The sequence below is a fragment of the Bos javanicus genome, chromosome 14 (genome assembly GCF_032452875.1).
Source record: "Bos javanicus breed banteng chromosome 14, ARS-OSU_banteng_1.0, whole genome shotgun sequence".
Taxonomy (NCBI): Eukaryota; Metazoa; Chordata; class Mammalia; order Artiodactyla; family Bovidae; genus Bos; species Bos javanicus.
The window spans coordinates 55,514,526-56,091,241 of record NC_083881.1 but is presented as its reverse complement, the minus strand read 5'-3'; the positions used below and the strand labels follow the sequence as shown (position 1 = coordinate 56,091,241).

Genomic DNA, 576,716 nt, shown 5'->3' with positions numbered 1-576,716 from the left:
CTTGTGTGATGGGGCATGTTGGCACAGGATGTGACCCTAGGTCTAGTGGTTCAGAACACCAAGTATGCATGCATGTGGTGACTGTGGGTTCTGGGGAAGGGAATACTGTCTCAATGAGTTGAAGAGCTGGATTATAATATCAGTCATTATGTGGTCTTTGGTGAGCAATGTGGGGAATGTTCTACAGCTGGAAATGTTATTGGTTCTTCAGCCATGCTTCCAAGTCAAGTGACTAGGGACCAAGGCATACAGTGATGGTGGCTGAAGTCAAGGATATGTGGGTCTGGGGGCCAGCTGCAGGTTCCTGTATAATGACAGGGGCTGCTTGCAGAGACACATGTAGTGGTGGGGCCAGGGCAAGCAGCAAGTGCCACGGCCAACTGGGCAAACTGGCAGTTGTGGAACCCTGGCTGTCAGCATGTACTCCTGTGACTGTGGGTCTTGCCATGGGTGCATGCATGGCAGTAAAGGTTGGTGACGAGAATCAGGCTAGAAGATGCAAGTGCACAGAAGCTAACCCCAAGCATGCACTTGACAATGGGGGTTAGCCATAGAGGTCTAGGCTGGTGTTTGTACTCATGCAGCCACAGAGACAGGGTATCAGTGCAGATCCCAGGCTCTGATAGGGAGGAAAGAAGGGCAGAGGAGAGATACTCAGGCATCTGGCATCTGTAAACATGAAAACTTGTAGGGCTAACCCAAGTGAAATCCGAAGAGGTTTTGTTATGCTTGTGCTTGTTTCCTCAGTGGCCAAATCTGCTAGGGTCTTCTAGAGGAGATTACTGGGAACCATGGTCACTTGCACTGTGTGGCTGCTGCTGGTCGCCTTGCCCCTCTTCCTTATTCCTAGCCATATCTGTATTCTCAGCTTTGTCGGTCTCTGGGTGGGCTGAAACCAAAGTGGATTCTTCATGCAGTGCCTTGAAAGGCTGGGGAAACTGATGATGTTCTGTCTTTCCCAGTGAGGGGAATTCTTTCTGGCTGGGGAATTCCTTCCTGGCAAGGAGCAGTGCTAGCCCAGGGGAATGAGGGAGGCAAAATGGAGCTATTCTTCCTTTCCTTTTTGTGTGGCTGTACTCAGGGTTTTGTTCCACCGTGTTGCTAAAATTTCTTTAGTGCACTTCTGAATTCTCCCAGAGTTAACTTTATTCTGTGACCCTAGGACTAGTGGTTCAGGGCACCAAGTATGCATGCATGTGGTGGCTCTGGGTCCTGGGGAAGGGAATACTGTCTCAGTGACTTGGACAACTGGGGTATAATATCAGTCATTATATGGTCTTTGGTGAGCAATGTGGGGGATGTTCTACAGCTGCAAAGGTTATTGGTTCTTCAGCCATGATTCAGATAGCTGTTTGATTGCTGATCTTTGTGAGGAGATGGATTCTGAGGTCTTATTTGTTATCTTGATGATGTCACTCCTCAGCATTGACATTTCATAGTGAATGTGATGGGGGAAGATTTCATGAAATTGAGTACAAAATATTTTGGATTTAAAACCAAAGCTATTTTGAGAGGTCTTGAGACTCCATCTTATTTCTACTTTAAAAGATCATTTTCTCTTCTAACTTTTGTGTCTGTTGGTAGATAGTGCTTGGAATTTTTGCTTTAGGGAGTTTAAAATTTGAAGCAGTTGTAGGCAAATGATGTTTCTTGTAACTTCTCACAAGGGATCTGATTTTCTAGTGAAATATTGCTTTGATTTATTAGCGTCCTTGTACAGGTGATTTCTACCCTTATCCAGAGGAAACATTCCTGCAGAATAGAGGTCTTACTTTCAATATCATTTCCCTATGTATTTCTGACACATATTATTGCCACAGTGGATTCTTATAAACAGTTTTTGTTATCACATTTTGTCTCCAAGCTAACTGAAATCAGTGAGGAGAGCTATTCAGTTGCTAAACTTTAGCAGTCTGATTAGGTTATCAGACTAAGAATTGGATTAGCAAAGTTTGAAAACTCTTCATGGTTTTGTTTTGTTTTTTTTTTTTAATTGAGTATGGCAAATTTTATTTAAGGCATCACAGGGTCTCCTTGATAGCAGTTATGGTTACAGAAGTTCAGAATGAAAGATTTATATTAATAAAATTTCTTAACCCACTAAAAAATGAACCAGACAGAAAAATTACTCATTGAGTTATAGTAAATGTCAGGTTTTTTTTTTTAAACTAACATTTTTTAGTTACAAGAGACGCATGTATCTTATTTATAATATAGCTTCAAGACTTTAAATATGCTGCCCAGAATATCTTCCAGTTGCTATGGGGAGTTCTGTTATTCGTCAATGTAGGGTTTCCTACTTGGCAGCATTATGTATTTATGATGGCATCTATGTTTGCTGGTTGTTGCATTTGCAGTGGAACTTGTATTTCAGCCAGTTGAAGAGGGAGGGAAAAAGAAAGCAAATTAAACTTGACTTCTTGGCAATGAAGTAGTAGCTTCTTGTTACTTGGACCCATATATTCCAAGAACACCAAATTTAACAGCAGTTATGTGCCATAGTTACTCTACCTATAATTGACTGTATTTGCATTGTAATAAACTTGAATAATAATGGTAAAACCAAAAAGTTAAAAACTAAAATATTATGTCTTATCTGTTGACATGTACTTTTCAATTAGAATTTTAATATGGGAAATCAGCTATAAGAATGATGCTTATTTTCTTCTGGTCAAAGAAAATTATCATCAGTATCATTTTGTAAGCTTTCTTTTTCTTAACACAAGTGAAAACTTAAATCAGGGAATTAAAAAACATTTTCCCTCAACTTTTATGAGAGAAACAGTAGAAAATAAAAGTAAACATTAATATCTAAGGTTTCTTTTAAAAAAAAAACTACTGCATTTTAAAGTCAGTATATATTTATCCGAAGCCAAATATCTACCACATGAGCCTGTAATATTTGAAGTTCATAAAGATTATCTTCAGATGTCCCAAGAAGTTCCTTTTTAATATTAAGAACATAGAAACACCTTCTTAATATTGATTCTTAATATAAAGAACCAAGAATTAACTCCTTAGTATTGACATATGTAATTGTATTCATTATAATTTATAGATTTGTAGATTATGTTCATTTTAAGTAATTCTTTTTTTTTTTTTTTTTTGAGCACTAGCAGTCCCTGAGGCATAGTTTAGTTAAATGTCTACTAAGTTAACTTTTACCTTTATGTTTACCCCAGCTATGTTACACAATTATATTCCCTGGTTTCTGGAAGCTTATGAAATGGATTCATTTGTAGTACCAGTATATATAGAACAAAAGGGAAAATGGAGACAATAATCTAATATTTAGATCTTGCCTTCAAGGAATTTATAACTCAATTTGAAAGCCAATGAATAAGAATGAAAATGTTATCATGTAAACAGCAAATAACTGTCCAATAGAACAATGTGCGAGTAATTCTTATTGCCTAATGACTTAGTATGTTAGTGCCCTACAGCTTCAGATGAAGATGTTACTGCAGATTGGAAGATTCTGTGAAAACTTCAGGCCAAGGGAAAGACTTGGTCTTGATACTGAAAAATGGATAGTTTTAGATGGAGCATTGGGTAATGCTGCTGCTGCTGCTGCTGCTAAGTCGCTTCAGTCATGTCCGACTCTGTGCGACCCCATAGAGGGCAGCCCACCAGGCTCCCCCGTCCCTGGGATTCTCCAGGAAAGAACACTGGAGTGGGTTGCCATTTCCTTCTCCAGTGCATGAAAGTGAAAAGTGAAAGTGAATTTGCTCAGTCGTATCCGACTCTTAGCGACCCCATGGACTGCAGCCTACCAGGCTCCTCCGTCCATAGGATTTTCCAGGCAAGAGTACTGGAGTGGGGTGCCATTGCTTTCTCCGATTGGGTAATAGGGGTAATAATTTATATATCAGTGTTAGAGAGGAGAAACCACCTTCTAGAGACACATTGAGTAGGTCTTTTTTGCTGCGATGAGGTTTTAGAGAGGTGAGTATACAGAAAGAACAGTGGGAAGTATTAATATATTAGAACCAATATTTCTCTAGCTGTTTGCAATTTATAAGGAATTGCTATGTAATCCTCAGTTGATCTTTTAATATCTATGATGCAATATCTTCATTACTTCTACTTAAAAATAAATATAGAGCTAAGGCAACTTATTGTTACAAAATAAAAACAAACAAAATATAAACATAAGCTTTGATGGTCTAAAGAGAAAAATCAACAAAAATTAGTGTAGGGTGGAGACTAGGTGCAAGGAAAAATGTGATAATGTATTTAATCTTTCATTGTAAAGAGACCGTATAAAGGCAAAACACATAGTTTTGAAAGTGACATCAAAGATTTTTATATTTTTTTTCTTACCTTTAGAGAGATCTTTTATTTAGTAACCATATCTTCTGTGAAGGTGAAACTTTTATGAATTTCAGTATTGCCTTCCATTTAAAAAAATGTTAAATTTAATTTTAAATCATGATTATCCAATTTTTTCCTGAAATTATTTATATTTGCTCATCTGAAGTATTCTTTTGCAAATTGTACATATCTATGAAGTGAAGTGAAATGAAGCCGCTCAGTTGTGTCCGACTTTTTGCAATCCCATGGACTGTAGCCTACGAGGCTTCTCCATCCATGGGATTTTCCAGGCAAGGGTACTGGAGTGGGTTGCCTATATGAATATTCAATCAAAGTTGGCAATTATTATTTTTGGGTGCTGGAATATAGGTAGATGTTCTAGTTTCTTCTTGTCATTTTCAGTGTTCTTCCTGAACCAAATGCGCATAATTTTTTTTTTTTTCTAAAACATTAAAGGCATTATTCTTAAAATTTAAAAATGCTATGCAAGTTCTTTGAGGAATACACTTTGGGGCCACTGATACTGATATAGATAATTATTTCCTAACCTTTTCAGACGAATGATCTCTTTCACAATAGTATATGATTTTGCAAACTCAAGAATTGAAAAACTTCCTATGGCATGTAACAAAGTGATTTTGTGAAAAGTTTTCATAATTATTTTGTTCTTGAGATTACTTGAGAAAAGGTTGACCTATTAGTATATCTCCACAAATGTAGCATATGTGAATTGTTTTTATTCCCAGTTAAATTAAAGCCAAATTGGATATAATCATCACCATAATTAATTTTACTAGCAGTGCTTTTTCATGTATAAGAAATGAATGTATTTTTAAAAAAATTATTTATTTTTTGGCTGTGCTGGGTCTTCATTGCTGTGCATGGGCTTTCTCTAGTTGTGAGGAGCAGGGGCTATTCTCATTGCCGTGTGGGGGCTTCTCATTGCAGTGGCTTCTTCTGTTGCGAGGATGAGCTCTAGGTGCACAGGCTTTAGCAGTTGCAGCAGGCAGGCCTTGGAGTGCGCGAGCTTCAGTTGTTGCAGCATGTAGGCTCCAGCATGTAGGCTCTGTAGTTGCAGCTCACGGGCTCTAGAGCATGGGCTCAGTAGTTGTGGTACATGGGCCTGGTTGCTCCATGGCATGAGGAATCCTCCTGGACCAGGGATGGAGTCCATGTCCCCTGCTCTGGCAGGCAGATTCCCAACCACTGGACCACCAGGGAAGTCCCACGAATACACTTTTAAAGAATTGTGATCAGATGGATTGAACTAATGGATCTGAAGATCATTTTGAGGCAAATTTACACATATATTATTATTTGATCTCATTAATGTGTATTTTAGTATTTCTTATGTTATCTTTCTTCAACCAGTGACTGATTATGGGTATAAATTAGGTAATAAGGGAGCAAAAATTGATGATTTAAAACTAAGTAATGATTAATGCCTTCGTGATGACCACAGTGCTCTACTGAGTTGTAAACTGACAGTGTATATATATAGAGGCCCTTTCTCTGATTTCTGATAATCCCTGTACATTTTTACAGCACTTGCACTCCCAGGCTCTCCAGATTTCATTTTTGATGGATATTTTAAAAAAGTTATTAGCATATTAAAAAGTAGATACTGAAACAGATAACATTGTTAACTTTAATATCATGATTCCTTAAAAGTCCTTTATGAACCCATGAAGATTACTATTTGGGAATGACCAAACAGAAATTGATATAGGCATAGGCTTCTATGTAATTCTTAAGGAAAAGAGAGAATTTAGAAAGAACAGAAGGTTAGGGACTGAAGTTTAAAGCTTACTAAAATTTGGGGTATGGAGAAGAAAAACTAGTAAAAGATGGAGAACTAAGGAAATACAACAATTACAGAGGAATAACCATTGAAAGAATGATATTACATACTCTCTCATTTCATACTCACAGTAATCCTAACCTAATTTAAATGAGAAAATTACAATTCAGAAAGATAAATAATTTGCCCACAGTTAACCAGTAAATGGTAGAGCAATGATGATTCAAAGCAAGATCGGTAATAAAGCTCATGCTTTTTCCTCTTCTGCATTCCATCTCTCTAGTTCAGAGATGTCAGAAGAGAATCAGAAGAGAATGGTATAATAAAAATTGAAAGAAGGGTTTTAATAAGAAATTGCTCTGCACTAGATGTGGCAGAGAGGTCAGCCAAAAAGAGATCTCAGAAAAGTGACTGGACTTGGCAGAGGCCTTGAAGGCCTGGGTCTACATCCAGAAGAGGCACATTCTGTGGAATTGAGGGAACTTGTTTTCTGTGTCAACACAAGACTTATTTATGCTATTAGTGTGGTATCTTTCTGACTTTTTCCTGGTATCCCTTAGGCTTGGGCTTACCAGATGGTGCAAGTGGTAAAGAACCTGTCTGCCAATGCAGGAGATGTAAGAGACGTGGATTCAATCCTTGGGTTGGGAAGATCCCCTGGAGGAGGGCTTGGCACCACTCCAGTATTCTAACCTGAAGAATCCCTTGGACAGAGGAACCTGGCAGGCTACAGTCCATGGGGTCACAGAGTCGGACATGACAGAAGTAACTTAGCACGGCATACAGCACATCCCTTAGGCTTAGCGTAGAATTTTGCCTACAGTAGGCACCAGGCTAAGATCTTGCAATGCATGACTGATGTGGATTATAGGTCAAAAACAGTCTGGTGGATACTGAAGATCCAAAGGGTGATGGCACTCCAAAGGGTGATCTGCAAAAAGACTGATGATTTAAAGATGGTGGTAAATAAACATAATATGAATGTTGAAAAGCAAAAATAGGTGATAAGGTATATGAATAAATGGAGCCCACTTCTGGAATATGAGAACACTGTATCTCTCCTTTACTCTATCTCTTCCTATGGTAGCCATTGTGAGTCAGTATTACCAGCAAAACCCACAAGTTTAGATAAAATTGGGGGATCACAGAAATTCTAGCTTATTTTAAATTGATGATGACTTAAATTTTAAAGAATTTATTATATAAAAATGTACTAATGCTGATAAGTGTTTTTCAATAGGTGAAGAAAAACCATTTATTAATACACATTTATGAATTTAAAAAATCAGTGAAAATTGGGCAAATTACACAACAGGTAATTTAAAGGAGATACTTGGAAAAATAAAATTCAACAGATACTTACTGAATAAAAAGTAGACTGTGGTAGAATTAGCTTTCCACCATAAGAAGGAGAAACAGCAAGTACCTTGATTAACGAGAGCTTTGTATGTCATACTTTGGAGCATGGAGGTAAATGTAGAAGGTGATGGTGTTGTTCAGTCACTAAGTCATATCCGACACTGTGACCTCATGAACTGCAGCACAGCAGTCTTCCCTGTCCTTCACTATCTCCAGGAGTTTGCTCAAACTCATGTCCATTGAGTCAGTGATGACATCCAACCATCTCATCCTCTGTCATGCCCATCTCCTCCTGCCTTCAGTCTTTCCCAGCATCAGGATCTTTTCCAAAGAGTAGGCTCTTCACATCAGGTGGCCAAAATATTGGAGCTTTAGCTTCAGCATCAGTCCTTCTAGTGAATATTCAGAGTTGATTTCCTTTAGGATTGACTGGTTTGATCTCCTTGCTGTCCAAGGGACTCTCAAGAGTCTTCTCCAGCACCACAGTTCAAAGGCATCAATTCTTCAGCACTTGGCCTTGCTTTATTGTCCAGCTCTCATATCCATACATGACTACTGGAAAAACCATAGCTTTGACTATACAGACCTTTTTTGACAAAGTAATTTCTCTGCTTTTTAATACTCTGTCTAGGTTTGTCATAGCTTCCTTCCAAGGAAGAAGCATCTTTTAATTTCATGGCTGCGGTCATCATCCACTGTGATTTTGGAGCCCAAGAAAATAGTCTGTCACTGTTTCCATTGTTTCTGCATTGGAAAATTGTTTTTCCATTCCATTGTTTCCCCACTGGAAAATTGTTTCACCATTCCATTGTAAATGGTGGGAGTCTACTAGAGTACTGTCCACATTGAAGTAACATTATTTATTGGCACTGTAGTTGTACTTGAAACAGCCTTGAGCTGGTGGAAAAAGGAGGTAGCCAGATTAGCTCAAGTAAGAAAAAATGAAACTATGGTAAGGATTAAAGGGATGAGAATGGTTTGCCTTGGAAATAAACAGAGATCATTCAGTCATTTTTGAGATTGCATCCAAGTACTGCATTTCAGACTCTTTTGTTGACCATGATGGCTACTCAATTTCTTCTAAGGGATTCCTGCCCAGAGTAGTAGATATAATGGTCATCTGAGTTAAATTCACCCATTCCAGTCCATTTTAGTTCACTGATTCCTAAAATGTCGATGTTCACTCTTGCCATCTCCTGTTGGACCACTTCCAATTTGCCTTGATTCATGGACCTAACATTCCAGGTTCCTATGCAGTATTGCTCTTTACAGCATCATACCATGCTTCTATCACCAGTCACATCCACAGCTGGGTATTGTTTTTGCTTTGGCTCCATCCCTTCCTTCTTTTTGGAGGATCTACTGATCTCCAGTAGCATATTGGGCACTTACTGATCTGGGGAGTTCCTCTTTCAGTATCCTATCGTTTTGCCTTTTCATACTGTTCATGGGGTTCTCAAGGCAAGAATACTGAAGTAGTTTGCCATTCCCTTCTCCAGTGGACCACATTCTGTCAGACCTATCCAACATGACCTGTCTGTCTTGGGTGGCCCCACATGGCATGGCTTAGTTTCATTGAGTTAGACAAGGCTGTGGTCCATGTGATCAGATTGGCTAGTTTTCTGTGATTATGGTTTCAGTGTGTCTGCCCTCTTGCAACCCCTACCATCTTACTTGGGTTTCTCTTACCTTGGATGTGGGGTATCTTTTCATGGGCTGCTCCAGCAAAGCGCAGCCACTGCTCATTACCTTGGACGAGGGATATCTCCTCAGGTAATCCAGGCCTATGCCCCAACCAGTAACACTGAAGAAGCTGAAGTTGAACAGTTCTATGAAGACCTACAAGGCCTTTTAGAACTAACACCCAAAAAAGATGTCCTTTTCATTATAGGGGACTGGAATGCAAAAGTAGGAATTCAAGAAACACCTAGAGTAATAGGCAAATTTGGCCTTGGAGTACAGAATGAAGCAGGGCAAAGGCTAATAGAGTTTTGGCAAGAGAACACACAGGTCATAGCAAACACCCTTTTCCAAGAGCACAAGAGAAGACTCTACATATGGACATCACCAGATGGTCAACACCAAAATCAGATTTATTGTATTCTTTGCAGCCAAAGGTGGAGAAGCTCTGTACAGTCAGCAAAAACAAGACCAGGAGCTGATTGTGGCTCAGATCATGAACTCCTTATTGCCAAATTCAGACTTAAATTGAAGAAAGTAGGGAAAACCACTAGACCATTCAGGTATGACCTAAATCAAATCCCTTATGATTATACAGTGGAAGTGAGAAATTGATTTAAGGGACAAGATCTGATAGAATGCCTGATGATCTATGGACAGAGGTTCCTGACATTGTACAGGAGACAGGGATCAAGACCATCCCCAAGAAAAAGAAATGCAAAAAAGCAAAATGGCTGTCTGAGGAGGCCTTACAAATAGCTGTGAAAAGAGAAGTGAAAAGCAAAGGAGAAACAGAAAGATATAAGCACCGGAATGCAGAGTTCCATAGAATAGCAAGGAGAGATAAGAAAGCTTCCTCAGCGATCAGTGCAAAGAAATAGAGGAAAACAACAGAATGGGAAAGACTAGAGATCTCTTCAAGAAAATTAGAGATACCAAGGGAACATTTCATGCAAAGATGGGTTTGATAAAGGACAAATGGTATGGACCTAACAGAAGCAGAAGATATTAAGAAGAGATGGCAAGAATACACAGAAGAACTGTACAAAAAAGATCTTCACAACCCAGATAATCACGATGGTGTGATCACTCACCTAGAGCCAGACATCCTGGAATGCGAAATCAAGTAGGCCTTAGAAAGCATCACTACGAACAAAGCTAGTGGAGGTCATGGAATTCCAGTTGAGCTATTTCAAATCCTGAAAGATGATGTTGTGAAAGTGCTGCATTCAACGTAACAACAAATCTGGAAAACTCAGCAGTGGCCACAGGACGGAAAAAGGTCAGTTTTCATTCCATCCCAAAGAAAGGCAATGCCAAAGAATGCTCAAACTACCACACAATTGCACTCATCTCACATGCTAGTAAAGTATTACTCAAAATTCTCCAAGCCAGGCTTCAGCAATATGTGAACCATGAACTTCTAGATGTTGAAGCTGGTTTTAGAAAAGGCAGAGGAACCAGAGACCAAATTGCCAACATCCGCTGGATCATGGAAAAAGAAGAGAGTTCCAGAAAAACATCTATTTCTGCTTTATTGACTATGCCAAAGCCTTTGACTGTGTGGATCACAATAAACTGTGGAAAGTTCTGAAAGAGATGGGAATACCAGACCACCTGATCTGCCTCTTGAGAAACCTATATGCAGGTCAGGAAGCAACAGTTAGAACTGGACATGGAACAACAGACTGGTTCCCAATAGGAAAAGGAGTACGTCAAGGCTGTATATTGTCACCCTGCTTATTTAACTTATATGCAGACTACATCATGAGAAACGCTGGACTGGATGAAGCACAAACCGGAATCAAGATTTCCAGGAGAAATGTCAATAACCTCAGATATGCAGATGACACCACCCTTATGGCAGAAAGTGAAGAGGAACTAAAGAGCCTCTTGATGAACGTGAAAGAGGAGAGTGAAAAAGTTGGCTTAAAGCTCAACATTCAGAAAACGAAGATCATGGCATCCGGTCCCATCACTTCATGGGAAATAGATGGGGAAACAGTGGAAACAGTGTCAGACTTTATTTTTTTGGGCTCCAAAATCACTGCAGATGGTGATTGCAGCCATGAAATTAAAAGACGCTTACTCCTTGGAAGGAAAGTTATGACCAACCTAGATAGCATATTCAAAAGCAGAGACATTACTTTGCCAATAAAGGTCCAAATAGTCAAGACTGTGGTTTTTCCAGTGGTCATGTATGTATGTGAGAGTTGGACTGTGAAGAAAGCGGAGCACTGAAGAATTGATGCTTTTGAACTGTGGTGTTGGAGAAGACTCTTGCGAGCCCTTTGGACTGCAAGGAGATCCAACCAGTCCATCGTAAAGGTCAGTCCTGGGTGTTCATTGGAAGGACTGATGCTAAAGCTGAAACTCCAGTACTTTGGCCACCTCATGTGAAGAGTTGACTCATTGGAAAAGACCCTGATGCTGAGAGGAATTGGGGGCAGGAGGAGAAGGGGACAACAGAGGATGAGATGGCTGGATGGCATCACTGACTCGATGGATATGAGTCAGAGTGAACTCCGGGAGTTTGTGATGGACAGGGAGGCCTGGTGTGCTGCGATTCATGGGGTCGCAAAGAGTCGGACACGACTGAGCGACTGAACTGAACTGACTGAAACATGGTATATAGCACATGAATTTATTACAAAGTTTTGAAATTGAGCTTGAAAAGCTGCTTTTAAATATATTTTTAAATGCATTTTTTATTAAAGACTTAAAAAAATTTTCTTAGAGCAGTTTTAGGTTTACAGCAAAATTGAGAAGGTGAAGAGTCTTCTCATATGCCACTTGGCCTCCGTCATCCTTCCCTCATTCCTCACCAGAATTGTATATGTATATATATGTATATATGTATATGTGTGTGTATATATATTTTATATATATATATATATATATATTTTTTTTTTTTACCAGTAACAAATCTACATTGACATAATCACCCAGAGTCCATAATTTATCTTAAGGTTCATTCTTGGTGTTGTACATTCTGTGAGTTTGGATAAAAGTATTATAACATATATCATCATTATAATGTCATATAAAAAGTTTTCTCAGCGGTAAAAATCCTCTGTGTTCTGCCTATTTATCATCCCCTTCCTCTAGCCCCTGGCACCCATTGATCTTTTGTCTCCATGGTTTTTCCCTTTCCAGAATGTTTTTTATAAATTAGAGCTACTTGGAATTTTGAAGTTTTTGTGTTAGTTATTTGTGTATGTAATACCATCCATTCTCAAAATTAGAATCACAAATAAGATAAAACTTGAGTAAAATTTTAAAGATGCTTCTAAGACTGTGTGTTTATTAATATAATCATATCAGAGACAGATATGGAAAGATATTTCCCTCAAGTGTGATTGAAAATAGTTACTGTTAAGGTTCTAGCCATTAGATTTAGTTCTGGTTGATGTTTAAAATAAAAAAAACTTTTTATTAATGTCACATAAAGGACTTATAGGGGTCAGGTGTCATTGAATATTTCCCTTTTGTATTAGAAAATGCATTGTATCTTTATTCTGTGTAGAATTTCATGTTAATCTTACAGAATAAAGAAGCTCATTTCAGATATATAAATTTTTATATAAAAAATCTAAAATTAATATTTTATGGCATATGGAAACACACTTTCAGTATGTAAAACATTTTGAAAAACTGATTTAACTTGAAAATATATAGAGGCATGTGTAGAAATTTCCCATATGTTCCTTCCCCTCCCTCATTCCTCACCAGAATGACATTATGAACAGTGTCTTCTACTTAGGTGTTGCCACTTACCCAGATCTGATAGAAAGGTAGTTTATAAAAATTCTATTTGTGTACATTCAAATTTGACTTACTTTAGAATATTATGAAATAGAGGAAAGTGAATAAAAGAAGAAAAAGAATGCCAGTCTGTGGCACAAATAGAAATGATGACATTATATTACAAGATTAATAAATAGTTTCATTTAATTTTAGATTTTGATACAACACTTAAAACATTACTGTGGCTCAAAGGAAGCTATTAAATCTGGATATCAGTGAAATGAATAAAATTATTAGCATGTAACAAAGCCATGAAACGAAATGTCATTTGGAGAGAAGCAAGCTGATTATATGCCAAGGAGGGAAGAATTAGAAGAACAAATGTTTCAGCAGAATCTTCGTTTTTAAAACTGAGTAGAAAGTAAACATATTACCATTTAAGTGTTACCCTTATTAGACCTTAATTTCTAAAGAACAAATGACAAAAATAGAAGCTAGATTTTTATAGAGTGGAAATAAGAACTATTGCTCCCTTTCCATTTTAAGTTTGGAATGTCTTCTCTCAGCAATCTTGGATTGTTTTATTTTGCATTCAAATTTCAAGTAGACTAGTCTAGACCAACAAATAGAAAGGAAGGTAACTTTGGAACAGACAAATGTCATTTAGGAACTGAGTTATCTTACATTTCAAAAATACTAATCTTCCACTTTTACATACACCAAAAACTTCATATTTTTGTTTCAAAATAGCAGGGCAGAAAGTTTTGTAGGTTAAGACTACAAAGTAAACAAAGCAAAAAGCTCAATCAGGGATAACTTTACTTCCCAACATGGTAAAAATAAAGTATTGTTTTGTAACAAATTATATTGCTTACAGAAAAAATTCTGTACCACAAAGCTCTATCTTTTTAAATAGTTTAAGTTCCTAATAAATAAATATATTAGAAGGAAAGGCACTTAACAGTTCTAAACCCTTGAAACATGAGATAAGAGGTAGAACCTGATTGTGCCTGTGGTGAAGATGGCCGCCTTAGCTTATCAAGAGTTTTAAGTGTCACAGTATTTTCCTTTTCATAAATCTCTAAACACATCTCTCATTTGCTGTGGTGTTAGCTGAATGTTTAGGATTATTTAGTTTCACTGCTATGAACACAGTTTCTTCTTTGATGAATCAGTAATTACTTACACATCTTTAAACCTAAGAATTCTATTCTCTTGTCATTTGCTTGTCTGGCAGTTTTAGGCACAGTATAACTTAGTTAAAAGGATATTTAGCATTGTGACTTATTTGATTTTCATGAAATAAGATGGTCAGCTGGTGGAAGCCAATTCAGGCCACACATACTATATTTAAAACTCAAATGCTCAACCTGTATAGTTTTGCAAGACATTACCAAACAAGGCACACAGCCTACGTGCAACACATCGGATGTGTAAAATGGCCTAAACTTTCCAGATTTCGTGGCTTTTCCCCTCTTTTTAGAGTACACCAAAGCAATTTCCTTCAGCATTGAACCATCTGACTAGCTCTCATAGTTTGTTTCTTCTTATGATTAAGGGAAAAATATCAGTTCAGAGAAAAGAAAAAGCTGTGGCTCAACCCAAAGCCTATGCTATGGATAGAGCTTGCTGCTGCTGCTAAGTCGTTTCAGTCGTGTCCGACTCTGTGCGCCCCCATAGACGGCAGCCCACCAGGCTCCCCCGTCCCTGGGATTCTCCAGGCAAGAACACTCGAGTGGGTTGCCATTTCCTTCCCAATGCATGAAAGTGAAAAGTGAAAGTGAAGTCACTCAGTCGTGCCTGACTCTTAGCAACCCCATGGACTGCAGCCCACCAGGCTCTTCCATCCATGGGATTTTCCAGGCAAGAGTACTGGAGTGGGGTGCCATTGCCTTCTCCGATGGATAGAGCTTAGTGGTACTAAAATACCCAAATCTTTGTTTGTGTGGATCTTTGGTGAGCAAAATAACAGGATGTAATTATGTTCAGAAAATTGAAAAATTGAAATATAATAAATTATCAATCTCTCTAATCTTTGAGTAATGCCTGAGTTCTTCCTTCTGCTTCATTTCTGTAACACCATAAATTTTGTTTATGTAATTGTAACTTTAAATAAATATATAAGTAATAATAAGTTTTCTTTGTAGAGTAATAGAAGTATATTCTCTTATTTCTTAGACAGTTAGCTAATGTTTCTATTGATTGAACTTAAAAGTTATTTCCTAATTCCACACTACTATTTTCTTTCTTTTTTAAAAAAATTTAATTGAAGGATAATTCAGTTCAGTTCAGTTCAATCACTCAGTCATGTCCAACTCTTTGCAATCCCATGGACTGCAGCACACCAGGCCTCCTTGTCCATCACTAACTCCTGCAGTTTACTCAGACTCATGCCCATTGAGTGATAATTGCTTTATAGAATTTTGTGGTTTTCTGCCATACATCAACAAGAATCAGCCATAGGTATACCCAGGCCCCCTCCCTCCCAAAGCTCTCTCCCATCTCCCTCACCACCCCACCCTTCAGCCTGTCACAGAGCCCCTGTTTGTGTTCCCTGAGTCACATAGCAAATTCCCATTGGCTATCTATTTTACATATGGTATTGTAAATTTCCATGTTACTCTCTCCATACATACATACTCTTACCTTCTCTCTCCTCCCTTCCCCACCATGTTCATAGGTCTGTTCTCTATGTCTGTTTCTCCATTGCTGCCTTGAAAATAAACTCATCAGTGCCATCTTTTTAGATTCCATATATATGCATTAGTATATGATATTTATATTTCTCTTTCTGACCTACTTCAATCTGTATAATAGGCTCTAGGTTTGTCCACCTCATTAGAACTGACTCAAATGTGTTCCTTTTTATGGCTGAGTAGTATTCCATCGTATATATGTACCACAGCTTCTTTAGCCATTCATCTGTCAATGGATATCTAGGTTGCTTCCATGTTCTACCTATTGTAAATAGTGCTGCAGTGAACATTGGGGTACATGTGTCTTTTTCAATTTTGGTTTCCTCAGGGAATATGCCTAGGAGTGGGATTGCTTGGTCATATGGCAGTTTTATTCCTAGCTTTTTAAGGAATCTCTGTACTGTCTTCCATTGTGGCTGTATCAGTTTACATTCCCACCAGCAACGCAATAGTGTTCCCTTTTCTCCACACCCTCTCCAGCATTGATTGTTTGCAGACTCTTTGATGATGGCCATTCTGACTCGTATGAGGTGGTATCTCATTGCAGTTTTGATTTGCATTTCTCTAATGATGAGTGATGTTGAGCATCTTTTCATGTGCTTGTTAGCCATCTGGGTGTCTTCTTTGAAGAAATGTCTTTTTAGGCCTTTTACTGACTTTTTGATTGGTTTGTTTGTTTTTCTGGTATTGAGTTGTATGAGCTGCTTGTATATTTTGGAAATTAATTCTTTGTCAGTTGTTTCCTTTGCTATTATTTTCTCCCATTTTGAGGGTTGCCTTTTCACCTTGTTTGTAGTTTCCTTTGCTGTTCAAAAGCTTTTAAGTTTAATTAGGTCCCACTTATTTATTTTTGTTTTTATTTCCATTACTCTAGGAGGTGAGTCATAGAAGATATTGCTTTGATTTATGTCATTGAGTGTCCTGTCTATGTTTTCTTCTAACAGTTTTATAGTTTCTGGTCTTACATATAGGTCTTTAATCCATTTTGAGTTTATCTTTGTGTATGGCATTAGGAAGTGTTCTAATTTCATTCTTTAGCACGTAGTATCCAGTTTTCCAAGCACCACTTATTGAAGGGGCTATCTTTGCCCAATTGTATATTCTTGCCTCCTTTGTCAAAAAGAAGGTAACCATAGGTGTGCGGGTTTATCTCTGGGTTCTCTATCTTGTTCCATTGGTCTATATTTCTGTTTTCATTCCAGTACCATAAAGTCTTGATGAATGTAGCTTTGTAGTGTAGTCTGAAGCCAGGAAAGTTGATTCCTCCAGCTCCATTGTTATTTCTCAAGACTGCTTTGGCTATTTGGGGTCTTATGTGTTTCCATATGAATTGTGAAATTTTTTGTTCTAGTTCTGTGAAAAATGCCGTTGGTGATTTGATAAGGATCATATTGAATCTGTAGATTGTATTTGTTAATGTGGTCATTTTTACAATATTGATTCTTCCTATGCAGGAACATGGAATATCTCTCCATCTGTTTATGTCATCTTTGATTTCTTTCATCAGTGTCTTGTAATTTTCTGTATACAGATCTTTTGTCTCCTTCAGTTCGGTTCAGATCAGTTCAGTCGCTCAGTCGTGTCTGACTCTTTGCGACCCTGTGAATTGCAGCACTCCAGGCCTCCCTGTCCATCACCAACCTTCGGAGTTTACTCAAACTCATGTCCATTGAGTCAGTGATGCCATCCAGCCATCTCATCCTCTGTTGTCCCCTTCTCCTCCTGCCCCTAATCCCTCGCAGCATCAGTCTTTTTCCAATGAGTCAACTTTTCGCATGAGGTGGCCAAAGGACTGGAGTTTCAGCTTCAGCATCAGTCTTTCCAATGAACACCCAGGACTGACCTCCGTTAGGATGGACTGGTTGGATCTCCTTGCAGTCCAAGGGACTCTCAAGAGTCTTCTCCAACACTACAGTTCAAAAGCATCAGTTCTTCGGCACTCAGCTTTCTTCACAGTCAACTCTCACATCCATACATGACCACTGGAAAAAACATAGCCTTGACTAGATGGACCTTTGTTGGCAAAGTAATGTCTCTGCTTTTTAATATGCTATCTAGGTTGGTCATAACTTTCCTTCCAAGGTGTAAGCGTCTTTTAATTTCATGGCTGCAATCACCATCTGCAGTGATTTTGGAGCCCCAAAAAATAAAGTCAGATACTGTTTCTACTGTTTCCTCATCTATTTCCCATGAAGTGGTGGGACCACATGCCATGATCTTAGTTTTCTGAATGTTGAGCTTTAAGCCAACTTTTTCACACTCCTCTTTCACTTTCATCAAGAGGCTCTTTAGTTCCTCTTCACTTTCTGCCATAAGGGTGGTGTCATCTGCATATCTGAGGTTATTGATATTTCTCCTGGCAATCTTGATTCCAGCTTGTGCTTTTCCAGCCCCACGTTTCTTGTGATGTAGTCTGCATATAAGTTAAATAAGCAGGGTGACAATATACAGCCTTGACGTACTCCTTTTCCTATTGGGAACCAGTCTGTTGTTCCATGTCCAGTTCTAACTGTTGCTTCCTGAACTGCATATAGGTTTCTCAAGAGGCAGGTCAGGTGGTCTGGAATTCCCACCTCTTTCAGAATTTTCCACAGTTTATTGTGATCCACACAATCAAAGGCTTTGGCATAGTCAATAAAGCATAAATAGATGTTTTTCTGGAACTCTCTTGCTTTTTCGATGATCCAGCCGATGTTGGCAGTTTGATCTCTGGTTTGTCTCCTTAGGTAGGTTTATTCCTAGATATTTTATTCTTTTTGTTGTAATGGTGAATGGGATTGATTCCTTAATTTCTCTTTCTGATTTTTCATTGTTAATATGAAGGAACACAAGTGATTTCTGTGTATTGACTTTATATCCCACGACTTTGCTGAATTCACTGATTAGTTCTAGTAATCTTCTGATAGTTTCTTTTGGGATTTCTGTGTATAGTATCATGTCATCTGCAAAAGTGAGAGTTTTACTTCTTCTTTTCCAATCTGGATTCCTTTTATTTCTTTTACTCCTCTAAGTGCCATAGCTGGGACTTCCAAAACTATGTTGAATAATAGTGGTGAGAGTGGACACCCTTGTCTTGTTCCTGATCTTAGAGGGAATGCTTTTAGTTTTTCACCACTGAAAATAATATTTGCTGTAGGCTTATCATATATGGCCTTTACTATGTTGAGATAGGTTTCTTCTATTCCTATTTTTTGAAGCATTTTTATCATAAATAGGTGCTGAATTTTGTTGATAGCTTTTTCTGCTTCTCTTGAGATGATCATATGGTTTTTATATACAGTTTTATATATCATGTTGATTGACTTGCATATATTTTCAGTTTTGTTCAATAGCTCAGTCATGTGAGACTCTTTGTGACCCATGAACTGCAGCATGCCAGGCTTCCCTGTCCATCACCAACTCCTGGAGCTTGCTCACACTCATGTCCATCAAGTCAGTGATGACATCCAACCATCTCATCCTCTGTCATCCCCTTTTCCTTCCACCTTCAGTCTTTCCCAGCATCAGAGTGTTTTCTAATGAGTCAGTTCTTCACATCAAGTGGCCAAAGTATTGGAGTTTCAGCTTCAACATCAGTCCTTCCAATGAATATTCAGGATTGATTTCCTTTAAGATTGACTGGTTTGATCTCCTTGCTGTCCAGGGACTCTCAAGGGTCTTTTCCAACATCACAGTTCAAAAGCATCAATTCTTCAGCACTCAGCTTTCTTTATGGTCCAACCTTCACGTCCATACATGACTACTGGAAAAACCATAGCTTTGACTATATGGACGATTGTTGGCAAAGTAATGTCTCTGCTTTTTAATATTCTTTCTAGGTTTGTCATAGCTTTTCTTCCAAGGAGCAAGCATCTTTTAATTTCATGGCTGCAGTCACCATCTTCAGTGATTTTGGAGCCCAAGAAAATAAAGTCTGTCACTGTTTAAATTGTTTCTCTATCTATTTGCCATGAAGAGATGGGACTGGATGCCATCATCTTAGTTTCTACAAAGATCATCCCCAAATGTGACAATGATTAGACATATTTATCAATTAGCTAAATTAATGAACATATTTTTGACATGAAATTTTAGGTTGGACATGCAAATTATTGATTTGATTTTTATTTTCTCGATTTATTAATGATTATATCTCAATTTAGGGCCTTTACTTAGTGATGTTTAAGCTAATTCTTTACTGTGATACCCTATAGCTAAGAAAATCACCCAACCTTACTCTGCACCAAAAATAAGGCTTCTCCATATCCATGTTGCTAGATCTACTATCACACTCCTGATGAATTACTTTTGCTTTTGGTAGCATAAAAAACCACAGCCTATTTTTCCTCTTGAGTGGCAGTTCTTTCCTCACTTTCTCTTTTTGTATTTTAATTCCCTTCCAGCTGCTTATCTCTTCTGATCTTTAACCTTTCCTTATTTATGGGAATCAGCAATGTGGTTTTTTGTCAGAAGCTAGTTCTTTTAGGGAAGTAACAGTCATCGAAAGAGTCACCTTTGACCATTAACATGTGTGTTTACTAATAAAGTCATTTATTATGATTAAATAAATACATTTGATTTCAAATAGATAAAACTTATTAGATAACTGTAAGTAGAACCTTAGTTTTTGAAATTGCTTCTTATGTATAGTACAACTTTAATTATAAGAAAAAATCAGCCTTTTAACAATATCTTAAAAAAAACACTGATAGGAAGTAATAAAAACAACATGTAAAATATCATGTACGAAACGAGATGCCAGTCCAGGTTCGATGCTGGATGCTTGGGGCTAGTGCACTGGGACGACCCAGAGGGATGGTATGGGGAGGGAGGAGGGAGGAGGGTTCAGGATGGGGAACACATGTATACCTGTGATGGATTCATTTTGATGTTTGGCAAAGCTAATACAATTATGTAAAGTTTAAAAATAAAATTAAAAAAAAAAAAGACCTGAAAAACACTAAAAAAAACATTTTATACTTCAGTGATTCCCTGATAGTCCTTTTGTTCTACACTAGATATAGCACCTCTTGGTTTATTAGAAGCCATTTACTAGTTGTGTTTGTTGATTTTTAGAAGCTTGAGACAGTGTACCTGTAAAAATATATTGCTAGATTAGTAGTGTCGACCTTGTTTAACTACATGTACTGATTAAATCAGCTTAGCCTTTCACTGTAGCAAAGAAGCATAGTAATCAACAGTAGAGAAATGCATTCTCTACATCACAAATGTATAAGCAGTGGAACAGGATTAAGACAGTAGGTATTCTACAATGTGGAAAGCAAGAAAGTTGAGTTTACCATTAAAGGAAGGAAGATGATACCTGGATATATATTTCTTGAAATTAGTTACTCTAAACTACCCTTTGAATAAATTTTTAAAAAGCTGGATAAAATAAATTTTTAGGTATATCTATCTATCTATATAGTTGTTGTTTAATTGCTAAGTTGTGTCAGGCTCCTCTGTCCGTAGGATTTCCCAAGTGAGAATACTGAAGTGGGTTGCAGTTTCATTCTCCAGGGGACCTTTTTGACCCAGAGATTGAACCTGCATCTCCTGCACTGGCAGGTGGATTCTTTACCACTGCACCACCAGGGAAGTATATATATAATTATTTTTTGCATTGATGAGTTGGCAAAACAAGAAAATCCCAAAATAGAGTAAACTAGGAAACTTAAAAGATAAGTGCAAAGCTAGTTTTGTTCTGCTGAGTCCTGAAATTTGGGTTTCAGGGTTTCCATTTGACAGCTACTTTGGCCGTGATGGATACTTGTTAAAACTGGGGATCCACCTATGGAAGGAAACCAAATAGGATATCCATACCCTACACAAAGCTGAAATGTGTAGGAGTGAAATAAACATGGAAACACCAAGGAAATTTGCCAGTAATGCTAAGTAAATGAAGAATAAGTAAAAATTTCCTTGTGAATATGTAAGTACAACCTGGCCCCCCTGAAAAAAGCCTAAGTTTAGTGGAGAGTTTAGCTTAGAATGTTTCCAGCTCATTGTGCCCCCAGATGATTGGCAGAAGCAAATAAAAATTATTTGGAGGAATTCCAACTTAAGTTTAGGCCTCACCTGCATTTCACTGATAGAATGCAAAGGAAAATGAATCCTCATGGTAAAAAATCATAAAGCAGGCAAGAAGACATCATAAAAGAAATCTGCAGAAAATAATCAAAACAATAGACCTGTCAAAACTATAAACATTGGAGTTATCAAAGATAATGTATAATCATGATTGATATGATTAAAGAAATAGAAGCTTAAAAACAAGAAGATTTGAAAAATAAATAGAAATTCTAAAAATTAATAATATAATAAAAACTCAGTGAAAAGATTAACCATTGTATTAGACATAGCAGAAGAGAGAATTGGTAAGGTAATTTCTGAAGAAATTTATTTAAAATACTGTCCAGAGAGAAGCGTAAAACATGATAGAGAAATTAACAGCTATGGAGAGTGAAGGGAGAAGGTCTAATATACTTTTTTAGTTTATTTTTTATTTTTGGTTATGCTGGGCCTTTATTGCTGTGTGGGGGTTCTCTAGTTGAGGTGAGTGGGGGCTACTCTTCCCTGTGGTGCACGGGTTTATTGCAGTGACTTTTCTTGTTGTGGAACATGGGCTCCAGGTGCATGGACTTCAGAGGTTTGGCACATGAATTCAGTAGTTGCTGCTTGCGGGCTCTAGAGGTCAGGCTCAGTTGTGATGCACGGGCTTTCATTGCTCCGTGGCATGTGGAATCTTCCCGGACCAGGCACCTAACCCATGTCCCCTGCACTGGGCAGGTGGGTTCTTATCCACTGTATCACATGGGAAGTCCTCTCAGTTCAGTTCAGTTCAGTTCAGTGGCTCAGTCGTGTCCGACTCTTTGTGACCCCATGAATCGCAGCACTCCAGGCCTCCCTGTCCATCACCAACTCCCAGAGTTTACCCAAACTCATGTCCATCGAGTGCGTGATGCCATCCAGCTATCTCATCCTCTGTCCTTCCCTTCTCCTCCTGTCCCCAGTCCCTCTCAGCATCAGGGTCTTTTCCAATGAGTCAACTCTTTGCATGAGGTGGCCAAAGTATTGGAGTTTCAGCCTCAGCATCAGTCCTTCCAATGAAGACCCAGAACTGATCTCCTTTAGGATGGACTGGTTGGATCTCCTTGCAGTCCAAGGGACTCTCAAGAGTCTTCTCCAACACTGCAGTTCAAAAGCATCAATTCTTTGGCACTCAGCTTTCTTCACAGTCCAACTCTCACATCCATACATGACCACTGGAAAAACCATAGCCTTGACTAGACAGACCTTTGTTGGCAAAGTAATGTCTCTGCTTTTGAATATGCTATCTAGGTTGGTCATAACTTTCCTTCCAAGGAGTAAGCATCTGTTATCAGAGTTCTAGAAGGAGATTATAGAGCCAATGGGAAAATGAAGTGAAATGAAGTGAAATGAAGTGAAAGTCACTCAGTCGTGAACGATTCTTTGCAATGCCATGAATTGTAGCTTACCAGGGTCCTCTGTCCAGGTAATTCTCCAGGCAAGAATACTGGAGTGGGTAGCCATTCCCTTCTCTAGGGATTCTTCCAAACCCAGGGATCAAACCCAAGTCTCCCACATTGCAGGTGGATTATTTACCATCTGAGCCACCAACGAAGCCCAGTGGGAAAGACAGTATTCAAAAAGAACTCCTTGGAGTTATTGAAAGATGGTAATCTTCAAATCAAGAAAAATAAATACCAAGATTAAATTAAGAATTAAATTAAGAATTTCTTTTCATCAAAAATCACCATAAAGAAAGTAGAAAGATAAGATACTGGGAGATGATTTTTGCAATCCATATAGCCAACAAAGGATTAGTATCTCTCCAGAATATATATATATATATATATGTATGTGTGTGTGTGTGTGTGTGTGTGTGTATATATATATATGTGTGTGTGGGTGTATATATATATATGTATATATATAATCTCTCCAGAATATATTATGTATATAACATGCATTATTATAATTATATACATTGTATATAATTGCATATGTAATAAAATTTTAATGTTAGACATTACTTTGCCAACAAAGGTCCATCTAGTCAAGGCTATGGTTTTTCCTGTGGTCATGTATGGATGTGAGAATTGGACTGTGAAGAAAGCTGAGCGCCGAAGAATTGATGATTTTGAACTGTGCTGTTGGAGAAGACTCTTGAAAGTCCCTTGGACTGCAAGGAGATCCAACCAGTCCATTCTGAAGGAGATCAGCCCTGGGATTTCTTTGGAAGGAATGATGCTAAAGCTGAAACTCCAGTACTTTGGCCACCTCAGGCGAAGAGTTGACTCACTGGAAAAGACTCTGATGCTGGGAGGGATTGGGGGCAGGAAGAGAAGGGGATGACAGAGGATGAGATAGCTGGATGGCATCACTGACTCGATGGACGTGAGTCTGAGTGAACTCCGGGAGTTGGTGATGGACAGGGAGGCCTGGCGTGCTGCGATTCATGGTCGGACACGGCTGAGCGACCGAACTGAACTGAACAGAATAATATATGTTATTGTGAATGATTAAGAAGACTGCAGAGAACAGCTCTTTCTGTAACTCAGGTTATAAAGTTCCAAATTATCTTAAACATGCCTCTGAATTATCCTAAACACCCCCTCTGCATATCTATATCAAATATCTCCAAGTCCTTGTGCTTCTATATTTAAACTCTCTTTAAATTGTATCCTTTCCTTCTGGTTTCATTGACAATAGCTTGATTCAAGACTTAACTACATTCTCTTTAACCTAGGGTAATAGATTTCCAACTGATTTCCCTCCCTCTTTCCCTTTAATCATTTCTTTTACAATGCCAGCAAAATGTTTTCTTAATACATTTAGGAAAAGTTTTGTTACTCTTTCACTTAAACATTCACCATGCTGTATAAGTCATGGCTGTTCATTTTCTTTTTTATCAAATTATACATATATATACCTTAAAGAGTCAAATAGTTCTATTAGGTTACTTCATCCTTTTAACTTCTTCCCATTTAACTTTTGTCATTATATTGATGTCATTTTTTAAGTTTATATTATTTCTTCTTGATATTTAAATTTTGAACATTGACTTTCCATAACAGAATATGAGGATTTAGATCTCATCCTCCATCTCTGCCACATATCAAAACTGAGAGAAGACCTAAGTTGTCCCTGAGGCAGGATATTTAGAGAAGAGGAAAGGCATCCCAAAATCCTCAAATAGTAGGCCTTCCCACAATGCCCATCTTTCTGACATAGTTGACATGTTAATTTTGATCGTAATAATATTTAGTATTTCATATAATTTTGACTATGTAAATACTATGTAAAAAATAATTATAGCTGGTCCAAATACTAAATTAGGTTGATTTTGCTTTCCTGGAAAAACTTTTGTGTTCTTCATCTTGCTCTTTTCTCTTCTTGAAATTATTATTAATTTAAACCCAAACTCTTCCCAGTTGCCCATTTAACTCAACACATTTAGATACATCATGCATTTGATTAGTTCCATCATCCTGAAGAAATCTTCCTTAGAATGTAAATTCCTGGCAAAGTACTTTTCATATGGTGGGTTATCAATAAACATGTATTGATCAATTAACTGAAATGCTACCAACTGAGCTACATAAAGAAATTACTACAGTTTGTTTCTATTAGCCTTTGCCCTGCTACATTCTGTACTCCAAGGCCGAATTTACCTGTTACTCCAAGTGTTTCTTGACTTCCTACTTTTGCATTCCAGTCCCCTATCATGAAAAGGACATCTTTTTTGGTTGTTAGTTCTAGAAGGTCTTGTAGGTTTTCATAGAATTTTTCAACTTCAGCTTCTTCAGTGTTACTGGTCGGGGCATAGACTTGGATTACCGTGTGATATCAAATGGTTTACCTTGGAAATGAACAGAGATCATTCTGTTATTTTTGAAAGTGCATCCAAGCACTGCCTTTTGGACTCTTTTGTTGACTATGATAGCTACTCCATTTCTTCTAAGGGATTCCTGCCCACAGTAGTAGATATAATGGTCATCTGAGTTAAATTCACCCATTCCAGTCCATCTTAGTTCACTGATTTCCTAGAATGTTGATGTTCACTCTTGTCATCTCCTGTTTGACCACTTTCAATTTGCCTTGATTCATGGACCTGACATTTCAGGTTCCTATGCAATATTGCTCTTTACAGCATTGAACCTTGCTTCTATCACCAGTCCCATTCACAACTGGGTGTTGTTTTTGATTGGGCTCCATCCCTTCATTCTTTCTGGAGTTATTTCTCCACTGATCTCCAGTAGTATATTGGGCACCTACCGACCTGGTGAGTTCCTCTTTCAGTGTCCTGTCATTTTGCCTTTTCATACTTTTCATGGGGTTCTCAAGGCAAGAATACTGAAGTGGTTTGCCATTCCCTTCTCCAGTTGATCACATTCTGTCAGACCTCTGTACCATGACCCGTCCGTCTTGGATGGCCCCATATGGCATGGCTTACTTTCATTGAATTAGACAAGGCCGTGGTCCATGTGATCATATTGTCTGCGATTGTAGTTTCAGTCTGTCTGCTCTCTGATCCCCTCTCTCAGTTCCTACCGTTTTACTTGGGTTTCACTTACCTTGGACGTGGGGTCTCTTCATGGCTGCTCTAGCAAAGTGAAGTTGTTCAATTAGAGATGTCTCTATTACATTAGACTTTTTGGAGATTTCAAGTAAAAAAAGACCATCATTGCACAAAGAGCTAAACTAAATCTCTCCCTTTCCTAGTTGAGTTATTTTCTTTGTTTGTTTGTTTAAACTTCAAGTATAGCTAGGGAAAATATGAGGAAATTATTTTTAAATTATTAAACAGATCAGCCCTGGGATTTCTTTGGAAGGAATGATGCTAAAGCTGAAACTCCAGTACTTTGGCCACCTCATGCGAAGAGTTGACTCATTGGAAAAGACTCTGATGCTGGGGGCGGGGGTTGGGGGCAGGAGGAGAAGGGGACGACAGAGGATGAGATGGCTGGATGGCATCACTGACTCAATGGACGTGAGTCTGAGTGAACTCCGGGAGTTGGTGATGGACAGGGAGGCCTGGCATGCTGCGATTCATGGGGTCGCAAAGAGTCAGACACGACTGAGCGACTGATCTGATCTAATCTGATCTGATGTATTTTAAAATTTGTAATAATTGCTTTAAGTGTGGATTCTTTTCAGTTCAGTTCAGTTGCTCAGTTGTGTCTAACTCTTTGCAACCCATGGACTGCAGCACACCAGGCCTCCCTGTCCATCACCAACTCCTGGAGCTTGCTCAAACTCATGCCCATCAAGTCAGTGATGCCATCCGACCATATCATCCTCTGGCATCCCCTTCTCCTCCTGTCTTCAGTCTTTCCCAGCACCAGGGTCTTTTCAAATGAGTCAATTCTCATCGGGTAGCCAAAGTATTGGAGCTTCAGCTTCAGCTTCAGCATCAGTCCTTCCAATGAATATTCAGGATTGATTTCCTTTAGGGTTGACTGGTTTGATCTCCTTGCTGTCCAGTGGACTCTCAATTGTCTTTTCTAACAGCACAGTTCAAAAGCATCAGTTCTTCAGTCAGCCTTCTTTATGGTCCAACTCTCACATCCATACATGACTACTGCAAAAACATATCTTTGACTAGACAGACCTTTGTTGGTAAAGTAGTACTCTGCTTTTTAATATTCTTTTTAGGTTTATCATAGCTTTTCCTACAAGGAGCAAGTATCTTTTAGTTTCATGTCTGCAGTCACTATATTCAGTGATTTTGGAGCCCAAGAAAATAAAGTCTGTAACTGTTTCTATTGTTTCCCTATTTGCCATGAAGTATTGGGACTGGATGCCATGATCTTTGTTTTTTGAATGTTGAGTTTTAAGCCAGCTCTTTCACTCTCCTCTTTCACTTTCTTTCTTTTTTTAAAAAAAATTATTTAATTGAAGGCTAATTACTTAACAATATTGTGTTGATTCTGCCACACGTCAACATGAATCTGCCACGGGCATACATGTGTTCCCCATCCTGAACCCCCCTCCCACCTCTCTCCCCATACCATCCCTCCGGGTCATTCCAGTGCACCAGCCCCAAGGATCCTATATTGAACCTGACTGGTGATTCATTTCTTATATGATATTATACATATTTCCATGCCATTCCCCCAAATCATCGCACCCTCTCCCTCTCCCACAGAGTCCAAAAGACTGTTCTGTACATCTGTGTCTCTTTTGCTGTCTTGCATACAGGGTTATCGTTGCCATGCAACTCCTCCAGCTCAATTCCAGAAAAATGAACGACCCAATCAAAATATGGGCCAAAGAACTAAAGAGACATTTCTCCAAAGAAGACATACAGATGGCTAACAAACACATGAAAAGATGCTAAACATCACTCATTATCAGAGAAATGCAAATCAAAGCCACTATGAGGTACCATTTCACGCCAGTCAGAATGGCTGCGATCCAAAAGTCTACAAGCAATAAATGCTGGAGAGGGCGTGGAGAAAAGGGTACCCTCTTACACTGTTGGTATGAATGCAAACTAGTATAGCCACTATGGAGAACAGTGTGGAGATTCCTTAAAAAACTGGAAATAGAACTGCCTTATGACCCAACAATCCCACTGCTGGGGATACACACCGAGGAAACCAGCATTGAAAGAGACACATGTACCCCAATGTTCATCGCAGCACTGTTTATAATAGCCAGGACATGGAAGCAGCCTAGATGTCCATCAGCAGATGAATGGATAAGAAAGCTGTGGTACATATACACAATGGAGTATTACTCAGCCATTAAAAAGAATACATTTGAATCAGTTCTAATGAAGTGGATGAAACTGGAGCCTATTATACAGAGTGAAGTAAGCCAGAAAGAAAAACACCAATACAGTATGCTAACACATATATATGGAATTTAGAAAGATGGTAACGATAACCCTGTATGCGAGACAGTGAAAGAGACACAGATGTATAAAACAGTCTGCTCTTTCACTTTCATCAAGAGGCTCTTTAGTTCCTCTTTTCTTTCTGCTGTAAGGGTGATATCATCTGCATATCTGAGGTTATTTATATTTCTCCCTGCAATCTTGATTCCAGCTTATGCTTCATCCAGCCCAGCATTTTGCATGATGCACTCTGCATATAAGTTAAATGAGCAGGGTGACAATATACAGCCTTGACCTACTCCTTTCCCAATTTGGAACCAGTCCATTGTTCCATGTCTGGTTCTAACTTGCTTCTTGATCTGCATACAGATTTCCTAGGAGGTGGGTAAGATGGTCTGGTATTCTTTTAGAAGAAAATAGCATATCAATGGTGAATTTCTATTATTTCAAAATAATTTATTTTTAAACTATTAATTGTACCAATTAAGAACGTGAAAAGAAATTCTGCTAAAATGTAGAATTTCAACAGATGAGTAAAAACATCAGAAGAAACTCTAGAAGACATTTCTGTGTGCTTATAAATACCTATTGAATATGCTTTTTGGGATGTACTGCTGACATCCCAGCTTAAGCTCAAGTTGCCCCAATAATATTCGTTATTCTTTTTTCTTATGCCTTTCTTATTCACTTTTTTTGGTTAATTTATTTATTATCTTTTTAGTCACTAGAATATAAAATTTGAACTCCTTCCTCCTCTTCATGGTCACTAAGTTCTGTGGTTCGACTTCTGAAATCCCTCTTGACTCTCTCTTCTCCATTCACTTTTCATTTCCTTGATTCATCTTTAGAAAGTCACTGCATTATGCTTCCAACTGGTCTTCCAGTCTCTCTAGCATCCCTTGATACCTTAGGAATTTTTTATTATTTTGCATTTGTAGTTTTCTGTGGAATTCAGTCTAACTTTCTTGATAGGACCATTCAGGTCCTTTCTTGCCTCAGTATTGTTATTGTTGGTGAATAAAGGTAGAAGTTTGAGACTCACACAGACTTGAGTGGAGATTCCATCTTTACCACTTCACATGTGATTTCCTCAGACAAGTTTCCTGACTTTACTAAGAATAGTTTCCATGTCAATATATTGATAATGATAAGAATAATGGTTTTAAACTCTTAGAATTTTTGTGAGGGTTTAATTAGCTATAACTTATTTGAAATGCTCAGTGTATGGTAAGCATTCAATATATTATTTTTCATTTTTATTTACCTTCATTTCAGCCACCATGCCTATTACTTACTATGTTGTGACTTTTCAGATTCCATCTATCTGCTTGTTTTTCTTTTTTTACCTAATGAACTCCTGCTGCTGCTGCTGCTGCTAAGTCGCTTCAGTCGTGTCCGACTCTGTGCAACCCCATAGATGGCAGCCCAACAGGCTCCCCCGTCCCTGGGATTCTCCAGGCAAGAACACTGGAGTGGGTTGCCATTTCCTTCTCCAATAATGAACTCCTACTTGTTCTTTATTATTTTCAGTTTTTTTAGATGAGAAGTCACCATTCAAAGCCCTGTTAAAATGCCACTTCTTTTGTGAACTGCATTAATCACTTTTCTGAGAATCACATCGCATATTCATACTAATAATTGGATTCATAATAGTATAACTATTTTTTTGATAGGATTTTCTTTATATATTTGAAAATCTTCAAAGGTAGAGATCATATCCAGGTCATCTCTGTATCCATAGTGCCTAGCATAGTGTTGAATGCAAGAAAACACGAACATTTCAACTTCTATCCTGTTTTTATTGGCTAGGCTGGGAAAGATTGAAGGCAGGAGGAGAAACGGATGACAGATGAGATGGTTGGATGGTATCACCAACTCGATGGACATGAGTTTGAGCAAGCTCCAGGAGTTGGTGGTGGACAGGGATGGCTGGTGTGCTGCAGTCCATGGGGTCACAAAGAGTGGGACGTGACTGAGTAACTGAACTGAACTGAAGCTGGGTTGCAGTGCAGGGACTCTTTGTTATGGAATGAGGGCTTCTCTTGAGTAGGGTGTGGCCTTAGTTGTCCCAAGCCATGTGAGATCTTAGTTCCCTGACCATGGTTAGAAGCTGTATCTGCTCATTGGAAGGCAGATTCCTAACCACTGGATCACAAGGGAAGTACTTATATCCTGATTTTTAAGCTCATTTTTCTTGAACTAGTTACCTCAAAATATAGCTGAAGATCATTCCCAAAGGTAATTTAAAAAACAGTAAATTAAAAACACATTACTAATTTAACAGTGCTGCAGAAAGTCTGGAAGATAAAGTAAAAAGCCACACATGATCATGTTGTTGTCATGTGGTTTCTGTTATTCTTTTGGTGCTTTTACTTCTGATTTTTTAAGATAAACTTTATTTGCATAGTTTTAATTGTATACATTCAGTATTTTTGTTCTGCTTTTTTTTTTTAATATTATGTTCTAGGTACTTTGTATGCTAATAGAACATATATAACCATTAAAAATACTTAATTCTTCAAGTGAATATTTAATTATTTATTATATATTTCTGTCTACCCTTTCTCTCCCTTCTGACTTTTATAAATTATGCTCTAATAGACAATTGCATGACAGTAGCCTTTTATATATATTGGATTAATTTCTTGATATACATTCCCAAAAGGAAATTAATGCTTTAATTATAATTCATTTTAGTAATATACTGTACTTATATAACTACAGGCCCATAGTAAAACTTGAAAATGCTAGGTGGAAGATTAAGGAAAGAGAAGAGGTAAGTATCTTTTCAATAAAATTATATATTCTTTAAGGAGAGTTACCTAGTTTTAGAGTTTTTGCTACTTCTTTGTATGAGGAGACAGTATTCATTTTTTTTAATTTTATTTTATTTTTAAACTTTACATAATTGTATTAGTTTTGCCAAATATCAAAATGAATCCACCACAGGTATACATGTGCTCCCCATCCTGAACCCTCCTCCCTCCTCCCTCCCCATACCATCCCTCTGGGTCGTCCCAGTGCACTAGCCCCAAGCATCCAGTATCGTGCATTGAACCTGGACTGGCATCTCATTTCATACATGATATTTTACATGTTTCAATGCCATTCTCCCAAATCTTCCCACCCTCTCCCTCTCCCACAGAGTCCATAAGACTATTCCATACATCAGCGTCACTTTTGCTGTCTCGTACACAGGGTTATTGTTATCATCTTTCTAAATTCCATATATATGCGTTAGTATACTGTATTGGTGTTTTTCCTTCTGGCTTACTTCACTCTGTATAATAGGCTCCAGTTTCATCCACCTCATTAGAACTGATTCAAATGTATTCTTTTTAATGGCTGAGTAATACTCCATTGTGTATATGTGCCACAGCTTTCTTTATCCATTCATCTGCTGATGGACATCTAGGTTGCTTCCATGTCCTGGCTATTATAAACAGTGCTGCGATGAACATTGGGGTACACGTGTCTCTTAACCTTCTGGTTTCCTCAGTGTGTATGCCCAGCAGTGGGATTGCTGGATCATAAGGCAGTTCTATTTCCAGTTTTTTAAGGAATCTCCACACTGTTCTCCATAGTGGCTGTACTAGTTTGCATTCCCACCAACAGTGTAAGAGGGTTCCCTTTCCTCCACACCCTCTCCAACATTTATTATTTGTAGACTTTTGGATCGCAGCCATTCTGACTGGTGTGAAATGGTACCTCATAGTGGTTTTGATTTGCAGTTCTCTGATAATGAGTGATGTTGAGCATCTTTTCATGTGTTTGTTAGCCATCTGTATGTCTTCTTTGGAGAAATGTCTATTTAGTTCTTTGGCCCATTTTTTGATTGGGTCATTTATTTTTCTGGAGTTGAGCTGTAGGAGTTGCGTGTATATTTTTGAGATTAGTTGTTTGTCAGTTGCTTCATTTGCTATTATTTTCTCCCATTCTGAAGGCTGTCTTTTCACCTTGCTGATAGTTTCCTTTGATGTGCAGAAGCTTTTAAGGTTAATTAGGTCCCATTTGTTTATTTTTGCTTTTATTTCCGATATTCTGGGAGGTGGGTCATAGAGGATCCTGCTGTGATGTATGTCAGAGAGTGTTTTGCCTATGTTCTCCTCTAGGAGTTTTATAGTTTCTGGTCTTATGTTTAGATCTTTAATCCATTTTGAGTTTATTTTTGTGTATGGTGTTAGAAAGTGTTCTAGTTTCATTCTTTTACAAGTGGTTGACAGTATTCATTTATTAAATATTTATTGAGCACTTATTTATTGAGTACCCTTAGCAGAGGATATACAAAAACATAATCAGTTCAGTTCAGTTCAGTCACTCAGTCATGTCCGACTCTTTGTGACCCCATGAATTGCCGCACTCCAGGCCTCCCTGTCCATCACCAACTCCCGGAGTTCACTCAGACTCATGTCCATTGAGTCAGTGATGCCATCCAGCCATCTCATCCTCTGTCGTCCCCTTCTCCTCCTGCCCCCAATCCCTCCCAGCATCAGAGTCTTTTCCAATGAGACATGGAATAACAGACTGGTTCTAAATAGGAAAAGGAGTACGTCAAGTCTGTATATTGTCACCCTGCTTATTTAACTTATATGCAGAGTATATCATGAGAAAAACATAATGCCTGCCCTCAAAAAGCTTACAGTTGATTGGAAGAGACAGACATGTAAACAGGTAATTAGAATAGACAGAAATAAGGGCTATAATGGGTGTAAATATATCTAGGTATTGAAAGATACACAGAAAGGATAGCTAAAGCCATACTGGAAAGTTAGGAGAATTCTTTCAAAAAAGTTCTGTGCCAGTTACTAGAAATATAATCTTGAAGCTCAAGGATATGCTGATCTAGAGGAACAGACTGATATATATTTTAAAATAGCTATAGTAGATTTAAAATTCCAAATGAAGATTTCACACAAAATATTTGGAAACCTTTTAAAAAAAGTTTTAATTGGAAGGTAATTTTTTTACAGTGTTGTGTTGATTTCTGCCATTGTTGTTCAGTAACCAAGTAGTGTCTGACTCTCTGAGACCCCATGGACTGCAGCATGCCAGTCTTCTCTGTCCTTCACTGTCTCCCTGAGTTTGTTCAGATTAATGTCCATCAAGTCAGTGATGTCATCCAACCATCTTATCCTCTGTCACCCCCTTCTCCTCTTGCCCTCAATTTCCCAGCATCAGGGTCTTTTCCATTGAATCAGTTCTTCACATCAGGTAGCCAAAGTATTGGAGGTCAGCTTCAGCATCAGTCCTTCCGATGAATATTCAGGACTGATTTCCTTTAGGATTGACTGGTTTGATCTCCTTGCTGTCCAGTGGACTCTCAGAGTCTCCTCATCACTACAGGTCAAAAGCATCAATTCTTCGGGGCTCAGCCTTCTTTGGTCCAACTCTCACATCCATACATAACTACTGGAAAAATCATAGCTTTGACTATACAGACATTGGTAAAATGATGTCTCTGCTTTCTAATATGCTGCTTAGGTTTGTCATAGCTTTTCTTCCAAGGAGCAAGCATCTTTTAATTTCTTGGCGGCAGTCACTGTCTGCAGTGATTTTGAATGTTTTTTTTTTTTTTAATTTTTAATCAGACAGTAATTGCCTTGCAATGTTGTGTTGGCTTCTGCTATACAATAACACAAATCAGTCATAACTATATATATATATATATATATATATATATATATATATATACACACACACACATATATATATATATCCCCTACCTATTGACCCACCTCCAGTCCTACCCCTCTAGGTCATCACAGAGTGCTGAGCTGTGAGACAGTGGGATGAATTGAGAAAGTAGGATTGACATATATCCACTACCACATGTAAAATAGATAGCTAGTGAGGAGCTGCTGTATAATACTGGAAATCTATTTTGTGACTCAAAGAGAATATCAGTGAAGTGAGATGTTGACTCAGGAAGAGCAGTTTGTGAGTTGCGTACAGAGTGAGCAAGAATGGGAGAAGACCCAAGCCACACCCTATTCTCCACATCCTATCTGCAGTCAAGTCTACACTGGGGAGAAGGGCAAAGATTCTTACCTTTGAATGAAGACATGAAGTAGTGAATATTTTGGACTGGCTCTTTTAATTTTTAAATCAAAATTGCATTTTTGTGACCTCAGTAAACATCTCTTCCCAAAATAGATCAGAAGAAATAAAAATGAAGGGATTACCCAAATTTTTATCCAGATAATGACAGTATTTTGGAAATAGCCAAGGGCATGGATGAGGTGGGCAAGCTCTCTGGAAGTATGAATAGTTATCAAAATGCCTCTCTCTCCTCCCTCCTAATTGTTTTTTGATGCTAAATGACTGGACCAGGATGCTTTGTCTGTCGGAGGCTCCTGGACTGTGGCAACCACAAAATCAGGATGACACATAGCCTGTGCTCCCCCAAACATTTTGTCCTTATTGATATGCTTTTACTAAGGGGGAGACTGAGTTGATTTTCAGTAGCCTCTGTTAATATTCTTAAGAATTTATAATTATATATACTGACTCATTGGAAAAGACCCTGATGCTGGGAAAGACTGAAGGCAGGAGAAAGGGACAACAGAGGATGAGATGATTGGATGACATCACCAACTCGATGAACTTGAGTTTGAGCAAGCTCTGGGAGTTGGTGATGGACAAGGAAACCTGGCATACCACAGTCCATGGGGTCACAAAGAGTCGGACACGACTGAGAGACTGAACTGAACTGAATGGCAATATTACTCCAAACTGAATAAACAAAACAACGCAAGATTCTTTTTGATGCTGTACCATTAATCTTTCACAGTCATCTCCACCAGTTGCATTGCAGTGGTTTTATACAGTCTCAATCTCCTAGATGGTCAAAGGCATGACAAAAGTCATAATATGGTACTCAGTCTTTAAGGAAGTGTGTTAGAGCCAGCTAATTACTCCAAATACATCTCTTCATTCTTTTGGTAAGAGAACCTCAGGACTTATAGGAGGTCACGAAACTGCCTAGTTAGAGATTACATTTCCATCTTCCCTCACAACTAAGTGTGTCCATGTGACTACATTTTGACCACTGATATACGAGAACAATTTATGCAAGTCTGGGTGACTCCCTTAAAAAAAGAAGATGATGGCCTTCATTCTATATTTTTTATATTATATTTTCTAGCTAGCTGAATCATTATCCCCAAGATGCTATTCTGCACTGCACCAGGGGAAAGGACAGCTAAGATGAGTGATTTTTTGGCTTGTGCTAATCATATTCACTTGGTGATATTTAGTCTTACTGCTCTCTCCTCCTTTGAGTGGCGTTTCAAAAGTTTGAGGTATCTATAAATATCCCTTGCCTATAACAGATGCTCTCATGTCTTCTTTGCCTCTTATGGATTTTAAGCAGAGATATTCAATGGATAAGCTGAGGATCTGGTAAATTCCACTTTATTTTGAGTAGAAACATTCATCAAAGCCCAAATAGACTCCTCTTTAGCCCACCTTAAAAAAAATTGATAGATTCACAGATAAAGCAAGTACAGATATTAAGAAGGGTTTTTTTCTTCTTTTTTTCAAACATCTATATTTAAGGCAACATTAGCTAAATCACCTGACTATCCTATCATTAGGTCTAAAATGCTAGCCAATGGAAACTGATTTTTATAATGATAATCCTGAAATGTTTAAAAAAAAAAAAAAAAGCTTTCCAAATCATTAAGGAAACATCCATCAGCAAATATTTATTGATGATCTACTATGTCCTGACAATTGAGTGTGCTTAGTACTGTTAGCTCTGTTTTAGAGATAAGGAAACTCAAGCACAGTTTCAAAAACCTGCTTAAGGTCACACGGAGAAAGTGTTAAAAGAAGTAACACCAAAGCTCACAGTAGTTTACCTTTCCTAAGAGTTGATCTGCAGTGATTTTGGATGGTTTATTTTTTTAAATTTTTAGTCAGAAGATAATTGCCTTGCAATATTGTGTTGGTTTCTGCCATACAACAACACAAATCAGTGTTGGATGGGCAGGTAAGACTAAGACATGAAAAAAATAGGGAATAATTAAACAGAATCATATGGTCAAAACTGAGTATAATATTCAGAGGATCGAGTTTAGTGAAGATTATAACAATTAGGCTTCAAGCAGAATGTTAGACTTGAACTATGTCTTGTGGATGAAAAGAACTTGCATAGGAAGAGTGGAAAAAGCAAGAGAGTTCCAGAAAAACATCTATTTCTGCTTTATGACTATGCCAAAGCCTTTGATTGTGTGGATCACAGTAAACTGTGGAAAATTCTGAAAGAAATGGGAATACCAGACCACCTGAACGGCCTCTTGAGAAACCTATATGCAGGCCAGGAAGCAACAGTTAGAACTGGACACGGAACAACAGACTGGTTCCAAATAGGAAAAGGAGTACGTCAAGGCTGTATATTGTCACCCTGCTTATTTAACTTCTGTGCAGAGTACATCATGAGAAATGCTGGGCTGGAAGAAGCACAAGCTGGAATCAAGATTGCTGGGAGAAATATCAATAACCTCAGATATGCAGATGACACCACCCTTATGGCAGAAAGTGAAGAGGAACTAAAAAGCCTCTTAATGAAAGTGAAAGAGGGGAGTGAAAAAGTTGGCTTAAAGCTCAACATTCAGAAAACTAAGATCATGGCATCTGGTCCCATCACTTCATGGGAAATAAATGGGGAAACAGTGGAAACAGTGTCAGGCTTTATTTTTGGGGCTCCAAAATCACTTCAGGTGGTGATTGCAGCCATGAAATTAAAAGACACTTACTCCTTGGAAGGAAAGTTATGACCAACCTAGATAGCATATTAAAAAGCAGAGACATTACTTTGCCAACAAAGGTCCATCTAGTCAAGGCTATAGTTTTTCCAGTGGTCATGTATGGATGTGAGGGTTGGACTGTGAAGAAAGCTGAGTGCCGAAGAATTGATGCTTTTGAACTGTGGTGTTTGAGAAGACTCTTGAGAGTCCCTTGGACTGAAAGGAGATCCAACCAGTCCATTCTAAAGGAGATCAGTCTTGGGTGTTCATTGGAAGCACTGATGCTAAAGCTGAAACTCCAGTACTTTGGCCACCTCATGCGAAGAGTTGACTCATTGGAAAAGACTCTGATGCTGGGAGGGATTGGGGGCAGGAGGAGAAGGGGACGGCAGAGAATGAGATGGCTGGATGGCATCACTGACTTGATGGACGTGAGTTTGAGTGAACTCTGGGAGTTAGTGATGGACAGGGAGGCCTGGCGTGCTGCAATTCATGGGGTCGCAAAGAGTCGGACATAACTGAGTGACTGAACTGAACTGAGGCAGAGTGGAAGGAAAATGCAATTCAGTCATGGAGAAAAAGTCAGGGTAGACTAATGCAGGGGGAGAAATAGTTTAAGTTCAGACTATTTTGAATGTTGCACATACATAACTTTATTCTACTTCTTCAAGTTTAGTTACCATTCAGTAAGCATACACCATTCCTAACTAAATAGATTTTTACTATAAAAATTGATTTTAGACTTTTAGAGCTGAAAGAAAATTTTAAAACTTGTCCTGAGAATTTGGGCACAATGAGAGTGTGTAATTCATAGAAAGTTATTGAAACACATTATTGCTTATCTGGAATTCAATGTGCTTTTTCCACCACTGCACTGCTCTGGGCAGGTGGGGTATGGGTAATAGGAGTGGGAGAAGATAAAGCCTGCAGCACTGGGTATTCTCAAACTGTCTTCTTTTCAAGTACTAAGCAGACCCAATTCTGCTTAGCTTCCCAGATTGCAGAGCTGTCAGATGGAAAGGAAAAACAAAGTACATGAAGTTTCTTTTAAGATGCACATGTGGACCGGTGTTTCCTTTCTTGGCTGTTAGAAGTCGCCTTCATCACAGTACAAAGGAATTTTGATGATACTGTGGGGATTTATTGGCACAAGTTATGATGTACCACAGTGGTACTTTCTCTATATATAGAGTTATGTTTGATAAAGCATATGCACAATAGGGTTGTGGGTGACAAAGCAAATGCCCAATAGCTTCAGAGGTATGATGTGCAGAACCTAAAAAGTAAGGAGTTTGAAGACTGAAAAGAAAGGAGAAAAAAAGAAACAGGAAGATAAATTTACTATTTTACCCCAACCAATGGTGTGATTTCTTATTATGGAAATCGTACTGTTGAAAAAAGCAAACAAACAAAACATTCCATAGTTCATAGACATTAGCTTTGGCTAGAAGATGAGAGCTATTCTTTTAGCAGACAGGCCAGAAAGTATAGAAAGATAGTGAAGTTTAAAGAACTGCCTGATTCTAGGAGAATTCTTTGAAAGTCATTCAATGGATGTTAAAATCTACTTGAGGGATGGAGGTCTCTAAAACTAGGAGCAGCACATTCATATCTTTTTTTGCTACTTTTTCATATCATTCTGCCTACAAATGATTGACACAGTTGGATTAGATGACTTCACCTGCCTTGCAAATCTTTGATTACATTTAAGTCTTTTAACCAAAGAAACTGGCCATTAGATATTGATAAATATTTAACTGGGACATTTTAAAGGGTCTATCTTATCAAAATGAAATGACATAATTATTAATATAGTTTAAAAATTGGGCAGAGAGTTCAGAAAATTTCTAAAGCCTTTGTTAATTGAGAAAGGTGTATGTGTGGTGCTAAGTCACTTCAGATGTGTCTGACTCTTTGCAACCTCTTGGACTGTAACCCACTAAGCTCCTCTGTTCATGGGATTCTCCAGGCAAAGATACTGGAGTGGGTTGCCATGCCCTCCTCCAGGGGATCTTCCTGACCAAGGGATCAAACACGTGTTTCTTGCATCTCCTGCATTGGCAGGCAGGTTCTTTACCACTAGCACTACCTGGGAAGCCCTAATTGAGAAAGTCATCCTTAAATACCTAAATAAATCTTGTTTCCTTGCAGTAGAGGGAGTGCCTTGAGATATTTTATACTTGTGCAACCATATAAAGAAAAAAGTCTGTCAGGGAGGGCTGTGTCACTTACTGTGTCTCTGCCTTGCTTTTGTACTTTGGGGCATGCATTCCTAAATAAATGGCAGTGAGCCTTTGGAGACTGGGGTTTCCTGCCAATATAGATGTTACACTCGAAAGGACCATTGCATGCTATTGCATTGTTTATGGGGACTTTGTATTCTGATTATCTTTTGTAAAATCTCCTCACTGAAGAGTAGAAATTTGAAGCCAATAGGAGGTTATTATTCAAAAACCTGTTCCTTCCCATATTGGTCTCTTGGTCTCCATTCATTAAGTAGACTCCTATGTGCCAGATGTAATTTAAAATATTGGGAATATAATGGGAATAGCTTGATGTAGTTCTTGTCATTAAACATTCACCATCAGAACTCTCAAACTCTTCAGAGAATTATCATACCTAGTCATAATTTTATATAAATAGAAGAAAGTTTCCTTTTTCTATAAAGCCAGATTTTTGCCAGAATTATTGAAATATGTACAACAGAACATTTTAGAATTGGAAAAGGCTTGTAAAATGTTTTCTTTGAGTCAAGAATCCATTTTAGAAATCACTGGTAGTTCTAGATAAATCAGATTTTCCAATTTATTCATAATGTGGTAGAATCGAGAATATTTTCATAGATCTGCAGCAGCAGGATTGGTAAGAGAGGCATGCAACAAGAAACCAATTTCAATTTTGTTTCTTATTTCTGAAATGGTTTTCTGTCATAACTCTGGAAAACCAATACCATGACTTTTTCAAATTATCATTAGGCAACTCTGGCATAATTTATGTTAAGAGGTTTGGGCCTGCTTATGTACCCTGGAATTTGCCAAAATTAGTAATGTGATATTCTATATTTAGCAAACCTATAGAGCAATAAATAAGGACATATGACTATTGGGGAGTGCTGTTTGTTTAAATTCTTTTTTTGTGGCATTCATGAAATACAAGGGACTTCCAACTCAAATTCTGCAATATTAGGCATCAAGTTGTACTCTGAACCAAACCAGATGGTGATCAGCTCTATTCCTATTATCAGTTCAACGCAGCGATGGTTACCAGACCTTACTTAAAACTTTAACATTTGGAACAGATTAACAGCAGTTAGGCTGAAATGAGAAACCTCCATTTTACTAAAAGGTTCAGAACATATCATGCTGTAAAATCAGAAAGACTAGTAAGAAAAATTATGAGGAAAAGACCTCACTGTCTACCTTGGTTTCTCCTTGTAGGACGTGCTATTTCCCTTTTATGAGTGCTGTTTTCAAAGGAATTTTAATGTTTAGTATTGTGAGGATTAAGGTCTATTAGCCTATCAGCCTCCTGAGATGCCCCATTACACAACCTGCTGTTGAATTTATCTTAATGTAGCCATGAATAATCTAGACCTCAGACACACATGGAGTATTATTTGCAGTTTGGAGGGGTTTCCTTTGGAAGAAAGTCACACACACACACACACTGTATAAGTTCAGAGGTTCATGAGCTGCTGAAATTCATGAAACATTTGGGCTGCCCAGGTTTAACCTATGGGTTTGAATATATTTAGCTAAAAGTTTTGCCTTTCAATGCCACATGGTATCTCCATCAATTTTTTCTTTATGGCATCTATTGGTCAATTTTATTCCCAGGTCTTTACAGGACTAGAAAAAGCAATGTTTGTTCCTAATGTCTAATTTTGTATCAGTTTTGCCAAGGCCAGCAAATATTACAGCTATTTTAGGACAAAATTGTAACAAATAGATGTGTGACTGAGTTTAGCTCCCATTCTGTGGTATAGGAAACTGAGGTACTGAGAAGTTAAAGGATTTTCCTAAAGACATGCAGTTGGCGTGAGTGGTAGATGTGATTAGGAAGGATATAAGTGTTGCTAACATGTCAACATTCTTCTATGACCATGATTCAGATGCAGACAAAAAGTAGATCCTCCACTTTCTATACCCAAATGATGGCAGCGTGCTCTTGTTCTGGTAAACCGAACCGTTTGCCAGAGAAACCCTTCAGAGAGAGTCCAGCTGCCTTTGTTCAATTTGTTTATTCTCTAGCCAAGACCTTGCTTCAGGGCTGATTGAAAACCCTTTTGCCTGTTTTTCAGTATGATAGGAAATATGAATTCCTTCTTAGAAATGGGTATTTGAAGCTTCTTGTACTGTAAAATTATGGAGGATGAAAATAATGCTTAGTTCCAGGAGGATAAGAATACCTCATATGTGTGTGCTTGAACTGAATTTTAAGGTACAGTTCTTTTTTAGTCACTAAGTTGTATCTGACTCTTTTGTGACCCCATGGGCTGTAGCCTGCCAGGCTCCTCTGTCCATGGGATTTCCCAGGCAAGAACACTGGAGTGGTTTACCATTTCCTTTTCCAGGGGATCTTCCCAACCCAGGGATCGAATCCGGGTCCCCTGCATTGCAGGCAGGTTCTTTACAACTGAGCTACCAGGGAAGCCCATTTATATCTGTATGTACCCATAAGCTATATCCATATAAATATATATATATATATAATATAATAATTTATAGGTGTATATATATATTTAGAAAATTGGTTATACCATATACACTGTTGAAACTCTGATTTTTTTAACTTCACAATTTATTGTGAACATTTTTTACCATTCACTTAAATTTTAATGGCTGCATAATATTCCCTCACAGGGTAATATTTTAGTAATTTACTGAATCATCCCCTGTTTAGTTTTCCAATTTTTCAATAGACATTACTGTTGTATCTATCTATGTAAATATATCTTTGCTCGCATCCATGACTATTTCATTAGGATAGCTTCCTAGAAACTCTTTGGTACATAGAGTATTCAAAAGCCTTAAATTTTGCAGGGTATTGCTAAATTGCACATGGTCATAACTCACATTACTTTTTCAGGATAGCTGATACCCAGAGAGCTGCATGTGAGTTGTATGCGAGATCTCCACACTGTGGTGCTCCTCTCCCCAAATTTGTTAGTTGTGATTCTTCCTTATGGTGTAAAGTACCTTGTAAATAATCAATATAACAGTAAACTCTCTTGCTCCAGACACTAGATTTAAAATTTAGAATTGGAAAGAACTTGTGAAGTATGAGTTAAGAATTCATGTAAAAAATCACTGATACATCTAAATTTATTGATTTTCCAATTTATTCATAATGTGATAGAACAGATAAAAGTATATATTAGCCATGAAGATCATAGTTCCTGGCCCTTAAGCATTAAAAAAAATTTAATAGACTTTGTTTTGGGGGTAGTTTTAGGTTTACAGAAATTTTTAAGCATTTTACATTAAAAAGGAAAGAAGACAAGAAAAAGGAAAATCAGGACATAAGTAGATGTATCTTTTTGAAGTGAAAGAATTATTATTTTTCCTTTTAATCTTTTAGAAGGCAACATTATAATTGGTTAACATTTGAAACTGCTTACAAGGATTGTTCATTTCACAGCAGCCTCAAACATAAGCATATTCTCATTTGCTTTTGAAACTTAAAGTCATGGTAAAGCTAAGCAAAACTAGGTGACAGAGAAGAAAAATAAGATGTATTTATTCTATTATTTCTTTCTTTCCTCCCATTCTGTCTCCCCGCTCCTTCTCTTATTTCATTAGAATTAAATATTCATGATAATTTTTTGATAATTTGCTTAGTGGAGATCTTAAACATACTGGCTACCAGAGAATTTTTTATTCCCTCAGTGGCATTTGTATTTCTAATGAAATGAACATGATAGTCAACTTGGAACTCTCATTTGTGTTTAATACAATTCCTTGTTGCATATTTGCATTACCTTTTAATTAAATAATACCCAACTGCAATTCACTTTTTTTCTTACTTCAGACACTATCTTGATAAATGCTAGGTATACAGTAGATACTTAGTAAATGCTTGATTAATTCATTAACCGGGAAAGTAGCTATTACTAGGTTGAAGATTCTCATTATGGGATCCTCCTTTCTGTGAAAATTAGTAGCAAAATACTCTTTGTTGGTACCAGAAAAATCACATTTAATGTAATCAAAGAAAGTGCATAGCTTAAAATCTTAACTGATATTCTGGGTTTCAACAGCAACTATTAACCCCTTAGTAATTTTTCAGCAGTTACTATGTACTTTAAGAAATCTACTTGTATTACTAGTTACATTTTCTCAACTGTTCTGTGTTCTCAAATAGTTTTTAAAAAGAAATCTGGCAGAGCATGCCAGCAAAAAGAATAGCCTCGCCAGATTCTAACCAAATCATCAAATAGGAGCTGTGTTTCTTTAGGACCTCACAGGTCCCCTTTTAATAGGCCCTTTCCTCTGTTATTCTACTTCCAGAATACTAAGACCACTAGTATTAGCCAAGAACATTTTTCTCTGTTAAATCCTTGTCAACTAACACTTCAGAGGAAGAGTTTAAGGCATTACAGTTTTCAGGAGTAATTGCATTTTATTAGGGGAATCTTTAAAAAGGAAAAAACCTTTATAACTCAAAGTAGCAATGTATAATGGAGGGGATTTTTGGTGATGACCTATGAGTGCCATTTGGAAAGTTCTTTTTAAGGTGTATATTTGAAAAAGTACTTTCTTTTCACAGCTTATCATACTAGATAAGCTGATGCCAAGTTAACTAAACCAGTCTCTCCCCTCTCTGAATTAAGGCTTCTTGCTATAATCTGCCTTCTGCCTTTTTTATTTTCTTGAAATCTGTGATGATCCAAAAGCCAAATGCAATCAGTACTATTTTAGCAACCATCCAAGTTGACAGCTCCTTACTAATGACTTTCCCATTTGAAACTATCTTTCCTTGGTTTCAGCATACTATTCTCTTGGCTCCCTTTCCACCTCTCCCAATATTTTTTTTTCCATTTTCATGAGCTTTTCTCCTCTTCTCATACAGTAATATTGATCCTTCTCATATATATAAGCAGGCTTCCCAGATGGTGCTAGTGGTAAAGTCAGTGCAGGAGCAGTAGGAGACACAGGTTCTATCCCTGGGTTGCGAAGATCCCCTGGAGGAAGGCTTGGCAACCCACTCCAGAATTCTTGCCTGGAGAATCCCATGGACAGAGGAGTCTATCCTGTAGGAACCTACTACAGTCCATGGGGTCACTAAGAGCTGGACTCAACTGAAGCAGCTTAGCATGAATGCATATATAAGCAAGCTTCCATTATATTAATCATAGAATTTCTCCTTTTTATTTCCTTCACTGTAGCTATTATCTCAATGCCTGCCACTCCATGCCAGTTCATCATCTCTCTAGAGTGTCCTTCTGGACACTGCAATTGGATCTTCTTATGATGTAAATGAAACACGCCCAACATCAAGCTCATTATCTCCTACTTGAGTCTTGTATTTTCTATCTCACTTAGTGACGTCACCATTTATTCAACAACCTTCTTCCAGATAACTCATGTTTATCCTTGGAACTGTCACTTCCACATCCAGTTGACCAGATGTTATTGGGGTTCTCCTAAAATTAATTCAACCACTTCTCTCAATCCTCAGTTCTAATCTTTTAATTTAAATGTTCACCTCCTATAACCTATCTTACTGTAAACACATATTAAACACAGGCAAAGTGCCTCAGTTATTCTCTTTCAACAAAGATGCTTTTGTCACTTTGCTGCCAGATATGATTATTTCCTTCTTCATTTAAAATTATGATGGCTTCCTATGCTTATGAGATAAAGCAGGTTTTTCATTCATTTATTCATTCGATTAACATAGTGAACTTATGCCATGAGGCTGACACTGAATAAATATTAGTGAACAAAGTATAATATCCTCTATATTTTTTTCTACTCAGTAATCCAATTCCAGTGGATTAGATTCTATGTTCATTGGATTCTGTAGTTCATTCTATGAACTATTTTTTTTTTCTTCCTAATACACTCTCCTTCCCAGCCTACACCTCCCACTGGCTCATTCTCTGAAAGATATTCTATACTCCAGCTATTCAGATATATTCTAATCCTGCTAAAGTATGATGCTATAACATGATGTCTTCTGCTTCTTTGGGGACAATTCTCCACGAATCACTTACATTCCTGCATTTCTTGGGAGCGGAGGTACTCACTGCCTTTGTTCTGGATTATCTTCTCCAGATTGTTTGTATGGTATGCAGTCTTGGGATACTGGGTAGTGTCTTGCTCAGGAGCAAAGGGCCAGCATGTTTATTGCTTTACAAAAAAAAAAAAAAAAAAGAGATTGTCTTCCTAAGCTCAGAGTTTCCGCCCTGTAATGCAGCCCACTGCATGTGCAAGTGTTACCTGGCCTTTGTTGTGCCCCCTGTAGTAACTAGGATCTGGGAACTGGGATAAGAAAGTGCTAACAGCCTGGCTATGATGATAACTGTGAGTAATGAAGATCTTTCTGTTTGATTAAAGATTTTCATGCTTTTGTCAGCCTCTGTGAATCTTTTGCAAGATAATTTGTTGGTTTGATAATAGGGTAAAATCTCAACACTTCACAGTTCTTGACAAAATTCATCTTTCAAGTTCCGGCTTAAACATTTCCTCTTTAATGAAAATTTTACTGATTCTTCCAGGAAAGCATTTTTGCAGATCTGTGATTTTCCAGAGCATTGCCCTTTGTAGTAATTGACATACTATTTAGAATCAGATATTAAGTCCCAGTTACTTGGTAGCATTTATGGAATACACATCAAGATATGCAATAAATACTGATGAATCAATGAATATAATTTTCTTGATTTCATCCTAGTCAGCCTCATTTTCTTTTCATATCTGAGGTATTGAGTAACTTATTTAAATTTTCCTTTCAAAGCAACATCCTGCTCCTGTCATTTTATAACCACTGGAAAAGATGATTTCTTCTATACCCTCTAGCCCAATTAGAAATTTCTCCACCATAGAAATGTAGGCTTGTTTGAACTGCTTCTCTGGTTGTAGTATAAGGTCAAATTCCCAAGAATACAGAAAATACCTATTACTGGACATTCTTGGTTCCAATATTTTGTATAAAAGTGGTTTTATCTTACTGTATATTTCCTTGTTCCTAAAAGAAACTGTCTTGTTAAAATGTTTGCATTTTTCTTTTTAACCTTAAGATGTTATAAACCACAACTTGACATTAACTGAGTGTCTTGACTTTTATTTGTGATCTGGGGCATCACATTATGATCAGGATGTTTAGCTGGTACTGTTAATAACTGTTTTTGCTGAATTTTCTGCCATCCAGTCTTCTATTATTCAGGTCACATTTTCTATCATACTGGTTATTACCTAATTATCTTTTAGAACTGGCCATAAAAAGAGTCAAAACCATATGTAGGAGGATGGTGGGGAGGGCAATAGATAAAAACAAGCTTGAGTATTAGTCAAGATAGTACAAACCTATGCTTCATAGCACACAAACTACCAAAACCACCAAATTTCACTGGCTTGACTGAGTAGGTCCAGATGACTTTCCAGGAAAACTTATTTTCCTTACAGGAACTTGACAGTTGAACCTTAAATGTTGATGCTCTTTTTTTCTCCTCATTTCTATAGAATTCCTCAATAAGGGAAGAGTGAATGGAGAGTTCATAACTTCTTCAAATCCCATTGACCAGAGGTAATCACATGGCCCCAGAAACTACAAAGGCAGAGAATAGTGGTAGTCATTACTAATGAGAATACAAATAAATTTATCTAAATTTAGAAAGAAAGGATTTAATTATGTGAAAGTACGGTTTGAGAGGAAATGAATACTTACTAGGTACCTACTTCAGAAGTTTCCCAATTTTTTTTTTTTTTGGTTTATGACATTTTCAGATTTCCTATAAGTAACTCTACTGTTGATTGAGTAGTTAGGTACAGGCAGCTTAAAATGTATTTATATACTAACAACTTAGTAATTTTTTTGAGAAAAAATAATATACATAGTTAAAAGAAAAAAATTATTTTAGTCAACGACATTTACTTGTTAACAAGATGTGTGGGCTGGAGTTGGGCACTCTGCATATCTCAGACATTGGAATCAGATTGGATACCATTAGTTTCATTTCCTGCTCTACATTGATTTTAATGCTTATTTACTTTTTGTCCAACAACTAACAAAACTCAGCTTCACAAAGATAAATGTCACTGAAAAGAATGTAGTATGATCTAATATTGAAACTACCTTGAGCTAGTAGTTCATGCAGTGGCTGAGAGATTTCAAATATTGTTGCAGTTCCCTTGAAAATTTAAAATAGCCCATGCTGCCTCTAAAAAATGTGCTACAGTCCCCTGGAGTAACTCAGTGCACAGTTTGAAACCATGGGTTTGCTGTCCTAGGTATTATATATAGATCATTTACTTCTCACTATAGTTTGGAAGGTAGATGCTATTGTTCCCAAGTTGGATGGGAAGACTAAGGTCTGAAAAGAACATGAATTTAACCCAAACCTCTTACTTAGAAATTAGCATAGCAGGGGCTTGAACCGAAGCCTTCTGGCTCTAAATCCCATTGCATCATGCCATGTGTCATGAAATTTACAGGATTAAGGTTTTCACAGCTTCCTCTCCCCATGACCTTTCCTGGGTTTCAAGCAACATTGAAATGACTATGTTTTAAACATGTGGAAGTGCTTGAAGCTCATGGAAGTGATTTTAAGTCTTCAGTTTTAGTTTTAAGGCACACCTGCTAGAAAATAAAATTTTTTGAGCAGAGATTAAAGAACTTTAAAATGGCCTTAAAATAGTCCAAGGAAGAGTGTTTAAGCTTTGAAATCAAAACAGTATATTTCTAATAAGCTTGTAATTATTTACTGCTAATTTTTAATATGACATTTAGTATAGAGCACATATCACTTTTTTTTTTTAACCAACTGTCAGGACAGTCCTTAAGCTAAACTTTCTGCACCAGCTGTTGTCTAATTCAGTATGGTCCAATTTGGAATTATTCCAACTCTGCTTGCATGTAATTTCCAAGTCTCAACAGACCTGTGCAAAAATGGACCACAGCTATAATCTTTCATGTTACTCATAGTTCTATTTAATTATCTGAAATACACCTGATAAATAGTGCAATCAGAAGAATTCCAGTTTAACAGTAACTACTTCCACATCACTTTTCTGCTGTCATCTAATTTGAAACAGGTTTTGGATTATAACCTCTAAATTATGTAAACTCCTAATCAATGATTAATTTATGAATCTTCAGACTGCTGCCTTTTTTATTTAGGTGGTTCCCTATATGTGCTAAGTCACTTCAGTCATGTCTGATTCTTTGAGACCCTATGGACTGTAGCCCACGAGGCTTCTTCCTCTGTCCATGGGATTCTTCAGACAAGAATACTAGAGTGGGATGCCATGTCTTCCTCCAGGGGATCTTCCCAGGCTAGGGATCAAAACCCTCATCTCTTACATCTCCTGCACTGGCAGGTGGGTTAAGTGTCAATAAATTCAGGCCTAGTCAATGAAGCTTCTTTCTTTCCTAAACATTTTAGACCTTTATTTTTTACTTGAGTTTGTTGAGGAGACAAAAGCTTTTAGAACCAAAGAAGAGTAAATTCGTACGATAGAAAACTGTCTTCAAAGAAAATGTCTATTAGCATGAATTAAAAGTACATTTGTATTAAATGCCTCTGACACAGATTACAGTTCAGAGAATTATCTAAAGTTAGGTATAAAAATTGTTCTTCATTTGAAACCAAATTTATCAATGAATGGGAAGAGAATGACATTTATCTAGCACTCTGTAAATGCCAGACATTCTCATTTATTATTTTGTTTGAACCTGAGCACAATAATGGAAGGTCATTGTTATTACCTTCGTTTTGCAGATGAGGAAACTGGAAGCTGAGAGTGTGAAGAAATCTCCTAAGTTTACAAGTGAATAACACGTATAGCCATCATAGTCAAAAAAAGAGTCCGAAATGCAGTACTTGGATGCAGTCTCAAAAATGACAGACTTATCTCTGTTTGTTTCCAAGACAAACCATTCAGTATCACAGTAATCCAAGTCTATGCTCTGACCAATAATGCTGAAGAATCTGAAGTTGAACAGTTCTATGAAGACCTACGAGACCTTCTAGAACTAACACCCCCAAAAGATGTCCCTTCCATTATGGGGGACTGGAATGCAAAAGTAGGAAGTCAAGAAACACCTGGAGTAACAGACAAATTTGGCCTTGGAGTACAGAATGAAGCTAACAGGGCAACAGTTTTGACAAGAGAACAACTTTTAACAAGGCTAATAGTTTTGTCAAGAGAACGACTGGTCATAGCAAACACCCTCTTCCAACAACACAAGATAAGACTCTACACATGGACATCACCAGATGATCAATACCAAAATCAGATTGATTATATTCTTTGCAGCCAAAGATGGAGAAGCTCTATACAGTCAGCAAAAACAAAACTAGGAGCTGACTGTGGCTCAGATCATGAACTCCTTATTGCCAAATTGAGACTTAAATTAAAAAAGTAGGGAAAACCACTAGACCATTCAGGCATAACCTAAATCAAATCCCCTGCGATTATACAGTGAAAGTGAGAAATGGATTCAAGGGATTAGATATGATAGACAGAGTGCCTGAAGAACTATGGATGGAGATTTGTGACCTTGTACAGGAGGCAGTGATGAAGACCATATCCAAGAGAAAGAAATGCTAAAAGGCAAAATGGTTGTCTGAGGAGGTCTTACAAACAGCTGTGAAAAGAAGAGACGTAAAAGGCAAAGGAGAAAAGGAAAGATATACCCCTTTGAATGCAGAGTTCCAAAGAATAGGAAGGAGAGATAAGAAAGCCTTCCTCAGTGATCAGTGTAAAGAAATAGAGGGAAAAAAAACAGAATGGGAAAGACTAGAGATCTCTTAAAGAAAGTTAGAGATACTAAGGGAAATTTTTCATGCAAAGATGGGCACAATAAAGGACAGAATGGAATGGACCTAACAGAAGCAGAAGATATTAAGAAGAGGTGGCAAGAATACACAGAAAAACTATACAAAAACAATCTTCATGACCCAGATAATCACGATGGTGTGATCCCTCACCTAGAGCCAGACATCCTGGAATGCAAAGTCAAGTGGGCCTTAGGAAGCATAACTACGAATAAAGCTAGTGGAGGTGATGGAATTCCAGTTGAGTTATTTCAAATCCTAAAAGATGATGCTGTGAAAGTGCTACAGTCAATATGCCAGCAAATTTGGAAAACTCAGCAGTGGCCACAGGACTTGAAAAGGTCAGTTTTCATTCCAATCCTTAAGAAAGGCAATGCCAAAGAATGCTCAAACTACTGCACAATTGCACTCATCTCACACTCTAGCAAAGTAATGCTCAAAATTCTCCAAGCCAGGCTTCAACAGTACATAAACTGTGAACTTCCAGATGTTCAAGCTGGATTTAGAGAAGGCAGAGGAACCAGAGATCAAATTGCCAGTCTCCACTGGAGCATCAAAAAAGCAAGAGAGTTCCAGAAAAACATCTTCTGCTTTATTGACTATGCCAAAGCCTTTGATTGTGTGGATCACAACAATCTGTGGAAGATTCTGAAAGAGATGGAAAGAGCAGACCACCTGACCTGTCTCCTGAGAAATATGTATCCAGGTCAAGAAGCAACAGTTAGAACTGAACACGGAACAACAGACTGGTTCCAAATAGGGAAAGGAGTATGTCAAGGCTATATAGTATATTGTCACCCTTCTTATTTAACTTACACGCAAAGTACATCATGAGAAATGCTGGGCTGGATGAACCACAAGCTAGAATCCAGATTGTCGAGAGAAATATCAATAACCTCAGGTATACAGATGATACCACCCTTATGGCAGAAAGCGAAGAACTAAAGAGCCATTGAGGAAAGTGAAAGACGAGAGTGAAAAAGTTGGCTTAAAACCCAGCATTCAGAAAACTAAGTTCATGGCATCTGGTCCCATCACTTCATGGCAAATAGATGGGGAAACTGTGGAAACAGTGATATACTTTATTTTTTTTTGGCTCCAAAATCACTGCAGATGGTGACTGCAGCCATGGAATTAAAAAATGCTTTCTCCTTGGAAGAAAAGCTTTGACCAACCTAGACAGCATATTAAAAGGCAGAGACATTACTTTGCCAACAAAGGTCCATCTAGTTAAAGCTATGGTTTTTCCAGTAGTCATGTATGGATGTGAGAGTTGGACTATAAAGAAAGCTGAGTACCAAAGAATTGAAGCTTTTGAACTGTGGTGTTGGAGAAGGCTCTTGAGAGTCCATTGGAGTGCAAGGAGATCCAACCAGTCCATCCTAAAGGATATCAGCCTTGAATAATAATTGGTAGGACTGATGTTGAAGCTGAAACTCCAGTAGTTTGGCCTCCTGATGTGAAAAACTGACACATTTGAAAAGACCCTGATGCTGGGAAAGATTGAAGGCAGGAGGAGAAGGGGATGACAGAAGATGAGATGGTTGGGTGACGTCATGGACTCAGTGCACATGAGTTAGAGTAAACTCCGGGAGTTGGTGATAGACAGGGAGGCCTGGCGGTCTGCAGTCCATGGTGTCGCAGAGAATCAGACACGACTGAGCGACTGAAGTGAACTTAATACTTAGAGCTCACATTCAAATTCAGGTGGGTCTGATATGACATTGCAGTTATGGCTTTTGACCACAAATGTATGCTGCCTCTAGATCATGCTACGTGGGGATGGGCTTGTGTCTTTTATGTTTCAGAATTGAGATTGCTGTGAAACCATATTATTTTTTTATTTATCAAATATTTATTTAGTGCTTCAATGTTACTGGGACTTTTCTAGGAGTTAATTGTGGTAATTATGAATATTGACGTTAAGTTGTGTAATTTATTTGCATCTTCTAAAAGTCTGATTTACTGTTGTTAGCTCTTCTGTTGTTTGACAATAGGAGATTATTATCTACAAATCTGAAAAAATTTTAGACTCAGTCCCAAGAGAACTGTGCATCCATGTGTGTCTTTTCTACATGATACCTTGGTGTATCATGAGTCAATTTCTGTATCCTGACTCTTGTTTCTTCATTTGTATAATGATCTCTGAGGTTCTTCTGAGGACTAAAATTCTAAGTACCTCCTGTTTTATAGGTCAGTTCCAATGATCCATGAGATCAGGACTGAAATAAATGGTTTTATATTTAACTTTGGGCAGTATAAATGAGGTAAAGTGAATGAAACCTTTAAAGCACTATACCAATTTTATTAGTCCTCTATTGCTGTGTAATAAATTACAACAGATTTTGTGGCTTAGAATAATCCATATTTGTTATCTCACAGTTTCCAGGGATTAGGAGTCTCAGCATGGCTTAGCTTGGTCTTCTGCTTAGGATCTCGCAAGGGTACAGTTAAGGCGTCAATGGGTTAATTCATGTCTGGGCCTTGGTCTTTTTCCAAGCTCTGGTTGTTGGCAAAATTCCTTTTCTTGTGGTTGTAGGATGGAGGTCCCCATTTTCTCTTTGGCTATCAGCCAGGTGTAAGCAGTTCTCAGCCCCTAGAGGTTGCTGGCAATTCCTTGCTCTGTGACTCCTTCATGTTGTTGTTCAGTTGCTCACTCGTGTCCAACTCTTTATGACACCATGGACTGCAGCACACCAGGCTTCCGCTCCTTCACCATCTCCCGGAGTCGGCTCAAACTCATGTCCGTTGAGTCAGTGATGCTATCTAACCATCTCATCCTTCATAAACCCTTTCAAAACGTAGAAGCTTACTTCTTCAAGCTGATAAGAAATAGTCTCTCCTCCTGTATGCTAAGATAAAGTATCATATAACTATACTGGGTTGAATAGTATCCCCTCAAATTCATGTCTACCTGAAACCTTACAATATGACCATATTTAGAAATAGGTCTTTACAGATATAGTTAGTCAAGTTAATGTGAGGTCATACTGGAGTAGAATAGGCCATAATCTAGTGACTTGTTGTCCTTGTAAGAAAACAGAGGCATACAGACACACAGAGGGAAGATAGCCATGTGACAGCAGAGAGAAAGATTGGGTTAAACTTCAGTAAGCCAAGGAACACTAAGGATTTCTAGGAAACAGCAGATGCTAGAAGGAAAGATTACTCCCCTAGAGCCTTCAGAGAGGTCATGACCTATAAATACCTCGATTGTAGGCTTTTAGCATCCAAAACTGTAAGAGAACACATTTCTGTTATTTTTGAACCCCAAATTTGCAAGACTTTATTATGGCAGCCCTAGAAAACTAATACAATAACATAATGTAATCATGGGAATAACAATATCCCATTACCTTTGCTATGTAATGTAACCAAATCAAGGGAATGAATGACATTCTCTCACCTTTGCTATTTCTGTTGGTTAGAAGCAAGTCCCAAATTCCTCCCACACTGAAGGAAAAATAATTATGTGAGGTGACTCATTGGGATCACCTTAGGATGTATCTGCCACATCAATGCAAGATTATCTTATTTTGTTAGAATAGGCCTTCTATTATGTGGGAAATGAATTAAGCAACCCCATCTAACTCTGTGTATCATTTCTAACCATTTTAAAATTATCTGCACAGATTTTTTTTTTTTTTTTTGCTTTTTGATTGAATACATTTGAATTTTATTCTAATAATACACACACACACAGGAAATTACAATGTTGTATAGAAAGGCCTTTCTTTGAGAACACATAAACTATTTTGAGTTCCAAATTACCTATTTGTTTTTATAAAATCATTATCCAGGGTTTGATCCCTGGGTTTGGAAGATTCCCTCGAGGAGGGCATGGCAACTCACTCCAGTATTCTTGCCTGGAAAATCCCATGGACAAAGGAGCCTGGCAGGCTACAGTCCATGAGGTCACAAAGAGTTGGACATGACTGAGTGACTAAGTACACAGCATATGATTTATAAGATAAATGGAGAGAGCTGTGATAAATCCAGTGTGTCAGGTAAGTGAAGGTCATTTAAGAGGTCTATTTTGGAAGTATTCGCAAGTGCAAGTTCTTGTTCAATTTATCAAGCTCATATTTCCCCCCTTTTCATTAATTTCTTTTCTCATTTTATTAATTCTTTGCTTATATTTTATCTTGGCCAAATGTTGGGGGAGTACTTTTTCTAGGTTCCTGAATTGAAGGCTTATGTCTTAGCTTGGGTTGCCCAGAAGCAGACCCTGAGATGTGATTCTGGTGAAAGGGGTTTGTTATGGAAGTGCTCATGTGAACCTGTAAGGAGTGAGGTAGCAGAAAGGGAATGGGGCAGTCTAAGCTCAACCTGGTCCTTTGGGGAGCTCTGTTGCAGACTGAACCATAGCCTGTCCTAACTCAAGGCAAGGATGTGGGACGTCTGATTCCCAGCTTTAAGTCAGCCATTGGCTCCAGCCACTAGGGGAGTGGGGGCCGGGACATAACTCTGGGCATTTTCGGGTTGGCAATCATTCAAGTGCAATCGCTGCAGAAGTGAGCAGGGGCAGGTCCCCACCAGGAGCACTCTCCACAGGTAAGAACTTATCCCTGGGGATCTGGGCTGGGAACCCTCAGATTCTACAGATATTTTAATAAAAAGTTTCATTGTGACTATTTTTAATGATAGCTCTTTAAACTCTACCACTCAACATTTTCTGTGCTCATTTTTTAAAAATGGATTTGTTGATACTTTAGCTACAAGTTGTTCTGAAGACAAAAGTTAGTCGATCATTTGAAAGTATAAAAAAGAGAAACCGAGAAGATTATTAGCTAAACACTGCCCTCTCAATAACATCATTAGTGCTCCAAGAGATATTGGTCAGTTGATCAATATTCCATTGAGCACCTATCATATGCAAAGTATTGTACAAGATTATTAACTTTACCTTAGTACACCTCCAGTATTCAAATGATAAAATGGCATGGCTGAAGGCAAGCTGAGACTTGTCAGCCAGCAAAAGTCTTTGCCCTTAGATTACTTTATATGGGATATACTTATATAAAACATTAGTAGATGCCATCATATTTATTAGATTTTTGTAGAACTGCAGTTCAGGATTAGCAGGAAACAACAAAGTAAAGCAATGATGCTATTTCACTATAGGTACTCTGTGATTTTCATGTTGATTTTTGAATCCATACTTCCACAAATTCTATGAAGTGCTGTCAGATTTGTGAACTAATGTTCCAGACATATCTCTCATATTTTTTCCTTTGGATTTCTTTGTGGGCTGTTGGATGGACATGTGTTTTTCTTTGGGTAGTGCCATAAACTCCCTTATGAGATAGATTTCAACCCTTAGTCAGCCTTGGAGAAAAATAAATGTTTCCTTATATATGAACTTAATACATATCATGTTGCATAACTATTCTGGATACACAGCCCTGTACATTTGAAATATCCTCTGGCATTTAACTTTCAGAGATAGTTTGTTTGAAAACTTATCAGTTTTGTTATAGATAGAGGCTCATATATTATCATATGCACTGCTGTCAAAATCAGGCTCCTGAACTGTTCTTGATTCTATAAAGATCACAATTAAAATTCTCTCTTCTTGCCAAATTCATATCTTTAATGCTTTGTGGATAATCCTTTAGGGTATTGGTATTGAGTACAGCCAGACAGAGGTATTAAATGTGATTACTCCAGGAAGATTGTTTGTCTACTGTCAAACATGGAAAAGTACATTTTAGGTCTCTAATCTTAGAATTTCCATGTGATGAAGTGAAATTTCTTCATGTAAAGAAAGCCATAGAGTTGAGTTTCTGGCTCTGGATTTTAGCAAAATGAAATGTTCTATAGGTCCCTGATAAAACTTAGATACAGGTATTAGTTCTCCTCTGAGTTTTCTGGATTGGATCTCTGAGTGAGAGATGTTAGAACCCTATAGATTAAAATCACAAGTTCTGAAGTCAGTTGGCCTAAGTTCAAATTTGAGCTCTGGCACTTTTTAGCTGTAAAATTGGATAGGATGATACATCATAGGGAATTTGTGGTGATTAAATAATGACTGTAAATTGCATAACATGAAACTTAGCATGTAGGAAATGCTTAATGTGTTAGCTAAAATGAATTAACAAAAATAAACTTTCAGCTCAACACTCACTTCCAAGTGTCTGTGAAGCAAACTTAGCCTATGGAGAAATTTGCAAATGATTTGGGGATTTTCTTTGCTCTAGAATATTTTGGCACCACCCATCCTGGTAGGAAGGAACACACGTTCACTGGCCACCTACTGCCATCAGATGATATGTCAGAATATTTGCATTGATGGGCTCATCAAATTCTCAAACCCCCCCAAAACCCTCCAAAAAACCTATGAGAAATTCTCATTTTAAAATAAGGAACTAAGCTCAAATAATAATAATAAGTTGCAGATCTATGATTTAAATCCACACTTGTTCAACTTTCTGATCCAAGTTCTTACTGCTCCACCATGCTGCCTTTCAAAAGGCAAAGCCCCCTGAAATTCAGCCATGTTATATGACTTCTGTATGCCATGAAGAGAGAAAAATAAAAATGGAAATTGATAAAGATGTTTATCATACAGGAAACGACATTTCCTGTGAAAAGGCGTAAATGATTTCAAATGATGGATAACCTAGAAGCTTTTGGGGAGGTTTGAAATGTGATTAGGTATACATAATCAGACATGGTCTCAGAGTTACTTGTATAGATCTTTTAATTTCCACTCACAGATACATGAAGTCATACTTGCCTGATTTAGTTTTTGTCTGTTGATAATCTTGGACTTAGATGCAGTGAGGGTGGCTGGGAATGGTAGGTGGGAAATACTTGCATTTTGAAACTATCACATGGGTTACAGTATGGAGAACAGATAAGAAAAAGGTCAGATGATTTAGGGAGATTAGTTAGGATCACCTGCAGTAGTACAGGTGAAAGATGGTGATTCTTAGAGTAGGATTAGTAATAATCAACAGGGTGAAAAGTCAATGTCTTTGAGTTAAGAATTAAATTAATGGCACTTTGTGACATACTAGACATGAGTGTTGAAGTGAGAAATTTTCAAGGAGAGCTCTTATTTCTGTAAGGTTCACAAAACAGGGAAATAGAAGTAGAATCAAATTCTAAGGGAAATATCAATATGGCATTTTTTGTATATGCTAGATTTGAATATGCTGAGTTTGAGACTTTTGAATGGAAATATAGGATAGGAAATTGAAAGCAAAGATATAAAGCTTAGACATAAAGTCCGGGATAAGAGATGTAAATATAGGGAAAGAAGTAATCATAGTAAACATGATGATTAAAGCTGTGAGTGTGAGTTTTCTCAGAAAAATACAGGAAGTGAGAGAGAAAAGTTGTCTACTACCCAGAATTTCCCCTTCATAGGTCACAGCCTTGTGATGGCAAAGGAGCTTGTGTAACTCAATGAAGCTATGAGCCATGCAGTGCAGAGCCATAAGAGACAGATGAGTCATAGTGAAGAGTTCTGACATGGTCCACTGGAGGAGGATATAGCAACCCACTCCAGTTTTCTTGCTGCAAGACCCCATGAGCAGTATGAAAAGGCAAAAAGATATGACACTGGAAGATGAACCCACCATGTCAGAAAGTGTATAATATGCTACGGGGGAAGAGCAGAGGGCAATTACTAATAGCTCCAGAAAAAAGAAGAGATTGGGCCAAAGCAGAAATGATCCTCAGTTGTGGATGTGTCTAGTGGAAAAAGTAAAGTCTGATGCTGTAAAGAACAACATTACACAGGAACCTGGAATGTTAGGTCCATGAATAAAGGTAATTTGGATGTGGCCAAGCAGGAGATGGCAAGAGTGAGCATCGACATCTTATGAATCAGTGAACTAAAATAGACAGGAATGAATGAATTTAATTCAGATGACTATCAAATCTACTACTGTAGGCAAGAATCCTTTAGAAGAAATGGAGTAGCCCTCATAGTCAACAAAGAATCCAAAATACAGTACTTGGATTCAAACTCAAATACGACAGAGTGCCTGAAGAACTATGGACAGAAGTTGGTAACATCATATAGGAGACAGTAACCAGAACCATCCCAGAGAAATAGAAATGTAAGAAGGCAAAGTGGTTTTCTGATAAGGCTTTACAAATAGCTGAGGAAAGAAGAGAAGCAAAAGGCAAAGGAGAAAGGGAAAGATTTACCCAAATGAATGCAGAGTTCAAGAGAATAGCAAGGAGAGATAAGAAGGCCTTCTTAAATGAACAGAGCAAAGAAATAGAGGAAAACAATAGAATGGGAAAGACTAGAGATCTCTTCAAGAAAATTTGAGGTATCAAGGGAGCATTTCATGCAATGATGGGCTTAAAGGACAGAAATGGTAAGAACCTAACAGAAGTAGAAGAGATTAAGAAGAAGTGGCAGGAAGACACAGAAGAACTATACAAAATATCATGACCTGGATAACCACTATGGTGTGGTCACTCATCTAGAGCTAGACACCCTGGAGTGTGAAGTCAAGTGGGTCTTAGGAAGCATTACTACAAACAAGGCTAGTGAAGGTGATGGAATTCCAGCTGAGTTATTTAAAATCCTAAAGGATGGTGCTGTGAAAGTGCTGCACTCAATATGCCAGCAAATTTGGAAAACTCAGCAGTGCCCACAGGACTGGAAAATGTCAGTTTTCATTCCAATCCCAAAGAAGGGCAATACCAAAGAAAGTTCAAACTACATTTCAACATTGTACAGTTGTACTCGTTTTACATGCTAGTGAGGTTATGCTCAAAATCCTTCAAGCTAGACTTCAAAAGTACATGAACCGAGAACTTCCAGATGTATGAGCTGGATTTAGAAAAGGCAGAGGAACCAGAGATTAAATTGCCAAGATTTTTTGCATCATGGAAAAAGCAAGAGAATTCCAGAAAGTCATCTAATTCTTCATTGACTATGCTAAACTTTTGACTGTGTGGATCACAACAAACTGTGGAGAATTCTTAAAGAGATGGGAATACCAGACCACCTTACCTGTCTCTTGAGAAACCTGTATGTGGATTGAGAAGCAACAGTTAGAATTGGGCATGGAACAATTGACTGGTTGAAAATTGGGAATGGAGTACGACAAGGCTGTATATTATCACCCTGCTTAATTTCTTTGCAGAGTACATCATGTGAAATGCCAGGCTGGGTGACTCACAAGTTGGAATCAAGGTTGCAGGCAGAAATATCGCCAAGCTCAGATCTGCAGATGACCACTCTATAGGCAGAAAGTGAAAAGGAACTAGAATCTCTTGATGAGGGTGAAAGAGGAAAGTGGAAAAGCTGGCTTGAAGCTCAGCATTCAAAAAAGTGAGAACATGGCACCCAGTCCCATCACATCATGGCAAATAGAAGGGGAAAAAGTAGGAGCCGTGACCATTTTTCTTTTCTTGGGCTCAAAATCACTGCAGCTGTGAAATTAAAAGATGCTTCCTTCTTGGAATGAAAGCTATGACAAACCTAGACAGCATATTAAAAAGCAAAGACATCACATTGCTGACAAATCTCCATACGGCCAGCCAAAGCTATGGCTTTTCCAATAGTCATGTTTAGATGTGAGAATTGGACCGTAAAGAAGGTCGAGCACAGAAGAACTGATGCTTTCAAATTGTGGTATTGAAGAAGACTCTTAAAAGTCCCTTGGACTGCAAGGAGGGCAAACTAGTGAATCCTAAGGGAAATCAACTCTGAATATTCATTGGAAGGACTGATGCTGAAGCTGAAGCTCCGATAACTTTGGCCACCTGGTGTGAAGAGCCAACTCATTGGAGAAGACCCTGGTGCTAGGAAAGATTGAAGGCAGAAAAGGGAATGGCAGAGGATGATATGTTTAGACAGCATCATCAACTCAATGAACATGTATTTAAGCAAATTCCTAGAGACACTGGATGCCGGACGAGCCTGATGTATTACAATCCATGGGGTCGCAAAGAGTTGAACATGACTTAGCAACTGAACAAGAGCACACAGAATTTTGCAAGTCCAGCATTTGTTGGGTGGGTGAATGTAGATAAGCAAAAGAAATACCTGAGTGACCAGAGATAGAGGAGTAAAACTCAAGTAGTTGTGGTAAGGAAGGATTTCAAAAGGAGAGATTAATACATATGATTGTAGATGAGGACTGACATATCCATAGTTTTGTAACATGGAATGATTTAGTGACCTTAACAAGATTTCTTTTGGTGAAGTGATGAGGGTAGAAACTATAAATTACAGGGGCTGAGGAGTGAGCAGCAGGTATGAAATTGTTATAATGTATAGGATATAGAAAAAATAAAACCTCTTGACAAATTGGATTAGGTTTTTAGGAACTGTGAAAATCGGGCTTTCTCTTTTCTTTTTTCTGACTAATAAAAGCAAAGTGTTGCCATTTATAAGGTAAATTTTTTTATACCCCAACCAAAAAGAAAAAAAAAACAAAAAACAAAAAGAAGATAAAAAAGAGAACCAAACTAAGTCAAAGGGAAATAGTAGAAAGATAAAGTAAAAAAGAAAAAAAAAATCTCATTTAAATTGCCTCATAAAGAATAAAATGCCTAGGGATAAACTTAACCGAGGAGGTAAAATACCTGTACTGTGAAAACGATAAAACATTGATGAGTTGTTTTTCCTCCGTACTCATTTTGATGGGAGGGTTTTTGTTTTTTTTTTTTATCGTGAATGGATATTGAATTTTGTCAAATGCTTTTCTGTTTCTATTGAGATGATTATGGGGTTTTTATCTTTCATCTTTCCTTTTGTTAATGTGGTGTATCACACTGATTGATTTGCTTATGATGAACCATCTTTGTAACCCTGGAATGAATCCAGTGTGATCAAGGTATATGTATCCTTTTTATGTATTGTTGGATTTGGTATGGTAATATTTGGGGGCGGGGGAGATTTTTGCATCTATAGTCATTAAATATATTGGCCTGTAACTTTCTTGTTTTTAGTCTGGTTTTTGTATCAGGGTAATGATGGTCTCATGGAATGAATTTGTGAGTTTCCCTTCTCCTCAGTTTTTTTTGGAAAAACTTGAGAAGCATAGGTCTAAATTCTTTATAGTTTTGGTAAGGTTCCCCAGTGAAGCCATTTGGTCCTGGACTTCATAGGGGTTTTTTTTGTTTTTTTTTTTTTTTAATTGAAAATTCTTCTAGTGATTAGTCTGTTCAAATTGTCCATTTCTTTTTAATTCAATCTTGACAGGCTGTATGTTTATAGAAAATTTTCCATTTCTTCTAGGTTGTCCAATTTTTTGGCATATGACTGTTTATAGTATTCTTTCATGATTTTTTCCCTTGAATTTCTGTGGTGTTGGTTGTTATTTTCCCTCTTTCATTTCTTCCCTCAGTTATGTCTGACTCTTGCCATCCCATGGAGTATAGGCCACTAGGCTCCTCTATCCATGGGATTTCCCAGACAAGAATACTGGACTGGGTTGTCATTACCTTCTCCAGGGGATCTTCCTGAGCCAGGGATTGAATTTGGGTCTCCTGCATTGTAGGCAGATTCTTTACTATCTGAGCCACCATTTTGTTTGATTGCTTCTTTTCTTGGTGAGACTGGCTAGAGGTTTGTCAATTTTGCTTATCTTTTAAGATAACCAGCTTTTTCACTTATTAATTTTTTCTGTTTCTTTTGATCTCTATTTCCTCTCTAATCTTTATTTTTTCTTTCCTTTTCCTGACTTTGGGTTTTGTTTGTTCTTCTTTTTCTAATTCTTTGAGGTGGTAGATTAAGTTATTTATCTGAGATTTCTTGTTTCTGGAGGAAAGCCTATATCGCTCCCTTTTAGAACTGTTTTTGCTGCATCGTATACATTTTGTAAACCTGAATTTTTCATTTCTGTTTTTCTTGAGGTATTTTTTAAAATTTATTCTTTGATTTCATCAATTACCTTTTTTTGGGGTGGGGGGGAACATGTTGTTGTTCCCCATGTGATCCTTGTTTGTTTGATTTTCTTTCTTTAGTTGATTTCTAGTTTTATAACATTGTGGTCAGAAAAGATGCTTAATATACTTTCTATACTCTTATTATTTGTTGAGGCTTGTTTTATGGCCTAGTCTGTGGTCTATTCTAGAGAATGTTGTATGAACAGTTGAAAACAATGTGTATTCTACTTTCTTTGGATATAGTGTCCTGTAGATGTCAATAAAGTCCAATTAGTATATTGTGTCATTTCAGACCTCTGTTGCCTTATTGGTTTTCTGTCTGGAAGATATGTCCAATAATGTTGTGCATGCTAAGTTGCTTCAATCATGTCCAACTCTTTGTGTCCCTATGGACTGTAGCCTGCCAGGCTCCTGTGTCCATGGGATTCTCCAGGAAAGAATATTGGAGTTGGTTGCCATGCCCTTCTCCAGAGGATCTTCCTGACCCAGAGATTAAACCTGTCTCTTACATCTCCTGCATTGCAGGCAGGTTCTTTACTGCTAGAGCCACCAGTGGGATGTTAAAGTCTCTGACTACTATTGTATGATTATCAGTTTCTCCCTTTATGTCTGTTAGTATATATATATTTAAGTGCTCCTGCATTGGTGCATGTATGTTAATGAGTATAATACCCTTTTCTTATATTTCCCTTCTTTTTCTTTATTGCCTTTTCTTAAAGTCTTTTTTTTTTTTTTTCCCTTCTGGTATTTTTACCCCTGCTTTCTTGTCATTTCCATTTGTATGAAATATATATTTTCCATCCCTTCACTTTCAGTCTTTATGTGTTTTACCCTGAAGTGAGTCTCTTATAGGCAGCATACTGCAGGTTCTTTTTTCTTTTTTAATCCAATCAGTCACACTGTATTTTTGCATTGTAACATTTTGTCTACTGACATTCAAAGTAATTATTGATAGATTTTCTTATAAGGATTTTGAGACTATACATTTTTTTGATTAAAATATTTTTAAAACTGCTGCTGCTGCTGCTAAGTCGCTTCAGTCATGTCTGACTCTGTGCAGCCCCAGAGATGGCAGCCCACCAGGCACCCCTATCCCTGGGACTCTCCAGGCAAGAACACTGGAGTGGGTTGCCATTTCCTTCTCCAAAGCATGAAAGTGAAAAGTGAAAGTGAAGTCACTCAGTCGTGTCCGGCTCTTAGCGACCCCATGGACCAGGCTCCTCCATCCATGAGATTTTCCAGGCTAGAGTATCGGAGTGGGGTGCCATTGCCTTCTGTCTACTCAAAACCACATTTCTTCCCATAGTGGGTTAATAATTCAAAGATCACATTTTGATTTTTCTGGGGGGTCTGGGGAACTCAAAATCAATGAAACCCAGGATTTTCAGCTATACTCTTATTTACCTTTCCAAGGTAAGGACACAAAGGAATCCTATTCAGGGATATATATATATATATATATCCTTTAAAGATCTAGTTTTTTGAGAGTAAAATGTTTAATAAATATTGTCCATTTTTTACTCTGAACTGGTTACTTAAAACCATGTGACTGGTTATCAGACTAAAAATAAAATGATTTTCAAAAGTAAACAAAGCTTTACAAGTAGTACATAAAAATGATGTCATTGAAATCTGAAAATTCTCTGTAACAGTTTATGTTTATATTAATACAATGATGTCCTACTGATGTCTGATTTAAGAAAAAACAAAAAAAAAACCTCTTAGAGAAAATTAGCTACTTGAACGTGGGCTGCCAAATGCATTTAGTAAGTCTCAAAATTTTGGCAGAATATCACATCATTCAAATGGAGGAGATAAACTTGAGGTGTAAGGGATACGAAACGCAGCTTGCATTCCTGACTCTCCAGACAGTAGATTTTGGAAGGTGATAAGATAGGTTAGAGCTTCGGAGGCAAAAGGTAAATGAATCTGAAGCTGCCAGTGATATATCCTAGCTGGACTGAAATCAAGGCATTGTCATTACACCAAGCAATCTAGGAGCCATGGGGTTCTTTTATCTTATCTTTTAAAATATAACTTTCACATCATTATTACATCAAAATTTTTTTCTTATTGGGAACTTGTAATTTGGTATACACTCAAAATAGCCCATCTTTTCAGCAGTGAGGAAAAAAACAGCCTGAACATAAATAACATGAAAATAATGTTTAGGTAAAAAATGAAGAATTGTAAGCAAGGTACATCCTAATTCCTATTCTTTCTTCATAACCAGTGTGCATGATAAGTAGTGTATGTGAGAGGCAAAGTGATCTGAACATCTTTGAGGATGAAAAAATAGTTTATTATGTGAAAAATAATAAAACTACTTGTAGCCAGTCTAGCTACAGATAGATAGTTGGTGCAGTAGGGGCTGGGGCAAAACATTGTTCTATTACTACTAACTGTAATAATTTATAGTATTTATTTAGCTTGTGCAAAGTTTGCTAAATTTTGCCATAGAGATATCTTGACAGGAAATATTGTATTACCTACCAAGAACTCGGACTCTGCTGTCAGACTCCGTAGGTGCCAATCTTGGCTTCACTGTTTACTAGCATTGTAATTTTAGGCCCTTTGTTTGCTATCTCCTAAACTTTATTTATTCCATCACAAAATGGGATTAATTGTGCCTATTTCATAGAGTTTTTGTGCACATTAAACGATCTCATATAAAATGCTTTATTAGCATAAGCATTTAGTAAACATTCCTTAAATGTTAGCTATTACAGTGACATTGAGATTCTATAGAGCAAATCAAGTAACTCAGTGAAAACTCTTTCCATCAAAAGTGTTCTGTGAAATAGATCTATGATATATAATTTAGTCCAGCAAGTTTAGGATTGGTAGTCTTCCATGTTTCATAATCTGGTACAAAAATAAGTGGATTTTTACTATAATTTTAAAAGTTATTTACACTATATTTATAAAATTAAATTCTATTCAGACATTTACAGAAACTAGGAAATATGACATGGACTCTCAGGTTTCTTAAGAACTCAGTTTTAAAACACTGAATTATGTTGAATCTTTGTCCTTTTAGTAAAGATTCATATACAAAATTTAGTATCAATCCATTTAACTGCCTACTCTGGAATCAGAATATTTCTCTTACTTCATTGAGACTATTGGTCCTTCAGATGGATGACTTGAAATACAACATCTTTGAATTAAGTTTGAATCTTTTGATCTTTTTAATTAACTTCTATTTGTGTTGTTGAATCTTCCAACAAGCATTTCAGCTATATTTTTTTTATGTACACCAAGATAGTGGGGCAGAAAGAGAAGTCAAAACAAGAGTTCCATGTTAAAGTATGAAAGTCACCAAGAAAGGATTGAGCATTAGCTTTGTCTGACAAATACCTAGGACAAAAGAAAGACAGATTGATTCTTTCAGTTCCCACAATTCTTGGTAACAATTGTGCTCAAAATATACTTTCTGAACAGCTAGATTCAATTTGGTTTTGCCTGTACATGCCTTTTTTCCTCTCACCAAAAACAAAGACCCTTCTCTGTGTTCCTCAAGGTTCAGTTAAGTTCCTATCTCCTTTCTTGAAAATTTTGTCACAGTGATGAAAATCTTTTTTAGAGTATTCATGGCTTCTTCAACACAATGGTGAAGATATTATTATCTCTTGTAGTGGTTTCATAGAAATCCTTGTCATTTCAACTAGATGAAGGTAATTCTCTTTTATCCTGTCCCCACAGTGCTGAATATGTTATAAGATCTCAGTATTTATTTGTTTATTCATTAAACTTCACTGATTGAAATATGTGAAGCCTGTGATTCTGCAGATGCTTTGTTAATTGTTTTTGTGAATCAAAGCTGGTATTTCTCTGAATTTATAGATGAGATACTTTGAATATAAAAATGTAATATTTTTTTCCATCAAGTTTAGCCATGTTTCCATAAGCATGGCTCAAGGCGCCACTGATATCTGGGATTTGTGCATCTTCAATTGTTACTGGGGTATTATTTTCATCTTGGAATGAGTAGCAGAAATGCTACTTTACTTTATTTACTCTGAAACATAGAGGACTTAGTTTGTGTTTATTAGAAAGATTTTCCGTGTCGAGTGGAGGACCGTGAGAAATGCACTGAGTTCTGTTTCTGCGATTACTTGTTTGTCTCCTTCTGTGTTCTCTTATGAGAATCACAAACTATTGTTTAACTCGTTGGAACTCAGTATAAGTTGGAAGAGTTTTCATCTCATAGAAATCTACAATTCAGTGAGTGTAATAATTGGATGATGAGAATTGCCTCCTTAAGATGGGATAAAAAGAGGCATGAATGAGGCCAAGAAGACCACCCTGGTGAAAGAAAAGTTTATCCAAAAGGAGATTTTTAGCAATGAAGATAGAGTGTCCTGAGGTTTTATTCTTGTGTATGAAACCCAGATTTCCTGGAAGAGTCCTTCCTAAGGGTTTGGCCCTGCACAAAGTATAATGCCCCTACACAAATGTATCATTAAAGGAAGCATGGGCTGGAAGATTCCGTTTGGATTTCATCCCATGGGTTGTTCCTATTACCATCCCACAGATTATCTGCTCCCTACTAGTTTCCTTACTTTCAGATCCTGCAAACACACGCTGTGTGATGACTGAAAATTTAGGCAGAAGAAGAAAGCAAAATAGGAACAATGATAAAGCTTTTATATTTCCACAAACACATGAAACATCAGATTCCAAAGAGGACCTAGAGTATGAATATTTCCAGAATTCCTGTTACATACATGTGAACAGCTGTTTTGGACCTTATCTTCTCTAAAAATCCCTGCTGTTGTTTGGTCTATGCAAGTATAAGGTAGACTGTTGAGCTTGTTTTGATTATGAAAGAAAAATTATAGTTAGATTTGCTTTGAAAAGAGTCAAGACCTGAATTTTGAAGGATTTTCTTCTTAAATGTTGGAAGCATACTTCCTGTCCCTCTAAAATAATCTCATTTATTTAATTCTGAGATGACTCTGTAAGGTATAATATCTATCAGTATCATCTACATTCAAATCACTTGTTTGATCTCTGTCTAGGGAATAAGCACTACAAAAAATCTTGTACTGAGACAAAATTTTGCATTTTTCCTTTGTGCCACCAAACTCACTAGGGTTAAAAATCCTCAGGCTATTTGGAGTCTCATACTTATAGACGTAGCATAACACACTGCTGGGAGTGATCCAGCTGTGATGCATTCAGAGCAGCACTCCCCACAAACTGATTATATCATCTTTCTGTAACCACACACATTTATTAGAAACTTAGAGGAGAATGCTAATGAACACACCCTGCATAGTCTTTCCACAAACATTCTAATAGGTTTCCATTGCCTATTACTTCTTGGTAACCAAAGGGAGGGCAAAAGGAAAGAATTAAGCTGTTACTCACTTACTAAGACTTTGAAAGGATTTGCAAAGATTTCAGTAGGGTGGGGAAACACTCACCTCTTTCCCCCATTTTCCTCTGTTAGAACAGAAATATTGCCTGAGGACATATCAAAAATATTTTGATCTCCATTCCCCTTTCCTCCACTCCTCTCTATTGCAATTAACAGCTATAAAAACTCAAATCTAAATCCACAATCATAAAAAAGATCCTCTCCTATAATATTCTTCCTGTAAGACACAAAGCCAAAACCTTTCCACCTAAACTAGAGATACGGAGCTATAAAGGTGAATGTCTAGTCATCAGTAATTCATTCCTACATTAACCAATTTCAGATATGCTAAAGTTTGATTCCAGTTTCTTTTACTTTATCCTTATGTAGGGAGAATAGAAGCACAATGCTTTGGAACAATTACTTTGCAACTTGAGTGGAGATTCCCTCTCTGGTCAACTGGCCAGGAACAGGTGAGGAATCATGTCCTGGTTTGTAGTGTGTGACTCTGCAAAGGGGTAACTCCCGAGAAGCAGGGAATGGGTTTTCTGGCCTTTGTGGAAAGTCTCAAAACCTGGATGGTTCAATAGGTAGAGTTGGCATGGAGGTAAAAACTACCTTCTTTCTTTTGTATCTCTCCAGCTATACTCTATTTTGCTACCTATTGGCATCATTTCCACTAAGATAATACCTCTTGTTGCTCTCCAGATACATAAAACTCTAGTTATTATGACTTCTGCCTTCTACTAGTCCTAAATACTATCACTTACCCTGCTAATCATGCCTCCCCTACTCTCCTCACAGAGAAATTTCAAGTGGATTTTGAGGGAACAGCATGCTGGTTGAACTAATTCACACTTGAGTATGAATAATTGATTAACTTCTTATTATTCCTAGAATGCTTGCATTTTGAGAAGAGTCTAATTACCCCCCAAAATCAATAATTGGAGGCATTTCAGAAACTATGAAGTAAATTAAAACAGGCAATTTGGGAAAGATTTTCTGGAGAGTAAAGGCAGTGGGTAGCTGCTTCATTTGGTCCTGAAACAAGGCAAAGTCTGTGTTGTATAACGACAAGCTGTAAACGCTATTATGCAGCAGTCACAATGCATGAGAAGTCTTGACTGAGAATGGGAGGGAAGGGTGTCCTTTAGGAAGGAAACACCACAAATTGGCTTAGATCTAGAAAAATTTTAAACATTTTCTGCAAACCCTTCTCATTTTGTGAACAAAATACCAATTCAGGATCACTACTGCCCAAGGAACACTTGTGTCATTTGGTGGCCCGTCAGAAAAGGAAGAGCCAGAGATTGTTAACATGAAATCTGTAATTTCAGTTTACTTCTTTTAGAGAAGAGCTTTTATTTTTGTGTCTACTGGCCCATTGAATTTTTTTAGCATTTTTTTAGCAGAGGAAATAGCACAGCATGTGAAGCCAGAAAGAGGGTAAAAGTGCTGGCGCTGGCTCCTTGCTCTCTGATTGTGAGCATGGCTTTTCCTCCCTGAGCTTTGGTTCCTCATATGCTGTGATGGGGTAATAACGATAACACATACTCTACAGGATTGCTGTGGTTTAAGGATTCAGTGAAATAATGCAGAGCTCGGGAAATGGCAAAGTTGGGCAGTTCATTTAAAAATTTCAGGCTCTTTATTTCTCAGTCCTGATCAGTTCCTTTTAAAGCCATAGGACACCTGACACTTGAGATCCAGGGCACACATTGGACCTGGATGGGCCTTATACAACCTTAATTTTTTTTATTCAAGTGTTTGTGTACATGCATATGTGCATGTGGAGTCAAGGACCTTGAAGTAAATGTTGGTGACTGAAAGGTTTCCTTTGCATTGTGTCATATCAAAAGAGACAATACAGGTTCTTCATCTTGACTGTATGGCTATGACATGGGTCAGGACAGGCAAGAAAATATTATGCCTTTAATTGGATCTTGCTTATTTAGAGATTATCACTGCAGGTCTCACAAAGGCCAAATTAAATCGTATTAATGTTTCTTATTTGGGAGATTGCCACTCTTACTGGCTTGAAAACTTTTAATTTCTCCGGACTGCATCAAGCCATTATCAGTCTCTGCATTTAGTCTCTTCATGACTCCTAACAAAACCAGTTCAACGTCTTCCTATCCCTCTAGCCAAGGGTACTTTCACCCACTCCTCTTTCTGTGCACAATGTGTGTTTTCCAAAGGCTTAGTCACAGTTGCATAAATATTTTACCTATTGTAGGAAAATAAGATAATTTAGTTAACCAGATAGATTTTCTTTTCAAAGGTAAAAAGGGTTCAGAGGAGCTTCCATAGGGTTGGATAACATCCTCCTGGGAAAGTTCACTCACAGTAGAGCATATTCCACTAAGCAGTGCTACTGATGATGCAATTACAAAATCACTGTGATTCAGTAGACTTGAATTATTGTCTGAAGTACAGCACTACGTGTATTGTTTATCCATTTAAAAAGCCAGTTGAAAGAGTCTTAAAAGGTTTTCTCAGGCAAAAGATAGCTCCATGTTTTCAGAGTTTGCTTGATAGCTGTAATTGGGGGTGAGGAATGTATATGCCTGTTTCCAACAGTTTTTCAGATCTTCTGTGGACAGTTCTGTTAGATCCTTTAAGTTTAATTAATAGAACCCACTCTCAGGTTGAAAGCTAAAGCTCATCTTTTCTTTTCTTGCTTTCTTTCTTTTTCAATCTTCTTGGCATTGATCAGAGCCTTCAATGTAGTTATTCATTTCTTCTTTTCTCATTTTTTCCCCTCTTAGGAGTTTTCATCTTACACACATAGAATCAGTTTGCCATGATTCTCAGCGTATAGTCAAGTGTCATCATGGATCCATGCTCAACTTGCCTCTTTAATTATTTTTTCATCTAATTTTATGATTCTCAGTATTGCCCAATTCCAAATCCATTTTCCCGACTATAGACATCAATTCTTATGTATTTACTGAGTCCTTCTAAGCCGTCATATATGTGTACATATATATATATATATATATATATATATATATATATGTATGTATGCATATATATTCAGTTCAGTTTGGTTCAGGCACTCAGTTGTATCCAACTCTTTGTGACTCCGTGGACTGCAGCACGCCAGGCCTCCCTGTCCATCACCAACTCCCGGAGTTTACTCAAACTCATGTGCATTGAGTTGGTGATGCCACCCAACCAACTCATCCTCTGTTGTCCCCTTCTCCTCCCACCTTGAATCTTTCCCAGCATCAGGGTCTTTTCAAATGAGTCAGTTATTTGCATCAGGTGGCCCAAGTATTGGAGTTTCAGCTTCAGCATCAGTCCTTCCAATGAATACTCAGGACTGATCTCCTTTAGGATGTACTGGTTGGATTTCCTGCAGTCCAAGGGACTCTCAAGAGTCTTATCCAACACCACAGTTCAAAAGCATCAATACTTTGGCACTGAGCTTTCTTTGTAGTCCAATTCTCACATCCATACATGAAACTGGAAAGACCACTGCTTTGACTAGACAGACTTTTGTTGGCAAAGTCATGTCTCTGCTTCTTAATAAAGTGTCTAGGTTGGTCATTGCTTTTCTTCCAAGAAGCAAGCATCTTTTAATTTCATGGCTGCAGTCACCATCTGCAGTGATTTTGGAGCCAAAAAAAATGAAGTCTGTCACTGTTTGCATTGTTTCCCCATCTATTTGCCATGAAGCGATAGGAACAGATGCCATGATCTTAGTTTTCTGAATGTTGAATTTTAAGCCAACTTTTTCACTCTACTCTTTCACTTTGATCAAGAGGCTCTTTAGTTCTTTCCTTTCTACCATAAGGGTATAAGGGAGTGTCATCTGCATATCTGAGGTTATTGATATTTCTCCCGACAGTGTTGATTCCAGCTTGTGCTTCATCCAGCCCAGCATTTCTCATAATGTATTCTGCATATAAGTTAAATAAGTAGGATGACAATATACAGCCTTGACCTACTCCTTTCCTGATTTGGAATCAGTCTGTTGTTCCATGTCCAGTTCTAACTGTTGCTTCTTGAACTGCATACAGATTTCTCAGGAGACAGGTCAGGTGATCTGGTATTCCCATTTCTTTCAGAATTTTCCAGAGTTTTTTGTGATCCACACAGTCAAAGGCTTTGGCATAGTCAATAAAGCAGCAGTAGATTTTTTTTGGAACTCTCTTGCTTTTTTGATGATCCAACAGATGTTGGCAATTTGATCTTTGCTTCCTCAGTTCAGTTCAGTTCAGTCACTCAGTCGTGTCCGACTCTTTGCAACCCCATAAATTGCAGCACACCAGGCCTCCCTGTCCATCACTAACTCCTGGAGTTCACTCAGACTCACATCCATCAAGTCGGTGATGCCATCCAGCCATCTCATCCTCTGTCGTCCCCTTCTCCTCCTGCCCCCAATCCCTCCCAGCAGCAGAGTCTTTTCCAATGAGTCAACTCTTCGCATAAGGTGGCCAAAGTACTGGAGTTTCAGCTTTAGCATCATTCCTTCCAAAGAACACCCAGGACTGATCTCCTTCAGAATGGACTGGTTGGATCTCCTTTCAGTCCAAGGGACTCTCAAGAGTCTTCTCCAACACCACAGTTAAAAAGCATCAATTCTTTGGTGAAACAAATTTGCTTTACCAAGAACTGTTAACTATTACATTCTAGGAAGAATGTAGAGAAAGAAGTGATGGACTATACCTGATCCACCTCAGAATAGAGTTTGCCATCTGAAAGTACTGTATACTATTAGAAGCAGATAATAAAGACTGCTTAAAAGCAAATTTTGACACAGAATATTGAGTTATCCATCTGTGGAAAATCTTGGGGCATGTTACCTAAATGTCAGGATTCTTCCTGAATGTGAATTATGAGAGAAAGGAAAAAAAAAAAACTCTCTAATGACATAGAGTCTAAGAGAAGGTTCCTAGAAATCCATAAATTCATCTCTACCTCACAATCAGTTGGAATGAATTGGATGCTCATGAAGATTCAAGATTCCAATAAAAAGATAGATGAAGTTTCAGTGACTAAATACATCTAAGTTTAATTTTATTTGCATTATATTAAATTATATATTTTAAATGTCTATCCGATATAACTAAACTCTCTGGAGTTTTGGCATTTCCTCATCTCTTTCACAGTTACCTCCATTGACTTTCAGTCAGTATCTTATGTATAACCTTTCCCTTTGCTCCAAGAGCAAGGTTTGAGTTTCAGTGAACAGAGTATAGACAGGAAATTCAATCTTTCCTTGCATCTCTCACAAAAATTTATAGGAGTCCAAGGAGATAATCACAGTTATTTTAAAATGTTGTATTCTCTCTCGTATCTTTTGTCCTCAAAATCCTGAGAGCCTTGTCTTCATCGGTAGCAGACAGCTGTATTCCATGCCAGTCTGTCCTCAACAATGGGGAGTTATGCACTATCTTGCTCCTAACAGATTATGTCTTCTCTGTCATGACCAGTAGCCCTGAGGAATGAAGCATTTCTTCCATGACCTATGCTTTTCTCAACAATCTACTTACATCACACTCTTTCCTTGGATGATATTGGAAGAGTACAGAAAAAAGGAAATAAGTAGACAAAGCAGGTATTCAGGGAGTAGGAGCTCTGGATCTGTATATGTTGGTTATGTGAGCACATGTATGTTTATGAATTCTTCTCTCCTCAGTCTACCAAAGAATTAGCACTTCTGCCACCCCCTTCCTTGATAAAAATGAAAAAGAAGGGAGGCAAAGAAGAGGGAGTAAAAGTAGGACATGGAAACACTTAAAATTCCTTAGAAGAAACCTGAATATTTTTGACTTGCCATTTGGGAAACAGGGTTCTTTCATTTTCTAAAAGTTGTCTTTCTGTAAAACACTAGAAATATTTAGTCCTGCATCATATTTTGAGATCTAAGGTCTACTTTCTGATCTCTATGTCCTGCTTGAAAGTAATACTGAGAAATAAGAGTCTGGAAACTCAACTACATGGAAGGAAATATCTGTTCCCAAGTTCCACTGCTTCATGTTTTTATTTCTGAAATATTTCTGTATTACTTAGCTGTAGTTAGTTTCAATACAACTGTATAAAAAAATGGAAAAAACTTTGAATTTAATATAATTGAGATCAAATTTTACAATTGGTGTTCTTGATTATAAAAAGTTTTAAGTGTTCTTAATCCAACTTCAAACCTCCTGTCAGTATCTTTGGACTAGAGAGGCAAAGATTGTGAATTTCAGTCTGACATTTCAAATATCTGTTTAAAGTTAGTATGACATATTTGAAGAACAAAATTCAAATTCTACCACAGTGATGTTAATACCTAACAATGATATGAATAACCAGTAATCAAGATACTCAAAATCATAGGTAACCAAGAGAGTAAGTAGCCACTGATTTTAAGGAGTCTTAAGAAATAATGATGTGATAATCTTACTAGATAACCCAAATGAGATTATGATTTTGAACATATTTTTATAATTTAGAGGGACCCTGGACTGTTATCTTGTTATTACATATATAGTCAAGTGCTCTGTAAACCCACCAAATCCCATCTACCAACTTCCTCAACAAAACCAAGCATTTTTTTTTTGCCTGTCATCACTGCAAATCCTAGGGAACTGTAAGAATGTCACTAGGGGTTATTTCACTAATGTTTTCTATCAACCAGATTTGCAATATCAAAGTACTAAAAGCATTTTAAAAGTTTTTTTAATTGAGAACACTGTTTTGAACCATTGTGAGGATATAGATTCTAGAAGCACCATTCATAAAACTTTCTATTTTCCTACATGGTTATCTGATTTCTTACTATTGTAGGTATTTCACAGGGAGGACTTGCTATCTGTTGGTATATGTCTACTCTTTCACTCCTATACAGTTTGCAAAAAAATAAAAAAAAAAATCTTTCCTGACGCTCCCCAGACTATGAAGTGAGTCCAGGACAGATTACCTTCCAGGATGTGTCAAAGGGATAGTGAATTGTTTGAGGGCAGAGGAACCCTGGTTCAGCACAATTTTGTCTTCCTGCACTAACTGTGCAGAAGGGAGCCTGGGATGAATGAAGTTGGCCTTAGTGAATTGTGTTCAATGCGCAGGAGCTGGCCAAAATCCCTGCCCTTTTTGTAGCAGTCTGATGTTCTAGTGCACAGCCACTGGGAGTACAATGTCATACAACTTGAAACTCATCTCAGAGGCCAGATCCAAAATCTGTGGGAGAGGTGGATGCCCCCATCATTTACTCTCACTGGTATAAAAACAATATCATTTTGTTTTTGTTGTCTCTGTTTTTATGTCTGTGTTTCTCTTTGCCTTCCTTCTGTGGATTACTTGAGGGTTGAGTGTTTCTTAGGGTTCCATTTGGGTTCATCTCTTATGGATTTTAATATGTCTTTTTATAACACTTTTAATCAGGTTTGTAGGTGTTGCATTTACCTAACTTAACACAGTCTACTGATGTTATCATTTGACCAATGAGAATGAAGTATACAAACCTTCCCTCCCATTGTATTCCTTTATTCTCCTCCATTTATAATATAATTATCTTAAGTGTTTCCTCTACCTACATTTAGAACTATGCTTCAAGTCTCAAAGATAATTTAGAAAGAGGTGAATGAAGGCCTATTGTATTAACCCATATTTTTGCTTCCCATATGCTTTCTTCCTTCTTGATTTTTTTTTTTTTTAATCTTTTTCTTTCTATTTAGAGTACTTCTTCTAGCTCTTCTTTTAGAGTAGGCTTCCGATAACAAATTCTCTTAGATTTCTTTCATCTGAGAATGTCTGATTTCCCTTCATTCCTGAAGGATATTTTCACTGGGTATAGAGCTCTGGATTGACATTCTTTCAACACTTAAAAATATTGTTCGACTTCCTTCTGGCCTCCATGGTTTCTGATGAGTATTCTGCTATTAGTTGACTTTTGCCCTATTCATATGGTATTATTTCTCTTTCCCTCTCTCTGCTTTCAAATTTGACTTTCATAGTTTGACTATGATGTATCTTGGTATGAATTTCTTTGTTTGGGGTTCACTTAGATGCTTGAATCTGTCAGATTTTGTCTTCTGCAAAATTTGAAAAGTTTTCAACTGTTATTTCTTTGAGTGCTTTTCCATTCTTATCCCCTCTCTCCTTCCCTTCTGGAAATTCAGTGACATGAATGGTAGATCATTTTCTATAGTTTCACAGATCCCTGAAGTTTTTTTCTTTTTTTAGTTTATTTCTTTCTTTAATTGTTCATATTGGATAATTTTTATTGTTTGATCATCTAGTTGGCTGATTCTTCCTCTGTCACTTCCATGCTTCTGTTAAGCCTGTCAATTGAGTTTTTTTAATTGCAGTTCTTGTATTTTTCAGTTCTAAAATTTATATTTGATAGTACTTTATACCTCTATTCCTTTGCTAAGATTCTAGTTTTTAAATTTTTTTCAAATATATTTGTAATTGTTTGTTGAAGCATTTTTGTGGTGGTTACTTTATAATCTTTGTTAGATAATTCTGACATCTCTTTCATCTCAGTGTTGGCACTTACTGTGTTTATTCATCCAGTTTAAAATCTTCCTGGTTCTTGGTATGCATTTTTGATTGAAATCTAGACATTTTGAGTATTATGTTATCAGAACCTGTGTCTTATTTAAACCTTATTTATTTATTTACTTTACATATACACATATCTATTCTTTAAAAAAAATTTTTCCCCTTCAAGTTAAACCTTCTCTTTTAGCTGGCTTGCTATGACAGAGAAAGGAGGAGTGCCACTTTATCATTGTCAGGTGGGAGTAGAACTACAGATGCTTTATTTGGCATCTATTGTCACCTGAGGGGTGGTCTTTTTATGACTGCTGGTTAGGGTTTTAGCTTGCCACCAGGCCTCTACTGATACCATGACATGGGGTTTACCTCTTTATTACTTGGCAGAAGTTAAAATTTTGACTCTCTACCAGACCTCCTCTGATGTTACTCCAATGGAGATATAGAGGGGGTACTTCCTTACTGATGGGTGGCAGTAGAAATCCAGCCATCCATATGGTCTCAACTAAAACTGAGACAAATTGGGATCCTAATTATCACCTGTGGTGATGAAAATCCCAGCCCTGTACTTGGCCTTTTCTGACACCACTTTGGTGGTAGAGTTGAGGTATTTCATCAAATCTGTCAAGGGTGGAAGTCTAGATTTGCCACTGGGCTTTTGTTTTCGTGAGTGGGGGTGGGGGTGGGGTCACAGTACTCTTTCTGTTGTGTTTATTTGAATAGAACAGTTATCTTCTAAGAGTTTTCTGTCTTGTTAAACTTACTTCTCCTTATCCTTTGACTAAAGATAGCAGATTTTAGTTTTTAGTTTGTCTGTGCCCATTGTTATGTCTGAATCATCAGCTCAAAGATTTTTTGCTCAAAGTCTGAAATATATGGGACAAAAAGAAAGCTCAGAGTATTCACCATCATATTGATTCTTGGGTCTCTTTTTGGTCTGCTATCTTCTCTCCTTCTTTCAGAGTATTCTAAAGTTTTTTATATGTATTGTCCAGGCTTTTTATTTGTACTTAGATGAAAAAATAGGGAATATTATGTCAACTCCATCTTCCTGGAAATGGAAGTCCCACCAAAGGCTTTTTAGTCACTATTATAACAAAACATAAAACATTTCTCATCAAAAGTTCCACATCCCATAGTAATGAAATAATACCTCTATCATGAACTTCAGTGCTTCCTGTAATGTAGAAGAAACTATTTTGCCTCGAAATAATGTTGAGAAAAATATGTTAGAAGATCTCTTCACTAATGTTGAGAGCATCAAATCAACCATGTCCTTTTTTACCCATCATATCCCTGTTTGAATTCTCTTACAAATACCACCCTGTTCTTCCCTCAGGCATTTTAGGTTAGAGCTTTGAGCGCCCTTGGCTTCACAGTCATGTTTATTATTCTCAAACTACTAGATGCAAGGTGTTCTAGTTTTCACTGTAACTAGGGTTACCAGTGTATTGAGTTGGATGTAAGCATGAAAATCTTTTATTTTTCTAATAAATCCCTACTGGGGATTTCAATAATTCCCTTATAACAGTATACTTTTTTAGGAAAATATCAAGTTTTTTTGGTAGATGTTTTTGAGAAATCTAGCACTCTATATGATAAGGGAAAAGTTGTATTTGTACTTTATGTATTCTATATAAAGATAATCCATAGGCTTGATTCTGGACCATTTATTCTGCCCCATTAGTTTTTCTTGTTGTCTGTTTTAGACCAGTTCTGCTGCTCTTATTGCTATGGCTTTCTAGTATGTCCCAATACCTGGTAGAATGCATCATGGCTATTTGGAAATTTTATTGTTCCATGTAAATATTAAAGTGTGAAGTTTCCTTAAAGAATTCTGCAGATTTTGTTGCTGTTATTGTTTTGTTATATTGAATTTAAACATGGCCTATTTATTCAGGTTTTCTTTTATGTTAGTTAAAAGTACTTGAACATTTCTTTCATGAATGCCTTGTCTATTTTTAATGAATAGACAAGGCATCTGGTCCCATCACTTCATGGCAAATAGGTGGGGAAACAATGGAAACAGTGAGAAACTTTATTTGGGGGGCTCCAAAATCACTGCAGTTGGTGACTGCAGCCATGGAATTAAAAGACGCTTGCTCCTTGGAAGAAAAGCTATGACCAACCTAGTCAGCGTGTTAAAAAGCAGAGACATTACTTTGCCAACAAAGGTCCGTCTAGTCAAAGCTATGGATTTTCCAGTAGTCACGTATGGATGTGAGAATTGGACTATAAAGAAAGCTCAGTGCCAAAGAATTGATGCTTTTGAACTGTAGTGCTGGAAAAGACTCTTGAGAGTCCCTTGGACTGCAAGGAAATCTAACCAGTCCATCCTAAAGGAAATCAGTCCTGAATATTCATTGGAAGCACTGATGCTGAAGCTGAAACTTCAATATTTTGGCCACCTGATGCGAAGAACTGATTTATTTGAAAAGACCCTGTTGCTGGGAAAGATTGAAAGTGGAAGAGGTAGGGGACAATAGAGGATTAGATGGTTGGATGGCATCACCAACTCAATGGACATGAGTTAAAAAGTAAACTCCGGGAGTTAGTGATGGATAGGGACGCCTTGCATGCTGTAGTCCTTGGGGTCACAAAGAATTGGACACAACTGAGCGACTGAACTGAATTGATTCTTCATTAAATTACCCTCACTTTATAGCTTTTGATATCTGTAACATGATAATATATTCACAAACTTGATGAATTATTTTATTAGTTCTATTAGTTTGTTTTCTTTTGTTTTAATGCTCATGCCTTTAAGAAATAATGTCTTATACCTTCCCTTGCTATTGTCATAAGCTTTTCTTATCATTCTTACCACATTAGTTAAGATGTTCAGTATTACTATGCTGAATAGTAACAGAGAAAATGCAAGTTTTTTTGTTCCATTTCTTAAATGGAATGTACTTAACTGTGGGTTTTTAGTAGATAATCTTTATTGCATCAAGGAAATTCTTTTACTCCTAGTTTTCTGGGAGTTTCATCATAAATATGTATTGATTTTTTATCAAATATAGTTTTTCTTCACTTACTGAAAGACTATGTGATTTTTTGCTTTTAGTTTGTTAAGGTTGTAAATTTCATTAGTATGTTTTCTGATATTGAACTATCTCAAATTGTTTTAATATACCACATTTAATCATGACATATTAATTTAAAATAAATTGATATTTTCAGTTGTCTGATTATTTATATATTTTTGCATATTTAAAATGGTCATAAATTAAACACATCTATACTTTTTCCCTCTCCTTGTTGAACCCAACATTACACTAGCTTCATAAAATGAATTGGACAGCTTTCTCCTTTCTTCTATTTTTCTGAAACAATTTGTATCAGAAAGGGATTATCTGTTCTTCAGTGCTTGGTAGCACTCAACTTCAAAAACCAGGTAGGACCAAAGTTTGGTCATTTTTGGAGGGGAGAGTTCTTGATTGCCATATCCAGTTCTTCAATGGTGATTCATCTGTTCAAGTGTTACAGTTCTTCTTGGGTTTATCTTGGTATCTTACATTTTTCCTGAAATGTATCCATTTAAGCTAGGTTTTCAAATGTCTTGGCATATAGTTGTTAACATTCTTTTATTTAACAGAAAGATCTATGTTATATCTATAGCTAGTTACTAGGGTTTTGTTTTTGTTTTTTACATTTTTAAAAGCAGAATTTCCATGATCTTTTCTGTTTTAGTAATCTATTCAAGGAATTATAATTTATCTTTGTTAACCATCTTTATAATTTATAAATAAATTATATGTAATTGATTTCTGGCCTTATTTTTTTTCTCCTTCATATCCCTCTGGCTTATTATATTGCCATTTTTCTTCAAATTAAATTATTTTGAATTTTTGAATTTAATTATTAATTTGCCATTAATTGCCACATTATTGTTAGATGCTTACTTCAGTTATTTTATATGTTTTATTTTTATTTATTTTTAATTTTATTTTAATTGGAGGCTAATTACTTTACAATATTGTAGTGGTTTTTGCCATACATTGACATGAATCAGCCATGGGTGTACATGTGTTCCCCATCCTGAACCCCCCTCCCTCTTTCTTATTGTTAAATAGATTTACTTAAAGCTCTTCTAAGTGCAACTTAACCTATGTCTCAAATTTTGACCTTTAGTGCTTTCTTTGTCATTCAGTTTGAAATATATTACAATATTATGGGTGAACAGCCTTTTATAGACATAACTGGTATCACTAGTATGGTCATTTCTGAGTCCCGTGGACAGAGGAGCCTGGTCTGCTGCTGTCCATAGGGTTGCCCAAAGTTGGAGACGAATGAAGCGACTTAGCATGCATGCATACATTGCAGAAGGAAATGGCAACCCACTCCAGTATTCTTGCCTGGAGAATCCCAGGGACAGAGGAGCCTGGTGAGCTGCCATCTATGGGGTCGCACAAAGTCAGACATGACTGAAGTGACTTAGCAGCAGCAGCAGCAGCATGTCACTTAGTCTAGCTAAAACATTTGACAAAGTTGGATAGTCCCTCCTTGGAATTCTGTCTTCATTTCCAAAACATAATTTTCTTCCCATTTCATCTTACATTCTTAGATGCTCTTTCTAAGTCTCCTTTTGCTGCTCCCTCCTCATCTTCCTGACTTATGAATATTGGAAGTAACCCAGAGCTCGGTTCTTCTAATTCTTCTCTATTGTCTCTATTTCCAATACAATATCACTAAGTCCCTGTGACATGTATATGGTAATTACTCCTGAATATTTAAAATTGGTGAACCATTTAAAATTTCTGAAACTTGACCACTTTTTGATATGTAAACATGATGATTTTAAATGTTTCAATGATTCAACCTAAAAGCTATATATAATTATATATATATATATTTTAAAACTGTATATAGTTATAGATATTTTACCTCGTGAAGATCTAATGAACTCCTTTCTCATCTCATATCAATTTATCAGCAAATTCTGTCAACTCTACTTGCAAAATATATTCTAAATGGCCTGTCTACTCCACTAGACTTTCCCCTTCCACCTTAGCCTTAAGCTGTTATGATAGTCTCATGACTGCTTTCCCTGCTACTCAACACAGCAGTCAGAGAGATCCTTCTAAAACATGAGCCAGGTACTTCCCTGGTGGTGCAGGGGATGAGAATGCTCCTGCTAATGCAGGAGACATGGGTTCAGTCCCTGGTCTGGGAAGACTCCACATGCTGTGGAGCAACTAAATGCTAGAGCCCATGTACTGCAACTACGGAAGCCCACATGCTGTAGGACCTGAGAGCTGCAACTACTGAATTCCATGAGCCCTAGAGCCTGTGCTCCACGGCTACTGAGCCCCAGTCCTGCAGCCACAGAAGCCTGTGTGCTTAGAGCCTGTGCTCTGCAACAAGAGAAGCCACCGCAATGAGAAGCCCATATACCACAACAAGGAGTAGCCCCCACTCTCTTCATCTAGAGAAAGCCTGTGCAAAGCAATGAAGACCCAGTGCAGCCAAAAATAAATAAGTAAATAATTTTTAAAAAGTGAATGCTGAGGAGAGAAAAATAAAATATGACTAGAACTTATCAATCTTCTGGTTAAATCCCCTAACTCTTTCAGAGAAAATTCCAAAATCTTTTCCACAGCCTATCAGTCATCCCATGTTCTGAACCTCTCTACCCTTTTGAGTTCATTTCTCTCTGTCTCCTCTATTCTGCAGTCACAGGCTGTGTTCCTCAAACTTGCCCAACATCCTCCCACCTTGGGGATTTACCTTCCAGACTCCTTTGCATGGGACATGCCCCTTCCAAATACTTACACCCCAATCCTTTACCCTTTAAGTTATCACAATGCCACCTCTTGAGAGAAGCCTTTCCCGACACCTCAGTATAAAAGAGCATCACTTATTGTCACTTGTTTTCTTGTCCTGCTCTCCTTATGGTACTTATCATAACCTGATAATATTATCTATTCATGTGTTTGTTTTCTGTCTCCTATGACTATAAATAAGCTCTACCCACCTCAGATTTTTGTCTGGTTGTGTTTTATCTTCAGTGTAAAAGAGTGCCTTGGATACAGTATATACTCAACATTTGTTGAATGAATGAATCCATGAATGAATAAATGATCTGGTTACAGTTATGAGAACTTCTGTTTTTTAATATTCAAGTTGTCACTACTTGTTCACTTGTGGTTCTCTCTGCAGGTTGAATTTTTTAATCATTTTGTACATTACTATCAGGTATCTTTGAATACGTCTTGTATTTTGACAACAAAATATTCCAGGTTTATTATGATTTTTCTCTGCTTAAACAAGAAATAATATTTTAGGTGTCTTTTCTAAAAATGACCTTTTTTTAAATAATTAAAGGCTAGTTTAAAAGACCAAAACATATATGATTTTGAGATTTTTGCCAAAATTTCTTTTATCTCTTTATTTATGGGTACCAGTGTCTTTATTTACCTACAGTGTATGAAACTTAGTATTAAACATTAATTTTCTAAATAGAATACTTTAAAATTTTTAAATTCAAATAAATATGTCATAATTTAATGAGAGTAAAAATAAGAAATGCCAGAGACTTTAAAAACTTCATCCAAAATATCTAAGAGGAAAATTTTGTGTAGGTTTGTGTGTTCATAACAGCATCTGGGATCCACAGGAATAAGTTGAAAAAGAAAAAAGAAAATCAGGGCTTCCCTTGTGGTCCAGTGGTTAAGAATCTGCCTACCAATGTAGAGGACACAGGTTCGATCCCTGGTCCATGAAGATCCCACACGATACAGAGCAACAAAGCCCAACAAAGCAACAACTAGTGAGGCCCTCACGCATAGAGTCCATGCTCAACAACAAGAGAAGCCACCTCAGAGAAGCCCATGCACTGCAACTAGAGAGTAACCCCACTTGCTGCAACTGTAGAAAGCCCCATTGAAGCAATGAAGACCCCCATGCAGCCAAAGTAAATAGATAGATAGATATTAATACATAAATAAAGAAAATGTACATTTGGATGATAGCACATTTAGTTATAATTTTTTATATTTTTATATAAGAATATACTTATAAATAAATACCTTATATACTATATAATCTTATATTTATAAATATTAAATTTAGGTATTTCACAAATCATATACAAGTACCTTATCAGTTTTGTCTTTTCTTCAGGTTTTTTTATACTTACATAAAACAAAAATAAAATTTAATGTGAAACAATTATAGAAAAACTTAAAACATATATTCAGATTATTGTCATGAATCACCACCATTTTGTGTTGTGAATAATTACTACACAGATGAAACACAGCCACTTTTATTCTGGGTAACTTGATAGAGAGTAACCAATTAAATTACCAAATGTGGCACTTGCTTTTGCCAAAATTCAAACAGATGGTCAGATTCTGGGACATCTTAGTTAGATTGAATGGACCCAGAGCCAGCAATTCATTCTTAATAAACTGTTCAAGGGATTTCCAGGAATTTAACTGCTTCAGATTTACAATTTTATAGGGAACCAGTAATACTAAAGGTTACAAGTTTTCATGGCTCATTAGTGATTGCATGTAAGCAGGAGAAACCCAACCTGAGGCCAGGTTGCTGTCAGGTTCATGAAGGACTACTGGCGTTCTGGGACATATTGGGTTCACTTCAAATCTGCCTTGGAGAGGGCATTCAGAGACTGTCTCACTGAAGTTGACTCCTCCTCTCTTCTCTGGGCCTCCATTTTGTTCAGAAGCACAACTCTTTCACCGGGTCTTATCTGACTTTCTCTCTCATTCATCTTTGGGCTCCTGCAGGTGACAGTAGGGAATTCAGCGAACATGCCCCTCTGTGTGGCCACATAGCTATTTCTGCACTCTACTGGGTTCCTTAGGCCAGAATTTGCTAATTAACTTTCATACTTTTGCCTTAATTCAGTGGATTTTCCCCAGTGCTACCAATGTTTGCTTAATGTCTTTCCCTCTCAATCACCTTTCATTAAAAAAAAAGAAAAGAACTACAGCATCAAACATAAAGCCCCTTTTTAGCATTTTCCCACCTTTCTATGAAAGGAAGATGGTGATGATGGTAGAGCATTTCAACAACTCTACACATCCGCATTTTTAGCTCAGAAACTGTGATATCAAGTAGATGAGTGTGTGTGTGTGTGTGTGTGTGTGTGTGTGTGCGCGCGCATGCATGTGAATCCTTATGGCTCCAACAAGCCTTGGATAATATCAGAGTGTGTGCCAGCCTCCTTCTCAGTCTTCAGTTTTCCTCATACTGAGCAGTCATCTTCCTCTAGACATGTTATTCAGAACCTAATCCTAGTAAAGTCTGGTAATATCAACATCATGTAGGAACTTATTAGAAATGGAAGATCTCATGCCTCACCCCAGACCTACTAAATGCCCTTATTAACTCCTGAGTCTGTAATCATGATTTTCTAGACATAATGCTATTATTTTTTATAACCACAGCTACTCTGGAGATTGCCCAGAGATGTTCCTGATAGAGTTGTAATTACTCAAATGCTTCTCTCCTTTCAAACTTCTCTGCAAAACTTCAGGATTCCTTGAAAATGCTTTAGTATGCAGCTCAGGGATATCAGGTACCTAACAGGTGGGGCCCTACTCCTTCTTGAGACAACTTTTTATTCAGAGCATCTGTTGTAGGTTTAATTATGAGTCCCTCACACCTAGAAAAAAAATGATATGTTGAGTTCCTAACCCCTGGTACCTGTGAGTGTGACTTTATTTGGAGATAGGATCTGTGCAGATGTGATCGGGCTAAAATGAAGTCAAGCTGATTTAGAGTGGGCCTAATCTAATGACTGATCCTTATGAGAAGAGGGCAGTTTGGACATAGACACAGAGGAGACACACAGGGAGAATGCCATGTGAAAATGGAGGCAGAGATTGAAATGATGTGTCTACAAGCCAAGGATGCCAAAGTCTGATGGCAACCACCAGAAGCTAGGAGAAAAGCATATAACAGATTCACACTCACAGCTCCAAAAGGAGTGCCCTGCCAACCTAGATTTTGGAATTCTAGTCCCAGAACTTTGAAAGGACAAATTTCTGTCATAAGCTGCTCAGTTTATGGTGTTTTGTTGTGGCGGCACTAGGAAACTAATACCATAAGTTTTCTTTGATCTGTTTTATATCCGCATGACATGCCACTTGAAGGAAGAATTGGCTCAGTTGTGACATGCTTAGAAACCATGACTGTCCTCTACTAGTAGTGATGGTAGGTGAAGGGAAGCAGTGGGGCAAAAACTGTTCTCTTTTCTCGAAATAAAATTCTTTATTGGAATAACAGTGTGTTCTAAGTCTATAGTCCATGACACTTCTAGTAACATGTTTTTTTCATTTGATAAATCTTAATTACAGTTCCCTCTTCTCCCTCCTGTGGCCCATTCTTTGTATAGGTTGAACAAACTACAATTTCAGTGATACTGTATTATACTATACTCAAAACTATTCATCTTCATAAAACCCTAGGTAATGGACCAAGGAAGTGTCTTTACTCTCCTTCCTTTCAAATGAGCTCTTTTGAATGTAGTACTCTGCCTAGGAATCTAAGAAGCTATTCTCAGACTACTCTGGGGCCACTCCTCAGTCCTAGGAGACCCAGCCATGTTTCTTACCACAAGGTCCATGATTTCTCTTAGAAATAAAAACAGTAGGTCTACTCCAGTTCCCTAAAGCATGCCTGGAATACTCTCAAATATTACTAGAAATGGTGAAAAAAGAAATGAGATGATATGCAAAATTTTGTTTTAGACAGTGAATGAAGAGAAGTTGTTTCATTTGAAAGGAAGAAATAGACAGCATTATTGTATAAGCTCATTAATGGTTGTGTATTATTTAAAATCCCAGAAGTCATAGTTTCCAGCTGCTACTGACTAAAAAGCAGTAGTCAAATAGATTGTTAAAGTTAATTAGGTCACTTAAAATTATTGCTTTTACTCTTTTCAATTAAGTGTATGTTTATCTTCTTAGTAATATTTCAACACAGCAATTATGTTTTAAATAAATAAGTGAAAGTCTGCAGACACTTATTCAAAAGAGATGCTCATAGCATTGTGTTGTATTTTTAAAATTTATAGCTGTGTTCAGTGGATTCCAGTGGCATATAGTGAGTTTATTTCCTTTTTGGTTTTAATTAGGAAACCTACTGAAATTGTGGATAGCTATGCAAGCTAGGGGAATGGATATGCTTTATTTGATTATACTGGATGCTGGTGATTTTTTTCTGTAATAAAATTTCAGGGGTGTTATGGTGTTAGTTGCGGTTTTTTTCTTTTTCTTTTTTTTTTAAGAATGGTAAAAATGAAACTCAATATTTATTTAAAGACATTTTGAATGTTGCACAAATATGTGCTTATTTAGAAAGTTGAATTTCTCTAGGAAATAACGTTCCAATTTCTATGTTTTGACTCCATATCAGTTTGAGATTAGGGGTTTGTGAAACTCTAACTAAACAATGTAAATATTTAGAAAAACATTATTTGTGGTGGTGAGCTGAGGCAAAACAGACAGCAAAGGCCTGAAATAAATGAACCATTTTCTAAGATTTGCCAGAAGAGCCCACTTAGAATTCTCTTTGGATTTTTCAGTTAAGTATGAGAATATATCTGGGTCACTCTGTCAGCTTATCTTTCACCTCCATGATTGGGAACCAAAGAAACCCCCAGCAGCATGGACACAGGCGTGAAACTGAGGGTCCTCAGTGGTTGGTGGCCATACTGATTCCAACAGAAACTGTTCCTGCACAGTTCTTTCTAATTGCATATATAATATATTATATATGTATGTATAAGCTCTGCAACTTCTCAGTAGATGACAGATTACATCCCATGCATCCCATGTGTTGTCTCCTTTAACCTGAAACCCACAATGATTGCATTAAATGCAGTACCACATGGACCGTCTCTTCTTAAACTCATATTTCTGTCCTGCTTAGACCTCCTCTTACCAGTGTTGACTGCCAACTTTCTCTGCTTACCCCCACTCTGTCCTCACTATTAGCCCTTACTCGTCCCACTTTTTAGGTCACAATTCCACTGTAAAAAAATGTTAGATATTGACCTTTCCCTTCTCTTCTTTCATTTCATTGACTAACCTAAATCTAGAACCATTAAATTCTGGAGCAATAAAGAATCTAACCTCACCCTCTTCTTTTATAGGTGAAGAGAGAAGAAAAATATATAATGATATGTTCAAGGTTACATAGCTATATAGGAACATTACCAGAAGCATTTGTATTACATATGCCTCTCACATTTGTTAGTATCACCATTATTATTTATGACACTTTATATCCTCAATTATTTTTTATTGAGGCATCATATAATAACAGCAGAAGTAAATATGATAGTGATATGATGACATTAATTGATTTATTGAACCTATTAAGCCTAACTTATGTGTTAATTGAATGGTTTGCCTTGGAAACAAACAGAGAACATTTTGTAGTTTTTGAGATTGCATCCAAGTACTGCATTTCGGACTCTCTTGTTGACCGTGATGGCCACTCCATTTCTTATGAGGGATTCCTGCCTGCAGTAGTAGATATAATGGTCATCTGAATTAAATTCACCCATTCCAGTCCATTTCAGTTCGCTGATTCCTAAAATGTCGACATTCACTCTTGCCATCTCTTGTTTGACCACTTCCAATTTGCCTTGATTCATGGACCTGACATTCCAGGTTCCTATGCAATATTGCTCTTTACAGCATCGGACCTTGCTTCTATCACCAGTCACATCCACAGCTGGGTATTGTTTTTGCTTTGGCTCCATCCCTTCATTCTTTCTGGAGTTATTTCTCCACTGATCTCCAGTAGCATATTGGGCACCTACTGACCTGGGGAGTTTCTCTTTTAGTATCCTATCATTTGCCTTTTCATACTGTTCATGGGGTTCTCAAGGCAAGAATACTGAAGTGGTTTGCCATTCCCTTCTCCAGTGGACCACATTCTGTCAAATCTCTCCACCATGACCCGCCCGTCTTGGGTTGCCCCACGGGCATGGCTTAGTTTCATTGAGTTAGACAAGGCTGTGGTCCTAGTGTGATTAGATTGACTAGTTTTCTGTGAGTATGCTTTCAGTGTGTCTGCCCTCTGATGCCCTCTTGCAACACCTACCGTCTTACTTGGGTTTCTTTTACCTTGGGCGCAGGGTATCTCTTCAGGTCTGCTCCAGCAAAGTGCAGCCATTGCTCCTTACCTTGGACGAGGGGTATCTCCTCACCATTGAATGGCAAACCATTCAATATCACAGTAATCCAAGTCTATGCCCCAACCAGTAACGCTGAAGAAGCTGAAGTTGAACGGTTCTATGAAGACCTACATGACCTTTTAGAACTAACACCCAAAAAAGATGTCCTTTTCATTATAGGGGATGCAAAAGTAGGAAGTCAAGAAACACCTGGAGTAACAGGCAAATTTGGCCTTGGAATACGGAATGAAGCAGGGCAAAGACTAATAGAGTTTTGCCAAGAAAATGCACTGGTCATAACAAACACCCTCTTCCAACAACACAAGAGAAGACTCTATACATGGACATCACCAGATGGTCAACATCGAAATCAGATTGATTATATTCTTTGCAGCCAAAGATGGAGAAGCTCTATACAGTCAGCAAAAACAAGACCAGGAGCTGACTGTGGCTCAGACCATGAACTCCTTATTGCCAAATTCAGACTTAAATTGAAGAAAGTAGGGAAAACCACTAGACCATTCATGTATGACCTAAATCAAATCCCTTATGATTATATAGTGGAAGTAAGAAATACATTTAAGGGCCTAGATCTGATAGATAGAGGGCCTGATGAACTATGGAATGAGGTTCGTGACATTGTACAGGAGACAGGGATCAAGACCATTCCCATAGAAAAGAAATGCAAAAAAGCAAAATGGCTGTCTGGAGAGGCCTTACAAATAGCTGTGAAAAGAAGAGAAGTGAAAAGCAAAGGAGAAAAGGAAAGATATAAGCATCTGAATGCAGAGTTCCAAAGAATAGCAAGAAGAGATAAGAAAGCCTTCTTCAGCGATCAATGCAAAGAAATAGAGGAAAACAACAGAATGGGAAAGACTAGGGATCTCTTCAAGAAAATCAGAGATACCAAAGGAACATTTCATGCAAAGATGAGCTCAGTAAAGGACAGAAATGGTACAGACCTAACCGAAGCAGAAGATATTAAGAAGAGATGGCAAGAATACACAGAACAATTGTAAAAAAAAGATCTTCACGACCCAGATAATCACGATGGTGTGATCACTGACCTAGAGCCAGACATCCTGGAATGTGAAGTGAAGTGGGCCTTAGAACGCATCACTACAAACAAAGCTAGTGGAGGTGATGGAATTCCAGTTGAGCTATTCCAAATCCTGAAAGATGATGCTGTGAAAGTGCTGCACTCAATATGCCAGCAAATTAGGAAAACTCAGCAGTGGCCACAGGACTGGAAAAAGTCAGTTTTCATTCCAATCTCAAAGAAAGGCAATACCAAAGAATGCTCAAATTACCGCACAATTGCACTCATCTCACACACTAGTAAAGTAATGCTCAAAATTCTCCAAGCCAGGCTTCAGCAATATGTGAACCGTGAACTTCCTGATGTTCAAGCTGGTTTTAGAAAAGGCAGAGGAACCAGAGATCAAATTGCCAACATCCGCTGGATCATAGAAAAAGCAAGAGTTCGAGAAAAACATCTATTTCTGCTTTATTGACTATGCCAAATCCTTTGACTGTGTGGATCACAATCAACTGTGGAAAATTCTTCAAGAGATGGGAATACCAGACCACCTGATCTGCCTCTTGAGAAATTTATATGCAGGTCAGGAAGCAACAGTTAGAACTGGACATGGAACAACAGACTGGTTCCAAATAGGAAAAGGAGTACATCAAGGCCGTATATTGTCACCCTGTTTATTTAACTTATATGCAGAGTACATCATGAGAAACGCTGGACTGGAAGAAACACAAGCTGGAATCAAGATTGCTGGGAGAAATATCAATAACCTCAGATATGGAGATGACACCACCCTTATGGCAGAAAGTGAAGAGGAACTCAAAAGCCTCTTGATGAAAGTGAAAGTGGAGAGTGAGAAAGTTGGCTTAAAGCTCAACATTCAGAAAACGAAGATCATGGCATCCAGTCCCACCACTTCATGGGAAATAGATGGGGAAACAGTGGAAACAATGTCAGACTTTATTTTTCTGGGCTCCAAAATCACTGCAGATGGTGACTGCAGCCATGAAATTAAAAGACGCTTACTCCTTGGAAGGAAAGTTATGACCAACCTAGATAGCATATTCAAAAGCAGAGACATTACTTTGCCAACAAAGGTCTGTCTGGTCAAGACTATGGTTTTTCCAGTGGTCATGTATGGATGTGAGAGTTGGACTGTGAAGAAAGCTGAGTGCTTAAGAATTGATGCTTTTGAACTTTGGTGTTGGAGAAGACTCTTGAGAGTCCCTTGGACTGCAAGGAGATCCAACCAGTCCATTCTGAAGGAGATTGACCCTGGGATTTCTTTGGAAGGAGTGATGCTAAAGCTGAAACTCCAGTTTTGGGCACCTGATGCGAAGAGTTGACTCATTGGAAAAGACTCTGATGCTGGGAGGGATTGGGGGCAGGAGGAGAAGGGAACGACAGAGGATGAGATAGCTGGATGGCATCACTGACTCGATGGACGTGAGTCTGGGTGAACTCTGGGAGTTGGTGATGGACAGGGAGGCCTGGCGTGCTGCGATTCATGGGGGTCACAGTCGGACGTGACTGAGCGACTGATCTGATCTGATCTGCTCTGAGGTGTTAGTTGTTATGAATACTGGGAATTAAGGTGTAAATAGAATAGAAAAAGTCCAAGCCTTCATGAACTTTACATTCCTGTGGTGGAAAATAGATTCTAAACTTATGTATAAGTGAAATATATAGTGGCTTGTGATGGTGCTGAAAATTCAATCAGGAAAGGAGGACAGAAAATGTAGGGAGCTGTAGGTTCTGTGTGTGTCAGGGTGGAGGAGCAGGCAGAGATCAGAACTGGAGTGGTGAAACCAAGGATTTGGTGATGAGGAAACTAAATATACTGGAACTGAATCAATGAAGCTTATTCTCTTTTTAAAAATTTTTAAGTATAATTTACTCTATTACAATAGAGCTCACAGAAAGTCATGAATTAGAACTTATGAATATAGAGCAGAATGCACATTTGGCAATCAGTATAAAATATATGCCCTTTTGATTTAATTTTTGCTAATGAAGGTGGATTACCAAATATAATCTTTCCAAATTTATTTTCTTCCTCCTTATATAACAGTGTAAAATTGTGACAAAGAGTAATATAAGGAAGGATAGTTGACCCCGACTGCCATCCTCATTACCTTTATTTTTCTTACAGAATCTCATTTATCATAAAGGTGTGGTTCACACACTGGCATGACAATCATTAGTTAAGTTAATTTAAATCTAGAGTTTGCATTTCATTTTTAAGAAGTGAGTTTCTTACTAGGAGGCAAAAAATGTTTTATCAAGGCTGTGTGTAAGAGAAAAAGCAATATGCAGAAGGGATCTATAGCTGCCAGGGTATCAGCTCACATATCCATGTACTGGACATTCATAGGAGAAGGCAACAGCCTGGAAACTCCTTTACCGTGGAAAACTGCAGAGGGAATTGGTGCTCATGACTCAGAAGACAGAGAAATAAGTAGTGACCAGTTTTATCTCCTTTTCCTAATCCATTGAGTGGTACACTGTTTCAAAACTGGGGTAAAAATCTTTCAGTTAGGTGGGGATGATAAAATAAGGGATATAATGACAATTATTTTTTCTTAACTTGTGTTTGTTCATATATACCATAGTTGGGGAGGAAAAGATATGTAAAATTTCCCTAGTGTTCTATTTACTTCTCTTACAATTTCTCTTTCCTTTCCCAATTTCCTTCCTTTCCCTGCTCTTGATGTTGGAGTTGCTTAGGTTTCTTTCATTTGTTCACTGCTCTGCTCCCTCTAGTTCCTTTCCTTGGATTAGCTTGCCCATTAGCAGGGCTTTAGTTGTCACCTAAATGGTGATTACATCCCAATCTCTCTCTCCACACTTCATTTCATTTCTCTTATCACTCAGTTCAGTTCAGTCACTCAGTCGTGTCTGACTCTTTGCGACCCCATGAATCGCAGCACACCAGGCCTCCCTGTCCATCACCAACTCCCGGAGTTCACTAGACTAGTAGTATTTCATTTGTACATGATATGGGCACCCCAAATACTTTACTTACAGAAATAAACCACTGTTTGCTTTACAAATTTGCTCGTCCTTTTTAGTCTCCATTTCATTATTTGTCCCATCTCCCAAGCCAGATACTCAGGTTATCTTTGACTAATCACTTTTTATCATTAATCAAGCCCCTTAATGGATCACAGCCTTTCATGACAAAGGGATTTGTGTACATCAGTGAAGCTATGAACCATGCCAGGCAGGGCCACCCAGATGGATGGGTCATAGTGGAGAGTTCTGACAAAATGTGGTCTACTGGAGGAGGGAATGGCCAACCACTCCAGTATTCTTGCTGCGAGAACCCCATGAGACTATAAAAAGCAAAAAGGTTTGACACAAGAAGATGAGCCCCACAGATCAGAAGACATCCTCTGGTCTTCTTCTGGGGAAGAGCAGAGGGCAATTATTAATAGCTCCAGAAAGAATGAAATGGCTGGGCCAAAGTGGAAAGGATGCTAGTTTTGGATGTGTCTGGTGGTGAAAGTAAAATCTGATGCTGTAAAGAACAATATTGCATAAGACCTGGACTGTTAGGCCATGAATCAAGGTATGTGGACATGGTCAAGCAGGAGATGGCAAGAGTGAATATCAACATGTTAGGAATCAATGAACTAAAAATGGACAGGAACGGGTGAATTTAATTCAGATGACCATTATATCTGCTACTGTGGGCAAGAATACCTTAGAAGAAATGGAGTAGTCTTTATAGTCAACAAAGAGTCTAAAATGAGGTGTATGTTAGTCACTCAGCTGTGTCTGAATTTTTGTGACTCCATAGACTATAGGCTGCCAGACTCATCTGTCCGTGGAATTCTCCAGGCAAGAATACTAGAGTGGGTAACCATTCCTTTCTCCAGGGGATCTTTCTGACCCAGGGATCAAACCTGAGTCTCCTGCATTACAGGTAGTTTCTTTACTATCTGAGCTACCAGAAAGACCTCCTGAAATGCAGTACTTGGGTGCAATCTCCAAAATAACAGGACAATCTCAGTTCATTTCCAAGGCAAACCATTCAATATCACAGTAATCCAAGTTTATGCCCAACACATAATGCCAAAGAAGTTGAAGTTGACTGTTTCTATAAAGACCTACAACACCTTCTAGAACTAACACCAAAAATGATGTCTTTTTTCATCAGAGGGGATTGGAATGTAAAAGTAGGAAGTCAAGAGATACCTGGAATAACAGGTAAGTTTGGCCTTGGAGTAAAAAAATGAAGCAGGGTGAAGAGTAACAGAGTTTTGTCAAGAGAACACACTGCTATGTCAAGAGTGATAGCAAATACTCTCCTCCAACAACACAAGAGATGACTTTACACATGGGTATCACCAGATGGTCAACACTGAAATCAGATTGATCATATTCTTTGCAGCCGAAGATGGAGAAGCTTTATACAATCAGCAAAAATAAGACCTGGAGCTGACTGTGTTTCAGATCAAGAACTTCTGATTGCAAAATTCAGGCTTAAATTGAAGAAAGTAGGGAAAATCAGTAGGCCGTTCAGGTATGACCTAAATAAATGTTCATATGATTTTACATTGGAGGTGACAAATATATTCAAGGGATAGGATCTGGTAGACAGAGTGCCTCACAAATTATGAATGGAGATTTGTAACATTGTACAGGAGGCAGCAAACAAAACCATCCCAAAGAAAAGGAAATGGAAGAAGGCAAAGTGATTGTCTGAGGAGGCTTTACAAATAGCTGAGAAAAAAAGAGGAGCAAAAGGCAAGGGAGAAAAGGAAAGATATACCCAACTGAATGCAGAATTCCAGAGAATAGCAAGGAGAGGTAAGAAAGCCTTCTTATGTGAACAGAGCAAAGAAATAAAGGAAAACAATAGAATGGGAAAGACTAGAAATATCTTCAAGAAAATTAGAGATATCAAATTAGAGATGTGCATGGATGGGCACAATAAAGGACAGATTTGATAAGAACCTAACAAAAGCAGAAGACATTAAGATGACATGGCAAGAATACACAGAAGAACTATACAAAAAAGTCATAATGACCCAGATAACCATGAAGGTGTGGTCACTCTTCAGGATGTCATCCAGAGTCAGACATCCTGAAGTGTGAAGTTGGGGCCTTAGGAAGCATTAGTATGAACAAAACTAGTGGAGGAGATGGAATTCCAGGTGAGCTATTTAAAAATCCTGAAAGATGATGCTCTTAAAGTGTTCCACTTGATATATCAATACATTTGGAAAACTCAGCAGTGGCCACAGGACTGGAAAAGGTCAGTTTTCATTCCAATCCCAAAGATAGGCAATGCCAAAAATTGTTCAAACTACTGCATAGTTGTGCTCATTTCACATGCTAGCAAGGTTATGTTCAAATTTCTTCAAGCTATACTTCAGCAGTATGTGCACCAAGAACTTCCAAATGTACAAGCTGGATGTAGAAAAGGTAGAAGAACTAGAGATCAGATTGCCACCATTCGTTGGATCATAGAGAAAGCAGAGAAATCCCAGAAAAACATCTACTTCTGCTTCGTTGACTATGCTACAACTTTTGACTGTGTGGATCACAAAAAACTGTGGAAAATTCTTCGAGATGGGAATACCATACCACTGTACCTGTATCCTGAGAAACCTGTATGTAGTTCAAGAAGCAACAGTTAGAACTGGACCATGGAACGATAAGCTGCTTCCAAATTCAGAAAGGAGTACGACAAAGCTGTATATTGTCGCCTTGCTTATTTAACTTATATGCAGAGTACATCATGTGAAATGCCAGCCTAGATGAACCAGAAGCTGAACTCAAGGTTGCCAGGAAAAATACCAATGACTTCAGATATGCAGATGGTACCACTGTAAATTGAAGAGGAACTAAAGAGCCTCTTGATGAGGGTGAAAGAGGAGATTTAAAAAGCTGGTTCCTTCAAAAAACTGAGATCATGGCTCTGGTTCCATCATTTCATGTCAAACAGAAGGGGGAAAAGTAAAAGGAGTGACAATTTTTCTTTTCTTGGGCTTCACGATCACTGTGAACGATGACTGTAGCCATTTAATTAAAAGATGCCTGCTCGTTGGAAGAAAAGCTATGACAAACATAGAAGTGAAGTGAAAGTGAATGTCACTCAGTCATGTCCGACTCTTTGCAATGCCATGGGCTGTCTGTGGTTGCCAGGCTCCTCTGTCTGTGGAATTCTCTAGGCAAAAATACTGGTAGAGGTAGCTGTTTCCTTCTTCAGGGAATCTTCCCAACCCAGGGATCAAACCCAGGTCTCCCTCATTGCAGGTGGATTCTTTATCATCTGACCCATCTGGGAAGGCCACCTAGACAGCATATGGTCCCTGTATTCAAAGCTGTGGTTTTTCCAGTAGTCATGTATTGATATGAGAGTTGGACCATAAAGAAGGCTGAGCCAGGAAGAATTGATTTGAATTGTGGTGCTGGAGAAAACTCTTGAGAGTCCCTTGGACAGTAAGGAGATCAAACATAAAGAAAATAAACCCTGGATATTCATTGGAAGGATTGATGCTGAAGCTGAAGCTCCAATTGGCCACCTGATGCAAAGAGCTAACTCATTGAAAAGACCCTGATGCTAGGAAAGATTGAGGGCAAAAGGAGAAAGGGTTGGCAGAGGATAAGATCATTAGATAAAATCACCCACTCAAACGACATGAATTTGAGCAAAATCAGAGAGATAGTGAGGGACAAGGAAGTCTGGTATGCTGCAGTCCATGGAGTTGCAAAGAGTCGGACATGGCTTAGCAACTGAATAACAACAAAGCTCTGAGCTTGCCAGTTTTGTGTCCCAATAACATTTAGGGTTTCTTTGCCACTATTACTATAGCTCTCATCTCAATTCAGTCGCTCAGTCATGTCCGACTCTTTGCCACCCCATGAATCACAGCACGCCAGGCCTCCCTGTCCATCACCAACTCTGGGAGTTCACTCAGACTCACGTCCATCAAGTCAGTGACGCCATCCAGCCATCTCATCCTCTGTTGTCCCCTTCTCCTCCTGCCTCCAATCCCTCCCAGCATCAGAGTCTTTTCCAATGAGTCAACTCTTAGCATCAGGTGCCCAAAACTGGAGTTTCAGCTTTAGCATCATTCCTTCCAAAGAAATCTCAGTGCTGATCTTCAGAATGGACTGGTTGGATCTCCTTGCAGTCCAAGGGACTCTCAAGAGTCTTCTCCAACACCACAGTTCAAAAGCATCAATTCTTCGGCACTCAGCTTTCTTCACAGTCCAACTCTCACATCCATACATGACCACTGGAAAAACCATAGCCTTGACTAGACGGACCTTTGTTGGCAAAGTAATGTCTCTGCTTTTCAATATGCTATCTAGGTTGGTCATAACTTTCCTTCCAAGGAGTAAGCGTCTTTTAATTTCATGGCTGCAGTCACCATCTGCAGTGATTTTGGAGCCCAGAAAAATAAAGTCTGACATTGTTTCCACTGTTTCCCCATCTATTTCCCATGAAGTGGTGGGACCGGATGCCATGATCTTCGTTTTCTGAATGTTGAGCTTTAAGCCAACTTTTTCACTCTCCACTTTCACTTTCAAGAGGCTTTTGAGTTCCTCTTCATTTTCTGCCATAAGGGTGGTGTCATCTGCATATCTGAGGTTATTGATATTTCTCCAGGCAATCTTGATTCCAGCTTGTGTTTCTTCCAGTCCAGCATTTCTCATGATGTACTCTGCATATAAGTTAAATAAGCAAGGTGACAATATACAGCCTTGACGAACTCCTTTTCCTATTTGGAACCAGTCTGTTGTTCCATGTCCAGTTCTAACTGTTGCTTCCTGACCCGCATACAAATTTCTCAAGAGGCAGGTCAGGTGGTCTGGTATTCCCATCTCTTGAAGAATTTTCCACAGTTTATTGTGATCCACACAGTCAAAGGCTTTGGCATAGTCAATAAAACAGAAATAGATGTTTTTCTGGAATTCTCTTGCTTTTTCCATGATCCAGCGGATGTTGGCAATTTGGTCTCTGGTTCCTCTGCCTTTTCTAAAACCAGCTTGGACATCTGGAAGTTCATAGTTCATGTATTGCTGAAGCCTGGCTTGGAGAATTTTGAGCATTACTTTACTAGCGTGTGAGATGAGTGCAATTGTGCGGTAGTTTGAGCATTCTTTGGCATTGCCTTTCTTTGAGATTGGAATGAAAACTGACCTTTTCCAGTCCTGTGGCCACTACTGAGTTTTCCAAATTTGCTGGCATATTGAGTGCAGCACTTTCACAGCATCAATGTGTCAATAAGAGGGACTAAAAATGAAGAGAATTTAAGTCTTAGATATGAATGACCTGAATTAAATGAACTGTAAACTTTCATCCAAACCATCTCTGGATTGTTTGTCATAAAGAAGTATTACTAATTTTCTAGGCTCAGGTTAATGACATTTTCTTCATGAATTCTTCCATCTTACATTAGAAGTGATTGTTTTAACTTGTTTTGGCCTTAAGGACAGAACATGTCTTTTTACTTTTGACACATGCACTAAGTAATGCTGAATAGGTATGTGAACACAAAGCAGCATTGAATTTTTGGTATTCAGTTTATATTGTTATTATTGCTATCATGTCAAGAATTCAGACTTTACCTTTAAGGACACTTTAGTTCAAATTCTGGTTCTAGTTCTTAGTAGTTTTGTGATATTGGAAGTAATCATTGATTGATTGTGAAGCTTGGTTTCCTCTATGAATTGAAAATACTAACTTTTGCTCTTAGGATTTTAGTAAGGACTTTCAAAAAATGTAAACTTGAGAAATTCTCATTACCTTTTTATAAATGCAATTTTCACTTAAGGAACTTTTATTAGGTGCCAGCTTTCTGGTCTAATTCATCTAATCTTTATAAACAACACTATACTGGTTCTATTTGAGGTCCATTTTATACAGAGGATCAAAGGCAGATAGGTACTAAGTAATATTCCAGTGTCTCACAAATAATAAAATAGTAGATTCAGGATTTGAATCTAATTAGTCTGCAGATGTCAGGCTGTCAACCTCTGTGTTTCTCAAACTCAGCAAATACTCCTATTGATCAGTCACCTGCCTAAAGATGCTGGCAGCCAATCACACAGAAATCCAGCAGTTTTTTTCCAAAGTTACTGTGAACCTTTGGTGGGCCAATTTAGTTCTCTTGTGTTTCCCTGATAAATCTGCAAATGAGCAGAAGGCTCCTTGGAGGAATAGAGGAGCAACGTTTCGGAGACATAAAACAAGCTTTTAATTAATCCATCATAATCAGATTTTTAGAAGACTTAACTGGATTAGAAAGACTCTTTAACAGTATATTACTTACTGAAACAGAATGAAGTAAACTCTATTTGTCAGGCATAACCCAATAGGTAGAAATAAAGCCCAAAGAATAGCAAACATTGTGGACTCAGTTAAATGCACATATTTACCTGTCCCTTGCTACCATGATTAAGTAAGTGCTTCCAAACGGTTGACAGTTTGGTCATAACCAAATCCCACTAATCATAGGGTACTAGAGAACTCATTTATTTGCCAGGGGAAAAAAGAATGGCATGATCTAATGAGGTTTTTCTATCAGTAATATCTATGAAACATATTATTTAGTAATACTTCAGAGAGATGCACATGTAATTTGAAGTAAATTAATATAACCAAGCAGAGTCTATTTTGGGACTCAAATCCAATTGCAGTTGTTATGTCATGCTTGTCCTTGTGTGCCTGCCTGGTTACCAGGAAAAAGTCTGTTCTGAGCTCAGTGTTATGCAGAAGAGAATGTACTTTGGGCCTTTTGGAAGCTTACGTTACTCACTGACTGAGGGATCCCTAATCAGCTTGCATTACTGACTGACTACAGCACCTCTCAGACTCTCCAGCTCATATTTTTATTGTCCACGTACTTGTTTGTGCATAATAAATGTCAAATAACTACTGAATTAATGAAAAAGAGTAAGTCACTCAACCCCACTCTCAGGGGTTTGGGAAAGAGCAGCAATTTCTGGGATGAAGAACTAGAACCCCTTCTGAGAGTATTTTTGAAAATGACTTGGTCAAACTCAGCACTCAGGCTGGTTAGAGGAAAGGAATGTGTCCTGTATGAGGCAAAAGTCACTTATATCTGGATTTAACCAGGTATCTGGAGGCAGAATTCTAGACATATGTGATATAGCCTCACTAGTTTGACACTTGTTTGACACTTGTCAATCACTTGTTTGACAACATGCTGTGTAAGTGGGGCTTTTACATGAAGAGACAAGTTTTCAGAGAAAAGAATCATTTAGGTTCCCAAGTCTTTATAAAAACTGCTGCTGCTAAGTCGCTTCAGTCGTGTCCGACTTTGTGCGACCCCATAGACGGCAGCCCACCAGGCTCCACTGTCCCTGGGATTCTCCAGACAAGAACACTGGAGTGGGTTGCCATCTCCTTCTCCAATGCAGGAAAGTGAAAAGTGAAAGGGAAGTCACCCAGTTGGGTCCGACTCTTAGCGACCCCATGGACTGAAGCCCACCAGGCTCCTCTGTCCATAGGATTTTCCAGGCAAGAGTGCTGGAGTTGGGTGTTTAATAGTGATAGGGAAATATTGGAGATTTCACTAACCCAACAGTTAATTGGAGTTTACTGTCCATAACACAGCTGCCCATTAAACGGTTCAACTGTGTAGGTCTTAGCAGACTGGTAAAGGCCAGGCCTCTGCACTAGTTCATGAGAGGGAATAGAAACTTTCTTACGATAAGGCACCATTGAGCCTTTAACTCTGTAGAAGTATTGCCAAGGGACCATGAGCTTTTCAGGTGCCCATAAAAATGTCTGAGGGCTGAAAAAGTATTGCCTACGAATATGAAAAGACAATACAAAAAGTAAATTAACAAATGTTCAATTCAAAGTATAACATCATTTATTCTATTGCTTGTTAAATTTATTAATAATTAAATGTTCATTTTATTTGGAAACAACTTGGAGTTTGAATTTTTTTACCTTGCCAAAATTCTCAAGATGAGTGATGATTATGGAGAATTTGTGTACCATATTCTTTCTAAAACAAAATTATAAATCTCTTTAAAAATTTTATAGCAAAATATTATGTTAATTATATCTAACAAGGGCATAGAAGCATTTTAACATATTTGACACAATAGTATGGTTACCCAAGGCTAAAGTAACTTGAATTAGAGTTTAATTATTAGCAACAGGAAAAATGTCCACATAAACAGCATCAGAGAAGTTCAAGAGAAAACCTCTGGGAAGTCTAACTGATAGGCAGAGTCTAGGGATGGAGACAAAGCAATCTGAGCCACCTCACTGTCAATAAGTAGTGTTTCCTCCCACACCATGAGAGAACTGGCAAAAGCAAGTCATGGCCATAGCTCTAGAGAACCCAAACTGGGATTTAGGGTCAGGGTTTTTATTGTGGATAAGTCAGATGCTGAATTACTCCTGTGGTCAGGTATGGATGTGAGAGTTGGACTGTGAAGAAGGCTGAGCGCTGAAGAATTGATGCTTTTGAACTGTGGTGTTGGAGAAGACTCTTGAGAGTCCCTTGGACTGCAAGGAGATCCAACCAGTCCATTCTGAAAGAGATCAGCCCTGGGATTTCTTTGGAAGGAATGATGCTAAAGCTGAAACTCCAGTACTTTGGCCACCTCATGCGAAGAGTTGACTCATTGGAAAAGACTCTGATGCTGGGAGGGATTGGGGGCAGGAGGAGAAGGGGACGACAGAGGATGAGATGGCTGGATGGCATCACTGACTCGATGGACGTGAGTCTGAGTGAACTCTGGGAGTTGATGATGGACAGGGAGGCCTGGTGTGCTGCGGTTCATGGGGTCGCAAAGAGTCGGACACAACTGAGCGACTGAACTGAACTGAACTGAGCACCAGATAAAAGCTGGTCTTGGTAGCAAATTTGACTTGTTTATGAGACCCATGAATTTTAAGCCAGAATCCAGTTTCCCCTCTGATCAAAAACAGGTGTCAGAGCCTATGAGGATCAAGATAGTCAAGGTGCATTTACTAGGCACCTACTATGTGCCAGGGAATGTGCTAAATACTGAGTATCAGTAGCAAACAATCAGATGCTAATTCATAGACTACAGTGTTTACTGTCTAATGAGAAGCAGAGAGAAACAGACATTAAACCTATAATGAGTGTCATAAGTGCTACTAAGAAGTACAAGGTGCTAAGAAACTAGCACAAAGACGGAGCAAGAGACCAAGACAGAGCGTTACAGAAAAAGCAAACATGAGCAAGCATGCCCAGAACTACGGGTTTTATTAACAAGAGAATTTTCTGTCAGCAGAGGACTTCACAAGCACAAGTTGCTAGAGGGCTGGATGGGAGTGGGGCTTGAGGACACAGCTGTAGATTTTGTGGGACTGCTACACCAGTCAGGGCTGAAGAGCTCTTGGTGAGCCCTTCCTGGATAGGATTTTTCCCACGGGCAATATGTGACACTGAGCAGTGCCTTCTTGGAAAATGTTTGAGGAGCTCTATATTATGTGCTTTCTCTCATGAATGAGCTATCGTTAAAAACGTTTTCTTATACTAGCACTTCCTTTCAGATACTGTGGTTACTACCATCCTTGCAAATAATCAGTGTCAGTCTATTCGACTGTCCAGTTGAGAAATCTGTCCTTTTAAATCTTTTATATGTAACTAAGGCCTTGCAGCCTCAGGCATCCCTAACACATGTATAATTCTTTAGAATTATAAAGAAGTTATTTTCAAGACCAATTAACATCATCATCAAAAATATTGTGCATGGCACACATCTCATGCAAGCAGCAAGCACTGACTGTACAAAGTACTTTCAACTGGAACCCACCCAGTTCAAATGACTTCATGAAGTGAAAATAAATGCCAGTGAGCAGGCAGCTTGATTTGAGCAGAGTAGGCTTTTTTGTTTGTTTTCTTTTTCTACCTCCAGCAGCCCTTCACAGAGTGCCTTACTCATGAAATATTTCTTAAAATGAAAAGTATATAGAAATTGGTGTATCTTTCCAATGCCATATCTGATTTTGAAAGTCAACTAGCCCAAGCTGAATCACCTACCTTTTTTTTTTTTTTAATTTAGAGGTAGTCCCCCTGTCCTGTCCCTTTGCCTTCCTCTGGAGAGGAGAGATAAAATGTGATAACGCAGTCATTTGTATTAAGCATGTTCTAGCTGAAAGGCCTTTGTGTAGGTGCTTTGACTCTCAGAGAAAGGTAGTCATTGTTTGTCTCTAGTATTTGAAGATGACCTCACCGATAGGGTTGTATCTCCAAGTGACTGAAATGGCTATGGTCTCAGAGGCGTGTGGGAAGGTTTTTCTTTGGTTTGTGGTGAGTCTGTTTGCAGGGCCTGGTATTTGTAGCACAACCTTTCTTTAGGCTGCTTGTCAAGATGAGTTGGCTCATGTCTGTTAGCTGCACACGAGGTTCCTCTGTTAGTGGGTGTTCTATTCCAGAATTCCATAGTTATCGAGAAATGGACTATGTCAACACAAGGTTTTATTGTGTTTTGAAGCACTTTGGGGCCTCTGACAGCTGCTCTCATTTTTCAGAGCAAACTGCTGCTGAAGGTTTGGCAAAGGTTAATTTTTAAATGGATTCTATGCTGCTATATGTGGCATCTCCCTTGGTATTTGAATCATTCAGCACATAACCCTACTGTTAAGTCATTTTTTTTTTTGAAATTTTTGTTGGTCACCTTTAAAGCTGCATCAATCTTGGTAATGGAAAAAAAGTCGATGTAATGATCTGCTTTGAAAATAAACAGTGTAACTTCACTTTGGCGTCGAGAGCCTATTATCATGTGGTAACATCATTCTATTCCAATGACATTATCTGCTAAGGATATTATGATGGTGGAAAATATTTCAATTATGTTATCGGAACAATGAAGCTGTGATATTTAATTATAGAGAAGTGTGCTTAATTTGGGGAATCTGGTATGTTGACTGTCAACAGTTTACTCATAAGAAGCTTGGGCAGTGATAATCAAACTTGAATAGAATATTATTTAGTGGCCCACCCTTGTTATGCATTCAACACTTTTCCTCACTTTCTGAAGTCTTATCCTTTGAAATTTGAGTTCTTTCATTGTTTGCTGATTATCAAGTTAATTAATTAGCTCATTTACAAACTGTAATGGTGGGTAGTGATGAATAGCTAAGGAGTAGAGAGTAACGTCACCAGTTTTTATTCTGTGAGGATGAAACCTGTATGAATGACACAGCAAGAAATGTATTTGCAAACTGAAATGTTAAAAAATTAGGGAAAGTGCATTCTCTCTCTCCATATGGGCACACACACACACACACACACTCACAGAATGGTGAGGAAATTAAAACAGAGCCCTACAACTACATTGATTAAACTGTTATGTGATGAATAAAAGTTGTCTTTACAATGCTGGTAAAGGTGGCGTTGGGATAAAATTTGAAAGGCAATTCAGGGTACCTCCTATTCTGTAGTAACTTTTCTGCTGACAATCAGTTGTGCCATTCTATACCTTATTGAAATATTAGTTGACTTACAATTTTAGTTTCAGGTATACAATATAGTGGGCTTCCCTGGTGGCTCGTACAGTAAAGAATCTGCCTGCAATGCAAGAGACCCACGTTCAATCCCTGGGTCAGGAAGATCCCCTGGGGAAGGGCATGGCAACTCACTCCAGTGTTCTTGCCTGGAGAATTCCATGGAGAGAGAAGCCTGGCAGGCTATAGTCTACGGGGTTAGTTGCACACAACTGAGCAACTAACACACACATACAACATAGTGATTTGATATTTTTGTATACTACATACCATAGTGAAAAAGTGACAGTATTAGTTGCTCAGTCATATCCTACTCTTTGAGACCCAATGGATTGTAGCCTTCCAGGCTCCTCAGTCCATGAGATTCTTCAGGCTAGAATACTGGAGTGGGTTGCTCTTCCCTTCTCCAGGGGATCTTCCTGACCCAAGGATCAAATCTGGGTCTCCTGCATTGCAGGTAGATTCTTTACTGTCTGAGCCATCAGGGAAGTCCCATATAAAGTTATTAAAACAATATTGACTATTTTTTCTGCCATACATTGTTATCACCATGACTTATTGTTTTATTGGAGTATGCTTTATTATGCTGTGTTCGTTTCTGCTGTACAATGAAGTCTATCATCTATGTATATACATATACACCCTCCCTTATTTTGTAACTGATAGTGTGTATTATACCTCTTAATTACCTTCACTATTTCACTCATCCTCCCATCTCTCTCCCCTTTGGCAACTATTAGTTTGTTCTCTGTATCTTTGAGTCTGTTTCTGTTTTATTTGTTCACTTGCTTCAGTTTTCATATTTCACATATAAATAAAAATGTGTAGTATTTGTCTTTCTCTGTCTGACATTTCACTAAACATAATATCCTCTAGGTCCATCCAAGTTGTCAAAAATGCAAATTGTGATATTCTATTTCTACATGCACAAGAGCACGCGCGTGCCTGCACACACACACACACACACACACACACACACACAATCTTCTTTACTTTGTTTATCCATTCATCTGTTGATGGACACTTAGGTTGCTTCCATATCTTGGCTATTGTAAATAATGTTGCAATGAATATTGGGATGCACATATCTTTTCATTTTTTTCTTTTTTTGCTGTGCCATGCAGCTTGTGGGATATTAGTTCCTCGACCAGGGATTGGACCCAGGCCCTCAGCAGTGAAAATATGGAGACCTAACCACTGGACAGCCAGGGAATTCCTGGAAAGTCATCTTTTCAAATTAGTGTTTTTATATTCTTTGCATAAATACCCAGATGTGGAATTACTGGATTGTATGGATGTTTAGACTCCATGTGTTTTTGTTTTTTCTTAAATTTTTTCTTTGTAGAATTGATTTCTAGTTTTATATATTGTGGTTTGGTAAAGATGCTTACTATGAGTTCAGTCTTGTTAAAGTTACTGAGACTTGTTTTATGGTTTAGCATGTGATCTATCCTGGAGAATGTTTCATATACACTTGAAAAAAATGATGTGTATTCTGCTGTTTTTGGTTGGAATGTTCTGTAGATATCTATTAGGTTCAATATGACATTTAAGGCCACTGTTTCCTTATTGATTTTCTGTCTGGAATGATGTAAGTAGGGGTATTATCATTGTATTACTGTCAATTTCTCCCTTTCTGTCTATTTGTATTTGCTTTATATATTTAGGTGCTCCTATGTTGGGCACATATGTATTTACAAATATTCTATTGTCTCTTGGATTGACCACTTTATTGTTATGTGATGCCCTTTTTTATATTTTGTTAATAGCCTTGTCTTAAGTACATTTTTTCTAATATGAGTTTTGCTTAAGCTTTCTGTTTGTTTGTTTCCATTTGCATGAAATATCTTTTCACTTTCAGTCTTTGTGTATCTTTAGCTCTGAAGTGAGTCTCTTGTAGGCAGTATGTGTGTGTGTGTGTGTGTGTGTGTGTGTGTGTATATATATATATATATATATATATATATATATAATCTTGTTTGTTGTTTTATTATCCAGCCATTCTTTGTCTTTTGATTGGAGCGATCTGTCCATTTATATTTAAAATGATTGTTGATAGGTATGTACATTTTGTTGATTGTTTTCTAGTTTCTTTTTTGTTTTTGCAGTTCTTATGTGTTTCTTCCCTTAGTCTATTTCTTTTTGTTTGATGATTTTCTTTAGTGTTGTGTTTGGGTTCCTTTGTCTTTATTTTGTGTGTGTCTATTGTAGGTCTTTGGTTTGTGGTTTTCATGAAGTTCATATATGTTGACCTATGTATATAGCTATCTGTTTTAAGTTGTTGGTTACTTAAGTTCAAAAACATTGTAAAACCTCTCCATTTTAAAAATTCTCCCCTTCAATTTTTAAAAAAAATTTACTGGCATATATTTGATTTATAATATTGTGTGAGTTTCAGGTGTAGAGCAAAGTAAGCCAGTTATACATATGCATATATTCACTCTTTTTTAGACTCTTTCCCCATATAGGTCATTATAGAGTACTGAGTAGAGTTCTCTGTGCTGTACAGTAGGTCCTTATCAGTTATCTATTTTATACATGGTAGTGTGTATATGGCAATCCCAATTTCCCAGTTCATCCTTCCTCCCTTTTTCCCCTGGTAAACATTTTAGGTTTTTGACAGCATATTTTACATTTTTTTTATTTTGTGTATCCCTTAACCATTTATTGTAGTTATAGTTGGTTTATGTCTTTTGTCCTTTAACCTTCATATTAGCATTTTAAGTGGTTGATCCGCTTCCTTTGTATACATTTGACTTTACCACTGAGGTGTTTGGTTTTTCCCCATATAGTTCTTATTTCTGGTTATGGCATTTTCTTCTTCTTTTTTTTTTAATGAAGACCCTTTAGCATTTCTTATAAGTCTGGTTTAGTGGTGATGAACTCTTTTGTTTTTGCTTGTCTGGGAAACCCTATCTCTCCTTTAGTTCTGAATGATCAACTTGCCTGGTAGAATATCCTTGGTTTTAGGGTTTTTTCTTTCAATGCTTTAAATATATCATGCCACTCCCTTCTGGCTGGCAAAGTTTCTGGTAAAAAAATGAGTTGATAGCCTTTTGGTAATTTCCTTGTGTGTGACTTGTTTTTCTCTTGCTGCCTTAAAAATTCTGTTTTTAACTTTTGGGCCTGGTTATCCTGGACCTGGATATCTCTTTCCTTTCCTAGGTTAAGGAGATTTTCAGCCATTAATTATCAGATGCGTTTTCTGACCCTTTCTCTCTCTCTTCTGCTTCTGAGACCCCTATCATGCAAATATTAGTATACTTGGTGTTGTTCCAGATGTCCCTTAAACTATCCTCATTTTTTAAATTTAATGTTTAATGGTCTTCTGATTGGGTCATTTCCATCATTCTATCTTCCAGGTCACTTATACATTTTTCAGTATCATTTAATCTGCTGTTGACTCTAATGTATTTCTCATTTCAGTTGTTCTGTTCTACTCTGGTTTTTAAAACATTTTCTAAATCTATTGAAGTTCTCACTGCATTTCTCATTTGCTGAGTTTAGTGTGCATCATTAGGACCATAACTTTGAACCCTTTATTAGATAAATTACTTACCGCCATTTCATTAGGATTTTTCTTAGGTTTTATCTTACTCTTTCATTTGAAACTAATTTATTATTTTGTTTGATCTTTCTGTTTCTATGAGTTGGGTAAAGCAGTTACCTCTATTTGTCTTGAAGTTGTGACCTTGTGTAGGCCATTCATATGCAGAAAGCGTGTGCTTTAATGGGAGGGCTGAAGTGAGCACAGGCCAGGGCTTTTGTGGGAGATACCAGGTGCTGCCATCTTGGTGGGAGGGCTGGAGCTGAATCTTATTAAGGGTTGGGGATTTTCTAGGGTTGGACAGGGGCTGCTGACTTGGTGGGTTTGTTGAAGCCAGAACCAGGTATGGCCCAGGGGACTGCTAATACAGTCTTGACAGGATAGCTAGAGTGCCAGGTGCTAGTCAATCTGCTGCTTCTGTACTAGAACTTAGAGGAAACGAGTTAGTGTTCAACCCCTTTAAGAGCAAAATATTGGTTTCCTACAGCTCTTACGGACTTAAACTCTGCTCATTTTCAGCCAGTTATGGGAGCTCACCTTCCTGGTGTCAGACCCTAGGGATAGGGTGTCCACTATGAGGCAAACCTTTACTTTATAGAGAAGACCTCTGAGTTTGTGATATCCCTTCTTTTTTGTGAGTCCCTGTACTGGGGGTGTAGGTCCTGTCTAGATTACTTCTCTGCCCCTGCTATTCATTTCAATATGGTTTTAAAAACATACTTAATTGTAGAGTGGTTGTTCTGCCAGTCCAGATCATTCTTAGAGAGAGTTGTTCTGTATGTAGTTGTAGTTTTGATGTTTCCCTGGGAGGAGATGGGCTCAGGATCTTTCTATTCCACCATCTTAATTCTGTGGGGCCATCCTGCCTTCTTAAATGGTCTTCAGTTATAGCCATTGGTTGGCAAGAAATAGTTGAACCTCTTTTTTCTTAGTATCTAGTATGTGTCAGGCATCATGCCCGATCTAAAAGGAATGTAGAAATGGATAAGGCATGCATTATCCTCAAAGAACTTTATATTTCATAGGAGAAAGACACAACAAATAGCTGTACTTGGTGTTCACATGTGATCAGGGATGGGGAAAGAGTCATTAGAAATGGGAAATAGTGAAGAAGGCCACACCACATTTATTCCTATCTCACTGGTACATTAGCAAGTACTGGTTAATCGTAAAATCAGAAAATTCTCTAATTCCTGAGCTAAAGGAAACTCAGAAAACATCAAGTTCATCTTACTTCAACAAATGAAGCTGCTGAACACTTGGGGGTTACAGTGCTTTCCCCAAGGTCACAGGGCAAGGTGATGGCAGAACTAGCCAAAGCGCCTGGTCTCCTGACCACTGTTCTGCCTATTATATAAAATTCCTGCCAAAGTTCTATTTCTAGCTTAAGGTCAAGAAGATTAGAATTCTGATGTTGATGGAGTTGTAGGGGGAGACTTGATCTACTTCACAATTTTCCTTGGTCACAAGTCCTGATGTGAAATTTTGTTTCCTTCTAGTTTGCTGCTGCTGCTACTGCTAAGTCACCTCAGTCGTGTCCAACTCTGTGCGAACCCATAGATGGCCTACCACCAGGCTGCCCCGTCCCTGGGATTCTCCAGGCAAGAACACTGGAGTGGGTTGCCATTTCCTTCTCCAGTGCATGAAAGTGAAACGTGAAAGTGAAGTAGCTCAGTCGTGTCCGACTCTTCGCGACCCCATGGACTGCAGCCTACCAGGTTCCTCCGTCCATGGGATTTTCCAGGCAAGAGTACTGGAGTGGGGTGCCATCGCCTTCTCCGTCCTTCTAGTTTACCTGGGGGCAAAAGATAGATTCCAGAGGTAACCTGGCTAATGGCAGGCTTTTTCTGCATCTGGACCCGAGATGTTCAGTGCCCTGATTTTGGCTTTTGAAACATTCTGAGTCAGTATTTGGCATGTCCCCAGATTCACAAAAGTGCCACAGGGACCACAAAACAGAACGTTTGTGTATATGGAGGGCTGGGAGGAATAGAGAGAGTTGTATTGAGGGCTACCACCAAATTCACATGGGAGTTGTATTCTCAAACAGAATATAAGAAGAAAAAAATGTCTTTTGTTTCTGGCAGGGGTCCACAATCAGACTCAAGTCTGGTGACAGTAAACTGTGAAGAAAAGTAGCTCAGGCTACATCTGAGCTGGCACTGAGCAATTTGGACAATTGACAGAAATATGACCTTTCTTGCTTGTACTTCTCTACTTCAGCTCCATGTCTTTTGTAGGCTCTTTTAGTACATACAGCAAACTGAAAGCTCTTTTTTCATGGACTTTTACGGTATTAAGAGAATGTATATCTGAAAGAAACCATTCAAGAACTGATTTTACATAACCCACATGTTTGATTATAGGTGGGTGGTGAGTAAATATTGGTGTTGTTAAATTTTAAAGGGAATCTTTACCTTGGTCATTCTTTATAAGTTCATTTTTAAAACACCAATTCACAGAATTGTCTCTAATAATGAAAGAGTCCTCACTCAAAACCAAAACAACCAAAGCTAATCACAAAAGCATGTGCATCACTGGTAATTCTTTAGGAAACAAAATGAGAAATAAATATAGGTCTGGTTACCACAAGCTCATTTCATGTCAACACATGGCTTTGTGACACAGAAATCAGCATATAGGTCAAAAATGCTTTGGAAAAATACAGACTCTTTAAATATAGAATACATAACACTTAAACCAGTCAGCAACATTTTTATATTGATGTGTGAATGTATTATGTTTGCATTTATTTAGGAGGCAGCATGTCGAAAGTAAGGCATGTGAGTCAGACCTATGAAAGTTAGGATCCTTATTCAAGCCCTGGTAAGATTACTTAATCTTTTTGAATCTCAGTTTTCTCATTGGCAAAAGGAGAAATGTGCTCATGTAAGAGTCTTGGCATAGTATGTTTTGCATTATGGGCACTTTGTAAAGTTTAGTCCAATTTTCCTTCTTTATTCCTGTCAAAATAAACCACTGGGGGCATGATTTTGGAAGCTTTTATTAACTATCCTCTTTTTTTCATGCCCAATAAATTGCTCTCTTACACTTGGGTATCTTGGTGGGCATATCTCTAATTTATCATAAGCGTCTAACAAAGAGAAGCTGTCAGAGCACCAACTTGGAAGGGAAGCCCCAAGAAAGGCTGTAGTCACACGTGACAAGAAAAGGAAAATCAGTTGAGGGCAACATTGTAGAGACAGAAAAAGAAACCAAGACACATTTCTATCTTTTGTGATATCAATCAGTGTTCCAAAGGCAGGGCCATCCTATCTTTTATTAATAAGATTGGGATGCTTTTGACTATGAAAAAGGACAGGGGAAAAATCCCATATCAAATGGAATAGGCATCCATGTGGACTGTACAGAGTAAACCAGTATGTATGGTCTCCTTGTCTATAGGAGTCCCGTGGACCTCAAGCCATCACACAGACCTCGGCCAGAATCCCTGCTGGGTTGTTAGACATACCATGAGCAGTTATGCAACCTCCCTCCTGCTGCTGCTGCTGCTAAATCGCTTCAGTCGTGGCCAGCTCTGTGCGACCTCATAGACGGCAGCCCACCAGGCTCCCCCATCCCTGGGATTCTCCAGGCAAGAATTCTGGAGTGGGTTGCCATTTCCTTCTCCAACACATGCAAGTGAAAAGGGAAAGTGAAGTTGCTCAGTCTTGTCCGACTCTTAGCGACCCCATGGACCACAGCCTACCAGGCTCCTCCGTCCATGGGATTTTTCCAGGCAAGAGTACTGGAGTAGGGTGCCATTGCCTTATCTGGCAACGTCCCTGAGCCTCAGCTTATTAATTCAGGGAGTACTTGGTACAAGATGGTGTGCAGAAAATAGGGGTTGTTATTTGAAGTGTATAAGCAGTACAGAAAGCCTGCATGGAAAGGAAGGACCTGAGAATACAAGTAAATCTTTCAAAGGGAAAGAATCTCCCTTGTCCCTGACTCAAACGTTACAAACCTTGGAACATGGGCCAATGGAAAAGAGAAAGAAATTTACCAGCATCTTATGCTGGTTTCTGTTAATTTTGGACTTTGTTAGCCAACTTTACTATTTTTGTTGGATATATTAACTGTCATATTATTTTTCAATCTAATTAATAATGCTAATCTAAAAAAAAACGTGTATAGATCAGGGATCAAGAGAGAGGAGATGTATTTGAGGGAAGAACTATTGACCCATGTGTGGAGTGCTGGCAGTGAATTGCCATAGGTTAAGAGAGCTCAACTGTAAAGGTTTGGGATTAATTACTTCCCCTTCTCTAGAAGCTCCAGAACCTGGCCAGGCATGTTATAGAGCTTCCTTTTAAGGAGAGTAGCAGTTTTCTCCTTTGCCCATCTCTCCTACAAGTAGGAAAAAAAGCTTTCCATTTATGCATAAGTAAGCACACACATCACACACACACAAAAACAGACACTTTTTTTAATTTCAAATTTTATTGCCGTTTTTTCTGTTGTTACTGAATAAACAAGTTGTTTAAGCCTTATACATGCTAATTTTAATTCTTTAAAAATTCTAGCTCACTTTTTATATTCTTTTCTTAAGTATATTAATATTTATATTAACAAGTACTACTTTTGATTCATTTTTTCAAGCCATCCAGGCAGCACTTTTAAAAAACAGCATTTGTTGGGACTGCTAAGCCTTGAATAGATATCCAAATCCTGCTGAGTATAAATGTCATTATCTCAGACATCACCCTGTTGAAAAGAATTATTTGTAAAATAATTGGGGGGGGGGGGTTCATTTTAGTCACTCAGACATGTCTGACTCTTTGTGACACCATGAACTGCAGCATGCCAGGCTTCCCTGTCCATCACCAATTCCCAGAGCTTGCTCAAACCCATGTCCATCGAGGCAGTGATGCCATCTGAACATCTCATCCTCTGTTGTCCCTTTCTCCTCCCACCTTGAATCTTTCCCAGCATCAGAGTCTTTTTCAGTGAGTCAGTTCTTTTCATTAGGTGGCCCAAGTACTGGAGTTTCAACATCAGCATCATTCCTTCCAATGAATATTCAGAACTGATTTACTTTAGGATTGACTGGTTGTACCTCCTTGCAGTCCAAGGGATTCTCAAGAGTCTTCTCCAACACCACAGTTCAAAAGCATCAATTCTTCAGCATTCAGCTTTCTTTATAGTTCAATTCTCACATCATACATGACTACTGGAAAAACCATCAGATCAGATCAGTCGCACAGTAGTGTCCGACTCTTTGCGACCCCATGAACCGCAGCACACCAGGCCTCCCTGTCCATCACCAACTCCCGGAGTTCACTCAGACTCACGTCCATCGACTCAGTGATGCCATCCAGCCATCTCATCCTCTGTCATCCCCTTCTCCTCCTGCCCCCAATCCCTCCCAGCAGCAGAGTCTTTTCCAATGAGTCAACTCTTCGCATGAGGTGGCCAAAGTACTGCAGTTTCAGCTTTAGCATCATTCCTTCCAAAGAAATCCCAGGGCCGATCTCCTTCAGAATGGACTGGTTGGATCTCCTTGCAGTCCAAGGGCTCTCAAGAGTCTTCTCCAACACCACAGTTCAAAAGCATCAATTCTTTGGCGCTCAGCCTTCTTCACAGTCCAACTCTCACATCCATATATGACCACAGGAAAAACCATAGCCTTGACTAGACAGACCTTTGTTGGCAAAGTAATGTCTCTGCTTTTGAATATGCTATCTAGGTTGGTCATAACTTTCCTTCCAAGGAGTAAAATAGTCTTTTAATTTCATGGCTGCAGTCACCATCTGCAGTGATTTTGGAGTCCAGAAAAATAAAGTCTGACACTGTTTCCACTGTTTCCCCATCTATTTCCCATGTAGTGGTGGGACCAGATGCCATGATCTTCGTTTTCTGAATGTTGAGCTTTAAGCCAACTTTTCACTCTCCTCTTTCACTCTCATCAAGAGGCTTTTCCTCTTCACTTTCTGCCATAAGGGTGGTGTCATCTGCATATCTGAGGTTATTGATATTTCTCCCGGCAATCTTGATTCCAGCTTGTGTTCCTTCCAGCCAAGCGTTCCTCATGATGTACTCTGCATATAAGTTAAATAAACAGGGTGACAATATACAGTCTTGACGAACTCTTTTTCCTATTTGGAACCAGTCTGTTGTTCCATGTCCAGTTCTAACTGTTGCTTCCTGACCTGCATACAACCATAGCTTTGACTAGGTGGACCTTTGTTGGCCAAGTAATGTCTCTGCTTTTTAATATGCTGTCTAGGTTGGTCATAGCTTTTCTTCCAAGGAGCAAGCAGCATCTTTTAATTTCATGGCTGCAGTCACCATCTGCAGTGATTTTGGAGCGCCCCCCCCCCCAAATAAAGTCTGTCACCGTTTCCATTGTTTTCCCATCTATTTGCCATAAAGTTATGGGACCGGTTGCCATGATCTTAGTTTTTTGAATGTTGAGTTTTAAGCCCACTTTTCACTCTCCTCTTTCACTTTCATCAAGAAGCCCTTTAGTTCTTCTTCACTTTCTGCCATAAGGGTGGTGTCATCTGTGTATCTGAAGTTATCAGTATTTCTCCCAGCAATCTTGATTCCAATTTGTGCTTCATCCAGCCCAGCGTTTCTCATGATGTACTCTGCATATAAGTTAAATAAGCAGGGTGATAATATATAACCTTGTTGTAATCTTTTCCCAATGGAACCAATCTGTTGTTCTATGTCCAGTTGTAACTGTTGCTTCTTGACCTGCATACAGATTTCTCAGGAGACAGGTAAAGTGGCCTGGTATTCCCAGGAGGATATGCTAAATAGTATGTCATGCATGACTGCATGACCATTGCTATAAGAATGTGTGTTCACTTTTGCTGTATCTGTATTAGCAAGCTAAAGAGGACGTTCAAATCTGGAATGTTTTAATTGCTGTGGTGGATACAAGTTGGATTATGAATAGTTACTGAATTATGAAATGTGACTTAGTACATTTGTAGTTAGAAAGAACTGGATAGGTTACACGAGGTCCTGCACTCAGTGACCTACTTACTGACATTTTGTCTTAACACCGAAACACTTCTAAAGACCTGACTTTTGTGAGGGTGGGTATTTTCTACCTGCTGTTCAAGAAATAGTCTTGTTTTTTCATTTCATTATTTTTACTCTGATAAACAACTTATTTCTCCTAGGGTTGTTGAGTATTTTCATCTTAAGAATAAATCAACATTTATTTATATTTTTTGTTGAGACTTTATGTATTATTTCAACAAAGACATGATATAATATTACCAACCCATATACATGACCAAGGTACAGGTTTTCTGAGCATTTTTTCTCCCAAATTTGCCCTTTATGTAGTCATGATATATCTAAAAAGATGCCTAGTTTTGTGGTCTTTATAATGGTAAAGCTAACTTTGAAATCAGAATTGAGCAATAAATTGAGGTCTTTATTTCCCAACAGAAACAACGTTCAGTTTGACGTATTTAAATCAGCAATAGGTAAGTGCTCCATTCCCTTGGTAGGAAGGAAAATCATTCCAATCCCATGTAAATACTACCTTGTAATTGGTAGGGTTTGGTTTGGCAATTAAGCTTGCCAAGAATAACAGAACCTGGCTTCTCTGAGTGGGTTTTTTTTTTTTTTTTTTGGCAGTTCTTACTCTGGCAAATTTTTTGGAAGTTCTTTTGTAATTCTTGGAGAACACCTTCAGTAATGTGCTGGTGTGATTAAGAGACACATCGTGGCTAGACAATTTAATACATGTCTGGTCAGACAATCTAGCCTGGCTAGAAGTTGTTGGCAAACTATTGTCTATTACCAGAAAGTAAAGGGAGTGAATATGAAATTTCCCAGCCACTTCCCCCTCCTCTATTTTATTTTAATTTTTGAATTAACAAAGTAAAATTGACCTTTTGGTGAGCAAAATTTTAATGTATGCATAGATTTGTATAACTATCAACGCAATCAGTATACAGAACTGTTCCATTGCCCCCAGACTCTTTCGTACTGTCCCCTATAGGCACTTTCACCTCATCCCTAACTCCTGGCAGCCACAGATCTGTTCTCTATCATTATAGCTTTATCATTTCAAGAATGTCCTATAAATGGAATCATATGATATGTGACCTTTTCAGAATCTCTCCTTTCACTTAATGTTGTGCCTCTGAAATTCATCCAAGTTGTATGCTGTTGTTGTTCAGTTGCTCATGCGTGTTGGACTCTTTGCAACCTCATGGACTGCAGCACGCCAGGCTTCCCTGTCCTTCACCATTTCCCAGAGCTTGAGTCGGTGATGCCATCCAACCATCTCGTCCTCTGTCATCCCCTTCTCCTCCTGCCTTCAATCTTTTCCAGCATCAGGGTCTTTTCCAATGAGTCAGCTTTTCACATTCGTTGTTTATTTCTTTTTATTGCTAAGTAGTATTCCATTATATGGATGTGCTGCAGGATGTTTATCCTTTGAAGGACATTGAATTCCTTCCAGTTTTGGCAATTATTAATTTGCTATACACATTAATGTACAGGCTTTTGTGTGAATATAAAATTTCTCAAGGGTAAATAGTGAGGAGTGGATTTGCTGTGTTGTATTGTTATTATCGTTATTTATATTTCTAAGTGTGAGTTTCTGGAGAAGGAAATGGCAACCCACTCCAGTATTCTTGCCTGGAGAAGCCCATGGACAGAGGAGCCTGGTCGGCTACAGTCCATGGGGTTGTGAAGAGTCAGACAAAACTGAAGCAACTTCATACGAGAGTTTCATTTGTTTTATACTCTTGTCAACTCTTTGTATATCCATATTTCTAATATTTTTAAATTATTTATTTATTTGGCTGCACTGGGTCTTTGTAGCTATACACAGGCTTTCTCTAATTGTGGTGACTGAGGGCTACTCTTTGTTGTAGTGCAAGAGCTTCTCATTGTGGCAGCTTGTTGCAGAGCACAGGCTCCAGATACACGGGTTTCCATGATCACGGTGCACAGGCTCATGTGCTCCAAATAGCAGGCTCAGTAGTCATGGCCCATGGGCTTAGTTACCTCATGATATGTGGGATCTTCCTGGACCAAGGATCAAACCATGTCCCCTGCATTGGCAGATGGATTCTTAACCACTGGACCACCAGGGAAATCCTATATTTCTAATTTTAGTCATTCTAAATGTGTGTACTGGTATCTCACTTTGATTTTAATTTGCATTTCTTTAATGGCTAATGATGTTGAACATCATTATGATGCTTACTTGTCTCTCTTATATTCTCTTTGGTGAAGTTTTTGTTCAAATCTTTTGCACATTTTTCAAATTGAGCTATCTGATATTGTAGTACATGAGAATTCTTTTTATATTCTGGATAAAAGTTGTTTGTTAAGTATATGATTTACAAATATTGTAAATATTTACCCCAGTCTGTAGCTTCTCTTCACTTTCTGAAGAGTATCTTTTGCAGGGCAAATATTTTTAATATTTATGAAGCCCAATTTATTAATTTTTATTTTAAGAACTGTGCTTTTGGTCTTACATCTAACAACTCTTTGCTTAACCCAAGATCAAAAAGACCTTCTTTTTGTTTTTGTATTGAACATTTATAGTTTTATGTTCTACATTTAGATCTATTAATATGATCCATTTAGAGGTAATTTTTGTATAAGGAGTGAAGTTTAAATTTTATTTTTATTTGTGCATATATATTTCTGAATTTCATAATACCACTTATTGAAATGATTATCTTTGCAAAAATAAACTGGTCATATTTTTGAAGGTCTATTTCTGGACTTCATTCTATACACTGACCTATGTGTGTATCTTGTTAACAATACCATACTGTTATGATTACTGTGGCTTTATAGAAATTTTAAGATTGAGTAGTGAGATATTTTGATTTTATTCCTATTTCTCAAAATTTCTTTAGCTGTTTAGTTTCTTTTTAAAATATAAGTTTTAAAATAAATTTGTCTCTAGCTACAAAAATTGCTGGGATTTAGTTAAGATTGCATTAAATCTGCAGATCAATTTGGGAAGAATTAACATCTTTACTATTGTTGAGTCCTGCAATCCATGAATATGGATGTCTATTAGGTCTTTATTAATTTATTTTTCAAATTGTTTTTTCTTTCATCAGTGTTTGTAGTTTTAGAAAATAGACCATGTATATTTTGTTAGATTTATATTGAAGCACCTCATTTTTGAGCTACTGTAAATGACCTTGTGTTTTTATTTTGGTTTCTAGTTCTTTATTGCTTGTACAGTGTATAGGAATACCATTGATTTTTTAGTTTTACTTTTTTTTTTAATTTTAATGCCATTCTCCCAAATCTTCCCACCCTCTCCCTCTGCAACAGAGTCCATAAGACTGTTCTATACATCAGTGTCTCTTTTGCTGTCTCGTACACAGGGTTATTGTTAGCATCTTTCTAAATTCCATATATATGCATTAGTATACTGTATTGGTGTTTTTCTTTCTGGCTTACTTCACTCTGTATAATAGGCTCCAGTTTCATCCACCTCATTAGAACTGATTCAAATGTATTCTTTTTAATGGCTAAGTAATACTCCATTGTGTATATGTACCACAGCTTTCTTATCCATTCATCTGCTGATGGACATCTAGGTTGCTTCCATGTCCTGGCTAGTATAAACAGTGCTGTGATGAACATTGGGGTACATGTGTCTCTTTCCCTTCTGGTTTCCTCAGTGTGTATGCCCAGCAGTGGGATTGCTGGATCATAAGGCAGTTCTATTTCCAGTTTTTTAAGGGATCTCCACACTGTTCTCCATAGTGGCTGTACTAGTTTGCATTCCCACCAACAGTGTAAGAGGGTTCCCTTTTCTCCACACCCTCTCCAGCATTTATTGCTTGTAGACTTTTGGATCGCAGCCATTCTGACTGGTGTGAAATGGTACCTCATAGTGGTTTTGATTTGCATTTCTCTGATAATGAGTGATGTTGAGCATCTTTTCATGTGTTTGTTAGCCATCTGTATGTCTTCTTTGGAGAAATGTCTATTTAGTTCTTTGGCCCATTTTTTGATTGGGTCATTTATTTTTCTGGAGTTGAGCTGTAGGAGTTGCTTGTATATTTTTGAGATTAGTTGTTTGTCAGTTGCTTCATTTGCTATTATTTTCTCCCATTCTGAAGGCTGCCTTTTCACCTTGCTAATAGTTTCCTTTGATGTGCAGAAGCTTTTAAGGTTAATTAGGTCCCATTTGTTTATTTTTGCTTTTATTTCCAATACTCTGGGAGGTGGGGCATAGAGGATCCTGCTGTGATGTATGTCAGAGAGTGTTTTGCCTATGTTCTCCTCTAGGAGTTTTATAGTTTCTGGTCTTACGTTTAGATCTTTAATCCATTGTGAGTTTATTTTTGTGTATGGTGTTAGAAAGTGTTCTAGGCTTTATCCCAGGGATGCAAGGACTCTTCAATATCTGCAAATCAATCAATGTAATACACCACATTAACAAATTAAAAAATAAAAACCATATGATTATCTCAATAGATGCAGAGAAAGCCTTTGACAAAATTCAATATCCATTTATGATAAAAACTCTCCAGAAAGCAGGAATAGAAGGAACATACCTCAACATAATAAAAGCTATATATGACAAACCCACAGCAAATATCCTCAATGGTGAAAAATTGAAAGCATTCCCTCTAAAATCAGGAACAAGACAAGGGTGCCCACTTTCACCATTACTATTCAACATAGTTTTGGAAGTTTTGGCCACAGCAATCAGAGCAGAAAAAGAAATAAAAGGAATCCAAATTGGAAAAGAAGAAGTAAAACTCTCACTATTTGCAGATGACATGATCCTCTACATAGAAAACCCTAAAGACTCCACCAGAAAATTACTAGAACTAATCAATGATTATAGTAAAGTTGCAGGATATAAAATCAACACACAGAAATCCCTTGCATTCCTATACACTAATAATGAGAAAACACAAAGAGAAATTAAGGAAACAATTCCATTCACCATTGCAATGGAAAGAATAAAATACTTAGGAATATATCTACCTAGAGAAACTAAAGACCTATACATAGAAAACTATAAAACACTGGTGAAAGAAATCAAAGAGGACACTAATAGATGGAGAAATATACCATGTTCATGGATTGGAAGAATCAATATAGTGAAAATGAGTATACTACCCAAAGCAATTTATAGATTCAGTGCAATCCCTATCAAGCTACCAACGGTATTCTTCACAGAGCTAGAACAAATAATTTCACAATTTGTATGGAAATACAAAAAACCTCGAATAGCCAAAGCTATCTTGAGAAAGAAGAATGGAACTGGAGGAATCAACCTACCTGACTTCAGGCTCTACTACAAAGCCACAGTTATCAAGACAGTATGGTACTGGCACAAAGACAGAAATATAGATCAATGGAATAAAATAGAAAGCCCAGAGATAAATCCATGCACATATGGACACCTTATCTTTGACAAAGGAGGCAAGAATATACAATGGATTAAAGACAATCTCTTTAACAAGTGGTGCTGGGAAATCTGGTCAACCACTTGTAAAAGATTCTTTAGTTTTACTTTTTATGCTATGAACTTGCTAAACTCAAAAGCTCAAAAAGTTACTTTTTTGGTAGACTTCTTGGGATTTTATATATCGAAAAACATGTTGTCAGTAAATAGGAATGGTTTTATTTACTTTCCAGTCTGTATGCTTTTTACATAGTCTTACTTTATTGTACTAGCTAGGACTTCCAGTGTGATATTGAATAGGAGTGGTGAGAGTTGGCATCCTTTTCTTGTTTCCAATCTTATGAAGGAGTGTTCCCTATTTTCTCTGAGTGTTAGGGAACTCCTTTCCTGCTCCTTGATACAGAGCTAGAGGGCCTCTCCTCTAGCTTTCTCTTTCCACAGTAAACCTACTTCTAGGTTTCAAACTGCCTTGTGTCCAGAACAGGTCATACCAGAACAAAATAAAATTGTGAACCCACCACTAGTTTGGTGATACTTTGAATTCTGGTGTTTTTCCTCCAACTCCTGTATTCTTTTCTAAGTTTTCAAGTAGTTGCTCCAACTGTGCTGTCCACGTTTTATAGCTGCATTCAGTGGAAGGGACAGGATCAAGTGTGCTTCCTCCATTTTACTTGGAACCAGAATCATTTTATGTTTCTAGGAATAAGAGATTTTTTTGTTTGTTTGTTTCTAGACATGCTTTTTACCTTCAAATTTTGGGAGTAACTTTTACAAGAATTTTAGGTGGGGAATGTTTTAATTCTGAAAATAGAAAGAGTACTTTTTAAATTTTTTGTCCTCTTTGCTTTCCTTTCTCTGTGTGTTTGTTGAAGGGTAGGGCTTTATATGTTTTATATCTTAATATTTAAGACAAGTGAGATTATAGGATGCAGCTATAAAACAACTTTTCCTTCTTACCACTTAATGCCAAATAGACACACTCAGAGTGCCTAATTCTTTCCTTGTCTATCAATCAGATCTTGGGCAGGTCTCCTTTGTTATCTGGTTCCTGTTAGAAAAAAAAAAAAAAAAAGTCCTCCACACTATACAAATAGGACTTGTAAAGTGGTAGTGTGAGTCTCTTGGGTGTGAGTCATACCATGGGTGTGAGTATGATCTCTTGGGTGTGAGTAAATCACTTGGGTGTGAGTCATACCATGGTCTACCATATTCCCTTAATCATTCAAGTATTCTTGAGTCTTTCTGGATTACCTTCACACACATAGCATATCAACAATTCTCACCAGAGAAAGACTATAATTTCCTACTAACTTGCCCCAGACTCCTCAGACTGTTTCCTAGAATAGAGGTTAATGAGGAGGTCACACAACGCTTTTCTACCACTTTAAAAGTCCTATTAGTATAGTGTAGCAACTTACTGTGGAATCTGAGTAGGTGGGCCTAACCAAAACCAAGAGAGAGGAAGAATTCCTTTTGAACACCCTATTACATGTATAAATGATCCTTTTGAGTTTTATATGCCTGATATCATGTATTAGCTGGAAGAAGATAAGTCATGTATCAAAAGTAGCTGGTGACTTAGCAGAGAGGCAAACGCATTGTATGCCTATAACAGCACTAGTTAGATTCTTTTACCATGTATTTTTTTTTTCTATTTAAAAAATTTATCTATTTTTAATAGGAAGATAATTTCTTTATAGTATTGTGTGGGTTTCTGCCATATGTCAATATGAATCAGCCATAGGTATACATATATCCTCTCTCTCTTAAACCTACTACCCCATTCCACCCATCTAGGCTGTCACAGGGCACCAGATTTGAGCTCCCTGAATCATAGAGCAAATTTCTGCTGACTATGCAGTTTTACATATGGTGATGTATATGTTTCAATGCTACTCTCTCAATTCATCCCACCTGCTTCTTCCCCACTCTGTGTCCACAGTTCTGTTCTCTATGTCTGCACGTCCATTGCTGTCCTGTATCAGTACCATCTTTCTAGATGCCATACACATGCATTAATGTAGGATATTTGTCTTTCTCTTTCTGATTTACTTCACTCTGTTTAATAGGCTCTAGGTTCATCCACCTCATTAGAGCTGAATCAAATGCATTCCTTTTTATGGCTGAGTAGTATTCCATCGTATATATGTACTGAAACTTCTCTATCCATTCATCTGTCGATGGACATCTAGGTTTTTTCCATGTCCTGGCTATTTTAAATAGTGCTGTGATGACCACTGGTCATCACATCATGTGTCTTTTTCAATAATGGTTTTCTCAGGGTATATGCTCAGGAGTGGGAATCCTGGGTCATATTTTCCATGCATTTTTGATTCTAATAGATCTAGCAGTGAGGACTTTCTGCCTTCATTGTCCTCAGGATTAGATGTTACTGCAGAAATGAAGAGAGAAAGCCTTTTGAAGGTTTCAACCTTTTACATGGGAGAAGGCAATGGCAACCCACTCCAGTATTCTTGCCTAGAGAATCCTGTGGATGAAGGAGCCTGGTGGGCTGCTGTCCATAGGGTCACACAGAGTCAGACACAACTGAAGCAACTTAGCATGCATGCATGCATTGGAGAAGGAAATGGCAACCCACTCCAGTATTCTTGCCTGGAGAATCCCAGGGACAGAGGAGCCTGGTAGACTGCTGTCTATGGAATCACACAGAGTTGGACATGACTGAAGTGACTTAACAGCAGCAGCAGCAGCCTTTTACATCATTCACCAAAATGCAGGTAAATGCCTGTTGATCTATAAATGATTTTCCCACCTTGCAGAGAGGCAAGAGAGAGAAACTATATAAGAATAGGAGATACAAGAAAGGAGGTTTGGGAGAAGGTGAAGGGATCACATGACTCCCTCTATCCAAATCTGGCTTAGAATATAAACTATATATCAATTTTGGGGACCCAAAAGCAGAGATTTGTGTCTTACTCTGAAGGAAGGCCATGGGAAATTCTGTCCACCTTTTAGACAGAATAGAGCAGTGGTTGGAATAGTAAAGCAAATAGGTAGGGGATGTAAAGACCTGTTCAGTTCAATTCAGTTCAGTTGCTCAGTCATACCCGACTCTTTGCGACCCCATGAATTGCAGCATGCCAGGCCTCCCTGTCCATCACACCAGGCCTCCCTGTCCATCACCAACTCCTGGAGTTCACTCAAACTCACGTCCATTGAGTCAGTGATGCCATCCAGCCATCTCATCCCCTTTTCCTCCTGCCCCCAATCCCTCCCAGCAGCAGAGTCTTTTCCAATGAGTCAACTCTTCACATGAGGTGGCCAAAGTACTGGAGTTTCAGCTTTAGCATCATTCCTTCCGAAGAACACCCAGCGCTGATCTCCTTCAGAATGGACTGGTTGGATCTCCTTGCAGTCCAAGGGACTCTCAAGAGTCTTCTCCAACACCACCCTTCAAAAGCATCAATACTTTGGTGCTCAGCTTCACCTGTTATAAGCCCCTAAACTCTAGTGATATGGGACAACATTCAACATTTTTCCATGGTCATGAGAGGGAAGAGTGGCAGATGGTTCAGAAGAGCCTTGCAGGACACAGACTCTATCTCTGATATTGGATGCCATGCAGCCCCATAAGTATCAGCAGCTTCCAGAAACAGTGGGTCCAGAGGCTAGTGGCCAAGACCAAGCAGGAAACATTAAATCTCAGCAGGGAGGTCAGGTGATTACTACAGACTGGAAATGGGCCATTCCATCTGTCACAACCCCACAGCTCCCAGGATACCAAGGTATCTGAGCTTCCTTCAAAACCAGACAGCAGCCAAAAGAAGGGAAAGGATAAGCAGAGTAAGACTCCCGAATTAACTGACTTGTTAACAACAATGATGTGTGTGTGTGTGTGTGTGTGTGTGTGCGCGTGTGTGTGCGTGCTCAGTCATGTCCAACCCTGCCACCCCATGGGCTGTAACCCACCAGACTCCTCTGTCATGGGATTTCCCAGGCAAGAATACTGGAGTAGGTTGCCATTTCTTACTCCAGGGGATCTTTCCTAATAACAGTGATACTAATCTAGAAATAAACTAGAAGTTATAACTAGAAATACCTCAAATTGGCAAAATTAAGGTTTCCACTGCTGAATTGGATCCAGTTTTGCACAATTGAATCTATGATTGTGAAGTTAAAATCCATTTATACATGTATACTTGTTCACTAAATTGTGAACAATGTGAGGGCAGAATCCAATTTCAATAGATTATTTTATCCCTGGAACCTAGTAAAATTGCCTGAAATGGTAAAAATTGAGGAAGCAGGTATCATATTAAATTAATATGAAAGGAAATAAAACTCTTAATTTGTAAACTGGTTAGTTGTCCCCTGTCCTAGTCAATATAATTGCTACCACTTAATGAAAATTTCAGCTCTCCAGTTCCTTTTCATCTGAGATTTGGTGTGACCTCCTTTTCATGATAGTAGGTGAACTTCTGTGATAATTTCTCAGATAAAATGTTTTTCTTGCTATATTTTTGCCAGTCTATTATTTGCAGGTGAGAGTCACATCCATGGCTCATCCCTCTCTCTTGTTATAAAAGCTTAACAGAGGAATGGAGGGAAAAGAGTCAAAAGCAGGGGGAAAAAAAAACCCACAGGAAAAGGGCTTGACAAAAGGAAATTAATTCATTGCTATAAAAAGTCTCTCATAAAAATGTGTTTGTGCTGTAACATGATTCTTCCATTAGCATTAGGAAATAGTTTCCATGTATAGAAGATAAACCTCTCCTAGATGTTTCTGAACAATCAACAAAACTTTGCTGCTGTGTTGGGAAATCATTTTTCAGTGCCACTTATTAGTGATTTCTATTTCACTTCAGTTCTCTCTTTTCTGAGAAAGAATGGAAACAACTGGCAGGAGACAGAATTCCACATTAACCTTTGATAAGATAGCTTGTTAAGTAATAATTTACTACTAAGTGCTTAATTCTAAGTGTAATTTTTAGAAAACCAAGATTTCATTCACAGCAGGACTGGTTAATTCAAGGGCTGTCTTTTGCCTTTTTTTTTTTTTTTTAACCAAAGCTGAGAATCTTCAAAAACCTAAACTATCAAAGAGTATTTCCAAAGTGTTACCTAGGTTTACTGGGCTTCTCTAGTGGCTCAGACATAAAGAATCTGCCTGCAGCACAGACCTGGGTTTGGTCCCTAGGTCAAGAAGGTCCCCTGGAGAGGGGGATGGCTACCTGCTCCAGTATTCTTGCCTGGAGAATTCCATGGACAGAGGACTAAAATGCTTCTTGCAGAGTTTTGGTTTTTTTTTTTTTTAAGTATAGCTTGCATAATTCTGAGCATGAAATTTGATTAAACATTAATTACCTGGAATTTCTTCATTCAGAGAAAATTTGATGGATGTATACAGGAATGCCCTGGTACTCTGATTTTCTTCCAATTAGGAAAAAGACAAAATAGATTAGATTTCAATTAGGAAGTTGTACTTCTTTATCAAACAAAAGAAAACAACAAAAATCCAAAGAAATGTAAAACTGCTGTAGTTTGCAGAAAACCTAAAAGTAGGCTACATAGATGGTAGCAATGATGGTAAATTTTAGTGCTTTCTTTCTTTCTTTCTTTCTTTTTTCACTCTTTATGCCTTTGAAATTGTAGGTTAGTGATATGACACTGCTCAGCTGAGATGGACAAGTACTTCCTAAAAATGAGAATACAAAGATAATTCTCTACACTGAGAGGAAGTGTAAAAGAATAATGAAAATGTGAGCTCTAAAACTGGACTGCCATGGTTGGAATCCAGTTCCTGTGTTTTTCAGTGATGTGGCCTTGAAAGTGAAAGTGTTAGCCACTCAGTCATGTCCAACTCTTTGTAACTTCACAGACTGTAGCCCACCAGGATCCTCTGTCCACAGACTAGGGGAGCTGGATGTGACCTTGTGTGTGATGTGTGCTCAGTCATGTCTGACTTTTTGCAACCCCATGGACTATAGCCCTCCAGGCCCCTCTGCCCATGGAACTTCCCAGGCAAGAATACTGGAGTGGGTTACTTCTCCAGAGGATCTTCTCAACCCATGGATCTAACTAAAGTCTTTTGCATCTCCTGTACTGGCAGGTAGATCCTTTACCACTCCACCACCTAGGAAGCCCTATGGGACCTTAAGCAAGTGAAATAAGCTCACAATACTTGAATTTCCTTATGTGTATCATGGAGATAGTAACTTACCTCAAGAGTTGTGAGGAATTAGTTAAAATATGTAAAGACATTAGAACAGAACTTGGCACGTTGTAAACCGTCACCAATACCAGTCATTTTGACTAATTACTGATGAATGGATTTTATCATTGTGTCCTAGCAATAACCCCCTATTCAGTTAGTCTTGCTATATGTTATTGCCAGACAGGATAGTTTAAGATCAGTACTCTGATATACAAATAATCTAAGCTGAAAGATGTCAAGTGATATTTAATTGGCTTATATCCAATGATTGGACACAACAAGATAAGACATTTATTTACCCCTGGGCTATAGAAAATTTATCTCAAAAAGTACATGCATATAACTGTATTTTCCAAAATTAGAAGCCATCTTTATAATGAATCATTATAATTGACTTTCTGTTGTTTTGGGAGATGATTGGCAATTCCTACCTAAAAATTTCCAAGTTAAAATTCTTATGTGAAAGTCATAAATCATGTCCAACACTTTGGGACCCTTTGGACTATACAGTCCATGGAATTCTTCAGGCCAGAATACTGGAGTGGTTAGCTTTTCCCTTCTTCAGGGTATTTTCCCAACCCAGGGATCAAACCCAGGTCTCCTGCGTTGCAGGCAGATTCTTTACCAGCTGAGTCACAAGGGAAGCTCAAGAATACTGGAGTGGGTAGCCTCTGCCTTTTCCAGGGTATCTTCCCATCCCAGGAATTGAACCAGGATCTCCTGAATTGCAGGCGGATTCTTTACCAACTGAGCTATCAAGGAAGCCCTATAAAATTCTTAAAGTTGCCATATAGATCTAGAGGTTTGAGGTTTGATTGGCCATTCATCCATCTGCAGCTTAAAATCAAGCCTCCTATCAGGAGAAAATGTAAGTAAGTTGGCACTGCACATAAGTAACTTCTTGGCTATCCAAGTGAAGTGGCCCTTCATTCAGATATGTATCTTGATTAGATTTTTCATCAGAAAATGTTAGCCTTACTTTCTGCCTGGTCGGTTGTTAAATATGTAATGGTATTTGTGCTGAATGCTTCCTCTGGGGAATGTTCTTTGAACCTTTGGATGACTAGCAATTATTCAGGAAAGAAAATTCCTTTGTGATAATATTTATGAAAAATTACCCAAAGCACATGCAGTATTCAAAATAAGCCACATTTTCTCTTAGATTAAGCAACAACACCAAGAAGAGCACTAACACTAAGTTGTTTGAAGTCATTATAAAACTGGTATTATTGAATAGTGCTTCACTAAATTTATCATGTGTTTACCATAGGTACATTGTTAAAGGCATTATCCACTACATAAAGGAGAACACAAGAAAATTTATTCTCAGGTTTCACAGCGAAAATTATGATTCCTCTATCATAACAAATCTTCTTTTTTTTTTTTTTAAATCTTATTCTGGGTCCTTATTTGCTTTGGTCACAAGGAATCTTATTTTTATCTAGCAACTTCTAAGGTACTATATTTCTAAACCTTTATCATGTTATACACAGAAAGCAAATGCTAATATTTGTATGGCATACTGAGGAAAAGAGAAGAGGTAGCCAGCCAGCCGGGATTAGATCGTCCAACCACCCCGGCTTCCCTGAAGGCCAAGAGTTCAGGATATTTGCACACCAGAAAATCATTCTTGGCATGCCACTGGAAAATCTTTCACATTGTATGAATGATTGAAATCAACCTTAAAATCTTTGTAGAAGGAGACAAGAAATAAAAAATGAAGTAATCAGATCATTGATTAAAAGCTGAGAAGTAGAGGACACCCAAGGAGTGCCAAGGTTATAGTAATACATAACAGAGGTTTAGCAGCAGCCAGGCTGTCAGCATTTTGCAGAGGACTCTAAAGAGAAAGAAGGCTCCTCAGTAATCCTGGGTCTTGGTATACGAGTGAACTAGGGTCCAAAGCACAGAAAACCTAAGGCATATCTGAATTTCAAGGGCCATGAGATGACAAGACAATTTCCAGTGCATAGCAGTAGGGAAAAGACTGGGAAATAAGCAAGTTTTCAGAAACCAGAAAACACAAGGAGAAATGCACACTATAACCTACTTTCTTAGGCAGAACGAGATAAAGGTTTTCACAAATGTTATAAGAAGAAACTAGAAACTGACATCAGAAACCCACTAATTATTTACTGATATAAAATTATCTTTGAAATCTATATTCGAGTCAGCATTGTAGTAAAATATAAGTAATATTCAGTATATAATATGCTTTTCATCACTTAAAATTATTTTTTGTTATTATCTTTCATTAAGTACAAAACTGAAGGATCCTTCACTCTCTTAAAGCAGGATTCTTGAATCCAAGATGGAATAAAATCAGTGCGTTTATACTCCTCAAAAAACATTTTTAAAGTCTTCTCTCTCCCTCTGGAGAGGCTACACAGCATAATTTCAGCAAACAAATAGATTCTCCCATCTATCTGCTGACAGTTCCCACATTCACATCTTTAGCCAGATGAAAGTCTAAATTTGTATGTACAATTTTCTACTCAGTATCTCCACACTTGGATATCTTTTTAGACATTCTAATTTCTCAGTGTCAAAAATGATCTCTAGATCTTGCTCCCACCCCTCTTTCATCCAGAAACTTCCTTATCCTAGTTGATAATTCCAGCTTTCCAGATGATCAGATCCCAAGTTTAGGAATCTCTTTGTCTCTTAAATCATTATATTTAATTCATCATAAAATCTTTTGGCTTTACATTAGAAATGTATCCAGAATCTAACCCCTTTTCTTTATCACCACCATGGTCCTGGCCACAGTTATCTTCCACTGGATAACTGTAATAGCCCTTGTCTCCCTCCTGTCACCCGTCCTCCTCCTTATAATCTATTTCCAACAGAACAACCAGAGTAATCCTTTAACATGGAAGCCAAATGATGTCACTCTTGATTATTATTGTATTATATTTCTGAAAGCTTCTAGAACAGTGCCTGCTATATATTTAGTGCTTGGGACTGAACACATGAAAATCCTTTCTTAGAAGAGAATACTAACAGAAAGTACCTTACTTGCTCAATATCTCATAGACAGTAGCAGAATTTAACTCAGGTGTTTGAACTCCACACTACTGTTCTTTTCACTGTGCTATGCCTCCTCCTAGATGTGTTGATAGAATCCTCATAATGGATATCAGGATTTTTCTGAGGAAGAGTGTTGAACTGGTGGGAGTCTGAGTTCAAGTCCTGATTCTGCTGCTAAGCAGAAAGAATCTGAGTACAACAGCTTCTGGATTGCAGAAAGAAGTTGAACTAGATCATTCTAGAGCCAAATAAGTTCAGTGACATTGTAAAAGTTTCCCATTTTTTCATCATCAGTTGAGAGTATCAGCAGGACAAGAGCACCTACCAGATATGCTAATCTGATTCTTAGGTTTTCAAGGACAGCCAGATGTAGTAATCTTGTTGAATGAGACAGGGTTTCCCAGGGCTGATTGCTAACCCAGTGACATTTGGCTCAGTGTGCACTCTCAGTGGTGATGCAAATGTGGATTGTTTGTGTAAAACTGAGTGTGACATCCATCTATTTACTTATTTATTTAATGTATTTATCATGTGAAATCAAACCCACATCCAAATTCATGGTGTGATGCCTTAGAGTTTATAACAAGCCTTTGTGTGGTTTTTCTAGCTCATTAGGTTGAAGCTCACTGTATACATATTTGTACATGTATTTGTGTTTATTCCTTTACCTCAAATGTAACAAAATTTGTCTCAAAATACACTTTCCCAACCCCAAGCATCTCTTTATTCCAGCCAAGACAGTTTTCCTATAATTTTTTCTTTAATCTCCCTTTTATTTGAGCCTTTTCCTTTGTCTTCCTTCCTCTGTCCCTCCCTTTGTCCCTCCCTCTTTCTTCCTTATCTTTCTCTCCTTTTCTTTTCTTTCTTTCTAGCTTATTTTCTCCACCACTTTGGCTCAGACTATTTTTCTTACAATGTGTTTTATCCATGCAGGATACAAGATGAATTTTAGTTAAATTGAATGGAATAAGGTATTAATTTCTGATTTTTAGCTTTATGGTCCTATGTTTCTGTTTATGTGCTTTAGGATTTGAGTGAGTTTGCTGATGTGCGCTACATAGGGAACTAGACAGTCTACCTTAAAGTTTTAAGACAGAATATTGCTGTTATCTTTTGGGTCTTATCCTCACCTACTAAACTGGAAGTTCTTTAAGGTCAACACTATGTCTTTTTCATCTTTATTTTCCTACAGCTATAGTACCTGGCACACTTTATGTACCCAGTAAATATTGAATACCCAACCCTCTGTAGTAGAGTTTCTATGCACATCGAGCCACTCCTGCTGTTAAACTAATTCTGATTTGGCCACACTGGGAATTTGAAGTCAAAACAGGCTATTGCAGCTTCCCAGGATCTCGAGGAAAACATTTGGCTCCTTAGGATTATTTGTCCAATTGCATTTTGGGTGAATCTTTCTATGCCTGAATTAACTCACTGAAGCGTCCATATTATTTACACTGACTTACCTGTAGTTTTAGGAATTGCTGATAATAGATTTTTTTTCCAGAGTTCTTGAAATCAAATATACTTTACTGAAAGATTTCTGGATATGGAATGAATCAGAAACATGTGGATTGAATCTCCCCGAAAATTTCTTTGGTTATAAAAATTAAGGGGAAAAAGTGTTTGGCCAGAAGCATTATGGGTGATGCCAAACTCAAATTGTTTGAAAAATGTGTGTGCTGGTTACATAAACAAACAAACAAGTTTTATTTCCCTCTTGCCTTGTAAAATCTCACACTCACTGTAAAAAATCTCAGATCAGGTCACAGCCAAGTTTTATAAAGGTTTTTGAGAAGACTGTATTTTTCTACTTTGCTTCATCATTGAAGGCAAATAGCTATATAGGTGAATGTTCTTGAGAATGCAAGTATGCAATGCTGATGTTTCTCAATAGATTTTAATGGATTGAGTGATATAAGATATATTTTAATATTTATTTGATTTCTGAATGCTGGCTGCAGAGTTTATGTGAAATAGTTACTTTGTAAGAGAAGCAGTTAACTTGTTCAACTTAAACTGTTCAAAATTTTCGACATCATATGACTTGTGAAAAGAAAAAAAATGCCTTTATCACTCAAAAAACAAACTTTAAAGTAAATTGGTCCCCAAATCCTGCTTAATAAAAGGAATTGTTTTAGGTTCAAAACACATTTTATTGTAATGGTCCTTATCATTCTTTTCATCCTCTTCATCAAAAGCCAGCAAATAACTTGTTAAGTAACTATGTCCCTGTACCGAGCACAGTTTAAGGAGAATCACATAAATATGGTCTATGGTTAGATATAGATTTGATATACATGGATATGTATACCTTAGTACAGCAGAAGAAAGACATTAAGAAATTAATGGGCCATAAAATATTCTTGTCAATGGCGCTCACATGTAAGAATGAATTATTATCACCTGGAAAGGTCATTAAAAATTCAGGTTGCAAAAGTCTCCTTCTCGGCACAGAGGTTTTGACTGAACCAGGGGTCAGGAATCTTCATTTTTATCATAGATCCAAGTTGATTCTAATGGTGATTATCCAAGTAGTACAAACATGAATTTAGATGAAGAGAAAGCTTGAGGCTGATATCAGGAAGAAGCACTAAGGAAATTCTACTTCAAGAGATAGGAAGACAAGGACAGTTACATCACCTAATCAGCACTAGTTTGTAGATATTTTTAGACTATAATTATGAATTTCCAGTAATGTATCTGTTCATTTAATACATATTTATTAAATGGCCAGGTAAGTTTTTTTAAAAAATAAAAATATAAATCCATGTCATCATGAATTTTACATTCTAGTTGGGGGACATATTCTATAAAAAAATAAACAAAATAGCTTGTATATCAATCAGGTAATGATAAGTGTCAAGAAGAAAAAGTAAGGCTAGAGTTGAAATTTTTAGGAAGAATGGAGAGAAAAGGCCTTGTTAAGAAGGTGATATTTGAGTGAAACTTAAAGGACCCAAGGAAACAGAGAATAGTCCCTGGACTACCCTAGAAGGAAAGCTTCCAGTATGAGGGAACAGCAATTGCAAAGGTCTTGAAGTGGAAGCGTGGCTGGTGTAGTTGGAATGGAGTGGTCTCAGAGAGCAGACAACAAAAAAGTGAGAGAATATAAATGGGAAGGAGGTTTAAAGAAGATTTTGGCTTCTCTGAGAAGTATGGGATGACATGAAGGGGTTTGAATTGAGGAAAAACCAACACAAAATGTTTTCACTGTAAATGAAATGGAAATAAAATGGCAGCTTACTTATTCACCCTGCAGTGCTTTCAGAGGTAGCAGTGTGTAGTATTTGTGTTATGGGGCTATTTGGATGGATGATGGCATCGACTGTCATCACTTCATGGCAAATAAATAGGAAAACAATGGAAACAGTGACAGACTTTATATTCTTGGGCTCCAAAATCACTGCAGATGTTGACTGCAGCCATGAAATTGAAAGACACTTGCTCCTTGGAAGAAAAGCTATGCCAAATCTAGACAGCATATTACAAAGTAGAGACAGGCACCTTGCTGAAAAAGGTCCATCTAGTCAAAGCTATGGTTTTTCCAGTAGTCGTGTATGGATGTGAGAGTTAAACCATAAAGAAAGCTGAGCACCAAAAAATTGATGCTTTTGAACTGTGGTGTTGGAGAAGACTCTTGAGAGTCCCTTGGGCTGCAAGGAGATCAAACCAGTCAATCCTAAAGGGGATCAACCTTGAATATTCATTGGAAGGACTGATGCTGAAGCTGCAATACTTTGGCCACCTGATGCAAAGAACTCACTGGAAAAGACCCTGATGCTGGGAAAGATTGAGGGCAAGAGGAAAAGGGGGAAACAGGATGAGATAGTTCGATGGCATCAGTGACTCAATAGACATGAGATGAGCAAACTCTGGGAGATAGTGAAGGACAGGGAAGCCTGAAATGCTGTAGTTCATGGGGTTGCAAAGAGTTGGACATGACTTAGCAACTGTACAATAACATCTTCAAATATTTGTTCATGACTGATAGATATTTTTCTTGGGCTAAATCTTGGATTTTAAAGTCCATACTATTTCTATGTTAAAGAAAATGAGATTAAAGATACTGTCCATATTTCATAGTTTATGAATGTTAAAGATACTGTACCTACTTAACATTATTCTAGCTCAAGGAATGTTGAATAATATATAAAAATTTTATAAAGGGTCACAAGTATAATGAATAGTGAATATTTGGGAATCAAATATTAAAAGTATAAGGATTAGTCTCATTTTCCAGATAAGGAAATGAAACTAAGTTGGCTTGCCGATTTTTACATAGCTACCAATATTAGAGCTAGGTCAAGCTCTAACAGTTTATCTCACTTTCAGCATTGGGCTCTGGAATGTTCTACAAGATTAGAGATAATTCTAACAAGAATTGCCTAAGAATTGGTGGATGCTATCTGTGATTCATTACTTAAAGCCCCTACTCAAGATAAGTGATCTGTCTAGGTCCATGCATCCATTTAACATAAAATAGGGTCATGGAATGTTAGAATGGGAAGGCACAGTGGAGAAGGTGGTCCAACTCTCTAATTTTTTAGATAAGAAATGTGTTCTGTGAGATTTTCATTCTTCAGCTGTGTCCTGGGTCTAGTTCATTTCTTTTTCAAGCTGATACTATTTTCTAACTCAATGCTCCTCTGTAAATCACTACAACTTAGATTTGCCTAACATGATTATTTGAATTATGCCAGTTTATTCTCTTCATTGGCAGCAAAATAAAAATGTCTAGGTCTTCTTTTTTTTTAAGTCAAGTTTTCTGGTAGCAATCTCAAAATCTTGACTGTGTGCCACTTCTTCTTTGCTAACCAGCCATTTAGAATATAAACTTTTGGATCAGAAATATAAGGAATTCAAAGAAAAAGAAGCAATACTTTGTTGAGTTGGCTTGGCTTTCTTTGCTTCTTTAGTATTCAAGTGGGCAATTTGTACAATTTCCCTTGCTTTGATCTTAGCTGCCCACACTACCAAGTTGTAGGCACAATTACTTGCCCATCTCTATATCCACAGACTTTGAAGGACATGGAAAAAAACACCCAGTGTGAAACATTCAGACTAAAACTGCCTGTAGATGTTGCTGATGATGATTTGGGCCGTATGAGGTGAGACAGTGCTGGCCAGGCCTGCCCCAGAGCCACCTACCCTGCCAAACATCTCTGTCTTGCCAACATCGTTTCCTGAATGATGAAGCACCCCAAAGTGTGTCCCCTGACATGCCCTTGGAAGAGCAGTAATACCCAATCAGGAATTAATTAATGGGAAGAAGAAGGCAAGAAAGAGTTTTCTATTTAGCTTGGAACCATAATAACCACGAAATGGCTCTTGGTATGTTGTGAATCAGATTGCTGTCAAATCCGTGTATTTTTTGATTTAGATACACTTCACTGATTGTACTGTTTTTTGGTAAGAACTATTTGATGTTCATGACTTTGAAGTCATTTAGGCTATGTTCTTTCTCCCTTTTCAAATACAAGTTTTCATTTTGTCCACCACATAGAAAATGTAAATGCCAAAAGGTCTGAGTTCACTTTGAAAGTCCAAACCCGCAAACTCTCATTGGCTTCTATACTTGGCCAGACTGTCCTTCAGAGATCCAGACCTTACATGGAATGGGCCAGTATGATGTCACCATGAAGGCTACATACTGTGGAGCAGACTACCCAGATATAAACCCCTCAAAGGTATCTCCAAGGAAATTTCCTCATTTTATTTAGCCTGTTTACTTCTCCTTCCAACGTGTAGTAAAAGTACCAAGTTCCTTGCCATATTGTACACTGAGCATTTGGGAACCTGACACACAGTAAGTAATTTATGAGAAGACTGCGGCGAACTAATTTTTGGTAAGGTTTATTTGCATTTTAATATTTCCTTTTCATGCAAATGATTTGAAATGAATTCCTTATTGATAAAGGAAACTAAATAAGCAACTATACAATGTTACAGACTGTTAGTTTAAAAGAAATAATTTTAAAATATCTTAAATAGGTATTGGGCTTCACCAGTGGCTCAACAGTAAAAAATCTGCTTGAAATGCCAGAGGCACAGAAAACACAGTTTCAATCCCTGGGTGGGGAAGATCCCCTAGAACAGGAAATGGCCACCCATTCCATTATTTTGCCAGGAAAATCCTATGGGCAGCAGAGCCTAGTAGGCTACTTGTTCACAGGGTCACAAAGAGTTGGCCATGACTGAGTGACTGAGCAAATAGGTATTACTTATATAACAATTTCTGTCCAACATATTGCAATACTGCTATCTATTCTTTTCCTCTCTTCTTCTGTAATGCTTAAGCCCAAACTAAAGTCTTTTAGCATTTTTACTAAACCCAAATCAATATTTCCCCCTATTTCCCTTCATCTCCATACCCCTGACTATATACCAAGGGCATTTGACATTATCTTAGTTTGATTTTAAGAATATTTTCTAGATAAAATTCACTAATAGTAGCCAGAGATAAAAAGGGAATAGGAATGTAATTCGCAAAGATAAGGCAAGAGGAAACGAGGAGGAATAGGTCCAGAGATGCAAAAATAATGTGCTAGAAAGTCCAATTATGAAAATTCTTGTAAAAAAGAGGGAGGAGGTATCAAATTTACCTAACAGCTGAGTGCTAGTATATTAGGTGCCAAAGTTTTAGTGTTATTCACATACCTTGTGATGATAAATGAGTTGTGTAATTATGGAGGTTTTTGTGGAAAATGCAGAACAGAACTTTAATAGCAACCAGGCTGTCAGCATTTTGCACAGAGACCCTAGCGAGTAGGAAAGCTCCTCTGTAATACTGAGACTTGGTATGTAACAGCGAACCTTCAGTTGACTATTGTAAATAAAGATAGCTCGAATTGGTCAACTTCACCTGACTATTGGAGAAGGAAATGGCAACCCACTCCAGTATTCTTGCCTGAAGAATCCTGTGGACAGAGGAACCTGGTGGGCTGCTGTCCACAGGGTCACACAGAGTTGGACATGACTGAAGTGACTTAGCATGCATGCATTCATTGGAGAAGGAAATGGCAACCCACTCCAGTATTCTTGCCTGGAGAATCCCAGGGACAGAGGAGCCTGGTGGGCTGCCATCTATGGGGTCGCACAGAGTTGGACATGACTGAAGCGACTTAGCAGCAGGAGCAGGAGCAGTAGCAGCAGCATCTGACTATATGTATTTATATAGAGGGATAGAACAGAGAGATTTAGAGTAGAAGGAGGTGATGATCTATTCTGGGCACTTGAGAACTCTTTCCTGATTCAGTATCACCTGAGCACTGATGGAAAAGTAGGAATCAGTGAGACAAATGTAAGAACTGATGGAGAGCATTTAGAAGAGCACTTCAGGCAAAAGAAGCCATGTGCAAAGACTTGAGATAGGAAGGAGCAGATGAAGGCGATGTTTACTTTCTTCTGTCTTTAGTCTGAAGCTTAACAGTTCAGAGCATAAATGTCACCAAGTCCTATGGATTATCGTCCGTATGTCCTTTAATTCTGATGGAGTCAGCTGTAATATTACCAAGGTCCTTTTTGTTTTAAAGTAAGTCCTGCAAATGGGGAAACTAACATAGAAGCAGCTGCTTTCACATGTGATCTTGATTTGGGAGTGTAAGAAACGCCCCCTTGCCCCACACTGTCTGAAAAGTACCTGCTATTTGTTTAGTATTAGATCACCTAAAATTCAACTGGTTGACTTTTGATGACCTCTTGGTTTCATAGAGAGTCATTATTTAAAACATAGGCATCCTGAGGGGCATTATAATTAAACAGGAATTTAATTTTCTTACATATAATCTAACAGAAAGAGCCTGGACCTCTTGAAAATGGTTGCAAAGAGCACTGGAAGGAGGGAGAAAGTAGAGATGGGAAACCAGATCCTCAGGGAGGGAATGAAAAGGTGTAAAAGAAAAAGTTTATCAACTTGATAATTCAGCCTCAGGACTCTCTTAATTACAAAGAAAATTTCACTGCTGATTTCTAAAGTCTTTCACACTTGGATTCTCCCAGCTCTTGTATTGGGAGCACTATTAGTATAGAGGGGCAGGAGAGAGTCTTAGCAATAAGAAGAATCTTATGAATGAACTTCACAGTCATGTTCCTGGGAGAGACTGTGGGTACATCATTGTATGTGTCACGATGCCAAGATTTGTAGTAAAATAAAAGGGATGCCCCCTGCATTCCTGTTTTTACTGTTTTGAAAAAGGCTAAAGAGAAACCTTCATCAAGCGACAAACTTCTGTCCTCCATACTCGAGCTTCCAGAATTGATGGTAGTGAATGATCCAGGCACACACTCCACTCTCCCTCATGTGCCTGTTGTCCTCAATATACTCCATGAACCTTTCATCAACTGTAGAGTCTATAGTTTGAAAGTAAGTCACGTATTGTTTATAAAATGTATGATGCATTTCATTGAATACTTTGGAGCAGTGGTAATAGGTGAAAAGGCTTTGATGGTGGAGATCTAGACCAGTTGCTAGATTTTATATATTCTTATGGACAGAATTCCCTTTGTAGATGTTTGCTTGATTGTGGTTTTGAAACTAGCTTTGTTAACGGGAAATCAAATTCATTACAGCCTGATCTCTCTGTTCCTTAGTTTCATCATCTGTGACCTAAGGAACCAAAGGCTGGAATCATGAAAGCTCTTCTGTTCCAGCTTGAACATTTTATGGCTCTTGTGCTCTACCATTGTAGTTCTGTCCTGGCTATCAGTGCTGGTTGGAGTACTATAAAGGTTTGCTTCTGTCTGAAGCTACTCAGTAAATCTTTTCACTACCATGAAGTCTGTCCCTCAGGCTAAAAATGCACTGAAAATACTACATATTCACTGAAACAGCCCAGGAAGTGCCATGGTAATTGAAATGCCACTCACCTTTTCAGCTCTGAGAGGCATTACATTTGCTTTTTGTTTGCTGAAATGGGAAAGAATGGTTCCCTGACTTTGTGTAGTGGTTTGATTTTTATATGGATTAATGTCACAAAACAGACATGATAGAGAAGTTTTAGTAACCACCCAAATAGTTTCACCCAGGCAGCAAAATGTAAGCCATGATAATGGATCATAATTGTTGGCACCATAGTCCAGGATTTATAAAGATTATAATGCCATGGGCTGCCAAGGGTCACATCAGAGAACACGGTAAACCATCATCTCCCTTTGGCAAGTGTTCATTTCTAAGAAAGAAAATTGTTATATATTTGTTATCAGTTCTAATTCTATAGGTGAAGAAATTGAGGCATAGAGAGCTTATACAGTTACTAAGTGGCAGAGTAAGTATTCGAATCCAGAAGTTATAGTTCTACTTAACAAATGTTGCTACCTCTATAAAACTGCTTCCCAGGAATAAAAACTAGAAACAGAAACTAGGAACTCTGAGTAATAATTAAAAAATATCCAAAACTAAGCACAGTAGTTAAAAAAAAAAAAAAAGCAGTTATTGAAGGTTGGAGGTCTGGGACTCTGTCCACTCTCCACAGCTTCATGACTAAAGAAGTGAGTGGTCCACCACGATGTAAGCATTAAGTTGTGGTGCAACCTGGATGTTGGATGAGCCAGGGCCACAGCTCCCTATGCTTTTTATCTGTCTCTGTGGAATGGATAACTTTATGGGTGTGCATCCTCCCTGGCTTTCTAGTCAGATCGTAAATGTAGGTCCAGCCCTGAGAAAGTTGAAGTTCTAAGAATTAAAGGCAGTTTCAGGTTCCAAAAGAGCAGTTATTCCCATACATGCATGCTCCTCTAATTTAAAGCTAGATTATTCTGCTAAATTAATCAAAACATTATGAAGTGCACTTATGTTCAAAAGTTGTTTTTGCTAACCCTCTAAATGTCACACCTTTATTAGGGACCACATGACTCCATGGGAGAAATGAGAAAGATAGAAGAGTCTATGCTGGATAGAGAGATAAAAAGTGTCTGCCCTCTGCTGCTGCTGCTGCTTCTTTAAAAAAAAAAAAAAAAGTTTGTTGAAAACCAGTCCATTTGTCATAGGGATAGGGAGGTTTATCTATTCCCTTGCTATTTAAGTGGCACATAATAGAAGCTATTATTCATTTGTGTTAGTGGACACATTGTAGTTTCAACATCTGATGTTTATTTTCATCTGTCGTGACTTTCCCTAACTGCTTTACTTTTCCTTAATTAACCTGAAGAATCTGGCACATAATGCCCACAAAAGAAATGCTCACAGAATTCATTATTTTTAACTATAAAAATTTAGAATTTCCAGGATGTTAATGCAATAGAGCAGCAGAGATCCCTAACATATATAAGATTTTTAGATCATAAAGAATATTTCCCATGGTATTTTCTCTGTGAGATAGCAGATTGGGGTGGGCCATGGGTAGATAAGGAAAGGAAACTAATATTTGTTAAACATCTGCCAGCAAGTTTCACATACATTATTTCATTTAAATCTTCAACAGTTTTGAGAGGTAAATATTTCCACACCATTGTATATGTATGAAAAATTGGGCTTTAGGATGTTAATTTGCTTAATATCATACCCTTTTTGGGGAAGGCAATGGCAACCCACTCCAGTACTCTTGCCTGGAAAATCCCATGAACGGAGGAGCCTGGTGGGCTGCAGTCCATGGGGTCGCTAAGAGTCGGACACGACTAAGTGACTGACTTCACTTTCACTTTCATGCATTGGAGATAAGAAATGGCAACCCACTCCAGTGTTCTTGCCTGGAGAATCCCAGGGATGGTGGAGCCTGGTGGGCTGCCATCTATGGGGTTGCACAGAGTCCGACATGACTGAAGCGACTTAGCAGCAGCAGCATACCCTTTTTGATTAAGCTGAAGTTCAAACTCAGGTATGTATGTATCAAGATTTGTGCATACTCTTTCCACTGAATCCCATATCTCAGAAGGATATCACTTAGTCGGATCATTCAGCTTCCTAATGACACATGCAGCACATTCATGACAATCTTATTAGATACACTAGTAACTCTTTGAAATCCTTGTCTGCTGCTATGGTGTTTTCTTCCCTTTTTACCCCTTATTTACCCATACTCTTCCTTCTTGATAGAAAATCCTTAGTAAGAGAAGAGAGAAAGAAATTTGGCTAACATCATAACATGTTGAAGCAATATTATGAGCATAGTCGATATCAACAAGAGGAAGTGTTTTGTTTCAGTTTGAAGATTCCAAAGAATCAGTCTTCTGAAGCCCTTCCTCATTCCACTGTGCTCCTCCCGTGGAGCCTGATCCTTGGCAAGCTGATGGAGATGGAGCTGGTGTCAAGGGGATTGTGAAATTGGAGACAGCAGGAAACTTCAGGTGCCCAGCTTATTAATATTGATGAGTTTCTCCAAAGCAGAACTTGAGAAACGGCCACAAGTGCATGAATGCTAAATTGTTTCAGTCGTGTCCGACTCTGAGGGATCCTGTGGACTGTAACCTGGCAGGTTCCTCTGTCCATGGGATTATCCAAGCAAGAATACTGGAGTAGGTTGCCATGCCCTCTTCCAGGGGATCGTCTCAACCCAGGGATCGAACCCGCATCTCTTTTGTCTCCTGCATTGGCAGGCAGGTTTCTTACCACTAGCGCCACCTGGGATGCCCAGTCTATTTAAAAGATGATCCCAGAAAACGTAAGTGGAGAAGTATGGAAAGTGAGGCAAGGAAGTGCGGAGAGCCAACACTAGGTATTGCAATGAACAAGTTACTGCTGGGGGCCAATTGGACTCAGTTCCACTAGGGGCCCTTTGAGAAAGTGAATGTGATGGGGAGGCTGGGCGTTTATTTATTAATTACTATTTTGTATTAGTTGAAGTTTATTCCTAGGGTCTTTAATTCTCCTGTACTTTAAGTTGTGTCTGTCTTTCACAGGTCTGTTTTCACAGTCCCTGAAAAAGCCTTCAGGCGGGGTCAAGAGACACCCAGGTGAGAAGTTGTCTATTTGTCATGAATTTTACTGTAGCTATTAGTGAAAATCACAGCACCAAAGGGATTATCCCAGCAAAAATACTGGAGCGGGTTGCCATTTCCACCTCCAGGAGATCTTCCCAACCCAGGTATCAGTCCCAAGTCTCCTGTGGCTCGGCATTGACAAGCGTATTCTTTACCACCGAGCCACCTGAGAATCCCTAGGTGTTAGTGAACTGGGAGCCAAAGAAGTATGGAGCAGGATATCCACAGCAGCTGCTACAGACATCTCTATGAATTGATAGGAGTACAGGGTGATTTGAACCATTCTGTAAATTCCTTGTGAGTGTGTGATTGATTGGTGATTGGACACTCTGGAAAGAGGCAGTACAGTGCCCTGGGTCTGAGCATGGACTCTAGATTCTCTAGATTCAAATCATCTCGGAATCTTCTAGCTGGGTTAACTTGGTCAAGTTATTTAACCTCTCAGTACCTGTTCTCCCATCTGTATATAATGAGGATGGTGATAATAAAACCTACCTCAGGTATGTTGGTGTCAGGTTGAAATGAGCTAATATAGGTGAAGCATTTACAATTGTTCATTGTCGTTCAGTTTCCAAGTTGTGTCCAACTCTCATGACCCAATGGAATGCAGCATGTCCCGCTTCCCTGTCCCTCACCATCTCCTGAAATTTGCCCAAGTTCATGTCCTTTGAATCAGTGACGCCATCCAACCATCTCATCATCTGTTGATCTCTTCTCTTTCTGCCTTAAATCTTTCCCAGCATCAGGATCTTTTCTAATGAGTCAGCTGTTTGCATCAGGTGGCCAAAGTATTGGAGCTTCAGCTTTAGCAACAGTCCTTCCAGTGAATATTCAGGGTTGATTTCCTTTAGGATTGACTGGTTTGATCTCCTTGCTGTGCAAGGGACTCTCAAGAGTCTTCTCCAGGACCACAGTTCAAAAGCATCAATTCTTCAGCACTTTGCCTTCTTTATGGTCCAGCACTCACAACCGTACATGACTACTGTAAAGACCATAACCTTCACTATATAGACCTTTGTCAGCAAAGTGGGGTCTCTGCTTTTTAACACTCTGTCTAGGTTTGTCATAGCTTTCCTGCCAAGAAGCAATCACCTTGTAATTTCATGGCTGCAGTCACCATCTACGGTGATTTTAGAGCACAAGAAGAGGAAATCTGTCACTGCTTCCACCTTTTCCCCTTCTATTTGCCATGAAGTGATGGAACCTGATACCATGATATTAGTTTTTATATATATATATATATATATATTAAGCTTTAAGCCAGCTTTTTATGCTCTCTTCCTTCACCCTCATCAAGAGGTTCTTTAGTTCTTCTTTGCTTTCTGCCATTAGAATGGTATCATCATATTTACAACAGTACCAATCTCAAAATAAGCACTCAAGAACTCTTTATTTTTATTCATAGAGACCTATATTGCCTCCTGAATTTTACAAATATATAACTGAAATTTCAAAAATCTTCCTAGTGAATTCTTTAACTAGAAAGCTTTCTTTTATGTTCTGTCATCAAATTCTACTTACCCAGATACAAGACTTCACATGTATCTTAACACGTAATCTATCCAAATTTTGAGTAATCAGAGAATTCAACTTTTAAGGGGTGAAAGTTTACAGAACAGTAAGAGGTTCTGAAAACCAGAAAGGACTGGTATTGCCGTAAATGGTTTGGACGTCTTTAGCACTCCAAATAAACAATACCTACTATTACATAGATTCCTTTGTATTGGAGATGAAATATGGCAGTGGGTTATGACTGAGGGGTCAAGTGCTAAGTGTGCTAAATTCACCATCTCCTTTCATCTGTATATCAAATCTGTGGAGTAGATATCATCACTCAGCTCTTCAGATGAAGAGACAGATTCAGAAAGCTAAAATAACTTGCTCAAGATCCGAAACTAGTAATTTGTGGGCGTTGGGAGTCTGACACTGGTGCATGCTTTTTTAAACCACTGTGTGCAACTGAAATACTGCAACAAGCTAAATGTTATTCTCCACTGACATTCACTTGAGATACTGTACACTCAGGGTGGCTTGGAATCGAAGCTTGTGTTGAGTTCTGCTCTATTACTTATGGCATCACTTAATCTTTCTGAGCTTGTAATATTGTATTTTCTGTACGAGAGGAATAATGGTTTTTGCTTCATGGGGCTATTTTGGGAATTCTATGAAATTAAAGAAGTACTTTATAATTCAGTAATGTATAAATTTAATCATGTAAAAGGATAAGAGTTTTGGAATGAGAGGCTGAGAGTCTCAATAAAAATAGTAACAAGGGAATTCAGATTAAAATGTATTTAATCATCAACTTTATATTAATATAGTTAAGCTTTTAATTGATATTCTTTTTCTTTTTTTCATCTTAATTCACATCACAAGTCTGTATTAAATACTTACTATACAAGGCATGTTTTATGAGCTGGGAATACAAAGGTGAAAGTAACATGGTATCTATTGATACATTCAAGTTGCTTAAAAGTCTAGGGGCATAAAAAATATCTCAGAATTTTTCTCAAAATAGCAGCAAGGAGATAATGGTTATGAGATTTCGTTTTGCCCATCCTCTTCTTTTTCCTCCTTCCATCCTTCCTGCCTTCCTCTTTTCTTCTTTTTTAAAATTCTACTTTGGACCTTAACTGAGAAAAAAAAGATAACCAGCTCACCATTTTGTCTGCCCTCAAACTTATTGTTTGGAAATAGTTAAGTAAATGCTTTCATTTAGACATGTGCTCATTTATACATAGATATGTCTATCTGCGAATAAGGCCTTCCCAATGCTGTGAAATATTAAGGTTTTAAAAACCATTAAGACTGTTAGCTTTGGCTGCAGATAAGCAGAATAAACAAACCCCTTTCCAAGTGAGAATTAGTTTTGCTGCCTTTATTGGCTTTTGAAGCTCAAGGAAGCCACAGTTTCAAAAAATAGCTTATCCCTCAGACTGATAATTTTCTGATGGGCTTCATTATTTTGTGTCTAGTGTTTCTCACAGGTGCAGATAGCAATGTTTCTATGTTGGCTGTGAATAGCCTTTAATGGTTTCCTGATTTGTGTTAGTCTTTCTGCTTGTATATAATTAGTTGTCTACTTACTCATCTCTTGACCCAATACTGGCCTTAATAGCTAATACACACAAGTGTCTTTTTACTCAAATAGTCAATTAATGTATAAGTGCAAATAGAGCTTGAAAAGGTCTTTCTGAATTTCCCAGGGAAATTTGATAGGTTTTCCTGTTAATTCAGTAGTCTCAATTCCTTCCTCTAAGCCCTGGTTCTTAAGGTGTGATTCCAACCACCCCCCAACCCCACCTCCCAGAGGACTTTTGCTAATATCTGGACACATTTTTGGTTGTTACAACTGCTACTGCCATCTAATAGGTAAAGACCCCAAGGATGCTGCTCATTACCCTACAAAGCACAAGGCAGTCTCTACAACACAGAATTAATGGGAAGAGCTGACTTGTTGGAAAACACCCTGATGTTGGGAAAGACTGAAGGCAAAAGGAGAAGGGATGTCAGAGGATGAGAGGGCTAGATGGCATTGCTGGCTCAGTGGGCATGAGTTTGAGCAAACTCTGGGAGATAGTGGAGGACAGATGAGCCTGGTGTTCTCCAGTCCATGGTGTCGCAGGGTCAGACACAACTTAGTAAGTGAACAACAACAGAAATATCTGCAGTGCTGAGATGAGAAACTCTGTGAATCTAATCTCATTCTTATGTAAAAATTAAAAACCTTGGGAGATTAACTGCATTCTCTAAGGTTAATTCTGCTAGCCATAGTCCTGGATTTCCCAGTGGCAGGATAAGGAAGATCTTGTAAACTTAATCCATCAGCAAATTAGAGGAACCAACAACACCACATCCAAAAGATTTATTATTCCAAAATGAAGTAAATCAGAATTTTAACTTCTTTGACTCATTTTAAAGACCCTCTTCCTTTTATTTTAAATGTATATATGATATGTGTGTATCAATGAGAACACTACCTTAATCTTTTTAGTGTCTAAGATCTATAATTAAATAGAAAGGTGAAGAATAATGAATGCAACTATTACTTGCTAAAGCACCAGAATTTGGGTGACCATTGTGAATTACTCACTTTTTCCAAACTCTCCATTGAGTTTTCTAAGTTTTAGACCTTTGCTCACACTTTTCCACTCTTTTCTAGCTATTAAAATTCTATCCGTTCTTTAGAACCAGTTCTCTGTAAAGCCTTTCTGGATGAGTCCATATAAAAATGGATTGCTTCTTTTTTACATGAATTTCATGGATTCCAGCAGCCTTTCTGTAGTCCTGATCTTGGAGGGAGAGCAGCAAGTGGTCCTGAAGAGAGATCTTAGCTCCCTGCCCAGGAATTTAACCTAGGACACCTAGATGAAAACCAAGTGCTCTAGCCACTAGACCACCAGGGACTAGGGCCAGAAGCAAAGTGCCCTGGCTCTTGCCCCTATTTGAAAGCAAGAATGTTTCAAAGAGGCAAAAACTATAAAAACAGTTACAAAATTTATTATTAGAGACACAGCACAGTATATGGTAGAGCACATAGGAAAACAATCTGTTTATCCAACTCAGAAGCAGGGCAGAGATGCACACCCAGAAAGAAAGGATATGGGCATCGTCTCTAATGAGGAGAGGCACAGTAAGTCAGAAATTAGGCAGAGATACACGCCTGGAGAGGAGTGTGGGCGTCCTGAGTGAAGAGGAGTGCAATACAGAGGTGATGTAAATCACTTGTACAGAACAGTCCTTCCGGTCTTTGTTTACTATTGGCCAATTATCTTGTTTCTTCACACCTGACTGGTCCATGGATCCTCCCCAAGATACATGTGGAACTTTCTGCTAAGATAAATCCCACCATAGAAGCCTATGGGTACATTTCCACACTTATTATGGGGTGGGGCCTCCTCCCTCTTTGACCTTCAAGAAACCTCCCTACACATGTGCAGACAGGGAAGTCTTCCCTGACCTCAGGAGTGGGCACCTTATCTCTGTTTTAGCAGAGCTCAGCTTTTACCACTAGCTTTGTCCTTGGAGTGTCTGAGTGAGAACAAATCTTGAATTTTATTCTGCTTGACAAATACCAGGTGTCCAGCGCAGAGGTCCACTGTCTCCTACTTCAGTCCTCTGTCAAAATTTTTATAGGTATGCATTTATAAATATGTGTATCTTATTTAAGGCATATGGCATCTTCAACTGAATTTTAAATATTTTATATTTAAAGGTAAGACATTCTGTTTTATATCTTTCATTTTTATCATAACATCTATCTAGTGAACATACACTTAACTGGCATTCAAAAGATTCAGATTGATACTCTGGATTTGTAGACTATAGTAAAGATATTACCAAAATAGTATTTCTTATTGTGGAGGAACTGTGTCCATAACATGCTAATGGAAATTCCTTATTATTCCTCCTTCCTTTGGTTATCTCTCAAATACTCTCATTCAAATTTATTTCACAATGTTGTAAAGTACCAGAAAAAAAGGTAACTTATTAGCTAATACTGGACAGACAGAGAGCTACACCAACATGAATTTTTCTGTTTGGTAAATTTTTAAAGCATTTAGAGTTTCTAAAAACCTTTTTCCCACAGAATGTTGTTTCTTGTTAGTGAAAACTCTGGAGGGAGAGAGGCGGAGGGTAAAAGGTGAGGACAGATAAGGATATAGATGTGTGTTTCTCACAGGGCAGCAAGTGGTGTGGCTTTGATTTGGATGCCTAGAGCTTATCTAACATACTTGTGAATCATGTGGAAGAGGGAGCACACAGATTTCAAACTGTTAAATGCAACAAAACCCACACATGTGAGAGGGTAGCAATGAAACATGAAAGTAGGGAACCAAGTTTTGTAATTTTTCATTTGTGTTCAAAATTTTTTTCCTAACTGTGTTCATACCATAAAGAACAAATCAGAATATGATGAGGTATATATTTTGTATATGCATGTGATGCGATCACATTTAAATACTAACATATTTCTTTCCAGCATGCCCTTGAAAGTATTTTCATCTATTGCTTTCCAATTCACAAGTAGCGTTACTCTTCCCATTTCAGTACTAAAAATTCTTTTGGACCGTTCAGATTTTCTTTTCCAAACAAAGCATAAAATTATATATTGCAGATGTGAATTCTTTAGATTAAAAATGGGATCACAACTTAAGGTTTAAACATAAGGCATAGTAGTTTAAATATTTGCAGGGTATACTTTATCAATTATATATCACTTAATATCCCCAATGTGCTTAGTCTGTTGCCCACTATACAAAATAATTCTTGTTGAATATTTTGCTCATGGGGAAACCTTTTTAAGACTTTCTGCTCGATATTAACCTGAAAACAAGCTTAATTTTACTGTAGGGATGTTGTAGTTATAAAGTTTGATATGTCTAAAAAGAGATTTTATATTTGGAAAATACCAATTACATCCTACTTCAAACAAATACATTCTTCAAATGCAGGAATAGTATGTAAGAGTTACATAGTAGGTCAAGCATACTTAATATAAACTTTATGTACACTCTAAACCACAGAAGAATAATCAGTGCATAATGGAATCACTCAACAATGTAGCCAATTGACTTGATGACCCTAGATATTAAGAACTACTTTACTGCAAACCAAGATAAAAATGATTTTATTGGACAACAATTAAACATCTCATCCATCCTCCTTCATTAGCCTCATTGATGACACCAGACAAAATTCTTTTGAAATGATAACATCCCATATTCTATTATACATTACATCATTTTCTATATTATCTATATTATTATGTATCTCTAATACATTTATTTTTGATAAAACATCATTTGCATTTGTGTCTCTATTGGGGAAGTCAAGAGTGCTATTGTGTGATTTAAAATTAAATCCTCAAATTAAGTTTTACTCTGAATTTCCCTCTTATGATTCAAAATTTTATATCAGGCACCTTTTTATTTCATTTATTTATTGTCATTTTGTTGGCTTACATGTGTAGCAAAAACTTAGAGAGATAGCTGATCCTTTGATGGGCTGTTGGAGAGCTGTTTTCAGTATTAATGTTTGCTATGTAAAAGCCGTGCTTGAGTTATTTATTTATGCTGTGTAAGATCAAGTCATTTTATTGGTGCCAGTAAATGTGGCATTATTTTCTCACTACTTTTCAAAAGATTTTTGTCAGCTAAAGGTGAGAGTGGCTGAAGAGGTGGCTGGGGCCAATGACCTGATGGCTGAAAAATGGTTGAGAATCTGATATGGACTGTGGTGATACACAATGTTATCATCCTTCTTAGCTCTTGAGTGAAGACAAGAGGCTATGGCAGTGAGATTTCCATTTGTTTAAATGTATGCTGTAAAAATTGAATGTTTTTTCTTTGCTGGAACCCTTATATATATACAACCTGTCCATTAGTCACTTTATACATTTTATTATCACTTCATACTTTATTTTCTTCCTTTGACCCCAGGAAGATTCCCAAGCAATTTTAAAACCCATTAGTTCTCTGAACACTCACAAAAACTCCATAAATGATTTTTAATGGTCTTTACTAATTGGTATTAAGCAATCTTGGACAGGCTAGAAGTTATCTTATGGAGACTTTAAAAAAATATTTAATATGTGAATTCTCTTATTCTCTTTTGTTAATACTATCGTTTCCCTTTTGAGTAAGAATGATTAAAAATTTTTACTACGCATTAAAACCAGTATAATAAATTAGCAAATTCCATTTTCACTCTTCATTATTATACCATGGATTATAACATTATAACATGGATTTAAATAAGGAAGTTGCTGCTATAATCTACAAAGGAGGTGAGAAATCCTTCTGATTAGTCTCCTCACCCCCACTCAACGCACACTTCTGTTGGTTCCTTGAGTAACAGCAGCTGTAGACAAAGTGCTTAGTACTACTGGGCTTAGACATGGTTTCTAGCTCCTGTGGGCACCTGTGCCATCTGAGGAATGGTCTATAATGTTGTGGCATGCAGTATAACACAGAAACAGGGGGTTTAATACAGATGGAGTTCAAATCCTGGCTCCACCACATCCTTGTGTTTTGGGGCAAGTTTCCTGTGAAGTAGCATTGATGCTAATTGTATGATTGTTAAAGAATAAGTGAAAAATGAAAGTCACTCAATTGTGTCTGACTCTTTGTGACCCCCGGGACTGTACCTCTACCCATTGAATTCTCTAGGCAAGAATATTGGAATGGGTTGCCATTCCCTTCTCCAGGGGGTCTTTCCAACGTAGCAATTGAACCCAGATCTCCTGCATTGCAGGCAGATTCTTTACTGTCTGAACCATCAGGGAAGCCCAAAAGAATAAATGGATAATGAACAAAATCTTCCAGCACAAATCCTACTATGCAGTAAGTACTCAATAAGATTAATCATTACTCTTATCTCCACTTTTGTGTCCAAGAAAGTACATTGAGAAAGACTTCTCACACTCAAAGGGGAGGACCCCTGTACAATATGGGAGTACAGCTAACGAGTTAAAAACAAATTCCCCAAATGAGAGGTCAAAATTTTCACCAAGGCCCACAGAGTGAGCAATGGTGCTGTTTATTTGGACTTACTAAGAGATACAAGTAACTATGTGAATAAAGTTTCACAGAAGGGTTTGCAGTTTTATTCTCTGAGTTGTGCTCAGTAGGTCATTTAATTTGGTACATTACCAAACAATCTGGTCAAAAGTGAAAAATTTCTACCTTCAATGAATTCCATTGCTGCAACCACCCCTGTTTATAATATAGAGAGCTAATTCAAACCAATTTGTCATCATTTAGAGTTACAAACATAGCAAAAGGATCTTTCAAAGATACTATCTATTGTAGTCCATAAAAGTTGGGAGTCTTTATCCTCCTAAGTATGTTTAAGCACAACAGGCATGATGAAGAGGCTTGTTATTGCTTTCCACATTCACCATGGAAGGTTGGCATAGTGGAAACAGTGGGATGTCTTTAGGAGAATTTATGTAATAGAAGCCTTTCCACTTTCCCAAATTTGATTAGGAACATATAGAAGGTGGCTTCCCTGGTGACTCAGATGGTAAAGAACCTGCCTGCCAATGCAGGACATGTAAGAGATGCAGGTTCAATCCCTGGGTTGAGAAAATCCCCTGCAGGAGGGTTTGCTAAGAGTAACAGTCTAATAGATATTACATGGTATTAGACTATTACTCTTAGCAAACCTATTATGGAGATTGGGCGAAAGGAGCGACTGTCACAGTGTAGGACTTTACATGCAGGAGGAGAATGATGCCTGAGAAAGAACTTGGCATTTCTGGATCCTATCATTTTTGGCTTAGAACTTCTTTGGAGTTAGTTTCTTCCTCAGTTACATCATCAAAGAAAATAATCAGGGACACAGTTTAGCCTGGTGAGTTGGTTAAGCATTCTCTTTCTGAAGTCAGACTTCCTGGATTTAAAGTGTGTCTTAGTCACAACTGTGCCTGTGACCTTGGGAAATCTTTTAGCCTTTTAACTCTAATTTCTTCATCTCCAAAATGATACCTACCTCATAGGCTTTTTGTGTAGGGGGGGGGTGCGTTGGGAGGTAGGGGCGGCAGTCAAATCAGATAATGAAAGAAAAGAACTCAGCACATTTGTTGAAAAATTAAATGCTCAACAAATTAGGGTTTTTGTTTGGAGGGCTGTCGGTTCCATATCAGAAAGTTATTCTAGTAAGATAAAATTTTCTTTGAGTTAAATGTAGTAGCAGTGGGGTCCTTAGGGAACCAGAGACCTAAGAACATGGAGGAGCATACCCTAGCTAGCAATTTGGGATGAAAGAGTAGTGGAAAGAGGTTACAGTGCCTAAGAAACCCAGCAAATCAAACAATGTGTAAGTACCTTGGATTCTCAGAAGAGTGATGAGACATTGTCCATCAACCCAGCAAAACCCCTTTGTCTATAACCTTGGATACTGTTACAGGAAGAATTGCGTCACCCTAGGATCTCAGAATATGACTTTATTTGGATACAGGGTCTTTACAGAGGTAATCAAATTAAAATGAGGTCCTTAGGGTGGGCCCTAATCCAGTATGACTGGTGTCCTTATAGAAAGGAGAAAATTAGAGATAGAATAGAAGGGAAATGCCATGTGTGGAGAGTTATAAGGAGAAGACAGCCATCCACAAGCCAAGGAGAGAGGCCTGGAAGGGATCTTCCCCTTATAGCCCTCACAAGGAACCTGTCTGGTGAGGTCTTAGATTCTGAAATGTGAGACAATAAAATTTCTGTTGTCTAAACCTCCCTGTTTGTGGTTTTGTTTGTTTGTTTTGTTTCTTGTTTTTATGGCAGCCCTAGAGAACTAATATGGATACTTAATAAAAAAATATTCCCCACCAAATGTCCTAAAATGGAGTTGGTGAAAATATTAGAGGTAGAGATAGTGGCATGTGAAAGAAACAGGGCCTCCTAGGTTACAAAGTCATGGTCACAGATACCAAGCCTGGAAAGTCATCGCAAAGGAATTGCCGGTTTGGATGTGGTTTAATCTTGTAAAGTAATTTGGGAAAAAGAGGATGCCAGGGCCTTCCCCACCTTTAGTTTTCCAAAAGCTTTTGTATCACTGTGGGGATAACCCTCCCATTATTGGTGCTAAAAGCATGCTCAAAGAAAGGGCTCAACCTGTTTAGGTAGGGACTCATATTTGGTTTAAGATTGGGAAGGAGAAGGTATGACTTACTTCTTCATTCTTCCACTGAAGTGATTAATCAAACTGAAGTGATTGGAAACATCAGATAGAAATATTTCTACTTTTGTTTTGAGAGATAGGCCACCAGAGGTGTAGATAGTTGTATGAAAATTAGTAGCATTCATCTAGTCTTTTGTCAGATATTTATTGAGCTCTTACTGTATATCAGGCTCCATTGATATTAGGGCTTCAGTGGTAGATAACACTTGGTTCCTGTTCTCAGGGGACTTACAGTCTAAAGAGGAATGCAGTTGAATAAACAAGGCCACCTCAGCCTGTGACAGTTGGCAAGTAACTCAGGGATGCTATGTGAGCACACAGAAAGGGCATTATCCCAGCCTGCACAGGACTGGGGAGTCTTTGAACAACTTTGAGAACAGATAATGCCCAAGCCAAGTCTAATAGACCTTCCTCACTAGGTGAATAGAGGTGGAAGGAAAAGAGAGACAACCCAGATAGTGGCATCGCAAAGGCAGTGTCATAGGGAGGGGATTGGGAGAACATGGCACATCTACAGAAAGTGTGAATGATTTTTTCAAGAAGGGGTTAGGTACAGAGGGAAGGAAGAAGGATAGGACGGTTGGATACTGTAGGGGAAAGGTTATCCTTAAGAAGAGGTACAGTAGCCAAATGGAGTGGAAAATGAGCTAATTTGGAAGTTAGAGTTCATTCATTCATTCAATAAGTATTTATTGAAGTTCTAAATATGTTAGGCTTTTAGAATGAGTACATCCATACACTTGGATGGCATCACCAACTCAAAGGACATGAGTTTAAACAAGCTCTGGGAGATGGTGAAGGATAGGAAGCCTGGTGTGCTGCAGTCCATGTGGTCGCAAAGAGTTGGACACGACTGAGTGATTGAATAACAACAATCATTTTGACCTCATGGAAAAGGCTTCTGTGTGCCTCATGGCCATGTTATTTCCTTTTTGTGTGGGTTCCGAATAAGTTACCAACCTAGATTGAGAAACTGAGTACTTAATTCCCTTGTTGGCAAAATGGGAGAGCTAGACCAATGTGGTTAGTTCTGAAATGATTCTGCCATGAACAGTAAGAAGAACATGTTCTCCTAGTTGACATAAGTAGAATGATGAATTGACTCAGAGGACTGTGGCCCCAGGTATACTGTTAGTATTAATAATTCCATATCAGGAAGCAAATTATTCATATAACAGTCCCATTAGGCAGCAGTCCCCTCCTCCCAGAGTAATAAAAGTCACATGTTTATGACTTCTATGAAATTAAAACTGTAAGCTTTGGTTGTTTCTGTGAAAAACCTGTCATGTCTCTGTGGAAACTGGTTTTTATCATTCAGAGTGTTGCTTTAATAATTGTAGACTGTTTTTATACTTGTTCTGTCTCCAAGAAATAATGGGATTTTTACATTTTAGTTTATGAGCAATCATGATTCCATTGTGAAAATATTAAGCATTAAAAGGAGAGAAACATGGCTGGTCCTAGAGAAATATCTCAAACAAATAGAATTTGTGCTGGTATCTCCTCTCCCTGACCTTGCTAAGTACCCCTCCATTGTTTCTCTTCCCCATCTCAACTTGTCTTCTCATTTATATTGGTAACCAATGAATGACTGATACTTATCAACCACTAGTTATGTACTTAAGAAAACGATCTCTTGTATCCCTTATAATCATCCATGAAGAAGATAGCATTATCCCCTTTCACAGGTAAGCAAACTGAGACTCTGAGATATAACTTTCCCAAGATTATAGAACTAGTAAATTGTATTGGGATTTACTAGTACAATCCCAGATTGGGATTAGAACCTAGATCTGGTTTCCCACCAATTCTTGTTGTTATTCATTTTATTTGTCTCTCTCCACCCCCAACTCACATCACCACACCCCTCTTCCTCCTACACTCACCTCCCTCCCTCTGGGAGAGTTAGCTAGTACTCAGTGAACATGCTTCTTGTAGGTATCAATTTGGTGGTAGTTGTATTAATATTGCTTTCTAAACAATAATCTATGCTCTCTCATGGAGCATGGCCACCCTCCCTCTACCCTGCTTCAGTGTTTTACCACCACCATGTGTAACTTTGGGGGAACTAAGCCTCTTGTTTTTCCTGCCATAACTTTAGGCATAAACCTTCCAACATGTGTATTTTTAAAGTAATTACACATTATTTAGATCAAGTGAGTATTTGATATTTTATTTTATTTGGTTTTAATAGGAGGATCACTTGCTATAAATCTTTCTTTATAGAAAGTGACTATAAGCCAAAGCCAGAAAAAGAATTTACCAAGTGAAAAAAAAACAACCAAAAAAAAAAAAAAGTGACAAATTGAGGCTCCTCATTGACATTTCATATGGCCATTGAGAGGAAAGAAAGTGTTGTGGGCACAGTTGGGAGAATTGTTATGGCCATATGACTTAACATTCTGGTGGAGGAGTCAGAACAGAAGCAGAATAACTGGAGAAATCATAATAATAAGCTCTCCTCCCTGTCCCACCTCTGAACAAAATGGTATTTAACAAGTGACAGCTGATGAAATAAGCAAAAATCATATTTTGGCTCTTGTAGAATGAGTTGCTTAGCGTGTTCTAGCATTAATTATCTAAGTTCAACCAAATATTCCTCTCATTTTCCACTTATAAATTGTTCCTCCTTCCATCTCTAAAATGCATTAAATTTTTTGGAAAGAAGTGTTTGTCTTGTGGGCCTATTGCAGCTTTTGAAGATGTTCTGCTGAATAAGGCTGTCCATGCCTGTTGAAAGACTATTTAGCTTTGCCAAACTGGTCCCTTTGTTTATGCTCAGCCATTTGGGTTTCCCCCTTTATTTTGGCGATATGGCTGAGTTTTGGGGTATTGTCCATTCTAACAAAACCAGGACTGCAGTCTTCTTAAAGCATACAGGGAGAGTTTCCCTCAACTTGGCATTATAGCTGACCTGGACACCTAGCTTAAGCCCTAGAAGCTTGGTGATGCCAGTGGGTCTGTACAGTATTATATCCACAACACCAAGGGTCCCCAGGATGAACTAACCTTTAGAGTCTGAGCAGTAGAGGTAACCCGGGAACCCTGCCCCTAAGAGTGCCTTTTCACTCTGGTCTGAGGGGATATCAGTAGATTCCCTCCTTTTTCTCAGTCACCATTGTAACTGGTCTTTTGTACATATTCGTCTTTACCTCTAGCCCTGATTCTCCAGCCTTGCAATATCATTTTGCCAGGCCCTGTTATATGTCTTCACAATTGCAAATATATCAAGGCCAAATGAAGTCCTTCACCTTCCCCACTCAACTGGCTGGCATCTTTCTGAATCTCTTGTATGTCTGGTTTTGTTGTTGTTGTTGTTGTTGTTATTTTTAAGCAATCTTTGACTTCTTCAAATTTCTCTCTCTGCTCAATATCAACTGAATTGGGAAAAAAAAAAAAAAAGACAAAAATTATTACATCACCCTCCACAGTGTATCTTGTCTCAGATTTTGTTTGTTTTTCCACTGATACTCTCTGAGCCTTTACACCCAAGAAATTAATAATGCCCTAGCTGATATTGCTGCCTCTAGTCTTTTTCCTTCCAATCTTTTCTGCTTGTCATATAGTTGCATCTTGCTTAAGACCATGTTGTCCTTGAGTGTCTCCTCTGTTCAGAAGCCTGAAGCATGATCATGAATCAGCTCTAAATGCATTGCTAATTTTTAAGATATTGTAGAAACTTCTTCAAATTTACTAAAACCTCACATCCACTATTCCCTTAAGCACATCTCTATGTTAGACAAGACAATTCTCTTTCACCTCACCAACACTGGGTTTATTTTCAACTTCCATATCTCTCCTCACTTAGAAGGTTTTTAGAAATACTTTGTATGAATCCTATTCATTAAAATTAAAATCTCTTCTTTTTTAAAATTTATTTATTTTTTAAACTGAAGGATAATTGCTTTACAGAATTGGGTTGGTTTCTGCCAAACATCCACATGAATCAGCCATAGGCATACATATCTCCCCTCCCTCTTGAACCACCTTCCCACATCGCTTCCCATCCCACTCCTCTAGGTTGTTGCAGAGCCCCGGTTTGAGTGGTTTGAGTTCCCGGAGTCATACAGCAAATTCCCTTTGGCTATCTACTTTACATATGGTAATGTATGTTTCCATGTTACTCTAAATCTCTTCTTCTTCATGCTTTTTCTGCTCTGGCCTGCAACCTTGACTGACTTTTTACTTCTCTGAATTTCTGTTAGTTTCACTCTTCTTATTGAATATTTACTTAGTTTTTTGACTACTTTACTAATAATTAGCCTCATATTTCTAATTAAATTATAAACTTATCAAGCTAATTTTTGTGATGTCTATCACTTATTCCTTGATAAAAGATAAAATTTTCTACCATTTCTACTTAAATAGCCCTTTGAAATCTGTAGAGTCCTTTCATGTACATTATCATTAAATCAGAACGCCTATCAGAATTTAATTAATTTGTCCTTTCAGTCAGAGAACGTAGGTGCTGATCACTCTCTGTAGCGTCACAATGTCATCCTGGAAACAGCCTTGATGCCTATTTGAGTGAGCAAATACACGCCAGATAGAGCACTGCAGGGACAAAAAGTTGCTAGGAGAGCTTCTGTTTTATTCACCTAACCTTCTATCAGCCTGAAGAACTTTTAATGGGAGTGGGTTAGCCTGCATGAAGAGCCCAGAGAGTTGTCTGGGAGAAAAACCATGTATTTCCCTCAGCCCCTGATCCCTGAGATTCAGAACTGGGGAGCCCTGCTTAACTGAGAGTGATCCTGACCAAACACCACTGGTGAGAGAGGGCAACAAAAGCCTTTAATGTTAACACAAGTTCAAAGAAAGATGGCCCTTAGAAGGAGGAAAAGAGTGAGCATGTTTTCTATGTCTGAGGCAGCAAGCACTGAAATCAGCTTTAATTGAGCTCTTCTTGGGGATGACCTGTCCTGAGGAACAAAAGGCCCCAAAGATCTGAAAACCAAGGCCATACTTACGGGTCAACCCACACTGAGGCTCAGCACAAAACCTCTGTAAAGAAACCCTGTAGACAGCAGTGGGCAGCATACAGGGATTTTATTCCCCATCACATCTCTGGGTAAAATGATTGGAAACTTCTTTGCCTAGGACCAACACTACCCAAGTTTCATTCAGGCCTATTGCCTGATACAGTATGTCCTATGGAAGTGGCTGAATGAGAGAAGTGAAATTGCTTTGATCTTGGGAGCCCCAACCCTCTTGAATGACTGTTACACTGAGGAATGGATCTGCCCTTCTTCAAAGAATGGCAATGAAAGCAGAAGACAATTTGTCTCAGTTTCTGTGTTTTGGCCATGACCAGTCAAGTCAAATCCAGGGTCTGCTCAGTAGCTCTCTACCATATTTAATACTTTTCTTTTCTGGATAATATTAAGCACAAGAGCTTCCTTGGAATAACAATTGGAAGAGGGTTAAAGCTAATCATGATGGTGTGATCACTCACCTAGAGCCAGACATCCTGGAATGTGAAGTCAAGTGGGCCTTAGAAGGCATCACTATGAACAAAGCTAGTGGAGGTGATGGAATTCCAGTTGAGCTATTTCAAATCCTGAAAGATGATGCTGTGAAAGTGCTGCACTCAATATGCCAGCAAATTTGGAAAACTCAGCAGTGGCCACAGGACTGGAAAAGGTCAGTTTTCATTCCAATCCCAAAGAAAGGCAATGCCAAAGAATGCTCAAACTACTGCACAATTGTACTCATCTCACACACTAGTAAAGTAATGCTGAAAATTCTCCAAGCCATGAACCGTGAACTTCCAGATGTTCAAGCTGGTTTTAGAAAAGGCAGAGGAACCAGAGATCAAATTGCCAACATCTGCTGGATCATCAAAAAAGCAAATGAGTTCCAGAAAAACATCTATTTTTGCTTTATTGACTATGTCAAAGCCTTTGACTGTGTGGATCACAATAAACTGTGGAAAATTCTGAAAGAGATGGGAATACCAGACCACCTGACCTGCCTCTTGAGAAAGCTGTATGCAGGTCAGGAAGCAACAGTTAGAACTAGATATGGAAGAACAGTCTGGTTCCAAATATGAAAAGGAGTACGTCAAGGCTGTATATTGTCACCCTGCTTATTTAACTTATATGCAGAGTACATCATGAGAAACACTGGACTGGAAGAAACACAAGCTGGAATCAAGATTGCTGGGAGAAATATCAATAACCTCAGATATGCAGATGACACTACACTTATGGCAGAAAGTGAAGAGGAACTAAAAAGCCTCTTGATGAGAGTGAAAGAGGAAAGTGAAAAAGTTGGCTTAAAGCTCAACATTCAGAAAACTAAGATCATGGCATCTGGTCCCATCACTTCATGGGAAATAGATGGGGAAACAGTGGAAACAGTGTCAGACTTTATTTTTTTGGGCTCCAAAATCACTGCAGATGGTGACTGCAGCCATGAAATTAAAAGACGCTTACTCTTTGGAAGGAAAGTTATGACCAACCTAGATAGCATATTGAAAAGCAGAGATATTACTTTGCCAACAAAGGTCCATCTAGTCAAGGCTATGGTTTTTCCAGTAGTCATGTACGGATGTGAGTTGGACTGTGAAGAAAGCTGAGCGCCGAAGACTTGATGCTTTTGAACTGTGGTGTTGGAGAAGACTCTTACAGTTTATTTTTTATTTTTATTTTTTTAACTTAACAATAATGTATTGGTTTTGCCATATATCAAAATGAATCTGTCACAGACTCTTGAGAGTCCCTTGGACTGCAAGGATATCCAACCAGTCCATCCTAAAGGAAATCAGTCCTGAATATTCATTGGAAGGACTGATGCTGAGGCTGAAACTCCAATACTTTGGGCACCTCATGCAAGGAGTTGACTCATTGGAAAAGACCCTGATGCTAGGAGGAATTGGGGGCAGAAGGAGAAGGGGATAACAAAGGATGAGGTGGCTGGATGGCATCACCGATTTGATGGACATGAGTTTGGGTAAACTCTGGGAGTTGGTGATGGACAGAGAGGCCTGGCGTGCTGCAATTCATGGGGTCACAAAGAGTCAGACACGACTGAGCGACTGAACTGAACTGAACTGAAGGCTTTGAAGAAATAAAAACCAAACCCCCTGCTACTCCTAACAAATGAAAGTTAAAGCATAATTATATTTTGTAATTTGGTTGAGGCATATTCTTCATTCTACATGCACGCAGAATATAAAGACAGTTCCATATTATTTTAATCTTTACAATTGACTTGTAAATTTAAGGACCATATATTACTTTCTCTATTTGAAATATAAGTTCTTTGTAGCTAATAGTCAAGAAATGCTTATTGATTGTATAATTTAAAATATCTAATCATCTTGGCCAGGAATAGTAGGCAGAATAATGCCCCCCTCTTTCCTAATTTCTGGAAACTGTGAATGTGCTATTTTACATTTCAAAGAGATTTTCCAGATGTGATTAAGTATCTTGAGATGGGATGATTATCCTGGATTATCTAGTTGAGCACAATATAATCACAAAGATCCTCATAAGAAGAAAGTCAGAGTCTAAAAGGAGGTGTGATCACAGAAGCAGATGGAGAGAGAGAGAGATTTGAAAATGCTATGCCAGTGGCTTTGAAAATAGAGGAAGGGTCCATGAGCCAAGGAAGGCAAGTGGTATCTAGAAGCTAAGAAAAGGAAAGAAACATTATCTTCTAGAGCCTCCTGAAGGAAGGTAGTCCTGCTGACACCTTCCTTTGAGGAATTTAGATGTCCAGAACTGTAAGATTAGTGTTGTTTTAAACATTTGTGCTAATTTGTTCAGACACAGTAGTGGTAAGTCTTTAGCAACAAAGCTGATAATGTAATCTATATTAAGGCCTGTATATTTTCTGATGGAAAGCAAAGTTTGTAAAACAATTGATGGGAAGGGAATTATTTAGTGTTCACTTAACTTGAGAGGGCCTTTGTATTCCTATTGTCCAGGTATCACAAACTTCTCCCTTTACAGACACATTCTGCTAATGCAGCCTGACTGAATATACTTCTGTGTACACATGTCTGCACATTTCCTGCTTAGTCATGAAAATAAATAACTGGCTCTGTGGGTAGAGCCAGTTCATGTTCTGAAGGGTCAGTGAAAACTTTTGCTTGCATAAAACTTTTTCAAGCTATTTTCAAGGTCCAGTAATACCATGTCATTTCACAATTTTTAATTAAAAATGGGGATATGCTTTTATGACCATATGGAGAACTCTGCTCAGAAACCTCTATGTACTTTTCAACTTATTGGGGTTCAAGTTCAAAGTTTTCAGAGTTGTCTGTTGAAATTCATTGGAGAGAAATAACCTTCACATTAAATTTTTTAAACTAAGAGTCTATTTTGTTGTTAACAAGATTCTAGGAAAACTCACGTTCTTCATGCTGATTTCCTCATTGTTTGTTTTGCGGTTTTTCAGGAGGTTCAAACTAAGTCAACTCAGACATAAGTAATAAACTTTCAATAACTTTGTGAAATTTCCGAAGTCTCTACTATTGAAAAAATTTATCAAGAAATAAACAGTCTTGAATTCAGACATTGCTGTATTCCATGTTGTTGTTGCTGTTGTTCAGTCACTCAGTAGTGTCCAATTCTTTGCGACCTCATGGACTACAGCATGCCAGCCTTCCTTGTCCTTCACTATCTTCCGGAGTTTTCTCAAATTCACATGCACTGAGTTGGTGATGCCATCCAACCATCTCATTCTCTGCCTCCCTCTTCTTTTGCCTTCAATCTTTCCCAGCATCAGGGACTTTTCCAGTAAGTCGATTCTTCACATCAGGTGGCCAAAGTATTGGAGTTTCAGCTTCAGCATCAATCCTTCCAATGAATATTCAGGGTTGATTTCCTTAGGATTGACTGGTTTGATATCCTTGCTGTCCAGTTCAGTTCAGTCGCTCAGTCATGTCCAACTCTTTGCAACCCCATGAATCGCAGCACGCCAGGCCTCCCTGTCCATCACCAACTCCCAGAGTTCACTCAGACTCACATCCATCGAGTGATGCCATCCAGCCATCTCATCCTCTGTTGTCTCCTTCTTCTCCTGCCCCCAATCCCTCCCAGCATCAGAGTCTTTTCTAATGAGTCAACTCTTCGCATGAGGTGGCCAAAGTACTGCAGTTTCAGCTTTAGCATCATTCCTTCCAAAGAAATTCCAGGGCTGATCTCCTTCAGAATGGACTGGTTGGATCTCCTTGCAGTCCAAGGGACTCTCAAGAGTCTTCTCCAACACCACAGGTCAAAAGCAGCGATTCTTCGACACTCAGCTTTCTTCACAGTCCAACTCTCACATCCATACATGACCACTGGAAAAACCATAGCCTTGACTAGACGGACCTTTGTTGGCAAAGTAATGTCTCTGCTTTTCAATATGCTATCTAGGTTGGTCATAACTTTCCTTCCAAGGAGTAAGTGTCTTTTAATTTCATGGCTGCAGTCACCATCTGCACTGATTTTGGAGCCCAGAAAAATAAAGTCTGACACTGTTTCCACTGATTCCCCATCTATTTCCCATGAAGTGATGGGACCAGATGCCATGATCTTAGTTTTCTGAATGTTGAGCTTTAAGCCAACTTTTTCACTCTCCTCTTTCACTTTCATCAAGAGGCTTTTCCTCTTCACTTTCTGCCATAAGGGTGGTGTCATCTGCATATCTGAGCTTATTGATATTTCTTTTTTTTTAATTTTATTTTATTTTTAAACTTTACATAATTGTATTGGTTTTGCCAAATATCATAATGAATCTGCCACAGGTATACATGTGTTCCCCATCCTCAACCCTCCTCCCTCCTCCCTCCCCATACCATTCCTCTGGGTCATCCCAGTGCACTAGCCCCAAGCATCCAGTATCGTGCATCGAACCTGGACTGGCATCTTGTTTCATACATGGTATTTTACATGTTTCAATTCTCCTGGCAATCTTGATTCCAGCTTGTGCTTCTTCTAGCCCAGCGTTTCTCATGATGTGCTCTGCATATAAGTTAAATAAGCAGGGTGACAATATACAGCCTTGACATACTCCTTTTCCTATTTGGAACCAGTCTGTTGTTCCATGTCCAGTTCTAACTGTTGCTTCCTGACATACATATAGGTTTCTCAAGAGGCAGGTCAGGTAGTCTGGTATTCCCATCTCTTGAAGAATTTTCCACAGTTTGTGAGCCACACAGTCAAAGGCTTTGACATAGTCAATAAAGCAGAAATAAATGTTTTTCTGGAATTCTCTTGCTTTTTCGATGACCCAGCAGATGTTGGCAATTTGATTTCTGGTTCCTCTGCCTTTTCTAAAACCAGCTTGAACATCTGGAAGTTCACAGTTGACATATTGCTGAAGCAGGGACTCTCAAAAGTCTTCCCCAGCACTACAGTTCAAAGGCATCAGTTCTTCAGTGATACCACAGCTGGTACGTTCTCTGCATTCTCACCTGGAGGAAGGGGCTAGGAATACCTCTGGACTCTCATTTATAAGGCAGTAATCCCATTCATGAGGGTTCCCAAAGGCCCTATCTCTTAATACCATCATCTTTGGGCATAAATTCTAGGGAGGTACATTCCTGACTGGAGCATCCCTGAATCCACACCCTTTGACAATTTCTTTCAACACTGACTTGGGGTTTGACCATGTCACTTACCCTGACCCGATAGGCTAAGGTAAATTTGATGCAAATGAAGATTTGGAAAAAAAAAAAAAGAAGAAGCTTTTATGTTTCTCTTCTGTCTCTTGGACTTCTGCCACCACCAGTGAACAGGCTGGCCCAGCTTTCTGGGAGACATGAGATACATTGGAGAAGAGCCAAGATATCCCAAGCAAAGCCATCCTAACCTATCAGAGCCCCAGCCAAGTGATTGTAGAAGCCCAGCTGAGGTCAGTCCAGCCCAAATTTTGAGAAATAAGAAATGCTGATTTGTGTAAGCTGTAAGTTTTGAGGTGGTTGGCTATTTATACACATAGATACTAATATTATTCTCATTTTATATATCAGTTCAGTTCAGTTCAGTTGCTCAGTCGTGTCCGACTCTTTGCAACCCATGAACCACAGCACACCAGGCCTCCCTGTCCATCACCAACTCCCAGGGTTTACCCAAACTCATGTCCGTTGAGTCGGTAATGCCATCTAACCATCTCATCCTCCATTTTATTTATAGGTAAACTGAATTCCAGAAGGATTGAGTAACTTGCTCAAAACTGATTCTAAACTTCATGAACATAACCATATATAATCAAACCACACTTTGCAGAACTTTGAAGTGAATTCTTCAGCCTAAAAATGGACAGAATAGTTCTTTTATACTCACACACATGGTATTTCCATTCTTAAGGGACAGAAACAAACATTATGAAATATATGTGATATATTGGGGCAGTAGGTGATCATTGTTGATCTGTTAATTTCACACAAGTGACACTCTTAACATTTCTGGGAGGGATTGTTTTGGGTCTGAAGCATGTTTATGGACCTTTCCCCTATAATTCCTCTCCTCCCTCCAGTAATAATGACCACTAAAAATGAGCTCATAATAATTTTGACTACTAATTTTGGCTTTATCCATCACCCCAAATTTTCAAACCTCCCTAGATGAGGGAAAGGGCTGGGGAAAGTGATTCTAGTTGACAACCACTGTTGGGATTTACAAAATGTAAGGTTTACTACTGAATATATGTGGGGCTTTTTTTTGGTGTAGACATACTAATTTTAAGAAATAGTTTAATTATTAAGGCTAATAATTTAATTTTTAATTCTTATTATAAGGTAAATGTCCTTGATATAACCACTCAGGTAAATAAGAAGTATTTTATCAGTCATTGCAGACATCCCTTCTATATTCCTCTGTCCCCTCAATAGTAACTACTTTTTGGATTTTATAGTAATCGCTTCTTAATTTTATCTTTTTTTTGTAGTTTCATCACCCAAATGTGTGTCCCAAGTCAAAGAGTTTTGTTTTGACTGTGCTTATTTTTCCCCTAAATATGCCTTATCAGTTTCTCTTCATCTAAAGTATCTTATCCATCACTTTTTCTTATAACTTATTTGTTGAAGGACCTTGTATCTTTTATTATTTCAGGCCTGAGGCAGTGAATCTGTGAGATGAACACACATTTTTGTTTGGAAAACTATGGCAACATCATTTATATAGTCAGCTCTTGTGTAATTTATTCAGTCTGTCACTTCTCTACATTGGTTCAGGAACATATTGTAATTTTGGCACAGTTATATCCTGAGATTATGACTTTCTTCAATTAGCATCAAGGCCAAGGAATGCATTATGTTAAACAGTGAAGTTAATAATTATTTCTCAAACAAAAGGCCTTGGCTGCTTCCAGGGAAGTTATTAACAGATCTATTCCCCCCATAGGAGAAGGCAATGGCAACCCACTCCAGTACTATTGCCTGGAAAATCCCATGGACGGAGTAGCCTGGTAGGCTGCAGTCCATGCTGTCGCTAAGAGTCAGACACGACTGAGCGACTTCACTTTCACTTTTCACTTTCATGCATTGGAGAAGGAAATGGCAACCCACTCCAATGTTCTTGCCTGGAGAATCCCAGGGATGGGGGAGCCTGGTGGGCTGCTGTCTCTTGGGTCGCACAGAGTCGGACACGACTGAAGTGACTTAGCAGCAGCAGCAGCAGCATTCCCCCCATACCTGTTCAAGAATGGTATCATCTCTTTAACCATTTATATAGTACTTTTTCGATCAAGAATATCAAAATGCTTTTGTTTCAAAGCTTTCTCTCTGTCCAATTGCTATTTCATGACATTCTCCTTTCAAATTAGGGAAAAAATAATCAAAGCCTAGTCATTATGTGGGCTCATAGTGCTACAGATTAGGCTGTATTTATTTTTTTTCCTTAATTCTATACTTCCAGTCAGGATGATTTTCGAATATCAGTTTACAGAATAATAGGAAAGGTAAGAAGCTACTTATCCTTTTGAGGTTAGAAGGTTAAGTTGATTGCCTGGAAATCTAACTGCTATTAAAAACCAACAAACTTGCTTTCTGATTATAATACCAGTGCATATTCATTATAGGAGACTTTGGGAGAAAACAAAAAGTACAAGAAAAATCATAAAAATTAGAGAATGATGTCTTGTTAATAGAGTTCATTCTCCTAATTTTTAAGGTCATTTGTTTAGTTGTCATTTTCAGGAGTTACATGCTACTGCCATTGCTCAAATACCGTTCTGTTAGTCCTATATCAGTGGGGGCTGCCAGTATGAGCTGGTGTGCTTTCCTCTCTCCTGCCATATATTTCAGCTGCCACTGTACTCAAGGTTGATGACTGTGAGAGACAACCCATCATGGGAATTCATCCACAATTTGGTTTTGTCCATAACCCTCTATGGAACTTGTCTTCTGTCCTGCTCTGTAGATCTCCCCCTAACATTTCAGACTACAGTGAGCATTTCTGCAAAATGAGCAGTCTTGTGCAATCAATGGTTCCTTGGGTCCACCAGTCTAGATGGTCAATTAGGATGTAAAATAACACTACACTCATTAATTTCCAGCCCAGGCCAATAGTCTTCCCTGTAAGCTTTAGTAAAAGACCACTAAATGGGGAAGATCTGATCATTAAGAGATTTAATAAACTTTACTTCATCTTTATTTTCCATGGGACCTCATAGCTTTGTAGGTCTTTGAGAGAGAATTCAGTTGCTCTCAGGGGATACTGTTATATTATGGTATGGTATATGTTATGTTATGATGTAAGAATAATGAATAGTTTGTATTTCACCCAGTACCTGACACAGTGAAAACTCAAATTCAATGAATGTTAGCAAATACAATAATTAGTAGCAGATATTTTAAGTTGGAAGATCCATGTATAGAAATAAACAGAGTTTAAAAAATACAGAAGCATTTAAATAGCTGAGTGACATTACCTATTCTTCTTTAATAGTTTGAATGCTCCCAGAGAGCCTTTGGTGAGAGTATGGGGTGGAATTCTGTGACTTCACCATTTCAATTGTAACTTGAGGGAAGGATGATTCATTGAAATATTAATTTGTACAGATGCATTTATTTCATCCTTCCTTTTTAAGGAGAGAACTTGAACTTTAGCAATTTCTTGCCACATGGATTTTTTTTACAGTGTAAGGAAGAAATTCTTTGAGTTCAAGATGCTTTTATAAATACCTACACTCAATTTTAAAGAGTTTATGCCAGGTGTTCTTAAAAGAGATGAGGGAAAATGAGGCCCCTTTGAGATCTAGAAGAAAATAGTCTGGAGAGAAATTGGAAGCCTATGATCAGAAGTATGTATTCAGAGAGTAAGCTTGCACATTTTCTAACCATATATCCTGGAGATATGGCAACATCTCTGAAATTGGAGCATCAGGCAAGAATGGTCCATGTATGGGGCCTCCCAACCTTGCCTATGATTCTCACACCCTCACATGTGCCATGGAAGTAGCAGAGCAATCAAGACTTACAGGAAGCTTTGGAAATGTGATAAGGAAATACTGAATAATGACTAAGGGACTCCCCTCACCCCTACCCCAAATAATCCTGTGCTGTGTAAGACTTTGGCCCTCTAACAATCCTGGAGAATGGATGTACCATAATTCCTTAATGGATCTCTTGTCAGCTAAACAAAAGAGAGGCTTAAACAAGGATTTAAATAAAAACAATGATAGTGAATAAATGTTATTTCTTACACATCTGAGTTTGTGGATTCAGATTTATACTTGCCTCTCATAGTTAATATCAATAACCTCAGATATGCAGATGATGCCACTCTAATGGCAGAAAGCAGAGGAACTAAAGAACCTCTTGATAAGGCTGAAAGAGGAGAGTGAAAAAGCTGGCTTGAAACTCAACATTCAAAACATTAAGATCATGGCATCTGGTCCCATCACTTCATGGCAAATAGTAGGGGAAAAGTAGAAACAGTGACACATTTTATTTTCCTGGGCTCCAAAATCACTGTGGAAGGTAATTGCAGCCATGAAATTAAAAGATGTTTGCTCCTTGGGAGAAAAGTTATGACAAACCCAGACAGCATATTAAAAACCAGAGACATAACTTTACCAGCAAAGGTCCATATAATCAAAGCTATTGTTTTTCCAGTAGTCATGTATAGATGTGAGAGTTGGTCCATAAAGAGAGCCAAGTGCTGAAGAATAGATGCTTTCCAATTGTGGTGCTGGAGAAGACTCTTCAGAGTCCCTTGGACTACAAGGAGATTAATTCAGTGAATCCTAAAGGAAATCAACCCTGAATATTCATTGGAAGGACTGCTGCTGAAGCCGAAGCTCCAATAATTTGGCCACCTGCTGCAAACAGCTGACTCATTGGAAAAGACCTTGATGCTGGAAAAGACTGAAGGCAAAAGGAGAAGAGGGCAGCAGAGAATGAGATGGTTAGATAGTATCACTGGCTCAATGGCTGTGAATCTGAGCAAACTCCAGGAGATTGTGGAGGACAGAAGAGCCTGGCATGCTGCAGTCCATGGGGTTGCAAAAAGTTGGACATAATTAGCAACTGAGCCACAACAAAAACTGTTGGTTTATGTGGCAATTGTAAAACTATTTTAAGAGAAATTGTAAAACCAGGAAACCACTACTTTATATATGTTTTCCATGAATTTTCAAGGAAAAGGCTAATTAACTTCACACTTAACATAAACTGGAGAAATATTTAAGTTGAAACAACTGTTATCCATGCTAAATATTCAGTTTAGAAGGAGGGCCATAGTACACTGTAAGAAGCAGTGTAGTACTATGGTTATGAAAATAGGTTCCGGAATCACTTGCTTAAATTTAGGTATATTATAGGATAACAATATGACCTTGGACAAGTTAGCTAACTGTTCTTCCCTACATTTTATATTTGAAAAATGAGTATAATAATAAACCTCTCATGGTTATTGTGAGGACTAAGACAATGAAGTCTTTGGGTTTTTAAATATGAAAATTCAACATTAGTGACAATTTATTTGCTGCATCAACTTGCCTGGGTGGGTATTTCATAAATGAATTTCAAATAAACATGAATGTCCCTTTTAGGGTATAGTCTATTTGAAGACTCAGAATTAAGAAATTCAAAAAGCCCAGAGTTTATTGTTACTGTTGTGAATAAGTTATCTGTTTCAAGGCATGATTAACTGAGCTTCTATAAAATAGTCAGTGCATTAACAGTGACAGTTTTACCATTGGGATAGAAACACTCTGAAGATATTTACTTGATTCCCTTTGGACTTAAATGCTGTTTTTATTCATTTTTGTCCTTTACAACTCAGGTTATAAAAATGTTCATTCCCTGAGATAAAAATACAGGGCATCCACACATATTCCAGGTGTTGTCCATTGTAACATTATATTGGAGAATAAACGTAGGGATTGGTTCTTCTTATTTCATCATATTAACCAACTGTACAGTTTATTTTAACTCACATTACAGCTGGCTTTCTTGCTTACAGGCATGCAGAATACTTTCTCGCACAAACAAGCTGTTTCTTGTAACTCACCATCTCCTTTTTGATTTCTTAATTCCACTGGCAATTTGGAGCAGCCTGCTTACTCATGTTGTGTCTGCAGTGCTGGAGTCTTAGCCCTTGAGTCATGTAATTTTGGAAATACTTGCTATCTGCATTATGTATTAACAGCAATCAGGCAGCCCCGTAAGACCTTTCTGGAAATATTCCAAAAGACCTTGGTTTTTATTTTGTATTTAGTTTGAAGGAATTCCAGTTAAGTTAGCCTTGGGTTCCTAATTTTGACTGGCCATCCAACTGAAGACAGCCTCAGAAATCTCTTGTTTAGCAAATCAGCACCCTTGGTGAGAAACTGTGGATTTCCTAAATATCATACAATCAGTTTGTGATATTAAGCTTCTAAAATCATAATTTAACTTTTTATTCCAAGGAAAACTTTTCCTGCAACTATTATTTTATACAAGTCATTCCTTTCTTTCCTATTTAGTTTATTAATAAAGTCCAGATTCCAATGTAGAAAAAATTAAGGATTAAAGATTCATTAAATATAATTATATTTTAAGGAAACATTAGTAGTATGTGGGAGAAGGCTATGGCACCCCACTCCAGTACTCTTGCCTGGAATATCCCATGGATGGAGGAGCCTGGTAGGCTGCAGTCCATGGGGTCACTAAGAGTCAGATACGACTGAGCGACTTCCCTTTCACTTTTCACTTTCATGCATTGGAGAAGGAAATGGCAACCCACTCCAGTGTTCTTGCCTGGAGAATCCCAGGGACGGGGGAGCCTGGTGGGCTGCCATCTATGGGGTCGCACAGAATCGGACACGACTGAAGTGACTTAGCAGCAGCAGTAGTATGTGAGGGATGGAGTTTATAGATCACTTGTTCATACATTTTTTTTCAACAAATTCTAACTAACCTACTTCATACAGGGTACATTACTAAGTCACTGGGAAAGCAAGAACTACTAAGATCCATTTGCTGTCCACAAGGAGCTTACAGTCTAGGTTGAAGGGGAGAAAAATAAACAGGTAATTTCAATACACTGTGTTAAGCGCTGTATTAGGGGTAAGTACTGAAACTCCAGTACTTTGGCCACCTCATGTGAAGAGTTGACTCATTGGAAAAGACTCTGATGCTGGGAGGGATTGGGGGCAAGAGGAGAAGGGGACGACAGAGGATGAGATGGCTGGATGGCCTCACTGACTCAATGGACGTGAGTCTGGGTGACCTCCGGGAATTGGTGATGGACAGGGAGGCCTGGCGTGCTTCGATTCATGGGGTCGCAAAGAGTCGGACACGACTGAGTGACTGAACTGAACTGAGTATGGTAAAAGCGCAAAGAGAAGGCATCCTGGAGGTGATTACATCTAAGCCATGATAACAAGGATATAAACAGATATGAATGTGTTTTGAGCATTCTAGACAGAGGAAACAACTGTACAAAGATTTGGTTTGTTCTAACTAGTGATGGACTGGTCTTAGAAGATTTCTCTCATGTATTATGCTAGTTATGGTGGATTGTAAAATCACCACAAATTCTTTCCCTCTTTGCATTCAAGTCTTTTTAAGGTGATGTTACAGATCCTCCTATAAAGAGCTGTAGTATATTTCTCTACCTCTTGAATCTGAGTAGCCCGTGTGACTTTGGTTAAAGAGACATAAGCAAATGTGATACTAGCAGAGACATGAGGAGTACTTGTTTGCTGGAGCCTGACTTCTTGCTGAGCTAGAGCCCCAAGTCATCATGTTTTATGAGCCTGAGCTATCGTGCGAGGGGAAGAGAACCCAGGCATCCTGACTGACAGGCTGACAGCTGCCAGAAATGTGAGGAAAGGCATCTGTGGGAAGCAAAATAAGCCCCCTCCACACGAAGATATCCACATCCTAAGCCCCAGAGCCTATAAATATATTACCTTACAAGACAAAAAAGACTTCAAATATGTGATTAGATTAAGGATTTTGACATGAGGAGATTATCCTGAATTATCTGGAGGGTTCACTGTAATCCCATTGTATCTCTTATAGGAGAGAAACAGAAAGGTGAGAGCTAGAGAGGTGAGAACGGAAGCAAGGGTGGAAGTCAGAGACTGATGATACTTTCCTGCTGGCCATGTGACAAGGAATGCAGGTGACCTCTCGAATCTAGAAAAGGCAAGGAAACAGACTCTCCTCTAAAGTCTCCAGAAGGAGCGCAGTCCTGCTAATACCTTGATTTTGTGTCCTAAATCACTTCAGTTGTGTCTGACTCTGTGCCTGCATGGATCATAGCCTGCAGGTTCCTCTGTCCGTGGGATTCTGCAGGCAAGAATTCTGGAGTGGGTTGCCAAGCCCTCCTCCAGGGGACCATCCCGACCCAGGGATGGAACCTGTCTCTTATGTCTACTTCATTGTCAAGTGAGTTCCTTAACCACTAGTGCCGCCTAGGAAGGTGTAATACCTTGATTTTAGTCCAGTCAAAACTTCTGACCTTCCTAGCCACAAGATAGTAAATTTGTGCCATTTTAAGCTACTAAGTTTATGGCAATATTTAGAGCAGCAAAGGAAACTAATACACCGTACTGGATTATCTAGCTGCCAGCCAACTGGCCAGCTGCCCACAGCTGCATGGCAAAACTCAGCAGAGATCAGTCAAGCTGGTACTGATTAGAAGAACCACAAAGACTACCTACTGGATTGTGAATTATAATAAACAGTTATTGTTTTAAATTATTGTTTTGGAGTGCTTTCTTCCTCAGGAACAGCTACCTGATACACTGATTCATATAGTCAAAATGAAAAAAAATAGACCAAAATGTATTTTTATGCTGTTACTTCAAAAGTTATTTCTTGCTATATACCTGCAACTAATACAACATTGTAAATCAACTGTAGTTCAACAAAATATTTTTAGAAGTTATTTCTCTAACTCTCTTATGGACTTTTATGTGGGTTCTTTACATTGTCTGGAATTTTAAATGAGAATTTCATCCACTCTTTGATCCAATACCCCACCAGGGGATTCCCTGGTAGCTCAGATGGTAAAGCATCTCCCTGAAATGTGGGAGACCCGGGTTCAATCCCTGGGTTGGGAAGATCCCCTGGAGAAGGAAATGGCAACCCACTCCAGTACTCTTGCCTGGAAAATTCCACGGACTGGTAGGCTACAGTCCACAGGGTCACAAAGAGTCGGACACGACTGAGTGACTTCACTTTCACTTTCACTTTTGATCCAATACAAAATTATTATCCACTTATATATATCCACATATATCCACAATATAGCCTATATTGTACTAGGCTAGACCCTGTGGTAGAAACTTAAAACTTGTTTCTGCTCTCAAGGAGCATATAGGTCTTTTTCTAAAAGTCTGATATTGATAAACTTGCTCAAATCTGTACATTTTAGTATCTATCTCTTCAAAAAAGGGATAACATTAATACTTGACCTCGTGCCTAGTCACTGTCGTGTCCTACTCTTTGTGACCCTATGGACTGTAGCCCACCAGACCCCTCAGTCCATGGGATTCTCCAAGCAAGAATACTGGAGTGTGGGTTCCCATGGCCTCCTCCAGGGTATCTTCTTGACCCAGGGATCGAATCCACGTCTCCTGCATCTCTGACATTGCAGGCAGAATCTTTACCTACTGAGTCACCTGGGAAGCCCCAGTACTTGGCCTAGGGAACTGTTTTGAAGATTAGATGAGAAAATGCTTGTAAAATATTCATCTTTGCATGACATACAATAAATATCCAATAAATGTCAACCAAATCAGAAGATGAGGGAAAACTAAGTGGCAATATAAAAAATAGAAAAGATAATAATATGAGAAGTAACAATAACTGCTACTTATGGTTTACATGTTCCGGACTTTATGCTTATTAAGAGTTACTATAACCCTGAAAGATAGGTATTGGTATTTGCATTTTCCATATGCTAATTAATCTAAAATTAAGATTCAGATGATTAAGTTTCTTCTTTAACATCATATAATCAGCTAGTGGCACAAGGCCTCTAACCCCACACTCTCTGATTCTAAAGCCCTTCATCCTTCAGTGCCTAGTGGCCCAGAGGTCATTGTGACTAAATCAGCAGCAGTTAGGATTATCTTTAAAAAGCTGTATCTGATCCGGTCAGCTACTCTTACAGCTCCCTATTGCTTACAGAATCAAGTCCAACATCCTTTACATGGTCCAAGTTGCTTTTCACTAACTTTCCCATTTCATATCACTTTACTCTGTTCTGGGTATACTGACATCTGTTGTTGTTGTTCAGTCGCTAAGTCACATCTGACCCTTTGCGACCCCATGGACTGCAGCATGCCAGGCTACACTGTCCTCCACTATCTCCTGGAGTTTGCTGAAATTTATGTTCGTCGAGTCTGTGATTCTACCTAACCATCTTTTCTTCTTCCCCTTTCTTCTCCGTTTGCCTTCAATCTTTCCCAGCATCAAGACTTTTCCAGTGAGTTGGCTCTTCACATCAGGTGGCCAAATTATTGGAGCTTCAGCTTCAGCAACAGTCCTTCCAATAAATATTCAGGTTTGATTTCCTTTAGGATTGACTGGTTTAATATTTTTGAAGCCCAAGTGACTCTCAAGAGTCTTCTTTAGCACCACAATTCGAAAGCATCATTTCCTTGACCCCCTTTATGAACCAACTCTCACATCTGTAAACGGCTACTGGAAAAACCATGGCTTTGACTTATATGACCTTGGTTGGAAACTGATGCCTCTGCTTTTTAATATGCAATCTAGTTTTGTCATAGCTTTCCTTCCAAGGAGCAAGCGTCTTTTAATTTCATGGCTGCAGTTACCATCCACAGTGATTTTAGAGCCCAGAAAAATAAAATCTGTCACTGCTTCCACTTTTTCCCCTTCTATTTGACATGAAGTGATGGGACCAGATGCCATGATCTTAGTGTTATTGAATGTTGAGTTTCAAGACAGCTTTTTCACTCTCCTTTTTCATGCTCATCAAAAGGCTCTTTAGTTCCTCTTCCCTTTCTGCCATTAGAGGGGTATCATCTACATATCCAAGGTTATTGATATTTCTACCAGCAATCTTAATTCCAGCTGGTGATTCTTCCAGCCTGGTATTTCACATGATGTACTCTGCATATAAGTTAAATAAGCAGGTAACAATATACAGCCTTATCGTACTCATTTCCCAATTTTGAACCAGTTAGCCATTCCATGTGGAGAAGGAAATGGCAACCCACTCCAGTACTCTTGCCTGGAAAATCCCATGGATGGAGGAGCCTGGCAGGCTACAGTCCATGGGGTCGCTAAGAGTCGGACATGACTGAGCGACTTCACTTTCACTTTTAACTTTCATGCATTGGAGAAGGAAATGGCAACCCACTCCAGTGTTCTTGCCTGGAGAATCCCAGGGACGGGGAAGCCTGGTGAGCTGCCATCTATGGGGTCGCACAGAGTCGGACACGACTGAAGTGATTTAGCAGCAGCAGCAGCTGTTCCATGTCTGATTCTAACTATTGCCTCTTGTCCTGCATACAGGTTTCTTTGGAAACAGGAAAGGTGGTCTGGTACTCCCATTTCTCTTAGAATTTTCTACAGTTTGTTATGATCACACAATAAAAGGCTTTAGCATAGTCAATGAAGCAGAAGTAGATGGTTTCATGGAATTCCCTTGCTTTCTCCATGATGCAACAAATGTTGGCAATTTGATCTCTGGTTCTTCTGCCTCTTTGAAACCCAGCTTGTACATTTGGAAGTTCTCAGTTCACATACTATTGAAGCCTAGCTTGAAGGATTTTGAGCATAATCTTGCCAACATGTGAAATGAGAGCAATTGTGCTACTGCACAAAGAATGTTTGAACATTCTTTGACATTGCCCTTCTTTGGGATTGAAATGAAAACTGACCTTTTCCAGTTTTGTGGCCACTGCTGAGTTTTGCAAATTTGCTGACGTACTGAGTGCAGCACTTACCAGCATTATCTTTTAAGATTTTAAATAGCTCAGCTGAAATTATATCACCTCCTCTAACTTCATTTGTAATAAAATTTCTTAAGGCCAACTTGACCTCACACTCCAGCATATCCTGTTCTCAGTGAGTGACCACACAATTGTGTTTTATCCAGGTCATTAAGAACCATTCTGTATAGTTCTGTGTATTCTTTCCACATTTTAATTTCTTCTGTTTCTTTTAGGTCCTTGCTGTTTCTGACTTTTATCATGCCCGTCCTTGTATGAAATGTTCCCTTGATGTCTCCAATTTTCTTGAAAACATCTCAAGTCTTTCCCATTCTGTTTTCCTCTCTTTCTTTGCCTTGCTAATTGAAGAAGGCCTTCTTATCTCTCCTTACTGTTCTCTGGAACTCTCATTCAGTTGGGTATATCTTTTCCTTTCTCCCTTGCTTTTCATTTCTCTTCTTTTCTCAGCTATTTGTAAAGCCTCCTCAAACAACCACTTTGCCTTCTTTCATTTCTTTTTCTTTGGGATGATTTTGGTCACTGCCTCCTGTACAGTGTTACATACCTCTTTCCACAGTTCTTCAGGCACTCTGTCTACCAAATCTAATCCTTTGAATCTATTACTCACCTCCACTGTATAATCATAAGAGATTTTATTTAGGTTATATCTGAATGGCCTAGTGGTTTTCCCTACTTCCTTCAATTTAAGGCTGAATTTTGCAATAAGGAGCTCATTATCTGAACCACAGTCAGCTCTGAGTCTTGTTTTTGCTAGCTGTGTAGAACTTCTCCATCTTTGGCTGCAAAGAACATAATCAATCTGATTTCAGTACTGATCATGTGGTGATGTCCATGTATAGAGTCGTCTCTTGGGTTTTCGAAAAGGGTGTTTGTTGTGATCATAGAGTTCTCTTCACAAAACCCTTGTTAGTTGTTGCCTTGTTATTCTGGGTATCTCTTAACTTACTCTTTTTGCATTTGAATCCCCTGTGATGAAAAACATATCTTTTTTGGGTGTTAGTTCTAGAAAGTCTTATAGGTCTTCATAGAACTGGTCAGCTTCAGCTTTTTCAGCATTAGTGGTTGGAACATAGACCTGGATTACTGTGATGTTGAATGGTTTACCTTGGAAACAAACTGAGATCATTCTATCATTTTTGAAATTGCATCCAAGTACTGCCTTTTGGACTCTTTTGTTGGCTATGAGGGCTACTCCATTTCTTCTAAGGAATTCTTGCCTGCAGTAGTAGGTACGCTGGTCATCTGAATTATATTCGTCCATTTCCATCCATTTCACCTCACCAATTCCTAAGATGTTGATGTTTACTCTTACTTGACCACCTCCAACTTACCTTGGTTCATGGACCTAACATTCCAGGTTCCTATGCAATATCGTTCTTTTACAACATTGGACTTTACTTTCACCACCACCCACATTCAAAACTGAGCATCATTTTCACTTTGGCCCAGCTGCTGCTTTCTTTCTGGAGCTTTTAGTAATTCCCTCTGCTCTTCCTCCTTAGCTTTTTGGACACCTTCTAACCTGGGAGGCTCATCTTACAGTGTCATGTTTTTTGAATTTTCATACTGTTCATGGAGTTCTCCTCCTCCTGTGGACCATGTTTAATCAGAACTCTTCACTATGACTCATTCATCTTTGGGTACCCCTACATAGCATGGCTCATAACTTCATTGGTTTACCAATGAAGTTTACCCCTTTGATACAGACAAGGCTGTTATCCACGAAGAGGATACTAATATCTACAAGTGGGTAAAATGTCCCCCACCTTCCTACTTCCAAACTCTTTGCACACGCTGCTATTCCTCCTTGAACACTCTCTTTCCTCTTGGACTCAACCCTCCCTTATCCTTCTCATCTCAGTTTCAGTTCAGTTCAGTCACTCAGTCGTGTCCAACTCTTTGTGACCCCATGGACTGCAGCACTCCAGGCCTCCCTGTCCATCACCAACTCCCAGAGTTTACTCAAACTCATGCCCATTGAGTTGGTGATGCCATCCAGCCATCTCATCCTCTGTGGTCCCCTTCTCCTCCCGCCTTCAATCTTTCCGAGCATCAAGGTCTTTTCCAATGAGTCAGTTCTTTGTTTCAGGTGGCCAAAGTATTGGAGTTTCAGCTTCAACATCAGTCCTTCCAATGAATATTCAGGACTGATTTCCTTTAGGATGAACTGGTTGGATCTCCTTGCAATCCAAGGGACTCTCAAGAGTCTTCTCCAACACCACACTTCAAAAGCATCAATTCTTCAGTGCTCAGCTTTCTATATAGTCCAGCTCTCACATCTATACATGACTACTGGAAAAACCATAGCCTTGACTAGACAGACCTTTGTTGGCAAAGTAATGTCTCTGCTTTTTAATATGCTGTCTAGGTTGGTCATAACTTTTCTTCCCAGGAGTAAGTGTCTTTTAATTCATGGCTACAAGTCACCATCTGCATCTTGGTTTAGGTACCATCTTTTCCCCTGATACTTAGATTACTTTAATTCTCTTTGTTATCTATTTTTCTTTAACATTCTCTTCTTTCCTTTCGTAGCCTTCACCTTTGAAGACCCTTGGCATATTGCCTGTCTTTCTCAGTAGTATAAACTTCTAATGGCTCTTCTAATGGTTCAAGAGTTCTCTTTCTTTGTCCCCAGGACACAGGAATGGTCTCTCAGAACCATATCTCTATTTCTAAACTTAATTACCCCTCCATCCTGCCCTTGATCCAGGGGTGAGCATTTAACCTAGGCTGACTATTTGGTTTCATTCTGCTAAGAATTTGAACAAAGAGATATAGAGCCTCAGGGAACTGGAACTCTGCCGTGTTGACGGCAGCTGTCTAAAGCAAAGACTCATGAATTCTGCCTCCTAGTTCCCAGTCCACCCTGATTCTTACCCTCCCCAAGATCCATTGTTCACCTCTTGTTTGTATTTCTATTTCCTTGGGCCTCCTTCAAATATGGTCCCCTTTTGACTTAAACCAGCCAGAGCTGGTTTTTGTTAATGCTAGACTGTGAGCTTCATGATGTAATTTGAGAATTCCTTCTTGTTACCCAGCTGTTATAAATTTATAGATACCCCAATATTTTAGAAGCATGATTGGAAAGATATTCACTCATTTCTGGATTTATCTTTTGAATTTTGGAGTTTTGAAAATGAAAGATTCTATATTGATCATTATCTCATTGAAACATGTCAGTATAAGCCTAGAGGTGCTTAAAGAGAGCTTCCATGTCTAAGACCATTACTTGTCTTGCTCTCTACTCAGCTGAGACTAAGTCATCTCTTTGGAATGCCATGAGAAGACATTCTATCCTTTGTTAAGGAGCTTGCCTGACCACAATTGTATTATTATGCTTATGTCTGTTGAAAAATTCCAAAGAAATTTAGAAAGAATCACATGGGATTTTGGCTTGTGTCAAATGAAACCAGTTTGGAATGAAAAAGCAAAGATAATATGAGCAGTAAAAGAAATTTCACAACTGTTAAAAGTGCCAATTTTACTGCAAAATTTTCCTTCCTTAAATGTCCTATAAATTGTATATACAGTGGTGTACTTTTTAAAAGGTGATCAAGGATCTTGGTGTTATAGAACATAACTTCTGTTACATGGTATCTAGCTCCTTTGAGTCCCAGTATTACATCAATTTCTTGTATTATGTAATATATATATATATATATATAGAGAGAGAGAGAGAGAGAGAGAGAGAGAGAGTTAGTTCATCACCACTATGATATATGCCTCTTGCTTAGTTTGGGTTCTATGGTCAGCAATTCTATGACACCATTACCAGAATCAATTTTCTATCTCCCTTTCCTTCCTCCACATCCACCGGTCATTCCCTAACCCTGAATGGATTTGTTGCAGGAAGATGTCTTTAGCCAGTCATTCTGACTCAGAGTCCTTCCTGGTGGTGCTTGCTTTGTTCAGCCAAGATGGATGCCAGAGGGGAGGATTCTGGGAGGTGGTTGGACATGTGGTGTGCCTTTTGACCTTTCCTGAACTTTTCTGGTTTGTGGTAGCTTATTAATTCCGTGTTCCTTACCAGGACCTTGTGTCTTAAAACAACTCATGCACATGGTTACTGTGGTGCTTGGCCAGGGTGGGCGGCTTCAGTCAGCGCACTTCCCCTAACAGATTCAACATATATCTCCTATGCTTTACCACATAGGCTTATATAACCACAAACCCAAACTGCCACAAATTTAGGATTTTCAAGCCCAGCTGGCCTCTCAATGCTACTAGGCAAACCTTTAGTTAATGCTGGTTAATAGCCAAAGCTGTTTCTTTTTTACTATATAACTGCCTCAGCCTTGACAGAGAAAAAATATATTAATAAATATAATATTAATAAATCCTCTTCCCTACATTATAAAACTGTCCATAGTAGTGTTCATCCTTTTTTTTTGTATTAAGGGAAAATGAGATGATATTTATCAGTTATTTGCTGTATATCTCCGTCCAAACTTCTCTCCTAAATGCCAGACTCTTATTTCTTATTGCCTGCTAAACATCTCCTTTGGATATCCAATAAATTTCTCAAACTTAAGATGTTGAAATCAAAACTCCTGACCTTTCCTACCAAGTTCCACTGCTCTAGGGTATTCCCCTTGCCAGTTGATGATGACTCTACCCTTCTGGCTGTTCAGGCCCCAGATTTTGGCATCACCCTTGCCAGCGAAGTCATTATCATCTCTTGTTTGGATTATTGTAATAATCTCCTAGTTTGTCCTTTTTTTATTCTGCCCTTGGAGCCCTACAATCTATTCTCAGCACAACATCTGGAATCATCCTGTCAAAATTGTAAATCAGATCACATTCTCTACCCCAACCTTTCCACTGTCTTCTTCCTATCACATCCTAAAGTGAAAGTAAAGTGAATGTGTTAGTCACTAAGTGTAAGTAAGTGTTAGTCATTCAGTTGTGCCCAACTCTTTGCGACCCCATGGACTGCAGCTCACCAGGCTCCTCTGTCCATGAGATTTTCCAGGCAAGGATACTGGAGTGGGTTGCCACTCCCTTCTCCAGGGGATCTTCCCAACCCAGGGATTGACCCCAGGTTTCCTGCACTGCAGGCAGATTCTTTACCAACTGAGCTACAAGGGAAGCCTGTTAGTCACTAAGTCATGTCCAACTCTTTGTTCCCATAAACTGTAGTCCTCCAGGCTCCTCTGACCAAGGGTTTTCCCAGGAAAGAATATTGGGGTAGGTTGCCATTTTCTTCTGTGGGGGATTTTTCCTACCCAGGGATTGAACCTGGGTCTCCTGCATTGCAGTCAGATACTTTACCATCTGAGCCACCAGGGAAGCCCCATTACACCTTAAAGAAAAGCCCACGTCTCTACAATAGCCTATAAGGCTCTTTACAGATGGGTGCACTATTGCCTTTAAGGTTGACTACTCTTCTCACTTATCTGCCTCCTTGCTATTCCTTGAATATGATGGACTTGCTTTGGCCTTAGGCCTCTGCCTTGTTGCTCTCTGCCTGCAATAGTCTTCCCCAGGTTATTTGCCTGTCTTTCCTTTTACTTATTTCAGGTTGCTGTTCAAACATTTTCTTCTCAGTGAGTCCTTTCTGATCACTGTATTTAAAATTGCTCCCAAGCATCTAATCCTACTGATCACTATCTATTTCCCTTTCACATCTTATTTTCTCCATAGTGCTTACCACAATAAAACTTTTGGTATATTCACCTCTTTTTTCATTGTCTGTCTTCTCCCCCAAGGATGTTGTTGTTGTTCAGTCACTCAGTCATGTCTGACTCTTTGCAACCCCATGGACTGTAGTATGCCAGGCTTCCCTGTCCTTCACCATCTCTTGGAAATTGCTCAGACTCATGTCCATCGAGTCAGTAATGCCATCCAACTCTCTCGTCCTCTGTCATCCCCTTCTCCTCCTGCCGTCAATCTTTCCCAGAATATAAGATGCATTAAAAAAGATGCTTGTTTGTTTTCTTTACTGCTCTATCTCCCAGTGATTATGACATTGCCTGGCACACAGTTGAAATTCAATAGATGTTTGTTGAATGAATTATTTTTTTCTTCCTAAGCAACTTCTTTGTTTATACACTGAATCCACTCCCTATCGTCTGTTTAGAAATTGTTTTATCAACTATTCTCAAATTTTCCTGTATTTTTCCTCTCTGCTTCTCATCTAAATCAGTGTTTTCAGCCCATAAATATAGTTAAATATCACTGATATCTCTTACAAAATCTTTCCTGTGATTTCCAGTTCAAGCTGCGATTTTATGAAAAATAAAAGGAACACAAAATGGGATTAAACACATAGGAAATGAGAATTGGGCTAGATGTCAAGAGTGAATTTCAAAAAAAATATTTAGTAATAGGAAGAAAATGGGAGCAAGTTGAAAGATGAAATAGAAGCTGAGGGTAATTGTAGCCCAGAAGGAGGAAGGAGCTTCAGTACGTGTGTGGTGGGTTGGGGTGGGGAATGTCAGCTAATATCCTTGGTGATCCCTAGAGAGAATATGGAACCCTAACTGATAGAGAGCAAGGTCAGGAATGAGAAGTAAAGCCAAAAGGAGGAAATTTTTTGACAAGTGTTTATAGAAAGCTGCATCAGTCTGCTCACCCATATCCTCTCCGCATTGTTAAACACACAGCTGTTCACAGCAGAGTTAGTGAGTATGCCAAGAAATAGTGTACTTTTGAATGTTTTAGATCATGAGCATATATTACTTTGACTTCGATTTTCAAAAAGATGGAAAATGATTAAAGGCAGTAGAAAAAGGCAGCGTGGAGTGGCACTTGATTGAATCAGCCCAGGCACCGGACTGCCTGAGTTTGAACCACAGGTGTGCTACTTCCTAGCTGGATAACCTTGGGTAATTTACTTAGTTTGTGCCTCAATTTTACTATTTGTAAAATGGACATAATAGAGGTGTTTTCCTTACAGGTTTGCTGTTGGTAAACAGGAAACAAAATCAGTTGGTAAGGTACTTAAACCAGTGTCTCATGTATGTGATATATTGTAATTATGTGCTTGGGAAGGAAAAAAGAAAAAAAAATTATGAACCAATTCAATCTGTTTTATGTACTCTAAATTGACCCATGTCTCATTTCTCTCATAATTCTCGATTTGGTAGTCTATTGAAGGAAAAGAATAAGGGTTGAGTCTGAGCAATTGTTTGGGATTTCTGAAAAAGGAGCAGGGGACGGGGGAAATTTTAATTTGATTGCATGTTTTAAAAATGCAACTTGTAGAGTGTCTTGATCAACATTCCTTTTGTCTCTTTTGTTGGTATTGTAACTAATTTTAAGGAAAACACAGGGCTTACTGCCTTCACAGAGCCTTTTGCAAAATCCCTGGCCCACTTAGAACGTTCTTTATCTCTTTCATATGTTACTTTTTAATTGCATTTAGCCCCATTTTATATTGCATACTCTAATTATTGGGACAGAAATTAGTTCTTTATTATATGATACTATTAAGTAGAACACATTTTACTAATTATTATGGGTTTATAGAGTATATTTATTTAGTACAGCAATTTTTATGAAAGAATATTAATTTCCCCTTAACCTAACCTTTCCTGTAACACTTTGTACTTTATTCTTTTAATAGCTAAATCTTTAGAAATGGAAACCTGCATTCTATAGTAGTGTGGTTTCCATTTCTATAGCTCATTTACTCTTTAACCCTCTACAGGTTGCTTGAATCCCTCTACTCTGCTCAGACTCTCCTTGGGGTGTGCACCGACTTCCTAGTTGCCAGGGGCAGTTATCTATCTTAGTCCTTATTTTGCTTAACCATTCAACATCAACATCTTGACCACTTCTTGAACTTTGATTCCTCTTGAAGCTTCTTGAATCTTCTCTGTTGGATTTCAGGAAAGTCTTCTCAGCTCACATCCCACCCCTCACCATTCCTTCCCTCCGTCTTCTTCATCAGCATCCATATTTAAGAAGACCCTTTGCAGATCTTTCATTCCTCAGCTGGCAAATATAAATATTAGAAATTGAATAGTAAGTAGGGCTAATGTTGTATTTATTAGGGAATATTATTAAGAGTTTAAACATTGTAGGATATTTGACATACCAAATAATACATTCTAGGGAAATGATTATTATTGAGGTAATAGTAATAGCATGGTTTGAAGCACCCAAAATTGTGGGGGGAAAATTCTGTGATAGAGTTAAACAACAATTATTTTGGTGTGAAGAGGTAAATTAAAAAGGACAGTTACAAAGTGACTTACAAAGCCAAAACCATCACTAGAATAAAATCTTAATTTAGTTCTTAGGGAACTAACTTCCATAGAAGCTCTCTATTATTCTCCTTCACTCCCCCAAATGCTTTTCTGAAGAGCAGATACTCTCAAGAGTGCACCAATTGTAAACACATAATCTGGTGGTGCTGACAGGGATAGGGACTGCTCTTACTCATTCCCCACTCCTCCTCTCCTTCAGAAAGGATATTTTCCCTTCTCTGTTTCTTTCCTTTCTGTTTCTTTGCAGAGTAGAATGATTTAAAGCTTGGTGAGTTTCAGAGAAGGACCTGGCAAGTGGGGTTCCTTCCTGTCCCTTTCGTTTTTAGGATCTGCCTGCCTGTAGAGAATCTGCCCTGATGGATCATGTGGAAAACTCAGTGGTAAAGGTCTCAAACTTGCTTTTTAGTCAGAGTGAGTGGGAGATAACATATGCTTAATTCTAGGACTCAGAATCAGGAAGTCTGTTCTCACCATATATTCTCCAAGAGCCCCCTTTTGTCTCCATCTGCCTCATTCTTTTGTCCATGTCATTGATTCAGAATTCAGGAGGGGAAAACTGGGGAGATACTTACCAATTCCCTCAAAACTAATAATAACTTCCACAGCGAGTTAACTCTCCAGTATTTGTAACAATATGCATCAGAGAACAATCATTTCACAGACATGTCCTACCTGGCAGTAGATACAGATAGAAATCTTTCTATCATTTTTAAGGCAAGATATAACTACTTTTTGGATGATTTAATCATCTCAAAGAGGCCAAAATACATCCCTCTTCGGTATGTTCCCAGTATCCATCTCACAATAGTTGATTCAGCAGAATTCTTGTGGTCACATGGTTTTATTCCCTATTTTTATCATGTAGATAACAAAACAAAGATGAGTCTACCACCCAACAAAATAAGAAATTACTAGGAACAGATGCAAGAGAAATCCTGTCTTCTTCATTGGGAAATCAAATCTCCTCTTAGTCCATGGGGTCACAAAGAGCTGGACACAACTGAGTGACTTTCACTTTCAATATCATATAATTCTCATTTTCTAGGATTTTATTACAACTTATCTGAATGAAAACCAATTTTCTCCAAACTCTAGAATTTTTTTTTGTCCTGCAGCCATTATTATATAAAAGATAAACTTTAAAATTAGGCTCAGACTTCATGACAAATGAGCCTTTTTCTTTTGGGTTTTCTCTGCTACATGATAGTCATGAAATGTATTTTATAGCATTCACTTGAATTATTAAAATGTTACAGACTTTTATACACAGTCTCAGTCAGCCTCCCTAAGTTATATGTAAGGGAAACCTTGAGTCTTTTGAGGTTAGAGGGAGAATGCCTGGCATGTGAAAAACTGAAACTGTAAGGTTATAATCCTGAGACACATAAGGTCTAGTCAGTTCAATCAGCAGTGACTTACAGAGTTAACGTGTATGAAGTATGATGTTAGAAACGGGAATCCAAAGATTAACTGGACCTGGTCACTTTCTCTGAGCTTCTAACTCATAAATGAGAGAGGAAAATGTGAATTCAACCTGTTGACTGTCAAATTCTCTTCTGAGGGACCAGGATAACTAGCCTGGGTTTTTAGCAAAATGATTTAGGTCTAGGTCTGGATAGTGGAAGGCTAGATCTTGTGTTAGTAACTGCTCTGAAGCATTCATGAGTGGGCAGACCTAGTTTATGAATAATAAAGCAACAAAAACGCATTCTTGGAGAATTCTAAAATCAATTACTTTCAGGCTTTTAACAATGAAATTTCATTGCCTTAAATTAAAATTCAGAAGACGGAGTCTTGTAGACACCAGGACCAAGCAGAGAATGGGAGCAGGCAGAAGGAAAATAAGAACATCCAAAATCGTTACAGAGAACAGGCTGGCCAGCCAGTGATTCATTTCTGGTGGCTTCTGGCCATGTAAATTGTGAGCTAAAGGCCTGAGTTGGGAAAACAGCAGCCAAACGCTAGATCATCATAGTGCAGTGGAAGGGGGACAGGGATTTCACCAAATCATACAAGTTAGTTGTTATTTTCAGCAAGTTCAATTTCTAGAACCGATGCATGGGCCTGTCACTAGAAGAAGCAGGGTTATGTAGACATGGGATACCTAAAATAAGCAGGAACAGCAGCATATACATATATTTTTTGGACTTCCTATGCTTACTTTCTTTTATATCAGGTGTTTACCTCTAGATCTGGGGGTGACTGAAATCAGCCTGGCTTCAAACTATTAGGAAATAGAAACATAGGTTGGTCTCTAAAGGGAGTACTGGAATGCTGTTTCAAATTTTAAGAGGAACAGATTTCAGATCAGCAAAAACAGATGTCCACAAAGAGGAAGTTAAAATATCAAATGCGACAGAAGACAAGAATTACGAGGTAAATGTCAATCTGCATCTTGGCTCAGCCTCTTAGTAATTTCGTAATCTCTGTCAAATCAAATAATTTCTCTGAGCCTCAGTAGTAAAGTCAAAATTCTGACTCATCATTAATAACTTGAAGATGAGGTTTTGAAAATCCTTCAGTATATAACTAGTTATTAGTATTAACAGTTTTTAAGAAAATAGTCATTTCAGCAAAATTGTGCCATTTACAGAGATGTGTGGATGGACCTAGAGACTGCCATACAGAATGAGGTAAGTCACAAAGAGAAAAATAAATGTACAGTAACTCATATATGTGGAATCTAGGAAAATGGTATATATTAACTTATTTCACAAACAGAAATAGAGATAGACATAGAAAACTAACTTATGGACACCAAGGAGGGAAAAGAAGGCTGGATGAAGTGGGAGGTTGGGATTCACATATATACACTTCTATGCACAAAATAAAAGAGAGATCCCCTGGAGAAGGGTATGGCTTCCCACTCTAGTATTCTTGTCTGGAGAATTCCATGGACAGAGGAGCCTGGTGGGCTACAGTCCATAGGATCACAAAGAGTTGAACATGACTGAGCGACTAATGCATCACTTTCACATATATAAAATAGATAACTAATGAGAACCTACTGTACAGGGAACTCTACTGAATGCCCTGTGGTGACCTAAATGGGAAGGAAATCCAAAAAAAGGGTGTATATGTATACATATAGCTGGTTCACTTTGCTGTACAGCAGAAACTAATACAATTTTGTAAAGCAACTATACTCCAATAATTTTTTTTAAATAGTCATGTCAGTGGTGGGAAATGCAAGCCAAAACAATGAATGGAGAGGACATGAAAGTAATACATATATAGGTGAAATGTAAGGAATGTAATAAGATGAAATACTTTAGAGAAATCAGATGACAACTAGAACATGACATCGAGTTCAACCTATTTAACTATCTATCCTCTCCCTACCCCAAGATAGGGCAGATCTGTCAAAATAAGAAAGCTTGGTAAACATAGCCAACTGAGGAAAAGATTATAGAGAAAGGAGAGAAGTGAAAGAAATCAAGAAGTCATTCAAATTTAATGTAAGGAAAAGACCATTTCTATTCCAAAACTAAAGACATCAATAAGATGACAGGCCATCTCAAGTATGAATTCTTCTGTAAGTTCCTACTGTCCTTGATATGCCATAGGCCACCATACCCCTTTCCACACTGTAATGTGGTCAATTTATATGTCTTTCTGTTACATTGCAGTATCTATATCCTTACTGCTAAGTGCATTTCTTAACCTATATTACCTACTCACTAAATGTTATTTGAATGAATGAATATATGAATGAGCATAAGCAGTTGCTTTCTTTTTCTCCTAAAACCAGCACTATTGCTAGTGACTTTAATCTCTTTGGTGAGCTAGGAAGACTAGTATCTGGCCAATTGTTTTTTATACCAGGACATATGAAAGATAATCCTATCTTAATAAGCTTGATTGTTAAGGCTCCATCTATTGAGGGGACTCAGAAGAACCATTGTTCTCCTTCTTGCTCAATTGCAAGTTTACAAGTCTCTCTCCTTTAACTATGAGCCCTTCCAGGCTAGAAGCCAAGTCTCATTCATCTTGGTATACAATCCCCAAAACTTCACTCATACCCTTAACTCTATAGTAGAAAACTCACTCAGTCTCTGACAGTTAGAGAAACCCTATAAGTATTTGGGTAGTTACTAAATGAGTATAACCCAGGTAAATAAGATGTAAACAATGCTTATGTCATATCATTTAAACCTACAGTTAAATAGCCTCTATTGTAGTGCACTTGTTTATAAAATGATTTAAGCACATCATTCACACATCATAAAGCTGCCCCTTTTAGTCCCTTTGTTATATTGCATTGTGAAATGGTTAGCTGTGATATCCCCACTGAGAGTATTTAGTATAGGTAACTCAGTTCATTGAGAGAGGAAAACAGATTTTAACTATTGCTTATTTCATATATTTGTAGCTCAGTTTGCCATGATAAAGAAAAGCTACAATCATTGATTTTCTTATATGTTACATATGGAACAAGAAAAATTGTCTGTGGTCAAGGGGAATAACTAAATAAAGGGGTCCATCTCTGTGATGAAATGTGGTTTACTATTAAGAAGAAAATCCTTCATTCCCAAAGATTGGCTATGATGATACTTTGAAAAAAAATCCCATCTAGTTAAATGTAGGACCGTGAAAGAATTCTATTCAATGACCTCCTCTGTAACATTTCATTTGATTATGATTTGGATATATTTTTCCTTTACTTTAAACCTTTCTCTTGAAATCACCTAATTCAAAATCTTTAAATCAGTGGCAAGAGAATTGTTGGCCAAAGTTAATGCCTCCCTTATACAAATGGTCTTTTTAAATTATGTGGTTCCCATTTAAAAGTGGCTCTTTGTGACCAAGGTGGTTTCAGTTTGTGATTGCGCAAGAATGACCTCATGATTTTTAGCACTGAACTTGGTCTTTTCACGCTTTCTCTTGCAAGCTTTGTCTTTTTCCTGAAGTTTTTGAGGAAGATAGACGGGCTTATAGACATTGACACATTGTTTTTGTTGTTGTTGTTTTACATTTATAATTGACTCAGAGAAAAGACAGATTGTCATAGATTACTGCTTATTGCATAGAATTTCTATCTTCATTCCACAAACATTTATGGAAGGCTGACTGGAAGCCAAACACTGAAGGTACATATGCATTCACATGTCTAGGGATCCATGTCCTGTGGAGAAGACATTCAAGCTTGCTGACATTTCCTGACTAATGTAGTTAATCTGTAACGGTAAGCAGAAAGGGCCTCCCTGAGGCTTATCGAACTCCACATTGAAGGGAATATCTTCCTTTCTAGGTGGATGACCCAGCCCTTAAAAGAAGAGTGGAAGTTTCCAGGGAAAAGGAGGGAGTAGTAAGACAGATAAGATTGACAGGCTATTAACAGAAAGGAGTTTGTGGCACTGCAAGAAGTTCTGTCTACCTTATAAGGACAGTGCAAAGAGTGGAGAAATAAGAGATGAGGCTGGTAAAAAGAATATAATTACATTATAAGATTTACCATCTTTCATCTCCAATATTCTATGAACTATAGATACCAAAGAGAGTAGTCCTTATTTTCTGAGTAGGATGAGAGATGGTAATAGAAAATTAAAGAAACTAAAAATAGCTTCATACACTAAAAACTATGGGTAGACCCAGAGGGAGAGCCAAGAATTGGGAGGTAGAGCTTAGAGTCTTGGACAATCTGGATGAAGGAAGATGCAGGTGGAAAAGCTGAGGAGATAGTGGTAGGATAGAAGGAAAAGGAGAGATTAAAAAATACAGATTAAGATTAACAAAGACATACACACATACAAACACACATTAGACTTAACTCTGAAAGACATATGACATATGACTTGCTGTCAATGGATGAATGGATAAGATGATGTCTCACACACACACACACACACAATGGAATACTCTTCATCCATGAGAAAGAAAGAAATCTTGCCCATTGTGACAGTATTGATCAACCTTGAGGGCATTATGCCAAGTGACATAAGTCAGACAGAAAAAGACAAATACTATATGATGTCACTCACATGTTACTGTGTTGTTGTTCAGTCACTAAGTCATGTCTAATGCTTTGCAACCCCATGGTCTACAACACACCAGGATCTTCTGTCCTCCACTATCTCCTGGAGTTTGTTCAAATTCACATCAATCGAGTCAGTGAAACTATCTAACCATCTCATCCTCTTCCACCCCCTTCTCCTTTTGCCTTCAATCTTTCCTAGCATCAAGGTCTTTTCCAATGAATCAGGACTTTACATTAGGTGGCCAAAGTATTGGAGCTTCAGCTTCAGCAGCAGTCCTTGCAATGAATATTTAGGGTTGATTTCCTTTAGGAATGACCGGTTTGATTTCCTTGCTGTCCAAGACATTCCCAAGAGTCTTCCTCAGCATCATAATTCAAAAGCATCAATTCTTCAGTGCTCCGCCTTCTTTATGGACCAACTCTCACATCCATACATGACTACTGGAAAAAACATAGTTTTGACTATGTGGACCTTTGTCATCAAAGTAATGTCTCTAATTTTTAATACACTGTCTAGTTTTGTCATAGCTTTCCCTCCAAAGAGCAGGCATCTTTTTATTTCATGGCTGTAGTCACTATTCCCAGTGATTTTTAAAGCCCAGGAAAATAAAATCTGTCATGGCTTCCACTTTTCCCCTTCTATTTGCCATGAAGTGATGTAAACAGATGCCATAATATTAGTTTTTTGACTGGTAAGTTTTAAGCCAGCTTTTCACTCTTCTCTTTCACCTTCATCAAAAGACTCTTTAATTCCTTTTCACTTTCTGCCATCAGAGTGGTATCATCTGCATATCTGAGGTTGTTGATATTTCTCCCAGCAATCTTGATTCCAGCTTGTGAGTCATCTAGTCCGACATTTTGCATGATGTATTCTGCATATAAGTTAAATAAGCAAGGTGACAACAAATAGCCTTGTCTTACTCCTTTCCCAATTTTGAGCCAGTCAGTCGTTCTGTGTCTGGTTCTAACTGTTTCTTCTTGACCTGCATACAGGTTTATCTGGAAACAGAAAAGGTGGTCTGGTACTCCCATCTGTTTAAGAATTTTCCACAGTTTGTTGTGATCTATACAAAGGTTTTAGCATAGTCAATGAAGCAGAAGTAGATGTTTTCTGGAATTCCCTTACTTTCTCCATAATGCAACAACTATTGGCAATTTGATCTCTGGTTCCTCTGCTTTTTCTAAACACAGCTTGTACATCTGGAAGTGCTTGGTTCACATAGTGCTGAAGCCTAGCTTGAAGGATTTTGAACATAACCTTGCTAGCACATGAAATGAACACCATTGTGCAGTAGTTTGAATATTCTTTGGCCTTGCCTTTCTTTGGGATTGGAATGAAAACTGTCCTTTTCCAGCCCTGTGGCCACTGCTGAATTTTTAAAATTTGCTGACATATTGACTACAGAACTTTAACACTTTAACAGCATCATCTTTTAGGATTTTAAATAGCTCAGCTGGAATTCCGTCACCTCCACTAGCTTTGTTCCTTGTGATGATTCCTAAGGCCCACTTGACTTCACACTCCAGGATGTCAGACCCTAGGTGAGCAAAAACACCATAGTGGTTATCCATGTCCTTAAGACCTTTTGTAGAGTTCTATTGTGTATTCATGCAACCTCTTCTTAATCTCTTCTGTTTCTGTTAGGTCCTTACCATTTCTATCCTTTATCATGCATATCCTCGTATGAAATGTTCCTGTGATGTCTCCAGTTTTCTTAAAGAGAGCTCTAGTCTTTCTTATTCCATTGTTTTCCTGTACTTCTTTCCATTGTTCATTGAAGAAGGCCTTCTAATCTTTCCTTGCTATTCTCTGGAACTCTGCATTCAGTTATGTCTTTCCCTTTCTTTCCCTTTCTCCCTTGCCTTTGGCTTCTCTTCTTTCCTCAGCTATTTGTAAAGCCTCCTCAGATAACCACTTTGCCTTCATACATTTCACTCATATGCAATCTAAAAATCCAAATAATAAAAACAGAGAGTAGAATGGTAATTACCAGGGCTGTGGGAAGGGGGAAATGAGGAGGTGTTTGACTTTTTTTTTAGTTAATTTATTTTTTATTGAAGGATAATTGCTTTACAGAATTTTGCTGTGTTCTGTCAAACCTCAATATGAATCAGCCATAGGTATACATATATCCCCTTTCTTTTGAAACTCCCTCCCATCTCCCTCCCCATCCCACCCCTCTAGGTTGATACAGAGCCCCTGTTTGAGCTTCCTGAGCCATACAGGGAGGAGGTGCTTTTTACAGGTACAAATTTGCAACTAACAGATAAATAGGTGCTGGAGATCTAGTGTAGAGCATAGTGGTTATAGTTCACGGTAGCATATTATAAACTTCAAAGTGGCTGAGAGGCTAGATCTTAATGTTCTCAGCACGAAAAAGAAACGGTAATTATGCAACATGATAGAAGTGTTACCTAATGCTATAGTGGTAATCATATAGCAATGGGTAAATGTACCAAATCAACACATTGTATGCCTTAAACTTACACGATGTTTTAGGTCAATTATATCTCAATAAAAATAGAATATACACCCAGACAGAGACAGAAGCAGTAAGAGAACAGAGAGATAAAGTTAGAGATATATAAAAAGACAGGCATCAAATGGCACAATAGAGAGAATGAGATGTAGTAGCGACTACACTTACTAGAACTTTGGCAGAAAAGGAGTTCTTATAAAGGTTTCTCAGGTTTCCTGTCCTTTGAATGTATTGTGTTATATAATGCTCTTTGTTTCTCCACAGAAAGTTTATTAAAACTACCCTATTTATCAACATGTTTAGAGTTTTTGCTTTAAGATGTATGAACATGGTCAAATTGGCCTCATAGACACCCAGCAGGTATCCTAGAGGTGAACAGTGATGAGAGCAAGGAAGCCCATGTGCCCCATTAGTGAGTTGGAGACCCCTACTGTGCCTTGTTGGGGTCAGAGTGACTTTCCTCAGTTTCAGCACCAGGACTCATGCCTAGAGCACTCTGGGAAATATAGCTGCATCTCAGGAAGAGCTCTTGGGCATCACCTCCCCTAGGAAGTGTTCCCAGTCCTCTCAGATCTGGTCAGGCGCCCCTGCTCTTTGTTTCCACAGCACCTAGTCTCACTTTATTTACCCCAGGTAGAGCATAGGTGACCTCTAGCCACATGGGGCCACATAGATTCATTCTTCATGGTTTATTTTTCAGTTTCAGAAAAAGTTTGTTTTTTTTTTCTTTCCTGCAGTTTAATAGTTTCAAGACCAGGATTTTTTTCCTTTGTGCTAAAAACATGTCACTTCCTAAAGGGAAGTAAGAGCAAGAAAAGGGTTAAGCAGGAGGGTCATGGTGGAGACCGCCAGCTACATGTCCTGGATTAATCCAGGCCATTTTATGCTCTGAGCAAGACCATCTGAAACCAGGTCCATATGTGGATGCAATAGAGGTGGCAAGGGGACAGGGCCATAGGAGCCAAGCACGTCTGTGGAGCAGGTTGCTCTGTGTTTTCTTTAAAATAGACACTATGAAACTTGATATCCATAGGAAAACTGGAATCTGACTTTTTAATGGTGAATGGGTACAATATACATGCAGGAAACTAGCCCATTTCATGGACGTGCTTTTACACAAACATGTCCTAGAGCATAGCGCAAGAGGAGAGAAACCTTAAGTTATTCTCCTCAACCAGGCCAAGCTGGGACAAATTTTTCTTCATTTATTTATTGACTTTTGTAGTTTACCAAAGTCAAGTCTTAAAGATTTGATGGTTTACAGGCACTGCTAATGAACTGTTATTGTTCCCACATTCCCTAGGAGGACAGCTAGGAGATGTTAAGAGACTGCTCAAGGTGAGGGTATAATAGTAAGTGGAAAATCAAGATCAAGATCAAGATCATAGATTTTTATGTTTATTTCTCTGCCATTTCTACTCTACAATGTTGCTTCTCACTGCAGAGAAATTCAGTAACTTGGAAGAACAGTATAACTGCCTCATCCAGCATAGTCCACGTACCTAACCTGTCTAGAGATTATCAGGAGGCCAAGTAGAAATTGTAGATGCTTGGATCTAACTTAGCATTTGTTTTTTCTGATAGACTATACAGATTCTCTCTTCCATTAAAGATCAAATACCATGATATCCTTGTTTTTTTTTCCTTATGTTAGGAGCAATTAACTGTGGGTAGTGAATTACAATGGGACAGGCCAAGTTGAGAGGGTCCAGGATTTGGAACTGGTTTCTCCCATTGTTTCTCCCACATGTCCCATTTACAGGCAGGAAAATAAATCCAATTTGGCAATTGGAATATGGAAGTCAGTGTGTGAATTATTATATAAAAGTAGCTAGACTAGCAGCCTGGAATGGTAGGAATGGGGTAGGAGGAATGTAATGAGGCAATTATTTCAACTAGGGGAATATAGTTATAAGGGATGTGAGAGCAAGTGATCTTCTGGAAATCTGGAATCCTGGATACTGAAGTGGGTATCAGAGAAAGGAGTAGCAAGAAGCAAAGCCCCAGCCCTGGGATACAAGGTTGAGATATCCTGGATCAAGACAGCAACAGAAGACTAAATGATGCAAGAAAGGTTTCAGTCCCTAAGATTTCTGAGTGCATTAATAGCCTAGGGACTCAGACACTAAATATGTAGGAAGGCTGGACTACAAAAAGAGTAATGAGATCAAGTCAAAGAATGGTGAATGGAGACGCTTAGAGACTATTTGCTTAAACTCGACATCCTGAGAAAATGTGGTTACTTAAGTGTGCAAATTGGAGTCAGTATGTAAAGAGGCAGAGAGGTTGCAGGGTCTAGGGAATAGCAAAAGCTTAATACTTGTTTATTGAATAGATAGCAGTACTATTTTTGAGCATCTGGCTCAGGTGCTCATGCAGAGATGTATAGCCAGATGAAGAAGGTGCTCTAAAGGGCTCAGTTCAGTTCAGTTGCTCAGTCATGTCTGACTCTTTGCGACCCCATGAATCGCAGCATGCCAGGCCTCCCTGTCCATCACCATCTCCTGGAGTTTACTCAGACTCACGTCCATCGAGTGATGCCATCCAGCCATCTCATCCTCTGTTGTCCCCGTCTCCTCTTGCCCCCAATCCCTCCCAGCATCAGAGTCTTTTCCAATGAGTCAGCTCTTCTCATGAGGTGGCCAAAATACTGGAGTTTCAGCTTTAGCATCATTCCTTCCAAAGAAATCCCAGGGCCGATCTCCTTTAGGATGGACTGGTTGGATCTTCTGGCAGTCCAAGGGACTCTCAAGAGTCTTCTCCAACACCACAGTTCAAAAGCATCAATTCTTTGGCACTCAGCTTTCTTCACAGTCCAACTCTCACATCCATACATGACCACTGGAAAAACCATAGCCTTGACTAGACAAACCTTTGTTGACAAAGTAATGTCTCTGCTTTTCAATATGCTGTCTAGGTTGGTCATAACTTTTCTTCCAAGGAGTAAGTGTCTTTTAATTTCATGGTTGCAATCATGATCTGCAGTGATTTTGGAGCCCCCCAAAATAAAGTCTGACACTGTTTCCACTGTTTCCCCATCTATTTCCCATGAAGTGATGGGACCACATGCCATGATCTTCGTTTTCTGAATGCTGAGCTTTAAGCCAACTTTTTCACTTTCCTCTTTCACTTTCATCAAGACTTTTCAGTTCCTTTTCACTTTCTGCCATAAGGGTGGTGTCATCTGCATATCTGAGGTTATTGATATTACTTCTGGCAATCTTGATTCCAGCTTGTGCTTCTTCCAGCTCAGCATTTCTTATGATGTACTCTGCATAGAAGTTAAATAAGCAGGGTGACAATGTAAAGCCTTGACGTACTCCTTTTCCTATTTGGAACCAGTCTGTTGTTCCATGTCCAGTTCTAACTGTTGCTTCCTGACCTGCATATAGGTTTCTCAAGAGGCAGGTCAGGTGGTCTGGTATTCCCATCTCTTTCAGAATTTTCCACAGTTTATTGTGATCCACACAGTCAAAGGCTTTGGCATAGTCAATAAAGCAGAAATAGATGTTTTTCTGGAACTCTCTTGCTTTTTCCATGATCCAGCGGATGTTGGCAATTTGATCTCTGGTTCCTCTGCCTTTTCTAAAACCAGCTTGAACATCTAGAAGTTCATGGTTCACATATTGCTGAAGCCTGGCTTGGAGAATTTTGAGCATTACTTTACTAGCGTGTGAGATGAGTGCAATTGTGCAGTAGTTTGAGCATTCTTTGGCATTGCCTTTCTTTGGGATTGGAATGAAAAGTGAATTTTCCCAGTCCTGTGGACACTGCTAAGTTTTCCAAATTTGCTCACATTTGCTCTAAAGGGTACTTGATTCAAAACAATATGCTTGCAGCACAAAAATAATAATATAAAATGTTTGTTAAGATATGAAATACCAGGGATGATGCTAAAAATATATCATTAAGACTAGGCATAAGTAATAAGTTAACTTTTCACCTGCATTTTCACAAAAAAAAAAGAAGTTTGTTTTTATTGTTGTGATGTTGAGTAGAAGAATGTGGAGAGAGAAGAAACTCACTACATAACAAATATTAAAATGATAAAAAACAATCAAATCTTTAGGCACAGATTTTACTTTCCAACTGAAAGCTCTTTTAAGAGGGAGTCTGGTTATATATTCTCTCAAAGAGCCACATGTTCAGAAACAGATTCCCTATATTATTAATCAGATTCCCTATATTATTAGTTAATAATATAATTACATTATTAAACACCTATTAATTAATAGGTGTTTACCTAACATTAACTCGATAGATATTATTTGTTTAATAGCTAGATCACCATGTAGGAGAACTAGCGACTACAAACACTTGAGTATCAGTGCACATGTTGGCAATAACTCCTGAAATATTTAAAAGCATTGTAGTCATGAATTAGGTCAGAAGAAACTGATGATAGTTGGTTTCAGGAGTGTAGTTTGAGTGTTAGCCTTGCTGGGTCATTCTTATCTTATTCACTACTCCCTTTTAAGGCTATAGTCAAATTGAACCATAGCTTTTGGACATAGGAGTGGATGTAGGGGAAGACCTGCTCTTGTCCATCTAATCTACTACATAAAATCATGCTAATGGACCCCTGTCTGACCTTACACTATGGCTACTTCTGTTCTCAGTGTTGAGGGATGGGAGATTAGACAACAGAAGGAGGAGAATAATACAGACTTCATAAGACATGTTGTAACCATATCCCATCTCAGATTTAAGGGCTTTAACATTTTAAAGACTCAGTGGCTTAAAATCAACAGCCAACTAAACAGAATCCTTTCCAAACACTGTATTACATTTACCACATTATACAGCATTATCAATAATTCAGTGCAGTTGGCACTTCTTGTGAAAATGAACTTAGGCCATTTCACAGCATTAACTCTGATAATTTTTTTCATATTTATTTTCTAATCCAATCTTGATTCATCTGTTAATGGGCTTCTTAGGTCATCTGTTTAAAACAGCCAGGTTCATCCTGCACTCCCACAGAAACAAATGGCTATTTCTCAAATTGATAGTTGCAAGGAGAGGTCTAATTTCCCAATATGGATTGATTTTTTTTGGTGCAGTAAGAAGAGATCTGTGTATTTTTCAAAGCAGCCAGTATCACAGCAGCTGGAAGCTAGTTGGTTTAGATTGAAAACAGATTTCATGTCCTAGAATGTTGAGTACAAATTCTAGCTATCTGACAATTCTACTTTTTGGAATAGGCAAAAATTTACCAATTTGTCAGGGATGCAAAAAGAATAAATTAACATAAGATTGTTAAGCATTTTTTGTCAAGCTAGAATATTACAGTACAATGACTTATTTTCCTTTCTTAATGTCTGACGATGATGGTGGATTCAGTGATTCAATTTTTTCAGCTAGATGTATTAGTTGATCGTTTCAGAGGAAAAATTTCTCTTCTTATTTATTTTCTTTTCCAAGGTCAAGAATGCAAGTCACAACAACAGGTTGTGAGAAGTAGTTTCAGATGGCCAGGCTGTATACCACGTGACCCTCTGCCCTGTGATCCCCTGCACCCAGGTGATGGGACTTGATGGGCAACTGAGCCAAGGTCAGCAAATCCATGGCATGGGCAAAAACCTATGTGATATTGTCCCAAAAAAGTCTCGTTTCCTTATTTCCATTCAGTAAATTTGAGTTAGTATTACATAAAATAATTTGAGTTGCTATCCATTGTTATTGTCCTTATGACAATAACAATAATAAAAGCATAATTAGAGATTTTGTGCAGAGAAGTTCTGAAAAGTCTGTTTTAAATTAGGGTCACTTCTGTTCTAACAAGGGAAAAAACAGTGCTCCTAGATTTTAAACCACAGTAGAATACATCTCCTCCAGTATTCTTGCCTAGAGAATCCCATGGACAGAGGAGCCTAGTGGGCTGCTGTCCATAGGGTCACACAGTCGGACACGACTGAAGCCACTTAGCATGCATACATGCATTGGAGAAGGAAGTGGTAACCCACTCCAGTGTTCTTGCCTGAAGCCTGGTGGGCTGCCATCTCTGGCGTCGCACAGAGTCAGACATGACTGAAGTGACTTAGCAGCAGCAGCAGCAGAAGCATACATCTCAAAATTAATGTGACTGTGTGGATCACAACAAACTATGAAAAACCCTTAAAGAGACAGGAGTACCAGACCACCTTACCTGTCTTCTAAGAAACCTGTATATAGCTGAAGAAGCAACAGTTAGAACCTTACATGGGACAACTGACAGGTTCAAAATCAGGAAAGAAGCATATCAAGGCTGTATATCATCACCCTGTTTATTTAACTTCTATGCAGAGTACATCATGTGAAATGCCAGGCTGGATAAACCACAGGCTGGAATCAAGATAGCTGGGAGAAATATCAGCCACAGATGATACCGCTCTAATGGCAGGAAGTGAAGAGGAACTAAAGAGCCTCTTGATGAAAGTGAAAGAGGAGAGTGGAAAAGCTGGCTTAAAACTCAACATTCAAAAAACAAAGATCATGGCATCTGGCCCCATCACTTCATGGCAAATACAAGAGGAAAAAGTGAAAACAGTGACAGAAACCCAAGATAGGGTTTCAAAATCACTGCTGACGGTGACTGTAGCCATGAAATTAAAAGACGCTTTCTCCTTGGAAAGAAAGCTATGACCAACCTAGGCAGCATATTAAAAAGCAGAGACATTATTTTTCCAATAAACGTCTGTCCAGTCAAAGCTATGGTTTTTCCAGTAGTCATGTATGGATGTGAGAATTGGAGTATAAAGAAAGCTGAGCACTGAAGATTTGATGCTTTTGAACTGTGGTATTTGATAAGACTTTTTAAAAAAGTTCCTTGGACTGCAAGGAGATCAAACCAGTCAATCCTAAAGGAAATAGGCCCTGAACATTCATTGGATGTACTGATGCTGAAGCTGAAACTCCAATACTTTGGCCACCTGATGTGAAGAACTGACTCATTGGAAAAGACCCCGATGCTGGGAAAGATTGAAGGCAGGAGCAGAAGGGGACGACAGAGAATGAGATGATTAGACAGCATCACTGACTCAATAGACATGAATTTGAGCAAACTCCAGGAGATAGTGAAGGACAGAAGATCCTGGCATGCTCCAGAGGAGCCTGGCACAAACTCCAGGAGATAGTGAAGGACAGAGGAGTCTGGCATGCTGCTATCTTTGCATGGGGTTGCAGAGAGTTGAACTTGACTTAGCGACTGAACAACAACAATGAGGAAACACACAGAGGTTAAACAACTTGCCCAGGACCACATAGCTAGTGGGTGGCAGAGCAGGGCTTCAACAGGCCTGTTACAGAGGAAGGAAATGGCAGGGGCAGTCAGAGGAAATGGCAGGTACATCCTGTACCATCTCAAGGGGTTGAGCCAGGCTTTTGTGATTGCTGCCATAGAAGATAGAGCAAACATCTCACGTCTCATTCACCTTGGATGGGTTACATGTCTTTTCCTGAATAGGTTATTGTAACCACGAAGAAAGGCTATACATACAATTAGTTAATACATATCAGGGCGGGGGCAACCCCACTCAAGCAACAGGACTGAGAAAGGAGGAGGAAAAGGAGGAATTCCCACAAAGCAAAACCTTGGTTGCTATAGCTAGAAGATGGATAAATGAAAGTTGGTGGCAAAAATAACTACTAAATACCACAAACAGGAAACAAAGCAGAGGATTTCACTGTTAGAAGGGGCATTAGAAGCTGCTGAATAAGGAGAAGAGGAAATACGGGGCCACAGGATGGACAAGAGAACAAATAAAAGCACTGCTTGGGGTCTTCCTGAACTAGTTGGGGAGACCTCATCAGGGGCTAGAGCTCTCCCATTGCAATTGTCGGTACCAAGACAGGAAAACTCTGGTTTGTCAATATACTATGGCCACATTTTTACCCTTATGTTGTTCATTTGGAGGAAACACAAGTTAACTCTGGAGCTGGAACCTGTGCCATGAAAGTTGAAACATCATTTCCCCTGGCTGTCTCTCTACCAGTACTTGAGTTAAGTATATTTATTTCACTTGCATGCTTCTTTTTATCCTCAGAGCATAAAATCAAGAAGTAGGATTTCCATATCTACTCATATCTTTATGTTAGACCTCATGTCTTTGTGTTTCAACTTTAAAAAAGCAACTCTTCCACCAGCGTGACCTTATCAAGTTTAAACGAGGATGGTATGAGAAAAGACCGCTATCTAACTTTCTCCTGAGTTTTGCCCCTCATCTCTCCTCTCTGAGGTTGAGTGTGATCAGTATCAATTCGGCCTCAACTCAGTCATTCTCTTGGATGACAGGTGCTGAAACCAAGATCTGAGCCTCAAGAGGAAAGGAAATATAGGTAAACACTAAGTTGCTGTAGATCTAATTTTAGCTAATTAGAAATAAAGACTTCAAAGATTATGGAAATACTTCACTGCTATATTTAAACACAGATAGATTATTGCTATGATAGGTAACTAATCAGGTAGCCATGCTTAAAGTAGACAGGAACTGACTAGCTATTTCCATAATAATCTGGTTATTATAAAGAAAGTATCAAGTTATCCCTTGGATCTGAATTTTTTAATGGTTTCACTCATTTCCCTTTTGTATACATAATTTATAAAGGTAGCATTCCTAGCTCTTGTTCATCTCTGGATTGTGCAATGTAGAGTCTGCCCCTCCACATCTTTCCCCTCCCCCATATTTTTGCATATGTACTTTTTTCTCTTTAATATGAAAGAAACTACATGGCTAGTACCTCCTCCCTTCATACTGAGAAGCAGAACAGCACTGTCATCTGCTTCATTTTATAGATACTAGTGATTTTCCTTTAGAGGGATAACTGTTGATTAAATATTTTCCATGCTCCATCTACATTTCCTGGTTCTGCAGCTCTTGTTTCCCTGACCTAAAGCAAAAATATTGCTTGGTTAAAACACCATGCTCTATTTCAAGTAAGTCTGCCCCCAAACTTTGGTTATTGAAATATCATTTAAAATACAAGCTGTCCATATTTGAATATTACTCACATGACCAAAAATGAACCAGGGCACCTTCTCAGTGAATTTATCATTTGACTTTTAATAATAATTTAATAAGCGACTTTTCAAAGAGTAGTTTATAATTGTACTGCTTTTAGAAATATAATCTGTAGGTTGGTTTCTAGTTATCTTGTGATAAACTCCAGTATTCTTGCCTGAAGAATCCCCATGGACAGAGGAGCCTGGCCAGCTACAGTCCATAGGATTGCAGAGTTGGACACAACTGAAGCAACTTAGCAAAAAAAAAAAAAAAAAACTTATTAAAATATGTGCAGATATATAAAAGTGTATTCATATTACTTGCAAAATTTACATTTTTCAGCTAGAGAAACTATGATCCCTATCAATTGCTATATTGACAACAGTCATTGGTAGGTCCTATTAAAGAAACTATTCTCACACATCGCAGCAATCCTAATAAACAACAATAGCAACAGTCGCACCAACTCTATTGGTCCTACTACCACTATCGGTGATTCTGTGTCTACCAGCTTTATGAGGTAAGCCTGATAGCTATACTTGTTCCCATCTTAAATGAGGTACATGAAGCTGAGCATATTTCAAGGGCTTGTTCAAGGTCAAAGGACATACCCAAAACAGAAGCAGGGAGATGCAAGTTTCTTTAACTTTCAAGAATACACATCTTGTTGTTATTAGGTGTTTTGTTACATTGGCAACATCTTATATATCAAGAAAGTTTGCCTCTCATCAAAGTAAAGTAAGTAAACATATTTATACAGAAATACCACTTAATATTTTTTTACATCGGTCCTGAGAATGAAAACTTCTTGGTCAATGCAACTAGCTTTCCCCATCCTCTAAAACTTTGTGATCCTACTTAGTGCTAAAGCACTGGAGAAATTTATATGGACATCAATCAGTAGTTTGCATTGCAACATTAATTCAGTTCACATTGTCACGTGAGGTCTGGAACTCTGCTGTTTATGTGTTATACTCGGGTGCAGGGAAGAACTTTTATGACCTGGGAATCTTGGCATCTATGATCCTGGCTCCTTATACACACCATGCAACCATTCCCCTCTAAAGTCTTGCCACCTTCTGACATTGCTGTCACAGACTATGTATGGACATTGTTCAGAGGATTTATAGATCTCTTTCCCTTTTCCAACTACGTTTAGTTTTTCAAAAGCATCACCTCTCCTTTCTTCTTGAATTTGACTTCCTGAGCCTCAAAGCACCATTTCCTCTTTCTGTTTCTTACCTTGCCAAAGTCTCTAGGGCTGGCATTACAAAATATTAACAATCTGCTTGAGAAGGAGTGGATATGGGGAGGATTTACACATGTTATCCTGCCAAACAAATTATCATAGAAGTTAATCATCATCAGTCCTTTTAGTTATTTGAAAAATTTACAGGGCCACAAAGCTTTTGCTTTCTATTCTGGACTGAAATGTAGGAGTTATTGGGCTGGTGACTTGGCAGGGCTTCCCAGGTGGCGTTAGTGGTAAAGAACCTGCCTGCCAATGCAGGAGACTTGAGAGACGTAGGTTCAATCCCTGGGTCCAGAAGATCCCCTGGAGAAGGAAGTGGCAACCCACTCCAGTATTCTTGCCCAGGAAATCCCAGGGACAGAGGAGCCTGGTGGGCTACAGTCTTTGGTGTTGCAGAGTCGGACACGACTGAGCATGCACACACTAGCCACTGATTTGCATTGGCCATGGAAAGGAGTAGAAGGAATTCAACTATCCTCTAATTCTTGGTCATAAATGGAAATCACTTGTGACTCTGGGCAGGCTCTTATTGGAGCACTTACATATTTTATTTTTTCTAACTTTATGAGATTCAATGTAATATTTTCAAAAGGAGAGGTAAATCTACCCACTTGTATACTTTCTATATGGTCAACTTATCATTAATATCCACAAATCAACTGGAAGTGCCAATTATCTCTAAAATGAAAGGATGGAACATTCTCCCCGTAAATGAGCAGACCCATTTCTTTTCCTCATATCAATTTTCCTGCACTCAAAAAAAAAAAATGCTGACAATAGACTCACAGATAAGATATTCACTCTAAATTTGGATAGATTATTTGAACTGTTAAAAAAATTCCTTTATTTGTTCCATGGGAAAATATATGGTACTCTCATTCCAGTTTAACTCCTCTATGGACAAATGGCCGACAACTGTGATCATTCTGGTGCCATGTTCAACACTTACTTCTGAGCGCTGACTAAGTGTTGAATCAGAAGTACCGTCTGCTTACATAATGATTTACCTTGCAAAGTCTTTGAAAATAAAGGAGTGTCTTAGTTTAATCTAGTATTATCAAGCATCGTTTAGCACAATATATGAAAGCTTTAGATCATTATCAGAGTTTTGTTTCTAAGTCTCCCATACGCTGTTATGCTGTGTGGTTTTGGCTGAGTCTTAATGTACCCTATGATATCACTTCCCTGTTTATAAAACAAAGATCATAGTGATATATAGTAATACTTTAAACTTAATTTCCTTACTTTAACTGTGTCCTCAACTACCCACAAGACCCTTAATAAAACTGTTTCAATCTTTTAGAAACAGATTAAGGAACTTTGAAAATAATTATACCCAACAAAAGGTGAAGTGCAAGTGTTCTACACTTTTGTGGAAGGTCTGGAGACAGAAACCTATGAAAGATGGATGAATTCAGTGGTTTGTGAGATATTACCAGGAAGCTTCTTTCTCATCCCATGTTAACTCTAGCATTAACCCAGCAATATGGAGAGAATAACTTGAAAAGTAGATACATTTTAGATTAAAATAAAGCAGGGGAAAATGAAAAGAAATAAGAAAATAATCACAATGTAATTGACTTGTAATCCTTTCAGATCTATTTTAAACTTCAAAATCCTTATAAGATGTGGACGAAAGTTCCAAAGAATGGCCAATTAACAACAAAGAACCCTGTAGAAATTAAGAGAATATCATACCTATGCTTAGTGATGATGTTTTTAAAGTGCATGTACAGTTGAAATAATAAGATAAAACTCTTCTTTAATCCTGTCAAAGCTGTGTATTTGGAAACAGGAAAAGGTCCTGGGACCTGATAAGCATCCACAGGAGTCTTGGTTGAACATGGTCAAAATATATGACCTAATTTACTGGCCGAGACAGGTGATGACCTGTGCTCATTCTTGAAAATAGTTCCTTTTCTGTTTGGCTAGGAGTTATCTAATTGTTTTTAAAAGGTGTCTGCAGCTGGGCTCAGAGTAAAGCCAAAGGTTAAATACTAGCTCAGGGTCACAGAGTATCTTGATTTTTTGGTTCTCCTGAAAACGGGGTTTCCATTCAGCTACATTGCCCACTGAGCTGTATCAGCTTGTTGCCAGGCTGAGAGGGTCCTCTGGGCCAAGAGCAATCATCCTGTTTCTGTTTGTGGTTGCATGGAAGATGTTCACATGGCTAATGGTCCCTGTTACCCAAACAAAAGCAGGTGAAGCTCAGGTTAATACAACACTGAAGTGCTAAGAGGTTTTTCACAACTCAGGAAACTCTCTTAGCTGAGCTGGTTCTCCTGAAATGTTGAGTCCTGTTTTCCGTGGCATGGCGCAGCTGATGTTGTCACTCTGTGGTCAGGAGCAGGAAAGCTGGTGGGGTGGAGAGAGATTAGTGGTCTGAAAGTATGTAATTGGTATTGCATGGCAGCAGGGAGTTGACAGCCCTCGGGGACCGCAAACAGGAGAGGACAGACAGCTCAACTGAATTAAAACAAACTGTGATTAAGAGAGAGTAACATGTTCAAGTATTCAAGAATCTGACAAAATATGGATGAATTCCATATTGTTAAATGAGATAATGTATGTAAGGAAGTTAGTTTAGCACCAGGATCATAGTTATTAATCAATTAAAAATCTGGCTGTTTTAATTGTTATTAAGTATGAGAAAGCAGGTTAGTATGCCTTCATCTTAGAAGCAGTATCATTTCATTGGAACTTCCCCCCATTTGCACTAGAGAATTTTGATAGTTGGTTCATATCCTGTACCTGACATTGTGGGTGGAAAAACTCCACTCATGAATTGGAGAGGGCAGGCACCCTGCTAGCAGCAGTTACCATCCAACTGAGTGTGGTTAGTTTGTATAATTGAAGCCAAGCAAAGCTAAGGCAGTGCCTGGTGCATGGACCTTTCTGTTAGACTAAATAAAGAACAATGAAGCCATTTTATGGGGTGGGGGGTGGGGGAGGAGGAAAAAAGTGTTTTAAACAGTAGAGAATGGCTTGAGTTTAGCAACCTCAGGCTATGCATAAATGTTACCAAATATTGAGATGAAGTTGCATAAAATTCTACTCAGTCATCCAGATATTTCCAGAAATCCAATCTTTGACTTCATTGTAGATGAAATCAGGGGAGGATGAGGTTTTCTTTCTGGCACTGTGAGACACAATCTCAGTATTTCTCTGGTTGGCTTGTGGATCTCTCTATTTAAGACTATGTCATGGATTCAGCCTGTATGAGCATAGCTGCTTTCTGGGATGTGAATCCACTTCTAGGATCCCTCTTTGATCTGTAGAGGACTCTGTTTTGTGCAAAGTTCACAGAGGAATGGAGCCCAGTTTGATATTTGGCTCACTGGAATGAGCCAGTTGAGTTTAGTACATTGATGATTTCAAGTCAAAGGATTAAAATGTACAAAGCACTGGCATTAACATTCCCCCCTGTACCACAGATATATCTGAAAGAGATCAACCGTGATCCTTCCAAAGCTTCAAAAGGTTAAATCAATTCAAATCTGTAAAACTGTCATGTCCTTGAGCATCTGGAAAGTTAAGCAAGATCAGTTCTTTGCACAGGATAAGATGATAGAGAATGAACAGAGTAACAATAGGTTTAATACGACACTTGACATAAAGTAGATGCTCCAGATATTGGCTGTTGAGTGAATGAATGAGAATATTTCAAATAGAAATGGTTTTAACATGAAGATCAAGATTTAATTAAACACAGTTTTTCAACTTCATGTATATTATGTAGCAGAAACATAAATGCAAAACCATGATCTCAGTAGTCTGAAGGTCATAGATTCAACTCCTATGTCATTTATCTTCTTCAAGTTACCTAAACCATAAGAGAAAATTTATAGCCTGCAAGGATTTTATGAAAATGAAATCAGATATTTATAAGGAGGCTTACCTAATTCATAGGAGGTGCTTAGTAAATATGAGTTCTCTCTCCCTCTCCTTAAGACTGACTTTAGTTCCAGGCATAGATGCTTAGCATGCAAAGGGATAAAAGCAAAATCCTGAGACAAATCTTTTGGAGAAAGTCAATTCTAGTGGTCCACTCCATATTTATTTTTCATGATGTCACTAGGTGGACTAGCAACGAGCAGCGCACTCTGAGTAGTATTGGCAATCAGTTCAGTTCAGTGCAGTACTTCAGTTGTGTCTGACTCTTTGTGATGCCATGGACTGCAGCACACCAAGCTTCCCTGTCCACCACCAACTCCTGAAGCTTGCTCAAACTCATGTCCATTGAATCGGTGATGCCATCCAACCAATTCATCCTCTGTTCTCCCCTTCTCCTCCTGCCTTCAATCTTTCCCAGCAACAAGATATTTTCTAATGAGTCAGTTCTTTGTACCAGGTGGCCAAAGTACTGGAGCTTCAGCTTCAGCATCAGTCCTTCTGATGAATACTCAGGACTGATTTCCTTTAGGAATGACTAATTTGATCTTCTTGCAGTCCAAGGGACTCTCAAGACTCTTCTCCAATACCACAGTTCAAAAGCATCACTTCTTCAGCTTTCTTTATGGTCCAACCCTCACATCCATACATGACTACTGGAAAAATCATAGCTGACTATATGGACCTTTGTCAGCAAAGTGATATGTCTGCTTTTTATATGCTGTCTAGCTTTGTCATAGCTTTTCTTCTAAGGAGCAAGCGTCTTTTAATTTCATGGCTGCAGTCAACATCTGCAGTGATTTTGGAGCCCAAGAAAATAAAATCTGTCACTGTTTCCATTGTTTCCCCATCTATTTGACATGAAGTGAGAAATACCAATAACCTTAGATATGCAGATAACACCACCCTTATGGCAGAAAGTGAAGAGGAACTAAAAAGCCTCTTGATGAAAGTCAAAGAGGAGAGTGAAAAAGTTGGCTTAAAGCTCAACATTCAGAAAACAAAGATCATGGCATCTGGTCCCATCACTTCATGGAAAATAGATGGGAAAACAGTGGAAACAGTGTCAGACTGTATCTTCTGGGGCTCCAAAATCACTGCAAATAGTGATTGCATCCATGAAATTAAAAGACGCTTACTCCTTGGAAGAAAAGTTATGACCAACCTAGATAGCATATTGAAAATCAGAGACATTACTTTGCCAACAAAGGTCCATCTAGTCAAGGCTATGGTTTTTCCAGTGGTCATGTATGGATGCTAGAGTTGGACTTTGAAGAAAGCTGAGCACCGAATTGCTGCTTTTGAACTGTGGTGTTGGAGAAGACTCTTGAGAGTCCTTTGGACTGCAAGGAGATCCAACCAGTCCATTCTGAAGGAGATCAGCCCTGGGTGTTCTTTGGAAGGAATGATGCTAAAGCTGGAACTCCAGTACTTTGGCCACCTCATATGAAGAGTTGACTCATTGGAAAAGACTCTGATGCTGGGAGGGATTGGGGGCAGGAGGAAAAGTGGACGACAGAGGATAAGATGGCTGAATGGCGTCACCGACTCTATGGACATGAGTTTGAGTGAACTCTGGGAGATGGTGATGGGCAGTGAGGCCTGGCGTGCTGCGATTCATGGGGTCGCAAAGAGTCAGATACGACTGAGCAACTTAACTGAACTGAACAGATGGAATCAGATACCATGATCTTAGTTTTTTGGATGTTGAAGTGGTTTTTTAAATTTTTTTTTATTGAAGGATAATTGCTTTACAGAATTTTTTTTGTTTTCTGTCACACCTCAACATGAATCAGCCATGTGTATACAGATGTCTCCTCCCTTTTGAACCTTCCACCCATCTCATGACCCATCCCACCCTCTAGATTGATACAGAGCCCCTGTTTGAGTTTCCTGAGCCATATAGCGAATTTCCTTTGGCTATTTTACATATAGTAATGAAAGTTTCCATGTTACTCTTTCCATGCGTCTCACCCTCTCCCCATGTCCATAAGTCTATTCTCTATATCTGTTTCTCCATTGTTGCCCTGTGAATAAATTCTTCAGTATCATTTCTCTAGATTTTGTATATATGCATTAGAATATGATATTTCTCTTTCTCTTTCTGACTCAATTCACTCTGTATAATAGGTTCTAGGTTCATCCACTTCATCAGAACTGAATCAAATGCGTTCCTTTTTATGGCTGAGTAATAGTCCATTGTGTATATGTATCACAACTTCTTTATCCATTCATCTGTCGATGGACATCTAGGTTGCTTCCATGTTCTAGCTATTGTAAACAGTGCTGCATGAACAATGGGATACATGTGTCTCTTTAAATTTGGTTTCCTCAGGGTAGATGCCTAGGAGTGGGATTGCTGGGTCATATGGTGGTTTTATTCCTAGTTTTTAAAGGAATCTCCATACCATCTTCCATAGTGGCTGTATCAATTTACAGTCTCACCAACAGTGCAAGAGTGTTCCCTTTTCTCCACACCCTTTCCAGCATTTATTGTTTATAGACTTTTTGATGAGGGCCATTCTGACTGGTGTGAGGTGATATCTCATTGTAGTTTTGATTTGCAGTTCTTGAATAATAAGTGATGTTGAGTATCTTTTCATGTGTTTGTTAGTCATCTGTGTGTCTTCTTTGGAGAAATGTCTGTTTAAGTCTTTTTCTCACTTTTTGATTGGGTTGTTTGTTTTTCTGGCATTGAGATGTATGTGTTGCTTGTATCATTTTGGAAATTAATCCTTTATCAGTTGTTTCATTTGCTATTGTTTTCTCCCATTCTGAGGGTTGTCTTTTCACTTTGCTTGTAGTTTCCTTTGCTGTGCAAAAGCTTGTAAGTTTAATCAGGTCCCACTTGTTTACTTTTGTTTTTATTTCCATTACTCTGGGAGGTGGGTCAAAGAGGATCTTGCTTTGATTTATGTCTTTGAGGGTTCTGCCTGTTTTCCTCTAAGAGTTTTACAGTTTCTGGTCATACATTTAGGTCTTTAATCCATTTTGAGTTTATCTTTGTGTATGGTGTTAGAAGTGTTCTAATTTCATTCTTTTACAAGTAGCTCTCCAGTTTTCCTGGCACCATTTATTGAAGAGGCTATCTTTGCCCCATTGTATATTCTTGCCTCCTTTGTCAAAAATAAGATACCCATAGGTGCATGGGTATATTTCTGGGCTTTCTATATTGTCCTATTGATCTATATTTCTGTTTTTGTGCCAGTACCATACTGTCTTGGTGACTGTGGCTTTGTAGTGTAATCCAAAGTCAGGAAGGTTGATTCCTCCAGCTCCATTCTTCTTTTTCAAGACTGCTTTGGCTATTCAGGGTCTTTGTATTCGAATGTTGTGTTTTAAGCCAGCTTTTTCACTTTCCTCTTTCACTTTCCTCAAGAGGCTCTTTTGTTCCTCTTTGCTTTTTGTCATAAGGGTGGTGTCATCTGCCTATCTGAAATTATTGATGTTTCTCCCTGAAGTCTTGATTCCAGCTTGTGCTTCATCCATTCTGGCATTTTGCATGAGGTACTCTGCATATAAGTTAAATAAGCAAGTGTAAATTGGTAATAATTTTCCAATTTATGGTGATGAGATACTTTATAGTGATTTTAACACGTTTTTCAAAACTCAGGAAATAGCTACATAGTTCTATAAGATCTGCTATTGAAGTTGCTTATTTTTGAGAAAAAAGTCAAACAATCAGATCATCTTTATTCCATGGAAGGAAAGCCAGAGAACTAACTCTATGGCTAATCCAAGAAACTATAGTATTTGTAGAATTAGCTAGTCTGTCTAAAAATCCTATAAAGCCATCTTTATTATACTCAAAGGCAAATCAAGGAAATATATTCCAGAGTAAGACTCTCATGCTGTACCAGGACCTACCTGGTAGAGTCGGTATACAGTTAGAGTACTCAGTATCTACTGGAAATTCTAGCTCCTGCTTTTATTATCACATGACCTCAGAACATTGAGCCTCCAGTGTTGAGCTGCTATGTAGTACTGTATATTGAAGAGTCTTGGCACTATGAAGTGAGGGGCTTATTTTGAGCACAGGCTTTAATTAGGAAGCAGATCTTTAGGAGAGCTGGAGCTGAATGGAGCCATCCTTCACCATGGCAGGAGAACACATCCAGAAAACACTAAGCTTACTGAGACAGCCAAGCAGGCATTTTAAAGAGAATTTTAGGGAGAAATAAAACTCAAAAGCAAATAATGATAAAGATTCTACCTCAAAAAGACTTCAGATAAGTTCTCAGGATGACATCATCCCAGGGTAGATTGTATGGGACAAAAATAAAACATTGTGGGATATACAAAAAATCAGCAAACTTAGAAGAATAAGAATCCCAGTTGAGATCAGAATAGACATTATTGTCTTGACTACTCTTCTAGTCATTCCTTAAGTGAGTAAAAGTCAAACACGGGTATCATAACCCCACTAAATGATATTTGGCTTATTATTAATACCCTGGCTTAAGATAGGGTGTGACAAATTGTATAGTTCCCGTGTCAATGACTAAGTTCAAACATTTTCAAGTTTTTTTATTGTTTTCGTAAAGTTCCAAGTTAAAGACTTTGTAAACAAGGTTGCCTGAGCTTTGTGAATCCAACTTGACTACTGCATTTAAATACTGACACCTGGAATTTTCAAAATTATATTAGCATCCCTCATTAGCACCTTTCAACAAGAATGTTACCAGCTGTTGTATTATAATTGTTTTCATGTCTGTGTTTTTCATACACCATGAGCTTAATGTGGATTGAGAGTGTGTCTTATTCTTGTGAATATACCCAACGTCAAAGAAGAGTTATCTGTTCTGTGATGGCCTAGAGGGGTGGGATATTGTGGGGTTTGGAAGGAGGCTCTGGAGGGAGGAATTATGTATATACATATATCTGATTTGCTTTGTTGTATAGCAGAAATTAACACAACATCATACAGTAATTATATGCCAATTCTAAAAAAAGAGAGGCTATCATTGGTACATCATGAATTTATTAAATAAAGGCATGTATATATATATATGTGTGTGTGTGTGTGTGTGTGTGTGTGTGTGCGTGTGTTCCTGTATTACTAGAGAAAGAGAGCATTGCCCAAGATACAAAGTGTGTTATAGTGGAAACAACTATTCTTAGCTTTTTATCTTGCCTGTTGTAATCCATCAGTCTCTACTTTGGTTCTAAAAGCATCATATTAAGTGTAATGGATTGTATATGTCTGACTGATTAGGCCAGTTAGTGAAAAGTAATTATTCTAAAGAGACAAGGGTTAACAAATCTGAAAATTCAGTCTCAATCTCAATGGAAGCTATTTATAAATTTCTCTAATTGAACCATGGTGGCTGGAGTTAGGCCTTGTCTGTGGATTACTATGAGAAGCAATTGTGGGAGAAGTTTATGAGAGAAGTTGACAGTTTAATGTCATATGGACCAAAACGACTAGTAGTTGTGAGGACTGAGCTGGACCCCAGATGGGAATAGTCCAGCCGCATCACTCCAGAGGGGCCCACTCACCTTGTCATCTATGTGTGTTGTGTTCTACAAGAATATGCAGCAGACAACCTGTGAGTTCATGTATGCAGCCCTGGAGGGGAGGTGGATCCAGATGTGTAGCAGATGCTATCATATTACTTAAATGTCTCAATTTGCTCTGCCAGACTTCTAAATTCCAGATGAGCCCAAGGACTTGTCTTCTTCATCCTCTTACCCCAACTGTGAAAAATGGCATGCCAGAAGTACTGAGTTAATACCCACAGAACATCTCTTGACAAATGAATCTGAAAGTATATATATATATATATATATATATATATATATATATATATATGAGTGAGTGAGTGAGTGAAGTCGCTCAGTCATGTCCGACTCTGCAACCCCGTGGACTGTAGCCCACCAGGCTCTTCCGTCCATGGGATTCTCCAGGCAGGAATACTGGAATGGGTTGCCATTTCCTTCTCCAGGGAATCTTCCCAACCCAGGGATCGAACCCAGGTCTCCCGCATTGCAGGCAGACGCTTTAACCTCTGAGCCACCAGGGAAGCCATATATATATATATATATATATATGTGTGTGTGTGTGTGTGTGTGTGTGCGTGTGTATACACATGCTTCAGAATTATCCCACCCAAGATGCATCTTGGGTGGGATAATTCTGAAGCATGTGTATTGTACCATTTCCCAGAGGTACCCTATGGGAATAAGCTTCAGTTGCCCACATGGTAGCTGGAATAGTATATCCTTTATTGATTGCCTTCCACTTCTTGGGTTACCTCTTCTTTTGATAGTCCCTCTACTTGCCAAATAAATCACTCAAATTTGAATTATTATCCCAGGATCTTCTGGGCGATCTGAAACTAAAACAAGGTGCAATGTATTTCTGCTTAAAACTTTCCAGAATGTGGTTGCAATTCTGATTCCTTTATAGAAGCCTCTTCCTTGTCCACTGAAGTTGGATTATTGGCCCTGAACAGCTGCCAAGCTAGAATGGACATTCTTGCAAGATGTAGCCTTCTACTACCATAAATTGAATAAACAATTTAAAAATCCCAATTAAAGGACTGTAACAAGTCACAAAGTGCTCAAATAAATGTTGCTTCTGTTTCTACCCAATATTACAGGTCTTTAAAGTAAACTCTAGTCACAACCTTATTCTCTTTTTAGAGTACATGGAAATAAAATGTGAAAACCACAGTTTTTTCTATTAGCCATATAGGGAGCTAAATAGTAGAAAAATTGAAATTTGGAGAAGGCAGTGGCAACCCACTCCAGTGCTCTTGCCTGGAAAATCCTGGATGGAGGAGCCTGGTAGGCTGCAGTCCATGGGGTCGCTAAGAGTCGGATACGACTGAGCAACTTCACTTTTACTTTTCACTTTCGTGCATTGGAGAAGGAAATGGCAACCCACTCCCCTGTCCTTTCCTGGAGAATCCCAGGGATGGGGGAGTCTGGTGGGCTGCCGTCTATGGGGTTGCACAGAGCCAGCCATGACTGAAGCGACTTAGCAGCAGCAGCAGCACAGAAACTCAGAGGCTGTGACACAGCAGTCAAAAATACATTAGGGGCAGCGATAAAAAGAACAAGATGGCGGAGGAGTAGGTGGACATGGAGTGCATCTCTGTCCACAGATACATCAGGAATACACCTTCAGACACAGAAATGCATGCAGAACACCAGCTGAGAGCATACAGGAGGACCTGACCAGTGGAAAAGTATATAGAGAACCACGGAAAAGGTAGGACGAAGGAACTAGGGGGAAAAACAGGAGTATTAGTAGTTCTGGACCTATCCTCTGCAGGTGAGGGATTTGAAGCAGGCGTCTGATGCCCATAGTGGGGCAACTGTCTGAGTCAGAGGAGAAATATTTAAGGCTGAGAGTGAAATGGCTGATCTGTGACAGCCTAAATGGAATAAGTATCACACAGTCTTTGCCACAGCCATACATATGCTGAGAAGGAACCCGGGTCTCCTGGAAGGGGCAGTGGCTGGGAGCTGGAGTTTAGGGATTGTAGAGCAATCCCAATGCGAGGGCTGTTGTTGACTGTGGAGAGACAGATGGAGGAGATGTGAGGGAGGAGATTGTGATGGGAAATGCCTGTGGAGGGAAGCCAGGCAGCCATGGAAGCAAGGCGATACTGCTGAGTCACACGTAGAGGGTGGAGCCATCACCGTAGCCTCTCTCTCTCCACATGCCAGCATGCACAGCTGAACAATAGAGAGGTTGGCCCATCAAATGCCTAACGCACTGAACTATAGAGCAGGACTCCACCCAGGGTGCTCCTTTAAGTGCCTGATGGGCCAATCTACAGAGTAGGACCCCAGTCAGGGGGGGCCCTCTCTATGTGCCTGAATTGGTGGAGCTACAGAGAAAGACTGGCCAAAGAGGCCTTCTGATCGCCAGCTACAAAAGGCTCAAAAAAAGACTCTGATAGGGCCATAACTCCCGCAGCAGAGGCAGTTTGTGTCCCTGAACACTTGGCACCACCAGGGTCCCTGCAAGCCAAGCAGCTACATCACCTTAACAGCTCTCACTGGGGTAGTGATGCCACAGGCCAAAAAAAAAAAAAAAAAAGTCCTGTCCGACTCTTTGCGACCCTGTAGACTGTGGCCTGCCAGGCTTCTCTGTCAGAGAGGGGGTTCTCCAGGCAAGAATACTGGAGCGTATTGGCCAATACTGGTTGCCGTACCCTTCTAGAGCACTATATTTCCTGCTGCCCTAACCGCCACCCCCCCCCCCCCCCACACACACAAGTACCTGGTGCTGCCAAAACTCCTGCGACCCAAGCAGCTGCACCACTTCCACACCCGGCCCTCACAGGGGCAAACCCAAGCCCTCCAGGGCATCCTCAGGAGCTAAACCCCAGAGGACAACACACATGTAGAGGTGGAAATAAAACCACAATTGAAACCCAGGGGCAGTGTGGCTAAGGAAGAAGACCCAAAACCTTCCCACCAGCTGTACAAGCTGCACATTAAATCCACATGATAAACTAAGCAGACTCTGTGTCTATGGAATATATAAAAGGCCATTGAGAGCTCCACCGCTCCCCCCCCCCCCCCCGCCCCCCAGCCCCACACACACAGAAACGCACTAACTCTGATAGCTGTGGACATTGGAGGCAAGAACACACAGGAGTAGGACCAGATTAGAGTCTGACCGGCCCCCACAGCAGATCCAGAGATCAGTACAGTGTTGGAGGGCATCCTAGGGAGGTAAGGCGGGCTATGATTCCCAGCTCAGGAAAGGACTCTGACAGCAATGACTCAAGAAAAGCATTTATTATTCTTATCTTTTGTTCTGTAGATTCTTTTGGATTTTTTTTCTTTTTTATCCTCCCCCCACCCCATTGTAGTTGATTTTATTGGCACTAAGAAATCCAGTTATGCTTTTGAGCTTTTTAAATTCTTTATTTTTCTTTTTCCTCAGTCACATTTTTTATTGTTGTCATCAACCTCTGCCTATACATTGGGCTTTTGCAGTTCTGTGGCGTTTCCCTCTTTTTTTTTTTCTCTCTCTTTTTTCTTTTCCTTTTTAATTTAATTTTTAAACCTATTATTTTTTCTACATTTATTCCTTTGTTTGCTTTTCCTACTGTTCTTTTCCCCTTACAGTTAATCTTTAATATATATAAATCTTCTTTATCTACCTCTATTTAACTTTGCTTATCTATTCTTTCTTTCTTTTCTTTCTCTCCTTTCCTCTCAAAAAACTTGTTAGTTTTATTTTCATTGCTTTATTCCCCAGTTGGCACCTTGCTTCAGTTTTGTTTTCCAGTTTGTGCTTTAGTTAGTTTTGTTCTGGGAGATATAGTTTTTGGTTTCCTTTGTTCCCTGGGTCAATCTACTGTACAGATTGAAAAAATAAAAACCATATGATCATCTCAGTAGATGCAGAAAAAGCCTTTGACAAAATTCAGCACCTATTCATGAGTAAAACTTTTCAAAAAATGGGCATAGAAGGCACCTACATCAACATAGTAAAGGCCATACATGATAAGCCTACAGGAAGCATTATTCTCAATGGTGAAAAACTGAAAGCATTCCTGCTAAGATCAGGAACAAGAAAAGGGTGTCCACTTTCGCAACTATTATTCAACATAGTTCTGGAAGTCCTAGCTACAGCAATCAGAGAAGAAAAAGAAAAAAAAGGAATCCAGATCAGAAAAGAAGAAATAAAGCTCTCACTGTTTGCAGATGACATGATACTATACATAGAAAACCCTAAAGATAGCATCAGAAAATTACTAGAGCTAATCAGTGAATTTAGCAGAGTTTCAGGATACAAAATCAATACACAGAAATCACTTGCATTTCTATATACTAACAATGAAAAATCAGAAAGCACAATTAAGGAATCAATCCCATTTACCACTGCAACAAAAAGAATTAAGTATCTAGGAATAAACTTACCTAAGGAGACAAAAGAACTGTACACAGAAAATAAGACACTAATGAAAGAAATCAAAGATAACATAAACAGATGGAGAGATAGTCCATGTTCCTGGGTAGGAAGAATCAATATCATGAAAATGACTATGCTACCAAATGTAATCTGCAGATTCAGTGCAATCCCTATCAAATTACCAGTGGCATTTTTCACAGAACTAGAACAAAAAATTTCACAATTCATATGGAAACACAAAAGACCCCAAATAGCCAAAGCAGTCTTGAGAAAGAAGAATGGAGGAATCAACCTTCCTGACTTCAGGTTATACTACAAAGCCACAGTCATCAAGACAGTATGGTACTGGCACAAAAACAGAAATATAGACCAATGGAACAATATAGAAAGCCCAGGAATACACCCATGCACCTATGTGTACCTTATTTTTGACAAAGGAGGCAAGAATATGCAATGGGAAAAAGACAGCCTCTTTAATAAATGGTACTGGGAAAATTGGAGAGCTACATGTTAAAGACCTAAATATAAGACCAGAAACTATAAAACTTAGAGGAAAACATAGGCAGAACCCTCAATGACATAAATCAAAGCAAGATCCTCTATGACCCACCTCCCAGAGTAACAGAAATAAAAACAAAAGTAAACAAGTGGGACCTGATTAAACTTACAAGCTTTTGCTCAGCAAAGGAAACTATAAGCAAGGTGAAAAGGCAACCCTCAGAATGGGAGGGAAATAATAGCAAATGAAACAACTGATAAAGGATTAATTTCCAAAATATACAAGCAACACATACATCTCAATGCCAGAAAAACAAACAACCCAATCAAAAAGTGGAGAAAAGACTTAAACAGACATTTCTCCAAAGACACACAGATGACTAACAAACACATGAAAAGATGCTCAACATCACTCATTATTTGAGAAATGCAAATCAAAACTACAATGAGATATCACCTTACACCAGTCAGAATGGCGCTCGTCAAAAAGTCTACAAACAATAAATGCTGGAAAGGGTGTGGAGAAAAGGGAACACTCTTGCACTGTTGGTGAGACTGTAAATTGATACAGCCACTATGGAAGATGATATGGAGATTCATTTAAGAACTAGGAATAAAACCACCATGCTTCTGCTACTGCTGCTGCTGCTAAGTTGCTTCAGTCGTGTCCGACTCCTTGCAACCCCATAGACGGCAGCCCACCAGGCTCCCCTGTCCCTGGGATTCTCCAGGCAAGAATACTGGAGTGGGTTTCCATTTCCTTCTCCAGTGCATGAAAGTGAAAAGTGAAAGTGAAGTCGCTCAGTCATATCTGACTCTTAGCGACCTCATGGACTGCAGCCCACCAGGCTCCTCTGTCCATGGGATTTTCCAGGCAAGAGTGCTGGAGTTGGGTGCCATTGCCTTCTCTGACCATATGATCCAGCAATCCCACTCCTAGGCATCTACCCTGAGGAAACCAAAATTTAAAGAGACACATGTATCCCATTGTTCATGCAGCACTATTTACAATAGCTAGAACATGGAAGCAACCTAGATGTCCATCGACAGATGAATGGATAAAGAAGTTGTGATACATATACACAATGGAATATTACTCAGCCATAAAAAGGAACACATTTGATTCAGTTCTGATGAAGTGGATGAACCTAGAACCTATTATACAGAGTGAATTGAGTCAGAAAGAGAAAGAGAAATATCATATTCTAATGCATATATACAAAAGCTAGAGAAATGATACTGAAGAATTTATTCACAGGGCAACAATGGAGAAACAGACACAGGGAATAGATTTATGGACATGGGGAGAGGGTAGGGGAAGGTGAGATATATGAAAGAGTAACATGGAAACTTTCATTACCATATGTAAAATAGCCAAAGGAAATTCACTGTATGGCTCAGGAAACTCAAACAGGGGCTCTGTATAAATCTAGAGAAGTGGGATGGGTCCTGAGATGGGTGGGAGGTTCAAAAGGGAGGAGACATCTGTATACACATGGCTGATTCATGTTGAGGTGTGACAGAAAACAACAAAATTAAGTAAAGCAATTTTCCTTCAATAAAAATTAATTAAAAATAAATAAAAACATTAGGAAATGGTAAATATGCCTAGGTCTTTGCCTCATTACCTAGGAGAATGCTATCCACAGTTGTTAAGATACTCATTCCAGAAAATGTCAGTAATTTGGAAATGGGTGGGAACATGTGATACTGAATATAGTTTAATATGGGGAGTTATGACAATTAGGTAACATTATCCATATTGGTTGTACTATGGTAGCAAAATAATTTGAAAGAAGAATAAAAACAAAAAATAGGCAGCAAAAATTATTAACTGTTTTAAAAAGAGATAACAAATTGTAAAGAACTCATGTGAAAGGTAGAGGAATAGTGAATGTGAAATGTACTGAAGGGGAGGAAATTCAAAGGGAGAATTACCGTTGAGGAGAGGAAAAATATCAGAACTGGATAGCAGAAATGGAATGTGGGAGGTCAGTAAATTAGGAGAATATGTACAGGATACCAAACCCTTTGTAGGAGTACTTTTGGGGACTCTAAGTCAGTTCATGTCACTCCTTCAGACAAAACCCTCAGAATAAAAGCCAGAATCCTTCAACGGACTTTTCCATGGTCTTTCCCCTGACTTCTCTACCCTTATCTCCTCTGATGCTTCTTCTTGTTCACTCGTTTCTAGATATTCTGACCTCTCTTCAGGGCCTTAAACATGGCAGGCCCAGTCTATCCTATCCCATTGCCTTTGTATAGGCTATTTCCTTTGTCCATGAGGATATGCACATGGCTCACCCCCTCTTCTCCTTCAGGTCTTTGCTCACATGTTACTGTCCCAATGAGGCCTACTATGATTTTTTTATTTAAAATTCCAATCCTTCCACTGACCACCTTTCTATATATTTTTTCGAATAGCATTTTTCACCTTCTAACAAAATGCACAGTACACACTATGTTTATCTTTTATTTAATTTCCCTTCTCCCCCGAATAAGAATGCTGTAAGCACCTCGAGGGCTGGAATTTTGTCTGATTTTCTTTTCATTGATATATCTCAATCATCTAAAACAACGCCTGACTCATAGTAGGTAGCCAATGAACATTTATGGAATGAATGAATGATGGCATTGATTGCTCTGCTAACCCCGTCAGTTGGCACAAAATAGTTGCTGAATATCTGAATTAAAGAATCAGTGAAACATCATGGGCTTGACTAGAAAAATCTTACAGGAATTGAGATAAAATTTCAAGTTAACAAGAAAATGTAAATCAAAACATTGTTCAAAGGCCAACTAGCTATTCCTTCCAGCTACTGGGCTTCCCAGGTGGTGCTAGTGGTAAAGAACCCTCTCGCCAATGTAGGAGACACAAGAGATGCCGGAGGAGGAAATGGCAACCCACTCCAGTATTCTTGCCTGGAGAATCCCATGGACAGAGGAGATTGGCAGGCTACAGTCCATAACGTTACAAAGAGTCAGACATGACTGAAGCGACTTAGCACGCACGCATGCTAGGATGATGCAGTCTGGAGGGAAGGGAATTCAATCTAATTTATCTTCTTTCCATCTCAGTGATTCCAAAAATAGTCACTCAAATCTTTATTTTCATAAAATTTTAAATACTCAAACACACTTTATAAATACTGACTATGAACATAAAAATTTTAATCTTCCAAAATAAGATGTTTTAAAATAAGGAAAATCAACATATATAATGCATTATGCATATCAGTAAGCTACAAGTGCTATGTTATAAAATATTCTAAAATATTTGGAAATGTAGTAGCTTAAATTTAATGTGAAAAAATTGATTTTTGGCTGAAGTCAGTTTCAAAACATCCTTGATATTTTAACCTTTTTCGAAACAAATGAATCATGTGCAATCTGACCAGATGACTTTTTTCCAGAAATGGCTCAAACTCTAGCCATGTTTCCACCATTACCTCTGGCAAGAGGGGATATTGACAAGTAATGACAGTTACTTTGACTTTGTATTTTTGCCACAAAATTCATCTTTCTGTGTTGATCAGCATTTTATTTTTACTTGGCCATGCTGCCAAATGTGGCTAATTGGCTTTGGAGCCATGGGATTGGATCAGCCTAGGTCTTCTTAGGACTATCCTATTTAATAAGACTCAAGTTTAAGGGTACATTCATATAGATGAGTTGTGACAAGCTACAGTGATCCAAGTTTTGACACTGTGTTTTTATTCTTTCTATCACCAGCTTGCAGTGGCACCAGAAATTCACCATAGCCTTGAAAGAGATCATAGTAGATAGTACCTTGACCGTGGCTACATGTATGTAGTTTTCAATAAGGAGGTCAGTTTTCATGCTGATCAGTTTTATCCTGTTTTCTCCAGTTTTCTCCTGGAGAGGATGTTCCCTAACAGCCACGTCTCTTTAACTGTAAAAACAAAGCACTGGACTATGCATCAATCCTTTACATTTTTCAAAGAAAGGCTGTATCTTAATCACACAGCAGAAATTCTTCTAGGATATTAAGTGAAGAGTACACAGACAACACGGAGAAGGCAATGGCACCCCACTCCAGTACTCTTGCCTGGAAAATCCCATGGACAGAGGAGCCTGGTGGGCTAAAGTCCATGGGGTCGCTAGGAGTCGGATACGACTGAGCAACTTCACTTTCACTTTTCACTTTCATGCACTGGAGAAGGAAATGGCAACCCACTCCAGTGTTCTTGCCTGGAGAATCCCAGGGACAGGGGAGCCTGGTGGGCTGCCGTCCCTGGGGTCGCAAGGAGTCGGACACAACTGAAGCGACTTAGCAGCAGCAACAGCAGCAGCACACAGATGACAAAAAGAATAGATTTCAACATAAAAATATACTGTTGTTGTTGTTCAGTTGCTCAATCTTGTCCAACTTTTTGCAACTCCATGGACTGCAGCACGCCAGGATTCCCTGTCCTTCATGATCTCTTGGAGTTTGCTCAAACTCGTAATTTTGGCTTTTAGGTAACTTAGTTTTATATTATAGCATATCAATTAAAACATCTGGAAAATGTCATTCTATGCTGCTGCTTCTGTTCATATTATTGTTGATGATGAATATCATTCCTATTCTTGTCAGATTCTCTTAAAAGAACACCACTGTTATTGTTAGCTCTTTCTATATTCCATGTAAGCCAGTCTATGGGATACTCCAAACAAAAGAGAACACACCCTCTCATGGAGAAATGGAAGGCTATATTCAAAGAAATGTGTTCTTAAGCCCAATGATAGACTGTGAAGAGGCTGGGACAAGACAAGGAGTAGGGGTAATGAAATACTCAAACATTTTGCCACTAATTGCAAAAACAAATGATGGAGACCTTGAATGCAAAAGACATTTCAAGGCAGTAAAAACTTGTTTAAAAAGTAAAAAATGATAGAGTCTGCATAAGTTAAAATCCCTAGCAGATCATGATACTGCAGCAATATTTCATGTGCAACTGAAGAAGGTGATTTAGACAAGGGCTTTCTAACAAATGTTTAAGATTTCTTTTTAAAGTAAACATATTTTAGAATTTGTATTTGCAGTGTTTTAAAATTAATTCAGTACCGTTTAACCCTTCACCTTAAACCTATATTTCCTATAGCACCTTGAGCATGCCAATCATTCTTTCGCCAATTACAATTCTTTTAGGAATACAACCCCTAAATTTAGAGAGATTCCTATAAAATTTATAGGAAAAAAAGAAATATTCAGAAATGTAAACACTGCTTATCTGTAAGTGGAGAGATCATAAAAGATCATAAGAGCTTATTTTTGTGTTCCTTTCTGTATATACCAATTTTTATAATGGGTACTTACTATTTTCATAAATAGAAAAAGTACTGCTTAAAAAGAACTAGAATGTTCTGGGAGACCAAGAGAAAGGATCACTTGGTGGTTGGTTGATTGAATTCTAACACTGTGGCTGGCTTAGTATTTAAACCCAATTATGTGTTCGTATGTTGAAACTCTTGGCTCATACTTTGTTAGTTTGTTTCAGGAACTTTTGTTGTCATTGGTCAGAGGGCATATACCTGGACTAGAATTGATCAGAAATAATTTTACTTGGTAGATAAGAAAAGGAAAATAGCTGAAATGACTAAAATGGTTTAGATTCTCTCACACATGCTGATTTCTTAGAGAAAGAGAGAGGATAATAGAACGGTAGCAAACGGACCTGCATAAACCAGGTGACTCGTCATTAACCCTTTGAAGACGTAAGCTTCCCAAATCTTCCCTCTACTATACTCTTACCACATTCATTCCCACCTCAATAAATGGCATCCATTCATTCAGAAATCTAGAAGTCATTCTTGAAAACTTCTTCCTCATTCCTTACAACAAAGTCGTCATCAGCCAACTGAAGAGTAAACAAAAAGTGATATATTTATATAATGAAATATTATTCAGCCAAAAAAGGAATAAAGTAATGATACATATTATAACATGGATGAATCTTGCAAGCATTATGCTAAGTAAAAGAAAATGGACACAAAAGGCCACATATTGTAAGATTCTCTGTACAGGAAATATCCAGAATAGGCAAAACTATAATGAGAAAAAGCAAATAATTGGTTGCCATGAGCTGAGGGGAGGAAAGGAAAGAAGAGTACATTAGTTTGCTAGGCCTGCATCACAAAGTATCACAGACGGGGTGGCTTAAACAACAGAATGTATTTTCTCATGATTCTTGAAGCTAGGCCTCTGAGACGAAGGTGTTAGCAGTGTTGATTTCTTCTGAGTCCTGTATCCTTGGCTTGAACGTGGATGCTTTTTCCCTCTGTCTTCATATGATCTCTCCTCTGCATGTCTATGTCCTAATCTATCCTTCTTAGAAAGACACCGGCCATATTGAAGTATGGCCTAACATATGACCTCATTTTACCTTAATTTCCTCTTTAAAGATTCTGTCTCCAAATACAGTCATCTTCTGAGGTACTTGGAGTTGGGATAACACAGGAATTTGGGGAGAGCATAATTCAGCCCATAACAAGGAATAACTGCTCAATGGGTGTAACTCTTTCTTTTAGAGTCATGAAAATATTCTGGAACTTCATGACAGTAATGGTTGCAAACATCGTGAATGTACTAAATGCAGCTTCCATGGTGGCTCAGATGGTAAAGCCTCTGCCTGCAATGCGGGAGACCATACTAAGTGCTACAGAATTGTACATTTAAAATGGTAAATTTTATGTTGTGCGTATCTTACCAGAGGAAAAAAATCACCATCTAGTCATACTGATTTTATCTCGTAAAACGCCTTAAATCAATGTACAATTGTCATCCTAATTCTACTATTCTAGCCCAAGAGTGAATGTGAAAGTTGCTTAGTCATGTCTGACTCTTTGAGACCTCATGGACTGTAGCCTGCCAGACTCCTCTGTGCATGGAATTCTCCAGGCCAGAATACTGGAGTGGGTAATCGCTCCCTTCTCCAGGGGATCCCCCCAACCCAAGGATCCAAGCCAGGTCTCTTGCATTGCAGGCGGACTCTTTATCATTTGAGTCATCAGGGAAGCCAAGCCACCATTATTTCTTGCATGATACATAACAATTTCTAACTACTGTTCTCCTTTCCACCTTTGTGTATGTGTATGTGTGTCAGTTGCTTAGTCGTGTCTGACTCTGCGACCCCATGGACTGTAGCCCACAAAGCTCCTCTGTCCATGGGATTCTCGAGGCAAGAATACTGGATTGGGTTGCCATTTCCTTCTTCAGGGGATCTTGACCCAGGGGTTGAACCTGGGTCTCCTGCATTGCAGGCAGTTTCTTTAGCATCTGAGCTTTAGGGAAGTCCAATTGCTCTGCTTCAATTTGTTCTCTGCCTTGAAGCCAGATTGGTCTTTACAAATGTGGATTAGATTATATCACTCCCCATATAAGCCTTTTAGTGGTTTATCATTTTATTTATAATCAAATCCCAAACTTCTGGTTGTGGCTACAGGCCCATCAAGCTCAGATCTTGGCCTGCTGCTGCTGCTGCTGCTAAGTCGCTTCAGTTGTGTCCAACTCTGTGTGACCCCATAGACACCTTAGTTTTCCTTCTCTCCTGCTGCTTAATTTGGTGTAGTCTCACTCTTAATCTTTGAGCAAGCCAGAATCATCCTCTTCTCCATGCTGTTGCATATGCTCTTCTCCTTACCCCTACTGCCCTCCCTTCGTTCTTTGCCTACCTTTGCCCACCATCATTCTCCTCTTAACTTAAATGTCATTTCTTCAGAGACACATTCTCTGATTTCTCCATCTAAATTATTCTCTTTTACTTTCTTAAACTTCATAGAACAATTATAATTTACTTATCTGTTTATCATGAATTATTGATCTGTTTTTTCCATCACTCTGAAGCCTTACGAAGGTAGGAACAATGTTTATTTGATTAACTGATATATTCTTAGCACAGTATAACATGTAATACATAGTGGGAATTAAATATTTTTATATAAAATATTATTTGAATAAATACAAATGCAGTAAGGCTGGAAGATTTCACAAGCTCTATCCATCCAGAGAGAATGTGACTTGTAATTAAATTTACCTCATTTTCCATAATATCAATGAAAAAGCTCTCATAAACTGAGAGAATCTCACAAAAAAATTTCACGGTGCTGTAGTGTGCTTTCAAAAACTTCCAGTAAAGCACACACTAAAGACCAACACCTGCTGAAATGGGAACAGGACTCAATAAAGAAAGAAGTGGACATTTATAAAATGTATAATAGATTTAATCAATAAAATGAGAACTTTTAAATTTTCTTTGGTAAATATATTGAAGGAAAAAAGAGAAAAGATAAAATAACTTGAAACAAGAAAAAATATAGCTAGGGATATGCATGTCAAGAAATCGTGAAATAATTCTATGAATAAATTCTATGAATTAAAAAAAATATAGGGACTTCCCTGGTGGTCCACTGGTTAAGAATCTGCCTTCCAGTGCAGGGAACACGGGTTTTATCTCTGGTCAGGGAGCTGAGATCCCACACACCTTGGGGCAACTAAGATCGCACCCTGCTACTACTGAGTCCTTGTGCTGCTAGGAAAGATTCCACATGTTGCAACAAAGATCCCATTTAGAAAGACAATAATTCACCAAAGAATTAATGCTTTTGAACTGTGATGTTGGAGAAGACTCTTGAGAGTCCCTTGGACTGCAAGGAGATCAGACCAGTCAATTCTAAAGGAAATCAGTCCTGAATATTCATTGGAAGGACTGATGCTAAAGCTGAAACTCCAGTACTTTGGCCACCTCATGTGAAGAGCTGACTCATTGGAAAAGACTCTGATGCTGGGAGGGATTGGGGGCAGGAGGAGAAGGGGACGACATGGCTGGATGGCATCATCGACTCGATGGACATGAGTTTGAGTGAACTCCGGGAGATGGTGATGGACAGGGAGGCCTGGTGTGCTGCGATCGATGGGGTCACAAAGAGTTGGACACTACTGAGCAACTGAACTGAATTGAACTGAATTCAAAATAAATGTATTCAACTTTTAAAGATAAGATAATTACTCCATTAAATAAACTTACCAAAGAATTAAAAATGTTGTCAAAAACTTTAAAATTCATTTAGTTAAGCTGTGTAACCCTGTTACAAAACCAGAAACAAATGAACAAAAACTGGGAAGAACTATAGATTAATCTCATTTACAAACATAAGGATGAACATCTCGAGTTACATATTCACAAATTATAACAAGTAACTTTTTCACAGAATAATATAATGACTAGGATTTATTCTAGAAGTGTAATAAGTTTCACATGGAAATATCTGCTTATAAAATTCAACTAGATAAACACATTCAGAGAATACTATATACCTATCTTATTATAAAAAAAGGTGTTTCCCATGAATAAATATCATTATTAATAAAATCAAACTAGGAATAAATAGGTTCCTCCCTAATTTAATTAAGAAAATTGGCACAAAAACTTGGCAAACATGATAATGGAGAAACATTAAAAAACTTCCCATTTAAGTCCTGACCAAAATAAGAATGCAAATAGGAAAAAGAGTACATCAAGGCTGTATATTGTCACCCTGCTTATTTAACTTATATGCAGAGTACATCATGAGAAATGCTGGGCTGGAAGAAGCACAAGCTGGAATCAAGATTGCCAGGAGAAATATCAATAACCTCAGATATGCAGATGACACCACCCTTATGGCAGAAAGTGAAGAGGAACTAAAGAGCCTCTTGATGAAAGTGAAAGAGGAGAGTGAAAAAGTTGGCTTAAACCTCAACATTCAGGAAACGAAGATCATAGCATCTGGTCCCATCACTTCATGGGAAATAGATGGGGGAACAGTGGAAACAGTGGCTGACTTTATTTTTCTGGGCTCCAAACTCACTGCAGATGGTGATTGCAGCCATGAAATTAAAAGACGCCCACTCCTTGGAAGGAAAATTATGACCAACTTGTATAGCATATTAAAAAGCAGAGACATTACTTTGCCAACAAAGGTCCATCTAGTCAAGGCTATGGTTTTTCCAGTGGTCATGTATGGACGTGAGAATTGGACTATAAAGAAAGCTGAGCACCAAAGAGTTGCTGCTTTTGAACTGTGGTGTTGAAGAAGACTTTTGAGAGTCCCTTGGACTGCAAGGAGATCCACCCAGTCCCTCCTAAAGGAGATCAGTCCTGGGTGTTCATTGGAAGGACTGATGTTGAAGCTGAAACTCCAATACTTTGGCTACCTGATGCGAAGAGCTGACTCACTGGAAAAGACCCTGATTCTGGGAAATATTGAGGGCAGGAGGAGAAGGGAACAACAGAGGATGAGATGGTTGGATGGCATCACTGACTTGATGGACAGGGGTTTGGGTGGATTCTGGGAGTTGGTGATGGACAGGGAGGCCTGGCGTGCTGTGGTTCATGGGGTCGCAAAGAGTTGGACACAACTGAGCAACTGAACTGAACCGAAATGAATACCATCATAGCTACTAAAACTGAAACTCTACCAATCCAACAAAGCAATAAAGGAAAATAGAAATTTGGAATAACAAACTCAAACTTTTATTATTTGCATATAATAGAATTATTATATGCCTGAGAGAGGGAAGGTAAAACAGGTTTATACGATGTCAACATACAAAAATCAATCACTTTACAAGTAAATAGGTAGACAAATAGATTTAAGGGATTGGATTCAATAGACAGAGTGCCTGAAGAACTATGGATGGAGGTCTATGACATTGTACAGGAGGCAGTGATCAAAACCATCCCCAAGAAAAAGAAATCCAAAAAGGCAAAATGGTTGTCTGAGAAGGCTTTACAAATAACTGAGAAAAGAAGAGAAGTGAAAGGCAAAGGAGAAAAGAAAAATACCCATCTGAGTACAGAGTTCCAAAGAATAGCAAGGAGAGATAAGAAAGGCTTCCTTGGTGATCAATGCAAAGAAATCGAGGAAAACAATAGAATGGGAAAGACTTCCCTTGTAGCTCAGAGGTTAAAGCGTCTGCCCGCAATGCGGGAGACCTGGGTTCGATTCCTGGGTCAGGAAGATACCCTGGAGAAGGAAATGGCAACCCACTCCAGTATTCCTGCCTGGAGAATCCCAGACATGACTGAGCTACTTCACTCACTCACTCAGTCAGAGATCTCAAGAAAATTAGTTATACTAAGGGAACAGCTCATGCAAATGTGGTCACAACAAAGGACAGAAACGGTATGAACCTAACAAAGCAGAAGATATTAAGAGGTGGTACAATACACAGAAGTATACAAAAAAGATCTTATGACCCAGATAATCACGATAGTGTGATCACTTATCTAGAGCCAGGCATCCTGGAATGAAAGGTCAAGGGGACCTTAGGAAGCATCACTATGAACAAAGCTAGTGGAGGTGATGGAATTCCAGATGAGCTATTTCAAATCCTAAAAGATGATACTGTTAAAAGTGCTGCACTCAATATCCCAGCAAATTTGGAAAGCTCAGCAGTGGCCATAGGACTGGAAAAGGTCAGTTTTCATTTCAATTCCAAAGAAAGGCAATGCCAAAGAATGTTCAAACTACCACACAATTGCACTCATCTCACACGCTAGCAAAGTAATGCTCAAAGTTCTCCAAGCCAGACTTCAACAGTACATGAACTGAGAACTTCCAGATGTTCAAGCTGGATTTAGAAAAGGTAGAGGGACCAGAGATCAAATTGCCAACATACATTGGATCATAGAAAAAGCAAGAATGTTCCAAAAAAACATCTACTTCTGCTTTATTGATATTCCAAAGCCTTTGATGTGTGGATCACAACAAATTGGAAAATTCCTCAAAAGATAGGAATACCAGACCACCTTACCTGCCTCCTGAGAAATCTGTGTGCAGGTCAAGTGCCTCCTGAGAAATCTGTATGCAGGTCAAGAAGCAACAGAACCGGACATGGAACAATGAACTGGTTCCAAATTGGGAAAGGACTATGTCAAGGCTGTATATTGTTACCCTGCTTATTTAACATCTATGCAGAGTGCATCATGAAAGATGCTGGGCTAGATGAAGCACAACTGAAATCAAGATTGCCGGGAGAAATATCAGTAACCTCAGATATGCAGATGACACCACCCTTATGGCAGAAAGCAAAGAGGAACTAAAGAGCCTCTTGATGAAAGTGAAAGAGGAGAGTGAAAAAGTTGGTTTAAAAGTCAACATTCAGAATACTAAGATCATGGCATCTGGTCCCATCACCTCATGGCAAATATATGGGGAAACAATGAAAATAATGAGAGTTTATTTTCTTGGGCTCCAAAATCACTGCAGATGATGACTGCAGCCATGAAATTAAAAGGCACTTGCTCCATGGAAGAAAAGCTAGATACTAATCTAGATAGCATATTAAAAATCAGAGATATTATGTTGCCAACAAAGGTCCATCTAGTCAAAGCTATGGATTTTCTAGTAGTCATGTATGGATGTGAGAGTTGGACCATAAAGAAAGCTGAGTGCTGAAAAATTGATGCTTTTGAACTGTGGTTTTGGAGAAGACTCTTGAGAGTCCCTTGGACTGCAAGGAGATCAAACCAGTAAATCCCAAAGAAAATGAAACCTGAATATTCTATGGAAAGACTGATGCTGAAGCTGAAGCTACAATACTTTGCTCACCCAATGTGAAGAGCTGACTCATTAGAGAAGACCCTGATGCTGGGAAAGATTGAAGGCAGGAAGAGAAGGGGACGACAGAAGATGAGATGGTTGGATGGTATCACTGACTTAATGGACATGATTTTGATCAAGCTCTGGGAGTTGGTGATGGACAGGGAAGCCTGGCGGGCTGCATTACAAGGTAATGCAGAGTCAGACACGACTGAACAACTGAACTGATCTGAGGGGATTATTTTGGCATTGTGTAGCTGAGGTGATCTATGAATGACATTAAATCCCAAAATCATTTTTAAAAAGTAACAATTTTCTAAATAAAAATTAACTATTTATGCACAATGTATGATGCAGCAGCAAAGTTAAAAGGCAATTAACAGATTGGAAAAAATATTTGCAACAAATATGACAGAGATAGAGAACCATCTAAGAGTTCTTACAGTTCAATAAGGAAAAGCAAATAACCTAAAAACAAAAATAAACAATAGTTATAACCTGGTAGTTCTTAGAAAAAATAAAAATGGCCAGCATACATCTGAAAATATGCCTAAATTTACCAGTATTCAGGAAAAGTTAAAGCATCAATTTTTCCCCATCAGATTAGCAAAACTTTAAAAACCAATGATAGCCAATGCTGACTAATATGCAAATTGGTGTTCTCATGAATTGCTGGTTTGTATATAACTTGGTTCAACCTTTCTGAGATCAACTTGATAACATTTTTAAACTTATGATTTAACATATTCTTTAACCAGCAATTATGTCTTAAAAATCCATGTTTGATGTCCTTGTCCCTTCCTGCAATAATGCCATTGCTAGATCCCCACACTTTGTGTGTGAGATAATCACTCATATACTCAGTTCAATTAGGTATGTTCCCAAGGTCACAAGTCAGTTTCTCTCCACGTGTTCAGTCACAGTTTCTCAAGCATATTCCCAGGTGGCTGGCTTAAAGAGGCTGCCAGTCTCAGCCCTATTCTGTGACAGACTTGATACCCTCTCCCCACAACCATTTTCAGTTCAGTTCAGTTGCTCAGTCGTGTCTGACTCATTGTGACCCCATGGACTTCAGCACACCAGCTTCCCTGTCCATCACCAACTCCCGGAGTTTGTTCAAACCCATGTCCATCAAATCTGTGATGCCATCCAACCATCTCATCCTCCATCTTCCCCTTCTCTTCCTGCCTTAAATCTTTCCCAGCATCAGGGTCTTTTCCAATGAGTCAGTTCTTCACATTAGGTGGCCAAAGTATTGGAGTTTCAGCTTTAGCATCAGTCCTTCCAGTGAATATTCAGGACTGATTTCCTTTAGGATTGACTGGTTGGATCTCCTTGCAGTCCAAGGGATTCTCAAGAGTCTTCTCCAACACCACAGTTCAAAAGCATCAATTCTTTGGTGCTCAGCCTTATTTATGGTCCAACTCTCACATCCATACATAACTACTAGAAAAACCATAGCTTTGACTAGATGGACCTTTGTTGGAAAAGTAATGTCTGTGCTTTTTAACATGCTTTCTAGGTTTGCATAGCTTTTATTCCAAGGAGCAAGCATCTTTTAATTTCATGGCTGTAGTCACCATCTGCGGTGATTTTGAAGCCCTCCAAAATAGTCTCTCACTGTTTCCATTGTTTCTGCATCTATATGCTATGAAGTGATGGGACCAGATGATATGATCTTATTTCTGAATGTTGAGCTTTGAGACAACTTTTTCACTCTCATCTTTCACTTTCATCAATAGGTTCTTTAGTTCTTCTTTGCTTTCTGCCATAAGGGTGGTATCATTTGCATATCTGAGGTTATTGATATTTTTACTGGCAACCTTGATTCCAGCTTGTGCTTCATTCATTCACATAACATACTCTGCATAGAAGTTAAACAAGCAGGGTGACAACATACAAACTTGACGTACTCCTTTCCCAATTTGGAACTAGGCTGTTGTTCCATGTCCGATTCTAATTGTTGCTTCTTGACCTGCATACGGATTTCTCAGGAGGCAGGTAAGGTGGTCTGGTATTCCCATCTCTTTAAGAATTTTCCACAGTTTGTTGTCATCCCCACAGTCACAGGCTTTGGCATAGTCAGTGCAGTAGAAGTAGATGTTTTTCTGGAACTCTCTTGCTTTTTATATGAACCAATGTATGTTGGCAATTTTATCTCTGGTTCCTCTGCATTTTCTAAATCCAGCTTGAAAATCTGGAATTTCTCAATTCATGTACTGTAGAAGCCTGACTTGGAGAATTTTGAGCATTACTTTGCTAGTGTGTGAGATGAGTGCAATTGTGCCATACTTTGAACATTCTTTGGCATCGCCTTTCTTTGGGATTGGAATGAAAACTGACCTTTTCCAGTCCTGTGGCCACTGCTGAGTTTTCCAGATTTGCTGGCATATTGAGTGCAGCACTTAAACAGTATCATCTTTTAGGATTTTAAATAGCTCAACTGGAATTCCATCACCTCCACTAGCTTTGTTCATAGTAATGCTTCCTAAGGCCCACTTGACTTCACATTACAGGATGTCTGGCTCTAGGTGAGTGATCACACCATCATCATTATCTAGATCATAATGATCTTTTTTGTATAATTCTTCTGTGTATTCTTGCCATCTCTTCTTAATATCTTCTGCTTCTTTTAGGTCCATACCATTTCTGTCCTTTTTTCATCTTTGTATGAGATGTTCCCTTGGAATCACTAATTTTCTTGCAAAGATCTCTAGTCTTTCCCATTCTGTTGTTTTCCTCTATTTCTTTGCATTGATCACTGAGGAAGGCTTTCTTATCCCTCCTTGCTATTCTTAGGAACTCTAAGTTCTTAGAAACTCTACTGCATTCATATGGGTATGTCTTTCCTTTTCTCCTTTGCCTTTTACTTCTCTTCTATTCACAGCTGTTTTCAAGGCCTCCTCAGACAACCATTTTGCCTTTTTGGATTTCTTTTTCTTGGGGATGGTCTTGATCTTTGCCTCCTGTATAATTTCATGAACCTCTGTCCATAGTTCTTCAGGCACTCTTTCAGATCTAATCCTTTGAATCTATTTGTCACTTCCACTGTATAATCATAAAGGATTTGATTTAGGTCATACCTGAATGGCCTAGTGGTTTTCCCTACTTTCTTCAATTTAAGTCTCAATTTGGCCATAAGGAGTTCATGATCTGAGCCACAGTCAGCTTCCAGTCTTGTTTTTGCTGGCTGTATAGAGCTTCTCCATCTTTGGCTGTAAAGAGTATAATCAGTCTGATTTTGGTGTTAACCATCTAGTGATGTCCATGTGTAGAGTCTTCTCTTGTGTTGTTGGAAGAGAGTGTTTGCTATGACCAGTGCTTCTCTTGGCAAAACTCTGTTAGCCTTTTCCCTGTTTCATTTTGTACTCCAAGGCCAAATTTGCCTGTTACTCCAGGTATCTCTTGACTTCCTTCTTTTGCATTCCAGTCCCCTATAATGAAAACAACATCTTTTGGGGGTGTTAGTTCTAGAAGGTCTTGTAGGTCTTCATAGAACCATTCAACTTCAGCTTCTTCAGCATTACTGGTTGGGGCATAAACTTAGATTACTGTGATATTGAGTGGTTTGCCTTGGAAGTGAATAGAGATCATTCTGTTGTTTTGGAGATTGCACACAAGTACTGCATTTCAGACTCGTTTGTTGACTATGAGGGCTACTCCACTTCTTCTAAGGGATTCTTGCCCACAGTAGTAGATATAATGGTCATCTGAGTTAAATTCACCCATTCCAGTCCATTTTAGTTCACTGATTCCTAAAATGGCAGTGTTCACTCTTGCCGTCTCCTGTTTGACCACTTCCAATGTGCCTTGATTCATGGGCCTACATTCCAGGTTCCTATGCAATACTGTTCTTTACAGCATTGGACTTTACTTCCATCACTAGTCACATCCACAACTGGGCATTGTTTTCACTTGGCTCCATCTCTTCATTCTTTCTAGAGTTATTTCTCCACTCTTCTCCAGTAGCATGTTGGGCACCTACCAACCTGGGGAGTTCATCTTTCTGTGTCCTATCTTTTTGCCTTTTCATACTGTTCATGGGGTTCTCAAGGCAAGAATACTGAAGTGGTTTGCCATTCCCTTCTCCAGTGGACACATTTTGTCAGAACTCTCCACCATGACCTGTCCATCTTGGGTGGCTCTACATGGCATGGCTCCCAGTTTCATTGAGTTAGGTAAGGCTGTGGTCCATGTGATCAGTTTTGATTAGTTTTCTGTGCTTGTGGTTTTCATTTTGTCACTGTCTGATTGGTAAGGATAAGAGGCTTATGGAAGCTTCCTGATGGGAGAGACTGACTGTGGGTGAAACTAGGTCTTTTCTGATAGGCAAGGCCATTCTCAGTAAATCTTTAATCCAATTTTCTGTTGATGCACAAGTTTGTGTTCCCTCCCTGTTGTTTGACCTGAGACCAAACTATGGTGGAGGTAATGAAGATAATGGTGACCTCCTTCAAAAGGCCCCATGCATGCACTGCTGCACTCAGTGCTCTGACCCTGTAGCAAGCCACTGCTGACCCATGCCTCTGCCAGGGACTCCTGGACACTCATGGACAAGTCTGGATCAGTCTCTTGTGGGGGTCACTGCTCCTTTCTCCTGGGTCCTGGTCCGCTCAAGGTTTGTTTGTGCCCTCCAAGAGTCTGTTTCCCCAGTCCTGTGTAATTTCTGTAATCAATTCCCACTGGTCTCCAAAGTTAAATTCCCTGGGGGTTCTCAGTCCCTTTGCCAGATACTCAGGTTGGGAAATCTGTTGTGTGTCCTAGCACTTTCTTAACAGTGTGAAAATTTATTTGGTATAAAATTGTTCTGCAGTTTGTGGGTTGTGTGCTTAGCGGCTCTATGGTGGGGTTAATGGTGACTTTCTCCAAGAGGGCTTATGCCACACACAGGATTGCTGCACCCAGAGCCCCTGCCCCTGCAGCAGGTTACCTGAGCCATACTCCTATAGGAGATACTCAAACACTCAAAGGCAGGTCTGGCTCAGTCTCTGTAGGGTCTCCTGATGCACACAAGGTTTTGTTTGAGCCCTCCGAGTGTCTCTGGCAGGTATGGGCTTTGATTCTAAACGTAATTTTGCACCTCCTACCATCTTGCTGGGGCTTCTCCTTTGCCCTTGGACGTGGGGTATCTTTTTTTGGTGGGATCCAACTTTTCCTGCCAATGGTTGTTCAGAAGCAAGTTGTAATTTTGGAGTTCTTGCAGGAGAAGAGCGCATGTCCTTCTACTCCACCATTTTGAAGAAAAAGGGGCTTCCCTTGTCGCTCAGCTGGTAAAGAATACATCTGCAATGTGGGAGACCTGGATTTGATCCCTGGGTTGAGAAGATCCCATGGAGAAGGGAAAGGCTACCCACCCCAGTATTCTGGCCTGGAGAATTCCATGGACTGTGCAACAGAGTCCAGGTCACAAAGAGTCAGACACAACTGAGAGGCATTCACTTTCACAACCATCTTGGCAAAAGGCAAATAACTCAATTGCCTTCTGTGTTCCAGCAAGTTAGAGAAATGAGTGAAGCAGGAAGAGTAATAATATATACGTGAGTGGTAGGCTTTTGAGAAAACTGCAGAACATGTGCACTGGCCAATGTAATTCATATTTATATGTGAAATATTCTGTTAAACAGTTCACTAAGTTTTATTGGTTCTCTACCTTGAAACAAAGAAAATAGCTTAGCTCATAAGAAATTTATTGATAAGCCTCTAATCTAGCCTTGGCCACCAGTCCAGTATTATCCACATTTGTGGTTAGTTTCCCAATGGTAGCTCCTGGTGTCCTAACCTGCCCACGCATCTTCAGTAGGACCATCACAATCCATCAGAGGCTCTAGAAATATTCCTCCAAAAGCAAAGAGTCTGATTACAGTCACTGAAAAGGCCTCCTCCGTTCCACTGTAGATACACACCTCTTCCCTAGTGACAAGTTCTGCATACCAAAGGGATAGAATGGTGGTGAATACCTTTAGTTAAGCAACTTAAAGATCCTGGCACTCTTCTCTTAGACAAGAGTGCCTGTTCATTTTTCACCACAAAGTCACTCAAGTGATGCTTACCAGAACAATGAAAATCTGTGCTCTCTGTCTCTCTCCCTCCAGAAAGAGATGCATCTGGTATATCATACACTGAAAAACTCAAATGAGTTCTGTCTACTAATCCCCCAAACACATGATGACTATTGGAAAAACTATTCATTTAAAGAAATGTGGAAATATATAGCAAACACAAAATGTGTTCTGCTTTCTTTTAGAGAAAGAGTTAAGAGACAATCACCTTCAACTTAAAGAAGAAGGTTACTTTATCCAGTTGAGAGAGTAGACACTGTTTTCACAGAGTAATGAACCACATTTTTTCTGCCACACAGAATTCTGATGCTGTCGAGTATGATATGACAGATGATCTTATTTAAAATTATATTTTACAAAGCAAAATAGATATAGCTCAGTAACTCTGCATCTAATTGACTTAATTGCCTCATTCATCACATAACTTAAGTGAGCTGATGTTTTCTACCCTGCTTCACCCATGTAATTCTTGTAATATAAGGGCTGAGACATGGTGCCAGGCATGAGCGAGAAATCGTCTCTCCTGAGAAAAGATATCATTGGAGTGATGTTGGCTTTGGGTTCCAGTTTATTGAAAAATCAATGTCCATTTGTGCGACCAACACATATGGCTTTCTTCCAGCCTGATGATGGCTTTGGGAGGCTGGCTATCACCTAATGAAGTCAGATCAGCTTACCCAGCACCCGAGTTACAATTGGCAAAGTGACTTTGTCATTAAAACCCAGTTTATCATTCCTGTTGGTGTTTTTCTTCCCATTTCAAACCCTCCTATCCATTTCTCCTGAACCCACAGTATTGTTTTTCTCTCTGTAGATAACAGACCAATAGCTCCAAATTTTAACATTTCAAGGGGATTCAGTATGATGTTTGGTGCTCATAGGATGAACAACTTTCCCACATGTCTGTGTCTTTCATTAGAGGCAGGAAAATACACTTATAAATACATATACAGTCCTACTTAGTCATGACTCAAAATAGACATTTTTATAAGTCAGAGCCAGCCTTGTAACAGGCTCCATTGAAATTTGTCAGCTTAGCTGTCGTGAGTAAATCCACAAGGTTAGTTTTGTCTAATGTGTTGGTATGTTCCAATAAACAGAGTCCAACTGACATTTTACAAAGGCTTTAAAAAATTAATTACCAGTAAAGTAATACCATCTCCCCATTTATTAAATGAAGTGGCAATCTAAATTGCAAATGTTGTTTTTTACCCCCCAGTGTCCTCTTTCTCTGGAGAATACCCCTAGAGTGATAGTCACTGGCAACAGAAGCTCTGGCAAAGCAGTGGGGTTTTTTCTCCCTGAAATCTGCCAAGAGTAACAAATAATTCTGTTAGGAAGTGCTAGCTTAGCCACTAATCATGGTGACGTGGTTCTTACTTGAGTGGATCGTGTGAAGACATCCCTTTCTATTAGTTTGAAAGGTTTTGATTACAGGTAACACAAACTAACTGGCTAGTGTTAGGAAAAAGGGAGAAAAAAGTATATAAATTTGCAAGGATACCAAGGATGTCACAGAAGCAACGTGAGGATAGGGAACCAGGCATAGAGACTGGGTATGAATGAAGGCACTTCTGTTCTTTTATGCCAAGAGGGAGGAAGCCAGGGTCTTTTAACCAAGCAGGATGGTCTAGAGCTGCTGCTGCATGTAGGACATCACTGATGCTGCTGTTGCTGCTATGAATGAATCTTAATGGTCACTTTGGTTTTGTGTCCCTCACTACAGAGTCACTGTCCCGTGTTGGAGCTTCTGGTTGATTGAGACTGGGACACTTGCGCCTGTTCTGTCAGATGCCACTCCAAAGAAAAAAGAAAGATCATCAGATGGTACTCCAATGATCTCTGGTTTCTTGCTAGAAAAGGGTGTTGATGGGGAACTGCCCTATATGATAAAAGTCCTCTACACTCAGAAGACGAGCACCTGAACTAGAAGACGTGGATGAAACCTGCCAACCTTCCAGCATATGCTTAGAACCCTTAGAACTTGGGGTCAAAATAAGATGATAGAAACAGAGTATATGGTCATTTGTGCTTGGTATTTCTAAAAAACTGAAATATGAAATAAGTACCTAAAGTTTGCAATGATTACAGCAGGTCTGAATGGGTAAGTGTTATAAACTGGAGAAGTGATCCATGGCATGGACATTTCAAGGTCATGGAAATATTGACCAATGAGGAAATATAGTCTACTGAGAGTCATGTAAAAAAATCATGTAAAAAAAGAGGCATGTAAATGATTCCTGTAGGAAACATAGGAAATAGGGGGAAAATTGGTTAGGAAGTAGAGTCTCCAATAAAAATCTCAAAGTTAGGATGAAATATAAATTCTCTCCTTCTTGAAACACTCTTGCCTTAGCCAACTTGGGCTCTATAACAAAATGCCATAGATTAATTGGTTTAAACAACAGAAATGTATTTTCCTACAGTTCTGGAAGCTGAAAGTCCAAGATTAAGTTGCTGATAGTTTTCATTCCTGATGAGAACACTCTTTCTGGCTTTTAGAGGTTCATCATCTCACTGTCATAATCATCAGATTGTCAGTACCAAAATCAGATTGATTATATTCTTTGCAGCCAAAGATGAAGATGCAATCAGCAAAAATAACACCTGGAGCTGACTATGGCTCAGATCATGATCACCTTACTGCAAAATTCAGGCTGAAATTGAAGAAAATATGGAAAACCATTAGGCCACTAAGGTATGACCTAAATCATATCTGTTATGATTACACAGTAAAGGAAAGGAATAGATTCAAGAGACTAGATCTCTTGACTAGTATATCTGGTAGTCTTGTAGATTGCCTGAAGAACTGTGGACAGAGGCATGTAACATTGTACAGGAGGTGATGAAAAAAAATATCCCAAGAAAAAAAAAATGCAAGAGGGCAAAGTGGTTGTCTGAGGAAGCCTTACAAGTAGCTAAGAAAAGAAGAGAGGTGAAAGGGAAAGATATACCCAGCTGAATGCAGTGTTCCAGAGAACTGCAAGGAGACTTAAGAAAGCCTTCTTAAGTGAACAATGCAAAGAAAAGGAGGAAAGCAGTAGAATGGAAAAGACTGGAGATCTCTTCAAGAAAATTGGAGATACCAAAGGAACATTTCATGCAAATACAGGCACAATAAAGGACAAAAATGGCAAGGATCTAACCGAAGCAGAAGAGATTAAGAAGAGGTGGCAAGAATACACAAAAGAACTATACAAAAAGGTCTGATGACCCAGATAAAACATGATTGTGTGGTCACTCACCTAGAGCCATGCATCTTGGACTGTAAAGTGAAGTGGGCCTTAGGAAAGCATTACTATGTACAAAGCTAGTGGAGGTGACAGAAGTCCAGTGGAGCTATTGTGCTGTGCTTAGTCACTCAGTCCTGTCCAACTCTTTGTGTCCCCATAGACCATAGCCCTCCAGACTCCTGTCTCCATGGGGATTCTCCAGGCAAGAATACAGAAGTGGGTTGCCATGCCCTCCTCCAGGGAATCTGCCCAACCCAGGGATCAAACCCAGGTTTCTCACCTTGCAGGTGGATTCTTTACCAGCTGAGCCACCAGGGAAACCCAAGAATACTGGAGTGGGTAGTATATCCCTTCTCCAGGGGATCTTCCCAACCCAGGAATCAAACCAGGGTCTGTTGTATTGCAGGCAGGTTCTTTACCAGCTGAGTTACCAGGGAAGCCCCCAGTGGAGCTATTTTAAATCCTAAATGGTGATGCTGTTAAAGTGCTGCCCTTAATATGTTAGCAAATTTGTTAAGCTCAGCAGTGGCCACAGGACTGGAAAAGGTCAGTTTTCATCCCAATCCTAAAGAAGGGCAATGCAAAAGAATGTTCAAACATACAATTGCATATGCCAAAGAATGTTTGAACTACATAGTTCATAAGCTAGCAAGGTATTATTCAAAATCCTTCAAGCTAGGTTTTAGCAGTATGTGAACCGAGAACTTGCAGATGTACAAGCTGGGTTTAGAAAAGGCAGAGGAACCAGAGATCAAATTGCCAACATTCATTAGATCATAGAGAAAGCAAAGGAATTCCAGAAAAACATCTGCCTCTGCGTCATTGACTATATTGAAACCTATGACTGTGTGGATCACAGCAAACTGTGGGAAATTCTTGAAGAGATGGGAATACCAGAACACCTTACTGTCTCCTGAGAAACCTGTATGCAGGTCAAGAAGCAATAGTTAGAACTGAACATGGGACAACAGACTGCTTTCAAATTGGGAAAGGAGTATGTCAAGGCTGTATGTTGTCACCCTGCTTATTTAACTTACATGCATAGTACATCATGCAAAATCCCAGACTGGATGAATCACAAGCTGGGATCAAGGTTGCCAGGACAAATATCAACAACCTCAAATATGCAGATGATACCACTCTAATGGCTGAAAGCAAAGAGGAACTAAAAAGCCTCTAGATGAAAGTAAAAGAGGAGAGTGAAAAGGCTAGCTTAAAACTCAACATTCAAAAAACTAAGATCATAGCATCTGGTCCCAACACTTCAGGGCAAATAAATGGGGAAACATTGGAAGCTGACAGTATTTTCTTAGGCCCCACAATCACTGTGGATGGTGACTGCAGCCATGAAATTAAAAGATGCTTGCTCCTTGGAAGAAAAGTTATGACAAATTTAGCATATTAAAAAGCAGAAACATCACTTTGGTGACAAAGTTTTGTATAATCAAAGCTATGGTTTTTCTAGTAATCATGTATGGATGTGAAAGTTGGACCATAAAGACAGCTGAGCACCGAAGAATTGATGCTCTTGAGTTGTGGTGCTGTAAAAGACTCTTGAATGTCCCTTGGACAGCAGGGAGATCAAACCAGTCAACCCTAAAGAAAATCAGTCCTGAATATTCATTTGAAGGACTGCTTCTGAAGCTGAAGTTCCAATACTTTGGCCACCTGATATGAAGAGCCAAGTCATTGGAAAGATCTGATGCTGGGAAAGATTGAGGGCAAGAGGAGAAGGGGGTGACAGAGGGTAAGATGTTGGATGGCATCACTGACTCAGTGGACATGAGTTGAGAAAACTCCAGGAGATAGTGAAGGACAAGGAAGCCTGGCGTGCTGCAGTCCATGGGGTCGCGAAGAATTGGACACACCTTAGTGACCGAACAACAACAAATCTCACTGTGTCTTCACATAACCTCTTCTTTGTTCAAATTCAGGGGAGAAAAAGAAAAGTTCTGGTGTCTCTTTCTCATCTTATAAGAGCACTAATCTCATCTGATACTCCACCTTCATGACCTCATCTAAATCTGATTACTTCCCAAGGCCCCACCTCCAAATATCATTACACTGGGGATTAGGACTTCAGCATGTGGATTTTCTTAAGACATACTCAGCCTAAAACTACACTCTTCTTCAGGGTGCCACACCTTCATGGTTATCCTCCCCTCTCACTGACAACTCTTGTTCTGTTTGCTTTCAATTGTTATCCATTCTTACTTGCATTCCTCTCTTTCTATTCTTCTTGCTATTCCTGGATGATCTTATCCATGCCCACATTTAATAAGCAATGAGGAGCAGATGTCTCATGAATCATCACTATACCACACTTTTAATTTTTAAGTTTGGTCAGCTCAACATTCAGAAAACGAAGATCATGGCATCCGGTCCCATCACTTCATGGGAAATAGATGGGAAAACAGTGAAAACAGTGTCAGACTTTATTTTTCTGGGCTCCAAAATCACTACAGATGGTGACTGCAGCCATGAAATTAAAAGACGCTTACTCCTTGGAAGGAAAGTTATGACCAACCTAGATAGCATATTAAAAAGCAGAGACATTACTTTGCCAACAAAGGTTCGTCTAGTCAAGGCTATGGTTTTTCCTGTGGTCATGTATGGATGTGAGAGTTGGACTGTGAAGATGGCTGAGCACTGAAGAAGTGATGCTTTTGAACTGTGGTGTTAGAGAAGACTCTTGAGAGTCCCTTGGACTGCAAGGAGATCCAGCCAGTCCATTCTGAAGGAGATCAGCCCTGGGTGTTCTTTGGAAGGAATGATGCTAAAGCTGAAACTCCAGTACTTTGGCCACCTCATGCGAAGAGTTGACTCATTGGAAAAGAGTCTGATGCTGGGAGGGATTGGGGGCAAGAGGAGAAGGGGACAACAGAGGATGAGATGGCTGGATGGCATCACTGACTCGATGGACGTGAGTCTCAGTGAACTCCAGGAGATGGTGATGGACAGGGAGGCCTGGCGTGCTGCTATTCATGGGGTCACAAAGAGTCGGACACAACTGAGCGACTGATCTGACCTGAATCCAAAAATTTACTTATTTAATATCACTTCTTGGGATATTAATGATACTTGGGATATTAATGATACTTCAAAATGAAAATATCAAAACTGAACTTATAACCTGCTCCTTTCACCACCTCAAAACCCCCTAACCAGCATACATACATACATGCATGTATATATGTATAAATACCCAATCTTTTTCAGCATCTTGTGTTACCTTGATGATACCACTGTGAATCATATTGCAAATTTACATTTATTAGCATGATTAGTTTATTATTAGTTAATAAACTAATAAACCTGTTAGTTTATTAGTCAGTCAAGATAGTTACTTTACATCTCCTAACTGCTCCAGCATTGTTCAAAACTCTGGGAAAACAGCTGTCAACCAGACAGGCAGAGCCTCCACTATGTTAACAATATGATACAGTGATGTGCTGGCCTCAGATGCTCAGATGTGTTCAACTCTTTGTGACCCTGTGGACTGTAGCCCAAAGGCTCCTCTCTCCATGGTATTCTCCCAGCAAGAATATTGGAGTGGGTTGCCATTTCCTCCTCCAGGGGACCTTCCCAACCCAGGGATCAAACCCGTATGTCTTGGGTCTCCTACTTTGGCAGGTGGATTCTTGACCACTGAGCCACTGGGAAGCTATAATATAGTAATGTAGTACATAAAATAAAAAACAAATAGGGTAGTGTGGTAGAGTGTGACTGAAAGGCTGATATGCTATGGGAGCCCACTGGGGAAAGGTACCATATGATTAGAGATGTGGATGATGAAAAAATGACCTTGTTGAGACAGCATGTTCAAGCAGAATGAGCATTTCTAAAGGTCTTGAGATGGAGATGAGTTTCACATGTTCCTGAAGCTAAACGTAAACCAGTGTGACTGGAGAATAGTGTAAGAGAGGGATAATAGATGGAGGTGGGGCTAGGAATTTCTGTAAAACAATGATAGTCGTATTAGATAGAATAAGAAAGAATTAAAACAAACAAAAAAAGAAAGTGGACTTGGCAGTTGAAGGAAAATACTGACTTTTTATTGTACCTCCTGAAACATAAGAGAAAGAAAGCTGGCTTAGAATATCCTCAATCTTGAAATCTTCTTTCATACTGCTTGGAGGCAGATGTGGGCCTGTATATGTCTCTAAAGACACTCCATGCTAAAAGGACAAAAACTAATGTGTTCATAAAATTGTGAGAGGACTGGAAATTTTGGTTAATATGTTCCTTGTATACAAAGGATTGAACATAGCAATTCTATTGACATCTAATTGCTGGCATGTGCAGGCTGATAAGTGTTACCAAATGCTTTCCTAAATAAGTGTGGGATGGTGTGGACAGAAACATTTCTCTATTGGCTAAATGGTGAAAGCAGTAATCTACTAAGAAAATTATTCTCACAGGCTGAATGCTAATTGATTTTATGTGCATGTCAAGAACCCAGTCAATGGCAGGTTTGTAGTAAAACAGCAGAGCGAAGAATAATATACGAAGTAGATTGGAGTCAAATGTAGAAAACATCTGACCTTATCACTGAAAATATCTAGTTAAGTGAACATACTTTTTACCGGTTTGGCACCCATAAATTTCAATGGAGTATCTTCAATTTCATTGTGGACATGTACATGTGTGTACATGTAAAAAAATTTTAAACTAAAGAAAATCAAACATTATAACTTCATAACCTTAAATTTTTTATTGAAGTGAAATTTATGCAATACAAGCTTAACAATTTTAAAGTGTGTATTTCAGTGGCATTTAATATGTTCACAATGTTTGTGATTATCACTATCTTGTTTGAAACTATATAGTTCCCAAAATTGAAAACAAACCAAACGTACATCAGTGGATAAACGAGTAAACAAAATGTGATATATCCATATGACTGAATATTATTCAGCCATAAAAGTTGAAGTACTGAGACAACCAGCAATGTGGATAAACTTAGTAAGCATGCTAAGTGGGGAAAAAAACAGATATAACAGGTCACATATTATATAGTCCAGAGTAGGCAAATCCATAGAAACTTCATAATTTCTTATATTATGAGTGATGTCTGATTTTTCCTCTAAGAATTGTATACAGGATCTGTACTTACTCATTGGTTTTATCAGTCCATAACATAGAGAGCCCACTGAATCAGTTAAGCTTTTTATCAGATTATCAGAGAAATAAGATGAACAGGATAAGTACATGTGTATCTGTAAGTACTTTGGCTGCCTCATGCAAAGAGTTGACTCATTGGAGAAGACTCTGATGCTGGGAGGGATTGGGGGCAGGAGGAGAAGAGGACGACAGAGGATGAGATGGCTGGATGGCATCACTGACTCGATGGTTGTGAGTCTGAGTGAACTCCGGGAGTTGGTGATGGACAGGGAGGCCTGGTGTGCTGCGATTCATGGGGTCGCAAAGAGTCGGACATGACTGAGCAACTGAACTGAACTGAACTGAAGTATATATACATATGTGCTAACTCACTTCAGCCGTGTCTGACTCTGTGACCCTATGGACTGTAGCCCACCAGGCTCCTCTGTCCACGGGACTCTCCAGGCAAGAATGTGGAGTGGGTTGCCATTTCCTCCTCCAGGAGATCTTCCCAACCCAGGGACTGAACCCACATCTGCATTGGCAGCGGGGTTCTTTACCACTAGCGCCACCTGGGAAGTTCAGGCATATATATATATATACACACGCACACACATAGGCATTGATCATAAAGGTTTAACCTTACGTAACTATTGAAACAGAAGAAACAACGCATGTGAGGTTTAGTGTCTGAGTCTATGCTGGAACCTGATACCACAGGCAGATGTTTGGGAAGGGAAGATGGCTGTGGAGTGAGGAAAGGCCAGCTGCCTGTGCAGATGCAACAAGGCCAAACAGCAACCTCCAAGTCTGAATTGGGACCCTCGAGAATGAACTGGAACATGTATTGGTTCCTTATTGCCTCCAAGTTTCAAACTTTGATGCTAAGGGTTTTCTTCAGGAGAAGCTGATGCCCCTTTGTCACACTGCTAAACACAAAACTGAGCTGAGAGTTGGAGAACTTGGAACAGGAGATTCGATAGAATCTGGAGGAGTTAAGCACCTGGCTGCTGCCACTCTCCAACCAAGAAGCCAGGAGGCAGCACCACTGGCAGGAGCTGCAACAGTACCTAGTCTGCACCAACCTTCTCAGCTCCAGAAGCCAGCTAGGCTTTCCTTCACCCTTCTGAGCCTGGGCTTGAGCTGATTGCATGAGGGAAAGGTGGATTCTGGGAAATGTCCCAGCTTAGCTAAACTGACACAAGACAAATCTCCCACAATTACCAGGAATGCTTATGGGAGAAATGAGTAAAAAAGTATAAGAAACAATGCTTCAGCAAGCATTTTTGTGCCTTTCTTACCTGCAGAGTGAGTGAGAAGTATTTTCTAAGACCAGAAAATGGATTGGGCACTCAACTAGCAATGTTGTTTCATTATGTCTTCACTAGATCCCGATGACATATTTTTTATATTTATATATTTTATAATTATGATTTTTATTACCATGACAAAGATGAAGTGAGAGGTGCACAGATTGTTAAATAGCAATAGGTACTTAGCCTCCGTAACAAATAACCCAGCTAGAAAACCAGATTTAGATCTATCCCATTATAAAGCCCATGCGACGTCTATTGTACCACACTGCCCCCAGCAGGCTCACCTTGACCCCCCTTTTGTGTATAGTGAAGTTTTCTGCTTCTTCCTCCTCTTTCTATCTTCTTCCTTGCCTCTCCCCTGCCAAAAAAAAAAAAAAAGGCGGGGGGGGGGGCGCATCCTTTTCCTCCCACTACTGTTATCATGGATGATCCAGCTTTTTCAGTGATGTGCCCATCAAACGTGTTATGAGGCTCAGCATCAGAAAATAGGGCCTTTCCTTTTATTCTGTAAGTATATTATTCTATCCCTCCTGGTCTCTGTGCTCTGGCCTCTGCTATAGAATACACATCCATCTCCTACTACCAATAAACTACCATGAAAAATGAGGAATTTCCGTCTGTTTGTTGATGAGTCATACAAATCTCTGTCAAAAAGTATGTCATTTTGCCATGACCAAATACTTGACACTATCACAAAAAGGTTTAGTATAATACTTCATATGGCAAAGAATATCAGATTAAAGAATTGTGTACATCATTTCCCTAAGATGAGGTGTAAAATGTTAGTAGCAAATGTTTCTAGCATTTTAGAGCCATGGACATGGTTCTGAGCTGTGAGTTTTATATAAATTATCTTTTTAATCTAAGTGAACACCCAATGGAAGAAGTAATTATATACTGAGATTTCTTTTAATAAAAAAAAAAAAATCTGAGTCTTAAAGAAGTGACAAACACCTGCTGAAGGACACAGATAGTGAGTTAGATCCATCTGATCTCAGAGCTTGATCTTAATTATTATGAAATGTTAAACTATGAAATCATGAAAGGTTTAAAAACTCTCTAGAAAATCCTTTCTATTGTGTAACAAATACCCACTGAGGCCCTTCTAAGTATTCAAGTAATAACAGCAGGTTAAAAACACCGTAGCATGGGATATAATAAGAAAGAGATGGGAATACCAGGCCACCTGATCTGCCTCTTGAGAAATCTGTATGCAGGTCAGGAAGCAACAGTTAGAACTGGACATGGAACAACAGACTGGTTCCAAATAGGAAAAGGAGTACGTCAAGGCTGTATATTGTCACCCTGCTTATTTAACTTATATGCAGAGTACATTATGCAAAATGCCAGGCTGGATGAATCACAAGCTGGAATCAAGATTGCTAGGAGAAATACCAATAACCTCAGATATGCAGATGACACCACCCTTATGTCAGAAAGTGAAGAAGAACTAAAGAGCCTCTTGATGAAAGTAAAAGAGGAGAGTGAAAAAGTTGGCTTAAAGCTCAACATTCAGAAAACGACGATCATGGCATCTGGTCCCATCACTTCATGGGAAACAGATGGGGAAACAGTAGAAACAGTGGCTGACTTTATTTTGGGGGGCTCCAAAATCACTGCAGATGGTGACTGCAGCCATGAAATTAAAAGACACTTACTCCTTGGAAGGCAAGTTATGACCAATCTGGACAGCATATTAAAAAGCAGAGATATTACTTTGCCAACAGATGTCTGTCTAGTCGAGGCTATGGTTTTTCCAGTAGTCATGTATAGATGTGAGAGTTGGACTATAAAGAATGCTGAGTGCCAAAGAATTTATGCTGTGGTGTTGGAGAAGACTCTTGAGAGTCCCTTGGACTGCAAGGAGATCCAACCAGTCCATTATAAAGGAGATCAGTCCTAAGTGTTCATTGGAAAGACTGATGTTGAAGCTGAAACTCCAATACTTTGGCCACATGATGTGAAGAACTGACTCATTGGAAAAGACCCTGCTGCTGGGAAAGATTGAGGGCAGGAGAAGAAAGGGACGACAGAGGATGAGCTGGTGGCATCACCGACTCAGTGGACATGACTTTATGTAAACTCCAGGAGTTGGTGATGGACAGGGGGCCTGGCATGCTGTAGTCTATGGGGTTGCAAAGAGTTGGACATGACTGAGTGACTGAACTGATGCTGTCTTTATGGAGAAGGAAATGGCAACCCACTCCAGTGTTCTTGCCTGGAAAATCTCAGGGATGGGGGAGCCTGGTGCACTGCCGTCTATGGGGTCATGTGGAGTCGGACATGACTGAAGCGACTTAGCAGCAGCAGCAGCAGCTGTCTTTAAAGTTAGTTTCTGAAAGACATAGTAACATTTGATGAATGAAAGCCTTTTTGAAGGATCTCGGCAAAAGTTTGTTGATTTTGTTTTAGTAGGCAGAACTTAAGCAAGTCTTACAACTGCAGGTTTAATTGACTGAAGTTTTTGAATTCACCTTTTATCTGCAAAATTTATGTACACAAAGCAAGCTACCAAAAAATAAAAGGTTTTGTTTTCATAAATTTTACCTCTTTGTTGCAGTGCACTGTGAAGATAGGGACCACAGAATGAGAGACTCCAACTTACAGTAGCAAAGTACTCATGGAGATTTCTGCCGCTAGTACAGCAGATCCTCTCTCAGACTATTTTCTTTTGTGCTTTTGCTATTTGTGCTATCATTTCCACTCTCCATTTTATAATATTCTTTTTTCCTTTTTATCTTAGATCTCTAGTGTTTCTACAATGGAAAGGCTATGAACTTCTACTGGACTGGAAATTACATTACTTAGAGAATGCAGAGCACAAGAATGCTGGAGACCCGGCCAATGTGATCCTCTCTAAGGTCCGTTATCTATTTGTTTTTCCACACCACACATCAGATTCTTGATGGCAATTGCCAGTGGATTGCCAATCCACTCTGTCTAGGATTCTACCAGAGTGATCGTTTAACCTAGAGCTTATTTGGTTCAATAGTCACAGAGATGACTCCTCCACAACATAAGATAAGGAATGTGTCTGGTTTAACCTGCTTTTGTGGATATTGCATTATGTATGACAGGCAGATGGGTTCTGATTCAGATATCAATTCCTCCTTTACTATATGAATTAATTTGTTTTGGTGTGACTCAGAGCATAATCTTTTTAATGGTATAGATTTTGTTTTCTTTGTACAGGATCTATTCCTCTTTCCTGTTTTTGTTTGATTTGCTTTAAATGTTATTACTGAAATCTTATTTTGCAAGTATACTTAAATTTTTACTTTATCAATTGAATTGCTTAAAGGGAAATTATTACAATATTTCTGAAGGTGAGCTACTACCAGTTATCCCTGGCCATGGAGATAGGTCCTAAGTACCCGGGCTCCGTGTTTTTCTGTATGCTTTTTTCCCCTTTTAATCACAATGGTCTGTGTCTTGTCTATGCTGGGGTAATACTTTCCATATATTGAATGACTACCTGAACTACCTCTCACTTTCACAGTAATCTTGCAGAGCGGTATGATTACATCTGTTTTACAAATAAAAAAGTAAGACTCCAAGAAGACTTTTCTAGGGTCACACACCAGGATTTAAATCTATATCTATGTGATTTTAAAGCTCAGAGTGACTTTGAGTGAGAAAAGTAGCTATTAGAATGGCAGGAAATATATAATGGTCTTAAAATGTGAGATTCTACAACTGGACTGTTTCTGCTCAAATCATAGTTCCACCTTTATTATCAAACTAACTTTGAATAAGTGACTAAACTTTCTAAGGCATAGTTTCTTCATCTGTAGAATGGACATGATTATATTAATGATCTTTCTGGACTAGTGTGGAGATTAAATATACTGCAGGTGACATCAATATTTAATACAGTGGCTGGCATATGGGGAGAGTTCAATATATGCTGGCTGCTATTATTATTAAACTGAAAGTGGTTTATTAACAGAACTATTGGTATCATGATGGTTATTCTGAAGCATCCATGAAAGTCCTTCGTGACTTTCAAAGGACTGTTTGAGTATTGAACCATTTCATACTCATTGTCATGTAGAGTCATATCTATGCTGGAAAGAAATGAATTGTTTTTAAAATAGTGCTTTTCCAAGCTTTGGTAATATTGCCACTTTTTTTTTTTTTTTTTTCTGTCTTGACGCTATTCTTAAATACAAAGTGGAGTATTCACCAGTTACCATACAATACATGAAGTAGCCTCATCCGATAAAGCCCTATGCCTGGAAGACAACCTTGGCTTGGGTTTGGCGATTCTAAATGTGAGGATTAGAGTCCAAAATTGACTCCCTCGAAATGCTGACCAGACAGCAGTTAACAAATCACCCTCCAGAAGAAGAAGTTCCCGGACAATCTGGGCAGGATCAGGGCTTTCACTTCCCATAAATCTCCCACTGGCCGTTGTCCTTCTTTCTGGGAACCACCGTTATTGTTTTCCATTTTTTCTCCTTTCCTCCTTCCCCATACCCACCCCCATTCTCTTTCCTTCCTTTCTTTTCTTCTATTAGGGAATTAAAGCAGACATCAAACCAGCCCTTTGGTACGCTCTGTGTTTTTCATACTGCCTGTGCTGTGTGTATATAAACTCGGAAAATTAGGACTTTAAGGGCAAGGACTTGGTCTGGTCTTGCTCTGAATGGTACCTTAGATACCCAGAACGTCACACTCAGCCACAGAGTCACTGAGGGTGGTCATGTTCTCAAAACAAACGTTTATTCACAAATGTTAATCGTAGTGTTCTATGGCATTGGCCATAATACCTCAGATATGTTTGGAGAAAAATTATATTAAACAAATAACTAAAAAAGAAGTGAAAAATTGGTCCTTCGATTCTGGTTGTAAGGATGATCTCTGCAAAAGAAAGAAAGGCCTGGGTGCCTGGACCAGCACTCTCCTGTCTGCTTTGCTGCACAACACCTATTAACCACTTAAAATACTATGTTGATCTTAAATGGTCCTTTTTGGAATGGGTATGTCTTGTGTTTTTCTATACAGGAACATTCCTCACCTTGGTGAGGTGAGTCAGCCTTTCCCTGTTCTCTATTTAGCTCATTAACTGAGTTGCCCCTCTGCCAGTGATTTCCAAATACCAGTATGTGACAAAATTTCACCAGTATGAGGTAAAATGAAAAAAATAAGGATAATATAGGGCCTTTATATTGGGGATAAATTTATTTAACTGAAAGAAAACAATTCAATCTGAGATTATGCAATTCCTGTTTTATGAAAAGATCTGCAAAAGATGAAGATCAAGAAGCCATGACTTTCAACTTTAGGAAATGTGAAATGGAGAGCTGCTCTACTCCACATATGATATGTGCATGTGTATATGTGTGTGTTATGTGGTCATGTATGGATGTGAGAGTTGGACTGTGAAGAAAGCTGAGCACCAGATAATTGATGCTTTTGAACTGTGGTGCTGGAGAAGACTCTTGAGAGTCCCTTGGACTGCAAGGAGGATCCAACCAGTCCATCCTAAAGGAGATCAATCCTGGGTGTTCATTGGAAGGACTGATGCTGAAGCTGAAACTCCAATACTTTGGCCGCCTGATGCGAAGAGCTGGCTCGTTGGAAAAGGCCCTGATGCTGGGAGGGATTGGGGGCAGGAGGAGAAGGGGACAACAGAACATGAGATGGTGGGATGGCATCACCGACTCAATGCACATGAATTTGAGTAAACTCTGGGAGCTGGTGATACAGGGGTGCCTCGCGTGCTGTAGTCCATGGGGTCGCAAAGAGTCGGGCACGACTGAGCAACTGGACTGAACTGAATACTCATTCAACTGAATAAAAAAAAGTCACCACTTTATTTTAACATTGTACTAAAAGTTCTAGCTAATACATTAAGATGAACCTATCTGTAGGGAAGGAAAGGAGGTACAGATGTAGAGAATGGACCTGAGGGCACAGGGGAGGAAGGAAAGGGGAGAATGAATTGAGAAAGTTGCATTAAGATACAAAAGGAAGTAAAAGGTATACAAATTGGGATGGAGGAAATAAAATGTCTTTGTTTGCTGGTGACTTGATTATTCATGTAGAAAATTCAAAAGAATTGACCAAAAATTATCTGGAGTTAATAAGCAATCATAGCAAGTTTGCAGGACACAAAGTTAACTTACAGAAGTCAGTTTCTTTCCTATATCCCCAGCAATGAACAAGTAAAATTTGAAATTAAAAACAAAACCTTTATATTGAAACCTCAATGAATATTTAGGTATAAATCTAACAAAATATGCACAAGAGTTTTAGAGGCAAAATACAAAACTGATGAGAAAAATCAACTAAATTTATAAATTAAGGGTTGGTCTATATTCATGGTGGTAGTTGTTTCCAACTCTTGCAACCCTATGGACTGTAGCCTGCCAGGCTCCTCTGTTCATGGGATTCCCCAGGCAAGAATACTGGAGTGGGTTGCCATTTCCTTCTCCAGGGGATCTTCCCGACCTAGGAATCAAACCCAGGTCTCCTTCACTGCAGAAAGATTCTTTACTGACTGAGCTATGAGGGAAGCCCTAAATGAATATCCTACATTCATGGATAGACTCAATATCATCAAGTTATCGGTTCTTTCTAACTTGATCTGTAGATTCCATGCAATCCCAATGAGAAACCCAGAAAGTTATTTTGCATACTCTAGAGTTTATATCAGTAGGCAAAAGACCCAGATTAGCCAACACAATATTGATGAAGAAAAGCAAAGTTGGAGGAATGACACTACCCAAATTCAAGACTTGCTATAAATCTACACAAACCAAAATAGTGTGGTATTGGTGAAAGATAGATCAATGGAACAAAATGGAGAACCCAGAAATAGGCCCACAGAAATATAGGTGACTGATCTTTGACAAAGGAGCAAAGACAATACGGTGTAGCACAGATTGTATTTTCAACAAGTTTTGCTAAAATCAGAGCTTCCCGGTGACTCAGATGCTAAAGAACCCACCTGCAATGCAGGAGACCCAGGCTCAATCCCTGGGTCAGGAAGATCCCCTAGAGAAGAGAATGGCTACCTACTCCAGTATTTTCTCTTAGAGAATTCCATGCACAGAGGAGCCTGGTGGGCTACAGTTCATAGAGTCACAAAGTTGGACACACCTGGGCACTCACATGCAAAAAAATGAATATAAACAGAGAGTTTATACCCTTCACAAGAATTAACACAAAATGGATAATAGACTTAAATGTAAAGTAAAAAACTATAAAACTCCTAGAAGATAACATAAGAGAAAATATAGATCCTGAGTTTTAGCCATGACTTTTTATCATCAAAGGCATGAACTAAGAACTAAATTAAGTTCTTTTTCAATTCTAAGTTCTAAGTTCAACTTTTCTATGAATTTAAAACTGCCCTAAAAAAATAAAGTCTGTTTAAAAAAGCTGCAACAGACAGTGAGTGTCTGGAGATAATTTTACTAAAAGAGTAGTCAACCCATAGAGAGAGCACTACACAGGGCCACAGAGAATTGCTTCTAGACCCTGCTCTGTGACTAGTCAGCAGTACTTTGGGAAAATAACACCTTCTCTAAGCTTTATTTTCTCATATGAAACAAGAAGCAAGTGGAAAAAGTGTTCTAAGGCTCCTCTCCCACTCCCATTTGCTTAGTTTTGGAACAAAGCAATTAAGGCTACTTTTGGGGAGTTCATATAAGTCATATAAGTGATGGGGTTCCTGAGGAACTGAACAGGTCCTCTTGACCCAGATTGTCACATTCTCTGCCTGGGAACAAATCTATTCCATCTCCATTAAAATTTTTGTCATCAATTATTTATTTAATAAGCAATAAATATGTGCCAGAAATGGCACTCACCATCAAGGATTCAAGAATTAGTGAATAAGAGTGATGATTTCTTTCTCACAGAATTATTTGACTTGTTCCTTATTAAATGCCCACACAGCAGAACAGACACCAGATGTCCACCCACTTTCCTACTCTTGACATCCTTATGTACTCACACTAAATTCAAGAAAGAGTATAAGTGTTCCTTTCATCCAACTTCTCAACCTTTACTGCTTTGAAAACTAACTAAAATAAAAACCGTTTCTTGGTTTCCCTATTATGAATAAATGCTGCCCCCTTCTGGAATATTGACTTCTAGCAGTGAAAATTCTTATAATTCTCGAAAGGTTTAGATTTAACTTTGGTTAAATCTCACTGTATTACCAATGGGAAGTTTGATGCGTGGGAAGCTTAGCTTGTCTGTCTATATCTTGGAAGAAAAGAGACTTAGTAACAACAGTGAATGAAAAAGAGGACTGAAACCTATGCTTTCAGATTTTTAGTTCATGGTCCCTCCTTTTAAGTTTACTGGACTGGAGACATGGTTATAGATGTTTTTATTGCTTCTACATATGTATTTGCCTGGGTCTTCCCCGGTGGCTCAGTGGTAAAGAATCTGTCTGCAGTGCAGGAGACACAGGAGACGTGGGTTTGATTCCTGGGTCAGGAAGATCCCCTGGAGGAGGTCACAGCAACCCACTCAAGTATTCTTGCCTAGAGAACCCCATGGACTGAGGAGCATGCTGGGCTACAGTCCATAGGGTTGCAAACAGTCAGGCATGACTGAAGTGAATGAGCCCACACCCACGTGTATTTGCCTATACATTTCCCCTTCATTTTCCATCACATTCAGTCCATGATTTCATCTCTTCCCTGTTTCCATAGTGCTGTGATAGATTCCTCTTACGTAGTTAAAGCAGGTTAAGAGCTGTCTCAACCAGTCACTCTCTGTGTATCTGTCTTCTGATCTTTTGTCGGTCTGACTGATACCTTCTGTAGATTTCTGGATAAGGGAATTTAAAGTCCACTCATTTATGATTTTAGTTCTATATGAACAAACCACACAGTGTCTTCTCTTCCACTCAGATAATTATTTAACAAACATTCACTGCTTATCCCCTACATGTTAGATGTCATGAATACAAAAATAAAAAAGGCAAGCTCTCTGCTCTCCAGGACTTATTTTGGGGGATGACAGAAAAGTAAACAAATGATCAGAGGCAGCAGCATGATGAGGCCCCTCAAAGAGGGAATCCAAGAGAATGGAGGAGGCAGCTAACGCAGCTTGAAGGAAGGTGAGGTTGCTTAGAGGTAGTGGTGCCTCACCTTCCAGCTTTTTGATGATTCCATGGTAAGATGAAGGGCAAGTAAAAAGGTCAAACTGCTAGCAAAAGTTTCATAGACATTCATATTCAATTCTTCATTTCTTAAGAGGCCTCAGAGATTTATAAATCTCAAAATAAATGTATCATCTCAGTGACCGCTGAAGCTCAAGAATATAAATATCTCATAAAATATACTGGATGCTTGGGGCTGGTGCACTGGGACGACCCAGAGGGAGGATATGGGGAGGGAGGAGGGAGGAGGGTTCAGGATGGGGAACACAGGTTTACCTGTGGCGGATTCATTTCGATATTTGGCAGAACTAATACAATATTGTAAAGTTTAAAAATAAAATAAAATTTAAAAAATGCATACAAAAAGAATTATACTATGTATAATATGAGGCAACCTATTTTCGGTAGCTCATTCATTTTAACTGCTGCGTTAGTTTCTTCAGCACGGGAAGATATCATGTCTTATTTATGCTGCCATCTATTAGTGGAGATTTGCATTGGTTTGTGTTTTCACTATTAAATGATACTTCAATGAAAAAATAAATATATGAGACCAAACTTTACAAATAAATCATTCAGAAACCTCACTTTTAAAAAAATTGTGATAATATTTAATTGTCTTTCCATCCACTTCTGTAATTAATATTCACATATTTATATAGCTTAAAGTAGCCGCATAATTTGTAAAGCCCTTTACTTTATTGAAGATTTGTATTACCTTGTGATGAGCAAACTCTGTAGGCTGTTCAATAAAGAAAAAAACAAAATAAAACTAGGAAAGTATCTAAGAGTGGGATTGGAAATCAATGAACTTGTGTTTTCAAAGTGTTCTGGGACTACTGTGTTAACAATGAATTGAAGCCTATTTTAATGTATTATAATTGCATGCAAATTTAATTAGAAGAAATTTTATTAGGAGAGAAAGATAGTTAACTTCTGAATGAATCTTGGGCCTGTTGTTTGTTAATTTTTTAATATAAACTTACTTATTTTAATTGGAGGCTAATTACTCTACAATATTGTATTGGTTTTGCCATACATCAACATGAATCCGCCACAGGTGTACACGTGTTCCCATCCTGAACCCCCCCTCCCACCTCCCTCCTCATACCATCCCTCTGGGTCATCCTCAGCTGCGAGCACCAGCCCTGAGCACCAGGCCCGAGCACCCTAAATCATGTATCAAACCTGGACTGGCGATTCGTTTCACATATGATAATATACATGTTTTAATGCCATTCTCCCATATCATCCCACCCTCGCCCTCTCCCACAGAGTCCAAAAGACTGTTGTATACATCTGTGTCTCTTTTGGTGTCTCACATACAGGGTTATCGTTACCATCTTTCTAAATTCCATATATATGCATTAGTATACTGTATTGGTGTTTTTCTTTCTGGCTTATTTCACTCTGTATAATAGGCTCCAGTTTCATCCACCTCATTAGAACTGATTCAAATGTATTCTTTTTAATGGCTGAGTAATGCTCCATTGTGTATATGTACCACAGCTTTCTTATCCATTCATCTGCTGATGGACATCTAGGTTGCTTCCATGTCCTGGCTATTATAAACAGTGCTGTGATGAACATTGGGGTACACGTGTCTCTTTCAATTCTGGTTTCCTCAGTGTGTAGGCCCAGTAGTGGGATTGCTGGGTCATATGGTGGTTCTATTTCCAGTTTTTTAAGGAATCTCCACACTGTTCTCCATAGTGGCTGTACTAGTTTGCATTCCCACCAACAGTGTAAGAGGGTTCCCTCTTCTCCACACTCTCTCCAGCATTTATTGCTTGTAGACTTTTGGATCGCAGCCATTCTGACTGGTGTGAAATGGTACCTCATTGTGGTTTTGACTTGCATTTCTTTGATAATGAGTGATGTTTAGCATCTTTTCATGTGTTTGTTAGCCATCTGTATGTTTTTTTTTGGAGAAATAGATTCAGTGCAATCCCTATCAAGCTACCAACAGTATTTTTCACAGAGCTAGAACAAATAATTTCACAATTTGTATGGAAATACAAAAAACCTCGAATAGCCAAAGCAATCTTGAGAAAGAAGAATGGAACTGGAGGAATCAACCTGCCTGACTTCAGGCTCTACTACAAAGCCACAGTCATCAAGACAGTAAGGTACTGGCACAAAGACAGAAATATAGATCAATGGAACGAAATAGAAACCCCAGAGATAAATCCACGCACCTATGGACACCTTATCTTATGGACAAAGGAAGCAAGAATATACAATGGAGAAAAGACAATCTCTTTAACAAGTGGTGCTGGGAGAACTCGTCAACCACTTGTAAAACAATGAAACTAGAACATTTTCTAACACCATACACAAAAATAAACTCAAAATGGATTAAAGATCTAAACATAAGACCAGAAAATATAAAACTCCTAGGGGAGAACATAGGCAAAACACTCTCTGACATAAATCACACCTGGATTCTCTGTGACCCCCCTCCCAGAATATTGGAAATAAAAGCAAAAATAAACACATGGGACCTAATTAAAATTAAAAGCTTCTGCACAACAAAGGAAACTATAAGCAAGGTGAAAAGACAGCCTTCAGAATGGGAGAAAATAATAGCAAATGAAGCAACTGACAAAGAATTAATCTCAAAAATATACAAGCAACTCTTGCAGCTCAATTCCAGAAAAATAAAAGACCCAATCAAAAAATTGGGCCTGTTGTTTCATCCCTCCAAGATGCAGATACAGGCCTACCTGTAGCCCACATGGTGCCTTTGTACAGGTTAAAAACGGCACACCCACTCTGGGTGGCTATAGCCCCCCAGATACTAGGCTTGGTTTTGAGAATACCTTATTTCTTTGCTCAGAAAAGGTACAGTATCTTTAATCATGTTCATGTTACCATTCATTTTCTCTATTAAGTTTTTATCTTCTACCAGCCAACCGCATTTCGACTTACAAGAATCACTTGCTCACTGTCACACAATGTCACCAAACAATATGAACTGCCTGGTAATCAATCAGACCTCTTTAATTCCTATTTTGTGCTGAAGAACACAATCTTGATGATTTCATAGATATAAAACAGTAATATTACTTTAGAAAAAGGTCTCTTCGGGAGAGACCATGGCTGAAGTTATTGAGAAGGAGAGGAGAATATGAACTATAAGATTCCATTGTCTGGGAACTGTGTGTGTGTGTGTTTTAGTTTATCTTTATTTGATTGATGATTGCTTTACAATATTGTTTTGATTTTTGTCATACATAAATATAAATGAACCATAGGTATACATATGTTTCCTCTCTCTTGAATCTCCCTCCCACCTCCCACCACCAATTCACACACCCCTCTAGGTTATTACAGAGTCCCAGTGTCTAGGAGTTTTTGAAATGAAAAAATATGAGAAGGAAAATGAAAGCTGTTGCTATTCTATATTCTTATGGACTTTTAAAACAAATTCAACATTTAGTAATGTGGCAAATAGGAAAATAGTACATTTTTCATTATTTACACATGTAATTTAAAATCTTTCTAGAAATCAGAAAATAAGCAAAAAAGAGGTAGTGAATGAAATGTACCCATTATAGCATACTACAAGATAGCTATTGATAGCATTTTATATATATACATATATTCTTATAATAATATATGCAAAATATTCCATAAAAATCATACAAATTATCAATGTGTATTTTGAAAACACATCAGTATAGATAAGCAGTTAGTTTGCTAGCTTAAGTTTGTCCTCTAATATTTAAATATATTACTTTAAAATGTTTCTACTCTGATTCTCTGAATCCAGATTCTACTGAAATATCCTAATGGGATAAGTATATTTTTTAATTGGGGAGATACATAGACATACACATGGAGAAGGCAATGGCACCCCCCTCCAGTACTCCTGCCTGGAAAATCCCACGGACGGAGGAGCCTGGTAGGCTGCAGTCCATGGGGTCGCTAAAAGTCAGACACGACTGAGCAACTTCACTTTCACTTTTCACTTTCATGCATTGGAGAAGGAAATGGCAACCCACTCCAGTGTTCTTGCCTGGAGAATCCCAGGGACGGGGGAGCGTGGTGGGCTGCCATCTATGGGATCGCACAGAGTCGGACACGACTGAAGTGACTTAGCAGCAGCAGTATAGACATACACAGGCACATATATTTTTAAAATGGGACCAGCTCTTTGAATTGTTTCATTTTTTTTAAATCTAGAGACTATGTCATGATCATCCCTATTTTTTTTATTAATATGAATTTTCACTAAAGTTTTTCAAAGGAGTGTAGAAATCCACATGATAATTTATTAGACCAGTCTTTCACTTGGGCAGATGTGCATCATTTAAGTTTTAGTTCAAATATGAGAGCGCTGCCATTTCTACCCTTGTTGGCATATCTTTGTGCACTTGCCTAATTGTATTCTTATTCTGGTTCTAACAAAAGGGAAGCTACATTTTTCCAGGTGACCTTAATTTTACAGGAAGTCATAGAATACACTTTTCATTTTTTTTCTTTTTTTTTAAATTTTATTTTATTTTTAAACTTTACATAATTGTATTAGTTTTGCCAAATATCAAAATGAATCCACCACAGGTATACATGTGTTCCCCTTCCTGAACCCTCCTCCCTCCTCCCTCCCATACCATCCCTCTGGGTCATCCCAGTGCTCTAGCCCCAAGCATCCAGTATCGTGCATCGATCCTGGACTGGCATCTCGTTTCATACATGATATTTTACATGTTTCAATGCCATTCTCCCAAATCTTCCCACCCTCTCCCTCTCCCACAGAGTCCATAAGACTGTTCTATACATCAGTGTCTCTTTTGCTGTCTCGTACACAGGGTTATTGTTACCATCTTTTTAAATTCCATATACAGGCGTTAGTATACTGTATTGGTGTTTTTCCTTCTGGCTTACTTCACTCTGTATAATAGGCTCCAGTTTCATCCACCTCATTAGAACTGATTCAAATGTTTTCTTTTTAATGGCTGAGTAATATTCCATTGTGTATATGTACCACAGCTTTCTTTATCCATTCATCTGCTGATGGACATCTGGGTTGCTTCCATGTTCTGGCTATTATAAACAGTGCTGCGATGAACATTGGGGTACATGTGTCTCTTTCCCTTCTGGTTTCCTCAGTGTATATGCCCAGCAGTGGGATTGCTGGATCATAAGGCAGTTCTATTTCCAGTTTTTTAAGGAATCTCCACACTGTTCTCCATAGTGGCTGTACTAGTTTGCATTCCCACCAACAGTGTAAGAGGGCTCCCTTTTCTCCACACCCTCTCCAGCATTTATTACTTGTAGACTTTTGGATCGCAGCCATTCTGACTGGTGTGAAATGGTACCTCATAGTGGTTTTGATTTGCATTTCTCTGATAATGAGTGATGTTGAGCATCTTTTCATGTGTTTGTTAGCCATCTGTATGTCTTCTTTGGAGAAATGTCTATTTAGTTCTTTGGCCCATTTTTTGATTGGGTCATTTATTTTTCTGGAGTTGAGCTGTAGGAGTTGCTTGTATATTTTTTATGTTTGATGTATGCAGTTTTGTACACTTTTTATGTTTGATGTATGCAGTTTTGTAGTCGAATAGAATGTAAACGTACACATTTTGAGTATAAAACTGGAATTTCAAAGTAATGTCAAACTGTCATCAGGTCACTTTGAAAGTGGGGAAGCTAGCAGGTGAGGTTAAGTGAAAAGGTGTGGAAATGGCAATCCACTCCAGTATTCTTGCCTGGAAAATCCCATGGATGGAGGAGCCTGGCAGGCTACAGTCCATGGGGTCACAAAAGTCGGACACAACTGAGCAACTTTTCACATTTACTTGTATCATCAGGGTTTCTTTAATGGAGAAGTTTGAGAAGCATTTAGGATAGCTTTGAAAGAATTTGTAGATCAAATGGAATTTCCATTTTTATGATTGTTTTTTTCCACATGGCAAGGGCTTCCACAGTGGCTCAGCAATAATGAATCTGCCTGCAGTGCAGAAGATGCAGGTTAGATCCCTGGATTGGGAAGATCCCCAGGAGAAGGACATGGACACTCCAGTATTCTTGCCTAGAGAATCTCATGGCCAGAGAAGCCTGGTGGGCTACAGTCCATGGGGTTGCAAAGAGTCAGACACAACTGAAATGAGTGAGCATGAGCATCCACGTCATGAATGTTTCCCTTAGCCCTATATCTGTTAAAAACGGTGTCAATTTGTTTGTGGGTGGTATAATCTTCCATTGATTATAATATTTAAAGATATAGTTTACAAAGAAAAACAACCAGGACACAAATGTCTACCATGTCAACATTTCTTTCTTCTCATCTTAACTTAAGTCACCATCTTGAGGTGTTCATATACATAACCTCTTTGAAGCCTTAGCTAATTTTCAGTTAGTACAAATTTTGTTCTTCTTTCTCTGACTCTATAAACAGGTAAAAATTAAAGTGATTTTCAAACTCACTCTATGAGGGTGGTCAGACCAGCTGTACCCAAATGTAAAAAAAAAATTATTTGTGGCTATCCAAATTTATTTTAAAATGAAATCATCACATTCTGCATTGACTTTGATTAAGAAAAAAATCTGTTCTAGCTTTTCAGAGACAGCTGTCAGCCCAACCACAGTTGGAAATGAATATTGTTTTGTGACCATAGCAATGAGAACTGTTGAATGTGCAGTATGGTGGAAAATGATCAAATAATAGTCAGAATTCAGTCTTGAAAGGACAGACATGTCCTTGTAATTCCTTGAATTATAATATGTCCTTTGTAATTCATTGAAGTGCCTTTTCATGTCAGTCTAACATTTTGTTCTTCATGCATAGTGGTTTAATGATAACTGGAGTCATTGTACAAATGTTTTTAAACTACAATTATGTTATAAACTCTAATAAATTAGGTAGATTATAGAATGGACTCTCATCTTTATATCTCTAGTACTCAACACAGTATTGGCATAAAAAGAAACCCAATAAAAGTTCTTAAATAGATAAAATGTAGTATGCATGTGTGCTAAGTCACTTTGGTCATGTCTGACTTTTTGCAGCCCTATGGACTGTAGCCTCCCAGGCTTCTCTCTCCATGGGATTTTCCAGGCAAGAATACTTTGAGTGGGTTTCCATGCACTCCTCCAGGGGAAATGCAGTATGTGATCCCAAAATTATGATACAAAATTAAAATATACACTTCAGAGATGATTCCCCTGATTTAATCAACAGTAACTGAATGCCTGCTATCGGCCAAGTACCGGAGATACAGTATTGAGTAAACCAGACAGAGTCCCCAATCCTTGTATCCAATAAGGGTAGTATTTGTGTTGCTAAGGAGATGAGCATGTTCCTAAATCCCATCTTGTCCTCTCTACCAAGAAAAGGAATCTGTCTCACCAGAATTTTCGTAAATCACAACTGGACACGCCAGCATAGAATCATACTAAAAATCAGTAATAAGAACAACTTCACTCCTACAATTCCTCTTTCTCTGTGCTCTAGTGATACTGGTCATCTTTTTGTCTTTGGGTTCCTTAAGCACTTTCCATTCTTAGGCCTGTTGTCTTTCTCCTTCCACCTAACTGGGACAGTCTGCCTCTTATCTTTTTGCTCAGAATTTGGGTTGAGTATCGTCTTCTTAGAGAGGTCTTACCTGTTTTCTCCTCCCCAATTTCAACTGGTCATTTCCATCCCAGTCACTCTGTCACGTTATAGCAATGATAAATTTTTGAAATTACATTGTTTATTTATCTGCTTTTTTTATTAGTTTCTGAATACAGAATATAAATTATAAGAAATCAAAGACTTGCCATGAAAGCAAATCTGTCTGTTACCCACTATATTCCAGAGCATAAAAGAACAACCCATCAATTTTATCTAGACAACTAGGTTAAGAAAACATTTTTTTTTCCATTTTTGAATAACAGCCATATGTGAGACACTGGAAATACACAGTTCAAGGGGACAAAACACTAGTTATTATTTTATATTAAGAAAACAAAGAATTAAAATTAAAACAAATTCAAATAGTAGAGAAAGATATGGAAAGACATGTAAAAGTCTCCTTTTTTTCCCCACTCTCAATCTCAGTTACACTTCCCAGAAATTTAACTTTTAACTTTCAAACATTTCTGTTTTAAATGGTATTAGCAGTTACTACTGGGACTCTAGTAACTTACTAATATTTATTGATTTATCATAGTTCAGTTCAGTTCAGCTCAGTCGCTCAGTCATGTCCGACTCTTTGTGACCCCATGAACCGCAGCATGCCAGGCCTCCCTGTCCATCACCAACTCCTGGAGTCCACCTAAACCCATGTCCATCGAGTCGGTAATGCCATCCAACCATCTCATCCTCTGTCATCCCCTTCTCCTCCTGCCCTCAATCTTTCCCAGTATCAGGGTCTTTTCCAATGAGTCAGCTCTTCACATCAGGTGGCCAAAGTATTGGAGTTTCAGCTTCAACATCAGTCCTTCCAATGAACACCCAGGACTGATCTCCTTTAGGATGGACTGGTTGGATCTCCTTGCAGTCCAAGGGACTCTCAAGAGTCTTCTCCAACACCACAGTTCAAAAGCATCAATTCTTTGGCACTCAGCGTTCTTCACAGTCCAACTCTCACATCCATACATGACCACTGGAAAAAACATAGCCTTGACAAGACAGACCTTTGTTGGCAAAGTAATGTCTCTGCTTTTTAATATGCTGTCTAGGTTGGTCATAACTTTCCTTCCAAGGAGTAAGCGTCTTTTAATTTCATGGCTGCAATCACCATCTGCAGTGAGTTTGGAGCCCAGAAAAATAAAGTCAGTCACTGTTTCCACTGTTTTCCCATCTATTTGCCATGAAGTGATGGGATCAGATGCCATGATCTTGATTTCCTGAATGTTGAGCTTTAAGCCAACTTTTTCACTCTCCTCTTTCACTTTCATCAAGAGGCTCTTTAGCTCTTCTTCACTTTCTGCCATAAGGGTGGTGTCATCTGCATACCTGAGGCTATTGATATTTCTTTGGGCAATCTTGATTCCAGCTTGTGCTTCCTCCAGCCCAGCGTTTCTCATGATGTACTCTGCATAGAAGTTAAATAAGCAGGGTGACAATATACAGCCTTGACCTACTCCTTTTCCTATTTGGAATCAGTCTGTTGTTCCATGTCCAGTTCTAACTGTTGCTTCCTGACCTGCATACAGATTCCTCAAGAGGCAGATCAGGTGGTCTGGTATTCCCATCTCTTTCAGAATTTTCCACAGTTTATTGTGATCCACACAGTCAAAGGCTTTGACATAGTCAATAAATCAGAAATAGATGTTTTTCTGGAACTCTCTTACTTTTTCGATCATCCATCAGATGTTGGCAATTTGATCTCTGTTTCCTCTGCCTTTTTTAAAACCAGCTTGAATATCTGGAAGTTCACAGTTCACGTATTTCTGAGTTAGTATCTTACCATAGAAGATGAGGAATTGGTATACAGTTGTCCCCAGTCCCCTGGGTAATGGTTCTGGGACAACCCCACACACACCAAAGAGCACTGAGGCTCAAGTCCCTTATATGAAATGATGTAGTATTTGCATGTAATTTATGCACATCCTCCCAAATGTTTTAAATCACCTCTAGATTACTTATACTTTGCCAAGTGTAAAGCAAATTCAAGTTTTTCTTTTTTGGAACTTTTGGGAATTATTTTTTGGAATATTTTTCATCTCTGGTTGGTTGAATCTTGGATATAGAACTTGTGGATACAATGAGCCAACTGTACTTTCTCTACATTTCCTTCTTTATGTCCCTTTTCTCAATATTGCTACTTTAGTACTCATGATTATTCTCTCAGTATTTAACAATAGATTTAAATCCCTTGATTAACCCAACTAGATATTGTCTAATTATGATAATTATCAAATATTGGGCAATTAACTTTCATACAGTTTCTTGATACTTTCTTCTCATCTGTTCATAATATTTGCCATTGCTTCTTCATTAGCAAGGTTGTAATATTTGCAATCTGTAGGTTGATTCTAATATTTTAACCAGTACTTTAACCACCATTTGTGAAAGTATTGTTGTGTGAAATTTCTCAGATATGTAGGAGAAACCCTAAAACAATGCCGCTATCCATATGCTTCTCTAAGGATAATGTTTTAAGAGCAAAGTTCAGATAAATTTTCTTATGTCTATCAATTGCTTAATTCACATCACATTTTAGTTAACTTCATATTTGGATCATTATTTTCAAATACACTTTTTTTTTGGAGTTTCTATTTGTTTTTCCTTCTCATTGGCTAAAGAGATAATTCACTTTATTATGTTTTAAAATTTTCCAGTTTCTGAAGTGCAGTTGTCTAGTGGAATATACTTTTATCCTGAAAATATGATTCCTAGAGCCTTCTGTCTGTTGCAGTGTAAATTTATTCATTTCTAATTGCATGACCATAATTATGGGATTCATTTTCATTGTATTATGATTTGGTTCCACCACTTTTTAAAAAAAAAGACTTTATCCATCTTGCCTCACAAACTTTATTCTGCCTATGTATATGTTTAAGTTTGTTTTTTGTTTGTTTGTTTCAGAGAATGAGAAATGGGATATAAATTCTTCAGCACATGTAGATCTGAAAATTATTTCATTATTTCATTTTGATCATTCTTGATGATAACCTGGTTAGTAAAAAAAAAATATATATATATATATATTAGTTAGTAAAAATATATATATATATATATTATATATATAAATATATGCCAAATGGTTTTTTCACAATTCTAAAGGTATCTTTCGGAGAAGGCAATGGCAAGCCACTCCAGTGTTCTTGCCTGGAGAATCCCAGCAACAGGGGGGAGCCTGGTGGGCTGCCGTCTGTGGGATCGCACAGAGTCAGACACAACTGAAGTGACTTAGCAGCAGCAGCAGCAGCAAAGGTATCTTTCCTCTGGCTTCTAGCATCCATTCTACCTGATTGGAACATCTGATCCTGATCTTATTCATTTTATTTTATAAGTAATCATTTTATAAGGAATTTTGTCCTAAAAGTTTAAAAATTTCACCAGGATGTAAACAATTGTAGGTTTTTTTCTTTTTCCCATTTATTCTCCTTGACCCACGGGAGGGACTTTCAATCTGAAGATTAAAAACTATCTTTAATCTGGAATTTTTTTGTTTATTATTTCCTGCTATTCATTATCTCTGTCCTCATCCTCATGCCTTTTGGAACTTTTAGTATAATGATTTTGTAAGGGACAAGCAAATTGGTTTGAAACCCTCACATTTAACCATAAACAAACAAACAAAAAACAACTCTTATTCTAGATCTACTGTGGAAATCTGAATTTATCCTGGATCTGCTCTTTTTTCCCAACTCTAAGACCAACATCTTGGAGCCTACCTAGGAAAATTTTTGACATTCTAACTGGAGACAAAAGTTCCAGCTAACTGCTAGACTGGATTGGAGAGAGGCCCAACAGTCCAAAGTGTTTTTAACTAAACGCATTGATAATTGATTCAAAGTCCAAGTAAAACTTAGACCTAGAGGCTCTATTTGGGACTCTTAAGATGGCTCCCTTGTGCTCTATTCCTTGAAATTTCCCTTGCTCTTGTGTTTCCATTAGAATGATCCATTCAAATTTTGTCTCCCAGAAATATGTCAAAATCTTGACTATGTACATGACATACTCATTTTCAGTGCTGGCATGGATTTATTATTTTCAATAAACTTTTTGCTGAAATTTCAAGGTAGTCTTGAGAACACAGAGAGGCAAACAATGCTCAGTCTGCCGTAGTGAACCAGACATCAGCATGTGACAATTAGTTGCATGATTTTGAATAGTAGTTTTAATGTTGGAGTATTTTTATACTATTCACATCAGAATCATTCAGTTTGCCATTATTTAAAGTGCAACACATTCCTTTTAGCTGGTCCCTGAGCCTTCCTTCAAGCTTCGCAAAACATAAATATAGTAATAATATGGTAAGATCTCCTACTTTGTTAATTAATAAGAGCTAATCTTTGTTGAAGCAAGTGATAACTTTCTGAAAGACAGAATTTGGGTGGAATTATATAGAGATAATAACACAATAGAGTGGTTAGTGCTATGGTGAAGCCAGAGAATTGCTTTTTTTAATTTCCTTCTTCATCGCCACAAATGCTCAGTTTCTTTGCCTTTGAGGCATGTCCAGAACAGTTTTTCCTCTGCCAATTAAAGTATTCTTTCTAGTCTTTCATCTATCAAGTTGTCTGGTTTCAGATTTTCAAGTCTTATCTGAAATTCCAAATTCTTCATAAAGGTTTCCTTTAGTTAATTTAATTTCCTTTAGTTAAATTTTAAGTTAAAATTTTCTCATCCTAACAAGGATAATTTCTGTTTTATTATATTTTAAAATAGCTTAAAAATTAATTAATTTTTTTAATTAGAGGCTAATTACTTTACAATATTGTAGTGGTTTTTGCCATACATTGACATGAATCAGCCATAGGTGTACATGTGTCCCCCATCCTGAACCCTCCTCCCACCTCTCTCCCCATCCCATCCCTCAGGGTCATCCCAGTGCACCGGCCCTGGGCACGCTGCCTCATGCATCGAACCTGGACTGGTGATCTATTTCACGTATAGTAATATACATGATTCAATGCAATTTAAGACGTATAATTTACATAGCATACAATTCACCCATTAAGGTGTTACAAGTCCATGGCTTTTAGTATATTCAGACAGTCATGTATTGGTTGTCACAGTCAATTTTAGAACATTTTTGTCGCTCAAAAAGAAACTCTAGAAACTTCCCTGGTGGTCCAGTGGTTAAGAATCAGCCTTGCAATGTAGGGGACATGGGTCCGATCCCTGGTGGGAGAAATAAGATCCCCCATGCCTTGGAGAAGCTAAACCCACACACCACAACTACTCAGCCTAGGTGGCACAATTAGAGAGTCCATGTGCCACTAAGACTTGATGGAGCCAAATAAATGAATATTAAAAAACTCTGTACCCTTAGCTATCTCTTTCCTATTCCCTCATCCCTTCCACCACCCATCCCTAAGCAAGCATTAGTCTACTTTATGTCTCTATACAGTTTCCTGTTCTGAAATTTCATATGAATGGAATCATATAATATGTGGACTTTTGTGACTGGCTCCTTTCACTGAGCATAATGTTTTCCAGACGCATTCAAGTTAGAGTATATATCAATACTTCATTCACTTTTATGGTCAAATAATAGCCCATGTCTGTATATTCATTTTATTTATGCATTTACATTCAAATATCTTTAGAAGGTTTATTTGTATCAATCAAGAACTGGAAAGAGCTCAAATATGTAGAGAAAGACTAAAGAATGAACAAATAGTGGTATATCCACAGACTGTCATGCTTCTACACGATATGAAAAATCAACTACTCATTAAAGCACTATTGATGACTACCAAAACGACTGAGGTGACTTAGCAGCAGCAGCAGCAGCAAAATGAGTAAGCCATGTGAGGCTACTCAAAGAAAAAAAAAGAATAAACTTTTCATGAGCAGAATTATATATAATTCTAAAATAGAAGCTAATCTATGATAATGAAGAGTAAACCAATGCTAGTCTGAAGAGCAGAGATAGTAGAGAGAGAGACATTATAAAAGGGCATGAAGTAAACCAAAAGATGATGGAAAGGCTCATTACTATGACTGTGGTGGTGGTTTTATGGATTTATATGGATGTCAAATCTTAATCAAATTGTTGAGTTTAAATATAATCAGTTTGTTGCATGTCACTTATACCTTACTAAGGCTCTAAAAATACAATTCAAAATAAAAAGCTAGATTTCCTACAATTCTGGAAAATCAGTTTGGTAAACTTATAATGACTTCATCATCTCTTTCCTCATGCCCTGGGAGAAACACTTTGCTTAGTGGTGGCAAATATTGGAAGCAACAAGGCAATTTGCATCAAATTCAATAGGAATGCAATCTGGGTTACAAAGCGGACAGATTGTCCTCCATTGTTGGTATTTTTTAAATTTTGATTATTCAAAATTCATCCATTGATAGACATTTGAATTGTTTCTACTGTTTGGTTATTATGAGTAATGATGCTATAAGCATTTATGTACAAATGTTTATGTGGATATATATATATATATATATATATATATATATATATATATATACATTTCTCTAGAATTCGAATTACTGGGTCACATGGTATCTTTATTTTTAGTTGTTTGAGGAACTATCAGATTGTTCTCCAAAGCAGTTTTACCGTTTTACATTCTAACTAGCAGTAAATTAGGGCTCTGATTTTTTACATTCTTGCCAACACTTGTTGATATTTAAGTTTTGATTCTAAGCATCCTACTATTTATGAAGTGGTATCCCATTGTGCTTTTGTTTTGCATGCCCCTGATAACCAAGGCTGTGAATATCTATTCATTTGCTTATTCTCTATCTGTATTATTTTCCTTGGAGAAATAAATGTCTATTCAGATCTTTGCCCATTTTAAAATTAAGTTGTCTTTTCATAAGTGAGTTGTAAGAGTTCTTTATATATTCTAGATATAAGTCCCTTATGATTTGCAAATGTTTCCCCCAATTTGAGATTTTTACTTTCTTAATGGTATCCTTTGAAACACAAAAGTTTAAAATTTTGATAAAGACCAATTTGTCTATATTTTCTTTTGTTGCTTGTACTTTTGGTGTCATATCTAGAATTCTTTTCCAGATCTAGGCTCATGAAGATTTACCTCTATATTTTCTTCTAAGAGTTTCACAGTTTAAGCTCTTATATTTAGGTCATTGATCCATTGCAAGTGAATGTTCTCTGCATGTTATTAGGTAAGGGTCCTGCTTAGCCGTTTTACATGCGGCTATCCGGTTGTCGCAGCACCATTTGTTGAAAAGACTATCCTTTTCCTTAGTGAATGTTTCTGACACCCTTGTTGAAAATCTATTGACCATAGATCCTATTGACGCAGTTTTATATTTTACTCTGCAATACACATTTATTTCTTTGCCTGAACATGAAGATAATGTCTGATTAATTTCTGGAGCATACTAAAATTTTCCATAACATTTAGCCAAGCAGACCACCTGGAAATCAGTTGGCTCTTGCTGCATAACAAACGAGCACAAAATCTCAGTGGTACAATTGTGTATTTAGCTTATGCATCTGGGAGTTGGCTGGGGCTTGTCTGATTGAGGTTGGGTCTATCACAGTTAGGGTGGGGAACTTTTCCGCAAGTGTCTCTCATTTTCCATCTTGGGTTAGTGTCCCAAACTGCAGGGTTTTCTCATGGTGATGGCAGAAGTTCCAGGTATATGTTATAGTTTTAGATTTTTACTTAAAGGTCTATGACCGATTTTGATTATGGTGGACCTTTATGCAAGGTCATATGCAAGGACCTTATGCAAGCCCACCTGCATAAATTCGTTCCAAGCTTCTGCTGTGTCACATTGGCCAACATCTGGTTAAACAAAACAAGTCATGTGGTCAGGCGTGATGTTAAAGCAGCAGAAAAGTATATTTCTCTCATGGACTGAGGAAAAGGAAGTGAATACTGAACAGTAATTCAGTCTAGATATTTCATTTATACAAAATTTCTTCCAGGAAAGAAATGAAAAAAATGAAAAACCCCAAAACTCTTTAACTGGATCTCTTTATACTAGATGCCCCTTGCTAAATTTACTTATTTTTGCTAAGAATTTTCTTTGGTTTGCTCCAGAGTTTTCAGCATTCCCTGTCATATCATCTGTGAGTAATTATAGTTTACGATGTTCCTTTCCAAGCTTTCTACCTTGTATTTCTTTTTCTTTCCTATTATACAAGTTAGAACATTCTAGTTCAGTGTTGAATAGAAGCAGTAAGATGAGGCATCCTTGCCTTAATATTTGACCATTGAATGTGATGTTGGCTATAGGTTTTCTCTGATACATTTTATCATATTCAAGAAGTTTCCTACTACTGTTCCACAAGTTTGCTGAGACCTTTTATTATGAATGAGTGTTAAATTTCGTGAAGTGTTCTTTCTGCAACTATTGAAATGATTTATTTTTCTCTTTAATTCTCCTATGATAATGAATTACGTTGCTTGACTTTCTTACAGATTTATTGAGGTATAATTGACATAGAATGAGTTTCACATATTAAAATTATGTAATTTGATAAATTATGGTATTGGTAAAATCATCACTATGATCAAAATACTGACCATATCTATTCTTCCAAAACTTTCTTGTGGCCCATTCATAGTTATTCTTTCCTATCTCCTACACTTGTGGCTTCCCTTGTGGCTCAGCAGGTAAAGAATCCACCTGCAATGCAGGAGACCTGGGTTCAGAAGATCCCCTGGAGAAGGGAAAGGCTACCCACTCCAGTATTCTGGCCTGGAGAATTCCATGGACTGTATAGTCCATGGGGTCACAAAGAGTTGGACATGCTGAACGACTTTCACTTTCACCCTGATCCCCAGGCAACCACTAATATGCTTTCTGCTGCCATACATTAGTTTTCATTTCCTAAAATTTTATACAAATGGAAGCATATAGTATGCACTAATTTTTGTCTGACATCTTTCACTCAGCATATTGTGATGTTTTTCAATGTGTAGAATATAACAATTTGTTATTATGAATTATGCTTTTGGCATTGAATCTAGGAAATCTTTACCTAGGTCAAATATATTTTATCCTTTATATTATCCTAGATATACTATAGTTTTAGATTTTACTTTTAGGTCTATGACCAATTTTGAGTTATGGTGGATCTTTGTGCTTATATTGGGCCTACCTGGATAATCTAAAATAATCTCTTCATCTCAAAATCATTACATTAACCATACCTGCAAACCACACCCTGCTTTGTAAGGAGAAATAGTCACATGTTCTGGGAACTAGACTTTGGATCTCTTTTGGTGGGAAAGTATATTCTTCCTACAACAGAGGGATTCTTGTAAGCAAATATCCCTGGATTTTCCATATTATACAAGTGACTTCCATGTTGCTCTACAATGGTTTAATATGATGAATAACTTGGGGATGGGAGTAGAAAGACTGAACACTGAACTAAGCCTTTCCACCAAAAGCTCACCCAATTTTTAGTGGAAAGAGCATGGGCTTTAGAGTAATGAGGAACTGGATCTGAATGCTTAATTTTTCCATTATTCATTCTGTGGCCTTTTAATTTACTGTCATCAGGTTTGTTATTTAATAATAGGGTGAAAGTGAAAGTCACTCAGTCATGTCCAACTCTTTGCAACCTCATGGACTATACAGTCCATGGAATTCTCCAGGCCAGAATACTGGAGTGGGTAGCCGTTCTCTTCTCCAGGGGATTTTTCCAACGCAGGGATCGAACCCAGGTCTCTCGCTTTTCAGGTGGATCCTTTACCAGCTAAGCCATCTGGGAAACCCAATAATAGGGTTACAATGCTCATATTATAGGGCTATTTTGAGGACTAAAAAGATAGTATAAGTGTCTAGACAGCACCTAGAACATAAAATGTATAACAGTATACATTTCTTCCAGAAAAACTTTGCTTCTATTAGGCTTTATGCTTCTGGACAAAGACTGTGCATTATTTATCCCTGATGCTTATACTATCAGTTTATGTGCACTGAAGTCTTTCATCTTCAAATTAGCAAAGAGTACATTAGTAGAGAGGTTAAGAGTTATAGGTCCCTGGTTCTAAATCTTGATGTCAGCCTGTGCTAGTTTTGTGAGATCAGGTCGTTTGATTACATCTCCGTGTTATCTCCTCAATGAGAGTAATGGGACCTACCTGTCTCATGGTTTGCTGTGAAGACAGTGGAGGTGCATATAAAGTACTGATCACAGGACTGTGGTGCAGTAATTCGTTTGGCCCTTAGAGGGAGCTCCATGAGAGTGAGAAGCCTGTGAAGCAAATGAGCTGTGTTGGTGTTTCTTTCCCTGGATTCTGTTTTTAGCAAAATTGATTAAGAGGTGATTTAAATCACACAGATTCATAACCATGTGACATTATATATGCATTTTTAAATTTTTGAAGCAGATTTAATTTAGGTTCATTCTCAGTTAACATTAATTTGAGCTATTTTGCAAAATGTGTAATTCCTTGTCAAGGTCAGAAAATGTGAGTAATTTACATGCTAGAGTATCCTTCCATGGCTAACCAAGATCATAAATTCCATAATTCATAAAATATATTTTTAGTATGTATATATATATATATATAAACACACACATACAAGTAATGATTACACTAAAATAGGCTAGGTGGTGATCATTTTGAATCTTTCAAACCATAACCTTTCAAAGAAATTAATTCTTCCTGTGACAAAGATTGCTGAGGCAATGAGCTATAAATGGATTTTATGGAAACAAATCCAGAAAGAAGACATAATTTTAACATCAACACGCCAGATAACCCAGAGTAGTTCTAAACTTATTTTTGGCTATTGAAAAAATAAAATATAAAACAAGAAAGATGTCACACTCAACACTAAAACTAGAATGCAATATTAATAAGTTTAAAAGGAGATACATTAACAGAAAGATTAATGTGAAGTTTACTCATCACATGGCAAGAAATAGGATAATGTAGTTTAAAACAATTAAGAAATTATTAAATTCAGTTTTTAAAGCAACAATATATGAACTATCCTAAAGAGAAGGGAGGGAATAATGTCCTGTCTTAGATACTGTGAAACTTTTTTCACAGTGAATTTACAACAGTTCAGTTAATTTTCTTCAGTGTGATGAAGAGTAGGCCTGAGCCTGAGCCCCACAGCAGGACTTGCTATTACCCTAACATACTTTGCACTTTCAAAGTATCTAAGAATTTCTTATAGATTTTTCTGGTGAGAATTCCATTCCTTCCACTCTTGTTTTCTGCTCTTTGGACAGAACTCAATGATCCCATCTTCTCAATAATTCCCAAGTAATCTTTCCACCCCTCCTCCCTTCCCCATGCCGTGCAGTGTGATTTATTTCCTCATTGTATTTCCCAAAACACACTTTCTATCCCAGCTATTGGTGTATGATCTTGTCTCCATGACTGAATTATGAACTTTGTGTGAGCAGAGAACATACCTTATTTTTTTTAACTTTTAATTTTTTATTGGGGTATAGCTGATTAACAATATTGTGGTAGTTTCAGGTGAGTAACAAAGGGACTCAGCCATATATATATATATATATATATATATATATATATATATACATGTATCCATTCTCCCCTAAACTCCCTTCCCGTCCCTGCTGCCACATGACATTTAGTTGAGTTTCCTGTGCTATACAGCAGGTCCTTGTTGGTTATCTGTTTTAAATATAGCAGTGTAAAACATGCCTTACGTATTTCAGTTTCTTTGGAACCTTCCAGGGTGCTCAGAACATGTTATAAAATTAAGTTTGATTTTTGTAGGGTCAAGTATCTGTAGTACATGTATCCACGGGCAACTTGGAGTCTGTGAGATGAGGTCAGTAGTGATAAGGATGGTGATTTAACTACTTGGGAAACCTAATATACAAAATTAGGATACCATTATTTCCTTTCCTCTCTTTTCAGTAATAAAAAGTTACTCATTATTATGCTCATTACAAGAATTTTCCTTTTTTTTTTTCCAAAATGAGTTATTAATGTTTTGGATAAAAGCAGAACAAATTAAAATTACTTATGCCTAGACTTAAACTTCTCATTTTGGCAAACTCAGGAGTCTTAGGTACAGAGAAAATTACTTTCACAGTGTGTTTTGAGGTGCACTGGACAGACTCCACTTGCTAAAATTTCTTCTTATCTCTTCCTTTTGCTAGCCAGTCTCCACACAGAAGCCAGTGCAATTTCTTTTTTAAAAAGAGTGTATCACATACCCGCTCAAGACTCTCTGATGACTTCCCGATCCACTTAGAATAAAACTCAAACCCCTTTTTTTGGCCTCCAGGCCCTACATGGCCTGCCTTCTGCTGATCGCTCTTGTATTCTGTTTCATTCATGAGCTTCAGTCACACTCTCCTGTCTTCTTTTATTTGAAGGCACCAAGCTTAGTACCACTGTCAGTCTTTGAAGAATATTCTTCTCTTCTGGAGAGCTTTTTCCTTACCTCTTTTAAAAGACCTGCTGTCTCATGGTTTAGATCCACATTAAAGACACGCAGCTTTCCTTGATTGCCTGATCTAAACAGCTCCTCAAACCTTTCAAGTGTATCATCTTGTTTTATCTTTGTTGCAGCATTTAGCACTATGTGATTGCTTCCTGATATTTGTTTAGTTTGGAGTGTAATAGATAATTCACCACTCTATTTATTCTGGACATATTGGATCATGTTGATGGGTCCTGCATCAGTGGGGCTCCAGTGGCCAGAGACTGGGAAAAGTCCAATTGTTGAGTAGATTTCCTCATTTTTAAAATGACAATATTTGGCATCATCTCTAAGGTCTCTAACGGATCTGAAAACTCTGTAATGAATTGGAATGTTACAGGTTTCAGAAGCAAAACATGCTGAAAGCAGAGGAAAGCATATGAATGAGATCAGTGAAGGTAAAATTCATCCTCTCCAAATCTCTGATTGGATGGCCTTATGTGCCACATGGAGAATGCATTACCTCTTTCAAAGTAGAATACATCAATGAACAAATAGCAACAATAGGCCATGCCTAGCAATTTAAGATTGCAAAACTTTTTCTGGTGAAATTATATACTTTGTAGATAGAAGGGACCTAAAAAGTGATTTGATATAGCTTTTCTTTTTAATCTGTGAAATGTAAGTATTATGAAAGTGAAAAAAAGTCACTCAGTCATGTCTGATTCTTTGTGATCCCATGGACTGTAGCCCACCAAGCTCCTCTTTCCATGGAATTCTCCAGGCAAGAACACTGTAGTGGGTTGCCATTTCCTTCTCCAGGGGATCTTCCTGACCCAGGGACTGAACCCAGGTCTCCCATGAGGAGGTAAAGGCAGACTCTTTACCTACTGAGCCACCAGGGAAGACCAAGTATTATGAAATGTTAACACGTATTATGTAACAAATGAGTTCTGTGTTTAAATAAGTATGGAAAACACTGCACACTATATTTGACTGGAAGATCTCAAATCTGTGTATTAAAGTTCCTAGAAATTCATCAGTAAAGAAAATGAGTTAACTCTAAACATATATTTCATTCACTCAACATTTATCACACGCCCACTGTGTACCAGCAGCCAATGCTAAGGTGAGAGCAAGTTCGATATTCAAGCAAAAGTAAGGATACCAATATGGCTCAAGTGAAATGAGCCAGAGGGAGGGTCACAGGTGACGAGATGGAGAGGGTTGCTCATGATGATTCCTCTGGGCAGCTCAAAGCTTTTGGCTTTATCTCTCTAACTTCAGTCAAATAAAGTTCCTTGCTTTTAAGGACTCATGTGATTAGATTCAGCCAATGGAGATAATTTAGTATGATCTCTCTGTAACCTTAATCACAACTGTAAAGCCCATTTGCCATGTAATTTATTCACAAATTCCAGGGATTATGGCATGGACATCTTTGGGAGAGGGAGCATTTTGCCTCCCCAAATCTTTAATGTAAAGATTAAAGGCATTTTTCAAAAGATATCCTATAATTTTAAGCTTTTTCTGTGAGATAAGAGATTATAGATAATACCCCATTTAGACAATCAAGAAGAGAAGCAAAAAAATAATTGTAATATGCAAAATATAATTAATTTCCTAAATATAATTTCTTTCCTTTTCTTCTTTTTCATTTGCATTTGATCCCATTTCATTCCATTCAATTCCACAGCTTTAGGTGAACAATTTCTATATGCCAGACACCAATGTTAGTTGCAATGGCTATGAAGATACAAGACATATTTTTAGCTCTTAAGAAGCTCACAGCTTATTTGGAGAAACCTCACAAATGCAATTTTAAGCAACATGATATAGCAAATGAATGTTAGTGGCCAAATAAATTGAGTTAGAACTACTTATACACCCTAGAGTCCCTAATGCTATACTGGACCACAGGACTATGTCCAAAGTAACTAGATTTTCAAGAAGCCGCAGCAGTCTCCATAAAACATTTTTCTCCTTTGCTTGTATCTTCAGCTGCCGGTATAAAATCTTTTGGGGCATTGCCTTGTGACTAAAAGGGAAAACATTTCAGACTTGGCATGAGCCTGCTCATCTCACTATAACTTTATAAGGTCAAATACAAGCCTATAAAACCAAGGCTTCCCCTTGTGATCGATAGAGTGGGGGCATCAAGCTGGCAGCTGGGCTGGGGCCTGCATATGAGTCAATCCCCCAGGAGTACTCACTCTGTCTGACCCTTTGGCATTCACTCTTGCTGTGCGTACATTGTAGGAGATTGCTGAGGTGCTCGTTGGCAGAGCTCTGAAGGAATTATATAGACCCTGGCACTGTCCTTCACAGACAAAAATGTCTCAAACTTTTATCAACACAATCAAGATAACTGTCTTGCTTTTGGTTGCCCTTTTGGATACCAGTATTTCAGAGAAAATGTGATTTCCCCCACAGATAAAATTCTTTCATATTGTTCATTAAGTAATTTATTCATATGTTCATTTATTCCTTCATTTTGTTGTACATCTCCAGAATATGACTCTAAGTTTTAGCTTGAAATGTATGCAGACTTCCCCACTTTTTTAAGGGAATTTAGAACTTGGTTCCGCCTAGCATGTGTAGTTAACCATTAGTTTGCAGGGATAAGAGGAAAGCAGGGATGCTCATATTTTTGAGCACACATAAGGCACTAACCAGTCCAAATATATGTCAGCCAGAGGTCTTGGGCAGTTCCTGACAACCCCTTGCTGTAGCTGGTATTGCATTAACTTTTTAGTTTTGGGAAAATGGGTAGACCTGGAGGCTTTAGGTGTCAGAGAAGAGGATACACTACTAATCAGTAGGAAAATATTTAGGTATTTTAACACTTAGTATAGCTATACTGGTCGTGAGAGCTAAATATCAATCCTGAGTAAGAGTATTTACATGAATTGGCAGATGAATTTGCCATGGACAATATCTTTCTGTTGTTTCTTTATTTTGACCTATTCACTCCTTTAAAACTGCCTATAAGAGCAATGTTTCCCACATCTCCCTTTCCTTAAGAGTTACGGTGAGCTTTGTTTTAAATTTTGCTAGTTTTTTAAATTAATTTATTTATTTTAATTGGAGGCTAATTACTTTACAATATTGTAGCAGTTTTTGCCATACATTGACATGAATCAGCCATGAGTATACATGTATCCCCCATCCCGAACCCCCCTCCCACCTCCCTACCCATCCCGCCCCTCAGGGTTGTTAAAAAGGTAAATCACTTGTCCTACATTTCTACTTGGTGGAAAAATATCCCAGAAGAATTCACTTTTACTATTTCAGTATTTAATTCTTCTAATGATTGCTTCCACAATTAAACACAGTAGTTTTATGTCTATGATTCTTAACAATGTTAAGTAGTATTCATTTAATTAAAAGGCCTTTAAATATATATATACAGATTACCAGGATCCTTCTTACTGTGGTCTGATTCAGGAAATCTATGCTGGATTTGGGAATATGAATTTTTTAAAAGTTCTGATGTGGCATCTTTGTTCAGCCAGAGTCAGAACTAATTTACTAGAGAATTATTATCATGTATTACTGTAAAGATCTTTGTTCAACCAGCATGGCCACGGTTGGCAGAATTTTGCAACTTGGAAATTTCTCTTCATTTGGAAAACATCTTACTTTGGTTTCTTCATCCTTTTCTGTTTTCACATTTTTCATCCTTTCTCTAAATTTATTTGCCTTTTTTTGGTGTGTCCTACAGCTTATCTGATAATAATAAGCTTATCTGATAATAATATAGGGTTACAGATTAACCCTCTATTCCTTGCTTTTATAACCAAATTTAGGGAGTTGACAAAATTGCTGTCATACATTATTGTCCAAAGAAAATTGACACAGTGAAAGGTCATTAAAATTGTAGACAGCAGACCTCTCAATAAAGATGATCAGAATTTTCTGGGAAAATGGATAATCTCATGATCAATTTAAAGTATACATGTTCTCAATAATTGGAAAACAACATATTGATTTAATATAGCAACTTATATTTAGCAAAAATTACTTACACACTCAGGAGCATAAAATCTCTATACTCATTCTGCTTTCCAAAGCATTTAATGCAGCCCTACTTGTTTATATAATAAGGATGGTGCTGAGTTTTCAAATAAAAATTTCTTCTGTAAGACACATTAAATCACTGGGAGTATTAGGCAGTAGAGAGCACAAATGCACTCAAAATAGGACATGGCATCTGTTAGACTTGGCTTGATAATGTTTCTAACCTCATGTTAAATCTCTGAGCATTACTAATATGCTTAACACAGGTAGCCAGCCTTACATTCTGGGTAAATGGAGCAACCAGGTCAGTTTCATCTGTTATATAAAAACTGTTCTTAATTGAATCATGTCTGAATATTTTCTCAATATTGGAGTGTTGTTTTGTAGAAGATTTTTAGTTTAATCATATTTCCTACAGAAGGAGTTGCTCCTCTCAATTTTTACAAAGGAATCTATAATTATTTCTGGGAATCTACACCACACAAAAACAGATGAAGGTAAATATTTTTTAAAAGAATACCATTTTTTCCTTCTCAACCAGCTTCTTTGTTTCACAATTTAACAGCAGATTTTTCTGCTTGGACTCAGCATTTTATCCCCTCATCTCAGTTGCTTCCTATTCCCAATTCCAGCACTTCTAAAATCTAATTTTTCCTTTCAAATATTTTAGACAATGAAAAATTGGAAAGTAAAAATTTAAAAATACCATTTATAATAGTGTTAAAACCATAAAATACTAAGGAATTATTTTTTTTGTAAGGTACATAAAATTGCCTCACTGAAAAACTACAAAATGGTGCTGAAAGAAATGTTAAAAGACTTATGTAAATAGGAAGAACTAATATATTTATTGATTTGGAAGATGCTACTGTTAAGATGTCCATTCTCCCCGCAATTTTATGTGTATGTGTGTATTCAACATAATTACAAATTGTCTAAATTTCCTGTGGGTTCTTAAAGAATCGTCTAAATTCCCTTTAATTTTTAAAGTATATTTGGAAATGCAAAGGACATAGACTAGCAAAAAAAAACAATCTTCTCACAAAGCTAGCAATACCTGACCTCAGGATGTGTTACAAAGCTACAGTAGTAAAGATAGTAGATAAATATACTAAAATGATAATAGATAAATTAAAATATAGTATCTCAAAATAGACTCACACATACATATATGGTTAAGTAATTTTCAACAAAGGCATCAAAGTGATTCATTGAGAAGAGCAAAATCTTTTCACAAATAGTGTTAGAAAAACTAGGTATTTAAACAGAAAAAGCACTTCAACTTCTACCTCACTCCATACTCAGAAATTATCTGAAATGGACATAGACCTATAGATAAGTGCTGAAATTATAAAGCTTCTAAAACATTAAATTGGAAAATACCTTCATGAACTTGGAGTAGGCTAATATTTCTTAGGACAAAAAAATCACAAACTAGACTTAATTATAATCAAAAACTTCTGTTCATCGAAAGACAGTGTTAAGAAAACAAATAGATAAAACAACAGGCTTTAAGAAAATAATCATAACAAATACATTTGGCACAGGCTTATAATATATAGAGACTATACATAGAATTCCTAAAACTCAGGAATAGTGTCATAATTGTATGAAAAATGGACAAAATAAGTAAATATTTCACAAAAAGCACATATGTATTACTGATGAGCACATTAAAAAGTATTCAGCATCACTGATTCTCAAGGAAATGCAAATTAAAACACAAATTGATAAAAGATTGACAATACCAAAAGCTTTAGAGAACGTAGAACATCTGGAAATCTCACACATAGCTATAGATACATAGAATGGTACAATACCTTTGGAAAGTGGGTGGGCAGTTCCTTTAAAAGTTAAACATACATATGTGCATCCTATGATTCGGTAGCTACTCTCCTAGGTGTTTGTCTAAGAACTAGAAAAACCTTGTTATATAATGTTTAAAACTATTTTAGTAGCTAAAACTAAAACTATTTGTAGTAGCCCGAAACTGGGAAAAAACCCAGTGTCCATCAAAAGGAGAATAATGAATAAATTATTATATATTTATACAATGGAACAACAATAACAATAAGTGAACAACTTCTTAGCACTTATCTTCATCTGGCTTATTATTTGTTTGTTTATTGTCTGCCTTCCCTTGCCAGGACATCCGTTCCATGAGATCAAGGCATCCGTCTGCTTATGGTCACTCATGTATATTAGTACTGAGAAGCACTTAGGTATAAGAAGGACTCAATAAATTTTGTGGAATTGATGAAAGTAATATTTCTGCCACTTCCTTCTTCTCTCAGAAGGTTACTGTCTTCCTCTACTCTCATATCCACTCAGTCTTTTTCACAAGCACCTATCCTTTCTTCTTACCTGTCTCAGTGAATAAATGTCCTGTTCCTTCAAAAAGGAGTCTTCTATGTTCTTTATCTCACCTTTGCCTTTTAACCTGGAAAATTTCACGATTTATTCCCCATTTTCCCTATATCTGTAATTTCTCCTCTGCAGAAAGGTAAACTGCCCCTTTTCCTGGAGCCAATAAGCACACTTGAGTTTATGCTACCTAAAAACAAAACAAAAAAGTTCTCTAGAATCCACATTCCCCAGTTGTGCTACTTTTTCTAAATATCTATATCTATCTATACTACCATTTGCAGCCAAGTTTCATGAGAAAGAATTCTATTTATATTATTTCCACTTTCTCATTGCTCATGTCATTCCTCAACCTACAGTATCCTGAATTCTTCTCTACCTACTCCACCAAGATTATTTTCATCTTAAAATTTACCATGATATTCATAATGTCAAAGTCACAGTTGATGGACAGTGCGTTTCCATATCTTAAGGGCCCTTCTGGGGCAGTGACCTGTTGAACGTATCTATCTTCTTGACACTAGCATGATCCTTTTTTCTTGCTATCTTTCTGATTTTTTATGTTCTTATTCTCTAACACAGACTCAACTTTCTCAACTTATTTAAATGTTGATGTCTCCCAGAATTTCAGATGCATCTTTTCACTCTGTCCAGCTGTGCCAGCATTCTTCCTATTGCAAAAAAAAAAAAAAAAGCACAAGCTTAATTCTTTCCTGCAGACATATTTGCTATCATTTCTGCCTGGAACACTTCTTTTTTGTCCTTCTTGTTCTAAGTCACCTTCTGTGTGACTATATCTCTCAGGATCCTCATAGCAAATATGTCATACCAAAAAGGGAATAATTAAAGAATTTTAATAAAAATAGCATTTACGGGTAGGTATGGGTAGGATGTAGGGAAATTTACAAGGAACAGTAAAACACTCTGTTGCCCCTTGACAACAGCAAAAAGTTGTGCATCAAAGAAAGACTAGCAGTACTAGGTGATAGTTACAGCCACAAAAGGGGCTGCCTGGCAGAAGCTGTGTCCTTCAGATACACAGCCACTGACAAAGCATGGTCAAGCAAAAAGTGAGAAGGAAGACAGAATACTTTGACCTCTGCTCTCTCCCACTCTCTGACTGGCTGACCCTGTGGGAAGCCAGAGGACAAGGGGGCCTTGTTGATGTTGCCTACATGAGTCACTCCTGGAGGCTGAGAAGGACACAAAGTAGAACTGGAGGGGCCAACAGTGAATCCCCAGTGTACCTCTTTTCTCTGTCAGCATCCATCAGTGTTGTTTGTCAAGATGAACACCTTGTTCCAACACAGGAGAATAGAGAGTCTTATCAGTTAGCATGTCTTTTTGGAGTGATATCAATTCAGTCAGTCTTACCTGAAAGTTAAAATAGTAGCACCTTAAATGTATTTCATTTAAGGTAGATATAGCATAAACCCTGACAGTTGGCTTTTCTTTCTATAACACAAGTACTTGACTTAAGCTTTGATTGCTCAGGCACCCACTTCAAAGAGTGGTCTACTTCAAAGATGGCATCCACTTCAAAAATGGCATCCACTTCAAAGATGGCTAAATTAAATATCTTGAGTAAACACATTGCCGGCCACATGACTAGATAAAGAGCCAACTCCACTGTCCTCCACCAAGGCTCCTTTGTTTTAGAAGTCTTGGTTGATTTTGAAAACTGACCATTTGGGCTGCTTGTTCTTTTTCTCTTTCCATGCTTTAAATTACCACTCTTATGTTTTAAATTCATCATTTAAAAGTGAGACTTGGCAACCCTAGACCCCTACCTTGGACCTCAATAAAGCAGTCCTGGGCCTTCCTCTCCTCCTTCCTCCCCTGTTTCTGTCTCTCTTTCTCCCTACCTGTGACATTGCTGTGTGGCCCTAGGTGTGCCCTTGCTTTTCAGGACCTGTGAGTAATAAAACATTTCTTAAGTTTCCTGATGTTTATTGCTGAGATCATCTTGCAATTGTAATAAAAACAAGAAGTCCAGGTCCATCCACAACATTGGTTATCAATAGGCTGATCAGCATGAAACAGAAGTGGACCAAAAAGGTGGAGAGAATTAATTAAAATAAAATTAGCCCTACAGTCCCTGCTTCTGTTACTAGTCACAGGGACTACATATTCATATATTTCTTCCTCCATCAATCTTTCTGTGTTACCCTGTCTATTGGCATCTTGGCTGTTTTTATTTCCTCCTTTGTGATGATGCTTCTTCACCATAGAGTAAAAGTCCTCATTGATTGGTACAGTTTTCCTTTGATCAGAGCTATTGGGCAAATGATCACGGAGAAAGAATCCAGTAGATCCCTGGATACTAGTCTTCTTTGTCCTCACTGTATAGCTGTGACCCAGTTTTCCCAGATAATAAGGATCAACTACCAATGTTCTCCTTCTTTGTTAGTTCAGGGTATGAAAAATACAAAACGATCTGATGGCAGTCTCAAATCACAAGTTAGTAGAATAATGACTGTATTCCTTAGTGGAAGCAGTCCTCCATGAGGCACTAAGATCTCCAACTCCAGGTCTCAAGGTCACTGAGATAACCTCTTTTGCCTCTTCTTTTGCCAGACCCTGAATTCCAGCTTTTGGTAAGATTGTACCATATATTGACCACTGCTGCTGCTGCTAAGTCGCTTCAGTCATGTCCAACTCTTAACGATCCCATGGAATGCAGCCTACCAGTCTCCTCCATCCATGGGATTTTCCAGGCAAGAGTGCAGGAGTGGGCTGTCATTGCCTTCTCTGATATTGATCACTGGTATATAACAAATCCTGTAGAATGTCAGCTCAGCCTTGCAGGATGTTGACTCCAAGCCATCCCCATAAATAAATTTTCCTCAGGTAATTGCAGTTTTGGACCATGAATTTTAAATCATTATAACTAGCTCAAACACATCTTTGTCAATCAAAATAGAAATCATTACAATCAACACGTGTTTGCCAACTAGGAATAAGTTTGTTTATTCCTGTAGTGTGAAAATCCATGCTTCAGCATTTGATGAACTCTTAAAAAGTATTTTCTGCCTCTTGCTGGTTGTGGAAGCATTATTCCTGAAAAAAGTTGTTGAGATGCTTGAAGAGGTGGCAGTCAGTTGGCAAGAAGTCAGGTCCATATGGCGGATGAGGCAAAACTTTGTAGCCTAATTTGTTCAACTTTTGAAGCATTGATTGTGCAACATGTGCTTCGGTGTTATTGTGGAGAAGAATTGGGCCCAATTTGTTGACCAATGCTGGCTGCAGGCATTGCAGTCTTTGGAGCATCAATTTGCTGTGCATATTTCTCAGATGTAATGGTTTTGCTGGGATTCAGAAAGCTGTAGTGGATCAGACAGGCAACAGACCACCAAACAGTGGCCATGACCTCTTTTTGTGCAACTTTGGCTTTGGGAGGTACTTTGGAGCTTCTTTTCAGTCTAACCACTGAGCTGGTTGTTGCCAGTTGTATAAAATCTGCTTTTCATCACACATCACAATCCTATCAAGAAATGGTTCATTCTTATTGCATAGAATAAGAATCAAAACAATATATATATATATATTTTTTTTTTTTTTTGCTTTGCAGTCAGCTCATGAGGCATCCATTTATCAAACTTTTTCACCTTTCCAATTCTCTTCAAATGCCGAACAACCATAGAATGGTCGACACTGAGTTCTTCAGCAAGTTCTTGTGTAGTTGTACAAGGATCGGCTTTGGTGATCCTCTCAGTTGGTTGTTGTCAACTTCTGATGGCCGGTCATTGCACTCCTCATCTTCAGGGCTCTCATCTCATTTGCAGAATTTCTTGAACCACCACTGCACTGTATGTTCGTCAGCAGTTTCTGGGCCAAATTTATTGTTGATGTTGTGAGTTGTCTCCACTGCTTTATGACCCATTTTGAACTTGAATAAGAAAATTGCTCAAATTTCCTTTTTGTCTAACACCATTTCCCTAGTCTAAAATAAATGTAAAATAAACAGCTAGTAATGTCATTAGCAAAAAAAAATAATAATAAAGCAGGAATGTGCATTAAAATGATGTATAACATAACCACATTTATTTAAGAATGTATTCCAATGTACTTCAGTACTTTGGCCACCTGATGCGAAGAACTGACTCATTAGAAAAGACCCTGATGCTGGGCAAGATTGAAGGCAGGAAAATAAGGGGATGACAGAGGGTAATATGTTTGGATGGCATCACCGATTCAATGAACATTAGTTTGAGCAAACTCCGGGATTTGGTGATGGACAGGGAAGCCTGGCATGCTGCAGTCCATGGGGTCCTAAAAAGTCAGACACAACTGAATGACTGAACTGAAATGATTCCAATATCAAACAGCAAAATTTAACAATGGAAAACCACAATTATTTTTGCACCAATGTAGATACTTAGAAGCTAGTCCCACACATGCTCTCCAGAATTCTGCTTACATGAATCTGCCACTCCTTTTAGGTCTTGAATTTTTCCAACTGTGCAATGTTGGACCTGGCAGCAGTGAAAGGTAGTAAGTGCATATCCTAAAAAGAATCAGCATGTCCTTGTAAGCCACTTGCAGGTCTGGCCAATTAAAGTATGTATGATCCTCCATGAGTTTCCCTTTAACCAACTGGATGTTGACACCTAGAGTGGCCTTGGAACCATGCGTTCCATCAGCCTGGGTCTCCACAAGACTGCATGGAAAGAACCCCACATCACCCTGCTCTACCAGCAAGCTGGCACCACAGTGGACTGTCACATAAGAAACTAACATCTATTGTGTTTGAGCCATTTTGTACTTCAGATCTACTGGTTATATCATTTTGCTTACTTTCAGTAAAACAGGGCCTTTTGCTTTCTTTTCTTTTTACTTGAAATGTGGTTTGTAAATTATTTTGAAAATGGGAAATTAATGATTCATAGAATTAATGTCATAGATATCTTTTTAACTCCCTGTACTCCTACATAAATTTGTAGATGTGACAACTCTAATGATAATTAGATATGATTAGCCTGCATGCCACTCTTAGAATGTTATTTATTCCTTCCCATTAGTATCACAGAAGCTACAATCTTCAATGCCAGGGGGATGCAAAACATACATAGGAAACCTTTCAGGAAAATATCATGTTGATGAGCAAAATGACCTGAGTGACTATCAAAAAGGATCTTTATGCAGGACAAATGTTTCATTGTGGCTTTTTTTCCCGGAGAAAAAGATATCCCTTTATACAAAACATTATCAACATGTATTGCACGCAAACAGCTATGTATCATAAGTACTTCTTTTATTCCTTAATTCAGAACAAGATCACAAGGTAAGAAAAAACATTGAAATACCTACAGGGTTCCCAATAACCCTATCAAGGTCTCTTTTCAGGCAGATTAAATAACCTTGAAATTTGAGACCTTGGAAAATTTTTACCAGAACTCTCTTTACCACATTTAGAGTTTGTTATGCAGGTAGGTGACCCTATTGAGCTATGTGAGTAGAACTTTGAGTTACTTTATCTAAGTAATGATAACTTATTCTAAGTTATCTTATTAACTTATTATCTAAGTTACCTTATTCTAAGATAACAATTTCAAAGAAATGATAACTCTACCTTGATATTATACTCACTATAAACAAGAGCACCCTCACTTAGCATCAGCCAATTTCCTTTTATAGAATTCAATGTTTGACTTTGTTATAGGTGCTCTTTGATCAGATTATTTCAGGGTATTCCTCTAAAACACTTAATTTTTAAAAAGTAGAACAGTTTTATCAGCCATTTATTATAAACCCCTATGTCTTTCTTTTTATTTTCTTTTTTTTTTTTAATGTGACAGTTCAAAATTTTATTTATTGTGATTATCATAACATAATAAAAAGTGACAGAATCAGAATATTTTATGTATATCCACATGCTTTTAGCATTTTTTAAAGCTATATCAATCTCTAATATTGTCATCAATATTTTATTTAAAAGTGTAATCTTTGTTTAACTTTTTAAGTGGATTTCCTATAATCTTCCATGGGAAGTTTTGCAATGTTTATTTTAGCTCGAGTAATTATACAGGTGTTATGTTTTGTTACTTCATTCCAAATTCCTTCAGTTGACAAATATTTTTAGGACATTAAACTCCTTAAAATACCTTCTATCTGTGATTCTTTGTACAGTTTAACAATAGTAAGATGTTGCAAAATTGTAGACTTTCTCAGTTTTACTCAATTCTGTATAAAATGTGAATTTATTAATTTCATTTGAAAATGAGAGCTCCATCAAAGACTCTTCTCACAACTATAAAATTTAAAATTAAATCTTTTATCCTCTGTAGGATTTCTTTCTTTGAGTTATCTAATTCCTCTTTTGCTTTTTAACTTCTTCTCTTTATAAACTTTGTTTTAAGTAATTTTGTTGTCTTTGTTGTTCAGTCGTGTACAACTCTTTGAGACCTCATGGACTGCTGCACACAGGCTTCCCTGTCCACGCCAGACTTTCCTGTCCTCTACCATCTCTCAGAATTTGCTCAAACCTGTGTCCATTGCGTCGGTGATGCCATCCACCACAGTTCAAAAGCATCAGTTCTTCGGCACTCAGCTTTCATTATGGTCCAACTCTCACATCCATACATGACTACTGGAGAAACCATAGCTTTTACTAGACGGACCTTTGTCAGCAAAATAATGTCTCTGCTTTTTAATATGCTGTCTAGCCGTTTATAGCTTTTCTTCCAAGTAGCAAGCATCTCTTAATATCATGGCTGCAGTCACCATCTACAGTGATTTTGGAGCCCAAGAAAATAAAGTCTCTCACTGTTTCCATTGTTTCCCCATCTATTTGCCATGAAGTGATGGGACTGGATGCTATTTTTATTTTCTTTAAAGTGTCCACTGTAGAAGGCAGAGGGTCGAGTAGAAAACGATCTGAATGTTAGGAAGCTGTAGGTTCTTATTCTGCCCCTGCTGCTTGCTATGGACTCCTGAGTAAGCTATTGACCCTGCTCAGTCTTGTTTTTTTCTCAGTCTCAAAATGAAAGCCTCTTAGGGTACTGATGAGGAGCTAGTATGTATAAAGCGCCTGGTATACAGTTCCTTCTCGTTCCTTTATTCTCTTTGGCTCTAGCCTGATTCTTCTTGATTGAACTAACATGATTTCTCAATGATTTGCATATCAAATCAACTGGGCAGAGTTGTCATGTGCTCCAGGCACAATTATCACTCGGAACGTTTATCCTTTGGATCTGGTTCATGCGCTATTTAAAAAGCATAATTTGTTGATTAAATTAAATGTGTAGACTTTAAATATTAAAATATATTTAAATTCATCATTTAATATTAAAGGCAGTCTGATGTTGAATCATCTTCTTGCATCTGCAGAGAGACACACTCACCTCTTTGGGATCAGTAGAGGCAGGCATCACCTGTCTGGGCCAAGGATATCCTTGGATCTCTGTAGCTACAAATCAATAAAACTTCAATGCAATCCAGCACAAGACAATACAATGCAAATTCAATAAAGGAGGAATTTTCTGAATACTTTAGTCAAAGCAATATTCTTATTTTCCATTGCCCTTTCTTGTCATCCAAGTACTTAAAACCTTTCTTCTTTATAAAAAGATATGGATATGTATAGAAACCAAGCTTGAGTAGAGAAGGCTTGTGTAATGTAGTCAACCCTGTATCTCCACTTTCTTGTTTTCCTTTCAGTCCTCAATTCCCTGCAAACTGGTTTTGATATTGTCTATTTTGGTGAAACTATTCTTGAATGTAGCACATAGTCTCCATATTAATAGGAACACTTTTCAGCCCTTAGTGTATTGTACCCACTAGCTGCATTTCAAACTGTACATAATATGTGAATACTTCCATCATAACTCTCATAAACTTCTCTCTCTGGTTTTTAGTATCACTTTAACTCTCTTGATGTGTTTCAAAGTCTCCCCCCTACTCAGCTTATTTCCATTAATTTTCCCTCACAATTTCATTTTCAGCTCACTATTCTAAATGTATGTGCTCTTTCTTGACATGACTCTAGTTTGAACTGTAATCTATGGGACCACCCTGTTGATGTATCCAGTCCTACCCTCTCTACTGACATTTAATAATTGTAAATATCTTAATTGTACATCTCCACTTAGGATGCATGTTAGGGGCCTATATTAAACACCTGTTGGTTTTTCCACCTAGTTTGGAACATTATTTCTGAGCACTACTCCTGACATACTATTGTGGCAGACTCTGCTTGTGGTCTCCTTAATCTTAATTTCTTGTTCTATCTTACTAATAGAACTTTCATTTTATTTGGGTGTCAATGTGCCCAGCTACTAAATTAAACTTCAAAACATGGCCAATGTGACATAGGTGAAGTCTTCTAAGGATTTTAGAAAGCTTTGAATCACCTCTTCCTCCTTGTTGCTTCCTTCTTTTTCTTTCTACCTGGAATGTAATTGAAAGCTGAAGGAGGAATAATTATTTAGCTACAATGAGGTGGCCGTAAGGATGGGATGACCCACCCACAAAGCGTGGTGGGTCAGAAAGACAGAAGCAGACTGGAACACTGTAGACACTTTATATCTTCTGCACCAGCCTAGACTGTATTAGAATAATTTCAGTTGCGAGAATAATAAAATCTCAAAATAGTAGTGATATAACAGTATATAAGTTCATTTCTCTTCCGTGTGAATGAAGTTGTGGTTTGACAGGGGCTGATAAAGTGATTCATTAATCATTAGGCACTGAGACTCCTTACATTTTGTTGCTTATAACTTTGGGAATAAGAAGGGCACTTGGTCAAATAATCCAGTTATTATATCCACATTTAATTCATGAACAAGAAAGAGGACAAAAGAAGAACACAATGTCTCCTTTTTAAAATACTTTACAGATGTCACATCAGACACTTCTATTCATATCCATCGGCCAGAAATTAATCATGCAGTAACCACAAAATAGCCATGCATTCAGGCTTCCCTGGTGGCTCAGCAGTAAAGACTCCACAGAGATGCAGGTTTGATCTCTGGGTCAGGAAGATCCTCTGGAGGAGGGCATGGCAATTCACTCCAGTATCCCTGTCTGGAGAATCCCATGGACAGAGGAGTCTTGTGGGCTTCAACCCACAGGGTCTCAAAGAGTCAGACATGACTGAAGCAACTTAAAATGCACACACACACACCAAGCCATGTATTCAGCTAAAAGTCATGAATGCTATGGCAACCCCAGTTGCTCATCTTTGACTTTTTGATATGTCAAAAAAATTCCCCATTTGATTAAATGTAAAATTGTGATTCAATTACATGAAGCCAAATGCAGTCCTTAATTAATTCAGAATTTGGATCTTAAATGAGACCACTAAGAATAACAGAAGATAAAATATGGAATTGACTAGAGGAAGAAAGTGGTGCTTTGGACAATAAGGACTTATATACTGAATGCCCCAAAACTGGTGGTGATCATTCTGTGGAATTAGGTCAAACTGTTGTCTGTTGCATTTTAGGGAGGTAGGCCACATCAATCCCCAGGCTGTTAGGAAAAATGGAAGGGCAATTCAGACTACTGCAGGGTATGGGTTACCTTTTGCCACTATATCATCAGACCATCTACAAAGATGGAAGAGTTGTTTTAATTATCTATTGCTATGGAATAAACTACTCCAATACCAAATGGTTCAAAACAGCAATTAATACTGCTGTGGTTCTTATGGGATGACTGGGCTCAGCTAGGTGATTTTCCTATAGGGTCTTGCATGTAATTTCACATCAGATAGTAAATGGGACTGGAGATACCTGACTGATGGACTGAGATACCTGAGGTACCGACTGATCTGGACATCCAAGAAGGCTTTTCTCCTTACATGTCTGATGCTTTAGCTAGGTAGCTGGGGGCTGTGGATCTCTCTCTCCATGCAGTTTCTTCTCACAGCTAAATTGGACTTCCTCACAGCCTATCTCATGATCATGCTTCTTACAGAATTGTTGGCTATCCCCAAACTGAGTGTATGAGAGACCTAGCTCAAAGTTACTAGACTTCTTATAATCTACCCTTGGAAAGAATATAGCTTTGCTTCTTTCACATTCTACAGTCACTGTGAATTATAGGGCCAACCCTGATCCAAAAAGTGGGGACTACACAAGTTTGTGAATCCCAGGAAGCATGCTTCATAAGAGTTGGGGTTCTTTCTTTGGAAAGAGAATAAAAACCTGCTGAGAGAGTTGCTTTAGGCCTGTGTCCTAAAATCTAAATTGCATGCTGAATTTAGATACTGGAAGGTTGTTTTAAAAATTGTCCTTACATTCTAAACAAATTCTATGGCAGTGGCAACCTTGGCAAGAGCAAAGACTGACCCAAGCAACTTTCCTTGAGTCCTCTATCAAACACAGGTTTTGACTTCGAAGGAAAAGATGGGATTAATACTGTTGTCTTCTAGAAAGAGGCAGTTTTAAATGTAAATTGCATAATCATGAAGACTCACCATATGTGCTGGTATGGAGTGATGTCTAACATAGACTCACAAGTCAGGTAGTGATGTCCTGGTTTGCATGGGACAGTCATGGTTCACACCTGGGGTCCTAGTATAATGACTAATTATATCATTTTCACACTTAAATTGGCCAATTGAAATGATAAATTATGTTTATCTTATTGTTAAATTACAAAACATAAGATACAGAATAGTGTTTATGTCAGTATGTATAATACGACCTATTCAAAACCACATAAATTTAAATTTAAAGAAAAGTTATGGCCAACGTTTTAGCGAAAGGGAGAACTCATGGAAACACAATACTTGTGGAATAGGATACTTTACACATGATAACAGTGGATGCATGTGGAGCAGGATCCGGAAACTTCCAGTCCTGTGGCTGGAAGACAAGGGTCAGAGGCTTAACTTTTCTCTGTAAACCCATGTGCCCTACTAGAATTCTGTGCCTTATCCATGTATTGCCTATTTGGAAGAGCAATTTAAAACAACAAAATTCATTTTCAATACAATGTGAGTCATGCCATGAGAGCTATTACTGTATTAGCTTCCATTTATTGGGTTCTTAATCTGCCAGGCACAGGTCTAACCACTGTACATATATTAGATAATTAATTTTCACATCAAACCTAAGAGGTGAGTAGCACTACTATTAGCTGTGTGATTAAGAAAAGTTGCCTGATTTCTTCTATAAGACTCTTTATTTTATCCTATTTATACTGCTTATTCCTGCTGATTCTGTGATACCACATGATAATGCAGAATGTTTGCTAAGTTAGTGGCTATAGTAGGAAGTGTTTTTTCTATATTTGAAGTCCTGAGTCCTTTCTCTTGGGCTTCCCAGGTGGCTCAGTGTAAAGAATCCTCCTGCCAATGCAGGAGATGCAGGAAACAAGGGTTTGATCCCTGGTTTAGGAAGATCCCCTAGATGAGGTAATGGCAACCCACTCCAGTATTCTTGCCTGGAAAATTCCATGGACAGAAGAGCCTGACAGGCTGCAGTCCATAGGGGTGCAAAAGAGTCGGACATAACTGAGCACGCCCTTTTTCTTGCTCAGCTACTTACTACCTATGCAAGCCACTTTCTGAGAAAAGCTGGGTTTTCACCATAGAATGAAAACAAGGTGCTTCTCATTTTACTGGCTTACTGTGAGGATCAAATAAAGGCATTCATATCAAAGTAGGTTAAGAACCAGAATGTAGCATAGGAATTTGAGTTACTATTATTATTAATGACCTAGTGTGACACTTCTGTCAGAAAGCCATAAATCAATAGAGATGTAACTGAAAACAATTTGAAGGCCATTTTCATTTTCAGCACAAGTGTCATTTCCTCATTGCTTGTTGCTTTATATAGTCAATAGTTTTATGCATAGCAACAGCCTTGGATCAGCAAGTACATAATAAACATACTTTAAGCAGGAAATGTTAAATGATCCATGTCTGTTGTTATGAGCTAAGCCTCAATTAATTCAGGAGGTGGTTTTCTCAGTTGAAAAGAAAGCAAATGACCTCATGTCATTTACTGTACATAAATAAATGCAACATTTGATGATACAATGGTAAGATAAGTTAAATTTGTGGTGTTTTCCCTTAAGAAAGCCTTGGAAATATTGTACAGTATTTATTTAGCTTCACTCCCTTTTTTTTTTGCCTAATTTGGGAGCAGACTTTATTCTTCCTTCTCTTCCACCTCCCTCTCCTCCTCCTCCTTCTTGGTCTTCTTCTTTTCAGGAACAAAACAAGTATGTAAAATACTGCAAAATAATGACAAAAAGTCTTACTAGAAATTAAACAGAAAAAAAGTAAAATAATTTGATTTAATAAATAACATCTTTGAAAATATATGCAGAGTTTTCTAGAGGGTTTATCAAATTAAAAATCCTTCAAACTGTCATATATAAAAATGGAATTGTTAGAGAAATGAAAGGAAAGGTAAAATATGTAGCTTAGTTGTTTTTGCAGCTTTGGAAAGTTACCTGGCAGACTCGCCTATGGTTTGGTTTATTTTAGCTTTTCTTGGCTCTTATAATAGTTGAAATCCAGAAAAATCTCATAGAGACCTTTATCTCATTGGTGATTTAAAAATTCATAACACCAGTAGGCCCCAACAGCTTAGTTTATTTTTGCATAGTAGTTTTATTTTTCTTTCAACAGTGTCCTGTCTCCCCCTCCCCCTCCACCTCCCTGATGGAACCCCTCATCCCTCTGCAGTGGCCCTCTGGTAAGCAGCTTTCTAAGGGGAGAAGGGATGTTTGAAATGTGGGGGAAGATGTGAACTACAACCCACAGGATAATCTTTATTTAGATAATTTTTATCTGGAGATTTAAAAAAATGCTGACCAAGGTACTCAGTCCTATTTTCTTAACAGAAGAATAAAGCAAGAAGGTGGAAAATGCTTGGTACACCTGCACCCTGGGTGGAATTCAACATTTCCTCTTATATAGGGATTTATTACTTAACTATTATCTTCTATCCAGAACTCACAGAATCAGTAGGCAAAAGCTTTCTGGGAGGCAATTTCTGAGGGTGGGTTTTGGAGTCAACCTGACCTCACTTTAGATGCCTTGAGTATTTTTAGGCCAGAGAGTTTAGCCACCTCAGCAGAAAGAACCAGAATTTGTATCCTATCCAAAAGAAACAAAACTAACTAAGACAAAATTTCAAACAAAAATAGTAACAACAACAGAAGCAAAATGGCCAAAATGTATGTTTACTGCAATGGAAAGAGATTGAATGTGAGGTCAGGAATCTGCCTGTAATTGCCTTGAGTAAGTACTCACAGGAGATGTGATCTTAGACTCCTTGGCCTCTTTCTTCATTTGTTCAATTGTAGTGACTACTTTTCTTGGCTGGAGAATTCCATGGACAGAGGAGCCTGGTGGGCTACAGTCCGTGGGGTCACAAAGAGTCAGACATGACTGAACGACTAAAACACACACAGTGACTACTTGCCTAACTTCTTGTGCAGATTGAACAATGATATATCTCGGATATCAGCAAGTTTTTTGGTAAAGAACTGGAGGGTAAATATTTTAGGTTTGTGGGGCATTATTGTCTATACTGCAACTACTCAACTGAACTGTTACAGGGTAAAAGTAGCCAGAAACAATACATTAAGGGATGTGTCTGTGTTCCCCCCAATATATGTATGAACACTAAAACTTGTATTTTGTAGAAGTTTGCTCTCATCTGTAGACAGATGTAGACCATGACTGGTCTCCAGATGTTATTAAGGGGGAAAGTGGTCACAATATTGTGGAACTGGTGCTGGATTAGTAATTGTATATTTATACTCTCTACCCTTGAAAGACTGAGTTCTGAAGTGAGAATTAGGCAAAATTTTGAAAAGCAGGCAAAGTTTATCTTGCCTTAAAAGGGAAGACAGGGGGCTTCCCTGGTGGCTCAGTGATAAAGAATCCATCTGCCAATGCAGGATACACGGGTTCGATTCCTGGTCTGGGAAGATCCCACATGCCTTGGAGCAACTAATCCCATGAGCCACAGCTACTGAGCTCTAGAGCCTGTGAGCCCAACTGAGCCCACACACCTAGAGCCCATGCTCCGAAACAAGAGAAGCCACTGCAGTGAGAAGCCCATGCACTGCAGCTAGAGAGCAGCCTGTGCTCACCGAAACTAGAGAAAGCCAAAGAGTGACAAAGAAGACCCAGCACAGCCAAAAAAACAAAAAGACCCAGAGGGATAACTGTTTAGGCTTCACGACAGGCAGCACAGAGGAGAAGATATTTTTAGGGAAGGGCCCAGGATCAATATTTCCTAGACCATACCATACACATGCAAGCGAGTCCATATACTCTCAAATACAATTTGCAGCACTGTAGAAATGGCATAGAACTTGCAATCAGGAGATATAAATTTGAATCCTGGCTCTGTCACATATTCTTTCTGTCCTGAAGCAAAACAATGGCACGATTATAGATTTAGAAAACACAAAAGTATACTCAAAACTACTAGAAACTAGAGGAGAATTCAGCAGGGCATCGGTTACAAAATTTATATGTAGAAATCAATAGTTTTACTATATACTGACAGTAACTGGTTAGAAAATTTAGTGGGGAAAAAGTTTTCCTTTATAACAGCAGCAAAAAATAATAAATATAACACAAAACGTTCAGAAACAAAATTTAAAAATGAAAAACAAAACAAAAATCTTTCTATGAGGTATAGTAAAACAACAACAAAAACAACTAAACTGAATGAAATTCTTTGCTGGAAAATAAACACGGTAAATATGTTTATTTTCCCTAAATTCATGTCTATACATGATATACTGTGAATCAAAGTCCTAACAGGATTTTGAAGAACATAACAAAACAATTCTAAAATTAATTAGAATGAAGAAACATGTGAAAACAGCCAGAAAATTTTTGAAAAGTAAGAGGAAAGAGGAAAATCTTCCCTTATCAGATGCTTTTAGAAAACTTCACATATTAGGCGAGAAAGGAGAAGCTCCATGGCTGCAGGCTCTTGTTTGTTGTGTTCATAACCACACCCAAACACAGAACAGTGCCTGAGCAGTCAATGCTGTTGTTGGCTGAATGGATGAAAGAATGACTAAGCTTCTTTAGGTGCAAATGTAGATAACCCTTCATTTTCCAGTGATACAGAGGAGGGGACAATACAAAACAAAGTATCAATGCTGAAGAAGCACTGATTCTAAAGCTGAACTTTCTGGGTTTGAATCCTGATTCCATTACTTGCCAGCTGAAAGGCCTTGCTTAAATTCCTTAACTTCTTGGTGCCTCAGTTTATCTCTAAACTAAGGATGACAGCTGTACTTACCTCATACTGCTGCTGCTACTGCCAAGTCGATTCAGTCGTGCCCGACTCCATGTGACTCCATAGACGGCAGCCCACCAGGCTCCCCCGTCCCTGGGATTCTCCAGGCAAGAACACTGGAGTGGGTTGCCATTTCCTTGTCCAGTGCATGAAAGTGAAAAGTGAAAGTGAAGTCGCTCAGTCATGTCCGACTCTTCGAGACCCCATGGACTGCAACCCACCAGGCTTCTCCGTCCATGGGATTGTCCAGGCAAGAGTACTGGAGTGGGGTGCCATTGCCTTCTCTAACTTACCTCATTCAGTTGAGAGTAATTCTATTATCCAACTAAAGCCTGTGGAGGACACCTAGCACAGAATAGTTCTCAGGCAATTGTTAGGATAAAGAAATGAAGGATGAAAATTTGGGGTTTCCCAGGTGGCACTAGTTGTAAAGAATCCGCCTGCCAGTGCAGGAGATATAAGGGATGTGGGTTTGATCCCTGGGTCGGGAAGATCCCCTGGAGGAGGGCATGGCAACCCACTCCAGTATTCTTGCCTGGAGAACCCCATGGACAGAGGAGCCTGACGGGCTAGAGTCCTTGGGTCTCAAAGAGTCAGACATGACTGAAGCAACTTAGCACACTCACACAGCCTTTCTCAAAGGTCAGTGATACAGCATCTTAAATCTAAACATCTGCTTTCATGTGAATGACCTAATATACTAGTCTCAAAAGTTCTTTTACTGCCTTTTATTCCCTGGTGGCTCAGATGGTAAAGCGTCTGCCTGCAGTACAGGAGACCCAGGTTTGATCCCTGGGTTGGGAAGATCTCCTGGAGAAGGAAATGGCAACCCACTCCAGTATTCCTGCCTGGAGAATCCCAGGGATGGATGAGGCTGGTAGGCTACAGTCCATGGGGTCGCAAAGAGTCGGACACGACTGAGCAACTCCACTTCACTTCACTTCATGCACCATAAACCACTTTACCAACCTACTTACATGGTCTCAACCAAAACCTATTGTCACTTCAATTTAATTCTCTCTGGAACCTTATATAACAATCTCTGTCCACTCAGATGTATTAATTTCTGCCCATAACCTTATAGTCTTTCACCATGTTCACTCTTTTATATCCACTCCAACTGTTCCTTCACTTTTCCAAGCACCTTAAACCTCTCTCTTTCTTTCAGCCCCTCACCACCTCATGGATTTGCTTCTTCCTTATTGGACTTAGATACAACATTTTGTCAGTGTGGGCGTTTGTGCTCAGTCGCTCAGTCTGACTCTGCAACCCCATGGATTGCAGCAAACCAGGCTCCTCTGTCCATGGGATTTCCCAGGCAAGAAAACTGGAGTGAGTTGCCATTTCCCCCTCCAAAAGACCTTCCTGACCCAGGGATCAAACCCTCATCTCCTGGGTTTCCTGCTTTGGCAGGCAGATTCTTTATCATTTGTCAGTGCAACAATTTTATTTTCCTCTGTATTTCTCTTGCACTTGTCATGAAAATCCTATAACTGGACAGCTGAAGGGCAGAATTCCTAATGTCAGCACAGATTTACTGGGCCTCCAACCCCAATTTGCCTTTTGGTAGCACACGGTCATACCTTTAACACATCCTTCTCCAATCCCTGGCATGTTGCAGTTTGTGTAGTTTCGGTTTCTTCGTTTCTCAAATTTCCTTAAACATCTTGATTCATTTCTTAATTTGCTAGAGTTTGTAGTCAAGTATTTTCTTTAAGAAGGACTTAATGGCATTATATTTTCTGAATTATTTCATACTTGAGAATGTCTGCTTCTGCTTGAAAAGTATCTTGACTATATATAATTTTCTTAGGTTCTTGCCTTCAGAACTTAATGAATATAGCTTCATTGCTTCTAGCATTGAGTATTTGTTTACAGAAATTGATGCCAGCCTAATTTTTCTCCCTTGGACATTTTTGTTATAGTGTGTGCATGCCTAAACTTACATAAATTCATGATATGCCTTGATGCTAAAAATCTGCCTTCAACTTTTCCTGCTATCCTTAGTGCTAAATGTTTGGAATCAAAATTTCCTAGAACCAATGTGCCCTGTGAATGGCAATTTCAGGTGTTGCTTCATTTGGGGGGATTTTCTTCTATTTTTTTCTTTCATTTGCAGTGTTCCATTTTCAGGGGCACCAGTTGTGCTTACTGGAAACATTGCTTATTACAGCTATCAGCTTTATTCTGACTGTTCGAATCTCTTTGTCTTTTTCATCTACATTTTCAGAAGTGAGGTTACTCCAAAGCTTTATTTATATCAGCACTTCAATTTTCAGACATATCTATTCTGTTTTATATTGCTTTTATGTGTGAGTTTTTCATCATGGAATGTGTTCCCTCTGTCCTTTGTTCCTCCCTTTCTCTTTTACTGCATTCATTCATGCTTATCAAGCATATTCTGGTATTCTACCTTATCTCCTCTACTGAGCTATGTTTGTAGCTATACCTCATTGCGTTATTTGTGTGTGTGTGTGTGTGTGTGTGTGTATTCTCTAACTTTAGAATCATGAAATTTGTCTGGAGAGCTTATTAAAACACATATTGCTGGTACCAATTTCAGGGTTTTTTATTTAAAAAGTAGGGGATAAGAGCTGAGAATTTATATTTCCAACAAGTTCCAGGATAATATATCAAGAACCAGTTTTCTAGAGAGTATATTATAAGTCTTTAACTTATCACAATTTACTATCAAATGATCGACCTCATGAGCACTATAAAAAAACTGAAAAGTGCAAAATCCATTTTATCCTTTACTCCTCTTTTGCTGTTGTTGACATGCATTTTACTTCTACGAGTGCTAAAATTCCATTATATAGTGATTATTTTTGTTTTAAACTGTGAGCAGTTTTTAAAATTAATTTTAAAATATATTACAGATAATAAAAACATCTTTTATATTTACCTATGTGGTAGACAGGCCCTGAGGTGCCCACCACCATGATTCCTGTGTTTGGGTCTACATGCCCTTGTGTAATCTGCTCTACTTTAGGGTGGGCAGAAAGTCTGACCTGCTTCTAACCAATAGAATATGGCAAATATGATAGGATGTCACACCCATGATTACATTGTATGAGACTCTATCTTATTAGCAGACTTATTCTAGAGACTCCCTTGGTGGTTATGAAGTTACTGGCCTTGTAGCAATTAACTGCAAGCTGCCTCTAAAAACTTCTGGTAGCCTCTCAGAACTGTAACCAATAGCCAGCAGGAAACCAGGGCTCTCAGTCTTACAACCTCAAGGAAATGAATTCTGCTAGCAACCTGAGTGATCCTGGAAGCATATTCCTCCCCAGTCAGATTTGTTGTTGTTCATTTGCTCAGTCATGTCAGACTCTTTGCAACCTCATGGACTGCAGCACTCCAGACTTCCCTGCCCTTCAGTATCTCCTGGAGTTTGCTCAAACTCATGACCATTGAGTTGATGATGCCATCCAACCATCTCATCCTCTGTTTTCCACTTCTCCTTCTGCTTTTAATCTTTTTTAGCATCAGGATCTTTTCCAACAGTTGACTCTTCCCATCGGGTGGCCAAACTATTGCAGCTTCAACTTAAGCATTAGTCCTCCCAATGAATATTCAGGGTTGATTTCCCTTAGGATTGACTGGTTTGATCTCCTTGGTCTCCAAGGGACTCTCAAGAGTTTTCTTCAGCACCACAGTTAGAAAGCATCAATTGTTCGGTTCTCAGCCTTCTTTACGGTCCAACTCTCACATCTGTACATGACTACTGGAAAAACTATAGCTTTGACTATACAGACCTTTGTCAGCAAAGTGATATCTTTGCTTTTTAATACACTGTCTACATTAACCATAGCTTTTCTAAATTACCAAAAGAGAAAGCAGCTTGGCTGACACCTTGATTGCTGCCTTGTGAGACCCTGAGCAGACAATGAAGTTAAACTGAACCTGGATGCCTAACTGTAAAATAACAAATGTGCACTGTTTTGAGCTGCAAACATCTGTGATGTTACATAGAATAGAAAACTAATACAACCTATATACTTATCCTTTATTATGCTTTTCTCTTCTGATCAGGCTTCCTCTGATATCGTTTTCCTTCTGCCAGAACTTCCTTCGACATTTCTTGTAGTGCAGGATGGTTGGAGATTAAAACTTCTATTTTTGTCTGTTTGAAAATGTTTTTATTGAGTTTTATTTCTGGAGCATATTTTCATTGGCTATAGACTTACAGGTTAACAATATATTTTTCCTTCAGCATTTTAAAGATATTCATTGCCTTTTGGGAGCCATTGTTTCTAATGAGAAATCAGCTATCAGTCAGAGTAGGCATACTGTAAAATATAATATATACTACTATAGATAAAATAGATAACTAACACAGTCCAACTATAGTATAGTACAGGGAACTCTACTCAATACTCTGCAGTGACCTATAAAGGAAAAGAATCTAAAAAAGAGTGGATATATCTGTGTGTGTGTGTGTGTATATATATATATATATATATATACATACACACATACCTGAAACTAACACATTGTAAATCGACTGTACTTTGATAAGAATTATTAAAAATAATAATTTAAAAAATATAGCTGAAGAAAATAAGGTTTTAAGTCCCACTTAAAAATATGTCTTTCAAAATTAATTCTAAAAAGGACATTTTATACTATAATAAAATAGTTAGCTGGCATCACTGATTTTATTTCTCAAGGGTCCAAGCCTGACTAAGATTTCTGTATTAAACTTCAGTTTTAAAAAAATCTCACTTTTGCATTCTATACCCTCACAGTTTGCTTTTTAACAGAAGTTTAAGAAATCATTTTGAATTATGTTACTGATCTGCTTAATTAGCAAATAAACAACAAATAAGTTTATTTAAGACAGGAGATACACACAAAAAAATAGGTACTATATTTTTATAAAACTCATACATGAATTAAGGTCAGAGTGGAAGTTATTGATTGAATATCAATAGCAACATAAATTTATTATCAAATTAAAGTGAACTTAAGGTTTAGAGAAGAGTATGAACAGATAAAAAGAGAAAAAAAGACAGGAAAATGTATATTATTAGGAACTGAAGAATATAGGAATTAGAGGGAATAAAAAGATTTTTTTGTTTTTTTTTGGTTTTTTTTTTGGTGTTTGTCAGTCAGTCAGTACTTAAAAGGGGTCCTAGGAGCATATTCTATTCACTTGAAATCAACAACAAAATACTGTGTGATAAGAAAGTAAGGTATAATTGAAAGAGTTTGAATTTGTTTCTGAACTTTTAAAGTTATTTGCTTTATTATTTCATTAAATTTTCAAAACACTTGGATTTATCCACCTTCAATAAAATGAAAGACAACATTCCAGAACTTGGGAACATAAATCTACTGGATGATATAGAAATTAAATTTTACCATGTTCAGAAATTGGGGAGCTCTTTTAATATATGATATAAAGTGTTTGCATTTACAGAATTCTTGGGTCCTCCTCACCTTTATGTTTTAGTAAATAACACATGGGAAATCACTTCATCTCTTTGTTTCCCTTTCGGACTTAAAAATAGATGGAAGTGACTGAATCTGTTACAGTATATTCTTGAGATATTTAACATCAGTGTTTTTGTTTGAACAAGGCCCTGAACCTTATCAAATCAACATGTTCATTCCTTACAATCTAAGATACATATCTGCAAATTTAGAGGAACAGAGTGAGACCACTGCATGAAATAAAATCAATTTTTCTTCATAAAGCTACACCTAACATCTCCTTGTAATTATGTTCAAAATGACTGGGTTGGGACATGTTGCAGGAGCTCTGAAAATGATACTAAATTGGGGGAATGTTTCTTTTACCTGGTAAAGCAGAAGTTCCAAGCTTATAGCACCAACACTGCTCATTATTCCCAGCAGACCTCTGCTTTGACCACAGACCTCAGTAATTCCATAAATCATTTTTGTTTCCTTAAGAGTTGGTGATTATATGTACAAAGGAGCATTACTAGAAGAGGATAAGATTATAGGCTGTTCTTTCATTTCCTAATTTGGAGTCTACAAACTCAGCATTTAAGAAGCCAGGTAGTTCTTATTGCTGGCAGTAAGAGACAGTGATGCCTGATTAGGATTACTCAGGCTAAATGGTGAGGATCATCCTTGATGTGGATAATTTAAAGATAAGAAATATATAGCCTTAATTTCATTTAATCCCTTTGAAAGAAGTATATAATATTCTTTGTATTACTATATAGTGTTCCACAGATTGTATACATCAATATTTACCTCAACACACAAAAAATAATATGGTGATTGATTTTCAAATATTATAATATTCTGAAGATATGTTATTTTGCTGTCTTTTTAAGGGTATTTATATGCTTACATATGGGGTGAATTAATTAATTACTTTTATCAGAGAAAAGACCTTAACAAGTTGATTTAAGTGCTTGCTGCTATAAATTGCTTCTCTATTTTTTTAAAACCAATAAATTGCTTTTATTGCCTTCAAGAAGCAGCCATGTATGTATGTACTTTTAAATTTTATGTGGTTGTTACAGAGAAAATGAGCCTAATAGTGCCAGAATTAACAGTACATTAATGTGCTCAATTTTCCTATGACTTCCTTGGTCAGGTCTTTTATTTTTCCCTTATCAAATCAGAAGCAATTTCACCTTAGTAAATGCTTTGCAATTTACTCTGAAGTCTATACCATTACTGGCTTAGTACTGAATCAGTTATGTATTGAATCCTGGGTATTTCACTTTTCTATTGAATTGTGCTTTTTTCTCGTGTTATCGAGAAAGAAAGTGAAAGTGTTAGTCACTCAGTCACATCCAGCTCTTTGTGAACCCATGGACTATAGCCCACCAGGCTTCTCCGTCCATGGGATTTTCCAGGCAAGAATACTAGAGTGGGTTGCCATTTCCTTCTCCAGGAGGTCTTCCTGACCCAGGGATCTAACCTGAATCTCCTTCATTGCAGGCAGATTCTTTACTGTCTGAGCCACCAGAAGCTAAATTCTTTTTTTTCCCTCTGAGCGTTTAGAAAGATGGTAACAATAACCCTGTGAACGAGACAGCAAAAGAGACAGTGATGTATAGAACAGTCTTATGGACTCTGTGGGAGAGGGAGAGGGTGGGAAGATTTGGGAGAATGGCATTGAAACATGTAAAATATCATGTATGAAACAAGATGCCAGTCCAGGTTTGATGCACGATACTGGACGCTTGGGCCTAGTGCACTGGGACGACCCAGAGGGATGGTATGGGGAGGCAGGAGGGAGGAGGGTTCAGGATGGGGAGCACATGTATACTTGTGGTGGATTCATTTTGATATTTGGCAAAACTAATACAATTATGTAAAGTTTAAAAATTAAATAAAATTTAAAAAAATAAATAAAAATGACATTTTTAAAAGCAGAATATCTTTCAAACAGTTATACAGCTACAAACTTAGAGATATCAGTAGCTAGAATATATCATTTGGTGAATTCTATAAGAATTCTCTAATAACCCAAAAGTAAATTTAACAGACAATTTCCAGTTCCAGGAATAGTTTGGAAATTACCATAATAATCCCTTTATTAAAAGAAAAAACACCACAAAGTAAAAACAGAGCAAGTATACTTTTAAATGCATAGCAGAAACAAAAGTGATGCTGAAAACCAGTAAGCGAACAAGCAAACTGAGCTCTCTGCCTACATGCAGGATCCATCGTATTCACATCCTCCATGAAGGCGAGTATTAGGAAAACTCCACCCACCAGGCATAACTCTCTTGACTTGCATCAGGGGAAGGACTGACACATGTAAAGACAGTTCACAAAACAGGAAATGCAAATGGCCAATATGCTTATGAAAAGATATGTAATCACCTTGGTAATGGAGGAAAACCAAATTAAGAGAGCAAGAAATACAAATACCCTTTTCCTATCTTACATTTACTTTGAGCTATGCACTCAGAGGGTGGAATTGTGAACAAAGTCATGGATACTATTCCAAACATATACATATTGGTGCTAGTGGTAAAGAACCCACCTGCCAATGCAGGAGACACAAGAGATGAGGGTTTGATCCTGGGTCGGGAAGATCCCCTGGAGCAGCGCGTGGCAACCCACTCCAGTATTCTTGCTTAGAGAATCGTGTGGACAGAGGAGCCTCACAGGCTACAGTCCATGGGGTTACAAAGAGTCAGACACAACTGAAGTGACTTAGCACACACACACATATGGTCCAAAAAATGTGGTATAATAAATACATTAAATTGAACCATTATATATGTTTGACTTATAACAAGAGTGATTTGATATGACTTGATCATCCAATACACCTGATGCAAAGCATTGATTAGAAGAGCACACTGACATTCAGACCCCATTATAGATCTGTTGATGCCAAGTGGTACCCCCAAGAAGCTTAGATAAAGCAGAACAAGGCTCAAGCTAGTGTCTTGGGATTGGCAATGTGGGATGAAAAGCCCAGTGCACCAGAGAAGCAATACTGGGTCTCATGGGCCTTGCTAGTCACAGATCCTATCTTAGGAGATGAGTTGCCAATAGCAGAGCTAGATGATTATTAGCAAGTCCATTCAGAGTGTGGTTTCGACAGAATGCATTCGTTGGCAGGAGTGTGAGAGGCAGCAAATGCTTGTGGCTTGCTTCTGCTGTGCTGCAACATTAACTTGTCTTAACCTTTACTTGGATGAGTGCCTGAAGCTCTCCTTAGAAGAGATGCAATTATCCTCTTGCCCTTTTTCAGTCTCTCCCTGTCACTTTGTAGTCTGGCTGCAGCAATGTCATACCTGATGACTGGTGTCTAACACGATCTCTGGCCAAGGCTGTCATTAACTGGAGAGGGTACAGTGATGTAACTCTATATGATGATCTATAGTGAACTATCCCGTGTTGCTACAACCCCCAAAGCTTTTACTGGTTCAACACTCAAGCCAAGCTACTGTGCAGAAGGCAAAGTATCTGGCCAGAGCTGGCTGGACTATGTCAGCTAAAAGATCCTCCTCTGATTGCAGGTCAGATACACCAGGTCCTGAATTCCTGAATTAAGTGAAAAACCAGGGCTCTGTCTCACTGTTTCTCTGTCTGTCTGTCTGACTGTATCTTTTTCTCTCCCTCCGTCTGAATACTATGAGACCCTTCTTTGAGAAGAAATCCAGCTACCCAGCACTTTTCCTAGAAGCTTTTTAGCAACTCTTTACTTGTGTAGGGTCCTTGGTGAGTCATTTTGCTCTGTGTGTTTAAATTTTCACCAAAGCTGGAGTCTTTATTAACTTTTTTCCTTTGCAAGAGAATCTCACTGAGTTCATTTACCTAATTTTTGTTTCTATTCATTCATGAACCCATTCCTCCATTAATCCAATAAACATCTTTAGTATAACTGATACAATATTAGATTCTGCATGCTATCATGGTTAAAAACATGGTTTCTGGAGTAAGAAACCTGAGCTTCAGTCCAGGATCATTTACTTACCTTATCTTTTTAAATAAGAGCCATAGGAATAGTTCTACAGCTATGCCATGCCTGAAGCAAAGAGGCCTTTTTCATATTATTGGAGGATATTTTAGCAGCATCTAAATTGACCCTCTCACTCTTCTCCAGGAAAATCACCTTGACCTAAAAACTGATAGTCTCAGATCCAATAGAGGCCTCTGTTCACAGAGTGAGTGAAAGTCACTCAGTTGTGTTCGACTCTTTGTGATCCCATGGACTATACATGTCCATGGAATTCTCCAGGCCAGAATACTGGAGTGGGGAGCCTTTCCCTTCTCCAGGGGATCTTCCCAACCCAGAGATCAAACCCAGGTCTCCCACACTGCAGGCAGATTCTTTACCAACTGAGCTACAAGGGAATCCCATTCCCATTCTTCTGTTCACAGAAGACATAGGAAAAAGAAATGTTACTTTTATCCCATCTCCCTATCTATTCAAATCCAGGCTCCTCTGTCCATGGAATTCTCCAGGCAAGAATACTGGAGTGGGTTGCCATTCCCTTCCCCAGGGGATCTTCCCAACTCAGGGATCGAAACAGGTCTCCCACATGGCAGGGAGACTTTTTAACATCTAAGCCACCAGGGAAGCTCATTCAAATTATATGCAGTCCAAAAGCTCTTCCTGGTGAAGTAACTAAGTTTTTTTTTTTTTCTACTTAGTCCTTTCAGGTTGATATTCATAACATCAACTGAACTTTCCAAAGGTTCGGCAATTCCTTTATTAAAAATATTTATTTCAAGGGTTCATTCTAAAAAAATATAAAAATAACTCACTTCCAAATAAATTAATTAGCCCTGTTTCTATCAAATCACAACACAGAACAGGCCTAGCCAAATGGCTTGGTGCCTTTCTGCATAGCTTTTGGGAAGAAAGGCCAATAAAGATTATAAAACAACTTTTTGGAAGGTAAAAAAAAAAGAATCCTTTTTGACCTAAAGTAATGCTTCCTATGCTTCTTAACTAATTACAATTAAATGCAGTAATGTTTGAAAATGATTTAGCAGTGTTTCATTGTTTTTGCTATTAACACCAAAGATGAAAGTTGATAGAATGGGCATCATTTTAAACAGGATTTATTTGCACACAAATAAAGCTGGCATAGACAATAATCTCCATCATCTCTCCAAGCACACGTGACTAAATTTTGAGATTCAAAGAATAAAAGTACATAATACACCCTGACATGAGGGACTTCAGCCTCTATCATGCTGGATTACCTCCAACATTAAGGAAAATATCCTCCATTATTTTATATATTTTCCAAAGACAAATAGCTGATTTTCATGAACAGGCTGAAAACCCTTCAAAGCAAACTTAGTAATACACAAGGTCAGGGCTTATTGTAAGCTCCACATTTTCTTTTAATTTCTTAATCTGTTCTTCCTTTCAGACTTTCTCATGAGAATTTAGAAATTTTTCAGTCCAACCATGTGGGTAGAACCTACCTTGATGACACTTTCAGTGACCTGAATGACAGCATTTATCTTCCCACCTTCATCAACTTTCACGTCTCAGTCCAAGTGTCACTTCCTTCGCCACATTATAGTTTCATCTCTCCCCATGATTTTCCTTTTGTTTTATTTATCATCAATTTAATTATTTTCATATGTGGTTTATTCATACCTGTCTTCTCCACTAGATTAAAATTTCTGGGGATAGATAGCTTCTGGGTTGGTTTTTCTTTCCTTTATGTTCTATTTGCCTCTCAAAACTCCTAGAACACTAGAGTCAATCAGTAAGAAACTATTGAATGAATGAAAGAATGAATTTCCTTCAAATTTTTTTCTTTTATTTTGCCTTACTACAGTCTTCCAGATATTTCCTAGTTCATATTTCTCATGGAATGAAACTATCTCATGTAATTGGCTGAATTGTTATTAAACCCTTCCTCTCTTCCCATTCATAAATATAAGAAACCAACCCTTTCCCCATTGTAACACTCCCATATGTTATGTCTCAAATCAGCTCAGATAAAGTAGGTGTTATGAGTTAGCCACAATAAACACAAACCCCAAGCAGTTAAAGGCAAAGAGCTGCATTTTAGATAAATTCTGAAAAATTCTATCTTTGCTTCTAAAGTGCTAAAAATTTTGTCCTGGAATTTAGATAAATAAACACAAATCTAGGCATGACAAAGTTTGCATAGTATTGGAATATTTTTTAAAAATCATTTCTAATATTTAGAATTTAATTACCAGTAGAGATTTTATAAATAATGTAAAAGAAACAATAGATCATTGAGATTTGAATTTGTGGTTTAAATTAGTAGGGATGACTATGAAGGTCACCAGAATGTGTTTACTTATAACTTGGGTAAGAATGTCTACCCTTAATGGTGGTTTTTTAAGTATAACTTTATTTACTTATTTATTGTTGGCTGTGCTGAGTCTCGGTTGCCGTGTGGACTTTCTCTAGTTGCAGCAAGAGGGGGCTGCTCTCTAGCTGTGGTACATGCTTCTCTTTGTAGCGGCTTCTCTTACTGCAGAGCATGGGCTCTGGGGTGCATGGGCTTCAGTACTTGCGGCTCCCAGGCTCTAGAGCACAAGCTCAATAGTTGTGGGGCACAGGCTTAGTTGCTCTGCAGCATGTAGGATCTCCTCAGATCAAGGATCAATCCTGTGTCTCATGTATTGGCAGGTGGGTTCTTTACCACTGAGCCACCAGGGAAGCTTCTTGACGGTGGTTTGAGAAATAAATATATACAAACACCTAGCATTCAAAGCAGGTATTGCAGGTACTTTTCTAGTGAAAGGTCTAATTCTCTGATCAGTATCTTTATTTCAGTTAATGAAATCTGTATCTGATTTCTTGAAACTATGATGATCTTCAGTTATTCCACAGCCAGGTATAGGTCTACTATTTGCATAGTCTTAGAATTAAATACGGAGAAGGCAATGGCACCCCACTCCAGTTCTCTTGCCTGGAAATTCCCATGGACAGAGGAGCCTGGTAGGCTCCAGTCCATGGGGTCACTAAGAGTCAGGCCGACTGAGTGACTTAACTTTCACTTTTCACTTTCATGCATTGGAGAAGGAAATGGCAACCCACTCCAGTATTCTTGCCTGGAGAATCCCAGGGACAGAGGAGCCTAGTGGGCTGCCGTCTATGGGGTCGCACAGAGTCGGACACGACTGAAGTGACTTAGCAGCAGCAGCAGAATTAAACAGCAATTCTTCCATCTAGTAACCTTACATGTTTCTGATTATTTAAATAGTCTTTCATGGACACAGTTTAACATGACAGTATTTATGAAAAAAGGAACAACCATTCCTCTCAACTACTGGTGCCTCCTCTATGTGGGCATCAACAGAGGGGTAATGCCAAGGGGCCTGCCCTTTTCTCCTATGTCCTATCCTTAAATTCCCCATGGCTCCACTAATATGAGGCTGTTGTCTATGGCTGACTTGTATGAAAGGCTTGAAGACATTGAAAGATAACCTATGCAATAATTAGGAACAGGGACCAGCTTAATATTAAATACATAACATCTCTGATCTTCAGAACCCTTCACCCATCTTTGCAACTGGGAATTTGAATAAGTAGGCTTTTCCTTCTGGATCCTCCAACCTCTTTCCTGGGCCCTCTCCCTCTGCCCTTTTCTCCCTCTGTCTTCTTTTCTCCCTAGATGCCTATACCCAACTCTCAAGTTCCTCATATTTATCATATAGAATAGTTTTACTTTCCACTCACTCTCCCTGAGAAAGAAGAGGTTCAGTCTGTGAGTAACAAGCTACAAAGTGAGCCATTCTGTTTTAAAACCAATATGGCTTAGCACAGTAAGAAAATAAGTTAGTAATTTTTTATACTAATCTGAGTTCCAAAGAATAGCAAAGAGAAATAAGAAAGGCTTCCTCAGTGATCAGTGCAAAGAAATAGAGGAAAACAATAGAATGGGAAAGACTAGAGATCTCTTCAAGAAAATTAGAGATACCAAGAGAACATTTCATGCAAAGATGGGCTCAATAAGGGACAGAAATGGTATGGACCTAACAGAAGCAGAAGATATTAAGAAGAGGTGGCAAGAATACACAGAAAAACTGTACAAAAAAGATCTTCATGACCCAGATAATCACATTGGTATGATCACTCACCTAGAGCCAGGCACCCTGGAATGTGAAGTCAAGTGGGCCTTTGGAAGCATCACTATGAACAAAGCTAGTGGAGGTGATGGAATTCCAGTTGAGTTAGTTCAGATCCTTAAAGACGATACTGGAAAGTGCTGCACTCAATATGCCAGCAAATTTGGAAAACTCAGCAGTGGCCACAGGACTGGAAAAGGTCAGTTTTCATTCCAATCCCGAAGAAAGGCAATGCCAAAGAATGTTGAAAGTACTGCACAATTGCACTCATCTCATGCACTAGTAAAGTAATGCTCAAAATTCTCCAAGCCAGGCTTCAGCAATACGTGAACTGTAAACTTCCAGATGTTCAAGCTGGATTTAGAAAAGGCAGGGGAACCAAAGATCAAATTGACAACATCTGCTGGATCATCAAAAAAGCAAGAGAGTTCCAGAAAAACATATATTTCTGCTTTATTGACTATGCCAAAGCCTTTGACTGTGTGGATCACAATAAATTGTGGAAAATTCTGAAAGAGATGGGAATACCATACCACCTGACCTGCCTCTTGGGAAACCTATATGCAGGTCAGGAAGCAACAGTTAGAACTGGACATGGAACTACAGACTGATTACAAATAGGAAAAGGAGTAGGTCAAGGCTGTATATTGTCACCCTGCTTATTTAACTTCTATGCAGAGTACATCATGAGAAACGCTGGGCTGGATGAAACACAAGCTGGAATCAAGATTGCCAGGAGAAATATCATTAACCTCAGATATGCAGATGACATTACCCTTCTGGCAGAAAGTGAAGAAGAACTAAAGATCTTCTTGATGAAAGTGAAAGAGGAGAGTGAAAAAGTTGGCTTAAAGCTCAACATGCAGGAAACAAAGATCATGGCATCCGGTCCCATCACTTCATGGCAAATAGATGGGGAAACAGTGGAAACAGTGTCAGACTTTATTTTTGGGGGCTCCAAAATCACTGCAGATGGTGACTGCAGCCATGAAATTAAAAGATGCTTACTCCTTGAAAGGAAAGTTATGACCAGCCTAGACAGCATATTAAAAAGAAGAGACATACTTTGCCAAAAAAGGTCTGTCTAGTCAAGGCTATGGTTATTCCATTAGTCATGTATGGATGTGAGAGTTGAACTATAATGAAAGCTGAGTACCAAAGAATTGGTGCTCTTGAACTGTGGTGTTGGAGAAGACTCTTGAGAGTCCTTTGGACTCCAAGGAGATCCAATCAGTCCATCCTAAAGGAGATCAGTCCTGAGTGTTCATTGGAAGGACTGATGTTGAAGCTGAAACTCCATTACTTTGGCCACCTGTTGCAAAGAGCTGACTCATTTGAAAAGACCCTGATGCTGGGAAGGATTGAAGCCAGAAGGAGAAGGTGACAACAGAGGATGAAGTGGTTGGATGGCATCACCAACTCAATGGAGATGAGTAAACTCCAGCATTTGGTGATGGACCGGGAGGCCTGGAGTGCTGTGGTCCATGGGATCACGAAGAGTCAGGCACAACTGAGCGACTGGACTGAACTGAACTGCTTTCCTATTGTAATTGTATAGAAATTAACAACAATAATATCAATTTCCAGAGTAACTACAGGCCTCTTGGCAAATAATATTTTTGATTGTTAAACAGGTATTTCTTTTTCCTTGACGTATATTCTGACACAAAACCTAGACTTGTAAAAGCCCTAAAAGAAGAGGAAGGAAAATTGATAAAGTACAGTTCAGCCCAAATATAATGCCATCTAGCTACCAAATAAATTATTCATCGTAGCTATTTATATGGTGTAATTCTTATACTTACCTGACAATGTGCTGACGAGTTCTTTCTACTATATTTTCCTCAGTCAACTTATTCAAATTCAAGTCTGAGAAAAAAGTGAGGGAACAGTGGATTCTCTCTTCTTAGAAAGTATTTTGATTATGTTTGTTATTCTAGGTTGTAGATTAAAATATTAAATTATTATAATAACAGGAAGGAGAGTCTCATATATGTGGCTCCTTTAAAGGATGAGTATAAATGTAATTAGGGGACAGACTGGGTCATGCAAACCTGCTTTATTATTTCATGAATCACTGACTCATAGGCCTGGCAGGGACCTTGAGAGTCACACCACCAATCTCAGCAAGACAACATTACATATAACAGACCATCAATCCCATTTTTATTGTCCCATATCACTGAGAACTTGCCACATTTTGCCTTTTAACTCATGCTAGTCCAATAATCCTGAATGTCAGAATAGTCTTTCCTAATGAATAGCTGAAATTTTCTTGTTGCTTTCTTACCTTCTTATATGAGCCCAGAGAAGTCTGGATAATTAGCTCTTAATTTTCCCCAATTAAAAATTATTTTATTTTACTTTCTTGTTTTAAAAACCTTTCACGATGGTAGTATAGTTAAGTACATGGGCTCAAATCCTGCTTCCACAACTTACCATCTGTGTGACCTTGGGGAAATTTTTAAACCCCTCTGCTTTCATCATCATTAACACTGAGGTAACAACAGTACTACCTCTAAGGGTTCTTCAGTCAATCAGTCAGTTCAGTCGCTCAGTCGTGTCTGACTCTTTGTGACCCCATGAATCGCAGCACGCCAGGCCTCCCTGTCCATCACCAACTCCCGGAGTTCACTCAAACTCATATACATCGAGTCAGTGATGCCATCCAGCCATCTCATCCTCTGTCATCCCCTTCTCCTCCTGTCCCCAATCCCTCCCAGCATTAGGGTCATTTCCAATGAGTCAACTCTTCACATGAGGTGGCCAAAGAATTGGAGTTTCAGCTTCAACATCAGTCCTTCCAATGAACACCCAGGACTGATCTCCTTTAGGATGGACTGGTTGGACCTCCTTGCAGTCCAAGGGACGCTCAAGAGTCCTCTCCAACACCACAGTTCAAAAGCATCAATTCTTTGGTGCTCAGCTTTCTTCACAGCCCAACTCTCACATCCATACATGACCACTGGAAAAACCATAGCCTTGACTAGACAGACCTTTGTTGCAAAGTAATATCTCTGCTTTTTATATTAGGGTTCTTATGAGGGTGAAATTAAATGAGTTAATATCTGTAAATCCTTTGGATAAATATTGTGTGTGTGTGTGCTTCATCATTCAGTCATGTCCAACTCTTTGCAACCCCATGGATTGTAGCCCCTCTGTCCATAGGATTCTCCAGGCAAGCATACAAGAGTCGGTAGCCATTGCCTTCTCTAGGGGATCTTCCCAACCCAGGAACTGAACGCTAGGTCTCCTGCATTGGCAGGCATATTCTTTACCATCTGAGACATCAGGGAAACCCAAATACTGTATTATAAAAATGTTTGTTAAAAAATTAAAAGCACATTTCTTTCTTTTTTTTTTTTAGAATAAAAATGTTATTTCTTTTTTTTTTTAAACTTTACAAAATTGTATTAGTTTTGCCAAATATCAAAATGAATCTGCCACAGGTATACATGTGTTCCCCATCCTGAACCCTCCTCCCTCCTCCCTCCCCATACCATCCCTCTGGGTCGTCCCAGTGCACTAGCCCCAAGCATCCAGTAAATAAAATCTATAAAATACAACAACAAAAAAAGAAATCACCAATAACCCCACTCTAGAGATAACTACATTTTGATGTTTCCTTCTGTCTTATGTATATATAAATAACATAGATAGTGCACAATTGGGATGATGCTATATTTGAAAAAAGGTTCTACATAAAGAACTTCTTTACTTAATATTATTTTATGGGCATTTCTCCATATCCTTAAAAGTCTCTGAAAATCATGTTTAGGGGCTTTACAGTGACTCATTTTATGGGCTTACCCTATCTCAGAAATCCCCCTATTATAGAGAGCTATGAGATTGTTTTCAATATTTCATTGTTTTAGTTAATGCACTGATAAATATCTTTATAAATAATTTTATCTATCTCTGACTATTTCTACTCAACTTGTCTTGAAATGATATTCTGAAGACTCCATTTCTATTGGAAGTAAATGATTCTGAATATCATCTATTAAAAATTAGTGAAGTTTTATTAAGTTATGCCTTAGCCTTTGGCTCTGCAAGTGGAAGTCATTGTTCTTTACAATCCCTTGTGTCATGGTTTCCAACTTTAATCCACTTTGTAGCGCTCCTCTAGGGTGTTTTTCTGTTGTTGGGTTCTTTTCTTATCCTGGTTTTCAGGATAAGAGGCAACTTTATTATAGGGCCAGATTATTTTTTTGCAAGAATTTATAAATCAGAATTTATCATGTTCCTATGTATGTAAATCATGAATAATCATCAAGTGACTGGCATAGTATTAATGTTAATCTAGCGACTATGGTGGAGAAGAAAATGGCACCCCACTCCAGTACTCTTGCCTGGAAAATCCCATGGATGGAGGAGCCTGGTAGGCTGAAGTCTATGGGGTCGCTGAGAGTCAGACATGACCGAGTGACTTCACTTTCACTTTTCACTTTCGTGCATTGGAGACGGAAATGGCAACCCACTCCAGTGTTCTTGCCTGGAGAATCCCAGGGACGGGAGAGCCTGGTAGGCTGCCGTTTATGGGGTTGCAGAGTTGGACACAACTGAAGCGACTTAGAAGCAGCAGCAGCAGAAGCAGGGACTATAGAGGTAAAAGAGGTTCTTGTCCTCCCAGAGTTTAATGTCTAACTGGAGAGAAATGCCTAATCCATGAAACAGTGATCAGTACAAGCCAGCCTGGGTCTCCCTGGTGGTTCAGATGGTAAAGAATCTGCCTACAATGCAGGAGACACAGGTTCAATCCCTGGGTCAGGAAGATTCCCTGGAGAAAATAATAGAAACCCACTCCAGTATTCTTGCCATTTCCTAATCCAAGGAATCCCATGGACAGAGGAGCCTGGCAGGCTACAGTCCACTGGGTCACAAAGAGTCACACAACTAAGTGACTAATGCTTTCACAAGGCAGCCTACATGGGTGAATTGTTGAACAGAGATGCAGGTAGTAAGCACTATGGTTATTTAAAGAAAGGAGAAATCAATGGTGATGTGAGTAATCATCAATGAGGTTGGCCTTGGCAATGAGAAGGGCGGGCATCAGGTGAAAATAACTACAGAAGTGAATGGCAGCTTAGTATAAAGAGCATGAATTTTTGTGTCAGACTTGGATGGGAAATCTCAACTCCACTATTTACTTTAGCAAGTGGGCTTTAACCAGTCAAACTCTGGATTTGAATCCCAGCTCTGCCACTTATAAACTGTGTGACATAGCTAATAATTTGGGCAAGCTAATAATTTCTTGATAATGCTAAATCTACCTTTGATCATGGATAACCTCAGAATAATCAGAGAACCTACCTCATAGGATCATTGTGGGGATTAAATGAGCAAATATGAAAACTGGGGCATGGAACACTTTAAGTACTCAATAGTGTTAGTTTTCATCATCAACCTATTTAAGCATCAATTTAGTCAATCACTTGTTTGTATGATGTAATAATGATTGTCAACCATAATAGATGGGGCTTCCCAGGCGGCACAGTGTTAAAGCATCCACCTGCCAGTGCAGGAGACACAAGAGATGTAGGTTCGATCCTGGGAGGGGAAGATTACCTGGAGTAGGAAATGGCAACCCACTTCAGTATTCTTGCTTGCAAAATCCATGGACAGAGGAGCCTGGCGGGCTACTGCCCATGGGATCACAAGAGTCAGACACAAATGAGCGACTGAATATGCACACACAATAGATAAATATGGGTGTTTTGAAATTGGTCAGATTTGTCATTGCAAAGGTGAACAAGAAACTGGATCTGGAGATTTTCCCCCAAATCATGGTGCACATTTTATATTTTGAAGTAGAATGCTTGCCTCTTCTTTTAAGGTCAGTTTATTGTTAATTAACAGACCATATTCACAGACCTAGGTCTCTCTCCATTCAGGCTTGAGAGCCTAAATTTTCTCTGCCAGACCTAAAGTCAGCTGCCTTTTTAAAGATCAAATTCAGCACTCGTATTAATACATCCAAATAAAAGATGTAATTAATATTCCTAAAAATGGGAATGTTAATTAAAAAAGTAACTAAAAAAAGGAGTTAATTAAAGTACCAATTAGCTAAAGAAGTATATTAGCAACACTAAAGTGGATGAAAGGATTTAGAAAAATAAAAACTCTGAGTGTGGAGGTTTTAAAATATAGATACCTATTTCAACACTCTCTCCTTCATAAGGTGGAGCCTAGTTCCCCTTTCCTGGAATGTGGACTGGACTTACATAGAATGTGGTGGAAGGGACAGTGTTTGACTTCTGAAACTTGGCCGTAGGAAACTTTGCAGCATTCTCTTTATATTTAGTATCATTCTCTTTTGGGGACTCAAGCAGTAACCTTAAGAAGCCCTATGGAGAAGCCCATGTGTTTAGAAACCAAGGTCTCCCCACCAACAGTTAGCACATACTCGCCAGCCTCGTGAGTGAGCTGTCTTGGAATTGACTCCTCCAGTCCCAGTCAGGCCTTGAAGTGCTACAGCCCCAGCCAATATCTTGATTGCAACTTTAGGGGAGGCCCTGAGCCAAAACCACATAGCTAAGCTGGTCTCAAACAATAAAAGTTTATTTTTAAGTCATTAAGTTTGGGGATAATAATTGAACATAATATAAAATGAGATACTTAATGTAATTCACTTGAGGAAAAAAACAAGTCAGATACTCATAGTTAATTAGAGGAGGGTTTTGGTAAGCAAAAATGAAAAAAATAATTAGAAAAAGTAAATATCAATCAGGAAATTGACTGGAACCAGGTCATACATTTTGGCAGGGATTATCTAGCCATCCATCAAAGCCATTTCCTCTTTTTCCTGGATATAGTGCTGGACAACATTTCTCAGACTCTTTTGCAGTTAGATGTGGCAATCAGGTTGAGTGCTAACCAACTGAAATGAAAGTCTCCATGCTGAATTTTTCCATCTGCTGGCGAAATACTGACAACCAGGGTGATCTGGGAAGTCGTATGTTGAAGATGATAGAGTCCTCATCAGCACAGTTTCCTGAATAACTGTGGAGCAGACAGCCCCCCCCCACCCCCCCGTTCGCCCCAAATCTTGCTAATGGAGGCTTTGACATCTTCACTGTAGCTTCAAAGTTCTTCTTGGGCAGTGTATTAGTGTTTTCCACAGAAACAGAACCAATAGAAGATAGATAAATAAATTGATACAGATGTAGATATTCACAAAGAGACTTATTACGAGGGATAAGCACATGTACTTACTAAGAGGCTAAGAAGTCCCACAATCTTCTGACTGTAAACTGGAGGCCCAAAAAGCTGATAATGTAGTTCCAGTCCATACCCAAAGGCCTGAGAACCAGGGGTGCCAATGTTGGGGGACAGGAGAAAATGGATGTCCCGGCATAAGTAGAGAACAAATATACCCCTCCCCTACCTTTTTTTATCCAGGCCCTCAAAGGATTGGATGATGCCCATCCACATTGATGAGGGCAATCTTTACTCAGTCTCCCCATTCAAAAGCTAATCTTTTCTAGAAACGTCAGTATAGACACATACAGAAATAATGCTTTACTTACTATCTGGGCATCATTTAGTCCAGTCAAGTTGACACATAAAATTAACCATCAGCTTCATTCAGCCACCAGATTGGGGAGTGTGCAGGAATATAAGTGTGCAGGTTCCTTAACTATTTCATCCAGGAAGTGACACACATCACTTTGCTCACATTTCATTGGTGAAAATGAGTCATTCAGCCTCACCTAAATGAAAAATACTCTGGGAAATGTAGTCCCCGTTGATCTACTGCTCTCTGGCAACAACTCTACCCAAAGGAAATGGGGTATGATCTTTGGTTGGGCTGCTCTGATCTGTCTCTCCTGCTTACACACAGAGCATACACAGCTCCCAAGAGGGAGGACTGAAAGATCCATCTAGATACTGTTTCCAGCTCCAAGTCCAAGCCCTCCAAGGTGTGCACAGAACTTCCTCATAAGACCTGGATGTCTCTTCTTAGAATCAAGAAAAGTATAAGCCAGGAAGACAAGTTATCCCTCATATACAATATACAATGATGGTAGCAGGGACACGGTAACCACATGATAATCATATTATGGGTCCACAGAAACGCTGAAACTCTGTCAGGCATTATATAGTCCTTTTGTCCTTAGTGAAGTCGCTCAGTCGTGTCCGACTCTTTGGGACCCCATGGACTGTAGACCACCAGGCTCCTCTGTCCATGGGATTTTCCAGGCAAGAATATGGGAGTGGGTTGCCATTTCCTTCTCCAGGAGATCTTCCCGACCCAGGGATTGAACCCGGGTCTCCCACATTAAAGGCAGACGCTTTACCGTCTGAGCCACCAGGGAAGATGGGGATGGTAAATTCTTTGATTAGGCTCTGTTCTGATTTCTGGAAGAAATTCACTTATCCACCATTCCCGAAAGCCCCTGTTCAAGCCTCCAGGAGTTTGTTTCTTCCTTGCCATCTCTGGCCACATCTAAAATGGATTTTCAGGAGTATGCCCTCCTTAGGGCCTGTACAAATTTTCAGGCCTGCTTCCTGCTAGTACAAGTATCGGGGCCCAAGTGTTGTTATAAAGGCTCACATATTTAAGGGCTTCTTTGGCAATAAAATTCCTTCAGCAAATTAGGCTTCTGTACTACTTGTTTCCATCAGTTTCATGTACCATTAACTAAACTCAAAATTTTCCTACTTCCAGCCTGAATCATTTGCTGGGTTCTCAATCCCAGCTTCTCTTTCTCAGCTTAATGATGGCTCTTGAGATTAGCCAAAATAGCTATGTCCTTAATATAATCTCTGACATAAGGCTGTGTTGTTAACGAAACTTTTTCTCTCGAAGTCTTTCTCAGCCTCATCTATTACTGTTTAAAATCTAGCATCCGTCTCTCCCAATCCCCTTTTATTCTGCTTGTAATCAAATCCTGGCTTTGCCCTCTTCCTTCTCTGGTGTCCCTGATTTCTCTGCTATGGATCACTTAGCAGCAGGGGGCATAGCTGACTATGCCATTTAAATATCAAGGGAAAATAAAGTTTAATTTTTGGCAATTGTTCTTAACGTTCTTAATTGCTCTTAATATCATCTGTATTCCAGAGCAGTTAATTTTCCTAATTTGGCAGATTGTGAGTAATTCAAATAAAATTCAAAGATAAATTCAATATAAGCACACATACACTCAGCTCTGGATGAATGGCAGTGAGGAACAGCCTTTTGCCAGAGTGCTCACTGAATAGAATCGTTTAAGTTTTAACATTATGAATGTAAAAAATATATATATTTTTCAACCAAATAAAAGGATTTTTTTGAACTTTCCTACGGCATAACTCTTCTTTTCAAAGAGATATCTGAGTTTTCTGCCACATAGCATGTGATGGTTATAACTATTCACAATTAAGCTAAAGACAGTTCTCCAGACTGATTTTCTGTCTCTTGAAGGGAAATATGATTTGCTTTCTCAGACATATCTATGATGGTGAAATGTTAAAAGACCTGCAAATGAATGGTTTCCACATAGTTGATGATTATGGTAAAGGAAGAAAGAGGAGAGAAAAATAAGAGGAGGGGGCTAAGTAGAGGAAAAAGAGGAGAAGGGAAAAAGGAAAAGGAGAAGAAAGAAGAGGAGGAGATTATTTATGATCCTGATGACCCAATACAGTAGTTTGTCAGCAGCTCATGATCATGATTCCCAAGTACTTCCAAAAACCCAGGTTCTGCTGTTACAAAGCAGCGCACATAAGATACTGTGGATCCAATGAGAGAATACCTAACAGGATTCTCTCTCGGACTTTGTCTGATTTACCTTGTTTCATTCAGTTCAGTTCAGTCGCTCAGTCGTGTCCGACTCCTTGCGACTCCATGAATCACAGCACGCCAGGCCTCCATGTTCATCACCAACTCCCGGGGTTCACCCAAACTCACGTCCATCCAGTCGGTGATGCCATCCAGCCATCTCATCCTCTGTCATCCCCTTCTCCTCCTGCCCCCAATCCCTCCCAGCATCAGGGTCTTTTCCAATGAGTCAACTCTTCGCATGATGTGGCCACCATGAGAAGGTGGCCTCTTAGCATGCTGAAGTTTCAGTTTCAGCATCAGTCCTTCCAATGAATACCCAGGACTGAGCTCCTTTAGGATGGACTGGTTGGATCTCCTTGCAGTCCAAGGGACTCTCAAGAGTCATCTCCAACACCACAGTTCAAAAGCATCAATTCTTCGGCGCTCAGCTTTCTTCACAGTCCAACTCTCACATCCATACATGACCACTGGAAAAACCATAGCCTTGACTAGATGGACCTTTGTTGGCAAAGTAATATCTTTGCTTCTAGGTTTATTTGATATCTCTAAGTTTCATTAGAGCCCTGCAAAGCGAACAGTTTATACCTATTTTACAGATGAAAATGGCTCAGATGTGTGCCATTTCAGAGCACATACTAGAAATGCATTTCCTACCATAAGTGGGTCTATGTAGCTAGTCCTGGCTAACAAGTTGTGAGGAGATAACAATGTCTGTTTGAGACCTTTCTGACCCTCTTTTTCCCTCTGAGTGCACAATCAGCAACATTTGAAAGGTATCAGACTGGGTCCCTGGGAGGCTCCCTGCTGACCTCTGAGGGTCAGGCAGCAAGAGACCATGGAGTTATATGGCACCATTGTGCAGCTCATTCTGAATGACAGAGGTGGTTAACCAAAAAAAAGGTCTTCTAGCAAAAAATATGTATGAAAAAGCACTAGATTTTCTTCTTTTATAGTAGATAAGAATCTGGATCCACTTGGTTTCAAACGAGTGGAGCAATAAATGGGGCCTCACTTCAAATTGTCCCTTTAGGATTCTCAACCTTGACAGCACTTACATATAGTAAGGATAAAATTCCACTTCATTACATACATTATCTATCTCTCAAATGAAAATGGAGATCAAAATTACATTAAAAATGATTAAGAGCAGGGCATGAGCTTATCCAATATTTGTTTCTCACCTCAAAGCTTTCTATATTTCTCAATGAGTATATTTAAAATATTTATTCCTGTATTTTTTCCACATTGTGCAATTCATACTCTAAGTTCAATACTGAATAATTTGGAGAAACCCAAATAGCTATTCATAGACTATTTCACACAAAGTAGAAAAAAATAAGGCATAGTTTACATTGTTCAATGATACGGTACCAAAAAGAATGTTCTACTTGAATCAAGGATAAATATTACTTTTAATTTTTTTACTGATAATTTCAAATGTAATTTGAAAAGAAAAAATCAACATTACATATTCAGATTTAAATAAAAGTTAACACACACAATAAAACATCTTAATAGTTTTATTTTAAAATGATAATGACATACTTACTATTAACATATACAGCATCAAATGCTCTAATAAAAAGTCTAGAACCTGAATAACTTCCCTTTTTATAATATAAAAAACACATAATCAACATTAAATTATTTTTCTTGTTTGGCAAGTAAGTAAAATGAAAAGCACGATGAGAACCATAAACTCTCAGTACACTGTATAGTAATAACTGTCTTTGCTTTCTGGTATGACATTTATTCGGAGTCTGGCAAGGAAGCGTGAAGATGGCAGTGGGAAAATAAGGCTGGCTCTTCCTGAAACACAGGAAAACTGCTAAAATGAAGCAAAGGAAAATACTGTCTGCTACCCACATTTCCTTAAAATAAAATAATAATTATGGTAAAATAATTTCTAAATATGCCATGCTTTTGTAAGGCTAAAATTGAGAGGGTAAAAAAAGTCACTTAAACATCTGCAGGAAGCTAAATAACCAAAAAAACAAATAAGCAAGAATCCATATAATTATGGCATCTCATTCTGAGGTTGATTCCAACTTCTTCATTCATGATGTGTGAAAGACTTCTCTTGTCCTTAAAGTTAACATTAGGCATGCCAAGTTTCCCATAAGAAAATTATTCTAATAATAGCTTTAAATATTACAGTTTTATAATTATAAATATTCTCCTAATAAATACATAGACTTGAGTGTACATAAACTTGCATACTAAAAACAGAAAAAATGGAGAGGTATGCTCTTAAGGGTAACCCATGGATTTTTGAAATCAATTTTTCATATTTCAAATAGCATCTTACTTTTTACATTGCTACTGCACGAGTCAGGTAAATTACTTCCCAAGACTTATGCCCATACGAGTTGGAAGGAAATACTACAGAAAACTACAGACCATAAAATTGTATAGCTGAAAATCAGCTAAAAGATGAAGTGTTAATTCTCTTTACAAAGCATTTTATACTGAGAAAAGCCAGTTAGACTTCCTTATAATTCTTTTTTATTATAGTCATTCTTTATGCCCCATTCTGGAAAAGGTTAAACCCCAATACAGAGAACTGTAAGGCTCTTATTACTTTGTCACAGTGGAATCTAGTTGGTGGTATTAAATCTTGCTCAACAGGTGAACCATTGATGAAGGCTGTGAGTCTCTTTAGTCAGACCACGTTTTTGTGGTAGCAGTTATTGCTGCAATGCAATACAAGCTTCAGACTGAAAAACCTTCTCCTAACAGATCTATAGAACATTTTTCTTTAACTTTATATGAATAATAAAGGTTTTGCATGTGCCTATCATTGCACATGTGAAAGATGAAGGATAAAATGTCCAAAGGGTCCTGCCTAGAATTTTGTTACAATGAAGTAACAAAAAGTAGAACCACTTGGATTCAGACCTTTAATTCCAATATTCAACTGACATAATTCTCACTCACTCACTTATCCTTATACCCGGCAGCAAACAGAAGGCACAAATGAACTTGGCAGGGCAGTCTCTGTCTAAACTGGCACATCGAAGGATATGTGCCTGTACTGGGCACATATAAGTGTGGGAGGAATGGACTCGGGTGTTTTCAGGCAGACAGTAAAGCATGTGATATTGATATCAATGCAAGTAGCCAGGCAGTAGAGCATCAAGAAGCATGGCAATTTTGTGGGTAAAAGTACCCACAGCCACCAAGAATTTCATGGTTCCACGTAGTCCTGTAATCCTCTAAACTATGAATCGGCTATGAAATGGGAGCCTGGAGAAAAAGACATTCTTCTTATGAAAGATCCAGTACATCATATGACATGGAGCTCCAGATGGCTGAAAAGGACACACAAGACTGCAAAGAAATCACTTCAGCTCTGCCAAAACAGTTTAAGGTGCTCTGAAAAGGAACAGTTTTTATTAAAGTCATTAAGACAGTTAAACTGGCCATTAGCAGCCTGTAGATCCCAGCAGTAATGGAGAAAAGCAGCTCTCTTGCTGGTACTCACCCCTTCAGGCCTCCATGCTGAACAATGAGTTGCCTTCTTTTAAGATTAGGAAGGTGAATCTAGTTTTCTGAAACGTGGTAAAAAATCAAAGATCTAAACTATGGACCTCTGAAAAAGTAGTTTTACTTGTCTAGGTCTAGCAATAAAAACTCTCAGAGGTAACAACCAGCACCGTGTTAAAGAGACAGGTGTAGGGTCACAAACTTCCATGAAGAATGCAAGACCCACACCATAGCTATGTTCTGTTCACTATCTGTAACAGTATAACCTGATCTTGCCAAAGTACTTCTAAATAAATATATTTAGAGCCCCAAACCCTCTTTATCAGATTGGAAACAATGTCTAAAGTTCAGGGTCTTTTGTTACCTGTTGTTACCATCACTTAAAATTCAATTAATCTTCGTCTTGAATTCAGACACTGACAGTATAAACTAGAGCTACACAGCTGAACACCTGGAGAAATCATAACTGATGAAGGCGGTTATCTGAGTCATGTTAACACAGCCCTAGAGACACCCAGATGATGTTCTGAATTGCTTCCTTTTGGTATAATGGTCTGCCCTCATATAAGGAGAAGGTAAAAGAGATATGTCCCATATATGAGCAGATTTAAATAGTGGTAAAATAAGTTACCATATATGTGCACGTGTTCATGCTGTCACTTCAATCATGTCTGACTCTGCAACTTTTTGCAACTCTATGGACTGTAGTCTACCTTATACTTACTATATTTCAATTTTAAAATTTTAAGGATAAAAGGAAGAAACATACTCTGATTTAAGTCTTTTTTCCCTGAATATTTTTTCCTAATTGGGATATAAACATGTAGGGCTTCCCTAGTGACTCAGATGGTAAAGAATCTGTCTGCAATGCAGGAGATCTGGGTTCAATCCCTGGGTCAGGAAGATCCCTTGGGGAAGGAAATGGCTATTCACTCCAGTATTCTTGCCTGGAAAATCCCATGGACAGAGGAGCCTGGCAGGCTACAGTCCACAGGGTTGCAAAGAGTCAGACACAAATGAGCAACTAAGCGTGTGTGTGTGTGTGTGTGTGTGTGTGTGTGTAGGAATACATATCTTGTAGATCACATTGGAACTATATACAATTTGGTAGCACTACAAGAATCATAAAATACTTCCAAATGAAAAGCTTTGTCTTTGTTCCTTTATCACAAGCTTTACAGAACTGAAAACATTTTCTCACATTTGAATCTCAAATTTGTCTTCCTTCACAACCTGAAATTCAGGCTGCTCATTAATTGTTTAAGTCTGCAATTTGACTAATTTGACTAATCTTGATTCATCAATAAATAAAAAACAAGCTCAGAGGATGCCAATTAGTGTCTATGAATAAACATGTATTTTGTACAGTATACTTTTTAAAAAATAACACACAGCTCAGACCTACTAACTCAGCCAAAGAGATCATTCCCTTGTTGCCTCAACATCATGCATTGTAGATCCTCAAGCAGGCTAGAATCTGACAATTTGGATTATATATAAACCTTGAGGATAAGAAATTTATACTGTTGGGAAAAGCTGGCATCAACACAGGAGAGTCACAATAAAACAAAGTTTCTTCAAAAAGCACAGAGAACCAGCTATAGAAAACAGAAATCATGTCTGTATTATCCCAATTATTTCCAAATCAGTAATGGTCTCTTATTAAGGATAAGGTAATCCAGTTACATCTAGCTTCTTCTGAGATCCATATAATTTACCATTTTAACATAATAATTCTTTCACACATCTGTCCTATTTTTATTATTCTCTGATCTTCTCTTCTGCATTTCACTTTAACCCTTACCAACACAGTGTACCCAATTCACCAAATCAACCTGACACCCACAAGAGCTCATTCACATAAATATCCTGACTCACACACTCTGCCAGCCAGAGTCACCCACATACTCCACAGTCTTCAATAACAACAAAAACTTCAGACATTAGAATCAGGCTTTAGAATCTGCTCTCCACCCTGATTCCCAGCTCTAGTCCTCTTTAAGAATGACTCAAACAACCCTGGTAACACAGTAACTGAAACTACTCTTGAAGTGGGAGGTGGAAAACACCTCCAAGAAGAGCTGTAAAATGCAAGATATTTCTGAGGCTGCATTCTCCATCGCCTTCTTGAACTATAACCCACAGAGACACTGAGTTAGCAGGGATTCTGGGTGTGTGTTTTGCAAAGTGGTTACTGTTTCGCTTATGGTGCTTCTAATAAAGTAAGTCTGAATTTATAAGGCAAGATCTCACAGGTATGAGAGCCTGGGTATAAGGTGCTCAGAATGATGCCTTAGACGATTGTTGCTGTTGCTAAGTCGCTTCAGTCGTGTCCGACTCTGTGCGACCCCAAAGACGGCAGCCCACCAGGCTCCCCCGTCCCTGGAATTCTCCAGGCAAGAACACGAGTGGGTTGCCATTTCCTTCTCCAATGCATGAAAGTGAAAAGTGAAAGTGAAGTCGCTCAGTCGTGTCCGACACTAGTGACCCCATGGACGGCAGCCCACCAGGCTCCTCCCGTCCACGGGATTTTCCAGGCAAAATTGTTAGCAGGAAGTAAATTCGGGTGAGAAGTACAATTCCCACAGATTCAGTGTGTTCAGTCTCTCTCGTCTCATTTTAGTTTTTTATTTTTTGGCTGTGAGCTTAAGGACTGCTGCCATCCTGGGGCAACGACTTGTTGCTTGACCTGGAACAAGTGATACCAGTTTCTAGGCCCAGTCCCCACGAGTCTAGCTGCACGTGTATTGGAGGTTTTCTCCAAACAACCACGACCTGGGAGTGTGCCTGAGCCGGTTATGACTCAACCTGCCTAGATGTGTAGGTATCTGGAAATAGGATAAAAACCTCTTATGCTTACCTCTCTGGGGTGAGAACCAAGAAAGACTTCAGCATGTGTAATATATATGATGGCTAAATCACAAACAGAAAATGAGGTTTATATCAGCAATTAATTTTACTTATCTAGAAAACGGGCATGTGACACTGGCTAATATCTGGCACTACCATTCTGGGTTAAATTCAGATTGGCTGATTTATATAATTTTATTAGAAAGTTTATTCTAATGACTTAATTACCACTTTTGAGTACAGGAATAATTTTGAAAATAACATATGTATTTTTGCATTTTTTAATAATCAGTATCTTCAAGCTTCAAAATATTCAAATTCAAAACCCCATATTTTAATGTTTAGCCAAATTACAGAAAGAATAAGTTGAGTAAGAAAATGGATAAGCACCTTTGAGAATTAAATGTAAGCCTTATGTGATTAGTGCTTACATTCTTTTTCACAAAACAGGTTACGAATTGGTTCTATACCTTCTAGTGTCTAAAGAAAAACATCCCGTATCATGTAAAAGAAATCATTTGAACACTGAATTGTTAGAAATATTTTGCTATAGAAGTATTAATAGAAGAAGCAGGTGGCCATTACAGATTAGTCTCAGCTCTTTAGAAGGACCAGTGGAGCTGGCTGTGGTTTCTTAATGCGTCTTACATGGCTTTTCTTTTAAATAAAAAATACAAGAGCAAAAACTCTCACTGGCTGTTGGTTTGGGAAACAAACTTTTCTTGCCAGGCAAATAAACTGCACTAGTAATTTTAAGAAATGTGTTTTGCTTTGTTTCGTTCATATAAAATACCAAGGCAGACTCTCAAGAAGTTCACAACCAGAATTAACTCTGTACAGCGAGAGCATCTTCCTCCACCAGCGACAGTTCCAGGGTGTTTTCGTTAGTGCTTGTTTTCATCCTGAAGTTGAAGGAACCGTAGAGTTTGGCAGACTCTTTAGAGGAGGCAAACCTGTCACGACGGTATAGCTCCCCCTTCCACATGGACATCATCAGCAAGCAGGACAGAACAACCCCCCCAAGCGTGAGCAGGCAGAGTCCGGCAATCACACAGCGGTCCAGGTGAGCCCCCAGCCTCGCGCTCTCCTTCTCCAGGCGTTCCATCTCCCGGGCCGCCACAGTGTTGGGATCCACAGTCACATCCCGTGGGACAATGTACGAGATGATCACCAGCAAGATGCCAGTGACCAAGAACAAGATGGCGCTTATGAAACCATAGTCTACTGACTTCCCTGAAGAGGTGGCTTCCGAGCTGGCATCATCTTCATCTTCGGAAATCAGGGATATGGCAGACTCGTGGGACCACTCATTTGGATTTCCCCAGCCGAGGTCTCCCAGGTGATCACTCCCTTTTGCTGAAGGGGAGCGCCTGTTTCTTTGCTCCAGGTTGACATTCTCGTCCACGTAGGTAAAAGAGGTTTCTAATTCCTGGCTGCAGCAGTTGCAGACTTTCTGTTCTGCTGTTATCTGGTTGTTCCCTGAGTTGAGAGGTCCTGGTGGCAGCGAGTCTGTGTGAATAGCACTGTCTTGCAGGGAGGGGGAAGGGGATGCTGGGGAAGGGCTAAGTTTACATGCTTCCATCTCCAATGCTCTTGGCTTCGAGGTACAACGTCTCTGGCAGCAGAGAGCAGCTCTGGTGGCTGCTGCATCTGCCTGGTCCCCGGGAGGCCCTCTTGAACTCCAGTCAGCAGCATCACACGGGGCTGCCTGGCTGCTCTTCTTAACAAGGTAGTGGAGCTCCATTCGAGCTAGTCAGACATTCCCCAGCAGCTTCCAGAGAGTCTGCCAATAGCAATACAGTTAGATAAGAATCCACCAGGAGCTAAGACCGGACCACCAGGAGTACTGCTCCTGAGGCCCTCTTCTCCTTTGTAGCTACAGGTTTTGACACTTTAGCCCCAATTCCCCCTAAAATAGGTAAGAGAAAGGAGAAGCTACCTAGTGGCGGGAAAGTGTGAAAAGGGCAAAACTTAAGTCAGGGTAAAAAGGAACATGGAGGAAGTGGCAGTGTCTGGGAAGAAAGCATTGCCGTCACCAAGCCAAATTTATCCAAGGATCACACATTTCAGTGACAGGATCCCTCAAACGAGAAGGCAGGTTTCCTGCACAGAGATACAAATGAGAAAAGCAGGACCTTTTTCGGCGAGCTGCTGATTTTCTGAAGAACTTGGGGAAGCACAGACTTCTCAATAATTCAGTTAAATTGTAAGTGTTTACACTCTCTGTAGTTCAGAACAGATGCTAATACAGATTAGCATCGTTAGAGCATCACCATGGGTGAACCAATCAATATGTCACCAGCAGTTGGGCTCTACTGGAGCTCGGTATTTTGACTGGGTGGCTCTGAAGTGGGTGAAAGATGGCTGGCTTGATTAAGCCATGCTTCTAACGGTACACTTTGTACACCCAGAGACCCTAATCACACAGCCCTGTTCATTGTGATTCCATTCTCAGCTTACTGCTACACAATGGCAGCATGTTCTAGACCCAAAAATACGTAGACACACACCTCATAGGGTGATCTCTGAAAAATACAATGAGCTAGCCCACTCGTACACACACACACACACACACACACACACACACAGGGTTGCCTGCTTCAGGTAAAGGTCCGCTACCCATGCACTCCAGGTCTGAGTGAGTATGAGTTCCTCTCCCTCTGCACGCTTTGCTAACAAATGTGTACAGGACATCAACCATCTAGGAAGTTTTCACAAACCCCAGTCTAGAAATAAACTGACAATAAAATACAAATCATAAACCCACAGAGTCACAGTTCTGTTGAGGCCAATAGGGGAGAAACTATTTCCAGGGTTACCTCTGGAACTTTGCCCTACCTCACCACAGCAAGGCACCTTCATGGGAGAAAATTTTGCGTTGAGTATAAAACCATTTGCCTGTCCTTTTCTGCCTCTGCCATCTTTCTGAGGAATAAAAATTTACTTTCTACTATCAGAAAGTACAGAGGTTTCAAGTAAAGTCCCTTTTATTTTGCTTCCTAGTCCAGAATAATAACAGATTTAACTCATGTCTTAGAGGTTTATTATGCTTCAAAATCCACAGCTCCAACGGCTGGTAACCTACCCAGAAACGCAGGTAAGGTGAAGCAGAAATCCACCTGGCAACTCATTTAAAATATGAGAGGGGAAATCCACATGTTTTATGCTCTACATTAGCGTTTGTTTAAAACACACACACACACACACACACACACACACACACACTTCTCCTATTATCGGAGTTTCTTTGCAGCTAAAACAGGAAAACAAACAAAAAATCAGATTCAGGAAAACCACAACTGAACCAGAGCTTTCCTTTAGTAAGTGCATAGACACCCCCTCCCCTCACCCCCACCCTTCACTGCGGGGTCCCTCAGTGAAGGAAGCAATGGTAACGGGTTTGATCGATTACTGAAATGAGAAATCTCGCAGTTCCCTCAAACATTAGGTGCGCTGATTAACCTCTGGCACAATTAGCCCATCAAATTGGATTACTTTAGATAAAAATCGGCAGAGCCCCTTATGGGACTTCCAATTTATAACAAAGAGAGGGAGAGAGAAATCTCCACTTAATTCCCTTCTTCTGCCTCTATCTCTTAAAAGAGAGACTCCGCTTGTTCCATCGGAACAAGCTGCACAGTCGATTTCCTTTGCAGCTCGGTAATCCGGGGCTTCCATTCTCAGGGGAGAATGGATAATCCCAGGGGACCAGCCAAAGGCTCTTTCCTTCAGCCTCCTCCCTCTCTCCTCTCTGGTTTAAGAGCGCGGTTAATAAAACTGCACCCGCAGAACGCGGAGACAGCACTTTCCCTCGTCCGTCCGCAGCAATTAAGAGCATTAATATCTGCATGAGAACTAACTGACACGGGCGAGGCTGGTCTAGGGAGGCGACCTCGGGATCCGTCCTGCGCGCGCTGTGCTGTAAGGGCGCGCCGCAAGCACCGGGCAGCGATCGATGTTCCCCACGGACTCAATCAACCCATTCCGGGTGAGCTCCGCGTCCGCCGTGGTGCCCTGAGTTGGGATGCGTTCGCCAAATACCCAAAGGCTAGGCAGGCACCTTAGGCAGGGACGAGGGACGCGCTCCCCAGCTCCGCCAGGCTCTCGGGGTCTCTTGCGCGCTCCAGCGCCTCCTCCCCGTTCCACTCGCCGCCACTCACCTCCTGCCTTGGCCACCCAGTGAGCCTGGAGCACCGCGCGCTAGTCCCTGAGCCGCTCCTCGGGAAAGTACCCCGCTCACCAGCCGCAGCACTTGTAGCCTCTGCGCGCCGCCCGCTTCGTGGGGTGGGCTGCGCCTGCGGAGCCCGCGGGGCGGGGCTGGGCGGGGCTCTCCCTCTTGCTGAGCATCCCGGGAGATGTAGTCTGGGTCGGCCGCCCGGCCTCCCTCCTCTCTCTCTCCTCTCTTTCTCCTCTCTCTCGCTGAAATCACTGGCTCCTAAACTCAAACCAAAGGCTCCTAAACTCAGAGTAAGGTCCTCTATTCTCCGTGTTATGACGGAATATTTGAGTATTCTGGGTGTATATTTAGTTACAACTGTGTGCCAGGCAGTATGCATATTTAGTTTTGTTTAAGTGAAAGTGAAGTCGCTCAGTCGTGTCCGACTCTTTGCGACCCCGTGGACTGTAGCCTACCAGGTTCCTCCGTCCATGGGATTCTCCAGGCAAGAATCCTGGAGTGGGTTACCATTTCCTTCTCCAGGGGATCTTCCCGACCCAGGAATCAAACCCTGGTCTCCCGCATTGGAGGCAGACGCTTTAACCTTTGAGCCACCGTCATAACAAATCCTCCAAGATTTTATTAATTCTCATTTTACAAATGAAAAAAGAGGCTCAGAGGAATTAATACCTCATCCAGGGTAAAAAAGACAATAAACGATCTCTAATATTGTGCTCAAAAATCTGTTTCCAAAGTCATTGCCTTGCCCACAAAATCTGGAGAAATGTGACCATTGAAGGCAAGGAATTGTCCTGTTGATTTCTGCTTCTCCTGGGCCTAGCAGAGTGTCTAAATAATCAGTTCTGTTCAGTCGCTCAGGCTTGGACTGCGACCCCATGGACTGCAGCACACCAGGCTTCCCTGTCCATCACCAACTCCTGGAGTTTACTCAAATTCATGTCCATCCAGTTGGTGATGCCATCCGACCATCTCATCCTCTGTCCTCACCTTCTCCTCCCGCCTTCATTCTTTCCCAGCCTCGGGGTCTTTTCTAGTGAGTCAGTTCTGTAGCCAAAGTATTGGAGTTTCAGCTTCAGCAGCAGTCCTTCCAATGAATATTCAGGACTGATTTCCTTTAGAATAGACTGGTTGTATCTCCTTGCTGTCCAAGGGACTCTCAAGAGTATTCTCCAACACCACAGTTCAAAAGCATCAATTCTTCAGCGCTCAGCTTTCTTTTTTTTAAATATAAATTTATTTGTTTTAATTGGAGCCTAATTACTTTACACTCCAACTCTCACATCCATACATGACTGGAAAAACCAGAGCTTTGACTAGATGGACTTTTGTTGGCAAAGTAATGTCTCTGCCTTTTAATATTCTGTGTAGGTTAGTCATAGCTTTCCTTCGAGGAGCAAGTGTCTTTTAATTTCATGGCTGTAGTCACCATCTGCAGTGATTGTGAAGCCCCAAAAAATAAAGTCTGTCACTGTTTCCACTGTTTCCCCATCTATTTGCCATGAAGTGATGGGACCAGATGCCATGGTCTTAGTTTTCTGAATGTTGAGTTTTAAGCCAACTTTTTCACTCTCCTCTTTCACTTTCATCAAGAGGCTCTTTAGTTTTTCTTCAATTTCTACCATAAATGAGGTGTCATCTGCGTATCTGAGGTTAATGATATTTCTCCCGGCAATCTTGATTCCAGCTTGTGCTTCATCCAGCTGAGAATTTCTCATGTACTCTGCATATAAGTTAAATAAGCAAAGTGACAATATGCAGCCTTGGCATACTCTTTTCATAATTTGGAACCAGTCCATTGTTCCATGTCCCATTCTAACTGTTGCTTCTTGACCTGCATACAGCTTTCTCAGGAGGCAGGTCAGATGGTCTGGTATTCCCACCTCTTTAAGAATTTTCCAGTTTGTTGTGATCCACACAGTCAATAAAGCAAAAGTAGATGTTTTTCTGGAACTCTCTTGCTTTTTTGATGATCCAATGGATGTTGGCAATTTGATCTCCGGTTCCTCTGCCTTTTCTAAATCCAGCTTGTACTTCTGGAAGTGCACGATTCACATACTGTTGAAGCCTGGCTTGGAGAATTTTGAGCATTACTTTGCTAGCGTGTGAGATGAGTGCAATGGGGCAGTAGTTTGAACGTTCTTTTGCATTGCCTTTCTTTGGGATTGGAATGAAAACTGAATTTTCCACTCAATAATAATGACCCAAAATAACAATAATTAACATACAAAGCACCTAGTATTGTCAGGCTATCTTCTAAACACTGCTAATATAACTCAGTTAATGGTCACAGTTAATCTTTAAAGTTCTGTAAAAATCGTCTTTTGCAAGAGTGGATTTTTACAAAAGACAAAACTAAATTATAAGAAGTTGAATAATTTGCCCAAAGTCATACTGCTAATCCTTAAGAAGATGGCACAACTCCAAAAGAGCCTAAGCATTATACAAATTGAATGAATGGGAAAAGACAAACAAATAAACAAACAGAAGCCTGGAAGACAAAGGATTAGGAATAAAGGAAATCCAGAGATTAAAGCTACTGAGATGTTGTTCCCAAGACAGGACAAAGTAACTTCTTTGAGTCGCCTACCTCTTTCTTACCAGAGCTGATTGCAGTAGCCAATAGCCAAATAGAATAACTGTTTTTTTTTTTTTGGATTGTCTTAAATTTTCAGAGCTGACTGCAGTAGCCAATAGCCAAATAGAATAACTGGTGTTTTTTTTTTTTTTTTTGGATTGTCTTAAGTTTTCAGCATCTCCTTTGGGGTGACTCTAGGGTATTGATTGTTTAATCTAAGGGGAGCAAGAGAAGGATTATATTATAATATAACATTTTGCTGCTTGTGAGTAGCTCACATGAATTTTGTGGTTGCTTTCAAGTAATAGATCAGTCTTCTATAATGATGACTTAGTTGGTTTTCCTTTAGTGTAGTGTAGCGTGTGTGCTCCATCATGTCCAACCCTATGAACTGTAGCCCATCAGGCTCCTCTGTCCATGAAATTTTCCAGGCAAGAATACTGGAGTGGGTTACGATTTCCTGCCCTACGGGATCTTCCCAATCCAAGGATCAAACCCGCATCTTTTATGTCTCCTGTATTGGCAGGCAGATTCTTTACCACTGAGCCACCTGAGAATGGCTTTGGTTTTCCTTTATATTGATAGAATTCATAGTTTCATAGTTCCAGGGATGTCATAACACAGCTGCTTTTAAATCTTTTCTCACCATGACTCTCTTTTAGGTAGTTAAGCCCATTTATTGTTAAACATGATGTATCTATTATGGCTTCTTCTCCTTTGCTCACTAATTACACTGTTCTCCAATGAGAATATCCTTTTTTCATTCCCCTATTTCCTCCACCTTTCAAAGATTAGCTCATCAAGCCACATTTGCTAGGGTACATTCTTAGTATTAATACTGTATATTTGAAAGGGAGCCCAAAGACACCATATGTTGTCCAGAAGTGAGCAACTGAGCAGCTGAAGAAACTTGAACTCATGTTGGATGAGACACTGAAGGAACTTGGGATATTTAGCCAGAGGAGGAGACTTAGAGGAAACAAAAACTAACTTTAAATAATTAGGTGTTTGTGAATAAGAGTTCTATATCATGGTTAAAAGGGGGGAAAGCAGAACCAATGACAATAAAAGCATGTATTAGTCCTAATGGGTTATCTTTAATTCTTACATCAACGCCGTAAGGGAGTCATTATTATCATACCCATTTACATGTAGAAATTGAGGATTGAAAATGTTTCTTTTCAAGGGTATTAGAAGTAATAAATAACTGGTAGAGGCAATGGCACCCCACTCCAGTACTTTTGCCTGGAAAATCCCATGGACGGAGGAGCCTGGTGGGCTGCAGTCCATGGGGTCACTAAGAGTCAGACACAACTGAGCAACGTCACTTTCACTTTTCACTTTCATGCATTGGAGAAGGAAATGGCAACTCACTCCAGTGTTCTTGCCTGGAGAATCCCAGGGACGGGAAGCCTGGTGGGCTGCCGTCTATGGGGTCGCACAGAGTCGGACACGACTGAAGCGACGCAACAGCAGCAGCAGCAGAGCCTAGATTCTAACTTGAGTATCTGATTCCAGAACTTGGATCTCTTCACCTCTATGCTATACTGAGCAGTACTTCACAGTCATTGTCACAGCAGAGCATGAGTAAGGTGACAATATTTATTGTCCTAGATAAACACAGGAGGTTTCTCATGGCCATCATTCTGGTGTTGGGGCTACTTGAGCCCCTGCATTTCAGCTTGGGCTGCCAAGAGAAGAGATAAACCAGCACATCTGTAGTGCACTGGGGCACCTGAGAATGATGGACACAGGGCCTGGGGAGCCCTGGGTAGCACTATCAGACTTAACAAGGAGGTTGATTTGGGGCTGAGCATAAAGAAGAACATTATCTTTAAGTTCTTGAAACAGGGTGCCTCATGAAAGTGAATTTTATTATTACTAGAGAAGATAAAAAAAAGAAGAAGCATTTATTAGTGATGTGGTAGAAGGGATTCATCTAGTTGGATTAGAGGAACTCTACGGTTTCTCTGCTGAAATGATTCTAGTTACATCTCACTTATGAAGCCGTTTTTCTCCAAGCCAGCTCCCAGAGATTCTGCCTCCTATGAACTATTCTAGGACTTGTCAGCACTAATGATTTTTATATTTATCAGCCACTACCCTGTGACATTTCTAGTATGTCTAGGTAACTACTGTGTATCGTTTAACTTGTCACTTAGGTGCCCAAACCTCTAATATCAATTGTAAGTTCCTAAGGTCAGTAACCATATATTAAATGTCTTATTATCTCCTACAGAAAGTAAAATATTTCTGTTGAATAGAGTGATGGAAAAATGCCAAGACTGAACTGAGACTGGAGACGATTATCTCTTCACATTATTCTCTCTCATTTCCTATTTCTGAATATAGTACACTTGACTGTCTACATATTCTTGAGCATTAAAATAAAATCAACTCTATGCCAACACGCTACAAAATCTCCTACAGAATTCTTCATAAAAAGAGTAAATGTGGATTTAGCTCCTGGAAATAAAAGCTCTGCAAAAAATACCACTTGCAGGAATAACTTCAACACTCTTTCCTATAATTCCATTTCTACACTTTCACCAAAATCTCACCCCAGACCCTTTCTCAAGTTTCTTTCTTGTTCGTAACCCCGCAATTCTTATTGCTGTTCTAATTGGCATTCTGGTATAATATACACAGTGGTATAATATACTTCTTTTTATCCTGTCATCTTACATATATAGAAGTATTTCATGTATATTTTATACAGCTTTCTATGTGTCTCTCTTCCCAGATAAAATTTAAGCCCTTTGAGAACCAATATTTTCTTCCTATAAATTTGAAGCTATACATGGACATGAAACAACAAAAATACGTAGTCAACAGTGGTTCTTCACTAGATGCTAGATGTGTACACAGTGATTCACCCTGATAAAAAGATGATAATAAAGTCCAAGTACAATTTTGATCCTACATAATTTTTAATGTAGTTCTTATTTTCCTGTTTACTTATGCTCCATGAGGTATAGGAGGTGTAATCATGATTACATCAAGTAGAAAAATAATTTCTGAGAAGTAAATTTACCATGTGAGTCAAGGGTAGTGCAGGGACTTTTAACAAACGCATCTCTTGTAATGGGAACTGAGGATACTTTCCAGTTTTCTGTCTTCGGCAATAAGAACTGATGGTAAACAAATATTCTTAGTGGATTTAGAGTTATCAGGAGAGGCTAGGCTGTTGGGAGGTAAGAAAGACATTGGCTGGATAGAGGCTCAGTCATTTAATGGGACTACTACAAGGAATATTATTTACTTCATATCTACTTCTAAACGATGAAGAAAAGAATGAAAATGGTCAAATTTTAAAGTAGTGAAGATCTCATTTACTAAAAACTTCTAGAAACAACATAAAAGTAGTATTAAATTTTAAAGTTTTCTTTAAATAAAAATGCTCTAGTGGCCAAGATACCTTGTTATTTAAGTAAATAAAGTGGATGGATACAGACACTAGGGGTGAGGGAAGACTGTAGCCAAATTGAGAGCAAGTGCTTTTCCTAAGGGTACAGCATCCCCTGTTTATCTTTACCTGATGTCTGTCTTGAGTGAATTCAGACATCAATATAAGTCAGATATCCCACTTTTTATTTAAAAATTCAGTCTTTAAAATTTAAATTGAAACATTTTAAAATCTGTATAGGTCAAAGAAAATGTAACTATAGGAAACATTTCTTTCTGATAATAGCAGATAAGGTGATTGAGAGCCACCTGCTGCTGGGGATAATTAGAGAATGGGGACAAAATGTACAAAAAATCACTTGCTTGAAGACAAGTAAAAATAACAAGATAGAGAAAAATTACTGTGCTAGAGTCCAGAAACGGAGAAGGCCATGGCACCCCACTCCAGTACTCTTGCCTGGAAAATCCCATGGATGGAGGAGCCTGGTGGGCTGCAGTCCATAGGGTCGCTAAGAGTCAGACACGACTGAGCGACTTCACTTTCACTTTTCACTTTCCTGCACTGGAGAAGGAAATGGCAACCCACTCCAGTGTTCTTGCCTGGAGAATCCCAGGGACGGGGAGCCTGGTGGGCTGCCATCTATGGGGTCGCACAGAGTCGGACACGACTGAAGCGACTTAGCAGCAGCAGCAGAGTCCAGAAAATAAGAGAGGCTCATGAAAGCAAGTCAGGCACTTGGAGCTTTGTTTTACTTGAGGATGTTAAGTGTTCCAGGAGAAAAAGTTGAGAGGCTAAGAAGCTGAGAGTGGAGACTGGGTTCCTGAGCCTACCAAGGGAAGGATCATAGTGAATCCGCTCTGCTCCTTAAACTTTGGGTTAAAATCCTGTAAAGTTCTACCCTAGCAGTGTGAAGCCATTAGATAGTCCTTCACAGGGAATGCCTCTCACTTTGTTAAGATTTCAGTCTTTAAACTTTAACCAAGGTGGTTCCAGAGTGCTAGAATACCAGGTACTTGGCATCAGAAGCAATCTTTGAAAAGGGGGTGGGGGGGTGGAATATAGCATCACCTCAAACCAGTTTTATAATTTTGCAAATGTATTAACTCACAATTAAAAAGTAATGAAAAAAGCCATTTCTAAAGATCACATCCTGTATAATTCTCTCCGCAACACCCCCCACCCCCACCACCATATATAGAGAGATGGAAAACAGATTGGTGGTTTCCATGGGTAGAGAGTACACGGATTATAGGGGTGCATGGAACCATAACTTTAAGGAAAAGCGTGGGGGAGATCTTTGTGGGGATGGAATAGTTCTGTATCTTGATAGGGATAGTGGCTACATGAATCTATGGTTTACCAGTTTACCAACCCGACTTTCTGGGTTGATATTACATGCAGTTACACAAAATGTAACCAGTGAGGGGGAACTGAGTGCGGGGTACACACGATTTTTCTGTAATATTTTTGCAGTGTTCCAAGAATCTGTAATTATTTTAGAATATAAAATATAAAGTTTTTTTATATTTTTTATATTTCATACTTTAAACTATAAAAATAAATCAAACAAAAAGCCCAAGTACATCAGAAGATTAGATCACAAGTATGAAAACAAATAGAAACATAAAACAATAGAAAAAGACCGATGGGAGACTTCAGATATTAGAAAATTTTAAGTAACTCTCTTTACTCTGGGTTTCCCTAGTGGTTCAATGGTAAAGAATCCGCCTGCAATGCAGGAGATGCAGGTTCAATCCCTGGATGGGAAAGATCCCACAGAGAAGGAAATGGCAACCCATGCCAGTATTCTTGCCTGGGAAATCCTATGGACAGAGGAGCCTGGCAGGCTACAGTCCCTGGGGTCACAAAAGAGATGACTTAGCAACTCAACAACGTATTTACTGTGCTCACAAAATGAGACAAAATTTAGAATTTTATCAGGTAACTGGGAACAAAAATGAAAATTATCATGATCAAAATTAAGAACTCAGGGAAAGATTAAGATCGGATTCAGTGAAGAGAGAATTAGTAAACTGGAGATAGATCAGAATAAAACATCTCAAGAATAAGGCACAAAGAGACAAAGGATGAAAAACACAAAAATGAGTGTAAAACGACATAGAGAATAAACGGTCGAGTTTCGATCAGAGATTCACGTGCCGAAAGAGTGAAGCTTTTCTTTTTCCTTTTGGGAAGGGAGGAAAAGGAAGCTTTTTCTAGCTTCTATGTATAAGCAGACAATTTTTTTTCCCCCCTCTGTTTCTCAACTCTGAGACAGACTCTGAAGTTTGTATGCAAAAGACATTTGACTTGGCTTTCATTGTGTTGCCCAGGGGTAAAAAGTGGAGTGTTGGGAACCAAATGATCATTATTTTTGCTTTTTAAGTGAATCATAGTAATATGCCTCTGATCCAAATATCACATTTTGGATAAGTGAATATTTTAAAAACCCAAAAGTTAGAATGAAGAAAAGAAGCTAGCCACTGAAAAAATGCTAATGTGTAACTGTGCAAGTCCATTTCTATTGTTAGCTAAAGAGGCAAAATTATACCAGAGTATTTTGCGATACTGGTGAAATAATGTGAAAAGCAAAGATGTGATTACCATAAATTTCAAGATAGAGGCTACATATTCAAGGGAGGGAGGAAATAGTGATTTGGAGAAAGCAAAAGGACAGGCTTTGGGACACCACACTTTTCTATTTCTTGACCTAGATATGCTTATATGAGTATTCTTCTTGAGTTAAATATTGAAGGTGACTCTATCTCATGCACAGTTCTGTATGTAGTAGTTCATAATAAAAGATCAGTATACTTTTGGAGAGAATTCAACTTTCAAGTACCTGATTTGAATCTCTAAGAGTTTATATTATAATCTAAGAATTTTATTCTCTCATCTTAGGAAGAACTAGAAAGGGTTTTCTCTGGCTTGGAATCACCCAGCATCTTGCTGTGCATGGAGGGTGGGAGAGTATACAGTCGTACGGTCCCTCAAACACCAAGTGACCACGCTCTCCTTTGTCATTTTTTCAAGAAATGTTCAACTGACTTCAACTTTCTCCCTGTCCTTTCACTTCTCTTTTTCAAGATATGATCCAGCTAATGGGTCTATTACTGCACCAAAGTTTCTTGCTGAAGTCATTAATAATATTCAATAATTCAGCCACTCACTCAACAAGTATTAATTAAATGTCAAAGGATTCTATGGTACATGCCAGATGTACAACTGTGAACTGAATGGATACATCCTAACTTTTGGAGAATTTACAATCTGATGGGGGATGTGCCAATTTAATAGGCAAGTATAATGCCAATTCATCAGTGCTGTGATAAAGGAATAGATGGTATGGTGGGACCATAAAGGAAGAGGACTTAATTCAGAATTTACAGGTCAAAGTAGACTTTTCAATGATAGAATTTCCAAGTGAGATAAATATAGAAAGAAGTTAGTCCTTTGAAGAATGAGGTAGCATGATGAACAGTGGGAGGCAATTCAGAAGTTAAATTACTGGAGCTGAAAACGCTCAGTATGTCTATAGTATGAAATGTGAGGGAAAGTATGTCAGTAACGATATTGGAAGTATCCTAGAGGACAGATCATCTTTGGACTTATAATTAAGGATAAGGTGTGTGGACTTAATTTTAAAAACAACAAAATGTCAGTGATGGTTTCTGAGCAGGATAATAAGATCATACTTGAATTTTTAAAAGACCATGCTGGGGAACAGATTGAAAAGGAACTAGTTTAGTGTAATCAAATAGCGTATAAAAACCATCTTCAAGCTAGAGATAATGACAGTGAAATTTAGATATAATGATACAGATAAGTTACAAGAAAAAAAATATGTATCACGCAGACATTAATCAGAAGGAAGCTGAAGTGGCCATATTAAAGTGGGCTTCAGGATGACAAATATTACCAGGGATGAAGGGAAATAAAAATGATAAGAAGGTCATTCATCAGGAAGATACACCAATCAAAGCTATGAATGTGCCCCTCAACATCTCTGTGGGGCCATATTTCTGGCTCTGGTAAATAGAATGTGTATGGAAATGATGTGTGTTAACTTCCAGTATAAGACAGTTAAGGATCTGATGTTTCTATTTCATGCCATGTGCTATCTGGATGATGCTAAAATGACCTTGAAGCCACAATATGAAAGCAGCCTGGGATGCTGAATCACAACTTACAAGAGTCTGATCCATATCAGACTCAGATGTGAGCATAAAATAAGCTTCTATTGTGGTGGTGAGGTTTTGAACTTGTTTAGCACAGCAGTTAACTTTCTTTCCTTAATTGCAGCCCCTCCTGAGCCAAAAAGGAGCTCAAATGGGAGACAGAAGGAATCTGGTTATCTACCAATGGATAGTGGTTTAAGCAATTATTGTATTTTGCTTTCCTTTAACATTAAAGAGAGTAAAGACTTTACTTTAGATTTATTATTACAGCTAATCTTTTGAGTAATATTATTAATACTTACACTGTTATGTTCTATTTGAATTTTCTTCATTTATCCTCACAGCCTCCTTTTCTATAAAATATTTGAAAGGCATAATAACACTTTACAGCTATATCTCACACTTTGAATATACAGCATATGAATAATAAAAGTTGGATTCCTATAAATGCATTAATATATGCCTCTAAAATTGTATGCACGCATGCGAGCTAAGTTGCTTCAGTCGTGTCCGACTCTTTGTGACCCTGTGGACTGTAGCCCACCAGGCTTCTCTGTCTATGGGATTTTCCAGGCAAGAATACTGGAGTGGGTTGCCGTGCCCTCCTCCAGGGGATCTTCCTGACCCAGGGATTGAACCTGCGTCTCCTGTGGCTCCTGCATTGCGGGCAGATTCTTTACCACTGAGCCACTGGGGAAGCCCATATATTTCCCTATATATGTATAAAAAAAAATATATATATATATATATGGAGAAGGCAATGGCAACCCACTCCAGTACTCTTGCCTGGAAAATCCCATGGACAGAGGAGCCTTGTAGGCTGCAGTCCATGGGGTTGCTAGGAGTCAGACATGACTGAGCGACTTCACTTTCACTTTTCACTTTCATGCATTGGAGAAGGAAATGGCAACCCACTCTAGTATTCTTGCCTGGAGAATCCCAGGGACCGAGGAGCCTGGTGGGCTGCCATCTATGGGGTCGCACAGAGTCGGGCACGATTGAAGCGACTTAGCTTCAGTTTATATATATATATATATATAGCTTCAATTTATATATATATATATATTAGTGTCATGGGATATAACTAAATATTTCTGAAGAATATTCCATTCTAAAAATTCAGCATATTTCAGTATTATAATACTTCTGAGACTCTTTAATTTGCTAAGGTATAATTTGAGGCTCTAAGGGTAAACCCTGTTTTTAAAGTTTTTCTAACCTTGTAAGATTATGAATCTTTAATTTTCCACAAATCATCTTATAGAACTAGTGTTATAAAAAAAAAAAAGAACTAGTGTTATATAATAAACTTTGGGATATACTGCTATAAATAAATTACTATTTTATTTTCAACACTTATATCGGATAAGAATATTTCATATTTTGATTTGTGTTTTTCATGACACTTTGTGATTCAATTCTTCTATGCTACTGTTGGAGACCCTAGATTAACAAATGTTTTAGGTGGTGGCTGTACTTCATTAACTTTTTTTAATGCCCTTAAACTTTTATAGTATAAGATGTGACATTTTGATACCCCACCATTATTATTAGCATCAGTCTTCTGACTCTGTGCTGGTTGTTCTTCCTTCTCTCTCCTTCCTCAGTGTAGACTCATGGTCTCTTGTCTAGACTACTGCAACCATTTGGTGGTGCCTTGTCTATAATCTTGAGCCTGTAATTCATGCTTAACGCTGCCTGTGAATTGATCCTTATGAAAGAAAAAAGTGATTATGGCAATCCTTTTCTTAATTCCTAAACTTTATCTCCATTGTCTAAATTGTCTTGTTTAGCACTTAATCACTTCTCTCAAATGAAGAAGCTTACCTTTTTTTAATTCTAAGAAATTTTAACTCTCATACATTTAAATATTGCTTTCTTTTCATCGGGTTTCCCTAATAGCTCACACTAAGCTCTTAGAGGCTGTAGCTTCTAGATCTGTTCTCCTTGTTCTTAACCTTTATTTCTTTATACCCATTTTTTTATCTTCTTGTATTGCATTCCAAAGTGATTCTTAGATTCAGTCTTCTGTACGCTCTACAGTGGTTAGTATGTGTTCTCTGGGGTTGGTGTGGTTTTAAGTGAATTTTATAAAAGTCCTGCAGTTTAACTTTTTATTTAAAATAAAGATCGTAATAGTATTGCTTATTTGACTGTTGTGAGGTAGAAGTAAATAAAATGTATACACAGCACTTAGAAGTGCTTGACATTTAAGTGATCCAGTAAGCGTCAGTATGTTTTTTTTTTAACTTTTAATTGGCTTTTCAGCTGCTTCCATTATGCTGTGCAGTTCATCTATTAATTGTTTAATTTCAACAATTATATTTTTCACTTGCTGGCCATTTTGTTTCTTTCTTATTTGTAATTGTCTATGCTATTTATTATTTTCTATATGTAATATCCTCCCTTAACTTTCCATGGATATTAACTATAGAATATATTCAAATTTATAACTATATAAATTTTGATTATTCTTTGAACTATTTATTGGGTATAAGGTCTTCGATTTTGTCTCTCTTTCTCAGAATATCTTTCCTAAGATCTTTGGTCTTTTTTTTTTATTATGCCCTTCTTCATGGTGGAGATTTTGTGCTGGATTTATTCCTCCATCTGTTTTGATAGCTTCTGTGTAGTGGTCTTATATTTCTTCCATTACACCCTATCTGCTTTTCATATTTTTGAAGTTTCTCTTGACTTCTGCTCCACTGACAGTCTTATACATATTTGAAAGCTTATTTCAGAGAAAGTTTTCTTATGACTTGGCCTTTGCCTAACTCCTCTTCCTCATCTCCCACCATATGCTCCAGCTTCATAAACTATATGTAGTTCCCTGATATTCCCAGTTGAACCCACAGTGCTCCTTTTCAAAAGCTGCCTCCCCTACTTAGATCAGCTGGTTCTTAATTTCATTCCCCACATATCACTATAGGTCAACTCTTCCAGAACATGGTTTCTCTATAAACTTCTTTAATAACACTTCACCACCCTGGACTGAATTGATCACTACTGTCTTTGTATCTCAGCCTAACTGATCTTTTACACTTCTATTGGAGCATCAGTAATATATCATTATCTATATTTGTTTGTAAGTGTGAAAGGGTAGAACATTAGTCGTCATTTTTAGCTCATGATCTCCAATCTCCCTTCAAAAGAAAGCAAATGTCAAGGAATATCTTTCGACTCGCTGAGCTGTGTGATACACGAAGGTGCAAACTGGGGAGCTGAGAAAGATAGAAGTAGTACTATTTACGGAAAGAGGTGGTGGAGGAAAATCCCAGAGTGGGAGGGAGGCTGAAGTCAGACGCTGAGAGGTTGCAAGAGAGGGATTTTGAAGGAGGAGGGAGAAGGGAAATTAAAAAGAAAAAAAAAATCAGTGTAAGAATATTAGGGAAGATTCTTTGTGAGTAGGATGGCAAGAGGGAAAAAAATGGGGGTGACATTCTGTGCAAAATAACTTTTGGGTCCCCAAATTCTTGAGTCTGATTTTTTCAAAAGTTAAGTGATCTGTGTTTTTTTGTTTGTTTCTGGTTTGATTTGGGTTTTTCTTTATATAATTTAAAAAGCTAAAACTTTGCACATATATACGTATACAATTTTACATGTATATGTATACAAGTATATATATATGTATGTAAGTGTGTGTGTGTGTATATATATATATATATATAATATATATAATTTGGCTGTATTGGGTCTTCATTGCTGCACACGGGCTTTCCCCAGCTGCAGCAACCAAGGGCTGCTTATTCTTCTTAGTGGTGCCCAGGCTTCTCACTGAGGTGGCTCTCTTGTTGCGGAGCATGTGCTCTAGGCACACGGGCTTCAGCAGTTGCAGCTCGCGGGCTCAGCAGTTGCAGCTCGCGGGCTCAGCAGTTGCAGCTCGCGGGCTCAGCAGTTGCAGCTCGCAGGCTCAGCAGTTGCAGCTCGAAGGCTCTAGAACTCAGACTCAGTTGTGGCACACGGTCTTGGTTGCTCCATGGCATGTGGAATCTTCCCAGACCAGGAATCAAACCCATGTCCCCTGCACTGGCAGGCAGATTGCTATCCACTGTATCACTAGGGAAGTTCATATATAATATATTTTGTAAAATCCCCAGTAGGACCTGCAGCAGCAGCCTGTCATCAAGCATATTAATATATTTTTCAGTAAAGTAGATATTCACACTAGTTTGGATAAAGAAAAAGTGTAAGTAGCCTTTCAATAAATTTAGATTTGTTTTTGCTGCCAAATGGGTTTACTGAAAATTAATAAAAATGCTTTTGTTTTTAAGAGTTTATTGGATTTCAGAATCATGACTAAACAACTGTGGCCCTACATAAATCCTTGCTGTGCCCTCCCCACCAGATCCTTCTGGTCCAGACTAGGCTCACTCATGTGTCTGTGGTCAATGCTGGGTCACTGATCTGTCTGGGATAGCCTAAGCTGGAACGACTGCTTGTCTCTGTGTGGACTTCCAGCCTTCAGCCAACCAGATTGGGCTAGTTCACAGGGTGGCAGCAGCAGGGTTCTAAGAGTGAGTGGAAGTACATTAAGCCTTTTGGGAAGCAAGCATAGAACAGGATTATTTCCATGGTGTTATTGTGTTGAATGAAATCATCAGCTTAGCACTGATTTATGAAATAGAAGAATAGACTGTCTCTTGCTGCAAGAACCTACAAAGTCATATTACTTGGCACGTAGAGTTATTTGAACAATTTTGTAATCAGAATACCGTAATAATAAAATGCTGAGTCTGAACATGAAGTGGGAGTGGGAGGAAAACTGATGCCATCCAGATCATCACTGGCTGCATTACCAATGCCAATTTCCCATTTTCCCGTTCTTTCTTGTTACACTGCTTGAACCTTCCTCTAAGTAACTGTCTTTCTCTTTTGCTTGGTAGCTTTGTGGTTTGGGGGACACCACCTCTATGCTCTGCTCAAGGGCACAAATCAATAAGACTTATCACATTCTCTCAGGGGATAGCAATTAGTTAAGAAAAAGGAAGCCAGAAACAGGGACTCCCCTAGCCACACCTGACTCAGAAATATTCCAGTCAAGGTAAAGTGTATAATTTTCATGATGGTTGAAAATGGAGGAAGCACAGAGTCCCTGCTTCTGTTTAGGACCACCAGATAAGTTAGCCTGAGGATAAATCAATATATGGGAGAAGGCAAGAGGCTAAAGCAGCACAAAAAAAAAAAAAAACAGAATAAAAGTCAAGGTTAGATTGTGCTGACTTTTCTCCTACCTTTGAGCTCCTTGATAGCAAGTCAACAAAATGCCAGCTTGAGCTGGGTTTTCTAATACATATGAAAGCATTTGAATATGACGTATTTTCATACGTTTTTCTATCTCCTTAGATGCCTTAAAGTAGGTACCAGGTTTAATTAATTCCCAACTCTCCAGGTGGAGCACAGTGTCTATCTCATAATAAGTCTGAAATAAGTGTTTGGTCAAGGACCCTAAATAATCTGAAGTCTGCTATAACATAGTTCTCAGTTTTGGATAGAATAGAAACAGTATCTATAAATAAGAAAACAAAAGACAGTAAGTAGACTCCAACTTATAGGGCTTAATTCAGATTTATAAATGAACGTGTAAATAAATTGGTAAGTGAAGAATTTAAACCTGAAATCTATCATTTCATATAATTCTCCTATTTTGTTACCATGATAGCTAAAATAAATAGGTACAAATAAATGCTTTTGGTTAAACAACAACATCTGAACATTGAAACATAGAAAATAAAAGCCTCTAATCAAAAAAGAAGGAAATGCTGCAGAAAAAAAAAAAAAAGCCCAATCCAATCTTTTTTTTTTTTTTTTTAATGGATAGTGGGTTTCAAATAAAAATAAGAAAAGGAAAAGGAAAATAAGAGACAGAAGAATTGAAGTATAAGTTCATAGTAAAATGTCAGGAACACAGCACTTCTACAATAGCATCCTTATTTTGCAAAATGTATAAGCAAGATAAGCCTGATTCACTAGTCCTTATTAGCATTTTGATTTTAGTGTTACAAGGAAAAGGGAATTTGGTAATCTGGCAATGGTTGTAGCAGAAATTAACTAAAATAGAGGCTTTGCTAAAATGAGAACCAAATAGCAATGTGAAATGTTAGTTCTGTGAGACAGAGACAGAGCTCTTATTGATAAGAATTCTATCTTTCTTTGATCTTAATGGGAATTAGAATGTGATGTGTGTCTCAGCCTGCAAGATAAAATCCAACCTTTTAAAAATCAAGACAAAAATAAAAAACTGTAGCCCACCAGGCTCCTCTATCCGTGGGATTTTCCAGGCAAGAATGCTGGAGTGGGTTGCCGTGCCCTCCTCCAGTGGATCTTCCCAACCCAGGGATTGAACCCCCATTTCTTGGGTCTCCTGCTTTGGCAGGCAGACTCTACCACGAGCCACCTGGGAAGCCCCCCAAAATCAAGACAAAGTAAGTTTAAGTAGCAATAGAAACCAAGGCTAAATATTGGGGGAAAAACACCACAATGAACTGTAAAATATGTAATGAAAGAATCTGTCACTGCAAAATCAATGTCACTGTCACATGTGCTAAGTTATGACATGTGTCTATCAAAAATACTTTGGAAATAATTAAGTGGATCATTACTGTGTTACTCTATCTCCCCCTCACTGTGTAGGCAGACTAAGTAACTCATTACCAAATTCTCTTAACTCAGCGGAGTCTTCGTTTCTATTTTTGTACATTTATTAAAGTCTTATATATTCCTTATAGTCATGTCAGATGAGACTATCGCATGTATTTCTTCAAGATTTATTATTAGGGTGGTAAAAACAGATGCTATCTTAGAATAATACCAAGGAAAATGAAATTGCACATTTCAAATACACAAGGCAACTTAATTTGTCCACCCCTTACCTCGCTATTGGCTTCCCTTGTGGCTCAGCTGGTAAAGAATTCACCTGCAATGTGGGAGACCTGGGTTCAATCCCTGGGTTGGGAAGATCCCCTGGAGAAGGGAAAAGCTACCCACTCCAGTATTCTGGCCTAGAGAATTCCATGGACTGTGTAGTCCACTGAGTCGCAAAGAGTCAGACACAACTGAGTGACTTTCACTTTACCTAGCTATACTTGGTAATTATTTTTTATTATTGTTGCAGTCTGCACATCACATTTATTGCTTCACACATTTAGTGAAATTTATTGAGCACACACTCTGGTCAGGCACTATGCTAGATGTTGGGAGTTAGAGACGAGAGACATGTTATTAACATCTCTACTTGCAAATGCTTCCCAGTGCAATACATGCCAGCTTGTAGAAGGAACACTTCCCTATCTTATCAGTCTTTCTAAAAATGCCGGAGAAGTCCCAGTGGTTTATTCTATAAGCAGTTGTTCCTGTGTATTAAATGTCTTACAGCCCATTTACCTCCTCCTACAATGTTTTAAACACCTCCCAACTTAACCAGTTGCTCAACTGAATCACTTTAGATACCTGGCATTCTACTGAGTAGAATGTGCTGATGATCTTTCATAAACTGAAGAGTTCCTTTTCCTACTGCCTTCTCTCAACAACAGTAAAGATCAAAATTCTCTTGAGGAAAAGATACAGAGAAACTACTTTAAAATTATCAGAAAATCAAGCATTCAGTTGATCGTCAAGCTAAACCAAAAGGGAAATGGTTGGTACATTTGTCATAGTAATTATACTGAAGTAAAAGACTCCAAAGTATTCTTGTTCCATCTAGCTGTGAATTAATAGTTAAAAAAACAAACAAACAAACAAAAAAAACACATTAAAGGCCTTTTACCCTCATAAATATTTTAAATTTTATGACCAGATGTGCTATTTCTTTTTAAATTGAGCTCTGAGAATCCAATCACTGGAGTGGGTTAGCACTTCTGACAATCTTTAGGGATTTCCTGCTACACCAAAGAAGCTGACTTCAATGGTTTGATTATTGGAAGGAGACAGAAGTTGATTTCAAATTAATGCATATTTTCAGATGTTTGTGTAAGTGTGGAAAATAGTATTTTTAAAAGAATATTATTTTTAGGAGATAAGATGATTTATATTTTGAAACTCATGATCCAGAAATGTGTGGGTGTCATAGTCATGTATCTCAGACCATGAATTTGTTCTTTCTGTCTTTGAATATGGATTTGCACCGCCCCCTCTCAAGTAACTAAGATGTTGAGGCACTTCAGTCTCACCTCATTGCTCCCATAACCCTCTTCATACATCTCTGCAATCATATTTACCACACATCTGTCAGTTTCAGTTCCCATCTTTGCCACCAAAATGAAGATTCCTGTAGAGCAGGGAATATGGTTTATTTATTTCAGTATCCCCAGTGCCAAGCAGAGTTGGGAACCAAAAAGTCAAGGCATATTGGATAAGAAAGGAAGGAAGAGAGTATGGGGGTGGAAAGAAGGGAGGAATGAAAATAAGGAAATATGGAGGAGAAAAGTATGACAATCAACAAGTGGAAAAGTATTTAATAATTGGGTAGTAGGTGGTTAGAAACTCTCTGTTGTAACATATACTTGACAAAAGCATCATGTTTGTTAAAAGCTTAAGGTAGAACAGGTTGTCAAAAAGACATAAATATTCAGGTAGAAAATGACTATGATGGGGCTAAACTCTTTAAAGCACAGGAACTCAAAATAACTATTTACTCTGAAGTCTCAAAAATGCCACAAATATAACAATATAAACTTGGCCTATAACAACTTGACTTCAACATTTACACTTCTTGTGGCTTTTAAGACAAATAGTCACAAGTTTTTTGACCTGACTTAGAATAATAACATTTTTTTTCTGATAAAAAAAGCAAGTTTAAAAGAATTTTGTCTTAATTTTTTTGAAGAAACTGAATCTAAATAGTTTGAATTAGTGAAGGAGAATAGCTTAATATGGGAGAATATTAGTTACATACATCATTTTTTAAAAATTGAAATAATTGGGTATTTGGCAGAGTTTATTGATGTAGGAAGCAACTTGGATAATTTGGTTTGCCCTACTAACATATACATTCATCTCCTACTAACACATACATTCATCTTTAAGTATTTGTAAGCCTCATAACATCAATATCCTCAGATATGCAGATGATGCCACTCTTATGGCAGAAAGCGAAGAGGAATTAAAGAGCCTCTTGATGAAAGTGAAAGAGGACAGTGAAAAAGCTGGCTCGAAACTCGACATTCAAAAAACTAACATCATGGCATCTGGTCCCATCACTTCATGGCAAATAGATGGGGAAACAATGGAAACAGTGACAGACTTTATTTTCTTGGCTCCAAAATTACTGTAGATGGTGACTGCAGTCATGAAATTAAAAGACACTTACTTCTTGGAAGAAAAGCTATGACCAATCCAGACAGCATATTAAAAAGCAGAGACATTACTTTGCCGACCAAGGTCCAACTAGTCAAAGCTATGGTTTTTCCAGTAGTCGTGTATGGATGCAAGAGTTGTACTATAAAGAAAGCCGAGCTGCAAAGAACTGATGCTGTTCAACTGTGGTGTTGGAGAAGACTGTTGAGTCCTTTGGGCTGCAAGGAGATCCAACCAGTCAATCCTAAAGGAAATCAGTGCTGAATATTCACTGGAAGCTGAAGCTGAAACTCCAATACTTTGGCCACCTGATATGAAGAACTGACTCATTGGAAAAGACCCTGATGCTGGGAAAGATTGAAGGTAGGAGGAGAAGGGGACAACAGAGGATGAGATGGTTGGATGGCATCACCGACTTGATGAACATGAGTTTGAACAAGCTCCGGTAGTTGGTGGCGGACAGCAAAGCCTGAGGTGCTGCAGTCCATGGTGTTACAAAGAGTCGGACACGACTGAGCGACTGAACTGAACTGACTGAACTGAAGCCTCAAAATAGCATTTACAGTTGAAGTATGTGTGATAGACACATAAGGCAGAAAAGACAGAAAGACCCACAGAACAAAAAGCTAAGTAATATTTTAGCCAAACTGAATAAAAATGCTACTTCTTCTGTAAGCAAAGGATATGTAAGTAATACAAACCTGAAGATAGTCATTAAAGCATAATTTAGGAATAAATATTTTAAAAGAAGTCACATATGGTCAGAAAGAAGGAAAATGGGAAAACCTAGTGAATTTTTTTAATCCCCACAAAGTCTTCAAATTATCTTATGAATACTGACGCTTTTTTTCCCCGTTTTTTGTTTTATAGCAGTTTAATGTGAAGTTTGTTGTAATCACCAGATATTGAAACAACCCTTGTTGGCAATTCTGGATCTTAAATGTCTTTTGAAACTTGAAGTAGCTTAAAGAATGACAAATTCTAGACATGAAAGTAGCGTGGATGGTTTATACAAAGTGTTTCTGCCACATCCTCTTAAGAAGCCTGCCCAAGTAACCAAGCCCTTCACATCATCTGGAAACATTTCCAGGGCCATCATCCCAGTGTCATCGTCCTCTTGTCCAGGTTTCACTATGTGTCTTGATTCTACTTGTTGTACTTTTTTAGGTGTTGTTGCCTAGATTTTCCTATGATTTCTATTTCCTTAAAAATTACAGAAAATATCAGTTGATGAAAGACCATTAATTTTAAATATTGATAATTCCCAACTTAATTTCTAAGTTGGATGGGTCCTAAGGGAGATACTCTTGATTGCTTGGTGGGTTGGTAAATGATGGTATAAATAAAGTTGGTAAGTGAATAAAATTTGCCTCTTTTGGCCACTTCCTTGTATATATAATTTATCCTCCAGAAGAATCATTTTATTGGGCTTTTCCAGCTTTGCAATTTTAAGGGTCTTATACACCCATAGTCTTAGGGGAATGATATTAGAAGATGTTTGCAGACTTGAGAAAGGATGTTCCTCTGAATACTAGCCCTCACTATGTGGTTCTGGTTGCTGGGAAAAAGGTAAACAGGCTGCATAAGGACCAAGGACCCCTTCTTTCAAAATTCAAGGACTGTTATGACGGATGGAGATGGTCTTACCAATGTTTTATGGATGGGAAGGAAATCAAGACCCTGAAAAAAATCTCAGGAATGGAGAAGTCTAGACTGGTGACTCTGGTTCAGTACCTAGACTCAAGTGATGGAGGCAAGGGCTGTGTTTAGTTCAGTGTTTCAGCGGTTGAATTGTCATTATGGAACCCAAATCATGGGCACTACTGTGACCTGTTCTGGGCTTCCCATGTGGCACTGGTGGTAAAGAACCCGCCTGCCAATGCAGGAGACACAAGAGATGTGGGTTCTATCCCTGGGTCAGGAAGATGCCCTGGAAGAGGGCATGGAAACCCACTTCAGTATTCTTGCCTGGAGAATGCCATGGACAGAGGAGCCTGGCGGCCTACAGTCCACAGGATCACATAGCGTCGGACACAACTAAAGTGACTTAGCAGCAGCATGACCTGTTCAGATCTGGGGCCAATTAGGGACTCACTGAAGCATAGGATTCTGTAGGCCCAGTGTTAACTTCTTGTTGTAGCAACAGAGCAACATAGGCAGAAAGCTGGGCTCCACTGGCAAATCAATCTGATATTTACATTTTCTGTGCTTAGTGTTTAAAAGCAGAATGGACTTTTTGCAAAGATTAAAGCAAAAGTGTTCTTAAATAATTTAGGGGTAGAATGTGACCTCAAGAAGGGGATTATTAGTTATCTGCTCATTTGGCTGTGTGGAGACTGGATTACTTAATTTAAAAATAAAATAAAGATGACTATTATGGACTGAATGTTTTTGTGCCCCCAACATTCATATGTTGTAGCCCTTATTCCCAGTGTAACGATACTTGGAGTTTTTTGGAGGTAATTAAAGTTAAATGGGAAGTCATAAGGATTACGCCCAGTTCTGATAGGATTAATGTCCTTTTGAGACACCAAGGTCACATCTGTGTCCACTGTGTGAGATCACAGGGAAAAAGTGGCCATCTGCAAGTCAGAAAGGAGCTCTCACCAAAAGGCAAGTTAACCAGAATCTTGATCTTGGCCTTCCAGTCTTCAGAATTGTGAGAAAATTAAATTCTGTTATTTAAGCCACTTGGTCGATGGTATTTTGTTATGGCAGCCCGGGCTGACTAGTAATGTCACCACCTTTGTACTCTGAGCTAATGAAATGGGCTATAACAGTCACATCAAAATAATGAAGCACTTGTTTTTCCTTGGTAAGAGGTATAGGGTCAAGTTTAGTGGGAGTGATGTATGTAATACCACAAGCATAAGACCAAGAAGTATTTCTAATGCTTCTAGACACTCACATGGATGCCGAACAGATAAATTTAAAGGAGAAATCTGAGTACTGGTGACCTTGTTACTCAAGATCAGCTTAACATTGTATGCAGTTGGCCATCTCTTACCTGAACCTAACTAATATGACATTTTAAAAGGCCAGCCAGAAAAAGGCACATTTTCCTTGTGGTCTGAATATTGCCCATACAAAGTCCTGGAGTGTTTTTTTAAGAATCTCCATATCTCTGAGATATACTTATGCAAGGCAATTTGTGTAAATGTCTTCTTTTTCCTTATTCTTAAAGGAAAGGAAAGTGGAATGAAAATTTATTGAGATCAATGGTTTGTAACTAAATTCTGGAATGATTAAATAATTAAAACACATTGCCTAGGGCTTCCCTGGTAGCTCAGCTGGTAAAGAATCCACCTGCAATGCAGGAGCCCTGGGTTCAATCCCTGGGTTGGGAAGATCCCCTGGAGGAGGGCATGGCAACCCACTCCAGTATTCTTGCCTGGAGAATCCCTATGGAGCCTGGCAGACTGCAGTTCCTGGGGTCGCAAAGAGTTGGCCACAACTGAGCAACTGAGTACACATGAGCATTTAAGACGATACAATACTTCTGCTGTGGGAAGTCACAGATAAAATCCCATTACACGACAATGCTTCTTTTTTTCTTTATAAAGTAAGATGGACTCTGTTTTATTTGCTATTTTAAAAAAGCACTGTCAGTGATGAGGTAGCTATATAGAGTGATGGGGCAAATGACCCTTCTGGGATCAGTGCAGTGGTTCACTAATGTCTGACCAATATTCATGTATGACAGCCTGAAAGAATAGAAACATCATGAAACAATTTACTGAGTTTGTTGCTGTTGTTTGTCTAGGTTTGTCATAGCTTAGGACACAATTTTTTATTAATTTTCAGTTAACATTGAAAGAAAACAATTTTGATTCATGGTTGATTTCTTGGTCATTTGGAGATGTTAAGAACCGTAATGTACCTTTTGAGGGAAATTTTAAAAATTAGGATTTTTAAAGAAAAAGAAAACACTAATTGATTCCTCTGGATAGGTGATAACCTACTCAGTTTTCTCTTCTGTGTCAAGGTCAATGTCTTAAGTCAGCTAGGTATGGATTTGATTCTGGGCCCCACCATAGCTATATATCCTAGAACATTCATTTTTTTCTCATCTGTAAAGTATGGTAGGATGGTAGTGAAGATGAAATGGCCATATACACAGGAAGAGTATAACACAGGACCTAGCCCATGACAGCCTTTCAGTAAATCATAGCTACTGTTGTAAAGAGCCTGCTGATGCTGCTGATGGTCACAAGTATGCTAAGACAAGAGTAGTAAGAATGTTCATCCTCTATTTGTCATATTCACTCAACATTGTTTCTTCAAATATTCATGAAGCCATGGGCCTGACCCTGGGTTAGACACTTGGTATAAAGATACACACAAAATAGGTATGACTACTGTGTTCATTGAGCTTATGGACGAGTCATGAGGCAGATAATAAACCGAGAGTCATACACATAAATATAGAAATGCAGATAAGTATAAGTTTTATAAAGAAAAATTCACAGTAATATGTGAAAATATAAAAGGGGCATACACACAGATGGGTGTGAAGAAAGGCCTCTTTGAGGAAACATTGCTGAGACCTTAAGAAACAGAATGTGATAACAGGCAAATAGACTGGCGAGGTGAACTCCAGGCAGAGGGAAGAAACACACGCTCCTGAAGAACTGCAGGAGGACTGCTGGGCTGAAATTCAGCTGCGGGGTGGGGAGACCTGGTACCACATGAGGAAAGAGAAGCAGACAGGATCTAGACTGGGCTTATGAAAGCCTGGGTTTTTTTCCTAAATGCGATGAAAATCATTCTGAGTAGAAGAGTGGCATGACCTAGTTTACATTCATGTTGAGGTTTGACAGAAAACAACAAAATTCTGTTATGCAATTATCCTTCAATTAAATAAAAGAAATTAAAAAAAGAAAGAAATGAAGAAAGTAGTGAAAAAAAGCACTTGGATAGCTTTGTGAATAATGGAGATGAACGATACAGGAGCAGAACAGAATGATGACCAGTTAAAAGCCGTTGTACTATTCCAAGGAGAATATAACAGCTGAAGGAAGCATCATAGCAGAGAAGAAAGAGATGAATGAATATTTTATATATAAATTGCCTGGCATTTCATATTATTACAATGGTAATTATTATAAATTTTAAATGCAGCTGAAGATGTATGTGCACATTTTCATATATGTGTGTATATACATTTTCAGCTGTGCTTCATATTTACAGTAACTATTGATGATAATAAGAGTATATTTGCCAAGCAATTTATTAAGCCCTTACAAATGCATTATACCATTTAATCCTTAGAACCTCTTTAAAAGGCAGATACTGCTTTCTTAATTCTTTGTTAAACTAAAAGTCAGAAAAGTTAAAATAACTTGATCAAGCCCAAACAGATATAAAGCAACACTGCTGGGAACTGACTTTATTTCTGTCTTGAGTCTAAAACCCATATCCTTAAGCTTTATTCTGTGCTTACCATCTGATCTAGATGTACAGGTACCAGGGATTGCTTTCAACTTCAAAACTCTCAGGCTTTGGGGTGACTGCGGGGACAGAGCTGTGCTGGGAGCATCTGTATGAGGCAGCTGCAGTCAACTTCAAATCTGCCCAAACACCTGTGTCACCAGCAGCTCTAGGAGCTCTCCCCCAGAGTGCTCTGGTGCTTCAGAAAAGGGGACTTTAGAAAACGTGGTGAGAAGATTATTGAAGCTTTACCCTTGTGCATTAGGAAAAGTGGAGTGGTAGTTGCTTTTATTGTATGGTTCTTCAGATACGGAGAAGGCAATGGCACCCCACTCCAGTACTCTTGCCTGGAAAATCCCATGGACGGAGGAGCCTGGTAGGCTGCAGTCCATGGGGTCGCTAAGAGTCGGACACAACTGAGTGATTTCACTTTCTCTTTTCACTTTCATGCATTGGAGAAGGAAATGGCAACCCACTCCAGTGTTCTTGCCTGGAGAATCCCAGGGACGGGGAAGCCTGGTGGGCTGCCGTCTATGGGGTCACACAGAGTTGGACATGACTGAAGTGACTTAGCATAGCATCAGATAATCAAACAGAGGGGTTAGAATAAGTGTTTTGAAAGGAATGTGGGAAATCACCAAACCAGAAGTGTTTTAATGAGGGTAACAGGATCCAAAATTTGAGTGACATCAAGTGGTGAATAGATAACTGAGAGGATGTACTTTTCTGGGGGGCGGGTGGGAGGGAGAGAACAGACTGATGAATAAAGTATAAAGATCTTGACATTACTGCAGAGAAGAAACATGGAAAAGTATGTCAGATATTAGACAGCGGAAAGTACAACAATAATTGATACCGCTATTGAAAGGTTACTGTATGCTGTATGCAATTAATTGTGCCATCTCATTTAATTTACTCTCAGAATAACATTATTTACTGAGGCTCAAAGATATCAATAAAATTGCCTGTGTGAAGCAGCTAATAAGCTGGGGAGTCAGGAATGATGTCTGCTTGTCCTCAGTGTTGAACTCAAATACTACATTCTCCTAACACAAAAGAGGAGGAGAGAGGCATGGATTTTGAATGAATTCTGTCTGTGATTCTTGTCTCTAATCCTAAAGGGGCAGGGAGCTCAAAAAGGAGAGAACAAAAGAGCAAAGGAAAATACATCACCTGAATAGGGTTTAGAATGACCTCTCTTTAGAAGACAACCAGTCTGGCTGAGAGATTAAAGTGAAGGCTGCAAAGCTTGACAAACAATACAGGCAAATCCTAAAAGGCTGTATCTCTAGTGACAGAATGAGGTTTCTTGGGAGTTACTGCAGATCCCAGACAAATAGTAGTGCATTGGAACCATGCATCGGGAATAATAGGAGGGATGAGATTTCTGTTCTTGCTGTCTCCTTCTTTAGTTAGACATATTGTATGAGGGTGGGAGGGGATTTACATTAGAGCTTACAAATATTAAAGTGTGTGAGATGCTACCAGTCAGAATTTAACTGGTTGCCATTTGGTCAAAGAAGCCTATTTCTAGTGAAAGAATACTTTATCAGCGAGATAAGAAACTTCTAGATCAAAGGCCAGTGCTGTTGAGGAGGAAGACAGTGAGCTCCTAAGGTCTGTGACTTGCAGTAGTCACATGGCTAGTTGTTGATTATAATGACAACTGCTTTCATCAAGCACTTCCCAATCTAGGCACCGCTCTTAGAGCTCCCCATGCTTTTACCATAATACCGTTCAATTCTCAGGGCTTCTCTGGTGGCTCAGACGATAAAGAATTCGCCTGAATGAGGGAGACCTGGGTTCGATCCCTGGGTTGGGAAGATCCCCTGGAGGAGGACATGGCAACCCACTCCAGTATTCTTATCTGGAGAATCCCCATGGACTGTAGCCTGCCAGGCTGCTCTGTCCATGGGGTCACAAAGATTCGGATATGACTGAGCAACTAAGCACAGCACACATTCAATTCTCATACAACTGCATACAATACAAGGTGCTATAATTATAAAAATTCACATTTTATAGATAAAACAGAAGCAGAGAAAAAAAAATTTAAGAAATGTGTCTAGAGTTGTACTGCTAGTAGGTACTGAGTCTAGGAGATGTAACTCTGTGGTCTGTACCACGCTCTCTTTACTGTAAATCCTACGTCTGCTTTTCTGTTTTCTGAGTGGCATTTGGATTTGGGGTATATACATCTCACTTGGTTTAACATTCTAGCATTCCTAAAGTCAGTAATTCAGATTAGATCTTTTTTGAGCCCCTCCTCACTTTGCTTATATTAAAAATGATAAAAAGTCATTTTTCCAGTGAACAGTGAAGGGACTCAGCCATACATATACATGTCTATCAGAACACTGTTAATCAGCTATACCCCAATATAAAATTAAAAGTTTAAAAAAATAGTAAAATAAAATAAATAATTAAAATTTAAAAAGTCATTTTTAAGAAGCATTGAAAATTAACTGACTCCAACAAACTTCTTTACTATGAAGCACTCTATAATAAGTCTTCTTTTTTATATGTAAAGATGGAACCCTAGGGATTGAAGAGTTTATTGCATAGTCTAACACACAAAAACACATATTCAATGTTGTTTGAAGAGAATACATGAGAACTGCCATACTTAAATATGTCTAAATTTATAAAGGTTTTTAGGACTTCCCAGGTGGTGGTAATGGTAAATTATCTGCGTGCCAATGCAGGAGACACAGGAGACTGGTTTCCATCCTTGGGTCCAGTAGATCCCCTGTAGTAGGATATGGCAACTCTCTCCAGTATCCTTGCCTGGAAAATTCCATGGACAGAAGACCTGGTGGGCTACAGTCCATGGGGTTTCACAGAGTCAGATATGACTGAGTGACTGAACATGCATGCATAAAGGTTTTTTTACTTTTCCTTTAAAAAAAGGTAGACAACTTTCCCTCTCTGAGTAGGTATGTTGGGGATTGGCTCGGTTGGAAGTGGCTTAGTGGATCAAGACTTAAAAGAGAGTGTTTCCCTTAAAGCTATTGCAAATGATGACGTAAGAAGGTGCTGCTGCATCACTTTAGTCGTGTCCGACTCTGCTCGACCCCATAGACGGCAGCCCACCAGGCTCCCCCGTCCCTGGGATTCTCCAGGCTAGAACACTGGAGTGGGTTGCCATTTCCTTCTCCAATGCATGAAAGTGAAAAGTGAAAGTGAAGCCGCTCAGTCGTGTCCGACTCTTAGTGACCCCATGGACTGCAGCCTACCAGGCTCCTCTGTCCATGGGATTTTCTAGGCAAAAGTACTGGAGTGGGGGTGCCATTGCCTTCTCCATAAGAGCCAAAAGTTAAGAGCAAGATTCATTCCCCAAAACCAGGGAAGGGAAGCCAAATGGGCCACCAGCCTAGAGACCAAAACTAATATGGAAATCTAGAGTCCCGTGTCATCATGATTATCAAGAAACAGCAGTCAAAGTGAGCAGAGATTACCTGGACTAGTCAGTGCTGTCACCAATGCTTTTACGTAGCATCTGCTGCTTAGAGTTGCTTGGGAGAGCTAACTCCACAGAAGGGCAGCGATGGGTCAAGTTGACTGTCTCAGACTCCATTTTGAAAACGTGTACCAATGGAAGGAGAGCACAGAGCAGGATGACAACATTCTCCTTTAGTAAACTGTGATAGTTTTTCCTTCAAAACGTCACTTTTATCATTGTACATGTTCTTGACTTCTCTCATTACAGCCACTCTCCATAGTGTTGTCTGAGTTTTCTTCCCCTATACCACAAAAGGCAGAAATGAAATTTTTAGCTTTCTGCTCTCAATGACACCTCTACAGAATCCTGGGAGACATGAGCTTTTCTAACTTCAGCCTGAACTACATTCAATCCAGTGGGAGTCAAAAGAGGGTTAAGAGCAAAAGTTTTGCTATCACACAGTCTGGGCGCCAAATATATGTTCTCTCCTACTCTGACTGCACAGTCCTGGGAAAGGTTATCCACTCTGTAAAATTTTACAACCATTCCAACTTCATAAAACTGGATAGTTGAATTAGAGGATGCAAATGAGGTTTAAGCATCAGATCACATCAGATCAGATCAGTCGCTCAGTTGTGTCTGACTCTTTGCGATCCCATGAATCACAGCACACCAGGCCTCCCTGTCCATCACCAACTCCCGGAGTTCACTCAGACTCATGTCCATCGAGTCAGTGATGCCATCCAGCCATCTCATCCTCTGTCGTCCCCTTCTCCTCCTGCCCCCAATCCCTCCCAGCATCAGAGTCTTTTCCAATGAGTCAACTCTTCGCATGAGGTGGCCAAAGTACTGGAGTTTCAGCTTTAGCATCATTCCTTCCAAAGAAATCCTAGGGCTGATCTCCTTCAGAATGGACTGGTTGGATTTCCTTGCAGTCCAAGGGACTCTCAAGAGTCTTCTCAAACACCACAGTTCAAAAGCACCAATTCCTTGGTGCTCAGCCTTCTTCACAGTCCAACTCTCACATCCATACATGACCACAGGAAAAACCATAGCCTTGACTAGACGGACCTTTGTTGGCAAAGTAATGTCTCTGCTTTTGAATATGCTATCTAGGTTGGTCATAACTTTCCTTCCAAGGAGTAAGCGTCTTTTAATTTCATGGCTGCAGTCACCATCTGCAGTGATTTTGGAGCCCAGAAAAATAAAGTCTGACAGTGTTTCCACTGTTTCCCCATCTATTTCCCATGAAGTGATGGGACCGGATGCCATGATCTTTGTTTTCTGAATGTTGAGCTTTAAGCCAACTTTTTTACTCTCCTCTTTCACCTTCATCAAGAGGCTTTTAAGTTCCTCTTCACTCTCTGCCATAAGGGTGGTGTCATCTGCATATCTGGGGTTATTGATATTTCTCCCGGCAATCTTGATTCCAGCTTGTGTTTCTTCCAGTCCAGCATTTCTCATGATGTACTCTGCATAGAACTTAAATAAACAATATACAGCCTTAATGTACTCCTTTTCCTATTTGGAACCAGTCTGTTGTTCCATGTCCAGTTCTAACTATTGCTTTCTGACCTGCATACAAATTTCTCAAGAGGAAGATCAGGTGGTCTGGTATTCCCATCTCTTTCAGAATTTTCCACAGTTTATTGTGATCCACACAGTCAAAGGCTTTGGCATAGTCAATAAAGCAAAAATAGATGTTTTTCTGGAACTCTCTTGCTTTTTCCGTGATCCAGCGGATGTTGGCAATTTGATCTCTGGTTCCTTTGCCTTTTCTAAAACCAGCTTGAACATCAGGAAGTTCACGGTTTAAGCATAGTAGGTACCTAATAGATGCTTGCTATTAATTTATTGATATTACTGTTATCATTGAAAATGGTCAACCATTTTAGGGTTTACATGGTGGGAGGAGAAAGAGCTTATTTAAAGCATTGTCGGTCCCTCCTGGCACACAGCAAGCTATATTTCAAGCATAGAAAATGACTATCTCATCTTGACAAGGGCCATTTTCTAATTTAAAGTATTTGATGACTTACTGGAATAAAAAAGAGGAAAAAACATAGTGCAATGTTTAATTTAGGTTAATAATATTTCATCCTCTTTCTTTGGAATGCAAGGCCTGGGGACTGGGTTCCTCCAGCCTCTATTAAGGAACACCTGGTTGATTTGAAATAAGCATTCTGGCTTGACAATGGAAAACATAGGGCCCATCCATCTCAAGGCGCTTACAGAAATGAACTGATAAGCTTCAAGGTTAGAGTGGAGCAATGGGAATAAAAAGAAGAATAAATTTATAAAGAATACTTAAATCCTAAAATTATTATAAAAATAATACCATGGTATTTATTAATGTAAGTTTGAAAAATTCCAAATAGAAGATTCAGCCAAATTTCCCGTTTACTCATTCATATTTTCATTCAACAGAGATTTATTCAGTGCTCATTATGTCATGGATGCTTGAAATTTATACTACCTCCAACAATGGGTCATGGAATTAGCCTGACTCGTAACAATAAAACAATACCAATAAAAACAAAAAGCTAATGGCAAAGTAGAACCTTACAATAATCTTGGGTTATACTCCTTCAGTGATTTTATTTTTTAATTTCGCAAGTTTACTTCTTTTCACTTTGCACCCAATCCCCATCTACTTGCCGCATCCAACCTCAGCCCAAGATGATGGCGAGAGATTGGAGGGCAGGAGTAGAGAGGGCAGAGAATATCCATTCCCATCTTGCTTGCCTTCTTCATGACCCTTCCTTCTCTCATTTAGTTCCAGTAGCACTATTCCTTCTCCTTGCTTCTTCTAGATGAGAACTGGCAATGCCTTTCACTTTTGGGTATTGATAGTGTGTGAATGCTTCTGCACCCTTTGATGGTTCCTTTATCTCTATCCACTCCTTTGTAGACAGCTCTTTTATTACATGTTCTTTAAAATCCCATCTGTGTGAGCCTTCTCTTTCATGCCTAGACTTTGACTGATACATAACTGTATCTGTATGGCTAAGAAAAGAACTTGTTATCAATAATAAGCAAAAGATTACTTAAAATAGTTTTGTAGTTGTAGTTCAGTTGCTCAGTTGTGTCCGATTCTTTGTGACCCCATGGACTGCAATACACTCAGCCTTCTTTATGGTCCACCCCTCACATCCATACATGATTACTGGAAAAACCATAGCTTTGACTATATGGACCTTTGTTGGCAATAATAAAAATAGATTTATTATTTCCAAATAAATACCTTTACCTCTGAGCATCATGAAGTGAAACTACTTCACCATAGATGTAATTCAAGTTTCTGTACACATATCTAGGGATGTATATAAAGGTTACTGACCATGAGTGACTTCCAGACAGCAATTTGCCTCCTAGCTTTTATAGTCCTGAGTTCTTTTAATTAACACACACATTGTTTTATGTAGGTAAGCCCTATGTTCCCAATGAGTCTGGACAGGTGCATCAAGACTTTTCCGTAAGAGACTGAGATATTCCTACTCTGCTTCACTACTTTTCTTGATTGTAGAGAATAGTGACAAGAAACCAGAAAGAAAACACCATATTTTATGGTTTAGCAGGAAATTCAAAAGGAACAGATAGGCAATCTGCTGCTCCTCTCCCATATGGGTAACAACAGTGCCCTGGAAGGATAAGTACTAAATAGCTAAATGAAAAGCTCAAACTGTGATTGTTGAAGAGTTTAATTATAGGACAATTGTGATGCTTTACCAATCTATGAAAGGTAGAAACCGAGAGAAACTCAAAATGTCTCACCTGTAAAGTCTGGTCATTAAAAATCTTATATGTTTCAGAGGAAACATCAGTAATTTAGTGAAAATACTAAAAAAAGATCCTAGTTGACAATTAAAGAATTTTGATTATTTATACGTGTTTTACTCTGAAAACCAAGGTAAAAATATTGTTCTGATTAATTTAGTTACATTCATAAAAGCAGGTTATTGAAGTATTAATTAGAATTAGGTTTCAGTAAAATATTTATTGGAAACAGTATAAAGCTCACTGTACAAACATGTGGCTAGGAACAGAACAGTGTGTGGGCTTATTCTGCTGTGTCAAATGGCTATGTTGAAAATCAGATGAAGAGTATCTATAGAACATTTATTGAAATATTTTGAATACTTATTTCCTCTCTTCCAGATTAGTAAACACCTCTGAAAAGCAATTGTTTGCTATTAGGATCATTATTTACTAATCTAATAATTTGTGGCCCATTCCTTCTCTGAAATAAGTAAATCTTACATTTCGTTCCCAGAATTTTCTTCTAAAACATTCACATTACCTCCATTCTCCACATTTAATTTTCATTTCTTGTTACTCAAAGACTACCAACAGAGGATAAATAATCAAATGTGCAGTTTTTCTTTGTACTCTAGGTTATAGTTGAATATGTCAGGAAACAAATTCATTTTGAGATCATGTACTATCACAAACAGCTCACTTACCTTGGGTTTCAGTGCTTTTTGCACCAGTATTAGATTCATCCTTTTTGTGGTCTGAGTTTCTTTCTTACAGGGCTTTGAAAACACAAGACAAAGAAAAACAAAAATAAAATAAGAGTTGAATAATTGAACATTCTCTCTATACTGGTGATTTTTTATCCCCCCCACAACTCCGCCCCCAACTGTCTGCCTTGGGCTTCAATTAACTCATGAATACAAGAGACCTGACTTTTAGAAAATGAGATTTCAGCCTCTTTTCTTGTTCTGCCCTCAAAGTAATTTTGATAGAGACAAGACTGGGTCAACCATGTTTATGCTGGTAATTCCTGAATATCAGCTTTTGAGATAGCCTTATTCTTATAACAAAAATGCATTCTACCTGATGCGATGCTTCCTGATGAGGCTGGCCTGTTTTTTTGTTTTGGTTTTTTTAATTGAAGGATAATTGCTTTATAATGTTAGGTAGATTTCTGTCATATATCAACATGAATCAGCCATAGGTATACATATGTCCCCTCCCTTTTAAACCTCCCTTCCACCTCCTACCCCATCCCACCTCTTTAGGTTGTTACAGAGCCCGGTTTAAGCTCCCTGAGTCATACAGCAAGTTCCTATTGGCTATCTATTTTACATATGGTAGTGTATATGTTTTCATGATACTCTCTCCATTCATCCCACCCTCTCCTTTCCACTGCCACCCGTGGGCACAAGTCTGTTCTCTATGTTTGTATCTCCACTGCTGCCCTGCAAATAGGTTCATCAGTACCATCTTTCTAGATTCCATGTATATGCATTCAGTTCAGTTCAGTTCAGTTCAGTCACTCAGTCGTGTCCGACTCTTTGCGACCCCATGAATCACAGCACGCCAGACCTCACTGCCCATCACCAACTCCCGGAGTTTACCCAAACTCATGTCCATCGAGTTGGTGATGCCATTCAACCATCTCATCCTCTGTCGTGCCCTTCTCCTTCTGCGCCCAATCCCTCCCAGCATCAGAGTCTTTTCCAATGAGTCAACACTTCGCATGAGGCGGCCAAAGTATTGGAGTTTCAGCTTTAACATCAGTCCTTCCAAAGAACACCCAGGACTGATCTCCTTTAGGATGGACTGGTTGGATCTCCTTGCAGTCCAAGGGACTCTCAAGAGTCTTCTCTAACACCACAGTTCAAAAGCATCAATTCTTTGGTGCTCAGCTTTCTTCACAGTCCAACTCTCACATCCATACATGACCACAGGAAAAACCATAGCCTTGACTAGATGGACCTTTGTTGGCAAAGTAATGTCTCTGCTTTTGAATATGCTATCTAGGTTGGTCATAACTTTCCTTCCAAGGAGTAAGCGTCTTTTAATTTCATGGCTGCAGTCACCATCTGCAGTGATTTTGGAGCCCAGAAAAATAAAGTCTGACACTGTTTCCCCATCTATTTCCCATGAAGTGATGGGACCAGATGCCATGATCTTTGTTTTCTGAATGTTGAGCTTTAAGCCAACTTTTTTACTCTCCTCTTTCACTCTCATCAAGAGGCTTTTTAGTTCCTCTTCACTTTCTGCCATAAGGCTGGTGTCATCTGCATATCTGAGGTTATTGATATTTCTCCCAGCAATCTTGATTCCAGCTTGTGTTTCTTCCAGTCCAGCGTTTCTCATGATGTACTCTGCATATAAGTTAAATAAGCAGGGTGACAATATATAGCCTTGATGTACTCCTTTTCCTATTTGGAACCAGTCTGTTGTTCCATGTTCTAATTGTTGCTTGCTAACCTGCATACAGGTTTCTCAAGAGGCTATATGATATTTGTCTTTCTCTTTCTGACTTACTTCATTCTGTGTAATAGACTCTAGGTTCATCCAGGTCATTAGAACTGACTCAAACACATTCCTTTTTATGGCTAACATTCCATTGTACATATGTACCACAATTTCTTTATCTATTCATCCATCTATGGCCATCCAGGTTGCTTCCATGTCCTAGCTATTGTAAATAGTGCTTCAGTGAGCTTTGGGGTACATGTGTCTTTTTCAGTTTTGGTTTTCTCAGGGTGTATGCCTAGTAGTGGGATTGCTGGGTCATATGGTGGTTTTGTTCCTAGTTTTTTAAGGAATCTCCATACCATCTTCTATAGTGGCTCTATCAATTTACATTCCCACCAACAGTGCAAGAGCATTCCCTTCTCTCCGTTCCCCTCTCCAGCATTTATTGTTTGTGGACTTTTTATGATGGCCATTCCGATTGGTGTGAGGTGATATCTCACTGTAGTTTTGATTTGCATTTCTCTAATAATGAGCAATGTTGAGCATCTTTGGCCTGGTATATTATAACATATATGACCCCAAATGCTAATGTGTACACAGTTTTTCTAACCAAATATAGTCTGTTTGGTGACATCACAGTATTGGATTATCAGCCTGACAGAACTGGTAGTAATTCTGAAAAGGATTCTTATATTGAAAAATCTCATTTGGAAAAGCTATTTTAGCTCTTATAACAGAATTTACTACATTAATAAAATATGGAAATTCTTGCTTACATTTTGCATGATTATATATTGCAAGTGCTAGGCTTCTGATTAAGCCCAAAGGGAAATTTTACTTACCTTTCTGATTTAGGGAGAAATATATTTCATTATTTAATGGTCAACACTCTTTTCCCTCCTTCCTTAAGGAAGATATTTTGGATTCAGGTGAGAATCATTTCTCCCTTAACTTTACTCTGACCTTCAAAATTACACCTGATCTGATAAAGCATATAAACTAAAACAGTAAAAAACAAATTGAGGCTCTTTAGAATTTCATGAGTGAACTTGGAAGTTAAAAAAAATACTCAGTATTCTGCTCATGATTTTTCTAAGGGAGGTTTTCCTCTCTAAATGCATATCAACACATACAACCTATAAAATAGCACCCTATAGGCAACCAAGGACTCAAAGAAGTAACAGAAATTTTCTCAGTGTCTTACCAAATTTCAAGACTTAATTTTCATTGTGATACTCCATGGAATAGAGAAGAAAATGAAAACCACCTAGTATTCTTACTTGGATAATTCCTTGGACAGAGGAGCCTGGCAAGCTACAGTCCATGGGGTCACAAAAAGTTGGACATGACTAAGAGACATTTAATACACACACACACACACACACACACACACACACACACACACACAGTTCAGTTGCTCAGACATGTCTGACTCTTTGTGACCCCATGGACTGCAGCACACCAGGCCTCCCTGTCCATCACCAACTCCCGGAGCTTACTCAAACTCATCCCGTTGCATCAGTGATGCCATCCAACCATATCATCCTCTGTCGTGCCCTTCTCCTCCTTCCCTCAATCTTCCCCAGCATCAGGGTCTTTTTAAATGAGTCAGTTCTTCACCTCAGGTGGCCAGAGAATTGGAGTTTCAGCTTCAGCATCAGTCCTTCCAATGAATATTCAGGACTGATTTCCTTTAGGATGGACTGGTTGGATCTTCTTGCAGTCCAAGGGACTCTCAAGAGTCTTCTCAAATACCACAGTTCAAAAGCATCAATTCTTCGGCGCTCAGCTTTCTTCACAGTCCAACTCTCACATCCATACATGACCACTGGAAAAACCAGAGCTTTGACTAGATGGATCTTTGTTGGCAAAGTAATGTCTCTGCTTTTTAATATGCTGTCTAGGTTGGTCATAACTTTTCTTCCAAGGAGAAAATGTCTTTTAATTTCATGGCTGCAGTCGCCATCTGCCGTGGTTTTGGAGCCTAAAAAAATAAAGTCTGTCACTGTTTCCACTGTTTCCCCATCTGTTTGCCATGAAGTGATTGGACCAGATCCCATGATCTTAGTTTTCTGAATGTTGAGTTTTAACTCAACTTTCACTCTCCTCGTTCACTTTCATCAAGAGGCTCTTTAGTTCTTTGCTTTCTGCCATAAGGGTGGTATCATCTGCATTATCTGAAGTTATTGATATTTCTCAGGAAATCTTGATTCCAGCTTGTGCTTCACCAAGTCCTGGATTTCTCATGATGTATTCTGCATATAAGTTAAATAAGCAGGGCAACAACAGCCTTGACGTACTCCTTTTCCTATTTGGAACCAGTCTGTTGTTCCATGTCCTGTTCTAATTGTTGCTTCTTGACCTGCATACAGATTTCTCAGGAGGCAGGTCAGGTGGTCTAGTATTCCCATTTCTTTAAGAATTTTCCACAGTTTGTTAGGATCCACACAGTCAAAGGCTTTGGCATAGTCAATAAAGCAAAAGTAGATGTTTTTCTGGAACTCTAACTTTTTCGATGATCCAATGGATGTTGTTAATTTGATCTCTGGTTCCCCTGCCTTTTCTAAATCCAGCTTGAACATCTGGAATTTCATGGTTCATGTACTGTTGAAGCCTGGCTTGGAGAATTTTGAGCATTACTTTGCTGGCATGTAAGATGAGTGCAACTGTGTGGTAGTTTGAGCATTCTTTGGCATTGCCTTTCTTTGGGATTGGAATGAAAACTGACTTTTTCCAGTCTTGTGGCCTCTGCTGAGTTTTCCAGATTTGGTGGCATATTGAGTGCAGCACTTTCTCAGCGTCATCTTCTAGGATTTGAAATAGCTCCACTGGAATTCCATCACCTCCACTAGCTTTGTTTCTAGTGATGGTTCTTCCTTAGGCTCACTTGACTTCACATTTCAGGATGTCTGGCTCTAGGTGAGTGATCACGCCATTGTGATTATCTGGATCATGAAGATCTTTTTTGTATAGTTCTGTGTATTCTTGCCACCTCACACACACACATATTCCATGGAGACTAATTTATTAGACTATAAGCTTCATACAAACAGAAGTATATTTGGTTTAGTGGTATGGTGGCTCAGATGGTAAAGAATCTGCCTACAATACAGGAAACAATTTCATGGACAGAGAAACCTGGAGGGCTATAGTCCATGGGTTCGCAAAGAGTCAGACATGACTTAGCGACTAACACACACGTATGTACAATACCTACACCTGTGCCCATAGCTTAGTAAGCATTTGTTAATTGTTCATGCTGAAGTCATAGCTACCATGGAATGAACTCTGTTTCATTTTCACCAAGGAAATAGTATAGGATAATTTTTTTTTTTTTGCAGTATTCAATAATCTTTTCCAGTTCTTTGATTTCACAGAATAATAGAATTTAACTTCAAGATTATAAGCTCAATTCCCTCATAACTGAATGTCTGTTCCTAAAGCAAAATAATTGTATTGTAAAGCTCAAGTTAATCTTGCTTTTCAGAAATTAATATTATTACTGGAATGGGAATGTTTATAACATAGCTTTTTGATGGAGGAGAATTAAACTTTTAGAATTGAATTGTTTCAATTCTAAACAGTTCAAAATGGGGCTGTGTGCTAGTTTCCCTTCTCATTTCCTAAGTATTTTGGTGTACCTAATGGTTTTAGAGTCACATGTCATCTCGCTGGCAGAAGCGAAATCAAGTAGACTACCTGCATCCCTGTCAATGGCATGAGCTAGACATCTTTGACTAGTTATTGTTTCAAACCAGCTCAGCATTCATTTGTAACCACCAAACAAGCAACTGAAAGTCAATTGATCAAAGTTTCCTGAAGAACAGTTTATGTTTCATGGACATATTTCTCAATTTTTACTGTCTGCCTGGAACCTAAATTATTTGTTTAAGATTTTCATTAAATAGCTTCATTTTTAATTTCAAATATAAACTTCCCATTACTATTTATCTGGAAACTTTTATCACAGGTCATAAATATAAAGTAATTATAAAGTTAAATATTATATAAATGAAACATGTATTAAATTTTACCTATATTCTTCTTTGGAAAATCTGGATAAGAATTCAAAATAAAGTACTAACAATCTGGATGATAAATTTCTCGAGATCTTTGCATCAGTTATCTCACTGATAAATTGTGGATAGTAATAATTCTTATTGCAGAGAACTGTAGTGAAAATTAAATGAAATAAAGGTGTCAAGTCTCTTGGAACTGATCTAAAGATGTTATATTTTTCTAATCAAATTCTCTACAGTTTTTTGTTGTTGTTGTTTTAAAAAAATTTACAACTTGATTTTAAGTTTTATATGAAATACAAGGCAGTTTATATGGAAAATAGCCAAGGCAATTTGAAAAAGCAGAGCAAACTTGAAAGCATTTCACTATTAGAAAGCTATATTAATCAAGATATCAGTACATTGGAGAAATGATAGACAAACTGATCAATGAGACAAAATATAATGCCAGAAATGGATGTACTCAGTGCTACATATTTCTGTCACCTGAAAGACAATTAAGATAGCAGTACACAACCCAGTGGAAAAGGGATAGTCTTCTTACTCAATAGTGCTGCATCAACTGGACTTCTATTGGAAAAATATGTGTCTCGACCCCTATTTCATTCTATACCAAAAAATCAATTCCAGTGAATTGAAGATGTGAACGTAAAAAAAGAAAACAAAGCTTACAGAAGACCATCTTCATGAGTTAGGCTTAAAAGAAAGATTTCTTAGGCAGAAAACAAAACCCACAAGCCATTACCTTTTAAAAAATTAAAATGGAATTGTACTGCAAATTCATGTATATCAAGACAGTGATAATAGTTCTAAAAGCAACCCATGGGCAAAAAAATATATATTTATAATATATTTATCTGACAAAGAACTTATACCCACGATATATTTTTTAAAGAAAACCCTACAAATCAACAATCTCTTGCAAATTATACAACCAAACAGAAATCTGTACAAAAAAGTTTGAATTCTTCTCCAAAGAGAATGTCTCAGTTCAATTCAGCCACTCAGTCATGTCCGACTCTTTGCGACCCCATGAATCGCAGCATACCAGGCCTCCCTGTCCATCACCAACTCCCGGAGTTCACTCAGACTCACGTCCATCGAGTTGGTGATGCCATCCAGCCATCTCATCCTCTGTCGTCCCCTTCTCCTCCTGCCCCCAATCCCTCCCAGCATCAGACTCTTTTCCAATGAGTCAACTCTTCGCATGAGGTGGCCAAAGTACTGGAGTTTCAGCTTTAGCATCATTCCTTCCAAAGAAATCCTAGGGCTGATCTCCTTCAGAATGGACTGGTTGGATCTCCTTGCAGTCCAAGGGACTCTCAAGAGTCTTCTCTAACACCACAGTTCAAAAGCATCAAGTCTTCGGTGCTCAGCTTTCTTCACAGTCCAACTCTCACATCCATACATGACCACAGGAAAAACCATAGCCTTGACTAGACGAACCTTTGTTGGCAAAGTAATGTCTCTACTTTTGAATATGCTATCTAGGTTGGTCATAACTTTCCTTCCAAGGAGTAAGCGTCTTTTAATTTCATGGCTGCAGTCACCATCTGCTGTGATTTTGGAGCCCAGAAAAATAAAGTCTGACACTGTTTCCCCATCTATTTCCCATGAAGTGATGGGACCGGATGTCATGATCTTTGTTTTCTGAATGTTGAGCTTTAAGCCAACTTTTTCACTCTCCACTTTCACTTTCATCAAGAGGCTTTTTAGTTCCTCTTCACTTTCTGCCATAAGGCTGGTGTCATCTGCATATCTGAGGTTATTGATATTTTTCCCAGCAATCTTGATTCCAGCTTGTGTTTCTTTCAGTCCAGCATTTCTCATGATGTACTCTGCATAGAAGTTAAGTAAGCAGGGTGACAACATACAGCCTTGATGTACTCCTTTTCCTATTTGGAACCAGTCTGTTGTTCCATGTCCAGTTCTAACTGTTGCTTCCTGACCTGCATACAAATTTCTCAAGAGGCAGATCAGGTGGTCTGGTATTCCCATCTCTTTCAGAATTTTCCACAGTTTATTGTGATCCACATAGTCAAAGGCTTTGGCATAGTCAATAAAGCAGAAATAGATGTTTTTCTGAAACTCTCTTGCTTTTTCCATGATCCAGCAGACGTTGGCAATTTGATCTCTGGTTCCTCTGCCTTTTCTAAAATGTCTAATGCCTAATAAACATAAAAATATATTGAACTTCATGAGCCACAAAGGTAATGAAAATTAAAGCACCCACAGTGGAAGACGATATATTTGTAATATAATTGCATGGCACAAAACTAGTATCCAGAATATATAAGGTATTTCCAAAAATGAAATCAATAGGACAGACTACCCAGTAGAAGAATGGGCAAAAACTTGAACAGGCCATTCACAAAGGATGAAATCCAAAGAACCAATAAGTGCACAAAGGTGTTAAACTTCCTCCATCATCAGGGAAATACAAATTAAAAGCCACGGTGAAATATTACAACATAATGGCCAGGTCACATAAAGGCTACCGACAACAAGTGTGGGTAAGAATTTAGAACAATCTATTCTTGTAAACTTCCAGTAATAGTTTAAATTAGTGAAACAACTTCTGAAAATATCTGTCGTTGTTGCTTAGTCATTCAGTCATGTTCAACTCTTTGTGACCCTGTGGACTGAGGCCTGACAGGCTCCTCTGTCTAGAATTTCCCAGGCAAGAATACTGGAGTGGGTTGCCATTTTCTTCTCCAGGGGATCTTCCCAACCCAGGGATCAAACCCACATCTCCTGCATTATCTATTAAAAGTGAAAAAGATGTTAGGTATATACCATTAACCTATCCACATGTACAAAGAACACATAAGAATTCTCATAGCAGCATTGTTCAGGATGGCCAACAACAGGCAATAAGCCAAAAGTCTTTTAACAGTGGAATGAATAAATAATTTTTAGTATATGCAACGGGGCACCATAAGGCAATGAAAATGTACTATGCTATCAATACATGCAACATGCAAGAACCTCACAGAAGCAGGACATACAACAATAGTTCAGCATGATTGTCTTCAAAACAAACAAAAAGTAAGCTAACATGTTTATATATATGTGGTAGAACTATTAAGAAACATTAGGAAATTTTTACAGAACTGTCATCAAAAGTCAGGTTGTTGGAGGTAGGAATTTAAGGTCAGAAGAAACAGACAGGGTCTTCTGGGAGCTGGAGATGGTGTTCTCTTTCTTAATCTGAATGCTGATGAACAATGTTCACTCTGTTATTTATTAAGCTTTACAGCTTGTCTATATATATTATGCTATATTTTACAATTTTTAAATGTTGTAAAAAGAAAGGAGAAATAGAGAAAGGGTATCTGTGTTGTTGATATGGGTCATGATAAAGGCACAGCTCATCTGGCAATCCAATTCTTCAGGATGACTAAATTCCTAGAAGCTTAGTCTAGAATATCTGGTATGTTTCTTTGGCTCCTTTAGAATGGCTAAAATGAAAAAAAGTAGCAAGTATTGAGAGGATTATGGAGTAACTGGAATACTCACAAACTACAGGTGTAAATGTAAATTGATATAATCACTTTGGAAAACTCTTCTACTAAAGTTGATTCAAGGCATACCTATGATTCAACAATTCTACTCATAGAGCATATGCACAATAGAAATACGCTTATGTATTTGTCAAAAGACATGTAGTAGAATATTCATAGCAGCACCATTCTTTGCAGCCCCAAGTTGGAAACTGTACAAATGGACAATAATGGAATGGATAAATGAATGGTGATATCTTTAAACAATGGAATAGTATTCAGCAATGAAAATAAATAATTTATAATTCCAAATAATGTTATGGATGAATCTCACAAACAAAACGTTGAGCACAAGAAGTATATACAGGTGTATCTATTCATATAATATGTTAAGAGGCAAAATTAATCTAAGTTGTTAGAAGTCAGGATACAATTACCCTCGGGTAGGTAGGAATAGTGGGCTTCCCTGATGGCTCAGAAGTACAGAATCTGCCTGTGGTGCAGGAGCCACAGAATATGTGGGTTTGATCCCTGGGTCAGAAAGATCCCCTGAAGGAGGACATGGCAACCCACTCCAGTATTCTTGCCTGGAGAATCCCATGGGCACAGGAGCCTGGTGGGCTACAGTCTATAAGGTTGCAAAGAGTTGGACACAACCGAAACAACTTAGCACTAACATGAGGTAGGAATAGAAGAGGTCTTCCAACAGAGGGGTGCTTGCTATATTCTGTTTCTTGACTAGGGTGCAAGTTAAAAAAATGAGTTCAGTTTTTAAAAAATCATTACTCTGAGTATATGACTTACCCACTTTGCTGTATAGATAAACTGAACTTCTCTGTGAGTTTACATATGTGAGGTTCTTATAAGTTTACCTGGTACATGTGTATGCATGCTCAGATATGTCTGACTCTTTGCGGCCCCATGGACTGTAGCCTGCCAGCTCTTCTCCATGGAATTTTCCAGGCAAGAATACTGGAGTGGGTTGCCTTTTTCTACTCCAGGGGACCCTCCCTACCCAGGGATCAAACCTACATCTCCTGTGCCTCTTGCATTGTCAGGTGGATTGTTTTATCACTGAGCTACCTAGGAAGCCTACCTGGTACATAGAGCTCTAAAAATCATTTGCTATTATTTTTGTATTGTTATTGATGTTCTTGCCTACAGAAAGCAAAAACTTAAGCCCTTCTCCTTATATGTTAAGAAAGGAAATTTGTAAATGTTGGAAAGACAAGGCACTTAGCATCAAGCTGAGGCTATCTCACACACATAATCAGAAGAATTAAAAAATAATTGAAAATGCATAATTTTCTTCTTAACTGAGACGATGTATTTTAACACTGAGCTTATGGACTACCTATGGCACACTTCCTTCAATGTGGAAAATACTTCAATTAACCAAGCAATTTAACTGCTTTGAAGAGACTGTTGACATCTTACTCACCCTTGATAGGCTCGTCACAATCAAATTCCCTTCCTGACTAGGTATTCTTTTTTCTTTCCCATGAAATTCATTTATATCTACTTGATTTTAAAATAAGTCAAATAATGTTGACTTCTGAAATCTTCAATTCAATGATTACCTGAGTATTTGGTGATATGTAAAATTCAATTTTAGCTTACCCTGCAGATGAATTCTGTGCAGATAAACAATAATGCTTCATCTGGAGAATACAAGGCATTCTGCTACATTTTCAGAGATTATTAGTTCTTTGGTCTGCCTTCTTGGTATTCAGTCAATAGAAAATAGTATCAATATCATATCAAAGAATATGATGAAGACATGGAATAATATCTGTTTCCATTTCTCCTTAACATTTATGACAATGTGGGTCTACACCCACAGAACAGAGAATTAGCTAGGTTGAAAAGAGATCTAATTTAAAATGCAATATTAAAATAGACAGAGATTCAGTTCAGTTCAGTTCAGTTCAGTCACTCAGTCGTGTTTGACTCTTTGTGACCCCATGAATCACAGCACGCCAAGCCTCCCTGTCCATCACCAACTCCTGGAGTTCACTCAGACTCACATCCATCGAGTCAGTGATGCCATCCAGCTATCTCATCCTCTGTCATACCCTTCTCCTCCTGCCCCCAATCCCTGCCAGCATCAGAGTCTTTTCCAATGAGTCAACTCTTCTCATGAGGTGGCCAAAGTACTGCAGTTTCAGCTTTAGCATCATTCCTTCCAGAGAAATTCTAGGGCTGATCTCCTTCAGAATGGACTGGTTGGATCTCCTTGCAGTCCAAGGGACTCTCAAGAGTCTTCTCAAACACCACAGTTCAAAAGCATCAATTCTTCGGCGCTCAGCTTTCTTCACAGTCCAACTCTCACATCCATACATGACCACAGGAAAAACCATAGCCTTGACTAGATGGACCTTTGTTGGCAAAGTAATGTCTCTGCTTTTGAATATGCTATCTAGGTTGGTCATAACTTTCCTTCCAAGGAGTAAGCGTCTTTTAATTTCATGGCTGCAGTCACCATCTGCAGTCATTTTGGAGCCCAGAAAAATAAAGTCTGACACTGTTTCCACTGTTTCCCCATCTATTTCCCATGAAGTGATGGGACCAGATGCCATGATCTTCATTTTCTGAATGTTGAGCTTTAAACCAACTTTTTCACTCTCCACTTTTACTTTCATCACAGAGATCAGCAGTGGTTTAAAAACTCATTCTCTGCAAAAGCGTGCCTTTCTATCTGTTTAGCAACTGTTCCCAAACACTGATAGTTGTACATGAGATAACCTTGTCTACTATTAGTTTAGTTTTCTATAATAGAACAGAAAAAATTTTAAAACAGTTTTCCAAACTAAAGATGATACACTCTTATGGACTCGGAGATTAAAGTTATCAAATGAAAAATCAGTTCTAAAGTGGATGCAGTAAAAATATCCAGTCAGTGACTATTTACCTAATGGCTTTTATTTATTAAGATCAACATCATATTCTCGCTCTTCTTGATTTCTAAAGTTTTGTTTGGAAACATTTCTCCTATGCTCTTGGAGAAATCAGAAGTTTGATTTGCTTTGATGAGTTTGTGTGGAGTAACTGTTTTGCACTACCCTTACCTCAGCAACGTCTTTTAGTTCATCTGTATTAAGATGGCAGCTGGAAGACCCAAAGTAGGTAAGGGGAAGAACCAAATTAATGAGAGAAATTCCTTTGAGTCTGCTTGGGTGTTTTAGCTATTGGGACTAAGAGTTGGTACAGCCATTAAGAGGGGAAATTAGGCCCCATGAAAGAGCATGACTACGGGGACAATAAGTTGGTTAGGCTGCAAGATTATGTGGTTTATCCTCTTTGTTGATTTGTGTCAGTCACAGAATTCACCACGTCTTAATTTTCCTTACTTCTGGAACCCTTGGAGTCTCTGGCTCTACCTTCTCCATTTTCTTACTGTAGTGGTTGGTATACTACTAACTAGCCTTGTTAATCACTTTCTTTGTGCATGGCACTATATTAAGCAATTTTCATAAACAACTTCATTTGTTCCTCACAACAGACCTATACGATTTACATAATTTTCAATCTTTTATTGATTGAAAGAACCGATGCCTACAGAGGATAAGTAAATTTTCCAAAGGCCACATAGCCAGAATGTGTTGGAGCCAGACCAGCAACCTGGAGACTTTGCCTCTAAACACTAAATGCTACTGCCTACGCAACAACCTCCAACTTTGCATCTCTGAACATCTATCCGTTTTCTCCACCAGGAGTATAAACTGTTGTCACATATGCTTCCACATCCTATAAAGGATCTAGTAAACTGATCCCATGGCTAACAACAGATTTAAAACCTATTTACCAGTGGAAATACCAGATTGTTCTGTGGGAGCTGAGAAGACAAGAGTAAAATATACCTTCATCCTAGTTTTTGATATTTGGTAAGACTCAGAGGTTAAAGCATCTGCCTGCAATGTGAGAGACCTGGGTTCGATCCCTGGGTTGGGAAGATTCCCCTGGAGAAGGAAATGGCAACCCACTCCAATATTCTTGCCTGGAGAATCCCATGGACGGAGGAACCTGGTGGGCTACAGTCCACAGGGTAGCAAAGAGTTGGACACGACTGAGTGACTTCACTTTCACTTTCTTTCACTTTCTTTCACTTTCACTTTCAAGAGCTCTTCAGATGGAGAAAGGGGGCCAGTTATTGGAAGTTGAGGATTAGGAAGGAGGCAAAGATAAGCAAAGGAAAATAGAGTAAATAATAACCAAGATTCTGCATTCTCCTTTCTGCTTAATTGGCAGCTCCTTTGATTCAAACTCTATGGAAAACTAATTCCTAGTCACACAGACCCAGGTGTACCTGACAGATGTCAGGTCAGAAAAAGAATCATTTTCACCATCCCAGAGATCTCAGTAAAACCACTGAGGTAATACCCAAGTCTCCACCTCTGGGAGATCCTTTAAGACTCCTTGATTATATCCCTTTTATCTTTCACTAAGTGAGTTTCTTCTCCCTAAAAAAGACCCACTCAATAAACAAAATGGTGTGGCCCTGTTCTCTGACCACTAAGGAACGGGTGCGGTATATGCCGCACTCATGCTGATCTGCAGCATACAGTGGGGTCAGGTCTTAGAGGGAAAACTCAGGCAATGCCCCCAGGGTGTACTACCTGGAGTTGAACAGTGTATAGGACATTTCTTGCCCACCGCATCCATTTGACTCCCTTTTTTTCCTGAGCAGTGCTACAGCAATGAGTTTTCACCAGTGTACCCTGACAGCACGTAAATCTGTCATGTTTTTGGCTTGGAGACTCTTGGATGCCACATCATGGGGTGGGTGTGAGCACGTATTAACAAACTAGGAGGCTCATTTTGACTGATGGAGAGGGTAGAAGGAATCTGATCCTTTCTTTCACAAAAGAAGACATTCCTGAGATGTGTTCTCCATGACACTTCAGAAAGTCTTGGCTGGAGAGAGCTTCCATGGTGCCTCACAGAAACCACGGTGGCACATTCCCAGAGCGTTGGCTGCCCCTCCTCTTGTTTCACTGTCTCTCATCTTTCCTTCCTTTTCTCTCTTCTAACTTCCCTAACACCATCTGCGCAAAAGCCCTTGTCTCAGTTACTGCTTTCAGGAGCATTTCAGACTCACACAAAAGCATAAAAGCTGGAAAAAGCAAGAGTGTGAATAAGATGGAAAAGGGGCAGATTTTTTACTTTACTTTAAAATGTATCCAATTTGAGACAGAATTTAAGACAGTTGATGAAAATGGAATGGGGTAACAAACCAAAAAGCATTAATACAATCAAAAAGACAAAACTACTTTGTAAATGAGAAGCCATTTACATCAAGTTTCTACTAGGTTTCCTAGAAGCCAGGGCAAAAATGTAAACATGGCTCTTAATGGTAGGTAGCAAACCAGGTGAACAACAGATATTAATGTGTTCCACATGCTGGACTCCAGGAGAAATTGTATCAACATTTTCCTGTTTTTACAGATGAGACATTGAAAATATAATGAACGAAGTTCCTAATAACAGAATTATAATAAAAGTTACAGAGATATTCCATGAGGCTGCTTCATGTATTAGTGTTTCATTAACGCCAAAGATATATCTAAAATGCTAGAAATTTTAAAATAGCAGTTTGGAGTTGTTAAAAATGCACAAAAATCTGCTTAAATGCCAACTTATTGGAGCAAGAAAAAAAATAGCTATTACCAGAAAAATACTTCAGATATCAGCACTTACCCAAACTGTATAGAGCAATCAAAATAATGGCAAATTTTGAGTAAAACTCCATCCTGATAAACGTTGAGCAAGATAAGATGCCTGCGCATTCTCAAATAACTAAATAAATTAATACATTAAACAACATTTTCTAATAATACAAATATGACAGATTTACTGAATATGTCACTGCTTCCGCCTGTACCTCTGGCAGACATTCCTACTGATTATGGCATTCTTTCCTTTTGGTCTTGGAGGCAGCCTCTGAATTTCCTAACACAACACTCCAGACTCTGAAAAGAATTAGAAACTAAAGATGCGCTGAATATTATTGACTATTTGTGTGTGTGTGTGTTAACCACCGGGATGAGAAAACATGCATGCCAAAATTGACTTTTGGTTGAGAATAAAAAATATTTAGCTCTTCTCACTCATACTGAATGGACCACAGATTTCACAACTTCTTCAGGCTACTCTTCGGACACAAGGTAGAATTTGCTCACTATTTCAATACTAAGCACAAATAATGTGTGCATATAGAGTGACATTTCCAATGTGACTAAGATATCTAAGAACCATGAAAAGGTAAATTCTATCACACGGTATAACATGTGTTGATATATGGAGTGTGTTTGTGCGTGCTAAGTCGCTTCAGTCGTGTCCGACTCTGTGCAACCCTAGGGGCTGTAACCCACAAGGCTCCTCTGTCCAGGGATTCTCCAGACAAGAATACTGGAGGGGGCTGCCATGCCCTCCTCCAGGAGATCTTCCCGACTCAGAGATCGAACCAGCATCTGCTACACTGAAGGTGGAATCTTTACTGCTGAGCCACCAGGGAAGCCTAATATAAGGAGTACAGGAAGGTAAAGGAAGATTCTTTACCCTAATGAATCACTTCGCCCAAAAGACAAGATCCATAACAATAATAGATGTATGAGCCTACCGAGCCTTAATATACCTTCCACTTCATTAATAAACAGAAGGCAGGCATGACACAGTGTACTTCCCGTTCTGGAGAACATTTCCACACACACCCTCCAAATCCCAGCTCTCAATTCTTGGTAAAGAAAAACTCCACCTACAATTGTAACAAAAGTAAAAACATGATGTAATCCTCCTTACATCAACTTAACATTTTTCATCTGATAATATGTGTGAGAGGAACTCCTCCATGAAATGAAAATCTCCCAGGTTATCCACTTCCCATCCCTAATACCTATAATATAATGAGCTGCCACTGCAGAAAGAAGCAGCTCTGGTCTTATGGGAGAGATGTAAAGAAGAAAACATATCCTATCAAAAACTTTAAACAGAATTCTCTCTCTATCTTTAATGTGAATCATCAGTCAGTCAGTTCAGCTCAGTTGCTCAGTCGTGTCCAACTCTTTGCGACCCCATGGACTGCAGCACACTAGGCTTCCCTGTCCATCACCAACTTCCGGAGCTTACTCAAACTCATGTCCATTGAGTCGGTAATGTCATCCAACCATCCTATCCTCTGTCGTCCCCATCTCCTCCTGCCTTCAATCTTTCCCAGTATCAGTGTCTTTTCAAATGAGTCAGTTCTTCTCATCAGGCAGCCAAAGTATTGGAGTTTCAGCTTCAGCATCAGTCCTTCCAATGAGTATTCAGAACTGATTTCCTTTAGGATGGACTGGTTGGATCTCCATGCTGTCCAAGGGACTCTCAAGAGTTTTCTCCAACACCACAGTTCAAGAGCATCAATTCTTCGGCACTCAGCTTTCTTTCCATGGACTATATAGTTCATGAGGTCACAAAAAGTCAGACACAACTGAGTGAATTTCACTTTCAGTTTTCTTTATAGTCCAACTCTCACATCCATACATGACTACTGGATAAACCATAGCTTTGACTAGACGGACCTTTGTTGGCAAAGTAATGTCTCTGCTTTTTAAAATGCTGTCTAGTTTGGTCATAGCTTTTCTTCCAAGGAGCAAGCATCTTTTTTAATTTCATGGCTGCAGTCACCATCTGCAGTGATTTTGGAGCCCAAGAAATTAATGTGAATAGATGAATAAAATGTGTACAAAGTGAGTAATTGATAGTAATAGATGATATTAGTAAAATAAATGTGTGAAGCTTCCCTTATAAAAGAAATGCTACAATCAAACATTGACTTATTAACTTTCTAATGTTACATATCCTTTCTGGTGAATAGATATTAATTGTTGTATATAGGTGAGCTTCACTGGTGGCTCAGACAGTAGAAAAATCTACCAGCAATACAGGAGACCTGGGTTCAGTCCCTGGGTTGGGAAGATCCCCTGGGGGAGGGCATGGCAACCCACTCCAGTATTCTTGCCTGGAGAATCCCCATGAACAGAGAAACCTAGGGGATTACAGTCAATGGGGTCTCAAAGAGTTGGACATGACTGAGCGACTAAGAACAGCACAGCACAGCACACCACATTGTACATACGTAGAAAAATGTAGCTAATAGTACAGTCAACTGCACTGTAGGTCAATAGAGGTTGTCTGAAGGGAAATCATAGTGTAATCAAATAGTTAAAGAACTACTATATTAGATTATTATATTTAAAGGTCTCTTTTCATGGTATATAAAAATACATTGTTTTCAATAGCCCTCATCTACTGATCTAATAATAGCAGTCTATTTCATGCCTAAATTTCTTTCTGGTCATGGATAATTTTCAGGCAGATTAGTTCTAGGTTACTGAGTTTTGTTGATAAAAAGGCAGTACATGTCATAAGCAGAAAGAACGTTGGTTACTTCTTCCTTGAAAATGGGAGGCATCCATTGATTTTAAAGTGTAATTCAGTGTGAATTATTTAGTACCTGTAGTCATGCACTGTTAGCACTAGAAAAGCCCTTAGAGATTTTCTAGCTCAGAAGTTTTCAAACTGCATTCTTTGGTGCCCTGGGCTCCTCAGATGCACCAAGGACCTACCCATTCAGCTGCTCACCTTCACTCTGGCTAACCCAATTATTTTTTTACTGTTTCATGTGATAGTATAACTTGTAAGCTTTCACTTGAAAAAAAAAAAAGTATTGTGATACTCAAAATTGTGAGACAGTCAATGTACCACCTCATTTTACCAATAATAATTGTACAAACCCATGATGTAAAGAAACTTCCCTGAGAAAAATAACATTTTAGAGGGAGAGCCAGGCACCAGTGTCCTTTCTACTCACATGTGGCTCTTCCTCCATGTAATTTTTGGAAATAACTTCTGTCTGAAAATGTTTATAGGGTTTGTTTGTTTTACTTTTAGAGCCAATTAATAAATGAGTGATACTTCCAAGTTTAGGTCTTAATTCTATGTAAGACTATTTGTTGCTTCAGAGAATAGAAATACTTGACTATTTTTATAAATGTGATTAGTCAAGCAAGTTTAGGGAATAAAATGACATGAAGAGAGAGAAAGGTGTGTAAAGGGAGGAGAGAGAATGAAAGAAAAATGAAGGAAATGAGAGATGGATAAATAAGGGAGAAGAGAGAAAGAAAATTGTTTTGATCAATACAACTACATTTGGGGCTGATCCCCTGAAATCCATTTTTCATATCAAACCAAAAACATATAAAACTTACTTTTACTTAATATCATATATTGACAGAAAATAAACATTTTATGATAACTTCTTTAAAATGAACCATGTTTATTTTTACTTTTAAATTCTATGTATTCTCTCCTGTGTGCGTGATGGCATTTAATAAACTGAACTGTAAATTGTTCTAAAAGAAAAAATATGAAAAGCTAACAAAAGCTTAAAGAAATATACAATCTTGAGCATTTTCAAGAGAGACTATATATATGAAGCAAAAGTAAAAGTTAAAATAAAATTATTCAAGAATTTCAAAGGTGGTGCTATATATTTATGAATTAAGACTTCCAGTTCCTTTCAATAGGGGAGAGATGTTAACTTGCTGTGCAAATCAAATTAGCTGAATTTGTGCTTATAATTCTTTGCATATTCTTTACTTGTTTGTCTCTCTGCTAAGATGGCAAGTTCCTTAAGGGCAAGGATTTTTACCTCTTACTCATCTATTTTTCACAACTAATAACTCTCATAGGCAACATGATAGATGTGATATTAATATTTATTAAGTGAGTGAATACACGAATGAATAAATATGAATGCCTCTACACACCAAGCTTCTGGGTTACTTGCACTTTCTGATTATTCTCTAAAAATCTGCATTATTTCAAATACTCTCACTTCACAGTAACTTGGTGACAAAAGTAAAATTATAAATCTAGAATTCTTCCTCACTGTTTTCCATACCATTTTAGTGGCATCCAAATACTATTGGAAACCAAGTTCACATTTATTCTAAATCATCTCTCATCACATAAGGGGTAGAAATCGTAGCTCAAACAAGTATGATGATTTACACTACATATCTTCACTTTCAGTTGAAGAACAAAACACATAGATACAAGGGCCCAAGTGCACATACATGAGAATAAGGTCAGTACTTCACCTTTGTAAGTTTTTGACAGATTATTCATTTTTAGAGAAAGATAATAATAATAAATATTATTTGAGAAGCATGTACTATGCCAAACACTATATAAAGTATTTACATATAGTGCTTTTTCTTCACAACATTCTTATGTTTGCAATATTCTCACTTTAAAAGGTTCCACTATGATCCCCATTACCCTCTTGAGGAAACTGGTGTTTAGAAATGGTAATAAATAGCGTATTGTTCTCACACTGAAAGCAGCAGTTTCAAACCCACTTATATCACACGCCATGTACTGTAATATAGTCTTGTCCTTTTTAAGATGTAATCTTAGCATATATTGAAAGATCTGATGCAGCATAGCAAAGAAGGAATGAATGAAACTAGAATGACTGAAACTATTCGGAAAATCCTCATTTCAGAAACAGAAGGCCCCCAAACATTTGCTTTTTGCTTTCTGCTAACTACTAGATTTCAACTTTCTAATATCATAGAAAAGAATATTCATGTGCATTTTAAAAAATCTCCATTTGGCATTTTAACTGAAGCCCAAATAAAACTGGTGGTCTTCTTCCCACACATGCACCCTTTAGATAGAAGCCTTCTCTTTTTTAGTATGTAATCCAGTTTAGGTTCTCTCAAAACAGACGTCTCTTTTGTTAATTTACAAATTTAAAAGATCAGTGAAGTGTGAGAGCTAAATGGATATAAAAATACAAGAACATATGCAGAGGGTGTTGAAAAGAGTCAGACAATACAGTGTTTCTCAGCATGAGGGCTGCTCTGTCGCATTACTACTTGGGACATCTGTGCCTGCACCAAGCTGTCTCAGAGAAAGGCTTTGAGCCAAACCTCCCCGCAGACCTCATCCTCCACACACAGTCGTGGCGATGCTGCTATTCAGGAGCACCTGCCCACGAATACAATTTGCTCACTGATGCTGCAAAGAGCATCAGAATTATGCACTGTCTCCATCTAATAACACCTTTGCAGCCTCTCCACAGCAAGGGGCTCAGTGTGGCTCCTTCAGTCGTCTTGCCCTCCATAGGGAATAAGAGCTGTGATTTATCTTCCCCTCACAAATTAAATTGTACGACCAGGTAGCAATAGGGCAGTGCCAGCTGAATAAAACTGATGACAAAAGCAGACAGAAGAATTCCAATGTCCTCCACGGTGTTTGAGAGTGAGAGATTTTATTTCGAAAGCAATAACTCAACCGGGCATGAGGCTGAGTGCCATGCCAGCACCATGGTGCTGCTCACTAAATCTCAAGCCAGGAGTGGCACGGAGCAGACATCACTAGCTAACAGCCATCTTAGGGGGGAATCTGTCAGCAGCTGAGCCGTGCCTCCCTGTCCCCCCGCAAATCTGAACCATTGCCATCCTACTCCATATTTAGATTCGCACCTATGCTTTAATAAATAAGTGCCTTCAGTAAGAGTTTTGCATTCACCCATTTAAATATGCTCCTAAGTACAGCCAGTAGGATTGGCATTCAGATGACTAAATTTGAGTTCATCAGGCAGGTACATAAACGATGTATAAACGAGGCATGTTGTGAGAAACATTTTCATATCGCAGGGTGCCTGCTGTTTGTTTCTGACGGGAAGATGTAATAAAAGGTTGAATAACATCTTTGGGATTCATAAATTATGAATGCAGCCTTTAGTTGATGCAGTGGTATGTATGTTGCTTGCTGCCTTTCAATTGCCCATGACTAATGCACTTATTGCCAGTGTCATCACCATCATCTTAATTTATAATAGACACTGGGATAGCTTTTCCCAAAGTGTATCCATTGGAAGACTAACACTGCATAACAGAGTTTTAGAGAGACACCCTACCAAGAAATGTTCCTGTGAATCTGTAACAACAAGATATGCTCTGTTGCATTTTTCAAAATTATTTAATTAGGAGTTCCCCTTTCACAAAATATCTTGAAGGATAAATGCCCCACTAGAATCGCTATTTGAGGGAAGAATGAAAACAAATAGTAACAGAGATTATCACCATCTAAATGTTCATGATGACAGATGGGGGAGAAAGAATCACAACCTCTTGCTTGTTTGAGCATTACCTTTCCCCTCAGAGTAAGACCTCGAACATTGATCTCTGTGATAGTTTCATTATATCATATATAAGGCATATAGCAAAAATAGCAAAGACTATGTCCCATTTCCAGCGTTAGGGACATAGCAGATGCTCAGTAGGTAAATGCTTGTTGAATGAATGAATGAATGAGTCTGCTTATGCCTCTTTATGAGTGTGGGTACCTGTGATAATGTGCTGTTTCCTAAAAGTAAGTAGGCAGTATTAGAACAGATGTTTCTAAGCCACCACAGTGGCTCTGCTTGCCTCTCTATAACTTGTAAATAATGAAATCACATGTGTGTTTCAAAATGTCAGCCTCTGTTGCTGGCTGTGTTGTTGCCTTGGCAACATAGACTATGACATTATAAGCTATGGTCTCTGCCATGGCAGCTATTTGAGAGTTACACTGCAGTGCTTCACAATGAGATATTGTCATTATGGATCCCTAAACGACCCCTCGTCTGAACCTTAATGTTCATGTGTCCCTGAGGATGAGGTTTTCCTTATGTTAATTCCTTAGGTCCTAATTCCTATTTAGGACCTAATATTCAAGTTGCTAAATAATTTTTTTATTCTCCTCTTTCATTTGCTTAATTATGCTCACAGTTCAGAAAACATTCTCAAGAGCACTGATGATCAGATTTGGGGATTTTACAGACTAAAAAAATTAAATGTTAGAGAATATATGTTTTTCTGCTTTATTGCTAAATAAGGACAAAAATTTATAAATAATCATCCAGTTTCCTGGTTTTACTAAAGAATGGACATTTTGTCCTCCAAAAGTAGGAAGGACAATTTTAAAATAGGAGACATTCTTTTAATTTGAAGAGTTCTATAAAATATCAATCACATTGTCTTTATTCATTCTATTAGACTATTGAACATTACATAAACTGTTCCACAAACACATATGTATTTGAAAAACTCTTCTCAAAGGTACAGTAGAAAAATGAAAGTGAACATAAATATGTGATGCTCTTATTGTAGTCAAGGCCAGTGGTCTTTACAGCCCCAAATTCTACCCTGCCGGGGGCACCAAGGAGCATGAAGCAAGGCTTAGCTCCTCATGCCAGTCTCCTGTGCCTGTACATGAACTTCACAGACAATCACATTTTCCACCCTTGTCCAGCTGCCAGCACACTTCTACACTCTTCTTCCCAGCATTCAGCCTTAGTTCCTCTATCTTGAGAAAACTGAGGCCATAAGTCTCCTGATTCCGTGTGTTTGTTGTTGCTACTGTTCAGTCGCTCAGTCATGTCCAACTCTCTGCAACCCCATGGACTGCAGTATGCCAGGCTCCTCCTTCCATCATGGGATTTCCCAGGCAAGAATACTAGGGTAGCCATTTCCTCCTCTAGAGGATCTTCCCAAACCAGGGATCTAACCTGTGTCTCCTGCATCGGCAGGTGAATTCTTTACCACTGAGCCACCGGGGAAGCCCTGATTCCTTATATACAAACTATCTAAATCCCTACCCATCTTCTGCAGGAGCTTAGGCCTCTTATTACTGTTGTTGTTTGAATCTTCAGAATCTGCCTCTTCCTTGGCACCTTCACTTTAGCCTTCACCTTCTCCTTACTCACTTCTCCCTAGTAAAGTACCAAATCTGGTTTGCTTTGATCCACATTAATTATGCATGTAATTGTTGTGTTCCCAAAAAAGGCAGTTGACTTCATTGTATTTCTCACTGTAGGTCTCATGGACATTTAAGAAGACCCGAGACTCCTCTCATTCCTACTCTCAAAGTGTTAACAAATCAGATGAATGAAGCCCACACTGTGATCACCATCTTGATGCCTGGTCTTTGTGCCTGGCCATGTAGTAATGGCCTGAATCTTGGAGAGTCACAGATAAATGACAGGTTTAGGACATCAGCCTCAATCACACTCCTAACAGTTTACACCCCTCAATGCCACTTCCCTGTAAATCCACCCTCTGCAATCTGGTTTCACCACCCACAGGACACCCCAACCACTCTGGCAGAATTCACCAGTGTCTTTCTAATTGTCAAATTCAATAACATGTGTCAATCTTGTAATATATTTCACACTTGAAAATCTTAAATTTTTAGAAGTAAAATGGTTTTTACATCTTGAAACATTTTAGCTCTGATTTTATTATTCTTTGTTCTGGTACTTCTGACAATTTTCTATTTGAAATCCTTTACTGAGTCTTTTCTCCCTTAGAAAACACTTTCTTAGGTTTGCTTTTACTTCTCTAAACCAGTTCCTCTCAGATTCCTTCACTAAATCCTGTAAGTGTTAACACTCTTTTAGGTTCTGATCTTGACCCTTTCCTAATTCTGTTACTCTACCATTCTATCATTCTACCACTACTTTTACCACTGTTTGAAGGTCAACCTTCAAATCTACATATCCACTTAAGTCTGTTCCTTGACTACCATTCCCATATTTCTTTCTGCTTGCTCAAGCTCTCCACCTAGATAAATAATAAGTATCCCAAACTCTGCATATTCAAAATTAAATCAATCAGTCCACCATGACAGCATGAGGAGCTCTTCTAATCTGTTCCACAATGAAACTGGGAAAAAGTAAAATTTAAATACAACCATATAAAGCCTCTTGACTCCTAGGTATATACCCCAAAGCAATAAAAATATATATCTACACAGAAACTTGTTGTTGTTGTTATTCAGTCACTAAGTTGTGTCTGACTCTTTGCAACCCCATGGACTACAACACACCCAGCTCCCCTGTCCTTCACTATCTCCTGGAGTTTGCTAAAATTCATATCGATTGACTCAGTGATGCCATCTAACCATCTCATCCTCTCCCCGCCCCTTCCCCTTTTGCCTTCAATCTTTCCCAGCATCAGGGTCTTTTCCAATGAGTAGGCTCTTTGCATCAGGTGGCCAAAGTATTGGAGCTTCAGATTCAGCATCAATCCTTCCAATGAATATTCAGGGTTGATTTCCTTTAGTATTGACTGGTTTGATATCCTTGCAGTCCAAGGAACTCTCAAGAGTCTTCTCCAGCACCACAATTCCAAAGCATGAGTTCTTTAGCACTCAGCCCTCTTTATAGACCAACTCTCACATCAGTACATGACAACTCGAAAAACCATAGCTTTGACTAGATGGACTTTGTCAGTAAAATGATGTCTCTGGTTTTTAATATGTTGTCTAGGTTAGTCAAGCATCTTTAAATTTCATGGCTACAGTCACCATCCATAGTGATTTCAGAGCCAAAGAAAATAAAATCTGTTACTTCTTCCACTTTTTCCCTTTCTACTTGTTATGAAGTGATGGGACTGGTGGCTATGGCATTACTTTTTTGAATGTTGAGTTTCAAGCCAGCGTTTTCACTCTCTTCTTTCAGCCTCATCAAGAGACTCTTTACATGTACACAAATGTTTATAGCCATTTATGGTTTTATTCATAATAGTCAAAGGTGGAAACCAACCAAATTTTTACCAAGGAACAAATTGATAACCAAATGTGGTATATCCATATAATGAACTATTATTTGGCCATAAAAAAGAATGAACTACTGATACATGCTACAATGTGGGTGAACCTTGATAACATTATATTAAGTGAAAGAAGCTACTCACAAAAGACCACACAGTATGTGGTTCTATTCATATGAAAGTCTAGATCTATAGAGATAGAAAGATTAGTTGTTGTTTTGGGTCATAGAGAAAAGAGACTTATATAATGGAGTAATAAATACAATGTATGAAGGTTCTTTTTTTGATAAAATATTCTAAAATTGACTGTGTTAATGTTTGCACGTATCTCTGAATATATTAAAAACCACAGATTTTACACTTAAAATATAGGAATTGTATGGTAGATGAATTATATCTCAATAAATCTGTTTTTAAAAATGAATCAATCATTTCCACTGAGGTCTGCTTGTTCTTTTTCCTTTAAGACTGTCTCTAAAGGCACTGAGTATCCTGGAAGTTATTCCAGACTCCTCCCCTTGTATCCAGTTCTTCACCAAGTCTTATCTAGTCTATTTTCTAAAATCTCTCTGATTTGTCTTGTTTATCCCATCCCACTATCATGCCCTCTATTCAGGATCTCATAAGTATAATTTCTCTTGATATGCATCCCCATCCTAAGAGTTGTGTGTGAAGGGAATGGTATTAGAATTGGAGGCGATGGGGGGGGGGATTAATTGATGGATATACTTACCTATCCCAGTAACTTCTTTCTTTTTATTTTGCTTCTTTGCTTGAAATGTTTTAAACAATGATTAATAGTGTCAGTGTTCTACTCTCATCTCTACATCTCTTGTTTTTGACATGTCTTTCTTTTTTGTATTCATGTTGCTTTTTTTCATATTGATGCATTTTAAGCCAAATGGAAGAACAAGAAGGCAATGGCACCCCACTCCAGTACTCTCGCCTGGAAAATCCCATGGACGGAGGAGCCTGGTGGGCTGCAGTCCATGGGGTCGCTAAGAGTTGGACACGATTGAGCGACTTCACTTTCACTTTTCACTTTCATGTACTGGAGAATGAAATGGCAACCCACTCCAATGTTCTTGCCTTGAGAATCCCAGGGACAGGGGAGCCTGTTGGGCTGCCATCTATGGGGTTGCACAGAGTCAGACACGACTGAAGCAACTTAGCAGTAGCAGCAGCAACAGAACTTAACATTTTTTATCTTGTACCAAAGCATTTTCTTTCCTCCCTCTCATTAATCACTTCCAAGTTACCAAAGTTCTTGTTTATTTTGCTTGTTTAATAGTGCAAGAATTAGGAAAATATATTTCTCTCTCTCTCTCTCTCTCTCTCTATATATATATGTATAATTATTAACATGGAGTGTGACATATAATTTCAATTACTTGTGAAAATTACAAATTATAGGACAGAGAAAATTCTGGGAATAAATAAAAGTAATTTGAGGGCCTTGGCTTATACTTAATTTCAGCAAAGAGTATTATTGTGAAGAATTTTACTAATATAGGGTAATATTGTCTCTGAAGAAGGAATTGTGTTTGATAATCAGATCTAATGACAATGATTAGTGTATTAAACTGTTAGAAAACAGCTATTTTGTAATGAAAGTTATTATTGTCCACTTTTCAGAAGGAAAAATGTACAATATTGAGATTGAAAAAGATAATTTTTCAAAACTTATGGTAGCTCCATGAAGTTCTAACACCTACTCACTTAGTGGTTTGAGAAACAATACTAGATTGAGTTTACTATGTTTGAGGAATGGAGGCTTCCATTTTGCAAATATAGAAAGTAGATTTTCTTCCTATTACCCAAGGATGACTTGCCATAAGAGAGACAGTGCATTCAAAATTGGCAGGAATGTTCTTGTCTGCAAATATGTGCACTCTTACTGTAGGTGAGCCATGTGGGTAGCCAGTGTAAAATCAAAGTTTTGCCTGGCCCAAATCGAAACAGAACAAAGGGGGTTAGGTGATCTTTAAGAGTCTCTCAGAGCTAAGGTAACGTGAAGCACTCCTTCCCACTAGAGGGACAACTTGTCAAGGAGAGAGAGTGCTTCAGTTCACAGTCAAGACCTTTTGCCTGCATGGAGATTGGTTTTTGTTTCTTCTTTTCAAGACCCTCATCTTCTTAGTGTATTAATGTATAGCATCTATGCTATGCTGTGCTAAGTCACTTCAGTTGTGTCCGACTCTGTGCAACCCCATAGATGGCAGCCCAACAGACTCCCCCGTCCCTGGGATTCTCCAGGCAAGAACACTGGAGTGAGTTGCCATTTCCTTCTCCAATGCATGCAACTGAAAAGTGAAAGTGAAGTCCCTCAGTCGTGTCCAACCCTCAGCGACCCCATGGACTGCAGCCCTCCAGGCTCCTCCATCCATGGGATTTTCCAGGCAAGAGTACTGGAGTGGGGTGCCATTGCCTCCTTAAAACCACACGCACTTGAATTTATATTGCTTCAGTCTGAAAATAACAACTGACTATGATTAGTCTAGCATTGTGCTTGCTGTATCTGAATAGGTTGCAGTTCCCTTTGGCTACAAAGGCTGACACGCAGATCTGGTGCCAAGAGGCTTTAGTATGGCCTGTTTCCTCAGCTCCCACCGTTGTCAGGTCACTTAGATTGTGCACGTGCTTTACTAGTTAAGCTTGCAGAGGACATAGTGTTGTTCTCTCAGTTCTGAAGATATTTCATTTTAGGACCACCAGTATTTATTTGCTGTTTTTCTCCCTTCATGCAAGAAAATGCACTTTACTGTCTATTCCAATATGTAACAGGCATAATTGGACTGTACTCTTACCAAGACTTAGACACATTATTCGCTTTTCATAAAATAGAGAAAACTCACTTATTTGTTTAAATAACTATATTTCTGTATTTTCAAAGAAGATTTATCTCCAGTTTTTTTAGAAAAAAACTTTTTGATAAGGGCTTACCCAGGCATTTAATACCTGTGTATGATTTTTATTCAAATGTTCATCTTTATCTGTAATAGAACATCCTCCGTCTAACAAAGCTATGCCACTAGTTGTCAGAAAAGATCCGTCAATTATGCCCAGGATGAACACTTCATGCATTGAAGGACAATCCAAACACTGCCTGCTTGAGATGGGGACTATTCCAAGAGAAAATACTCTCTAGTTCCTGCCCCTCAAAAAAATTTTAAGCTAATATTGCAGGAGACAAGAAAGCTAGGCAAAAAAAAGAAAAAAATCAATGTTTTTCCAAGATGTGACTGAATATAACAAAAGGCAACAAATGAACAAAATTGAAAGCATAAAATAGATTCAACCCAGTTAGAACTGATTTATCTTCAAAACAGAATCAGCAGCTGGAAGATAGATGTACCAGTTTCATCGTACTCCTCTGGCATTAGGCAAGCCTACACAACCGAGGATGCCAATTTGCCGATACAAATGGAAAGCGTTTGCTCTTTTGTAGTGAAAGATCTGTAAGTATTACCAGTTTTGTGAGAAAAGAAGGAGTATAAACTGATCCATTGTGTGTGTGTGTGTGTGTGTGTGTGTGCGCGCGTTAGAGCAGGATATTGGACCCAGCTCTCCACGTGGATCTGTGGTCCTAGCATATGTCTTGAGACCCCTGCTGCCCTTTTAATCTAACACCTAGACCACAGCTTCCCAAACTGAGTGTCCCATGGAACACTATTACACAAGAAAATTTGAAAAAAAAAAAAACATTAAAAATAATGTTCAGTGCTCAAATAAACTTGAGAAACTGTTGAACAAAGGTAAGGAGACTTCCTTAAGATTTTCCAAAAGCATTAAGATGCTGCTATATATTGTAAATATTAAAAAGTGATTATGTTATGCTTGCTTCTATTCCAGACACTCTTAACCATGAAATTCCCATTAATAGCTATATAAAATAGATATTTTGGGAACTCTGACTTAGAGTAAATTCTGGACTCTTAGGGCCTTTCCCCCAAATCTCCCCTTTATCTAAGCCTTTGAGATTGTCTTGCATAGCATAACCATACTCAGTTGCCCACACCTACCCGAGGCTTTCCAAGGCTACAAGGAAGAGCCAGGCCCTGGCCTATCTTACAGTATGACACATAGTAGGAAATCCTCCATAAATGGAGCCAAAGCCTGTGATTCTCAGGTGAGAAGAGGGCTCCTCATATTGAGTTTCTACCTCCCAAGTGTTGTGGTGTTGACTTCGATCCACTACTACCCCCAACCCCAATCTTCCGTTTCTCTACTGGAAGAGAGTAGAGGTGGGACAGAGAGTTTGTCACATCCCACATGGTCCCTGGTGGCTCAGATGGAAAAGAACCCACCTGCAATGCAGGAGACCTGGGTTCAACCCCTGGGTCCGGAAGATCCCCTGGAGAAGGGAATGGCTACCCACTCCTGTATTCTCATCTGGAGAATCCTATGGAGAGAGAAGAAGCCCATGGACAGAGGAGCCTGGCTCCAGTCCATGGGGTCACAAAGAGCTGGACAGGACTGAGCAGCTAAGCACACATGCGCACATACGACCATAAGGCCATTCCTACAAATATATCGTCCATAGGTACTGGGTTACAGCTCTCTGGATGGTCTACTCAAACCACAGCACAAGGTAAACTTCGAAATTTATGGAGAGTTTTTAATGATGTTTTAATATTTATAGGGGCCCAAAATTAAGGATGGAGAGCTCTGTGAAATGAGTGTGGCCTAGCTGAAACATAGACAAATGTCACACTGGTGTCAGGGATCATCTGATGCCTCACTTACAAAGAGTGCCCGCTGGCATGCAGTGTTCAAACTTTCTGTAGACTGGCAGAAAAAATAATTATTGTGACTCTGCTCTGCAAGATGTGCATAGAAGCAAGGGTCCTGGTCACATAGGTCTTAAATTTCAATAAAATCTCCTCAGGAGATAAAAGAGCGCAGCAACTGAGCACTAAATTTTATTCTTTATTCAGCTTGGTGGGTCACAAAATGCTTCTTTCTGGATAATTTTTTTTTTAATAATAAGATCTATAGTGTGAAGCAAACTGGAAGAGTAAGAAGCACACCCATTATGGAATCAAACAGATCAAATATTGGGTACTAGTTCTGCTACCTCCTAACTAATTACCCTGAATAAGTTTATTAATCTTTCTCAGCTTCAGTTTGCTCTTCTATGACATTAGGATAAAAATATCTAACTCAAGTGATTAATCTTATAATGTTCCTGGCTAATAACAGGTATCCTATAAATTAGGTGTCTCCTAGGCTAAAATGAAAACAAATAAGCAAACACCAAAAGCAGAATAGCAGTAAAAAGAGCTATCAATCTTGTGTCTGTGATGGTTGTTACTGGATAATAAAATTCTTTTACATAATCTGACCATAGGTCATATCATAACTTCTGTTTGACAAAGAATAGCATTTTTATGATTTGAAATGAGTCATGTCTCTTATAGTCAGATCTAGCCTTGGCAAGAGTGAAACTCATCTCTCCAACTGGTAGACAGAAGCCTCACTCAGCCTACCTTCAGGGAGTTTTTGTAAGACAAAGAATTCACCATCTGGGAAATAAAGTTTGGATTTATTTAGGTTGTATTTTAAAGCTAGTCTTGAAAACAAAGTCCTGTACTGACTGGCAAATAAGGAACTGATGTAGAATTGGATTGAAATGATAGAACTGAACATTCAATAGTAGTTTAAATGCCTATGTTAATTGTTCTTTGAATACCTTCACTTACAATTTTAGGTCAGAAGTCTCCTTAAGCTTGTTCTGGCTTAGACAGTATGGCCAGAGGTCATTAATCTGGCATACCCAACACTAAGCTTTCATGAAACGTAATACTGGAGACCTACATGTTAAACATGAAACACAACCAGGCTTTTCCAAAATAGATGCATTTCCCTGGGGATACTTAAAGAGAACTGGAATGTACATTGGGGGTATCCTATATCAAATAAGTATTTGTTAGAAAACATATTAGTTGCAAAGTATAGCATTAGAGTATGTGTCAGGGTACTTTGGTATATCAGTCAGTTTGGGTAGAGAAATAAGTATCACTTATTTATAGTGTACTTACAGATACACTATAAGTATCACTGGAATAAGAAAATTAATATAGGAATTAGGTTTACATAAATGTGGCAGACTGGAGGACTGGGAAACAGTCACTGATGACTTCAGTCTTAAACACTAGAGAGGGTGGGGAAGCTGGAGCTCACACAGGAGTCTGAGAAACCATTGCGTGTGGTCCACACGACCCAGGAGAGGCAGCCACAGAGATACTTGTAGAAAGCTACCATGCCTCACCAACGTGCTTTTTGAGAATATGTCTTCCCCTTTACTTTTGCCTTCCAAATCTCAGTTTCCCTCATTAGCAGCCTCTAAGCTAGAATCATTGGATGGCATCACCAACTCGATGGACCTGAGTTTGAGAAAGTTCTAGGAGTTGGTTAAGGACAGGGAAGCCTGGCATGCTGCAGGCCATGGGGTTGCAAAGAGTCAGACCCAACTGAGCGACTGAACTGAACTGAAGCTAGAACCACACAAGGAAAGGGCTTGCAGAGATGTAGTTCCCAGCCTTGGAAAGAGTAAGGATGGCGCTGAGTTGACGAGAGACAACCCAGCTCACCTGGTTACATTTTGTGCTGAGATGTCAAGAAAAAAAAAAAAAAGAAGAAGAAATCAAGCATTTATTGAGTAAGTTTCATGTCATGGGCATTAGGTGGTTTACAGCTATTATCTCATTTACTCTCAGAACATATATTGTTGCTTTGGTAACTTCATATTTTATTACTATTAATGTTTTATTTTCACTTACAAGCAAAATTATAATGAAATTGGTCTAGTTCTCTCTCAATACTTCAATATTTTATTTATACACATGTTAACTTTTTAAACTGACTACATTTTTCAATAAATTGTTAATATCAATACTTGTGCAAATACTAGCATATAATTAATAGTATTTGGGGTGAAGAAGAAATATAGGGGCTATATAATCAATCATAGTGTAGACTTAATAGAGATAAAATGGTATATAAGGCAACTTCATTTTAAAGGTGAAATAAATGTCTCCTGAGTCATTTAATTCATTGATGATGAAGAAGCTGGAACCTTGGTTTGGGTCTGAATACAGCACTGTTTCTACCATACCATAACACATCTCATGAAGAGGATGAAAAATTTGACGTTGCTTTGAGCAAAACACAAATTTTTTAATACTAATAAAAGACGTCAATATGTATTTTGTGGCCTACCTACATCAGAATAACTAGGAGAATTTACATTTTAAATTAGTTATTTGGGTGATTCTTGTTTTGCTCTATAACTTGAGAATCAGTGACTTAGATCTTCCCTCAGTCATCAATATAGAATCAGTTAGGAGAAAAGGGCAATTGTACTGCAACTATGATAGCAGGATATACTAAAATAAAGAATCATGAAAAGGTTCTATAAAATATAAAATTACAGGCAATTCAAATCCTTATTCTCAGTATTGTTGCTTTACATAATTTCCTTCCTGGAATTAAAAAAAACAAACAAATATGTTCTGATTACTTCCAAATAAAAAGGAATCTCAAATAAAAAAGAATGTTCACTTCTTTCCAGGAAAAATCAGTACAGTTTTCTAAGGGCATAACAGTTTCAAATGTGTTTAAGGTTGTCTGTGATGTGATTATTTTCATGGCCAACTAATTGTTACATGTTTAGAAATCAGCTATATACTTCAGTTAAGTGGCAATGCACTTGAATCCATTTTGGTTTCCTACGCAATGACCTAGTACACCGAGCCCTCCAGTGATTGGCAGATGATACAATACTTCACAGTACTTGCAGTGATCGTTCTTAGTACATCTTGTTCTGATTCTAATTACCAAACAGAATATGATGACCTTAATTAGAGAGACATCTCTTTTTGATGGTGAGATCTTTGCCAGATTGAAGCTTCTGTTCTAAATGCATGCAAGAACACAGAGAAAATTGTATTAGGAGAATAACCATAAAACCTCAAATGTATTCTGTAGAAGATATTATGTAAGGATATGCTTACATATGTAAGGAGGAAATTCCTAATCATACAGTTCTCTGTGGAGCTAAGCAATTGTGCTGCTGATTTTCTTGTTTGGTAACCATGACATTTTGAAAAACAAGTTTAGTCCCAGGATGTCTGCGCAAAGTGAAAATACAAAATATTTAGTTACAATAACCTGAGGAGAATATCATTTGCTTTTTTGCCAATTACCTGAACTTTATAACTGAGAGACCCAGGTTCGATTCCTGGGTCAGGAAGATCCCCTGGAGAAGGAAATGGCCACCCACTCCAGTATTCTTGCCTGAAGAATTCCATGGACAGAGGAGCCTGGCAGGATATAGTCCATGGGGTCACAAAGAGTCAGACACGACTGTGCAACTCACACACACACACACACACATAATTTAGAAATATAATGAAAATTCTTTATTTCAAGGCTTCATGAAGAAAATATAAGCTAAAAGAAAATTCTTACAGTTACAGAAATTTCAAATTGGAAAATAATGGTTCATCAAAGATGTTAATATTCCTAACTCCAGAAGCCCCATCTCTGACTCATCTGTCCCCAGTTGCCTGGAATAGGTTTCCACCACCTAGGAGCCATCAGAAACCAGAACTAGGTTGTAGGGAAAGTCCTCTTAGTGGTGATTTGCTTTACATTCATCGTCGTTGTATTCCCTCAGTTCCCATAGAATCTGCATTTTTAATCATTTAATCTGAGTTTCAGATTATGTACACCTGCACCTTTTTGTCTCTTGGTTTTCTATACCCATCTCACCTGCCTTTTGATATTCTTCATTTTTCTTGCCACTCTTGACACGTGCTTCAGACTCAGACAACTGACAGTCTGTTCTACCTGGAGTCCCTCGTGGTTTCTCTAAACCTCTTGATTGCCTTACTTATTACAGTTATGTGGACATTTACACCTATCCTAATAGACTTTGACTCCTAATTCCTTGACTGAAGGATCAACTATTGTGAGAAGATTAGTTAACCAGTTTTAAGACCTCTATTTTCGCTTGTCTCATGTAGGAATTTTCCTATCTTTCTTTTAAGGCAGCTTTGAGAATTCAGTGAGACGACATGTGAAAAGCACCCAGTGTCTATACATGTATAGCACCTCTTGCTTAGTAAGATACTTAAGCACTGAAGCTATTTTTTCCTCATTTTTTTTTACTCCTATAGTGCTTTGAAAAACTTATGTAAATTTTGGAAAGTTTTCTGTTTCATATAATATTTTATCAGCTCTTCCTAAAATGAATCCAGCATTAAACGAAAAATTTAAATCTCCAGGGTAAGAATTCTATGCTTTCTTCATTTGAAAGCCTCATTGCCTATCACCAGGTTGGGTATGATTGTAGGTGTACAATTAATAATTACTGAAGTGAATTAAAGTGAAAGGGGAGTTGGAAGGGTTTCAATGGCAGCTGCCAGGGTGTCTATTCCATGTTATTCCTGATAGAATGTCGTCCATGAATTAATGATTCAGAACACCAGGTGGTCAGCCACAAGCTTCCTAAAAAGGGAAAGGAGTAGGAAGAGAAAAGGATTTTAGCATGAAAGCTTTAAGTTTCACCACAGAGAATTCAAAATCCTCCTCTCTCCCTTCCCAAACCAGGCAGCTGGTGTCACAGCTTCATTCCAACTGTTAAGGAGGGTGGCAGCAACGCTCTGGGTTGGGAGATGGCTTGTTACTGGACTCCATCTCACTCCCACATTGCTTTCAGGTTCTGATGATCTCAAAGATTCACTTACACTCCTATTGACCTTGATATGCAAAAATTTTGTACATTTCCAGTTCTTTCAAAAATCAAAGGGAATGAAAAACCCGGCAAGAATACAGTGACTTAGAAGAAACATTTTAAATGTATCAAGAGTCCCCTTTATTTTGTTGCCCTACTTTTTTTGAGTCCTAAGGGTCATATAAGAGCAGAGACCAGATTGGTTTAAGAACCTCGTAAAACTTTATTGAACTCACGCTTGCCCTGATGATAAGAACAATGCCATGGCTCCCTCAAGTCTAACTCCAAAGAATACATGCTTTGAGCAAGGCTTATTTAAACATGGGTGTGCGTGCACACACACACTCACACACAAACACACATACACTTTTCTCATTGAAAAAGTGAATACTATTTTTATGTATAAGCATCACTTCTCATCATCGCAGCAAGCCATGGTCCAAGAAGATGAACTTAAAGATACTGCCAGGGAAACTGTTATACCCAATTTAACTTTGCAGATATTATTTTAGCTTTTGGAGAGCTATTGGTATCTTATGATGTATAGCATCTGTCCATAAACCTGAACATATTTTCACATAGATTATACTCAACTTCACATCTCAGTTTATATCCTCTTCTATATCTAGCAGAAGTAGATCAGACAAACATAATGATACACAAATCCTATCCATTAACCTGATATAAGAGAAAATAAAATGGGATCCTGTTACAGGAGAATGTACAATTATCTCAAGTTGGCCCTATTTAATAATTGGGAACTTACAGGATGGAGAAAAAATGTGCTGACATATATTTGAATCCAGATCCCTATCACCTAAGTGGAAGGTCCAAAGGGCCTTTATGGATCTAAAATTGAAATAGTACCTGCATCCATGTAGCTGCTCCTTGTCTAGTGGGAAAGAGGCACTAATTATGTCATTGAAAAGAAATAAAATTGTTAAATATTTTCATAATTCTGTGAAGGAATAAAATTGATGCTCTGACATAATGATGATGGGAGACATTTCAAGTAGGATGGTCAGGAATATTCTCTCTGAGAAGATGACATTAAGTTGAGACCTGAAGTTTTTAGCCATGAGAAAGGCATTGTGACAGGAAGAGAAAATTGACCCCTGGGTTGAAATACAGAGTGAAGTTGATTTTACTGCCTAAACATTTCTGAAATCTGTGCTTTGCTTTCCATCCTCACAAACCTGACTTCCTTTCTAGACCACGGTTGTCTTTTGCCTAAATTATGCAAATATCTCTAAAATGGCATCTCTGCTTCTGGATTTCTCCTCATCTCATCCATCCTCCACATTGTAGCCAAAATTGTTCTTTTGGAACAGATTGGATCATGTCACTCCCCTGCTCAAAACTTCAAGAGCATACCTTCGTTCTTGGAACTAAGGCCAAATTCCACTCTGGGTTTCTAAGGCTCTGCAGGACTTTGTGCCAGTATTTTTCACTCACCTAGGCCTTTTCCACTAACTGCCTCCTGTTCTAGACTTCCACCATATTAAATTTCCTTTAGTTATTCACACATACTTTTCTCTTTCACCTTGTAGTCTTTGTCAAGGCTGTATCTTCTGCCTGAAACAGTCCTCCATCCATCCTGTCCCTCTTTTATTTGATTAAATCATTTACTTCCTTCAGGTCTCACCTAGGACATGATTTCACTGAGGGAGCCTTCCTTGAATCCTCCAAGTTTGGTCGGTACTCTGTGTGTGTGCGCGCTAAGTCACTTCAGTCATGCTTGATTCTTTGCGAGCCCACCAGGTTCCTCTGTCCTCGGGATTCTCCAGGCAAGAATTCTGAGTGGGTTGCCATTTTCTTCTCCAGGGGAATTTTCCTAACGCAGGGATCAAATCTGCATCTCTTATTTCTCTTGCATTGCCAGGCAAGTTCTTTACCACCAGCACCACCTGGGAATGGGTGCTATTCTTAGGTAATCTTATAGTACTCTTCTTCCCCTCTTACTCTGTACTCTGTATTGTAATTTCTTGTTCACTCTCCAGATCTCTAGACTGTAAATCCCACAAGCAGGGACTTTTCTTTCTTTACTCTATCTTGAAGCTTTAGAACAGGTCGTATCATATAATGAGTGCTTAATGAAGACATATTGAATCAATAAATACATGAATGAATACATGCGTAAATGAATCAATAAATAACCCAAAAATACTTATGAGTGGGTGATGAAAAATACGGATGGTTTTTGCTTCATTTTGAAATTCTTCATGTTCTGAATTTACTACAGAGAACTTGTATTACTATTGCACTAGGGAAAGAATATTGGTTTAGATGGCTCATCAAGTGCTGTGAAGATGTCTAAGACTTCTCAGATTATCCTGGGACTTTAGGCTGATCTGAGTCTAGGAGCAGGCACCAAATTCAAGCACCGGAGAATGTGCAGTATCTGGTGTGTGTTGTCAGTGCTGAAACAGCTTAGACTGAGATGGGAGAGTCCAAGGGGAAGGTCGCCTTTAGGGAAAGACCTAACCCAAAGCCAGGACAGGCCATCCAGCTGAGTCAACCAGACAGACTTCTAGAAATCCATTGACAGAAACCTGATATGAAGGGGTAAAGTGGGAGAAGAAACCTGGAAAACATTTCTGAAGCAAAGAAAATATCACGGCAATTCTCTTTTTATGGGGAATATACATCTTCAGTGTGAGTAGAAAATTTTTAATGCTATTCACAGCAGGAGGATCATTTTATGGCTCAAACACCACTAGAATGGTTGTCAGGAAATCAGTATTTTAAGCTACCTGCTTTTTTGTGACCCAAAGAGAAACTTTTCGTCTGGGTCTTTGGTTTCCTCCCTTGTAAAGCTAAAGGATTAGGTTAGCTGATCTATTCAGGTTTTTGGTTTTTTGGGTTTTTTTCCTCTTTTTCAGTTATAACATTCTGTGTTCTCTCATTCTGGGCTGAATTCCCAAGACATTCAACCAAATAAATTTGTTTTGAAGAGACAGAGGAGGGAAGTGATTCACCTGTATTTATTTCTAAAGCACAGGGTGAATTTTCTGTCAGATAACACCTTGACACATGCTGGATAAACCTGCTGTATGTGTGATGAAACATACCAAATTGAAATTGACTCTAGTTTAATATAAAAGCCGAAGGCATCTGACACATTCCCACCCATAGGAAATATTAGAAGGATTTCATTTAGTGCTAATGCTTGGTGCTAGAAATACTTCAAAGTCAAACACAAGTCGTTTATTTTATGACTCATTTCTAACAACTTGGAGGAAAAAACTTGTTTAGAAACTGTGTCAGTGCTATGAAAGTAATAGCAAAGTAATGTAGAAGAATATTGAAATTCTCTATATAGAGCATTAGAGAAAACCACATCTGAAAGTATATTCTGGATATATTCTACAGTAGCTCTTTACTTCCAAACTCCATTTGTTCCTGAAACAAGCCCATTTATGAGGTTTCCCTAGCTCCATCTTGGTTGGAGGCAGGAGAGGTTAGATCTTTAGTTCCACATTCAGATTGTCTTGGCCTGATGCTGATGACCTGGAGACGCCTGCTGCAGCATCTGGCATTTTAAAATCTGCTTTAACTTGAGTTGACAATATTCAGGTCCCCCTCCCTGGAATTCCCTGACTGATATCCCTACCCTGAGATTCTTTTCTTGACTGCAATTTTCAGGAACACAAAGACAGATTATGCACAGACTACCTTCAGGGCTGGTAGGAGTTCTCCCCATAGGGTAGCAAGGACAGGGAAGTTGCATGGTATCCAGGGCATACGAGACTGAGAGCTACAGCCACCACCATGAGTACCAGAACATAACCAGGCGGTGTCCAAAACAGCTACTCTTTTCCTCCTCTTATTTCTTTTTTCTATAAACTTTAACAAAAAGAGATGATATAATTATGCTAGGTTGTTGCCACCTAACTTGAGTCTCAGAGGCACCTGACCTCTTTTGTGTTTGGTCAGGAAGATACTTTTCAGATAAGGTACCAAAACCTGGCCAATCAACTACAGCCTGAGAGGCAAGATTGGTTTCAACTGACCTATAAGCCCGATCATAGCATGTGAGCCGAAATAGAATTTTGGGATCTCTTACTTCAAAATGGAGCAATGTAAATAAGCAGATACTTTGGGGTTGATTAGCTTTCTGACTGATTAGATTGCAGATGAATAGGAAGTTCATAAACAAAAGTACCACAAAGCCGCCAAGGATCTCTGCACACTCACCCATCTGCTGCAGGAGCCACTTGTGGCAGATGTAGATCCTCAGGGAATGTGAAAGGCTTGCACGCTGACTCCACTTTGATATATTTAGAAAGACTCTGTAAGATCAGGTCAATTATCTCTGTTCTGCAAAGAAGTCTCACTGAGGATAAGCAACTGTGAAGTTATGCCCATATGTTTTAAAAAATGCTTTACTCTGTAGGAAATTATAGGAAACTGATATAATCTCATTTAAATCTAAACTATAAGAAAAAAATATATACATTTCACTCTTTGCCAGTGAAATATGGAAGCCTTTTAACTAGAGGCATATCCAAGTCTTCCTAAATTCACTATCTTAAAAAGTGAAGTGCCAGCTCCACAAAGTTGAGCCAGGCCTCCCACGAAAACCACTCATTGCAATGGTAAACCTATCATGTGAGTTAGGGTGGAAGTGATGGAGACCCAGCGAGAAAAGATGTCAATAATCTGTATATCATTTCTATGTTTCGTGATTATTTGTATATTTAATTTTTTGTTTTGTATTGTGTTTCCTATTTACTAAAAATGTTTTAATCTTCTTTTCTACTTTCTGTTACATTTATCAAGGTTTGTGTTTCTTCCTTTTGCCTTAACAACATTTGGGAAGTTACCCATATTATTTCTATTATTTTAGTGATGATCCTTAAGACTTCCCTGGTGGCTCAGACGGTAAAGCGTCTGCCTACAATGCGGGAGACCCAGGTTCAATCCCTGGATCAGGAAGATCTCCTGGAGAAGGAAATGGCAACCCACTCCAGTATACTTGCCTGGAAAATCCCATGGACGGAGAAGCCTGGTGGGCTACAAGTCCAAGGGGTCGCAAAGAGTCGGACACGACTGAGCGACTTCACTTCTCTTCACTTCAGTGATGATCCTTAGAATTTTAACACACAAACTTCACCTAACCATGTCTGAATTTTATCTACGATTCTACCTTCCTCCTTTAAAGGGAGCTTAAAATGCTGTAAATATGTAAATATGATCACCCCTCTCTGTCTTAAAAACTATTATTATTTTGTTTTTAAATTTCTAAATATTACTTATTTTTTATGCTATTTGGATATACGCATATCTTTCTCAATTACTTTACTTATAATTGCTTTTCGCATCCAACTTCTTCATTTTTGGCTCATTATTTCTTCCTGAAATGTATCTTGTTCAGTATCTCTTTCACTAAGTGCATGCTAGTAGTAAAATCTCTCATAGTGTATCTGAAAATATCTTTAGTTTACACTCATTCTTGAGTAACAGTTCAGCATCCCATAGAGTTCTATAGTAATCACTATTTTGGTTCCACAGTTTAAAAATATTCCATTATCTTCACACCTCTGTGTTGTGATTAGAAGTCTGTTGTGAGGTCTAATTATCATTCTTTATTGATGTTGTTTTCCTCTATTTCCTTTGATTTTATCCTCTCTGTCTATACCATAATGTGTCTACATATATACACAGCTTTGTTTTTATATCTAGAGAGACAGGAAGTCTGGCTGAATAAAATGTAATACTGAGGATTAATTTCCTTTAATTCACATCAGTGTTCCTTCTCAATGTTTTCACTAGGTCTACCTTTTACCACTTCTACTCATTTCTTTTACAGTGCAGGGTCTATACTCTAGCTATGGTGATAATTTAAAATACAAAATCTGATTATATCACTTTCCTGCTTAAAATTATTAAAAACTTTCTGGCATTCCTAGAATAAAGACCAAAATCCTAAACAAGATCTAAAAGGCCCTCCCTAAGGGACATCTGCAGACATCCTGGATCTTTTTTTCCTTTGCTTCCTGACTTTCAGACACATTGATTTCCTTTCTGTTTTTCCACAGTTTTGTTCAGTTAACTTCCAGTCATTCTTGAGATCTTATCTCAGTATTACTCCTCAGATGAAGACTTCTCTGACCCCTTGGAATATATCAGGTCTTTCTAAGACATGCTCTTCTGACCATCTGCCTTATTTCAAAGAGCAATGGGACTATAAATATATGGCCATATGACTGTCTGTCTTATCTGTTTGAGGGCAGGAATCTCTTTCTTTTGTTCAACATTGTTACCCTAACACAGCATAATTCCTGCCACACAGAGGTTATTTTTAAAGGCTGATAATAAAGCAATACTTTTTAACTACCAGTATGTTCTTATTTGTTTATCCTACCTGCATGGAAGGTAGCTATTGCCTACTAACCTAAGAAAATTACTTATTAAGACTTAGCAGACCCGGTATACCATTTCTACCAACCTTTACATCTTGCTAAACTGGCAAATTGTTTTACATGGAATTATGTGGGTTTTCTTCTTTTTTTTTGAGTTACATTTTTAATGTAGCTAATCATCACTTATCATCCTAAAAAGAGGTGAAGTTCAAGAACATGACATTTTGTTTTGAAAAATACTTTGGAAATAGGTGGTATTTGAATTTGTTTTCGTCAAAAAGTCATATAATTAAAAGTTAACCATTCACATATAAATGAAAGTAAATATGCTTCAGAAATGGAAAATAAAAAACAACCCAACTGTTGGGAATCATGAGCTCATCTAAGCAAGAAGCTGCCATCTGGAGAAACGATTTTCACACTCTGATGACAGAAGTGGCCTTATATCACCAAGTGTGACATGCCTTCTTCACTTCTTTTCTAATTAAATGAAATTTTCTTTGAAGGAGATTTTTGTTAAAGATATAATTGTGCTGATATAATCCAAGTAAAATACAGCCTGACAGATGGAAGAAGAAGGGATGGTAGTTATAATACTACTCTTACAAATAAAGTATTACCAGCCAAAGACTCGATTTACCATTAGTCCTTATTTACATGCTGATTTTTTCTCTTAGTTTACACTTCTATAAAATTATAATTTGAAATCTCTAATTCACAAATTTAAAAACAGAAAGAAAGGAATAGCCATCTTTAGTTTTCCACCGAACAAATGTTAGTAATTCTCCATTCCCAGCAACCATGCTGTACAACATGGAAAATAGAACTCATTTCTTTGTGTCTTCCTTTTCCTTTTTTTAATGAACATTGCTGCTGACATGCCCAACAACTTGGGCTGCTTTGTCAAATCAGCACAGCAAATATCCACAGTAGCCATGATAGAATAACTAAGTTTGTCCAGTGTAACAATTTCAAAGGACTTACAGAATTGGATATGTGTGTGTGTGCGTGTGCATAAAATATGTATATACTGAATATACACATTATATGTACAAATGCCCATTTATATGTGTGCAATATAATATACATGTGTATAAATGCACATAAGTGTATATATGTGAGATATACACTGTACAAATATGTGTACATATACATATATTTAATATTTGTCTCAAAGTATCTTTTTAAAATAATGTTTGTGTCAAGATTTGTATTCAGCAGCTATATTAGAAATTCAGAAAAACAGTGACATATACATGATAGAAGTTCGTTTTCTCTTGTGTAGAAGAAATTCAGAGGTGGGTGGTCAGGGGCTATATGGTAACTCTACAGTCACCAGGGCCCCCTATTTTACCTGCTCTGGCAATCTTAGCCTGTATTTCCGTTTATAATTTTCCTCATTGACCTAGATTTCTGCTTGATCTCCAACCACTGCAACCCAGTTACAGACCGGGAGCAAGAGAAAGAGGGAGGGCACTGTAGGCTGCCTATAAGTCCCACCCTAAGATTTTCCTTTAATTCTCCTGTGTGCTAGGATGCTGGCAAATGCCCTCTGCCAGCAGGGAACTTTCCCCAGAGTTCTATCAGGAAGGAGAAACCCAAGTAGTCCTTTAGCAATCTCTGCCACAATGTGCAATGCTCAACTCTTCTCTAGAATCTGAGAGAGAATGTGCTTATATGGCAACTGATTTAGTCTTCTAAACCAACTTAATTCCCTAAATGGTCTAGAAGACAAGCTTCTAGGGAATATTGGCTCAGCCTTATTAAAAAAAAGTTTTTCTCCTGAACCAGAGTGTCACCTATTTTATTCACTCCGTGTGGTCTCTGTGTCTAAATGGGTTCTTTGGGTTAATAAAAGCATGTTTTAAATCTTTTGAAAAATGCAATTCAAATGCTAAATTTGTTTTTAATATAAATATTTTTAATTTCATTTTTTTCATTTCAGTAAAAATAAAGAATGTCAGCTTCAGTTCAGTTCAGTTCAGTGGCTCAGTCGTGTCCGACTCTATGAATCGCAGCACACCAGGCCTCTCTGTCCATCACCAACTCCCGGAGTTCACTCAGACTCACGTCCATTGAGTCAGTGATGCCATCCAGCCATCTCATCCTCTGTCCTCCCCTTCTCCTCCTGCCCCCAAGCCCTCCCAGCATCAGAGTCTTTTCCAATGAGTCAACTCTTCACATGAGGTGGCCAAAGTACTGGAGTTTCAGCTTTAGCATCATTCCTTCCAAAGAAATCCCAGGGCTGATCTCCTTCAGAATGGACTGGTTGGATCTCCTTGCAGTCCAAGGGACTCTCGAGTCTTCTCCAACACCACAGTTCAAAAGCATCAGGTCTTCGGTGCTCAGCCTTCTTCACAGTCCAACTCTCACATCCATACATGACCACAGGAAAAACCATAGCCTTGACTAGATGGACCTTTGTTGGCAAAGTAAAGTCTCTGCTTTTGAATATGCTATCTAGGTTGGCCATAACTTTCCTTCCAAGGAGTAAGCATCTTTTAATTTCATGGCTGCAGTCACCATCTGCAGTGATTTTGGAGCCCAAAAATTAAAGTCTGACACTGTTTCCACTGTTTCCCCATCTATTTCCCACGATGTGATGGGATGGGATGCCATGATCTTCGTTTTCTGAATGTTGAGCTTTAAGCCAACTTTCTCACTCTCCACTTTCACTTTCATCAAGAGGCTTTTGAGTTCCTCTTCACTTTCTGCCATAAGGGTGGTGTTATCTACATATCTGAGGTTATTGATATTTCTCTCCGCAATCTTGATTCCAGCTTGTGTTTCTTCCAGTCCAGCGTTTCTCATGATGTACTCAGCATATAAGTTAAATAAGCAGGGTGACAATATACAGCCTTGACGTACTCCTTTTCCTATTTGGAACCAGTCTGTTGTTCCATCTCCAGTTCTAACTGTTGCTTCCTGACCTGCATACAGATTCCTCAAGAGGCAGATCAGGTGGTCTGGTATTCCCATCTCTTTCAGAATTTTCCACAGTTTATTGTGATCCACACAGTCAAAGGCTTTGGCATAGTCAATAAAGCAGCAATAGATGTTTTTCTGGAACTCTCTTGCTTTTTCCATGATCCAGCAGATGTTGGCAATTTGATCTCTGGTTCCTCTGCCTTTTCTAAAACCGGCTTGAACATCAGGAAGTTCACGGTTCACATATTGCTGAAGCCTGGCTTGGAGAATTTTGAGCATTACTTTACTAGCGTGTGAGATGAGTGCAATTGTGCGGTAGTTTGAGCATTCCTTAGCATTGCCTTTCTTTGGGATTGGAATGAAAACTGACACCAAATCAATAGGTCATGTTAATTAAATTGTTTGAAACTCATTTTCTATAGCTGTAAAACATGGTTAATGATTCTTCACTGGGGGCATTAATATAAAGATTTCCAGCTCATGCATATAACATGTCTAACCTAGCAAGTGGGTAATGCCAGAAACTTAGCAAATGCCTATTTCACATTTCCCACATATACTCAGTAGATAAAACTAATTAGAAAATAGTAAAAATATTAATATAATATTAAAATACTGATTCAGTATTTAGAATTTGCTCATCTGAAAATCTACACATATTTGCCATGATAAAAAGTTATGTTCACATTTCTCTCTTTTTCACCAATGAATATCTGCCTCTGTAAATAAAGTCATGACAGACCATTAGTACTAACAAGATAATCACTTAGATAACCAAATAAGATATAAAATACTGAATAAAATATAGACTATAATATCATATGAAAATCAGTAGTTCCTCCATTACCAACATAATGTACTGGATGATGTATTAGAAGAAGGTATTATTCTCCAAAGAAGACATACAGATGGCTAACAAACACATGAAAAGATGCTCAACATCACTCATTACCAGAGAAATGCAAATCAAAACCACTATGAGGTACCATTTCAAGCCAGTCAGAATGGCTGTGATCCAAAAGTCTACAAGCAATAAATGCTGGAGAGGGTGTGGAGAAAAGGGAACCCTCTTACACTGTTGGTGGGAATGCAAACTAGTACAGCCACTATGGAGAACAGTGTGGAGATTCCTTAAAAAACTGGAAATAGAACTGCCTTATGATCCAGCAGTCCCACTGCTGGGCATACACACTGAGGAAACCAGAATTGAAAGAGACACGTGTACCCCAATGTTCATCGCAGCACTGTTTATAATAGCCAGGACATGGAAGCAACCTAGATGTCCATCAGCAGATGAATGGATAAAGAAAGCTGTGGTACATATACACAATGGAATATTACTCAGCCATTAAAAAGAATACATTTGAATCAGTTCTAATGAGGTGGATGAAACTGGAGCCTATTATACAGAGTGAAGTAAGCCAGAAAGAAAAACACCAATACAGTATACTCACACATATATATATGGAATTTAGAAAGATGGTAACAATAACCCGGTGTACAAGACAGCAAAAGAGACACTGATGTATGGAACAGTCTTTTGGACTCTGTGGGAGAGGGAGAGGGTGGGATGATTGGGAGAATGGCATTGAAATACGTATAATATCATATATGGAACGAGTCGCCAGTCCAGGTTCGATGCACGATACTGGATACTGGATGCTGGTGCACTGGGATGACCCAGAGGGATGGCATGGGGAGGGAGGAGGGAGGAGAGTTCAGGATGGGGAACACATGTATACCTGTGGCGGATTCATTTCGATATTTGGCAAAACCAATACAATATTGTAAAGTTTAAAAATAAAATAAAATTAAAAAAGAAAAAAAAATAGAAGAAGGTATTAACTAAGTGTGTTAACTGCTCAATCATGTCTAACTCTTTGCAACCCCTTGGACTGTAGCCCACCAGTCTCCTCTGTCCATAGAATTCTCCAGGCAAGAATACTGGAGTGGGTTGCCATTTCTTTTTCTAGGGGAGCTTCCCTACCCATGGATTGAACCCAAGTCTCCTCCATTGCAGGCAGATTCTTTACTGACTGAGCCACCAGAGAAGCCCTAAAACTATAACAAAAACTATAAAAACCTAGTAATCAGTTGATCAAGAAATTTTCAAGACCTTTATGGGAAAAACTGTAAGACTTTACTGAAGGCCATTCAAGAGATACTAATAGAAATGATGTCTGTTCATAGGTAGGTAGAATTAATATTCTAAAATGTAAATTTACTCTCAGTCTATACATTAATCACAATTAAAATCCCACCAGGATTTTTAGTGGTCTATGGCAAATTCATTCTAAAATTTACATGGAAGAATAAATGTATAAAAACAACCATACCAACTTAAAAAAGGAAATCAAAGAGATTGAAATTGCCCAACCAATCAGAAAACATACTGTAAAGCAATGGTAATTAAAAGCATGATATAATGCAGGAATAGGTGACTAATTCAATGGAACACATAAGAAAGTCATGATAAAGAACCATGCGTATATGCCTCTCCTTGCGTTTGTGGCTAATTTTGACCTCAAGGAAACAGTAAATAAACCTCTGTGTGCTTGACTTGATTTTATAGGCAACTCAGAGAGGAGGTATTTTCTCATGCTCTGAAGAGACTCGGCCTTCTATCTATTTTCAAGTATAACACCTTACTTCAAGACAGGAAATTCTCCTTCATCATGTACTCTCCAAACTTTCTTTTGACTCCCTCTCCATCCTGAAGCCACTTTCATCTCCTGTTGTAAGAATAAAGAAGCAATCCTGTTCTATTATTTACCTCTTGAATCTGCTGTAAAAAGTTATTTAATCTGAGTCTGACTCCTCTGCTATTGAGTGAGAACAATAATAGAACCTCTCCAATAGATTATTTTTAGAGTTAAATCAGTTCTAATCATTACATTTAATAGCATCAACTGTGGGACAAACATGCAGCCACGCTGTTTGTTTCTCCCGTCATCCCATTACATCCATTCTCTGGGTCTAGTTTTCTTCTGTCTCAGCATGGAAATTAGAGCAGACACCATAATTTCTCTAGCAATGTTTAAGTAACACAAACAGTTCTCTAACAATAAAATGCAGTCTCAGGCTTGTATCAACAAGTCCATGTGATAGCCAAAATTTCAATCTTGTTTTAAAGTTAAAATATCTCCCCCTCTTCCCTTTCTGAGTTCAATTCTATGGCAGGAAGGAAGCCTGTGTTTGAGGAAGTAACCACACGGTCAATTTTTAATTTTTTTCCCCTCAATTAACCTGCTACTTTAATCTCTTCTTGCTAATAGCAGTGGAGGGAGGGAGAAGATGAACCAGGTGAGAGAAGTTCCTATTAGACAGTATTGTCACATTGGTCTGGTATCAGTGCATGCTGGACCTGGCAGGTGTTTACAGCTGAATCTTTTTCTTGTTGGCACTAACATTTGTTTTCCAAAGAACACCCTTGCTGGGAATCTCCTAAAAGAATCCGCTTGATGAGAACAAAAACACCCCTACTCTTGTTGGTTGCTCACTCTTTTCTCAGCCCAATGATATTGCTTGCTTCTTTCTGTTAACCTGATGGGCTTCCCGGGTGGCACAGTGGTAAAGAATCTGCCTATCAATGCAGGAGATGCAAGAGACTTGGGTTCAATCCCTGGGTGGGGAAGATCCCTTGGAGGAGGAAATGGCTAGCCCACTCCAATATACTTGCCTGAGAAATCCCGCGGACAGAGGAGCCTGGTGGGCTACAGTCCATGGGGTTGCAATAAGTCAGAAATGACTGAACAAGCACATGTTAACCTGATAGGAATGAAGATAATGACTTCAGAATAGCTCTCTCTTACATGTGACACATACTGGGTCCTTAAAAACATGTAATTCCTACACCCAGAAAATTCTGGGAGTCCTGTCCGACCTCTTCTCCTTACATTGTCAAAGCAGCAAGACAGCTGTTGCTGTTGGATTTTCCAAGTGTCCCTCAGATTCCTGTCCACTGTGGTCTTTGCATTGCATGTGACATATATTGAGCTTCTCAGTTCCCTTTTCTTGGGCTTCAGGGCAGCATTCTCCAAAGAAACCTCCCCTTTCTAACTCTGAATACTGTTATGCCACTGACCTGAATGAAGGGATGAGTCATGTAACTTATTTAATACTATGTTTACAAATTTTGCATATGGTTGAGCACCTCCTTTGACATGTCCTTTTGTCTCATGATATCTTAGCCAAATTTCCATTTCAAATTAAACAAATGTAAGTTCTTTTTATCACCCAAGGATAGTGGGCATAAGTGCTAACACTGGGGATAGACGGGTCAAAGGAAATTTTAGTTCTGTTATATTTTTAGAGGAATAATTAAGTCTTACATAGTGTGTAAAATTAAAACTACAATAATCCTCATGGATAATATGTTTTTCCATTATTATTTAAGTAGATCCTCCTTTTCTCAGAGGCTACATGCTACCTCTGCATTTATCAAGTTTCCACAGACATTGATCTGTTTCTGAGCTCTCTATTCTATTACTTTGGTAATAGAATTCTTTTATTTCTGTGCTAAATATTTCACTCTCTTAGTTATTACAAATTTATGCAAACAATATCTAAAGACAAAATCCCCCTCCTTGAATGGCTCTTTTCCTTAAAAAGGCCTTGGCTTTTCTTGGCCTTGTGGCCTTCATAAAAATTTTAGAATCAGCATCTCAAAATCAATATTAATAATTTGAAGATCACCCTTCATTGTCTAACGCCCAAAGTCTATGACACAAGAAGAAATAAGTTTGCTATAATTAAACACATGGATTGAACCTGTTCTCTTTTGAGGCGACTGACTCCCTTTTTATTTCCAGAAAACTGATAGCGATGTTGGCCAATCACAAACTTTTTTGTGGGAGAATTGAGCAGGGGGTTTCCCTTTAATATGTAATAGAGATAGTATTAAGCAGCAACCATGTACAAACACCTCATGAGTTAATGCAAGATAGATACATAGGCTAGAGAAGCTTCTGTGTTCTATTTCATTCCCCTTGTCATATTACACATAAATACCATTGGAAGTGGAACAGCCTGTATCTTACTATATCATGCTCTTTTAGTGACAGTTTAGCAAGTCCATATCTTTTCAGATGAAGAAAGATGCCATTTGTAACACGGCAAATGACCAACAAAGCCGCTAATCCATCCTTTAAAGAATTTGACAGTGGTTCTTGACACATTCTATCCCTTGCTTTTTCAATTTAAAATTGTGGTAATATTTTCAGGTCAACACATAAAGATTCAACTCATATATTTGCATAAGACTCACTATTGGGAATACTGCAGTGAACAAAATATAAAAATGTCTGTGAATAAAGCTTTAATTATTTTTTTCTCTAATGTAGCATTACCACAGACTCTCCTGCTTTCTCTAGGTGAAGTTGATTACCACTGCCGTTTTGCAATCATCTTCTCTCTGAATTTACCTCTAGTCTGGCACATTTGTCTTAGCACAGTGACTTATTTCCATCCTTCGATGGTCATATTATTCATCACATTTCTGAAACTTCTTTCTTCTTCTTCCATTGAGCTTTGAACATTAATTTCTTTGTGGTGCCCTAATTTTTTTCCAAGTCTTTTTCTACAGTTGCTTGGGTTTATCAGGGCTTTCCTTGGAGAAGTGAAAATCTAATCCTTCTTCTTTGTATCCCTAGCTTCTAGCCTAGTGCAAGGAACACTGGATCCATAAATAAGGGTTAGATGAATGAAATCTCTCAAATTTTCCCCAATCACTTCCATGGAAAGGACTCTGCAATATTTTAAGTAGTATTTAGATATTTCTGGTTGTCATTTCATCTCCAAACATCTAATATTTTAAAAACTGAGTTCATCATCTTTTCTCACCACTGCCCTTCACTTGGCCAGATCTCCTTTTTGACTTTTTACTAATTTAACCATCTTGTTTTGAGCTAATTCTAATTCATTGACTTCCTTTTCCCTCAACATATATCTTGTCATCCATCAAGTTCTATTGCTGCTAAGTAAGTCAGTTGTGTCCAACTCTGTGTGACTCCCATGGACAGCAGCCCACCAGGCTCCTCTGTCCACAGGATTCTCCAGGCAAGAACACTGGGGCGGGTTGCCATTTCCTTCTCCACAAGTTCTATTGAGGATATTTTATTCCTAATATTTCCCACAACCATCCTTTCCTTTCTTTTCTCCAATTAACAGCCAAATTGAAAAAAAAAAAAAAAAACAGCCAAATTGAAGGTATGCATCTTCTAAAGCCAGGTCTATTGCAATATATACATAACAGAGTGACTCATAGACACTCAAAGGATGACTACATGTCATGTTTGAACAGTAAATTATATGCTCAGCATCCTTTTTTTTCCACAAGGAAACTTTTTATTTTATATTGCAGTATAGCCAATTAACAATGTTGTCATGGGAAGTTGCCTTGAAGGAGATCAGTTGTCACAACTGTTAGGGACAGAAGAACAAAAGAAAGTTGGATTCACTGATGATGTTCTAAGACCAGCAGGCTGGTCTTAGAAGAATTTATAAATGTTCATCACAGAGACATCATTAGTGAACCTGGATATTGTAGTCATCCTTCCGAACTCTTTTATTTACCATTTACCCTTTTGAAGAGCCTCCCTCATCCTCTACTGTCTGCTGAGCACTCTCTCTTCTAAATGCCTCCCTTTAGCTCTCAGTATCTTGAGTATTGTTCACAGTGTAAGACTTCCAGCATTTCCACTGAATCCTACCCTCAGGTTAGTGATCTTTGAAGGCATTGCATGCTAAGCACTTCAGTCATGTCCTGCTCTTTGCGACCAGTTGACTATAGCCTGCCAGACTCCTCTGACCATGGGATTCTCTAGGCAAGAATACCGGCATGGATTGCCGTACCCTCCTCCAGGGGATCTTTCCGACCCAGGGATTGGACCTGTCTCTTACATCTCCTTCTTTGGCAGGTGGGTTCTTTACCACTAGAGCTACCTGGGAAGCCCTTAGAAGGTATTAACTAATCAGATTTACACACCCATTAATTCTATAAATATTTAACAAGCACTACAATTCAGGATTGTTTTGGGCACTGAAAATAAAAGCTAGTGCCTGAAAAGACACAGCTAGCTAATTTGCTAACCATTCTCCCTGACCCTATCCATATGCCCAGTTCTTAGGAAGGCAGTATATCATGGTTAAGGGCATGATCAGAAGACATTGTCTGGGTTCAGATCTTAGCCATATCCCTCTCAGTATGTGAGGTAGTACAATTATTTAAACTCTCTGTATTCAGATGCATCATCAATAATAATATTTTGCTCAGACTTTGTAGTAAGAATTATAAGAACTCTTAAAATAATTCTGGTACCTATTAAACATTCAAGAAACATTGGCTTTTAAGAGGAGGCCCTAAGTGCTCTGAGCATTTCAGATCTTGGAGTTTGTCGGGGTGGAGATGTGGAAGTTATGACAGTGTGTGCTGTACCAGTTCCAACTTCTTCTCTGCCTAAGTGCCTGTGTGTTCTATGAGGCTGATTGATATTGATTGATTGGTTGATGACTTTGGGATAGTGAGTGAGTGTTGGTTGTTAATCAATACAGAAATTAAGCATGGATGACCTTTGGAGTCAGGCAGAACTAGGTTCAAATCTTTCTTTGCCAATTATGTGCCATAAGATCGTAAAAGAAATGGGGTTAATGATTCTATGCCCTTTCTCCATTTAATCAATGTTTACTGGGCACTTACTGCATGCCAAACTATCCTATGCCCTGGGAATACAGTCATGAACCAAAGAGATATGATCTTGACACTAGTGGTACCTACAATCAGGTGAACAGAGGTAGCATGTAAACACATAAAAAGATGATTTTAGCCACTTCCTAGGGTCACTATGAGGGTTCATAAATGCTGTAGGAATGGACAGCACCAGGATGAGAGAAGCTCATAGTCCAATGTGGGAACTAACCACAGAAATAGGTATTTGTCATATGATATAGAAAAAGCAATAACAACAGTCATTACTGTGGGGACTGGGGGAAGGTAAGATCCCGAGAGTGGTAACTCTGGGCCCTAAGCAGGAGGAGTAGAGTGGCGATGGACTGCAGGGAGGATTGGCAGGCAGCTTCTGGAGACCCGGTTTGCCCTCTAAGGCCATCCTTTCCCTCATCGTAAGTCAAACGCCAGTGCCTGAATTATTTCCCAGGTCAGCTTATTCCATCACACTGGACCTCTCCTAAAATATCTTCTTTTCCTAGATCTCTCTTTCCCAAATGCCCAAGGCAATATTTTTCCAGATGCTCTTTTCAACACTTCAGTAATGATTATTAGATTTGAGAGCCCAACACAAATTGGAGGTGGGAAGTGCTAAGCAGCTACAGAATTTCCTTTTCCCTCTTGCAATCTCATCAAGAGGAGCATTTTTTCAGGTATGCCATCTCTCTTCCACATCTTTCTCTGTACCTCTTCCATTTCCTGATATCAAATTCACCTTCAGAAAATTGTACCTGGTGGGAAATCATAGCAATTCCCAACCTAAACACTGTTGGCAAAAGTCCAGCTTCCTAGCAATTGACCGATCACTCTGGCCTCCAAGCTGGACAACACAGAGCCACCTCAAAGAGCTTTTACAGGAACCTTGGTGGATGGAAACAAAATGAGATCATGGGAAAGAGTACACTGTAAACACCAAACCCATATCTCGACTTTTAAAAAGGCACCATTAAGTTTTATTTAAAGCCTCCAGGTCCCTGTAAAAATCTAAAATGATTTACAGGAAAGTCTTTTTGGAACACCTGGAAAATTTACATGGACACACACTTGTGACTTCAAGGATCTTCTTTCTTCTTTAGGATGGATTGGAATATAAGAGTGTATTTTATACAGAATTTTAACAATTTACGATTTGACAATTACCACGCAGTTAAAAAAAAGAAAGTAGGATTTCTTCCAGATATAGATGCCAAAACAACTTCTCTCATTTTGGCCCTCTCAGGTCAATTTCAAGGCCTATATGTGTCTGTGGATTTTATTTTATTTTATTTTATTTTTTTTGCTTTTTAATTCCACTTGTAGCTACACATGTCAAATTGAGCACTGCAGCCAAAGAGTGACATAAAATTTAGACTGGAATATCTCTAGCTTGCTGAAAGAGGAGTGTGTATGGTTACTTAGAATTTCTGTGACTTACAGGTATCAATTCAGTGCAGAGTGCCCCTTGAAGGTAAAATTTTCGTAGACACCTAGGCTGGAAAAATGAGGTCAGCTAACTTACTGAGCTGAATTTTGCGAGCGTGTGCACATGGTATTGATGAGAGAAACAGGTGGACTGAAAGGAATTCTCTGTTGTCTTCTCCCTGCCCTCACTTGCGCTGGGAGACCCACCTACACTCCTGGCTGATGACTCCCAGTCTGTCATCTATAACACTTGAGAGCTCCAGGCCTAGGACCCTAAGCCTCACTATGTCCAAAAGCTAAATGCACTATTTTCCTTAGCAAATTGTGCCAGCATCCTCACCTTTATATCATGATGATCTACTATTCAGTTACACAGAACTGAAAGCTCTTACTTCTTCTCAGGAATTCTCAGATATGTGACAGTGTCCTTATTCCAGCACTCATGTAAATGGACACTCGCAGAGGAGTTAAAATTACAACAGAGGTCTAGTTATCTACTTCAAGGAAGTCTTTTGATTTGAGCAACATTGTCACAATTCTCTGCAGGGTTTTCATAGAAAGTGTGAATAATGCAGTATAACCTATCGCCACTGAAAAAGCCACTTCAAGCATGCTGTCCATTTGTTTTGTGGCTCAGTGTTGTTGTTGTTTTTTTTTAACTACTCACTGAATTACAGATTTATTTGATTTTCAACAGTTTTCCTGTTCCTGTTCCAGGATCTAATCCAAGCTACTACATTGCATTTAGTTGTCATAAACCCATGATCTCTTCTGTGACAATTTCTCAACCTTTCCCTATCTTTCACAACCTTGACAGTTTTGAGGAAGTAGTCAGGCATTGTCCCTCAATTTAGGTTTGTCTGATATTTTTCTTACCAGGGCTTTGGTTTTTGGAAAAAAATGCCACAGAGATGAGGAGCCTTTCTTATGTATTAGCAGGGGAGACATGATATCCATGTGACATGATGTTAATGTTACTCTTCATCATTTGGTTAAGGTGGCGTCTGCCAGGTTTTTCCACTGGCAAGTTACTATTTTTCCCTTTCCATACTCTACCATGAGTGCATTTTTATCTTAAAAGTCTCAAGTGTTCTAACAAACTTTTATTTCTTACTTTTTTCTTTTATAATCCTGTAACATGTAGCACTTTCTTCCAGGAAAAGGGAAATTCAAACTTACTTGAATTTCTTCCTGGAATGTAACATAATCCAAGGTCATCTTTTCAACGAATATTTTTGAAATATTAAAATATAACTCAACCCAGTGCTGACTGTTCCATATAGAACATTTACATCAATATCATGACTCATATTTGTAATGCATTTGAGTTACTCTTGTCATTGATTGACTAGATTTCCTAGAACTTATAAAAGCTCACTTATATGAATAGTCTTTATGACATTAATCAATAAAGAAAGCACTCAGAAATACCCTCATTTTATACAGAAAGGCATTGCAATATATTTATGTGACATTTTGGAAAAGTTTTAGCAAAAAGAAGTATATCTGAAATATATATGATGAGTTCTGATTTGCTTCAGAGGAAAAAATATAAAAGCATAATTTCATTTAAAACTATATGTAACTCCAAAGCTTACTCTTGTCAGTGGGAAAAAAAAAAGTGTATGCAATAAAACATTATCTGTGACATAATTTTTTAAATGAAAATGTTTATATTTCTTCCCTTCCTTAATAGTCATCTAATTCAAGGTTTGTCAACCATGTTCACATGAGCTGTATTTGTGCGCTTCCTGAACCTCTAATGCTAAAGAAAATGTTTGCAGACTTGACTCATACCTGAGAGAAAAATGAGATCAAATAATTGAAATATTACATTTAGACTCATAATAATAGTGTAAGGAGCTTTGCCTTACATTTTGATTAGCTCCCAGACAAGTATATAGCCCATATCTTATATCTGTAGAATAGTTGTGTAATTACAAACTACAACAGCAAATGATTAAGTTTTGAAACCTGGAGTATAGGTTTAAGAGTGTAAAAGAGGCGTAACTTAAAGCTAAGTGATATTTACTGCTGGAATGTAGGCATGTCTGGTGATGGACTTCAAGAGCCTATTTCATCCAAAATTCTGTTACACTGGGGTAGAAGGCAGCACTCTGGTGTTTGTGAGACAGTTCAGTTCAGTTCAGTCCCTCAGTCGTGTCTGACTCTTTGTGACCCCATGGACAACAGCACGCCAGGCTTCCCTCTCCATCACCAACTCCCAGAGTTTAATCTAACTCATGTCCATTGAGTTGGTGATGCCATCCAACCATCTCATCCTCTGTCGTCCCCTTCTCCTCCCGCCTTCAATCATTCCCAGAATCAGGGTCTTTTCGGACGAGTCAGTTATTCACATCAGGTGGCCAAAGTATTGGAGTTTTAGCTTCAACATCAGTCCTTCCAATGAATATTCAGGACTGATTTCCTTTAGGATGGACTGGTTGGATCTCCTTGCTGTCCAAGGGACTCTCAAGAGTCTTCTCCAACACCACAGTTCAAAAGTGTCAATTCTTTGGCACCCAGCTTTCTTTATAGTCCAACTCTCACTTCCATACATGACTACTGGAAAAACCAAAGCTTTGACTAGATGGACCTTTGTTGGCAAAGTAGAGACTGAGCATTGCCTGAAACACAAGAACATGCTTCCAGCTTTTGTGGGTAAGAACACATAGCTTCTGCTGCATCTGTAGTTCAAGGACAGGGTGTTTCTTGGCACTAGGAAGGTTTCAAGGCATTAGCTGTGGTTGTAGAGGCATTGACAGTACCTAGCTGTGGGAGCATCAACAAGTGGCTGAGAGGACACTGGTGATGTCCTGTAGATGCTGCTATAAGTGCTGGACTGTGACTAGAAGAGATCTTATCAGTCGAGTTGTTGGAGGCTGAAGAAGATGGATGGGCCCAAGCTCATCTGAGCCAATTTTCCTAATCACCAAGCTATCCATGTTATCGTGCTGGTAAGCTTGCTTGATAAGGATAGTACAAACCCTTGGCTTGCCATCAAGAATCTGACACACATGTCAACACCAGCAACTAACTGGGAATAAAGGTTTAAAGTAGAAATGAAGAATTTGATTATCACCCACTGGTATCTCTAACCACGATTTCCAGTTCTTAAATAGTTTAATGGTGATAAATGAAATAAGGCATCTCACAAACGCATTTATTTTATGGTTTTGTTTTTTATTTCTCCTAATAGGGCAATTTGTCTCCTGCTTGGCAAAACTGCTAAGAGCAGTACATAGAGTGACCACTTGGTGTCAGGAGCTACTAACTATTCTTATAAAGGAACCAGAGTTTTCAGTCTCAAAAAGAACAGTCATTATAAATAATTTGTCTTCTTGATTTTCTCTAACTCTGATGTTTTGACTACTCAATATTGTAATGCGATTCCCAAGAATTCTGCTCAAGATATTCATAATTAGAACTAGTCCTGAATTTAATGTTAAAATGTTTAAAAATATCTATGCTGCATGTTAATTTAAAAGTTGTGTTGATCTGTTCATAGAGATCTGTTAGATGTAATAAGTAACCACTCTAGAGATAACTGAGTACATGTCCTCCTCTACCTTATGACAGGGTTGGCCTAGAAAGAATATGGCACTACTGGTAAAGAACATGCCTGCAACGCAGGAGACACAAGAGACCCAGGTTCAATCTCTGGGTTGGAAGGTCCCCTGGAGGAGGGCATGGCAACCCACTCTGGTATTTTTGCCTGGGAAATCCCATGGACAGAGGAGCCTGGCAGGGTACAGTTCATGGGGTCACAAAGAGTCGGACACAACTGATCACACGCACACACACACACACAAAGGAAAGCTTTGGAGTCAAGCAATCATAGCTTAACAGCCCAGCCACTTTTTAGCTACATCATCTAAGATAAGTAATTTGAGTTCCTATTTCCTCATTTGAAAAATGAGGATAATTATACCCTCCTTAACAGACTTACAGTATTGATTATTGATATCAATACATGTTCAGTGTCCCAACCTGATGTCAGGTTCTAGAGCACGCTCTTAGCAAACTACATCTAGTATTTTATAGTAAGTTAGATATCATGTAGATATGCCTACTTGAACATTCTATGATTCTAGTATCTAGAATTTTCTAGGATTTTCCTCAATCTTAGTTAAATCCAATGAGGAATCAAAATGTATCAGTATCTGATGCTATTTATTTTATTATTACTTAAGCTTGCAAAATTATTTTGAAAAATTAGAAATAAATTGAATTATCTTTTATGTCCTTTCATCAATTCACTATGACATGTTAATATTAGAAATTATTTAGAGATTTTGATTCACTTTTTTCTCTTGTATGTCATATCTTCCAACCTTATAAATCTCAGTACTTTAAAAATTTTACTTGGTCCGCAAATTTATATCATTTTTATTTTCTCATGATCTAAAAATTGAAAGTGAGTGAAAGTGAAAGTCACTCAGTTGTGTCTGACTCTTTGCAATCCCATGGACTATACAGTCCCTGGAATTCTCCAGGCCAGAAAACTGGAGTGGGTAGCCTTTCCCTTCTCCACGGGGTCTTCACAACCAACCCAGGGATCAAACCCAGGTCTCCCGCATTGCAAGCGGATTCTTTACCAGCTGAGCCACAAGGGAAGCCCAAAAATTGAAAAAGATTTACCAAAAAAATGTTTTAAAGAAATATTATACCAGAAATTCTGATGACAGAGAAATGAAAGAGTGTATCTAAGTTAGGTTTTCACCCCCTTGCTGCTAAGTCACTTCAGTCGTGTCTGACTCTGTGCGACCCCATAGATGGCAGCCCACCAGGCTCCCCCGTCCCTGGGATTCTCCAGGCAAGAACACTGGAGTGGGTTGCCATTTCCTTCTCCAATGCATGAAAGTGAAGTCGCTCAGTTGTGTCCGACTCTTCACGACCCCATGGACTGCAGCCTACCAGGCTCCTCCATCCATGGGATTTCCCAGGCAAGAGTACGGGAGTGGGGTGCCATTTCCTTCTCCTGGGGATCTTCTTGACCCAGGGATTGAACTAGCATCTCTTGCTTGGCAGGCAGATTCCTTTATCACTGAGTCACATAGGAAGCCCCACGAATGAGGTCCTCCAGCTTTACTTACCTGCTTTCATATCACAGCCTTATTATTATTATATCATAGCATGCATCTTATTTTTTGTTGGTTTGTATATGAGACACTGCTGCTGCTGCTAAGTCACTTCAGTCGTGTCTGACTCTGTGTGACTCCATAGAAGGCAGCCCACCAGGCTCCCCCGTCCCTGGGATTCTCCAGGCAAGAACACTGGAGTGGGTTGCCATTGCCTTCTCCAATGCATGAAAGTGAAAAGTGAAAGTGAAGTCACTCAGTTGTGTCCGAATCTTCACAACCCCATGGATTGCAGCCTACCAGGCTCCTCCATCCATGGGATTTCCCAGGCAAGAGTACTGGAGTGGGTTGCCACTGCCTTCTCCTTACTCCATCCTAATAGGCAAGAAAGCATCTGAGGTGGGGCAAGGATGAAATAATGTATGCTCAGGTAGACAAGGTTTAGCTTGGTTTTGCAGACAGACAGACATAAGTTCAAATCCGTGTGGTGCCATTTTCTTGCTATGATACTCAATTTAGGATACTAATTCTCTGAGCCTTAGTACATAACAGGAATACATAAAGTGCTGTATTGAGTAGATGAGAAATTATGTCAAACTCTCATTAAGGTACCTAGTCTATATTTAGTGTTGATTAGCTAACTAATTAACAAGATAAATAAATAGAACCTTTGCCCCAGTTCATAGTCAAAGTTCCATTTTGGAGACCACCTGCGTTTTTCCTTCCTGACATAGCCGGAATGTGTCCTTATCCTGGACCTTCATCTCCTGAGCTTTGGATGATTCTAGATCTCTAGTTCCTCAGATCATTGCTATGCTGAGACATGAATAATAAGACCTAGATTCTCTTTAACTCATAATCTCTCAGTAAATGTCTTTCATCAGCACTGCAAGACCCCACAGAGTTCTTCCAGCCTGGATCCCTTCTATTTTCCTGAAAATTCATACTTGTGATTCTATTAACACTTACTGGAAAGCCAGGATAAGAAGCTGACTGAAGGTACAAAATTTTAACTTGCAGCACTTCTCAGCCTCCCCTACAAATACCAGTGGAACTTTTGGACATTACCCACTTAGCTTCCCTGGTGGCTCAGACAGTGAAGAATCTGCCAGCAAGGCAGGAGACCCAGGATCTACCACTGCATCAGGAAAATCCCCTGGAGAAGGGAATGGCTACCTACTCTAGTATTCTTGCCTGGAGAATTCCATGGACAGAGAAACCTGGTGGGCTACAGTCCAAGGGCTCACAAAGAGTCAGACAGAATTGAGGGCGTGTGTACACACACACACACACACACTTAGCTTCATCTTCATCCCCTGATGTCTGAAGCAAGCAAGGACTAAATCTCTCCATATTTCCTTTCATGAGGAAAAGCAATCACAGTGAAATAAGAGCTCTTCTCCCAAGGTTGTGTCGTGGGAGCTGAGAAGAAAGGCACAGTTCAAACAGTAGAAAAGCAGAGAGATGAGGAGTACTAATTTAGTGGAGATTTGGGACTGTAATAGTAGAGAAAATTACTCTGGGAAGGTAGGGTAGGAAAGTATTCAAGAATGTAAAGAGGAAAAAGATCAATTATTTTAATTAGATTTAATGAATCCCAAGCTTGGGTTTTCATAAATGTTTGAGACACCTAAGTAAACTTTAGGCTCTAATTCCCTTGAATGTCACAACTTTTAAGCACAAATTTTGGGAAGGAAAAGTGAGTGGGGGACTTGTTCAGAATTTGAGCTCTCCTGCACACTGCCTGATTTAGTATAGTTTAATAGTAGTATATTACACCTGACCCCACAATGCAATTTTACTAAGACTGTACAAATTTTGGGCTAATGGTAAAAGGGGCTCCAGAATCAATCATGATAGCTCTTGGAGTGATAGCTGAGAGGACAATGTGGATACTGCTTAAATTGGAATTATATTTTTGAGAGAAGAGATTTGGGGACTAAATTATCCAATTGAAGAACCAAACTCAGGCAACACTATGTCAATGAAAAAGTTCAAAAGTCTTAATAGAGTTGTGACCACAAAATTGTTTTTAATCCTGGCTCCATAAATATGCCTACATTTTTCTTTAGAAATGTGGGCTCTACAACTAAGGGTTTTCATGCCTCAGTGAAGATTGAAGATCCCACTTGCCACAGTAAGGCCTGGCACAGCCAAATATATAAGTAAAAATTTTTTTAAAAAAAGAGAAAGAAATGACTGTAGTTAGTTCTGCCTGGTTCTACCCACCATTTCCTCCAGATTCTACCTAAGAAGAAGTATACCCATTCCCAACAAAAGAAGATAGAGAAGATAGTTTCTGTCAGTAGAGTAAGTCTGTGGACAAAATATGCTATTAAATATTAAAAATCTCTTTTATGAGATTTTTATAAAATATAAAAATCTTCTGTAACAACATTGAGAGGACATGTGATAAGATAAAAATTAAAACTTACAGGGCTTCCCTCTCTGCCCGTGACTACTAGAATGTCAAACTTGGCAAAGTATGGCAATAGAATTAGAAGGATTGACTCTTGCCACTAATTTAATGAGGAGTGGGGATACAGGAGAAAAGTTTAGAATTATTAACAGGTCTCTAATTTGGTTGGACAAATTATATGGTGAACAAGAAGAGTAAGTAGAATACTGAGATGCCTATTAGTGAACATCTCCATATATAGTTCAGTATATGCATTTGGAACCTAACAGAGAATCTGTGTTGAGAGATAGAATTGGTGGTTGAAGCCACAGAAATGGAAAAAAATCACGGAGACAGAATACATAGATAGTGAACTACAAAGGGCCAGTGATGAAGCCTTGAGGAACACACATATTAAAGGGGGAGGTAAAGAAAAAAAGAGCACACAAAATAAACTAGGAAGATAACATGCTGTTGTGTGGTGCTCTTCGGAGTGAGCATGAAAGAAAAAGCCTCCTTGTAATGCAGAGGAAAAGAACCAGTGATGTTTGGAGAAAAATGACAGACAGGTGGCACCATCACCAAATGTTCGCAGCTAACATCATAGAATGGGACCAGACACACACCCTGAGCCTCCTGATGTGCTGTGTTAAGATCACTACAGCATTTCCATGGCATTCCTGCCAAAAGTCCAGAACCTGAGTCTGATCATGAGGAAACAGACAAATCCAAACTGAAGGACTTTCTTAAAAAAAAAAAAAAAGTTCTGTACTCTAACAGTAGCAATGTCAGCAGTGTCATGAAATACAAAAGATAGCTCAGGAACTATTCCAGCTTAGAGAAGACTCATGCATGAACCTAAATTTCCTTCTACTATAAAGGACACTCTTGGGACAAGTGATGAAATTGGAATAGAATAAGCAGATTCAATAATAAAAAAATAAACTAGGAAGAAAACAGAAAGAATACTTGGAGATGTGGTGTCATGGGGCAACAGAGATGAGGGCTTCACAAAGAAAGTATTTAAGAATGCCAAATGTTGATGAGGTCAAGTAAGATGTAATGTAAAAAAAAAAAAATTCACTGAATTTGACAAGTGGAAATCTATAGGGGATATGTGCCAAAGTATATTTATTGAAGCAGTGGGAGCCAAAGCCAGATTGCTGTGAATTGGCAAATCACAGAAGTAAGAAAGTGGAAATAGTGGAGGCAGATCCGTCAAAAAGGTTGGCTGTGCATTAGAGGAGGTTCGACAGTATTTAAAGGAGTCATGGGATGGAAGCAGAGCTCCCTGCTCTTTTTTAAAGGGAACGTGGAATTGAGGCCTTTTTTTATGGTTAAAATTTTGATCATGTTTACGAGTTGGTGGAGTTGAGAGTGAAACTGCAGAAGAGAGGACAGACAACAGAAAATGATCAGGGTTCTGCAAGAGAAGGGAGGGAAGGGAAGCAAAGGCACAGATGCGGTGTTAATTGTAAAGAGAGGTAGCAAGTTTTGTATACTGTCTCCTGAACTGTGGCTAAAACAAAGCAGATGACTATCAGTGAGTTGTATAGGTGAAAGGGAGGTAAGAAGAGACAAATGACTTGGAGAAGCAAATAAGGTTGCCCCTTCAAACTTCACCATAAATAAACATGTCTACGAGGGTAAAAATAATCACATAGCAAGTTTTGACTGAAGTCTAAAGAAATAAGGGCTCAATCTAGAAGTCAACCAAAAGGACTCAAACCAGACACCAAAGAAAGTATAAAAAGGGTGAAAGATGCAGAAACTGGCCTGGCTCATTCATAGATCACGATGTTCAGTCAGGTCCACCCAACAGGTCTATCACTGTAGAAACATAACAGAAGACCCTAGTGCTGTCCAGTAGTCACATATTTTGTTTAACTTCCTTTGTTCTTATTTTATTCTCACTAAGGACCATTTATTGGAGTGGGAAATGGCTACCCACTCCAGTATTCTTGACTGGAAAATTCCATGGACAGAGGAACCTGGTGGGCTACAGTCCATGGAGGTGCAAAGAGGGAGACACAACTGAGCACTCACACACATACACACAAAAGGATCATTTGCGAGCACAGCTTGTCTAGGTGGATGTTTGTTCCAGCTTTAGTTAACTTTCTCAATTAGCCTCCTCATTTGAATAATTTAGTCTCTTATGAATTAGTGTGGATAAACTTCCCTAAGCAAAATTTACCTGCCAGGCTCCTGTCTCCATAAAATTCTCCAGGCAACAGTATTGGAGTGGGTAGCCATTCTCTTCTCCTGGGGATCTTCCTGACCCAGGGATCGAACTGGGCTCTCCTGCATTGCAGGCAGATTCTTTACCATCCGAACCATTAGGGAAGCCCCTAAGTGAAACTAACAACATCTAAATTTTCAACCTGTCAAATTTTCATCTGACAGATGCTAGATTCTGGTGAATATAATCTTCTTATGAGGCTTCCTAATAATAGTTGGTCCAAGTTTCCTGCAGGCATCTTAGTCCAGAGACTGAGTTAAATTTTCCTTATTCCAATTCTGTTTGGAAAAGCATCCTGTAAATGTATATCTAGTAGCTTAGCCAAGTGAGGTAGTTTAGAATAGTGATCAGTATGAGTTTTGAAAATAGACCAGCTGAATTAGAATCCAGACTGTTCCACTTCAGACAAGTTACTTAACTACTTGCTATCTCAATTTCCTCATCTTGAAAGTGGGTATAATTAATGCTATTGTTTAAGTATTAATATTTTGTTTTACTTTGGGGGAATAAAGCATATAAAACACTTAGTATAATTCTTGGCATGCTGTAAGTACTTAAATAGTATTAACTATTAATATTAGTACTGTGCCAAATTGGCCATTCCCCCCCATCATAAACTATGTCCCAAACTATATTTATTTTCTATTTCTTTCTTTATTCAGTAAATATTTCTGTTTCCATAAATAAATGGAGGTTTATGCTTAAACCCCACAGTGATTGATGCCAAAAAAAGTGATGCCATAAGATTCCTCCCCAAAGAACTTACTACTGGTTGGAAAAAAGAGGATGATGAGAAAATTCTCAGTCAAGACACAATAAAGTATAGTGCCTGTCCTCTAATGCCATACTAAGTAACTCAGTCTCCCAACAAGAAAACCAAGCTTTTGTGACCTGTTGTCCTCTCCCTTATTCCCTACACCCAGATCACCAAATTGCTTCAATGTGAATGTTGAGGGATGTCATTTGGCAGCTTGTTCATTGAATCTCTTTGAGATATTCTTTATTGACCTGCAGTATCATCAGGCACCCAAGATCTTTTCACCTTTCTGATCTGTCTGTGATCCTGTGTGTGTAGTCTTTACCCTTATACTTTTTGCCTCATGATCACAAGATGGGTGTTATAACTCCAAGCTATAATGGCCACAGTCCAGGCAAAAAGGAGGAAGGAAAAAGGCATGGGCCTTTCTGAATGGACTTTGTCCGTGAGAACAAGAAAGGGGAGCTTTTCATAGGGACATAATCTGCATCTCATTGACCAAAAAACCATACATCCTGTAGTTGCAAAGGAGGCTGAGCTATTAACTGTGTCATTAACAGTCATGTTGCTACTTTAGACAAACCGATTCTATTAGGAAGAGAGATGTGTGGGGAAAGTGCCATGGGGTTACTAGACGTGCTTGCCACACTTGCATGGTTTCATCCTAAAGGAAATTTTCTCAACTTGGTCTTTAATTACAGTACTTCCATTTCCATTGTAATGTAAATACCCAGTAGTTTTTCTTTGTTTATTATTACTGAGATTATGATCCTAGTTCAATATTTATGTTCCTTAGTAAATAGAGTTACAACTTACATTTTATAAGCAGATATCAATTTATAAAATAAAAGTCTAATATTTTAAAATTTCTCCTTTCCTATTTTACTGCCTGATACCACTTTGTTTAACCTGAGTTTTACTGTGAACCTTCCTATGTTTCTTGATGATAGAGATTAAGTAGATTTTAAAAACTATTAGAATATCATTCTTTTAAGTACTGTTTTGATGTCTTGAACAATCAAAAGTATTGAGTTTGATTACCTAGAGAATATTTTCAGCATTCTTTGTCTATAAGAGCACTTTGTCCAGCCTTTATTAGCTAGAAAAAATTAAGATTATGTGAATTTATAAACCCATCATTCTAAGAATTACCATTTCTATTAGAATTTGATCTAAGATATTGGCTGTATTTTTAAACCAAAAAGTAAAGGGTATCAATAATTTCTTTTTAAATATGAAAGTTTGATTAATATCTTTCTCAGTTCAGTTAGTTTTTTTTTTTAATCCAACATTTTCCAGTTGTCACACATACCATCCCATGTATTGACTGGCCAAAGGGACTGACTCTTAGAAAACAAACTTAAGCACAGATCCAGCATGTAGGGACATTTAAATCTCTAGTACAAAGGTAAGTCATTAGGGTAATAGTAATTTTTTAAAAGACCTTTATATAGATTGTCCTTGACTTACGCTAGTTTGACCTAGAGTTTTAGACTTTATGATGGTGCAAAAAGTATACAAATTCAGTATAAACTGTACCTTGAATTTTGAATATTTATCTTTTCCCCGAGCTAGCAATACTCTCTGGTGATGCTGGGTGATTGATCGAACCCATGTACTTATTTACGCACATGACCATGAGCGTAAATAACCAATGCACTTACAACCATTCTGTTTTTCATTTTCAGTACAGTATTCAATAAATTGCATGAGATATTTGACACTTAATTATAAAATAGTTTTTGCGCTGTATGATTTTGCCCAACTGTAGGCTGGGAAGTGTTCTGAGTACATTTAAGATAGCCTAGGCTAAGCTACAGTATTTGGTAGGTGAGGTTTATTATTTTCTACTTAACGATACTTTCAACTTACAGTAGATCTATCCTGATGTAACCCCATTATAAGTCCAGGAAGACCTGTCCTGAAAATGCCCAACCATGTTCATCTGCCATAGCTACATCCATTTGTTCATAGTCCTGAAGCTTTTTATCTTAGAAGGTAGATCTAATTATCAACCCCGTATCCAAGAGGAATAATGTTACAAAGGAGATACAACTAGAGTTATAAAAGCACAGCTTCAGTGACTGTGAATTTGGGAGCTTCTTTTGAACCAAAAAGGTATTTGCATGCTGTGTGCTAAGTCACTTCCATCGTGTCCAACTCTTTGGGACCCCATGGACTATAGCCTACCAGGTTCCTCTGTCCATGGAATTCTCCAAGCAAGGTTACTGGAGTGGGTTGTCAAGCCAGCCTCCAGGTGATCTTCATGACCCAGGGTTCAAACTAGCATCTCCTGCAGTTCCTGCATTGCAGGCAGATTCTTTACTGCTGAGCCACAAGGGAAGCCCCACCTTTCCTTTAAGTTGTTCAGATGAATTGTTCTGGCAAAGGAGAGGTTACCACTGCAATCAGTCTGACTTCTAAAATTATACTCTCCTAACAGACAAAGCATCAATCAACACTTCACAGGGTTAACTGTGGAACTGTGAAAAACAGAAAGAAGCAAGAATTATTAATAGTAGCCCAAATAGGCACTAACCCTGATGCCCACTAATAACAAAAAGGACAAATACATTTCAGATTATTAGTAAAATGCATACAGAAATGAAAATAAACCACAGCTACATGCAAAAACATGAATGACTCTCAAAACTAATATTGAAATGAGGAAGGCAGACACAAAGAAATGCTTGTTATTATGATTCCATCTATATAAAATTCAGAAAGACATGTTACAAGCTACAATAGTGGGGACTTTGGGGATCCTGGCAATGTTTTGTTTTGCTGTGTTTTTTTCTATTAACTTAATCTGAGTGTTGACTACATAAGTGCTTCCATTTTGTGAAAATTCATAGTTTTATATGTGATTTATGTGCTTTGTATATGTATGCTATATTTCAGTATTCTTTAATGGCAAAACTATCACCTATGGCATCAGGATTGAGTTGGTGGCAATATTTGCATAGGAAAGAGGGGACTGTGGTTGGGATGGGGCATAACTGGGTTTTAGGGGAAGCTGATGATAATCTATTTCTCGATCTGGGAGGTGAGTAAATAGATGTGTTCACTTTGTGAATACTTTGTGAGCCTTCAGAATCTACACACTTTTCTATCTGGTGCTGGTGCTCAGTCGCTCAGCTGTGTCCGACTCTTTGAGACCCCAGGGACTGTTGGCCCACCAGGCTCCTCTGTCCATAGAAATTTATGGCATTAAGCCAGTGATAATTTGTCATTTCTATAGCAATTATTCTACCTAACTAACCAAGACAACTAACTGGTACATCAAAAATTATTTCAAGGGATTATTAAATATATAAGGTATATAAATATTAAATATATAAGGTTTATGCTTACAAATTAATGCAATTTTGTCCTCAATTTGTCACAAAATATAAATTCAGGAAATACCATTGTAATCTATAATTTAAATCAGCATTTAAAGTGAATTTAAACTATAAAAGTATGATTCCAATTAGTAAAATACCATAACCCAAAGAGATCATAATAATACGTTCATTAAAGTACACATTTTCCTGGAATCCAAAATCACTGCAGACAGTGAAAGCAGCCATGAAATTAAAAGACATCTGCTCCTTGGAAACAAAGCTATGGTAAATGTAAACAATGTATTGGAATGCAGAGACATTACTTTGCTGACAAAGGTCCGTATTGTCAAAACTATGCTTTTTCCAGCAATCACATATGGATGTGAGAGTTGGTCCATAAAGAAGGCAGAACAACAAGCACATGAAGGAGTAATTAGTATTATTAATAAGTCAGGGAAATAAAAACAAGAGACTCTAAATCATACAAATTACAGTTGATGAAATTTAAAAAGATAACATCAAATGCAAGCAAGGATGTGGGGAAATTAGAACTTTCATAAATTGATAATGAGATTATAAACTACAACAATAAGCTAGAGAGAAGTCGGGCAGTTTCTTATAAAATTGAACATACACTTATGATATAATCTATATAAATCCACTCTTAGCTATTTATCCAAGAGAAATAAAAGTGTGTTCACAAAAATTTTATACTAGAATAGCTTAGAAACTTTGTTCATAAGAGCCAGAAATTGGAAATAATTTAAATGTTCACCAACAAAAGAATGGATAGGCAGATTGTGAAATATGCATAATAATCATGAAAGTAGCTTGGAATGAGAGAATAACAACTGGAAAGGAGATTGAGAAAACCTTTAAAAGTAATAAAAAATATTCTATATCTTCAAAAAAAAAAAAAAAAGAAGGCAGAGCGCTGAAGAATTGATGCTTTCGATGTGGTACTGGAGAAGACTCTTGAGAGTCCCTTGGACTGCAAGGAGATCCAACCAGTCAATCCTAAAGGAAATCAACCCTGGATATTCATTGGAAGGACTGCTGCTGAAGCTGATGCTCCAATATTTTGGCCACCTGATGGGAAGAACCAACTCACTGGAAAAGACCCTGATGCTGGGAAAGATTGAGGGCAAAAGGGAAAGGGGGCAGCAGAGGATGAGTGGTTAGATGGCATCACTGATTTAATGGATGTGAATTTGAGCAAACTTCAGGAGGAAGTGAAGGGCAAGGGAGCCTGGCATGCTACCATCCATGGGGTCACAAAGAATTGGACATGATTTAGTGAGTAAACAACAAAAAGAGGACAATCATTCTCCCAAATTAACATTTAATTGGTGGAATTCAAGGACATAGTAGACTGAATAACAACAACAAATAAAATATTGTCCTGTAAGCATAGATTTTGATATATGGTTTTCTTTTTTAAGTTATTAGCATTTTCTCTCCATCGTATTTATTTTCTCATTAAATGTATATTACACATTGACAGTGGTGTAGAGGTAAAGAACTCGCCTGCCAATGTAGGAAATGTGTGAGACATGGATTTGATGCCTCGGTCGCGAAGATCCCCTGGAGAAGGTCATGGCAACCCACTCCAGTATTCTTGCCTGGAGAATCCCATGGTCAGAGGAGCCTGGTGGGCTATAGTCCATGGTGTCACAAAGAGTCAGACATGACTGAAGTGACTTAGCACAAACGGGAGGTAAAAGAGAATAACTGTTACTAGAATAATCTAAATTTCCTCAAAACATGTATCACCATTTTAAAAATATTTATTAGGTGCCTACTTGTAAGTCATGAAGTGTTGATTATTATGTACACACTTAATAAACAAGATACGGATTTGAAATGTAGCATTCATTGCATTTTTATATTTGATTAATAGTTCCTCCAGAGATCTCAGTAGAATTCTAAGGCTATACACTAAAATTTATTATTTGAATAGCAAACATACTTTATTGACCTAGCAATGGCAATTCAGTTACTGAAATTAAATTGCACTAATTCTGTGAAAATAACAAAATTTAAATATGCCAATATGAGATTCTTTCTTAGAACTTAAGTTTGATTATTTTGGTGAAACAGGTTGAAAAATAGAAGGTGTATAATCCTAAGGAAATGAAAGTTTCTGAGAGTTCAGTTGCAAAGGTTTCATCTTCTCAACTTACCTGGAAACATGTTAGCAAGAAAAATATATATTCCTTTCCCTTATGTGATATTGTTTGAGTTAACTCTGTTTCTTTACTCCCTTTAAAAGACAGATGGGGATCTGATGTTATTAATAAGTTGTTATACTTTTAGAAGGATAAAAATTCATCCTAAATCTTGATTTCTCACATTCAGTAGGGTAGTGAAATGTTGAATGCAGAGTCAAGGAAGAAATCAAACTAAAAATGAGAATGGTCTTACTAGTTGAGAAGTGACTTATTGTCTACCTTAGGCCTTGGCAGAATAACAGAAATTCTCTGTTTATAGATGCAGGAAGGATTTGTGCCTAACTTTCTTCTCTATGTGCTGTGCTTAGTCATTCAGTCATGTCTGACTCTTTGCGACCCCATGGCTGTAGCCCACCAGGCTCCTCTGTCCATGGGGATTCTCCAGGCAAGAATGCTAGAGTGGGTTGCTATGCCCTCCTCCAGGGGATCTTCCCAACCCAGGGATCAAACCCAGGTCTCCTACATTGAAGGCAGATTCTTTACCATCTGAGCCACCAGCTATACAATGCAGGAAATTAAACACTCAGGTTACTAGTATTCTCTTTGATCGAATCTAAACCCACACAGTTCTCCCATTGTTTGTGGCTGAAGGTTATCTGACTCAAGAACCTTCATGTCAAACTAGATCTATAGGGAAGCCATGGGGTCTGGACAAGAGCAGAGAATAACTCTTTAGGGAAATATTTGGGGGATAAAGCGCATGGAAAGTAAAATAAAAAAGTAAAAAAATTTTGGGGGGATAAAGCGCATGGAAAGTAAAATACCCACTGAGGTGCAAATCTATTTCCAAACAAGTGTAGGAAACATCAGTGGTTTAGATAGACTCATTGGCAAGATATTTCCCCTCAGTGATCTGTGACTGGGTCTTTAGATTACTTAGTACGGGCTTTTAAAATTGACAAGTATTTTGTAGCTGATCTCAATAAAAGGAAATTGATCCCAATGTAACTCTTTTTAAAGCTGCCATAACTTTATAGTGAAGAGACAGTGAATCTGAATCAAACAGATGGCTAATTAAGTACAATTTCTATGGAGAATGAAGTTCAAAGACTGTTCTTCAGAAAACAGACCACTTAATCAACTGGTCCTCTGAGTGCATTATTATGCTATACAGTTAATATCCGTATTTTACACAATATTCTATGTGATATTGCTACAGATTATCCCCAGATTATCCACCAGTTGCCTCTCACTGCCTTTATTACCACCAAGCCACCATCATCTCTTACATGAGTTGCTGTAAAAGCCTCCTTTACTCTGCTTTCCCCCCTTTTCTGTCTCATAGTCTCATCTCAATACTAGTGAGAAAAGAGTGCTTCTAAATACAAGCCAGAAGAGGTCACTTCTCAAACACTGCAATGGCTCCCATTTCACTAACAGACTAAAAGCCAAAGTCCTTACAGGGACTGACTTGTCAATGGTTTGGGTTCTCTAAAGGCAGAGCCTGAGATGAAGATCCCTGTAAAAGTGATGTGGTGAAGGTGTAATTCCTGGTGCAGCCTGGATGAGAGTGAAGCAGAATGGAGAAAGAGAAAGAGTTGAGAAAGGATATAATCTCAGGCAAATGCCACCTTGGCTGGAGCCAAAGCCACAGAACTCTGGTGCCCAAATGGATCACAGAGTGAGTCCCTCTAAGGCAAGGAGATCAGCTTTGGAAATATTCATATCTATCAACACATTGTCCATTTTCTGTGTGCAAGGGGGTCGACCTCCCACCACATTTGGCTCCTGTCAGCTGAGCCCTCATAGCAGTGCGTGTGCCTGTTAAGGAGGCTGAGAGCAGGCCGCAGAGCATCTGCTATACTGACCCATGGGGCCCCAGAGGCTGTGGTTCCCGATACCTCTGTGACCTCATTACCTGTCACTGTCCGGCTCTCCCACTCCACCCCAGCCACTTTAGCTCCAGTGCATGTTCTCAGCTCACAGGTAGGGTTTTGCAGCTTGCTCCCTCACTTCCTCCAGAAGGCAGGAAGTTGGAAATTTGAGGAGAGAAAAAAGGTGTAAAGTGGCTATTTAGATTGTGGGAAAGTGAACAATTAAAGAAATGTCAAAGCAAATGAGAACCTTCTTGCATTGCTGAAAGTGTAAAAATGCAGCTATTCTGGCAGCATTAAATGAAATAGCTACTACATTCTTGGCAATCTACTCCAAAGAATCTTTTACACAGACGCAGAAAGAGACAGGGGCAAGACTCTGCATCCCTGCGTTGTTTCCACATTAGCAATGTGGCCCTAAATTGGGCAAAGGGGAGATAAAATGTCAGAAATGCAGCCAGCAGCCAAGAGAATGAATGAATTCTACACATCACTAAAACTAGATATCTAAAACATAACTCTGATTCTAAAGGTGAAGCAGCAGAATGAGAAGTATAATACAATTCAATTTCTATAAGTTAAAAACATATAAAAATACTATATATTGTTTTCGATACTTGTGTATTAAAGTTGACCTAAGTGTTAAAGAAAGAATGGTTAAGATGGGAGATGGAGACAAATATTGAAAATAAAATATAAGTAAGAGCTGGCATAAATCAATAACAGTTTGCAATAACTGATTAATCCTTTGCGTATCCAAGGCCTTCCCAACAACAACCATAAAAACAGGAGACCAGATACAGCAGATAAAATACTTCAGTGTACATATTATTTATAGAAAGGAGAATCAGTTTATAATCATCTGATGGAAATCTCAGAGATGGGTTATCCAGTGAGCAAGGAAGGATGAATAGGAATTACTTACTGAATCCATTATCATTAACTTGTGATTTGTGAGAAGTCATTGATAATAAATTTGTTTAGTGTGTCATTTGTATTATTCTTTGCTAGTTAACTTAGAGCTTTTTTTCTTAAGGTTCATTACAACTTTTATTCCTGTCCATATTTTTCATCATTAAGTTTTGAGTATCTAACCCATCTCCAGTGAATGTTTTGGGAAAGCTAATCTTCAAGATTTGAAAAACATAATTCTACAGTTTTTTCCCAATTACCTTTGCCCTGTTCTTCCTTGTGTTCAGAGCAGAATTTCTCAAGAAATTCTATTGCTGTTTTTTGCTGGATAACTCTTGTGTGTATGTGAGGCATGGCAAGGGGAGTGGCTATCCTAGACATTTTTTTTTCCACTTTAAAAAAAAACTTTATATTTGAGTAAACTTGATTAAAAATGTTGTATTAGTTTCAGGTCTACAGCAAAGCAATTTAGTTACACATTTACATATATTCAGGCTTCCCTGCTGGCTCAGACAGCAAAGAATCTTCCTGCAATGCAGGAGACCTAGGTTCAGTCCCTGGGTCTGGAAGATCCCCTGGAGAAGGGAATGACATCCCACTCCAGTATTCTTGCCTGGAAAATTCCATGGACAGAGGAGCCTGGTGGGCTTGAGTTCATGTGGTCACACATGGGCAAACACCAAACACACATGGTCACACAAAGTCAGACACAACTGGGCAACTAACACAAAGACAATACACATATCCATTCTTTTTCAGATGCTTTTCCCATATAAGTTATTACAGAATATTGAGTAGCATTCTTTGTGTTATACAGTAGGTCCTTGTTGATTATCTATTTCCTTTATAGCAGTGTGTATATATTAATCCCAGCCTCCTAATTTATCCCTCCCCCACCAACCTTTTGACGCTTTCTTTCAAAATAAATTTGTTTCGGGATTTCCCTGGTGGTCCAGTGATTGAAAATCTTGCCTTCCAGTTCAGGAGGCGTGTTTTCAGTCCCTGGGAACTGAGCATCCTGGACATTTTAGAATGTTTAACAGCATCCCTGGTCTCTACTTAGGGATGTACTCAGCACTACTTACCTAGTTGTTACAGCCAAAATATCAAGCCTGCTAGGCTCCTCTGTCCAGAAATTCTCTAGGCAAGAATCCTGGAGTGGGTTGCCATTCCCTTCTCTGGGGGATTTTCCCAATCCAGGGATCAAACCCAGGTCTCTTGAATTGCAGGCAGATTCTTTACCATCTGAGCCACCAGGGAACCTCCCCCAACACCCCCCCCCCAAAAAAAAATGTCTTCAGATGTTGCCAAATATCTCCTGAGAGTTTAGTAGAAAGCTAAACCAAAGGTTGGGTAATTCATAAGAAGTTGATCAGATTTATTGTGATACATAAAATCCTCCAAACACTAACTGCTCTCTGTGGATACCAGTGCATACCTGATCCCAAAGAGAATATGTATGAGAGTGTACCATTAATAGAAATACATGCCCTGAATGTCTGTAGACACATTTTCAAAACGCACTTAAATATTTTGATTTTTAGGTTGAGCCACGTGAAATTCCAATATTCAACCAATACGGCAATTTTGTGTGGTTCTAGCTACTAATTACCAAAATCTGCTCTTGTTTGTTTCCCCTACAAAACTTATGTTCCCTGAGGGTTCTCTGATGCTGAGAAGAAATATCAAAAACAAAAAGAAACAAAAATACAGAGGAAAACCAGATGACATTTGATGCTGCTGGTTACTAATACAGTGTCAAACACAGTGTGCATTCTGTAAGCACTGACCATAGCATGAACAAATGTGTTAATTAAGATACATAAATATAATTACACATGTAATTGGAGTTGTTATAGGGCTATCAGAAACTAATAGCAAAATATGTCCCTTGCTCAGAATATGACTCGGAAAATTTTTGTAACTCCTCAAAGTATTCTTCATATAATTTCATCCCATCCTCAAAATATTCTTCACATAATTTTAATCACCTCATGCATCTCTAAGTCTATATAACACTTCCAGGCTTTAGAGTGAGATATTCCAGTTTGAATCCCACAAGTGTTACATACCAGCTATATGATCTTCTCTGTAAATGTTTACAATACTTACTTCAGTGGATTGTTCTGAAGGTTAAATATAACAGCATATGCAAAACAGTCATCACAGTATCAGCTCCCAGTTGGTATTCAATACATGTGAAATTTTTGTTTTTCCCCATTTAACCACTCTTATTGATTGAATGTCATCTGATTTTCCTCTGTATTTTTGTTTCTTTTTGTTTTTGATATTTCTTCTCCATTTGGATTACATTTTTCAGGAAGATTTATTCAAGTAAAGTAAGAGTTCAGGGACTCTATTCTATTTGCATATTTCATTTCTCAAGCTAAAAATAAATTTCCATTAACTACACATACAGGTATAAATTTAATTACATTCTGTATTTGGTAAATGTACAGAATTTTATGGTTTACTTATTATTAGAATTTAACATCATGACCTCCCACTCTAACTGTATTCCTTAAAGAATTTAATATTGAATTTCATTTTCTTTTATCTTATACAAATAGGAAGGATAATTATATTGCAAATGTACAATTGTTAAAAGATATCATTAGATGCATTTAAACATTTTCTGTTTAAGTTAAATTATACATCCTAAACACTGTAGTTTAAAAAGTACTTATCTTTTCAACTAAATATATTTTTCCTTCTAAGAAGCCTTAAAAACAAGATTGTATAAAGATGTCCTGAAAAGATTACACATTGTGCACAGACCAAATGTTGTATTTCTAGAGTTTTATTTTTAAAAGAATCATTTATTTAACAACTGATTTGCAAAAGTGTTTCATTGGCCTTTGGCTACAAAATAAATTGCATTCTTCCTTTATCACTTTCTAATTTATCAGTAGATTCAAAGTCTGCCCCTACCAAATACCTCCCTTTACTACCAGAAATATTTGCCAGGAATATAGCAAAATTCACTTTATCAGTTTTAAAATATATTTCATATAGCAAGTAATAGACCCATTAAAAATTAATTTGAAAACATAACACAAAAGAATGAAACAATCATCGTTATCAAGAGGGTTTTTTTAAAAATAAACTAGTTTCTAGAAAGAACTCCAGAAACCCACTCTAATTTTACTTGGTTTGCCTCAGTGTACAATTCTAGGGGATAACCTTGGCTTGTTTGTGTGCGCCAGTCTAACCATGCACACCTTACAGACAGATGTAAAATGAAAGGAAGAGGACTCCTTGGTAAGTAGCAGTGCATTGATACTTCTCTTGTGCACATAACCAAGATGCTTGTATGCACACATACAAACACACACACACACACACACACACTTCAACACAGTTTTCCCAGCTTAGAAATATTGAATATGCCATACTTCCCCTCTCTGACCTTTTCCCATCTCCTTCCACTTTCCATACTTTCTTCTTTTTCCCCTTGTTCCCTTATTTATCACTATATTGTTATCATCAAGTTCCCCTACTCCTATGAAGGCACCACCTCCAAGAAGTTGCCTTGTGAGAAGGCATTTCAAATCCCTCTTTCTCCAAGAAGATCTGAGAGTTTCCCTCACTTTATTCCTTTATTGATTTGGCAGCTCTGGGTACCTTCTAAATGCCAGGTACAGGAGAAGCAGAGATGAATAGATCTGAATTGGCCACATTCTGGCTCTGGTCAAGCTATTAATAATTATGGCCCCACTGTGGTCATGTTCTATATATTCTCTGTTCCACATACTTCTCATAAAAGCAAATGTATTTACTCTCATTTGATAAACAGGATGCCATTTCATAGGAGTTTAACAATTTTTCCCATGTCATCCAGTTAGTAAGTAGAAGAGCTGAATTAACCCAAATTCCCAGACCCAGGGTCTTTGTGCCACACTGCTGATTGCTCTGACCAGCTGCCTCTCCCAAATGATAAAAGTAATTAAAACATATTATCTAGCAGTATGTATCTGCCACAGCAAGGGAAAGCTATATTAGACCTTCTTGTTCTAATATCTAACAATTAAACAAAAAACTAAAAGTGATTTAATTAAACTAATGAGCACAGTGGAGGAATGCCAAATGTGCTTAGATTTGAAGAGGCTTGCAGAAGGAAGGTAATTATTTATTACATAACTAAGAATTCTTGACTCCTATTCTTCACCTAATCCTCAAATGTTGTATTTCAAGGTGCCAACTTGGACCCTTTTGCTCTCCAAAACCCTCAGTCTGAACCATCTCTTCTCCATGGTTTGCCATGTGTAACATAACCCTCAAAGAAACTTCCAAACTAGAAGAAATGAAGGAGTAATATACTACAATAAATACATTGCAAGGCAAAAGTCAGCCAGCACTATAAGAGAGGTAAAATAAGGTCAATTGTATATCCCAAGGAGGGAGAGAACACATTCAGTATTTTCTTCTAAGAGAAAAGACAAAGAGTATATTGACAGTTGATACAAGAGTGTCTTTTGTACTAGGCCTAGCAGAGTGGGCAAGCGTGAGCCAAGTAGCAAAGGATTCTAAGTAGAGAATTAAATAGTAAAAAGACATAAAGGAAGAAAAACTGCAAAGAATGTTCAGGCAACATGACTTTGTTTTCACAGGTTCACACAGGTCACACACAAGAAAGTACTAGGAGGTAAGAATGGAGATATAGAAACAATATTGTAAAGCACCTTGAATTCCAAACTAAAACATTTCTATTTTCCTTTAGTAAGAAATATAAATCCTTAGAATATTATTAAGAATGTATAAGTAGATCAGGAGTGTACCTTAAAAAACCAAATGTATTAAATAGCACCATCCTCAAAGGGTCCAAAATAGAAATACCATTGACCCTTAGACAACTACAGGGTCAATTCGAATATAGTTTAGAGTTGGCCCTCCATCTTCAATTTCTCTACATCCTCAGATTCAACAATCCACAAATGGTGTCTTGTGGTACTATAATATTTGCTATTGAAAATGCTTACTTATAACTGGACTTGTGCAGTTCAAACTCAGGTTGTTCAAGGGTCACTTGTACAAGGAGGATTTTATTCTAGAAACACAGTCATAGGATAAGGAAACAATTGGTTGAATACGAGGTGGATATGGCAGAATCTAAACTCTTAAGCCTTGGTGACTGGATACTATGTCAATACTAGAGATGATAAAGTGAATAAGAAGCCACTTTCTTTTTTTCTTTCTTTTAATGCCTTCTCTTTTGGTGACCATAAGCTTGTTTCCTATGTCTCTGACCTTATTTCTGTTTTGTAATCATCTAAAAAGTGATACAAGTGAACTTACTTGATCCACAAATAAGTGATATCATATGATATTTGTCCGTCACTGTATGACTTAATTTAGTATTATAATCTCTGGGTCTATCCATGTTGCCGCAAATGGCATTATTTCATTTTTCTGGTTGAGTAATATTCCATAGTCCATATAACACCACATCTTCTTTATCCATTCATCTGTCAATGGATATTTAGGTTGCTTCCATGTCTTGGCTATTGTAAATATTGCTGCTAGGAACATTGGAGTACATGTATCTTTTAAAATTAAAGTTTATAAAATATATCTTTTTCAGATACATGCCCAGGAATAGGATTGTTGGATAATATGGTAACTCCATTTTTAGTTTTTTAAGGAACCTCCATACTGTTCTCCATAGTGGCTGTGCTAATTTACATTCCCACCAACAGTGTAGAAATGTTTTTTTTTTTTCTTTTCTCCACACCCTTCCAGCATTTGCTGTTTGTAGACTTTTTGATGATGGGCATTCTGACCAGAGTGAAGCGATGCCTCACTATAGATTTGATTTGCATTTCTGTAATAATTAGCAACATTAAGCATCTTTTCATGTGCCAGTTTGCCATCTGTATGTCTTCTTTGGAGAAAAATCTATGTAAGTCTTCTGTTCATTCTTTGATTAGGTTATTTATTTTTTAATACTGAGCTATATAAGCTGTTTCTATGTTTTAGAAATTAATCCCTTGTCAATCACATCATTTGAAAATATTTTCTCTCATTCTGTAGGTTGTATTTTCACTTTGTTTATGGTTTCCTTTGCTGTGCAAAAGCTTTTAAGTTTGATTAGGTCCCATTTGTTTATTTTTGCTTTTATTTCCATTACTCTAGGAGATAGAGCCAAAATATCACTGTGATTTGTATCAGAATGTTCTTCCTGTGTTTTCCTCTAGGAGTTTTATAGCATCTGGTCTTATATTTAGGTCTTTAACATATTTTGAGTTTATTTTTGTATACAGAGTTAGAGATGTTCTAATTTCACTCTTTTACATGTAGCTAGCCAATTTTCCCAAGATCACTAATTGAAGAAACTGTCTTTTCTCCTTTGTATATTCTTACCTCCTTTGTCCAAGATTCACTGGCTATGGGTGTGTGGGGTTTGTTTCTGGGTTCTCTATTCTCGTCCATTGTTCCATATGCCTGTTTTTGTGCCAATATCGTACTGTTTTGGTTACTGTAGCTTTGTAGAATTGTCTGAAGTCTGGGAAGTTTATGTCTCTAGCTTTGCTCTTTTCCCTCAGAATTCCCTTTGCAATTCTGGGTCTTTTGTGGTTCCATATAAATTTTAAGATTATTTTGCCTAATTCTGTGAAAAATGTCATGGGTAAGGCTTGAGTTAAATCTGTAGATTGTAGAAGCCACTTTCTTGGGTACAATGGAAGACTACTTTGAGTTATATTTACTATATAGTACCCATAAACATTCTAGATAAAGATGTAATATTTGGAATCATCAATATAGCTAATTCTTTGCCTCTCTGAGGCAGGGAGTATGTAAACAGATAAAGACAGTAAGGGCAGAATTTTGGACAAAACAGATGACAGAGAATGCTCTGTCAAGGCTGCTGAGCTACACAATCCAATTCAGCAGCCTCTAGTCAACATGATTTCAAACACTTGAAATGTGACCTGTCCAAATTATGTGCTGTAAAATATATACCAGATTTCCAAGAGTATGAAAAAACTGGCTTTTAGAGGAAGGAGACTGTCTTCCACCCAGTGTTACATAGCATGTAAAAAAACTATACACAGCTGAGCACAAAACAAACAAAAAAAAAAAAAACAAAGAGATTCAAACTACCCATATTTGTTTACCTGGATAGTGACATGTAGGAGAAGGGGAAACAATATTGTCTAACTAGAAGAAATAAGTTAGCTTTCTGAGAACCACTTCCCCCCAAGAACACATATAACACATATATAATTTGACTTCAATAAATATATAAGTGGATGGGTGTACATGTTAAGTCACTTTGGTTATGTCTGACTCTTTGCAACCATATGAACTGTAGCCTGCCAGGCTCTTCTGTCCATGGAATTCTCCAGTAAATTTCCTCCAGGAGATGTTTCCAACCCAGGGATCAAACCAATATCTCTTAGGTCTCCTGCATTGGCAGGCAAGTTCTTTACCACTAGCACCACCTAGGAAGCCATGTTAGTGGATAAATGAACTTTAATAAATAGTTCAGATTCCTGGGATAGAATAGATGCCATGCTCAAATAGGAAATTGAAGGGTTTAATAAAATAGCTATTTATAAATATGAAAGTGGAATAAAAAGCAAACAAGGAATGACAACACTGGGGAGCTACTGCCACCCCCAGGCCTAAGGAGATGGGGGAAGAAGCAGTTGCTGGAATTTGGGACATAGTGGATTCCCTTATAGGAGCCATGATCCAAGTTGGAAAGATGCAGCCAAATAAAGATGCCCTCAAAGGAGGAAGCCAGTACAGTTATTACTCTGGCTTCTCTTCCCATCAGCTGCTGATATCCTGCCAGAGCCTCCTATTGGCTGACACAAACCCAAACAGGAAGGCAAGGGAGATCCTTGATGCAGTCCTCCCAGACCAACCTCCAAACGGTCAAGTGGAGAGTAGATCTATAGAGGCAATCACAAATCAGAAATTTTATCATGATTTTCAATCCAGCTAGAGATACTTTTCTTTTTTCTAAGGAATATTCATCATCTTGTTCTCATCATCATTCAAATAGTGAGAAAAAAATTAACAACCTAGACAGTGTTGTAGGCACTGGGGATACAATCATAAGCAAAAAGACTTAAGCTAAATCCTTGTCCTGAATGAGCATATAGTTTCATGGGGGAAGAGAATCATCCCAGAGCTCCATAGATCTCCTTTTGTAGAGAGAAAAATCATGGTCTTTAGAAGCAAACCAAAATAGTGTTTGATGGCTAACCCATATCCACTGAGCCTGAGCTTCATCTAATAAAAGTGGATTGTGATTCCTGTTTTTTTTTTTAGGGTTCATGTGTAATTTAAAGACCAAGTACCAGTTCAGTCGCTCACTCATGTCCAACTCTTTGCAACCCCATGGACTGCAGCACACCAGCCTTCCCTGTCCATCACCAACTCCCAGAGCTTATTCAAACTCATGTCCATCGAGTCGGTGATGCCATCCAAACATCTCATCCTCTGTCATCCCCTTATCCTCCTGTCTTAAATCTTTCCAAATATCAGGGTCTTTTCCAGTGACGCAGCTCTTCACATCAGGCGGCCAAAGTATTGGAGTTTCAGCTTCAGCATCAGTCCTTTCAATCAATATTCAGGGCTGATTTCCTTTAGTATTGACTGGTTTGATCTCCTCACAGTCCAAGGGACTCTCAAGAGTCTTTGCCAACACCACAGTTCAAAAGCATCAATTGTTTGGTGCTCAGCTTTCTTTATAGTCCAACTCCCACATCCATATATGACTACTGGAAAAACCATAGCTTTGACTAGGCAGACATTTGTCGGCAAAATAATGTCTCTGCTTTTTAATATGCTGTCTAGGTTGGTCATGGCTTTTCTTACAAGGACCAAGAGTCTTTTAATTTCACAGCTGCAGTCACCATCTGCCGTGATTTTGGAGCCCCCTCCCCAAAAAAATAAAATAAATTCTCTCACTGTTTCCATTGTTTCCCCATCCATTTGCCATGAAGTGACAGGACCAGATGCCTTGATCTTAGTTTTTTGAACGTTGAGTTTTAAGCCAGCTTTTTCACTCTCCTCTTTTACTTTCATCAAGAGTTTCTTTAGTTCTTCTTCACTTTCTGCTATAAAGGTGGTGTCATCTGTGTATCTGAGGTTATTGATATTTCTCCCAGCAATCTTGATTCCAGCTTGTGATTCATCCATCCTAGCATTTCACATGATATACTCTGCATATTCCTTTCTCCAGTGGACCACATTTTGTCAGAACTCTCCACAATGATCCATCTGTCTTGGATGGCCCTACACAACACAGCTCATAGTTTCATTGAGTTAGACAAGGCTGTGGTCCATGTGATTAGATTGGTCATCTATTTCTGCTTTACTGACTATGCCAAAGCCTTTGACTGTGTGGATCACTGTGAAAAATTCTGAAAGAGATGGGAATACCAGACCACCTAAGCTGCTTCTTGAGAAACCTGTATGCAGGTCAGGAAGCAACAGTTAGAACTGGACATGGAACAACAGACTGGTTCCAAATAGGAAAAGGAGTACATCAAGGCTGTATATTGTCACCCTGCTTATTTAACTTATATACAGAGTACATAATAAGAAACGCTGGGCTGGAGGAAGCACAAGCTGGAATCAAGATTGCCAGGAGAAATATCAATAACCACAGATATGCAGATGACACCACTCTTACAGCAGAAAGCAAAGAGGAACTAAAGAGCCTCTTGATGAAAGTGAAAGAGGAGAGCAAAAAAGTTGACTTAAAGCTCAACATTCAGAAAACTAAGCATTTTGGGGGGCTCCAAAATCATTACAGATGATGACTGCAGCCATGAAATTAAAAGATGCTTGCTCCTTGGAAGAAAAGTTATGACCAACCTAGATAGTATATTAAAAAGCAGAGACATTGCCAACAAAGGTCTGTCCAGTCAAGGCTATGGTTTTTCCTGTAGTCATGTATGGATGTGACAGTTGGACTATAAAGAAAGCTGAGCACTGAAGAATTGATGCTTTTGAACTGTGGTGTTGGAGAAGACTCTCGAGGGTCCCTTGGACAGCAAAGAGATCCAACCATTCCATCCTAGAGGAAATCAGCCCTGAATATTCATTGAAAGGACTGATGCTGAAGCTGAAACTCCAGTACTTTGGCCACCTGATGTGAAGAACTGACTCAGTGGAAAAGACCTCGATGCTGGGAAAGATTGAAGGTGGAATAAGATGGGGATAACAAGAGGATGAGATGGTTGGATGGCATCACCTACTCAATGGACATGAGTTTGAGTAGACTCCAGGAGTTGGTGATGGACAGGGAGGCATGGTATTCTCCAGTCCATGGGGTCACAAAGAGTCGGACATGACTGAACAACTGAACTGAACTCAGTTGAACTGAACTCTTCATATAAGTTAAGCAAGCAGGGTGATAATATACAGCCTTGACGTACTCCTTTCCCAATTTGGAACCAGTCTGTTGTTTCATGTCTGGTTCTAACTGTTGCTTCTTGACCTGCATACAGATTTCTCTGGAGTCAGGTAAGGTGGTCTGGTATTGCCATCTCTTGAATAATTTTCCACAGTTTATTGTGATCCACACAGTCAAAGATTTTGGCATAGTCAATAAAGCAGAAATAGATGTTTTTCTGGAACTGTCTTGCTTTTTTGATGACCCAGCAGATGTTGGCAATTTGATCTCTTGTTCCTCTGCCTTTTCTAAATCCAGCCTGAACATCTGAAAGTTCACTCTTGATATACTGTTTAAGCCTCACTTGGACAATTTTGAGCGTTACTTTACTAGCTTGTGAGATGGGTGCAATTGTGTTGTAGTTTGAGCATTCTTTAGCATTGCCTTTCTTTGAAATTGGAATGAAAACTGACCTTTTCCAGTCCTGTGGGCACTGCTGAGTTTTCCAAATTTGCTGCTATATTGAGTGAAGCACTTTCACAGCATCATCTTTTAGGATTTGAAATAGCTCAACTGGAATTCCATCACCTCCACTAGCTTTGTTCATAGTGATGTTTCCTAAGCCCACTTGACTTTACATTCCAGGATGTCTGGCTCTAGGTGTGATCACTCACCTAGAGCCATGATTATCAGAGTTTGGGAAAGGTCAAAAGGAGACACTGCGTGTCCGTCCACTTCCCAGAATCCCTCTTGCTAGCATCCATCTTGGCTGAGCGATGCGTGTGCCACCAGGAAAGACTTTGAATTAGAATGATTGGTCAAAGACCACCCAGAAACTAATCCCATCAGCATAAAACTCGAGACTGTGAGCCACAGGGCAGAGCTGTTCTCCTGGGTTCTCTTACCCTACTACTCTCCACCTGGGTGCCCTTTCCCAATAAAATCTCTTGCTGTGTCAGCAGATGTGTCCCCTCGGACAATTCATTTCTGAGTGTTAGACAGGAGCCCAGTTTCGGGCCCTGGAACAGGTTCCCCTTCCTGCAACAAATTTGACACATAAATTTAACCATCACTGACTACAAAGCAAAAAACAAAAACATTTGATATTTTTAAAAGCCATATCAGCAGCTCTCTCCTCTCTTAACAGCACACAACTTCTTTTCATTCTACTTAACATGGGAGCAGGTGGTTGGTGGCAAGTGTAGCTCCATGTTTCCAGGAAGTGGAGAATTCCTATGCTAAGAGTTCAGGTTGTTCCAGATCACTGCATAATCTGCACAAGGAGGGCCAGAAATATGTCCATGTGGAGTGTAGTCATGGTGACACCTGTCACTTCCTCTCTTCACTGGACACACCCCTGACCCCCTCCTGAACTTTTCTACTACTGGGTTACTTTTTAAATGAATTTCATGTAGAGAATTATAGACTAAGGCCTTCTGAGCAGTAAGCAAAATAATCCTCATTTTTTATTAGTGATATGTGACCTTGTTTATGAGACTTCATTCTAGATGCTACAAGAAAATTTAAGCTGAAAAATCTGTACAGCTATGATTTAAAAAAATGAAAACCTTCCCATTTGTGAAGCAGAAAAGAAAAATAAAAAAGAAACAAACGCAAAATGCAGCAGCTCATTTTTTTTAACACTGAAGAATAAACATAGGTTTTTTATCAAAATAATTATAAAAGAGAAGTTTTTCCATAATGATATTTTCAAAAAGAAACTAAAGGCTGCTGGATATATCCTTTTAAAGATACTCGATTGGGTGTTAGGGCTACTTATAAGATGCCAGGTCTGTAGTCCTCTTGGTTTTCATTGGTCTTCCAGCTATACACAGTGGGTTCCTCTTGACTAAATTTAACCTTAATAAAATGTTTGACAAATGAAATCCAACTTTCAAAAAAATTTGGAATTGCCTGTTAGAAATTACCTACTGATTTTCAATACTCAGCAAACTCTATTCCTGCACATCTTTTATGTACTACAGCATTCAGACCTCTTTCTGCAGAAAGTGAGTTTTGTATTTTTACCTTCTCTAGTCCTCTGTGAAACAGATTATAAATATAGCATGGATTTGCATTCACTGTGAACTGATGACTAACAAGCCTCAAGCTATGTTTGCTGAATATCCATAGAAATCTATGAGCATACCTAAAGAAAATAAAGAGTAGCTTCAATCACTTGACAACATTCTTTATTCATTTGTTAATTCACCACTCATTCATTCATTTACACTTTTTTTTTTTTCAGGTACAAGGGCAAAGTATTAAATCAGATAGTATGGAAAAGAAGTTATATGACATGGTACCTACTTTTAAGAAGTTTGTGTTTCTGCTAGGATAACTGCATAACCAAACCTTCAATTAAGTGATAGTTGAAGAACTGTTACAGAGATTCTACTGCTTCTAAACTTTTTTAAAAAGCTTTGTATGTGGGCTAGTGTTACTTGTAACATTCAATCAACTTCCAAGATTGAGGAAATGAGGTTCAAAATCATCAAGTTCATTGAATCCTTGGATATGAGACATCCATCTTTCCTTGCAAATCATATCTCAAATTGTTTGTCTTACATTTGCATAGAGGAATTATCAGGAAACTATCTACAATCACAAATAAATTTTTTCTTTTATGTATTGTGTAGTATGTCAGTAAATTTGGAAAACTCAGCAGCAGCCATAGGACTAGAAAAGGTCAATTTTAATTCCAATCCCAAAAAATGGCAATGCCAAAGAATGTTCAAACTACCACACAATTATGCTCATTTCGTATGCTGGTAAAGTTATGCTCAAAATCCTTCAAGTTAGGCTTCAGTAGTCCGTGAACAAGAACGTCCAGATGTACAAGCTAGGTTTAGAAAAGGTAGAGGAATCAGAGATCAAACTGCCAACATTCTTTGGATCATAGAGAAAACAAGGGATTCCAGAAAAAACATCTACTTCTGCTTCATTGACTATGCTAAAGCCTTTGACTGTGTGGATCACAACAAACTGTGGAAAACTCTTCAAGAGACGGAAATACAAGACCACTTTACCCGTCCCCTAAGAAACTTGTATGCGGGTCAAAAAGCAACAGCTAGAACCAGACAAGGAACAATGGACTGGTTCAAAACTGAGAAAGGAGTATGACAAGGCTGTATAGTGTCACCTTGAGTGTTTATCTTCTATGCAGAGTAGATCATGCGAAATGCCAGGTTGGATGAATCACAAACTGGAGAATCAAGATTGCTGGGAGAAATATCAACAACCTCAGATATGACACCACTGTAATGGCAGAAAGTGAAGAGGAACTGAAGAGCCTCTTGATGAGGGTGAAAGGAGAATGAAAAAGCTGGCTAGAAACTCAACATTAAAAAAACTAATCATGGCATCCAGTCCACTTCATGGCAAATAGAAGAGGGAAAAGTAGAAGCAGTGACAGATTTTATTTTCTTGGGCACCAAAATCACTGCGGACGATGACTGGCAGCCATGAAATTAAAAGACACTTGCTTCTTGGAAAGAAAGCTATGACAAACCTAGACAACGTCTTAAAAAGCAGGGACATCACTTTGCTGACAAAGGTCCGTCTGGTCAAAGCCATGGTCTCTCCAGTAGTCATGTAGGGATGTGAGAGTTGGACCACAAAGAAGGCTGAGCACCAAAGATCTTATGTTCTGAATTGTGGTGTTGGAGAAGACTCTTGAGAGTCCCTTGGACTACAAAGAGATCAAACCAGTCAATCCTAAAGGAAATCAATCCTGAATTTTCACTGGAAGGACTGATGCTGAACTGCAGCTGAACAGCAACAACAAAGTGTGACCCTATCATGTGTTATTACATTATAAGTGTTAATATTGTGCTCTGAGCGCAACCCAGGTGGCACGAGTGGTAAAAACCATGCCTGCCAACGTAGGAGACACAGAGGACACAGATTCAATCCCTGGGTTGGGAAGATACCATGGAGGAGGGCATGGCAACCCACTCCAGGATTCCTGCCTGGAGAATTCATGAACAGAGGAGCCTGGCGGGCTACATACAGTCCGTAGAGTCACAAAGAATTGGACACATCTGAAGCAACTCAGCACACGTGCATTGTAGGCATGTGCGTGCAGATGACATATTTTTTTCCATTTCTTTCGTATCTAATATTCAATATCTTTTGCACAAATGTATAGTCAGGCCACCCAACATGGCTGTCTTGTTATCTGTACAAGTTGGGCCGGACCAGTGCCTGCTTCACCTATGCCCTATGCTCCTGACTAACCTTCCTAAGCATTTGCCCCCAGGCCCCAGCTGATGATTGTTCTCATCAAAGGAGCGGGGAGGGGCATGCCCCTCTGATGGTTTCCCTGGTAGCTAATGAGCCCACCTGATGTCAATTCCTCCTATAACCCGCAATCTCTGGAGAGAGAGAGGACGGCCGCCATGTCCTGCTTGCCCTGTGCCGCACACAGTGGGGTGTTGCTCCAGGACCTTGCTTCAGACACATAAGCGCCCCCACCCATTAAATCACTGATGTCTCTGTAGCTAACTCCAGCCTCTTTCTTCAGTCTGGAAGCTAGGCAAGTACAGGCCTTGTAGGCCTGTGGGGTGCAGCCCTGCAACAAAAAACACTATATAACCTTTCCTGTGTCAGCAATATGTGCACTGTATTCTCTTATGCTATACTGTTGACTATTAAATAACAATGCTGTTTTTGCAGAGTATAACAAACATGGAGACAATTAGGAAAGGTATTTTTCTCCTGCTAATCTCAGAGGGAGCCAGTCAAGTTCTCTGTCCATAATGCAGCCAGACTTTTAGAAAAAAGCAAGACCCACCTCGCTACATCCCCACTTAGTTATCTGTCAATAGTGTTCAACCACTATTAGAATAAAAGCCGAACTCTTTTAACATAGCCATAAGGCCCAACAGGACCTGGTCCCTTCTTACTTCTCCTTCTTCAAGTTCCAGCCACTGCAACCTTTCTCCATTCTTTATGCATCCAGATTCTTAAGCTGGACCGTCTATGTTCAGTTCTCAATTGGCCCTTTACTAGCTCTGTGATCTTAGACAAAGTACTCAGTTTCTCATCTATAATGTGGATGTAATAATGTACCCACTTGACACTTTTGTTGTTATGAGAATCACATAATATATATGAAATTATCAATTTGTGCCTGGCACACAGAGCTATAAGAGGATTCTTGTTGTTTGCTATTCTTGTATAAGTGCTTTAATACATGCTTTTGTCTCTTGTTTTTAATGCTGCCTTTCCTTTAGCTAAAGTACACTTACTCATTTTATATCAGCTTAAATGTTCTATGTCTAGAAAATATTTCTTTCCATTTAAATTAGATCAGAACTCCCTATTATGTACTTTTCTAGTGCCCCATATGTCCTTAGAAGCACTTATGTCAATAATGACTAGACAATTAATTGTTAATTCTTTCCAATATTTCACTTGAATCCATCTCCACTGCTCCAAGGATATAAACCCAGTCCATCATGCTGATCACTTTGTAACCCCTCCATTTCTCACCCCCAACCTATGAACAATTCTCAATAGTTTAAATGACTGATGAGTTCCATATGCTCTCTCTCTCTTCCTGTCCTCCTTTCAGAATCGAGAGAAACAAGGAATGATGTGGCTAGCACGGAGGTATCAGGGACACTCAGGACCCCTCTGTGCTCTGAAATGCACTCTGCACTGCAGCATCGTGAAAGAAAAAATGAAACAGTGTGGAGAGATGGAGAAGAACAAACTGGGGAATAAGTTAGACGGTAATAAAGGACACATATGTCTCAAAAAGGAAAGACTAATTATCCCAATGGTATTCCTGAAATCAGGGCAAGGGATCCAGTCATACATGGCAGAAAATACAATGGGAACTCTTAGTAAGACCTCTTATATCCAACCACAGCTCTGCCTCGGGACCACAGCAAAACGAGTCCAATTGACAAAGAGACTGTCATAGTTTTCCCACATCTCCTATAAGAGCTCAAGAGCATTAGTATTTCACCAGGAATATTTGTGTTCAATCTATTTCCTCATGCTCGGCCCCTGAATAGTCTCTTCATTTGTGTAATATTTTTCCCTCACTTTCTTCTTTAAGACCAAAATCAATTCTGGTGAACTCCACAAAATCTATATTATGAGCTATATGCTCACTGTCTGTCTCTTTAAAAAAATGCATTTGTATACTTGTGAATATCTTTCTATTATTTCCATATATATATATTAATTTTTTTCCTCTCCAATGTTTAACAGTTAAACCTAGAATGACTCCATTTTTTCCCTGTTTCAACCTTTCTGCACTCTCCAGTGCTAGCCAGAAGATGTCAGTCTTACAACTCAAATTGATTCTTTGGTCCTCTCCTAACTAGCCTAAATACAAGTCAACTTAAGATCCCAGGGCAAAGACCCCTGAAACCCCCTAAAAATTCAAATAGACATACAATTTTATGTATTAGGATTTCCTTTCTGGTATTTAAATACATCTTGTCTATTTGGGATTTACATATATGTAATTGGTCCACAGTTTCTATTCATAGACCTTTTCTAAATAGCTGAAACCAAACCAGTGTTGAGACTAAAGAATCACAGAACTGTGAAGTTTGAAGGGCCTTAGAATTTTCTACCCTCTCTACATGAATTTCTTTAATTCAAGAATGGAATGTGATTTCTTAGTACAAACTTATTTTCCTATTCATACATTCATTTATGCATCAAAATTTTAATAGAACATATTCTATATGCTTGGCAATGGGATAACTGCTAAGGATACAAATGTAAACAAGATGAAGTAGACACAATCCTTGTCCTCCGTTATGGGTTGAATTGTGCTCCTCCACCCCCCAAGAAAGGGGGGTGTAGTCCCCCAATACTTTAGAATGTGAACTTATTTGGAAATAGACTCATTGCAGACACAACAATTAAGAAGATGAGGTCATACTGAAGTAGGGTGGGTATTTTAATGCAATATGACTGGTGTCCTTTTATAAGAAAAGGAGAGAGAGAGGGAAAAGATGGTCACATGGCAATAGAGGGTGAGATTAGGATGATGCGTCTTCAAGTCATGGAATGTAAAGAATTTCTTTTTTTCTTATTTTATTTTTTAATTGGAGGGTATTTTTTTTTTTACAATGTTGTGTTGGTTTCTGCTGTACAACAATGTGAATCAGCCATAATATGTGTGTATATATATAGATATATATAGATATATAGATATCTATATCTATATATGATATCTCAGCTGATAAAGAATCCACCTGAGACCCCAGTTTGATTCCTGAGTCAGGAAGATCCACTGGAGAAGGGATAGGCTACCCACTCCTGTATTCTTGGGCTTCCCTGGTGGCTCAGCTGGTAAAGAATCTACCTGCAATGTGGGAAACCTGGGTTTGAACTCTGGATTGGGAAGATCCCCTGGAGAAGGGAAAGGCTACTCAATCCAGTATTCTGGCTTGGAATATTCCCTGGACTATATAGTCCATGGGGTCGCAAAGAGTCGGACACAACTGAGCGACTTTCACTTTTTATAATTCCCCCCTCCTTCTTAAGCCTCCCTCCCATTCGCCATCCCAGGTAATCACAGAGTGCTGGGGTGGGCTCCCTGTGTTATACACTAGCTTTCTACTGTTTTTTTCAGTGCCTAAGTTGTGTCTGGTTCTTTGTGACCCCTTGAACTGCAGCACGCCAGGCTTCCCTGTCCATCACCGTCTCCCAGAGTTGCTCAAACTCATGTCCACTGAGTCAGTGCCATCCAACCATCTCATCATGTTGCCCCCTTCTCCTCTTGCCCTCAGTCTTTCCCAGCATCAGGGTCTTTTCCAATGAGTCGGGTCTTCGCATCAGGTGGCCAAAATATTGGAGCTTTAGTTTCAGCATCAGTCCTTCAAATGAATTTTCAGGGCTGATTTCCTTTAGGATTGACTGGTTTGATCTCCCTGCTGTCCAAAGGACCCTCAAGAGTCTTCTCCAGCACCACAGACTAAAAGCGTCAGTTCTTCAGTACTCAGCTTTCTTTATGGTCCAACTCTCACATCCATACGTGACTAACCTTCCCACTAGCTATCTATTTAACACACAGTGCCTGGAGAATCCCAGGGACTGGGGAGCCTGCTGGGCTGCCATCTATGGGGTCGCACAGAGTCGGACACGACTGAAGCAACTTAGCAGCAGCAGCATATATATGTCAGTGCTACTCTTTCAATTCGCCCTCTCCTTCCCCCTCTGTGTCCAAAAGTCCATGTCTCTGGCAAACATCAGAAGCTACAAATGGCAAGGCAAGATTCACCCCCATATAGGTTTCAGAGAACTCAGCTGACACCTTGATTTTAAACCTCAGGACTTCCCTCGTGGTCCAGTGGTTAAGACTCCACACATTCACTGCAGGGGGCAGGTTTTCAATCCCTGAATGGGGAACTGAGATCCCACATGCTGTTAGGTAAGGTCAAAAAGTAAATAAATAAATACATTTAAACTTCTAGCCTCCAGAACTATGAGATAATAAATTTTCTGTTGTGCTAAGCCACCTAGTTTGTGTACTATACCATAGCCCCAGGAAACTAACGCACCCATAAAAAGATGATGAAATACAGACAAGTAAGCTAATACAGTATAATAAATACTGTTATAATTGAAATATGGACTGTGATGAGAAACTATAAGAGAAATACCCATCAGAGGAGGCCAGAGGAGAGATTTATAGAGGAAGTGACTCCGCATTCCAAGAGCCAACAACAAAAAAAAGATATGTCAAAGACTTGCCCAAGTAAATTACTGTGAAGCAGTAGAGCCATTTTATAAATGGAGAAAAGCACCTAACTTACCTACCTACAGTCCTTTGCTCAGCTCAAAACTTAGGTCACCAATCAGAGTATTATTAGATATGAATCTCAACTCAGAAGTTCTGAGACTCTGATTGAATAACATTTTAACTGGTTATCATTTTCATTTTCTATATTATGTAACTAAGAGAAAAATAAACCTCTTTCAAACATATGGTGACTGGAGCAACCAGTTTGTATAAGAGCACTTGCAGTTCCACAGAGCCTTCATCTTCCTTCCCTTCCCTTCTGTCTGCCTTTACTTCTGCCCCATCAGAGCTCTGGGCTCCTTCTGTTCTCTCTGCTTTTTCCCTGCATCTGATTTGACTAAATTTCTACTAAATGAACTCCATCACTTATTGCACATAGATTTTTCTAGAATCTCTCATGTACCCACCAGAGTTTTTGTTTGCCAGCCCCCGATTCTTGTTGCAAAATCACTATCTTCCCTCTAAGCCTCTAAGTCAAGGTTCTCCTGAGAAACAAAACCTATAGGAATTGGCTCACACGAATGGAGGAGACTGAGAAGTCCTACATCGCCATCTGCAATGTCTGAATCTGCACTGCCATTCAGTCTGAGTCTAAATGCCTGGGAACCAGGAAATCCAATGAAATGAAACCCCAGTTTGGAGACAAGAGAAGATGAGATAAGATGTTCCAGGCTTTTCATTGGCTGAGTTGTTGCCAAGAAAGGAGTCTATTTTTCTTCCTATTAGACTCAGCTATCATCACAGGCTGTGAGAGCTCCCTGTTCTGGTCTCCAGACTCCAATTAAGTATAGTAATTAGGTTTTCACTTGTTAATTTGTTGCAGTTCTCCCTTTTGATCAAGATCTATCTCTGAAAGCATCACATTAACCAGGTTTTTCCAGTTTCATTGACTTTTTACCCCTAAATGATAGGAAAGAGCTTTCCCTGGGTGTAGTGCATCCTGTCAGAGGGAAAGGACATATATTGGAAATCTGCTGAGATCATATTCAAGTAACTAGAAATGGTAGAAGAGAGAACTCTCAGGTGCTTTTTATCTAAAGTCCATGTGTTATGAGGATCATTGATACTGGCGATCATTGGAAACATGTCCTGACCAAAGGTTCCGTGACAAACTTTCAATAGGCCTGGTCTTTATATCCTAGTCTATCTCATCAGATGTCATCTGCTTCAGTTCTAGGAACTCTTTACTTTCAGATTTCCAGATGATGTGAAGTTCCAGACAGGGTTTACAATGAGAATTCAGAACTTCTGTGTAAAGTGCAGAATGCCTCAAGGGGATCCCACAATGATTTTCTCAGTGTCCTTGACCGAAAGGGCAGTGGCAGTAATATCTCTAAGACAGGAGGCGTATCTTCATGTCACAGGGTCCAGCTACTGGCTATAATAACCTATGGGTCAAATGTGGTCCCATGTTTTTGAGATAGTACCCCAAGAGCATCCTCTTCCTTTTCATATACAGAAAGGAATCCGATAACTGGGATGTCCAAGGGCAGATGGGTTCATCAAACCCTCCTTTGAGGCTTTGAAGGCTATGCCATTTAGTCCACCCTATAAAACTGGGTCAATGATGTTACTCTTTAGTAAAACACATGTTGGTTTAGCCATAAGAGAGAAATTTGAAATCCATTTTGGCAATAACTAGCCCAAGAAAACTTCTCAGTTGGTGCTTAGTTTTGGGTTTTGGGAAACTTAAGACACCCTGAAGTCTGACTGGACCCAAGTGTAGCCCTTGTTCTGATAATCAGATCAAACTGCAATTTTTCCTTGGCAACCTCATGCCCTTTTAAGGCTAAAAGCTTTAGCAAGCAGGTGCTGTCTTCCTGTGAGGAGGCTTGTAAAAAAGAGCAAAGAAGCAAATCACCCACATATTGCAACAAAGTAGAACCCCTCTGGAACTTTATATCATCCAGACCAACTTGCAGGATTTGTGATATGTAAGAATGATTCTAGGTAAGACCCTGAGGCGTTAGTGTCCAGGGCATTGTTTACATTCCCCAGTGAAAGCAAAAGAGTACTGGCTAGCTTCATCAGCTGGATATTAAAGAATGCACTGCATAAGTCAATTACAGTAAAAAATTTGGATCCGGTAGGAATGGGTGTTAGTGATTTATGAAGGTTAGAAAGTACATTGTCAAGGGATGACAATGTTTATTGCTCAGAGGTCCTAGACAAACTTTTATTTTCAGCTGTTAGGTTTTCTGACTGATGAAATAGTATTATAGGGACTGTTACAAAAGATAATGAGGCCTTGAGCCTTGTAATCTTATTTTATGGGCATTATACCTCTAGGGTCTGCTTTATGTATAAAGTATTGATTAATTCTGGAAGGAGATTTTGAGGGATCTATTAGAAATGTAATGGGAGTTGTGCTGTGAATTTTACCAATATCAGTTGGAGATTTTGCCTTTAAGAACAGTGGTGGCTGATTCAATAGGGACAAAACAATCAATGTTTTCAGAATCATCTCTAGTATAGTCAGAAATGAAACAAATAAAAAATGTCAGAGGCATTAATTTACCTGGTTGGTTACTTTGATGTCTGCTGTTTAAATTCTAGAATTATTTCCCTCTTTTGGAAAAAATCCCAGCATGATTCTACTCTAAGAAGTCTTGGCTTAATAAATGAAAGAAAGTGAAAGTGAAGTCACTCAGTCGTGTCCAACTCTTTATGACCCCTCGGACTGTAGCCTAGCAGGCTTCTCCATCCATGGGATTTACCAGGCAAGAATACTGGAGTGGGTTGCCATTTCCTTCTCCAGGGGATCTTCCCGACCCAGGGATCGAACCCGGTCTCCCGCATTGTAGGCAGATGCTTTTACTGTCTGAGCTACCAATGGATAGGGGCAAAAGAACTAAGGGAAAAAAAGGTGTGCATGTCTCAAATGGACTAAACAAAAGTGAATAGGTTCAGAGACAGGAACCCCTTGAGTTTCACTAGAGATCCCCACTCTTGAAACTGTTTTAGTACTCCAGGGCAGGTGCTGCCTTACAGTAGTGGGACTGAGCACTGAGAGTGCAGCCTTAGTGTCAATTCATACTGGAAGAGAATGTTTCTCCAGGCTGATAAAGAGAGGGGTTGGGAAGATCCCCCATAGTTCCTCAGCTCCCCAGGATTGGGAATTGTGGGGACGTTAGAAAGACTGGTTAGAGGGCTGAAGCTGCCTGAAGTGCTTAAATTTGTAACAACCTCTTTCCAATGCCTTGGCTCTTTGCAATAATAGCAGAAACTAGGAAGATTTTGGTTTGTTGAGGGTCTTTATTAACTGGAGTTGACCATGAAGAGTCTTAGCAGTCTTCCTTTCAGGTGACTCATCTATTTAACAGAAAGCAAGAGAGCTGGCTTGCCAGATGGACTAAATCTGGAGTAGACACAGTTTCCCATTCCCTTATGATCCTTTTGACTGTAAGGAAAAGGTCCTGGTTCAGCCCATTGACAAAGAGTTAAGAACTGCCTTAATATCTAGAGGAAGACCAGAAAATTCTTTAAAAATAATCTGAAGTCAGTTGTAACAGTCATGAACAGGCTTAACAGATTTTTATTGAAGCATTAATTTTGTTCCAATCAACAGATTTTGGTAAAGCCCCAGGAACTGCTTGATGAAGTCACCTAGCAACTGCAGATCCTGAGCTTGTCTCCCAGTTCTAATTCTAGAAACCTTTCAGGATTTTTCCAATTAGTTTTCATCCAGTGCTGGGCCTGGCCTTCACACACATAAGAACTAGCTGATACAAGTCAGAAAAACCAGGTTGATAAGTCTGAATGATTAAATTCCTCAGCAAATCAATGAGAATCTTCAGTTACTTTGGTACCATCTTTGACTATTGCTTTCTTCAGTTCAGGAACTATAAGAAATTAAGGGTTTAGCCTCTGGATCCTCAGAAGGCTTAATTTTAAAGAGACAGGTTTTGATAAGTTCAAAGGAAAAGGGAGTGAGGAGAGTTTCAGAGAAAAAGAGCTGTTCGGTGAGAATAAGGATGGGGAACTGAGGCTACAGCTGCATAGGCGGCATAGAAGGAAAAAGTAAGATGGCACAGAGGCCGGGCCTGACTCAAAAAGCCAAGGAAGAGGAACCCAAGGCTTCAGAAGCCCTTTTATATTTCTCTAATTGTCTGTCTCACTTAATCTTAAAATCTTATTTTTCAGAGAGGCAATTCTAGGTTTCTAATAGCATTGAAAGCTCAAAATACCAATCAAAATAGGCATTTTATTCAGCTTTGGAAATTTTAGAGCTATGGTGGTCCAATTTGGTTTTAAGAAAAGTTAAGTTTGAGGATTTCAAAAGTTCTCCAAAATAGCCATTAATATGCCAAATTGCCTTTGATCAGGTCAGCCTGTTTAGTCAGAAATATATATGAGAAAGAACTGTGGTTTGTAAACATAAAATGGTTGGAGTCCCTATAGAGGTGGTGTCCTCAAAATATTTGGATAGCTAGGATCCCATTTCTCATAATTTTATCTCTAGATTTAAAGAATAATTTTTTAACAGCCTAAACAGCTCAGACAACTTACAGCTCAACTCAAATAGCCTGAACAGCTCAAATAGCTTGCAATTCAAACAGCTTAAACACTTCAAATATCTTAACCAGTCTGCAGGCCTAATATCAGGCAGTTCTAACAAAATAACTTAGTCCTGGAGGAGTCAAACCAAAAGCTTCTCAGCTCAGTTTCTATAGAAGAACCCCTACTATTCCTGAGGAATAAACTGAAGGCTAAACTGGCATGGTTCTGATTAAACAGCCCCTATTCTCAAAGGAATTGGTCAAAGGCTGAACAAGTTCCAGTTGGAACAGTCTGATTCAAATTAGACTGAAGTGCCAAATGAATAGTCCCATACAGAGCAAGGGTTTAACCAGAAAGAGTGAAACCTTAAAATACATTCTGATTAAAACCTGGGGAGCTTAAAAATATAAAAAGGGCAGAAGCTCAAATCCAGGAGAAAGACATACCTTCAAACTGAGGGGTTTTCAAGAAAAGCAGTGAGCAACCATGAGCTCACTGTGGGTACCACACTTATATATTCACCATCCCTGGAGCCATCAGGGGTCTTCTCTGCATCCCTGTATGGACCACCAAAATGTTGACTTAAAACAAGTAGACTGCCAGATATTTCTCCAGCAAAAAAAAATGGGTTTATTCAGGATCAGCAAAAAAATTTCATTTGGGGGTCTGCAACTGTGGAGTGATAAGTGTGTTAGTTGTTCAGTCATGTCCGACTGTTTGAGACCCCCATAGACTATAGCCCACCAGAGTCCTCTGTCCATGGAATCTCCAGGCAAGAAGACTGGGGTGGGTTGCCATTTCCTTCTCCAGGGAATCCTCCCAACCCAGGGATTGAATTAAGGTCTCCTGCATTGCAGGCAGGTTCTTTACCATCTGAGCCACCAGGGAAGCAGAAGCCATGTGCAAATCCCTAAACAGCTAGGGAAAAAGAACTCTATCACAGAAGAGAAACAATTGGGAGGGTTAGAGTAAGCAGAGTCCATGTCTTTTCAGTGGCTGTCTCTGCCAAGAAAGAAGAGGAGTCTTCTTTCATCCTGTTGGGCTCTGCTTTCATCACAGGGTATGAGAGCTCCCCTTTCTGGTCTCTTGACTCATTTAATTGATGTTTCTGTTCATGAAATTTTTACAATTTCAGTGGTTATTATGGTGCTACTATTGCTCCTAATTAAAGAACTCTTGACCTAAATGTGATTTGGGTTGGGGAGATTCTTCAAGGTACATAATATCTTTTTTTTTTTTTAAAGCTTTTCATAGCACTTAGTGACCCTCAAGAAAATTGAGAGGATGCAAATTAGACATGGCTTCCTGGACATGTGGAAGTGGAAGCCACAATGAACTGTACACATAGTTATCCCTTGGTATTCACAGGGGATTGATTCAGGATTCCCAGGGATTCTGAATCTGTGGATGCTCAAGTCCCTTATATTAAATGGCACAGTATTTACATATAACCTATGCACATCATTCTGCATATTTTAAATCATCTCTAGATTACTTATCAATCAATGTAAATACTACATAAATAGTTGTAAACACAAGATAAATGTTATGTAAATAGTTATTGGTATATGGCAAATTCAAGTTTTGCTTTTTGAAAATTTCTGTAATTTTTCTCAGCTATTTTCAATCCATAATTGGTTGAATTTGCTGATGTGAAACCCACAGATATTGAGGACAACTGCACTACTTCTCTTCCCCCATCCCAGAAATGGAAATCTACTGATAATGACTTTTCTTATTCAGTCATAATACTGATAAATAAAAAATAATGGTCAGGTAAGTGATGAAGGAACCCAAAGTACACATCCACTTGTAAAAAAAAATGTGAAGACTTTGTAGCAACTTGGAAAATATTTTTGATAAACAGCTACAAGAAAAAATGGAATGAAAATTAATAAACAGGTAAGACTTTTAAAAAAGAAAGCAAAATATTTTGCTCCCACAAATAACCAATAAATTTCATTTAAAAAAAAAGCCCACAGGAAAATTACTTATAACCTCATCATCTTTAAAAATCAAATTTTTTTAATGTTTTCTTTGTCATTTTTGGCTCATTATGCACTTACCATATTCTCTAACTAAAATTAATTCATTTGATTGTTTGGTGTATAAGGTGTATTTAAGGGCCCTGTAATATACCCTTATTGCAGAAGGTGAAGAGGAACTAAAAAGCCTCTTGATGAAAGTGAAAGTGGAGAGTGAAAAAGTTGGCTTAAAGCTCAACATTCAGAAAACAAAGATCATGGCATCCGGTCCCATCACTTCATGGGAAATAGATGGGGAAACAGTGGAAACAGTGTCAGACTTTATTTTTCTGGGCTCCAAAATCACTGCAGATGGTGACTGCAGCCATGAAATTAAAAGACGCTTACTCCTTGGAAGGAAAGTTATGACCAACCTAGATTGCATATTCAAAAGCAGAAACATTTCTTTGCCAACAGAGGTTCGTCTAGTCAAGGCTATGGTTTTTCCTGTGGTCATGTATGGATGTGAGAGTTGGACTGTGAAGAAGGCTGAGTGCCAAAGAATTGATGCTTTTGAACTGTGGTGTTGGAGAAGACTCTTGAGAGTCCCTTGGACTGCAAGGAGATCCAACCAGTCCATTCTGAAGGAGATCAGCCCTGGGATTTCTTTGGAAGGAATGATGCTAAAGCTGAAACTCCAGTACTTTGGCCACCTCATGCAAAGAGTTGACTCATTGGAAAAGACTCTGATGCTGGGAGGGCTTGGGGGCAGGAGGAGAAGGGGACGACAGAGGATGAGATGGCTGGATGGCATCACTGACTTGATGGATGTGAGTCTGAGTGAACTCCGGGAGTTGGTGATGGACAGGGAGGCCTGGTGTGCTGCGATTCATGGGGTCGCAAAGAGTCGGACATGACTGAGCGACTGAACTGAACTGAATATACTCTAGAAAGATAGTAATGAAGTACCTAGAGAAGTGTCACTCCCTCAAAGCCCTTCTATTAAGACAAAGATTAAGGAGAATTCCCTTTGTGAAGTGAAGAAGTGAAGTCGTGTCCGACTCTTTGCAACCCCATGGACTGTAGCCTACCAAGCTCCTCTGTCCCTGGGATTCTCCAGGCAGGAATGCTGGAGTGGGTTGCCATTTCCTTCTCCAGGAGATCTTCCCAACCCAGGGATCAAACCTGGGTCTCCTATATTGCAGGCAGATGCTTTACCATCTGAGCCACCAGGGAAGCTCACACTTTATGAGGCCTTCTTAATCCTACCCTCAGGTCAATTTTTGTTTACTTCTCTGGATATATTACTATAGGAGCATTTCAACCTATATGGTAATACTTCTCTTTAGCTAGACTCTGAGCATATTGAAAACAAAAGCTATTCTATTTTTTGTTGTAAGCCCTTGGTCTAAAACTGTACCTAGTTTATATGGAGAATAAGTGATAGAGAAAAGGGAAAGGAAAATGGAGAGATAGGAAGAAGAGCAAGAGGATGTGAGAGATTAATACTGGAAAGAATAAATGAGTTTGATATATGCAGATATAATTTGACTACAGCGCAAGGAACTGCAGCTTCAAACCATCAAAAGAAGCAATTCTACTGGGTTTGTGAGGAGGTGACATTCATGCCCTTCGTTTCATTAATTTGATGCTTGTTAAACTGAACAGTCAACCCTATTATTCTACATTGTAAATTATATTTATTTTATGATCCATTTTTAGCCAGAACAGTATAAGTAGTGAAGATCATTATGGGAATTTAATGACTATTATGATTAGTAAGAGAGATGCTTTGAAGGTAACATCTGCCTCTTAGAATAATAAAACTGCACATCTGTTTATTTTATGAGTTTGGAGCAAATAGATTTCTCCACAAACAAGTGTTTTAGTAACCAGTGATTCATTAGAATCCCATGTGTAAGAAGAAAAACCATGTCTCGTCTATGTCTGTTTCTGTCTCTGTCTCTGTATCCTTCTCCCCTCTATCACCATCTCACTCACCCCTCGTTCATACACACTTTACCCCATGTCAGAGGGAAAATTACCCACTTGGTCAGGTTTCCCTAGAAATCCCTAATAAGGATTCAAATATCCCTTACACACTATGTATCTTCCCTGGTGGCTCAGATGGGAAAGTGTCTGCCCGCAATGTGGGAGACCCAGGTTTGATCACTGGGTTGGGAAGATCCCCTGGAGAAGGAAATGGCAACCCACTCCAGTACTCTTGCTTGGAAAATTCCATGGGTGGAGGAGCCTGGTACACTACAGTCCATGGGGTCTCAAAGAGTCAGACACGACTGAGCGACTTCACTCTCTCTTCACACTGTGTATATGTTTGTGCATGTCTGTGTGTGTGTAGTTTATGGATCACTAAATGTTTACTCACGAAGTTACTATAAAGGGAGGTTTACATTGTTTATTTCTTTGTTAAAAGCTATATTGTTTGGTCCTTGCCTGTGATGATGATATATGATTTTAGTAATAAATTCAGTCTTTTGAGACTCTTCTAACTGGATATTAGTTGTTCAAAGGTTCCCATGATTTTACAGCCTTTGAAATTGTGTGGAGCAGACTGTTCATTCATTTATTCATCCCTCAATCTTATCCTTCATGGAAAAAACACATGTTGGATGCCTATGTACATGACTCGGACTAGGATAAGACTATGATCACAGAGGTCATAGTAACAAGACAAGATTACTTGTTTTTAACGATCTCACAATTTAGAAGGATAGAAAAAAATAAGTAAAGTCAATTGATAATTACAAAAAAGAAGTACATACAAGATGATGCAGGAAAGGGAACAGAAGGCTAGCGTCTGCCTGTAAGGATTAGGGTGATGAAGTGATTCTGTTAAATCCAGACCCTAAACATACAATGAATTCATTGTGAGGTTCAGCAGCTGAATCATGAATCATCTACCTTAAGAGAGTTAGAAGAACAAAGTTTCCTTCATGTGTAAGTATGATTAGTAAAATGACAAGTGTGAAAAGTAGACTTAGATTGTCAGAAAAGACCCCAGAGATAATAATAATAATATTTACTCATCTAAAAAATGATACAGAAAAATCAGTTTTGATTTTAATTTGTGCCCAAGTTCTATAAATTCATATATGTGACTATACATATCCTTCCTCAGGTTTGGCAAATTTTCAGCATTATTTCTCTTTTTTGAGTAGTGAATTTTTATGTTTTTAAAATTATTTTTGAGATTTATTTTGGATTGATGATTGCTTTACAGTATTGGTTTGATATCTGTCATACATCACCATGAATTAGCCATAGGTGTACATGTGTCCCCTGCCTCTTGAACCTCCCTCTGGAACCTCCCTCCCACCTCCCACCCCTTCCCACCCCTCTAGGTTGTTACAGAGCCCTAGTCTGAGTTCCCTGTGTCATACAGCAAATTCCCATTGGCTATCTACTTTACATATGTTAGTGTATATGCTTCCAGGCTCCTCTCTCCATTTACCTCATCTCCTCCTTCCTCTCTCTTGCCCTTGTCCACAAGCCTCTTCTCTATATCTGCGTCTCCACTGCTGGCCTATGAACACGTTCATTGGTGCCATATTTCTAGATTCCATATAAATGGAATCTTTTTTTCCTTTTCTGAAAAAAAAAACCTTTTTTCTCTTTCTGACTTACTTCACTCTGTATAATCGGAGAAGGCAATGGCACCCCACTCCAGTACTCTTGCCTGGAAAATCCCATGAACAGAGGCGCCTGGTGGGCTGCGGTCCATGGGGTCACTAAGAGTCGGACACGACTGAGCAACTTCACTTTCACTTTTCACTTTCATGCATTGGAGAAGGAAATGGCAACCCACTACAGTGTTCTTGCCTGGAGAGTCCCAGGGACGGCAGGGCTGCCGTCTATGGGGTTGCACAGAGTCGGACACGACTGAAGCGACTTAGCAGCAGCAGCAGCAGCAGCATTCCATTGTAGGTATGTACCACAGCTTCTTAATCGATTCATCTGTCAATGGCCATCTAGGTTGCTTCCATTGTCCTAGTTATCATAAATAGTGCTGCAATGAACATTAGGGTACATGTGTCTTTTTCAGTTTTGGTTGCCTCAGTGTATTTGCCTAGAAGTGGTATTTCTGGGTTGTATACTGGTTTTATTTCTAGTTTTTTAAGAAATCTTCATACTGTCTTCCATATTGGCTGTATCAATAGACAGTCCACTAGCAGTGCAAAGGGGTTCCTTTTCCTGCACACCCTCTCCAGTACTTGTTTGTGGATTTTTTGAGTATGGCCATTCTGACTGGTGTGACGTGATTTCTCATTGTAGTTTTTATTTGCATTTCTCTAATAATGAGTGATGTTGAGCATCTCTTCATGTGTTTATTAACCATCTGTATGTTTCTCTTCTTTGCCCATTTTTTGATTGGGTTGTTCCTTTCTCTGGTATGGAGTTGTATGTGCTGCTTGTATATTTTGGATATTGACCCTTTGTCAGTTGTTTCATTTGCCATTATTTTCTCCGATTCTGAGGATTGTCTTTTCACTTGGTTATAGTTTCCTTTGCTGTCAAAAGCTTTTAAGTTTAATTAGGTCCCACTTGTTTATTTTTGGTTTTATTTACATTATTCTAGGAGGTGGATCATAGAGGATCTTGCTATGATTCATGTCATAACAGTGTTCTGCTTATGTTTCCTTCTAAGAGTTTTATAGTTTCTGGTCTTACATTTACCATTATTTCTTGAAACAGGTTTTCTACCTCTTTCTCCCCCTATTTTGCTTCTGGTATTCCCATACTGTGAATATTGTTTCAATTAATGGTATTTTATAAATTATATAGGCTTTATTCATTCTTTTATTCTTTTTCCTTTTCTGACTTGATAATCTCAAATGACCTATTTTCAGGCTCACAGGTTCTTTCTTCTGATTGATCAAGTCTTCTATTTATGTTCTGTACTGCAATTACAGAACTATTTATGTTCAGTTCTAGAATTTCTGTTTGGTTCTTTCTTAAGAATTTGTCCACTGAACTTCTCATTTTGTTCATGGTAGGGTTTTCCTGATTCTGTTATTTGTCTCTCTGTGTTCCCTCATAGCTCACTGAGCTTATGTAAATAAATTATTTTGAGTTCTGTGCCAGGCAATTCATAGATCTCCATTTCTTTGGTGTTAGTTACTGGAAAATTATCGTGCTCTTCTAGTGATTTCATGTTTCTTGCATGCTTCTGTTAATCTCTGTGCATTTGATGGAAAGTCACCTCTTTCAGAACCCACCTAGCTTTGGTGGGGAAAGACCTTCATTTGTGGGTGGGTGCAGTGGTGCTGGCTGCTGGGTGGAGTGTGGTAGTTCTGGTTCTGGTTCTGGGGAGGACTGAGTCTTTAATATCTTATCACATTAGTTTTGTACTTTTTCATAATGTACTTTTTCACATTCACTGACTAAAACAGAAAATATCACAACAATAAGTGCAGAAAATATACTTGATAAAATTCTACCTTGAATCATGATAGAAATCCTCAGAAAAATAGGGACCAGATAGGAAATACTTATTCTGACAAAATTCATCTTTAAGAAATTTAAAAATAGTATAAAACTTAATGATGAAATATTACACAATTCTGACCTGAGCATGGAAAAAGGCAATATCTAATGTAACATTTTCATTCAACATTGTTCTTATGGTCCCAGCAAGTATAAGAAAAAGAAAGGCAAGAAAAACAGTGAAGACTGGAAAAGAAGAAACTACAGTCATCATCTTTCAGGTTTGCTGCATACAAAGTCAATATTAAGGAATCAGTTTTTCTATACACACAGTAAACAAGTGGAAAAGTAAAATTTTAAATTGCCATTTACAATATTAAATGTCTAAAATAGATCTAATTAAACATTTCTCCAAAATACTATATTTCTGTGAGAAATATAAAAAGACACAAATAAATGGAGTGTATACTATGTTCATAGATTGAAATATTTAATACATTTTAAGATGTTCATTGTGTTCCAAACAGACCTATAGTCAATGCTACTTTAGTTATAATCCAAACTGGGGTGTGTGGTTTTGTTTTGTTTTATTTTAGTGAAAATTAACAGATTCTAAAATATATAAGAAACTATGAGACTTAAAAATAGCCAAGATAATCTCAAAGAGGAAAAAAATTTATAATAGTTAACTCTACATTATATTGAGTCTAATTTTAAACTAAATTAATTTGATGAGGTTGATATAAGAATTAATTTAGTCTAATTGGTAGAAGAATAGATAAATTGACTAATAGGAAAAAATAGTACTCTGAAACAAACTTTTCACATGCTTTGTTACCATATTTAAAACAAAGACTCCATTACCAATCATAGAGAAAGAATGGTCTTTTCAAAAAAGTACATGGAGTTAATTGCATATTTATATAGGAAAATAAGAAATTGACCCCTTCCTTGAAACCACACACAAAAACTAACTTAAAATTGAATATAGATAATGTAAAAGATAAAATAATCAGGATTCTTAAAAAGCTACAGAATATCTTTATGACATCAGAATAGTCAAAATTTTTTAAATGGCACACAAAAATCACTATGAAAGAATAATCACTTTGCTCCTTGATCACACTACTTCATATACTAAAGAGAAAAACCACAGATTAGTATCAGTGATTTATAATATATATATCTGACAAGGGACTTGTATACAGGATGCATAAATAATTCATACAAAGCAAAACAGGAAAGATGCAATTTTTTTTAAAATGGTCAAAGACCTGAACAGATACTTCACAAAAAGGGTATTAAAATCACTGACACAGGCAAACAAAGACATTATAAGAAACTATGAATCAGTGTCCCTTATGAACATAGAAAGGAAATCCTCAACAAAATATCAGCGAACTGAATTCAGCAGCATGCTAAAAGAATTATACACCATGACCAAGCAAAATATTTCTATTCAAAACTACTTTCAAAAGTTCAATTTTTTCTAAAATAAAAATTTTTAATTTCTTTAAAATAGGAATTTTTTAAAATGTACATAAAATATAAAATAAAATTTAAAAAAATTTCTTTTACAGTGACTATATTGTGTACATATTCATGCAGCCTAGTCAATTTCTTATCTGTGCCCATTTTTTAATACTGTTAATGATACTTTCTGAAAAAAATTTTTTTCTGTATGGTATAATTATTTTCATTTTTTAATGAAATGCCTATATTTTAAATTTAATCCCTATATTTTAAATTTTCATTTTGGATTAATGTGATATTCTTGTCTTTTTAAAACATAAAGTTTTAATTGAGGAAAATCTCTACTAGTGCTTCATTTTCTAATAAGCTTACAAAAATTCTACTGAGTGGAGAAAATTCTGTTGTTTTTTAAATGTGTAAATACTTAAGCCCAGATGTTTTCATAGATGCTGTCTTTTTTCGTCCATTTAGAGTATCTTTCTTCAAAAAATATTCTTACAGGATAAAACCTGAGAAGTAAATTGTTACTATTGAATATTTATAATTCTCTTGAATGTTTCACAAAACAGATATGACGTAAAATAGCAGGATTTCTCACTTTAATTTTGATGCTATATATATACACATATATGTATATATATTTATATGATTAAAAATAGGAGTTCCATCAAAAGATTCTTTCAAGTTGAAATACTGAAAAGTGCAATTTTTCAAATTCAAAATTAAATCTTACACATTGAGCTATAAAAGTTAATTTATTCAGTTTCTTTTTCAAGGATAAATTTCACTATCTTACTGCTCACAGGCTGTTTTCAATAATTGTACACACAAAGAGCACTGGACTTTTGGGCACTCCATTTGTGAACATGTTGGTCAAAATTTTCTAACTGATTTGGAACAAACTGCAGTTAGAATTTAGAGAAGCCACTGCACAACACAAATTAATATGCAAAAAGTTATTCAGATGTTAAAACACATAAAATAAGATTGATACTCTGTACAAGGAGAGAATAGTATAAGGCATGCTATTATACTTTTTTGTATTAGACTTTAGTTTCATTAAAATAAAACTTTTAGCTTCAGTACTCTTGCTGGTTTATATAAACACATTTTTAAATTTTAAGCAGAAGTTCTATTTTGATTGATAAAATTTTAGAACTTGTTTGGATACTAATGAATTAAGACAGAGGTTGGCAAGCTACAGCCCTCTGATCAAATCTGGAACTCCACCTGTTTTTATAAATATAATTTTATTGGAATGTAGCCATGCTCTTTTGTTTATAGATTTTCTATGGCTGCTTTTGCACTAAATAGCAGAGTTGAGTAGCTGTGTAAAAACTATATAGCCTACAAAGTCTAAAATGTTTACTATCTGGCATTTTTGCAAGATACAAATTTGCCAACCCCTCAGTTAAGCATATAATACAATGAATTTCAAGTATATTTCTGTGCTATGAGTTTCTTAATGAGCATTAATATTTTCTACAATGATGCTATGTTCTACCAAAATTTGTATTCATATTTCTCCCCACAAAGCAAATAACTTTAATGGTGAACTTCTTAACTGAATTTATAATAACATTCACAATAGGATGGGATGATCTTCCAAAACTTTAACATTGATTTTATGAAATCAATAAAAAACATCAACTAATTATTGTAATTAATTGATTTTTCTATTTAAAGCAATAGATAAGTGTCAGAAATAGATAATTTCAGTGGTGGGAAGGCTTACTAAGGAGTGCCCTTGGGAACAACTCCTCAACTCCTTTGGCAGATACAGGAAAGAAGCAAAATTGAGCAAATGAAGTCATGTTGGCCCAAAGATAGCTTTTGCCACCTATTCAGATTTATTCTGTCTTGGGCTAAATTGGCTGGCCCTTTGTACCACTGCCTCAATCTGTAATCCTTGGGACACAGTTCTGTGCAGCTGAAGCCGTCCCCGAAGGGACTGACAACTCTAAACTATCTTCCAGCAGTCCTCACAGTAGCTGAATGAACAAGTCCTTCCTTGAAGAGGGAACCAGGAAGTGCATCACCATGTTATGTTCATCCACTCCTTTGTACGTGTTCAGAAAGCAGCTCCTCCAGGATTCTGGTGAGCCTCTCTTCCTCAGGAAAACTTAGAAAAGGAAGGGCAATGGTGCTGACTATTAATCCTGCAGCTGCAGCTGCTCTAAGGGTCTCAACTAAGACTCATTGTCTTTTTCATTTACTTCCCATTTCAAGTTTCCCTTATCCTCAGCACATCTGGCAGTCTTGGCTGGCTATCGTGTACTTTTCAGACTACGTTTGCTTGAGAATTGTCATTTTCCATCAAAATCAGACAAGGAAGTACCAAGTGTGCCCAAATGGATTGCTAGGTGTCAACAATATTCCTCCAAAGTGTAATAGCAGCCCTTCCTCCTGCTGATGATCAGAGTCGAACATGCTTGCCAAGATGGTGACTCCCTCTTTTTGTTTGATGACCTTCAGACCCAAGAAGTCTGAAGTGCCCAGATATCAATCATAACTTTTCTCTGCCTCCTCACCAAAGTATTCTCCCTTAAGGGACCAGAATTATAAACCTAAAAGAGTCCAGAATTGTCAGGACAGAGGCACAAATTCTTACCATTAGTCTCTGGGAATGTGGGAATGATGTGGGGGATGATAAGTAGAGCAACTCCTGCTTCTATACCTTGAACCATCATATTCTTTCTATGGAAGACATCGTTCCATATAAAGTTCTTTGACTTAAGGTATATACAGTGACCTGGAGGATGGTGTCCCATCCCATTAAGAGTATCACCTCTAAACTAGAACTTAAGTTATGCCTCTGTAAGGCCATTTCCAACACTCAGGTAGCAGCTTCTGGATGGTGCAGTATGTTATATAACCAGTAGATTGTATTGTCATGGATCCACTTCCATACCTCTTTTTCTCTAAAATGAATTCCTATTCTCATGAGATGCTGTGCTGGCAGGTTAGACATGTCATATAGCTTCAGAGAATAGTGTTGGTTGAGGCTATATAGGCTGAAAATGCAAACCTCTACCTATGATGTGTGCTGATCCCTGCTTAAGTGAATCATTGGCTCTTCCAAGATGGAAGTAGCTCAACAGAGTCACCACCACGTGGCCCATTGGTCAACTCGAGAGATGATGCCATACCAGAGACTTACTATTGGTCTCTGTGGCTAGCAGGCTAGAAACACAGCAGCAGTGGTTAGATCAGCCTTGGTAAATTGGAGCCTATGTTGTCAAGTTCATTTATAGCTGCTGTGACTAACCCATTCATGCAGACAATGGCAAAGTCTTATATCCGTTGACTAGGGGGATTAAGTGAAGTGCCTGGGGCACAAAATTTAAGAAGGCATGCAGTCAAGGACTGGTTAGTGCAGAGTAACAGAAGAAAGTGAGTGTCTCCTTGTGTTTTTGGATCCCAGGTACCTCACTTGCTCTATGCTAGTTTCAGCCCTGCCTAAGTAATTTTGTTTACTTGGTCATTTAGTATACTTTCCATGGTGATTACTTTCTGGTAAGCATTAACATGTGACAAATAAATCAATCTACTTTTGTGCCCATTCCCATATAACCATTTATATGCCTTTATCTCAGACTTCCTTGTCTTCAAATTTCCAATCTTTCTCTTTCCATACTTGTGATCAACCAGCAATGACATTTCCACTGTCCATGACCCACTTTCTGTTAATCTCCTAATGTTGGGTAAGTTCTCTGCCCAACAAAGTGAATAATCTATCCATGCACTGTCCTTCAAGAGGGTCATCCTCTCCTATATCTTGCAGGGTCACCTCTGATTAAGCCTTGAGGACAGTCATGGTATATTGTAGGCTTGCATCCAAATACCAAAGTGATTCATTTGTCAAGAACTCAGACTTTTCTTCCTCCATTAGCTGGTCACTAAAGGTACTCTATCAGAGAAGGCAATGGCACCCCACTTCAGTACTCTTGCCTGGAAAATCCCATGGATGGAGGAGCCTGGTAGGCTGCAGTCCATGGGGTCGCTAAGAGTTGGACACAACTGAGCGACTTCACTTTCACTTTTCACTTTCATGCTTTGGAGAAGGAAATGGCAACCCACTCCAGTATTCTTGCCTGGAGAATCCCAGGGACAGGGGAGCCTGGTGGGCTGCTGTCTATGGCATCGCACAGAGTCGGACATGACTGAAGCGACTCAGCAGCAGCAGCGGCAAAGGTACTCTATACTTAAGTATACTTAAGTATGAATTGAAAGAAGGCTGCTAGTGCATCAGTGTTGAATAACATGAGAGTCTGCACTACCTGCTTATACACATTTTTTGTGCCCTCTAATCCCACTCCTGCTCAATCCTGGATGTATCACTTCCATTTTATAGTTAATTGTTTCTAGACCTGCTCAACCTCATGACCAAGCAAAACGTTGTCTATATAGTTGATCAAGGTGATGTCATGTGCTAAGTACATCCTCATGGATGACTGGCAGCCTATGGGAAAGGTTCTGCAGGAGGTTCAGGCTGAGGTGAAAGAAATCTTGCCATGTGCGCCATACAGACCTGACTGTATTAAAGCCACCACGATAACTAGGTCAGATACACAAGAAGTAGATAAAGCTTTAGATGGCTTGGTAAAACACATGAGACCCAGACACTGGAGGGATAAACTCTGCAGACATCTAGAGGTCTGGAATATCAGTAAAAGTTTTCAGGGGTACAGTGGTCAGGGGCATTCTGATTCATCCTATCCAAATCAAAGGACAGATCTGTGCTGTGCTTTCCTAACAGACCCTGATAGGGTCCTACAGACTCTGGTGGCAGCATGTTCCACACCTGGGACATTCTGATAGGATGTCTAGATGATCCAGATCTCTTTAAACTATCTTATGATGCTGTACTTAGTCACTCAGCATGTCTGACTCTTTCTGACCACGTGGACTGTAGCCTGCCCGGATCTTCTGTCCATGGAGATTCTCCAGGCAAGAATACTGCAGTGGGTTGTCATGCCCTCTTCCAGGGGATCTTCCCTATCCAGAGATCAAACCCAGGTCTTCCACATTGCAGGTGGATTCCTTACTGACCAAGCCACCGGAGAAGCCCTGTCTTATGACAGAGAACAGAAAAGTTAAGCTAGTGCAGTTTTAAAACTATAGCTGTGTACTGTGTTCTGTTCCGTCAGAATACCAGCTGTTTCTGATCCTCTTCTTTGATAGGAATGATGCAAGTGCCTCAGGCTATATTAATCTGCTCTAGTGAAATAACAATTCACACAGCTGTAGGCAGGTTTTATTCATTGGTTGATCTTTCAGTAGCCTAGAGTTAATCTAGTTTCTTCATGGGCCAGACTGGAGAATTAAATAGACATGTGATAGGGAGCACCACTCTAAGAGATGGAACAAACATATGCCATCCTTCTCCTCCCCTGATGTAGTATTTATTATCTGGGTTACAGGAGATAAAGCCTTAGATGCTTCCCTTGGCCTTACCCACTATGATATAATCCACAGGTGAAATACTCAGTATGGGGAATGTGCCAACTACCAAGTGTTTCCATCCTAAATAAATATTATGGAACTGCAGAAATGATCACCAGGCACACCTGTGATGCCAGTGGACTGAATGAGACAACCCTTAGATAAAACCTCATTTATCACATGGCTACTATACAGTCTCACTGTAACCAGAGGGTAGGAAGACAACGATGATGCTTTGGATCTTCTGATATTAAAGTGATCTAACAGTCTTCAACACGTTTGGTTAGTTCCCTTTCCTTAGTGTATACTTATCTGACTAAATAGCACTAAGTGCCTTTGGGGAAAAACTGGGTTAATTATCTTGTGCATTTGCTGTGGTTCCACCTTCCTAGGAACCCAGCCTTTTTTCAGGCAATGAGTTATAAGTTAAAACCTGCCTAAGATCTAGAAACTGGATGAAAAATCACTGTTTTTTGAGACAACTTGCCTGGGACTTCTGATCACCCACCCTGATATTTTCTGATAGTACAAGTTGACTTGCAATTAAGAAAGTTAAAAGGGAAAACACAGACTGGGGGGAAAATTATTACAATACATCTAACTGACAAAAGAATTTTATATATCCAGAATACACAAAGATCCTAAAAATCGGTAAGAAAAATATGAAAAAGAAGAAAAAAGTACTTGAACAGGTATGTCAATAAAATGTTATATATGTAACCAGTTAGCATATAAAAAGATGCTCAACACAGAGATATTCTTGATTCTGTAATATGGGAGTAACTGGTATTAAACTACCATTCTGTTATAAGCAACTCTAAAACTGGACAAAATGTATTTAAAATGGGGACCTGGTTTCGATCCCTGGATTGGGAAAATCCCCTGGAGAAGGGAATGGCTACCCATTCAGTATTTTGGGGTTGCATGGGGTTGCAAAGAGTCAGACATGACTGAGCGACTTTCACTTCACTTCACTTCACTTCAGATGTTAGATGACAGTACAGGTCTGTAACTCCTGAGAGAAAAGGAACTAACAAGGTGAACCCTACCATTACCCTGGATTTCTGCTTCAAGGCAGTTTTCAGATTGAGGCCCTGAAAAGAAGCCTTAACTGAGTACAACAATATCACTGAACTATGAAGACAAAATTTGAATTTTGACACTGCTAAGTAAGCTAGAATTTGTAAAGGAGATTACCATTGATAGCAAGTGATACTGAGAAGGAAATCCACAAATCTGCAGAGGGATTCCCATGAGTCTTTGCCTGAATATTACACTGTGCATTCACAAGGTGTGTACAACACTAGAAAAAGTGAATAACTGGGGAAAGAACAATTACCAAAGAGTTGTAAGTCAAATAACTGCTAGAAGTAATACAGTATAGGGCTTGGGGGTATTAGATAGATTAGATATTGGGATTATAGTGTGGGGAATCCTAATTGAGCCCTATAACTTTTAATAGAAAACTCATGAAATCCAGGCCTTGGGAGTAGAGTTTATCTAGTCTTTGAGTAAAGGCTGTTCTAGATTTACCCTAAAAAAACTTAAAGATGGGGCTTAAAGGTATCACTTTAATCTGTATGAAAGTTAACCACCTACTAGAAACTAAAACTTAATGCTCTATTAAAGAAAGCCAAAAATTTCAGACATTCAACAACATAAAATACAGAATGTCTAACACACAATAAAATTTGCTAGAGGAAGGAAAATGTAACTCTTAACATGAGAAAGATCAAAGAAAGGGAGTAAAAAGTGACAGAGATGATCACATTAGCAAATAGTGAAGTGACTCTTAAATTCCTATTATGAATATGTTTACAGCAGTAAAGGAAAACATGCATATAATGAGGGAACAAATTGGGAATTTCAATTGAGAGACTCGAGCTATAAAAAAGAATAGAGTGGAGAGTCTAGTACTAAAGAATATAAGTACCTAAAATAAAAAATTCACTGGATGGACTGACCAGCTTAAGTACTACAGAAGAAAAGTATTTAACACAAAAACAGGACAATAGACACTGCACAAACTGAAGCTGCTATGCAGGCAGGAGAAGAGGCTTATAAAATATATTACAAAGAGATATCACTATGCTGCTGCTGCTGCTAAGTCGCTTCAGTCGTGTCCAACTCTGTACGACCCCATGGACTGCAGCCTACCAGGCTTCTCCGTCCAGGGGATTCTCCAAGCAAGAACACTGGAGTGGGTTGCCATTTCCTTCTCCAGATATCACTATAAACCTCCCCAAATTTACTGAAATTAAAAGATTTGCCAAATTAACTATTCTTCAATTTAAAAAAAAAGATTTGCTGAGGAGAGCTGATGAGGACGTAGAGCGTTAAAAATTGTTGCTGATGTCGGAACAAAATGTTACATAGGCATTAGAAAAGTACTTGATATTTTCTAATAGTATTAAATGATGTATGACCCAACAATTACAGTCCTACATATACGTATACCCAGGAGGGGCAAGTGCTCCTGTTCACACAAAAAAATTCAGAGTATTTTTATCTTTAATAGTTCCCAATTGAAAACAATCCAAGTGTTCATTAGCTTAAGAATGGTTAAATAATTTGCAATATATTCTTTCAATGGAATAAATGAAAAAGAAGAGCTACTAGGACATATAACAACATGAATAAATTTCAGTGATAGTATGCTTAGTGAAGGAAAACAGAAAAAAGACTATATGTTAAGTGATTCTTTTTCTATGAAGTTCATAAAAAGTGAAGCTAATCTATATTGATAGAAATCATAGTGGTTTCCTCTGGAGTAGGTAAAATATTCTGGAGTCTTGAAAATATTTTCAATTTTGACTTGGGTGGTAGTAATAAGGGTGTGTTGTTGCTGTTGTTCAGTCACACAGTTGTGTCTGACTGTGCAGCTTCATGGACTGCAGCACGCCAGGCCTCTCTGTCCCTCACCATCTCCTAAAGTTTGCCCAGGTTCATGTCCATTGCATCAGTGATGTCATCCAGCCATCTCAAGGGTGTATACATATGTAAATTCATCAAGCTAAATTAAGATTTGTGCATTTCTTGATTATTTGTAGTTTTCCCACTTGTGTTTGCCTTTAAATAAAAGTCTTATGTGAGTATACTCTGAAAAGTCAGAGCACAAGGAAGGATAGGAATCCTTTCAAAAGTCTGAACTTGTTAAATCTTTTCACTGTATAAATATTCAGCAAAGATTCCACAAGTTCAGATTTTTGAAAGGATTCCTATCCTACCTATGTTCTGCTGGTCACATAGCCAAACTTGGCTGGCGACTGATTAAGTTAGAGTTCTTCAGAGAAGCAGAACCAATAGGATATACAAACATAGAGAAACCTGGCAGGGTACAGCCCATGAGGTTGCAGAGAGTCAGACACAACTAAGCATCTAACACACATACACAATGGTTTATATACACGTGAGCCAGTTCCTATAATAATCTCCTCATATATATACATAGATAGTATATAATTAAACTCCTCATATACATATACATGTATGTCTATACATATGTATTACGTATATATACATATTCTATATATGGATGTCTTTCCAGGTGGCTCAGCAGTAAAGTTTCTGCTTGTAATGTCGAAGACCCAGGTTTGATCCCTGTGTTGGGAAGATTCCCTGGAGGAGGACATGGCAACCCACTCCAGTATTCTTGCCTGGAGATTCCCATAGACAAAGGAGTGTGGCTACAGTCAATGGCGTGGCAAAGAGTTGGACACCACTGAAGCGACTTAGCGCACACACATGTCTATATATTATATACTGTATATATATAAGGAGGGTTTGTATATACCTAAAAAATCTTGCAGATCTGCTGTCTACAAGGTGGTGAATCAGGGACACCAGGAGTATAATTAAGTCTGAGCTTGAAGGCCTGAGAGCCTGGGGACTGATGATGTAAGTCCCAGTCTTAGTCCAAAGAACAGGCAACCAGGAGCACTAATGTCCAAGGGCAAGAAAAAGCAGAAGTTTTGGCTCAAGCAGAGAAAGCAAATACACTCTTTTCCTTTCTTGTTCTACTCAGACCCTAAGTATTAGATGATAAAAGTTGATGCCCATGGGCATTGGTGAGCGCAAATCTGTACTCAATCTACTGCTCCAAATGCTAATCCCTTTTATCCTTATAGACAAATTCAGAAATAATGTTTTATTAGCTTACCCGGGCACCCCCTTGGCCCAGTCAAGCTGACACATAAAGTTTACCATCACACAGGGGAAAGCCATCCATAAACAAACCAGCTTAGCCGTCCTCAGGCACATCATAAATCCCACTGCCCTTTCCAGGGCCAAGAGCCAAAGTCAGACCTCCAGGCATCCTAGGAAAGAATCACAGAGCAGTCTCAGGTCTCTGTGTAGATTCTCAGCAAATGCTTGTGGGTTTATTAAGAAGTTCATTTACTGAATAACATGATTTGGTCACATTCTGAATCCATTTATGCCTACATAAAGCCATGAAAGATGTTTCTTAGCCTTTTCATAAACCCTTAAAATAGTTTCCTCAAGTAGAGAGAAGATGATTGATGTTACATCCCAAATCTCTGTTGGCTCTCTTCTAAGAAGAGAGAGATTTTAGTTCCATTGTATATATTTCATTTCATAAGACATGATTGCCTTTTTGTCTTTGCTCAATTTTAGTAAGTTATTTTTAAAGTCTTAGATTATTAAAGACATAATAAATGAATAGACAATGTGCAAAGGCAAAGTGCCTTCACTTAGAAGTGTGAAATTAATTGAAATTGCCTTTTGCCTGAAGATGGTACTACTAGCAAAAACACACAACAAAGTATTTATTCAGTGATAATTATAAATCCAAATGTCTCATTGCTAAAAGTATAAAAGCCTAGCAAATGCATAACTATTTGAGGCTTCAGTTAGTGTAATACTTTAATGTAAAATAGTACTCTCTGAAACTAGAGGAGTCTTCTAGCTACTTTTGTCCTGGAGCAGCATGCCCTAGTCATCTGTAAATCAGTAGACTAAGAGCTCTGTGAGGATAAGACCTTGTATGTTTTATGTATGTTTTTATCTCCAGTGATTAGCATAGTGATAGCCAGGACAGACATTCAATGTGCCTTTATGGAATTATTGAACAAAAAAAAAGATTGAATAAAGCCTTTCATATGATTATGGCCTAAACCTTCACGCAAGTTGAACCCAGAGTTCTAATTTTCATTTTCTTGGAGAGAAGTCAACAAGACTCAGCTAATCTTTTTATGGGGGTTTATAAGTGGCTCCAGAGGCACCTAGCCAATTCCACCCCATGGATGGACATGTTTAATACCATCACAGTACCTCAAATAGGAGTGGAGCAAGTTGTCAGTTTTACCCAAGTTCTGGTTGAGGTCTGGTAAATGGAGGGATGGAAAAAATAATGACATTGGTGAAGAAAAAAATAAAGACAATATCCTTTTAAAATGTAAATATATGTATCTACCTGTTCTCAACTCTCAATGTCTTTGTTTCATATGTAAAATCCAAAATTCTTACTCTGAGCTACCATAGATCTACCTGTTGCCCCTCCCAACTTTCCTCTGATTGTAACCCCCAGAGTTCTTCCCCACGCTCAGTGCTCAGCCTCACTGGCCTTCTTGCTAGTTTTCAGGCATCTCATGCACATTTGTAATTTGGTGTCCTCTGCCTGCACTCTGAACTCTTCCTCCAGGCCTTCACAGCACTGGCTCCCTGACTCCCTGTAAGTCCCCGCCCAAAGGAGGTACCTCCTCAGCATGGCTTTTTCTGGATAAGTATAGCATCTATGACTTCCGGGTATTATGTTATGGATTTATTTACCTATTTGTTTATTGTTTGAAATCCCCACCAGGATATGCATTTCTCAAAAGAAGAAAAGAGGAACTTTGTTTTTTAGCAATGCTTTTTGCTTTTGTTTGTTTTCCATACATTCTTTCCTCAGTTCTTAGAACAATGGCTAGAACACACCAGGCACTCCATAAACACTTGCTGAATAAATAAATAAATGACTGAAGAGATGGACAAATGAATGTCATGACTGCTGGGTAAATTCTAGAAGAGATAAAAGGAGAATTTCCCAATGTTTCTTTTCAGCAAGATCATACTGAACCATGATGACAAATATGAGAGTGATAGGGTGAAAAAAAATTGTAAACATTTTTCTGTAATTTCCCTTTCTTCAGATACAGTTGACTCTCCTTTGTGCTTGGGTGTTGGGTCTCTCTCCAGAAGAAATACTGATGCACAGTTCTTGATACTGCCCCCAATAGTTCAGATATTTGAGGCTAATTAACACTCCATCTCTTGCCTGGAAAATCCCATGGATGGAGGAGTCTGGTAGGCTGCAGTTCATGGGGTCGCTACAAGTCAGACATGACTGAGTGACCTCACTTTCACTTTTCACTTTCATGCATTGGAGAAGGAAATGGCAACCCACTCCAGTGTTCTTGCCTGGAGAATCCCAGGGACGTCGGGGCCTACTGGGCTGCCATTTATGGGGTCGCACAGAGTCGGACACGACTGAAGCGACTTAGCAGCAGCAGCAGCAGTAATGCTGACACAGAGCAGTAGATTTATAGGGAAAACACTTTCAGGTCAAAACTTTATGCCTTTTATCAACTAATAGTAGTAAAAATTTAACAAAAAGACAGCTATTTTTCTTAAAAGAAAGGAAAGGAAAAATATTTTTAGTTAATTTATTATTGTTAAATATTTCAACAATTCCTTGAAGAAAGTATTAAAATGTCATTGGGAACAGAAACATATTTGCATTGGGCATTATCAGAATTACTAAGAAACCATAGTAAAAAGATATTTAGCAATTTTATAGCAATAGGAAATGACCAAAACAATTACACATTTATAAATCCCTTTTAGATATAACAGATATTTTACTTTGTTAAACATATATAATTGTCCATTCGCTAATTTTTTTTCCTTAATACAACATAATTGCATTTGGAGTTAATGTAAATATTGAGAATTTCTTTTTTTTTTTAATTTTATTTTATTTTTAAACTTTACATAATTGTATTAGTTTTGCCAAATATCAAAATGAATCCGACACAGGTATACATGTGTTCCCCATCCTGAACCCTCCTCCCTCCTCCCTCCCCGTACCATCCCTCTGGGTCATCCCAGTGCACTAGTTGAAGCATAGTTGATTTACAAGGTTTATTAGTTTCAAGTGTACAGTAAAGTGATGCAGATTCTTTTCCATTATAGGTTATTACAAGATATTAAATATAGTTCCCTGTGCTGTACAATAGGTCCTTTATTGTTTATCTATTTTATACAGATACTACTCCCCTGGAGTAGTATCTGTCTCCTAATCCAAATTCCTAGTTTATTCCACCCCTACCCTTTCCCCCTTGGTAACCATAAATTTGTTTTTTGTGTCTCTGAGTTTATTTCTGATTTGTAAATAAGTTCATTTGTATAATTTTTTAAGATTCTACATCTAAGTGATATATTTGATATGTGTCTTTGACATACTTCACTTAGTATGATAATATCGAGGTCTATTCTTGTTGCTGCAGATGGCATTATTTTATTCTTTTTTATTTGATATTGATTATCACATTGTTGCTGCTGCTGCTGCTGCTGCTAAGTTGCTTCAGTCGTGTCCGACTCTGTGCGACCCCATAGACAGCAGCCCACCAGGCTCCTCCATCCATGGGATTTTCCAGGCAAGAGTGCTGGAGTGGGGTGCCATTGCCTTCTCCGATATTACTTGTTACTACTTGATATATAATATATATATATTTATATGCCACATCTTCTTTAGCCATTCATCTGCTGATGGATATTTAGGTTGCTTCCATGTCTTGGCTATTGTAAGTAGGGCTGCTATGAACATTGGGGTGCATATATCTTTTCAAATTAGAGTTTTTGTCTTTTCTGGATATATGCCCAGGAGTGGGATTGCTGGATCATATGGCAACTCTGTTTTTAGCTTTTTAAGGAGCCTTCATGCTGTTCTCCATAGTGGCTCTACCAATTTACATTACCATCAAAAGTGTAGGAGGGTTCTCTTTTCTCCACATCCTCACCAGCCTTTATTATTTGTAAACTTTGATTAATGCCATTCTGGCCAGTATGTTATGATACCTCATTGTAGTTTTGATGTGCATTTCTCTAATAATTAGTGATATTGAGCACTTAAATTAAGTGCATTTTTAAGCCCTTAATCTTTTTCTGTGCCTACTGGCCATCTGTGTAATTTCTTTGGGGAAATGTCTATTTAGGTCTTCTGCCCATTTTTTATTTTTTTTTAATTGAGATATATAAGCTCTTTGTATATTTTGAAAATTAATCCCTTGTCAGTCATATCATTTGCAAATATTTTCTCCCAGTCCATAGCTTGTCTGTCATTATGTTTATGGTTTCCTTTGCTATGCAAAAGCTTTTAGGTTTGATTAGGTCCCATTTGTTTGTTTTCACTTTTGTTTCCATTACCGTAGGAGACAGATCCAAAAAAATACTGTTGAAATTTATGTCAAAGAGTGTGCTGCTTATATTTTCCTCTAGGAGTTTTATAGCATCCAGTCTTATATTTAGAGGAGCCTGGTGTGCTATGGTCCATGGGATCAATGATTGAACAACAACAACTTACATTTAGGCATTTAGTCCATTTTAAGTTTTGGGGTTTTTTTTGGTATAGTACTAGAGTATATTTTAATTTCATTCTTTTACATGTAGTTATCCAGTTTTCCAAGCAACCTTATTGAAGAGACTATCTTTTCTCCATTGCATTCTTGCCTCATTTGATGAAACTTAGTTGACCATAGGTGTGTGGGTTCTCTGTTCTGTTCCATCGATCCCTAGGTCTGTTTTCGTGACAATACCACATGGTTTTGACTACTATAACTTTGGGGGATTGTGGGAGTCTGGGTGGGTGCCTCCAACTTTGTTGTTTTTCCTCAGGATTGCTTTGGCAATTCTGGGTCTTTCATGGTTCGATATAAATTTTAGGATTATTTATTCTAGTTTTCAGAGAAGGCAATGGCACCCCACTCCAGTACTCTTGCCTGGAAAATCCCATGGACAGAGGAGCCTGGTGGGCTGCAGCCCATGGGGTCACTAAGAGTCGGACATGACTGAGCAACTTCACTTTCACTTTTCACTTTCATGTATTGGAGAAGGAAATGGCAACCCACTCCAGTGTTCTTGCCTGGAGAATCCCAGGGACGGGGGAGCCTGGTGGGCTGCCATCTACGGGGTCACACAGAGTCGGACACGACTGAAGTGACTTAGCAGCAGCATTCTAGTTCTATGAAACATGTCATGGGTAATTTGATAGTGTTCATATTAACTCTGTAGATTGCTTTGGGTAATATGGAAATTTTAGCAATGTTAATTCTTCCAATCCAAGAGCTTGGGGGATACCTTTCCATTTCTTTGAATCATCCTTAATTTTTAATCAATATTTTATAGTCCTTGGCATATAAGTCTTTTACTTCCTTGGTCAGGTTTATTCCCAGGTAGTTCTTTTTACATGATTTTAAAAGGGATTTATTTTTAAATTTTCTGATGTTTCATTGTTCATGTAAAGAAATTTCTGTATGGTAATCTTGCATTTTGCAACCTTGCAGAATTTGCTCGTTAGCTCTAATAGTTTTTGTGTGGAATCTTTAGGGTTTTCTATATATATAGCTCAGCAGGTAAAGAATCTGCCTGCAAAACAGGAGACAGAAGAGACACGGGTTCAGTCTCTGGGTGCAAAAGATCCCCTGGAGTAGGAAATGGCAACCCACACCAGTATTCTTGCCTGAAAAATTCCATAGACAGATGAGCCTGGCAGGCTACAGTCCAAATGGTTGCAAAGAGTAGAACATGACTGAGTGACTAAGGATGCACATATATAGCATCATGTCATCTGCGTAAAATGATAATTTTACCTCTTCCCTTCCAATTTGGATATCTTTTATTTCTTTTTCTTGTCTGATTACTGTGACTGGGACCTCCAATACCATGTTGAATAGAAGTTGTGAGAGTGGACAGCCTATCTTGTTCCAGAATTTAGCAGGAAGGCTTTTAGCTTTTCACTGTAGAGTATTATGTTGGCTGTGGGTTTGTCATAAATGGCTTTTACTGTGTTGAGATGTGTTCCCTTTATATCCACTTTGATGACAGTTTTATCATGAATGGCTGTTGAATTTTATCAGATGCTTTTTCTACACCTATTGAGATGATCATATGGTTTCTGTCTTTCCTTTTGTTGATGTGGTTGATATCACACTGATTTGTATATGTTGAACCCTCCTTGTGACCCTGGGGATGAATCCAACTTGACCACGGTGTATGATCTTTTTCATATGTTGTTGGATTCAGTGTGCTAATATTTTGTTGAGGATTTTTGCATCTATGTTCATCAAAGATATTGGCCTGTAATTTTCTTTTTTGGTAGTGTCATTGTCTGGTTTTAGTATCAGACTGATGGTAGCTACTTAGAATGACATTAGAACTAAATTTTAACAAATATTTACTACAACTATTAAGAACACAGATAATACTTATCAAGTCATACTCTATGCTGGGCATTCTTCTAATTCATTTAATACTAACAACTACCCAGTGAGATAAAAATAATTATTATTCCCACTTTAAAGTTGAAGAAATGAGATATAAGGGAGCTGCATACAAAGAAGTACCCAAAATATGGGAATGGTTTAATAAGCCATATCTACACCATAGAATATGATCCACACATTAAGAAGAATGAATTAGAGCTATGCTAACTGACTTAGAGGGATATCCATGAAGTGTTGTTTCATTAAAATAGCAATATATAGAAAATTGTGAATGATATGGCCCTATTTTAATAGAACAAAAACAAAACTGCCATATATGTGTGTGTGTGTATATATATATATATCTTCATTGTATTTGATTCTGTGCATTGGGCATAGAATAATGACCAGTAAAAGGCAAACCTTAGGGGTTGGGGAGCAGTCAGCAAGGGTGACTGAGAAAGAATGATTGGAAAATGCAGTAAGAAGAGAAACAAGACCACAGTTTCTGGGAAACCAGACGAATAAAGTGGTTCAAGAAGAGGAGTGGCAACAATTGCTGCTGGACAGAGTAGAATGGAAACATTGGCTTTAGTAACATGGAAATAATTCATGCATTTATAATCTTTTCAAGATTTTTTATTGAAATGGGGATGGAAGCCTGATTGGAGAGGGTTCAAGACAGAATGGGAAAACTGGGGATATCAGAGACATCTATGGTCAAATCTTGCAAGAGAGTTTTGATTTAAGAAGAGAAAGGGTAATACAGTAATATAGCAGTAACTGGTATAGTGCTTTGTTTTATGTTAATTTTTAAGATGGTGATTTTTTCAGAATGGTTGTATGCTAATGAGAACAATCTCACAGAAGAAAATTGTTGATGGAAGAATGAAGAAGCAATTGCTAGACTAATGTTTTAAGAAAAAAATGTGCAAATGAATTTTAGTACACAGATGGAGGGGGATGGTCTTAAAAGGTGTGTAAATGGTTCCTGTATCATAAACAAAGAGGAAGGTAGAGAATAGGTACAGATGTTGGGTGTTGGCAGATGAGGTGATGTATGTGTGGAAGACATCCTCCAATTCCTTGTACTTTCAAAGTGAAGTACAGAATCAAGGTCACCAGCTGAGAATGAACATGAAAGAAACTATTGGAAGTTTGAAGAGAGAGGAAAAGGTAAGGAATAATTATCTAGGAGAGCAGTAGAGTGAAGGAGTACAGAAATGCAGTAGGATTTCCTGTCAGCGTTAATGTTCTTATTGAGGCTATACATTTAAGGTGAGCACAACCATGATTTTTCTCCAGCCACATTCAGCAGCCCAGGTACACATCTGGAGAAGGTAGTATTGAATGTAAACAGTGCAGTATCAGTTCAGTTGCTCAGTTGCTTGTCTGACTCTTTGAAACCCCACGGACTGCAGCACGCCAGGCTTCCCTGTCCATCACCAACTCCCAGAGCTTACCCAAACTCATGTACATTGAGTTGGTGATGCCATCCAACCATCTCATCCTCTGTTGTCCCCTTCTCTTCCCGCCTTCAATCTTTCCCAGCATCAGGGTGTTTTCCAATGGGTCAGTTCTTCGCATTAGGTGGCCAAAGTATTGGAACTTCAACTTCAGCATCAGGCAGGGTAACACAAATATTGGCCCTGGAATGGGGGAACCTATGATATAAAAGGTTCATCATAAATTCATCATGAATAAAGAAAGGCGATGGGATCAAGAAACTATAGGTCCCAAATAGATCAAAGCTTTTTTGGAGTTTGGGTATTAAAGGGAATGAACTGAAAAGATAGGTGGCAATGGTCAGAGAGTGGTGCACTTAAAAATAAAGATCATGAAAGGGATGTAGCTTTTTTTTTATTATGATTGACAAGCTCTAAAGACAATCACAGAACTGAAAAACTGAGATAGAATGAAGTTTCACAATCGTTAGAGGAGAGGAGGTTAAAAGACTGAGAAATAAGCTCACTTTACATGGACACTGACTCACCTGGGAGGAATGAGTGCCAGCTGTGTGGCAATCAATCTCCAGGAACAGCTTGGTGGTCTGTAGATGATGCCAACAGGAGGGGAGTGGATGGTTTCATATGATAGAATGTGCTTTAAAGACAGCATTTCTTTGGAAGGAGACAGGGACAGTGATGTTGATGAGGAACAAGGAGTTCCTCAGTTACCTCACTTCTGAGCTGTGGGAGATTAAAATAGACAAAACCCAGCCTCCTTTGAGGGTGCTGCAGAAGAAGCCGTTTCATTAGGGAAGAATTAGTCTGAGACAGAGCAAGCAGATGGTAATTGACTGAACAATGGCCTCCAAAGACATCAGTTCCTAATACTGAAACCTGTAAATGTTACCTAATCTGGGGGTAGGGGGGGGAGCAGAAGGTTTCTGCAAATATATTTAAGAATCTTGAGGTGGGGAGTTACCCAGGTGGGCTCTAGTTGCAATCACAGGTATCCTAATAAGAGCGAGAGGCAGAGGGAGATTTAACAGATAGAAGATGCCAAGAGAGGGTGTTATGGTGATGGATCAAAGAGAGTTGAAGATGCTTCCTTTGACATCTGGAGTGATGTGACAAGTCAGGGAGTGCCAGCAGCCATCAGAAGCTGTAAGATGCAAGGAATAGATTCTCCCTTAGAGCCTCTGGCGTGGACACAGTCCTGCTAACCCTTTAATTTCAGCCCAATGATATTGATTTCAGATTTCTGGGCTTGAGAATTGAGAGAATAGATGTCTGTTGTTTTTTGGTCACTGAGTCTGTAGTGCTTTATTATAGCAGCCATAGGAAACTGATACAAAGGTGAAGCAAAGAATCAAAGAAGAGAAAGGGAAGAGAGTGGGCTTTGTTGATTATGGACTTTAAGTTCCAGAGAGCACAGAGGAAGTGGGAGGAAAGAATTGCAGAGAACATATGAAGTTTTACAGAGCTGAGAGCCTGAGACAAACTTTCAATTGTTGGGTAATGGGTGGCTACCTGTTAAATAGGGATAAGTGAAAGTGAAAGTCGCTCAGTCATGTCTGACTCTTTGTGACCCCATGGGCTATATAGTCCATAGAATTCTCTAGGCCAGAATACTGGAGTGGGTAGCCTTTCCCTTCTCCAGGGGATCTTCCCAACCCAGGGATCAAACCCAGGTATCCTGCATTGCAGGTGGATTCTTTACCAGATGAGCCACAAGGGAAGCCCAAGAATACTGGAATGGGTAGCCTATCCCTTCTCCAGGAGATCTTCCCAACCCAGGAATTGAACCGGGATCTCCTGCATTGCAGGCGGATTCTTTACCAACTGAGATATCAGGGAAGCCCAAATAGGGATATAAGAGAATGATGGAATTAGCACTGATGACCTAAGAGGTAGAGTTTGACAGGAGGAAAATGATATACATATATATATCTATAAATGATAATTATGCACATATATCTATTTATAAATAGATAAATGTACATATATTTGACTGTATATGCATAATATGTGTATATATTTATACGTAAAGTTTATATGTAGATTTATCATTATGTGCATCTATATTCATCTATGTATATGAATGTGTATATTTGCATAGTATTTTTAAATCATGGAGGAAATTAGAAGTGTAAGAGTTTGAGTAGGATAGGAAAAATAATGGAGACAAAGAGAAGAAAAATGCTGGTACTTAGAAAACAAGCTGAAAGTGAAAGAATATGTAAGGATCACATTTAAGCATTTATGTAAAACTGCATAGGTGTGTATATGTATAAGGAATTTTTATTATTTTTTAAATTTTATTTTATTTTTAAACTTTACATAATTGTATTAGTTTTGCCAAATATCAAAATGAATCCATCACAGGTATAAAATCATAGTTTGTATAGCAATGAAAGTGCCAAAAGATCTTTTCAAAAATTAGATTGAAACATACATGATGCTAACAATCTGATCTTAGTTTCCCCTGCATTTGCTCTTTCCTATTTGCAGTTCACTGCATTTATGATTCTAACTGATCCAGTGTGTGCAGACAATTCAATACACAACTGTTCCAGCCCTCTCTGAAGCCCCTATTTTTTGTCTCTGAAGGGAGGCTGCAGTATTCAGTGGCATCTGTGTGCTAAAAAGGAATTTGCCTGAGACAATCTTAAGGTAGATCAACTTTGAGAATCTGGTCTCAAAGGAAAATATGACTAAAATTTCTGAAGATAGATATTTACTTTAAAAGAATAGCCTGGCCATCCAAATTTTCTTCTCAGTACCATTTGTTACCAAACAGGCTTATGATTTCAAATCTAGGGTCTTTTCTTGAATGAACTATAAACAAGCTGTTTCACTCTTTTGCTGGGAAGCTAAAGGCATTGTACTTTTTTAGCATCTCTCACCCCTAAAATCTCACTCATGTAACAGTTTCATGCAAGTCTTGAGACTATGCAGTCTTATCCTGGATCTTCATTGCCCAGAGATAGAGAAAAAAAAATACACGGAGGATTGCTAGTTTCTATGGGATTATCATACATCATTTCTACTTATATTTCTACTGCTCATGCTAGTCACAGACTTTGGAGTTAGACTACATAGGTTCAAATCCTGGTTTTACTACTATCTGGCGATGTGTTCTTAGGCAAGTGACTTACCCTCTCTGTGCCTCTGAGTCCTAAACTGAAAATGTGATAACAATCCATAGCAGTGACCTCATAAGGTTGTTGTGAAGACTAAATTAATCAATCCTCACATTGTACTTAATGCTTAGTACATAGTAAATACCAAGTAAATTGAACTGTCATTATTATTATAATTGGTAGATATGTGGGGAAATAATCCCCCTAAAACATGGATGTGCAGAGAAGGAAGAAAGAATGAGATAAAAGCTAAATGAGGGAAACGAAAGTCAATGACCTGTGTCAGGATTTGAGAGACTGGAAATATTTTGGAAGAAATGAAGACCCTCAGAAAAATCACACAAAAAGAATAAAAGCAGGGGTCTGGTGACCTGAATTGTGTGGATATGCAGAATACACACAGTACACTCTGGGGGTCAGGAAAGTTAAGTAATGAATATGTGTGGCCACAGTTGTAGAGTTCTGAGGGAAAACAAACCTATCTGTAAAATCACTTTCAATAAGCCTAAAAATGCATCTCTCAGTAAAGTTAGAAAACAAAAAATCCCACAAAAATACATACTTCCATCGTGCACAACAAGAATGAATTCAGATGGGAAACAAATACATCTTTACATATGCTATTCAAAAATTTATTGGGACAGCAAAACTTCCCTGTAACTAGCCAAGTACATACTCTACTTACTTACCTGCTAGTCCAATAGCTTGAAAAATTGGCTTTTAATCTTGCTTTGCCCAAGGACAATGTTCTCATTCTGAAAGGAGTTTTCAACCTCAATTGATAAATGCCTCTGCTTATGTTTGTATATTTTTATCTTAGAGAATACTGATGAATTTTTGGCAGACAGGGGACTACTAATGAGACACATGGGCTCACAATCTTCTTATCAATCTTTTAAATTAGCAGTCAGATGTCATAGAACATAGCACACCTTTCACAAGTACATATTTGTATTAATGGAATTATTCTGTTCAGATTATTTCTGGAATTTCCTAATATAAAGTGGAATTTGGTTTGAGATAATACTGGAGATTTTATGTGGACTTGTAAAAGGAACTTCTCAGCTTTACTTTCTGTCTTCTGGAACACTTTCAAAAAACTGTTGGGTGGCCTTAGGCAGGGTCTTTTAGAAGGCAGTTTCTGTGTGTGTGGATGATGGCCTATTCAAAGAGAAGCGCCAAAGGAGAGTTATCAAAATTGTCATTGTATTCGATGTTGATATTTGTTTTATTTGCTTTGCAGTAAACAAGTAATATAACTATGTCAGTTCCAACACAATTAGAGAACTTTTAAAAAGTGATACACTGATTGGCACTTGAAGGTGATGTGTGATGGAATGAAACAAAAGTTCAGCTTGTGTAACAGGTATCTTCATCTTCCAAAACCATGTTCCCTGTTGAGTAGCCCTGCCTTCCCCTCCCCACTGCCCTCTGCATATTAGTTATTTGGCAAGCATTGAATATTCTCCTGCTATTCTTTTGGTACTGAGGATAGGAAACTAATATGATATACATGGTCGTTATCCTGAGGAAAAGTTTTCACAAAATGATTGGAGCCATTGAACAAAAAAGCAGTTTTTAGATGTCATTTCCTCTCAGAAGGAGCAACAGAAGTAGAGTCCCAGTGCTGTGGGCTGAATTGCGTCCTCACAAATTTGTATGCTGAAGCCCCAGTCTCCAGTACTTCAAACTGTGATGGTATTTGGACATATAAGGCCTTTTAAGATGTGATTAAGCTAAAATGAGGCCATTTCTAATCCAATTTGACTGGTATGCTTCTAAGAAAATGAAATTTAGTCCCACCAGGGGACATAAGGGATGCACAAGCCCATAGGGATCAGCATCTGAAAACACAGGGAGAAGGAGGCCATCCACAAGACAGGGAGAGAGGTCTTCAGGAGAAACTGTTCCCAAGTGGGTCCTTGCACTCTTTAATCAAGAAATTGATAAGAGGCCAGATAAGAAATTCACACAAGACTTGATTGGGGGCTGCAGCACAAAGGCGCAAAAACAAGCAGCAGGTGCCCTGCTCACTCCCGGACAAGCGGCGAGCTGGCGCTTTGCCTGCGGTAACAACAGGAGGGGTCTGCAGGTTGGGCAGGAAGAGTAGCTTAGGTGGTCTGCCAACTCCCTGGTGGTGCTGTGTGCAGGGACCACGGGCAGAACCTGCTTTCACTCCCAGCCTCTCAGGAGTAGCAGTTGGTTCGTGGCCTTTTCATTGTGTATGTAATTGCCCACTACACATATGTGCAGTTCTTTATAGTTTCTTTGTATGCTGTTGCTTCAGGAGACATCTGTCCAGGTGCAAACACTCTGGTAAAGAGTCCCAAATCCCAGCTTATCTCAAAACTAACCCTGCTAATACCTTGATCTTGGACTTCCAGCCCTGGAACTGTGAGATTCTATTGTGACATTTTGTTATGGCAGCCCAGCAAATGAATGCACCCACTTTGCTAAATGACCTACTCAAGATGACCTACTCACCACCAAATTTTTGTACTAGACCCTTTCAAAATAAAATTGCACTAGACAAAGTTAAATAGGAAAGAAAAGCTTTATTCAAGACTATTGATATAAGTGTCAGGTAGTTAGAATAGGAAAAAGGAGTCCAGAATGGTGGTTTCTAAAAGACAAAGAAGGGAAACCCCATTAAAATAGAACAAAGGAAGGTCCAAGCCTCGAGTGAGGACCTCTGGTAAAACAAACAGCCCTCCTGGCTAGCCCAATTTACACAGGGCTGGCTCAGGGGGAGGTGAAAAAAAAACATAAAAAGAGGAGCCACAGGAGCTGCTTGTATATTTTTGAGATTAATTCTTTGTCAGTTGTTTCGTTTGCTATTATTTTCTCCCATTCTGAAGGCTGTCTTTTCACCAGCTCAATTCCAGAAAAATAAACGACCCAATCAAAAAATGGGCCAAAGAACTAAACAGACATCTCTCCAAAGAAGACATATAGATGGCTAACAAACACATGAAAAGATGCTCAACATGACTCATTGTCAGACAAATGCAAATCAAAACCACAATGAGGTACCATCTCATGCCAGTCAGAATGGCTGCTATCAAAAAGTCTACAAACAATAAATGCTGGAGAGGGTGTGGAGAAAAGGGAACTCTCTTACACTGTTGGTGGGAATGCAAACTAGTACAGCCACTATGGAGAACAGTGTGGAGATTCCTTAAAAAACTGGAAATAGAACTGCCTTATGATCCAGCAATCCCACTGCTGGGCATACACACCGAAGAAACCAGAATTGAAAGAGACACGTGTACCTCAATTTCATCGCAGCACTATTTACAATAGCCAGGACATGGAAGCAACCTAGATGTCTATCGGCAGACGAATGGATAAGAAAGCTGTGGTACATATACACAATGGAATATTACTCAGCCATTAAAAAGAATGCATTTGAATCAGTTCTAATGAGGCGGATGAAACTGGACCTTATTATACAGAGTGAAGTAAGTCAGAAAGAAAAACACCAAAACAGTATATTAACGCATATATATGGAGTTTAGAAAGATGGTAACGATGACCCTATATACAAGACAGCAAAAGAGACACAGATGTAAAGAACAGTCTTTTGGACTCTGTGGGAGAGGGCAAGGGTGGGATGATTTGCGAGAACAGCGTTGAAACATGTATATTACCATATATGAACTAGATCGCCAGTCCAGGTTCGATGCATGAGGCAGGGTGCTCAGGGCTGGTGCGTTGAGATAACCCTGAGGGATGGGATGGGGAGGGAGGTGGAAGGGGGGGTTCAGTATGGGGAACACATGTATACCCATGGCTGATTTATGTCAATGTATGGCAAAAACCACTGCAATATTGTAAAGTAATTAGCCTCCAATTAAAATAAATAAATTCATTTTTTAAAAAAAGAAGAGCCAAAACTGACACAGGGGCTTCTCTTCTCTTAGAGTCTTTTGGATCAGCCTGCCCTCACGCCTCTCAGATGTATTTTCCTTTGCTTGCCAGATAAAACTGTGCTGTAACATGGAGCTGTACCACTGGTCTGTCTGTCGCTTCTGTGGTGAGACAGAACCAAGGAAATTACAAACACCCCTGACACAAGGAAGAGAGACTGAACTCAACTCCCTCAAAAAAAGGCAGAAGAATTTTTAAGCCCTGGTTGAATGAATGGAAAATTACTGTAGGACTAGGAAGGTTTATCAGTGGGATCAGCACAATAGGTTATTCTTGAGTTTGCAAATGTCTCTGTTATTAGGCCATCTGTGTTTACTAATTGGTCTCCACTGAAGTTAGGTTCCTATCCTGCCTCAGAGCTGGGAGCTGGGGTACTGTTTCTGTCAGTGTTTATGAACACTTTTCAAAGAGATTATTTCCTGATCCTTGAGAAAGACATTCCTGGGTTTAATCCTGGCAAGAGGTTGGGGGAAGGCTTTCATATATTTCAAAGGGCACAGAAAGAATTTATGATTGGAAGTTTCTAAAGTAAATGCTCTAAGGAAAAGAAGGTCAGAGGGCTATGGTAGGAAGAAATCTATCTAAAGTTTAGCTGCTCTAAGGGGAACATTACAGCCATCTCAGCCAACCCATTTGTAATGGAACAGGCTGACCTTTAGTCCCAGAAAGGCATTAGGTTCCCAGCCATTGATTTGCCTTTGAGTTCTTGCAAATTGGTGTCCCTGGATGCTTTTGTAATGGGACAGGATGTATCCCATCGTCTTGGACTAAAGAAATTCCAGTCATTTCACAGAGACCAAGCAAGCGAAATCAAAAGGCACAAAAATAACCCTCTACTATTGCCATTCTGGGCTTCTGCTAATGATGCCTTAGGCTGGATTTCATTAAATCTGCATCCCATTTCCCACCTCAAATCACTCAGAGCCCAGCAATTACCCAGCAAGTGCTTTCCAAACAGCAAATGTAGGATTCATTTCCTTTTAACTTCTCCATCTGTTTCTTTGTTTTAAAATAACGCTGCTTTAAAATTGGTGCCACCAAGGAAAACAGGTAATGCTCTGTTTTCATTTTGTTTCCTCTGCCAGGAGGTCCTTAGGCATTGAAAGAAAATCCCTCTGCCTTGCAGCCCCAAGAAAGTGCATCCTGGTGTGACAGCATCTATGAATACATGGGAAATTACCATATAACTGCCCCCCTACAAAACTCCAGTGGGATGCAACCACCAGAAATGCAAGTAATGATGATTGTAGTTACAGAGTCGAGTCACAGCCCGTGCTAGCATACAAATAAGCTGTCCTGTGGTGCTTAGCAGTTGGACACCTTAAGAAAGAAAAGTTTGGGGTTTTAAGTGAAATCTCAGTGTTTCTTGCTGAACCCTGGGGGTTTTTCACAATCTGAAGAAGCTATACAGACAGATTCCTCTTTTCTTAGGGTAAAAAAACAAGTGAATTAAATTGGATGATTTATCTTTCGTGGATCTGTCTTTTCTGGAACTATAAAGCCAAAAAGTTGAACACTGTGATCCTGGCCTCTCCATTTAGAGGGAAGAACAACACAGTGTAAAAGACACATTAGACTTCCAGATATATGCCGTTCTCTTCTATAAATATCTTCATTGTAATTGCTGGTTTCCTATTAGGATAAAGGCATTCAAAGTTTGCTTTGAATAGCTCAGACTGGCTTTCTGCCTTTTGGGTTGCTACAGCTTTGCTATTTCCAAGTATGTTGTAACCAGAGAAGAGAAATAAAAGAGTGAAAGTGAGATTAGGCCTTTGGTAACAGCTCACCCCCAAGTGTTGGTCACACACCAAAGACCCCAGTGTGTGGGGGCAGAGAGCAGGTATACTCTCCTTTTTCATGCCCCACCCCAATCCTTACCAGGTGACTTACCTTTTTTTTTTCCTTTTCCCTGCCCAAGTCAACTGCTACCTCCAAACTACATGACCCTTAATTCTTTTACCTTTTCATGTGTTTTTCACATTAAATGATTTTGGAGATGCAGGACTAAATGATTTGAAGTAAACATAGCCTTTCACTCACATGACTGAATCAGAGCATTATCTAATCATGATTAGATACTAATACATTGCCTCATATCTAGATGGTGGTGGTGTTCCTGCGCAGACTTGTAGATCTAAAAGTATAAATTCAATGACAAGAATATTCATTCAGCAAGTATTCATTGGCCCCTCTGATACAGTAGGCGCTGGGGATACAGCTGTAAGAAGAGAGTGGGCCCCTCCCTCACAAGGCTTCCAGTTGTTCTAGGAAAACAAATAATAATAATTAGAAGGAAAGGTAATAAAGCTCTTATATTTCCTGGTGGTAGTCCCAAACCCAGTCTTGGCTGAGTGTAGTTAATAACAACTGAAGGACCTGGACAAGATAATCCAGATGTGGCAGCATGACCTTTAATTTGAAAACTGAACAGAATTTAGTCAGATAAAGCAATGTGTGAAAAAGATCCCAATAAAGGGAATAGGGAGAAAAGATCTAGATGTTTGAGGCAAGAGAACATTCCAGAGAGAAAAAAAATTGGAACATTCAAAGATTTTATAAATCAGAAACTAGCTGGATAAAGCAAAAGTGGAATGCTCAGGTTATGCTCTGCAGTCCAGAGCTGGCCTCTGGACAGTCTATCCTTTGTCCCAGATTAGCTTGCTCACACACAGGGCCACCGTGAGACCTCACCACACCTTCATAAAAACTAGAAGAATGTGTCTCCCACCTAAGTCACTCAGCACCTGCGTGCAAGTCTTGACCAAGAGAATTGAGACTGGTTTTCATCCCCAACTTGTACTTCCTATGGTCCCTCTAACCTTGAACCTGAACGTGCTTAGGTCCTTGCACATGGAGACACAGAGCTTGCCTTTTGTTTTGACTTTATCTATTGTATGTCCTGAAATTCCACCAGTTAGGTGTTAATTTGGTAGAATAATAGTCCTCTTAAAGAACTTTTAGGTGATGAAAATGTAGATAAACAAATTACTTTACACAAATTAATTTGATCATCTTGCTTCTCCCTAGTTGGGACTAGTGGCACTGAGGGAACAAGAGTTTGAACTGAAGATGAAGGAAAGGTGAATTATTCTAAAGCATGATGGCTTTAGTGCGAGGAATGGAAATTTAGTAGAATTATATAGCTGCTGCTGCTGCTGCTAAGTCGCTTCAGTCGTGTCCGACTCTGTGCGACCCCACAGACGGCAGCCCACCAGGCTCCCCCGCCCCTGGGATTCTCCAGGCAAAACACTGGAGTGGGTTGCCATTTCCTTCTCCAAGAATTATATAGAGTATTTTATTAAAAGGTAGTATGAGTATGAGGCCTGGGAAATGAAAGACTAAGCAATCTTTGAGGAGAGTGAATGGAAAATGTGAAAGGGCCAAAAACGGACTTCACTTGTTCTAAAATGTGTCCTGAGATGACCCTGTCTCCAAGGGGTCGTGGTATTTTCTCTCCAGAATGCACCCTCAGACTCCTACTATTAATCCTATAGCTCAGGGACTTTGTAGGTTGTATTGATTTTTTTTTTTTTTTAAACTTCTGGCTGACCTGGAGACCTAATCACCATGGCTAATATTGTTTCAATGGATAGACATTGGAATTCCAAACCACCTTATAAGCCTGTATGTCAACTTGGAAGTACCTTAAACAGAAATTAAGGCATATTCTTCTCTTAAAAGTGACTTCTGAGTGGTATGATTTAGCATTACATTTCAGTAGATCAAACAAAAACAAAGAAGCAAAAACACAAGAAGAAAAATTTGTCTGGAATTACAGCTTGTGTAAGGCAGATTGCCTGGCAACCAAATAAACTCAATTCTGTAAATTTAAGTATGTACTGATTAATGTTAGGGGATCACAGGGACAGACACAGAGTCAATTACTTCCTACACACAATTTCACTTCACCAGTATTACTGGAAGATTTAGTTGAAATTTACATTTTGATTTTTAAAAAAGACACTTGTGCTCTGGGTTCCCAGTGAAATTCAAGTTGATGCAACTTCAATGGGAGTCACATCAAGAAGTAGACACTGCTAGATGCTCAATGTATATCACCTCCTTTAATCATTATAATAACTATTTATTGTTCTTTGTTAATCAAATATGAAAACTGAAGCACACATCTAAGGTCACTCAGCTAGTAGGGGGTGGATATGAATTCTGTTTTACATAGTTCCATAAACCTTATTTTTTCTAACATACCATTTTGCTTTATTTCTTTTTTTCTCAATAATTCCTAAATGCCTACATATACCAAATGTACTGTGTCCCCACTTATTCCTCATAACACAAGTCTGGAACATATGGCTATTTATATTTTATAAATTAAGAAACTGAGATTCAGTAATGTTATGTACATTGGGTATGTGGCAGGTCATATCAAAAGTGTAAAACTAAATTTTAAAAATCCAGCTTCAGTTCTCCTACTCCCCAAGAGCTGCCTTTTTCAAGATGTTCTATCCTGAACTCATTAAAACACAATTATGCCACTTAAAACTGGTGCTCTGAGTCTTTCCAAACTTACCTGCCTTTGACCTCTCCCTCAAAAGCATGTTCTCTCTCCCAGGGGATCCTCCCAACAGACATCGAACCTGGGTCTCCTGCACTGCAGGCAGATTCTTTACAATCTGAGCCACCAGAGAAGTGGGCAACAGTAGAAAAATAATCTCATATATTAATCCAAGCCATATTGATGGCTGATTAGTGAGTCCTTTTATTACAGCTGATCCTTGCAGGTTTCCTAGGACACAGCAGAAGACAGAGAGTTCCAAGCCACTAGAATGACCCTCTCTTGTTGGGATATTAGATCCTGAAGCAGAGCTGGTGAGGGCGGACACACATTTGAGCTGACTACCTTCACTATACTCCTAAAATCACATGATAGATAAGTAAACGAACCTAGGACATATATGGATATTATGACAGAAGACTCTTGTGGTGTTTGCTTACATTAATAAATATATCACTTAAAACAGCACAACTGAGCAAGGTCTCATGAACCTACAACAGATCTGGAACATTCTTTGGTTCTAAATTTCCTCTCTTTATAAAAGGATGGAAACTGTCTTTCTCTAGTCAGGAAGATCTCATACACAGGTGATAATCTGAAAGAACAGTTACAAAAATGAGGTTAAGCAGGATGGCAGTCTTGAATTATAGTATTTTTTCTATTTCACATATTTGAAAACCTAACACTAAACTGTATAAAGAAGGTATAGTGATTTCCCATTAAATTAAAAGGCTGTAGAGAGCATAAAAAATAGAAAGAAAAGCAGCAAACAAAAAAACCCCTCAAAACCCATACTGTATTTCCTTGGGAGAAGCAATACCTACTTAGTTTCTTAGACTGCCTCTCTAATAAAGTTAATAATATTTTCTTCTTGTCTACTAGTTTAGTAAAATATTGGCCTACAAGTCTGGGGATGAAGTGATATGCCTTAAAACTTAATTGAATTGTGGCTTCAAACTTTGTCCTTAAGTTTCTTCTCCTCTAGGCCTTCCATCTCTGCTCTGCTACATGTGAGCTCTCTTTGCAGGTTTACCACATGGCATGGCTAAGATGATGACTGGAAGCTTCAGGCTGATAGCCTACCAGCTTAGAAAACACCAGTTAGAGAAGAGTGCTACTTTCCCTCAAGCCAAATTCCTCAGATTTACAGGGATTTGCTAGGTTTTTATCATATGCCTATCCCTGAACCTAATAGCAAGTTGAGTCCCTGATGGCCAAAGCTGGCTCATTTTGGACTCCAGCTGCGAAGAGCAGTATCAACCTGGAAAGAATCCTAGGGACTGAGAAAGGGAGAAAGTGGTCCCCAAAGAAATGGTGGACAGTTCAAAAGACAAACCACCACAGGTGTTATTTCAAAATAGTGGATAGGTTAATTCATTGAAAAATCCTTTTACTACAAAGGAAAAATAAAACATAAAATGTATTCGAAAATGTTTTTAAAAATTATGTATCAAAGACATAGCTGTTGATTCAGATATGATTAAGGTGCCTTTGATAGTGTGCAAAGAATTATAGGTAGACCAATAAAAACAAAGAACACCTTTTTCTTTGAAGTGCATTTAATGTGTCAGATTGTGTGATACCCAAGGTTGGTAGGAGGGAGTCTTGACTGAGCAACCTTTGATTAACAATGCAATGGCAGCACAGTCATGAGTAGGAAGAACTGAGCAAAGTTCTCAGGTTTGTGTGACCCTGCGGTTCTTACTTTAGAGTCCATAATACCAGAAGAGAAGCATGTGTCCAGAGAGAATTTTAAATGGAAATAAAGGAGATTCAGCATATGAAACTCATACAACAGGATGAATCAGTTCCAAGACCTAGAATGTGCCACCTCTTCACTCCTAACTAGCTAGCTCTTTTTCAACTCTAGCTGGTGCTGACCACCTATCCTGAAAGAGCAGGGGGTTAGAGGATCGGCTGGCCCAGCTGATGCACTGGCAGGTAATGCTTTCAGCTGTGGAGCAGAAAGAAAATGGGGACTGCAGGTGAATTGTAGACAACAACAAACTTACTCAGGAGGAACACTCAGAAGCCAAGTAGAGGACAACAACCAGCTCCAAAGCAGCGGCTCACCGACAAAGGGCAGACAAGAGAGGGGATTCGGGGAGAAAATCCTGAAGAGAACTCTGAGCTCATGGAGCCTGGAGAGAAATCCTTTCCTTGAGATCCTATTGCCTGTGCTCACCAGCTTTGAAGAACCAAGCTGACCGTTTTCTCCCTGAAGCTCTCCCAGCCCATTGGCCACACGGAGACAGCAGGGTCCTTGGTTGTGGTTTCACCCACACTATCGGTGGTCAGGAAAGAAATCCTCAAAGCAAAATTAAAGGTGTTGCAGTAACCATGAGAAAAAAGAACACATATATATGCATACATACATAAAAACCCAAAAAAACATAGGTCTCAGACTGTTTTGCTAGCTGCAGGCAGAAAATGGATTGCATTTTGAATGAATGAGTAACATTTCTCAACTTTTAGGTATAGCTGAATACTTTTTAAATTCTATATAATGTAGTGGATTGTGGTGCAGGATGGAACTTCTGTCATTGCACTTTTGAATGTACAGTCATTTCCCAAAAGCTTACAGAAAAATCCTCAAGTGCCATCAAGAGGTCTTTGCTTTGTTTCTTAAGGCCATCTCTCCATCTGGGGGGACACCACCTCTAAATCAATATTACTACCCAACTGAGAGGAATATAAATAAGTCCTCCCACCAGGAACAAGTTAGAAAAGAAGCCAAGACTAGAAAACTGAGATACTTAGTCCAAGGGATCTCAGTCAGATAAAGGGGAGGAGGATGTATAACACTTAAGGGATAAACAGCATCGGTAGCTTGGTTTTTAAGAGAGAAAATTGATAAATAACTAGGCTTTTTACTAAGTGCAACAAATCCTGCTAGTAATAGATTCTGTTTTGTAAGGTACTCAAAGAGAAACTTTGGAGAAGGCAATGGCACCCCACTGCAACACTCTTGCCCAGAAAATCCCATGGATGGAGGAGCCTGGTCGGTTGCAGTCAATGGGGTCGCTAAGTGTCAGACACGACTGAGCGACTTCACTTTCACTTTTCACTTTCATGCATTGGAGAAGGAAATGGCACCCCACTCCAGTGTTCTTGCCTGGAGAATCCCAGGGACGGGGGAGCCTGGTGGGCTGCCGTCTATGGGGTCGCACAGAGTCAGACATGACTGAAGTGACTTAGCAGCAGCAGCAGCAAAGAGAGACTTAACAACCTTTTTTTCTAAAACACAGACAATAGATGCTCAGAGATGATGACCAAGTATGAGGGCAGCATCAACAGTGGAAAATGGTGCCCATGGAGAGAGCGCAACAAATTAAGCCCCAAAGGATTTTCAGATAGCATGAGGAGGAACCTAGCTCTCTAAACAGCTGAACAACAGAACCATCTTGGGAAAAATGACCAGTGAATAAATTAATCAAAATATGTATTTTTAAAGGTCTCTGTGATTAAATGTGTATTTTTAATTGAACTATAAACCAAAATTCCATGAGCAACCTATTTGATTTATTTTCCTTCTGTTATTTTTTAATGAACTCTTTCCTTAAAAGTTACAAATTAAGAACCATAAGTACGTATTCTCTGAGGCATAAATACCTGACTCAAACAGAACCTGAAGATGGATGGACCTTTGTCTTTGCCTGGTTGCTATCCGGTCCGCAGGGAGGAAGAACCCTTAGCTCCCATTTAGCTCATTTACTCTTACTTGCTATATATAGACAGAGCAAAAGGGGAACAACAGAATTATTCTGGGATAATTAATAATCATCATCATCAATAATAGAGTGAGTTGGACTTGTCAGACTACATAGATGTAAGCCTACGGAGACTAAGTTTTGTACTTAGTTGAAAACCCATCCTAAGAAATCAGGAAATGGATAACTCTGAAACTCTATCACTGTCTACAGCTATCAGTCCTAAAGTAATAAAATCCCTTTGCAAATAGGTTTTCTCTCCCTTGCCAAAGTCAGATAGTAAGAGTGAAAAGAAAAGAGTAAGCAAATCAAAGGTCCAAGTATGGGGGGAAAGGTGTAGTAACTTCTGAGACCCAGCAGTGCAGATCTGGCCAGCCCTTTGTCAGTCGAGAGAAACCTGAGGTTCTCGCTGTTTAGCTGATGTGAAAGGTGAGCAAACAGATGAGAGTGGAGATGTCCTGTTTGACAAGATAGATGAGTCAAGATGTTTCATGCTTTGTGCGCTTCTGCTCCCAAAGGACGTTGGAAACTCAGTCACTCTACATTTCTCCATTTACAAAAAAAAAAAAAAATAGTATTTACCTCCCCTTCTACCTCACTGCTGAGTTTTCCAAATTTAGCTCAGCAGTGAGATAGAAGGGGAGGTAAATACTATTTTTTTTTTTTTTTGCCAACAAAGGTCCGTCTAGTCAAGGCTATGTTTTTCCCAGTGGTCATATATGGATGTGAGAGTTGGACTGTGAAGAAAGCTGAGTGCCGAATAATTGATGCTTTTGAACTGTGGTGTTGGAGAAGACTCTTGAGAGTCCCTTGGACTGCAAGGAGATCCAACTAGTCCATCCTAAAGGATATCAGTTCTGGGTGTTCATTGGAAGGACTGATGCTGAGGCTGAAACTCCAATACTTTGGCCACCTCATGTGAAGAGTTGACTCATTGGAAAAGACCCTGATGCTGGGAGGGATTGGGGGCAGGAGGAGAAGGAGACAACAGAGGATGAGATGGTTGGATGGCATCACCGACTCGATGCACATGAGTTTGGGTGAACTCCGGGAGTTGTTGATGGACAGGGAGGCCTGGCATGCTGCGATTCACGGGGTCGCAAAGAGTCGGACACGATTGAGAACTGAAGTGAACTACCTCAAAGATGTCTTCTGAGAAATAACCAACAAATCTCCCACCATGCCCTTTTTGATTAATGTGATAAAAGCACTAGTAAGACTAAAATTAACTTCTTTTGAAAAATGTTTCTCTGTGCTATTGAAAAATACAGTTACAGCTAGTCCTAAATTTAACTTAATTATTAAAGTATAAGCAAGTTCCAAGTTCTAAATATTTGAATAGAGTTTAGCAACTTTAAATATTAAAATTTGACATTTAATTTGCAGTTCTACATGGTAAAGCATTTCATAATATCCTTGTGCCTTTTATTAATGTGACTTATAGAAACAAACTGTAAGTAGCATATTGAAACTTATTTATTGGTTTAGGATAATAGCATTGCTCAATCATGCACAACATATTCTTATTCTGCTGCTGCTGCTAAGTCACTTCAGTCTTGTCCAACTCTGTGCGACCCCATAGACGGCTAGACCTAGTCAAAAATGAACAGTGACCACCAAGACAAATTATGTCCTATAGTCAGCAGAAGAAGGTCATAGGGTCATAAGAAAATGCACATATACACACAATTTGTCAATTTGTCTTTAAATGAAATTTCACTGCTTTTTCCCCCATCATAACTTCAATCCAAGCTATTAAAATCCTAGTTTTAAATGTACATATGTATCTAATGAAGAACTTGTAAAATATTCGCTTTTAGGTGGCTGCAGAAGATTTGCTATTTTTAGTTCACATTATATTTTCTAAACAAAAATGATCTCATCGTTCTTCAAAAATTAGAACTTTATCGACATTACTCTGAGCAAAAAGAAGATAGTTTAATTTTAACAAAATATGATTTCAAAGTTCAGTGTTAAAGAGGAACATTAAACATTAATGCTTAGTTTCCCTGGAAAGTTCTCTTTTGTACTTGTTTCCTCTATCAGCAAAATCAATTTATACAATTATCTCTAACAAAATATGCATACAAAAATCAAATTATATCCTGCTAACATCTTCAGTATAATTTTGATTCTTATATGAGATAAAGCTTAATAAATCAGTATCTTTAAACAAAATATTGCTGATAAAAGTGAGTTTCTCTAATGAGGGAAAGTTTGAGACTAAACGAACAACTATTTGTGTTAGATCTTAGTTGTAATTCCTAAAAAAGGGAAATGAAGCACATCTGTTCATTTCTAATTTTCTATATTCTGACTAAGGTGGTATAAACAAATCTTTTAAATGAGCTGAAACCATGATACACATACACACCATTTAAATCTTACCACAATCTCAGTTCCCTGAAGGTCTTCTGAAAAAAAAAAACTGAATTGTCTGCAATAATAATGAATGTGAGTGTTTTGTACCATCTAGACTGGAATGAAAATGGCCAAATAAGTATTGACACTTTCATTTCATATGGTTTATCATTTGCAATATATTTTGTTGTTGTGTTGTTGAGCAAAGTATAGACTTTGAAATATAAAGCTTTACTTTATGCTTTGGCACTAACCTTCCACAAGGTCAAAATGGATTTATCACTCACTCATTAGAGACATCTCAAACTCTCTAGCCCACTGGGGCAAAGAAAAAGAACTTTTTAAAACAATTTGGCCACCTATGATATGCTTGTAAAAATTATAATACGAGTCTGGGTACTGTCTGGCAATTCTTTTTCAGTATTGATTGATTTTTTAAAAGACTAGAGTTACATTCAACAATAGTCAATGGAAATCCAGTCACAAGTATTATGACCCACAATTCAAGTTCTAGGTGATTGTCTCAAATCACATTGTCAACTGTGAAAAATGAAAAGATAGTTAAGAAGCTTTTTTTATCAGTGCTGGAAACATTTCTACCAGGAAAGAAATATATGCAGTGCATTTTCTCATAGTGTAAATCTAGCTTACAAAACAGCTGATACAGCAGCAGTCTCTCGCTCGCTCGCTCGCTCTCTCTCTCATTTCCTTTTTTTGACATCCAGTTCCTGAATTTTCTATTGTGATTCTAATAGTAGTCTACATATAGATAAGCCAATACTGATACATGTGCCGCATCCCAGACTGCACACAGTTCCTCTGAACTGAACTGATGGATTCAGGTCCTTCATCATCTCATGGATGTGATTGACAGTTGCCATCAGAGCTGCCACTTAAACTGCCCATATGCAGCAGTAAGCCAGGCAATCAGGATTTACAACAAGCAAGGAGAATCTCATGTTCTGAGATCAGTGAAGACTTTGCCCTGTGTTTAGGGATGCCTCATGATTGAACTGAAAGGAGCAGGGGCACACTAAAAGTAGGAAATAGCTAGAACATAATGCAGAAACTAAATACCAAAATCCTACATTTTGGTAGAGACACAAAGTGTCTCTCTTTCCTACAACTCTGAGCTGTAGGAAAGCTGACTGCTTTCCTACTGATTGCTTATCATGGTATTTTCCAACTGAAAACATTTGACAGATAAAAAGTCAAATAAAAATTAATGATAAAAACGAAATTCTCACATACTCTTCCTATTAAATAATAATTTAAAATTTCTGTTTCAGAAATGTATCTATTAAACAAACACCTTAATGAATAATTAAGCAGTATAGATTTGCCACAAATCATTGTTGGAAATGACTGGATTTTTTGGAGTTTTAATATAATATGTGATGCTTTTGATTTCATGCTCTCTAGCAGAGAGCCTTCTATTCTTATTGTACTATTATGAAATAGATATTGTGCTATTTTTTATTAAGATGAATAACTAAGTTAAAATTCCCTGATGCCACATTATTTTAAAGAATATACATGTAACGGATCTCTATGATTTAAATATTTCAAAGTCTTTAGACAATTTTGCTTCTTCTGGAGACTGAGTCCAACAGTTCTAGAATAATGTAATACTGTGGGACTTCAGGAGCAGGAATTACAACAGATTTGAAAAGATTGCAGCAACACAAATAAATTTCTGAAAGTTCAGTGCAAATTCTATTTAATAATTAGAAGAAAGAAAGCCCTGATGTGAAGCGAAATCATATAGATTTCCTCATCTTTAAGTTTTGTCTCATTCAAGGTTTCTTCATTCCTTTTTGCTTTGTTTCATAGATCACCTTGGACATAGCCTATATTCCCTTTTCAGAATAATATTTTTAAAAGAATAAAAGAGTTTATAATTAAAAATAATATATATGTAGTAGGTAGCTGATAGATTGATTTGTGGCTGGAGTCCACATACACATCCCACTTTATGTAAAAAAAAATTACCAAGAAAATAAAATTTCCAAAGGACTTACTATCAGCAAGGCAGCCTCTTTTAGAAGCAGGGGCGAATACAGCATCTATTGTCTACCTTCCCTTAGCAGCTAACACTGTCAGGGCCGAGTCAGGCATTGCTGGGGCTGAGAACCGCCTTTCTTGATGTGCCAGCTTGTTTTATGCTAGTGGCTTTTACATCAATTTACAAAGAATGGAAACAAATAATCTAAACCTTTAAAAGAAAATATTTACAGACCTCTGGGTACCTCCTGATTCTAAAGCCCAACCCAGCCTCAGCAAAATTTCACCTTTTTTTAAAGAAAATATCAGTGTCAAAGATCAGAGGTCTGAGCAATACCTTCACCTTCAAGCATCTTCCCTGGTAGCTCAGATGGTAAAGAATCTGCCTGCAATGTGAGAGACCCGGATTCAATCCCTGGGTCAGGAAGATCCCCTAGAGAAGGGAGTGGCAACCCACTCCAGTATTCTGCTTGGAAAATCCTAAGGACAGAGGGCCCTGGTGGTCTACAGTCCATGGGGTTGCAAAGAATTGGACATGATAGAGCAAAGAACACCTTCACTTTCAGCATCCTTGAAAGAACATTTCTGACAAATGTACACAATAGACATTATTCTGATATTCAAGTAAAGAGCTGTCTATCTGTGACAGAGACTCCACTGTGGTTCATCTTTTAGGCATCCTATCACATAGCTGGCGGAGAAGCCTGACCTCTGTGAAGAGACTGTTAGCAGTCCGGACCACCAAAGTCTAATCTCCCTTCCTCCATTGTAATAGCAGTGTCAGGCTGTGGCCACCCAACGACGGGGTATTGCTCAGATTCGCTTGTGGTTAAGCCAGCTTTAGTAAAAGCAAAAGTGATGAGTGTGATTTCCTGGCTGTTGTCTTTGAAAAGTGAGTATACCCCCTACATGCTCTATTTGCCCTTCTCATTGTCTGAAACTCTGATGGATCAGCAGCTCCATTTTTTATTATCAATTTTTTATTGAAGTATAGTTGGTTTACAATGTTGTGTTTGTTTCTTGTATACAGCAAAGCAATTCAGTTTTATATATATATTATATACACACATACATAGACACACACACATATATTCATTTTCAGATTCTTAGCCATTATACGTTATTGCAAGATATTTATTGTAGTTCCCTGTGCCACACAGTATGACCTTGTTTATCTAGTTTATATATAGAAGCATGGCTCTGTTAATCCCAAACTCCTAGTTTATTCCTCCCCGCCTCTTTCCCCTTTGATAACCATGCATTTGTTTTCTGTGTTTGTGAATCTGTTTCTGTTTTTTTCTTTGTTTTTCATTTGTCCTGTTTTGAGCTTAGAAACAATAGAAATTTATTGCTTTCAATTCTGGAGGCTGGGCATCTCAGATCAGAGTGCAGGGTCTGGTGAGGGTCCTTTTCTGAGTTACAGACTTCTCATTGTGTCCTCATGTGGTTGGCAAGGGCTAGTGAGCTCTGTGGAGACATTTTTGTTCTTCTTTCTTTTTTAAACTTTATATTTTATATCAGAGTATAGTTGATTAACAATGTTGTATTAGTTTCAAGTGTACAGTAAAGTGATTCAGTCATACATATACATGTATCTATCCGTTTAGTCCCTTGAACAGCAAGGAGATCCAACCAGTCCATTCTAAAGGAGATCAGTCCTGGGTGTTCATTGGAAGGACCGATGCTAAAGCTGAAACTCCAGTACTTTGGCCACCTTATACGAAGAGTTGACTCATTGGAAAAGACCCTGATGCTGGGAGGGATTGGGGGCAGGAGGAAGAGGGGATGACAGAGGATGAGATGGCTGGATGGCATCACCGACTCGATGGACATGGGTTTGGGTGAACTCCGGAAGTTGGTGATGGATAGGGAGGCGTGGCGTGCTGCAATTCATGGGGTCACAAAGAGTCGAACATGACTGAGTGACTGAACTGAACTGATTCTTTTTCTAATTCTTGTCCCGTTTAGGTTGTTATATAATACTGGGCAGAGTTTCCTTTGCTATACAGTGGATCCTTGCTGGTTATCCATTTTAAATGTGGCAGTGTGCACAGAGCAATCACAAACTTCCTAACTATCCTCCCTCCCGCTCTGTTCCTTCCCTCCGCCCCCACTGACCATAACTCAGTCTCTAAGTCTGTGAGTCTGTTAGTATTTTGTAAATAAGATCATTTGTATCATTTTCTTAGATTCCACATATAAGTGATATCATATGATGTTGGTCCTTCTTTATCTGACTTAGTATGATAATCTTTAGTTCCACTCTTTTTGTGGCAAATGGCCTTGTTTCATTCTTTTTTATGACTAACATTTCGTTGTGGAGAAGACAATGGCACCCCACTCCAGTACTCTTGCCTGGGAAATCCCATGGATGAAGGAGCCTGGGGGGCTGCAGTCCATGGGGTCGCTAAGAGTCAGACATGACTGAGAGACTTCCTTTCACTTTCCACTTTCATGCATTGGAGAAGGAAATGGCAACCCACTCCAATGTTCTTGCCTGGAGAATCCCAGGGACGGGGGAGCCTGGTGGGCGGCCGTCTATGAGGTCTCACAGAGTTGGACATGACTGAAGCGACTTAGCAGCAGCAACATTTCATTGGATATATATACCACATCTTCATCTCTCCATCTGTTGATGAACGTTTAGGTTGCTTCCATGTCTTGGCCATTGTAAATAGGGCTGCTATGAACAGTGGGGGTGTACATATCTTTTTGTATTACAGTTTTCACCTTTTCCAGATGTATGTCCAGATGTGGGATTGCTGGATCATATGGTAACTCTCTTTTTAATTTTTTTGATGAACCTCTGTACTGTTCTTCATAGCGGCTATACCAGTTTACACTCCCACCGGCAGTGTAGGACTCCTTTTCTCCACACCCTCTCCAGACTTTATTATCTGCAGACTTTTGATGATGGCCACTCTAACTGGTGTGAAATGATACCTTATTGTAGTTTTGACAGCAACTCCATTTTGACCATGCACGCAATGACTACTCTAGAAGATGGTGAAAAAAAAGTATGGAAGAAAACTCTTCCCTGAATGATTGGGCGGTACTTGGTTACCTATTGATCACCCCATCCTTCCCTAGCATGACTGATTGACAGAGAGTTAAGCTCATAAGTTGTTTGAATTATTGAACTTGGGGGACACTTTATTATAACAGTTCAGCCTAGTCTAACCAGTATATCTCTTGTGTCAGATCAGATCAGATTACTCGCTCAGTCATGTCCGACTCTTTGTGACCCCATGAATTGCAGCACACCAGGCCTCCCTGTCCATCACCAATTCCCGGACTTCACTCAGACTCACGTCCATCAAGAAAGTGATGCCATCCAGCCATCTCATCCTCTGTCATCCCCTTCTCCTCCTGCCCTTAATCCCTCCCAGCATCAGAGTCTTTTCCAATGAGTCAACTCTTCGCATGAGGTGGCCAAAGTACTGGAGTTTCAGCTTTAGCATCATTCCTTCCAAAGAAATCCCAGGGCTCATCTCCTTCAGAATGGACTGGTTGGATTTCCTTGCAGTCCAAGGGACTCTCAAGAGTCTTCTCCAACACCACATTTCAAAAGCATCAATTCTTCGGTGCTCAGCCTTCTTCACAGTCCAACTCTTGCATCCATACATGACCACAGGAAAAACCATAGCCTTGACTAGACAAACCTTTGTTGGCAAAGTAATGTTTCTGCTTTTGAATATGCTATCTAGGTTGGTCATAACTTTTCTTCCAAGGAGTAAGCGCCTTCTAATTTCATGGCTGCAGTCACCATCTACAGTGATTTTGGAGCCCAGAAAAATAAAGACTGACTTTGTTTCCACTGTTTCCCCATCTATTTCCCATGAAGTGATGGGACCGGATGCCATGATGTTCATTTTCTGAATGTTGAGCTTTAAGCCAACTTTCTCACTCTCCACTTTCACTTTCATCAAGAGGCTTTTGAGTTCTTCTTCACTTTCTGCCATAAGGATGGTGTCATCTGCATATCTGAGGTTATTGATATTTCTCCCGGCAATCTTGATTCCAGCCTGTGTTTCCTCCAGTCCAGCGTTTCTCATGATGTACTCTGCATAGAAGTTAAATAAACATGGTGACAATATACAGCCTTGACGAACTCCTTTTCCTATTTGGAACCAGTCTGTTGTTCCATGTCCAGTTCTAACTGTTGCTTCCTGACCTGCATACAAATTTCTCAAGAGGCAGATCAGGTGGTCTGGTATTCCCATCTCTTTCAGAATTTTCCACAGTTTATTGTGATCCACACAGTCAAAGGCTTTGGCATAGTCAATAAAGCAGAAATAGATGTTTTTCTGGAACTCTCTTGCTTTTTCCATGATCCAGCGGATGTTAGCAATTTGATCTCTCGTTCCTCTGCCTTTTCTAAAACCAGCTTGAACATCAGGAAGTTCACGGTTCACATATTGCTGAAGCCTGGCTTGGAGAATTTTGAGCACTACGTTACTAGCGTGTGAGATGAGTGCAATTGTGAGGTAGTTTGAGCATTCTTTGGCATTGCCTTTCTTTGGGATTGGAATGAAAACTGACCTTTTCTAGTACTGTGGCCACTGCTGAGTTTTCCAAATTTGCTGGCATATTGAGTGCAGCACTTTTGCAGCATCATCTTTCAGGATTTGAAATAGCTCAACTGGAATTCCATCACCTCCACCAGCTTTGTTCGTATTGATGCTTTCTAAGGCCCACTTGACTTCACATTCCAGGATGTCTGGCTGTAGGTCAGTGATCACACCATTGTGATTATCTGGGTCGTGAAGATCTTTTTTGTACAGTTCTTCTGTGTATTCTTGCCATCTCTTCTTAATATCTTCTGCTTCTGTTAGGTCCATACCATTTCTGCCCTTTATCGAGCCCATCTTTGAATGAAATGTTCCTTTGGTATCTCTGATTTTCTTGAAGAGATCCCTAGTCTTTCCCATTCTGTTGTTTTCCTCTATTTCTTTGCATTGATCGCTGAAGAAGACTTTCTTATCTCTTCTTGCTATTCTTTGGAACTCTGTATTCAGATGTCTATGTCTTTCCTTTTCTCCTTTGCTTTTCGCTTCTCTTCTTTTCACAGCTATTTGTAAGGCAATCCCAGACAGCCATTTTGCTTTTTTGCATTTCTTTTCCATGGGGATGGTCTTGATCCCTGTCTCCTGGACAATGTCATGAACCTCATTCCATAGTTCATCAGGCACTCTGTCTATCAGATCTAGGCCCTTAAATCTATTTCTCACTTCCACTGTATAATCATAAGGGATTTGATTTAGGTCATACCTGAATGGTCTAGTGGTTTTCCCTACTTCAATTTAAGTCTGAATTTGGCAATAAGGAGTTCATGGTCTGAGCCACAGTCAGCTCCTGGTCTTATTTTTGCTGACTGTATAGAGTTTCTCCATCTTTGGCTGCAAAGAATATAATCAATGTGATTTCAGTGTTGACCATCGGGTGATGTCAATGTATAGAGTCTTCTCTTGTGTTGTTGGAAGAGGGTGTTTGTTATGACCAGTGCATTTTCTTGGCAAAGGTCTATTAGTCTTTGCCCTGCTTCATTCCATATTCCAAGGCCAAATTTGCCTGTTACTCCAGGTGTTTCTTGACTTCCTACTTTTGCATTCCAGTCCCCTCTAATGAAAAGGACATCTTTTTTGGGTGTTAGTTCTAAAAGGTCTTGTAGGTCTTCATAAAACCGTTCAACTTCAGCTTCTTCAGCGTTACTGGTTGGGGCATAGACTTGGATTACTGTGATATTGAACGGTTTGCCTTGGAAACGAACAGAGATCATTTTGTCGTTTTTGAGATTGCATCCAAGTACTGCATTTCGGACTCTTTTGTTGACCATGATGGCCACTCCATTTCTTCTGAGGGATTCCGGCCTGCAGTAGTAGATATAATGGTCATCTGAGTTAAGTTCACCCATTCCAGTCCATTTCAGTTCGCTGATTCCTAGAATGTCGACATTCACTCTTGTCATCTCTTGTTTGACCACTTCCAATTTGCCTTGATTCATGGACCTGACATTCCAGGTTCCTATGAAATATTGCTCTTTACAACATCGGACCTTGCTTCTGTCACCAGTCACATCCACAGCTGGGTATTGTTTTTGCTTTGTCTCCATCCCTTCATTCTTTCTGGAGTTATTTCCCCACTGATCTCCAGTAGCATATTGGGCCCCTACTGACCTGGGTAGTTCCTCGTTCAGTATCCTATCATTTTGCCTTTTCATACTGTTCATGGGGTTCTCAAGGTAAGAATACTGAAGTGGTTTGCCATTCCCTTCTCCAGTGGACCACATTCTGTCAGATCTCTCCGCCATGAGCCACCCATCTTGGGTTGCCCCACGGGCATGGCTTAGTTTCTTTGAGTTAGACAAGGCTGTGGTCCTAGTGTGATTAGATTGACTAGTTTTCTGTGAGTATGGTTTCAGTGTGTCTGCCCTCTGATGCCCTCTTGCAACACCTACCATCTTACTGGGGTTTCTCTTACCTTGGGCGTGGGGTATCTCTTCATGGCTGCTCCAGCAAAGCGCAGCCATTGCTCCTTACCTTGGATGAGGGGTATCTCCTCACCGCTGCCCTTCCTGACCTTCAATGTGGGATAGCTCCTCTAGGCCCTCCTGCACCCACGAAGCCGCGGCTCCTTGGATGTGGGTTGTCTAATCTCTATATACCATTCTGGGACTATATACTCAAATAGTATAGTGAACAAAGCCAATTCTGTCCTGTGCTAGAAGTGTAAACAGCACCAGGAAATAATCTGTCCCATCTCCCCTCAGAGAGGTCAGGGCCTTGAACTCTGGGACAGCCTTTATATAACATACAGAATGACTGCAGCACTAAGCCTGTATATAGCATTTACTAATATTAATGTAAAAGATAAGTCCTCTGTTTAGAGTACAAGATTTTATTTAAAGTGTTTCATATATTAACGTTGATTTAAAGTTCTAGTCAAGTAATCTAGAAAGAAGAAACTATTCATTGAGAAGTTCTTAACACTCATTTACATAATTTAAAGATATAAATCTTAGCAAACCTCTCGTCAATAGAACCTCCTCTACAATAGACCATCTCAGGTAATTATAATAATGATGATAAATACTATATATTACTACTATTACTATCACCATCACCATCATCACTTTTACTATTACTTTTTATGAGCACTATTTACCAGGATTCTACACTATTGCATTTACTATGTACTAATAATTGCTATATACTAATAATTCAATCTTATCATTCAATTTATGTAGTGATTGGAACTCAGTACCTCCAGAGGCAGGTGATTCTATCATTGTATAATCTTACTGTTGGAGGTTTTTGGTTAAAAGTTCAAAATTAAGCTATAAATAAAATTTAAGATCAGTCCTTTAAAGTGTACTCTGAAGTAGAATGCAAAAAAAAAAAGAGTTATATTTGAAAATAAAGGAAATCACACATTCTTTCTCGATCCACAACTCATTTAGTTAGGTTTAGTGTCCACTATTTGTTTTTGAAGCCATTTAAAAACTAACCCCTTGTAATGATATAGCATATAATGTAAAATAATATGACAATCAAGGGCTCTGTGAATTTATTTTCCAGGAAAACTCCCTTATTGAAGGCACACAAATTTTCATGGCATAAAGTCAATTATAACACTCAAAAAAAAAAAAATCACTCTTGGTTGCAACACATACCTCAAGATTAAAAGTGCTTATCTATTTTTATGGTTGTCAAGGAAACCTTTCCCTGGTTTTCGGGGGAAATACATTGCATGAGAGATAAACAGAATAAGCACCAAAGTATGAAATAAAATCCATACTTTAGAACATCTAGTTTTTAAAATATTCATTAAACATTTTAAAAACTTAATGTTTTAATTTTAAACTCCTTCTTATAAAGCATTCAAAAATCAGAATAACAACTTTGGAGTTGGTACCCCGAATCCTAAAAAATTAAATCCTCAACCAGCATTATTTTTACTGTCTTAAACACTGAGACAATACAAATGAAGTTGGACATAATTATGCTTATAACTCTTTTAAACTATAATAGAGCAGATAGACCTATACAACTAGCAGACCAAAATAATATTAGCAAAAGGTTGTAAGTGTTTTAAAAGACTATTTGCATACTCAATATGGAGAAGTGTTGGTGAGATTTTAAGTGACATTATGCAGAATTATGCCGATTTAAAGTGGTAAAACAATTTTTCTCAAAAAATATTAATTTAAAGATGGATAAAATACCATAGATTATATACATGCTCAAGAAGGAAGAAACAATGGCGTGGACAATACTCTGGGCTGAAATTAACCTGGGTTTGAACTGTGCAAGGTTGAAAAGGAACCAAATCTCATTGTTCTGTCCGCACTCTCAGGTTCTAAGCAAAGGGTCTGAAAAATCATGTGTTACTCGCTCAGTCATGCCCAACTCTTTGAGACTCCATGGACTGCAGACTCTTCTGTCCATGGGATTTTCCAGGCAAGGATATTGGAGTGGTTTGCCATTTCCTTCTCCAGAGTATCTTCCTGCCCCAGGGATTGAACCCGGGTCTCCCGCATTCAGGCAAATTCTTTACCGACTGAGCTACCAGGGAAGCGTGCAGGGTGGGGGTGGGGGGCGGATGGGGGGACGGGGGGGAATCAAAAGTGCTCAATAAATTTTGGTAAAAGAATTCATCTGATTCATTCACTGAAAAACAGTTGTTATGAAAGTTTCTTCACATTCTGGCTTCAAGTTTTCATCTATAAATTATTGATGTTGAACTAAATGATCCTTTCCAAGCTTACCAATCTGTCATTCTTACCAATTTATTATTGTCATCCAGTTACTTAAGCCACAAACCCGAGTCTCCTTATTCCTCAGCTCTTAACATCCAATCCATGGCCCCAATAGGTAGATCCTGCTACCTATAATATCACAGGAATCCACCCACTTTCTTCGGTGCCACTGTTTTCACACTAATCAAAGTGTTCATACTCTCATTACTGAATAATAGCATGCCTGTCATCTCCCTGCATTCCACTGTCTACTGGCAAGCAGAGTGATTGATTAAAATAAAGATTCAGTCATGTATCACTCATATTTAAATTGTTTCCTTGGCTTCTCATTGACCTTAGTTTAAGTCTCTGAAGCCTAAACATCTCACAGAAGCCCATCATAATCTAACTTCTTTCTCTCTAGCTCTTCTCTCTTTTTCTTGTGACTCCTTCCTTCAACTTTTTAATGCATTGTATTTTCTCCATGCATTCAGTGTATTATATTTTTGTCCTCTTCCACAACTGTTTCTTAGACACTGTTTCTTCTGCTTGAAACCCTCTTGTCTTCCCCTAGGTCTAGACTTACAAAATCTTATTCATCTTTTAGGTCTCATTTTTTTACCACTAAAAATAGGTTAGGTTCCCATAATCATTTATTTTCAACAAAATATTTCTGTTTTGGCAGCACTTGTTATTCTTCTATACATTCTGAATACTTTTCTCACAAAGCCTTAAAATGTATGAAATCAGGAACCATATCTATTAATCCTTTTTTTATAGCTGAATCGTAATATTCCAGAATAGATCCTATGGTTTAGTAATTACTCAGTTTTGTCATTCAGACCCTGCATCTTCTAAATTAGTGTTTTCTCTATAGAAACTGAATAAGGTCACCAAAATTTCACCAAGGTGAAAAAGGAGTCATTTAGCACACCCCCTGGTTTCCTTTCCAATTCCATTACTCTTCTTTACATATAGATCCAGACTTAGTACAGGGAAACAATGTGTACCTAACTCACAGTCCATCATCTCTCAGCCTTGCTTCTAGCTATTACTAACTACTAGGAGAAGGGAATGGCACCCCACTCCAGTACTCTTGCCTGGAAAATCCCATGGACAGAGGAGCCTGGCAGGCTGCAGTCCTAAGAGTCAGACTAAGAGGGGTTGCTAAGAGTCGGACACGACTGAGTGACTTCACTTTCACTTTTTACTTTCATGCATTGGAGAAGGAAATGGCAACCCACTCCAGTATTCTTGCCTGGAGAATCCCAGGGATGGGGGAGCCTGGTGGGCTGCCATCTATGGGGTCGCACAGAGTCAGACACGACTGAAGCAATTTAGCAGCAGCAGCAGCAGCAGTTACTAAGATGTTCCCTAGGGTGTTCTTCTTCCCAAATTAATTCTCTTGAGGAAAAGCCTTTTTTCACTTTTCTCTTTGTATTTCCACCTTTTTCTGGGCTGAGTAAGAATGTAAGCCTGGAGGTAAAGCTGCTGTCTTTCCTGAATGAAAGCTGCGTAGTAATTATGATAGAATGAGAAGAATGGATGAGCCCAGTTTACTGATGAATATCCTCTAGCCTCTGTATCAGCACCAAGTTGCTGTTCTCCAGACTTCCTGTTACAAGAGGAGAAGCCCCTTATTTGTTTAAATACTCTCTGGAAGTTGCGTCTGAATACACTCCTAACTCATCCAGGCAATCAATTTGAAGATGGTATTAAGTATATAGGGCTTCCCTGGTAGCTCAGCTGGTAAAGAATCTACCTGCAATGCAGGAGACCCTGGTTTGATTCCTGGGTCTGGAAGATCCCCTGAAGAAGTAATAGGCTACCCACTCCAGTCTTCTTGGGCTTTCCTGGTGGCTGAGCTGGTAAAGAATCCACCTGCAATGTGGGAAACCTGGGTTCAATCTCTAGGTTGTAAAGATCCCTAGAGAAGGGGATGGCTACCCACTCCAGTATTCTGACCTGGAGAATTCTATGGACTGTACAGTCCATGAGATCACAAAGAGTCTGACACAACTGAGCAACTTTCACTTCACTTCACTTCATGTCATTGAGTATATATTTAAATTTGAACCCCGTTCTGCCTGTTTCAAATTGTTGGGAACTCACTAGTTTCAGTGCAGTCATCTCTTAACTAAGAAGAGTGATTATCATCTTACAGGTGAAATAAGTAAGATTGTCGTCTTACTTATTTATGAAAATTAAAAGCCAACAACTGAAAAGCTTTTAGCTTATGATCTGATACAGTAAAACAAGTAAGACACACAGTAAAGCAAGCAAGACATCTCTTGCTCAATAAAACAAGAGATGTCACTGCCTGTTCTTAAGAAGTCTGTATTTTATATTGAAGTATAGCCAATTAACAATCTTGTAGTAATTTCAAGTGGACAGCAAAGGGATTCAGCCATACTTATATATGTATCCATTCTGCCCCACACTCCCTTCCCATCCAGGCTGCCACATAACATTGAGCAGAATTCCTTGTGCTGTACAGTAGGGTCCTTATCTGTGTAATCTAAAAAGAAATTATACAAATGAACTTATACACTTATAAGATAGAGACAGACTCACAGACTTACAGAAAGAACTTATGGTTGTTGAGACAGGTGAAAAAAGGTGGAAGATAGAGGTCAGGAATAGTTAGGGAGTTTGGGATAGACATATACACACTGCGGTATTTAAAATGGAAAACCAACAAGGACCGACTGTCACTGCCTTTTGAATTAAAAAAAAATAATAAAATATATGCAGGCTTTGTAGTCAAATAGAGCTTCTACCAGTTATCTACTGTATAAGTTCCTTAAACTTTGAAGACTTCATTTCCCAATTGTAAAGTGAGATGAATAATATCTACCTTGGAGAAATCTATGAGGATTTGGAGATAAAATATTTAAAGCAATAGACATTTAAAGAATGGCAATTACCATTCAAATAAATAGAAATTCACGATAATATACTCATCTTAGATTATGACAACCAAATAAAAATATTTGACTCTACACAGCAACTTTTCCATAGCAAATTTAAAATTTTTGATGACATGTTTAGTTTTCTTCTATAGAGATATTCTCATCTGGAGGTTAGGGAGGAGGGCACAAGCCCCTTTGAAATTTTCAAGAGCTCCATGGACCTTATTTCCAGAAAACAACACACATGCAAAAGTTTTACGGTCAATTTTAGGGGATTATGGGTTCTCTGAAGTTTCCTCAGCCCCAAGATTACATTACACTCCCTGATCAAGAGTTATGCAGTTCTAATGGGCCATCCTGATGTAATAATTTCACATATAAGGTTATCCTGTGAAATAAACTCTAAGATATATGTCTTATTTGCCTTTAATAAACTCTTTATTTCTTTATCTCCACATCTACTCCATTACATAATGATCGTAGAATTTAGAAAGGAATTATTTTAGCAAATCAGCATTTAAAAGTCAGTGTTGTACATATTTATGCTTGGAAATGTTAAGTTTCATTTAAACTTTGTTAGAGGAAAGGGAAAAAGAAGAGAAGGCATCTAGACAAGGGAAACTAAAATCAGTAAGCTACAATGCAGCTAACTACATGTGATCCGATGTACCACTAAGGAAAAGAACAAATAAAACTCAGAGTGATAGCTCCTCAAGAAAGAACTACATTTCTGCCAAAATATTGCTGAGATTACCTATGGGACTGCCAGTAGGTGTAGTTTATAAAGAATCTAGTGTTACTTTGTGGTTAAAGCACAAGATGAGGCTCAAGAAAGATGTTATTTCAGATTCTCCAAGTCACAGGATTTCATTATGGCCTTGACCAAGTTATACAAGCTTTCTTTCTTTCCTCCTGTACCTATAAAAGAAAAAATAGAAGTCTTTTTAATTTTCTCTGTCTGAATACTTAATAGACAATAAATGTGTGACAAGTTTAATATATACTAAACATTCCCTAGATTTCTTTATTTTTTAATTGAAGTATAGTTGATCATGGCATCCGGTCCCATCACTTCATGGCAAATAGATGGGGAAACAATGGAAACAGTGGCAGACTTTGTTTTTGGGGGCTCCAAAATCACTGCAGATGGTGACTGCAGCCATGAAATAAAAAGACACTTACTCCTTGGAAGAAAAGTTATGACCAACCTAGACAGCATATTAAAAAGCAGAGGAATTACTTTTCCAACAAAGGTCCATCTAGTCAAAGCTATGGTTTTTCCAGTAGTCATGTATGGATATGAGAGTTGGACCATAAAGAAAGCTGAGCACCAAAGAATTGATGCTTTTGAACTGTGGTGTTGGAGAAGATTCTTGAGAGTCCCTTGAACTGCAAGGAGATCCAACCAGTCTATCCTAAAGGAAATCAGTCCTAAATATTCATTGGAAGGACTGATATTGAAGCTGAAACTCCAGTAGTTTGGCCACCTGATTCAAAAAGCTGACTCATTTGAAAAGACCCTGATGCTGGGAAAGATTGAGGGTGGGAGGAGAAGGGGATGACAAAGGATGAGGTGGTTGGATGACATCACTGACTCGATGGACATGAGTTTGAATAAACTCCAGAAGCTGGTGATGGACAGGGAGGCCTGGCGTGGTGCAGTCCATGGGGTCGAAAAGAGTTGGACACGACTGAGCAACTGAGCTAAACTGAACTGATAGTTGATTTACAGTATAATATTGATTTCAGATGTACAACATAATGATTCAGTATTTTTACAGATCACATTCCATTTAAAGTCATTACAAACCAATGGCTCTACAATATATCTTTGTTTCCTATCCATTTTATACATCTTAAGTTTCAAATACCAGTTGCACTGTTTGCACTCACTATGCAGTAAAGTCTTGGGCAGGAGACAAGATTCTTGAGAGTCATCTGTGTCCATTCAATAAGCCTTTTGTAGATGGTGTCAGTTTTCAGTCTTGCAAACAATTGTGTGTTTGTGTTCCTGGGCTGTCTTCCGTTTTCTCTTTGTCTTTGCTTCATGGATAATAATTATGATGACTTCTACTGTCACCAGAAGTAAGAAAAGAGAACTATTTATTTTTGCTACACATCTGTGTCTTAGTTTTATCTTCTTGTATCTATGTGAGTATTTCCACATTTGCTGAATATGTAGGAGTCACTCAACTGGTTTCTCTCAGTAGCAGTATCAGAATTTACTCCAGGAAAGGGCATAAATATCTCTGAGGAAAAGCAGCCCTATCTTTGGGGATTCATGCTTTCCAGAAAGAGGAAAAGAATTCTTTCGATCATGATTTAAAAGTGAGGAGAGAGAGATAGAGGCAGAGAATAGAAATTCCTCCTATGTATACTAGTACAGATATTTTTTAAAGCCTAATAGAACCCCACAAGAAAAAAATACAAATACCTCTTAGAAGGAAATTCTCCTAAGTTGAAGAAAGGCCTGAATTTGAAAAATAAAAATTAGTTTTATAAAATTCACTGTCAGTCATACATGGAAGATCAAATAGAAGTAAAAAATGCAAAAAGTGATGTTACATGACAAGAGCAAAGTGATGAAAAGTGCATATGGAGTACAATTTGTCTTAAAAAGATGGAGGGATAATATGCACACACATATATGCACATATACATATATCTTATATACATATATATATATGTACTATTCACATAAATTTATTTTTAAAATGAAAAAAGCTGATAGTCTTTTTGTTAATATTTATTGTAGAAGAAAGATGATAACATCAACAGTGAAAGATGCTAGCTTGTTATATTGATTTTAGCTTGACATCATTTGATAGTATGCATAATTATTTTTAACATTACATAAATTTCCCTAAAAGTAAAGGGGATATTGAACAAGTGAAACTCATTGTCTAACCATTTGGTAGCATAAGTACACAGAGATGAACCTTTCCAAATGATTTTGAAAGTCACACACTGAACTGTATATCCCTAGCGGAATATAAGCAAAGTACAAATATAATTTAGAAAAAAAAATAAGCTTTTTCTGGTGGCCATATTCATGGGGTGGTGTCATTATTATTGTTCTGAAGCTTTTGTGTGTATATTTGGGGGTAAAACAAGTGAATAACTATTTAGAACATAAATTTCTGCACCCCCAGAATGAGATAGATGAGATTGTTAGTAAGATTGATGAGATTAAGGAGAAACTGGTTCTGAATTTAAATAGGAAGTGTCAGTATAAACAAAAGATCAGATCAGATCAGATCAGTCGCTCAGTCGTGTCCGACTCTTTGCGACCCCATGAATCGCAGCACACCAGGCTTCCCTGTCCATCACCAACTCCTGGAGTTCACTCAGACTCACGTCCATCGAGTCAGTGATGCCACCCAGCCATCTCATCCTCTGTCGTCCCCTTCTCCTCTTGCCCCCAACCCCTCCCAGCATCAGAGTCTTTTCCAATGAGTCAACTCTTCGCATGAGGTGACCAAAGTACTGGAGTTTCAGCTTTAGCATCATTCCTTCCAAAGAACACCCAGGACTGACCTCCTTCAGAATGGACTGGTTGGATTTCCTTGCAGTCCAGGGGACTCTCAATAGTCTTCTCCAACACCACAGTTCAAAAGCATCAATTCTTCGGTGCTCAGCCTTCTTCACAGTCCAACTCTCACATCCATACATGACCACAGGAAAAACCATAGCCTTGACTAGATGAACCTTTGTTGGCAAAGTAATGTCTGTGCTTTTGAATATGCTATCTAGGTTCATAACTTTCCTTCCAAGGAGTAAGCGTCTTTTAATTTCATGGCTGCAGTCACCATCTGCAGTGATTTTGGAGCCCAGAAAAATAAAGTCTGACACTGTTTCCACTGTTTCCCCATCTATTTCCCATGAAGTGGTGGGATGGGATGCCATAATCTTCGTTTTCTGAATGTTGAGCTTTAAGCTAACTTTTTCACTCTCCACTTTCACCTTCATCAAGAGACTTTTTAGTTCCTCTTCACTTTCTGCCATAAGGGTGGTGTCATCTGCATATCTGAGGTTATTGAAAGGCAAAATGATAGAATACTGAAAGAGAAACTCCCCAGGTCAGTAGGTGCCCAATATGCTACGGGAGATCAGTGGAGAAATAACTCCAGAAAAAATGAAGGGATGGAGACAAAGCAAAAACAATACCCAGCTGTGGATGTGACTGGTGATAGAAGCAAGGTCCAATGCTGTAAAGAGCAATATTGTATAGGAACCTGGAATGTCGGGTCCATGAATCAAGGCAAATTGGAAGTCGTCAAACAAGAGATGGCAAGAGTGAATGTTGACATTCTAGGAATCAGCGAACTGAAATGGACTGGAATAGGTGAATTTAACTCAGATGACTATTATATCTACTACTGCAGGCAGGAATCCCTCAGAAGAAATGGAGTAGCCATCATGGTCAACAAAAGTCTGAAATGCAGTACTTGGATGCAATCTAAAAAACAACAGAATGATCTCTGTTCATTTCCAAGGCAAACCATTCAATATCACAGTAATCCAAGTCTATGCCCCAACCAGTAATGCTGAAGAAGCTGAAGTTGAACAGTTCTATGAAGACCTACAAGACCTTTTAGAACTAACACCCAAAAAAGATGTCCTTTTCATTATAGGGGACTGGAATGCAAAAGTAGGAAGTCAAGAAACACCTGGAGTAACAGGCAAATTTGGCCTTGGAATACGGAATGAAGCAGGGCAAAGACTAATAGAGTTTTGCCAAGAAAATGCACTGGTCATAACAAACACCCTCTTCCAACAACACAAGAGAAGACTCTATACATGGACTTCACCAGATGGTCAACACCGAAATCAGATTGATTATATTCTTTGCAGCCAAAGATGGAGAAGCTCTATACAGTTAGCAAAAACAAGACCAGGAGCTGACTGTGGCTCAGACCATGAACTCCTTATTGCCAAATTCAGACTGAAATTGAAGAAAGTAGGGAAAACCACTAGACCATTCAGGTATGACCTAAATCAAATCCCTTATGATTATACAGTGGAAGTGAGAAATAGATTTAAGGGCCTAGATCTGATAGATAGAGTGCCTGATGAACTATGGAATGAGGTTCGTGACATTGTCCAGGAGACAGGGATCAAGACCATCCCCATGGAAAAGAAATGCAAAAAAGCAAAATGGCTGTCTGGGATTGCCTTACAAATAGCTGTGAAAAGAAGAGAAGCGAAAAGCAAAGGAGAAAAGGAAAGATATAAACAAAAGATAACTTTTTTCTTAAAGTGTAGATGATTTGCAAAGTTGTGTTAGTTTCTGGTGTACAGCAAAGTGGTTCAGCTAAATATATGTGTGTATATATATATGTATATGTATATACACACATGCATTCATATTCTTTTAGTATTTATATTCTTTCATTATTCTTTTCCATTATGACTTACTACAGCATATTGACTGTAGTTCCCTGTGCTAAACATAGGACCTTATTGCTTACCTATAATATTTTATATGTAGTAGTCTATATTGTTATTCCAAACTCCTAGTTTATCCCTCTCTCAGCGTCTTTCCTCTTTAGTAGCATGAGTCTGTTATGAGTCTGTTTTCGTTTCATAACCAAGTTCGTTTATGTCGTATTTTAGATTCCACATATAAGTAATGTCGTATGCATTTGTCTTTTTCTGAGTTCTCTTAGTACAAGGATCTCTAGGTCCATCCATATTGCTGCAAATGGTGTTGTTTCATTCTTTTGATGGCTGAGTAATATTCCATTGCATATATATACCAGAGCTTCTTTATCAATTCATCTGTTAATGAACACTTAGCTTGCTTCCATGTCTTGGATCTTGTAAACAGTGCTGCTGTGAAGACTGAGGTGTATGCATCTTTTTGAATTAGAGTTTTCATCTTTTCCAAATATGTGCTCAGGAGTGGGATTGCTGGATCATATGGTAACCCTGCTTTTTTGCGAAACATCCATACTGTTCTCCATAGTGACTGAACCAATACACAATCCCACCAACAATGTAGGGAGAGTTCCCTTTACTCCACAACCAAAAATATTAAAATTTATATATTTTCTTCAGACTTTAACTGATCAAATAGGCAAGTAACTGTTGGCAAATGAGTAATGTAATTTTGAACACTATAAATAATGACCGACTTACCTATTATCTAACTTTGAAAACACAAAGACTATATACATTTTTCCTAAAAAAGCATGACAGTTACAATAATTAACAGTAAGTCATAAAAATAACCTCAATTGCAAAAGCAAAGTGTGAAAACATTCTATAATCACAAAGTACTAAAGCTTGAAATATAACTGGCCAAATAAAAGATAGTTAAAAATTTTAAACACTATTTCAAATTATTCTTGGATCAGTATATTATAGATCATTTAGAATATGTCATTAATGGACACTCCCAAAAAAATAGTATGGGATGTGTCCAAAGCAATATTCAGGATAAAATCTATGGCTTTATATTCATAGATTATTAAAGAAGAAAAAAAACTAATTGAGAACTTAGTCACTTACTTTTCCTCTTTTTGTGATTAATAGAATATGTCCTTAATTTCAAAAATTCCCCTAGGCAATCTAACATAAGAATAAAGGCTAACCAGAGTCTTAACATTAAGTCTAGCAGAATAATTATGATGAAAATAATAAATCAAGAAATGGTAATGGTAACTTAAAAAAATTATTAATGTAATATAGAAGTAAGTGAAAATCATAAGACTATTGATATTTCAATACAGGGTAAAATATTATTTAATAAAATTCAGTATCTCAAAAACAATTCAGTAATTTTAAAATCCAATAATACTCTCTTAACAGAATTTTTTTAATAGTTCTTTCAAACAGATGAAACCAGTTTTTAATAGTAAAGCATTTTAGATACTACAATAAATCACTACAAAGATGCCATCTGTTATATCATATGAATATTTACTAATTTAATATTAAATTTTTAAAGACAAAATAGTAAGTCAATTCTATAGGAATTGTAGATCTAAATCTGAAAGATTATACAATAAAGTTTTTGAAGTAATGCAGAGAAACAAAAACAGAAATATAGACCAGTGGAAAAGATAGAAAGCCTAGAGAAAAACCCACACACCTACTGGACACCTTATCTTTGACAAACAGGAAAGAATATACAATGAAGAAAAGATAGTCTCTTCAATAAGTGGTCCTGGGAAAAGTGGACATCTACATGTGGAAGAATGAAATTAGAATACTTCTAACACCATACAAAAAGATAAACTCTAAATGGATGAAAGACCTATATGTAAGACCAGAAACTATAAAACTCTTAAAGGAAAACAGACAGAATACTCCTTGACATAAATCACAGCAAGATCCTCTACAACCCACTTCCTATAATAATGAAAATAAAAACAAAAATTAACAAGTGGTACCTAATTAAACTTAAAGCTTTATTGCACAGCAAGTACAACTACAAACAAGGTGAAAAGACAGCCCTCAGATTGGGAGAAAATAATAGCAAATGAAACAATTCACAGAGGATTAATCTCCAAAATATACAAGCTGCTTATGCAGCTCAATACCAGAAAAACAAACAACCCAATCACAAAGTGGAAAGAAGACTTAGACATTTCTCCAAAGAAGACATACAGATGGCTAATAAACACATGAAGAACATCACTAATTATTAGAGAAATGCAAATCAAAGCTACAATGAGGTATCACCTCACACTGGTCAGAATGGCCATCATCAAAAAATCTAGAAACAATAAATGCTAGAGAGGGTGTGGAGAAAAGGGAACCCTCTTGCACTGTTGTTTGATGGGAATGTAAATTGATACAGCCACTATGGAAGACGGTATGGTGATTCCTTAAAAAACTAGGAGTAAAACTACCATATGACCCAGCAATCCCACTACTGGGCATATACCCTGAGAAAACCATAGTTGAGAAAGACACATGTATCTCAATGCTCATAGCAACACTGTTTACAGTAGCTAGGGCATGGAAACAACCTAGATGTCCACTGACAGATGAATGGATAAAGAAGTTGTGCTGCATATGCACAATGGACTATTACTCAGCCTTAAAAAGGAACATATTTGAGTCAGTTCTAATAAGTGGATGAAACTAGAGCCTGTTATACAAAGTGAAGTAAGGCAGAAAGAGAGAAACAAATATTGTATATTAATGCATGTATATGGAATCTAGAATCTAGTTCAAACTGATGAACGTATTTGCAGGGCAACAATAGAGACGCAGATTTAGAGAACACTTATGGACACAGTGGGGAAGGAAGTGGATGGGATTAATTGAGAGTGGCATTAAAACATATACAGTGCCATATATAAAATAGATAGCCAGTGGGAATTTGCTGTATGAAGCATGGGGCTCAAACCCGATGCTCTGTAAAGGGATGGGATGGGGTGGAAGGTGGAAGGGAGATTAAAGAGGGAGGGGACCTATGTATGCCTATGGCTAATTCATGTTGATATATGGAAGAAACCAATACAACATTGTAAAGCAATTATCCCTCAATTAAAAATAAATTTTAATTAAAAAGTGATGCAGAGAAGAACTCATCTTCATGTCTTTTAATGCACATATTTGTCAGAGTACTCCATAGAAACAGAACAAACAGAATATGTGCAATATAGGCAAAAAATAAAATGAAGAGTAAGAAACAATCAAAAAATGTAAAACTTCATCAAAAGCAACATAACAAAGTGAAAGAGGAAAACAATACCTTGAGAAAAATATTTGAACCATATATAACAAATAGTTAACCCTCCACTAAACATTCTGAAGGAGATCAGCCCTGGGATTTCTTTGGAAGGAATGATGCTAAAGCTGAAACTCCAGTACTTTGGCCACCTCATGCGAAGAGTTGACTCACTGGAAAAGACTCTTGATGCTGGGAGGGATTGGGGGCAGGAGGAGAAGGGGACGACAGAGGATGAGATGGCTAGATGGCATCACTGACTCGTTGGACGTGAGTCTGGGTGAACTCCGGGAGTTGGTGATGGACAGGGAGGCCTGGCGTGCTGCGATTCACGGGGTCGCAAAGAGTCGGACACAACTGAGCGACTGAACTAACTGAACTGAACTGAAACATAGAGCACCAACATTAAAAGAGAAAATGGGTATAACACATGAACACAGTTCAATGTAGGAGAACTGTAACTGAATATTAAACTTGAAATCAATTTAATTAGCACTAAATAGTGCTAAGTTTAAAATTATAATAGTTTAAAAAGACAACATCTTCATGAGGTTGGGTCAAATGGGCTTTTTGCATACCTTCTTTGAGAGTGGAGTAATTTGTTAATAAGTGTAAAATACATACCAACTGTGAAATATGATAGTGATAGTTACTGAAATGTTATTTTTAATATGTGAGTTTTTAAAATAATATAACTAATAATAAGAGATAAGAAATTGGATTAAGTGTGAAAATATGTAAATTTGTTTTGAAATAATGAAAATTGTTTTGAAATAATATTTAATAGTATGGACCACTATTCCCACTCTACCATTAGTGAAAAAGAGCAGGTTATAAATATTCTATTCATGTACAACCTTTTCTGAATTTTGTAAAAGTAAAAAACAAACCAAAAATCAAATTATATTGACATACTCATACAGAAAAATTATACTAAAAGGACATATACTAAAATGTTAAATTTCATTGTTGGGATTACACATGATTTGGGCCTTATTTGTGTTTTATTTTATATGACAGCTTTTTTAGATTTTGGAAACAAATAGGTTTTGCAATTTTTACAAAAGTACATGAAAATACTGGTCATTTTGAAGATTAAGAAATAGAATAAAAAGTGAAGAAAGCAAGACTATGGAAAGTTTAAAGATAAAATGTGAATAAAGGAATATGAAAACAGATAAATAACTTAATGTAAACCCAGAGGATGTAAAACTTCCTCAAATACACAAATTCAAGAAACCCAATGAAAAGAGGAAGGGGACTTCTCTGGCTGTCCAGTGATTAAGACACCATGCTTCTACTTCATGGGGCATGGGTTCAGTCCATGGTTGGGGAACTAAGATCCTGCATATCACACAATATGGCCAAAAAATGGGGAAAAGAGGAAAAATCTAGATATAGATAATATCATTACTTGAAATAGAGGAGCCGATCAATGTGTTTAAGTGTGCTGAAAATGAACTATATATTGCCCACGCTTATATATTTGAATATTTAAATGGACATTTATGAAAGAAAAGTACATATACAAAATTTGACTAAAATTGAGGAAAAGGCTATAACAAAAACATAAGTATTTAAAACCTTTTTAAAAATTGCTTCCAAAAAACACTCAATCCAGATACTTGAGGGCAAATACTTATCATGATTTTTTCCAAAGAGCAAATACTTATCATGATAAAATTCATACAGTACTCAGTTTCCAGAAAAGCATGGGAAACCTTTCTAAGGCAATTTTATTAAATTAGCCATAGCCTTGACCTAAAACCTAGCAGACAAACACCCCACCACAGTTGTCTTGAGACCACAGGCATCTCTTCTATGTTGGGTAAGGATGTCCTCTGTCACCTCGGGACACTAACTCCCTGCCCTCTACCGTTTCACCAGGCAGGGTCCCAGAAGGCAACAGATGGCGCACCCAGCTGGGAAGTGGGGAGAGGCTTTCTAACTGAGGTGTGGCAGGGTGAAGGGAACCATACATAATTCTGAGGCGCGTGGGAACTGGCACTATTTGGAAGCACTTACGGCTCATAGGCCTGAGGGGACAAATAAGGAAAAGGTGTTAGAGCTCTGTTGAGAGCTGGGATCACTGAAGAGGGGCTGTTGATGGAAACTCTGATTTTGGAGAATCTTAGTCACTCCCAGCACCACCGAGCAGCCAAGAGAAACAAGAGGAGGGAAACAAGTATACTCATTTTTCTCTCCCCCTGTCCTCCAAGACTCAGTCAGCTCAAAGAATGATGGAGACATGTCAAAGGACACAGGTGCCAGCTTGAAGAGTCAGAATAACTCATTAGACTAACAGCTTATAAATTGGATAAAATTAATTTTGAATTGAATAAAATAAGAATCCATGAGCCCATACTGTTGAAAAGAAAGAAACCATTAAAAAAATCAATGGGAGAAAAGAGAAAGCCCTTCCCTACATAGAATGTCAATCAGTAGATACAGAAAAAAACAACAACATCCCAGTCATATTGTGAGCTCCAGGTCAACCACTTGCAACACTAAAACTTCACTGAATGGGCTAGGTCAGCTTCAGCGCCCAGAAGCTTTTTCCCTTTATCACCTGACATTTTGTGTGATTTATGGTATTCCATCACAACTGTTTACACAATATTTAAAGTCCAGTTGTCAATATGTACTTAGGAATAAAAGGAAAAGCTTTCCAAAAATTCCAAATGTGAAGTGATGTGAATCTGACCTAGAAAAGTGGTAAAGAAGATGGAGCACATAGTTGAGATTCAGAATACACTTCTGATGAATAATTGTAACAATGAAGTAAATGTTTATGACCAATTAGATATGTGGGAAAGAGAAAAAACTGTGACTAACTTTAAAGTTTGTAGCTTGGGAGACTGGATACTTAAAAATGACATTAACTGGAATAGGAAATGAGAGAGATACAGAATATAAAGTTTGAGGGATCTTCAGGACATTCAGTGGAAATTCCCAAAAGTCATTGCGGGTCATAAAAGTCCTCAATATTTTTTCATAGGAACACAATGTATCAAAAAAAATTGGAATCTTATTAACAGGACAGGAAGTATTGTGGTATTAACATTCCACAATGAGAATTTCTGCCTCTTATAGGAAACTTTACTTGAACAAATAAAACATATATATTATCTCTGGTCAGGTCATTACATGCACTTAGCCCTTGAATAGCATTGATGATTATGTGCATGTTTGCCTTTACTAGTTCTGTCGATGCTATTATCAACTAGCACGGAATCTATTCCCGGACAAGAAATTAAATTCTACTTGTTTTTTCATCTAAGGAAACAGTTCCAAATGGATGTTTGTCCACCAAAGTGCTTGACATGCTTTTCACGAGAACTGGCACAGCCCACAAGTGTGTGGGTTCTTAGGAGCGGCTGGTGGCCATCCTATGTTGCTGTTATTCAGGCCAGAAAAGTGACTTATCATTTGTTTCTTTATATCACTGCCAAGAGGCCTCAATGCTGTGGCTAAGAACAGGCGCCCTACTGGGTTTCTGATGAGTTTTATCGAAAAGAGTATAATTCTACCTGCTAACCTCAATTAGAGACAAACCTGTTCCTGGCTTCTCTCTTCTCTGATTTGAAGTGGAACTTGAAAAGAGGTGACTCACATTGTTCTTATCTTTAGATATCTCTGCCATCTATCAGTGCTAGAACAATTAAAAGCAGAAAACTTAGAATGCAGTAGCATGTTAGAATTTGCAAAATCTTCTCTATCACAGAGTCTATAACCGACCATACAATAGAAAACCATGAATTTAGAATCATCAGGCCAGTTCAGTCTGCTGCCATCTTATTATTTGGGGAGGAGAGTTTATTTCTAGTTAATATGATCTTGACTGTCTTTAGGTCTGATTTGAGTTCCCTGGTGTGCCACAGTTCCCACCAATCCTTGTTTTTTTAATACCTGGCTGCATCACATATTTAATCTGGAAGTGCAAACAAAGGTTGAATTCTGGAACTACTTGTCTTAATTGGTATCATTTAAACAATTGTGACAGAATAAATCCTGTACATAAGCTTACCTTGGCCTGGGCACAACTGAAGTGACTGAACAGGGGCATTAATTAAATACGTAGAACCTAGCATAGTTTCTGCCACAGAATAGTCCATCCAATACATATTTTTGAATGAATAAATGTATTTGATTATTCAGTGGCCATCAGGGCTGGATGAACTTTCTTTGGTGCAGCCAAATTTGCATAGAAGATACAGAGCCTGTACATGTTTCTAAAATGTTTATAATGATTATTGAACCTGGGTATCCCTATCTTTGAACCTTCCACTGGATCTTCTATATTGAAGAAACCTCCTGTGAACTATTGAATGTAATACATGACGTGTCCAAATATTCACTCTTTATCTGTAAATTTCTAGTGTATATTTTCTCATTGAATTCTAACAAAACCATGTTTAGTATAAATATTAATTACCCACTTGACACTGGATACAATTGAAGTTCAGAGATATTGATAAATTTTCTCACAGTCACACAAATCCCATATAGCCTAGGATTTTAAATTTAAACAGGTCTTTTGTTTTGCCCCCCAGGGACAGTCATGCTCCTTTTGTTTCTGTGATTAATTAGGACGGTTGTGTCCAGCCTCTTTGATAAGAAGACACACCCTAAGTGTTACCTGACCTGTTGGGATAGACTTCAGGATATGGAGAAAGGCAGATCTATCCATCCATCCACTCTATTACTCATCCTTCCAAGTACCCATCACAGACAGGTGATGAAAATTCCTCTTCCGATTTCCTCCTGTCTCACCTTTCATGTTTTTTTACTTCTTCCTTGTTTTCCCAATTCCAGAGATATTTTTAAGCACTTGCCTCTGTATGAAGCAAGTTTATACTATGAGGGAGGTTGCAAGAGGGAGCACAGAGGTTTCCTCCAGGTTCTGTCTTTTCTAGGACTGACTCTGGACCTCCCATAGAATAGAACTGGTGTCAAAAGAAAATATTGAAAAAACAACCAAAAAACAGAAGTGTTTTAACTACTTGGTTTTAAATAACTCACAAGGATTGGAATTCAACCATATTACAAGATAAGCTAGTGTTGCAATATTTAGTTGAAATCCTGAATCTCATACACATGTAAATTGAGTCCCACAATTGTCCCTGTCCTTAAGGGTTCCTTTTAGAGTGCTGGTGTTGCCCATTAAAATCCTGTTCATCTGGAGGAACATGGTAACTCAGAATATGCCTGTAAAAAGGTATTTTGGACCAATTTTACTGTGTTAATGCTTTTTTCTGATTACAGTAATATACCAAATTGAACTCAGTAGTTAATGTTTCCACTCAAAGAACTGACTTGAACTCATTAACTCTCTTTTAACCTGTTAGCTATATAATTTCTCAACTGAATCACAACTGGGTGCCTATTATTCAGGTCTAATTAATGTTATTTTAGACCATTCTTAAATGCAGCTGGTTTCCATATGTTTAGACTAATACCTCAAAAACTAGAGATTAAAAAAATGAATGCTGAGAATTGGATTCTTAAAAAAGAACTTCAAAGTCCACTCTAGGTTATTTTAGGTATACCTGCTGGTGACCGAGACAGGGTACAGAGGCCTACTGGGCGTGTGGCCTTCCTAAAACAGAATTTAGGAAGCTACATTCATGACTATGAAAGTTAGGGCAACAGGGTTTATTGATGAGGCCTCTTTAGAAATATTGTATGTGAAACTTTTCAGTCTATTTAGTAAAATCTCATAGAATATTCTTAAAGACTGAATCTGAAGAAAAATTTCACAGTTGGTACAGCAACTGTGATCAAAATGTAAACACTGAAGCTTTTCTCTCAGGCTCTCAGCTCTGATGCGTCTAACCACAGGCCTTGTTTTCCCAAAATAATTTCCTACTAGATCACAGAGGGGCTGCCTTGTGGCATGTAATTATCATTGCTTCAAACACTTCATCGACTGTAGAGAGACAAGAGTTGATCATTTAAAGCCATATATATATATATACGTATATATATCACATATATATGGTTGTTCAGTTCAGTTCAGTCGCTCAGTCATGTCCGACTCTTTGAGACCCCATGGACTACATATATGGTTGTAGTATTATATATCTTGTGTACAATTGTATTATATAATTTTATGTATGTGTGTGTGTGTGTATGTATGTATATATATATTTCCCCCCCAATGGACTTCCCTGTGGCTCAGATGGTAAAGAATCCTCCTGCAATGTGGGAGACCTGGGTTCGATCCCTGGGTCAGGAAGATCCCCTGGAGGAGGGCATGGCAACTCACTCCAGTATGCTTGCCTGGAGAATCCCCAAGGACAGAGGAGCCTGGTGGGCTGCAGTCCTTGGTGTGGCACAGTCCGACATGAGTGAGCAACTAAGCATAGCACAGCATATGTATTCAATATATATGCGTGCTCAGTCGTGTCTGACTCTGTGACCCCATGGACTATAGCCCACCAGGCTACTCTCCTGCATTGGCAGGTGGATTCTTAACTACTGTGCCACCTGGGACGATCCCCATTCAATATGTATAAACACACGAACACTATAAAGCAGATTGATCTGTCAAAATATCTCTGATTTTTCACCAAGGCATAGTATCTAAGTCATACATACATCAAGATGACTTTGCTTCTGTTCTACTAGAGAAGGGTACTTTTGAGCCAAAACCTCCGGTACATAAAATGAACCCTGCTTTAATTCTCCACAGATTTTCACAAAAAGAGCCTTCTTTTAAACAGGTTGATCTATTTCATGAAGTGAAAATTTTCAAAGCACTGTGGTCAGTACTTTACAACCAGGGTTTAGTTTAATCTTCACAAAAATCCAGTGAGTTAAGTATTATGCCCATTCAAAAATGTTGAAAGCAGAACTTCCCTGGTGGTCCAGCGGTTAAGACACCATGCTTCTACTGCAGGGGGCATGGGTTTCATCCCTGGTCAGGGAACTAAGATCCTGCTTGCTGCATGGCATAGCCAAAAAAAAAAAAAAAACAAACAAACATTGAAAGCATGGCACAGAAAGATCTAAATAGTTTGTATTAGATAAGAAATAAAGGGTAGGGTTCATTAACTGAACATGAAAAATAGCCCTGTACTTTTAACTATGAAGCTATAATGAATTCTCAGAAGTTTAGATTGTGTGTGAGAAGCTGTCAAGCCCCTTGAAAATCCCCACAGGGAAATGCAAGAACAGCAGCTAAGACGGCAGCATGACAGGAAAATTCTAAAGAATTTAGAAATCTGGGTAACCAGATGTTGGATGTGACTTTCCTATGATTTTTGAGTGTTGGTCAACATCCAGACACCATGAACAATAAGCATCTGACCATCTAGGCCTGACCTTCCAGGAGATGTGGACTCCAATTTTGTGATGCTGAGCCCATTGCTTATATCCAGGGGGTATGGAAGGAATGGGTGTGATGAGATTGATTTAAAGAGCTGTGGAGATGATTTCTTTAGAGGAGAGTTGTGAGATTGTTGCCTGACTTCACTGCCACTGCCGTTCTCAAGCCACGTGAGGGTAATTTCAAAGGAGTCACTCCAAGACTTAGCCACCAAGTATCCAGAAAAATCAAAGCCTAAAGATGGAAGGCTGGCCAGGGATACCCAGCCTGCAGTAAAATGGGCTTCCCTCAAAGCTGACTACACCTTCCGAACAGTAAGACTGATGTGAACAGTCCTATGACAGAAACCGGGCTTGAATATCCTGGTAACTCCCAGGGGGCAGGGACGAAGTGGGGGTTGGTGTGTTGATCCACCTACAAGGCAGAGCAGGCAGCCTGTGGAGGAATTGCCTACATCAAGAGAACTGTGGAGCCCCGCAGAGGACAAGGAGAAGGACACCAAATACCCAGAAAAGTACCAATCACTAAAGAATGATTAGGTAGCTGACATCCTGGAAGGCATAAGTGATGGGTGAGACTATGCCCTCAAACACCCCCGCTCCTTTTCTCCTCCATGCTGCAGCCCCTCCTCTTCCCTTCCAGCCTTTGACACAGAATTATGAATGAGAGCAGAAAACAGCCAGGTAGTCTTGGGAAATGGAGGAGAAGCAGCTGACCATGCTGCCTTCTCACTGCAGGCCACTAGCCAGAGTTGAGCCCATCAGATGGGCTGGAGTAGAGAATACAAGCTTTAAACTGAAGGTTTAAAAGTCTAACATTAGTTTATATTGGACAGTTTATCTTAAGAATTAACACTCTTCATGTCACACTTTAGAACTAGCACAGAAGCTATGGAACCAATCTAAAATTTCATTCAGGAGCAGGAGCAAAACAAGCTAATAGAGTAGATTTGCAGGTGCAGTGGTGTGGATAAAGGAAATTGATAAAATGCACCCCTAAAAATGATAATTTGTTTTAGAAATGTTTAGAATGGGAGTAAATCCTTAACCACTCCTTTTTATTACCAAGACCTCAGTCCTCCTCCTGGTTACCTGGCCAGGTCTCACCTCCACTGGATTGGGTTCTTGGCTTTGCTCCTTCCCTTGTGTTCTATATTCTCTTATGGGTCCCTGAGCTCAGGTTTGCTTTGCTGGCTCACTGTCTGTCCTTGCAGAGACCCACTGACGCTTCTACTGCCTGCTTTCATTCATTTCAGGCTTTAAGGTGAAATCCAAAAACAATCTGTGTTTCCCACTATTGACCATATCTGGGGTGAGTCACGTTTCTGGTTCAACTTGTTCAATTTTCCTCTGTCCCAAAGAATTCTTTAATTGGAAAATTCCCAACCATCATCAGAGAAATGGCCTTCAAGTAATAAACTGGCCAAATCAGCACAATAACCTGCTCAACCACCTATCAACAAGGGATATGAATAATTCCTGAAGAATCATTTTCTAATATATATTTCCCATTTGGTTTTCTCATTAGTGTATTATTGCATTAACACCATAAAAAGAGTTCCCTGTACACTTTCAGATAAACAAATGTTTACCACTTACTTAGCCTCTGCTATGGGCTAATACTTTTATATAATCAGTTCTGATCCTCACAAAAGCATCTTGTTCAAGTAGGTATTATTTTATTCCCCCATAAAGATAAGGAAATTGGCTCAAGAGGTTCAATGACTGGCCCATGAATGACAGAATTAGAACTCAACTCCTTATTTTTCTGCTCCAGAAAGAACCAGAATTTGGCAAAATCATGATTTAGAAATAATGTGTAACAGATGCTGGGAGGATTATAGTCAAGTTCCAAAAGGCACATTTAGGGATTCATGAAGAATACTTCAAAATATTAACTGAGAAATGAGATGGATAAAGACAGACAGAGGGAGAGAGCTTGGCTTTGGCTAAGATCCTGGGAGTAGAAACTGCCAGACGCTATAAATTAGAGCCAACACTTGGACTTGTCCCTGGCTGCAGACAAATATCCACTGTGGAACACCACCAGGGGGGTGTAGTCCACTTCTCTCGATGCTTGTGTTGTTCTAGCTGGCACCAGTTGGAACTTCAAGGTTCATTCTCTAACAGAGCACGGCAGGGTACACAGATGAAGGCGCCTGCTCCAAATTCAAACTGACTGGGTGTAAGTGATAGATGAAGGAGCTTTGCAGGCAGATAAGAAGCAGGGCTTTGCTTCCTTCTACAGACTGCTCATTATTTCAACCATGTGATTGCATTCTGCTTCAGAGCCTGTCTGGAGAGAACCATGCTGGTCATATGTTAACAGAGAATGTCAGGGAATGCATGAGCCTTCTTAGTGTTACATGTGATGTTTCTCTATGGTACCCACAGTTGGGAATTCATTAAAGAGTAGCATTTTCTTCTCCAGCTGTGATTATGTGAGATTGTGGTGTGGGCAAGGAAAGGACATTCAGGGATCCAATGATAAATTTGCAAATTGTTTAAATGGCTACCAAACATCTATGATCCTGGGTATAATCCTGAAACAACAGATCTGTTTACCCATGGTCTTTATAATCGATGACAGTAACTCAGTACTGTATTTTAGATTTTAATTCTAAAAGTATTAATAAGGACATAGCATAAGCCATGCACTAGGTACAGAAGTGAACAAAATAGGCACAAATCTTGAGCTCCACAATCAGCTTTCTGACAACCTACTAAAATTCAGCAGAATACTAGTCTACTATGGATTTTGCTTGATAATAATATTAATAGTAATGTTAATTACATTTGAACAACACAACAAAATAGTACTGTATCATGGCCCAAAATATAAAATAAATATCCATAGTCTATATTGATTTAAGTAAACGATTGAATAAATAAGTAAGTGGGAGCAAGGAGACAAATTTCCCATGAAGAAGAATCCAAATAAATTGTCAGCACTCACCCTCAAGGACATGGAACATAATACCCAACTACTCAAGTACCAGCTGCTCATAGCGACTTCCTTCCAAAGAACACAGTATGAAGCGAGTAACTTTATGGCGGCAAAGCCTGACATACACTACATCAGCCAGGTGGCGGAGGTTAACACCAACAGGGATGAGTAGTGTTGTTAGTCTGTACCCTTGATATGACGTGATGAAGATGGTACTTTACCTCTTCAGTCTTCCTCCCCAAAACGTACAACCCCAATTTCATGAGAAATCCCTATCGAGGGACATTCTGCAAAATACTCAACTAAAGCTGTCAAGGTCATCAAAAATAAGCAAAGTCTGAAAACTGTCTCAGTCGAAAGGAGCCTAAAGAGTCATAATGGCTAAATGTTATAGTACCATGGGTGAGATCCTAGAACAGGGAACAAGAAAAAGGACATTACAAAGCAAAACAACTAAGGAAATAGTAATAAAATACAGACTTTAGTTGGGTATAATGTATTGGTTCATCAGTTGGTTCATTAATAGTAACAAATGTACTGTACTAGTGTAAGATTTAATAACACAAGAAACTGGAGGGAGGTATTGGGAACTCTATGTACTAAAATCACAGTTGTTGGTTGTTTTTTTTTTAAGTAAATCAAAAGCTATTCTAAAATAAAATCTTACTAATAAAAAGCTTTTAACTCCCTTTATAGTTTGCAAGTTATTTTCATATTCATTAACATATTTTAACTACATCAATTCAATGAAGAGGGGTCTCTCTATGGTGCCAAGTACTCTGGTAGACACGCAGACACAGCCCCCAGGAATCGAACCCAGGTCTCCCGCATTGGAGGAGGATTCGTTACCAGCTGGGCCCCAAGAGAAGCCCAAGAATACTGGAGTGGGTAGCCTATCCCTTCTCTAGCAGATCTTCCCAACTCAGGAATCGAACTGGTGTCTCCTGCATTGCAGGCAGACTCTTTACCAACTGAGCTATCAGGGAAGCCCAATCCTAAGACTGTATACTCTAGCACTGAACATGGATAGGAGGATTGGCCTGGCTAGCACTATAAATGCTCATTTTATAGGTAACTCTAAGCAATAGCTTTGAGACATTGAGATTTGCCAAAACTACATAGCTTTAAAGAGTCAGAACAAGAACTCAGTAGTAGCAACTAAATATTTCTTTCCCCATCAAAATGAATTTATAACTGGTGGTAATACTATTGTACTGAGAGGTTACATCATAACATGGATTTCTAAGACCATATTAGCATGGGTGCAAGTTGGTAAAGATAATGTTTTTATTTCATGTCATTGTCCCCTGGGAAATTGAGCACGCTCTGTTTAGGGAAGTTCTTTTCCCTCTTTATTGTTGTTCAGTTGCTCAGTCACATCCAGCTCTTTGCTACTCCATGGACTGCAACATGCCAGGCTTCCCTGTCTATCACCATCTCCCAGAGCTTGCTCAAACTCATGTCCATTGAGTAAGTGATGCCACCTAACCATCTTGTCCTCTGTCATCCCCTTCTCCACCTGCCCTCAATCTTTCCCAGCATCAGGGTCTTTTCAAATGAGTCAGATCTTCTCATCAGGTGGCCAAAATGTTGGAGCTTCAGCTTCAACATCAGTCCTTCCAATGAATATTCAAGGTTGATTTCCTTTAGGATGAACTGGTTTGATCTCCTTGCAGTCCAAGGGACTCTCAAGAGTCTTCTCCAACACCACAGTTTGAGAGTATCAATTCTTTGGTGCTCAGCCTTCTTTATGGTCCAACTCTCACATCCATACATGACTACTGGAAAAACAATAGCTTTGACTATGCAGACTTTTGTTGGCGAAGTAATGTCTCTGCTTTTTAAAATTCTTTAAAGGACTTGAATTTAATACTATACTCTACGGTCTGTGTATCCCAATCCTTTCACCAAATGCCATCCTATCGAGTTGAATTCAGATATGCTCTGGGATTCATTTAGTTCAAAAATTCAAGTGCTTAAGTTCCAAGTGTCTGCTTTCATGTTGGCAGAGCAGCATAACATAACGGAAATACTACTGGATTGCAATTGAGTGAGTAAGTGAAAGTTGCTCAGTTGTGTCCAACTTTTTGCAACCTCATGGACTGTAACCTGCCAGGCTCCTCTATCCATGGGATTTTCCAGGTAAGAATACTGGTGTGAGTTGCCATTTCTTTCTCCAGGGGCTTTTCCCAACCCAGGGATCAAACCCAGGTCTCCTGCACTGCAGGTGGATTCTTTACTAGCTGAACTAAAAGGGAAACCCAAGAATACTGGAGTGGGTAGCCTATCCCTTCTCCAGGGGATCTTCCTGACCCAGAAATTGAACCGGGGTTTCCCACATTGCACGCAGATTCTTTACCAGCTGAGCTACAAGGGAAGCCCCAGATTGCAATTAGAATACATAGATTCAAGTTCCAGCTCTGACATTGACTAGTTTCATTATTTTAATCTCAGCATCCTTTCTGAGTAACAATTTCTTCATTTGTAAAATGGGGATAATATCACTTAGTTAGAGGTGTTTGAAGTACTAACTAAATGTATGTGTGTGACTCACCAAGTATAAAACCTGATACAAAGTAAGGGTTCAATAAGCCTTTACTACTGGAAACTTGCTAGGGAATAAGAAATATAATATCAGGTGAGGGAGAGCAGGAAAACAAGAGGAATAGGATAAAGATGAGAAAGTCTATATGATAGGATTATCCAGAAGAAATGCTCCTCAGACATGTAGAACACAAAGACATTTTCCCTCCCCCTGCTCGCAACCTAAGACCTACTCTGTCACAAAAAAACGGGCTAACAGGATCTTTTGAATTGGCACAGGTCTCTTGGTAGGTGTTGAGATTCTCCAAACACTTGAGGCCCTGAAGATAATCCAAAGTGCTGGAAATGTATTTCTGTTAAAATAAGAGAAAATAATTTCTTATTCATGTCTGGACATCTCAGTAAATTGCTTAATCCAATGTGCTAATCTAGAGTATGAGCCTTTTGAATAATAGCTCTTGTTCTCATGACAGTTCAATACAACTACATCCAAAAGTTGCATCAGAAGGTTGTATAAATGCTTCTATTAAGTTAAATGTAATTAAATCTTGGACTTTTACATTATAAATGATGTCTCTTGATGTTCCTTTAAACTAAATATACAAAGAGATGAAAGTCGCATGTCCCTGGTCTTGTGGTGAAGGCCCTCTCCACATTGTCTCTGCAGCCTCTGGCCCCTCCTCCCATTATCCTCACTGTGGGGGAGAGGGTCAGGAGTGGGAGAAAACCCAGAGGCTCCCCTTTCCTTGCAGAGGGTGGGAAAGAGGGCCTCCAAAGACCTCTTCCTTGCCTCCAATTCCCTGATCCCCAGCATTTTTCCCTTTAACACATTCTTCTGGCCTTTAGCATCTGCTGCGTAATGTTTAGACTCTGAAATGTTATCACCCATTTTTCTGTTTGAAAGTACTGCATTTAAGTTAAATGTCGAATTTATTTTCTGTATCCAAGAGCTAGAGCTCTAGGTCATGAACATTTTCAAAATAAGTCATCTCAAAAATAAACATGCATAATTTCCATTATAGGTAATGATCTCTGTGGCTCAGGGCTGCCAAGCTGAGCCCCAGCTCAACCTCCAGAACTATTTTGAAGGCCTAATACATACAGTGGCATTACTGGTGCTGATCCCAGCCATATGAGGTCAGTGTTTCAACTTTCCTTGTCAGCAGCTTCATTGGCAGGACAAAGTATACAGGGTTTGCCAAAGCTAGCATATAGGTAGCTGGGCCTCCAAACACATGTGTTCCCATTTCCTGTTATTCTCCCTTTGTCTTTCATTGGCACTTTCTGTTGTGTATCAGGCCAAATTGTGATGTTTACTTAGATGTGCTCAAAACCCATTGTACTCCTTGGCCATATGTAGCTGAACTTGAGAGTTATATCTGACCCATCATTTGAAGTCTTTGGAAATATTTCAGATTCCTTACCCTATGGCTGAATTATCACTCTAATCTTTTCTGGTGTTATCAGGGAAGCTAAGAATTGCAGGGGAAAGATTAATGGAAATGAACATTACCTGACATTTGCCTCTCCTGAACTACCTTAATTTTTCAAAGTCCTAGATTCATGATATCTAACGTTTTAGTCCATGCACCAGCTAAATGGCTGCATTGAAATTACCTGATATGGATGCTTACAACACTGATTTCCTGACCCCGAAGTAAACCTATAGAATCTGACTTTCCAGTAGTAGGACCCTGGAATCTGTACATTTTTTTAACCTTTAGATTATCAACCAGGTTTAGGATTCACAGAGGTTTTCTTTCACCCAAAACATTCCTAAGATGTCTAAACATGGCCTAGGTTACCACTGATCTGGATCTTTCCCAGGGCTCAGTTTTAATCTGTAGCAGGGTTATAACACCACAGTAGGTCTTTAAATCTTCCCTGTTTGTCCCAGGACTAGTGTCAACTCCTAGAGGAGGCAAAGGCCTAAATGGGAAGTCACTGAGCACCTGTTACCTGCCAGGTTCTATTTGTGGATTTTCCATTTATAACATGGGAAAATATCATTTGTGATTTATAATCCTCTTATACTTTCCAAAAAGATACACTCTGGTGACTGGTGGGGCCCTTGTATACAGAAGAAGAAAAAAAAAGCCTGGGGACAGATGTTTGAAGGGGATGGAAAAAAGTTAAATTGAACTACATGAGAAGGAGTGAGAGAGAGTGAGATGGGAACATCAGATCCAGAGGGAGACTATAGCCTGGAAAGTCAGGCCCTGGAGAATAATGGGAGAGAAAGATCTGAGGCTCAGAACTGGTCTATGTATAATTAGAATACAGAAGAGAATTAGGATAAGTTGCTCTAACCTGAAGACCTCAAAATATAGTGGCCTAAATCAGATGGTTTATTTTGCTAACATTTACTAGTTCAAACACGTGTGGTTTCTAAGGTGGTTTGAGTTGTCAGTATTCTTTAGGTCACAGGAAATAGGAAAGAGTCCAAGACAAGAAACTTTATTGAGAAGATGACCCTGGCAGTTGTACGTATCGTTATTCATACCACACACACCTAACTTGGTTTACTTAGTCACCAGTGGATTGCAAGGGAGGCCAAGATTATGCAATCCTTTCCAGACAGCTATGTTCTCAGCTAAAAGTTGGAGGCTTCTGTTGCTAAAAGAAGAAGGGAAGAATGGGTATAATGTGACAATTAGCAGTCTCTATCCACTGAGCAAAAGATAACTAGTAGCTATAAGTTTTGGAGTGACATGCTATGTCCTGTATCACAAGAATGCCCACCTCAACTTTAGCCCCAAATCTTTAGTAAAATACACACTGGCCACTAACATTTTGGAGTGGTTTCCTTCTAGTGAATGTAAGGAGTGAAGTTTTGCGTCACAGTTGGCACAGTGCTGAAAACAAAACTCCATCCAGGGAGAGAGAAAAATGAGTTGACATGTATCATCTTGACTTGTCCACACAACAGCCCCATCAAGGAGCAATCACCACCTCTTTATTAGAAGAGAAAATGGAGGCTCAAAATGTTTTTTTAAAAAAAAGCAAAACAAAAACCCACCTGGAAAGTGGCAAAGTCAGGGTTCCAGTGGCTGATTGCCTGATTTCAAAGCCCTGCAGGACAACACTGTGTTCATTCTGTTTGCTCTGGGCTCCCTCTCCTCCTAAGGAGAGGGTTATTTCACTCTGCTCTTTTGTATGTCTAATCTCCCTTTTCATTTTCCATGTGACCAAACCTCCTACAAAGCAAACTCAAAACCTCCTTGCGTGCATGTGGGCTCAGTCACTTCAGTCACATCCAACTCTTTGTGACCCTGTAGCCAGCCAGTCTCCCCTGTCCATGGGCTTCTCCAGGCAAGAACACTGGAATGGGTTGCCATGCTGTCCTCCAGGAGATCTTCCTAACCCAGGGATCGAACCCATGTCTCCTCCATCTCCTGCATTGCAGGTGAATTCTTTACCCACTGAGTCTCCTGGGAAGCCCCCACACCCCCTTAAGCAAATGTTTTTAGATAAGAGAAAGACCTATTACTCACTTTGGAAACTCAACCTTTTGAAAGATTTTCCCCACCAAAGATTTGACAATTAACCTTTAAAAATATTTTAACAAAGTCATAAGGAAAATTGGCTGAAATTTTGCCAGTATCTATTCAGAGACATTCAAATGTGACAAATAATGACACAGCTGGGTATTAAATTTGCTTCCATAGATAATTAAGAAACACACATACTGTGTCATGGAGGTAAGGAAAATCTAAGGTCTCCATGACTATAGTGTTTCCATTAGCTAAAGAGCCACTTTTAAAATAATGACTGTGCTTCCCACTGTGACTAACTTTATCTTTGAGGTGACATTCTACCCAAAAGGGCATAACATTTCTCTCAACAAATCCATGATTCTCCTGCCCATTAAAAACCAGCCATTCCATAAGAAGCCTGACCCCTCTTTCCACTGATATGAGAATCTGCTGCATACCAATTCCTTTAGTGAATGGAGAAATGTGGATGTATGATCAAAAGGTGGGCACTAACAGGCATGGACCAAGGCTGTGTAAAGATTTAGAATCATATTCAGTGCCCTAATTCGCAGCACGGAGCTCAAAAAAAGGAAAGAAAAGAGAAACCTACTCTAACAATGCCTTGCAGGAAACAGTCTCATCAGGGTCAGGAATTAAGGTCACAGGAGAACTTGTGAATTACTCTGACAGAAAACTTCTCTTTCAGCTCTCTTTGCGAATGTTTATGTTTCTCATAAGAGAGATGATTTATTTAGTGATGTCTGCATCAGCCTCATCCTACGTGATGTCTCTGAACACTAATGTCTCAAAAAGTTCCCTGAAAAAACTATTTCTGTGGTTAAAGTTGGGAATGTTGCATATTCCATCACACAGTTTGAGATACACAAGATATTAAGACCCTAAGAAAAAATCCCTTAAATTTTTGTTTAATGTAGTGTTTCCAAAACTTTTTTGACCACTGAAGTCTTAAAAAAAATACTATTAATATCCTACCCCTCACCCCCAAACCTACCATATGATTTTCATTTATTAATCAAGGGATATTTTTTAAAGCATAAATCCAGTTATGTCTCATACACATACTCAAACATCTCCAATGGCTTCACATCAACTCAGCATGGAAATCAGAGTCCTGACTGAGGTGCCCAGGGTCCTGTACAATCTGGTCTCTCACCTCTATCAATATCTGTCTAGCATGCACCTCCTCAGGCCACACTGAAAACCTTGTTCTCTCTAGACTATGTCAGATACTCTTTTGCCTTAGGACCCTTTGCATTGCTATTATTCTTCTTGCAGTATTCTTCCCCAGGTATTTCTATGCCTTTCACACTTACTCCATTCTGATTGCCACTCAGCTATCACTTTCTCAGAAAATTCTTACCTTTCTATATAAAATATCATATTTAAAACAATAAGATTTTCCTCTGTCCTTTAGCCTCTTGTTTACCTCCTCATGTTTTTCTTCATAGTATAATATTCGCTACATGAAGATGTGGAATTATTTGTTTATATGCTTAATTCACATCTGCCCTACTAGATGTGATCATAGACCTTTTCTGTTTTGATTATCTGCTTCTTTATCCACAACATATATCCCCAGCACATAGCGGGTGCTCAATAAATAAACATTGAATGAATTAATGGACATCCCCTTGGATCAGCATCTACTGGAATACATTTAGGAGTTGTTGGTTCTCATAATGCAAAACAGCTGATAGATTTGAATAATTTAAGCAACCAACTAAATTCAAACAAGCAAGGAAAGAAGAATTCATGAAACCAGTTGTTTGGTTAATAAAAACTAATCGAGAAAAAATATTTTGGCTAATCATTTTTACTATGTGAAGAACTGTTTCCCAAAAAGAGCTTTAATCTTTTTTTGCTGAGATAGATGAGGTTTCAATTCCATAGAGAAGTTGTTTTCCTACTTTTTTTATAGCTGGGAATTTTTCTGCTCTCGAAACCTACCTAAAGTTCTGTGAATTACAATCTGGCTTGATCTCCACTGGAGAATATTCAAAGCTTCTATGACCTTCAGTAAAGAAAGATGCAAAGTACTCTTCTGGCAACTGAAATCTGAAGTAGGTAAAATCTTGAATTTTGTTACATTGTTATTTAAGAGGCCTTGCATCAAGAAATCAGTGGTGCAATTTCACATTATTTGAATTATGATTCCAGTGATCTTATTGTGAACTCAGAGTTCAACTATTATAACTCTTGAAAAATCAGAGAAAAGCAATTAAATAAAGATGTGTTTCCTTGAATACACCACAAATTGAGAATGGAGTCTTATTCACAGCCATCATCAAAATCGTAAGAAATAATTACCCTAACTTCAAAAAGTGTCACTCACTATCACTGAAAAATTACCTGCTTGAAAGACAAAATAAACCAGCATTGACAGTTGCTACTAAATTCCTCCCCTAGAAAGCCCTAATTTCCAGCTGCCACTAAAAAAGAAAAATGATTACCATACTCTCTTGCTTGCTTGGTAATAGTTTAGAAGTTGATTTTTCAGACAGCTTAGGAAAAAAATTGATGAAAAGCCTCATTTTTCATAATTATAGGAATAGTACATAGTGAGCAGGAAAGAGGGAAAATCTTTTATGTGTGAGAATGTCATCATCACTAGAAGCTTAGGTATGGATGAATGACTTGGATGGACTTGAATCCCAATCAATCTAAGGATAGGAGAATAAAAAGGTTAAGGGGAAATAGAATAAAGCAACAAGATACCAATTTGAAAGTTTCAAATGAGACATAGGAAAAGGTTATAGATACAACAAAGGCTTACAGTTCTGTTCTCTGTTCTATTTTAAAACCCATAATAAAGATGTGAGGCAGGAGCTTCTATACACCCCCTTCTTTAGATGAAGAAACTGAGGTATAAAAAGGCCACGTAGCTTGTTCACTATCTCACTGCCATGGGTCTCAGATTCCAGTTTAAACCCAGGCATTCTGGTTTAGCAGGCAGGCCAGAAATACTGCGGAAAATACTGGGGTCGTTCAAGAGACTGATTGTATGCAGAGATTTGTAGGAAACAGCCGGATAAAAGCTGGTTTTACAACACTAAAAACAAACTCTTATTTGCAAAAAGACAATGAAAGAGAGTGCAAGAGCACGTAGGTGAGAAAGAAGATTTTGTGAGGAGGTTTCTTTAGCAAAATGCACCTTTTGAGCCCCAGCCCCTCTTCCTTTAAGTTAGAATGACGGGTGGCTCCAGGCCCCCTCAAAACAAGTCCAGGGATCTAGAGATGGTTAGGGAGACGGTTCAACAAGACCACCCGGAGAGCCTTTGCTATTAGGGACAAAGTAGACTGATACATGACCTTTGTCTCTGGAAATCTGGAAGGCAGGAGAAATAGGCTCAGGAGCAGCTTTGATGGTGGGGCTAAGGCAAGTTGTGCAGCTTATTAAAAGTTACTATACTTTTCTCTTAAGATGGGTCAAAGAATGCGTGATTTTCTTTTCCTGAAACAGAATGGATAAAAAATTAAACTGGAAAATCTGTGTTTGTTTTGTTCATGCTATTTTCCTGGTACCTAGTGTACTGCTTGTCCTAGTGGCCAGAACAGAATGTTCAGTGAATATTTACTAATTTTATAAGTTACTATTAATTTATTATAAAATATTATTTTATAAATGATGTGCATATTAATTTATGAAAAGTTAATATAAAATATTAATAGTAAAAATTAATAAACAGAAACCTCAATTAAGTAGTATTGGGAGACTAGAAGAAGGAGCTCTCACACCCTGTGATAATAGCGGAAGCAGGGCTTCCTGATTGCTCAGTTGGTAAAGAATCCACCTGCAATGCCGGAAACCCGAGTTCGATTCCTGGGTCAGGAAGATACTCTGGAGAAGGACTACACTACCCACTCCAGTATTTTGGGGCTTCCTTTGTGGCTTAGCTGGTAAAGAATCTGCCCGCAATGCAGACCTGGGTTTGATCCCTGGGTTGGGAAGATTCCCTGGAGAAGGGAAAAGCTACCCACTCCAGTATTCTGGCCTGGAGAATTCCATGGACTGTATAGTCCATGGGGTCACAAAAAGTTGGACATGACTGAGTGACTTTCACTCATGGAAGAAGGGCTTCCTTGGTGGCTCAGACTATAAAGAATCTGCCTGAAATGGAAGTCACCGAGGTTCAATCCCTGGAGTAAGCTCCCCTGGAGAAGGAAATGGCTACCCACTCCACTATTTTTGCCTAGAGAATTCTACTGAGAGAGTAGCCTGGCAGGCTACGGTCCATGAGGTCACAAAGATTCAGACACAACTGAACAGCTAACAGTTTCCTTGGAAGTAAAGGGGCTTGCCTGGTGGCTGAATAGGAAGAATGATGGGAGAATTTACACCATGGAAATTGTCAGACACTACAGAGCAGCCACCCGATCTCTTACCCCAACCAAAAGCTCTATGTTAAACATTTAGCAGAATCACCCCTTGCACCACTAGTTTCACTGAGTTTCACAGGCAAGTGCAATAAAATTTCTAAGCTTCCAATCAGCGCAATCTTCCTGACACTCTTTTAGAGAATAGAAAGATGAAATACCCCTAAATTCATTCTGTGAACAGTGAGTGGGAGCCAAACAAGAAAGGGAAAGCAAGCTCATTTTTCTCATGATCATAAACGCAAAGCATCCTAAGCAAAATGTTAATAGCTGTAATGATACAGTACATAAAAGTCAATGGATAATGGTCAATGGATAACTTGGATACATTCCAGGAATGCAAAGATGATTAGTGTTGTAAACTTTATAAATGTAATTTGCCAAATTAATAGATTAAAGGAGAAAAAGTCTTAGGACCTTTTTTAAAGACCCAGTAATAAGATGATAAAATTGAACATAAATTCAAAATAAACCCTCAGTGTAATATAATAATAATGGGTACCTAAACAACAACAACATACTCCATAGTAAACATCACCTAAAATGAGAAAAATAGATGAAGATGTCCATTGTTATAACTTCTACTAGCACTTTATTGGAGGGCTTAGAGCCAGAAAAATAGAAACTAAGATGATAAGAATTGAAAATAAAAAAATAGATATTATTGAAGGCATTATCATTTACATAGGAAACCCAAAATAGTCTACAGATAATTTACTAGAAATAGTGGAAGAAGTTACAAAGTTAGATATTCATTTCTCTATACCAGGAAAAGTTTAGACAATTTAATTAAAAAACTTCTCTTTAAAATATCAATCAAAACATCAAAGATACAGAGTTAAACCTGAACAAAAGATGTAAAAACATTTTGGGAAATTTATAGACATCATCCAAAGACATTGAAGAAGAATGAAATAGATAAAGAGACACACATATTCATGAGAGGAAGGGAAGAATAAAGGGTGCAAACTATCCAGCCTCACTTTGGAGCTGTAGTAACTATGTCTTGGTAGAGGAAGAGAAAAGCTGGTCAATATATAGATTGAGACTCACCCACAACATGTGGAACTTTGATACATATGTGGAAAAGGTAGCAAGCCAGATCATTTGGATTTTCAACACATGGAGCTGTCCATTAAGGGGACATATGAAACAGAATTCCTCCTTACACTATACCCAGTATCAGCTGCAAATGCTTCAGTACTTTGGGAAATCAGTGCAGCCGTATCTTGTGAAGCTGAACATAGCCCTTGACCCAGCAATTCTCCTCCCAGGTATGAGCCTAAAAGAAACTTTCATCAAGAAACCTGTACAGACATATTCATAGCAACCCTGTCATATACAGGCAAAAACCTAGAAACAATAAAATTGAAAGGGGAATGGATGAATTGTGTTCTTGTGGTATGCTTATAGAACAAAATAAAAAGATCCAAACAAATGAGCTCCACCTGGACACGAGTTTACTAATAAATATTGGCAATAAAATTGTAAGTGAAAAAATAAATCACAGAAGGTTATGTACATCTTCATATTTTCTTTTTATAAATTTTAAAATGGTTAAAAATTTTTGATGAATAGAGATGATAGAAATATGCCACAAGGGGGAGGGAGGTTCAAGAGACAAGGATATATGTACAGTTGTGGTTGGGTCCAATTGTTGCACGGCAGAAACAAACACAACACGTAAAGCAGTTATCCTCCAGTTAAAAATAAATTTTAAAAAAGAAATATACTACAAGTAAAGGAGAATGATAAATACATTTGGGATAGTAGTTGTCTTAGATAAGAAAAAAGAGGTATGAGATAGGAAAGACACATATTAGCTATTTTCAATGCTCTAGTCTTAATATTTCTTGTTGTGACTTCATGAGTGTTCCTCCTAGGGAAATGGTTCAAAATGACCTTGAGTGGAGTAGTAATGAGAGTGGGACATAAATCAATCATCAAAATTAATCGAATTCTATGATTCTAAAATTAAAACAAGAACCTTTTAAAATAAGAATCCCATTAAATGTGTTATAGAAGAGGGGCACCAAGGCACAGAGATGTCTAGTAACTTAATATAAGTGGTGGAACCAAGATTTTTAATCCAGATGATCTGACCCAGAAGCCCATGATCTTAGTCATTTGCCCTAAAAGGGCAGAATTAGATCCTGGTCACATCAGTATTAGCACCATGTAGAATGTACAGATATGAAAGAGAAAATTAAAGTAAAAAAAATATGAATAGTAGCAGCAATAGATGAATCAGATAGTACCCTTCGATGAACTTAGAAAGCCCATGTACCAGAACTGCTAGACTTCAGGTAAACACAAATGGCAACAAAGAACCCATATAACCTACAAGAACCAGGGAGCCTGAAGATACGAGGAGCACAGAATTTGAAATGAGCAGAGTGACACAGGAGAAGAAATTGGGAAGCAAGACTGAGACAGATTCAATCATGTCTGACAACAGAGATGCTAGCGATCCTTAAAAAGAATTGGTGGTTAAAATAGAAGCTGCTGCTGCTGCTAAGTCGCTTCAGTCGTGTCCAACTCTGTGTGACCCCATAGACGGCAGCCCACTAGTTCCTCTGCCCTGGGATTCTCCAGGCAAGAACACAGGAGTGGGTTGCCATTTCCTTCTCCAATGCATGAAAGTGAAAAGTGAAAGTGAAGTCGCTCAGTCATGTCCGACTCTTAGCGACCCCATTGACTGTAGCCTGCCAGGTTCCTCCATCCATGGGATTTTCCAGGCAAGAGTACTGGAGTGCGGTGCCATTGCCTTCTCCAAATAGAAGCTACCACTGCATAATGTAATTATGCATTCCAGGTACATGGGATCCAAATGTCAGCTGGAACTATGCTGTTTTCTAATATTTAGTTAAATCTTTATAAAATGTTGCATTCCCTTTCCCCCATACACACCAAATTCAAAGGGATCCTTGAGAGCTCACATTTCCTCTGGTGCCTGCATTTGAATTTCTGCACCTATGAGTTCTCAAACTCACTCACATCTTACTTCCAATGACTGTTCTCTTCTCTCTTGTCTGTAAAATCCCAGACATAGAACATACCTCCTTTTATACTATTTCTCCCAAAACTATTCTCAGAAGGCATTTCATACACTACTTTAGTACAGTAACCAATTTAAATTTTAATATTATACATCCCTATTCAGATGTCCTTTTATTGCCATGCCACCAGGCATTCTTCAATGACCACCCTTGCCCACAGATTTCAGGCAATGACTCTGTGCATCCTCGTTCTCTTTTTTCTTCACTTGCCCTCTAATTTCTTCCTTGGCTCAAATTCAGTTTCATGCTGATTTCTCACATAGAATAGTTTAGCTATCTCTTTCTCCATTACTTAACAAAAGAGCACCCAAACTCTGTCAAAACATTCCACCAAGGTAATTTTTTGAAACAAAGGTAATCCCTTTCTTAACTTCTATCCTTGTGCCACTTAATATTTCTACACTGAGCAATGAACAGCTGCTACTAAAGTCTCCTAATGCCTCCCTACCACTTCCTTGGATCCTTTGCTGAGACCTCAGACCTCCTTCCAACAATCCAGCAAGTGATAAGATAGTGATCTTAGAAGGCATTGTGTGCTAAGTTGCTTCAGGCGTGTCTGACTCTGTGACCCTATGGACTGTAGCCCACCAGGCTCCTCTGTCCATGGGATTCTCCAGGCAAGAATACTGCATTGGGTTGCCATTCCCTTCTTCAGGGGATCTTCACGACTCAGAGATCAAACCCAAGTCTCTTACATCTCCTGCATTGGCAGGTAGGTTCTTTACCCAATGGCAACCCACTCCAGTACTCTTGCCTGGAAAGTCCCATGGACGGAAGAGCCGGGAGGGCTGCAGTTCATGGGATCGCTAAGAGTCGGACACAACTGAGCGACTTCACTTTCACTTTTCACTTTCATGCATTGGAGAAGGAAATGGCAACCCACTCCAGTGTTCTTGCCTGGAGAATCCCAGGGACGGGGGAGGCTTGTGGGCTGCCGTCTATGGGGTTGCACAGAGTCGGACACGACTGAAATGACTTAGCAGCAGCATTGCCATTAGGATCTAAGATAGGAATGTTTATATTAAAAAGTGGAGAGGAGACTTCCGGTTTCTCCAAAACCTCCAATATGGCAATAATGGCTGTACTCCTACATGGCAACAACTGTCTGGATTTAAATAGTCATTCCCCTTAGATAGAACCTGTGCTTGTTTATTTATATTATCTGTCAGGCCCGAGGCTATTTGAGTACATGATCCATAGTATGAGTGTCTTCATGTTCCCTAAATTTTTATTGCTTGCCTGATTCAATTCAGTTTAACTCAGTAAATCGTTTTTAACACCTAAAGTAGTTGGTACCAAGAAGAATGAAATAAGTTGTAGTTCAGACTATCAGAGAACCTCTTAGTCTAGTGAGGGCTACAGACACTTCAAAGGAGAATTTCATACGCGATATGGTCAAAGAAATAATAGAAGTAGGTACAGGGTAGTATGAGAACTGATAAAGAGCATTTCATTCAACCCAGGTTACCAGGGAAAGTTCTGATATAAGATGAGTTTACAAGATGATGAGTTTAGAAGGATAGGGGAGGATACAATTCCAGACAGAAGAGCAGGTTTAGAAAAGGGAAGAGGACATAAAACAGCAGATGGAGTGGGAATAAGTGCAAGGGTTTGGTTTGGTTTGTTTTTTTAGCAATCAGCAATTTCTGACACGACCGCCATATTTTAACCTCTGGCAAATTCTTGTTGACTAGACTTTAACCCCAAGTTTTATCTTTATTCCTTGCTTATAGATGTTTCCTCAACCTTGACCCACTCCAGGATGTACTGGTTTCTACCAGTGTTAATTTTTCATTCTGCTTTCACAGTCACCCTCGAGAGAAGTATAAACCCCCCACGTACACACTTAAAGAAAAACGTCATGACACCACTTCCAGGCCTATGACTTTTCAAAAGGAATTCAAGCCAATATGAGTCAACTTCATCTTCTTGATCTATCAGACTCTGTCTTCAAAACTAGATGAGTGTTCTATGATTTCTCTCCTGTTAGGTAAAATACTATTAAAGTATTAATAGTATTTTAAAAAGTATTAAAAGTATTAATCTCTTTTAAAATACTATATATGTTTAGTATTAAAGCTCATGGATCAAACTCAATAAGACAGTGTTACTATAAATTTGTTCCGTTTGCTGCTGAGCTTGGCTCATAGAGCCCCTACTTTGATACAGCTGTTCTTAAAAGCATCGCAGGGAAGAGTTTTGTCTTGTTCACTGCTGCATCCACAGTTCTGCTAACAGTATTTGACATGTACTGCTCAACACGTGACCTATTTAATTAATGAATAAGATTTGTCATGGATTTTTAAAATATATTTTTGTAGTTTCACTTGCATAACTTTTTAAAGTGCAACCAAGTCTCATCATCTTTATGAAGCAAATAAAATTAGCATGAATGAATGTTTAAAGTATAGACCATAAATGTTCCTTCTTGTTGATATTTAAGAGAAAATTTGTGATTTAAATCACAGGCTTACTTTAGAAAAGACAGAGGATCAGTTGCAGAATTATTTCAATCTCTTTGTACTGGTGTAGGGATCCGAGCAACTAAGATAACTAAATCTTTCTCTTCAAATTATAAGATATATCAAGGGGTAAGCTGGGAGTTATTTTGCTGTGTTATTTATAAGGTATTTCAAGGAGAGAACCACATGGACATATTAGCACTTTAGGGAAATAACCTACCCACTTACTTCCTGATTACCAATCTATTTATACACAATCTCATTCCAGAAAAGATTGACTGTGGCTTGCAAAGTTACATAAAATACTTAGATAGCATAGATTAAAGCAGAGCAAAAGGAAGAAACAAAGGACATAAAATGCTACTAGAAAGAGTGCTAAAATGCAAAATGTACGTCATGACAGCTCATGCGTTTGCCATAGCTGAGTCACAGACTTGGCCCTGAGCAGTCCGTCAAGTCCATGGGAGAATGACAGCTCCGCAGTGTGCAGGGTGAATAACGTAGAAACAGTAACTTATCAGGATGAGTACAATGACTATTGTTGTAAGATCAGACAGGATGTGCTCAACCTGTGGAAAAACATGCAAGAAGATAAATCGTCAAGGTCAACATTTATTCATTTTAATCTATGAGAACATATTTTAACTGTAAATTTTTTCTTAATGTCTCAGCCTTAATTCATACTAGCCAGGACCTTAACTCTGCCAGGTCTGGGCTTGTGTGGGACTATTTCCTGATTAACTCTTAAGAAGCAAATAAAAATCAGAGGGTCTGGCTAGACTGGTAGTCATGCAAGTAGTGCTAGAATCAAAGTCTATTTGAATGAAACCTATAATGCAAAACATTTTCTTTTAGCAAATTAGAATCTGTCCAAGGATGGAACAGCACATTCTAGTTGATGGTCTGTGTAGCAGACACATTTAAGTTCAGAGGCACAGGAAACTTTGACAGACTTCTCCTTACTAATAATACTAATCAGTTTTGCTCTATTTTGAGGCCATAAAAAGTCTAAGACTTTTAGGAAACTTCATGAGAGGCCTATGGAATGAATATATGCCTACTATCTATGAGATTTTTTAAGTTTCATGATTTTAGTTTAATTCTCAAACTTCTTTGAGTTAGATAGGTTGGTTTCATCACCTTCATCAGATAAAGAAAATGAAGGCAAAAACTTAACCAGTGACACAACCAGGAGCAACCAGAATTTGAATCCAAGTCTGTCCAAATCCAAAACTTCTGTTCTGTCTTACAAACCCACAGAGTTCAAGTCCTATATAAGCATTTAAAAACATGAAGTTAGTGGCTTGAAATATGTAGCAACTTTAATCCTAGTTGGGTCTGCCCTGGTGGCTCAGATGATAAAGAATCTGCCTGCAATGCAGGAGACCTTGGTTCAATCCCTGGTTTGGGAAGACCCTTATAGAAGGAAATGGCAACCCACTCCAGTATTCTTGCCTGGAGAATTCCATAGACAGAGGAGCCTGGTGAGCTACAATCCATGGGGTTGCAAAGAGTCAGACACGACTGAGTGACTAATATTTTCACTTTATTTCTAGTACTCACCCATAAGTATTATTCTTTCCTTCAGAATAAAGAGACTACTTCATTGTCATGGGAAAATGTCTTGCATTACCCGTTTGTGTAGAAAAGTCTATGTAAAGTACTCTGAACAGAAGAGATCCAGAATGAATATACTTGCTCTGTTTATAATGGTTCATTTTTAAATGTCATTTTACAGGGAAAAAATGGCACCAATAGCTCTTTATATAATCACAAAGGCAGAGAACATTCTCTCACTTCATCTTGAATATCAATTATCATAAGGAACCTTTCTACAGGAATTTAGCTATTGCTATAATAAATTCACCTTTAGCCTCTCCCTTTTTCCAATTATTGAAAGACATCAATTCTTCAGCACTCAGCCTTCTTTAGGGTCCAATTCTCACAGCCATACCTGACTACTGGAAAAACCTTTGAAACTACTGAAAAACCATATAGTCAAAAACCTTTGACTATATGGAAAATCTACCTCAACAAAATTCCTTTCAAAAAAGAATAATGTACAGAATAAATTATAGCTTTTTTCAAGAAAATGGGTGAGGAGGTAGAACTGTCACATGGATTTGTCCTCTGAACAATATTTCACTCACTCGTCACCAACTTCCCTCTACTCAAAGCTTTTCCATGCCCCTACATTTATGATTATGTGTTTTGAATGAGTTGAAAGAGGAGCATTCACACTTTGCCACATGTTTTTCTCCCAGCTTTTAATGTGGGTAATATTCTCATTTATTTATTAATTCACTTTTAGTCACAGCTCACCTAATGGTATGCTAATCTTTCCATGGCTTTTTTTTTCCCCTAGAAATACATGTGGCCATTAAAGCCAGCAACTGTTGTTTCAGTTTCTTCTGAATTATATGAACAACTAGATTTACAGACGGTAACCCAGTAGTTCCAGCTTTTTGGAGACTTTCTAGATTTAAGCACTGAAAGGCCCATGCCCACAGAGCTCCTTGATCCCAGACAAATTGGGACGCTTGGTATTTCTGCATCATTCATGTTGAACAAATGCATTGCAACTGTTTTTAAAATATTCCAAACCATTAGAAAATGAAGGGCCGTGAAAATGGCATTGGACTCAGAATTGCAGCTTTCCGATAATATCCTGTTTTGCCTTCCATCCTGTGATTTCAGCAAGTCAATCAAACATGCAAGGTTGTCATTTATATAAAGAAATTGAAATATTGGTCTTCATTATATTAGGGCTGTTATGAAGGTCAAATATAGTAATGGGTATACAGATAGAGTCTTGATGAAGAAAATTTTATATACGTTATTTTTTCTTAAAATTTAGTACTAAATGGTACTCCTATGAATTCATGATGGTTACTAAAATTCGGAAGTTAAAATGAAGTGTTATACGTGAAAGTGTTGTTCTTTCATAGAGATATTTCATATCCAGCTTTATTTTATGTTTAGCATAAAATATCTATAAGCAACTTTATTTTATGTTTAGTCAATACAGTAGTAAGAATTCACATCTCTTCTGGTATTAGAATACTCTGTCATGACAGAACCCAAATCATCCTTTTAACATTTGAACTACAAATATCTTCTCAGCTCAAAAAGGAAAAGTCAGAAGAGATTGTTTTAAGTACTGCTCTTGCCAGTGAGAATTTCACATATACTTATAAAAGACATTTTTCTAGGATGGCCATTTTTCCATAAGCTGAATGACATGCTTGGTAGGCACCAAGCTTCTGAAAACTTATTTCTGACCATCCCTTTATGAGTTGTATGACCTTAAGCCCGTTACGTAGCCTCCCGTGCATATATCCCTGCGTCTGTAAAATGGGAATAATAATTGCACCTCCCACATGGGACTGTTATGAGGACCACGTGGTTGGATATGGAGAAGAGTATAGAACAATTCCTGGCACAATGCAAGCGTTCTAAAAAGTATCAGTATTTTACCATTCTATGACTGTCAGTAAATCACAAAGCTAGGCACTAAGAACAAGCTATTGAATAAAGGTAGTTACTGCCCTCAGAGAGGGTATTGGGTATTATAAATGCTTTTGGGTAGGGGCCCAGAGTCAGTGTCAAGCAAGGCTATTCTAAAGAATACTGTGCTTAGTCTCTCCCTTTAACTCAAGGAGAGGTTCTAATCTAAGCTTAGTAGGTTCGCCTGTTGAAAACCTTAGTCCCAAGTCATTTCCAGGTTTTTAATGTGTTTAGTCTTCAGTAACTTCTCTTCCCAATTTGAGCATCAGCACTTTTGACATTTCAGCTACGCACCAGGGTCAGTGAAAACAGCCTGTCTCTATCTCAGTGTCTTCCATCTGACTATTTGAGTTAATAATTTGATTCCTCAGTGCTTCAGACCCTTTCCACAGCTTGTCTTCTTCAAAGACGTTACCAGGACATCAATAGTTTCTCCATTAGAAAGCTGAAGAATTGGTTTCCACATAATTCAGTAAAAAAATGAGTATCACTGAGGATGTCTCACTCAGACACCTGTCAGTATCATCTGTGGTCATGGTGACACCTGGGAGAGCAGCCTCCAGCTCCACTCAGGCTCTGCCAGCGCTGCTGTCCCACCCTCCCCTACTCCCTCTCTAGTTCTGCGGTGAGAGTCAACTTTTACCACACAAGGGGAAATGATCAGTGATTTCTTGCTCTGTACAATTATTGAAAGTGCAATTATCATTATTATATCTCCTGCTGAAATGAAGCCCATCATATCTCATTTGGTTTTATTAATTGCTGAACATTTTCTTTAATTCTTTTAACAACATAGCACCTACCACTGAGTTTTCTTTATTGGAAAAATAAGTGTCTTAAAGACAGTAATTCGATCTTTTCCCTTTCTTCTGCCTTGTTTATTTATTTATTAAGGGCAAATGGGAACAACTACTTAGGAGGGTGCATGGCTTCAGGGAAGCCTACAAGGCAGATACAAAGCTTGGTGCCCCTGTCCAGTCTCACATATTATTCCATTGCCCCAGGGCCACGATTCAGCTGAGCCACACCACACTCAGGCTGCCTTCCTGATTTCCTTCATGGCCCAGTCCAGACACCAGCAGAAGCATCATCCAAGAATCAGGAGATCATGATGTTATACAGGCTTGAAGTTGAGTCTCTCCAAACAAAAGTGATTCAATCAGTCCATTTTCACCTTGTTTAAATTTCTTATTAGGGCTCTTCAGAGACCCAGATTTGGCAGTGTACCCTGGGTTGACCTTATGGAGGTTCTCACATTCCTCCCTTTGCTCATATACACTCTTCTTGCCACATTCCAGACAGCTTTATCCTGTTTGGTTCTCTTCCTTAATGAAGTTTTTCTTTTACTATTGTACCAATAGGAGAACTATTTCTTTATTTTGTTTAAATTCCTCATATTCTGGAGGCCAAAATTCAAATCCCTTTACTCTGTCCTCCTTTAAACAAAGAGTCATCAGTTACTACTGAGTTCTAATGACTCCCCTTCCATGGATTTTTATCACATCTTCCCCCTTCTTTTTTTTTTTAAATTTTAATTAAAGTATAAACACATGTATACCTGTGGCGGATTCATTTTCATATTTGGCAAAACTAATACAATTATGTAAAGTTTAAAAATAAAATAAAATTTAAAAAAAAAAACTTAAAAAAATAAATAAAAAAATAAAGTATAAGTGCTATACAATATTATATGTTGTAGGTGTATAGTAGAGTGTTCCACAATTGTTAAAGGCTGTACTCCATTTATAGTCATTATAAAATACTGACTCTGTTCCTGGGTTGTATCCACATATCCTTGCAGCTGGTTTTATACCTAGAGGTTTGTGCCTCTCACTCCCCTGCCTCTGTCTGCCCCTCCCTCCTCCTCTCTCCCCACCACTCACCACTAGTTTGTTCTTTATATCTGCCAGTCTGCTTCCTTTTTGTTATAGTCACTCACTAGTTTGTTGTATTTTTTAGATTACATATATATATGTATATGGAATGCCACAACTCTAATAAGGCCAACAACAAAAACTGTAGTTTATGAGAGCTCTCCCATGGGGCAGCCACACTGCCCATATTATCTCTAAATCCCTGCTACTTCCCACCATGCAATGAAGGGCTATTACCTCTACTTGGTTTTTTTGTTTCACTTATTATGACACAAAATATGCATCTTTAGTTAATGTATTTATATGTTTATTGGTTGCCTCAACCAACTTGAATGTAAGCTTCATGAGGACAGGGGTATTTGTCAGGCTCATGGCTGTATCACTAGTTCCCAGAGCAGGTATCAGGTTGGCAAGGACCAAATATGTTGCCCATTGTTTTAATTTAGAACACTTATATGTCACCTAATAAATATTTGTTGAATTAATTAATGAAATCAAGAATGGCATTCAGGACTCCTTTTCTACTTCTGTCTAATTATATTCTATATTTCATCCCTAATTGGTCCACCTTTCATTTACTTATTCTTCTTAAATTTCAGGCTATTTTGGAAATGTACTGATACTAATTATATTGATATCACTGCATCAGTTGAGATTCAATCAGATAAACAGAAGCACTAGAGGAACCCATAATATGAAGGGATTTGTCAGAGGGACTTGACCTTCTACATTTGTGAGAGCAAATTAAGTGGTCCCTCTAAGGTTTTTGTCTTTGCATCTGATGTTAGAGCTCGAAGTCCACTCATTAGCCAATCAGGATGGGAAGATGGAGATAAAGTGGGAGACCCCAAAAAAGTTGGAATCTATAAATATAACTTGGAATCCACAAAGAAGAACTGAAGCCTATATCATTTCCTATTGCCTTTGACCTTGATGGTGTGGGTATCTGCAAAAATCTAGGCCTTTCATCATGGAGTTGAATGCACAAGCCTGGTCCAGGATTCAGAGACACTGAAAAAGGATCCAGAGGCAGGGGAGTAGCTGTCGGCCCGGCGGCTGCCTCACAATGATGACTTGAACTAGCAGGTATGTGACACATTGTGTAAGTTACAGAATAGCTTCGGCTTCACTCCTGTCTTCCACATACCCTACAGGTTCTTTCTGGTGCCCCCCCCCCCAGTCTACAAATGTACAGAAAAGGGAATCAGAAATATAGCTTACCCTGGGCAAGCTGGCACATTACAAAGCTTACTTTCATATTGTCCAATTAATTGGTCATGAAAACTTTGAGTTGCATTCCTACTTTGTCAGTTATTAACAATCCACCCTAATTCAGACTAGAAACTTGAGGAAAAATGTTTCTTTCTTTTATAAAGATAATGACAGTACTGCTGAATTCCTATTAACTTCTCGCTATACCATGCCACTTAAAATTTAATTAGATATTCACTTAACTTCTCTCTTGGTTAGAAATGCATTTGTCTGCAAATTTTAACCAAAGCAAACAAACAAAATCATGTCTTAAATAAAATAAAATTTATTTCTTTCTCACAGAAAAAGCAAAAGGTCTAGAGCTGGTCTGTCCATGGTCATCAGAAATCCAGGCTTTTTCTATCAATAAGTCTTAGCATCTTCCAAGTTACTTTATGACCCGTGAAAGCTTCTAGATCTCCAACCATCACACTTACTTTTCAGGAAGAAATAAAACTCAAAGAGCTTATCTCCCAGATCCCTTACAGCTTTCTTGAAACTTTCCTAGAAATTCTGAAAAGCCATTTCCACTTGTATCTCAGAGCTTCAACAAAAGTTGAGAATCATAGCCCAGAGCTAAGCATGTTGTTCAAGGGAAAATGAATATGGGGAAGCAAACAGCATTTTCTGCCACAATTTCTAAGAAGAAATTCTCCTTACACAAAGCATACTAACCAAGACTAGATATAGCTTTCCTCCCTAGGGATGAGAATATTATCAAGTATAATGGTGGGCTTTACAACCGCTAATTTTGTGGTAGGTGACTTCATTCAAAGTTTTTGACAAAGACATTTGGAGCTCTACAGTTACAATATGATTATTACAAAGAAAGTTCTCAAACTCTTAAGCTGAAGCAGTGGAGATAATACAGAAACCCAAATATTTCCATCAAACTCATGGAACGTTAATTACTTGAAAGTTGTGCAAAGTGTTAGACTCAGTGGGAACACAGGTGCCTGGCACCACAGAAACTGGAGACTGATTCAGACAGGGCTGTAGATGGGCTGGCATATCGAGATCCACATGAAACCATCGTATGAACCAGATTGTGAAGAGTTTCGTTGCTGCTGTTTAGTCGTTAAGCCATGTCTGATTCTTTGTGACCTCAAGGACTATAGCTTGCCAGGCTCCTCTGTCCATGGGATTTCCCAGGCAAGAATGCTGGAGTGGATTGCCATTTCCTTCTCCAGGGGATCTTCCTGCCCCAGGGATCAAATCCACGTTTCTTGTATCTCCTGCGTTAACAGGCGATTCTCTCCACAGCTTTCCCACCATGGAAGTTTTGGAGAGTACAGGGGTTCATTAGTTTACCAGAGTGCATTTTTGTAGTTAATAGAAGGAAGGGGCTCTAAGAAGAAAAATTTGGTAAGAATTCTGAGGACCTGCAGAAATAGAGGAAGCTATGCAAGCTTGACTTTGGTCACAGAATTAGTGTCTATTTAATATCACAGCATGTGAGCTTGAACTACCCAGCCACAAAAGATAATTATTCATCCACCTGATCAAAAACACTTCATCAAACATTTTTGTCTTTATTATTAAGAAAGTTTTACCAGACAAAGCATAACCTTAATGAAACCAATATAATGTTCTATCTTTGCTTTTACTGCCATCTCCCTCAGGCATTTTAAAGAGAGAGAGAGAGAGAGAGAGAGAGAGAAAGTTGGTATGTCAAAATTTGCTTGTCACTTAGCCCTGCTAATTACTATATATAAAGTGTGACTACAGTGTCATAGACTAATGTCTCACAAATGTGGTGGCATTTATGCATCCCAGGGAATGCCATATCCCTTCAAAGTGCCTTGGGGTCAGAAGGCAAGCATGGTGGCTGCTACAGTTCCAAACAGTTTGGGAGTTCATATTTTAGAATTCAACAGAGATTGTACCAATTTTTTTCATTCCTTGATTTTTGTGGGGTTTTGTTTTGTTTTGCCACTTTCATGCGTGCTTCTTTTTTTCCGTCCTGCTTTGTTAAAGAAAGACCCGAAGAATGAGTCTGTTCTCCAAGTTAGGCCTTGGGAAGACCCAGAGAATATGATTAAGAGCCCAGGCTCTGAGGACAGAGCCCCCAAGTTCAAATCCAAGCTGCGCTCCAGATGCACTAGACAATCCTGGGTGAGTTTCTTACCATCCCCTTGTCTTAGTTTTCTCACCAGCAAAGGGAGGGACTAAATACAGCTCCACATCACAGGGCCTACGGCAGGACTGAAGCTTCAGTTGGGGTTTAAGTAATTTTAACTGTGGGAGTAAGATCCATGGGAGCAACCAGAAGAGGAATATGATAATGGCAAACAAATAAGCACAAACATTAAACTTCTGTTTTTACCTCACAAAATCAGATGAGATCAGATCAGATAAGTCTCTCAGTCGTGTCCTACTCTTTGCAACCCCATGAGTCACAGCACGCCAGACCACCCTGTCCATCACCAACTCCTGGAGTTCACTGAGACTCACATCCATCGAGTCAGTGATGCCATCCAGCCATCTCATCCTCTGTCGTCCCCTTCTCCTCCTGCCCCCAAGCCCTCCCAGCATCAGAGTCTTTTCCAATGAGTCAACTCTTCTCATGAGGTGGCCAAAGTACTGGAGTTTCAGCTTTAATATCATTCCTTCCAAAGAAATCCCAGGACTGATCTCCTTCAAAATGGACTGGTTGGATCTCCTTGCAGTCCAAGGGACTCTCAAGAGTCTTCTCCAACACCACAGTTCAAAAGCATCAATTCTTCAGCGCTCAGCCTTCTTCACAGTCCAACTCTCACATCCATACATGACCACAGGAAAAACCATAGCCTTGACTAGATGAACATTTGTTGGCAAAGTAATGTCTCTGCTTTTTAATATGCTATCTAGGTTGGTCATAACTTTTCTTCCAAGGAGTAAGCGTCTTTTAATTTCATGGCTGCAGTCACCATCTGCACTGATTTTGGAGCCCAGAAAAATAAAGTCTGACACTGTTTCTACTGTTTCCCCATCTATTTCCCATGAAGTGATGGGACCAGATGCCATGATCTTCGTTTTCTGAATGTTGAGCTTTAAGCCAACTTTTTCGCTCTCCACTTTCACTTTCCTCAAGAGGCTTTTGAGTTCCTCTTCACTTTCTGCCATAAGGGTGGTGTCATCTGCATATCTGAGGTTGTTGATATTTCTCCCAGCAATCTTGATTCCAGCTTGTGTTTCTTCCAGTCCAGCATTTCTCATGATGTACTCTGCATATAAGTTAAATAAACAGGGTGACAATATACAGCCTTGACGTACTCCTTTTCCTATTTGGAACCAGTCTGTTGTTCCATGTCCAGTTCTAACTGTTGCTTCCTGACCTGCATACAAATTTCTCAAGAGGCAGATCAGGTGGTCTGGTATTCCCATCTCTTTCAGAATTTCCCACAGTTTATTGTGATCCACACAGTCAAAGGCTTTGGCATAGTCAATAAAGCAGAAATAGATGTTTTCCTGGAACTCTCTTGCTTTTTCCATGATCCAGCGGATGTTGGCAATTTGATCTCTAGCTCCTCTGCCTTTTCTAAAACCCGCTTGAACATCAGGAAGTTCACGGTTCCCGTATTGCTGAAGCCAGGCTTGGAGAATTTTGAGCATTACTTTACTAGCGTGTGAGATGAGTGCAATTGTGCAGTAGTTTGAGCATTCTTTGGCATTGCCTTTCTTTGGGATTGGAATGAAAACTGACCTTTTCCCGTCCTGTGGCCACTGCTGAGTTTTCCAAATTTGCTGGCATATTGAGCGCAGCACTTTCACAGCATCATCTTTCAGGATTTGGAATAGCTCAACTGGAATTCCATTACCTCCACTAGCTTTGTTCGTAGTGATGCTTTCTAAGGCCCACTTGACTTCACATTCCAGGATGTCTGGCTCTAGGTCAGTGATCACACCATCGTGATTATCTGGGTTGTGAAGATCTTTTTGTACAGTTCTTCTGTGTATTCTTGCCATCTCTTCTTAATATCTTCTGCTTGTGTTAGGGCCATACCATTTCTGTCCTTTATCGAGCTCATCTTTGCATGAAATGTTCCTTTGGTATCTCTGATTTTCTTGAAGAGATCCCTAGTCTTTCCCATTCTGTTGTTTTCCTCTATTTCTTTGCATTGATCACTGAAGAAGGCTTTCTTATCTCGCTATTCTTTGGAACTCTGCATTCAGATGTTTATATCTTTCCTTTTCTCCTTTGCTTTTCGCTTCTCTTCTTTTCACAGCTATTTGTAAGGCCTCCCCAGACAGTCATTTTGCTTTTTTGCCTTTCTTTTCCATGGGGATGGTCTTGATCCCTGTCTCCTGTACAATGTCACGAACCTCATTCCATAGTTCGTCAGGTACTCTATCTATCAGATCTAGGCCCTTAAATCTATTTCTCACTTCCACTGTATAATCATAAGGGATTTGATTTAGGTCATACCTGAATGGTCTAGTGGTTTTCCCTACTTTCTTCCATTTAAGTCTGAATTTGGCAAATTAAGACTCACAAAATAGTCTTAAGCAATTCAGTTAAATCTGAACAACCAAGTACTTCCTGTTTTTATAAAAATAAAAAGGTAAAAAAAAAAATGTAGCAGCTTTGTAATTACTGTTTTACATCTTTTAAAAATTACAGAGTCTCAATAATGTAAATAAAGAGCAGAAGAAAGCATTTCTAAATTAGCATTCCTGGTTTAAAGACAAATCAAAAGTTTGTTGCTATTGTTGTTTAGTCACTAAATTGTATCTGACTCTTTGCAACCCCATGAACTGTAGTAACCGTGATTCCTGAGAAATTTAAGGCAATCTCTAGATTCTCATTAGCTTGCCTTCACGACTATGCAGTCTAAGCTCTATGCTTTGGAATGATTTTATTTTACTTCTTCCCTTCAATAATCTAATATACATAAAGTTGAGTCAGCTTGACAGGTCAAATTTAGTTTGAGGGAACAAATTGAAAAAGTAGAATCAGTTATTGGATAGTTTTAAAGATCTTCAAATTATTTAATTACAGCCTTTACTGAATTTATGAAATCTCTTTTTATTCTCCATTAAGAACAGAATGGTTATCCCCAAACCACCATGTAGAAATAAGACTGCCATCTGCTCTAGCCACAAAGCCTAGTGTGGATGGGTCCCTTGGGCTCCAGGACTCACGAGAGCCCAGGACAGTAGACTGATCAAGCATGCTGGCCAGAAAACTGTCCATGTGCTTTCGAAATGTTCATTTGTATTTGGGGTTTTGCACGAGTATGTGAATTCAGACTTGTGAATAGCTATGGAAAATATTAATACTGATCAGAAATAATTTTCTTTATTTTCAGGTAGACCAGGATTTGAAGAGTTCAGGTGGGTTCTTGGTTGTCTGTTTAGGCACTTTGCAACACATGATCACAGGCTGGATGTGCTGGTGTGGCTGGCCTTGGCCATGGCTGTTCCCTTCACTCGTCTTCAAAAGGATACATTTGCTTTCAGGAAAGACATTCCTGCATATGCCTCATGTATAACACTTCTTTCTGATTATGAGTATTGTACAAGCAGTACCTAAAAGTCACTCATATCATGAGCTTGAATCAGACTGAAGGGAAACCTTAATGCACAAAACAGAATTCTTTCAAATCCTAGATGAAAGACTATTTTGGGGTGTATTTTTGAAATAGATTTCAACTGTCGCTTTTCCTTTATTCCTATTATTTGCTTTTTTCTCCTGTTTCAAAGTGTTAATCTGATGCATTGAGAAAATTTCCTTAAAAAATTTTTGAGATGCTTGGTATGAACTCACTGTAGGGAGTTCAAGGGAAAATCTCTAGGAGTCCTGCAAGTTGCACAAGATGTGAAGAGCACTTTTGTGTCTGGCATGATATTATATTTTGACTTTCAGAACATGAATAGAAGCTTAAAATTACAAATATGATAAGACCTAATACTGTTAAACTTCGATAGCTCAGTTGGTAAAGATTCCACCTGCAATGCAGGAGACCCCAGTTCGATTCCTGAGTCAGGAAGATCCACTGGAAAAGGAATAGGCTACTCACTCCAGCATTTTTGGACTTCCCTTGTGGCTCAGCTGGTAAAGAATCTGCCCGCAATCGATCCCTGGGTTGGGAAGATCCCCTGAGGAAGGGAACCCACTGGCCTGGCTTATTCTGGCCCGGAGAATTCCATGGAGAGTCGGACACAACTGAGTGACTTTTCACTTAACTTCAACACTGTTAAACAATTCCTTTGTGTCAGATCTTGATTTAGATGCTTCAGATATATTAACTCATTTCCTCTTCACACCAACAACATGAGGTAATTACTTATTATCTCTGTGTTACAGATGAGATGTCTGAGACTCAGAGAAGTACAGCAAATTGCCCAAGGTCACACAGATAGGTAAGTAAAGGGGGCTGTAAAAAATTAATAAACAGAAACCTCTGTAAAATAGAGTTGAGAGACCAGAAGAGGGAGCTCCCACACCCTGTGAGGATAGCAGAGCCCAAGAGGAAGAAGAAAGACTCTTCTTTCCTGGCAACAACTCAGTCAATGAACAGCCATGGATTCTGTGTTTACTGCAACCCTCCCGACTTCTTTTCCCTCGATAAAAACATGCTCTTTCCCTTACCCTGTGGGTGCTTGGCTTATGTCTTGCCATGCTTGCAGAGCCTGAATTGCAATTCTCTGCTGATCTTGAATAAGCCCATCTTTGCCGGAAAAATATGTGACACTGTATTTCTTTCAGGTCAACAGGGCCAAGGTCTAAGCATACCAGGGACAAATGAACTCCCTAATGACTAATTAAAGAGTAAAAAGGGCTAACATTTCTTGAATTCTTATTTTGTGCTAGGAAACAGTCTAAGCACTTTTTATGAATTACGACTTTTATTCTTTACAATTCTGTGAGATAGGCATGACTATTACCACCCTCCCCCATTTTTTACAGAGAAGAAAGTTGAGCAAAGGGAGCATAAATAGCTCATTTAGAGTCACAAAGTAGTAAGTGATGGGGCCAGGATTAGAACTGACTCCAGAACCCAGGTTTTTACTATTTGAATGAATATTTTTTTGAAACAGAACAAATTACAACACAACTCAGTAGACTCCCCCTAAGAAAATTTTCATATGAATCACACACATAAAAACATTAATCATAGAAAATGTCTGACACCATTTTTAAGAAACAATAAAATCTGTTGTCAGTGGTCTCCATTATGAAATTCTCCAAATTGACACCTGGATTTTCCTAAGTTAGAATATTAAGGTACATCATTTCTTCTATGGCTTGTGTCTTTAAAATAAAGTTAATTCAGAAGGATTGAAGACAAAAGGACAAAAGGGTGGCAGAGGATGAGATGGTTGGATAGCATCACCAATTCAATAGATATGAACTTGGGCAAACTCCAGGAGATAGTGAAGGCCTGGTGTACTGCAGTCCATGAAGTTGCAAAGAGTCAGACACGATTCAGTGGCTGAAAAATTCTCATTATGATTTGGTCTCTGGGGAAACTCTGACTTTCACAATTTGAAAACCATCATCAAAAAAAGAAAAATCATCAGAAGGATAACTTCCAGATATTAAAAAAAAAAAATTACTCCCTCTCAAAACAAAAATTCCTCAGCTCTAAGCTCGCCTAAAGGATCAGGAACCAGAAATAAATGGAAACAGTTAAATGAGGAGAGACATGGCAAACATCGTAAAAACAACTCTGTATTGTCATGGACAACTCTGGGAGGGTGCTCTCTGCTGCCCAACAGCTGTGTGATATTCAGCAGAACCTGCCTCTCTGGATTTATGAGGTATAAAAAATGGCCATCATAATATCCGAAAATGATGAGACCAGTCCTGAAATGACCGTGTCAACACTTAGAAAGTGCTGTGGAAGGCAAATAAAAATGATTAAATTGTATGTGACAGAAGGTGCCGGCATGCAAAGCACCAACAGCTGTTTCCACAGAGAAGCATTTATCATAAATGGGCCATAGATGGTGGCCAGGCAGGTGAGTGAAAGGCAGCCTTCTTGCCTTGGTGACTGCAGAAGAGAGGAGGGACGATTGTACTCTCACTGGAAGTCATGCTGGCTCTTTCCATGGATATCAGATCTTACAACTGACTTTGTCCCATCCCACCAGGTTACAGCATCTCCCCCAGTTCCCCAAGGTCCTATGTGGATGCTAATTACTCCTATCAGTGAGTTCCTACTGTGTTAAGAACAGTTCTAATCATTCTCTATCTACCCCCTACTTAAACCTTAAGAACTCCACAACTAGGTACTATTACCAACTTCACTGTACACATGAAGAAACCAAGACAGGGAGGAATTAATAACTTAAGGTAAAACAGGTAAAATGGAAGAGTCTAGAATTCAAAGACAATCTAACCCCAGATTCCACTGTCTTAACATTCCGTGCTAGGGGATGGCAAAGAGTAGCCTGCTAGCCAGATCAGCCCACAGCCTGTTATTTCAGTGGCCATAAGCTAAGAATAGTTTTTACATTTTTAAATGTTTGGGGAAAAAATCAAAAGGAGTATAATGTTTTGTGACACATGAAATTCAGGTTTGATTGTTTATAAACAAAAGTTTGATTGGAACACAGCCATGCATATTCACTTATATATTGCCTATGACTCCTTTCATGCTATGAGAGCACAAGTGAGCAGTTACAACAGAGGTTGTATGGCCTACAAAGGCAAAAGCATCTATGTGATATGGAGCAAGGGGCTGGGGATGAATTTCCAAATTTGCCATATCCAAGCAACAACCTGCTGTCGAAGCAAAGCTTCCATGCCACCTACTGCCGTCTGTTTCATTCTCCAATCTTGCTCCTGTGTGTGAAGTTTACACAGGACCACATTTATGACCTAACACCAGTAGGTTCACTTATTCTGTCTTGAAATATATGGTTAGAAACATAAACATGGCATAATCAGCAAATCTTGATGGGGGCATGGAACTAGAAACAAAATCAAGTTTCCAAAGCATAGTTACTGTGACTTTAAAACTGTTTGGTCCCATCATTTCATGGGAAATAGATGGGGAAACAGTGGAAACAGTGTCAGACTTTATTTTGGGGGGCTCCAAAATCACTGCAGATGGTGACTGCAGCCATGAAATTAAAAGATGCTTACTCCTTGGAAGAAAAGTTATGACCAACCTAGATAGCCTATTCAAAAGCAGAGACATTACTTTGCCAACAAAGGTCCATCTAGTCAAGGCTATGGTTTTCCCTGTGGTCATGTATGGATGCAAGAGTTGGACTGTGAAGAAGGCTGAGCGCCGAAGAATTGATGCTTTTGAACTGTGGTGTTGGAGAAGACTCTTGAGAGTCCCTTGGACTGCAAGGAGATCCAACCAGTCCATTCTGAAGGAGATCAGCCCTGGAATTTCTTTGGAAGGAATGATGCTAAAGCTGAAACTCCAGTACTTTGGCCACCTCATGTGAAGAGTTGACTCATTGGAAAAGACTCTGATGCTGGGAGGGATTGGGGGCAGGAGAAGAAGGGGATGACAGAGGATGAGATGGCTGGATGGCATCAGTGACTCAATGGACGTGAGTCTAAGTGAACTCCGGGAGTTGGTGATGGACAGGGAGGCCTGGCATGCTGCGATTCATGGGGTCGCAAAGAATCGGACACAACTGAGTGACTGAACTGAACTGAAAACTGAACCAGTGTTTAAGTGGGCTTCCCTATAGCTCAGTTGGCAAGGAATTTGCCTACAGTGCAGGAGGCCTGGGTTTGATCCCTGGGTTGGGAAGATCCCCTGGAGAAGGAAATGGCAAACCACTCCAGTATTCTTGCCAGGGAAATCCCACGGACAGAGGAGCTTCGTCAGCTGCAGTCCATGGGATCGCAAAGAGTCGGACGCAACTGAGAGACTAACTCAAGTGGGAAGGGAAAGAAGCATTTTTAAATATTTAAAATTAATTATATGGCCCCCATCACTAGTGCAAAAAGAAAAAGAAAAAAGATGGTCCCTTCTGCTGAGTCAGTCACTCAACTGCCTTCACCGTGGCTCAGTGGTTCTTGCCTGAGAATAAGAAAATGCAAGCGAGTCACTCGCTGCAAGCACCTGTGTGCATGAACTAGCAATCAAGGGAAAGGCAGAGGTAATTGGGAAAGTAGTGCTTCAGCCTCTGTGTTCACCAGATTTCAAATATTTTAATAAATAAATTAAAATCCATGTTTAATTTAAACATTAGTTTGATAAAAATTGCACCTGAATACTTCATGCGTGGCTTTTATCTCTCATAATCGCTATAGCAACAGGACAGGAGCAGGATTTGGCATTTTCTTAACCACAGTCAAGGAAGTAACCTATAAAAGAGGTGAATTTTCAACAAAAGATCCCTAAAATATACATTATTAGATCCGCAGAGCTTTGGTTTTCTCTTGTATTAATATGCATGCCACAAGAAGAGAAAGCAAAGAAAGTAAATATAATGATTATCACCAAAGAGGGGATATTACCCTATACTCTCAAGGGGATTCATCTGCATGTGTATAGTGGGTTTACAGGTCCCCAAGAGCTTGAATCTTTGACATCATATGGGTTTTCTGCTCTGTTCCCTTATGCAGCTCTTAGCCTCTGCAGTCTCCGCAAGCAAGTGGCCTTGTGTGTGGTGCACAAGAACCTAGACATTTTCCACGCTGAGGTAAGCCAGATAGAGAGCCTTGCAGGCTGCCAGTAAATGCAGTTTTACTGATGGGATTAAATATCAGGGGCACAAGCAGAGGGTCTCACTTCCCAGCCTGGGTCCAGAGGACAGCTTTATCCAACTGCAGAGAGAAAAGCCACTTTTCCCGTTTTGGTTCCCTCCAGATGTCAGGATAGGAGAGATGCTGTAATAAGACTCTGGGCTACTTGAACCTTAAACATTGTTTCTTTTGATTCTCAAGAAGAGTCTAAAATACCCTCAAAAATCAAACATTTAAAATCAGAACATGTCAATTATTCCCACACCTTCATTTTACAAATGAGGAAACTGAGGCTCAGAGAATTGAAATAAATTGTCCAGGATCATCCAGCTGATGTATGGGATACTCCTGGCTTTCCTTTCCATTACGCACACACCTTGCCTCTCTGCTCCTCTGAGCATGGAACTAATTATTTTTAAAAATGACACTAGATCACTACATATTAAGCTGAACCTGGTTTGCCAGAAGCTAATGTTGCTTGTTGAAACAAGTTGTTAAAACCGTCTGTCTAGGATGAGGAGAAGATAACCCCAGGGCTTGTTCTGCCCTGGAGAGAAGGCAAACACTTGCCCTAACCTATCTGAGACAAAACCCAGGAAAGTTGCTGCCTGTAGCATCTCCCACAGAAGGCAAAAGATCAGTCAATTCGGGTTCTATCTTTGAGGTACATTAAGCCCTTAGGTAAGCTGATTCAGCCAGAATTTTTTAGGGATAGGCATAATATTGTAGAAATTTTCTTTTTATGGCTGCATTAGTATTCAATTACACATACACAATGCAGCCTAGGAGAATACAGCTATTTTGGTAAGGTTCAGCATGTCTTCAACTGTTAGGATGTTGTAGGAAAGAAAAAATAGAATGCTGATTCCCAAAGACATTCTTATTACTAGGAAACGTGGTCGCAAGTAAGGTGGAACAACCCATAGTTCTACATACATGCTCCACCCTCCCACCCCTTCACTTTGTTAGACACGTTCTTGCCTCAGCTGAAACCTTCTCTCCTCTTCCTGCTCTCGAGTTTCAGGTCCAGGACCGACTCCTCCATGAACTTTCTTCATCTTCCTGGCCAAGCTGATGGCCGCTCTTATGTACAACTGAGCAGCTCACTGTGCTTCTTCACATTTCTGTTGTTGAACTTACAAGGTCATATTGTAACTCATAACTTGTGTTCGCTTGTCTCACCCATTGGGCTATAAACCATTTGGGAACATGGGACCCTGTACTCTTTATCTTTGCTCCCCACAATGCTTCGAATAAGGAGGTGCACAAATAAAGATTTAATTTATGTGTTTTGTGCCCTTGAAGACTGACATCTTACTCTTTTGCATACACTTACCTTTCTCTTTCATTCTTAAATCGACTAAATCATTTGGCTAAAACTCAGAAGTAACCTGAACATTAACACTGGCTGTGACTGCCAAGAGGCTGCAAGGTCTACAAAGCTAGTGCCTTTGCCCAGGGATGCTAGGATGCTGGAGTTGCACATCTTCTCTTCATCAGAGTGGCTTTCAAACTCTTTGGCCCAGACTCACAGTAAGATGTGAATTTTACATCATCACCATGTACCTCACATCTTCTAGAGTCAAGTACAGCATGTGTGTGTCATAGAGTAGTGTTCACCATGGGACGACCTCAGAGAGAAACGTGGCACCTCCTGCTGTCCACTGACAACTTTCCATGCTTGATACCTTCCCTGTATCCTAGCTCGTTGGTCAGGGGCTATTTATCCAACAGTTTATAGCTTTTTTTTAATTTCTCCTGGATCTGAGTCCTGTTGAACTTCTCCTTGGTCTTATGAGTTTACGCCACACCATTTCACATAGAATTAATCACTCCTAACGTTGTCCACCTTTTAAAACGCGTGCATGGCTCAATTATAGCAGCTGACAGCCTGATGCTGGAAAAGATTGAAGGCAAAAAGAGAAGGGGGCAGCAGAGGATGAGATGGTTAGATAGCATCATCAACTCAATGGACATGAATCTGAGCATACTCCGGGAGATAGTGAAGGGCAGGGAAGCCTGGCATGCTACAGTCCCTGGGGTCACAAAGAGTCACACACGACTTAATGACTGAACAGCAACAACAAGCACACTGCATTATCATTGGCAGTTTGCATGAGTCACCCCTCCTAGGCTGGGAGCTCCTCTGTGCTTTTCATATTCACATTTCTGTCTATAGTGGCTGGCAGAGAGCCTGTCAAATAACTGGCACTCAGTAAGGGAACATTAACAAGTGTGAACGGATGAACAGGTGGATGGACAAATGCACCTCTTCAGTGAAGGTGAGAAATCCCTCGGTAATGTTGCCTTTTAATTCATTCACCACACTTCTTTCCTGCCATTCTTCTTTGAAAGGGATTTCCCAGAAGACTGGAAAGTTTAAGAAAAATTATAATAAAATACTTCAGAAATGTCTCACCTTAGAGGAAATTGCTATGATGACTTCACAAACTGAATATTTGTTCCACATTAATGCCTCTCTTTAAAAAAAAAAAAAAATCAGTTCCAGTATTGAGGTGGCCTTTGATTTTCTAAGATGCTATACTTTTGATTTTTGGCAGATCTCACTTATCTCCTTCAAACAAACCCCTGTTTCCTATCTCCATCACTCCCAACAAGCCCCACCACTTCTCCAGAGGTTGGAGCCACCTGTGGAAGTATCAGGAAAGCTTTCCAAAGGGAGATGTGGTCCCTTCTGCACATCACTGCTCTCAGATGATTACATCAGTAACAACAAATAGCTAGCTGCCACTGCAACCTAGTAATTAGGCGACTAGATTTTATTCTTAACTACTTACTGTCTTCCTTTCTTTAGAAAAAATTATTATATATACAGTTTCAGTATTCCAAGCCAACAATTCCTGACAACTAAAACAAATCATTTTTTTTTCAAGGTTCTTTATCACAGTCATTATAATTTCAAAAGCATCAGTAAGAATTTTGATTCTATAAATTCTCTCATTTGTTATAGACATAATTATGGTGATTGAGCAAATGCTTGCATTTTGTTAATTCATTAATAAAATTACAGAGGCATGAAAGCATTTAATGTTGTATTTCACATTTACTCAGTTTTAGAAGAATAAAAGTAATATGGTGCTAGGAGCCTCCATGGAAATATATCTTAGCCACTAAAAAACCCCACTGGATACAGTAAGACATATTTTATAACTTAGAAATTTTAAAGGTGGTATGTGGTGTTCTAGCAAATTTAATGATACCAGTTTTATTTTCCATGAGCACATTGCATTTATAGAATAATAAATATACTAAACTTCTAGTATGAGCCAAGTACTGGACTGAGTACTTGATACATATTGTGTCATTTATTCATCATATCTGTTCTATGAATTATATTTTAAGTCAATCATTTGGGGAAATTCATTCATTCATTTACATGCCAAATTTGTATTGTTCATGAACTGCCTTTTCTGTGTGGTCTATATATTTTCTCTGCTGCATACTGAGGGACACAAATGCATAAAGCAGAGTTCACCCTAAATGTATACAGTTACTTTCTTGAAGCTTTGAATTTTTTACTGGTAGCCATTATGTAGGTTTGTATGAAAATAAAACATGCAAATTCATATGCAAATGATGCAATCATTTTGGAAGATATTTGGTGATTTCTTAGAAATGTAAACATCTATTACATTTATGTCCCAACAGTTTCACTCTTGGAATTTGGTAATTCTTATCCAAGAAAAATGACAAAATGTTTTCACAGACCTTGTATTTGCATGCTATGTATAGAAGTTTTGCTCATAATTATCAAAACTTGAAAACAACTGAAATATCCACAGATGATTGGATAAAATATGATATATTCATATAGCCATACAATGGAATACTGTAGCAATAAAAGGGGACAAACCACTGATTCATGCAACAAAATGGGTAAGTATAAAAAGCTGATTTATGTGTATATAAGAGTACATACTATATAATTCCACTTATATAATTTCTGTGTTTTGTGCACTTATATAAAGCTCTTCAAAAGTTAAATATAGTCTAGAAATAGAAAGCCAACCAATATTTACCTGAACTCAGAATTATTCAGAGGATACAGAATTGAATGGGAAGGAACATAGGAAACATTTTGTGGTGGTGATGTTTTCTGTATCTCAATTATGGTGGTTGTTACAAAGTTTTATGTATTTGCAATAATTCATAAAACTCTACAGCTGAAGTGAGTTATTTTACATAAATTGTATCTCAATAAAATTTATTTTTAAATGGTATATACATAGCTGGGAAGCAGTATTATATGTCTATATCTGTTTGTCTGACATAATGAATAAGAGCAGAAGAGGAACGGAAAGTCAAATACAAAGTTGATAGACTTAGTTAGCAAAAAAAAAGGCATTTTATTGGTAAAGTCTTACACAACTATTTATGTAAGGATATAGACTTGGACTTGAAATTCCTAGCAGCCAGAGTAAGCCATATTCAGCTTACAAAATGGAATTTTATAAAAACTTAATTGCAATAACTTTTTTATATTATATGAACTTTTAAATTTATTTTTATTGAAGTATAGTTGATTTACAAGCTTAGAAGTTTTGATTAAAATTCTTACTCTTCAATCTTTTGTGCAGGCCATGATGCTTTGGGAAATTTTAGTAACTGATGTTAACTCTTCCTGAACATGTTTCACTCAACCAGGTAACAAATGGTAGACTGCAGAGGGTAAGAAGCTATGTGTATGTATGTGTTTCTACTTTTTAAAAAAGAATATTTTTAGGTTGACTTCTACTGTACTTCATTTTAAAATCTAAGATCTTATTTTCCCCACAAATGTGGACACTAGGGAATGGAAATATAAGAGGATATATGGTTGAGAAATAGAAAGGCAGGGCACCTGTGCCTAAGATACACATTGTTGTGATGGTGGTTTAGTCACTCAGTCATGTCCAGTTCTTTTGTGACCCCATGGACTGTATCCCACCAGGCTCCTCTGTCCATGGAATTTCCCAGGCAAGAATACTGGAGCGGGTTGCTGTTTCCTTCTCCAGAGAATCTCCCTGACCCAGGGATCAAACCTACATCTGCATTGCAGGAGGATTCTTCACCGCTGAGCCAACAAGGTTCAGCGGAAAAAAAAAAAAATACACATTATTACTATGCAACTTACTTTTGCCTCTCAGATTCTGTGCCTTTTTCAATGAGCACAAACACAACTCATAATCCCATTTCATAAAGTACTTTTCTTTGTTGATCAAGAGTTAACAGTCTTCTCTAGCTAATATATAAATTTCAGCCAAAATAAATTTTGACATCTCTATCAAGTTTGCCAAATGCCTTCTTCTACCCCAGGCTCTGTGATAAAGCTTATTCCTGAATAGAGGAAATTTTGAAGGATACTTAGCTTAGTATCTAGATGACTCAGCATCAAATCCTGAGTTGACCTTTTTTGCTACTTCCTGAACCCAGATCTTCTACCCCAATCCCAGTGACCAGGTCTTTACGTCTGGGTCTCAGCTTGATAGCCTGCACCTCACTCTGTTCTTCTAAACCAAGCAACCTGCACAGTTATACAGTTTCTCTCAGGAACCAGAGTCTATGCCAGTGTTCTGTTGCCAGCATTTTCTGATGTCATCACCCTTTCCACAGCTTGGCGGGTTACCTGTATCTAGTTTACTTCTCCTCCCTGGCACTCCCGCAGCTTGGACCCCCATGTACCCCTACCCCCGCCTCTCCAGAGACCAGCGGTTTTTCGGTGTAGTTCAGTGGTTCTTAATCATCACCATACATACCAAAGTTTAGGCTTCACTTCCTGCCTAATTAAATAAGAATATCTGGGAAAGGGACCTGAGTATCTATACTTTTCAAAACTCTCCAGATGATTCTGAAATTCAACCAGGGATGAATAGACAGAAGCAAGGGAGGGTACAAAGTTCAGGGGACTCCAAAAAAACAATAATCAGGATATAGATTTAATGCAATGTTTTTTTAAAACTCAAAATGAATGCAAAATAATCCAGAGTAAACAAAAGATCAAAATTTAAGTAAAGAATCCATACTTGAAACCTGAGGTGAAAGGGACAATTCATAATAATAATGATGATTCTGTCTCTATTTAAAATGTTGATATTTTATTCATCATAGACTTTTTGTATAAACTTTAATTTTTAAAACATTACATTAAAATATTAATGGTATTAATTAGTGAGGTTGTTGGCAACCCCTTAAATTTTACCCTCCCTTCACCCTGGCCAGGGTCCTGCAAACCATGGACCTTGCTGGATGCTCGGTAATATCTCTGACCCCAGGGCCACTTGACCACAGTGAACACAGATATTCTCTTTCCCAACAATCCCCCATCTGCTGAACCAAGCTCCGGATATGATGGTAGAGATGAGAGGGAATGATAGATACAGAGGAGCAGAACAAGTCAGTTGCTTTTGTCCAGAACCCCAGTCTCTTTCTCAAGCCCTCGTCCAATTTGAGGAAATATACCAAAACTCAAAATAATTAAGAGAGCTAAGCTGACATGTACATTTTTAAAACTCTCTCCAGGTGATTCAGATTCATCATTGTTCCCACCTCCCACACAAGAATCACTGACCTAGATTGTACTGCACAGCGTTACTCAAACTGTGGTACACAGACAAGCAGTGTCCCATTACTTGGAGTTTATAGTAAATGCATGTGCTCAGGTTCCACCCTCAAGCTACTGAAACAGCAGCTTGGGGATGGTGTTACCCAGTTAACACACTGCCCTGGAGATCCAGATGCATGCTAACATTTAAGATGGCATAACTAATCATCTTTCTACTAATGGGTTCATGACAACCAAAAGACAGTCACCTACTACCTAGACAGCTGAGATCACTGTCAGAGGCCAGCATAGGATTTTTCTAAATTCCTCTTGTGTAGAATTCTTGTAGAATTCCCCTTGTGTAGAACGAAGCATGTGTGGAACCATTCAGCCACTGTGTCCCAAGGACAGAGACTTGGCCAAGCAGATGCTTTCCTGGGGTAGCCAGGAGAGGGAATGCCAGACACTGAGAGCAAGCTGTCTGGTTGGGAATGCCAAGGGTGGGAAGTAGAAGTGCTAAATCTTTCCTTAAACTCAAAGGTCAAGTCTGCGTCCAAGCAAAAAAAAAAAAAAAAGGCCCAGCTTGAAGTCCAAGGACATTCTTATAAAGGAGCCTGTAAGTGTGATGCTCATTTTTACTGATGCCAGCCAAGTGAGTGAGAAGGCCTGCCTGGCTAAAGCTCAGAGAAACAGGGCAAGACTGAAAGCTCAGAGGACACAGGGCAAACTGAAAGTGGATGATGAGAAGTGTGTGCACCAGTCTACATGCTGTAGCCACGACTTGCCCTTGTTTCAAAACAGATGCCACTGGACAGTTTTCAAAGGATGCATTTTTCTCTAGTCAGAATTACTCAAAAGACAGGAAAGTCAGAGCTGGTTAGAATTTAAGCTGCTGCTAAGTCACTTCAGTCGTGTCCGACTCTGTGCAACCCCAACGGCAGCCCACTAGGCTCCTCTGCCCTGGGATTCTCCAGGCAAGAATACTGGAGTGGGTTGCCATTTCATTCTCCAATGCATGAAAGTGAAAAGTGAAAGTGAAGTCGCTCAGTCGTGTCCGACTCTTAGCGACCCCATGGACTGGAGCCTACCAGGCTCCTCTGTCCATGGGATTTTCCAGGCAAGAGTACTGGAGTGGGGCGCCATTGCCTTCTCCAGAATTTAAGCTAGTATAGGGAAAATCTCAACCCAGCTGTGTAGTCTAGCTGTACACTATTTTGTGCTATTCTTTACACATGGGAATATTTATTAGATATTATCTAACTGAGGTTTACAAATAATAAACCTCTGTTATAAAATCACAGATACTTTGAAAATACAATTTTGCAAAGGACATGAATTAGACTGAAAACAGACAGGACTATAATGGACGGCAAGTCTGGGATGGGGAAGGCAGAAGTCTGGCCTCTGCAGAGGAGAAAGAGCTAGTTATGAGGGAGGGAAGGATGAGCTGAGGATGATCCAAGTCAGAGGTGGGAGCCTCCTTAGTACAAAAGCTGCCTGTTTTGTCTCATACCAGCTCATACACCTCACAGCCAAAGCAGAATTATAGAGTTACTTTCCCACACCCCCCACCCACACACACACAATCCTTGCCATCTTACACAGCTGGGCCTTATATATTCTATCTCCTCCAGTCAGAATAGCTTCACTCAGCCCACCTTTCAAAAAGAAGCTGTGCTTCTCTTTCAGACTGTGCTCAGATGTTACTTGGCCTCAGAAGTCCACTCTGGCCCCTCAGCCTGTTGCCCCCACCACCTATGAATGCTTTCCCTTCACAACCTAAACCCGCTCGACAGATCTGTGTGTATCTGTAACCGTTCGTGAGTCGGTTTCTCCCAGTAGACCACAACATGCTGCTGCTGCTAAGTCACTTCAGTCGTGTCCGACTCTGTGTGACACATAGACCACAACATATCTGAAGGTAAAACAAAATGTTATGTACTAGGTTCCTGGTGCGTCAGTCAGTCAGTTCAGTCGCTCAGTCGTGTCCGACTCTGCGACCCCATGGACTACAGCACACCAGGCCTCCCTGTCCATCACCAACTCCCGGAGTTTACTCAAACTCATGTCCACTGAGTCAGTGATGCCATCCAACCATCTCATCCTCTGTCGTCCCCTTCTCCTGGTGGTAGTAAGTGCTTAACAATTAAGCTCTAAAAAATGAATAGAGACAAAATGGAGACTCAGAATGGCGTCCTTGCATAGAAATGCTGAAGGATGTGATCAGATTTACCGGGAGATGGAGTTGCCAAGGCAGACAGCTTGTAGATGGATATCCCTTTGTCTTTACTACCCACATGTAAGAATTGAAGTGAAGTTTCACACTTTTAAGGAGGCCTGAAAGCTGACTAAAATCTTGGGGACAGGGAGACAGGAAGAAGTGTTTTATAAAGTGTGACTTTTCAAGAGGTCTTTCAGATTGGAGGTGGTGGCATTTTTTTATTCCAAAATGGAGAGGACTCCACCAGGAACAAGGTAGTCAGAGTAATCTCTGTCCCTGAGGGCAGGGAGGGAAGTAAAGACGGCACCCTTTTTCCAGTCTGCTAAATCAGCTGGTCAAACAAACTAAAATGTGGACAGAAATCCTATCCTGGGTAAAGGAAGACAAAGAGGCCAGGTATGTGTGATACTGAGTGAAGCTGGCATGTGACAGAAAAGAGGGAGGAAATTAGGAAAGGACACATCCTATACCTCACAAACTGCTACCCACAACAATACTCAATGGTTATTATTTCTAGCAGGAATATGGACTCTTGGTTGCCAGATCTTTCCATGTTTATGAGACGTAGAAATCTAGATTTAGTATGCAATATCTCCATTTCTTTATAGTCCAACTCTCACATCCATACAGAAGAATTGATGCTTTTGAACTGTGGTGTTGGAGAACACTCTTGAGAGTCCCTTGGACTGTATGGAGATCCAGCCAGTCCATCCTAAAGGAGATCAGTCGTGGGTGTTCACTGGAAGGACTGATGCTGAAGCTGAAACTTCAATACTTTGGCCATCTGATGTGAAGAGCTGACTCATTTGAAAAGACCCTGATGCTGGGAGGGATTGGGGGCAGGAGGAGAAGGGGACGACAGAGAATGAGATGGCTGGATGGCATCACTGACTCAATGGACATGGGTTTGGGTGGACTCCGGGAGTTGGTGATGGACAGGGAGGCCTGGCGTGCTGCGGTTCATGGGGTCCCAAAGAGTCAGACACGACTGAGCGACTGAACTGAACTGATTTCCATTTCAATATTGAGAAATTGTCTAAATAGTCTACCTTTGAGCCTACATTGTACAGGCCAAACCATACCTTTCTGAAACCTGAATCTGGGTCATACGTCACTAATTTGTAACTCTGGATGATTTGGAAGGAGAAGTTAGATACTCAAGGAGCCCTCAATGGTTCCGAGGGTGGGATTCATGCAGCGTCATCCAAGCTTCACCTTCATCCCATTGTTACCTAGCCCCGAACATGGTTCTGATACCTCCATGGTCCTGTCTACTCCAAATCTGTCCTTCCATTGACATCTTCTAGAAAAAAGAATATCTACACTTCCCAAAATGGAGAATCAACCTGTTCACCATATGGGGAATTAAGTTAAGGGCTGCTTTTCGTTGTCAGTATGAAATAAAAGTGGACAGACATTAACATTTGGTGCATTCACTTGGTTCTGAGAGAAGGAAGACATATTTTCTAAGATTCCATTAAAAAGTATAAAGATTAGCCCATGGGCTACTTTCAGTTCAGTTCAGTTCAGTTCAGCTGCTCAGTCATGTCCGAGTCTTTGTGACCCCATGGACTGCAGCACAACAGGCCTCCTTGTCCATCGCCAACTCCTGGAGTTTGCTCAAACTCAGTCCCATTGAGTCGATGATGCCATCCAACCATCTCATGCTCTGTCATCCCCTTCTCCTCCTGCCCTCAATCTTTCCCAGCATCAGGGTCTTTTCAAATGAATCAGTTCTTTGCATCAGGTGGCCAAAGTATTGGAGTTTCAGTTTCAAAATCAGTCCTTCCAATGAATATTCAGGGCTCATTTCCTTTAGGATGGACTGTTTGGAGCTCTTTGCACTCCAAGGGACTCTCAAGAGTCTTCTCCAACACCACAGTTCAAAAGCATCAATTCTTTGGTGCTCAGCTTTCTTTATGGTCCAACTCTCACATCCATACATGACTATTGGAAAAACCATAGCTTTGACTAGACAGACTTATGTTGGAAAAGTAATGTCTTTACTTTTTAATAAGCTGTCTATGTTGGTCATAACTTTTCTTCCAAGGAGCAAGCGTCTATTTAATTTCATGGCTGCAGTCACCATCTGCAGTGATTTTGGAGCCCAAAAAATAGTCTGTCACTGTTTCCACTGTTTCCTGGGCTACTTTAGAGAAATAAAAATCAAGCCGAAGTACACTTTTCTAAAAAAGATGGCTTATATAGTCTGTTTCAGAGGTGTGTTATCAGAGTGGCCTCAGTTCAGATTTCCACTGGGTATGTTTTCTACCTAGAAATAAATTGACACA

The 576,716-nt window shown here is 38.6% G+C and overlaps 1 protein-coding gene and 2 long non-coding RNA genes across 5 annotated transcripts; 2 read left to right on the top strand and 1 right to left on the bottom strand.

Moving 5' to 3' along the window:
- The first annotated feature begins 143,700 nt into the window (after positions 1–143,700).
- LOC133260621 (uncharacterized) lies at positions 143,701–449,072 on the top strand. Of its 3 annotated transcripts, none has more exons than XR_009740894.1 (4): positions 143,701–145,863; positions 235,227–235,327; positions 245,896–246,013; positions 448,228–449,072. It is a non-coding gene; the product is annotated as an uncharacterized LOC133260621 (long non-coding RNA). The 3 variants fall into 3 exon arrangements; XR_009740893.1 differs by lacking the exon at positions 448,228–449,072 and adding an exon at positions 247,327–252,477; XR_009740891.1 differs by lacking the exon at positions 448,228–449,072 and adding an exon at positions 247,327–252,477 and having other exon boundaries at positions 143,704–145,784.
- TMEM74 (transmembrane protein 74) lies at positions 318,664–327,921 on the bottom strand. The gene is made up of 2 exons (XM_061439135.1): positions 327,658–327,921; positions 318,664–325,280 (listed from the first exon to the last, which is right to left on the bottom strand). The coding sequence occupies exon 2, from the start codon at positions 325,239–325,241 to the stop codon at positions 324,324–324,326; it is 918 nt and encodes a 305-aa protein (XP_061295119.1). The 5' UTR covers positions 325,242–325,280; positions 327,658–327,921; the 3' UTR covers positions 318,664–324,323.
- Positions 449,073–533,841: 84,769 nt separating the features above from the next.
- On the top strand, positions 533,842–548,416 carry LOC133260229 (uncharacterized). The gene is made up of 3 exons (XR_009740694.1): positions 533,842–534,592; positions 536,017–536,131; positions 547,658–548,416. It is a non-coding gene; the product is annotated as an uncharacterized LOC133260229 (long non-coding RNA).
- Positions 548,417–576,716: the final 28,300 nt, after the last annotated feature.

Coding starts and splice junctions, on each gene's coding strand:
- TMEM74 (XM_061439135.1), bottom strand. CDS start 325,241: ATGGAGCTCCACTACCTTGTTAAGAAGAGCAGCCAGGCAGCCCCGTGT.